The sequence below is a fragment of the Anomalospiza imberbis genome, chromosome 3, assembly GCF_031753505.1.
Source record: "Anomalospiza imberbis isolate Cuckoo-Finch-1a 21T00152 chromosome 3, ASM3175350v1, whole genome shotgun sequence".
NCBI classification, from domain to species: domain Eukaryota; kingdom Metazoa; phylum Chordata; class Aves; order Passeriformes; family Viduidae; genus Anomalospiza; species Anomalospiza imberbis.
Genome location: NC_089683.1, coordinates 108,692,574 through 109,155,755, shown reverse-complemented (window position 1 = coordinate 109,155,755; position 463,182 = coordinate 108,692,574). Strand labels below are relative to the sequence as shown.

Genomic DNA, 463,182 nt, shown 5'->3' with positions numbered 1-463,182 from the left:
ACAGCAAAAGACAGAGTGATTCTGCGTTGCTTCTGTCCCCAGATCAAATTTCAACAAAAGATCATGATCTTCAGTGCAGGCAGGGACCACCTAAAACACTCCCTAGAGAGTGACAAATTTCTCCTGGTCCACTGGGAAACCCTCAGCCCAGTAAACACTGCCTATCCTGCCCAGTCCAAACCTGAGTAGGTTGGGAAATATTCTTTGCCCTCTTCTTCCCCCAGTGCATTGTACAAGGCAGACCAGAATTTTATCCTTCCACTGTAAACTATAATACCTGGTTTAAAATTATATTACAAGACATTAATACAAACGGAGGGTTTGGGAGGATTTTATAACCCACAAGAGATGACACTCATAGGTTATGATGTCATTCAAACCACTTGATAATATACTGTACTAGCTTGCACTACTCCAAAAGCAGCTATTAAACTAAATATAGATGAGGAACATGTTGCTACAACAACACAGAATATCATGAACAGCAGTATGCAGAAATATATGACTGTAAACCATATTTTTATTTATTTGTTTAGTCACCTTTTTTCATGTGGGATAAAAACAACTGCTTCAGTCCTCTGAAGTTTCTCACACTGTGGATTGTGTTTAAAATCATATTAAAAAAAGAAAAATAAAAGGTCAATTAAACATTGAAGTAATCCTAGGAAAAAAAATTGATGTATGTAAACTATAACATTTCTAGACAGAAATAAATCAGTCGTGGCCATTTAAGGTATTTCAGTTGCATTACCTTTCCTTTCGTATGAAACTTAAAAGCTATAAAAAGAGAAAATGTAAATACTAGTTCTTACACTTTTGTAAGTCACTATTATCAAAGCAGAGTGCTTTAATTATATTTCGAGACTAGGGTATGGGCTGGGTGACAAGATTTACTGGAGGTCAGTGTGAGCAATAACCATTTTTCTTCCCAATGAAAAATAATACCATCAACGGCAGTTGTTAAGAACTATTACAATTGCTGAATTTAAATGCTCCTGTAGGATAATTAATCAGAGATGTTTCGTCATTCTGGTTTGAGGTAAAGATATAAAACAACTGCCAGAGTTATGATGATGATGATTTTGATAATTTCCTAATATTATTTATTTTTAAAACTACCCTATTTTCAGCCCTTTACTACAAAGGGGTAAATACGCAGATAGTGTTCTCCTAAAGGGTGTAATGTTTTGGGGAAACAGCCCAAGAAGGTTTTCCTAGAAAGAGTTTACAAGAAAGGGAAACAAAACAAAGCAATGTATTACAAGGAAGGATTTCTACCAAAGAGGAGAATATTTGGCTGGAGTCAGGCCTGGGATGTACAGGGTGAGCAGACATAAAGCCCACAGTTTGAGTCAGGAGGGAGACTCCCACTTTCAGGAGGGAGACTCCCACTTTCAAGAGTGGGCTTTCCAGCAGGCACAAACCCTCGTCTTTCAAACCCAGCAGAGCTCCTTCTCAGCCATGAGTCACACAGGGGATTTCAACAGCAGCATTTGACCCAGAGTCAGAGACAAGCATATTGCCCAAGAAAGACAAGAACATGGAGTATTTAGCTGTTCCCTAAATCACCAGTTTGGTTTCTTGGATTTAGTGTGGAACACAACAAAATCTGCCTTCTCAGTTGAATGTGGCAGCCTGACATGAACTGGCCAAAGCAGGGCACTGCAATGTACGCTTTTCACAGTTCAGCTGAAATTTCCTTCTTATAATTAAAATTTTGAACATGTTTTAATATGAATGCAATATATTTTTTTTTCTCATGAGCTGCTGTGTAAAGCCCAGTTTATAATAAATATTTGTAAGTATTTATAAATAAAATATTAATTGCTTAAAATTATCTTTTAATGGGGTACTACATGTCCAAGAAATTCTGGGCTACATGATGCGATCTCAGTTTAGGATTCATGAACTCAGAGGCAGTAACAGAAAGCAGTGAGAGTGCTATGGATGATCCCTATGTTAAGAACCTTTTATATGAATTGAGGAAAAGTATTAAGTAAAGAGGCTGCACCAAGAGGCAGTGTTCCCCTCTCAGTAAGGCTATAGAAATGGGTAACGACAGTGATATGGATGGAGAACTGTACCTAGACATTCCTGGCTTTATAGGTTTATGGCTGGTACAATTCAAAGTTGAGGCTCTGGTGACAAGGAGAGGAGAAAGCAAACATTTAAACCAAGAGATCAGCTAACACCTTTTGTTTCCTGTTCTGGACAGTGTATTAACCTCTTTTGGGAGAAACAGAATAGTTCAAGAATAAGAGTCTGAATACAAGAGGCTCAGCAGCTTACTGCTGGCTTCCCATCAAGTTATATTTTGTCATGCCACGGAGTGGCAGACATGTCCCAACCCCAAAGCAGCAGCACAGTTTGAGCAAGGACTGAGTAAAACACTTGATACATTTCTGCAGAGGGAAAAGGAAGCTGCAAACATTATTACTACTTTGCTTTAATGGGGATATCAGCAGTGTTCTTCAAAAGCTGCAATCATTTGGCTAAATCTGCTTTCTGTGTCATGAGAGCAGACAGTATTTCAAAAGTAGTTATTAATTGAACCCTGTAAAATACACCTCTTTATCTAGGTAAAATCTTCATGTGTAGACAAGCACACCATATCTCAATACCTCTAGTTTTCATCAACAAAATATTCTAAAGGCCCTCACCCTACTATTTCACCTCTGGGTTGCTTAAATGAACTAACCCTATGTACACTGTCTGCCAAAAAGAAACCAAAACCACATTTTCATTTCTTTTGTTCCATCTCAGTTGCAAGTGTTCAGCACAGAACACTGAAAGAATTATGGCCACACAATTCTCATGACAGCTGGAGGAAAGCATCGTGTTTGGATACAAATGAAAAGTGTGGTAAGGTCCACAACACACCTTCAAAGGGTGCTAGTGTCAATTACCTCCGAGCCTCTCCAACAGCTTCTAGCAGGACAGGGAGAAAGTACCATATTTAATCTACTTAAAGCTAGACTGGACAAAGCACTGGAGAATATACTGCAGAGGGAAAGAGATCTGTGCTGGCAAAGGCAGTGATGAGATAATCTAATGCAAAAGAACTTTTCTGTCTCTGATTTTTATGATAGACATGCACAAATAAAATGTCACAGGAACAACTGTGAACATTTCTTTGGATTTGTGATGAAGTTAATTGCATAGAATGGGTACATAGAAACTGAAGTAAAGGCAAAACAATTCAAAGAAATTATTTTACTGCTCCTATTTGAGAATTCTGAGTGGCATTTCTGGAAAAAATTCTTCTTCTTGAATTATAATACCTTTACATATGGCATTCTTGGTGGGATAAAGAGGAAAGAACCACACAGAGATCCCAATATTTAGGGTCATTATTTGGGGTCATATTTCCAATCGGGCAGCAAAAACACAATCCATCACCATGACCCCTTTGCTGCAGACAAGCCACCCCAGCAGCCTGTTGGAGTGGAGGCGCCAGCCCAGAGGGGCAGCTCAGGGGATGCTGCTCAGGGATGTGACTCACTGTCCTGAAGGTAGTGCAATGACTCACATCTTTCTAAGCTGGACAGAGGTCTAAGTGGTTTGTTTAACCAGTGGCTGTGTATGGAGGTATGGGAACAGTCAAAGTAAATGCTGAAGTTTATGAGATGATTTTGAGAATTTGACCTTTCAGCATACTTTGCTCCACAGTGGAAGCCAGCCTTTGGCTCTGGTGGACCTGTATGTGGCCTGACAGCAGCTGAAATTTTTGCTAAACATTTCTTGAAGTCTACTGTGTTTCTGGAAGGAGTGGTGATGTACACAAGCTGGCAATAAGCTTTTGGGGTAGCTAGGTCAGTCAAATGCCACTCACTGAGTAATAATATTTTGCACCACATATTGCTGCCTCACATAACTATTATTAGTGACAAGAAACCACATCGTTACGTGTGGTCATCTACAAACCTCAGCTAAGATCTCTAGGAGGAGGAAGCTGCTGCTCAAAGAAGTATCAATGAACACTCACTGAATAATTTCGCTCCTTTAATATACATCATGTCTGCTTTCTGCTGTCAAGAATTCTCTTATTTCTTTGCAGTATGAAAAAAGGGGTTTGGTTAATGGCTTGTGTTCGTTGAAAGGATGTGATTAGCATACAACTGCTGGATGTTCAGAGATATTCACACATGATTGAAGTATCCACCATCTCCTCCTCCTCCTGTACCGTGAATGCAAGTACAATAAACCACCTCCCACAGTTAAAAGGGATAGACTGGAAAGACAGGGTTAAACTAAGACAAAAATGTAAGACTCTGTTAAGGACTCCTTCACAATTCCTTTGTGAAGTAAAAGAGTGCTGGAATTTCCAGAAATGTTGGTGAACTTTTTTTAAATCAAAATAATAACTGACACAAAGGCAAAAAAAAACGGGAGCTCAAATTTTGTGCCCTTCCTGATTTTTCTTATGTACAAAATTTATCTTAAAGATGATTCAGCCTATACAGAAAAAATATTTTAAAAATCCACTAGTTATAACCCTTAATTACTTGATGCTATATAATGTTATCCTAATGTCATGATAACTTTGTCAAGTTTTAGAGGATATGCTTCAAGGACCAACCTGTTTAGAAATTTCAAACAGAGATTTCCTTAGCTACCTCCACTTGATATATATTGTCTTTATGATACTTCCCCTGAAACCCTGACTAGCTAAAGCAAACTCACTCTGACAGAAGGATTTTTGAAGCTGTTATTTTAATCTTAAGGTTTACATACCTGTCAGAGGGATGGTACGTTCATAGCCTTTACTATTGTTCACAGGGTCTTTTTTCCAAAGTCTACACATAGGTCTCAAGGGTTCTTGCTCCTCAAGGCAAATTACCTCTGAGTGTTTAGGTTCACCTCCAGCTCCGTATTTTTTTACTTTTCATATGCCTCTTTCTTTGTGGTTTTTCTTCCTCTCTTTTCCTTATTTTCAACTCCTGACCAGGACCCTTAAAGGAAAGAAGAAAGACTCTCAGATACCGTGGTGATGGGTGACCTTATAAAAACACAGATAAAGAGACAGGGAGGTTGTTATGTTTCCTTCACACCGTTTGACTGTGCTACAGTTGGATGAAAACATTTGTTCTACAAATAAAAGAAAACCTTTCAAACATTACTTTTGCCTCAGTCTTGCTCCCAGTCATGCAGCTGAGGATAGGACCCGTGTCCTCATGGACCCTTCACCTAGCCAAGAACTAAGGACAAACTAGTTAATCACATCAATACAGCTGATTGATTGATTCTTCCATACAAGATGTGAGTGGAGATTAGGAGATTTGCTCTAGGTTAATGATTAGGGGGTTTCAAAACTACAACTCCATTCTTTACTGTTTCCAGACCTTGAATGCAGACTTTTCTTATTGTCATTACAACTCAAAGTATTTTTAGTTCTTTAGTTGGAACTGTTTTGTGACAGCAAAAAGAAGAGTTTTCAGAAAACAATAGAAAAACAGCAAGAATTTGTTTAAAAGAAGAAAAACCACATTTAAGTTTTATGTTATGTTTAAAATTCATTTAAAAGTTTATCAGTTTAAACCATGTTAAGCTGAGACATTTAAATTGGATATCAGTTGTTATGTAGCACATTGAAGCTCTAATGTAGCACAAAGACCCCAAAGATTATATAACCTATGGGTCCTTTCTCTCAATTCTCTCAAGATGTCTTTAAAAATCTTACATGTATAAATAACTTTTGCTCAAATGAAGATGATTTTTAGCAGGTTCACTTCCTCTTTATGACTTTAAAGACCCCTCTCAAATCAGCAAATCTGTAGAAATCATTATTTTTCTGAGGGTAAACCCAGACCACTGCAGCTCCTGGGCTTTGGGAAGCAATTCATTGGCCCTGCCCACTCGGAGCTCTGGAGAGGAAGGCAAGAGAGTGGCCACAAAAAGACATCAAGAGACACAGTTTGTGACAGCCTTGAGAGGCAAAAAGGAGGAAGATGGGGAAAGGCTGTAAAGGACAGAGGAGAAGCAGAAGTAATAGGCCAAGCCTATATTCTTGAAGAAAATAATCCAGACAGTCCAATGCAGAAGGAATACAGCAGGGCTATTCTGCAGTGTCTGGAGGTAAGAGAAGAGCCAAGTAACAGCCTTGTGAAACACAACTAGAAATTCAGCCACAGACAGCATTGATTTGTCTTTTCTCCACCCCCATCCCCCCGACACAGATGAAGATATATGTGTTTAGATCAACACATGCCCTTATTGAGTCTTGAGCAGAGAAGAGTCTGACTCAAGCATTTTATGTGTGGTCCACAGGATTCCTGTGAGAAATCTGGGCAGATTACTAGGATGAACTCAGACCCAGCCTCTGCCCATGAGCTATAAGACAATTCAACCCCATTGTACTAGGTGGTTTAAAAAAAAAATAAAAAATGATCCAACAGACCTGCAACAAATCTTTCTAACCTGCTAGGTTAACACTGTGTGTGATGTTTGTATGACAGATCATGATAGGAGGTGACAGATTTTCAGACCTTGGCTGAGAAGTAAGATCAGCTGGAGGTAGATGATTTCTGTCAATAGGTGAGCTTCATGCAGCCAAAAGAGTGATGACCTGAAGCTATGGAAGGATTTTTATTCTATTATATCTCTGTGTGTACATGTTCAGGTATTATTTTTAACTCAAAAAGAAGTAGAAATAGGTAGCAGCTTTTAAAAGCGTGAATTACAATTGCCTCTGATTTGCTGGAAGAGATGGAGAAACTGATTCTGTGGAGTTTGGATAGTGGAAAAGGCTACAGCTCAAGATACAATGGTCTGCCTGACCTAGCCCTGTCCTCATCTTTCATCTTATACACACTACACCGACCCCTGCCTTTGCTCCACACACAGTGCCAGCCTCCACAGCCCATTTGTCAAACCTTCCAGCAAGCTCCACCTGTGTCACGCCAGCCCCTGGGCACGGGATGATTTCCCTGTAAAAATCACAAGGTCAGTGGCTATATTATCTTGATTTACACATTTCAAATCAACCCATTATGTGACCTCTGGGCAGTGCAGGATCCTGGCAAAGCAGCTGGTGGGCTGAGGTAGCTGCTGAGGACACAAGCTGAGCTCTGCTGTCATCCCTGGGGACTTCACACTTCCTCAGTGCTCACCAGTGCTCACTTTTGGGCACCTGCACTGCTTTGCAGGCAGCTGAGGCTGGGTGCATGGTAGCTCTGCAGAAGTTTCTCAACTACATTTTCCTTTGCTGCAAAAGGGCAATTCCTGATTTACACACTGGTGCAGTAGAAAAAAAGGAGAGTCAGAGCCCTTACACCACTCCATTGACACCCTTACTCTTACAAGGACTTTTGCTCTGGAGCTGGTTGCTCCTGTTCTTTCAGGCTGTAACAACCCTGCTTGTCTCACAGCACCTTCTCAGTCCAACAAATGCCATTCCAATTCAATGAGCAGAGTGCAGAAAGAAAGAGGCCTATGCATAAGGTTCACTCTATACAAAAATTAGCTTGCCCCCACAAATCCAGCAGATAGTGAAAGACTCATCTGGAAGGCTTGGGCTCAACTGATGACACATGAAGACTAAATTATATTAAAGTTAATGAACTTCAGGATGATGATTTATACTTGACAGAATGTAGAACTTTATAGCAGCTGAGACAACATTCACTCCTTTTCATCCCTTTCCTGAGGACAACCAGCATTAAAAAAAAAAAAAAAAGAAGTCTGACACAAAGAGCTGTTGACAGGCATACAAAATGGAGCATAAATACTACCTACTATCCATAGCTACACCCAGGAGACCCTCTCAGTGTGTTTGAATATCCCCTGCTCTTTATTCACTGTAATAAGTGAAACATGCTCTCTTAAACCAAAACTGCAACTGGACCTGTGGGAAGACAGCCTTTGTGTACCTGATGCTGAAGCCAGAATGCCAGCTTCTTCCACATGTTAAACATGAACCTTTGAACAGTTCAGAAATACTGTCAAATCTTAAAAACAACGTGAGGGTTTAAAATCCTCTCTTAGAGATGTAACATGTTCCAAGAGATAATTAATTGCTACTGCTACTTATTGAAGTAAAGAGCCAAGAGCCATGTGTTTGTGTTATTCATGTCTGAAATAAACATCTGATTTTGTTTTTGTTGATGAGATAATGCTTACAAAAGGGCATCAGAACACTTTTCAACATGGCTGACAATATGGTTCCCTATTTGTCTGCTCTTTTACCTGCTACCTGCTGAAACTCAGTATAACTTTCTGCAAAGAGCCACACAAGCCCTTCCTGCCTCTACAGCAAATACCCTTTTCCAAAGATTATATTTTGACTGTGTCTTCTCACCCTTCATGTATGTATGAATGAAACAAAGATGTTTTCTCAAGGGAATATTTCTGCATTTACTCTGTGGAAGACTGCTCAGAAAAAAAACTCAAACCACACAGACTTTACAGGGTTAAGAAATAAGCATACCAAAAACTCATGCCAACAGGCATTCCTGTCACATGCACTGTGGACATTGCCCTCAAACACCTGTTCTAACCACTGCCACTGTCTTCCAGCATCTCAACAACCTCCTTTTTCCTGGTTAGTGCTCAGAAACTGCAGCACTAATTCCTCCTGGTTGTAGCACCAATGACTGTACACTAGTCCACTGTATGAACTGAATACTGTCTATTTTTTTTTTTTTTTAAGCATCAAAATCCTAACTTCCATCTTTCAAAATATCAGCCTGGATGTACAGAAGATGAATAGATATCTTCAGGCAGTGTTGAACCAGCAGAGTGTCTCTGACCTTTGGTCTCAATTCCCTCACAACAGGGATGACCAAAGGCAAACACTAAGGGCAGCAGCCAATGATTCAGGATGTCCTCTAGCAGAGATCTTGCACTCTGTAAACAAATGACATTATTAACATGCCCAGTAGAGGCTTGATTTTGGCTCGTTCTCTTTCTTATTTGAATTAATTTCCAAATAAGACCATTTATGACCTTTATCTGAAGCAGCATTATGCAAGCCAATACTTTGTGGGCCAGTGTCTGTATTGCAGGGTAGAAGATACCAGGAGCTGAAAGAAACAAAGTAGGTTTCTGCTCCAAAACAAAGCAAAACCAGGAGATGCCTTTAGACAAATAAATCACAATTTCAAGTCAGCTGCCATATGGGAATGGTGGAGTTTCCATGAAAGAGGAAGAGGTCCACTGTGAAATCAGAAAAACTCTAGATCTGGCTCACACAGAGCAGGTTTCTGCCACTGCTTTTCCTGGTGACCCTGAGATGCAATGATGTAACAGTTGTAAAAAAGGCCAGAAATACTCTAAAAAATTTACTCCAAACAGAAGTGAATGTAACAGAAGTAACTGTCAGCTTCAGCAAGACTTAAATCTGGTTTGGATTGTTTGCATTGCTGTGACTTCTGTTTCCTCTGTATGATAGTCAGCCATGGCATAGGGAGACTGGGAACAACATTCTGCACAGGACATCCAACATCCTGGTTATCCCAAACTTAAAAAAAAAAAAAAAAACTTTGAATTTAATGGGAATACAGTACTGGATAAGGGCACAGTCATTCAAACTTAGCTTCTTCTGGCTAGAACCAAGCTCCAAAGTGCAACTCTGCTACCTGTACCTATTGGCTACTTGTCCCTCCCAAGCCCCAGCTAGCCAGGTACTGAAGGCTGGCTGCAGTGCATTGCTAATGACCTTGACATTGCTCTTCCTGCTCTATCATGGACTACTGCTATAAATTTGGTTATCTCTCTCTAAAATTTGATTTGTTCTCTGTTGAATAGAAGAACGAATTTCCCAGCTGAGTTACACATTACGGGAAAAAGTGTTCCCTTTTGGGTTTTTCAGCCTGCCATATTTCAGTTTGCTTGACTCTCCACTTCTTGTTTTGTGCTGCCTTCACATCCCCTCTTACTTGCTCCATTCTGAGGAAAAAACACTTCATCCTTTTCCATCAGCCATTAATTATTCTCCCTCCTCTGCCCAGAAAATATTGTAACTCCCCAGTATCCTTGCAGAGCCACGGTGCTCTCAGTTACCAGCAGCAATGCAATCCGTGGGTCTGTGTAACTCTGATTTATGTATTTCTGTAGAACTTATTTCTTTGCTGCTGAACAGACTCGGTCGTGCTCAGCACTAACACATTCCTTTTCTCATTCCAGTGTTCAGATGCCTTTTCTCATTCCAGTATTTACATGCTCAACTAGATTGAAAAGGTGTGATTGTCATAGGAAAAATATCTTCACTTTCTACAAGGCCTCAGTGATAGGCATTACTCAGACACCCCACTGCCCAGCTAGCTCTAAACAAAAATACTTCAGTATTTCCAAACCATTCAGAGATACCTGAGCTTTCAAATGCTATTGAGGATATCCATAGGTGTTTTATTGGAACAAACACGGGATCTGGCAGGATCAAGCCCTGAATGGACAGAGAAGAAATAAATTCCACAAAAGGAAATACGGAATAATTACAAAACTTCAAATGAAAAATGTTTGTTTTTTTTTTTTTTTTCATAAGGACTATTTTATTCTTAAATATGAGAAAATGACATGATGACCTGACATCTAATATTAAATAACAAAAGTTAATTTTTCCCTACTTGATGCTGGCTTTGTTTGGTTCTTTGCTGATAGAGTGTTTTGCTCCACAGGACAAAAAAGAAATGCCTAAAAGAAAATACTTAAATTACAGCATGTGTGTGATAATTTCTGCCCATGTGTGACTGGGAAAAAGCCCCAGTCTATCAGGACAAAAGGAATGATAGACACTGAAAGACAGTGAATAGTAGGCAGAATAAAATGAATCCTTTGAGGTAGGACATTGAACATGGGAGGTCTATTTGAAAGTCAAGCATCTCTGTCCCCATGATCAAGAACAGGGAGAGCAAACCTCTGAAAGCCTCTGTTTGTGATTTTTAGTCCATGCCATGCTCTAGGTTTTTCTCAGAGTAGCTGTAGAAGTTGCTGGTGCTCAGAGTTTCCTAAAAGCAGGCCAGAGTTCACAGGTGGCATCTGAATCAGTGTAATTTTTTTTTATAATTATGTTTTAAAATGCTGTTTTAACTAAAAGAAGATGTAGGGGTGAGTTGTGTGCTTGCGAGACGGAAGGGGGAGTTGGGGAGAGGAAAGAGAAAGGAAAAAAATAACCCTTTTAACTAGAAGCCCTGTCTATATCTCCCCACTTACTGACTTAAATACATAGATTACTAGAGCTGAGGGATATTAAATGTGAATCTTGCACAGTACATTTTTAGGAGATATAAAAATCCAATGTACTGTAAAATTTATAGCTTCCTCTCCCTCCCCAAAAAAAGAAAAAAAACCTACTGGTATAATATATAAATTTTGCTGAGGCTCTAAAACATGTCATAAAACCTCTCTGTCAGAGATACAGTTGGTGTTACAGTAGGTATTTCTGTAATGAAGATTTGTAATAATTTGGGTTTTGTACATTGGGTGGCAATACTGAGGTGCTTTAGGCAATATGCCTATAATGTCCAACACAACAGAATGCCTGTTGGGTCTCATTTCATGTATATAAATTATATATAATCTGAACAAACACGAATGGTGGGACCCATATATAAACAGTCTTAATATTTCAACACCTACCTTTCTTTATGAACCTGGGTGGTTAGAAAGGTGGTTGCAAATGATTATTTCTCTACTAAGTTCACATGGAGTAGTTTGCTCAGTTTAATAATAGTCTATCTTGTTCAGGCTGAACAAACTGGTCCCTGTGGGGGAAAAAAAAAGCAGGGGGGGCAGTAATAAATCAATAGCCCAGATGTAATCTTAGGTGTCTAGAATGCAGAGAGGGATTTTGGAGCATAATGGCACTGGTTGTCTATTGTCATTCAGACACGAGCTGCATCAGAAAAGGGCTTGTGGGAGCCTGATAAGAGTTGGTCAAAAGTGAGCAATAAATCAAATGTAGGCAGTATTCTGCTGATTTCACACACACACTCACAGGGAAAAAAAATATAGAAAAAAGAAGGTGATAGATCTGCAATTTACTGCATATCACATCAGCTAGAAGTTTCATAATACAAAAGCCTGACCTTCAATGAATAAACACCCTAGTTGACTACTTGTTTCTGCCTGAAAATATGGCACTTCAATCTCCAAAAGCTTTGAAATGGAGCTACAAAAATGACGTGACATCTTCAGGTTTAGCAAGCTTCTCTTGGTTGCTAGCAGTTGAGTAGCTGTCACTTCAGTTACTAGTAGCCACTTCAACTTCAGATGCACAGTGTTTATTGAAAAGAACTGGATACTTATTCAAAGACACTAATAGCCTATGGGGGAAAAGTAGTTCAGAGCACAAGGATTATGGAAAGAGCGATGTGCTCTTTTACTTACATTTACATTCTGCTTCTGCCTAAAGACAGAATAAAAAGTAGCAGTAACATTGATTAGAGAGATGTGTCTATGCTGCAGCACAGGTACCCCTGCTGGGATTCCAGCCACATCAGCAGCCACAGGTAACTGGTGCTATTCATCCCTTCAGTCCCCTCTAAGGGTTTTTTTGACAATTTTATCCTTGATTCGGATTCATATTCAAAGCTCTGGGAATTTCATTAAATGTTTCATATTCAGTTTGAAGACCAAAAACACTTTAGACTGTTTTCCCAATTTTTGCATGGATTGACAGATCAAGATAATTTGTACCTGACATTTAATCTGTTTTCAGTTACACCTTACTGAGAACTTGCTGCAGATAATACCTATTGCTCAAGTTAAGATCCTGTATTTTGAACAAATTGGGAGGGACTGAATTGCTGCATTCCAGGGAAGATCCCAATCATATGAATTGCAAGATATCCCTTAACAAATCCACAAGCCTCACAAATGTTAAGCCACAGAGGACAAATCCACTCTCTGCCTCAGTATCATACAATGGGAAAAAGAATATGAGATTAAAGCCAAGCACCAAAATTAACAGAAGTTTTTCCCAAGGTGTTCACACCTCATCTTGCCTGCACTGGTCCATCAGAATCGTAGTCCATTGGATTAAAGGCTGCCTTGAAATTCGACAAGGGTCAATCATTGCTTGCAAAAATGAATTGAACACTAAAAAGACAGTGAAAAATAGTTTGAAATGTTCATTATCTGGCTTTTTGTTATGGAAACTTAGTGGTTCTCTGGAAGAAATCTGGCCTTGTAAGTTCAAGGTCCAACCAGTCAGTGCCCAGGTAAACACAGAAAGGGGGACAAAGTGGGACATCTGGTAGACCATTCACATGGGGATCCTTTGCATGTTAAAATACCCACACCATATAACAGCACAGGGTGTGCACAAGGTCCCAGAACAGCAGTTCCCCCTCAGCAGAAGGGACTTCACTGCCCCCAGACACCTCACAGGGAGCAGCTTTACTTTCCCTTGCTCAGCTGCACTGACTTTGGTATATTATCACATCCAACAGCAGCTGTTAGTGAGAAAACAAGGAGGGTACCAACTTATTTAGAAGCCATTCCTCACAACCTGGAAGTAGAAAAAATGAAAACATCTTGAATTTGGATCCTAGTACAAGTTCTCTGCATGGTCTACTTGCCTCTGCTGAGCAGCCTTCACAGTCAGAGAGGACAAGGGTTATCAATCATGTCAGAGAACTTTAACGAGGCAAGCAAGCTACAAACACCTCACAGAATTTATGTCACTGGGGAAGAGCCATTAATTTGGATTTCCAGCTTCCTGCTCAGACAAAATTAAAAAACAAAATATTGAATATAGAGTAATTTGATTTAATGCATACAAATAGGTAATTGAGTATATATCTGCTGACCTTCCCTAAAAGGGAGGGCATAAATATTCCAGCTTGGTTTTGCAAACCAAACAAACTCTTATAATAAGAAAAAAAGCAATTTAATTATTTTGTATATGTATTTGTTCACCTTGATTTGCTGGGAGAGAGATTGATTCCTTTGTTAAAAATTATGTTTGGAAGGGGAAAGGACTTTAATTTGTATAAAGTGCTTTCCAGGAATGAACATTCTCCCTGCTTGAAGGAGAAAAACTATGCCATTAGATTTCATTGATACTATAGAAAAAGGTTTTTATTCTGTTCAGTTTTATTTCTTGTAGGAGAGAGAAGAGGGTTTTAATCAGGGTTTCTGAAAGGGGGGGGAGTGGTTAGATTTTGCAGTGCTTTACCATGTGTGGGTGCACCCCTTTTGTCTTTGTGTTCTCTGTATCCGTGGATGCACATGAACAGGGCTACAGCTTCACTGATAGCCCAGAGGCACAAATAGAAAAGCTTTGCTGGTATCACTCTAGTGCTCCTAATTGCACACTAAAATTAGCAAACAAAGTCATTCTTTTCCATGCACAGGCTGTAAATTCCTACCCTCCCCAAATAAAAAGTATCTACTTCCAAGCCTCTTAAGGTCAATATTATGCTAAACACAGATCTTCTCCGTCTTCTGGTGTCCCCATTTTTCTGCCTCTCTTTCTGCTGAGGTATAGTACCTCAGCTGAGTGATCTCAGGTCAAACCCCACAGACCTGTTTCTTGGTCCTTCTGACCCAGCTTCAGTGAGCCTTGGTCCAGACTTCCTTTTCTACACACCCTGCCTTCAGAAATTTACTCCACAGAAAAACACTTCTATGCAGGACTACTCAAAACTTTATCCATTTTCAAGCCCTAGTAGTCAGATGGATGGGTTGAAAAATTCCTTTCCCAAAACGACCAGGATATGCTAATTTTGGCAATTCCCTGGCAACTTCAGCTGGAGTCCGTTTTTTGCTAGAGCAAGATCTTGACTGCATTTTGCTATTCAGCAGCTTGCACAGAATTAAAAGAAAATAAAAATCTACAAACCATATGGAGGAAACACAGATTAATCGGTGTAGGAAGCTCACGTTATACGTACGTGCTTATTAGGAAAAAGGCTGAATTAGAAACACTGCTTAGCAGAAACAGCTGACTCATGTTGCTACAGATCAAATTGAGTCAAAAATACTTCGAGGCTAATGGAAATATGTCATTCTTCCAGTCCTAAGCCAAGAAATATTTATGTATTACCACAAACCCGTGTCCTGCATAAAACCTCAGCTGAAAGTTAGTTTCTCTGAATCTCATTGAGGCTTTGTGCTGCTCTGGGAATCCTGCCTCATAGGAATTCAGCATCCATCCCTCCACGGAGCTGCCTGGGTTTGTGTCCTTACATCTTACAGAACACTTTGAGGCAAAATAAGGAGAAAGAGTGATCAAGAGGTGGAATGATTGTGAAACGCAGAGCAGCTCACAAAAGGGAGCTTAAAGAGAGCTCTTCCCAGGAGGAAGGAAAGGATAATTAGAGTTTAGTGAGAGTCACTCTCTTCCCTTTCAACACAACTCATAAGGGATATGTGTTGATTACCAAATGAAAGAGGATAATGCATTGCTGAGAGACTGTACTGTGCAAATATTCATTTGAAAATGTTTACACTACAAATTTAGCTCATTTCCTGCATATCTATGCACAGATGGTAATTTTCTCAGATTCAAGTCTGGTTGAGAAGAGAGGGGGGGGAATGCTCACAGGAGTGCTAGCAAATTCAAAAGGATCTCTACCTAGCAGTAGCACAAGCATTTTGTTTTCTTGCTTTTTCTCCAGCTTTCATTCTGTAAAATATTAATCTCCTTTGCACTCTTCAAGTTTTATAATGGTTATGGAAAACTACAGGCAATTGCAAAATATTTTCCAGTGGAAGACTCTAAAGCAAATCTGACACATTAAGAAATTATGAAAAATTGAACTTTTGTCTTAATACTAAAAATTAAAATCTGCTTCTAATTACACATTCTTTCAATTAGTTACAAATTCCAAATAATTCCATCCAGCAGTCTCAGATGCGCCTAGGTTTTTCCCCTATCTCATCTTAAGCCCTAAATCAGTGCTGAGATGTGCATGGGAAATATAAACTGTTGGATACTTTTCCTGGCAAAGTCAGACACATGGTGTAAACAGATTATTCTTACCTAATTACTAATTTAGGACTAATTTGTTTAAGTTTTAATTCTTCTGTAATTTGTTCTTCCTGTAGAACAAATTAGATCTCATCCTGTAGTTAAAAGCTATAGCCTAATACACATCAAAAAATGACAGAGAGGTCACCCTTCCTTCACCAACACCAAGCACTATTCCCCCTTCTCCATCCAAATTACTAGAGTAAGAGAAATACAAATCATTCTAAAATTTAGTGTAAATAATAGAGATATTTCATATCAGGAGAACTGCTTCCTAAAAGTGCAGGTGCAGGACATACTTTTAAGCTCTTCTGCATTGACAATAAGACTTTTGCAGAGGGTATTGAAGGTTAGGACTACACAGAAGGAGCCCAACTCCAGAGGACAAGAATTTAGACTGAACATCAGGGGAGCTGTCAACAACCTTGACAATAAAGCTCAGTTCTGGGTATATTTTAACTTTGATCATTCCAATTCCTTCCCTGCCCTTTATTAAAAAGTCAAGTGTACTGCAGAGAGCAGAGTAAGAGCAAGTGTCAGTGTGGTAGACAAGGCACAGTCATAGTCAGGAAAGGGTCTTGTCCCTGAATAACGAACTAGAGTTTCCACTCTGCAATCCTTAAGTATCCCATGTTCATTTTAGGTCCACCAGTGAAAACACTAGAAGTACTGGAAGAAAAAGATATTGCTAAGGTAGGACATATAGCCCCATCAGTGGGAGCATACCAGTGTGCTTTGGAGGTCCACACTACAATGCTTGGAAAGACCTCTTGTAGACTTCAAGGAATCAAATCTGTGCAGCAGGACTTTTCTTGAGTAGCAGACCTCATTTCCACCATGTAAAACATTTCGCAGCTTGTCTCATTACAGCCTTTGTAAAAACACTGTCTGAGAGCAGTGGTGCATAAATGAATTATTTAAGTTTTGCAGCAAATCACACTGATCTTGTGTGCAGCTTCTTAATGCACTCTAAGTGAGCCCTAGGAGGCAAATCATAGCAGGCAAGGGGTGTAATGTAAACCAAGTTTTATTAGCCACAAAAAGCTACACTACAATATTTATTAAATATCAGAGACAGTGCATTTAAATACATTTGATTTGGTAAGTAATAGCCAACATTGTGCCCATCTTTCCTAGTGCCAAAGGTTGTTGATTAAAAAACAACAACAACAAAACAACAAATCCACCAAACAACATCAAAACCAAAAATAGCTCTTTGTTTTCCTGTCAGTTCTGTTAATATAACAGGTCCCTTCTATTTTGCAAATAGCGATTTTCAACAAATTACCATGTGTCACAAACAGTCTGCAACTCTCTAGCCTTAACACTTTGCCAAAAAGTAAAAATACATTAGTATGTTAGCATCCACTTGTTATCAGCAACAGCCTGGGAAACACACACCACCCACAGCTGCCTGCCTTGCCCTCAATAAACAGCCCCCCAAACACCCTCCTAATATTTTCTTATTTTAGGCAGCTGCCTCTTGTACTGCTAACACAGAGCAGACCTTCAAAACCAAAACTGTTTCTGACAGAGTTCCATTTTCAGTATGGTATGAAATTTAAAAGGCAGCTTAGCAAAGCCTTTTTCCATACCTCTGCCCTTTCCTTACCTCATTAATTGAATCTCAAGAAAAACCTAAGCACCGCTTCACATGCTGTACGTTCATGACACAAATCATCCTTTATCTTCGGCCAAGGAGATAAGTCCAAGTCCAGACAGACAATAACAATAAAAAGAAATTAAATATACCAAAGTACACAATGGGCAGACACTCACTGGTAAATATTTAATGCTCTGATAGCACAATTTGGGTATTTGTAAAATGCATCTGGTTTTCCTTTGTGGGAGTATCTCTCTTGCATTCTCCAGCTTTGATCTGCTGTAAAATAAAAAATAACTGGTAACTTCTCCTTGTGTCCTGAATACTGACAGAAGAGATAGTGCTTAAAACTATCCTTGCAAAGGCACATAGTCATGTAGCAATCTAGTCCAAGTCTCCCATCCCATTCAGCACAGGAGGGAATATAATTAATGTGTCAGGACAGTGCATGGGATATGATCGTGGTAAAAAATAAAATAAAGCAAAGATTTGTCTGAAAATTTATAGAAGCTTTCTATTGCTTCTCACTCTCAAGATCACTGAATCCTGGTTCCCTTTCTCAGAAATCACTTATTTCCTTTTCTTTTCTTCTACCATGCCGAGAAAGCAGCCAAATAAAAATCTGGTGCCTGAGGAGTGAAGGAAAAACTACCAGAAAAATTAGCCCAGAGTCATGTGGTGATTCTCACTGGATCTTCTCGCTGAAGGGACACAGAGCCTCCTCTAGGTGTGCAGAGCTGTGTTTGTGGAGATAAAAGGCTTTACTTTCTCACTGGTTTAGTTAAGTCTCTCACTGAGTAAGCTCTGAGCTCCAGAGGTGACAAATATGTGCCATCACTTCTTTCTGCCCTCTCCAGGGTTTAACAGCAGAAACCACCATGAGCCTGAAATTCTATAATTTATCCTTTGTCTCATTTTCCTTCCTCCTTCCTCCTCTTACTAGAAGAATCCATTACATTATTCCCCTTTTTTGGTTTTTGCTTGTTTGGGGGTTTGGGTGGCTTTTTAAGGCTCTTCTATGAGCAGCTGCATAAACAGGATAACCAGATTGATACCTTTAAACTGAAGAAAGGAACGATCTTTCTTATCCAGATGGAAACTTCCTAACATTTTTCTCCTTAGATATTTACATAAGCTCTGTTTTTTCACTGACTTGCCTTTTATCACCTTGCTTTTTAAAACAAAACAAAGCACCCTAGTTGTAAAATAAGGTAACGCTTTCTGCAAAAATATTAATTACTTCTGCATGATTTTGAATTGATTGTACCTGGAACTGAGGACACTAGACAAATATTTAATACAATTACGGAGTACACAGCAAAAAAATAACTAGGTCTTCACTGCAGCAGGACACAACAGATGTTTCAGAGGAATGAGCAAGTTTCCATTACAGTCCAGATGTGTAATATATACAGAAAACAGCAATGGGAACCCAAAGGAAAAATGATGCCACTTATAGCCATCCATGAAGAGATTATTTTCCTATAGAAGGAGCAATCAAACAGTTGTCCAACTACTTAAAACAAGAGATGTTCATCTTTCAGACATCCACATTTGATGAGAAGCTGCTGAAACTGGCCTGGGAATCCAAGAGCTTTACAGGCCACATTGGCTGGAACACAATTTGCTTTTCATTACAAGAAAAGTATTGCTCCATATACCTCATCATCACCAGAAAAACTAAACTGAAACAACCACACCACTGCTGATGCATGGACACTACGCATAATTATTGAAAATGCCATTTTCTCATCTGGCTTTTCATCTGCAGTTGTATTCCTACTCCATATATAAATAACTACTCCTATCAGATACAAGGGGTACAATATTTAGTGCTCAAATATTAAATATTTCAAACTTCTGAAGGTAAGTTCATTACCAAAGGAAAGTATAAACAAGGAGATGATAAAACAGTCATCATAAAATATGGTAATAATCCCTTCAATGGCATATCTTGCTGTTGTAATTAACTAGTAATACATTCCTCCCATGTTTCATAGGGAGTTTTACTGCCTTAATATATAACTGGAGCTCTTTAGCAGAATCAGCATAACTCAATCATCATTTCCCTTTTCCATCTACAATGGTCAAGATTCATTTCTACAGAGAAGTATTTTCAGCTCCTGCCTTAGGAATCCATCATGCTTTGATCAAGAGACCATCCAAACTGTACCACAACATTTAAGACTTGACTGCTGTGTCATTGGTAGTGCAAGTGTCCTGATAGCCCGGACAGTGCACTGAGTCAGGTTTGGGAGTTAAGTCTGTGTTGTGTCTTCTGAGCAACTATTAGACTGTACCAAAGCTGTCGTTTATATACAATTCTACAAGCCTCTTCCTTTCTCCACTCTTCTCATTTGTAAAAGACTGACTTGTTTGTATTGACTTTTTTTTTTTAAAGTGAGCATGAGTAATCAGTTCAGATTGAGTTTTACATTTTGTGAAAACTGTTCCTTAAAATATTCTATTTTTGCTGATTATTTATCAAGGGAACAAGTTTAGTTTGTAAATTTAAGTTTCTCTGACACAGGCTGTTTCAGGAAGGCCTACCATCAACAGTTTCACAGATCAAGGAGGCCCTGAATATTCATGAATATTTGGATTTTTTCCCTAAAAGAAGACAAACACTACTTAACAATTTAGGCAAATTTCATTTCTTTAAGTGCAAATCAATTTCCAGTGAAATTCTTCCCATGGAGAAAGGAAAGTTGGCTCTCCAACACTAAACTTCTTCCCTCCCAGTGATTTTAGTAGTCTTGATTTTCCAGTGCTCGGTTGAAAGACATAAGACCAAGAAGCAATCACCCCAGAAAGCTTTCAAAAGTTTATATCTAAACCCCTAAATCTCAAAGAAGCAAAATTAACTAATCACAAGTGAAAATTACATGGGAACATCCTGCAACCTTGCTTAAATTTACCACAATCTGTGCTGGTTAAGTGTTCCTAAGATCTAGACTTTGACTCAAAACTGACTTTATTTTATAAATATCAAAGCTTCAAAATACTTAACTATTGACATGCTGACATCACATGGGACTTGCTAGTGAGGAACTTCATCTCTTTGTGTTGTCCAAGTGAAATCAGTTTGATCCTTTTTGGTGTGTCCTTACACACACACCCCAAAGTCAGAATTTTAGCTCTCTGCTGTGTCTGCAAGCACAAGAAATAGCCACAGCACCTATGAAGAAGATGAACTGACATTTCCCATTTTAAAACACTGCTTTCAGACAAATGCAGTCACTTGGAAAGAAATTGTTCAAATTGGTGGGTTTGTTTTACGCTGAGATTTGGGGGAGCTGGTAGATTGATTTTGGGGTGCATTGATTTTATTTGTATTCAGAGAAATGCTGAGATGAAAGCTGGGAAGTATCAAGTGAACTGGCTAGATCACCACACCAAGTAAAAATTCATGAGAACTGGGACTGCAGACATCTCAAAATAAATGCACAGCTCTTCGCATTACTTTGCTTTTCTCATGCTTAAAAGTATTCTTCCAACCACTTAACTGTTTCATGCTTTGAAATGAAAGCTTGAAATTTGTCAGCAGCTGCTCTGGCATTGGATAAGTGCTTTTTGATACTTCATAAAAAGTTACCTAAAGTGGGTCACTTTATAAGCTGTTAGGGAAAAATAATAAAATCAGTTCACACCTAATCAGAAAATATTTCTTTGACTTTAACAGCTAAATTCTCTCCTGCCTGCATCTCCAGTGGGTCGGCTTCTGTCTGAAGCTGCAGAGACAAAGCAGGCCTTTCCTTAAAATTTCTTCTTCAGGTGCCAGGCAGAGAAGTGAGAAAAGGAAAACGTCTCCTACAGTCTCAGGGGTCTCCTCCTCACTGTTCCCATCATATCAGCTACATACACTTCAACTTCTTCGCCAGTGAACAATGGCCCCATAAATAACAGCCACTTGCTCTACATAATCCTGATTTATTCCCAGACAGTCTATGTTGTACCCTGAATCCAGCCAGTATGGAAGAAATATTATGACTCTAAGAGAGGATCACAGAGCAGACATGCTAGAGGGTAAATTAACTTCACCATGTTGACAAAGGTACTGCATTTGATATCATTTTTGGCACATAGCTATCAAAATACTTTAGGAAAGTGTAAAATGGCTACGTAAATGTGGAATTGCACATCTTTAAGAATATTCATTAAACTTTGTTAGACAGCACAATCTTTTATACTAAAAAAAAAAAAAAAATCATTACCCTGTATTCAACTTTCCATTTCAAAAGTTCTCACTAGTTCAATTCTGCTCTTATTTCAGCATCTAAAATTTCCACTTACTTTGGGGAGAGCAGACTTATGTCAGTGATGCATATTTTGAAAATTCCACTGGCAACACAGTGAAGAGCTGCAGTGCTAGATGCATTACAAATGGAATATTTTACTAATGCTGGCAGTGCCAATACAATCTACTTCAACTTATATTGCCATGCCATAAATACATTGTGAGATAATGAAAACTGCCTGGTACAGGAAAATGCCATTAAACAGTCTATTTTTGTCACTCAGTTTGCCCAAAGTAAACAAGGGGATGCTCAGCTCAGCTTAGTGCCTCATAAATCACTCCGTTAGTTTAAAAAAAAAAAATCTATAAAAATCTGGTACTAAAAATATTTCTGATTGACAAAGTTCTCAAATGTTTTAAAGTAATTTTTATCTTTATTAAAATGAGTTGTTTACATAAAAATACTCGAAATTATTTTAAACAAATTTAATATTAGATACTAGAATGTTACAATTTTATTATATTTCATTGAGAAAAGGTCATTATTAACATAGGGATACAGTCTAAGAAGTCCAGAGATAGACTAATAAGGCCGTAAATCTTCAGTTTAAATCCACCAGTGTCTGAGAAATTGCATAGACAAAAACTTAATAGATGCAACACAACTTATTCAGCAATAGTACTACAGATTAACACAGAACAGAAAGGTTTAAAAATACAATTTATTCATATTACTAAAAATTTATTCATATTCCTAAAAATTTATTCATATTCCTAATAAAAGCCCCTTATTAATATTCCTAAAAACTTCAGAGAGAAGTTCCTAGTTCTTCTGCAAGGCAGGAAAGAAGGAATATATATATATATTTTATTCACTAACTAATTAACTAACTAAATCTTGTCAATGAGTTCACATTTCTGAAAGATCCAACCTAATGATTCCAAGTTCTTTTTGCAGAAAAAGCATTTGCAGTTGTTAGCAAGTATTTCTGGCAAGACTTTCAGGAAAATGAAAGGGAGCACACTTCCCCCATTATACAACTCTTATTGGTCTCAGTCTCTGTCCTTTCTTTACGTGGTGACTTTTTTCTTACTTCTTTTTTTTTAAATAAAAGCAATATTTCAAAGAATAATTGGAATAAGTAAAGGGCTTTTTTACCTCCTACTTATAGGAGTTGGGTGTTTTTGAGTCTGGTTTGGTTTATTACACTTCTGTGAATTGTTTTTGGGAACAGAGAGAGGGAGAGAAGATCTGAAGTGAAAATGTTTAAGAACTAATAAAGAAAATTATTGTCAGACAGACTTTAAAAAAATATTCTCAGCAATTTTCATCAAGGTTTCTGTGTACTTTTTTTATATATCTAATATTATTCTTGCTCAGACAAATGGAAAGGGCGATTTTCTTTTACATCTATTTTTCCCAGCAATACATTATTCGGCAACAATAATTAAACCTCCTGCAGCTGCTTAAGGTATTTTAAATTATGAATTACTTTTTTGTGTGTGTGGCTTCACCTGGAATGAAGACAAAGCTGTCTTTAGACCAAGAAACAAGTATGTTGAGACCCAGAAGCAGCTCCCTGGTGTTGGGAACTGTTTGCCAGCCTCCTCTGTCAGCCACACCTATGTCAACTCATGCAATTCAAATTAAGCAAATTGAGTTATTCCAGATTTAAATTACTCCAACTAAAAGGAGAAGTTGGACTTTCAGTGACATTTACAGGCTTCATTGGGACATAGATTTGTCATGTTTACATAGCTAAAGAACAGGAATAATGGGGAACAAAAGTTCTGTTTGGGTATTCATATCTCAGTAGTATTTATGCTTAAAATATTTGGAGACTTGTCTGTTTTTCGTTGTTTTTTTTTTTTTTTTTTAATCTTTAAGCTTACACTACATAAAGAAGGGAAACAAAGCAAGCCCCATCATACTCAAGTTCTGGGCCAACAGGAAAGGGCCAAAAGTCCAAATATGCCTTGAAATAAATGATAAGACTCTCCAAGATGTCAAACACACAAGACAGAAGATGTGAAACCCAAAATTTTCACTAGTTAGACTGCAAAAGATCAAGGCTGATAAAAGTGATCTCATTTTCTCATTAAAGAAGCTTCAAACTTCTTCAAGAATGAATTACAGATTTTCACATCCACTGGAAAGCAGACTTTAAAAGTCTTAGGGACAGATTGAATGATTTAGTATCACAGGCTACAAAACAGTAACCTCTGTGACTTTAAAGAAAAGGAACAAGAACAATTTTTTCCCAAGAGTGATATCCCAAAATTATGCATCTGGTAGACAAACCCAGACAGGAAGTGACATGCAAAAGTGACCAAGCAAAACTGAAAACACTCACATACACAATGTTTTAGAAGAAACCTTCTCAAGAATTTTCCCTGTAGATTAAATTCAGCACTTGGGGGATTTTCAGCCTGTGTCTTAACCAACAGAATTTTCAACCTCCATTTGCCTTGTTTGCCATTTAGGAGTGCAGGATCTATCCTTACAAGAAGAAACAGCTTAAGAGAGAGGTTATGCTTACATTTAGCTTGCTAAGAATGTTGGCTTGTTGAGAAGGCCCACAGATTACACTGTGTAAATCCTTTGGATGGACTTAAGCAAGTTCCTCCCTGTATTGAGTACTGGAGCCATGTCAAACACAATTAGCTTCACTGTAGTCAGTAGAGCACAAAACAACCAGGTATCACTGAAGCCAAGGTCTTGGCTGGAATCAAAGAACAGTGGAGGATTTATATGGCTATGGAGACCATCTACGGTTACATTGAACAGGATTAAAAAACCCACACACATTTTAAAGAACATAAATCTGCGGGTTTTAAGGCATGAGCCAACTTTTCTCTGAAAAGAGAAGAAACTTTCCTTCTATGTAAGTTATTCCACAATGGAGTTGGGGAGAAGCACCATTTCTAACCACAGAAAAGGGCCTCATCCAACCAATTCTGATCACCTGATGTTTAACACCAATGCCTCAAGTATGGTACTTGCACACCAGGGCAGTTTCTGTCTTACCTCACCCAGATCTACAAAACTTCAAGGGTTCAAATAGCTCTTTTGGGACAGTAGTAAAAACAAATGAAGTGATCACAGCAGTAATATGGATCAGTGTTAATACTGGAAACATAAAAAAGTTACCCTCTTAGTGTGAAGATGAATGCAAATTCAAAACGAAACAAGGCATTAATTGTTAACAAGCAGGAAAAATAAAAGCTTCTGAAAGGTGTAGCAGGCCCTCAGTAATTCCATTCCCATTGCTATTAGCTGCTATTTTTAAACTGAATTCTCAGCTCAATGCAAGTTGTTGGGAATGTCAAATTATTGACTGAGGCTGTTCTATGCTGTGTATACAACCTCCGAGCTACCAGTTCTCCAAACCCTTGAAGATGCTGAAATTCTCAATTTCTATCCCTGCTTCTTGCTCCCTCTCACACAATCCCAGAAGGATGCAAGTGTGATCAGAGGCAGTGCCTCTGACCAAAAGGGAGAGGAGAAAGAGGGTAAGAAAAGGGAGCTACATACCCAGCTAGCATTTTGTTATGCTGTGCAACGGGTAGATGCAAATTCAAAGAGGACTGTGGGGATGCTGAAAGGAAAGAGTGAGACTCCATGGGGCCTCTTGGGTAAATCCATGCCTGAGTTTCACCACAGCAACTGTAGGGAGAACATGGCCTAATTCTTTCCACAGTCAATTTGTGAGCAGGTGTGTTAAAGTGAGAGATTTCTGCTGCACAACACCAGTGACACAATCATAAAGGGAAAAAAAAAAAAGCAGAGATGAAAAATCAATAATAGCTGGACATTCATTTAAACAAATGCATCATCCCATAAACAGTGCAGCAGCTTTCAAATGTAAACAAGAAAAGGTGAACTTTGTTCACATTATGTCTCCAGCTGTTTTGTGTTTCAAGACTGTGCACCACAGCTGGCCTGATGAGCTCTGAATCCTGGGAAAAGGAGAAATATTTAACCTAACTTAAACAGAAAGAAGCAAGCCTCAATGGTGAGAGATAACAGGTGGGAGTTGTGCTCTGCTGCTGTGCCTGGAGGGTAAAATCTGGCATGCAGAGGTAGCTTCAGAACAAAAGTCATCACAGCTGCTGTTTGCTGTTCTCCTGAAGTCCTTCCCTATTTATTCAGCATCACTGACAGCACCCTAGCAACATTAGTTTAAGTCACCATCAATTGTTATAAAATTAGCTTAAGGTCCTGAATCCAGGGCAAAATGTGGGTGACATTATCTGCACATCTGTGCTTCTCCATGTCTGTGTAGAGAATACGTGGTAAAAATGTGAATTCAAGCCTCTCTCCCTGATAAAATACTGGATAATGGCAGTGAAACATGGCTTTTCCTGTCCCCAGACCTAAAAACCACTTCCAGAATGGAAAAAATCCAAAAAGCTCAGGAGCAGTCTTGATCCATGTTTGCAGGACAATGGTGTTAATAATAAATCATTCATTTATCTTAGCAAAGGGGGAAGCCTGATGCAGACCCCCATGAATCTTGGTTTTCTTGCTGAATTTTCTCTTTCTAACTGGCTTTAATGTCAGGCTCTCAAGACTGCAGTGGTCCTCTGGGTCCTGATCCTCTTTCTTAAGCACTAAAGGCCCCTCCAACATCAGCAGATTGACAATTTGTGTTAAAACTGGGTGTTTGGGCCCTCCCTCATGCAGATACAGCAGACCCACCTCCTGTATCATCAGCACACTACACATAACATGCCAAACCTTAAGCCACAAAGATTTCAAGTTGTTTGCTCTTATGGATTTGCAGCTACCAAATGGAATATGACAACTGCTTGCAACAGAAAAATAGGTTTAAACCAGCAAAGCTTCAAACTAACACTGACATGCACCCTTCCTTTCCTAATTTTCATCAGCACTAAAAAAACCCAAATAAATGTTAGACACAGTGTCTTTACTGAGAAAGAAAACGCAGTGGTCCAAATCCAGCCTATTTCCAAGCCACTGGCAAAAATCCAAGTTTTTTCTTAAAAAACATCAACATAAAAACAGGCAGCAATGCATGGTGTCTTTTTAGTATACAACATTCAACAGGATTCAGCACTCTTCCTAGGGTCCTCTCAGGACCACCAATATGGGTGCAGATGCCAGTTATTTAGCAACAAAGAGGCAAAAATAAAATTAGTTAGACAACAGCTTGATTGGCATACTAGAATGGTCTTGTTTGTCATTTCCATTGCATACCAGATTCAAAGACTCGTGTCAGTGCACCTACAAATGGCATCATTAGGAGAGGGCTTTCAAAAGCAGATCTGCAGGGGTACTTCTGTACCCTGGGCACTATTAGAGACTGAACTTACATCCTTGACCAGAATTTAGCACAAAATCCCTCTTGTGATGACCCTCACAGGGCACAACCACACGGGCACTTTTCAGTGGAAGGGACCAGATTTTTAAGAATACAAGCACTAAGAAAGGAAGGCTCAATCAACCCAGAGCAGTGATTAAAGAGTGAGGTAAAAAGTACAGCCCAACTCACTCCCAAATGATCCCAACATAAATAGGGTGGGCTCTGAGTGCCTCTTTTCCTCTGCAGGCAGGAGAGCAGCCAGGATCTTGCACAGACAGAGCCATTACTCCTCCAGTCACAGGGGAACAGAGCAGTGCCTGCTGAACACGGGCACTGCGTAATCTCCTTCATAAAGGTCTTCCCCTCAGAAATGTTGCTCAAGCTGCTGAAAACCCCAGCTGGGATATGAGCTTTACTGGACAAGATATTCATTGTTCAATTTATGGCTTGACTGTACTTGCAGAAATGTATTTCACTTCAGCATCAGATGAGCTGGATGAAGGGAAGCAACGGAGAGCTCATCAGAGGGTTTCTTTCTTTATTTGATTTGTTGTCTGAATCACTGGAATGAAGATGTTTGTCTAGCTCACTGAAGGGTAAACATCTTTGCTTTTCCCTGTGTGTCATCTTTTCATTGGTAGGATTTACAAATTCTAACAGTTGCGTTTCTGAAGGAGATACAGAAGCACATACACACACAAAAAGAAGAAAAAGAGAAGTTTTCTACCTGCTGGCAACCAAAATCAGAGTTGCACTCACGTAAGACTGCTGTAACCCCAACATTATCAGCTGGGGCATGTTGATGAAAACAAACACAAAATTCAATTTCATTCAGAGAAATAAATTTTAAAAAGTAAAAAGAATCTATAGCCTAAAATTCCAAGAGCAGAAGAAAACCTCTGGCTACGTTCACCAGAACAGATCTCAGTGATGGAGGAGAGACAAGTACCAACTCTTAGTGCAGTTTGATCTGTATGTGTTTTATTTCACTACTGAGTACCAGGACTGTCACGAAACCAGGAGAGCAGGGCTCTCCCTGGATGATGGATGTCTCCAGTGAGGTTTGGTCACTGTGTCTGAAACAATCAACCTACAACACACAGCCAGTACACAATCTCATGTGTTATCATTCAGCTTACAATACAGCTACACTTCCATACATGTGCCTGTAAGCATATTTTAAAAGCACAACAGGATTTACCATGGAGATGTAAAGAACTTACCATAAAAAGTTTACTTTTGAGAGGTTCTAAAGTATGTTCAAAGTATCCAGTCCCCTATATAATGTGAAATCAAAGAGTGAAAACCTGCCAGAAAGGATATTAAGACTCTCTTGATTGTGAGGGCTCATAAAATAAATGTGTTGGTTGTTATGGATTAAAGGGTGTACCAAAAAGATGAAGGAGGATCTAGCATCTGGAGTCTATATTGTAGTCTCTAAAACTCCTAATAGGTCTGTGTCAAAAAAAGATATACTGAGATTAATAGGCTAAAATGAAAACGTATCCCTTCAAGATGAGCACAAAAAAGTTTAGCCAGAAATAACACAATCCCCAGGATTTATGCACTTCCAAAATCACAAGACTGTCATTCCTCTATGCATTTCTTCAGTGTCTGACCTTAAGATTTATCTAAAGATGAACAATACCTTAACTTCCATTTCATTGCAAATGCTGATTTACGGGATATTAATAAAAATCAATGTGCTGTTTGCTTTCCTTGGCACTCATGACCTCAGCAAGAACAGGCTGTGTCATTGTTTAAATGTAAAATCTCTATTCTCTCTCTAGACAATCTCAGAAGAGACCACTATTAGTAGTTCAGTAGGTGAATCCTTCCAAATTGACTTAAAACCTCCTTAAAGGTTTCGTAATACATTTTCAAAGCACCAAGGTATCAGCAGAAATTAGCACCTGTGACAAAACCTGGAAACATCTCCTTGTGTTCCTACTACTGTTCAAGGAAAATGAGATATTCTGTGTTTTGTGATTGGCAGCATCACCAAACACAGTTTCATAGCTGCTGCCCTTCACCAATAAATAAGTTCTTTGAATATCCAGTTATTTCACTTCATCACTGCTGGAAGTCTGATTGTCTTTTGCATTTCAGCCTGCTCATACAGGTCTTATAGGATAGCAGGATATGGGAGGCAAAAAAAAATCTGTACATACCTTGGACCACATCTGTACAAAAGGGTCTTTTTTTATATCAGCCAGAATCACTGTCTCCCTATTCCTTTCACATGGATCTTACCATATAAATTAGGAGTGGGAGAGTCTTGTCCCATGCTTGGTGCTACCCAGCAGTAAAACAAATAAAGTCATCCCAAGACAGAATAAACCTGTCCTGTCCAGAAAAGTTCCACATACCAACTAGGGCAGCAGCCTCCCAGATGGACACCAGGGAAAAGGCACCTTCCTTGTAACACAGAGAGGCACAAAACAGATAAGCAAAGCTGAGGCATACCTGGCTCCTGAGGGAGATGGTCAGAGAGGGGCTTGGGACAAGGGAAAAGGAGGTGGATGCAGAGAGCTGTGGTAGACACACAGCTGCCTTCTCTTAACACCTTGTGGCTGGAGCTAATCAGGGAGTTCATTAGAGGAGGAACCACTCCTAGAGAATTCTGAATTCCAGCTCCACTTTTTATGTGGTTTCTGCTACTTTTTCAAGCAAATTTTACTTGATAAAAGAATTTTTTTTCCTTTCTTTCCTCAAGATTGTGCCTCATAGCAATTTCTTTAAATACTGTGAGGGATCATGTTCTGGTCAAGAGTTGTGGTTGCAGCAAATTTTATTTTTATTTTTAATAATTATATATTGTATTTAATGACTGGATTGTAATTCCTTTTTCTTAGTTTCTCATGAAAATTCATTAGGAACCATAAAGTATGAGTATTTCTGTGTTTCCATCTACTATAAAGACAATATCTGGCAGAAACTGTACGTAATGATTGTAGTGCTGTTTAAACCATTAACAAAATGACTTCTTTCTACTTTCAAAATAGCTCAAAGGCAACCATGAGTGCAATTAATTGGTCTCCTATGATACTGGCACGCACAGATTGATAAACTCCACAAGAATAATTTCAGCAGGAATGACTGAATGGCTCAGAATTTCAAGTGCTTAAAATCTTTTTACATTTTCTCACAAAGAACTTTTACTTTTGAAAATCATGTTTCTTTCTCTGTTCTGTCTTCCTGCAATACAACTTTCGCACAATAACTGCTTAGTGCCAAAGATGGATTTAATCACTGTACAAGATGCTAGAAACTTGCTTCTATTTATTTTCAAATCCATCCCAAATGTGCCAATAAGACACAGAAACACAGTACATCTGGAGTACGTGTTGCAAAGACCATCCCATATCTGTGTAGATTTTCCATTTAACCCCAACTTGACAACTTTACTACAATTATTTTCAGAGGCAAGAAAGTGGGTGCAAAATCTTGGCATCATCAATATCTCTTATACTGCAGTGGCATACTCTGGTAAGGTGCCTGCATTACTGAGGTGGATCTGGAATTTCTTTGGAGAGAAGAAAAACTGAATTTAGAACAGATTGCACTCCATGCACAGCTTGTGGGGGAGTTACAACTTCAAGTACACAAGTATTATTAAAACTCTTTCCCTCTTGTATGTGTCTTTCATTTATTCATTTGCCTTTTTTTTTTTTTTTTTTTGCATAGTTCATCCCCTTCTATTCTCACCAGGCACCTTGTTCCTTGTGAATGCCTTATGTCTAAGGGTGTATGAGTCATTGCACTTTGAGACCCCAGATTCTCAAGAATATGAAGCTTGATGAAAATATTCACACCTCTCTTTTGTTTGTAAAGGATACAGCTAATTTCCCCATTTAAAATAAATAAATAAATCCACTCAAATGGCAACCCAGGAAACATAAAGTCAAGCACATTTGAAAATAAACATTTTGGAAAGTCCAAAGACATTCTATGATTTCTCTGTTTCTGAGAACAAGTCAGCATATCTTCAGACCCTGAAGATCAGAGGATGGACTTAAATGACTAACCAAGTCACCCACAGTACTCTTAATGTATTAACTGCTTCCTTGAAATTTCTGAAATAAGGTGACACACCATATCAAGCTTTAATGCTGATAATGAAAACAAGGCTGCCATTTTGTATTTGGACTGATCAAGAAAGGGCCTGCATTATACATACAGCTGCTTATACCCGCTATAAAGGATAATTTTGCTGTATTAACTCCATAAATTTGATAGAGCCAGCAAGGCTTCCACTGCATAATAGCTTAATTTTTCATTCTAATAATAACTGGCTGCCAGTTGAAATGAATGGGAGCAAAAACAAACATTTCTGTTCCATGACATGATCCATGACAGATGAACAGTTTAGGAGGCCCTAGGGCAGGGTATTCCAAGACTCTCCTCCCTTCACCCAACAGCAGTAAAAGCATTAACACCAAGAAAAAAGGCTGAACTGTAAAGGAACTCCTCGGAAAATGACCCAGCTATCCTCTACTTAATCCACAATTGGCAACATGCCTGATTTAAGACTATGCTAAGCATCCAGGATTTTCTAAAGTGCTTGCAGACGGTGTGTACAGTATAACATGTGCCTGTAGACCACGGAGTATGAAACATCCCTCTCTCAGTCACACACAAAGGTTTAGTGGAGCTTTTTTGCTTCGAATTCTACTTACTCTATTTATGTTGAGAAAAACCCCTTCCCTTAGACTATGCAGAGAAGATTAATAACTTGATTATTACTGTTTATTATTACTATCAATTTCATGTAATGCAACATGAAAACACATATTCCCCTTTAAAGAAATAAAAGAGCTCACATGGTTGAAGCTTGACAAATTTTAGTGAAAATGGGGCTGCATAGTTTAGTGCCAACAAGTTACTCAGGCTTTATGTGAGTATTGATTTATCTGGTAAATGAAAATGAATAGCCTCCATATCTACTGCATTGTTTTGCTGCCTCTGCAAGATACAGCACCTTTTTAAAGCAACCCTAAGTAGTTTTAAAAGGTGAGTTGACAATGCTATCTTTGAGTGTGAAAAATCCACTCTGAAGGCTAGATATTTGTATTGGTTCTGAGCAAATGCCATCAGGGGCAGAACTGGGGTTTATGCCCAGTTAGAATAGATTTTTAGAGCAGGGTATTGGTTTGTTGAAGTGAAAACAAGAATAACCTCTCTGAGAAAATTGCAAAAGCAAGAATTAATGCATAAACCAAGAAAGCTTTGCCCAAGTTAGGATCAGATTCATGACAGTTGTGGTCCCCTCACTAAATGTTTAGCATTTGAGGCCTGTCAAGGGGTCGTTCTTTTGTATACTGCTGGGCTGGAAAATTTCCTAATGACTTCCAGTATAGTGGCCATTATAGGCCAGTAATTATTGTAGTGTCTGAGAGGCTACCTAATTTGATAGAAATTAAAACAGCATACCATCAAACCCCTGGGAGCTCAGGAAAAGATGGCAAGAGAACTAGAAAACATCCTATGAAGGACGTACTTGAGATCAAAAACTGCACACAATGGATGAAAACAGAATGATGAAAAGCAATGTGGCCTTCTGAAATTTCCCAAACATAAGTTGTTGCAACTTTGACCAGAAAGGGCAATCCAAGGCTGCCTAAAGCTAATCTCCAGTTGTTACTTATCATCTAGGAGCATCCCTTCTACCAAGGGATCTCTATTCCTCATGTGACAGCCCTCTAAAGGCTTATTTTCATCTGTTGTTTAAGTGTTCTATTCAAGGTTAAACAATCAAAGGTCCAGAATGAATATAAGAGAGCAACAATGAAGATAAAAGACCATCTAAATGAAAAAAGAGAAAAAAATCATCTAGGCAAGTCCTTTAGAAGTTCCCCTTATCATCCAAACCCAAGAGGAAGAAGAAAAGAAACCTACAGCCTGAATATGAGTCAGTTGGCATGGATGAGCCCAGCATGGCACATGTAGACAGGTCTTGAACTTACAAACCCTCTCCTCTTACTTAGATTCTGCTTTGTCACGTATACTAGGAGGAGCAACCTCTTTCCTAAACAGGAACTAATGGATGGGTGTAGCTGAACAGAGCTCAAGGGTAGTGGATACTGTCAGGATATGATCAACCAGTGAAAGCACAGAAGTGAATGGAAACACCAAGTGAGAAACAAAACCAAAGATGGTCAGAAATCTGAGATTGCTGATGCTGATGCTTCAGTCCTCTCTGGAAGCAAAAGGATTATTTCCTCCACAGATTGTTGGGAAAGCATGGAGATAGTTAATGTGATAAAAGCTTGGGCCCAGGATTTCCATGGTGAGAGTGCAAAATGTCTTCTTGATGGGAAACGCAAAACAAAGAGTATTTTATATGAAGGCCTTCTTTTGCCATGGTTACAAACACTCAGTGGTTGAGTGGTTTACCATGAAAAGTAGGGTCACTTTAGAGCACACCTTGAAGGAGCAGAGTAAGGCAACAGAAGCAAAATGTGGCTTCGCAAAGAAAAACCATCTTGTCAGCTGTCATTATTAAATATAGGGTTAGAAGAAGCTTATCCCAGCTTAGTGCCATGAAGTGAAAATGCCCACAAGTGCTAAGTCAATTTTAGTAGTCAGTCTGTTCATCCCATGCTATGGGACTCTGTGTAAAGGTAGAACGTGTTTCTAGTAAAGGCTGATGTGAGGTGCTTATGCCAACAAACAGCCACAGCAAGGACTGCTATGGAAACATGGATATAACATGGCATGATTTTTGCTGTTGAAGTCAGGTTTTAACTTAATGAATTCCTGACCCACAGTGAAATTCTCTGAATGTGAAGAAATTACATGGCAGAGAACAAAGAGGAAATCCCACTTTTCTTCTGCTACTGGACTTTTAAGTACAATATGCCAGCTCCTCCATTTTATTTCTGTAACTAGAATCAGAGACCACTGCTGACCATGTCAAATTTGGATTAGTACAGAACCCCCAAAACAAAATCCTACTCAAAGGGTGATTTAATGTTCAAAGAAAATGGATGCATTCAAATATCTCTCTCTATCAAAATTTTTCTTTGATTCCTCTAAAATGGACAAACATGTTTGTTTCTGCATGAAGAGTCAAGAAAAGCTACTGGCCTCTTCACAAAGTCAGTCTTTGGGTTGTTTGGTTTGAGTTTTTTTCTGGTTTTGGGGTCTTTTTTATCCCCATCTACCTACACAGTTTATGTGAAGGCTTTATCCTGTTATCTGTTCAAAAAAAAAAAAAAACAAAAACAAAACAAAACTAAAAAAAACCCAACTAGGATACTAATATCACACATTCCCACTGGATATATTATGGAGAACTGGGACAAATTATTAATGGAGAAATTCCACTGACCTTGGAATGGTCATCAAGTCATTGTCTTGCAGAATGTAAGTATTTTCTTATTTCAATTTATGCATATTGTGCAGGAATGCTAAAGTAATATTCACATGCTGCCAGGCAGTTCCATATGACAGCTTTTTTCTTTCTGCATACATACCAGTGTCAAGTGGCAAATGCTGTGAAGCCAAATTGCACACTGCCTACATTTGTACACGTGTGTATATGTGTGTGTGGTTTTTCCCAAGTCAGTCAGTCCTCCTGTTGTTGACCTCTCTGCAGGAGGAAAACAAAACATGCACAGGTGTGCAAATCTCTTTTAAAACCATAGTTGTAATAAATAGAACATAATCACAGGGCTTTTTCCAGATCCTACCAAATATGGCAATCCTTCATATCCTTAGCACACTAATACTAAAAAAAGCTGACTCCTTGATGGTGTTGGTCATTCCTTCACTGCTTTATCATCCTACTCCTAACCACACAGTGGCAGTAAATGGGGGTGTTCTCTTGGTTCCTATTAGGAACCTCATTACCCCTCCTTTCTCTCTTTCTTGAATTAAAAATGTTTCAATTAGTTCAATATGTCTCATACCTCTTCAGCACACTACTGTCCATCTGACTCACTTCCAAATTGAAGTGCATATATAAAAAAAAATGAATCAGTTCAATGATTTTAAATCACTCTTCAATGTGCAAAGTAATTTAAAGTTACTGGAGTGCTTCCAATTTTTATTAGTCCTTGAATTTGGAAATGATCTAGGCTGTTCTGGGCATGTGCAATACTCTGTGACTTAAAATTATTATGTCCACACTTACTTAAAAAAAAAAAAAACAACTCAGATTTTACTTAACAGAAAAAAACAGTGAGGAGTACCATGGTCCAACTTTAAAAAACAAAATAGGTGGGTGCATCATTCCAGAAAGCATCAATCTTGAAAAACTCTTGCAATTTTTAAGGAAACTGAGAAACACCATAAAATGCTTGAACTGTTCTATATGCAGCATGGACTCCCATTTTAATTGCTACAGCACTTTTGCATTTAATTACTTTCAATGTATCTAATTGCTCTAAATTTAGCAGTTTCCCCAAAATCAATATAAGGACAGAATCAAAAAGGGCTGACTTTCTCCTTAAATCTTTTGAATGCTTAGTGAGGTGATTAATCTTTATGCACAAGACTAGCTCTTATTGAACTTAATATGCCTCCTCACCTGTTTGAGTAGGCTCAGTAAATGAATGCTACTCCCTTACCCACATGAGTAGATTTACTGGAGTTCTAGAGAAGATAAAAGGACTGCTTACAGGCAAAAGTATTAATAATGCCAGTGATGTAATACTTGAAAGACCTAACTGGACTACTGCTTCTCAACAGTCCATTCTAATATAGCTCTTTGACTCTGTTTTTTGGAGATATAACAGTTGAAGTGTTCCTTTAAGCTGAAGGTCTTCTTATTCTCCACCACCATAATTACAGAGTGAGGAATAAATTTAAAAAAAACCCCACAATAAGTCTTTATGACCCCTTTATATAAAATAAATTTATTTGACTGCTGTGAAGACAGCCTCTTAAGACAGGGTATTTTTATACATCTGGGGAAACCTTCTGGATTCCTCATCTAAGAAGCTTCCCAGAAGCTAAATCATGGACATGTGAAGTAAGACTTCAACCTCCAACCCCTTTTCCGTAATGTTCACAAATAACCCAACAAGCCTTCATACATTCCTCATAAATATTATGGAGCATAACATGGAACCCAAGTCTGTGGGGAAGAGGATTGGCTCTGTGGTGAAGGGGTGTTTGATTCCAAACAGGCCTATTTGCTACAAAACTGAAGTGCAGAGAGATGAAGAGGTTTAAGATCAAGTACCTGAAACCAGGTGCTGGGCAGATGGGAAAAACTATGCATCTGGAATGCACTCTCTTCTAGCACATCTCACCTGACCCTCAGTGTCTCTGTGGCAGCTGCTGCAGAGTACACAAAAATCCAAGGAGCCACTGGATTTGGTGTCTTGGTCTCCTGTGTTGCCCAATTCCCCCACTGGCACTACAGAGTGAGGAGAAACTACTCCTCAACTTCTCTGTTTCTCTCACTGTAACCATACACCTTGAAAGAAACATTTAAGGAGCTGGACTTCAGCCTTGCAAAGGCATCTCTTGGCTGTGCCCGAGTGCATGTTGAAATTCACTTGCCAGTAGCTGCAGGCACGCAGCTATGGGAGGGAATAAAAGGCCACACCATGACCTTATTTCTCACTGGGCTCCTGGGATCCTGCTCTCCCAGCTAAACATCTGCCTAAGAGCTGGCCAGAAGGTAGCTCAGAAGCTGCTTTTAAGAGTAAACAACTCACTGTCAAAGCTCTTAGCATCAGCACTCTGTGGAGGAAACAGAGGATTTACTGCGTCATATGAGTTTAATATTTGATACATCCATCCACATATACCTGACTATATCCTGCCCTTGTAATGGGGATGGACTCAATGATCTAATAGATCTTTTCCATTTCTAGCTTCTATTATCCTATTATTAAAAGTAATGAGCCTCTAATCTAGCAACTGAAATAATCAATAAGAAAGTGAGTTTGTTTTTTTCAAAATTACTTTAATTTTAAAAATACAGCATGTCCATTCCCTGCTTCCTGCTTTTGACTGTGATAATAAAACTTTCCCAATGGCTAATATAGTTTAGCTAAACAAATTAGCCAACTGCCCCATTTAGCGGGAAGAGAAAGTTTCCATTAGCCATTCAGATGTTCTTTGCCTGGTCAGCTAACAATTTTTGCAAACCAGACACCAGAAGATAGATGATTTTAAACTCACTATAAGGCTGGAATACAGTGCTTTACTATAAACTCACAAATAGTGCTTTGAAAATTTGATGGAAAATAAGCTTGTCAGTGCCTTGGTCCAGACACTGGAATGATTTTCAAAGTACATAAGTTCAAATGTTAGTTCTACCTTATACTTTTTGTCTCATTTTGGACAAATCACTTTAGCTGTTTCCCAGGAAGCAAGGCTAAAAAACCTCCCTTCATGCTACTCACTTTATTACACTGGAGTAGACTGTAAGCTCTTTCAAGAAGCTCTAGCCAAAATTCCTACAGGTTTTTACAGTGCCAAGCCCAGCAGTTTCATAACATTAGTAGGGATTATTAGGGATATTACAGTATTAAAAGAAATAAAATTTGATATAGTAGTATGATATACTGCAGATTCTTAATAATATAATTAAACTAATTACCAAGTGCCACAGAAAATATACCAGCCTGAACAATCATTTTAGATTAGATGCCCCGACTCTATAGTAGCAAGGTGCTAGGTGTGAAAAGAGCAGATCAAAGGATTATTGCAGTTGGTGCTGAAGGCCGTACATCTATAGAATAGGCACCTTTCAGGGGTTACTTGAACCAGATTTTATCTGATTCCTTGGACAAAATATCCCTACCATGTATGTAGAAGACCAGTCATTATTTTGGGCACTGGTACATGGCTGGGAAGTACCTGAAGCTCAGCTTCAGGTTCATTTTCCTTCAGAAGGAATCTAGTTTTCCCCCATGTCACCAAAATCCCCATGAACCGAATCAATGTGATGGAAGTGTAGAAAATCAGATCATTTGCTTCTGCTCTAGGCCAAACTCCAATTCAAAGACAGCTTCTGAAGGAAAAGTACAAGGAGATCAATCTGATGCTGTACCAGCTCTTTATGCTCTTGTTACCATGCTCCCAATAATTCTCTGAGCTTCAAAGACTTGTTGCTTGACATGCCACATTGAGTGATAGTCACTGAAAAGTCCTCTGATGAGAGGAGCCAAAAAGGAAAACATAAGAAGAAATATCTTCTAGAGCAAGACACTCTAGATGTTTCAGTCACTGCCTCCAGATTCATTGGTGTCCCCCTCCCAAATTATCAATACTGATTGATAGTATCAATACAGGCCTTCTCTGAATGGTGGATGATGTCACAGTAGCAGTATTGACTTTCCCAGAACATTCAGTCCAGCTGATTTTAGTGCACTTTACTGTTATTTCATCATGGTAGTATACTGTCACAACTTCAGACAACTGCAAATTAATCCTCCTATTTTTAAAAAATAATCTTCCCAGTAATATCTCACTGTTCTCAATAAAGTGTTCTGTACATGCATATTTTTTTTTGGATGCTGGAAGAACAGAGAATTCCTCTGCCTATGACATTTTGCTTGATGCTGAGATTTGGATTTCCTCTCCACCAAATGTAACTTCAACACAATGGCTACAAGAACAACACATCTGAGCATGACATAAAGGCAAGTCAAACAAAAGTAATACTACTCAGAAGATCCCTTAAGAAACCAGCAAACCAGCAGTCCCTCTGGCATGACAGTCAATGTCCCAGAAAGTCTTAGAGCCTGTATGAAGCCTTCACTGACCATGGCCAGCTAGGTAACAGAAGACAGACAATACATGCAAATTACATTAATCTTGCTGGAATTTTTTGTTAAGGGTTTGAGGAAATTATTAATCCATGCCCCCATTTACAGACAGTGAAATTGAAAGTATTTTATTGATACATATAAAAACTTTCTAGTTTTCTATGACATTTCACTGTTTAGAAAAAGTATAATAGCTTGCAGAACTTTTTTTCTCACCTAGATTATTCCAGAAAATAAGTCTATTTCTAAACAACTGAAAACATCTAATTTCTAGACAACTGCAAACAAAATGCCTTGCTGAAAAAATTAGGGAAAGGGAGACAACTTCATTCTACTGTTTTTACAGTCAGAGACTATTTAGCTGCTCGGCCTTGCTCCTTCTATAAGTGTATGACTTATAGCTTTATTGAAGAAAGACCTAAAATGAAGCAAAGACCCAGTGGTCTTTGCTTCAACAAGTGGAACTTTTGCTTCAAACAACGAAGAAAGATGTGACGGTTTATTTCTTGACTCATTGCTTTGCAAACCCAAAAAGAAATGTTAAAATGTTGAGAGGTGCAGAACTTCCAGGAATACTCTTAATTAAGACATAGAGTACCAAGAAGGGTTAATATTGTTTGAAAGTAAAAGCTCTCATTCTAATAACAAGACCTTTCTCTGTGCACTGCTGGGTCAGCATGGTAATTAAGAAAATTGCCTTTAGTGCAGTTGTTTGGTAATGCTATTATCATCTTTTTTCATCTTTTAACAAGAGTAAACTACTTGAAGATGTCCCCATTTACTCTTCTTGCTTCTAGTAACCCATGAACCCATCAAGTCCATACTATGCTAGCATTTAATGGCCTAAATGAGTTACTTTATCATCTGGTTCACCCTGAAGTCTTTTACATATTTTTCTTGACCTTTAACCTTCTGACTATTATTTTGACAGCTATCATTAATGCTGTGTCCTGGGCAACCACACATTGACTAAGATGGATGGCAGAATGACTGAGGAGTTGAAAGTAACACACACCTACTTTCATCTTCCTCTTGATTAAATCGAAACCATACAAAGCCAAGCTGTACGATGGGTCCCATGGAAGCAGTAGAGAATATGAGCCACAGGTTTAGTGAGTAAAGCTGAACAGAGAGAACAGCAGAGGCAGAAAAGTGGCCTTATTGTAAAACAAATAAGCTGGACAAATTGGACTCCTAGAACTCAATAAATCTTTCAAGTTATGACTATTCATCTATGAACTTAGATGAATCAATAGGTGGTTAGAATGAAAATGCTTCAGACTAGTCTGTTAAAACATAGATTTGGCAGTAAATTTTACTCAAAACCCCCCACAGTCCACAACACAAAAACCCCCCATGCTTATGTGGAAAGGACACAGTTAATTGGACAGAAAGTTTTATACAATTTACTACTTTTTTAATAAGCTACCCCACTTCAAAGGCAAACATGGCCCCTTATGATCAGTTGCATGGAACACCACGGACCGTGGTCCTGCACAATTGTAAGGTCACAACAAATCATGCACCTTGAACAATTAAACTATTCCCCTTGGAAAAGCTGGATGATTTCATTTAAGAAAATGGAATCTAGGTAAAAGGGGCAGAAGGAACTCCAAATAGTTCCATGTCCTTAAAATGAGATTAAAAAATGGAAGGAGATGTTAGTGTCAGATAAGATCGTATGCAAAGAGTCATTCTAACTGCATTTCAGACAGTTGGTGTAATCAGGCAGTAGGTTAATGGAAAGGAAGCAACTATATTGCCAAGGAACAGAAAAAAAAAGGGTGATTTAAGAGTCCACTAAAGTATTATCCAGAGACTAGTTTCAAAAAACCCAAGCTAAGCTATCAGGAAAAAGCTAGGAATAGCATGAGAAGGAAAGGCAACCAGAACAATGTCACAAAGAAAATTCTCAGCCTCTTTTTCTTGTTAAATGAATGACCCTTACTGATCAAAAACTGAAATACTACAGCTCACTGATGGACCTGACACTTGACCCCTCTTGCTAATTAGGGATGGAATCTGGAAACTACAGCACTTATTTGCTTTCAGCAGCATTCTTTAGGGCCATAACAATTTTTGTGATTGCTTTATGAGCAGAATTTTTACTATGCAGGGACCAGATGAAAATACAGCTAGCAAAATGACTACAGGCAGCTCTTGGGTAGAGGAAAGCTAAACTTCAGATGACCTTGGTCTCACTCTGGTTTGCACATGCCTGGTGTTTTCAAAACAGATGTTCTTCAAAAGCATGTTCCCTGGGAAGAGTTTCAGATCTGATCGTCAAAAGTTGTGCATTCCCCACAAGGCCCTAAACAGGACCAAAAAAGGGGAATGTGTAGGATCAGCCCTTGAGTATTGGAGACAAACTCTTAATGTTGAACCAATTCTCTGATTCTGGGTTCAAGACCACCAAGCTGCCATATCTGGATCTCTGTACCCTTAATAAAACTCTCCTTTTATAGAATTAGAAAATGGCCCACTACACATTTATGTTTTATGTCTGGTATTTTTAGTTGCAAATATTTCCAATTAAAACAATGCTTCTGGGGGTGTGAGTGCAATTCAAGGCACCAAATCAGCTTTCACATTACAATAAAGCAATAATAATAAAACATTTCCAGAACAAATACTAACCCATGCACATAGCCTCACACTGGCAAAAGCCTTTTAGAAGACATAATGATGCATTAATTAGTCCTGAATGATGATATTACTAATATACAATGGCTTACTAGCTGAGAAACTCACATTAACAAAGCACGTGTACTCCGTGCTTCCTTCACACATCACACAGCACAGTCAAACTCACAATCATTTGCATTATTTCTCTCTTCATCTCAGGTAAGCCAGTAGGTTAAAAGATATTCAAAACAAGAAGCCTCATACTGCACAATTTTACCCATGCAAATACAAACTTTCCTATTTGTAACTTCACGTGCAATACAATAAAACAGCTTGTGAGGTTGGTAACTTACAGTAGTTTTAAGGAATAATTGATTTCATGAAGATGACTGTAAATTAAGACCATCCTCCAGTTCTAGAATCCCATCAAACCTTAAAAACTTCCCTTTAAAACAAGTTTTGCCCTATCAAACTCGGGTGAGATCACAGCAACTCTACTTCAGTGCCTCAAACCACAGCCCATGCACTGCACCATCCAGGTGTCAAACAGGTGTGCATGGGACCATTTTATTGCAGGGTTCAATGATCAGAAAAATCTAAAAGGGAAATGGGGACGTGTTGCCCCAGGAATTATGTATAGCTTTTCTCATGACAGAAGTGTGATAGATGGACTAGATTCAAAGAAAATGAAAAAAAAATTATATTTAACAATAGTCCTGCATTCAAAAATAAATCAGTCCAGCTACAAAGGCTGGTTGATTTTTTACTGGTGACAAACAGCCTTTTCCTAAAGCACATTTACAAAAGCCAAACACAGACAAAAAATATGGTGGTGTGCTTTTGTATATTGCTCTGGATTAAATTAGGGAATTACTAATTACTTACAATATATTCAAGTTACATTGTATGATAACAAAAAAAAAAAAAAAAAACAAAAAAAAACCCCAAAAAAATAGGTTGTTCCCTTTTCCCCCTCAGTTCTTTCCTGGAAATGTCTTTCCTTTGTTTACCTCTGTCTAATAATAATGCAGGTTTATATAAAAAAAGTGACAACTTTAGGAAGTCCAGAAGATGAAGTAATCCATTTCAACTCGAAACTCTGATAATTCTTCTAATACTATTCATGATATTGAATAACTGTAAAAGCTTTATTGCAGCTTGCATATCATCACAAAAGAGTGAAGACCTAATGCAGTCAGGTTTCAGGAGAAGTTGCTTCGTGCATTAATCAATGTGCTGCTCTATCCTTATCTATGATTCTTCATTAAAATCACTGTCTTATCTGATAAGCAACTGTTGTTTGCTAAAAGATAACGGTTTTTACAGCCACCATATCTTTATGTGCCTATGCTGTCCAAATTAAGTCTTACTTTTACTTCATTGCATAGGATTTTCTTTCTAATTTTGCAGTGTCTTGGTAAAAATGAAACAGGAAGCCCATCCTTGAATCAGCAACTCCCTAATTATCAGAGTTGGCAAACCAGGCGGGAAAATGGGATATTCCAAGGTCTTCTACATGTGTAGCAGCCAAGTGGCAATGCAGTAGTAAGGCAAGACTAGTAATGCCAACACCTGATGGTGAGCAGTATTTTTAATAAAAATTCAGCTCCAGCTGTAGGAATGGGCTAATTCATACCATTACATGAAAAATGCCCAGGAAGTGTAAATAAACCACAGGTTTGAGATGATGCTTCCCAGGTTAATAAAGCAACAACAATAAAGTCACACGCTATGACCTGGCGGGTGTCCATATTTTTCACTTTAATTTTTGGGGTGCATTTTTGCCCTGGGTGATGAGCAAACTGAGTGTTGGTTACACAGATCTGATTTGCACTCTAACTTTATTGCACCTCTTTCTTTCATGTCTCCATCTCCTTTGGATGAAGCTTTCTTGAGCCAACCTGAAAAAGGCTCACTGCTTTCCCCAGGTCCCCAGCAAGTACTCTACAGACAACTGATATTTTGACTGCAGATCAGAGCTGAATAATTTCAGAAATAAATTACTGTGGGACAAGTACATGTTTATACCTTATTTCTTCAAAGTGTTTCAGTTGCACAACCCAAGCATGAGAAGAAACATTCCTGAAAATAATCTCTTTTTCTTCCTACATATTAAAAAGAAGAATTTCAAATATCAATGTTTGTAGTCATTCAGATTTCATTGATGCTAAAATGAATGGATTTTTCAGTAGCCATATAAGAGTATTTAACCTAAAGCAGGTTATTTTTAAATTTAATCTAAGCAGGTATGTGAATTAACTTACCTTATGTCATAAGGGTGTTTTCCTAGTAATTTACATACTGATAAGTGAGAGGTTCAGCTCGAAGTTAATTAAGTCAAAATTGTCACTAGCTCACCCACTCCCCTGAGCATTTTACAACCTGCACCTGTCTGTAGGGCTGCACCAGCACTCACTGACCTGACAAACCAAAACCAACCAAAACCAACCAAATTGGTTGGTTTACCTCTTGCTCCACATACATCAAACTCAACAAATCTTGGCCAGTTGGAAATACCAAATGGCCTGGCTTGCACTGAATTTGCCCTGAATTTGGGCATAATGTATTAGATGAAGAGACTGTGGGTATTTTGCTTGCAAACAGTGGGCCATTATATCTAATAAGAGAAACTAATACAATTGTTGTGGATATTTGTGCAGTATCATTGCACATAATGAATAACTGAGTAACACATTCAGTTGTTGTGGTTTGGGAAAAGAGGAAAGAATTTAGTTAAAATTTGAAAAATTTAGATAACTCTTTAAATGTGTTCAAAGTTGAAAGGTACTAATGTATGACTTTTTTAAAAATCTAGACTAACAGTAATTCCTATTGCAGAAACACCTGCACTTCCCAACCAAATAATGCTCAAACGAAAAAGCCAGCTATAATCAACAAATGACAAATAGAAACCCTCTTAATTTATTAATCTAATTAATTCACTCCCTGTATTTATTAAACTAATTGCATTGGTTTCTCAAGGGGAATTACATTCTCTACATTTCTCCTTAAAAAATATCCTAGGCAGAATCTTCAATATTTTATTGCCATAATTGAAAAAATATTTTTGGTATATTCCTACTCAATAATAAACTCGTCATAAACAAGGTGCTGTGATTTTAAGTCATAAAAACACAGCAGGTGAACAGGAAGGGGATGTGATAACTCTGACAATAAAATTTTCACTGCTGCCCCAAAAGTCCAGAGTAATGGCAGCTCTTGCCAGACTTTACAAGAAAATTTCCAACTGGATCAGGACATCATGAAATGCTTTATAGGAAAAGAAAGTAAAATGCCTAATGTAGACAAGACATTAACAAAACATTCTGGAAATAAAGGAGGCCTCAAACACAACTGTAATTCAGTAAATAAAACATCAATATCAATGATACAGTAACAGAACAAATTGAGCACACTCAGTTTGCTCTAAACAGCAAGACATGCACTGTAGTGGAGAGAGAGTGAAAGACAGAGAGGAAAATGCATAACATTTTTTGGTATGGGATTTCTAAAATTATTTGATTCAACTGTCTGTTAAAAAGCAGCTAAATGCACCACTTACAGTCATCGCGGTGTTATGGATATGATTTTATCTGTACTTCCACTGTAAATGTGAAGTGATTCACAGTAAATCAGAGGACATAACATAAGATTTCTGGTGAATGTTCAGCCTTATGTCAATCTGCTACACATGAGTAAATTTCACATTCCAAGAACCTATGATTTCAGTTATCCTTCGCTTTAAATGGGCAAGGTTTTAACAGCTTTCATGTACAAAGTGCAAGAATTCAAAGTTGGTTGAAAACTTAAAAATGCCAGCATTGGTACAAACTTGCATCAAATTATACCTGGAGAGACATCAGGGTAAGCTGAAGGTGAAAGGCACCTTTTAAAATCTCTCACAGAAGGGACAGAGTGGGCTAAACCCTTTGAGGCAGAGAGAACAATAATATCCCCAGCACTGCACGCAATAGGAATGAAGAAAGAAGGAAGTTTGGGACCTTCAGTGCAGAAAAAGAAATGTCTGTTCTTATACCTTTCTGGGTGAAGCTCTAGCAATGCAATCCCTTAATACTCAAACATTTTTTCCTAGATCTGAACAAGGTAGATTCCCTTCAGCTGTGGGACTGAGAAATGTTCAAACCCCAAATATCCTATGTTGCTGTAGACTGATTCCTCCAGAAACAATGACTGATGTCACAGCAAAAGATGAGGATGGATAGAGGAAAAAATGTAAGCAGATGGCTGCTAAGCTAAACTGAAATGCGAACAGGGTAAAATTAAACAAGGAAGGTAGAGGGTGAAGAGTCCTAACAAGGAATGTATTACAACAGGGGAATTGCAGCTAGACAGATGATGATATTCTCCTTGACTGCTTCATTTAAAACTGGACAAAGAAGCGTGAAAGGTACCAGGGGGGACAGACAGGAGGACCTATTCTGCTGTTACAGAGTTTCAGAATACCTGTCTGAATTCAGGTGAATCAGGTCATGAATAGAATTACATTGATTCTCTTTTTCAGAGGAATATAGTGCTTTGCAGGTAATATTTCATGTATTGAATATTAAATTATTTTAAAATATATTTGTATCAGTTTGTTCCCCAAATACAGCTTCTCTTACACAATAAGTGACTAAATAAATAAATAAATAAATAAAAATATAGCTTAAAAGCTAATAATTTACTGTCATTCTTTGGAAAGCAGTCTCATGCTAGGCATTCACTTCTAGTGGGATCTCTGACTGAAGCCAACACCTTGTGCACATTCCCTGTGTCAGGCACACAACTTTTGAAAATAAAGTACCAAGAGTTGCACATTGTAATTTGTGAATTATAATAATTTTTCTTACAGGCCTAAAGGCTCCAAATAACATTGCACACACAAATATCTAAAATATAGTCAGTTTCTGCAATTACCAGCACAACAGATAATTTTGAATATCCCCAAGTACACCAAGAAGCTGAGCTTATAATTAGAGCATTTCTGATTTATCAGACCTCTACCACAGCTGACTCCCTTCATTGTAGAAATCATTGCACCCCCACAATTCCCCCACACAATGCACAAGTGGCCTGGCTTGTCCAGTGCTGATCATCACTGTTAGCACCTCCTTCCAGACAATCCATTTTATCCTGGTGAATCCATTTTATCCTGGTTCAAAGGTGTGAAGAACCACATAGGTGGTTTTTTCCCCATTGCTGCAAGAATTGAGCAGATTCTGAGGAGTTCTTCTCTGCTCTTTACTCTCAGCATTAACCATACAAACATGTATGGTTGGAACATCATCTGTGGAAGAAATATGAGATAAACCAGGAAGAACATTAATCTTGCACTGTGCTGGAGGCATCCCTTTCAATTACTCTTCTTTTTCATCTCCTTCCTTGTCATCCACATCTTCCTTGGTAACAAAACCTCTTCCAGCTGGAAATCCTTCTCTGGTCACAACGTCTCCTTATGAAAAAGGAAAGAGAGAAAAGAGCTGCTGCTCTGAGTGTTTTTGTACAGGGAGATGGAGGACTGCTTTCCTCTTCTTGACTAATGCTGATGTAAGACAAAGAGGAAATACCTGGAAAAATATTGCTATGGTCAGTAACAAAAAAGCACTATCATTTTGCTGATGGATGCTTTCTCCATAAGATGCCTTCTGGCACTTTTAGGTGTTAGGAACAACTAGCTGACAGCACTTGTCTCTCTTACTTTTGGTAGTGTTTTGACAAACCTTAATTTTTCTTTTATGTTGATTATTTTTCTTCTCTGCCTGTCACTTGGGAACTGTTGGTATTTCAGTTTATGCATCAGCTATTTCTTGGTGGCCCAAGGTGGGATCACCAGGCTCCACATGTACTGCTCTTTTCTCGACTTCATCATGTTTTATCAGCATCTTCTGCACCTGTTGGTCACCAACGATCTCCAGTCTCTTTTTGCCAGGAGACTCAGATTATTGCTTCTACCCCTCCCTAGAGTAAATAATAAGAGATCCCTTCCCCTAGCCTTGATTCTCATTCCTTCTTTTCCATCCTGCTGCCCTTAGAGTCCCTCCTGTCAAGCCAGCTGACATTCTGGACAAAGGAAAAGCTTGGACACCTCCTCTGGATGCTATTGCTGAGGTGACTGTGAGCCAAAAAATGGGTCCACACTCATCCTTAAGGGTGAAAAACAGCTTTTCTCACAGCAGTAGGGGATTAACAGTAAAGTGCTTTAAACAGGGCTTTTTACACTGTAGTACATGGAATGATCACAAACGACATGTTTGACCAGTATTTTACATGCTAGATGCATAATCTCCCCCTTACATTTTTCTTTATGGATCCTTTGAACAAACAGGATAAAATTTTGCACTGTCAGAAATTTGGAGCTAAAATAGGCAAGCCATTCTGAGAGATGAGTTCAATGAAAACATTCTTGTGTGAAAAAAAAAATAATGTAAATAACTCCACATGCAAAAGCTGTTCATTAAATTAAATTTTCTGGCATTTCATTGTGTGCTACAAATGCTCAGATACAATGCTGAAGCTCAAATGCTTCTGTAATTGGGATGAGAAGACATTGAAGAGGCAGGCACATGAAAAGCTAACAATCTGAAAAGTCACCAGCTGAAGTGGAACTATATCAGTCACTAATTCTGTTTCCACATACACATATAGTGTATGTGAGGAAGGTGAACTGTTTGCTTCACACACGGGAAGCGAGTCTCTTGAAGACCGCACAAAACTTCATTCACATTTAAGACCAGAAAACCACCACGAAGGGTATTCCCCATCTTTTGGAGTGACCACAGCTTCAGTTAGCTCCATTTGTAAGGAACTCTGAAAAGTCAGACAAAAAGTCTTGATTTTGTGACAAAATATTTATTTCTCCACAAGTAAATATGTTGGCAAGGATTTCCAGTCTTTTCTACGAATACATATTTTCTGTTCATTTCAACCAAAATTAGTATATTATTTTATATATCTCATAGGTGAGTAAAACGATCAGTACAAAGTGAGAAACTGCCTTGTTAAGGTCAGGCATGAGTCAGCATGCCTGAAAATAGATACCTTTTTCTCCAATCACTAGACCTTTTTTTCATTATTTACCCTCTCCATGTTCTCCTTCTTACAACTCCATGTTTAAAAAGAAAACTAGAAAGGGAGCTGAAAGATATGGAGCTCCAAAGGAAAGTAATTTGTTTTAAAAAACATTCCTGAAAAGGCTGCCCAAATGTTCCCATGCTTTATTAAGATGTCAGAATATATCGCATCAATTTCCAATCTCCTAAACCTAGATAAAGAACAACAAAATAATTAAGAAAGTAAAAAATAAGTGGCTGGCAGCAAAACTGCTGAACTGACAGCCTGGTAAGTCATCTTAATCAAGTGTTATCATGGCAACAGAGTAGATCTCTGATTTCTGACTCATGTCACAAATTGCATTGTGACAGTTCTGTTGAGAACTCCTTTTTCCACTGACAGGCTCTTGTTTTCACATCTGGAAGAAAAGGGTGACCAGAAGTTCAAAATTCAGTGGTCTAAAAGTGCATGACTGAAAATACTTAAAGAGCAGCAGTGAAGAATGTTGGGATTTAAACACCAGGTTCCTGGAGCCTTGGTGATTCTTCAGCTCTTAGTGCCTCTTCTTAACCTTACCCACTGCATGCTTCTGTGCTGCTCTTTCAGCTGCTACACCCTATTGCCTCGGATTTAGATCTGAGGCACAGACAGATAAAAATATCAAGACCTTGAAATACAGTGAGAAAAAGAATCCTCCCGAGATCCAATGATCTTACCTAGCAGAATGGTCTATGTGCATTTTGTTGCCACATTACCAACAGGCATAAAAAGCTATGTCCTGCACTTGTTACATTTCCTAATCCATTACCATTCAGCAAAATACTGAGGGATGCAGAGGGAAAAGAGGGAGTTTCCACAAGTTTATACATCATGAGTCCTCCCACCTCCAGGCTCTTCATTTATTCATGATAGGTGATGCAAAGCACTTCTGAGTGGTCCCTCTCTCAGTTTGCTGTAGAGACATCCTACAGTGACTACATTCAGAAGAGCAGGGCAACATTTAAGTAAAAAAAAACCCTTGGACTTAACTCCTGCTTGGAGTTCTAACTTCACTGTAAAGTGAAATACTGCCTAAATACTTAAGGATTACAATATATTTACTCTATTCCACCTTAATTATCTGCAGCTTCATTGACTACTGTTTCAGCACTTGTGTACTGGTATGTAATATGGTGCCTGCCTGTAAACAAAGGACAAATTTAGGTAGCTAAATTATTATTTAGTTTGACCTCTTTTCTTTAAATGGCATGCTGTTGAGATATCACTGTAAACACACAAATTTCAGCGGTACAGAAAAAGTCATAAATGCACAGTGATATCTAGCATAACATAACAGAAAGGAAGAGCTCACGTTATGTTTCCCACAGCCTGTGGGCATGCACCCACATATTCTCAGTGCTCCACTGTGAATAAGCCCCCTCCCGTGTAACTTCCAAGGAGGAAAATCTCTCCTGATTTGCTGCACACATTAAACAAGGCAACATGGATTTTGTGGGTTGTACAACACATATGCTTTTTTTCCTTTTTTATATATAATGCCTTCTACACAGCAGTGGTGATCTATGCAAAGGGATGTTCTAGCTTGCCTTAAAATTATATTGCCACTTTCCATGTAACAGTTAAACAAACAAAAAGATGCTGCTCCTTGAACAAGGTCAGAGAGGTCTTTGGATGGTCTATTTCCTCAGCTTGCCTCTGAATCTACATTGCTTTACAAATCAGATGCTAGATATATTTTGATTATTTTGAACTTTAATGGATCATGTACAAAGAGTCCACCCTTCACATCACAGTCATTAATTTTTTTCTGGAGTCTGATGGGAAAAGCAGGTAGAAGAGAGTGCGTGTGTGTGTGTGTGTGTGCGTGCACACACCAGTGTATACATGTGTGCTGATTGAAAAGTGATGGATTATTTTCATGTGGTAAGAAACACAATGTTTTCTTTAGCACAGCAGGATATTCTGTTTGCAAGGTCTAACAGTGAAATATTATGCATATCTGGAGCTGGCCCACTGCCAAAAACTTAACAGCAGAAATCAGAAGAGATTTTGAATCTGAATCTTAAAAAACCAGTACAGCCCTACAAAGCAACTAATGAGACATTCAAAACAGAAAAGCACTTGTACTAAAGCATGATTGCTGTCATATATGTCATCATTTACAAAACAGTAAATAATTATTCATCTAAATGTTACCTTGAACTTCAATTTAAAATATAAATATATTTTCAATGACTTCTACATCTGTGCTGATACAGGTTTATTTATTATGACCCGAAGTAAATTAAGTGATAGATTTCCCAAGCTCAAAGAAGCAATCCCTTAAGAAGCAGGTACAATTAAAAAGGAAAAAAAAAAAAAAAACAAACAAAAAAAACCCCTGCATAACCTCAAAACATCAAATGCATGAGAACTGTAGCACACCACACTAGAATATACTAGCCCAGAAAAACACCAAAGTATTTTCATTCAAGTTTTGGGAGAGAGGATGGGGCTGTGCATAACATTCAACCAAAGGGAGGTGGGCTGGGGTCCAACCAGACACTGCTAGAGCTAGTTGGAGTTTTGCCATCCACCTCACTGGTGGACAAGTCAAGCATTGCCCTTTTAAAATCAGACTTTGATGCCTTTTTTTAGTGCTAAGGTCCAATTAAATAGGATGGGAGAAAGACCCGAGTACAATCAACACTCTGACCCTTACATATGTAATTCCTATGGAAAGGCAAAAAGAAGTTCACATGAGGATGGTGGGCTGGGTTCCCACAGCACACACAGTGGTGGCTGTCTGGGATCTTGCAGCTTGCATTGTAAACTTGCAAAAATCCATTCAAATCCAGGCCACATAACTTTCAGCATGGGATCTGTAAAAACAACTCTTCCCTTGGTAAGCCTTCTTACATGGGTGTGCACTCACTCCTTGATTCATGTATTGCACTTGACTAATTACTAGATAACATTGGACAGTGTGGGTAAAGGAACATATATATATATATATATATATATATATATATATATATATATATATATGCATTTGTATGCGACCAAGTGAAGATGTTATTTACCATTAGCAAGCCCTTCTGGAAAATCTCACTCAAGCTCTCCCCGCGCATCTTTATTTCCACTGCATCCCTCTTATCACCAGATCTTCACACTGGGGTTCAGAAAATGCTTATGGTACTGAAGCATTTATTAAAAACAGGCTAGTGGTTTTATCAACATAGTTAATATTCTAAGAGCAAAAGATTTAGTGTCAGGACACAATCAATGTCTGGACTATTAATATGAAAACTGCAGCATTTTGAAAAAGGAGAACCTAGGAACTCAGGATATGTATTTAATAAAGTTCCAAAGTAAATCACGTCTGTTTTTATAATCTGATTTTTTTTTAAATAAGACAAAGCCTACTAGAAATTTAGAAACCATAATGGTAAGACACAAATATTTTTGAATACTTTGAACACAGAGTTTTTCACTTGCCCTGTTGCATTTCTTTTCACACGTTACCTCAGGACCCTTATTTTGAAATCATTAGAAACTGGTTTGAAGTAACAACTGTTCCTGCCCAAAAAAAAAAAGGGTCCACCAAGTGATGAATTGCTATTTTCTTCTGGCAGAATACATGACTATTGGGAATTTTCTGCTAAGTTTCCACGAAGGATTTTCATTGTTATATTTTGATACACAGAAGTTGACTGGCATATCTTTTCAAAATCTTTCTTGTTTTTTCCAAACATAACTAGCATATAAAAAGAACCATAATATGTATTATGGGAAAGCAGCACAGTGATATAAAAGACTTCCATACTAAGAGCAGACGGAAAATGGTAGTTATTATTAATTTAGAAAAAACAAAAGAGCTACCCAGCATTTCAGTAATGTGGCAAGTTGTGTGCTATTGAGGGAAAGAGGATTTTATAATTGGATTTTAGAGTAATTTAGGAGACGAGATAAGCTGTAATGGTTGCATATTAGAGGTTAAAACTACAGCAGAAACTCATAATGTAAGGGTTCATTGCACTGAGGAAAACAGAACAAAGGAAACAACACAGGAGCAGCCTGGCATAGGTAGCAGCAAGGTAAGTATGGGCTAAACAAAACTGAGGGGCTTTTATATTAACATCCACTTAAACAGGTATCCAGCAGCATTCCTTCCCTTCACAAGTCCCTCCTTAAAAAAATCATTATATACATATATACACACACACACACACACACATATATATATATATATATATATGTAATCCCATATGTATGTATAACAGGGTAGCATTACTACATACATTTGGTAACATGTATTACTTCCTAAACTGTGCAGGCAGTAACACCTTGGTTTTAGGAGAGGAATGACAATAAGCACTTGCATCTTTCTCACTAATAATGACAAAAGAATATATCACAACGCCACCAAGCATGGACACAAAACTTTTGCACAAGGAATCGCTGAAATTTCAGGACACAATAGCTCTGGAGAATGGGGGGTACTTTTCCCTACTAATTTTTCTCTGAGCAAATGGAGACACAGCAGAAGACAGAGACTTCACGCTCCTGCAGGTCGCGCAGCTCCCACCAGCTCTGCTGCTGCTTCCCCCACCTTCTCTGAAGGCTGAAACTCCTCTCCCTCTCCATCTGTCAAGTCAGAACTTGAACCGACCCAATCTCTAGAGCCTCAGTAGCTCCAGCCACTTCTGGAGCACACAAGTCATGCAGGCAGCACTTCGCCAGTAGAGAGGAGGGAGACCAGGAGCAGAGGCCAGAAACAAAGGCTGGGCCACCAGAGCCATGCAGAGCAGAGCTGGAGACAAGCATTGGGGTGATCTCCAGTAATCCGTGTCTGGGAGCACTGGGTGCCTCCCCACACGCTGCCTGGGTGACACGGTGCCGAGCAAGGCAGGCTCCTGACCTCAGCCAGCAGGCCTGGGTGCAGCACAAGTGAAGGGCACTTGATTTTTAAATATGAGCTGCAACATCCCTGCAATCTGCAGTGTGTCAGCCAGCCAGCCAAGTCCCATTATTTTGTTGGGGATGGGAGAGAAAGGGAGACATATTCTCCAGCATTTTTTCCAGGCTGATAGCAGAGCACACTTTCAGTTTCCATCGCAGACAGATTCAGCTGCAAAATGGAGCAGTTGTGACCAAGTTCTCAGTTGTGACAAGTGAGCACAGGCTCAAGATCAGTTGCTTTATATTAAATGAAGACCCAGCCTTGGATTTTTCAAAACCAGGTGTCTAATTTTTTTTATGGGACTTTGCCAGCATTGAGATATTTAATGTTTGCCAGCTGCCAGTCTCAGTTTGGAAAGCATAGCTTCCTCACTTAGTGATGCAACTCCATAGGCATAGCAAATTATGTACACGTTTGGCAAGCAGCTTTGAAAAAAAAAAAAAAAAAGAAAGAAAGAAAAAATGTATTCTATGCCAAGAAATGTGAACACTTGCAAAAATACAGTAGTTTATCAGAAGAAAACAGTTTCCCCTCCTGTTCCCCTTCCAAGGATTTAGCTGGGGAATGTTCACCTGAGCAATCTAAACTCTCAACATTCCAGAGGTAAAGGGGAGGGGGGAAAGAAAGAAAGCACATTATTCTGCACAGTGATTCTGCACTGTGGCTTCTCCCAGCAAACAGAGCACCACCGCTCACCAACAGGGTAAATAACCCAAGCCTTGAGGAAGCCAAATCTGTTCAGAGAGCAAAGGCTCACTACTGCTGTCCTTAGAATGAAGGATACTTCAAAGTTGGAGGCTTCCTTCGTTACCAGTGCTTGGCTACCCCCTGCTGGGCTCCCACGGCTCAGACCCTTCTGTACCATCAGGCAGCCACAAAAGCATCCCAAACACACCAGGCTCCACTCTGGGGTAAGCTTCCTAAAGCAAAACAGGCTGAGAGGCTTTGCTCCTGCTCAGCACCAAAAAACGACATGGTCTGGTCAGCTGAGATTACAGGGATGGCTGGTAGTTGTACTGCAAGTCTCTGTTTTTCATATTATATGTGGATTTATCATAGACTTCCCGCAAATTCTAAATAAGAACACATTTGAGGAATGAATGGTACACTCAATGACACCCCGACACATGAATATCCAGAAAACTAAATATTTTCCCAATAAGTATAGAACCCTAAAGCAGAAAATTTCCTTTCTAATTCCGTGTAAGTTGGATGAGCACATCTGAAACACTTTCCTCAGCTTGCTTTAAAAGCATTCCTCAAATACAATTCAGAACAGAAATTCCCAGTACAAACCCCTTATTTATGTATTTTGTGGATAAATTTAAAGAGGAAAATGTGCTGCAAGACATGTTCAAACAACTAATAGTTCCTGTAAACCAAAAATATATTAAAAAACAGAAAAATGAAAAGAAAAAGATTAGTTGTTTTTAGCTATAACACAGCTGTATGCAACTAAAGCCAGAAACATGTGAAATTAAATTGGATTTTCAGGCAGGGGGTGGGGTAGTGTGCAATGGGGTTAAGTTTACTAGTAATTCAAATCCTTTTTTTCCAAGTTGCAAGATGTTGTTACTGACACTTTTATTTTTCTTTCATTCTGTTTATTTTTGTGAACAAGGCAGAAAAGAAATTGTTATTTGAACCATATTAACAGAGGCTGCATGTGCTGGCTTAGGGCTCTTACTTACCCAGTTACTGCTTCTACATAGCAGAAGGGTAAAATTAAAGTCAAATATCCTTTCAAACATTTATTAGTGTCACATAAATATCAGAATTCCATACAACAACAGATTAATAATAGGCTGAATTAGTCTCTAACCTCTTAGATTTCTAAATGCTGGTAAGACACTGTCCCCCTTGTTCCTTTATCTAAATAAAGCATGTGTAGCAAACAAATATTTCCCTTGTGTTACCACAGGAAAAGGGAAGAAGTTTTCATGAAACAGAGTTGTAAAGGGATCATATTACTGAACTAGAGTCACATCTCTCCTCTAAACTGTCCTTTATGCTGCCTGTCCTCTGCAACAAGAGAAATGGCAGCAGCAGACTTGGAGGTGGGAGGGGGAAGGCAGGATACTGTGCCTGTCTGTTTGTCAGCAGGAGCCGTCAGCTAAAGGGGATGGGTTAGAATCCATAGTTCTCAAAATCTAGACAACTAATCTATTTTTTTTTCCTCCTATATTTAGATTCTGGTTTGTTCTCACGACACATAACCTTTTCAAAGGTTCACTCCTGAAAGGACAGAAGTGCAAAAAAATAGTATTTAAAAGCTACAGGCCAACGAGGAATAGAGGGATCCGATCCTTCAGCTGCCACTATTGACAGAAGGCCTTTGCTTTACTCAAAATGGCTTTGTCTCTGCTGTGGATCTGTTCACAATTTATTTGAAAGCAGAAGGCACTTATTTAAAAACAGAGCCAGAACTTATCACTAATCTGACAAGTTTTTCACACAGCTCCAGCCCAAGCTTTCTCTCTGTTGTTTAGCAGTGGCCATACTTTGCTAGAAAAGGAACAGGGCATGGGAATCATTCAGCAAGGTGTCGAGAGTGAAAGTGGATGGAAGGATATGTCTGTTTATCCCAGACTGAGAGCCAGTCTGAAGACAGGGATGGGCATCCCCACTCCATCCCATCCTGCAGTCCTGGCTCCTGAAATTTCCTGTGTGCCATGGGATGCCACCACAGCTCACCTCTGAGCTTTTCCTGACAGTTCCTGCATCTCATCCCAATAGAAAGCTAGGAGTAGACTGGGATGCACATCCAGAGCTCAAAGTGACATTTGCAGTTGTCAGAGTTTGTCTTAAATATTCCTTAGAACTGCATCCAGCCTTTGCTTTCAGTGTGTGCCTTCGTCTTCTTCACAACACCTTGTCTTCACCTCTGCATTCCTCTTCTTTCTCTCCCAAAAACCACCTTTCCTGCACTAGCCTGGATGGCTTGTACCAGCTTTCTGCCATGACTTTTAATGGCCCAGTCCTGTGTTACCAAGACTCCACATCAGCCTAAATATCATTTTCTTATAGGCTCAAATTGCAGAGATCTTTCCTGGAGCTACACAAAGTCTAACTGATGTCATCTCTAATGTTAGTTACCCTTCTGCTAGTCTGCTGGTAGTGTTTCTCCTCAGCTTCTGTCCTAGCTCGCTAGCAGACATTTTTTCTGGAAGCTGCTAAAATGTTCCTGGATTTGTCAGGCACTGCCTAGCCAGTCCACTCACATCCACAATCTAGCCACCTAGATCCTCTGATGAAATCTCAGCATGGCTTTGTGTGGCATTCCTGTGTGAAAACCTGCGAGATGCATTTTCTTGCAGCCTTCCTTGTGATAAGTAAAAGAAAGCTAGGCAATTTGGGAGGAACTGAAGAATTCCAGATATTACTCCTGCATCAGCTATAGATATGAGCAGAGGAAGAACATGAAAGACTTGTGGAAGAGATGGGAAATCAGGAAAGAGAGAGAGAGGAGCTAATACAAAAACTGTCTACTTTGGATAAATCAGTAATCTTGATTATTTTAGATCAAAAATATTTCAATTCAAACACTGTGAATGATACAAGCTATAGTATCAATAAATTTGTATTTGCAGATCACATCTCGAAACATAAAGAATATGCTCCAAGGGAAGCCATTGCTCTTCTTCTGCTCCCAAGTAACATGTCCCACTGTGATTTGCAATAGGTATCACCACAGTTCCCAGCAAAGTCAATGACTTGTGGTGACATGATTCATTTCTGGTCTCAACATCTGGCTGGAATTTTACGCATGCGAAGTCTGTGATTTGTACAAACAATTACTTTAGAGAAACAAAAATCTTTGCAATTCACCATGTCATAACCAAACCATCTGTCCAGCAGGCCATTATGGGATCATGCAGATAGAACAGAAGGCAGAAGGTTGCCCATTTTGTCCGGTATGTTTAGTTCAAAATATCTGCTTTGGTCTTCATCATCAATAACAGGAGTTTATTCATATTGCATTGTAAGTTCACTAGAGACCAAAGGTTTTCTCCTGCCAACTGAATTATATCCATACCTTAGCTGTCAATATTGTAAGCAAAAAAGCATAGCTACTGAAGCCCTGTCTACCCTACAAAACAAAGGAAATCAAGACAGCAGAATACAGGAGTTAGTATTTTATATGCAAAACAGTATGCTGCATGCACAAGTGTTACTAATAACATTCCTTCATTTTTCAAAAAAACTGGAAGCACTGGATATATGACATTGCCATGTTTTTTAGCCCAAGAGAAGGAAAATCCCAGAATATGTATGTTCAACTCAAATCAAGAGCATTTACATCCTATCACAAGTTCAGTTCCTTATATGAATGTGAGTAACTCAGTGTACATATGGCACTCTTGCCAGAACAAATTAATGTTGAAAGCTGAGACATGAGAGACACCTTCCTTAGCCAAGTTGTGACTATCCTTGCCTAGAGCACACAGTACCTGGCATTTAAAAAGGTCTGCCCCACAGAATGAGCTTTCCTGGGTTGTGTCGTGTTCCCAGAGAAAATAAGATGAATGGGCAGCAACATAAACATAAGCCTTGCTGAGAAGGCAGCATTTTGGATAACTTGTACTATGTCATTCTGGTACCCCTCACTTGGCAAAACACAGGCTTAAAACATATTGTGTTAAGAGTTTGTTCTCAGATAGTTTTAGCATAATCAAATAAACACAGAAAGCAGGGTGACCTTAATTAAAAGGTCATTTACATTGTATGTCCTGCCCTTAAAGCAGGATGAGCTGCACCATGTTATTTTTGACAGATATTTGTACAAGCTGCTCTTCAAAATCTTCGTTATAGATTCAGCAATTCGCTCGGACAATTTGTTACACCATGAAGCTGCGCCTGCACTCCATGAAGCACCACACGATGGCTTTGAAAAGATTCCAAAGGTCTTAGGGGCTAGTAAAACAGAAAGAGTAGGAAAGGTCAAAGACTGTGTCCTAGTTGGGCAAAATGAAAGAGTATTTCTTATTTAATAATTATGTTAGCAAAGCAAGCAAAGCCCCAGCGGTGAGCTCTGTGCTCCAGTGTCCAAAGCTCTGCCCAGCGACAGCATTCCAGGTAATAAGCACACCCAAGTGAAGAGACATGTATCCATTTAGCCTCTATTGTCACTCCACAGACTCTTCAACACCCACAGCAGAGTTTATGAGCAATCTGTATAATAAAAACCTACACCTGCAGTTCAGTGAGCAACCCCTGCGCAGAGCTGAGGGTGCCACACACCAGAGGGGAGCAGCCTGCGCTGCCTGGCTTTGTAGCTCAGACAGAAATAAAACTCAGGGCAGCTTGTAGTCTAGAGAAGGTGTTTGTTTTAACTTCATACACATTTGTAAATTTAAGAGATCCTTTAATATGCCATGTAGTTTTACCTTTTTTTTTTTCCCTTCCTCACTGAACAATAGATTTAGAGGGTATAAAATCTCAAGAATTTTTCCGAGATCTTGGCGATGCCGAGCCAGAAAAAGATCCTTTATTTTTACTGCTATGGTGACACTGTGATTACCAGAGTAAAAACTTATGTCACATGCGAAAATCAGGAATCCCTCTTTTTTCCCTGATGCCTACTAGCACGCTGGCTGGCACATGAGCAAACCCGCCAAGAGCAATGTGTTGTCCAATGTAATTTCCATCTTCCAAAATGACTTAGGCTGACTTTTCATGCCACTCACAATTTATTTCATGATGTGCACAAAGGTTTCCACGAGCAGCACCCCTCTCTAAGGCAGTGTAGCTGGCGCTAAGAAAGGCTGCAGCTCACCCATGTACTGAGGCCTGGCTGTGGAGCACCAGCAACTGGGTGGTGAGATGGTATTTTCAAAGGGCTATCCTTCAGGAGTTAGAGAGATTCTGTGTTGGCAAGAACACTGCCAAGCAGAGCAGTCAGCATTGCTAACTGCACAGCACGTTTTCTATACCCGTGTGTACAGCCTGAAAATATTTTATTTTCTTTTTTTTTCTTCCTTTTTTAAACTTAGACTCCTGCAACCAGCTTTTCTATTGACATAGTAACAGGGGAGTACACTTTAACTTACTCTTTTTTCATAAAGAAGATGTCTTTTCTTGTGAGAATTGGCATATTTTTACCCTTAGAATGATCTCTGCTTTTATATGCCTAATTAAATTTTAGCGGTCCCTTGCTTAAATAAAGATTTATTAGCTCTTAAAATAGTAGCATAATTCTTCTTCCGCCTACACACTATCCTTTAACATATTTACAAGCAGACTGTCTTATCCACTACAAAAAAAAAAAAAGTGGATTATTTGATGTTGTTACGTTATTGGTGTCAATTGCTAAACTTCAAAATAGAGCTTTCTGAAGATACTAGTCTTTAACCCTGGAGCTGTGAAAACACTTGAAGAAAGAGAAGCTGTCAGACTTACAGATCAAGTACTCAAAAAGTTCAAATAACAGAGACAATCAGCAAATTTCAGCCCCATGTTCGGACTCTGCCATAGCTGTGATATGAGCTGACACATTGTCAGTCGAAGGAATCCAGGGAATTATTTTAAGGAGCTGAAATTTGCATCATCAGAAGCCCTTACTTATACATTACTTCCTATTTCTCTTTGTGAACAAGAAAGACAAAACCTGTATATAACACTTTTGCACTCATAAATTTATATATACTGACAGAAAGACAAATAGTAACACAGTAAAGTGCTGTGTTTGCCAAACTATTGGAAATAATTTCTTTATAGTTCTGGGGCTTGGGATTTTTAAAAAGCTCATTTATTCTCCAGGATTAGAAGATTAGTAGTTTGTTGGTCTTTCATTAGTTTTACTTTATTACAGTCCTGCTTGCTAAAATCATGTCACAGGGAATATCCTTTTCACTGAGCTGTAAAACCTCACCTCTCTACCCTGCACACTGACATCTTTGCACCTTGTAAACACCACTGCTACAAGCAATTGTGTTCCATGTGTTTGTCAGATTGCATCAGGAATGCTGAATTTCATCTTCCTGCTATAGTTTTAATATTGTTCAGCAAAAACTAAAGCTTTTGGTGATTTCAAAAATATTTTAAGTGCAAGAGATGACTCACTCATTTAATTTCACTCTTTTATGCCAGATTCTCTTCCAAAAGTCACAAAAAGCAGGTCACTCAAAAACATTCAATACATGAATTTCATACAGCTGGCCTCACAAATAAATCAGCATACAAAATCCCCTCTTACTGAAATTTGTCACAGTAAACATCAGAAGCTGTAAAGTGAAACTAATAGGAAACTGCCTCGTTGTGCAATGGGTGTGTGTGAGCCCAAACATAGGCATGCACACACACCCCATCCACAGCTTTATACTTTTCCATATATCTGCTATATGTTCAAAGAGCGACTTGCTACAGCCAAGATGCCATCAAAATCTGGGACAGACATGAGTGAAAAAGCCTGGAAAACTTTGGTTTTATAGTAACAGTGTTGTAATATCAGGACGTATTGTTCCCTTACTTTGCCATCTTAATTACAGCCACCAGCTGCTGACTGTACCTCTGTTTTTCATGCATGTATGTCAAGGTCTGTAGAATTTGTTAAATGCATGTATAGGATGCTAATGAATATTCACAAGCCAAGTCATGTGAAAACCTCTGTGACCAACAGTGACATTGGAAAGAAGGCATCGTGGTCAAGGCTGGGCTGGAGGGGCACATGTCCTCTACATCCAGGGCTGCTCTTCAGGCAGCCTTTGGATGATGCCTGGATAAAGAAAACCCTGCCTGATGAAGAAGAGAGCCACACACACATTTAAGACTAGAATTTATCACGGGGAGCCAAGCTGGCCACATCTATCTGGATTTGATACCATTTCTGGATTCCCTCTGGCACTAACTCCAGGAGGAGTACTCCAGGGGCCAGAAAACCTAGTAAACATCATTATTGACAATCCTGAACAAGTTGCTGTTTGGCTTGTTTGGAGAATGCAAAATTCCCAGCTGAGGAAGTATGCTACTGTTCTGAAGATATTTAGGTATTTGAAGTGCTAAGACCTTCAGAGAGACTTACTCAAAAAAACAACAAATGAAGCAACTCTTGGATCATCAGTCCCATGAGGAGGAATAAGAAGTCTCTAATTCTGTCTCAGTTCTCCTTACTGTATCTATTTAAGATGCATAAGTATGTAGCACATACATATGCTCTTTTCTTGAACCATTATCTACAAACTCACAATTGAATTCTTATACAAAAGAACCCTCTGAAATAGTTGTTTCTGTAAAGAATTATTTTCCTATATGATTATGGCAGGACAATACTCTATTTCCAAGAATGGACAAAAATATAGTGGTATCTCCCTAACAAGAGTTTCATCTCTTAATATCACTGCATATATTTAATTGCTGAAGACTTGATATTTCAGATGCTAAGAACATGGAAACAGCAACAGTATTGAAGCAAACAGCAAATATATACATCATCAGTCTCTACAAAATACCACTTTAATGGAAGACCTCTGCTACTTAATGACCAGGCTGGGATGCTCAAAGGAGTAATCCTGTTCCTAAGAAACTCCATAGGAATTATCACCAAAATCTTATTAATTGCTGGTTTTTTTTTTTAATAAGTCACTTCAGTGGGGGGAAGGTCGTGATTTCTAACGGCATCTCCCAGATTTTCATTGCTACCATGCTAAAGGCATGGAAGTTTTAGAGCATTACAGGCTGGAGAAGGGAAAAACAAAACAAAGCACAGCACCACAAGCATACACCCAGCACCCTCCAAAAGGTGAATCAAGTGTAAAGCAAAGGAGCCACAGGTGCAGCTGGCCTAGCTGGGTATCTCCAGGAAGGGTGAAGTCCTTGCTCCAGCCAATCTGAACAGGCAGAACAAGATCACAGTAGAAAAGATCATACCATGTTGACATTAAACAGGTCATCTTAGCAGATGGAAGGAGAAATGGCTGTCCATGAAACTCACGTAGCACTGGAGGGAAGGACTGGCAGGAGGTATAAGGGGAAAAAAGAAAGAAGAGGAATAAATGGAGGGGACTGGAAGACACAAGTCATAGTGGTTCTTAACCATTACAGTCAATGCTGTTCCAAAGTTATGAAACTGTAGTACTAAGCACACAAATGTAACAGAAAGATATGGGTACATACACACAGTCCACATTTCAGCTCAGTGGGGAAAATCAAACATTTTTTCTCACTGTTCTCCCAACAGTCATTCTTGAGAACGAGAGGACACCTGAGCAGCTTTGCCAATCGACCATAATTAAAAATCAACTTCTGCTTCTTCTGAAATAAGTGAGGTCACAGAGGATGCATTTAAAGGGGTGAGAAAGATGGACTGCAGGATACAGCCATTTTCCATCCACCCATAAAAGCCCCCTGCATGTACTCATTTCTGTCTTCTCTATGAATTTAACAACGGAAATAATTATTGTGTTATTCAGATTCTGTCTAGAGGAATGAAATCCTCAAACTTTTATATCATCCCATTTAAAACACTCCTTTATTTGTGGCACAGTTTCTTGTGCAATGCATCACAGAAGGAGTCTAAAACCAATCCTCCAAATGCAGTAAAAGTCTCATGCAGCATCCTCAGGACACTCTCCCATTGGCTTACAAAATTACATTAAATGACTTTTTGAAGAAATGAAGAAGAAGGAGCTGCTGCTGGGACATTTAGTCTATCAAAACACAAATAATTAATGGTTGAAAATATGTTTTGTTTAATAATTGCTGTTCTTCATTAGTGTGAACCAAGGACACAGACTATCTGAGACAATAGCATCTGCACCCCATATTTCATTATCACCAAACTTCACATTTCACACAAAAGCATAGCTAGCAAAGCCTTACAGCTTTAATTAGTTTCTGCCATAGCTGTGAAGGTCAGCCAATTATTGTGTGTGAAATTTCAATATGAAGCGGCTGAATTGAAGACAGCATTGCAACATTGTGAAACTCTGCAATGCTGTAAATCTAGCATGATAGAAGCTTTTTTTTTTTCAAAGAAAAACACCCACAAAATAACATAAATTAATCATCAGGTATGCACAGCTTCAAGGTTTATTGGCTAATTTAACATGTGTTGGGGGGGGGGGAGAAAAGTAATTTTTGTGAGCATATTATGCTTTGCTAGTTTTCTTCTTATCAGTGTCACCAACCATGACAAAACACTTAGTTGGGTCCTCATTTCTACGAGGAAAACACAGGGGGTTTGTGGGATTCAGAGTCCTACTGTCAAAAGGAAACAATAACATTGAGCAGATGAACTTCAGCCCTCTAGAATGAGGGTCATGAGATGTACAGCATGCCCTGAAAAACCAGGCCTTTCCAAAGTTGTCTCATTTAGGCTCCAGCCTCATGGTTGGCTTTGGAAAATCTTGAGCCCAGTGTACATGTGTGTCGGTGTGTAAAAACTAGAGAAGAATTTGGATTCAAATGATACATAAATAATCTATGCCCCAGCTGGCACTGAGGAGGTAGAAAAGATTGCAAAAGGATGCACATACCCCTGACCCAAGACACAGCCTCTTTGCACATGCCATTCCTGCCAAAAGCAAGTAATTTATGCAGTGTGTTGTGCACTGGGATTACAGATGTGCAGAAGGTATAGCCTGAACCATGAATGCATTCAAGGCCAGCCTTACTCTCAAATCTGGACAGTGGTTGTTCGTTAAAAAGAAACATCTTTTGCCTGTTTCTTGTTTTTTTATAGATGAAAACTCTGAGTAAATTTTATCATTTCACATAGAGAACATGGAGACCTTCAAAGATGCACTTGAAGCTATTTTTTTTTATTTGGGTACCACCAGATGCCACATTGAAGTTAAATAATAATGATACAATGGTTCTATACCTCTAGCTCCAGTGGGCTAACAAGACCTGTTCTTGATTATAAATTTACAAGTGAGATTACTGGGTTTCAATGGGAGAAAAAAAGGAGGGCACGAAGCTTAGGGATTGGATTTCTTTTGTGTGTTGTTCCTATATTTAAGCTCTTTTTTTTTTTTTTTAATGAAATGATCCTGACAGAAAATATATGCAAACCCATTTTTAATCTAGCCTGGGACAGTATATGCAGCTCTAGTAAGCACCATAGTTTTATTCATGTGGAAATACCTGCATGTTCATATGTATATATGCACATCACAACCAATTCCCCCTTCCTGTGCCCCATTTTTTCCCTGCCATTGGGAGGACCAGGTAAGTGGTTGTGCAGAGCCTCTGCAGACAAAGCAAAACCAGCGAGGCAGTTTTACTGCTCAGATTCTCTCCTGACATCCTTCTTTCCTGGCACAAAACACATTTGAGGCTATCATGTGACTCACAGCAGTTACTGCCAGAGTTTTTTGTTCTTTCTTTTTTTAAAAAAAATTACAATGCATAACTAGCATTAGGTGCTCAAGCATCAGTGCATATATTCCTGGAGTCATCAAAATCACCAATTTTTGGTTGCCAGAAAAATGTATCCTGGGCTGCATCAAAAGCAGCCTGGGCAGAAGGTCGAGGGAGGTGATTCTGCTCTTGTGACACCCCACCCAGAGTCCAGATCTGGATACCCCAACAGAGGAGGGAGGTGGACCTACTGGAGGGAGCCAAGAGAAGGGTCATGAAGGTGATTAGAAGGATGAAGCATCTGTGCTGTGAAGACAGCTGAGAGACCTGTGATCGTTTTGCCTGGAGAAGAGAAGGTTGTAAGGAAACCTCACTGAGGTTTTCCAGTACCTAAATGGGGCCCAAGAGTACTGGTGAAGGACTTTTGACAAGGGCATAGAGTGACAGGACAAGGAGAAATGGCTTTGAACTGAAAGAGTTGGGTTAGATTAGTTATTTGGAAGAAATTCTTTACTGTGATGTTGGTGAGAACTGTGAACGATTGCCCAGAAAAGTTGTGGTTTCCCCAAGCCTGGAAGTGTTCAAAGCCAGGTTGGATGGGACTTTGAGAAACCTTGTCTAGTGGAAGGTGTCCCTACTCGTGGCAGGGGAGTCAGAACTAGAGGATCTCCCTTCCAACCCAAACCATTCTATGATTCTGTAATCATAGATTATTTAGAATTAAAAGCATCATCATGATAGACATACATTTTTTCCTGCCTCTTAAATAATCCCTTAACTAAACCCAGCTGAAAGAGAGATTGTAAAGGAACTGACAATTTGTTTCCTGCTGCACCTTTTTCAACATCATCAAATAAATCCATGCATGGAGAAAAAAGTAAAAAAAAAAAAAAGAAAAAGTTGTTTAGTTTGCATTGATAGAACAGGACTGATGCCTTCTTACCAACAAAGGCTGAGCTGGCTAGAACAGATATCAAGGGTAAATTAAAAAAAAAAATAAAAAATAAAACATAATGGAGATCCAGGTCAATTCTACAAAAGGAAAAAAAAAAAAATAAAGAAAAAGTGAGCACAGTCTTACAGTTAAGACTCAGATGTTCAGCATGGTATCCTGAAATGCTCTGCTCCAACTCCAGAATCTCAGCAGTGCTTCGAGGAGGTCTGGGAGACTGAATTCCACTTCAGCTGAGGCCTAGAGCTCTCTGACACAGGGTACAGCACCTTATTTAAGCTGACACACCCCCCAGGGCCCTCTGCAGGTACATCAGTGTCTCTATGTCAACACTGCTAAACAAAAGCCTAAAATTAGCTGTGAATAGGTTCCTTGGTTTCCCTTCCTATCTAATTAGGAGCACATTAGCTTCCTTCTGTGCAGATAACTTGTAGCCCATACCAGGAAGGTATTTTCTTTTACTTTCCTTAGATAAGGCTAGCAGCATAAAACCCAATCTTGAATTTCTAGGTATTGCTTCTTACTTCTAAACACCAAAGCAGTTAGTTGTGCCAGAAGTAAAATCATATATTAGTCCCAGACATCTATCATCCACCACAATATGAAACATTCACTGAAATCTAAAATAACAAAAAATAGGAAAGGGAGGTTAAATAATTAACAGTAGCCCCAAAGATGCTGAAGAAAATGTGTATGTGTATATATTTTTGTATGTGCATAAGCTAACTCCATCTTGTGCACAAGATACATTATTTCTCTTAAAAGAAATCAGTGAAAGAAAACAATATAAATATATTGTCATTGCTGAACAACCCAATGCAAAATAGAACAGGATCACCTGAGTAAAAAACAACTCCAGAACAGAAGAGAAAAAAGAAAAAAACAGCCAGACCATGTGCAACCAACACAAACTCACACAGAAGAAAACCAAATTATTATTAGTGAAACAGACTGAAACCTGTCTTAGGCAGTTCACACAAGGGGCCAGCAAAGCTCAGTAGCTTGGCTGAGGGTGTCTTTTACTAAAGGTCAGACAAAACTGCAAGAAAAAACCTTGGGGACATCTTAAAGTTGTTCCCTAAGACAGGGGATGCCTAATAGAGGCGGAGAGTTGAGCAGGTTTCACTATGTTTATTAAACACACACTAAAATATTGAATATGATAACAGCTGCTGAACTAAATCAAACATGCTCTAAGTGTGATACAAATCATCATTGGACAACATAAACAAACACTCGACACACACAAAGACACACAAAGCCTTTCTTGCAATCCCAGCAATTAGACCCATCCCCAGAGACATGCCCTGGCACGGGAGCCCACAGCCCCCTGATCCTTGCTTGGTTAAGGACCCTGGGGACAGGCAGGCTCTTTGTGAGAGCGCCTCTTCCTGCTAAGAGTCTCCCATGCTCACTCACCCCACCCTGGCTCTGCTCCAGCAGCAACACTTCCCTGCAACAGGGTCTCCACTCAGCCCAAACCACCAGGGACAAGATCTCTTCCAGTCAGCCTTGCCAGCAGCAGCTGCTCCCAACCAAAGAGTCTCTCTCTGGAGAAAACCCTCTCTCAGTGCCAGCCATGCTACAAGAACAGTGGCTCCTGACATCAGCAGTCTCTTTTCAAGAAGAAATACAGGGAAAATCCTCACAGCCAGTCTCTTTCCAATGGGAGCAGTTCACATGTTGATCCAATGAATAATTTCAAGCTGGAAGATAAAATATTTAAAGCAAAAAAAAGGCACAAGATCGTCAGATGTTCACAGTTTTTAAGCCAGCCTTCAAAGCTCACAAGCTCCCTACCATTTGCCAAGCAGGATCAACACAAAGAGTATGTTTAAAAGAAACATGGACAATTGCACCACCAAATCAACAGGGACTTCAAAATTCAGCAAGAACAGGAGCGAGTGGAGCTGCTGAAATGCCAAGGTAAGTAACTGCAAGCAGAAGTCCACCATGGTGCCATGATCTAATGTATGATTCAAGTGATAGCCATGTCACACAAGAAAAAACCACAGGAATTGTCATATATGGCCCTCCATCAGGGAGCCATAGCCATGTCACACAAGGAAAAACCACAGGAATTGTCATATATGGCCCTCCATCAGGGAGCCAATACAAAAATCTACAGTGCTTAAGCAAAGGAATCCCTCTGGTGAACAGGCAGGGCTTAGCACTGTCCTTAGTGTCCTAAGTTTCCTCCCTACCCTATTTCTCCGAGCACAGTGTATGTTCCAAAGCCTAAAGGTCTGTTTGCCCTCAGGGTTGTTTTTATCTCCATCTAATATGAACATGCACAGAGATGTCTACCTCAGATAAAATGAGAACTGTGAAATATGACCAATTTCCATCAGGTTACGTATCCATTGCCTGTGAAGTGATTCTCTTCATCCATTTCAACTGACTCTCCTTTAATTTTCTGAAATAACTTCTGATTTCTGTTTTTGTGGAACAGTTAACAGGAATGCTTAACTCATCATTTTACACCATTCTAGAAAACCAAGCAGAATTGCACTGTTTCTGTGAAGAGGATATAGGCAATCCAAAGTGCCTCACTCTTGCTGCAGGCTAAGGGAATGTACACAGTCAATTGCTTTTGGATCAGCTGATGTTCAATAACTTTTTAACACTCACACCACTGAGCTTCTCACATTCAGAAAAACCCATTACAAAACTTGCAGTAATGCTTCTTGCTGATCAAAAATTTTTCAGAAATCCAAGTAAGTTCCCAAGCGGATCTTTTCTAGCCATTTTAAATGTGCAGAAAATATGACAACTAGAGCCTGTGCTAGTTTTTGTCTTCTGGTATAATAGATTCCTTCAGCACTTTCTTCCCAGTGGTTCAGCCTGTCTACTTTAAGATCCTTCACAACTCTTATGCATATATTTTCAGATGGTTTATCATCATGACATCATCTGGTAGTAACATTTCTTTTATTGACAAGTCAGTCAATCAATGGCTCATCTTTACTGGCTGAAAACTGGTATTTGCTCAAGATATTTGAAGTGAAGATAGAAGCAGCAAAATCATTTGACTTCTCAGCAATGTCCTTAACATAACTGTATGGCAGGTTTTCTCCTTCACAGATACATTGAGGCTTTGAATTCATTGCTGTTTGTGCTCGTCTGATTAGATTTCCCACAATTTCTTTCCTGCAGTGTAGTTTGATTTCTATAAGACCAGGCCAGTTTTCAGAAGGATGGTTGTCTGCTGCAAGTCACTTCAGCTTAAATTTTTCAATAGGCATGCAAGATTTCATAAAGTGTGCTTTGAAATAGCTCAAGTTTGACTAAAGCTTTTCAAACTGTTCCTCCTGAGATGTCCCTTAGAGCAGCTCTGTCAAATGTTGAACGTATCATCGTGCTGTGCTGGCCTCTTCCACCCTTCACCTCCTGCTCACCCCCCCATAAGCCCACACCTAGGGGCAAAGCTGCACGGTGCAGTCTGGGCAAGAAAGGTGTACGTGTATGGCTGGAGCTCCTCATGTTACATCATTCCCACTGAAGGAAAAAAAAAAAAAAAAAGAAGAAAGAAGAAAAGGAAATTCTGTTTCTGACCTTTGTTTTTGTGAAGATACAATCAGAAATATGATCCCAGAGCGCTGACTGAATGCTGTCTGCTCATGCCTTGAAATGTCTGGCAGCATGAGTCGTCACATGATTTTTACTCATTTTTACAGTCTTTCTCCTTTGATCTAGTAACAATAGACAATGGGATGCATCAAGTATATTTCAAGCTCATTCCAGGCCCTCAGTCATAATACAACAAGGATTTTGATTCTTAATTCTTTTTAACAACTTACAACTTTTTCTATGGTATACTGTCAACACCCTGTCTGTCTACCTAATCTGGACCTTTTTGGATGGCTGGACCAGAAACATGGGAAGCTATTTTTCCTATCCAGCTTCCAGTCTCTAGCAGTGCGACTGCATTTTATCTGGGCTGCATTCCTACAGCTAGACTTCAGCCTAAAATCCCTGGGCAAATATGCTGTGCATGCTTCAGCATTTTGCTGAACATGCCTGCCCTGTAAAGCAGTGCACCAATGTCTCAGCGGCAGTTTTACACAAGTCCACAAGGAAAGCCGTGTCTGAGAAGAGAATAGCCCTAATGGAATGACCTTTACTAGGACTTGACACCTGCTACCTTCTAAGCTTCTTATACACACAGCTTAATCCACCTGGAGGCTTTTTTCTTGATGGAAGGTGATAAAAAAGCTGTTAGATTGTAAGCTCTGTCTTAGATTCAAAGCATGCAGGCTTCTTGATATTCTGAAGATTAGGGCACACAGGGGGAAAAAATATTTCTTAGTTCAGGTGAAATTCTCAAGTTGCTTATTAGGAATGAACCCTGGTCTAAGAAACACTTTATTGGTATGAAAGGAAAGAAAAGGCTTCCTGATAGCAAGGGGCCCAGTTCCACAGTACTACAGACAAGATAATGTAATAGTGATCATAAAGCTTTCCTCAGCAGAAAGAAAAAAAAAGTAGCCAAACTCTAGAAATTTACAATCCACAGAGGATCTAGAAGATTGTATTCTGGACACCTTAAAGGTGAATGCTCTAAAACGTGCATCAATCTACAGTGATGAAAACCTGTCCCCCTCTGATTATAAATAATCCCCTCTTTCTTTGAGACAACCAAGGTCTAAATCAAAAAGTTCTGTCTGTGTGATTTTTAGCATGATAGAAAAGGGGGAAAAACAGAGTAAAAGACAAGCCCCAGTGCAGCACTGACCTGTCACAGCTGTTGGGAGAAGCCAGTACACAAAGCCTCAGAATTAGAACAGAAGAGGAATTATTTGGCAGTTAGCTTTTAGAACTTAAAGAGTAAAAAGAAAACAGGAAACAAACAAAACATCCAAACAATCCCTCCAAAGAGCTGACCTTCTAAATAGATGATCTTCCTGAACAGAAATGATCTATCACTAACTGCTCAAACTGTAGAGGCAGCACTAGAGAGAACTGCAGAATGAAAATGCAGTGGTGGCTGGGAGCTGAACTCGTGTTCTTCAGGTCACTACTTCTCACTCTCTTCTCCCACTGTGCCAAACACCATCTCCCTCAGGGAAGCAAATCCTTGGAGCTCATCTTCCCTCCTGCCTGAGCCAAGGTGCATCAAAGCCACCAGCTCTGGCCTTATGCAACCTGGAAAAGGAAATTGTGCAAACCCGTTACTACACACCATGAGAGAAAGCTCGAATAAGCTCTCTTCAGCTGAAAGCTTTTCCTAGCAGAAGTTCCAATTTCATGCTCCTCTGAGCACTGTTTCTAGGATTTTTATTTTCTCTGCAGGCTAATGTTGACAATCTTCCACCACCCTGGAATCTTCAAACACTTTGTCCTTCTGCAGTTGGCCCAGGTGACAAACTTACCGTTTTAAAGGGTTGGACACAAAAAAGTTCAGTATGGAAAGATTTACGTGGAGAGCTCTGTTTAATAAATACTGCAAAACAGAAGGAAGCTCTTTTTAAATTTTATTTATTTCTTTCAAGGTGGCTGACACATCTATTGATGGCTTTAGCCACTTAGATCCAAGGTTGCTTGCCTGTGAGATCAGGGTTTGTGTTTGCTACCTGTGTCATAAACGCCAGGCTCTAAATGTAGCAGTAGCTAACCTTTATCTGATGGGTTTTATAATATAGGCCATTTATATGAAGTGAGTGGAACATTGATCCTCCTGTTCAAGTTTCCTGAGATTATTCAGTATTAGCATTGCTGAGATTAGTCACACCGTGGCTGCTGTTCATGTAGATTGTTTGATACAGAATATTTCCCACTACACACAAAGCAGCTCTGTAGGAAAAACCAATTCAATCAATTTGAGCAGCCCTTCTTGTGCTACATTGGTATATTATGTATTGGACAGATAAAGTTGTGATTCTATCTAATATATTCTTTGGCTGGTTTGACTGATGTACTGAATGAATGGAGATACCTAATGCTATCCAGTCCTGCTGCTGAAAGATAATGGCATCATTACCTGAAAACAGACCAAAAAAGGGAATGGGGGGGTTTAAACTCTGCTTCGCACATCTGTAGTAAAGATGGACAGTGCAGTGTGGGAAGGAAGAAAATCAGGCAGAGGAGACTTGTGAAAGCAAGCTAAAGAAGAGTGGAAACTGAGGATGATGAAAAGCTGATGTAATGCCAGCAGCTGCAGAAATTGAGGTGTGCCAGCCTCATTTTCAAGAAGTACTCTGCAAACTGCAAAACATGTTTAGATAAGCAAATTATCTGAGCCTCAGGTTTTTTATTCTTTTCCCAATTTTGATAATTATTGGTTGGGATGGTAGAAGCACCTATATCCCTGAGAGGGCCACCACATCCCTGTAGCTGTTTGTACCAACTGGCACGGGTGAGCACTTGCAGCTTCTGTAGTGGCCACTCTCTAATGACAGTGCTCCACAACTCTAGGCCTGTCAGATTTTAAAAATAAAAAGGAAAAGGATGTTAGGGATTGAAAAACACAAAAAAGATTGATCTTCTGTTCTAAATCTGTAAACAAGTAGTTATTGTTTCCAGTGGAAATGAGCAGAACATTTAAAAGCACATCAGCTTCTACATAAAACACCTTGCAGCCTGGAAGGATGCAAGAAATTCTCTCCTATGTTGTATTATAAGAGAAACACAAAAAGTAGCTCAGAATAATTATTACAGAAAAGGGACAGACACGGCAGAGAATGGAAATGCAGCGTCACCAAATGGTTAAGGTGTAGTCTGTTAAAAATGGAAAAGTCTGAGAAGTGGAAGACAATGTCATAAGACCAGAGAATAATGGTGTCATCTGGTACCATGTTTTGTTAAATCTTGTCTACAAATTCCTTTGATTTCTTCAGTCTCTCAGTAGCCTTGTGTTTGTTGTTCCTGGTGGGTTACAATAGTGTGAGATATACTGACATGACTCAGTCTGGAAGCAACACAATTTTATGGCACTTCAACTACAACTTGCATTGAAGTTTTACTCAATTTATTCTTATCAACATATATCTGGGCAGCTTTGCTAGTAATGTGCTGTAGCCACTCTTTGGGTCGAGTGCTGATGTTAGGTTAAAAATTAAAAAAATAATTTCCTATACTGAAACACAATTCTCTATCTAAGGAATGCACATGTATGGAAAGAACTAATACATTGTGTTTGTAGAATTTTTCATAGCAGTATGATCATGAAGACTTCAGATTAAACAGATATTTCTGCAATTGGGACTGCAGGTAGGCAGAAAAGGTGGGTAAGTTTTTTTTCTCAGATTATGTAGTTACTTTTTAATCAACCTCCCCAAGGTCTTTTACATAGATATTTTTCTGGTTTAAATACAATTTTTAATTGACTTAAAAAAAATTAATTAGAACTAATCTTCCCATGTGATTCTATTTATTTTTACACTTTGTCTCTATGCTAATTTTGGTGTGTTTAATTAGATCTAACTATGTCCCACACTGCTCACTTTCACAAGTACTGCAACTATTATATCGTCTCAGCTGTTTGTCCTATATAAATTTTCTACATGTAGAAAACTTTAAGTAAAACCACTTGGTTTTAATCCTTAATCACACCATGGCATGATGATATTTATCAAGTTCTATGAATGAGCCACCATAGTTACACTAAGTTTAATGGGATTTTGGCTTCTGTTGTTGTTCTTTGGGGTGGTTTTCTTTGTTTGTTTTTGTTGTTTGTTGTTTTTGTTTCTCCACCCTGTGCAAGAACCTAACCTTTAGTAAGAGAGTAACTAGAAGCCATCATCAGCTGTTGCCTCTAAGGGTGCTCCAGATGACCTCCAGAGTCATTTTCTGAAGAAAATTATCCTACATTTCTATTAACTTAATGAAATATCTCACTTGAGCCTTGTTGAATCAGGGCATTCTTCTCTCAGCCACCTTTGCTTTGCCAACAGAGACACCAAATCAGGAAATGTTAAGCCTGGAGATTCATGTCACTGAGCCTCAGACACTGAACTGAGATGGCTAAATTAAGAGCCTTGTTCTATGTGTCATTACCAGTACGAGTTTCAGAATGACACCATGACTCATGTAAACTCCAGACCTATCAATAGGGAGCAAGGGATAATTATCATTTAACTCAGCAGAGTGTTTAAAGCAGAGGGATGGACTTGGAATACAGTTGTTCCCCATGGAGAGCCTACAAGGAAGAATTACCAGCATTTTCTGCATTTCTGCCACCACAGCATATGTGCTTTTTTCAACATTTCCACATACACTCTTTATTTCATGTTTATCAACAACATTAATGCCTCAAGAATTAGAGTAACAGTGATACTTGAAGTGGTTCCTACAGTATTACAGACTGAGCCAGCATGTTTCCAGATTGTTGTCTGATGTCCATAAATTCAGAAGAATATTTTAAACAGCACGGTTTTGGGGTTTTTTTATCCTTATGGAAAACTGCAACCTGCTAGATTAATATTGTATATCTGATGCTATTTCTCAGGTGTCAAATCCTTCAACATGAACTTGCAGATGAAATTTCAGGGAAGAATAACAAAATAACCTGAAATCTGCTGTTGCCTACAAGAACAGAGAAAATATTATCACTTCATTACAATTTCCTTCCAAGCAAATTCTCAAAATTAATCTGAAAAAAAATAGTAAATGATTTCCCACCTTTACAATAAATGAAGGTGTCTCGGCTTTAACATACACCCACTTCCTAGGAAATATAACAGGAGGATGTAAGCTGAATGTTGCCCTCAGTGAGTTTCACAGGTTTTAAGAGTTTTTTACCTTCAGTAATACCAGGCAAATTTTTCTGAACTGATTTGCATTAATAATTTGACTTATCACCATAAAACACCATCAACAGACCCTGCATCTGCCTGATACTGATGTTAAGGAGGAAGAGGAACAGGTTCTAAAAGACTGATGCCTGATCTGAACTGAACTGTCCACTGCAGAGAGAGATCTCTGCTGGAGATCCCTACACAACAGGCACAAATTCAAATTCAGTCCCCAGGAGGTTTTCAACAGCAAACACTGGACAATTTTCTAAGCAATTTGTGCTTTATTAACAAAACTTAAAATACAGACTAAGATGAATTTAATGTGTAAGAATTTCTTTCATGGCTAGGCATCTCCAATTTTAAAGAGCTTGTAAAACCCAGAGACAGTTCCTGGGTAAACTGAAAGGGTTCTGCTCATCCACAGCCACACAACAACACAGTGAGTATTTTTTCAACTTTCTATAGCAGATTCAGAGATTCCCCACCTTTACATTGTGAGGAACGGGTCACTGTTTGTTGTGTAACAGCACTGACATCCTGAAAACTACAGGGTTTTTCCCAGCCATGGTACAGGAGCTCTTTAGCTATGTTTCTTTGTGGCACACATGCCACATATTTTCCATCCATGTTTTTGATTTGATTCATCCTTTGTCTGGGAGAAAGTTCATGACTAGAAAGCATAAATAGGACAATTAAGATAATGCTAAGATGAACAGCCTGACATTGGCCTTATGAAAAGCTATGAAAACACTAATTTTGGATGAGATATGTATAAAACTAAAAAAATTAGAATTAATGCTAATTAATACTACTTACTTCATTAGTTTATGATGGGGGAAAAAAAGACAGGTTTTATTAACCAAACAATTACTAATAAAACATTACTTTTTGTTTAAAGGAAGTAACATTGACTGACATACATCTGTAACATGTCTGAGTTACCCAAAAGAAGGTTAGGAGTCTGATTATTGCATCACATGATGAAAAATAATCCACTTTTGAATATGAATGAAAGACATCCATGTGTTGATCTCTAAATCAGCAGGAAATATAGGCAAGATGATGAAATAGTTGGTAGCCACAAAAACATAATTAATAATTAAAAAGGAGAATGCTTTAAGCAAGGAAAAGAGGGTATATTTTTAACAATTTGAAATCTTCTAGAAAGAAGCCTTCTTAGTGTAAGCATCTGGTATGCTCAGATAATAAACATTAGCAGCTTAATGCAAAATTAAAAGATAAGATGCTTTGGTTTGTATTACAAAAGTAATAAACATATAAGTCTTTTCAGGCCTTAAAATGAATCTGTTAGCATGGACTCCTCAGCATGATCTCAAATGCACTTTCTTTGATAAATCTCCCGTCTCTCAAACACCCTCAGAATTGTGGTGGGGTCTGTCTCTTGCCAGTTCTACTTGCAATGTCATTTTCATTCCTTCTGCCCCAAACCTTTCCAAGTGTCATTCTTTAGGAGTGTATTTGCTTTCCTAGAGTCTTCCTTGATTCATCCCCTCCCTGTGCCCCTGTGCCATTGGGTCAGTTTCCACAAGGATCATCCAATAGCTCATCTTACTAAGCTAACATATGTTATTTACTGTAGCTCTTCCAGATTCTGGTAGCATCATCTGCAGCTTGCCAAAGTCATTCTGCAGCATTATACCTTAAAGCATACATCTTATTTTCTGCCATTATGCCTTGAGGTGCCATCTACCTGCAGTGTCACCATGCAGTGCCTGTGTTTGGGGTCGTGTCCACCCCTCCATTTGTTCTCCTGCAGCTAGAACCAATCCACCTGATACTAGACAATATTCAAGTTTTAATCTGACATGCTTCAGCTGAAACACACCTTGAGTTCTTGCCTGTCGGGGAAACTGACACTGATAAAGTATCTTGGCTCCCTCACCGCTAGGTTGGACCAGCCTCTGGAAATGCTTCTCTCTGCTACAGTGCTACACCAAACCTAAAGCAAACAGGGTCTTAACTCAGACAAGGAATTATGATCTGAAAGGCAGAATGAATACAGGCACGTATGTTACCTTTGACAATCTAAGAGAACCAGTAGCAGATTAGATTAGCATTTTCTTCCTTTTCCAAATCACCTTTTTCTTTATGCAGTTTCCTGTTTATGAAATTTCTGTACCAAACTTAATGGGTATTTTGACCCAATGTACCTTGTGATAAATGCCATAATCATCCATTTGGAGGCTGTCCCATGTTCTCAAGACCAGAGATTTTTGGATGACAGCCTTTTATTTCATTTTCATTTGGCTTCTGTTCCTAAGCACTTTGCTTATTATCAGGCCCTTTTGTTGTGTGTACTCCAGTTTCATCCTACTAATTGGCTACAGTGTAGGTCTATGATCCCTATCAAATTAACTTCTACTGTAATTGAGCCTGCTAGAATCGAATTGCCTGCATAACCTCCTCTTTAAGTCATGTTCTCATTGCTGTACACTTAATATCAAACTTTCAATACTTTACACTTTCATCAGTGACTATGCATCTGAAGCTATCTTGGGTAAAAGCATGGTTTACATAAAAAAGTAATTGAGTGCCTTTTTATAACCACAAAACAGCTGACAGAATTGTCAATATCAAATGGTAAAATTAAAAATCAGTCCACTCAGCTAAGTTAGTTGACTTTGTTGATTTTAGTTGGATGAGAGCATAGTAGTGAGTGGACGTAGCAATACTCAAGATTTCCCATGGTGGTGCCTAGGCATGGGTAGTTAAGAGTTTCCTTCTGGATAGATTAGCAAACTTGTGGATGGCTGGGAAATCCACTTCAAATACGCAAGAGATTTCATATACTCTAGTCATTAAGGCTCTTATAGTCAGTGAAACCTTCACCTAAACCAGGCCATGCTGTGGAAATACATTTCTTTTGGTTTAAGTAATGTAATAAAAATCCACTCGAAACCCCAAAACATTGTTGAAGATTTCCATACAGTTGTTGTTACCCAGAACAAAGCCATGATGAACAGGTGCCAGGATTCATGGTGGGAAAAAAAAAAAGAAGAAAGAATGAACTATTGGCAGTGCTTAGGGGCTGAGTGAAAATAATTAGAACAGGAAGTACTGTCAGCTCAGGACAAAGCTACTTTAGCACTCCTTTTGCTATTTTTATTTTCACTGGTTAATACCTTCCTACAACTTAAAATAACTAGGCCAGCTTGTCTGAGGGAATGCAGAACAGGGTGCTAATCTCATCTCTGCCTCACAATTCACCAGGGTCAGCATTTCCTAAATTGGAATTACATATCCTGCCCTATCGGATGATGTCAAATAGCAAGTTCTGTACATTGTTAGGTTTTGATATTAAATTACAGAAAAAAGTCAGATTTTGGCAAAACACAGTGGACTCACAGTAGTCACCCACTCACTTGGTGGGCTTCAGTATCACTTTTCCCACCTTGACCTTGTGAGATCACATCCAGCCTTCAGCAGCTGCTAGCATGAAGTATCTAAAACTTTCCTGCACCCTTTAATTATTACAAATTCTTGGAGAAACTGATTAGTATAAAAATTTTTTTGCATAATAGATGAAAATAAAGAAAGATCTTCCTTGTGATTGACTAAGCCTGGCAGGCACAATTTGCATGTTAGGAATTTCTTCTATGCAAAATTACCACAGAAAGCATCAAAATGTTCACTTTCCATTTGGGGAGAAACCTCTAAAAGATCCTGCAGTATTTTCTGACAAGTCATTGAGTGCCTCTGAGCACATAAATTGCACTAAGGTATAAATACATGGAAATTCAGAGCAACAGTTTGTCATCAGATTAGAGTGACAATGATGAGGAAAGGTAGGTGAGATACTTGTGAGTTACTTGTGAGATAGTTGTGGCTTAGGAAAAAAAGAACCCAAGGATCAAACTTGTATTAATTTATGCCTACAGGCAGGTATTTCTGACTGTGAAGTTCCTATTTTTTGCATGTGTAACTCTTATTGAGTCTTCTTTTTCGAGTGCAGAGACAGCCAGATTGAGAAAGGAAAAATCAAAGTAGCTTAACATAGAGCCATTTGCATTAGTGAAGTAAAGTGCAAGTTTTAATCATATTTCTCTTATTACCTGAAATAAAAGTTATTAGAGGGCATATTTATATGGGTTTATAAGCATTTCTTTATTTAGAGTTGCCTTATGAAAAAAACTGCCTTTAGTGAAAAGACTTGTTTTCCAAATAGTCATTGACTCACATAATTTTAAACCAATTCTCATTTCTAAGAGTGATACTGAAAACAAGAGCAATCATTCCACTAGAAAACACCTAAGCCTTCCACTTCTCTATTTTCCCTTCATTCATACACCATGTAGCTACACATTAAAAATATTGAGAATAAACATGATTTTGGCTGCACAGTTTAAAAATAATAAAAGCAAACTTACAATTTATCATATAAATTCAACACAATGATGATCCTTCTCCTCCAATCCAGGCTAAAATAGGAACCAAGTAGAGCCCAAGGTGCTATTTAATTTTCAAGAGCCAGACAGGTCCCAAACATGCCACTATACATAATTCTTGGTCAGAGACATTCCTTTGACCTTATATGCAAGTAGCCTCCACAGGATAAAATTTAACATTTTACATCGAGTAGAGGGAAAAAATTTACAAGAATTTAAAGCTTACTATAAGATGCTCTCTGTAAAAAATATAAAGCACAGAACTCCTTATTTACACCACTGAGGCATACAAACTTCTCTCATATAACTCCAGATACCTGAATGAGTGTCTGTGGAGGAGCCTGGCTGTCCTGTACTCCCTCTCCACTTGCAACAGAGAGAGAGAGAAATAAATTTCCTAACATGTGATAAATTCCCGTCCTCCCTCACCACCTCTAAACCAAAGCTTTCCTTTCCCACAATATCTCAGTGAGACTGAGAGGTGCACATGTAATTTCTTTCAGTTCTTGATTTATTATCTACATGGAGACAAATTATGGTTGCTTTATAAGAACACAGGGCAGGAAGAAATGGCCTGGGCGGTCCCACCAAGACAGCCCTCTCCTCAACTCCCATGTTTACTTTCCCTGAAATATTTGTAGAGAGCAGCCACAGCCCTCCTCAGCCCTCATTCTATTAGTCCAAACAAGCTGGGATCCTTTGTTCTCTCCTGAACAGCTCTGTATTTTCCTGATCCCCCTAGCAGCCTTTTTCTGGCACTTACTCCATGTGGAATTAATCCTTCTAGATTACATCGACCCAAACCACACACATTACTGTGGATACAGCTTCATTCTGACCTGATACAGCAACAATACTTCCAGGTCCACTGGAAACACTTGGTCTCACCCTTTTCTACATCCTGGTTGCATTTGTTGTAGTGGTGTCACACTGGTGAATCACAAACCTCCTGAGTTACGCAAGCAGACATCGATCTGTCTTCTTCATTCATGTTTCCATGGCACAGCTTCCAGCTAGTCATGCCTGTCCCTTGGCTACAACAGTCTGAACAAATTAAATGAAACAGGCAACAAACATTTTTGTCCTAGCTTCACTAGCTGAGATATTAAACACATATTAAGGTTGCTATTTGAATGCTGTTTTCTCAGAGGCCATTTCCAAGCTTTCCCCAGGATTCACCAGCCCCATTCAGAATCACAAAGCCATCAGCAGCACGGGGCCATAAGGCTAACCTGGTGGTTCCTACCAAGAGTAGCCAGAAGTTTGGGCTGTCTCTTCTTGTTTTTTTCTTTTATTTCTGAAATATTTTATTCAGCTTGCCACAACGACTGAAACCAAGAAATCCAAACGGTTTAATAGTACAAAGTGGTTCGTATTATTGTCTGTCTTGTTTTTCTCTCTAGTTTAAGGGATCAATATTAATGAAGAGAGAAGCTATAAACATCACTAATGAGGATGAAGTCGAATATCCCTCACCAGAGCTGTAAGAGCTTGAGTTTGCACCAAATGAAGATGACATCCACCATTAAAGGCTGCATTTTAATCCAGCCACAATAATAAAAGTGAAGTTAGTGCTATTGGTAAATTTTAATAGATGATGTCTTACAAAAGCAGCCTACTTGAAATTCAGCCCAAAGACTAAATTAAAGTCAAAACCCTAGTCAGTTAACTGTGCTATAACATGTGAAGAATTGATTTTCTTATTTTCAGCTGTCAGACCTGCTACAAAGAATGAGTTTTAATTCTGGGGATGTTATTAAACTCCTTGCTTAACTGGCAGAAAAATGGAACCACTAGCCAGCCGACAGTGGTGCGGCTGTCGCAGTGAATGACACCTGTCAGAGTATGATGAATGACCCTCTCTGCCCCACAATCCCCTGCTCTGTCACTCAGGTGAGGGCCATTAATCTTCATCGAGGGCCTGTCAGGCCAGGCAGCCGCGACGACAAAACGTCTTCTCGCGTTTGCCGCCACCACGCACGCAACGGTGCGATATCCCCATTGTCACAGCCCCGCCGAATTAGCATAATTTATTATGACTTTCCTCCCCCCGAGCCCCCTCCCCACCCAAAAGCCAAGTAGGGGAGAGATGCGATTAGACAGATGGAGGGTAGGCCCAGACTGCCAGCCCTGGAGCCCCCCGCAGTGCTTGATGAGGAGTGGAGCATCTCCACAAACCAATCAAAAAGCTGGCAGTTCAATTACAGAGTAATAAAGGGACATTCATCATTCAATTAGGCACCTGTCATGGTTTCACAAAGGGGAAAACTTCTAACCTGAGACTCCAGGGAGAAGATGCTACAACCAGGAGGCAGAGAAATAAATGAAAAAAGGACAAAGTCAATTACTGGCCAAACCAGACAAAAGGAAATATGTTAAAATAAGGGAAAAGTTATCCCTGGGCAAAAATCAGAAAAGTTAGAAGACCTTACAAAGATTATAAAGGGCCAGCATTAAAAGAGCTATGCCATGCTATGCAATGACATGCACACTATCAGTTTCCCCCCCTTGCCACATTCAATAAAAGCTGAATGTGATCATGAAGAACGCTTTAGGGAAACAGGATTGTGGTCTAAAAGCCCCGATATTGTTACTGCACACACCGTCTTTAGAAAGAGCACACCTATTCGTTTCACCTCATTGCTGTGCCTTGTTTCAAATGCTATAAGCACCTGGGGTTTTTCCTCTTATCATGTTAAAACATTGGCAATTTCACTAACCATAGGTAAACCCCTTTTTGTAAACAAACAAAAAAAGCAGAAGCCAAAAATAAACAAACACAAAGAAATCACTAACATGGCATATAACTGCCAAGCCTTCGGCACGTAAACCAGAGAAACTAAGCAGGCTTGTTTTATTCAAAGTTATTTTGTTCAATTTATGTGCTTCATAGTTTGCAGAAGCCAGATCTTGAAAGTTATCAAAAATTAGAACATGGCAGAGATGAGATTGTTTGTCAGGCAGACTGGAACTAATGTGGATTTATCCTGTTCTGCAGCTGCAAATAACAGGTAAAAAAAAAAATAATAATATTAGATTGCTGAACAGCTGCTTGTGCAATAAACTCTGTTAAGTTGATTACCTGCCTGCTAAGAAGGTTTATAGTAAATTGCAATTCTAACATTAAATTACCAGAGCAGCTAAGGTTGGAATTGGTTGGAAAGATGTAAGGCTAATCCAAAAACGTTCTTTAGAGCTGATGAATGAAAACCTGTACAACCAGCTGGAATGGCTAGAAAAGTCTAGAGTGTCTTGATTTTAATCCAACACTCATTTTCAGATGGGCTGTTCGAATCCTGGTGCCTGCTTACAGAGAGAGCACAGGGGCATGAGGAAACCTCCATTTATCACTGCACGAGGGTAATGCTGCCTGTCTGCTCATCCCCTGCTCCATCACAGTGAGCCCAGGAGCACACCACACTAGCACAGCTATAAGGTTTCCAGGAGACAAGCCAGCTCCTGTGTGGGGCTGCAGTTTGACATGTGCATGTGTCACGTCGCTCATGCGTGGGTCAGGCTGCAGCTCTGAGTGCTCATCTCATGTCAGACCACAGGATTTACATCTCCAAACTGTGTTAATTGTTTTTAAAATTCTAGCTAAGTGAGTTCACGTGGAATAAAAATAAGGGAACTCTTTGGGAATATTCTGTCAATTAATGAGGAAAAAATGTCGTCAGATAAATATTCTCGGGTTTAGCATATGACTAACTCCAATTATTTTCAGCAGTAGTCAAAGCTGGTCTTGCTGGGGAAGGGGCAGAAATCATCATTCTGCAGTGCTTTCTTTACAAAAAGATCTGAATCTACAACAGGGTGCAAAATAGCATGAGCTATTGATTTGTGTGTTGAATACATTCTCCCATGCCTTTCCGTATTTGCATCCCAGGGCCCAATGAAGTTCTGATCCAACATAACAAACAGGCTGACAATGTCTATGTGCCTTGCCCAAAGGAGTGCTGCAAAGATAACTCTGGTAAGGTTTTAAACGGGCTTGGAGATGAAACATGCTACCTAGCATAAATACAAGATGCAGCATTGTGTGCTGTCCTTATCACACTATTTTGAAGGAGTCATCACAGACTGTTGCATCAGCTTTCCCATAACACCAGACACGGGGTTTTTTGTTTTCCCCTTCTGATATAAATACATTCTAAATACAAGCGTGCAAAATCCAGAAGGTGGAAGAGAAAAAAAAAAGCCAGAATTGCTGAACCTCATAATTTGTAATTCCTTCCCTATCCTTCCCCCTAGAAAATATAGTTTATCAATACAGTGGTTGCCTTTGCGATTAGTCGCAGTGTCAAGATTTTCAACAGAAAAGAGGCAGGGAATGGTGCATGTGTCTCAAAGGTGTTTGATGGAATTGGTCCTTGAGGTTTTCTACATACAGTTCCACTTCTGCCGTGCAATGGTTCAAAAAATTGAAAGCCAAGGGTTCAGGGAATAGATTACAAACTTAGTAATTTGTTGTTCCTGCTTTGATGTCAAACAGAAAACAAACAGAAATAATACCCCTTTCAGGAGGTCTAAAAATAACAAAATAAAACAGAGTCAAAAATACCACAAGTGGTTTCAGATGCAGAGTTGCAATTTTCAGGCTGCAAAACACCCAATTTGCCTTCTCTTCTGCACAAGCATACATTATAAACAACCTGGGAACTCAGAGACTACAGGCAGGGATCCTCAGAAGTCCTGTGAGAGGGGCAGTTATGGAAGAGGGAGAGGAAAAAGCATGTCTATATATTCCTAGTAGGTCACTACTATTTGAAATTCTGTTTTGCCATATAATAACAATATAGTATCACAATAACATAGTAAACCCTAACAATTAATTAAGAACTGCATAAATTACTCTCAGTTTCCACTGTGGTAGCCTTTAACAAATCAGGTTCTCCAAGGCTGTCATGTCAGTGATCTGGTTTACTAAGTCTTAATAAATGCAGCACGGTTATCCAAATGCCTTCAAAAAGCACAATTTACCTATCTTGTTCCTGTGAATACTGTGCAGTTGCCTCAAGAAACAGAATTTCCCAGGGAGGAAGTGCTACCAGGGGTACACGTCAGCAAAACCACAAAAGGAAAATGAGGATACAGGGAACAAAAAAAAAAAGGTAACCATATTGAGACAATAAGGGAAGACAGTAAAGTACCAGGACAAAAGCAGGATGAATAATTGATGAGCTGGTGGTTTACAGGAGAGTTTCATTAATATTATCCTGCAGGTTCATTAAGCACTGTTCCAGTCTTGTCTTCAAAGGTTCCTCCTGAGTTTTGATTAGGTGCTGCAACTCTCTTGCTTAGACATCAGAACTTCAGGCCTTCGGTGGTGACAACCATTTCCTCAGACTCAGTCCATTCAGCCATGCACCTTTTGGAACTGCTTTTTATTCCTCTCCCACTAATCACAGGTCCCTAACCATGACAGCAAGTCTTAGTAAATAATATATCAAGATAAATGATAATTGTTCTGTTTTAAGTGTCTCCTAATGAGCATCATAAATTAAAAATTAATATTGCAAAGACTGTATGAATAGCATCAATGCCATAAACAGAGCAGCAGGGATCAAGAATGCAAATGAAAGTGAAACATGCCCTTATCCACCCCCTATATGAAAAAACTCTGGAACCAGAAGACTGTTAGGCATTACAAAGCTAATAAATGGCTTTAATGAAGTTCTGTAACAGGCAATTTCTTCTTAATCTTCCCTTCACCTTCCAATATTTGGCTCTTCTGGATTGTGACATTTCTTTTGTTGTGCTTTTTTCCTCTTTAAACCATCCCTCAAGAATTATTTGTTTTTTGTGTATGTGCAAGAGTAATCTCAAATTAAAGCACACTGCTACAGCAAAACCTGGAGAATGGGCTGGTTAACAGATTGCTGCTCCTGATGATCATGCAGAAAGGCTAAGGCGATTTGGCAGAAGCCGTTCTGTTGTGTGACGTTGCATTTACCATTGTGCCTTCTATTCAGAGAGTGCATTCAAGTGGTGTCTTTTTCTGGGTGACTGAATAAGGTAAGCTTAGCTACACCCTTGTACCTCCAAGTTTCAGCTAGAAAGAAAGGAGGCAGCTGGAATTTCTACTCTTCCTTCTTCCAAAGCCTCAGTTTATTCAATTTAGATGTAGCAAAAGTATTTGCACAAGCAGTGTTTGCCTCCTTTTCTAATGTCTGGACTAATCTGTATCTGAATCCCACCACCCTCAGTTCTGTAAATACTAAAACTGATCCTTTTGAAGCAAATGTCTCTGAACACTGTATTTGTATCATCATGGCTCTAATTGTTCCTAGACAGTAAATCAGGTCAAACTTTGAAAAACAAACAACAAACTAAGTCAGTAAGCTATGAATGACACAAGGTACATGTTTGTGAAGGAATCTGACACTAGAGAGGATTAGAACACTTTGATAATTAGCTTTTTTTTAAGACATCTGGCAAGTCTTCTAGTCCTTGTCCATAACCAACAACCAAGGGTGCACAAAAAATAAGACTGAATTATTCAGCACAGACTGAATCAGTAAAAATATCATTTCACCACCCGTTCTATTCTTTATCCTAATTTCAATCCTCTCTGTTTTTTCTTGCTTGCCTTTTTGTCCCCTCGTCTAGCAAGTCTGAGGTAAGAAAAAGCAACAACAGTGTGTTAGCCTGCTCCCTAAATTATACCAGACATGAGGAGAGTTAATTTAAAGAAAGAGAATATAAGTTAAACATTCTGAAGAAAAGCAATTCCTGAGAAGAGGCTACTTTTCTGTCTCGATCACTTTTAAGCCTAAAGCAATGGAAGTGCTAGTCACAACTCTGTAATTAAGGCTGAAGTCTGCATTTCAAAGAAGTTGAACTTCTTTCCATGATGCACCCTGTACAAACAGAGAATGTGCCCTTTAAAGCACAGAATTACTTTGGAGAATTTATAAATATTTCACTTCAGGCTCACTTCTATGACAAAATTAAGATACCCTTGCTATTGTATTGCTCCTGTTGAAATAAGTACCAAAATAACTCAGATTTGAAATGCTACAGCAAAATCTCAGCATAACAGAAATACTTTTTCCTAGAGCAAATGGTTCTCTTACTTTCTCTTGGACACTGTCAGACAAGACTGAGACACCTCTTAAACAAGACTTCAGTGATATCAGAGATAACTAAACTACTTTTTAACTTCTAGGAGTTCAGGGTTTTTTTAAGTTTTGTGAGACATCTATGGTCCCCTAGTGTCAGGAGCTTCCTCGGTGGAAGTCTTTACTTCCATCTCCACACCTCAACAATTCAAAATTTCTTGCCTGGGTTTGTTGCCCTGGCAGAAGCACAGGCAAAACCTTTAAAAGGAGAGAGTCATTAAAAGTTGGACACTAATGTATATTTGAAATCCAATTTCACCTCCTTTGGGACAACAGTAAAATCCATTAACCATAACTGTATGGTTATCTCAGGGCATCACGAGATGGAAGAATTAGTGCTATTCCAAATTTCAGGAAGCCTGAATTTGTTTTAAAGGCGATTTTATTTCCAAGGTACTTGGATTGATAATTTTCATCTTTACTTAAAATATTACTATAATGTCAGTAAGCTTTAGATTATTAAAACAGTCCAACCACAGTGAGTTCTGTTTTAATCAGCTGGTGATATCACTGCAACTACACTTCATTTATTTATGCCAAATCTACACCAGACGAGGATCTAGACATGTCTGTTTGCTCCCTTGACTTTGTTTTTAAGTTCATGCAAACTGTGAGCATTATACCCAAGCGCAATTCCTCTTTTCTACCAACGATTGGTTTTTCACTGGCACCCTCAGGTTTGATCTGAGCTGAAGACACCTGCTCTCAAGGCAGTGAACTGGGACCACCAACTCCTTTCATAAAGGGCCACTGAGCAGCTGTCACATGATAGCAGCTCCCAGGCCGTACTGAGCTGTAACAATTCTGAGCTCCTGACCCAGAGGTGAAAGGCTCTCTATCCAATTACCAATCCCCTGAGTGAGACACTACTGTTTTGTCTTGAAAACATTGATAAATATATGCATAATAATAAACAAGAATGAAGAAATGCAAATGTTGCATCATTGTTAATATTTTGCTATGCACCAAATCTTGGAAATCAGATATATCACTGCCACCAGCAGACATTCTGGACTCTGCGCCCATGTAAAAAGCCTATTGAGAGGGACAGACTGAAGCAAAATTCCCCCTTCTTTCCTCTTACATCCCTAATAGAAAAGAAGAATATCCACACAAGATTTCCATGAGGAAAGGAAATAAAAGAAAGTGGTCGATTTCATGTTCTCCCCTATGAATTCATCTATGTAAATAACATTTTTTTTCTGCAAATGGCTAACTTGTAAGCATAAAAATACCCTTATTTTGTGAAGTAAATAATATCCTCTGCCTGCAAGTTCAAGGAAAAAATGGGCACTTCACAATTGAGAGCCTGATAAAATAAACTATAATGCTTCTCAGTTAGGGCTCAGGGAAGAACACACTTTTCTTTGGTTCCATGCCACTCACATTATTCTTGACAGTGTCAGTAAGCAGCAGTGAAAGAGCACAATCTTCCTTTCTTTTTAGTAATACTAAAGCTGCAAGAGAATTTTTCTTTTCTTTTCTTCCAAATATATATAGTAAGACATCTACCTTAAGCAGCAATAATAGATAAAGCTGCCTTAATGATTTCATCTTGATAATATACTGCAATTACTACATAATTATATCAATGCCTCTTTTTAATTGTCATAATACGAGCTTTAACTAAGGCACCTTTTAACAAAGGTAAGGAGAAAAGTTATTTGAAATGAGTCACTGAAAGTTCACTTTCTCTTTTAGGCTTCAAATCATGCCACGTGTAGCCCTCTGGGTCCAGGTAGCTGTGGACTGCAAAGCTCCAGGCTGAGTGGCAGCTTGCCATCCATCTGCCCATCTTGCCAGCATCTTTCTCTGTCCCACCCAAGAGAACAGGAGTCTGGTAGAAAACATGCTGACAAGAGAGCAAATGAACAAAAATGCTGTGCAAGTCCTAATTTCAAGCAGTAACTTTACACAATTTTTTTTTTGAAACCCCAAACAAAACACAGTCTTTTGCTATGATCTCAAACAATCTCCAACAACAGCCGTCCCTGCTTGTAACGATGACGGTGGAGTCACTTGGCCAAATGGAATAATTTTTGTGCACTTGGCAGAGATTTCACAGAGCTGTTGCACTACAACCCATTAATGATCTCACCTTCCCAGGCATGGACAGCCTCGAAGGCAGCAGAGCCAACACTGAGAAGAAGAGCCCCAGGGGTCAGCATAGGGTTGGGATCCCAGTTCCAAGCCCAAGTCTGCCCTTGCTTTGCTGTGAGGCTGTAGGCAAGTCTTTTTTCAACTTCCCCTTTGTTGAGAAAGAATAAGGGCATGAGTGCCCTTCACAGACTCACAGAATCACAGAACAATGAGGTTGGAAGGGACCTCTAAGATCATCAAGTCCAACCTATGCCCTAACACCTCAATTAGGCTATAGCACCAAGTGCCATGTCCAGTTTTTTTTTAAACACATCCAGAGATGGTGATTCTACCACCTCCCTGGGAAGACAATTCCAGTACTTTATTATTCTTTCGGTGATTTTTTTTTTCCTAATATCCAACCTATACCTTCCCTGACGTAGCTTGAGACTGCCCTTCTCAAGCCATGTTTTGGATTATACATCTCTAAAAGCTGAACAATGCTATTGCATAAAAAAAGAGGCAGTCTGGAGAACTTCCTTGTCCCTTGTGAGTGGGACCACTTACATAACAGAAGTAAAAGCAACATGCCACAGAAGTAAAAGAAACTCTCTTCTGTGACTTTTGTGCACCCTAATGTACTGTGCATTCATTTCCAGAGTAGCAGTAAGCAACATGCGGGCAGAGAAAGGAGCAACAATGCTCTGAAGTCTCTAGAGAAGGAAATTTTTTTTTTCTTACCAACCTTTGTGGATTAAAGTGGAGGCTGGGGTCAGCATTTGCCCCTCAGAAGGAGCTGACTATGACATGGTGAGTTAGTTTTCCAAGAAGAACCGTGTAATCTCCCTCCTGCACTCGCACAGCTGTCAGAAGGGGGCTTGCGAGGAAACCCAAGGCAAAGTGCACCAAACAGCTCCCTATACTGCCAAATCAAAACTAAACCTGAAATCACGGTGTCATTTACTCCCCTCAGACGAAAGCACAAGGAGAGCATTCAATAACAGATGCACTATGGACACTTGCTAAGAAATTATGTTGCCCCATAAGCATTTGTTGAGAGTCTATCACATTCAGGGTCATTCACACTTCGAAATGTTGTATGTTATCACTGATATTGATCTCTGTTTTAAGGATGAGTAGCAGACCCTCCTTTAATATTTGTATACCTTAACTTGGTAAACATTTGCAAAGTTGACTTGTGCATTAAAAGATTTTAAGATAGATGCTGAAAGAGAACATGATGTCTGTAGACCCAAACCTAGATTCCCCTCTATTGCCATTTTTAGATTTTTGATAATAGCTTTTAGCCTTTTGGTATCTCATCCCTCCCAGAGGGGTGATAAACTTGCTTTAAAGAAATTTACCTTCCTTGGTATCAACTGTCAAGAATCAAGCATCCTACACTTTATCTCCAGTCTATAAAAACTGTGGTTTGGATTTTACCCAGCTAAAGAGAGATAGGATGCCATGTAAGCAATGCTTACTGACTACACAAGGAGGAAAATATAGTAGAAAATTAGTCTTGACAAGACTCCTACCTTCTAAGCACCTAAAGCTTCATGTGCAGTAATCAGATCTGTTCCTACACAGTATTAGTCCATGCCAGCAGCCACAAAGTGAGCCTCAGAAAGCCCAAAACAGTATTCACCAAAAAATCAATGCGAGTTGGATCAGTCCCTCAAAAGCCAGAGGATTTGATTTATTTTTAAGGAAATGCATTGGTGACAATCAACAGGGTTGGAGTGATGAGGAGGGAGCAGAGCAGGAAGGGAGTGCCTTTCAGCCTACCTAGTCTATAAATCAAGCATATTTTTCCCCCAAATAAATATATAAATGAATGACAATTTTTAAACTGATTTGAGTCAGTCCAGAAGGAATAATTTTTAAGAAAGTTGTTAGTGAATGGAAACAGGTGGCTATAATTTGAGTTAAACTGCAACCTTAACTGTAATGTTTGCTATCATGAACACTATAACAACAGATGCACAGTTGCACCTTGGGATGAATTCATTATGGCCTGAGAAACATAATCATGCCATTCAGACCATATTTTGTCCATATGCTCATGTGGTTTACACCTCTGGTTTATTGGCATTGTACTTGGTTATATAGCAGGCGACTCCCAGGATCATAATTTGCACTTACTGTTACAATTCAGGAAAATCCCTCTGTAGCATGGGTTTCCCATTAAGGCAGACTCCCTTCCAGAGCAGGGAGGGAAGTCCTGGGTCACAGCCTTTGGGAGCACTGACAAAGCTTAACATCACTTAACATCACTTTGGAAGCCCCTCATGCAAGAGTTGTCTCACACCTCAAAGAAACAGAAGAGAAAATAACCTGAAGAGTACAGGGACTACTGTTCAGGACATTTTGCAGTTATAAAAACAGATTATGCTGCTATCTCATCCTGTAATTTATGGGATGAATATTGTAATTCATTGAATATCATGACTTATCTTTTATTCATATAGTTACTATTTCATTACCAGAGAGGGAGGTTTGTCAAAGGTTAATTATTTTAAATAGCTTAGGCAAATTTATTTTGATTTGTACAATTTTTTGAATAATCAAAGGACTATATATTCATGCTGCCTTACGAGGATTCATTTAAAAAAAATATTCCTTGATGATAAAATCAGATTAAATAATTGCTTTTGGAAGGGCCAAACCCAGATTCTTCCAGCTCTAAATATAAAGACACTAATAAAAATTGGCAATGTTTTTTCTCCCCTTTCAGTTTTCCTGTAAAAAGAAATCCCTAGCAGTCTTACACTGCTGAATTATCCTTCCCTCCAGCAATCTATTTATAAGTAAAGAGCATCTTGCCACAATCTCAAGACCTCTGTCCCCAGGGAAAGGACTATTCATTTTAATTGCTTCCAAAGCACCTATCACAACAGACTCTTGATCTGTGCTTCAGCCATGATAAAAAATAAGTAGGACCATAATACTGAAGTACTGATTGCTCAGAAGTTGCCTACTGTTCCGTACCTCTTGGCTCCTAGAGATGCTCATTTGTTATCAACTGAGACAGTCATTCATCTTCCAGCACCTAAGGTAAAAGCAGAGATTTTGGAAATAAGCAGCAGGTCCACTCAAACAGGAAGTGTTCTGAACACACAGAGCCAAATCCCAACATTGTGCTGCAGAAATATCTGCCTTTCTGCTGACCCACAAGAGAAGCCTGATGGCAGCTGAAAAATATGTCCAGTAGAAGGTTGTGACATGGACTAATATCATCAGGACGACATTACACCCTTAAAGTCTTTCAAACACAAAACTTATCTTTTCTTCTTTTATGAAAACATCTCTTTGCCTATTTCTGTGTCTGTTTCCCTATAAGCAAAGTGGGCAAATTGATACTTAACCTGTAGGAGGGCTGGAAGTTTAAATCCATGCACAATCAAATGCTGTGAAAGTGCAAAGCAGGTGTTGAGCACTTACTGAAAAAATAATTACTATTATACTCAACTTCTGACGAGCCTGCTGGAGCTTTAACAGCAGGGAGGATGGTTCTCAAGGTTTGAGGAATCTTCATCTGGAGCATTTTCTGTACTTTGTGTGGGTACCTAACCAGGAAATGCTGCCGTTGAGACAGAAATGCTCCTTGGAGGGTGCAGTGTCATAGCAAGGAAGGCACAGCTGCTGTGTCAGCACACCTGTGTCTTGCAAGTCCAAACTGAAATTCAAGCCAGGAGAAAAGTATGAGGTGGATCTGACTTCTGGAGGGGGCTTCACTTTCAGCAGCTGTGATAACCAGGAGACCACAGCTGTTTCTTCTTCAGCAAGTAGCCCATACTGCTACAGACACATCAGACCCTGTGCTGTGAGAAGAGTGGCGCTGCCTGAGAAGCCATCAAATCACTAAGACACCCCTGCCAGTCTCCCTCTAGCCCAGCCAGGCAGCGTGGGACACAACACCAGCCAATCCACCCTCCTCCCATGCCAGGCCTTAGGCAACAGAGCACGGAGAGGGGTGGTTTGGGGCAACAAGGAAGGGAACAGATCCTGCCACCCACCTTGGCTTTAACAGACCTGCTCTGCACCCCTGGAGATCTTTAGCTCCCCCATCTGTGCGGCTCCCGTGGGGGAAGCACACACGTCTTGGCCACCCAGCACCATCAGGACTTCAAAGCCAGCTTTCACTGGCTCCTTCCCAGCTCGCCACCGCCTCCCCCATGACAGGCAGGGTTGCATTCAAATTCTGCCCTCAGACAACATTGTGCCTTATGGGCCCTCTGCCAGCATCTGCTGTGACTTTAGCCAGGGAAGACAACAGCCTAAAAAATCTACCTCGAGTAACCTTGAAGCCTGGTAGCTGGAAAATAAAGCAATGTCCTATTGTTCTATGGTCCCCCAACCCTTCATGTTTTCATAAACTCTTGAACAATATTGGGGGTGGGGGGAGAAACAAAAACTCTGGGGAAACAGCTGATTAGATTCTGGCAAGGCGGACCAAACATCTGCTTCAAACAAAAGACATCTGCATATTTCACATTTATTTTTCATAATTTACAGAAGCAACCTGCCAAAATTTAGCAAGGGAGAATAAACTAGCACATAATTAGCTGAAGTTTGCTTGCTTTAGAAGTTATTAGCATGAAGCCCAGTAGCTCACCTGGGAGGACATCAAGGAATGTAGATAACTGCAGTTTGATTTTGTAAATTCAATTTTCGATCTGCTGTGCCAGGCCAAAAACCAATGCTGCCACACCAATTAAGGCATGCCAGCAAATGTCCTGATGTCCCCATGTCACACAGCTGTCTCAAAGGCATTGATAACACTCTTTATTAAACAAGGATCGATTAGACTGACATTTTTTGCTCCAGTTTACGGGGTACAGAAGGCTGCAGGTCAAAGAGCAGAACAACACCAGGTTTTTTTTGTAAAATCAGGAGGCATACTCTGTACTGTGTGTATAGATGGTAAAACAAGTTCTGGGGTAGTAGGCATGAGAATTTTTTGAGGCAGCTAAAGCATCTTCTTTAAAAACACAGGAAAAAAAAAGATCCAGGAATGTATATGCCCTCAGTGAGCTACACTTCCTCAACTGAATTTTGCCATTTATTGGGTCATTTGACAGCTAATACATTTCCAATTTTAATAGAGTTAAGAGGAATAGCATGGAATCCTGAAGTTTGGAAATTCTGCCTTGAAATCAATAGGTGCTTCACTAAGTATACTTACTAACTCAGTATTTGGCCTGTGAGGGCAATAAACAGAAACAAGCAGAACTTCAGAGTGAAAATCCTGCCTTTGCTACAAATGGGAGTGAAAAACTCCTGTTAACTCTGACACAGGCTTTACCCCAGAGTTGAAACAGGAATAGAAGAAATAGGAAAGGGCTTTCTTGCAAACTCCAAATTAAACCCAGGTTTGTAAAGCATCTGCAAATCTTCTGGATGAACCAAATGGAGGCTTGCCCTTCTCTCTCCAAGGAAGGATTTATTATTTCAGACAGAAACCATGGGAAACTCACTCACTTGGACTGAACTCTGGTCCACATTTCAGATTTATTTGAACCTGAATCTCAGGGCAAAACACAGGGAGTGAAAATTTAATGCCAAAAAAATTCTGTCAAGCCCAAAGGAACACAAATTGCCAGACACAGGACAGCTCTAAAAGATTTTCAAGCCCCTAAATCTGAGTTTTATGGCTTGCACCTTTTCATAGCAAGATGAATCCAAGACTCACTTTCAACACTCTGAACTTTGTGGGAGTGGGGGGAATATATGAGAGAGTGAACTAACACCAGTCAGATTTGGGTGGGTCAATTTCTAAGATTTTGCATCTGAATCCTGAAGGACTTGAGCAAGAGTGGTCACAGAAAGACTGGAGTAGGAACCTCTTTGTGCCAGACTGAAACATTCTCACCTGAATGCAGATCAGCACTCTGAATCATGCCCATCACTATCTTAAGACACTTTCTTTTTCCCCATGCAGACTTACTGCAATTGAACCACACAATCAAATCCATCTAATTTCACTATATAAGTGACAATCTCTAATATAATGATCTCTGCAATATTAAGTCATTCAGATGCAGCATTTGGACCTGTAGTAAAGCTGACTGTTCCATAATAGCCATCTTATATGCTGAGTTTCCACCTCCTTTGCTACCAACATATTTCAATACCATCATCTCCTTTACAGGTAAGGAAAACTGAGGCTTATAGTAGCAACACAAAATTACCTGTTGGCAGAGGCAAGAACAGGCCAGAGATCCCACTGCAGTGCCAACAGCAATTGCAACATTATTTTGCCTGTTAAAAAATGGATATGAAAATAAATAAATCAAGAATGCTTCAATGGAACTAAATGACTAAAATTGTGTGATAACCTACATTTAGCGTAGAATATTTCTAATTAGTGATACAAAAAGTAAATATCCACTCATTTCAAACATGTACTTAGCTTTTATTTCAAGAAATTCCTAATCTTGTTTGTCTGAGAGATTCGAGATCACTGATGTTGTTCTGGGTTTATTAAAATAGGATTACTATAAAGAGGAACTGCTTCTTCCAAAACTACTCTATTTAATTGGACATTTGGAAGCAAAAATATAATTTCAAAAAGTACGAAGCACAAATATCTTTCAAAAAGATATCAAACTGGTATGCAAAATCTCAGGGCTTTTCATTTTGCAGTGAGAACACTGGAATATTGATCTTCCAGCCAGCCTGTAACCAAGCTTGCATTTACATATTTCAAATTCCCCAGCAGTTTCATGTTTTACCCAGATGTAGCCATTCTAAACAAGTCCCATCTAACTTGAAATGGCAACCAATCCATTGGTGCCGAGGAACTTTGCTAGAAAAGACCTCTTCCTTTAAACTCCATTTGCCTCCTTCCTGTATTTCAAATGTTCTTAGCCACTTCATTTACTCACATTTAAACACTTCCAGTTTGGTCAACACAGCTGACCCATTTCCACTGCCTTGCCTGAAACTGTCACAAGACGAGCTCCTGTTGCTTGTTCAAACTGCTAAGCCTGCCTTGATGCCAGCTCCTTACAGCCACTCTATTTCTATTTCTGACAGAATCATAATCTGCAGAAACACTGAAAGGTAGAAATAACATTGTTTTTTCACTGCTCTGGACATAGTGCAAGAGGAGCAGAAACAGATAAGGACAGTGGTAAACAGGAATAAACATTCATGCTCATAGAATGGATCTGTTGCAGTACCAGTTGTGCCTGCAGTAGCTTCCAAATAGTGAAACTGTGTGGATCCTGTGTGGGTGCTTTTCTTAACATTATGTTGGATCTCACACATGTGATTTCATTCTCCTGCTTTGTCATTATTAATTTTGTTACCTCCTTTTAATTTAATATAATTAAATTAATTAATAATAAATGTATAATAAATTAATAATTAATTTAATAATTAAATTTAAATGATTAAATGTTTAATGTTAGTTAATGTTTCATTCCCATACATTAATTTATCATATGTATATATTTATATTTAAATTATTTAATGAAATATGTATTAATGCAGCTTCATGACCAAAATTCTCCTGTGGGTTAAATAGAAAAAAAGGCATTGAACATAAATTTGTAGAGTAAATAAACAAAACACAGACAGCCTTGTAAAGTAGAAAGAAAAACAAAGTCCTCATGGCTGATCTGTTTCAAGAATGTTACAAATGGGAAGCATTTGCTATTTTAAAAACATTAATCATATACTCTCTCCATTTATTTACTTATCTATGTTCTTCATGTAAATCTTTCTTGAAAATGCATAAACTCTTCAGGATTATAAACAAAAAGTGAAGTCACATCTGTTATTTCACCTGTTCACACTGTAATTACTAGCTTTGCTGAAAGCTGAAGAATTAGAAGTTTTCACTTCTATCTGCACCTTTTAGGTGGGATGAAACTATTTCATATTTTGGTACAGAAGTATATGAGTTTCCACCACATGAGGTAGGCTGCAAACCTGCCTATACTCCTGCTCTGACCTCATGGATGTTTGCCACAAGTTTCCTCACATTTACAAGACAAAAGACAACAAGAGCAGATACACTGTGTGGCTGGGTATCAAAATACATAAATGGCTAATGAGTTCACATTCCAATGCACCCTATCATAAGCTTTTGTCTACATAAACCATCAGCCTTGTGTCACTGTTCCATGTTGCGTCTTGGAAGACTAAAGATGCAAAGTCAGAGAAGAGCTACCATTGTTTAGCACATTACTAATAGCAACTAAGTAGTTTCTGAAAATACCTTGTATTTTCCCTCTTCTGCAAGCTGATTTTAGTTTACTTTGTCATTAAGATACCCTGCACAGCCCAGCAGTCTGATGATTTTCCTTAGTTTCACAAAGAAATGACTGAGTAATTTTATTTTTTTTAACACCTTCGCAAGACTGGACAGGGCCTGACACAAGCAGAGATCCTTTGATGGTACCCAGAAATCACTTCTTGTCATCACTCTCCACAGCTATGTGACAGGAGGCTGCAGTGAGATAGGTGCTGGTCTCTTGTCCCAAGTAGTGAGAAATAAAACAAGAGGAAATGGACTCAAGTTGTGTCAGGGGAGGTTTAGAATGATAGAGTGGTTTGGGTTGGAATGGACCTTAAAGCTCACCTCATTCCAATCCCCTGGCCATGGACAGGAACATCTTCCACTGTCCCAGGCTGCTTCAAGCCCTCTCCAACCTGGCCTTGAACACTTCCAGGGATGGGGCAGCCACAGCTTCTCTGGGCACCCTGTGCCAGGGCCTCACCACCCTCTGGGTAAAGAGCTCCTTCCAATGTCTAATGTAAATCTCTCCACTTTTAGTTTAGAATGGCATTAGAAAAAATTCTTCACCAACAGTGTTCTCCAACACTGGAATATTCTTCCCCGAAAAGTGGTTGAGTCAACATCCCTGGAAGTATTTAAAAGGCTTATGCATGTGGCACTTAAGAGACATAGTTTAGTGGTGGACTTGGCAGTGCTGGGTTAATGGTCAGACTCAATCTTAATGGTCTTTTTCAACCTAAACAATTCTATGACTGTCTAAGCACTGTGAGAAGAAACAGTTACTAGTGATGCACCTTGATGTCATACTACAGATCTTTCAGTGATGCCACACCTCTGTCCTTCTACAAGTTTCTTTTTACTCACCATTTGAAAGCAGAGAAGCCATTTATAAAGAAAAAAATTGTTTCCCACTGTGAGTGAAAACATTTTTTATGAGCAATTAACATTCTCTGACTTCACAAGAAAGCCCCACACAAGTCCACCACTGTTTATTTTTTCCCCTCCCTGGAATAAAGATCAAAGCAAAAGGCAGTTTTCAACTCCTGTAGGAAGAAAATGAAGCAATGCATAGCTGCAAAAAGCTCAGAGTGCCCTTTATAGCTCTCATCAGTGCCACAAAGACAGGTGAAGAGCAGTGGTCATCCTACAGGTCCTCACTACAGGCAGCAACAAAAGGACACAGACAAGAGCAGCAGTCAAGTTTGCTGATGACTGAATTTCTTTCTGGAGATTATCTACAAAGGCAGGTATGGCTGAGCCAAACACATTGAAAAAATTCACATTAAACATCCTTGAGCTCTGGTATTCTGGGCAGAGTTTGAGAGTGCACAGGTTATGCAGAGGTTTGATCTACCAGCAGGTACTGAGCTTGGCTGCTAAGCATATAATGACACTCTGAATTACAATGTATTTGATCATCTCCCAGGCTCTTTTCACACAGAGCCTGGGATTTTACTTACATACCTTCAGATGCTAAAAGGCCCACTAACTTCCCCTGCAGCATCTCATCATCTTGCACAGCAATGATTATTCTTTTTTCTTCTCCGCTGCATCCACAGGACCATTACTAAGGATATGAAGAATGCCCCCCAAAAAAGGGCAAACATACATTTCCAGAGTTAGCACTAGTCATTTTGGAGCAGGGTTCTAGGCTGTCTTGCCAGCAGCAACAAATAGAAGATTCAAGAAGCAAAAGCTGGAAGGTTGCAGTTTTCCAAACTTCCTTCTTCCAGCAAGTGCGTTTAAGACCTAAAGGTGGTGGGGGGGAGAATCTATCAATGATAAGAAAACCCATTCTTATCAATGATAAGAAAACCCATGCTGATCAGCTCTCGTGCTAGCCTTTGCACTTTCTCTCTGATAGCACTGGGCTAATTCACTGCACTGGTTTGCAGCAGAGCAGCTGCTTCCATTGGGAGCACTCCCCTCAACACTGCTCCAGCTGAAGCTGGAAAGTCAACTCCAATTTGAAAAGAAGATGCAGGTATTGTGCTGTGTTCTTTGGGAAGTGCAGAGACCAAGGCTCAGATCCCCTGAAATCCAGTTCCTCCTGACCAGAGGAGATGAGCATTAAATGCATCTACATCTCACTCCATAAAAACAGCATCTCCAGCAGCAAAAGGCCTTCTCATGTGCCAATCTGGTTCTGGTAAGGGTGTCATCTGGTCATAAATATTCCTTGGAGATTTGCTGTGCAGCCACTGATCTGAAGCAAATCTGTTTGGACTACAGCATTTTCAGCACAGTATCACAAGCTGCTGCTGCAGTACACACACAGCTAAAGCAGAGAGGATTTTTTTTTTCTATCAAAAGATCTCTTTTGGTGAAACCTGAACAAAAACATCACATATTGATACTTCTGTAACAGAACAAACTGAAATGAACACCAACTGAAGAGCAGGACAATGGCTATGCCAGGTGACAAACTGATACAATCATCATATTCATCAACACCAACAGCAGCCAGGCAGTTCCTCCTCTTTGCTGAATTAGCCATGAAGAATTGTTTAATGACAACAAGAATGTGTTAAAAGCACGTGTCTCAGTGGCAGTTCAGAATGGGAAACTCAGAAGTCCACATCTGAGGAGTGGGCAATTAAGAGAAAAAGGAAAACAAAACAAAACTTGCTAGAAAGGAATAAAAAGAGATGAAAAATGCAAAAACCCAACAGTGTGGTAGTGGACAAAAAAAAAGTAGATTAAATACTAAAAAACAGGAACAAGTTTGACAATAAAAATGTACTGCATAATTCAGGCTTGTAGAAGTACAGTATGTGAACAGAAATGATGACAAAAGCTAGAAAATTCAACACGATCATTTGAAGGGTGGGAGGTTTTGCAAGCAAACACACTGCAGCAAAGGAGAATATCAAAACATTAGAAATAAACATTGAAATTTTATGCATTGAGTTACAAGCTTGTTTATAGGCTTCACATGGTCTTGCATCTTTGTAATCCTAAGAAATCAGACAGCTGCATTGTACACATGGTATTTTCAAGTGACAGTGACATTTCCAAAGGAGAAATCTGTTCAACAATTTGGTATTTGGGTATCTGTTCTGAGACAAAAGCATCCATATCAATCCCAGCTGGAAGAAAGAATCATACCTAAGGCTTTAAGTACAAAACCTTTAAAAAAGGGAAGGCCTTTTTAAAATTACCTCACATTGACTGATTTATCTTTACAAATTTTGTAAGCAGGTGCCTATATAAAGTCAGGACCTACAAGAAGAAAAGGCTGTTTCTTCATTTTTTCCCAAGCATCAAACAAGGTACAGTCAAAAATGAAAGAACAAATGAATAGCTTCAATTAATCAAAAAGCTGAATTTTTCACATTTGAAGGGTTTTTCCACATCTTTATCAGTCAGACTTCAACTTTCATGCAAGTTCCCCAGTAAAGGTATCACACCATCACCCCAGGAAGTGTGAGGTGTAAGGGGGCAAAGAGAGAAGAGCTCCAGAGCAGCAGAAAAGGTCAGACACTTCTGTGCTTGGGTTTTCCCTGACTCCTTTTCTTCACATGGCTTGTGCCGTGAACTTATTGTAAAGTTTGGAGCAAAAGTACATCCTCTGTGCAAAGGGTATAAAGCAGCTTGGTCTGGCAAAAACTCCTCTAAAAGACAACCCCCAAGCATCCACGGGTATTTGCACTCCCTTTCCCAGCACACCTGAAAAATAAGAAAGTCAGGGCCTGATCCAAAGGGCTCATCACCTGCAACAGGCTCCAGACCAACCTGAAAAAACAAAATGCTTTTCTTCAGACTGAGAAGCATATTGATGTTTTTCCTACATGTTTTCAAGCCCCATTAAAGCCACAGGTGTGGGGGAAAGTGTAACCAAACAGTAACAAAAATATGAAAGACTACTTCACCTACGGACCTGGGATGGGAGGTTTTGTTTGCTTTTTTAACCTAAATATTTCTTTTGGAAGCACTAGAAATGCAGAGAAAGACAAAAGAAAAAGGATTACCTCATTTCTGTCATGATCTCATTTTTTATCATAGCCACTTAGTCTTCTGCAAGGCCTGGGGGCACTCAGAATACTGAAATACTTTAGTGAAGAATAGGTAGGGGGTAAAAGCTCAAATTACAAACAAAATATCTATATAGCTCGTGCCACTTCTTCCAAAGCTCATTTCATGTTTGGGCCTTCAAATAAGGCTGCCCTTCATTGGCAGCAGAAGCCCCTGTATGAGGTCCAAGCAGAAGTCTATCAGACCTGCCTTTGAAGAAGTTTGTTTTGCTCTGCAGCAATTCTTTCAGCCTTAAGTCACTGACTTACCCCCTGTAAAAATACCTTCTTGCAACCTATGATGACTGTCTCCATTTTTACCTGAAGCTGGTCTAGGTCCAAAAAATATGACATGTCATTGAAATGCTCTGAGAGACCTTGTGGTGGCAAGGTTTACCTTTTTCCACAACCACACAGGGAATTTTTTGGGGAAAACTGCACTGCCAAAAGGGCCAGGGTCATTCTGGGATTCAGTCAAGATGAACATTGCTACACCTGGCTTTCCTTGTATTTCTCTGAACACCTATTGTCAGCCACACAGCCCTCTCCTGACCCACATCAGTGGCTCTTTTTGTAATCTCCAGTGAGCAAAACTCCCACACACTCTTCACTAAGATTCTCCTTTGTGTTACACTTGAGGAGCTTCACTCTATGGAACAACTGCCAGACACTCTGCTCTGTAGCAGTGAAGGATTTCAGAAATGAAGGTAGAGAATTTCAAAAAATGTGGTTATTTCCCTTGCAGGTGATGGAAATAAAGTGCTTTCTGTGGCCTGGTTTAATTTCACTTCAGACACAGAGATTTGTCAATAAAAGAAGCCAAAATAAATTTTCTAACAGCACTAATCAGAAGTCCATCAGGGTTTATAAAAAGACTGACTTCAGTAAGCTTTTTACCAGACCACAGATAAACACAGAACTTGCAAAAATAGAGACAAACCTCAGTGTAGTCCAGTCTTGTAAGACAAACTTATAAACCCCAATATTTTCCACTATTTATTCCTTTGATTCTTTCAGGACTATACACTTCTCTTAGGGAAGAACATCTTCATACAGTACCATATTATGTGGACTCTCTGAGCTTCACCAACTGGCTCTTCAATCACCTAAAACTCTCCTCTATACCACATGGAAAAGGAAACAAAGATTAAGTCTTTTACACAGCAACCTGCCAGAACCATCAGAAAAGGGTATTTACTGAAATATGGTTAGACTGAAACTATTAAAACTTTTTCCAGTCTTTGTCCTCCTTTATACAGTAGTCCAGGTCCCTTAGACTGTTACAACATGACCTTTAAATTTAAGTGGGGTAGAACAAACACTTCATAAAATAAAAGTGTGCAAATTTACAGGTTTTAATAATTTCTGGAAAACTTACCTGGACTCAAGAGACAAATTTAGAATTACTCCCTCAATCTTTACATTTGTGTTCTGCTGTAGATATTTAAGCACATTTTCACTCTTAGCCTGAGTGCTCAAGACTGAAAAGGGAAGAAATGTTTTAAGACAATCATATACTCTAACTTGACATTTTATTTCTTCACCAATACTAACTTGGTGCCTTAAATTCATTTCATTTCTTATTCAGTGACTAGGCATAGAGCAGAGTTTTTTACAGACAGACCTGTGAAGTGTTTTTGTAGAATACATCTCCCACCACACAGACTGGAACAGTATTGCAGTGTAGTGTGTGGGGTAAGTGCATTGTAGTGCTCCAGGGCCACATTTACATTGTTACTTTGTTTGGTACCTTAATACTTTTGCAGAGATGGTCCAAAGTAGTTAAGAACAGAGAAAATTTTGTTTCTCAGCACTGATGCTAAAACAGCATGACAGAATTTTCCCACTCCTAACTTCTGTTAGGAACTCCTGCAGTCCAACAAGTTTTTAGACTATTTTGATCTCTAAACAGGTATTTTTCTCATTCCAGAAATCACTTCCCTGCATCTGATTTTTAATTGTCTCTCATAGCCCTGAGTACTTATCTGTAGGTGAATATACTGCAAATTCAGTCATGACAAACATAAACACCTCTTTTCTTATGTTGGATAAGGGAAGGTATAACTTTATGATCATTTTTCATCTCACTGAAACCAGTAAGGTTTTGTTATTTCAGAGGGAGAACTCTTCCCTTCAGCAGAGGTTCTGATCACAGCTTTTCCCCACTTCCCCCTTCCCCAAAGGAAATATTCATCTACTGGCATGCCATAAACACACTTTTGCATTTGTAACAAAAATGTAAATGATTCAAGCAATAGCAGAATCTTGTGTGTTCTGGCAAAACCATTGATTTTCATCAGAGAGACAGTTTTGGCCCAGGTTTAGAATACAGTACATTCCTTGGCAGTCGGGATTTGCAACATCTTTGGGAAAATGCAGACCTGGGATACCTGCCTAGAATGGCCCAAGAAACATTTACCTTACCAATAAAAACAGAGGCCCACTTAACTATTTCCCCTAAGGGGCAGGTATTCATCTAATCACATCTGGAATCCTTTCCAACTTGGTTCCTGCAGCTAATGTTGCTCTGTCATGATCTGATGGTTTAATCCTAGTTATTAAACTGCTTATTCTAGTTGATAATAAAAAAATGTGGAAAAGTGCCTGCCTGTCAATGCCCCAGCCTCAGAGCAAACACTGTGAAGTGGGCCCCCTGCCTTCTCTAAGCAAACAGGGAACACCATTTGGAATTTGGAGTCACAAAGAAAAGCTGCCAGATCTAATGAAAATATTGGCAAATTTATGAGAGTGGGTTTTTTTTAATCCCTAGACAACAAAAAATCCCAAAAACACAACAACAAACCCCGCCTTTGCAAATCTAGTTTTCCTTACTATGCACAAAGAACTTCTTTTCAGTGGTCTCAGCAGACAAAATATAACACATACATAATGCATACATAATGTCTGAGCCAGCTGTGATATACTTTCACTCAAAATGTTTTTAACAATAAACGATTTGTTAACAGATGCATCAAGTTCTTCATGATTTTACAGGAAAAAAAAGCAAAACCACAACTCCAAGTCTTCATTTCCCAATGCTTCATTAAAACCAAATATTTTTAGATCCAAATGATAAAGCTTTGCCAGCAGCCTCTGCTGACTAATAAGCCATTTTCTGTTGAAAACACAATATTGATGTGAAAATTGCCAACTAGCTTTTTTCAGAATTATATTTATATAGCTATAAATAAAACAGACATACCAGATAGACAACACACCACATGTGAAAACAAATTGAACTCAGTAAAGCAAGAGGTTTCCATTTCCATCAGCACAAACCTGAACCTTGTCCACACATTCCACAGTATGGGGCTAGATGGATTTGTCAAAATCCAGCAGCACAGCCCAGAAGTAATCCATAGCACAATTCATTCCCTGCCAAGAAGTATGAATGTGCACTAATTTGATCACAAAAGATAATAACCCCTAAAAATCACTGACTTCAAATAAAGTCTGAACTGCTAAATACAAAGTTCAGACTTTTGATTTCTGGCCCCACGTAAAATTCTTATTTTAGACTTCAAGGCCAAGGCCATAATTTCATCACTCACTGTTCCATTTCAAATATGTTTTCCCTCATAGTTTGTTCATCCAATTCATTCATCACAAATAGGCATGGAAAACACTGTGGCAGTAGTGCTTGGAAGCTCCACTCCAGACACTTCGACAATAGCTCAGGTCTCACTTCCCTCATCATGCCAGCCACTTCTGATTCAAGACGTAGAAACTAACAAGTCAGAACAGCTCTGTGAAAAAATATGCAAGCTTCCATCCAAAATAAGATATTTTCTGGTCAGGGAAGAAGATGCAAATTTTCCACCTGTTCCACTATTATTTATTGTTAATGGAGGGAGATGCCAGATTAGGACAGAAGCTCTATTCTTTTTGCTGCAGAGGTTTAGTTTCTAAATATCAGGCAAAAAGTACATCTTAGAGCTAATTTTACTGAAGGACTTCAGTTTTATTAACTTTAGAGAAGTACAACTGTATTATAAATGACAATATCTACTGTCAAGGTGATTATATGAGTTTATCTTTTGGTAGATGAGACTCTTTTCCTTCCTCTCAAACAGCACATCTAATTGTATGTCTGTCCTGGGGTGACTTTATGATGTTTGTATCCCCATTTGTCTGTTTAGCTCAGAAATAAGTTTTACACCCTTAGGAGAGTGAAGAGGGGGAGAAGAAGCATGCAGTTTGTTATCAGAAATTGCACTTGCTCCCCTGCATCCTCTCCTGGACTGTGTTGTCTGTGGACGGACAGACGGCGGGACAGAGCTCTCCTTTGCTATTAGCTAGGTTTTTTTTAGCTAGCTGCGGCAGAGAAGTTGCCTGGACTGTGGTTTTTCTTTTTCTTGGAACTGTTTATACCTGCTTTGGGCACAAAACCCAGAAGAGCACCAAGAGCTCATGCCTGTGGTCCACCAGGGCCCAGGACGTGGCATTTCCAGCGCAGGAGGGACTGATAAGAGACTGAACGAGCGGAGCTACAGCCCACAGAAAGGACTCTCTCTCTGAATTTGCCATCTCTTCAGAACAATGAGAGGTTCCATTTTTTAATATTATTAATTTCTTCATGTTTGTGGGTACTTTGCTTGTTAAACAAACAGTTTTTTCCACTTTTCTCAAAGGAGATTTACCTCACAAACTCGTTGGGGGAGGGTCCGCTTGAATTTGCTTTCTAGAAAAGACCACTTCAGGAGTTTCATCCCAAAATCTGCCCTAAACAAGGACAGTGTCCCACACTGAAAGATATCTCAGAGGTCAGGAGTCTGCTGCTACATAAGGATAATTAGACATTTTTGGCTGTTTCTTTCAGTAATCCAAGTGCAATTCCACAAGAGGGAATCCCTGTTCCTCTCTCAGGAGCATTGCTGGCTAATACTTTTGGCCCCTATCACTCAGCACATTTAGAGGCCTCTGAGGTGTGAGAAGCCCAACACTACCTGCCACTGCTGCTGCCATTAAAAGGACTGAGGAAAGTCCCACCAACAATGGGATTAGACAGCTTTTCCCCTCAGTTAAAGGATAGAAAGTGGCTATCAAGGGTCACTGTCACAGCTGAGTGTTCCCACTCTACAGGGCAAGCCTCTTTCTGCCACCAGTTCTGGTGCCCACCTTCATCCCAGTCAGAGGGCTCAGGTTGTCTTGGCTCCATTTGTTTTCCTGGGATAGTTTCCTGCTATTTTAGTACAAGCACCCAAGCTGAAGCAAGAGAAACAGCAGGAACACAGGGCCAGGAATTATCAGCAGGCTATTAGATCACCTCATCCCTCTTGTGGTACCTCATCTGTAACTGCCTAAATTAGAAATACAGTCTCTTTAGTCCCATACATAATCAAGAGAGAAAGGTTCAGACGGAGTGTGATTCAAAATGCCTAGGGTTAGTCCTTTCACAGGAGGTTTCAGAATGGAAGCTTCAGCCTTCACCAGCAGAAGACTGCAGAGATTAACCTCTAAAATTAGGAGTGTAGATTGAGCCAGAATGATCAGTCCCTAAAGAAAACAATTCTTGAGTTGAATCATCCACTTCTACCAAAATTTACCTAAAACAGGCAAAACTAAATCAATGCCTAAAAAAATATATCAGGAAACCTCAGGGCAGGAATGACAAAGGCATCCATAAGCTGCCCACGGGGTAATGACATCCTGGCAGCCATCTGGCAGGAGAGGACTCCAGTCCCTCAGACCTGCTAATACCTATTTCCAGCAGCATTTACTCACAGAGGCAGCCGCTGTTCATTTGGCTCCTGGGGCTTCATGGATTGCCTCACCTCCAACGGGGCCAGAAAGCAAGAATTTGAATTCAAGTGCATTTTCAGGTAACACATCAGATTGCCTGCTGCTATGATAACAGGCAAATGAGAAAGGTATGGATTAGTCTGAGATGCACCCAGACTCAGATGCCAGGGCTCTGCATCTCAGGTAGATCAGTTCTTTTATCTTTTCTTTCTGTTAACAATGAGCAGGACGAAAGAATCATTTGACCACCTTTGAAGGATGTGGCACTGTATTTGAGGAACTCTGTGCATTGCTTGAAATTAATGGGTTTTTATTTTCCCTGTCCTCATCCCAGCAATGTGTGTTCAGGTCACAATAGAATGGCCAGGCCTGATTCAACATCCAAAACTCCTTAACCTTGGTCCAAGTCTCAGCCATTTACGCCAGTGGTAAGGCTCCTGCTGGGGTCAGTGATCTGTGATCATAATCCTCATTTTTTTTGGCAATCGCCACCCAAGAGCGCTGCTCCGATCAGAAGAGGACCAAATGCTGCCATGCCATCCAAGCCACATCTTGAGACATGGTATACATTGCCAATAATTAGGTTTTATTTACTTTTCTAGTAAGAAACACAAAGAGTCAGGGTGTGGTGGCAGTGGTTTACTGACAAGCTTGATGTGAGCTTCTTATGAACTGCTAAGCTTTTGCTGAGTAATATTGACACGACGCAAAATGACTGACTATAAAAACCTTTAGACTATATCATATGACTGTTTCAAAACCAATGGCAGCTATTTGACAGATGCTCAGAGGTTCAGAATTTCAGAAGTAGACCTAAAAAAGGCAGATTAATGAGCAGATGATGGCGATATAGTAAAGTTGCACAATAAATGAAACTTAGCAGATGGCTCTGCAACTATAAAAATCTCCAGATTCCTAGATTAGATAGACAGAAAGGATGCTTCCTTTATTTTCTTGAATTATTTCTGCCTTTTCCTCATGACTTTGGCAGTATTGCTGCTATCTTCTCTTTAAATAGTGCAACTTTCCAAATTTATTTTCCCTTCTGCTTTAAGCATAATAGATCTCATCAGACAAACTTTCTACTCTATCACCATGAAGGAAAACATTAGGGCGCACATTCAAAGCTGCATATGCACAGCCCCATGTTTCCTAGGAAACAAGCGATTGCTCATCTCTGCGCCAAAATAAATGGATGCATCAGTTTCAGCTTCCTACAAACATTAGTATTTGGACTCAGGACAGAATGCCAAACACCCCCAGCACACTATCAGTTGTGATTGCCATCATTCTGCCTCTGCTGCTTGTCGGCAGTGGAGGAGCCAGCAAGCTCCGTGACAGATCCGCGGCGGAGGCAGCGGCGGTGCCGACCTGAGGACAGGCAGCGAGAACCACCAGTGCTGCTCCGTGCTCGGGGCCGACAGAGCCACATGCATCCCTGGGTGCTCCCGTGCAGCCATCTGGGGAGGAAGGAAATCAGTGCCTCCCACCGCAGCACCTTCTGTTGGTCCGCACAGAGACGGGCAGGAGTCGCAGTTTTGGCTTTGGATTACCTTCACGTGGCCAGCTCCAATTTTAAAGTCATTCTGACATAACCTGAATCTCCCTTGGGTATTTCCACATTCCCACAAAAGAAACCGGATTTCGCTTCTTTCATTACCTCCAGGAGGTTCCTCCCTCTATCTTTATTTACTTTCATGATTTTATGGGATTATTTTTTTTTCTTAAAACCATATTCCCAAATTGACACTGATGTATTTCTAAATAACGTTTTACTTCTGACAATTCCAATATTGATTTAACACTGTATTCCTGGAACCTGACTCTTAATAGCAGAGTTACTGCAATATTAAGCTAAATGCTTGTGACAATTTGACCCTCAACGCCAATACCACAGTAAATAGAACTCTGGCTGATTCCACAGAAAGGGCTATTAAGGAATATATGGGCACATTTCAAGCGTTCTGCCATTTCAGTCTCTCAATAGCACATATATTAGGAACTCGACTATCAAAATCTAAATTTTCTGAAAACTCCCTGTCGTCTGAAAGATGGTCATGTCCCCTGACATCTATTAATTGCACTGGAAATTTCCTCATTATTCAAAATGTCGATTATAAGAACTTATTCTATGTCTCCCCTGACATTTGGATAATCAAGGTTGTATTGCATATGGGCCATTCTTGAAAATCTTTGAAGACAACTGACTACCCTCATGAATAAAGGTTTGCAAGATCAAGCCACAGAGCATGTATGAACAACATTCATCAAAAATAATGTCAAAATAATTTATTGTATATGATCAAATGTTAGTATCAATAAATGAACATCATGGTAATAAGGCCTGAGTGTATAGGTCTTTGCTAATATAGCATTATTAGTACTTCATATTGATCAGCCAGCCAATCTGAAACCTCTTAAATAACTTAACTGCTTTTTCTTTAGAGAATGGTAGTATAAATTTCACAAAAGGCTACTTTGCAGAAATGTGATAGTTTAAAATTTTCCCCTACTTCTTCCCTGTAACTCTTTTGCATGAGTTGCTCCACTTTGTCATTGTAAAGTCTTAAAAAATGGATAACAGCAAGCTCATTAAAGAAAACCAAGAGAAAATAACCAATATACACTGCCAGAACAAAAATGAAACACAGTTTGGAAGCTCAAAAGATGAATGCAATTTTGCTGCCAAGTGAAGTAAATTACATGACCCCTTTTGTCACAGGATACCCAATTCTGTGAGTGAAACTGAAAAAAAACATTTTACAGGAAAAAAGAGTTTGCATGCAGTGTAAGCAAAAGTAACTATTCATTCAACTGTTTGTGCCAAAAACATCGTTTCTTTAACAAGTGTTTGTGTGTGCAGGGAAAGGTGCTTAATTCTGCTGCAGCCTGGAGCTAAGCCAGCTTCTGTACAAATCTTACTCGTGGCAACCTATTGGATGGGGATCAACAGCACAACTTCCTTCTTGTCATTTCTTCTCACACTTCAAGAAAATTCAGGTTTTTTTACTTTATACAGTGATGATTATATCCTCTGCCCTCACGGCACTGAGGAAGGCTATAAATATATTTTGCATGAACTGTAACATTTTGTGTGCATCCAAAGAAATATACTATTATTATGCAGACTTACCAATTTCTTCTTTCTTCGTGTGGGCAAAAGAATAAAGTCCTGAACTCAAAAATGGTTTCCTCCATTGCTAATAATCCCTACAGTACAAGCAGCATTACAGAGCTGTAAGCCCTGGACAGCCTTCACTTTGGAACAGTTCCTCAAGTTTACCTTCCAAGGTTCACTCGTTCCTCTGCTATGCAGCACAAGTACTGCAGTCTAAGTCTATGGGGAAAAGAAGATCCTTTTACCTGTGTCCTACAGGTCTTTTAGGTTTGGATCTATTGCCTTGGATCTCACCTCTTGTTTTGGCTCAACAGAAATTTCTCAAGGTATTTTACAACCGGATGCAGGAGGTCGTAAATAAAGCTTGAGAGCACCTTATGTTTACACTGAATATTGTACATGGATCTACAGTATAGTGGCACATACATAAATAAATGCCAAGACTAGCATTCTTTGCTGACAAACACATAAATGAACATTAGGGACAAACATTTTTTCTCTCTCTCTTGCATTTTTTCTCCTCCTGTGTGCAGCTTGGTTAAAAAAATCAACAGGCCCATGCAGCTAACCAGCAGCATGATAAGACCTACAAAAATCATGCTGTAGGATGCAGACAGGAAAGAGTTGTTGGGGTTAATCTTGAGAAAACAATGTATTAGAAGTCCTTGAATGCTGTTATTTTCCTTCTGTTCCAAACCCATAAAATTTGCAAGAGACATCTTTTCAACTTAATAATGTTATTTTCTAAATGCACATTACTAGTGATGCCCATCTAGGGATAAGCCCAAACCGCAGCACTGCAACATGATAATTTATTCCAGCAGCAAAGAAAAAACAATCTCACTCTGTTCTCTAAGCATTATACTCTTTGCTTTAGGGCATAAGCCATACATTCAGTTCCCCACCAGGAGCTGCAGCAGCTATACTCCAGAGAATTAACTGGGTGGTATTCTGCCCTCTGTTATGGGTATCCAAATACCTGCTGGAGGAGGGTGAAGCTAGGGGCAAAAAATCAAAATTCAAAACCCAAATACCCACTTCACTGAGAAGGGAGGGATTCAGAGCCTGCAGCCCTACGCCTCTCATTGCTAAGGTGCCTCCCTTTACTCTGGTAACAGGAGAAATCACACCGAGACTGCTCAGCAACACCCAATATGTGAACGCCCTCCATTCACTCCTCCAGCACGTCTTGACCACAGATTATGCACAGGTACAGGAGGACTCCTCCTCAAAACCACCCCAGTGGAGACAGGCTGCCTTCCTGGGGAGTATCTCCACATCAGAAAGAAACCACTGCAGTATTACCAGGTGCCACCTTGCGTCAACAAAGCATCTCAGAGTTATTCTTTTTCCCCCAAAAAGGTTCACTTAAAATCATTATATAACACACCTGTGTCTTCCACATAATCAGGGTGGCAGGAGCTGCTTTTTTTTCTAACCAGGTGTCACGAGGGAAGTAAGAATCCCTATTCCCTCTGCACTAATTTCTGTTTAAAAATAAACAAAACTAAAACCAACAAAAAACCATAGCAAGGCTTCACAGGCCAGATAAAAACATCAATTTACTGCAGCCAGAATTAGCACCTCCTCAAGGTTCAAAGAGGGAGCTTTACACAACTGTTCCAACTTCACTCTCTGTTAATGATTACCTCACTTTCCAGCCAGAGGAAGCATCAGAGATGTGCTCAGCAGCCTAATTTCTCATGTATCTGACAGTGGTACATTTAAATGCCTCTTGTCAGCGTCTGAAAGAAGACAACACTTGCTTTGCACACTAGTAACAGGTGACTAATTCAGGCTACAATGCAAATGAAGTATTTGCACAGCCAGTAGTCCAGCCAGATGGAAACATACATCGAAGCACAAGTCAATCTCAGGACACAGTTACTAACCCCGTGCATTAAACCCACTCCCTATCTGCAGCATCCGAATTCTCAGCCCGCGCACTTATCCAAGATCAGATGAACTCATAACTACCAGAAAGACAATTAATAAATGAGATAAGATCTTCCTTTGGGAAGAACACTAGATTGCTCCATTAAGATTATTGCAGCTGTATAACGTTAATAAAGGCATATCACTTTGCTAATGGGACCATCACTTCCAGAAGATTCCTCACTCTCATATAAACTTTATATGAATGCAGCTAATTTGAGTTCATTTACTGGATCATACAGTGCCAGACATCTCACTGCAAAGCCTCTTTTGCGTCCATATTTTGTAACCATACCCCTAATCATACTGCCATTTCTGTCCACATTCTGAACTGCTACAGAACAGCATTTCCTTCCTAAATTAATCTGTCCTTTTGTATCTTGAAATTTCTTAAACCAGTCTTTTTCTGAATTAATTTCTCCAGGAAGGAGAACTGCATTTTGTCAAATTTTCAGACAGACTTTGTTCCCACAATCCCCCAATTCTTCCCCCCCCCCCCCCCTTCCCTTTCTCTCTCAATGCAATTTAGGTCACTTGAATACAGGCATCTCCAAGCCATGGGTGCAACCAGGGTATCATACATAAGTGACCTACAAAGAGGTCTGGTGGGGACTCAGCTGAAAATGTTAATCTTAAGGGATTTAAAGAAACATCATGTAATAAACATCATTCTTTCTTCCCACTCCAAAGTGATCACATAAAAGAATTCAAAGTGCACATCTTCTTGGCTGCATGCAAAGTCGCTGTTTTATTAATTTATGACAACACAACAGCAAGATGGTAAATAGCATCTAAAAGTAACATGCAGTCAAAGAGAAAAGGATCTCCCTCTGCTATAGAAAGGCAAAAGGGAGCTTCAAATGTATTGAAGGAGCCAGAGTTACAACCAACACATTTTTCAGGTCCAGAGGTTTGTAATTCACCCCAGAAAAATTCACCTCCCATAAATTTCAGATTTACAGGCAGATCTCAGAGGAACCTGGAGTAAAATAAGATTAATTTCATGGAAATCTGCTGACAGATAATGGAGTTGTAGTCCAGCCTCCTGGGCACATTCCTTAGGCACCAGGGTAAGCTACTGAGCATCACTTCTCATTTCTCTGCTTAGATTTGACACTTAATGTGTATTTTTGTGGAAATTAACAACTGCACACAATCCCTCCTTTAAGCCTCTTATACACATACATGTATATCTGCTTCTAAAACATCTGGTATGAACCTTAAACTACTGTTTCTTCAGAAAGGAGAGGTTCAACTCAAGTATCTTCCACTGAACGAAGGTTTGAGCTGAAGGTAAACACTGGGGAAAAATTCCGTACACATGTGTTTAGTATCCCTATGTGGACAGTTTTGCTTTGAAAGCAAAAAGATTCTTTTACATCACTGCATAAAACACAGGGATCAGAGCAGCAGGAGACTCAGGAATTACTGGGCACCAGAAGGACTAAAATCAAAGGGAGAACTAAATTTGGAAAAAAAAAAATCATATGCATTCCATGAAGGAGTCTTTAGCATTTCTAAAGCTGTCACTTCAAAGAACTCTGTAGTTCTTACTGGAGCTACTTACTAAAAAATTCTGTTCAAAAAATGTATGACTAAGTGTTAGGCACAACAAAACAATTTTGAGACCTTAAAAAAAAAAAAAGCCCACAAAAATTTAATTTAAGACAATAGGATATAGGATGTAGAAAGGACCCCTGAGTCACTGAGTCTTCCCCACAACTACCCCACCTTGAATTGCAAAACTCAGGAAGGACAACACCCACCTCCAACAAGCAGGCTGGTGGCACTCTTTGGAACCTTTTCTCTCAAAGGGTATCCCTCAACTGCCAACAAATACAAGGGAAATCATAGGCAGCACAGCTCCATCACACACTCACTTCCTGAAGGTGCTCTTTCCTCAGCTCCACAGAGGATTTTAGTTGACCTCAAAGTAGAATATAAACACTAGCCCCTGACCAGACAAGATCTCAGGCACAATATTCCTTTCTCAGGTCTTGTGGCCTAACCTGAAGTCCAAATGGCTCCTGCAGCTCTACACTCCAGAGGAACCCACAGGTGAGCCCTGAGAGCTCTCCTGGCCAGCTGACAGGTCTCTTCTTGGGTTTAGCATGAGGATCCCTCAAACATGGCTCCCTACAAGTTTCCTCTTGTGGTATGAAGCACACAGTGTGTCCACTTACAGGGGAAAAGTGTTGCCCTTCTCTCTTTTATATGCTTTCTTCACCAGCTGTCTTCAGATTGCCAGATTAGACTGGAAGTTTTCAAGTGCTTAATGAGAGGAACCCAACCCAGGTTGGACTTTGCACGAATTTCCTAGGTCTAAACTATATTTATACTGCAAGCTGGATTCCTCTGGCTCAGCCTTCAGCACCAGCCTGAGGTGCTTCTTTTCTAAATCTCAAAGTGGGTGATGAGGAACAGACACCTGCAGAGTGTGGCTCAACATACCTGCTGGCACAGCTGCCCTCAGGAGGGAGAGAGGATGGGTCTCTCTTATTGACAGAGGAAGTTGCTGAGAGAAAACAGATTCCTGGCTTAAACCCCTCAGCTAAGTGCTTAATGTCAACGTGGGATAAAGCTAGCCCATTTCTACAAAACACTTTTTAGGAAGTTTGACCTTCTCCCAAAAAATGACATACAACTGACTTCTAGCTGTGATGCCCATTACAAAGCAGAACTTTCACCAGAGAAACAAGACCTATTCCTTCATACTCTGCCAAATGAAACTTCTGAAAATTGGTTTCTCCTCCTAAACAGTGGTGTTTTCTCACTCAGTAGCTATCACACCCTCTGGCTCTCTGATACAGATATTTTTTCTCACTGTATTCTGGGCTGAGCAGCTTGGTGGGGTAAAACCCTGTACAACATTAAGAAGTAACTGCAGCACATAAAATAATTTAAATAATTTCTTTCTTATTTTCTACCCCATACATGAATAATGAGGTTTTCTTCAGCAACAATAGCTTTTGCCACAACCCTAGGGGTGGGAACCTAAACCATATGTACATAAAAAAGGTAACCTCAAGTTTCCTCTTCATAGCTCTGATGTGGAATACCACAGGCACATTTAGTCAATTGTCCTTCAAATGTCTTCTGTACATGTGGCTTTTTTTCCCCTTTATGCTTGAGAAGATCTCAGAGACTCAGCTTCAGGGAATGTAGTCGAGTTAGACTCCTGTTCATTTCTGTTAGCTGAATTTATGTTGTAGGCTTCTGATGGAAAGTGTCATATTGTTGCATGATCTTAGTTGCATGTAAAGTGCTAGTGCTCACACTGGCTTTTCCCTTCCAAGGAAACTGCATTTCTTTGGATAGCTATCACTCAAAACACTTGGCAGTAAATCCAGAGAACTAGGTAAATTGCAATGTTAATTATGAAAAAAGTGGTGGTGAAGTTTTCATCCTCTTCTTTTTCACACTGTTTCCTCCAGCAAGAAGTTGCATTGACAGTATACACTGGGCAGAAATAAGTCCCCATCAGAGGAGTGAACCCAAAGATGTAAGAATCTCACCATGTGCCACTTCATACACAGAACACTGAAGGTTTTGTTCCTCAAGCTGAAAGTACAGCATCTCAAAAGTCAGGAGATTTACCAAGAGAAGCATACTATAAAAGCACGTTGCTGAGATGAGTAGGTGTTAGTCCAAGCCTTGTAAGGTAAAAGTAACATCTCATAATCTCTGCTAAATGTAATGGGTAGTCAAAGAAATGAGGCTAACCCAGGCGTAATGATTAATCTTAGTGTGAGTCATGACCCTGGCAGCTGCATCCTGAACCAGCTGCAATCTATATAATGCATTCCCAGGAAGACCAGACAACAAGGAGTTGTATTAGCACACAGTGCAGATGGTATTAATACATGTACCAGCAGCCTCAAGCCCAGCCAAAAAGAGCAAAGGTCTTCATTTACGAATATTCTTAAAAGGATAGCAATTTGTCTAAGATATTTATTATGCTTATCATAATCAAAGAGCTTGATTTCTAGAATTAATCCTTTTATTGCTAACAAAAATATTACCATGAAAAAAGGTTGCTAGAGTGGATGAAGTCTCTGAGCAATGCATAGGATTAGCCATCAGCAATACAATTTTTCCTCCTCCTCCCCCTACACAGTGTCAGGGTCATGTAAAGTCAAAACACTAAATATAGGACAACATCAGTGGAAAGCAAAGCAAACTTAGCTGGCCACAATGGAAACACAACAGAGGCCAAGGTAAACCCATCAAAACAGCATGATTAGGCTAAAACAACAACAGGAGACTTGTGAAATCAACAGAGAGTATTTGTGCCTTAACCCAGTTCTGTATTTATGAGATTCATTCTGGAGATCTGAATAGGTTATTGTGAGAAGGGAAACCAGAGCAGGCAGATTAGGACTGCTTGCAGGATCCTTTGAGGGAGATCTACAGGTTTGAAAGCATTTCATGGGTGGATTGTCATTCAGGAAAGGCAATGCCCCTTCCAAAGCAGGGGAATAAAACAGTTTTCCTAAATTGGAGCTATCTGGACTGACAAGCCTCATGTCTCCAGGCAAGCACAGGAGGTATGGAACCAGTTTCTTCAGCCTGGGAAAGATCTTTTTTTCCTGGAGAGTTCTGATGTCACTCAGCTCCTGACTTCTTCAATCTGTCACACACTTTGAACAGAGCTGCTGCTTTAGGCTTTCACTTTCTACACCATTTTTTTTCTTCCCTTCAGAGCTGTCAGTTCAAAAGGAAACAAGTCTGGCAATAAACTGGACTTTTCAAAGTTTGTCCTTAATTTTTGGTCATGTTCTGCATAGTCTTTAAACAGCCACTGTTGATTGAGAAGAGGAACCTGTAACCTTCAGGTAAGTTTTGTAGCGCTCAGTACCTGGACTTTTGCTGCAGGAATGGTGACATGGCTGACAGGGCTAGGCATGTAAATGTCTTATGAACCTCAGTGGCAAAATGGCCAAAGAATTAGAATCAGTACTAAAGCATTTTGGTATTCAGCCTGCTTGTTGGTACAGAGCAGAGCAGCAGTCTAACACGCTTCTACATGCCTGTAAACTGAGTAGAGGAGCAGGTTTAATTTTAGGTCTAATGATTGCTGACAAGTTCTTTTTTATCACATCTTTTGCTTCACTTTAAAATATTGTTTGAAAGTAACTTGACATACAGTTTCAAACCAAAGCCCAGCTCTGGATTCCTCATCTATTCTATCATTTCCTCCTAAGTTGCCTGTCACTGCAGCAGCTGAATACCAGCCACCCTCATACTGAGGAGTTCAGGTCTCCTCCTGACCTGCACCGAGATCCAGAATCTGTATGGAAAGTAAGACCAACTGGGAATGGTGCCATAAAATCTTTTACTGAAGAGGCTCTTTTCTAAATTAAACTAGTTAGAACTAAGCTGATCCATAAAAGCATGCTGCATTATTTTAAAACTCCACTTCTCAGTTATTCTCCCATTGCTTGAAAAATATGCACTTATTGATTAAGGCCTGTCCTAACACACAGTAGCTCTTCAGCAATGCTGCAGCCAGAGCAGTTGTCAATACAGGGTACCTAGATCATCCAAATAAAATGAAAGCTCTTTAACAGTCATCTCTAACAGTGACTGGATATATTGGTATAGCAGAAATTACATGAGAAAACCAATTAAATGTTTTTAGTCCTGCAAGCTGGGTTTGGCCCAACTGAGGACAGTGCTTTTCCTGAGTTAGGCTGTGCAGGTAATGACCCTGCTGCACATGGGACAAAAAAAACCAATAGGCAGTAACCTTGAAAAGAAGAGATAAAATTAGTTCTTCACAGTAAATTTTCCCTACATTATTCTAGGCAACTTTTTGCAGTCTTTCCATCCTTAGCCCACTGTAAAACAAATACCAGCATTACTTTATCCTCTGTATGTTCCAGGGCACTTGCAGCAGGAATAGCATGAATTCTTGTATTAATCTGTCCTGGATAACAAATATTTGCTGTACCACTCTGTCCCCTAGGAATGAATGTCCCAGCAACTTCTGGACCCAGATATAGAGCCCAGAGCAAAAGCACAGGCATATGGAAAACTGACCATGGTCTGAGTCATACTAGCTTAAATTCTTCCCATTCCCACAGTTTCTTGGGAGTAAATGGGTCGGAGGCTCACCAAGCTTCTGACTGCCACCCCACAGAAAGCTCTTCCCCTCCACACAGCAAGTAGTCGTAACTAGACAGGTTTCTTCCTCCCAAGTCTCTTGCAGGTTCTAATGACTCACACAGAGACCTGATCTCGGTTCTGGGCTCCAGCAGAACAGAAACAGCAAAGGTGGCTCCTAAAAAAGATGGCACAAATGAAGGCACAGTATACACCAGCACACACCTAAATGGGCTCAGTGTTGTTCATTTGTAGTGCGCTCACCCCCCCGCCCCCATAACAGCAGATTATTATTCACCTGCAGTAACATCTGTTCCTTTGCCACAGTCTCACCAGTGTCAGAGCTGTGCTGGAGCAACTCCTACATCCCCTTCCAGGAAAATCTCCAGCGAGGCACAGTATTATAATGCCCTGACCACTGAGAGTTGTATACACCAGATGGATACTACCAACCGGAGCACTTTAAGCACATACACCCTACAAATTAAAGCAATCAGTCAGCCTCAAAGAGGAGAAAGAAATATAAGCAGGTTTGTCTTTTTTTTTTTCTGAAAAAAATTCAGCTTCATAATAAAAGCTGCAATGCTGCATTTTCAAAAGTCAAAAATTGTTTAATTCCATTAAGAGCATTAATTCTTATTTTTATTTTCTGACTTTGTTTTTTTTTTATGGCATGGTAAACTACCAACACTGATATTGTCTATTTACTATTTTAAAATACCATGGGCCTATCTTTATTTAATTGAAACAAACTTACTGTCAGATTCCAGACTGAATTTTTTTCCTGAATTTATTTTCCCCTTGAACTTATCTCTTCCCCACCCTAAAATTTCAGACTCTGCCACAGAAAAGCAATGCAGTTTCCTGAGCTCCTTTGTGCAGAGTGTATCCAAACACTGCTCTAACCTGTATAACTTGAAATACTCTCTTCAGCATTTATCAGGGGTTAAAACACCCTGGGTAAGCTGAGGAGTTAAAGTCCTCTGGGAATTCCTCCCCATTCCTGAGAGATGTTGCATTGTCTGCCTGGAAGCCCCCAGTCACAGACATGTTCTCTGTCAGGGCTGAAGAGGGCAATCTGGAAGGGCTGAGTGAAGCAAAGGCACAATTCATGTAGTCCTCAACTGGCCAGGAAAATGAGCTCTGTAACAGCTAGAACCTTCCACAAAGAGAAATGTACCTGCCTGGCTGCAATTCAAGGTCCTGTCTGATACAATTCAAGGCAGTGCAAGTCATTTTGTGGCAACCACAGCAATGCATGCCAAATTTGTTTCACCATTATTTCACTCTTCCATCAGATCGGGGTGTCAAAGGTGACATGCCAGCAGTTTACTCAGTTTGGCCCTCAGTTTCTTCTTCCTTCCTGGCTTTTAGCATCTCATCTGACAGCAAGCTGCCAGAGTTTAAACAATCTCAGCAGCAACTCACAAACCATATCCTTTTTGTTGTTCATTTTACAAAATTAAAAACATTAAACATTAATGTCTCTTGAGTTTCCTCTCCCCCTCAACCCTCCCACCTCCTGAAGTAAAATATGTTTTTGTGATTCCACATCAGAAGGACACAATACTCTGTTGTGCCCAATACTTTGTGGGTGTGGGTGTTTTCAGGAACCACATCTGAGAAGAAATCCCAGAGGTTATTGTAATCATTCCTTTCACTCCTGGGTACTCAAGCACAGGACTGCCTGCAATCAATTTGCTCTTGCATCCTAGTATTAAATTCCCTGTGTATAAAAGTATCACCAGCACTTTCTATATTAATCTATGTAGCAATGTTCTAAAGAGCTTTTTATTATGCTGCAAAGAAATTACAATGCAGAGCAAAAGCCACTAAAGCCTACTTGAGCATTATCACCAAATATGAAAGTTGGGTCTGATCCTTCAGCCAGTGAAATGGAGGAGTCTTGACTGCACTCACTGACTTTTCAGGGAAAATTCAGGTATTCAGGTGTCTGTAGTCCACCTTAATCTTATAACAAGGAGGATTACAAATCTACAAAAAACATGACAGGAAATTACACTACATGTAAAGCATATGAACAGGGATCCTAATCACTTTCAAGCTCAGGTTTTTTGTTGTTATTTTGGATTTTTCTGTGGGTTTTAGCTTGGGTTTTTTGTTGTTGCTTTTGGGTTTTGTTGTTGTTGGGTTTTTTTGGTTGGTTTTTTGGTTTTTTTTAATATCAATTACTTGACTCAACAAAGATCCCAGCATCATAGGCTAGTTTAAAAATAGACTTGCAAGAGGGTTTAATCCTTGAGCTCTATGCCCTGAAGTTTTTCATCTGAAACTACCCCAATATTTGCTAATAATATTAAATGTACTTTTTAGAACTAGTGTTTGGGGAGCATGAGGGATTAATACAAAAAACTTGATACCACTTTCTCACCTGCAAATTGACTTTAAGGAACTCACACCACTCTTCTGTCGAGTCTTCTCATTCCCAGACAGAAAGTTTATCAGGAATTCTGAGCTAGTCTGTTTCGAGCTGCACACAGGAAGCATGTCTCCAGCCAGCATTGCTGGATATAAGTGGGGGTCCACAGGCAATCATCTTACATGTGGCCTTGGAGGATTTTCACTCTGGTGAACTTTTCTACAAAGAATATATGAGCAGGACATTACGCTTCAGTACGTTTTTAACAATTTTCAAAAAAGTTGGGAGTGTAGGAGTTCAATTCCAAAAAAAAAGAATAATAAATTTTCAATTTGTGTGCTGAGCTGTGCCAATTGAGAGGACAAAAGTCCTGTGGCATTGTCTCCCCTTCCTGGCTGACAAGCACACAGACATTTCTACATCATACATTAACTTCTTATCAGCTCCACATGCCTTTCCCATGAATGCTCAGGCACCAATTGTAAAATTCACTGTGATGAACATCCTGAAATAAAGCACTGTAGTGATTCAACCCCAAAATCATACAAACCTGCCTAAAACAGAAGCTTCTCAATATTTGAGTGATTATACACAAAAGTACCTCAAACCAATGAAAATGTACATTCTAATCTGCCCACTACAACTTGTGGTAACTTGTGCAGGCTGGATTTGATCCAAATATCTTGCAGGGAGATTCCTTAGCTCTGCATTAATCCTTCACATCAACTCTAATCCTCTCAGTAAACTGTTTGCATTTTGCAAGTTTTCATCATAAATGACAAGGAATTCTAGGTTAGATATCAGACAAAACACAACAATGTAAGAAAGGAATAAATAAAGCAAAGCTATTCAGGGTCTGACAGCACTGGATAAGTAAGCAATATCACCCACAGGGCAAAAATAAGAACAAGAATGAACATGGGACTATATGTTGCAGGTTTTGTAAAATGCAATATAGGTTTGGAAGAGCCATAAAAGCAAGCCACACAGTAAGGAAATGCAGCTGTAACTGGAGTTTTATGAGAGTGATGGATTCCAAGAGTAGAAAAAGAAGCAACTCTCACCAGAAAACTGTAAAAAACACAGGAGCATTTTATGCTGCTGTAGGACATTGGAGAGGAGAGGAGAGGAGAGGAGAGGAGAGGAGAGGAGAGGAGAGGAGAGGAGAGGAGAGGAGAGGAGAGGAGAGGAGAGGAGAGGAGAGGAGAGGAGAGGAGAGGAGAGGAGAGGAGAGGAGAGGAGAGGAGAGGAGAGGAGAGGAGAGGAGAGGAGAGGAGAGGAGAGGAGAGGAGAGGAGAGGAGAGGAGAGGAGAGGAGAGGAGAGGAGAGGAGAGGAGAGGAGAGGAGAGGAGAGGAGAGGAGAGGAGAGGAGAGGAAAACCCTGCAGCCTCTGAGACCAGTGGCAATACTCACAAATGGTCACACAAATGCTCAGCATATCCACAGATATAACCCAGCTCCAGAGGCTTTTCTCACATATTATAAAGTCTTCTTTCTAAGGTTAGCTCATCTTATTTATTTCTGTCCTTTTTTAGTCATTCTATGTAACTGACCCATTTATGACAAAAATCCTGCATCATAACAGACACAGGGGCACTTGTAAGTCTTCAAAGGAATATGCATCTTTTTCTTGACAGCCTTTCAGTATAGCCATTTTGGTATAATAACAATCTTTATCATGAAAATTCTATTGACAGTGATCATAGAAGAGTGAAGTTCTTTAAACAGGCCATTTTCCAAGGTATTGTAAGGTAATTTATGCATAGTTTTAGGCTAAATCTCAAATAGCTATCCACAAATCAGTATCAAAATGATGTTTATTAACTGCTGCATCAAAAGCAAATCTGAATTTGTGAACTTAAAAAGGACATGAATGAGGGGAAAAAACAGTAGCAGAAATGAAACTCAATTCTGTTAACAGGGCTTTTTTCTTCAGTTTCAATTTATGCTGTGTTAACCTAATGAAGAGCACAGAAAGGAGATCATCACCTCTCAAGTGCTTATGTTTATGCACCTGCAGCTTAGAAAAGTTATGAATACAACTGGGATTCTCCCGTTACGCTTTTTACTTTCATCATTCATGCATTTGCAAATACAGACCTTTCAAAACTCCAACAGCAATGACAGTACTTCCAGCTGCACAGGATCTACTGGTTTTCTGAAGGCCATCAGGACAGACAAAAAAAGTCAGCCAAAGGCTCTTCTTTTACAGCCACACAAGCTCCTGACATTATTGCCCAGCTCTGTGAGCTCTTAAGCTCTGGCTTAGGGCTCACAGAGTCAAGCCCTTGAGTGTGGTATCAATGAAAAATAAGCAGAGGCTCCAGAGCAGAGAATAGAAACTTGAAAGGCCCCGCCACAAATCTCCCATTCCTGGAGGTACACGGACTCCATCAGCTGCACATCACAGAGTTTGTGAACATGCAGCACTCAGACTAAGCCACTGCTTGGTCTGCTTGGACAATTTCCTGCTGGTGGCGTGGGGAAAAGAGATCAGTGTCCAAGAACCTCTCCTTCCCCTTTGGCTTTTGGAGTCACTTCTGCACTCTCTGCTCATGATCTTTGCCCTCCAGCATCACAACTGCACTGGGAGAAGCAGAGAGCACCCATATCTTTTCTCACTTTTCTCACTTTTCTCCTTTTTCTGGTGAAGGAGCAGATGGCACAATGGCAACATATTCTCCTGTGACCTGGGAGATGGAACTTTCCTTTTTTGACATTGAATTACCCCCCAGACATCCCAATCCTAGCTGGGACACCCTCCAACATTTTAAACCAATATCACTTGTGCTGTTTACTCATAGTGAGGCTATCAAGATGTGTCTCAAGCTGATGGAAGCGTCTTCTGAGTAAAGTCTATGAATTCTGGAAAGCACTTAAGAATTCTGACTGTATCTTATCCTCTTGCCAGATTCTTTGATTGCATAATGCTTCCAAGACTGTCTTCAGACACTTTAAAACCTCCAGCATAGGGTTCTGCTTGAGGAGGCACCTTTTCCTTTCATTGGATCTGCCTCTAGCCTGACCCCTGTCTTCACTGCCCTGATGAACACAGAAGTCAGTCCAAGAACAAGGAGAGCATAATTTCTTCCTTTTTTTCTATCGTCTCCTACACATTCCTAACTGAAATACAAAGGGTCAAGGCTGTCTCCTATATGCCTGATTTTTAAAACAGCCAAATGCAGTGCTGGTGCTCTGTAACAAAGGAATAGTGTTCCAGGAAAGACACCATGCCACAGGATGCACATAGTGTCATGGCATGCCCATCTATCAGATTTCCTTCAGACTGGTTCAAAGTTTGATGTCAAAAGAGAGTGGCTAAAGTGGATTCCATATTAAATAATATCAGGCCTTTAGCATTGCTTGAACATAGGCTTTTCAAAGTGTGGGTTTATAAATCTCTACTTTGTAAACTGAGTGCTTTTCATATAGAGCTCCAGAACCTTAGAGAGCTGTCTTTAGGAGGCTGTGATCTTTCTAGAGCACCTATCTTGTGTGTCTGTAATTGCTCTAGTTTAACAAGGCTCCATAACATTTCAAAAAAGAAAAAAACCCTTTTATTAAGTCTGTAAACCTAAGTGACCATAGTGTTGGAATGTGCTGCTGTGGTTACCCTGTAAATCCCCTGAAAAAAACCCCAAAAGAAGAATGTCCACGATGACATTAAATGAAATGAAATATTAAATGAAATATTTATTAAACACGTTGCCAATGTCCCAGGTGGTATGAAGAAGCCTTGTGGTATGCTGAAAGGCTTGATCTTTCTAAGTATTATGAATGCTGATTTAAATGATTGGGTGAAAGCTGAGGAAGTTATGGCTGAAATTTTGGCTAAAGATGACAGGTCTGGGTTTCAAGTTGCACAAAGCAGTCTGAGGGATTAAGCCAACAAAACCCACTCAAAGATATCCAGTTTCAAAAAGGGTAATCTTCGTATCAGTGATTCACACTCAGACAATGGTGAGGATTCCTCATTACTCTGACTTTGCCATATTAATCTTACTTTACAAATACATGCAGTGATTTATATCATGTTTAATTAACTGATTGAGGGCTCCTGTGGTAAAATGGCATCACATTAAGCTCTGTCCTTATGGCAAATGCGAATCACATCTTTAGCCTTGCAAGAACAAAATATCATGGGATTCACTGATGACAGGATGTAGGAATCGAAATAAGGTCCCTCCTGTTGTTTGAGAATCCAGTAAGGGTGGTTGCCATATGCTCATCATTTCCAAGGGAAAAAAATGACAGGATAGAAGAAAGAACTGCTCTAGTTCATCCAATATGTTCAAATCTCAGATGAAAATGATTGTACAGCAGTTCTGTACTGAGGCCAAGTTTTACATGAAAGTGCATAGCAAACTTTCAGAAAGCTTATAATGAGAGATCTTTCTAATGTGATTTTTTTTTCTGTATTTAAATAAACTGCTGCATGAAATTACTCCTTTTTTGGAGAAAAAGAAAAAAAAAAAACAGAAGAAAGAGATGAACTAAATAAAGAAAGGCTTCTCTGCCAGCACCATAAGACAAAACAAAATTAACTTAGCTTTTGCTATGAAGAGTTATCCCCTCGAGCATTCACAACCTGTTTTTGAAGATAAAAACTACAACTGTTATCGTCTGATAAAATTAGATGTTGTATATAATTTGCTGCTAACATTACCAAGATAAAAAGCCTTGTTTATATTATTACAAAGTTTCTTAAAATTCAGGAAGCGTTTTATTTTTAAAAGCTGTCTTATTAAGAGACTCTAATTTTTATACTTACAATGAACCTTACATCCAGTAAATTCCCTAGCAATTGACAAATCATTTCACATGAGTCACAGTTTGCTCTCAGGAATTCAGTGGATTTTTGCAATTTGTTTCTATGGCAAAGAGGATAGCGGTGGGACGGGACAAGCAGGTTTTGCATTTTGCAAAGCTATTATGAGACTTCAGAAATGTTCCCGTTCCTCTCCAGGACCAAGACCTTTTGAATTTTATACACAAGAATGAGAGATGAGCAGAGTGTTTAAAAGGTGGGTAAGTAAAGCACTTAGTGCTGCCTGCTTTGCCACTCTCTCCCATTTTCCACAAATTGCCTCAGGTCCTAGTCTAGTCCGACGCATCAGGGACACATCAGGGCTCAAGACCCCCTGCTCACTAGCAGGGCTCCACTTTACATTAACAGTTAAATGCACAGCAAGCAAACAACTCAAAAGCCTCGTTCAGGGCACTCTGTAAATCTCACGTTCAAGTCCCCAGACCTGAACCTTGATTTTCCACATTCCAGGTGAGTGCTCTGACCGATCGCGGCGCTACCTGATCCTCCAACTTTGCCATCTCCTTCTGGTCTCAACCAGAAATTCCATCCGACGGCTGACAAATCTCTTCTGATGAAAGTTTCTTTGAAATCGATACCTGCCTGCAAAAAAAAAAAAAAAAAGTTTCGGTTTCCTCAAGCCAGCCTTTTCAATCAAAGAAAGAGAAAATTCCCAACCCCTTCTAACCATTTCACTGATGGTTAAAATTGAGCCACTTGTATAGCTGGGCAACTGTCTACTGGGCTGGTGAGTTTGGCAGTGCAGCCAAAACCAAGGGGTGACATTTTTGCCCACAAGCACCTGGGCAAACCATCTTTCCCACCAAATCTGCTGAAGAGATGACTGTAACATCGTGCTCCTGTGCCCCCTCCTTGTCCTTTATCAGAAGTCACTATGCTTCACTGCTGCTAGAAACATTAGCATGGTTTTGTGATTAGAACAGTAATGTACACTTTACAGTCAGTCACGACATCCTGCCCTTGTTCAGGTCCCTTAAAACTGAGTAGAAACAGGGTCATTATTTGCCCTTTGTGATATATATATAAATTCCAAATCTCATCATATATCTTCTCAAAATTTCACCATGAAGTAACCCCCTTCTCCCTTCTCTCTGCGCCCATTACAACATTTGATATTTTTTAAAGTTTTGAAATTGTTTTCCAAATGTGAAGCACTGACAGGATATCAAAACCAGCTTGGTTTGTGCTTACTTAGTAGGAGAACTGCTATCACAATAACTGCAAATAAATGAGTACTATTTCATACCTTCTGTTAATAATTTTCCAACTTGCAGGGATTTTAACCCCTGTGCCATTAGTCCACGATAAATTGTGGTAATTTCTGAAGTTCTGAAATGCATTTTTAAATTTAAAACATCTTTTCAAAGGTATATTTAAATAAAGGAATTCAACATAACCCATAATGATTTTTTGCCAGAAAAAAAAAATAATATCTAAATATTCTAATAATTCTGATCCAATGCTAGGATAAATTCAAAATTCATTGCACATAGAAGAGCATTTTGATGCTGAACAAACTGATTTTAAGACACAGATATATCTCGTTTAACATCCTGAGATTATTTTCACATTCTATGCAAAATTAGCTGCCTGTAAAATATACTTTTCATTTTACTGTTTCAACAGGACTTTTAAAAGTTTAACATATAAAGATATAGATATAAATATTCATAGAGACAGAGATATATGTAATATAAAATATCCTGAGCAAGGATGATTAAGTATTTTTGGCTAATTTATGCCTAAAATTTACTATTAACTATTTTGAGGGCTAAACTGCATTTCCCTTCAAAAATAGTTCACATTTGAATTTTTTAATACCTAGAGTAGAGCTTTAAGCTACATAAAAGTACCTTGAAATATGTGCAGGTCAAAGTAAAGCTTCATTTTAAATATTTCAAATTGTTATAGTTACTGCTTTGAGATAATATGACATTTACAGTAATTGCTGAAATTCCAATTACTTTCAGTAAAAGCTGCTTCTTTTGCAAGCTGTTAAAAATATAAAGGTGCATTGGATACTGCATTGCTGGAGACAGAGTCTGCAAGTAAAGGCAATTAAATGTGAGTTTGATGATACACAATGTACTGGACTAACATTAAAAAGACTTTTCCGTGTTTGACTGTTTACCAGTTTTGTCTTTAAATAATAGTCTTCTTTTGGCATGTAATGTATATCTGCTTGCACTAAACATAATTTATGAATATTTTAACACATGTGTACTCAGTGGGGTGTATTATCATACTGATATAAATAGAATTAATGAGCAGTCAACCTGCCACATGTCATGACATATGACAGGGCAGCCAGAGCATGGGAATAATTCTTTCTGTTTCATATTAGAGCTTCTTTTCCCAGTTGAATTTTTGTTCCCAGATGCCAATAGACCTAATTTTCTAAGGACCATTTACAAAAATAGTAAGAAATGACAAACCTGGACTAATTTATCTTGGGTCACTTCAAAGAATTACTATTTTTATGCCATTTCAAATGCTTAAGTAAACCGAATAAAGGAAGCGGCTTTTTTTCAGTTAATTCTTAGGGTTTTCACAATGAGAGATTAGATATCTGCCTCAACTTTCCTTCTTAACAAGCAAACATTTTATTTGTTGTTGATTTTGAATTTGTTTCAGTGTCATGTTATATGTTTCTTCTGTTAAGGGTCTAGAATATAATGACTGCTAAAATACAAAGATGACATGTACCAGGTAAACAGAATTATTTTGCAGAAAGAAATACAGATGCAGGTGGGTAATATTCTTTTAAGCAATTATTCATTCCAATTTCAAAGGCTAAGTAACAATCTGATGAACATAACTACTAACTTTTTCTTTGATAACGATAGAATAAGTTGACAGAACACACAGGTTACGAGGCTAGGACTGATTTCCTGTTTGGCATTTTATTTGAAAGAAATATTGAAATGTAATATCAATTCTGTTTACAAAGAGCTGCTCAGTCAGTTAAAGGCTAAGGTTCATAACAAAATTAACAAATTAATATCAGACTGACCAGCTAGCATCTAATTAAATATTGCTGACTTGAAAAGTTTATTTTCAGCAAAGAATGCAAATGTTCTTTGATGTTGCAGTGCTGGGCTACTGACAACAGGGAGGAAGGTACATACCCTGTTCCTTCTTCTTTTTGATTTCAAATCACTTTTTAAAAAAATATTTTACTGCTCATGAATCTTTGAAGTCATGACTCATTTTCCAACAGGAAAAAGAGGGTCTCCTAAAGATGGATCTAGTTCAAGTTTGAAGACTTGAAAAACATAAAAGAGACTTATATTGGAACAAGGAATTGGAACAATTATATTAAGGAACAAGGAGACGCTCCAAGTTTTTGTGTCCGATGCTTTTCCCGGCAGGGCAGCACGTCCCTTGGGAATGCAGCTCTGTCACTCTCAAAGAAAAGGGGCACCATCTAGTGCTTTTTTGGAGGAAAAGCTGCTAATACCAGTAGGGATGTAGCAGGGGGGGTGTGGGGGGAGGAACACACGATGGGGAGGGAGAAGAAATGACACTCCATTTTTTTCAAAAGACAAAGAAAACCTGTTGGCCTGTTTCATCTTCCATTTTGAGGCACTGCAGTATTTAGCTTCAGGCTGTAAGTAAAAATTGTCAGCTTTCACAAGGTGGAAAGATGGATTCCTAACAGCTAAAATAATATATACAATTTAAAATGGAGAGGGGGTTGGTATACAGATATTTTTCTGCTTAATAGGTATTTCTTCTGCCTATTACTATACTGAAACATTTCCCTATCAGTCCTTTTCATTATACATTCTCTCATTTATTAATCTAAAGAAAAACCTTTTCAAGTAATATTAATTTCATTGAATACTACACTGTGCTGTAAAGTTCTTGGAAATGCTTTTACAAATAATCTTTCCAGAGTTCACCCAACATAACAAAGAGATTCTATGAAAAATGATTTGTAGCACAGAATTGTTTACAGTGCAATAACATCAAGTTAACCACTGACACTGTTAGAAAAAAAAGCTTGAGAAGTTTTATCTGATTGGCAAAATATGTTCATATCTGAGTCCAGGGAAAGAGTGCCCTTTGATAAAATTTCACAGCACTAAAGTCTCATTATCTGAATGATTTTTAAAACCTCTTTGAAAACAGCTTAGGGGGAGGGACAAGGAAATATTATTTTCTGCTGTAGCTTAGGGAATAGATGACTTTGGAAGAATTGTGAAATAGTAGCTCAATATTGTTTAATTTACTGCGACTATGAATTGACAGAAATTGCATTAGTCAAACTACTAAGTGTTCAGTGAAAATAACCAATGTTACAAAGGTACATCTGCTCCTTGGGAGCCCCAGGCTGGAAATGTTTTCCCAGCTTTACACAGAGTCAGAGCTCAGGACATGCTGCAAAATTTAATGTGCTGATACTCCAACCAGAGCCCCCCAAAAAACACAGTTCAAATCAGTGCTTGTTTTTCACTTCTGGGCATAATCTTGGATTCCCTGGGTGCTTCAATCTCTTACTCAAATGTGTTGTAGCAACAAGGGAATGTCAGACCAGTGCATAAGACTAAGTAAACAAGAAATATTTCTACTAGAATAGTGCTGAACAAAGCAAATATGTGGTTTGGTGAGTAATTCTCAGAGGGAAGTCTATCCCAAGAAACAAAAACAAAAATATATTTTATGTTGCTAAAAAGGTTTTCTTGTGAAGTTGATTATGCCTATTAAGGAGACTTCTCACACAGAAAAAGAAAAATGCAGGTATAGAATTAAGAGACTTGACTAAGGGCAGGTAAGTTGGGAGCAAATATCAGTAAAAAATGTCAGATTCCCAAATCCTAAACGGGACTAGGAACAACATGCAGGTCCTGACAATCACACAGGAGTGCTCTGCTCTAGTGGTCTGACCACAAGCTGGGGAACCATACTTGGGGGACACTTGCTCTGCAGCAGATTGCAGCCCATCCATTCAGGGCCTGCTGCATGGATATTCTGAGCATTCTTGTTTTCTAGTGAAATCAGAAGCTTGGAGCTTCTGCTGTTTGGATCGTGGATTCAAGTTACTTCATTTTAGGCACTTATATTTTCAAAAGCACTATTAACCTCTCTGTGCCTCAGTTTCCACATCTGTAAAACTTGATAGCTACGCTTACCTTGCATGGGTGTCAGGAAGATTATTTCAGGTCTCTAGAGAACTTTGAAAGGGAAAAGCAAACCAAACTTAATTTATGTATTATTTGTCATTTTTTTATCCCATAAAATGGAAGTCAGATGCAGCCCAGACTGTGAACTATAACAAAAGCCTTCCTTATGGCTCTAATGACAAAAGAACTGGTGAATTCAGCATGGCTTTGCAGGAAGAAAGCAGCTCCCCCACCTACTGACCTGGTAACACTCAGAGTAAGTAAGAAGTTTATGTCTTAAATAACCGTAATATTTACTAACTTATTATTCTATATGTTTCTATTATATTTTAATTGAACTATCAGTGCAGTTCATCAGTGTATTTCTGATGATTAAAAAAACATCTCTCAAGCAGAAGAATCCCTGAGAGGGAACTTACTCTAGTGGGAAGAAAAAAAGTTGCCAATAAAATATCTCTTTGGGGTTTTTCTTGGTGCCTCATAGGATTCCAGGCTGACTCAGTCTTACCTTGGCAGATTTCAGATCTTTTAGAACGGATTAAATGAGCCCATAAGAAAAGTCTACGTGAGTTTATCTCTAAACCTGAAGAATAATGGGACACTTTACCTAATACATCCCTTTTAAAAGCAGCCAATTACCTCCAAGCTGGGTACCTTCACAAACTCTTAATGTGTCTCCAAGTTTTTTGTCTGAAGCTTCTCTTCCCTTGCTCAAAGTGTGCCATCTTTCTCTGGTCTTCCCAGTCACTTTCCTGACTATAGCTCAGTGAAACCCTCTGGTAATGACAGCACTGGAGTGATAATGTACTTTCCTGATTTCCCGTTAATAGTAGCACTTGATCCAGCAACGAGTGCCAGCTCAGTGGCAGAAGAATGCTTTAATATTTTCTAGAGGTAAAAGGACCAGTTCAATTTATAGCCTTGGCTAACTCAGCAGTTTTGCTCTGTCTTGGCACAGAAACGGGTGTTTTAGTTACAACAAAGCCAAAAGAAAAAAAAATCCCCCTTATTTTGCTCAGTTTCATGCCAAACAATTGACTTTTTCTCCCTGAGGTAACTTGTGAAAACTGCAAAATGCAATGAAAGAGTTAAAATAGCTAAGGGGAATGAGGGAAAATAGAAGGGGCTAAACAGCGGCATCAAAAAGGAAAGCAATTTGTTTTTCTATTTTAATAAGAGACACATAATCACAGACTATCCAACAACACATGTTCCCTTGCTGAAGAGCTGCTGATATTCTGCATTAACCTTTGATAGTGAGAAGTGTATTTCCCCTACTGTTTTCCACAATAAATTAGGTTATATCTGGCATCCAAAGCTCTAGGAAGTGTTCAGCCAGCTGGAAGCACCAGATTGGCCCAACATCCCTAACGTTCAGATTATAAATAAAGGGTACCTCATACTGCTTGTGTAACAAAAACGAGAAATGCAGAGGAAGGGCAACTTCCCCCCTGCCCACAGAAGCAAAAAGAGTCAGTTGGGGAATGAAAAACAGGAATTCCAGAGGGCAGGGTTTCTGCAGTGAGATGCAGTCCCCAGCACTCCAGCCCTCAGACAAATGCAGGACTTCAGCAGAGAAATGAGACTTCACCATTTGCATGTTTACTGAGAATTTACACATTAAAAAAAGCCAAGGGGAAGTATATCTGGCTCTGTTCTTCCCAGATGGTATAACCACACAAACACAGGCTCACACAGACACATATCTTCCCACTCTTTAGGCAGCATTGTCTGTTCTCTTCCAGCCGTGAAAATAATTAGCTCAACCACAACCTCAGCTTCAGAGGATGTGGTCAAATGTGGCATGCTGCATGTTTCTCCCACGCCCCCAAATCAAGGGATATTATGGCTATAAGTACGTAACAGCATTGTGATAAAGTTGAGGAAAATCCTGCCTGTTATGATCTGGAAGGTGAAGATATCAAATAGGAAGAGAACAAAAGTCCCAAGACACAAACTCCAATATTTGAGAAAGGTTATAAATGGGCTTTTTGGGTCCAACTGCTCTCAAGGAAATCACTTCATTAGCTTCCGTGGCAGCACAACAGAACCAATGCTGAGAGCTGCTAAACCAAGTCTACAGATGGAAAAATTAACCTAATCTATTTATTCTAAGGGCTAGACTATGGTGGTCCCTGGTGAGGATGTAATGGGAAGTCAGATACAAGGAACTGTTCTCCTCACCACTCCTTTTTGGAAGGGGCTGGCCACAGCTGCAGTGCCTGTGCTCTCCTGAGGGCAAGAATTAGCCCCAAATTGGTATATTCCCTCTTCATTACTCCAGCTATTATATAAACATGGCTATATGCTTGCTTACTTAAGCTGAAAAAGGGAAAAGAGGAATTAAAATTAAGGTTAATAGAGTCAGACAGAGTATTCCCCATTTACTTTGCCCTCACCATGGCTGCTTCAACCCTTCTGCCTTGAGTGGATGCTTTCCCCCACAAAAGACTGTTTTTCTCTTTTCCTCTCTTCTCCCTTCCCTTACTTTTTCACCTGGTGCCCTCTTCTCTCCCACTGTTACTGCTGCTCTGGCTGTTTAAGTTTATCTATTTAATGTGCAGCTTGAAATTTTTGATAGACACTGAGACAGGAGCTATCCATCCAATATCTATAAAACCGCCGGTAACAGATCTGAAGAACTGTACTGATATTATTTTAGAAATTTGCTTTGTCTTGTGATGAATTTCATGACTGGAAGGATCTTGAAACTGGGCAAAGAAATGGCCAGAAAGATGTCTGCCAATGTCTATCCATGTCTCTCTCTCCCCCTAAAGCTGGTCTATGCCTTATTCTGAAAATTTCCATTTAATTCCCCTTTAGGCAACTGAGATGCTGCCTGAAAAGCCTCTGATCTGTTGGGATTTGTAGGCCTTGGTGCCGAGGTGAAACACATGCCACAGAATAAATCAGATGCCCTGATTTATGTCAGGAACGTGTATTTGTGCTCCTCAGAGGGACAGAGGGGAGGCTGAGTGCAAGAATCACAAGTTTGGTACTGCCTGTACATCCCAGGTTTAGACAACTCTTTCATGTTGTAGTGGTTGATGTTTCCCACTCGAAAGGTAGTTTGTTCAAATCCAGTTGTTGTCCCCCAAAAGATTGTTTGGAGTTTTTTAAGGAAATGCTGCTCCATCCCAAAGAAAAAGCACTGATGTGCTGTTTTTCTCTAACACTTGTTATACCAGTATGAGATTTTTCAAAGAAAAGAAAGACACAGAGAAAAAGTTTTGAAGAAAGAGGCAGATCCACAGCATTGCATCCATGCATTTTTTTTTTTTTTTCACTGTTGAGGACAACTTTCTGCACAGCTTGTTTAAGGATTCTGGATAGTGTAGTCCCAGCAGACATTTCCTGTACTAAGATGTATTCTCATTAGAGTTACCAAAAGGGAGTATTCAAAACATTATTTATCTGCATATAATCACTGTATCACGCCATGTATCCTTTATTTCAATTCCTACTCGCTTGCTAATTACACACCACACTGAAGGTCTCACAACTGCTCCCCTTTCAGCAGCTTTGTTTGCAAAGTGTCTGGCAATAATCTCCCAGCAGTGTATTATCATGCCCTTTTCATCACACTATTTAATCAATAGGGTAATGACCTCATATAAGCTAGTTCCAGGACCTAGCCATGCCATGCTAAATAAATGAAACAAACAAAACTCTGGGCTACATGCCTCCTGTTTTAAAATTCTGGATGTGAACCATTCCAGCATTAAAAATTATTATAATATATAGAAATGGCAAATTCTTCACATCTCCTGCCAAAAAAAAAAAAAAATAAAATAAAACCAGAATTATTCTACAGTACTGTGGGGAAATAGCTGCTTTCTTTAAACTGACATAGTTGCAAAACATGTGTGTTCTTGGTCAAGTGTTCACAGGAAGATTTATACTGATAACACTGGAAACAACCCTTTCTCCCACTGCATCACGTCATCACTTACAAGACCTAATGGTGACCATCACAGCTAATGGGGTGAAATCACATGCAGCACACTTCCAAAGCAGAGGTTGGAACCAGCAGTCTTTCAAAAGGACTTCTGTTGCAGTGAGCAGAAGGAAAGCAGCTTCTCTCCATTTCCTGAGCTGTAAACTCACAAAGTGTGGTTCACTTTGATTTGCATCCCATGTCTGGATTATACTCTGGCTAATAAAGTGCATGTGAGATGTGCTTAGTAATGTGTGAACCCTGGAGCACATGTAGCATCACTCTAGTGTGGCAATTCTCTTGTCCAGAGGAATGTGGGTAGTAAATTGAGTCTGTCTGCTCTTTTTAACCACCACTTTTCCTAGTACTACTAGGAATTTAATTTCAGAAATATTTTTTTTTTACATCGAATTTTGTTGTAACTGGTCAACAGAGAGAGGAACACGACTGACTATCTGGCACATGGACTGACTGCATATCCCTTCTATTCTTTAGGCAAAACATCCACAAGAGCACAGAAGTTTCATCCCACAAATCCCCTGACAAAATGGCTAGGAGAGAAAATAAACTGTTTTCATGACATTAACACAGCTGGAGTAGTTCAGGGACATCTGAAAAGAGGATGAGGATGCATTAGAAGAAGCATAAACCACATAATTTTTTGTTACCATGGCATTATCACCATACACTGCTTTCACATGAATTGAGATCCCTTCTCCCTATATAGTGTGAAAGAAAAATAATAGTTTGTAAACTGTTTTATCCCAAATATTAACTGAAACCAACCAATATACCTTGAGACAAATTTTTACTGGAAATTTTTCACTGCTCCAATGCCACTTAGGTTCTTTTGGCACCTTCCTTTTAGGTGTGTTATGAAAATGACAATGTGCCAGTCATCCAAGCTGTCAGCACCAGCTAAAATCTGTTCTAAGGCAGAGTAATTTACACTTAGATGAACACCTCCCAAGAAGTAATCATGTAAATACCTTCACGATGAAATGCAACTCATTGCTGGTTAGGTAACTCCTATAATGAGCCTAAGTGTGATCTGTCCCAAAGATCTGAAATGGCTTCAGTGAAAATATTCTTTTAATATGATGCAGGAGATGTTGGAGAGGTAACTATGAAGTGCTGTGAAGCACTTGCTGTGTTGCAAGATATTAGTTCTGGACTACAAAACTGCATTTTGGAAAGTATTCTCTCAAAATGTCCTACATGACACTACTCTGGCAAAGTAGGAATTAAAAAAAAAACCAAAAAACCAACATCCTCAGAACCCTAATGAACTGAAACTCTCCAACTGGCCCATTTGGTAGTCTGGCCCCTGCAAAACTATTACCTTTTCTTCTGATGCAGAGGAAGAAATAGCAGACAATAGCAAAAAATGAAGGAAGTTATAAGACTAAGGAAAGAGAAGAAAGAAAATCCCAGACACCTCCAACTGAGGTGAATTAACTTCCAACAGTGGGTGGTTTCACTAGACATTAACTGGACCCCTGATACTTATCATAAGGCTCAGAATTAGGCAGTGTGAAATATCATTGCCGGGTGACACCACCTTGCCCTCACATCAAAATTTGTCCTTGGATTACCCAGAAAGAAGGACATATCATTGACCTATTTCTTTAATCCATCTTTTACAGAAAATAAATTATTCCTATAATTGTTGACATTGCAGTCCACCATCTGTTAAGAACAAGAAATCCTGATGCCTCCTGTGAAAGAATACACTTCTAAAATGGCAACACATCCCTCCCACAAATGAACAGGAGTGGCTGGAATGAACCTCTGTCCTCTGAGGTGCTATTCAAAATCTGGCAGAGGGATCAGGTGGGACAGGATGCCAATGACTTGCTCATCACGTTGGTACCAGGTAAATTAGCATTTTGGTATTTCAATTGCCACCAGTAGTTTCTAAGATGACATTGACTTGAACACTCTTGCAAAAGCATTTCTTCTCTGTCAGGTAGTTTTGAGTTTTGGGGAGTCTCCACATCAGGAAAACATCATTGTGTACATTTTCTCCTATTGCTTTTGTTCTGCAAGCATTCTTTTAATTTGGAGGCAGAAGTCCTTATGCCAGAGCATTCTGCTTATGCAACAATATTAAATAAAAAAGGTCAGTTGGTTTTCATCTCTTACCATGCAAGTAGTACAAGGTCACAGCTTTCCCTTCAGCCCTGTAAGCCTTTCTGCAGTCAGAGGGCAATAGACTACCTTGGTCTGTCTGTTTTCTACCAGACATCTCTATTTTACAAAGACAAAGAAATGAGAAAGATGAAGAAAAATCAAAATTGTGGTAACTTTTCCTCCGATATTAAACATAAAAATTTTAAAACCATGCATGTTTGGAAAGAGAAACACACAATCTAATGTATTTATGAAATGTTTTACTTTAAGCCCTAAAAAAAAAAAAAAAAGAAAAACCAAAACTAAAACCAGACAAACAAACAAACAAAAACCACCAAACCAAACCAAAAATAACTAAAAAACCCCAAACCATTACCTCCATTGTGCAGGTTGCAGGACTTAACCATATGGACAAGCTGCATGGAAAGGACATCTTATCAGAAATGGCTCTAAGACATCCTCCTGGTGTCTGATCAAGGATTGAAGGAGTACCTCAGAGAAAAGTCCATCTGATATAGATGGGGTGGAAACAAATAAAAAAATCTAAGACATCAGAGCCTCAGATTTTTGACAGTTTGGATGTGTGTCAATATTAAAGTAAAAAAACTAGGGATTTGATAAAAGGATCTGATAAAAAAGCAAAAGAGGCATATAAGTGATAACTAACCTGATAGAGAACTAAAAGGGATAATCAAATTGAAGTTGATCCACATGGGTTTCTGGAAAGCAGATTTTGTCTAGCTAAATTGATACCATTTTCTGATGCGATTACAAATGTGACTGCCAAAGGCAACCATTTTGATAGATGCCTGTAAGAGAACTGGCCTTGCATCACACGACAGTTTGACTGAAAAGCTAAAAAGCATAAGAGATGGGATTCATCCACATTAATTATAGCTGTCTAAAAGTTTGGCAGCTTGTCCTAACTTCTCTATGTTCCCATTATAGTCTATGAAAAGAAAAAGACACTGTCAAAAAGTGATTTATGGTTTTTCAGATAAGTCCACTACATCTTTCTGTGAAGATCTCCATCTCTCTACTATTAAGATCAGAAAACTAATTTTTGGATGGCTAAAATGAGATACAGTGAATCAGAATAGCATCCTAAACTACTCATAAACTATGTAGCAGATACATTTAACCCATCATTATGTGACTGGGGAAGAAGGCACTAGTATTGGAATTGGCTCTTGCCTCCTAGAGACTACTTTTTGCTTTTTTCAAAAAAAAATCACATTTTCACAATATGGGGAGATGACTAGAAAATAGAAAATAATGGAGAAGACAGTTGGATTAGGTGACCGTAACCAGACATTATGTACTTCAGTATAGCTAGCAGGAAGGCCATGGATCAAGGAGTCAGTACAACAAGACAGATTTAATGAGGTAAGACTCAACTCTGGGAAAAAAGAGATCCCACAGAGGAGGCAAGGTTTTGGGAACACAGGCCATGACAAGTAACCAGATTACTATGAATTTTTAGAGTACTGCTAGAGTACTGCTAAGGGAACTGAATTTTTAGAGTAACAAAAAGCTAACATACTTATCAGATGTATGAAGAACAATAAATAGGAGTAGGGAGGTTGTATTATCTTATTTTGCATCAGTGAAATGACTTTCACTGTGTTCCTGGTGTTGTTTTAAGAAAGGCTATGAAAATTTCCATAGATTATGAGGAAGTCAGGGGTACAATTATAGCATTAGGAAACATGTCTTACTACAAGAGACCCAAGGCATTCAATCAATTAACTTCTCAAAGCAAAAGTTAAAGAATGATTTGATCACAGGCTACAAGTGCTTCCCACAGGGAACAAAAAATTGATAACAGAGGGCTCTTCAATCTAGCAGGCAGAGAAAGAACAAGATCGAAGGGCTAGACGTTATAGCAAGATTAATTCAGTCTAAAAATAAGGTGCAAATTTTAAACAATTAGGGAATAACTTGAAATAACTTGCTAAGAACCATGATTTATTTTCTGTCACCAGAAAATAAGTTTTAATCAACACTTGGTCTTATTAGAACATTATAGTTCTATTTCTAAGCTTAATACATTAATTCTAAGAATCTCAGAACATTACTATGGAGAAAAATAATACATGTTGTAAGTTGGGAAGTGTTCACTGCAATTCATAAACAGCCAAGAGATTTATTTTCCATTTTACCACCAACTGACAGACCCTCTACCATGAAGCTTCCCTAACTGAAACACCTTCTTACTACTTCACACTGTGCAAACCTTTTTGATTAATGAATACTAACTCAAAATGGATTGTGCTAAAATTAGGAAGCAGGAAGAAATCATAATTTGCAATTATCCCTTGCAGAAATTCCTCACTACAATATCTTTGAGTCATTTTATGCATACCATTGTTTTCCAAATGTAAACGTAAAACACAAATCACAACATGGTAAAGATCTCTCAGTAGGCAATTAAAAATTAATCAGCTAATTAGATCAAATGAACAAGAAAATAAGGCTCAGAAAGACATCCATTCTAATTAACACAATATTAAGTTGCAAAAGACTTTTTCAGACAAAAAAAATTGTCTTTATTTCAAATATCAAACCAATCAATAAAAGGAAACAAAGTTATTTCTTACCTTGTTATCCCCATGACCAAAGCCAAAAGGAAATGACAGTAATAGTGAGTCAACTGCCTGTGCAACTGTATTAATTTCTTATTATTTCTAATCTTGTTAACTATTTGAATCCATAATTTAACCAGCTTGTATTAAATTTATGGGGATTCTACCTATATTTTTCTTGCTCCATACTTGCTGTGTCTCTTAAGAATGTTCTAGGTTCTTAGAAACAAAACTAATGTGATCCAAAGTCTCACCTAGGTTTCTCCTTAGCTAGGTGACTTCTAACTAAAGCACAGGGTTACTGTGGAGACAGAGGATGTTAAAATAAGAGCAAAAGTAGAGGGATTCTTAAATCTGTGTTGGGGATGATAACATATACTCTCAAGGAAGGAAATAGCATTATAGGACACCTGATTGAATAAACCTCACTGGTTAAGCGGAAATGCTCAGGCAATCAGACAAGGAATGGGGCATGGTTGAACCTAATTAGATAGATTGCACAGATTAAAAATACCTGCTATTACAGGACAGTTCCTAAAATACTTTTTCAAATGTCACATTACTCCAGCAAAGACCAACCACCTCAACCTTCCAGTTGGAGTCACAGGACATATGCCACAGATTTCTGGGCACACAAGGCAATTTGGCAGCTGGGAGATAACCATGACTCCCAGCAACCCAGTGCAGCAAACGTGTGGATGGTTCCCTGCATTACCCACAAGCAGACCATTGTGCCCTTCACAGATCTTAACGTGTTATCCAGATTCATAACATCCAGTGACCCCTTCCTAAGCAAACATAGCTTCCCTGTCCATCTCATGAGACAGGCCTGGTTTGGGAACAATCCTTGCATAAGAGCTGCACGGGGTGCAGTGTTACAGGCCAGCAGGACACAGCTGCATTATTTCCTTTTTTTTGGGGGGGAAAAGAAATCTAGAAAGAGTGTGTAATGGTTTAGAAGCAGGCTTTGCAAACCAATTCCACAATGAATGTATTTCATTTTGATCACCCCTTCTAGCCCGTAACAAAATTGAGGCAGTATTTTGTTTTGCAGAAATTAGTACCTTCAAGACCTGCAGTGGATTTATTATTTCTGCTAGGGCTTGCACTTCCTTTCTGATCCATGGCTGTAAAATCCAGAGGGACAGAACAGCACAGAAAATTACTGCAAAGATGTAGTGTGACATAGGAAGAGTCAGAGGCATTATGTGTGAACAACACGACAAAAGGAAAAGCCATCTGAAAATAAATGAAAAAATTAATAATCAAAAGGGTGTCCAATTCTTATCTGGGCACTTGTTTGCTCACTCTATGAATTCAGATGACCAAGCCATGGCATATAAAGCTGGAAGGGACACTGGACCCAGAACTCAATCCTGCTTTAAGGAAGGTGCCATTCCTCAAGGAATGCTTGATGAAGCTATCATTCCAGAGAAAGAAATTCTTCCACCAGAAAACAAGTAAGGCATCAGAAAGAGAAATTCTTCTCTTGCTTCATTCCTGAAACTAGGGCTCTAAAATTCCAGTCCAAGCTTGATCTTGTCACCAAAACAACTAATAATGGCAGTTAGGGCACCTGTAGGACCATGAGGAACCAGTCCTAGACTTCAAGTCATTACACAGTGATTACAAAACTGATGTTGGGAGAGAGTAACTCCAAAATTAAAATCAGCAGCAGTTTATGTTGCGTAATAAGAGTCACACACACACATGGAATAGGGAGACTTCACTGTTAAGCATTTCCATGTAAACTGTGACTTATAGTTAATGGAATACAGGTTCAAAGGATAATGCATAGAATTTATAAAATGAAAGCCTCAAAAAAGGCACTTTGGTAACAGATATTGTTTTTTCAATTGCAAGCTATGAACCTTTGACACAAAAATAAGTCTATCCAGAAATTGCTGAGTGTATTGGAGAAACACAGAAAATGCCTGTGTTTGGAGAACTTCATACTAGTTTGATCACTGATTTTTTAGTAAGCTATTTAGGCTAAACATTCTGGAACAGATGTATCAACAAAAGCTAAACCTGCCTTAAATAAATAAGCAGTGTGTATTTTCTTCTCCATAATTCATGATCAAAAAGCTCTCCTCTCTGACCATCCACTGCTTTGTGTTTGGTAGCTGTCAAAATACTTCACTAATTTACACTGTAGCATGTGAGAGTTTTAGCAAGTCGAGGTCTGAAATACAGCTCAGTTTTTGTCACTGGTGAAAAAAAATCATCTACAGGATATATAGCAGATCAATATTTGCCAGGCTTTCCAAACAAGTTGGAAACCTATTCTTTCCTTTTCTTTAAAGAACCCTCTAACCTGTTTTCCTATAAGGGATAAAAATAATCCAGAGACTAAGAGTACAGAACAGAAAACCTATTTGTCACTACTTGATAGCCTGGAGCTGTAATACAGCAGGATCAACAGATTTAAGCAAAACAAAACAAAAGTAAAGAAAATCTTGCTGCCATAATTTCTATGAACAGTTTTTGATCCTTGTTTATATCTTCTCTTCATATATTAACAATAAGGTAGACGAGGGTGCATCTCAGCTTGAAGAGCACATCCTGCATGCCACAGCAAACAATAATAGTATGGGCATGAGTGAAAAACAGTGAGACACTCTGAAAGCTCCTTGGCACAAGGAGAGATGCAGCAAATAACTGTGTGGATGGGTGATGACTGTCTCAAGACTCCTGCTGGTCACTCCTCAGTGCAAGCCAGCACAACACTGACGTGCCCAGGTGATCATACCTGTTCCAGAAGAAGCTGTCTCCAGGCAGCAGTGCACTGAAACTGACTGGGCCAGCTGCGGTTTAAGGCATAAGTCTGTGCTGTATTGCACAACCCTGACTCCTCTCCTGAATGTAGCTCACTCTGATCACTGGACAATAGCTGTGGAATTAAGTCTGCATTACAATAAATACCTGGAAGGCCCTCCCAATGGCTTTCTCCAGTTTTCTGCCAGGGGTCTGAACCTCCAGTGCTCCCTACAGATCTCTGCAACTTGTAATCTGTTCATTGCCTGACCTAATTCTTCTAAATGGCTCAGCCATTTTGGCTGACAATTTCCTCTAAATGCCCAGACACCAAGCAATGGAAAATTTTCTTTAAATTCCAGGTAATGAGCAATGGAAAATGTCATGGCAATGAAGTTATGCAGGTACTTAAGTGCTCTGCTGGATGAGGTCTTTGTGAGCTACATTTTAGTCCCACTTTTGATGAGATTTTTCTGAGTGTGATAAATAAATTAAGACGAAGCTCTATGATAAGAAGAGGGGAAAAAAAGAAAGAGATATATGTAAAATATTTTTAGTGCTTCAATGGTTCTTGGATGGCATGGCAGAGAGAGAGAGGGAAAGAGAATGCAAAAGCATAAACTAGGCTTGTGTAAATTACTCTGACATTTAATAACTCTCTACTAAAAATTCCCAAGCAAGGCTACTTCAGGTATTTTTAAGGTCATGTATCATTTACTGTCTAGGTCAATTTATGCATCAGCAAAAATTGCTGCAAACCCTTCTGGACAGCACTTTAAAATTAAAGGTATATGTAACTGTTTTGGCCATATTTTTTTCCTCACCAGTTTCTGCTCTGCGAGTGTTTCACCTTGGAAAATTAAAGTAACATTCTATAATAAGTGAAGTCAGTATATTTCAAGGCAAGCCAAGGACAAGCTTTGTAACTGTACTATCAAAATGCTATTAATAAAAGCAAAAATACACACATGATGCCTGTGTTGCCCTATGGATGGAAGAATTATTGTCCATTAAAGTTAACATTTCAGATATTCTCTCAGTTTTTCCTAAGGTCCCAAAACCAGCAACAAAACACAAATCTCTTCTTGTTAACTCATGTAATCTGCTATCACACAGTGCTCCATTTTAGTAAACATTCCAAGGCTTCTTAAGAGAATATGTGGATAAACAGGATTTCTGGGATGAGAAAAGGTGGGAAATATTGTACTTTCATAGTTAAATTTTATAAAGGTGTCTTAGTTCATTTTTGTTTGGTCTCACAGGGCCAAAGATGTATTTATAAATGCATCTTACATTATGCATCAAAATTTTCTCCTCTGTTTATATAGTTCCCCTCACTGCTGTACCCAGTGACTCCATAGTTTTCCCCAGGACAATCCATGCTGCAATAAAGTACTATTATCTCCTATGAAACCAGACATACCAGGTGAGGCAGTGCAGCAGAGAAACAGCCAAGTTGGCTCTGAAGGGGCAGAGCTGGCTAGAAGATAACCCTGAGTTACATCCCTCAGTGCCCATCTGCAATCCCTGAGCTTTGCTGAGCCTCCCTCTGCAGAAACACACAGACATATCTGTACCTACACATTACTGAACTGCTCCTTCCTTAGAAGAAAACACCTTTTAAAGTACCATATCATTGTACTGAGTTGCAGAGTTTGTACCCACACCATTTAAAAAAAAGATTAACCAAGGGAAATACGGCTTGGAGAATTTGCTTCTTCACCTGGTCTCAGGAGATCAAAATGCATAGACACATGTTTTCATTGAAGATAAATTATGAGTGCGTGTGTGTGTTTTGCTTCCTTCATTTCCAGGGGTTAAAAAGAAGTTAATTTCAAAATGAAAAGGTAGTTTGGAAACAAAAAAAGCCCAAGACAGCTCACTTTGAAAATATCACAGAGCATTTAAAAACATACTAGAAAAAAAACCCAGTATTTTTCAAATTAATTTTATTATTTATAATAGCTTCCATGCTCTCATAAATCTTGATATTTTCATTGAAATCACTATTATTGATTTTCCCTTTTCCCCAGCCCTAACAAGAATGAAAGATTAACTATAACATAGTCACTTCCCTTTCTTTGTTATATGTATGCAATACATATTTTTACAAACTCACTAATGAGACATACTCTGTGCAAGATAAAAATCCTCACTTAAAAGTTCTGTGTTCAAAAGACTTTAAAAATTAGCCTTTTTCAGTCCTATTTTCAATGAATTCATTACACCAGTGGGAAATTCTTAAGAAACTTCTCAGATCTGCGAGATTTATTTCATTTCATTTCAGATTTTGTCTCATAAAATAAAGTGAAAGTTCTCAGGCAGTTTATACTACTATTAAAATACTGAAGTAACTTTATTATTCATTCAATCTCCTGCATTATTTATCCCTTTTGATTTGAAAGTAGGACTCCCAACTGCAGCACTAGGAGTTTGCTGCAAGTCCCTGGAACACAGCCTCACCACAATTAGCCATTGATCCAGCTGCTCATGCCACACCAAGGGAATGCAAACTCCCTCCTCCTTGAGGCTACAGCTCCACAGAGAAACCCTCCAACACCACAGGCTTCTAACACTACATTCCTTAACTTCATAAACAGTATCAGCTCAGAGTTGAGTTCTTAAGCTGCAGTGACATACACACACTTTTATTCATTAGGAAAGTGAGATTTCTTTCCCATTATGAACCTGTTTAGCTTTTCTGCACATGCGTATTATTTTGGGTTTTGCCATCTTTTGGCAACACAACTTTACATGGGCTTAAATGAATGCAGCAAGATCTCCCATGCAGAACAAAACACATGTTAAATATGCTTCTATTTTTTTCCCCAAAATGCTTTTACTGCATGAGTAAAACCTCACAAATGTGTGAAAGACCTGTGGCAAATATTCACATTTTATGAATGGGGTTAGTGAACAATGAGCTCAGAGAAAGGAAGAAATCAAAGAAGGCACTGCAAAATCACTCAGTGATTATGACAGATGTTACTTAATTTTAATTACTGATGACAGCATTTCAGATTATGCTTGTTAACAGAAAGAAATACAAAGGCAGATCACTGTACAGTACCCAGCTGCTACGAGGCTTCTGGAAAGTGGTAGGAGACATCAAGATTCAGTAGTACTTTCTAGCAAGTGTGGCAATTTCAGTGTTTTGCATTCCCTCAAGATGTATCTGCTGCTACTGCACAAAGTTTCTTCTCAGTATCTCTTCCAACCATAAATAAGCAGCAGGTACCTTACATAGTGCCTATTGCATGAGTGCAGGAAAGCCATTCTTAATTACTATATTGCAAACTGGCAGTGAAAAATATCCTGCACAGCTTTGCCACACTTGGTGCTGATGTACAGATCTACCCACACTGGTATGATTACAAGGCAGTAGCAATATTCAGATATCTGTATGGATTTTGAAACTTAATTCTTGACTCACTTCTCCAGTCCTCTTGGTATTTTGAAGTCCACTTGATACTTCACAGGTCTGGCATGAACAAGTTAACTACTCAATTGTCACAACCTTCTGCGCTTGCTATAAATTGGCCACAGATATGAAACAGTTACTCTGTTTAATACATAGTACCTATTTTTTTTTCCCCTTGTTAAAAAGTGCTCTATTGCTTTAATTACACCCATGAGAATGGAAGTGAAAAAACATTTTGCTCGCCTGAGGCCTCAGGTGAAAAGAAAAGATTTCATGGCTCAGGGAATCAATCTTTAGTGACTTCAAAACTTACTCCTGATCCACCCTGAAACCCACTGCTTACATGTTACAAATTAAGAATGATCCCAAAGTACTCCCAGTAAATTAAACGAAAATCAGGAAAAAAAGTACAGAGTAGTTCACTCCTTGACCCTATATGCTCAATAGATATGTTTGTATATTTATTTTAGAGGTTAAGGGAGGAAATGTTCACATTCTTACATAACATATACATATGTTTGCATTTATATGGCTTAAAATAATGATGTAATATCACAGGAATCCCATGTTAATTTCTTCTCTACCAAATTTAGGTTCTGTATGCCTATCTTCACCAGCACCAACTGCCTCACTGGGATGAAATGATTTATGTCTGCTGGGTTTCACAGACTCAATTAGATTGGAAAACTCCTCTGAGATCACTGAGTCCAACCTATGACCAACATGTCAACTAGACCACAGCACTAAGTGCCACAACCAGACTTTCCTTAAACATCTACAGGGACTGTGACTCCCTGGGCAGCCCATTCTAATGTAGAACCACTCTTCCTGTGAAGAAATTCCTCCTGATGTCCAGCCTAAACCTCCCCTGGCGCAACTTCATGCAATTTCCTCTCATCTTGCTGCTGGTTGGCTGGGAGAAGAGACTGACCACCGCTGGGCTACATTGTCCTTTCAGGGAGCTGTAGAGAGTAAGCAGGTCACCCCTGAGCATCCTCTTCTCCAGATGAACACCCCCAGCTCCATCACCCGCCCCTTGTAAGAATTGTTTCCACGACTCTTCACCAGTTTCACCTGCTCTGGACTCGCTGCAGCACCTCCATGTCCTTCCTGAACTGGGGGGTCCAGAACTGGACACAGCAGTCGAGGTGCAGCTTCATCAGTGCCAAGTACAGGGGAAGAATCACTTCCCTGCTCCTGCCGGCCACACTGCTCCTGACGCGGCCAGGAGGCCACCGGCCTCCTTGGCCACCTGGACACATGCTGGCTCATGTCCAGCTGCCGGTGACCACCACCCCCAGGTCCTTTTGCTGCATTTGCCAATTTCCAGCCACTCGTCCCCCATCTTCTACCACTGAATGGGGCTGTCCTGGCCAAAGTCTAGAACCCCGCACTTGGCCTTGTTGAACCTCATACTCTTGGTCTTGGCCCATCCATCCAGCCTGTCTGAGATCCTCCTGCAGAGCCCTCCAGCAGAACAACATTCGCCCGCCCCCACCACGGCGCCATCCCAGAATTTGCAGATTCGAGGCACCTCAGGCCGAGGGTCCGCGGGAGGGCACATGCTGCCCGTCTGCCCACGGCTGAGTTTTTGCCTCTCCCAGCTATGGGGGCAGCGCCGGGCAGGGGGACCGGGCAGCGCCGGGCAGGGGGACCGGGCAGCGCCGGGCAGGGGGACCCGGCAGCGCCTCACGGCCGGCGGGGCGGGGCGGGGCGGGGCGGGGCGGGGCCGCAGTTCCCCGCCGCGTCCGCCCGCCCGCCCCCGCAGCGCGGGGCCAATGGCCGCTCGAGGCGGCGCGGCGGCGGCCAATTGGCGGCGGCCTGGCGAGCTGCCCGGCAAAATGGCGGCGGCGCCGGTGGCGGGACGGGCGCGGTGCTGCCGCAGCGGCCGCCATGCCCGGTAGCCGGCGGAGGGGGCTGTCCCTCGGGCCCGCCGCCCTGAGGCGGCGCAGCGGCGGCGAGGAGCAGCTGACGCGGCGGCGGGCGGAGCTCCCCGCGGAGGAGGGGCCGGTGGAAGGCGGCGCGGGCCGAGGCCTGCCCGCCGGGGAGGCGGCGTGCTCGCCCCGCGCTGCAGGTACGGCGGGAGCGGCCCCTGCGGGCCCCGGCCCTGCCCGCCGTGTCTCGAACCGCGGGGGAGGCGCGGCCGAGCCGTGAGGAGGGGGTGGTGCGGTCTAAATCTCCGCTTGCCCGCTCGGCCCCTGGGAAGGAAGGGGCTGGACTGTCGAGAGCAGGTTGAGCCAGCGTGCCCCGGGGGCCGGGCAGGGCAGTGGTACCTGGCGTGCGGTAAGAAGAGCATTGCCAGCAGGTCAAGGCAGTGTGCCTGCTCCTCTGCCCAGCCCTGCTGAGGCCGCATTTGGAAGACTGACACCAGTTCTGGGCTCCTCAGGACAAGAGAGACATACAGCTCCCGGAGCTGGTCCATCAGAGAGCTACAGAGTTGGTTAGTGGATGAGAATGTCTTTTACGAGGAAAGGCTGAGGGAGTTGGGCCTGTTTAGCGTTGCAAAGAGAAAACAGAGGGCGCATCGTCAATGTGTATAAATATCTACAGGGAGGGTGCAAAGAGGATAGACCAGGCTCTGCTCAGTGGTGCTGAGCAGTCGCACAAGAAACAGGCAGAAACTTAAGCACAGGAAGTTCCACCTGAACATGAGGAGGAACTTCTGTACTGTACAGTGACCATGCACTGGAACTGGGTTGCCCAGAGAGAGTGTGAAGTTTCCCCTCACTGGAGATATTCCAGAACCATCTGGACACAGTCCTGTGGCATGTGCTCTGGGATGACCCTGCTTGAGGAGGGAGGTTGGACAAGGTGACCCAAAGTGCTCCCTTCAAATCCTGACCTATTCTGTGATCCCCACAGCAAATACTGAGAGCTAACCAAGGAGAGGATAAACCCTCTATGGCCATGCTAGGCACTTCAGGGCAAAACATCCTCTAAGATGTTCCTCCCATAGTGATAGCATCTTTTAAATTATTTCTGTAGGCTTTCACATCCGCAACATCATTTCTAAAGGGCAGGGGGGACCAGCTGAGTTTCACATAGGGTGTTTAGTTCACTTACTGATCAAAGGCAGCAGCAAGCAGGTTTTGAATAGCTGTATTCCTGCTTTTGATAATCCTAGCTGGAAGGGCCCAGCAAAGGAAATACAGACAAATGTAGGTTATGACCCAGAGTAGTTTGGAGGCCCATTAAAACAGTAGTTCAGCTCAGAGTCCTGGTGAAAGACACAAAGCAAGCAAGAATACAAAATATTCTCTCATTGAGGTATACATAATTTTTCTCTTAACATAAGATTAAGTCAGTGTTCTCTCAAGTGTAAGAACTGACATCATTACAATCAGATCCTGGGTACAAAGGTGTCAGTATAATGTAATTTTCTCTAATCTCTCTGGGGATATAATTGGCAGAGTTTTGTATTTAATGTCTAGTTATGAACAGTATTCCTGTTGTGAGTAAAGGAATCCTGGTGAGTGTGAACTTGATTTTTATTCTTGGTGTTCCTAATGCATTTTCTTTTGTCTTGACCTGTTCTGTGTTCTAAGTGATTTTTACCTTTTATTTGTTGTTTTTAAATAAAGATCCTCTTTGTTTTTACACAGAGCCATGTTTACATAAGACACCAAAGAGATCATTGAGTAGGAAATCCCGAATACCTACTTTCAGCTCTCCTATTAATGACACTGAGACACAGCAAGAAATCTTTTGGGATTCTCATTCACCAGTTGCACACAGATTAGGTAATACCAAAATCCAGACTTCAAGACACCTCTTTGAGGCATGCAGTGTGAGTGTGGCAAAAGTTATAAATGGTTTCTTGGAAAAAGGTTCTTTCCTCTTATAACGGTTCTTTGATTTTATTTTCATTATAAACCCATAAATTCTTCGATACAACACTGAATCAATCTCCGATGTTTACAGGTTTATTTGAATTATTTGAGATGTACTGCACTTTACAAACTGGATAGATTTCAAATTTTTAAGAAGTTTGTTTGTTTTCGTAGGCAATGGAAAAAGCAAGCAGTCTACCAGTAGATGCGCAGTAGAAATTTCGGAAATCGTTAATCGTATTGCTCCTCAGGTAATTGTAACTTTCTAAAACAATGCTCTGCATATGCAGTAATCAAAAGAGAATAGTGCTTCAGCCTTAGCCTTGGTTTTAGTTACAGTAGTGTCATGGTAAGAGTTGGGCATGTAGAAAACTAGTTTATAGAATGGGACTGAATTAAAGTAGTCAGCATAGCATTTACTGATAGTTGTGTGAGTCACAGATGCTGTAGAAAAGGGCACATGAAGAAACTTGCAGCAGCTCTGTTTTAGAAAGGTTTACTTTCAGAACACAAGGTTTACTGCCCTTGGTCTTAAGAATACTGTTTATTTTTCCTTAATTACTCATCTGTTAAAAGGTAAGAGTTTCTTCAGATACTGGATTTATTTGGCAGTTTTTTTTAAGCATTTTGAACAGTCTTGATTGACTGCTGATTTACAAGAACATGACCGATATTTTGCAATAATATAAACATAGTAACCTTGCTTCAATACTATAAATAATTTTCCTCTTTACCCCAGTATCTCTGCCCTTTCCCTCTTGCCATGAACCTGATGTCCACAGCCCAGAAAGTCAAAACCAAAGTGCTGTTGCATTTTAAGTACAAGGAGAAAACATGTAATTCCTAAAATAGATCTGTAGTATTTAGCTTGCAAAACATGCCTATTTTTTTTACAAGGCTGTTTAAAATATATTTACTGTTTAGCATATTTGTGAGAAATTATACTGAAAGAATTGGAAAATCATTGATAAGTGATGCCATTGCATACCTTTTAAATTATTACAGGTCTGCCATAAATGTAATCTGCTGCTTATGTTTTTATTTTTTTAAACAAAAATAATTTTTAAAAAAAACTTACATTTACGAAGAATAAGAGAACCTATTTAAAATTACCCTAGAAGTTAATAAAGTTCAAATTATTTTTGCTGGCTTACACAGAGTAATTTCCTACATCCCATTGCTCTGCCTCTCTAAACAATTCATCACAGTATTGTATCTCCTTCATTTCAGAATTCAAATTCAAGCCTGAACTTTGAAGCTGTAAAACGATTTCATTTAGTTTCTAAATGTCACTTAATTCTGTTTAAACACTCTTTTTATGAATTAGTTGTAGTTGAAGAAGTCAGATTTTTTTTTTTCTGTAAGCATACAGAATGTAATTCATTTTAAGGTCTCTAATTTGTTTTTGCTGCTGGCCTCTCAGCCAGCTCTTAGTAGTATACTGAAATAAACTAGATGACAGCTTGACATACACAACGTGAATGTGTGTAAACCTGAAGTAGACTACTAGATTTGCGTGCCAAAAGTATAATTCAGTTGTTTTAATTGAAGTTTTTGCTTTATATTGATACAATTAAAGTGATGCAGCTATCAGTGGACAATGTTGGAGTAATCTCACTTAACTTGTTTTTGCTCTTATCTGTGGCTTTCATCCAGTTTATTTAGTTTAGCAGCTTTTCACTCATGTAAGATATGTGTCTAATCCAGTCTTTATCTGAAATCAAATTTCTAAGCATTATAAATCTAATTATTCAGGGTGAAAAAGCAGCCTGTAATGAAGACTCCCTTTTAGGAACATGGATTGGTGAGGATGCTATTCCCTGTACACCTGTAGTAGTAAAAGGGCGAGCTAGGATGAAGTTAAGTTGTACAAGGTAAGTTACAGTGTTTTCTTGCCCATCATAGCTGGGCTTTCATGAAAAAGGCTATGTGGTCTTCTATGCGTAGTGAACCATAGAACTGTACATTAGCAAGTAGAATGCTTTTAACTGTGGGCTTGTTATGGCTTCTTGCAGGGGGTGGATGTTGACTGCATATTGGAAGCGGTGGGATTTAGTCATACCTTTGTAGTTGTTAAACTAGAGAATTAACAGCTCATAGGGTCATGTAACTGAACTTGGCCAAACTTTCTCGGTAGCTCTGACTTTATTTTCTGCATTTTCTTTTTAATCCAGAGATCTTAAAGTAAAAAATCCTGAAGAGGAACTCATGAAATTGGCTAAGGAGTTTGATAAAAATCTAGTGGAGTTGGATGCTGTTCAGGAACAGGAGAAGCTTGGTCACAACTTCATCCAGACCACCTCAGAGCCTTCAAGTAATTCTAAAGATGGAATAAATAAGAAGAACTGGAAATCACTCCTTGGTGAAGGATCTGAAGCAGATCCTGCTGAGTCCCTGAAACCAGTTGGACAGAGCACTGGCATCCCTGTGGCAGAGCCCTGTCAGTCCAGCAGTCAAAAGTCTGTAGACCTTGAGGCTGAAGTAGCCCTTCATGCGCTTTTTGACTCTTCTACCCAGAAGTGCAGCGGGCAGTTGAGCCAAGGACTGTCAGATATTTCTTTAAATAATAGTTTTCATAAAATTAGAAGTACCTTGGAGGAGGAGAATCTTCCTGAGAAAGCTGAAGAGACACAGCATGGTAATTCAGAGGCATATCAAAAAGATACTGTGTTTGCAGTAGGCAGCGTGGACCAGACTGTACCAAAAGCTGATACTGACACCCTGACAAAAAAAAATCCTCTTTCTTTGAAGACACAATTAGTGGCCTCTGCTAAGCTTGCTGGAGTAGTTCATGATGACTTTGATGACTGGGATACAGATCTTTTGGCAGATGACTCTTTTGTGATGCAAATAACCCAACATCCTGAATTGATAAGTACTGAAGAACCACCACAAATTCCTGCAAATCCATTTGTGCATGATTTCAGTGATGCTAGCAGAACAAAGCAAAGAAGTAGTGGCAATTCAGTAACTTCTCTGGGGACTGTAAACAAATCTAACAGTTTGCAGTATTCACCTTTGAAACATTCCAGTAAAAACTCACAACATGTAAAATCGCTGTCTTTACAAAAGCCATGTCAGGCAGAAAATGCCAAGACAGAGACCAAGGCCTTGCATGGTAAATGTGATGTTAAGCCAGATAAAACTAAATCTGTTTGGAAGAGTACCCAAAATAGTGATTTGAACCATATTCCTGTTTCAGTACAATCTGAAATGAAGAATGGAAATGAATCTACTAAGCCTAAAAGCAATGCTCTAACTCTTTTTCCTTCAAGATCTAATCCTCATAGACAACCAGCAGGAAAACCTGGGAATAACGCTCATACTATTTCCTGTCAGTCATCCAGTGTTTCTACCAACATGAAACCTAATGATCTAACCAAAGTGGTTAACCAAGCCGATATAGGTCACTCAAATCATGTTGAAATACCAAAGAAATGTCCTCTGTCATTTGATGACTGGAATGAACCAAAATTCTCTGATGAGATATTAGGTATGTTTTGTGGATCCGATAGTCTTTGGGATGCAAACTATGAGGATGATGAATTGTTATATCAGGTGTGTGATGATATAGAAAAGCAAACTCAGAGCCAGGATGTTAAACAAGGAAATGAAAAAATTAAAACTATTCAAGGAGCCAGTATTAACTCCAGATCAAATGCTGATAACAGCTTCCCAGCATCTAAACAAGGACTACCTGATCTCCTCTTGGCACAAAAAACAAATGCAAAACAGGAGGCTCTCTCAATAAATGATGCCTGTAGGAATTCATCAAAGATAGTGCATGGGCTGGCCACAACAAGTCATGTAGTGAACTGTAAGAACATCTCAAATCCTCAGACTGTGATCTCAGGTCCTTCTCTGGAGTGTAAATACACACTGCCTAAAAACTGTCATCAAGATGCTTCTGAAGATACTGCAAAGACTGCTTCAGGGAAATGGTACAGGTCAAATTCTGTGCCAGCAGGAGAGACAGGTTCTGAAGTAAGTCCTGTTAATGCAGTAAATATTTTTAGTAGAAAAGCACCCGACAACTCACATTTCTCGTATAATGCGGGAAAGATTCCAAGTAGCAGCTCTGGTAACAAAACTTCACTTGTGCCTTTAAAGTTTAAGTTCCGAAAGATTAACAATTCTCAGGGTGGTCTTCGTGTAGGGTCTGAAAATTCAGGGAATCATTCTGGCATTGGAATTACTCTGCAGGGTTTGGAAGGAAGCAAGAATCAGGTGAACGTGACTTTGCACCACAAGCTTGACAATAAGAAATCACCTTTCAAGAGGCACCTTTCAGAGTCTTTTGCACAGACTACATCAGGTACTTGTCTTTATTGTATCACTGTTAGACTGCTTGTTTCTTTACTGTAGTCAGAATGTCAGAGAAATTTGTACTGTATTTCGGCTTAAAATTGGCTTCAGTATTCATTTATTCAGTTAAGGTGTTAGCAGGTGTTCTAAGGAGAATCTGGAGGTTATTTTCTCAAAAATTAAATTGTCTTGATGCATATCTTGAATTCCTGCAGTTCAGGACACCTATTTCCCTTCCACTTCTCTAAATACCACACTGTCTCTCCATAGACACTCAGGTTCCCTAGGATCAATTATAGGCTGATACAGCACTCAGCATACTATTTTCTTAAACTGTTACTTAAAAATACTGGTATTTTGATGCATAGTAAAACACTAGTTAATGATGGGACGGGGGAAGAAGACAGCAGGTGATATGGAATGCCAGTTCCTTTATAGTACTGTACGCCTGGAATTTGGGACCTCAAATCACTTGATACTTTTCAGTGCTCAGCCTCTATTGTTGTTCACTCTGTGGCTGAAATTGCCAGTGAAATATTGTTGTGTTATCAGTCTAAACACTAAGATGCCCTTTCATCCAGAGAAGAGGTCAGTCACTTCTTTATTGCCAAGAGACCATCAGTAATATTCCATGCTCAGTGTTACTTACTGGGGAAATGGAGACCCAGTCAAGTGCCAGTCAGTCTTATTTTTACTTGATCTCACAGCTTGGCAAAGTTTTAATCAATATTCATTCTGATAAAACATGCCTTTAAGAGTGTCCTGTATTAACCTCCATTATAAAGAAGCACTGTTAGAAAGGCAACAAAACAATTAATTATTGAATAATGAGTATTTTATCTGTTTCTTCCCCAGCAGAGAAGCATATAAATGGAAAGTAGCAATTTTGGATTATAAGGGAGAAAAATGGGGAGAGATAACTAGTTATTCTGTGGAATGTTCCAGAGGTAAAGGAATGAAAGAAGACAGCATAGATTTTCTTTACAGATAAACCATAGCTTTCTTGATCTTAAATTTTGAGGGAAAGGACATTAACCAAAAATGGATATTAAGTGGTCCTTTCAAAAATTGCTATTTAATTTTTCATGGACACTTTTTTGTGAGAAGCAAATATAGCCTTTGTTCCATTTATTCACTTTGAATACTTATTAAAAATACATTAATTGGAAATTGGTGTATAAAAATGGTAAAATTATTGATATGTGCAAGGAGTGTTCCTGTTGGTTCCAGTGAGGTCAGGATTTTATAGTATGAGAATTTATAGTTCTGTAACACACCATATAAATTGCTATGCTTAGCTATCATGTTCTTGTCTCCTTTGCCAATTTTTATTGCTACTTTTGACCTTTTTTCAACCTATCTTGTTTTATTTGTGTGACACCTGTACTGTATCTGACCCCTGTGTCTATACTATCTCCATGTTCATATCTCTGCCTAACTCACTAAATTGTAGAGCCCTTTTCACTCTGATAGCCTTAATTTTCTGAACCCATCACCATCTCCTATGTTGACTCTGATGTCATAAGGTTCACTTGAAGGGCACCCAAGTAAAATTTCCTTGAAGCAGATGTGTGCATCCCAGTGTTTTCAGTGGGAGGTAGTAATCAGTAGCACCACAAAGGTCATGCATCTTGCCCCCTTCCTGCCTTGGGGACAGGATAGATGAGCCATTTTTAACTTGGGTGCCTGGCGTGTCAGAATAGTGTGCTCCTGCCATAGATCTTCAAACAGTGAAAATGGCTAAGTTAAAATACATGTTGAACAAACCTGAAGCTCCTAATACATGGATTTTTTTTATTTACAGTGTCTGTGGTAGAACAAAAAAATAGAAAATGTTCTCAAGAGGAGATTGAAAGAAAAAAACAAGAAGCTCTTGCACGAAGAAAGTCCAGAACACAGGCATTCTTTAAAGATGCTTGAAAAGGAGTGTATTTTGTCTGTGAAGTAAGCTTGTGGTAGGGAAATACTGTAATGCTAGAAGACACTTTTTGAACTCTGTTCACAGCTGTTGATGGCAAGGTTTTTCTGGTTTTGAATATAAAACGATCTGGAACTGAATCATAACTAATACTCTGGAAGCACTTCATTTTAATTAAAAACAATCAGTTATAAATGTGTAGTCCCAAACTACATTCAGCTAGATGAAGATTCTGTTGAGTTCACTTGTTAAAATTATATGGCCTGAAAATCATGAAAGTATTGGTATACACACATAATGAAGGTGTCAAAAAACAGACTGGATGTGTTTTGGCTGTATTACTGCAAGTATTCTAATCTATAAGACTCTCAAGTACACACAGACTAAGAAATACTAGTGTTTGCTCTCAGGTAGAAGAAAGTTTTAAAATTTTGGGTTAAGTAAAGTACAATCTAAGAAACATCCAACATCAGAAAACTAATGGAAGTTAACAGACTTTGGAAAGTGTGCTCAGTTTGTCTCTTACCTGGGGTAAGAATTGTATATATAGAAGGAAGAACTTATTACAGAAGTTTCATTATGTGAAAAAGTGTCCTGCAGAGGACATGTTACATTCTAAATTCCTTCCAGGAAGAACTGGAAATAGTTCCAAAGGAAATTAGACCACCTTTTTCTAAAGGCACATCACCAAGCTAATTAAAAAAGGTAGCCTATGCCATTTTACCAAATCATGAGCAATACATAATACATCAGGTGAAATCTCAACAACTATGCATCAGTTTAGCCATCTGGGTTGTACATATTTCCAAACAAAGGCTTTTAAATTATAAAAATGCTGTGTCATGTCAGCTTAACGGGCTGCTAGAATGTTTGATCTGATAGATAGGTGTAGAGCTCAGACTGCAAAAACTGCCTCTGGGTAAGCTGCAAGATATTTTTCAACTGAGAAATGCTTATATGTAAACATGTGACACTATGAAAAGTGACTGTAATTTTTCTTTGTAAATAAATAACTAGGAATTGTTCCTCCAAAGGTTGGAGGAAACTTTTGGTTCCTCCAAAGGTTGGAGCTTTTTTGGTTTTGGTATGCCATTTTTGTAACTTTTGAAAATGTAAGTATTGTATATTTGTAAGTCATCATTAAACTCCTTTTTCACATTTTTCTAGTCTGTTTTTGAAAATACTCTATTACAAAGACTGGTAAAAGGGAGTGAAATGGGGATTCCATATGGGCTTTACCTGAAGCCCTCACTTGGTAATTTCCCTAATTACTTGTTACCTCAATTTTCTACCCATTGTGGTGACAAAGTGCTTCCTTTGATCCATTTAAGCTAACAATCCTTGATGGACAAACTGTTTCAACACACAACCAGCTGCAGTGCAGTCCTGAAGTATTTAACTGGGGTCTCTTTGCTTGTATTAACCACTGTGGGATCGGCGGCAGTTGATTAAGGCCACCCAAGTCCATGCAGGTGCCCAGTAAGCCTTATAGTCTGTGGCTGCAGCTCCCTCCCCTGCTACTGTTGTGCAATATATGATGAGTTGGATTAATTCACTGGTCTGACTGAAAATTAACCCAGAAAAACATTTTCAGCTTTTCAAAGAACTTAATCATAATAATACCCTCAATAGCTAACATACCACGAAATAAGGAGATTTTGTTGTATCGTCAAACCTCTGCTGGCAGTTTTCTGTTTAAAAGAAGATTTGCATGTCCATATGACAAATAAGTGTAAATCCCAAACAGCAGCTATTGGAGAAATTTGATTTATCCAGACAATATATTTTACTCTGTGTACCTGAGGTATGCTTTTCTTAGTTTAGACTCTCCTAGAACACCTCAATCAGATAACATGCCAGATGCCAAGCAAAAGGCAATGAGAAAAGGCTACTACCATCAGTATTGAATATAAGAGTTATAAAAGTGGCTTTTAAGGTACTGATTCATGGGAATGTTAATTATTATTGAGATAGATAGAAGAGAAGCTTTTGCTACAACAGTGTTCAGCTTAGCAATCATTCCCTCCCCAGTATGTTTCCCTAGATACAATTCTGTAAAGAAACCAAGGTATTTTTTGTTTTCAGGGATAATTTTGTTAATTACAATTTGAGAAGAAGAAAGGAAGGAGCTATTGTAGATGTTGAGTATTTTTTTTTTAGGAACGTTTCATTCTGTGATGTGAAAGGACTAACTTATAATCAGGTTTGAAATTAGGGTAAATAATGGATAAATAATACAGGCTAACCACATTATGGCTCCACAAGCTCTGCCTGGAAATGACAGCCTGAATGTTGTCACCGTGTGTCGTTGGGCATGCTCAGAAAGTTTAAAACCAGCTAACTGCTGACTTTCTCAGCACCCACAATAGAAAGGCCCAGGAGCTGCCCACCTAATACTGGCCAGAATATACTGGCTCACCCTTTATCACGAGCATCAGTGCTGTAAAGTGAGAGTTCAGTGTATGACAAGGGGAATGCTCTTTCCACGGGGAGTGTGGAAAGAGCCCCTTGCAAACTTTCCAATGTGATGAAGAGACAAACTCCAATTATTGTCACTTCTTACTCAAGTATTTCCTATGTGCTGCTTATTTAAACCATATTTAAAGAATCTGCTGATCAGTGTGACATACCAATTTTGATAGGCAAATGCAATTTATTGCCTGCTGCTTTTAAATTAATCATGATGGAGAGACTTTGTTATTTATTTTACTTTTCATAAGTACCTATTTTTAGCATTTATTAGACTTCAAAAGCCTGTAATTTGGTTTTTATTAAACACTACTTTCCAAATAGAATTCACAATATCTTAGGAACATGGTTTTCTTACTTGATGGTGGGACAAAACTGCCAAGGTTTTTGGTCACGGCCTGGCTATCCCCAAATGCCCTACTATACCATCTCTCAGTTAACAAACTGAATAGAATTGCTTCTTTTTGTCAGTTGACTTGCTTCCTCCCCTCACCACTGAGAAAGTTGAGCAGCAGGCTCATCACCCCACAGATTTTACAGGTTGTGCTCAGCATCCTTTGTGCTTCCTGGTGAGTTCTTGGTGGCCAACTGGTATGCCTCAATCATGGAGTCTTTTGACTGCTTGTAGTAGACAACAGATCTTCACTAGGAAGTATCTACATAATTTTTAATTAATTAATACATATGTACACTTAAGAAATGTAGAATTTCAATAGCATGATTTCATTATGAAGCCACATCTTCCTCCAGGCAAAAAGTCCTATACAAATAGTAACAACAGTCTTAAATACATTCTAAATTAAATTATGACTGTCAGGTTTCATTATAAATTAAATTATGACTGTTTGCTTAAGCACTCATCTTTTCATTCAGAGCATACCAATTTTTTATGTCAGTAGAGCTATCAGTGAGCTTAAATGTAATGTAAATAGAATTCCTGTATGTCTCCATATCTAAGTATAATTTTTACTCCACAGATATTGATGGATTTCACAATGAGTGATGTTGCTTGCTAAAATCCAAGTATTATCTTTCTCAAGTAAAACCTATAGTGGATTTTTTCATTTCTTTTAGGAAAGGCAGATACAATCAGAAAGAGGATCCATTCACCATTATTCTCCATATCTGTGTCTAAAATTCTACACAGACATACATTCACACCCTTCCTCTTCATGCTAGGGAGGGATCACATTTAAAACATTTGAGAAATTTAGTAATACTGGGGTTTTATTGTGTTAGTTGTATCAGATTTTCAGAGAGGCCAGCACCCAGCAGCTCTTCAAATTTTGGCCTATAAGGCACAATTAATCTTGGGGCTGCAGTTCAGGAATAGCAATGTAATCTTACACTATGTGTACCACTTATTACATCTAGACCTTTATACCCAGAGGAATAACATAGATGAATTCATTGATTTTATCTTCTTAAGCCTAAAAAGAGCTACAATTTTTCAGGAAAGAATAGCTGGAAGCAACAGATAGTGACCTAAATAGTAGAATTCCTAAGATAAAATAGAAAAAAATGAACACAAATGCTTCATTGTTTGAGAGCTGTATTGTCTGCAGCACACTCCAGTGAATCCAGTGTTTGTGGAAGAGGCCAAGGCAGATGTAATCTGTGGAGCTAAAAATGACAGCCTGAGTAAGTAGCCATCAGAGATGAAGCTGGGAAGACTCTGGCAATTGTGCTGTAAATCATAACTGCAGTGTTTGTTCACAGCTCTGGTTTCTACATGTACTGGTGGTTTTGTCAGAATAGTCAGAAAAGTCCTGCCTCATAAAACATTTAAGGATATCTAATGTACTGTTCTTATGGAACTAAATTTCAGTGACAGTTGTCTGGGTATAATGTCAGTATGGAGCTAGCACACCATTAAGGGCCTGATCCTGCTCTTGCAGTGAATTCCTCAAAGCAGTGGAGGTAAGGGGGTGACTCAGTTGAATAAAGAATCAAGCCCATGCATTTCATTATTACAAGTAGTTCTTGTCCTTAGCACTAGCATTTATCAAAAATACTATTGATTATGCACATTTCCACAAAGGAAAAATTTGATTTAAGTTTTAACCCTGGGAAATTAGGATCTGTGTATACATGGAAATGAAGTTTTGCATATACTGCCACACTCCACGAACAAAAGAGATCCAAATAAAATATTCTAACTGGTCATGGCAAGTTAGGTTTGGGGTATTATTCTTTCTTTTGGCTGAGCAGGGGGGATTGCTTACATGCCTCAAGCTGAGCATACATCAGGCATGTTTTGTACTCTAGGGCCAGGTGCCAAAGGATATTTAAACACCTTAGGAAAGTTACTCATGGAGAGTCACATTGGTGGTTCAGAGTGGTATGATAAAGAGCTCGATGAACACTTGGTTTTGAATATCCCAGTAGATATTCACTATATCTACTGCACCTTTGGGTGGTAGAGGCCTTCAGAAAGCTGAACTGTGACAGCAAAAAAAAAAGGACATAATGAGGGATAGAAAAAATGTGTTCTCCAAGCCATGAGTAAGAGTTTGGAAAGAGTAAATGAAGTGTTAACACTTCTGTCGTGGTTTCACCCCAGCCAGCAGCCAGGCCCCAGACAGCCACTCCCTCACTGCCCCACCAGCAAGGTTAGGGAGAGAATCACAAAGGTAAAAGCTGGAAAACTCCTGGGTTGAGAGAAAGACAGCTTAATAGGGAAAGCAAAGCAAAACAAGGAATGAATTCACTGCTTCCCATGGGCAGGCAGGTATTCAGCCATCTCCAGGACAGCAGTGACTTGTGAAGACCAGTGTTATCACTGCAAATGTTCCACCACTTCCTCCTTCTTCCTCCGGCTTTATACAGTGAGCATGATGTCAATATTTTCTGGAATATCCCTTTGGTCAGTTGGGGTCACCTGTCTTGGCTGAGTCTCCTCATGCACCCTGACTTCCCTGCCAGCATGGCAGTACAAGAAGCAGAAAAGGCCTTGGCTCTGGGAAAGCCCTGCTCAGCATAAACAAAAATATTTCTGTATTACCAGCCACGTGCTTAGCACAAATCCAAAACACAGCCTCACATCAGTCACTGTGAAGAAAACTAACTGCCCCAGCCAAAACCAGCACAACTTCCTTCACCAATAATGACTTGTAAAGGATTATTTTTAGCAAAAGTTCTCTCTCATGTTCTACAGCAAAATCCTGAAATATGCTTAGAAATTCACACATTTGAATTCCTGACTTTTTGGTTGCTTCTTTCAGGCTATACTGTAACCTGGATAGGGATAGATGTTTTTGTAAATTCGAATGCTGTAAAAGAAGACAACATTAACTACAATAATTATTTCTTTCTTGAACTTGAATAGGTGTTAGCAATGAATAAATGACCCTGGATTTTACTCTATTTTCCATCTTGCTGAAATTGCAGCATGCTCACTTGTACCTGTGACTTCAATGTACACCACATATCAGAACTGACAATCAAACCAACAAAAACCTCAATATCCAACATATAATGTCAAAAGATTTCAAGATTTTCTCCTTTTTTGCAATACTAGATTCCCAACCAATAGTAAGAAAGGAGAAGAAAACTGCCCTTGTTTATGGGCTGGGAGTGAAGTCTCACAGACCTATTTTCTGTAAATTTTTCTCTCTAGGGCAACAGAGGCTCTTCACAGAAGCCTGCTATCCATATCTCATATGGACTTTTTTGAAACTCCTTGGGGCCCTTTTCTTCTCTTTCCCTTTTGTAACTGCAATGCCAAAATGTCTGATGTGATGTGCTGTGTAGTTCTAACTAGGAATCTTGTCCTATTAAGGCTTCCACAACAACCAAACTCCTGCTTCTTTGTAAGAGACTGGAGCAATCTACTATTTCAAATCTACATTTATTTTTAGTTAGATCTGTACCTGAAATATTTTCTACTTTGTAAGTTATACACTCCTAACATTTCAGGATCCCAAGTTTGATGTGCTAAAACTGTGTAGTCTGTAATCTCTGGATGTGGAGGGGAAGAGCAGTTGGACTGCTTCTAAAGGACGTGTGTGGAGTCAGAACAACAAGTTCATATATGCTATATAGAAATCTGCAGACCTGAAATTTTTTTAAGGCTACACATCACACATGAAAAATTTGTAGAAATCAAAGCAAACTTTGAGTACACTCCACCAGAGCGTCAAATCTTGATAATGTAACACATTAAAAAGGCTCTGACCAAATGGCAGTTCTGTAGTAGATAACCAGAGAGATATGAAGAAAACTTGGAAGACAGCCTGTGGAAAGACTTATGGAAGTGAATGGAAAGAAATTTGACAATGGTTTAAGATAATGTCGATTGGTGGAGTCCAGGTAAAGACAGACCCTTTTTTCACGTTCTTGAAAAGTCTGAGGCACCAACAAATCTACATAAAACATCTGTTATGTATAAAACTGTCAAACAAGTATACATTTGGGAAATGAAAATATTCAGACATTCATGAAAGGGAGAGAGAGATTCTTGGAAGACATATATTTGTCATCTCAGCAATTTGCCTGTGTTCCAGAAAAAACACAAGGAGTATTGTGAGCACTAAAAGCAATCGAGCCTGATTTCCTACAGACTAATTAATAGAGTTTCTAAAAGATGTAAGTTCCAACTGAACCTTTTCTGGTTGGGTCCCATATCATGAAAATCTGCCATGGATTCTCTAGTAAGAATGATTGCCTACATGAGTTCTTAAGCAGATTCAAGGACTTTTTGAGACTTTCTCCTCCATCATCTCCCTCAGTTTCATCAAACTTCTGAAAAATACTATTATTTTTTTAGACTCTAAAGAGGTGACTTTTTTCTCACCCAGTCTACTCAGTGGAATTTCTCCATTCTTTTCATTTCATGGTACTGTTGTGCCCATGATGGCCTGACCACATATGAGAAATATGGTTGCTTCTACCCTTCAGATCTGATTTTTTTTGTTATTCACAGGAAGTTTTACAATTAATAATTAATTTGGTGCTAGAAATAACAGAAGATGGGAAAGGGCCTGGAACTTTCATTCCTTTCATTCTCAGCCTGAGAAGTCCTCTCTGTATGACTGTTTTCTCCATGTTGTTGTCAGTCAGCTGCCACACTGCTGATAGAAGCCAGGATGCTTGATAGTAACTGAAAGCACCAGTCCTGCCCTGTTTTATATATCTGTACATATTTTTATTAATTTTCTATACAAGAATACCTATCAGCTAAAATCAAGAGGTAAATTATTTTAAAATGAAGATAGCTTCAATATTTACTGCAACTTAATGACAACATTGGACAAGAATTTATTACACCAAGCCAGTGTACCATATACATTGTAGAGAGGTACCATGGGACTTATTTTAAAGTGTAATTTAAAGTATATGTTTTAGACCGCTCCTCAACAGGAACTTAAATCAAAATATTTCCACTGATAGAGCACATTCTTCAAAACTGGTTACAATAGTAGCCACAGTACTAATGGAGACTTACTGTAATTTTATGTTTTATGGCATAAATGACTTGCAAGAACAGTCTTGAGAAGTTTTGCTGTAATTTAGTACCATTAAAGCTAAAAATTCTACAGAAATATTTTTTCAGGGGACATACTTTTGCCCCTGAGTGTTACCTAGAAATACATGTTTTATATCCCTTGCAATTCACACACAACATCAGGAAAACACATTGAAATATCATGCTCTGCAGAACCAGCTTCCCCCAAGAAGTGGACAGCTGATAAGGATTCGCAAGCCTGAGCTTTTCCTTCCTCCTACTCACTGCTGGCTTTGTGCATGCTGACCTCAGGGAGGTTTACAAAGTAATGGTTTCCTTGCTCACTGTTACCTTGGTTTTCTGCTGGTACCACTCACAGTGTTACAGGGTATCCCAGATTGAAGAGCAAGATGTCTTCCCTTTGCCATCTGTATGGCAGTTGTCTTCTTTAAGTGGGCAGTTTTCCTTATCTCTTCCACAACCAATCCTCTCTCAGGGGAGACATCTGCTGATAATGGGCTACTGAATGTCACTGCATGACTGATAAGAACTATGACATCCCATTGTGAGATGCTCCGCCCAGAGGGAGGAGCCAAGCATTCTCACTTGGATATAATCTTGAGTTTCTGGAACACCAGCATGGCTTTTCCTGCACTGGATTTCTCAGAGGAACCACTGCTTCTTCCACTGCAGGAAGACTACACCCTTTTCTACAGGATCACTGCTCCAACAGAACCACACCTGACACTCCAGGAGGACTGCAGCCACAATTCCAATTGGACTGCTGCCTACACCCTGTCCAACAGGGTGTCAGGTTGTATTCTGACTCTGTCAGCGTTGATTTGGTTCACTGCATTTTTTCTTTTATCTTTTTATTTTCTTCCCTAATAAAGAACTGTTATTCCTGCTCCCATATTTTTGCCTGAGAGCCCCCCCTTAATTTCAAATTTATAACAATTCAGAGGGAGGGGGACTTAGTTTTGGGTTTGTTTTTTTTTGTTTGTTTGGTTTTTTTTTTTTTTCCATTTCAGGGGAGGCTCCTGCCTTCCTTAGCAAACACCTGTCTTTCCAAACCAAGACACAGGGAGAGGAATGTGTTCTGAAATGTCTGTGTTTCAGGGCCTTGCTGAAACATGAAAATGCCGCCCAACTTTTGCAGCATAGCTGCATCCCACCTCAGGGATATGTGAATTACCTGTGTGAATACACAGAAAGTGGCTAGCCAGACAACTAAATTCTCATTTACACTGACATTTTTTACTGCAAAGAGTAATAACTGCTGCTCCACGTCAGTACCTCAGGCCTTGCCCACCTTAGGCTGCTGTTTGTCTGTTTAGCAAACTTAATTCAATAAAATGGCTGACGCCATTCCCTGACTGAACAATTTCTAGAAGAAAATGTAGGTAAGTTAGCACAACACCCTGAGGTGGATGAGGAGCTAGGTGTGTTCTGGGATGAAACTGCTTAAAAACACAGACACAAATGAAATAGACTATGCCAAAACACAAGGGGATTTTTACCATCTAATTATCCTGTGTGGCAACCTTTTAGGGGACATTATTTGTAGGTCTTCACTTAGGTAATAATAGCTATATTTCATATTGCTGGGGCACAATTCTATTGTAACCTTATGCCAGGCATATGCTCGAGGATGCTTCTACTTTATAGACAGGCAGGCTGTCTCCTAACTGCTCCAAAGTCATCTAAAGCAAGATTTACACGCACACAGTGCTGTTAACAGCTCCACAGGAACTCTAACTAGCCATGAGTAAATAAGGTCCATAACCAAAAATGCTGAGCAGTACCTCAGCTGGTGTAAATTGTCACAGCTCCTCTGTGGAGCTGGGGACACTTTACACAACCAGAAGATTTGTGTAAAAAAAGAAAGTCGACCTCTAATACATAAAATGTCCTTTTACTACAGAAACATGCAAACTTTTTTTTGAGCTCAGTGGTAAACTTGTGGTTTCTTACTCCAGCCCCACAGGTGTGCTTCACCTTTTGCTGGCCAAGATAGTTGTTTGCAATGGTCCACTTGGTAACAGAGATGCCATTTTAAGTTCCTTTTACTAAGGTGTATTCTAAATGCCTGGGAAAATTTACTTGCAGCTGGATAACTCACACAGCACTTGCTAACTCAGACTTTCAGGTAAGCAGACTGACTCAGATCCAGACTTTCTGGTAACCCAGATTTTCAGTATTCCTAGGTAAGCATAGCACTGCATGGCCATCCAGTGCTGTGCTGAAGGGGTCATGAGGCTTGATTAGCCCTGACTGGGTCAGAGGCCAGGAATTTGCAGTAATTACCTTCACAGAATCACTGAATATTCTGAGTTTAAAGGGACCCACAAGGATCATAAAGTCCTACTCTTAAATGAATGGCCCATTCAGGGATCAAACCCACAACCTTGGCATTATTAACACGGTGCTCTGACCAACTGAGCTAATCCTGGGCACTTGAACTGAATAATGTAAATCATGCAAATGTATTTAAATCAATTTTGTGATGGGGAGGGCAGGCCTAGGCCTGACTGCCAAGGGACAGCCAGCTGTCTTGCTGTCAGCACACAGACAAGTCTGGGAGAGGAGAAGACAAGATTTTGTGCCACAGGGCCACAGTGATGGGATGGTGGTCACCTTCAGATTTTCTAGATTGTGGAGAAGCATTGATCTCTGAGTCAAAGGTCAAAGCTGGCTCAGAGCTGAAGTATTCCCAAAGGAAAACCTTTCCTATCACACTTTAAATAAAAATGGTTCAGCATAATATGTGGATTGCACGACAAGGAAGGTAGAATACAGAGGTCATGCTGTGGCTCTGTATTTCCTGTACTGGAGGAGTTTTAATTATCACAAAGGTTGTGACATGTGGATCTGGAGACTGAATTCTTCCGTTCATTTTTCTGAAACTCACCACTTAAAACCTTCAGTTCTAGACTTTGCCCAAACTGTATCATGGTCCTGACACAAAAAAAGAGTAATTTGCAGAACACAGAATATATTGGTCTGAAGTTCATAATATCAAGGGTAGCCCTGTATGAGCTGGAAAATTACTCACTTGTCCACAGTACATCTGGACTCTTGAGTCGAGGCCTACAGAGCCTCTAGTTAATGACCCTAAAGAATTAAATATTTTGCATCATACTATGTGGCATGATTCTCTTCCTGTATCAGGGAAAATATTTCTGATGTCTCACTTAATGGTCCACACACTGCAGTATTTTGTTGTTTCTGTCATAGGGAGTTCAATTGTTGCACTCCTCCAGCACTCCTTTTAGGTTGGCAGGGGAAACTTTGCAGAATAAAATAAAAACCTGTGCAAAAAAAAATAACCCTTCTCTGTAAAGCCAAGATAACCTCATGCTAACTCCTACATAGCCTTAGTCATTCAAAGCATTCACCATTTGCTTTTTTTTTTTTTCACTACATGAGAAATGCAGTTATTTCATTTCTCAGCGTAGTGACTGTTCTATGTTCTTAACAGCAGTTAAGAACACAGTATTAACAGTATTGTAGCGCACTGAAGTAGTACTGAACATGTAGTTCATGCATTTCAAGCATGACTACCAATCTGTGCTCTCTACCATCGCCAGGTGATGTGGGGAACGGTGACTTCACTGGGGCTGTACCTGGCCATGAGGAGACATTACAGTAACAGGCTTCTGGCCAGTATCACAGTTTTTGTCTTCCAGTGCATTAAAGCCTCTGCTTGACTGAAAGGCACAGCTCAAAGTTGAGAGATGAGTTCTAATGAAAGATTTCAGGAAGCAAAAGAAAAAAATTGCTCAGGGATGACAACAAAAAAATGCTTCCTACTCTATGGAGCAACACAGAAGAAAACACAGGAAAAAGGGGACAGAGGAAGTCTGTAAAAGAGAAGAATGGGAGAAGCAGCAGGGTAAATTGAGTGGAAGATAAATGGCAGTAGAACCTCAAGCAATATATTTCACAGAGTTTTTTAATGGCTTGCATTTCTTACAGCAGGCAGTAGAAAATCAAGGCAGATGATGGTTGGTGGAGACAAGGCAGTATTGGCAAGCAGTATTTTAGATGGAAGGAGAGGAAGTGGGGAGATCTTGCTGACATTATCCATCAATAACAGAGATGATCATAACATTTTTAGCTTGTGTTGATGAAAAAAATCATGATTGCCACTGTGATAGAGAAGATAATCAATGGCAGAAGGGGCAGCAAGATAAGAGAAAAGATGGTCTAGGAGACAACTCAGGAAACAGAAGGTGTAACAGGACTGATAGAGGAGATGAGGATCTGAAAATCAGGAAGAAGTGGTAAATAATTAATATTAGGAAGTCAAGCCATTATGAAAGTGACAGCAAGCTGTACAGAAGCAAATGACTGTGAAAGTGCAGATATGCAGAGGAGAATACCTGTCATAGAAAGGCAAGTGCATCAAGGATTCTGACATGGACACCTCTGTGAGGCAATGGGGAGAGCAAGTGGCAAAGAGAGACACAAAAAAATAAAGGAGCTGTCAGTGAAGGTGCAGATCCAAAGCAAACTGAAATGAGAGCAGATTACAGAAGCCAGGTGTTCAGAGGGAAGGGTCAGTAAAGAAAAGGACAAAGATTGCCTTCAGATGAAGCCAAGTACAGAACCTGGAGAAGTGTAGATTCTCTTACCAGAGACTGAGAGGCTTCTTAGTAATGGCAAGAAAAAACAGCTCCTGAGAAAATGGAGGCAGACACGAATAACTCAGTGGGTTGTTAGATAGACTGAATTAAAGGAATTTCATTTTTTCAAGAGCAAGAGCATCCTTGAAGGTAGAGTTGCTAAGAAAACAGAGTGGTTAAAAATACACAAGAACTGAAGATAAGACAGGGAATTTGCACTGAGCCTGGAGAGATATTAGATCAAGTATAAAGAGAGGGAAGGGGATTGGAATTTGAGGAAGACAATGCAAGAGGAAGCTGGAGGCCTCATCTTATTCACTCCTTTAAAAAAAAAAAAAAAAAAGGACTAGATCCTGGCAGAGGGAGGACAAAGGTTAGCAGAAAGTGGCATTTTGTTAGTCATGAGCAAACACAGAGGATTTGAATCTCCCATCTCAGTCTGAACATCTGTATGAGAGGCAGCTCAGTCTCTGGAAGAAGTCCTGACCCTATTAAAGTCAATGACAAAACTCCTGTTACCTTCAACAGAGCCAAATTTTCACCTTGTGTCTGTGGCCATTCCATTGAGAATTCCAACATGAATGCCAATTAGTGCCAGTTTCAAAGATGACATTTGTGACACAGATATTTGCTCCACTGGAAGATGAGCTAAGATTATCAAATTGAGTTTGCAAAGACCAGTAAAGGTAAGTGTGATATTTGCTAACGATTTACCAAGGCAAATAGATAACGCACGCAAAGAGAAAGCTGAGATCCTGAATATGTCAAAAGCACACTAAAAATAGCACCATGATTGATCTAAAGACAAATAAATAAAGAAAAGAAAACTGTAACTCAACCTGTGTGTGACAGGGCTAAATTAATAAATTAGTAAGTTAAAAGACATGCATAAAGTAATGTTTAATTTAAAAAGTGGGGGAGGGGGAACCACTTTAAAGAGTAAATTATCTTATAGTTTTTACTGAATTAATATGAAAAAGAAATTACTTGAGGAGAGGGCATTACTGCTGAGAGGCTTTCAGATGCTCAACTTGCTTGACAGCCACTATTAGCACATTTAGATTAATAGTTTAACACTAGTTGGAATATTAAACAGAATGCATCATTTTGATTTGGCAAAATGTCCATCTGAGTATTATACTTAATAATGTGCTGATCTGAAATGTGTGTAGGCTGGATACCACAGTACTCAAAGCAGTTACTTTTTTCAATGTGTGTGTCAATGCCCTACATGTCTTTATCAAACCCCATGCAGTCACTGTATGATTTAATACACATCTGTTCAATGTCCTGATAACAGTGAACACTTCCCCCTTTATAAGTCTTTGCAAAACACCAATTTTACAAGTGACTCTGTTGAATCATACCTGTGGCTTCCACTGCTACTATCCCATTTATGACATTTATGAGTGTAAATCTGGACTAATCTGGTATAGATATACCCATCCTCCTGGTTTGCATAAGTTTTATGTAGATCAGAACCTCTCCTAGTGTGTCTGATTCCAAATCTCCACTCTGCTCTATTATTCTTATATAAACATGTAATCTGCTCGGTTTAGACCAGCATAATAATTGCTTAAAGTCAAGCAAGAGAAAACCACAATTATACACAAACTACAGTAATATATTCTGGGTAGCAGGTAAGCCACATTTCATCCACTAAGAGATTCCTGCTTCAAGGCAGATCTGTACCTCCTTGTAAGCCAGGTTCTGAATAAAAATATGATCCTGTCAGGAAGTCACCACGTTGCTAATCAAATGCACATTTGATTTGTCCAGACACTGACAAGGCCTCTGAGCAGCTGATGGTACACTCAGAGGAGACTGAGGCTTTTGTGGCAGAAGGTTTGCAAATCCAGCCTGACCGTGCACTGGCAAGTCTGCATGTGCACATTACTTGCTTACACTGCACTTAGCCTTAGGAAATACTCTAAATCTTTTCATGTTGTACACACCAAATTCAACAACAGCTTTGAAAGACAGAAAGAAAGACATAGATTAATTTTTAACTGTTCCCATTATGTGTGATGAAATAAAAATTAGGATAGATAGTAAGATGTAAACTCACTGCTGTTCTGCCACTATGTGGAATAAGACCTGCTCAGCACTTCAATACCTTTAACGTGTGAGACTGTTGGATCAACAGTCCTAGCTGAAACGAGATGAGCAATCAGGCTTTTTCAACCTGTATTACACTGCCAGATTGGCTCTGCTTTTGCTCAGCATGCAGCTGTCCTCTGATTTCAACCACAATCTTGTGCAAAGTTCACAAAGACCACAAAGAATACAACGGGCTGGTTTGATGTTGTACTGGTGTCAAAGAGAAAGGGCAGAACCCCAACGTGCTGAACATGACCTGCCCTGGTACCTGAGGTCAGGCTCTGAATGACCATCCCAACAGTGGAGGTAGAAAGCTGAGAAAATTAAGAAGTTTTCATCCTGTAGCTGTGGACTAGATGGGTTTTCCTTACGGAGACACTGTCTTGTCCATTTCAGAAGAGAGGTAGGGATAGGGGTTGGGGGTGTTGTGCTATGTGTGTATATGTCGAGTGAGGAAAAGACAGGTTTAATTAATCTTAAATGCCTTAGCAATTCAAGAATTGTAGCCCTGGATCAGTTCCTCTACTAACATGATTAGCAAATATTGACTTTTGAGTACAATAATAATGTGTCATCTGAAACCCTTGATAAGTAACTTAAGTACTTCCTTAGCTTGCATCTTATTAAATTAGATGAGGTACGGTTGAGACACATAACACAAAGCCATTGAAATGAGAAATCAGACCTAAAGATTTTAGCATTGATTAAGAAAAGTCAGAAGTTAGAATAAAGATGGAACTCTCTGGCCCAAGTTTTGATCTTGATTCATTTCTGTGAGTACAGATTGCCTCACTCTAGGATTTATGCTGACGCTAGTGTGGTATTCAAAATTCGTTTCAGTATTTACTAACATGGATATGTTTTCTTTGGAGTTCTTTAGCATGGAGTGAAGTAATTTTTTTTCCATTTCTGCAATACTGTAATTGTCATAGTTATAACATGTGTAAACATTTGCTCTTTGTGTCCTCTTGGCATGCAATCCATCACTTGATTATGTATGATGACCATATAATGTCAGTTTTACGGAAGGTTAACTGGCAGAAGTTTTAAGCTTTGGAGTTAATATAAGAGAGAAAAAGAAAGGCGTCACACTGGTGTGCCTGTGAATATAGTACGTATAACATACTCAAATCTGTTCATAAGCTTTAGTTTAAAAATGTGTACAGCAGCTCAGCCAAGAAGGGAGTTAGAAGATGTGATACTCCTCAGATGCAACCTGACATATCTTACTTTATTGATTAGTTTTCAAAAGCAGTGCAGTGAGAGCTCTACACTTACAATAGACTTTGGAATGAGTAATGGGGGGGAGAAAAAAGCTCCAAATGTCATCAAAGCAAATGGTCTGTGAATGTTGCTTCAAAGCTAGTCATTAGTTGCCAGGGTGTTTTGCCACAAAGCTTGTAAAGAGGTTTTCCTGGAGGGGAAGGTATGACAAAATGCATTTCTTGGCAAGATGATTTCTGCTTAAATAGCAGGACACATTAATTTTTGCTTGATACATAAAATTAATTAGAGGATTAACATCTTTTATGAAATTTTGCCAGAGATTTTTTCCTTTTTACTGGGAATAGACCCCAGGCCTTTTCTGTACTCTAATGAAATTGCAAATTGACTTGTGTTCAAATGATGCTTGACTAAAATGAATAATTAAAAATGTATTGCTAACAATGAGATGGGTCAGCTGATCTTTTCAAGGATTAATTAGTTTCAAGAACCATCTTTCACATGTAACACAGCAAAAGCCAATGCCAGCCCACCTTTTATTCATGCAGTAGCTCCTCTTGAAGTCAATGAACCCATTCTACTCCCAATTATCCAAGGTTTTTTTCCAGATTCAATCTGTTTAGAGTGGGTTTTCCTCTACAACAATTCAGAGAGGAGTTACGCCTGAAGGAGTTGAGCTGTTACTCTATCTACAATTCAACGAGCCCAACTCCTCTCTACTGGGATCTGATCCAAAACCAAGCTGAACTGATGGGAGTCTCCTGTTTGTCTTCATTAAGCTTTGCCTAAAGATGAACAGTGTAACATCAGTGTAAGTGCTCCATGACTGTGAAAGGAATAGTGTTTAAATGTTCCACAGGTGAACAAGTGGATAAATGAAGAAAAGCAAAGACAAAAGGGAATAAGGAACCCTATGTGTGATTGTGTCCATGCTTTTCCATGAAATATGAATAAGAAGGTTCAGGAACTAGGAAAAATTACATACATTTTTCAGAAGCAGGTCAGGTATTTAGTTATCTGATTATTTTCAGGAGTTTAAAGTGTTTAATTTTCAGAAGCATCTAAATGTAGTTACTTTAGTTTCCATTTTAACATGTGCCTTGAAAAATCCCATTGAATGTCCATCTGCTTCCCCACACCTCTTTGAAAGTGAGTTCTCATTAAAAACAGTGACTTGCACACTGTGGCATCTAACTCTGGTGGATGCCACATGAAGAAATATCTGGAGGTTAAGAGCAGAAAGCTGGAAGAACTGCTCTGCTACAGTGATTCTGTCCCATTTGGTACTTGAGTTAGTTCATTTAGGGCTGATGTGGGTATTTGTTCACGGTGCTGCCCTATGCCATGTAGAAATTTTCTCAGGTACTCTGAAAACTTAACCTTTAGCTTCATGTAAAGTGAGATTTACAGAGGCATAAAGGTGCAAAGGGAGCTCATGATTAGATTTGAGGACCCAACTGGTAACTTGCTGCTGAAAATCTCTTTCATTGATCTTTCACTTTTAAAATATGAAATGTCTGACTTACTTCCCCAGTGTGTGCAAATAAGCATGTTTCACTTTTTAAATTCCTTGATCACCTTGTGTGTTTGTAAAAGGTCTCTTTCTGCACTGAGAATTCTAAGAAAGGAAATCTAACATTCAATGTCAGTGTTTTCTCAAAACACCTAAATCTCAAAACGCTTATTTCTACTTGCATTTTTCTGAGATCCTGTCTTCGATGGATTTTGCAGATGTGTTTTATGTTGTGTTATGATGTTTCTAATTTGGGTGATGAAAGGTTAAAAGATACGCCTGTATGAAATTACTCAGTGGCTCTTGTGAGCTAACATCAGAGCTCATTGAGTATGATCACTCTGTCATTTGCTTTGGCCACAGCAAAGCTTTCAGATACAGTAGGACTAAGCTGGGATCCCCAGAGCCTACTACAGAATTTGAAGTGGGGTAAAAAGATGTAGTTTCCTTGCCTAAGACCTGCTAGCCATGTGTAAAGAGACGATGCTCTGGAAAATGTTGTTTTTCTTTGGCTGCCCTTTAGTCAGATCTTCTCACTGCTGGCATTGTGCAGAGTCAGCTTGAAAGGTGTATTTAGCATTGAGGGATTTGGTAAATACTGCTTTATTGTGCTTCATACTCCCTACAGGGCATTCTGAAGAGATGAATAATAAGTGTGAACAGGAAGAGCAAGTTTCCAGTCCTGTCAAATTAATTAGAGCAGTGTAGAATGAAGTGGGGTTTGCCGTTAGGTAGGTTCAAAACAGGCAAAGGGAATCACTCAGGCATATACAAAAATGTTACCCCGCTTCTATTCTTATTGGTTTCTTTTGAATCAGATATAAAACGTAGCTATGTTTTGTTAACCATAGCAAAACGTCTTTCAAATATTATGTGTAAAAATAGAGTAAGCTGGAGAGCAAAGCCCTGCTGTGGCAAGAGCAGAAGTTGCCAAGTGATGACGCTGCCCTTAGATCTGCTGTTTGAGAAGTGTTTGCTCACAGTTTTAAGGGAATTACTGACACCAAGCTTAATGTCATTTAATTCCGTAAAGACATTTTAGAGATTGACTCAGCTTGCAGCTGTAAAACAGTCCTTCTGATTTGCCAGCTGCCTGCTTCATAATTTTCTGAAACTTGCCTTTTTCCTTACAGCAGCCCAAAAAAGCCATTCTTAGTGTCATACTTGGGCTCTAGTTCACGTCTTTTCCTAAGTCTTTTCAGACAGACATCAACATGGTAGGTAAAAAAGGGTCTGATCCAAATCCTGCTTTGGTCAGTGGAAAAGATTCCTGCTGAATGAAGTGAGGGCAGGATGAGATCAGTAGACCCTCTTTTCATTCCCTTCCCAGACAGGAAAAATCTCTATTGTGCATTTTCAAGCACTGGTGTGAAATTACTCAAATTCTGGGGCTACTGCTTCTCCTGAAAACTGGTCCCCAGACTAAACAGATCATCTGATAAGAAAATTGTTTCCCCTGTTATCACAGCCCATCCTCTATTTTCTTTCCCTGGAAAGTCTTAATTGTTATTGCCCCTCAGTTTGTATTCACATTCGAAGTGATCATTAAGCATGTAACATATTCATCCTGCACTTTGCATTTGTGTGCATTTAGGCATTTTCATACTTCTTTCTAACCCTTCTAGCTTCTTTCTAACTTCTTCTAGCCCTTTGTATTTTTGGAGCATTTTATTATTGTTCTGTGACTTCAATGCATACACATTTCTCTCACTTGCATACGGTATCTGGAGATGTGAACTCTTTACCACAATATACTACAGCAACTGTCCCCATGGACAAGAATATTTGGGTGAAATTTGGTTGATGCTTAGTCACCTTACACTACTTTTTGGTGATAAGGGGAAAAAGACAGTTCCAGGCTCTAATTTACATCATCCTAAAGGAGAGGTTTAAACCAGGTGAGACTGTGTCCTAAAGGGTCTGTTTCTCTACAGGGAGACTTTCAAAGGAGTCAAGAAGGCCCAGTGTGGCTGTAGAATACATTTACCATAGACATATTCCACCCCATGAAGTGAGTCATGCCTTTGGAAATGTGCAACTGGAAATGTTATTCAGAGTGGCTTTGAAAGGAAACAAATGTTATGTCAAACAAAATACATCTGTTGTGAAAAACTTATTCCATTAACTTCTTATCCAGGGAGGCTAACAAGTATTAGGCTTTTTTATAACCTTGGAAGCTCCTCCTTTGATGTTTATAGAATGGAAGGTTGTTGTTGCTGCTGCTGTTTGTGTTGAAAAGTTTTACAATGAAGATGCACCAGATTTCTAACATGAATTAACAAAAAAATATGCTGAAACATGAATGAAATGTTTCAGTATTCCCTGCATCCCACTGTCAGCTTAGCCTCAGGTTTATTTTTTCTGATTTTGGTTCACAGACAATTTCAAAATTGTTATGCTCAGCCTGACTCAGAACAAAATCACGCATTAAATGTGGGATTTCCACCCAAGTTGACAGACTGGAGTCTGCTCCCTCTCAATTTTGTTTTCCATACACAGCCTTCTTCAATCTTTGCTTTTGTTCCTCTCTTTTAATAGAATACAGGAAAATTCACTCTAATTTTCCTCTACTTACTGCCTTTTCTGAAGCTCCAGTTTACATGTCACTGTTGACCTCTGATAAGTACGGCTTGTTCCGTAGCAATCCATGTACTATGCTTGACTGTGAGGGTGTGGGAAGGACCACAGAAGGTCAGGGAGTAAATCTCATCCTTGAGCATGCTGGTCCAAAGTTTATCTGATGTGAATCAGCACTGCTCAGCTGACTACTGCTGTGAGACTCTAAAGAGCTCAGATCTCACTGTGGTACATTTCTGGGACATTGAAACCCAAGGAACAGGCACACCACTGAATGCTCTCTCCTTTTAGGGTGGTGCAGTGGCATGGGAGTCAAAAACACTGGCTCACTGAAAGAAAACTTTCTATGAGGAGAGCTTCAAAAAAACGGTGACATTCCTGCAAGCAGGCTTTTGCCACTGATTTTCTTTCAGCTCCCTAACTTCAGTTTTGGCAGCCAAGGAACTCCTGCTCTAGGACCTACAGAGGGAAGATCATCCACAAAGGGAATAGTTTTGGATCCTGGGGACAATAAGAGTTTTGGGGCCTAAGACTTAGAGGCAGACACTCCCTTCTCTTTTTGAGATTATTTCAAAATCCTTTGGGTTTAAATCCAATCTGGAAAAAAAATATGTTTTACAATTGCAAAACCCTCCATAAAACTGAGCGATCTTTCTCCCCACAGCTCCATCTGAAACAGATGGAAATTTCTTTAGTGCAGTGACCACTTAATTAAAAATATGTGATACCAAATTAATACCATTTCAGCAGGTACTTGGAAGACAAATGAAGACTGTCTAACCTTCTCCAGGTGTCTAAGACAACTATTTATTGTTTTTTAAGGTGTCTGGCAGCTGTTAAGTAATTTAAATGATGCTTGTCAGCTCCCAAATAGAAGAAATAAATGAACACAAAAGAGCAAGATTTCAATTAAAGTTCATCATGTAAAACAGGCCTCATGCCTTCCCTGACCACAGAGATTAGCTTTTGTGTCTGGAATTGCATTTAATAAACCTCCTCCCTTGACATGGAACATCTGCTCCCTTTAGGACTATTGTTTTACACCCATAAATAAAACATAAAATTATATTTTTGTCACTCTTCAGGCCAGATCTTCAGCTGGCATAAATCAATGGCAAGCAGTCAACCTCAGCAGAGCTCTGCTGACTTAAACCAAATGAGGATCTGGCCCTTGACGCTTTGGTGCTGAAGAAAATAATGGGTCTGGGCAGAGTGTGTGGGACATTGTTTATCAGAGAATGTGTGTGAAACTACGTGGAGCAAGTAACCACAAAGCATGATTGATCTCTCCAGCATATTTTAACACTTTTTTTTTCCCAATGTTTACTGAAACCTTTTAGGTAGTGCAGTCTTCTCAGATATCATTTTATGTTTGAAAAGCTTTCTAATTCAAAATGAAAAGTTACGCGCCGCTCCAGTGAACCTCTAGCTTCAATTACTTGCTGTGCAAATGGTTGGCCTGCATTTTGACCAATGTTTATGGTGCTTGGCAATTTTTCAGTAGCTACTTTACCCTGATATGATTAATTTCTTGCTTAATATGAGGTTTTGCATGTGTAGAGCTAAAATAATCCTATGAGGCAGAAGAGAAATAAAAGAGCTTGTGTGTTTCAGCTTTAAAAACTTTTGAAACATAACATCACAATTTTAAGCGTGCCAATGATAATACAAGTTAGCCATGGATGAAGACTACCACAAGAGACATGAAGTTCCTAATGGGATTTGGTAGCATGAAAGCCATTACTTGGCTAATAAGGTCAGCACACTAGATCATAGCTGGGCAGGGAGCAAGAGACAAACCTGGAGCTCATCATGCATGAGTGCAGCAACAGAAGGAAGAATGGTTACTGGTACTTGTTTGCTTTCATAATATCAAATCCTCCTCTACATGCCAGTATCCCTTTGTACCAGGAGTGTTCACATGTATAAACTTCCCTAAAGTTAAAGGCAATATAACTTGAATAAGTGAATTTTATGTCTTAATTTAAGCACCCGAGAAATCTCACTGTCGTCAGGCTGGAAATCTGGGTTTGTGCTTTGCCTTCTTTACCAGGATCAAACTTTACAGTAGGAGACTAGATAGTGCCACTACCCTAAAAGGACAAATATTTTTGACAGGATATGAGGACAATGAGGTGCCCAACCACTAATGCACTGTAAAGCAGAAGGACGTTTCCCTGGGCCCTGGCACACAGGTCTCTTTGGCTCTTTGAAAGGAGAGGTATGGATCATTATCAAGCTGTCTGCCTGCTTCTGCCACACCAAGAGATACAATTGCTCTGATTCAGTTAATCATTTAGAGTCCTACTCTAAATGAGTAGAGCAAGGACAGCCTCTTCAGTGATTTAAGCTGAAATACTGTGCTGTAAACACACGAGGCTCTTAGGTGGGCATGTGATCCCAGGTGCTGATTCATGGGGCATACCATCTTCAGCAGAAGTTGCTAAAGAGATCACTGGAGGTAGCAACTTCATAAACCAACTTCAACGGAAACCCTTAGGTACCTCCAAAATCTCAACCTCCATATTTTTATTTAAGACAATCGCACACTTGTTATCTTAATAGAATGTATGTCTACAGTGCAAATTCCAGTAGTCAGACTAGCTGTAAATGTGTTAACCATAAATGAGCCTGCTTTCTGCCAGGATAAATTTGCCTATATGGAGCAAAAAGCAGGGTAAATTAGTCCTCTTGGTGTTCTCTGCTGGCTCATCTTGACTGTGTCCAGTATCTACAATGGTTCATTCACAGCCAGCTGTGAATGCATTTCTGCATTTCTACATGTGGACATACTCAGAGAAATATTGTTATTATTGGCTTAACATCTACAAGAGCACAGGAGCTTCGCCCAACAGGGATTAGTTACCTTTTGCCTTTGCCTTTTAGCTCAGAACAGGGGGGCCAAGTCAGAGGGGACAACGCAGCAGCATGACCTCAGTGATTTCTGCTTAAGTGGAAGTACCCAAAGTAGACAGCTATCTTTGGTGATAATGAACGCCGAGTCATCCTGAACACAGGAAATTACCTTACAGCCATGAAGATATGCTACAGAGAAGCACTTGATGCTGAGACTTAGGACATTCTTTTGATTTTTGGCTTTTTGAAGTCAGCCAGTTTTAAATTAGTGCTTTATTTTTTCTTTATTTTAAAATAAAATGGCAATATATGTGGGATTAATTTATCTACCCTGGACAACTCCACCAGTTTGGTCCTTCAAGCTCTGAAGAGACCTAATCAAAATATTAATCAGGTTTTAACATTCTTATTTAATATCTAAAAGGCAATGTTTTCGCAGATCTCAAACATTTTGAGTAGTTTTGAATGAAAAATAAAATTTTAAAAATTAAGAAACTTGTTAGAAAATAAGCTGAATTAGCTGAATTCAAAATTAGTCCTGGAGCAACATCTATGCCTGAAAAGCAATGTGGAACTTCACAAGGCACCTACATGGACAAAAGAACCGGAACGTTGAGCAAAGTTCAGTCTATACTTAAAATTTCACCTCCAAGATAGGTAGGAAATTACTCAGTATAGGTGCACTTACCCACTTCCATTGACATGAAATGCTTAAGGCAGGACAGGTTGTTTCAGTCAGGTGCAGCAAAATAAGTTATGCTGATAAAGCTGCACTGGCACCTCTGCATCTGACAACGAGCACAGCTCCTGGCAAACAATTACACCCACTTTAAAACTCACATGCCAGCAAGATCTCTAACAACAATTCTAAATATGCCATATTAACAGAATTCTATAGGTTTCAGAAATTAATTTCATCCAATAGTGCAGCATTTTATAACCAGACAGAATGAAACATGAGAATCCACTCCAAATTTCTGGGTGACTTATGTGATCTCCCTCAGTACCACGAAGACTGAAGAAGACAAGTTTAAAATGCCCCAGTGCTATCCAGTTTCCCACTCAGTGTTCTGCCTTTTCTAGTTTTTGCAGCAAAGAGGGGCAGAGCAATCAGCATGTAATGAAATCTCCTCCAAAATATGAATGCAGTCCTTTCTCCTTCTGTATTTACTCACAGATCAGGGTACCCCTGAAGAACTATAAACAGCTGAGAGCAAGAAATAAAAGGACCTCTGAAAACTTTTATGTCCTCCAAACTATAAATATCAGGTGGCAATACTAGGCAGTTTATTTTTCTGCAGAAATGTATAATTTTTTTTCCCATGAAAATATTTTCTCTAGGAAAGAAAAAATAACATAAACAATACCCTAGCTCATCACTGGCAATTTTATGAAATTTATATAAACTTGCAGAAATGTCTTGATGAATGTCTTTGATAAGTTGAGATGACAATTTATTTTTTTCTCGTGCCCAAAAGAAAAGAATGAGCATATTAAAATGTGCTCACATTTTTAGGTTTTTGTGGTTTGGATTTTTTTTTTTTTTTTTTTTTTTTTTTCAGATGGTGGACGGGTAATGAGAAGGACCAGACAGAAGAAGTATGTCCAGAGAGCTGTATAAAAATCCAGATAAGGTAACATTTTGATATAGCAGCAACAAACCACAATGGGCTGGGTAACTTCAGGAACAGTATTTGCCAAACCAAACATTACATTTTTACCAAGGTAAGGGCCAGCACGTGATGAGAAATGCTGGAGTTGAGCATGTGCACATGGCTGGGGGGCAAGGGGCACACACACCATTTTCTGAAGGTGGAATTCCTCACTACTGTGCGTTCCCTCCCCAATTAAGGGTTGAAATGAGCCACTGGAATCTACTGTATATCCTGGGGAAATGAATGCCCTGGCTGCTTTCCAACTCGTATTTCTCTCTTTCTACAACAAACAAACAATAGGCCCCAAAGTAGGATGTTGTATGTCGCTCTGGGAAAAAAAAAAAGTGAAGTATTGATAAACTGAGATTAATTTTTACAAAAATGTTTGTATCAAGTGCATATGCTTTGCCTCTTGGCCATTATGGAAATGTCAGGGGTTTAATTGGCAGCTGTGAATAGCAGCACCTGCAAACAGCTCAGGGCTTGTTCCTGTGGTCTGGCAACATTCTTACTTTATGCTTTAAATAAAGGCTTACTCACTGAGACAGAAATAACTGACAGTGGATGATTGATGATTGCCCATCACGCAATGGGCTGACATCTACCATTCACTGAATCCATTTACAATTCCACTTCCAGATTTCATTAGCAGGGCCAAGACATCTAGGAACAGGATTGATACAGATGGCAGCTCAGTTACAGAGTTCAGCTGATGCTGATCATATGTTAAGCATGGAAAACAGATTACTATGAGCTCCAATCTATCTCATGTGGTACATTTTGGAAACCCTATCTGTTTACTCCAGGTAACCTTTTATAGTTCTATTTATCCTGCCTCGTTTCAAACCAGATAGCAATTTTCCATAGTGGAGAATTTATAGTGCCATTTACAGCAACGCGTTTATAAAAGACTTACCTCCGTGAAATATTAAGACAAGATTCTGGCATTCTAAATGTTCCCTTTCTGCTTAAGGAGGATCAAAAAAATGTGAGCACATAAAATCCGTGATTTCCCTCATCACAAATATCCTCTTCTGAGCAAAAGAAATGGCTCACTCACCACTGCACACCTGTGTAGGTCTCAAACCCCAGTGGCTGCGGAGTTCAGAGGCAAATAAAGATGTTTCCAGCTAGAGGAGCCAGTCCCACGTTGCTCAGAACTCCTGCTGACCTCTGTCTGAGATGGGACATAGCATCCTGCTAGTCCTCGTTTTTATCTCAAGTTCATCAGGTTCATGGGCTGTTCTTCAGGAAGGCTGAGGAAATGCAATTTTCCATTTTCATTAAGAAACTAGGCCAAATATCAAATCTGAAGTTGTTTTCAAATCCCTGAAAGCCTGGAGCTGGTCAGACACAGGATTTCAAGTCAGCTGGCTGTTAGCGTGAGGGACATTTCCAAAATTCAAAGCTCCCTTCAGATCGAGGGCTAAGGTATGAACACTTCTCTTTTGGTATTTGGGTGAAGAAGGAGAAAGTGCTAATTTTACTTTGGCAAAAGTAAACAGTCAAAGCCTAGAAAACACTCATAATAGCCTATTCCATGCAAAGAAACAGCCTTAAATAACCCAAAGCAAGGAGAGTAAGCAGAGCAAAACCCAGGTATAACATCTCATCCCAGTAACTAAGGGTGTCACTTTCTGTGTTGATGCAACTGCTCTATAACAACCAGGACTCTCAGGGCAGCTGCCAGAAGCTTCAAGGAGACAGTCCTAATTTTCACATCAGTCCACAAGCTTAATTTTAACATCAGCCCAGCTTTCAAAACCATCTGAACATACAGTAGACCCTTTGTCAGCTGTTCTATCTTTTTTTTCCTTCTTGAAGTCATTGTAGCTTCACCCTCTTCCACTATGCCATTAGTAAGGTCCTCTGAAATCCAAATTTGTGCTGTTCTTATTCATACAGCCAAAAGATGGTGCCACACCAGTGGAAACTGGTGTTAATGTGGATCTTTAGCAGGTGCAGAGATCGCCAGTTTCCAGGCTGACACTTGCAATGGCTTTCCTGAAAGAGTTCTGTTTTTTCTCAGACTTTCTGAGACAAATCCATTCCTTCCATATTTCACTGAACTGTGTACATTTAGGCCACTACTTCAACCTGATTGCATGCAGTCTATCTTGTAAAAAAAATCAGTGGTTCTTTTCTTTATTATGATGATTTAAAAGAATTAAAGATGACCACACAAAAACTTGAGAATGAACATGGTGCAAATATTTATACAGAAGCAAAAGCTAAGGCTTTTTTCCCCCTTTCTAGATGAAACATGGAAGTTGTGTTCCAGAAAAAACAATGTCCACTTTAGCTAAGGATAGCAGGAACAGCCTTCCTTGCCACCTCATCATATAAAAAGCTCCATGGTTCTTCTCTGTGGGCTTTTTCTTATGTGGGCCACCACTGGTAGTAATAGATGACAGAACAGAGGTTTTCCAAGAAATTCCCCTAAAGCTAAAAGAAGTACATTTCTGTAATATTTTTTAAAGTCAATAACGCAAAAAAAAAGTTTTTAAAGCTTGTCATGGATACACAAAAAATACATCAGCTGCAAGAGAAACAGCGACACCTTGCTTGGGAGATGAGGACCTGTATGCACGAGTTTAAACAGGACATTGAAATTTTTTATTCCAGCTTCTGTAATTCTGGCTTAGTTGATAGATCTTCACTGAATTTTTTGCTATCTAGCACAAAGCTGGAGGTAGTGGAATATTTTTTGCTATTCTTTTTAAACATCCCAATTAAATAACACTAAGAAGCTACTTCAGCCTGGCACTCAGAGGGGTGGCCAAAGCCACCTTTCCACAGCAAAGACTGGAACCAGCACTTTAAAGTAAAACATGTGCCCTGGTGCTCTGTTGAGCAGGGGCCTAAAAATATGACAGGTACGCCCCAACGTCAAGAAGAAGAAAATTCCACAGCTGGCTTAGACACAGGCATCTACTTCACTGCCATCTAAAATGACATAAGACACATCCCATCCAAAACAACAAAAATTTTTAGAGAAACCTTATGATTTCTCTTGAAAAATTTCTAGAGAAACGTTAATGCCCCAGAAGTGGAGAATTACAAGTCTACAGAGCTTTTTTTTTTTTTTTTTTTTTTTTTTTTTTTCTTTTTAACTCCTGTAAATCCTGCTTTATCAGTTTTCAGGTAGGAAAGAGATGAAACAGGAGAGTTAATAAATTAAATAGTGTTTGAAGGATCTCTGCCTCGTATTTACATCTGGCCTAAGAATGCTGCAGTGTGGCTTGTGAAGTCAGAGAAAGGTCTGTCCAGAGGGAAAGACCTCAACTTGCAGATGGAGTGATGTAGTGTGATGGGGTCTTGCCATTTAACAGGACGTGGAACACCTCCCCTATGAACTGGAGCTCCTGCCCCTATGAAAACAGGCTGAGAAATCTGGGACTGTTCAGCCTGGAGAAGGAAGTGATGTGTGGACACCTCATAGCACCTTCCAGTACCTGAAGGATGTGGTAAGCACATTTTTTTCTCTTTCAAGATTTTTCATAGAGGTATAGAGAGAGAAGAAAGAGAAAACAATTTCTATTTCTGCTCACTGTTTTTCTCATGTAGAATGTGTTTAGAGAATTTACTTGTGTTTACTTGAGGTGATTGCTTGATTGGATTCTAGTGAAGATTGTTTGAGCCTGGTAGCTAATCAAATCTACCTGTGTCTAGACTCTCGAGAACAGAGTCACGAGTTAATAGTGAGTTAGATATAGTAATTAGAGAAAGTAAGTATGTAGTTTTAGTATAGTATATTTATATACTATACTAAATATATAGTATATTAATGTATTTATATGCCTTAATATACCTTAATATATACCTTAATGTATATTAAGTTTACATTATTAATGTAACTTATATTGTATATTAATGTATTATAGCATAGTTATAATAAAGAAATCATTCAGCCTACTAAACTAGAGTTAAACATCATCATTTCTTCCCATTATGCTCACCTGCATTTTACAATGAAGGAGACCTACAGGAAAGCCAGAGAAGAACTCCTCAACAGGAACTGTCGCACCAAGACAAGGGGGAACGGGTACAAATTGAGAGGGGAAATTTAGGTTGGGTAATAGGAAAAAGTTCTTTACTGTGAGAGTGATAAGACACCAGAACAGGTTGCTCAGGATGGTTGTGGATGCCCCAACCCTGGCAGTGTTCAAAGCCAGGTTGGATAAAGCCTTGAGCAACCTGGTCTAGTGGAAGGTGTCCCTGCCCATGGCAGGGAGGTTGAGATGATCATGATCTTTGAGGTACCTTCCAAGACCTTAACATTTTATGGTTCTACAGTTCTTTGACATGGGTTCCTCTCAATGTGGTTCAAAGCTCCAAGGCAGACCAGCAGTTAGGGCAGTTGGAGCTCACCTATATCTGTGGCATGGACTACAACAATCTCCAGGACATGAGTGATGAAGAACATCTTGGGACAGTAATGTTTGCTACTAGCCTAGCTAATTCCCTGAGAAAATGCCTTAGCAGATGTTTAGGTGGTTTGGTTCTTTGTGACTTTGTATTCTTGTCCCCAAATGTCCCTTACGACCCTAGGATTACAGGGGATACACAGATGCTTCCACCAGCACATGCCAAGGACTCAGCTCTCCCTACCTAATTATTGCTTAATTTTACTTTTTGTCAGAGGCATCAACTTTCCTGCACCAAATAAATGCTAGCAAGAGGAAATTTTTGTGCTTTAAATTGTCTAAATCCATGCATGTGAATTTGAGACAAACATACTGCCAGGGCTGCTTCTGAAGGTAAAACTTCCAATGATTTTTTATACTCTCAGATCCTTTTAAAAATGGGCATGACAGGGGAAGGGAAGGGAAGGGAAGGGAAGGGAAGGGAAGGGAAGGGAAGGGAAGGGAAGGGAAGGGAAGGGAAGGGAAGGGAAGGGAAGGGAAGGGAAGGGAAGGGAAGGGAAGGGAAGGGAAGGGAAGGGAAGGGAAGGGAAGGGAAGGGAAGGGAAGGGAAGGGAAGGGAAGGGAAGGGAAGGGAAGGGAAGGGAAGGGAAGGGAAGGGAAGGGAAGGGAAGGGAAGGGAAGGGAAGGGAAGGGAAGGGAAGGGAAGGGAAGGGAAGGGAAGGGAAGGGAAGGGAAGGGAAGGGAAGGGAAGGGAAGGGAAGGGAAGGGAAGGGAAGGGAAGGGAAGGGATGATGTAAAATAAATGGCACTGGAAATTGCACAGACAAAATGTATGAATAGATATTGGCTAAGGTTCTACTTTTCAAAGAGTGTCCCAAGAGAACTGGCAATTAAAGTTTTTTTCTGCTCCCTCTCTTATTTTCATTTAAATAATGATGCACCCATATATAACACAGCAAAACACAACGTGATCGAAGGTAACCCTGTAGAAATAAAAATGTGCTTTGGATCAGATCCTTGTTATTATATGGATGGTGACCATTTGATCTGTATTTATTGCACTTGGACTGAAGTGCGCAGATGAACAAGTATCCTCAGCTGGGCAGTTAGCAAATCTTTACTTGTAATTCATAAATAAAGACTATGTTCCATTGAACAATGGGTCAGTGCAGCCTACTAATCATCACCTTTGTGTCACCCCACTCAGATAAACCCCTTTTCCTTTTCTGCGTGGCTGTGGTTGAATTCTTCACAGGGTTACCCTGTATCATATCTCAAAGGCACATGGTGTGGTGCTCAATTGTTATTTTGAAATGAAGGAGAAAATTGTTTTCCCAGACACCAGAAAATACCAGGGATATATCATCTCTATTTGGGATGTCCCAGGAAAGTAGCCCAGTTTCCCTCAGGAGTGAAGGGGGTGAAAGGGGGCAGGGTATGGAAGACAGCTGAGAAACTTGTGTTTACACCACTTGGCCTTGTGAAAAAAAAGGCAATTTTCCCCAATTCATAAAATGTAACCCCATTTTTCTCCCTGAGTAACTTTTATTGAAAGGAAAGGAAGCCATTCCACCTTCTCACATCCCAGCTTCTGTTTACACAGGCTCATTGTGCAACCCATCCATGCCATTGATCCTCTTACGCTCTAAATCATGACATTTGCTTGGACCATTACGATTCAAACTCATTCTTCTCTGGCAGATAAAATCTCTGTTTTCCATGCATGAGAGCAGACAACACAGTAATGAAAACTCTGATTCAAGAGCAAAACACTTGTGAGTTCTTCAGGGTAATACATTGAAAAGGCAGAAAAGTGTGTCAGAAGCTTAAAAAGGGGGTCACCAAATGGGTGTAAATAAAATTCTGCTGCAAGGCCATTTTTTACTGCCAAGAAGGTGTAAAGAAACCTAAGCATTAATGAGAATCAAACCCTGAGGCAGAAAAAACAGATGTTGGCTCATAGCTCACAGAAAAATTAATGTCAGATAGAAAAATAGTGCTATGATTTACCCCAACAGTGGAACCCAACTGATTTTAACACAACCATCTACTCCAAGAATTTGTCCTCAAAGGCATCAGACTTTTACACTGCATGGACAAGGTGTGGGTGGAGGAAAAATCCCCGAGGCACAACAGTATCTGTAACAATTTCCTACCAGGCCAACCTGGATAACCTACTAACCAATCTAATCTAAAGAACCTTTGCAAGAGGATCCTAATAATTTCCTCTGGCTACAAACAACATCTTGTGTTTGAGCTCCGCAAAAAAGTTTTGAGTTGACTTACCTATGCCTTTACTCAACTCTTTAAGAATGATCCTGCTGAATAAATTCACACTGAGAAGAAATTAATAGCCCTTCAGGTGAGCTGGAGGTAGCCTTGAATTCTGGAAAGATGGGTTGACCGTGTTTTTTTGAAATTACAGAAAATGCATCTTTATCATTTGTATATGCAAGAGTTTTGTAATGTATTCTTTTTTAATTAAGAAAGAGACAACTAAAATAGGTAACTAATAAATGTTACTGAGAGAGGAGAGACAAAATTCTCCCACCAAAGGCATGTAGTGAACATTCCCTATGCAGAACATCAGCATGAAACTTCTCTGCTTGAATTATGATACTCAGCAATGGCATTGCAAACAACTATTTTTTTTCCAGGGGTTCCTAACTCAAGTTTAACAGATTGCTCTATGCTGACACACGGTTTCAACTTGGGAGCAAGCATTTCTTATAAACAGCTTTTTCTTTTCTTTTAAATGGTGATTTCTTTTTGGTTTCACTTGTATGTAAAATGATCTGGGATGCTTTTTGCACATGTGTACAGTAACTCAAAAACAGCTTTCACTGGAACAGTGAAATTTGGCAAGTGAACAGTCAATATTGCCCTCTAATTGCTTTTAGCATTTTTGCAAAAATAAAAATGTCATTTAAAATGGCTGAGATATTTCAGTTTGAAAAGTGGCTAGTGAACAGGCACAATAATGGCATGGATTTTTACTTTGTGTTTGTAATGCACATATTCAGCATAATGTGATCTCTAAAATATACATCCCTAAATTAGGGCTGGACTAATAATTGATTTTTTTTTTCACTTCAATGGCTGAAACAGAAAAATTAAATCTGTTTCAGTTGATATAGAACATTTTTTCTTCCTCCTCTCCTCTGTGAAAACTCAAAAACATTTTCCCATAGGAGTAATACATAAAAAATATTTCCATTTAAGGGTCAAAAAATATGAAGAAAAAATATATTAGAAAAAAAAGCTACATTGCACACACTGTACACAAAGAGAGAAGGACATGATTGTGTTCTTCCCTTCCTGTTTTCCCCCCATGTCGCACTCTGAGTACACATACCCTGCAGTTCAAACCTCACTTTCTTTAGAATCCTTCAACATGTAATGACTTGGGAATACCTTTAATACTAGGCTGCTAGGTACTCTAGGAAAATCTGGTCCATTCACAGTCACTCTCATTGGTTTTCTATGGCCAAGAGGAGTGCATTACATGAAGAAGTCTTTACTTAAAATGTGGACATTTGAGTTTGCTCCTGAGACCTGAAGATAAACTGGAGTACATGCCCTTTCTGCACTCTGGATTATGGCCTTATCGATTCTCTCCACGGGCCAATGAAAATTTAACAAAACCTTCCATCTCCACCAGCTTTGACGGCACAGACTTGTATGTGAGAGTACATCTTGACCTTCCCATGGAGGCAGTTATGGGACAGAAAGGCGATGGGAGCACCAGAGAGGGAGGGGGAACTGCTCTAACAGGCAGGTAATGGGAAGGGAAAAGTGCCACCTCTTTTCTCTGCTGATGTTTTGGGTGGCCTTGAACAAGCCCAGGCTTTGCCAATGAGTGGCAGGGGAAGAATGCCTGTTTTGTGAGATCTGCCATGTTGTGTGGACATTTGTGGTCCTGCACATTAACCAGAGTTTAAATACCCACAGGTGACCTGACCAGTTTGCACTTAGGTGCCACAAACCTCCCTACACCATGATATGGCTTTGTGCTCCTTTGAACCTTCACACCAGCCTCTTGTCTCCATCATGAGGCAAGTTTTAAGGTTGTGACATCGTTAAAAGTACATTGTTTGTTTTCATTTGCTATTCATTGTTTTTAACATGCAAATTGGCAACACGCTTTTGTCCTTTTCTTCTACATTCATGAGGATCAAAGTTCTATTTTATGGCTGGGATTGGATTTTTTTTTTTTACCAGAAGCTAGGGATGAGTCTATGTTCATGTGACTACAGAGCCCGAGGCTTTAGAAATCATCACAGGAATCTCACTAAACATCATGTGCTGACAGCAGAGCAAATAGTGAACATTCACTTGTCTGGTGAGATTGTATATTAATTCAAGACCATCAAGAGCCACAGCCATATTTCTCTAAAAGCCAACAGCAAGTCGGGGCGGACTAGCTGGGAGAGATGGCTGAACAAACAGGCGTTGTTCAGTCCTTTAATCCCTTTGAGGAGTCCCCACTGTACCTCTCTCATCCACCCCCTTTGTCTGAATGGATCCGCCACAGTCACTGAGAGGTTTTTAAAACTTCTCCCTAAGTTACAATGTGCCGCTCTAGGTCCTTTCTGACAGGAAATCATCAGCTCCATCTATCCAGATGGAGTTAATTTGGCTGAACTGTGCTGCCCTGGGTGAAGGATTTTCAAATATAAATGGTACAAATGCAACTTTCTCTGCCAACAAAGTCATCCTATGTTACAATTTCCACCATCTCTACCCCAAGCCTGCCTTATAAGGAGTGCGTTCCTTCTGCTGAGATTCATTCTGTCATTAATCTACGTCTTCTTTCAACAAAAAAAAGAAATATGGAATGAGATTACCAGAATGGATGGCCTGGTGCAGACTAGAGAACACTTCTTTTTAATAGGGATTTAAATTTGACATCAGTTAAATGTCTTGTGCCATCATGTTTCAGCTCTGTTATGTGGATTCTGGACCACGCTACCTACTTGGATGTGAATGCACTGGGCTGATTTTAAGGCTTCTCCCCTGGCTATTGAGAGGAACTGAAATTCCATATCCTGCTCCAAAGCTGCCTCATTTGGCCAAGACAGTGGCACAGGGTAATGGAAGCTCTTTCCAAGAGGGATGGGCAGCCGCTCTTCACCGTTCTGCTGTGCTGCCTGCCCAAGTCAGCTGGGAAAGGAGGAATGACAGGCAAAAAGGAAAAGGGCTGCTTCCAGTACCTGGATAAGCTTCTGCACATAAACCCCCCAGTCCTGAGCTTCTTGTCTTCCTTACACTCACGGGAAACAGGAATATTCACTTGAGTTACCCTGCTGTGAGAGGATAACAGGGTAAATGCAGAAAATGTTTCTTTCCCCAAAAGGGGCTGATCTCATTTTCCAGCACCCAGGTTTAATCAAAAGGCTAATACTATGAATCCAACTGCAAGAGAAACAGCCTTCATCCAACAGTGTTCACATAGGACATGAAACTGCACAGTGGAAAGCTCCTTCACCTCATACTAAAACCGATAGGAATTGTTTTCCTTCAAAAATCTCAAAAAGCCTCAAAAACATGACATAAATTTCTGGGCACAGTGACTATTTTTACTGTCTTTGAGATACAGCACACAGCATTTTGGCTGCTGTGCTTATCTCCAAAGAAATCACTCTGGGTAGTGGGAAACTAAATGCAGATTTAAAAATAATAATCCCTTCCCTAGTGAGAAGCATATGTGTTAATTTTCCCTGCTATCTCTCTTCCTAATATTGTTGATCAAATCTTTGATTAAAATAACATCAGCAGCTGAGCCTGTGTGACAGGGAAGGAACTGAGCAAGTTTGATTCAGACTGTTACAATAATTTGGATTTCTTAAGTGCATTGTGATAATACAGTACCCTGAAGAACTAATATTTGTTCAGTAAGGGCATGCAACATGATTCTTTTATTTCCTGCCTCTTTCTCTCCCATGCAGTGATTGCTAGATACTGGGACATGTTTTTATTGTTTCTCAATAATATTGAGGCAGTACCTAGAGTTTTCACATTTTCATTGTGTGCTTCATAAAGAAAGTATGATTCTGCTTTTATTCAGAGGAGGCAATCACTGAATAGACAAAGAGGAAAATAAGAGTGGAAAAAAAGGCTGGCAAGGACTTAATACTGTAGTCCTTAAAACTGCTAAATCACCTTCCAGCTATTTATAATATTAATTTCAGTAATGTCTAGCAGGTATTACACTACACCTGTGAATACACCTATGTGTATTCACATAGTAACATATATTCCCTATTCTAAAGAATTAGAGCACAAATATAAGATGGGAGAGAAAACAGAAAGAGGAAATTACCTGCCCAGCTTGGTAGCAGCCTGGCAATTCACCATCTCACTTATGATTTCCAATCCAAGCTGCTGGGCCACACAAGTGTAACTCACTGGCAACCACAATACCTTAGTCTTGGTTTTGACACGTAAGAGGAGAAGATGTCTTCACAGCAAACATCTTCTGTGGATACACTGAGATGCCAGAGGAACAACAGAAGGAAAAGAACATGTAGGATTTCCCCTCTGGTTATAATAGTCACTGAAGACAGTATGTTAGGAATGGAATTGGATGGGGGGCTTGAAAGGAATGAGGGACAGGGGTTTGCTGGCAAACTTGGAGAAGATAAACTAGTCATGAGAGCCAATGGGAAAACGTCTTATCCTTTGGGCTCTATTTTCTCCTATAGAGAAAGATCAGAATCCTCCACTGAGCCTTTGTTACACCACAGAATCCCTCACACTTACCCTAAACTTGGAAGGAGTTCTCTTGCAACATGGGGTTTTTTCTGCTTTAGTATCCTCTTTTCTTTTCTGGCTTTGACAAGAGCTTTGTTCAAGAGAAGACCAAATAAAAGACCCAAAGCCAGGTGTTGCATAGTCGAAGACTAATGCTAAAACAATACAAACAGGAAAACCAGAGGGAGACAACTGAACTTTTCTGCCAGTCTTTTAAAGTTATTAATTGCCTCCTCTCCTCGTACACCACTCTCAGGCCACATCCAGTTTAAACTCGCAGCTGCAAGAAGCTGCTGGAGCTGAGTTTCCACCAAATGATTGTGCAGCTCTCTCAAAATAAGATTTCTCAAAGATTACTCAGATTGTGCATCCGAGTTTGAATGTCTCAGATCTTACATACAAGTTTGGGTGACTTCCCCAGTTTTCCACCTGTTTACCTCATTATTATTGCTTCATTTAGAAGGGAGAGAATTTCTCAGTCCAAAGATAGCCAAGAGGAAAATTATAGCCATAAAAATATCATTGTGGAAAACTGACCATGTTGGTCCATCATCCCTCAGCAGCTGCTAATTCTCACCATAAAAATTTCCACTTTTTAATAAAGCTACCTGGGTATCACAGAAGGCTTTGGATGTCTAAATATAAAATATTACAGGTCTGTGGGTGGTATCCCATGAAAAGATAGGGCCATGCCTAATGCTATAAGAAGAAACTAGCTCAGAAAAAAAAAATAGACTACAACTCTGGGAAAGGAGAAAAAAAAAAAGAACAATGTGATACATTAACATGGCCCTGACTTTTATTAAATCTATAAATTGATATTGTATAGATACAGAATATCTGTAGATAAAATCTTGCTGCTGCTTTCCCAGTTCTGTAATTCAGTACTGTATTTTGGGATAATCTTGAGCTGCTGATGTTTGAAGACCCCTGGAATCGAGTGATGCCAGACCACCAACAGACAAGAGCTGCAGAAACAATCTGTGTGCCCATGGCAGAGGCCAACTATCCAGACAGCCCACAGCCAGCCAGTGCAGCAGCTGAGTGGGCTGCCAGATTCCTGACAATCCCAGGCACACAGAAAAACAGGGACAATAAGACCACAGATATATTGCAAAGGATATGCTTTATAACTAAAAATGGTGATTTTGACAGGTATGGGATAATAACCCTTGAGTTTCTTATTTACAGGGGGCAATGGATGTACAGAGGAAAAATCCACATGGTTTCAAAAAGACTGAGGGAATGTACCAATGCTCCCAAGGAGCTGGAAATTCTGATCCCAATGGTGTTAGCAGGTGAGTAGTTGTCAGAAACAGCAACCATCACTGGGCAACCCCCTAAACCCATATCCAATTCAGTGGCAGCTCTGAAAGATGAGGTGATAATTAGAGCTTGAAGACCAAACACAGAACAGTGTTCTCCGAAAATATTCAATGTACCTGCCTTCTCACTCACTTGCACTCCTTGCTATGAAGCTTAACTCCTTGAGCTGTTAGAGAAACTGGTTGTCTCCTGAAATTTAATGGCATTCATGAGACAACCAAAACCTCAGAGGAAAAAAACTGCATTTTGCAGGAACATTTCACCTTCTGCTTTTGAAGTCTATGATAATATTCCTATTATATGAAGTGCATGATTTTATTCTCCATATCAATGGGTAAAAATGTTACGCTAAATCGAGTCCTTTTTAATTGCTGAAGGCTGTAACAAATGCAACATGCCATGGTCTAGTCCTGCATTTACAGTGAGTGTCTACACCCTTGGCCATTCAGACGGATTCTTCTGCAGTTATAAATATATATATATATACTCAGATACACACTTTGCTCACAGACACACACACACACACACACACACACAATCTTTATAAATACAACCAGGCATAGGACTGTATCTATGATATAAAACTATTGCTTCCCCTTTAATACCCAGCTCATGAATAATTTGAGAAGACTGAAGTATTTTCTCCTGCATCACAAAACTTAATTGTTTGGCTTCCTCATTTTTCTTTGGCTCAGATTTGGAATTTATGCCTTCTCACAGCTTTCAAATATCTAACATTTCTTTTGTCCCTTGCCCATAACATTTAATTTCTCTCCCACTGATTATTTATCTCTGCAATTTAAAGCTATATTATTTAATGCTACAAGCTATAAAGTGTTGGGGGATGCCATTTGTATGAAAGATGCTGCACAAAATAGAACTGCATTGTCCTATGACTCCAAGTTCTTCATAAGTAAAGTACATACCATTTCCACAATCATAGCACAACCACCCATTCTGTATCAATATACTGTTTATTTTTTAGGATATCAAAATGTACATCCTTTGAAATATATAGAAACAGAAGTACTTTTTTTCCCTGCTGAAATATTTGATCTTTAATGTCTTAAATAAAAAGGAAGCAGAAAAGGCTTTTGCTCAAGTAGCAACAGTGACCTCTAGTGTGTTTTTCAAATTTCTTCCACTGAATTTACACCCATTGTTCCTTTAACCTTTAGGGCATTATTTAAGAACAATTTTCCGGATAGTATTTGGACTAATTTTCTTATTGACTCTATACCAGAACATGATTCTTGGGCGATCTTCTTTTATCCTTGTAATCTATGGTAAAGTAACTGTGTCTTCATTAATGACTGTAATTATCATATATAAAGTTGTCATTTAAATGAGCAATCATCTCTCTCACACATACGTATGCACACACACAAATTGAGCATTATTTGTAGCAGGAATTGAAATTTGGCTAGGTATCCTATTTAGCTTCAAGCAGTAAACATCAGGAGCACAGATTGCATTGGTTGACAGAGTTTGCCAGCCAAGACCACAGTTGGGGTTTTCTCTCCCCACAATTTTTTTTCTTTTTCCCCAACCAGACTAATCTATACCATGCACAGATTGTCTTTCAGATGAGGAATGTTGCAAGAACACTCCACAGTGCATACAACTGTTAAATTGGCGCTGCTGTCACTAGGCCTGTGTCAGCACTTCCAATCTAAGATGCTATTTTCAGTTTAAAATTCAGTTACAAGAGCTGTTATGTACTGGCACTTTGTGCACGTGGCCCTTCAGGGAAGGAGGTTATTCTGAACTAGGGAAGCATGTGTTGGCATGATGGGTGGATTTTTGTGCATGCTGGTGTCTGGGTACTTGCAGGTTTTGGAGGCACATTGCAAATATTCAGGCCAGACCACTGAGCCCTGTTGAACTTTTAGAAAAGCAAATACATGATCTGGTTATGACATCTACTTTCCCCTTCCTTCTACAGATGTCAAAGCCAGCTTTTCCTATTAAGAAAATGTTTCTCTAAGCTCTTCTGGTTTTCAAAAGTACAAGTGAATTTTTTAAGAAGTCCAGTAGTCATCAGATGAAACTCTGGTTAGGTTAAAGAGAACAGAACTGGGAATACATTATCAAAGCAAAGCATCTGCATACTGTGTGTGTACAAGTGAAAAAACTACAGACACAAAGAGTAGCTGAGCTCACTTATATGCAAAGAGAAACCAAAATTCCACATCCTAAATTATGTCTGTCACATGGGCACTGATATTTTCAAGTATGACTGATTTTTTTTATCCTTTCATGTTCTAATGGAAATGCTACCCATCCCTGTAATTCACTGGCTAATAAACAGTTTAGCCAGCATTTGTACTTAACCTTAAGCAAGTGCAACTATTTACATGCCTAACAGAAGATACATCCTCAACAGGTTTGCTGGGTCTTCTATTTTACATCACCAGCAAAAGAGCACCTTACTTCTTTGTTTCAGAGACAGGGATCCTTGTGATCCATCAAATCACTAAAGCCTATGTTTTAAGAAAAGAAGATGACAAACCAGGACTCCATCTTTCAGTCATGCTGCTGAACTTTCAATTTTCCTTCCCACAAATGTGTGAATTAAGGACACATGGTGGTGATGGCCTTAATTTGATTCCTCTGGCTTCTCTCAAGTCGAGATAGCACCCCAATGTTATTTTTTCTTTTAACTTAAGGAGTGTCTGAATCCATTCAAGGCAAGGGAGGAAAAGGTTTGGTCATATATTTAGATGAACAAATGAGTTTAAGAATTCCTGGGAAAAGATGCAAAGGGATTACAATATGTAGATCTTCAATGTGCTAATTGCACAGCTGTGGAGGAGGAGAGTCATATTTCTGCTTGAATAATGGAAAACAAAAAGAGAAATAAGGAAAAAAAAGAAATTTCAGGGATCCTATAGGGGTCTCTTGAAGGGCTTGGACCTACTTTCCTTGCATATCTTGACCCATCTGATGAAAATCAAGGATTGGTACTGAGAGAAATGAAATGGGGGATGATGGCAGTGCAGTGCAGGTGGTGAGAGTGGTTCTGCAGCCTCGTGACAGAGCAAGAGCAAAATGCTACCCTGCTTCCAGGCAGACACACACCTGTCTACACCTGAGGTAGATGTGACCTCTGGGAAATACAAAGACATTATGGCTCTAATGTCTTTCAGGAAAGGGGATCACTTTGTGCATGGCCAGCCTCAGGTAGATCCAGGGAAGGAGGTGGGAAGGAGGCATAGGAAGCTAAGTACACAAGGCTTTCCCACAATTTAGTGGAACTGGCATCTCCAGGAGCCCTGGCTTCAGACTCATGCCAGGTGTCATTCAGCAAATATTCCCCAAAACTGGCATCTGCAAACCATGCTCCCATACTGTGTTAATTTCCTCAGAACCCTATTGTTGAACTGGACTCTACATCCTCTCCAAATAAATAAAATCCTGTATCAGGCTGCACAACTGATGAATGTCAGTTTCTCCTAATAACAAAGCACAGCTCCTGGAGTTTTTAGAGCTTTTCTTCTTTTCCGCTTACCCAGCCTGTAAACAGCATAAATTAGTAATCAAAAAGATACAGCTCTCTGAATCTTTTATGATGGTGTGAGCAAGAGAGAAATTTGCAGACCAAAGCCTCTAATACACATATTTGTAAAGGTGGTCTTTGTCTAAGGAGAAGAATAGAAAGGTTGGAGGTTTCTCCCTCCCCTCACCTACTTTTTGTGAGCTAATTACAACCTGAACGAGCTGCTTGTCTCAGGGTCTTTCTTCAGGGCACTTTCTTGCACAATACCACGGATCTACATCAATTATCTCTGAAATCTCTTTTATTATTTAGTTGGTTTTAAAGTACCCACTTGTAAAAAAGTTATGCTGCAGCCCCCCAGAAAACCTGAAATGCTGCTGGAGCAAGGATTGAGCCATGATTCTTGATTCCTCTTTCATTTTGCTCCTCTCGCAGAGTCAACAAACATACATGCCTTTGTACACATCCTGTACATTTATTGTGTATATTGCACTAGGCAGAGCTATACAAAGCCTCATGTTAGTAACCAAGTGCCTGGCCTTTATCCTTTCAATTTGAAGCTTCTCCCAAGTTTAGATTGACCACTGGGACTTTGCTGAGAGAAAAGGCTCTCTCCAGACATTTGCCAAATCCCGAAATATGATCTCCTGTTTTTGCCTCTGTGCAGATGGCAACATCCCTCTCAGAGCAGAGGCCTGTGGGTTTCACCTGGACTGAATCAAGTCCCTAGTTTCAGGATATTTTAAGCAGAAAGGCTGCTCAGCTTTAATCTGAGGTCCCTGGCACACCTCAGTGATAGAAGCTCCATATAACAATGGGGCAAGTGAAGTGTGATTCTATCCTGGTTACAGTGTCCTGTTTCCTAAAATCAATGGCTCCAGGATTTCCTGACCTGGAGGTTCCACCTACTTCATTAATAACCACCAATGGACCTCTTCTAATAAAGTTGCCTAATCCTATTATTTTATTTGTTTAGAATTGAGTTTATTCTTCAGGTCTCTTCAACATCCTGTGTTGATGAGTAGCACAATTTCATTACATGCTATGTGAAGAAGCACTTCCTTTAGGTTTTGTTTTAATAAACTCCCTGCTTCGACCATTTCTGGGTGCCCTCTCTGTTTCACATTTATTTCTTTACAGGCTGAGTGAGGGCTCTATGGGACCCACAAAGCACTCATGCAGCAGTTGGGAAGGACAAACTTCATGTCTCCCCCAACACAAACTGCAGAGCTGTTATTGTGAGGGAGACACTCTCACCACCAAGTACAGATACTGCCATCCCTGCCAGCTTCCACAACTATGATACAGCCCTGATTTATGAAAACTTCCATCACATGTCCGGACACAAGACCCTTGCAGCAGCTAAAACAGACAACAGCACTGACCTACCACAGGCCTAGTTACAGAAAAGCCTGAGTTTTGTTGAAGGAGGGAAAAAAAACAAAACAAAGAAGTTGAAAGTAAAATAACAATAACTTAATTTTCAGTGCTGTTTGAGCCTTGATTCACAAAGAGTCAAAGAGGTGCTTTCCTAGCTTAAAAAAACTAACCCTGTCCTGGAGTCAGGTCTACAATCACAAAATATTGGCAAAAGTGAGTGTGCTTTACTGGTCTGGAGTTAAGTAACAGTGTTCATGACAGTGCTGAACAGAGCCATTATCTCAGATAACACGTGTGCAGAGAAGAGAAGCATTGTCCCTGCTTAGCACATGCAAGTCCACTGCAGGTGGTGTGATGATTTTCCCGAGAATCTCTGAGAGAAGGTCTGGCAATGATGGCATCTGACCTGAGAAAGCTTCCACAAACTTAAGTCTTTTTACACTTTTTAAATGTGGGATGAATCTTACATCCTGTAGTCCATCTTTTGAAATGGAATGTCTTAATAAGTTGGGGTTTTTTTGTTAGATTCTTTCTCTAAGAAAGAGGAAAGAGTTGGGGATGGGGTGGGGACAGCTCAGTATTTCAATGGAAAGAGAATAATTGTTGAACTGGAAGTCTTCCCAGTTATAAACTAAACATTGACATTTTGAAGACTAACTGTATTATTTTTCCTTGTTGTTTTGTGGTTTGTTTTTCCCCTAATAGATAGTTTGCTCCCATCCATCTGATTGCATTACTTTGCTCAAGTTAAGTTTGATATTTCAGAAACCCAGACTTCACTTTCCAAGTAAGAAGAAATGGTACTGGCTTCAAAGGTATCAATATTTCATCAGGTCTTTGTTCAGCACTGGTTTTAGCTTTTCTTAATGGTGCACTTTACCAGGCAGCTTTTTCATACATCATTAAACAGCAGCTATAGCACTTGTGCCCTGTTTCTGATTTACCGTAGATAGTAATGTTTAAGATCACATTAAACACCACACATGCTCTCAGCTATTTGAGCAACATCAGAGTAATGAACAGTCAATAGTCTTACTAAATTAGTACCCTTTGGAGCTCTTGTTACTGAATCAAGTAAGTATCCTTGGTCCTCTGGAGAAGGCAATTCTAATGTGAAATTATGAATTTAGTGTCTAATCAAACTTAGGGGTCCCTTTTCCCTTCTGACATTCAAGAGTAAATTATATAAATTATATAAAATAGATCTAATACTTCCAGCACCCAAGTCCTGCAAGACACTGCTGAATAATTGCACTGAGTGCCTGGGACGCCAAGGTCCAGCCACACACTAATAAAGTTTGTGAGCAAGATAAGATAGAGGGCTGTTCTGGGGTTACAGACATCCAAACAAGAAAATAGGGCTGGAGTACACTTTCCAGTTCTGACAGAGGCTTTGGGCTAAACAACATATAATCTTGTACCTCCACCTCCTGTCTGCAATGGAAGACTATCACCACTTAGTAAATCCTAACCTGCTTTTTATGGTATCTTTGTAGCAACATGGGAAAAATGCTTTGTATTAAGTGCCCAGCAATGTTAAATCCTAACCACAGTTGTCTAAAAATGTTGTTGTGCTTAATTGCAAGAGTCATCTTAACTAAAAGGAAATAGGAGGATGAAATCAAGAGAAAATATGACTCATCAGTAAATAACTTGCAGACCCTGGCCAAGGGGTCTCTGACTACAAGAGACCCTGGCACTCACCTCCCTGAATCTAAACAAAAAAGAAATGTTCACAGTGGATTCCAAGCTACTGGTACCTAAGTACATGCATAGATGCACAACTTCACATTCCCTTTTTATTCTTTAACTCATAATCCCTATATAGGCATGAAGAGCTAAGTTGGCTCTGATCTCCATAGAAACAATACAGTGCTCCGAGAGAACAAACCATACCATATAATTTAGGAAGCAGATGCTTTAGGAAAGCGGTGCCATTGGCCTATGGGACAATAACAGAGGTAATAGAATTTATGCTAAATTTAGAGGAAATTATGTTTTCTCTTCCTTGTCTTCCATTTTCAAAATATATCACCTACCAATAACATCATTAGCCTTTTAAAGCACTCTGCAGTTCCTTGCTAAGAAGGCATTCTATTTTTTAATGAAAACTTATGTTTCAGAAGTACAGCTTTGTGATTCAGCCTCAATATTCTTTACAAAACACTGTTCTTATTCTTAATACTGTCACTCTTTGAATCAGGGTGGCCCAGTCTTACACAAATAGCAACAGGGTGTGAGGGTTGTATTTAAAAGCTAAGCTTGATTTAATGCCTGAACATCTAAATGTATCATAAAATATGTTTTTAAAACTTCACGGAAATACTTTCAGTTCTAGACAAAAAAAAATAAAATCTCTGAGGTCAGTCTTCTACTCCTTTCAAAAATATCCTAATCTTCTTTCTACCTGGAGATGACAAACAGGATGGGGCTACAACTATGGCCTCTGTGCTGAAAAATGACCTCTCAAATATTAGACCTCAAGATCACAAGAACCAAGAGACACCTTGTTCACACTTTGGAGGTTCCCTACCACATCCTTCCACCCAAGGCTGGCTGCTGAAATTTTTCTTTTGTGTAATACTTCAATATATCACAGCTACCTTCAATTGTGCTGTGTCACTAGGGACACATACAGTGCTGCTTTGACCCTCATTATCACACCCCCTTTAGTTTTCAAAGAGAATTTTCATTGAGCTTGGACACCTAGCAAACCTGGACTTCTCTGGAAAATCCAGCCTAGTTATGTTATAAAACACACAAGATGACTAATATATACTATAAGAGCCTAATTATCTCAGTTTCATATTTCATCTAAACATTTAGGAGAAAGTCTAAAATTTTGTTTCTTACAAGCCTTGACATCTGTTTTTTTCTCTGCATGGGTATAATGTTTGTCCCACCAGATTTGTTCCCTAAAAGTCATGTGTTTTCCAAGACTATCCAGCAACTTAGAAGAGATTTGTTCCACATGTACATATATAAAATCAACTGGATGAACCACTGTACAGTTTCCTTTCTCTTCTTCCAAATCCTAAAGATAAAGCAAAATACAGCAAGAAAATGCAATTGAAATTATTCCCATAAAGGTTTACGTTTCCTTTACAAAAGGCTTCTATTTTTATTCATATTTTAGACTCCCCATCCCTTTTTAGAAGAGCCTCTTTTCTGCAGTAATTTAGAACTGCATCATCTCCATATGAAACTGGAAAACGAGTATCTACCAAAATTCAGAGCATTTTTCCTTGTCTTTCCTACAGGAAAGTCAAAACATTGTCATGACCATTTGGTGGGGTGATAGGGAATTTCTTAAGAAAGAAGAGAGGAAACAAATCACTTCCCAATTATTTTGGCTAGACAAAACCACACTGTAAAGCCACACACTCGCTTCTTCACAGTAACCCTTCGTGAGCTGCAGCGTGTTAAGAGGCAGCTGTTGAAGGCACCCAGCACACCCTTCACTGTACATTTTCTCCTTGAGCCACAAGCTGTTGCAAGGGGAATGCCATGGGATGTTTCTGTAGTATGGTGCAACTGCAGCAGCACGCTGTGACCAGGCAGCTGTGCCAGCCACAGCCCTGGGCTGGGATTATTGCAGGACACCATGCACAGCACAAGGCCCAGGACTGTTGTGCCACAGCCCAGTGTTTTGTACAGCTGTGCTCAGAGACTCAGCGGAAAACAAGCATGTGCAGCAGCAGGCTTTCACCCAAAGTGCTCTGAAATCAAAGGAGAGATATTATTGATTACAGCTGGCTGTGGGTGAAGCCAACACATAGGAAACAGAACTGATACTTATCAAAACCAAAGAGGCTGTTTTTCTTTCCTGCCTTTGATTGATTTTGTCATTCACTTGTGATTCCTTACTACTTTCTCCTGCACAAGGTTTAGCTAGAGAGCCTCAAAGAAAGCAATTGATCAGGAATTGTGTTTGAATAAAGAGAATTAATTTTATGTTTTCCACCCACTCTTGTTTTGTTTGGGCTCTTAAAATAACAGTGATTCCAAACCCCTCCTCCTGCCCAAATCCTGCAATGACATGTACCCTTAACTTTGTAGGCAGTTGTTTGTCAGTTCTGGGTTCAATAGCTACACAAAATAGCTGTACAAGTCTCTGCACATTTGGGACCTTGAGGGCACTATTGCTATGAATAGCAATAATTAGCACACATTAATTTACAAGGACAAATCAAGTTAGGGCTTTCATTTAATTTCCTTTAACTGTAAAAACAAACCAACCACTCAACCAAAATCCCTAAAAATACCCTCTATTACCTGAAGGTCTCATTCTTTTTCAGGGATCTTCCAAAACCCCTTGTATTCTCTGAAGATTATAGCCCCTGGCATGCAGAACCATCAATTTTAAATCCCCTTGGCTTATGCAGGCATGCAATCCATTGGAGAAAATGTAGGAGTTTTCCAAGCATTCATTGGTAGGAAGGTTCCTGTTCCCCTCATCATAACACATAAATCCATCTTTGCTCTTCATCTGACAAAACTGTGAAGGGCTTATACATCCTAACAGGACTATCCAAGGTTCTGCATATCCCTCATCCTACTCAGCAATCCTAACTGTACACAATGCTTTAAGTTTCAGATCCATCAAGCTGTCATCTCTGCTATCCACATGCAGAGAGGTTTTGGCTCTAGTTGGAAGTTTATGAGCAAGATTAAATCTGTGCTAACATCAGGTTCACATTTAATTTTTTAGAATAGCTGTGTTCTTACAAGGTTCTGACCTCAGCAAGACATGAACTCTGGGAGATGATCTCCTCTCATGAAGTTTCCGAGGTCTGTAATAGTGGAAATCTCTCAAGACACATCCTGATGATTTACCTCATCTTACAAATACATGACAGAGCACAGAGCATCCTGGTTGTCTCACTGAAAGCTGCAGGAATATACATTTACAAATCTAACACTTGTACCCCAAAGAATGCAGGGAAGTACTCAATTTGGGGGAGCCAGGCCCATTCCCAGTTCTTAGGTACCAAAGTTTTCTTGGAGACAATAATATATTGGTAGAATACAGTGCACTTTTTTTCTTTATCATCTAGGAAAGACTATATGAGATTTAATATTCCTTACTTATTATGGGTTGTAAAATGTTGTTCAAAAACTTAGGGAAAAAAAAAAGGTACTTCTGAGCCAAGTTCATCCAAAATCTAAGACAGACATCTGCGAGGTTGCTGCAAATATTTTACAGCAGTATTCATTCATTCATTCATTCCATTTTGAAAGGAATTGGATTCAATTATGTTTTCACCTTTTCTGTGTTTTCTTCCTGTCAGTGTTCCAGTGAACAAGTTTGCTGGCAAGAGTTTCCAGAAGGAGTGACCCCAAACGATGTACTGAAGAGCTGTCTTAGAAAGCATTTTAAGTACATTTGCTGTGAATGCTCCAAGTAGACTCCTGATCCTAAGTGCTGTGTTTATGCAGGCACAAAGAAGTGACACTTCATGGGCTGTTTGGCCAGTCAGAATGAAAGAACAGACCTTGAACGTGTGGCACATGCAGGGAACAAGATCACTGATAGCCCCGGGAGCAGACACACTTGGAACAGCCATAGGGGCCAGTTCTGCCCATCCCGGCCACGCCACACTGATGCAAATGTGGATATCATTGCTGACGTCTGTGGCAAGGGATAGTATCTTCAGGAGCAAGAAACAAAGAGGCAGTGTAAATAAAGGGTTTATGCCTAATATTCAGCAAAAGCCAAGCTGAGGCATGTGTGGCTGAACTTCCTTGTAGGCTTGTGCTGAATGCTGATGCTTCTGAAAATCATTCAGGCTAAGCAGCCAAAGGCAGCTGGATATACAAGCAGGAAACACTCCCATATGGATCTTTTGCTACAGAATATGGCCTACTAGCCCAAATTATAGCTAGCTTGGGGAATCCTATGCTGCAGTGGGTGTTTATGTTCTTATTTTAAAGGTGCACTCTCTACAGAAATCTCTGCTCCTCCTTTACTTGACTCCAAGGAGGAGTCAGGCTCAAGTAGCTGTGATGCATGCAGCTGAGCAAGTATTCATGCAAACTTTATAGCCACATGTGTAACCTTTCAGGGCACTATAGTTTCTTGCCAGATTGCAAAGATACAGAAAATACTTTGCTGCACATGCTCAGGTCCCAACAGCTGAATGCACGCACGTAGGAGATGCCGGTACAAAGGGCCAGATGCTCCAGCTGCTGTCTATCAGCCCTATTTCATAACGGGGATCCCTATTTTCAATCTGACCCATGAGTGCTTACAAACAAGGTTCAGAATCATTTCCTCAGCTCAGACTGTTAACCATCCTGATGGGAATGAAAGCTAGGTTGAGCTTTCCAAAGGAAAAGGAGATTTAAAAGTTCAGTTAATGGTACACACTTCTATCTCACAGGTTCATGTACTTCAAAAGGCATTTTTGGATACTACTGTCCAAACCAGCATTTTCAATTCATGTGGTCTGGGCTAGAACATCTGCTTTGAAGAAGTTATTGGAAATGCAAGAGAAAATATCTAGAAAAAGGTTCTTTTCCTAGGAAAGCCACTTCCCAGTTCAGATTAGATCGATCTGAAAAGCCAGCTAGACTTCTACAAGGAGGTTCCCTGGATACAGTCTACCAAATGAAACCTCTCCATTCCCTAAGTAGTCCTCATGCAGAAGTGTTTAGGGATGAATGATTTTTAGAGAGGAATGGGTAAGAAGGAAAGACACAGGTATTACAACAGCTGTGTGCTATTTTAAGAATCTTTTAAATGGAGAGCCTCCCCTGCTACCATATCCATCACATTTAGGCTTTCAAAGCACCTAAACTAGGGTATTGCTCTGATTAGCCCTTTGGGCAAGCTGCCTTCTTTCTGCCCTTTAACTGAACAGGGCCACCAAAAAAAGCTGGCTAAAAGTCTAGAAAATATAGTGTCAGCTTAGTTAGTGCTGTATCTCTTCCATCAGCTGGACAGATCAAACAGATATGGCTGCACAACTGATTTCTTTTAGCAAAGATAGTTTAATGCAGGTTTGCATCCGTCCTCCTTTATCCTTAGATAAATGGCATGACAGGAGAGAAAACTGCTTCCTGTCCTCCAAGAAAACCTAATGGTAGGAAAAAAATTGGATATGTTCATATCATTGCCAATAGCTGTATTAGCTCCAGTTGTAGCAGTATGTTCTGGATGAAAGGGACAAGAGATAAAAGTCAGGGGAGATACCACCCCTCCGTCTCATGCCTGATGGGCAGATTCTTTTCTCAACCTGTTCTGCTGAAAGTAGTGGGCACACCTGCAACCCAGCAGCACCACCTCAGTGAAAAGTGGGGTTTTGATTCACCTTGCCAAGTCCAGGTGCCTACGGCACCAATACTAACCTCTGAGTGAGCTGAAGAGACTCACTTGACACCAACAGGGCACCTCATCCCAAAGCAGACATCTATTCCAGCTTGGGTCGACACCAAAATTTTCTTTGATGCTTCCCCACCTGTGAAAGAAGTCCAAATACAACATCCCAATATGGACTCCTACAACAAATGTGCCCAGAGGCAGCTGAGATGAATGCTATTGCAGGTATCATTTAGATATGGAGTCACTTCTCAAAGATTAACCTGCAGATTTTGAGTACTGTCATTATACCAAAAGATGGAACACTTAAGCAGTGTCCCACATGATTTATTCCTTCAGTAGAAAGGAAAAAGAAAGTTTTCCTAGACTTTGCTTTACTAGTTTTACTTTTGTTACCTCTTACTTCTGGCTGGGCCAGAAAATATGTGATTTTTTTTTTTAATGCCTAATTAACCTCTCCTATGATATCACTCAATTTGATGGTGTCAATCACTGGATGCACGTAGCTCGTAATATTCTGCTATTCCATGTTAGACCCAGAGATAGCCAAGAACCTCAAACAGAGATAAAAAGCATTTAAAAACATAATTGTGACTGTATTCTCAGACAGCAGTTTTCTAGCTCAGGGTTGAAATGGGGTGATAGGTGATATGCTACACCAGTATTTTCAAGCATGGAAAACCAGGGCAAAATAGTAGCAATCTGAGCTGTTAAGGGGTTGGGATTTTTTTTTTTTTCCCACCCTCTTTAAATTCCAAATGTTCCTATCTTGCATTTCTTAAGACCATTTCCACCACATCAGCCATCCCCTTTGCAGAGAGCAAATTTCACTTTCTTGTTCTTAGAAGAAAAAAACCAAAATGCCTGTCCAATTTCACCACAATTTTATTTTCTCCAACGCTACAGAATTATAAACCCAGGGGTAATTTGTGTTCAGTGACTTCCTGCTAAAAATACAGTGTTTTGCAAGCTTGGACAGCGACTGCTAAAACCAGTGGGCCAGATTCACCTTGGCATTGCTCTATTTCTACACTGCCATAATAGCACTTTAATCAACAAGCAGAACTGACATAAAGCACTGATGCATCAGGCCCATCATATAGAGTACACCCACTTAATCAGGTAATCAACTTAATCAGGACACTTCCCAAGGAACCAAATTAAGCCTAATGACACCAAGTGGCAAGGACTGCTGCTTAATTGGGATAGTAATTCTGCTTATGGTAATTGGGATGCCTGCAGGTGATTAAATGATACTGAGCTAAGAAGAGACAATCTCTCTGATGCTCTGAGACTCAGTGATTTGTCTCTCCTCAAAAGCCTCTGTCAACAGTCATTCAGCAAAACAAAACTTGTAGAATCCTCTCATTCTGGTATTCTTTGAATGTGGCATTTTGAGATGGAAATAGGAACATAAAAACAAAAAGGAAAAAACCTTTTGTCAGAATCCAGCACTAGGGATAGTACCAAAACCCCCCACCAAAAAATGATAAAAAAATCAAAACAAATACATAGTGGCACACTTTTGTCTGGGGGAGACTTAATTTTAAGTCATTAAAAGCTTCTTTCTGCCTGCATTTTCAAATGTGGCTGCAGCTGATGTTTCACAGCACAGCAAGATTTCAGAGAAATGGAAGTGTTCAGACTCATGGCTGCTAAGGACTTCTTACAGATAAGAAGGCACATATGAGGAGCAAAGGAGGGGATCACACAGCTGCCACGCACGATTTGCCATCCTAATATAGAGCACAGAAATTAATGATTTGCAAAGTACAAAGAAAGAGATGGCTGAAAATTATAACTGAAAAGTATTTCTTCTTAAGAATTTTTTTTTCATTTAAAACACCTCAAATTGCTATCCAGAATAGGCATGAGATGCTCTAAAGTTAAAACCTGTCCTTCCTTTGAAATAGCAGTTGGAAATCATAAAGTTCTTCTGGAATTAGGTCACTGATACAACAGCAGCCTTTCAGAAACCAGACTTAAAGGATCACTTAAAAATGCTTTTTACTTTCTAGGGGTCACTTTGCACCATTTAATTAGTAAAAATGCAGGGTCTCACAGAACACTAAGAAAATATGGGAGATGTGCAGCTCCTTTTACACAGCGTGTTTATTAGCAAAAATGGAGAATATTTTGGTTTTTCTCATTCTCTCCTGTGATATTTTCCTACCCACCAAATACACAGGTTTATGACATGGTCGTAACTCCTTTCTTCACAGTTTTTTATTGGGATGCACCCCTGCTACTTCTGCTTCAAAGCAATAAGCTTTATACAATCCATTCAAAGCAATCAGCATTTGTGGACCCCAGCCCTGAGATCTGTATCACCGCAGCCCTCCTAAGCAGAGGACACTCCTTAAGCCTTCTGCCCTCAAAGATTTACCTAAAAGAATAAGTATCGCATTTTTTTCACTTTAATCAAATTTAACAATTTCCTCACTTTTGTGGCTTGGTGGGACCCTCATATGTAATACTCCATTTTTCTTTCAAAAAGGCAGAATTGATTCCTGCCACTTGGCCATTTCTTTTCCCTGGGCTTTGCTATGCCTTTTTTTCTTTCATCACATACTTCCTAAGTCAGTGTACTTAGCAGACACCTGTATGTTTTCAGGTGGGCTGGTTTTTACGTGACTGTATTGAACATTTCAAAGGATAACTCAGTCTTACCTCCATCAGCATTTAATCTACTTGATCCTGATTTATTGCCTTGTCATGTTATTAGTTTTGTTAGGGGAACAAAACAAGTGTGTGTGCAGTGTGAGACTAGAGGGGAAATTGACATTCCTGTTTGCCTTTATCCATTTGCAGAAATTCCCAAAAACGTGCTGTCAAAGGAAAGGGTAAGAGATTGAAGCCCTATAAAGGGAATTGTGAACTCCCTGAAGACCTCCAAATAGACAGGCCTCTGCTGATTCGTGCTTCTCAGATGTGCCTGCCTGCACGAGGGTTCCCAGAGGAGTGCCAGCAGGGAACAGCTCCGACATGCTTCCAAAGCTATGGCATTTGTGTTTCCTGGCTGCTTCTGAGCGCTCCGGCAGGACTTTCCCCTTCATTCCCTGCTGCTTCCACCGGGCTTCAGGAAGCAGCGAGCGATTGCAGAGGTTAATTGCTTTTAACCAAACCCCTCCAATGTGGTCAAAGAGGCTGAGAGAGCACCACTGCCGTTGTGTTTGCTGGGAGATGCAATTTGCTGTGTGAACTCGTCGGCTTGGTGCTCCCTCTCCCTCCCTCTGCTTTTGCCCATTTTGCATCACTTCTGATGAAATCAAACTTGCACAGCAGTTGCTGGTGAACCCGGCTAGATGGCCCCCCTCCCCCATTAGCACGTACAAAACACAATAAATAAATTCTAATAAATATATCTTAAAATCAAAACCATTTTGCGTTGCTTAACTGAGTGCATAACTAGTCCTTTGTACACATATTTGTACAAAGTGTTGCCTGTAATTTTAAAGATGCTTGCCTCAGGGAGGTTTCATTTTTCCATTGAAGTCCCCTTGATTTACTGTACGCAATATGTTACAGCTTCCTTATTTGCTCCTTTGGGACAGTTACTGACAGTAAATCTCTATTAAAATATTCTTCCATATGGTTGCATGAAAATTTTATTGCAGTGAGCCTGAGGCTGAAGGTCACAGCTGAGTAGCTGCAGTTAAGTATTGCAGTCTATGGACTCTGAGGTACATCTGTTCTGGGAGCTGGAGCAAAATTAGAATTTTACTGTCAATAGCAGTTCTCCAAAACTGGTTCCATTTGTTTACTGTCGCAGGCCCACAGCAAGGCAGTACTCACCACTTACACATTACAGGCCATTGTGGCTGCATGATTTAGATCTTCAGATCCTATCCAAAAATTACAGAGTCTGGAGATCGCTGGAGAGAGTCCCTAATGTATATTTCATTTACAAGATATGAAAATTTAATTTTCTCTCACATGATTTGACTCTATCACTTGCTTACACACTTTTTGGCATGTGTTCATTGAAAGATTTTCTGGGCAGTATATCACACAAACTTTATAACAGATACAAAAGTGTGATTTTTAATCGATTATTTGAAGCAAATAGCCAGCTTGCAGGAACACCTTGCCGTTGCTTGCACAACCAGGTCAAGAAAAACATTGTCTGGTTTGGATGCCATCAGATCTGCTGGTCAGTACGTTTGGCTTTGGATGTAGAAATGCCCACAATTTGTACAACTTGGAAAGCTGTTTGAAAACAACATTCCACTCTGGAGGACCACATAGTATCAGAGTGTTAGGCTGTTCTAAACATTACATTTAGCAATTGTTGCCAGGGTCAGCCAAATGTTAATCTACTGCTTGTATTTGTTTGAAATAAAAAAGGAAACATTGAGGCACATTTCTAAGCCCATCTTGTTTAGCAATGAGACATCTATCAGAATGGCTCCGAGCCAAAGCGGGCCTTTCCACTATGCAGTCTAATTTGGAATTTCTAAAAAAGAAATCAAACCTAAAATGCATTTGTGATTTTAACCTACGTTAACAACATTTTTTAAAAGGTTACAGTGTGCAGTTTGATGGTGTTGTGGAAAACTTCCAGCTGAGAGGTCTGAGAAGGTCAGGAATAGAGTAAATTTTTGAGACACTAAAGCCTGTTAGAGAAATGCAGTAATTTGGAGAACAATCAGCAGAGCTCCAGACCCCCAGGGAATCTGACTAGAGATTCCATAGAAGGGGATCTCACCACTGGTAGCACTTGTTCTGACCTTCTGGGATAGAGGTAATTTTCTGAATGCAGACAGTAGACAGAAGAGCTGGCAGAGGAGGAGGTGGGGAAAGTGTGATTTATACAGTGTATTCACAAAGGGGAATTTCCAGTGAAATTTGGATCACTATTGTGAAGCAGTTTCTTGAACAAGGAGATGTGATGAATGTTTAGAATCACCTTGATATGTGTCAAACTAGCTTTTTTTCTGAATCAAAAGATGAACACCACTGCATGCATTACATCAGCCCAAATTCATAATGTTACAGTATATCTGGGTGCCAGGGTACCTCAGAAGCCTACCAGGTTTTTTAAACTATTTTTTTTTAACAACAGTTATTTTTGGGTAGATGTCCATGGAAAATGTACTTCTACTTCAATTACAGCATCTAAAATCAGGCATGACACATACAGCAAATGTTGAATAGCTAGACTTTCAATTTCCAATCTCACTATTAATTGCCCTCCGAAAATCTCGTACAAGTTGACCAATTCTTACATCTCCACCAAACCTGCAATACATGTCCACATCCTGAACACACATATATCACAAAGGAAAGTTGTGTCCCTTTTTGTGGCCAAGCTATCAGGCATGAAGAATGACTTGGTTCGATGCCTCATCAAACTGCAGATGAGGATACCTTTGGAACTGGTGTTCAGTTCTCTAATTGAATGTGATAACTTCTTCATATTGACAATAACACACTTCCATCAAAAGCGAGTGCCTTCTTTGAGCTGGGAAAGTGCTATCTTTAAGCAACTGTCTGGATGCCCATTCCTGGTTCATTATGGATTTTAAACCACACAGAAATGTATCTTGCAGTGTAGATGCCTATTTTAGTTTTACAGCTAAGAGTTAATACTAATTAGATGCTTTGATACTCACAGGCTTAATTAGTTCACTTGAATCTTATTGTTTCAAAGTAGGAGAGATGTGAACTTGCCATAATATTTTACCAAAATAGATCTGTAATATGAGAAAGTGAAATTCATTCCCTACCGCTCTCTCCCACACCCTTACAAGCTGATAAAAATGATATTAGGTGATTAAACATAGAAATAAAAAAGGAGGCACACATAATGACAAACTGTAATGAAGTTAAACAGCTGGCAGACTCCTTGGTGAATTTGCCACCTGATGACTTGTACTTAGATGCAGGCAATGCCCTCAGCTCACTGATCAGCTGGCAACCCCTGGTGCAAACTCCAAAGATCCCATCCGGTTCATTAATTGGTTTGATGGAAACTAGCTCTCTTTCTAAAATGACAGAAGCCATCCATTTCATATGTGAGCATCCAAGGAGAAAAAAAATCAAATAAAGGAACAACCTAAAGACCTCTGAATAAAACATAGTGCAGGACTAATGCTCTTGGATGAACTCTGGCTAATTTGCAGATTGGGGCTGTGCTGGTCGCACCAGGCTCATATAAAAGACATAAAGATATTAATTATCTTTTGCTTGAGAGGAATGGTTTTGAAATACAGGAATTGGTAGATTCCTTCCCACTGAGTTTCAGGTGAAGTAAGCAAAAAGAATCTTCTAAATTGTATGTTAAGGAAAGCAGGAGAATAGATAGGACAGCCAAAGTTTTCACCACCTGATCACCCACTGACAACTGAAATTCCATTTCCCTTTATTGTTTATAATCAATATCAGCAAGTACAAAGCTAGAGCCATCCTCTCCCTGGCTCCTGGCAGAATTCCCATGACAGAACACCACATCAGCACCACGTGCAGAATGCACACAGCAGTCCTGACCCTGCAAAGCTGCCCACACATGTGCTGTGCAGGAGCACCTGCCTCCTCCCCAGCACTTCTCAAAGCAAAGGACATGCTAAAACATTTAGAGGCTCAGATGTGGCTGGTGTCTGTACCTCCCATGCTGCCTCCATCCCTACCCAGTAGAGCTTGCAGGCCTCTGTGCAAGTGTTTGCTCTGGGTAAAGCCAATGCAATGCAAGATCCTCAATGGCCATAAATGCAGCATTACAGGTCATCTTACAGCTCCCTCACTCACCCACCAGACGTGGCTTTCTACAACTTAGAATTTAATGTTTGGCATGAACTGCAAGTAAATACTTCTCTTTGCAGGACTTTTAATGCTGGCTCAGTACAAAATCTGTGTTATCACCTACTTGTATTTCCCTTGCCCCACATTTTTCTTACTCCATCCCTGCATTTCCACACATAATGCTGGCACAGGGTGCTAGCCTTGAGGATGGGGAAAAGCCCCACTCTTTTTCAAAATTACCTGATTTGTTAGAAATTCTTTCATTATTTGAAGACTGTTTTGATGAAGGGGATGGCTTCTCCTTTAGTATTCATATTTGCCATAGTAACAATCAACTTCTCACAGACCAGCAGAGCAAGGAGCTTTGTTGAGCACGAGAAAACAATTTTTTACCATTCATACACTCTTCAAGTTCATTTTCTCCACAGAAATAATGTTAAAATATTCTCAGAAAACACATCTTTGCATTCTAAAGTTTGTTTTTTTTTTTTTTTTTTAATAAGATTGAGCCTTCATTTCTCAATTTTGAGATCTACAACTGAGAGAAGAGCTTATCTCCAGCCAGCTTGTGGAGCAAAACTGGAGTGTGCCTCCACAAGCCAGACACCCTCACACTTGAAACCATTTTGGTTTTCATTACTGAATTGATTTCTTTTTCTCCCTGCTCTAAACTCTTCGTAAATCCTCCTCTTTCATGTTAGATTCCTTCTCATCTGCTTACCTGTTGCATAAATACTATTTGTTTGCTTATGTTTTGCCTGCATCACTATCTAGTTTTCTTAAAAGTGCCTTTCACCCCACATTCTGTTTCACAAGCTCTCTGTTGCCCATTACCAGGCCTCATTGCTCCTAACACCTTATTCCTGACCCTTGCCCCAGCTCAGCTGTCTTCTTGTTTCCCACTCCTCACTTTCCTTCTCTTGTTTGTCCCTTTGCCCCCTGCTTGTTCCTTAAGTGCCCAGGTCACCCTCTCCTCCCCAAATTGGAGTGTGCAGCAATCACCCAGCAGGGCTGTCCCACATTCCCCTCACCCAGGCATCTTCCCATGAACAAAAAATACCTACAGAAGCAGTAGGGCCCTAGATGTGTATGGAAAGCTTGATGCACATAAATTAAAGCAAGTTGGTGATTAATTTATTTTCTCTGTATCTATTAAACACAGCCCAAACTGCCCTGGACATATTTAGGCTGGAAATTAGAAGAAGGTTTATAATCATGAGAAGAAAGACAGCCTCTCAGTAGGAGTAGTGAGGGCAAGAAACGTAAATGGTTTCAAGATGGAACTAGACAAGTGTTTGAAAGATATCATATGATGTGGTTGCCTTCAACAGCAGGGGACAGGACTTGATGACTTCGGAAGTTCCTTTCAATCTTAATTCTTATCTTCCTGTGTGGGCCAAATGTCACCCACAGCAGCGTGAGGATGAGCCCTATGGAGAAAAGGCACAGGAAAGGCAGCCATAGGCCAGAAAACTGGGGTGCAAAGAGAAATGTTAAGACTAGAGTACCCTGATGAAGGACCCTGAGGTACATTTCAAAAGGATGACAAGGTGTCTAGTCTGCTTAGATGTGGATGGAACACCCTGTAGTGCCTCTCTGCATTTCTTCCACACAGAAGAGGATAGCAGCTAGGAACTTACTTTTTCTTTTCTGAAAAACTGCCTGCCTTTGGCTGGGAAAACTCAGGCTCTGAAGCAGTCAAGGGACATTTCCTCCCTGTACAAGATTTCAGAAGAATTGACATACTGAGTGACAAAGAAAAAATAAGTAAAAAGCCAAATCCAGCTGCATCCACTGGGTTCAGCTGCATGCTTGCTTTTACAGTGGCTGCAGAATGAGGCCTCACAGCTGGGCACAAGCTCACAGTGGACTGTGACCCAGCCAGAAGAGCCCGAGCAGGTACCTCCTGTCAGCTGAGCTGGCCCTGCCAGCAGCCCTCACTGCAAGCTCAAACTCCTGGTTGTCTTTATCAGAGTGTTGATTTTGGTATCCCCAGTGAAAGAAATACCAGTGGATGTATTTTGCCTTGCGACAGAGGCAGCTGCCAGGGAGCACAGAGATGCTCAGCTGAAGGGAGGTCTCTTGTTAAGCTGTTTTAGCTCACCTGCCCCAAAATGCTGCGAGTGTTAGCAGCTGGGGATGATGACATGGTCAGCAGTGATGCTGGGAGGGCAAGCTGACATTTGTGAATCATTCAAGACCCCTGTAACACAACCTGCCTAACCCCGTCAGACCAGCTCTGCCTGTCATTTATTATTTGCCTCTTTGCCTGCAGCTCCTTTTGAAGCTTTAAAAGCTTTTGGTTTTGATAGTAAAAGGATGTTTGTGCCTTGCCGGTGGAAATGTTAGTCCCTGTATTGTTTGGTCCACAATAAAAATATGTGTTTCAGTTTGATTTACTGATCTCAGTTTACTTTGTCTTACGTTGGCAGCCTTTCCTGGGTTGGATTTTGCTGATGGCCTTACAATTCCTTTTTCTGTATGAGAACAGCCAGTTTTTATGTCTGTTATTCCAAATCCAGGACCATATTCAAAATGACTAGGAGTTGTAGGGTTTAAAATCTGATTATTTACAGCAATGCCTCCACTTGTGGAGGCATTTTCGGTAGAAATTGTCTGAAAGCAGACACATGGACTCAATTGAGGACATGTTTTTAAAGTTACTTGTCAGAGAAATTAATCCTTCTGGACACTTTGGAGCTTTTAAGGGTTTTTTTCTTCTTTATAGTCAAATTATATTTAGTCAAAAAAACCCAAAAAAACCGCAGCACCGAGCAGGTTTCAGCATGCAGGCCTGCCTTGTGAGCTGCCAGCACGGCATCCAGGCCCAGGCATCCCATCCGGGGTGAGAGTGTGAGCAGGCAGACCTGTCACCCCCAGCCCCCTCTGCCCTCCTCTGGCTCCTGCTCCTGCCACCCGAGCCGCACCACCAGCTCCATGAGCTCCCCATGTCCAGGACTGGCACGTGCTAGAGGCAAATCTGGCCAGCCCTCATCCACTTCTCCCCTCCCACACCTCTCAAAGTGTCTGCCAGGTGCTTGCAAACCTCCACAGAGCCCACCAGCCCCCAGCACTAGGCTCAGGAGGTTACTTTATGTCCCTTTTCCAAGTGAAATGTTTTGCTCTGTGCAGTTTAGCTCCCTTCATGCAATGCAAGAATGAAGGCACCAGGCTTCACACAAGAGCCTTGTGATCTGCAGCCTGGCACTGACCTTTCCAAATGAGATAAAGCACGTTAAATTCCACCTCAAAACTCCCTAATCTGCTGTTCTATATACCATTGCCTTCCTAAATACAAAGGCCCAAATAAAATCAAGCAAAACACAGCCAACAAGATCCAAAAAAGAAACTCAGTGGAACAGCTGGCTGGATATAAAGTCCAATAAAAACGAGGCATATGCAAAGTTTCCAGGCCAGCACAGGAAGATTTTTCCTACCAAGTCAATATGCAGGATTACACCTTTCTGAAACTGATGTAAAATTCATTGAAGAAAGATTATTTGTTGTTTGTCTTTATGGGCTTTGAACTGTTTGTTAAAGTTGTATTCCCTCTGACTTCTGCTGGATTCAATGGGAATCAACAGGGCTGGAGTTGGGGCTCCTGTAGTGGTAACCAAACTTTGTTTTTCATTAAAATAATCTTCATGCTGGCTGGCAAATTCCTGTAGTCATAGGACACACAGCCAGGAAAAGGCATAAATCCTTGGACACACAGATAGAACGGCCAAAATTCAAATGGGTACCAGAGTTGTCAAAACTCTCCCAGCAGACTCAGGACAGGACCAAACCAGATCCCCAGTCTGTTCACTCCCAGAGTGAGCAGATGGCACAAGTGCTCACAACAAAAATTCCCAAACTCTCAGAGCACCCGTGCCCCAGTGAAAATGAGCACTAGGCCTACAGAGAACTAGATTCCCTTCACATATGGTTAATCTTTAATAGCTGTCTCTTTCTTTTCTGAACCAGCATACTTTTCTGTAGAGCAAGAGACAAAGTAGGAGAAGCATGATGGCAGGTGTATCTGCTTCATTTTCCACCCCCTGGGTAGAAATCACTGGTTTTCTATTTGTAGCACAATAAACTAAAGACAAAATGGATAAAAGTATTCAAGCCAGGCCCTAATATTTTTTTTCATCCACTTAAAAATATAAGAACATAGTGCTGGTTTAACCATGCTGGGAATTAAACCTGCCATGTCTAGATTGTCTTTGAGCAATAGGTCTTGCTGCTTCCAGGGGGTTCTTTCAGAACAGAGTTGAACAACAGGCCATATCAACTCTTTTGAGTTATTTCATATACCACACACACTAAATCACTTGAAGCCAACATATCACTGACACAATTGACCATGATAGCTCCTTTGGAGCACTTACAGTTTATCACACCAATGGGGTTGTCAGACACGCTTGCAAAGCCTGTGAGATCAACACCTGTGTTTTAAAAATCCTTTACTGCACAAGCTCATGGCCATTTTGGAAATGATGTAACTTTCTTTCTACTCATTAATTGCCATCCTGTTAAGCATCTGCTCAATGACCATCTAGCTGCACCATTCTGGCTGAAAAAGGTGGGATTACCATTCTTTTTAACTGAGAATACTACCTTTAGAAGGCTAAGGATGTGTTTTTTACGTTGTCAGGATTTATTATTTATTCTGTGGTCATATATGAGAGACTTCCTTCACTTGCATTTGAAATCCTATCCCAAAACATTAATATGCTGCTTTTTCACATTCCATGCTTACTGATTAATTTGATTTCAAATGGTGTATGTTACTACAGTTCCACTGAAGAGGATGGAAAGAGTCCAATTTACACCATGCAAGAAGCTGGCTCCCTGCCACTGAATAATAGCAAAATTAAACTTCTCAGAAAAATTTTATCAACACACTTAAGGCCTTGAAGATAATGCACCCAGTCAAAAAACCACAACTGATTTATTAGGAACACCATCACATGCTGCATGAAATCTGAACAACAGCATTTCAGAAAAGAATACAGGCAATATTTTTGGTCTGTACTGTTTGATATGAGATTTATGTCTAGATTTCCTTCAGAAAGTAGCTTAATTGGCACTGCTCATAAACACTTGCAAATTCTGCCCTGGACATCACCAGCCCATTTCAATCTATCACCTCAAATGCAGATTTCAATGTCTAACTTTGGGTGCCCACTGTGTAGAAGCTGGACACAATCTCAAACTTTGTGGTTTGAAGCTTGAAACAAACAACTGATAAATGTAAACATGCCACAAATATCACAGAATATACTGTGGCATCTATATATCATGCCTTCTACTTCTATCCAGGAAAAAAAAAAGCCCTGATATACTCAATACTAAATTGAGACCCATTTATATTAACATAGCAGGAAGCTGAAAATCCAGACCAAGTCGTTGTCTGTCTTAAGTAAAAGCATTGCATCAGCAATTCTATTTACTCAATCCAAGGCTGCTTTCATTTCTTGCTTGTTTTGCTATATATTTCTATTGAGGGAACACTTTCTCAGCAGGTTTTAGTCACTCCTTAAATGCATTTTATGAGGAGACAAAGTCAAATCACTATTACTTAATTAACACAATTGTGAAGACTTCGCTCCAGCTACACAATAGCTCTCCTAATCTTGCAGAAGGATGCATGACTTCATTATTGAGTATATTGTTTCCTATAAACATATAAAACCCCAACAATAACAATCCCATCAGCTGAAATGAAGTTATCTGAGAACAGAATTAAACTCTAAATGACCCTTTGCTCCACTCCATAGACCCCTATTAATAATTCTAATCTAATCACTGTGGATAAATGTACTGTTGCAGCCTATGCCAGGCACTCTGCCAGGAGGTCCTCCTGCAGTCCATCTGATTCATTCCAGCCCAGAGCTTCTCTGGAGAAGACTCATCTTGCATGGAGAGGCCACTGGCTGACTTGTTCTGTTATCTTTTAGTGGCAAAGTCATGTCCTTGCAACTGATAGACACTTTTCTTTGTAAATAACCCTGGAGTGAGTGATAGAGCTTTTGCCAGACAAAGCCTGTAAATAGCTAGGCATTATTCATGCCAGGCCTGAGAACACTGTGTCACGGCTGACAAATTTATGGTAGATATGAGCTCACCTCTTCCACAAATATATACTTTCCCAGCAAATTCATCACATGTTTTAATGGCCCCGTACTGAATTTGTCAGCTGTCTGTCCCTGCACATTGTTTCCTTTGGATTCCTGTCAAGGATTGTTTGTTAAAATCACCTCCCTCTTCCATCCTTCAACTACTAGCCCCAGGAAAGATCAATGATGACACATCTATTGATAATATTTTATATTCGACTATTTGGGTCATAAATAATTTTAACAATGCTGATATGTTTATTGAGTGTCTGCTGGCATTGCAATTATATAGCAAGTGATGTCACCCTAAATCTTGGCTTGTTGGATTGCTTTCTATTCCCTCCTTCCCACTCCCACCCCACTTCATAATTAAAATATGTCACTTTTTATTTTGGCATTCCCACTTTAGAAGCAGTGAGAACTCTGGCATTTTAGTGAAGGTGTGAAGTCCCAGAGCCTCCGTCTCCCGTTAAAACCAAACATACAAATGCATCTCCCATCAGTCTGTGAAGGCACTGCTCCAAATCTACCCAGATCCCTGGTGGAAAGGAGGATGGAAAGAGGGGATGGCAGGACGACACCACTGCTGCTCTCCACCCTGACTCAGGACCCTTCTCCAAGCCCTGCACAGCTGTTTCTGTCACCAAAGTCAAAGGGGCACCTCACAAGGGAAAGAAGAGGAGAGAAGATACTGAAACCCTGTGGTCATCAGTCCTGCAAGAAGATTCAGAGAGGTTAAAAATCTTCCCCCTGGCCCTGTTCTGCCTTCATGCTCAGCAAGATCTCCATTTCAGGCAAACCACTCCACCTGCAGACCTTTGGTTCAAAGGATTACCAGGAAAAATCTGGAAAGCCAAAAAAAAAATGCTGCTTCTCCTGGGTTTGCAGTTTTCCTCCCTGCACAGCTGCAGCTCCAGGGAATTGACCCCATTGCACAGAGAGAACTGACTCCCCATTGCACAGAGAGAACTGATTCAGTTCTCTATATTATTTTGGCTTTTAATTCATGACTACATCATGCAGTTACAACACTTCTAAAAAAAAGATCTGTCGCTTTGCAATTCATTTAAGACTGTTTTCCTCCTTAGTGAGGTTGTATTATATGTACCCAAAGAGAAGAAAGAGAAAGCAAGAGAGTGTTGGCCAGCAGGAAAAGTCACATTTGCTCCTTGAATGCAAAATGTCATCATTCATTAGAGAAGACTCAAAAGTAGATTTTTCTCCCAAAAAGCAGACAGCAGACAGGATTTACTCTACTTCATTATCTGTTTCAACTTGCTGGATTTAGTGTTTTTCTTTATTATTTTTCTCTTTTTCTTCTTATTTCTTTTTTTTTTTTTTTCCTCTTTTAGTGCTCTAAACATATAGAAGAAGTCATCTTGGTATGTGGGAAAGATTTTTATAAATGCACAAAGGTGAAAAGAGCCCAAAGCATTTTTCCTTGAGATGCACATTTTCCTTTATGTACCAATATGCACAGAGCTGATTTTGTCATTACCAATGATGGGACACACTTCTTAAAATATATTTCAAACATGCATACAACTACTTCTGAGGTAGCCCACTAATTTCAAATTTTTATGAGCTGCTTTCACAAAAATTCGCCTATAAAAACTGGACAAGAACCCTGATGAGAATTTCAGGGCCGATAGAAATACATTGAGAATATAGTTTGTTCTGTGGTACACTGGCATATATCAACATGAAGATTTAACCTTTCTCATAGTTTCAGAATGTGATGCTTCTAAGGCCAGATTTAAATTTCTTTTATCCCATTAAAACCTCACTGTGTCAAAAGATATTACTTTAGATCTACACAGACTGAAGCAAGCACACAGCCTGGTTCTGGATTTCAGGTAGCGGGTCCAGCAAAGAAGAGAAAATCTGCCAAAAAGGGCAAAATTTAGAGCTGCAGTGAAATCTTGCTTCTGGGTTTGCAAAGGATGCAGATACATTTACTATTTGGATTTTAGAACATCTCTGAAGGTCTTAGGAGAGCAGCTACCACAGACAAGCAAAAATTTCTGATGGATAATTGCACTTTTGCTTTTGCAACTTGCCTTGTTCACCCTGTAACTCTTTGAATGAATCTTGGCTGATTCAATTTGTTAAATTTCTTTAACAACCCCCCCCTACCAGACTACTTTCAGACGTTCTCTGGCTTTTTGTGAACATTTTATGGTTTCATAACTCTGAAAGGTATTTCCCTGTTTCTGGTGCTTCCATTTTCCTTAACACTGAAGGCTGAGATGCCTTATAGCCTCTTCATCTTCATCTTAATGGAAATGCTGGTAAAGAAAGGGGAAGTTAATCCTTTTCCATTGGGAATGAAGAAATGCACTAGTTACGAGGGGCTTAGCCTAAATTTTACTGAAATCAAAAAGAAACTTTTCTGGCCTCCAAACAACTGCACATTCCATTAGAATGACTGCAGGCATAAATCAGCTCTGGGTTATGCTGTCAGATAAGCCACTAGATATCTACTTATCCCAGTTTGGTTTCAACAACATAATTTATGTACACACTCTTCAGTACCTTGTGTATATAGATAGATGACAAATCTTGATACATAAAATTACAATAATTGTGGTTTCCACTCTGTGTCTCCTGCTGCCTTGTGCAAGCAGAGGCCAAACATTCCTATCTAAGAAAGGCTCTTAGATCTGATTGAGTTGCTAAGCAATGTGAACATGTGATGGGAATCAGGCAGACCAGGGTTCAAAGTCCCTCAGAAAAGGTCACATGTCCACCCAACCTTGGGCAGTTAACCACAGTACCCACTTCTGTAGCCCAAATTATCTTAGACCACCTTTACAACCAATGAAGTGTCATGGCTTTTTCCATTTTGGTGATTTATTCTAGTTAGGACTCCCTTATTCTTCCAATTCTTTAATCAAAATGTACCAAAGAGGTACCTGGGATTAAAGCACACCTTTTAAATGTAAAAAGTGAGACGTACATGCGGGCAATTGCAAAATGTAATTTACTGGGATAAATAAGTGTAAGGATTTGAGATGCCTCTTGCTTCATCAAATCTTCTTTAGAAATGTAGTCCTAAATATCTTCAAATCCATTTGCATCCAGGGTCTTGTTCTGCTCACAAAGAGGGTGGTACTTTTCCAAAGGGTCTTAACAAGGAAAAAAAATATCATATAGATGCCAAAGTTTGGTTCAAACTCATTTTAGATACTGCCTTGGCTCCAGTCTCACTTATAGAGATCCCTATCAGGTGTTCATAGGCTCATGCCCTTTTAAAACCAGGTTGAAGTCTGGAACAGGCACTTAGCTAACAAAATACATTGAAAAGCATGAAGAAAAATATTAACAATGATGACACATCCTTGCAAGTATATTTGATACATTATTTGGCTGTCTCTATTATCAAGGGAAAAGAAATGTCCTGCTTATAACAGATTGCACAATATTTCAAGCACAAAAGGGGTTATTGAGTTTGCTATTTTTGTTATATTTTGGGGCAGTATCCTATCTGTAGTCATAGCAAATCCAATTCTGCAAAAGACTGTGAGAAACATTACTTCTCCTGTATCAATTGTTTATATCAATTTGAGCTTATTCTGCTAAACTTTTCTGTACCATTTGGGGTTTAGATATTGCTAATGTTTTTGCACTTTAAAACACAGGATGGACTGGGAGGAGAGGATTCATTCTCACATTCAGTTAGCAATAACCAAGCATGTGCTCTTGTATGAGACTTTTGCCAATTCCATTATTTTATATACAAAATATCATTATGTTCCAAAGTATTATCACTTCCTTTTTTCCCAGACAGTGACTGTCTGTAACATGCTGTTCTGGAAGGGCTCCCTCCCAGATTCTGGGTATTCCTTTACTGTTTCTCACCACAAAAACAAAGAAAAAAAAAAGTTGGAGTACTGGAAATCCAGGCATATAAAATCCAAGGACATAGGTCATCTATTAGTTTTAGCCTAATTACTGGTCTTCACTTCACTTACACTTCACATTTTCCCAGGAACAAGGCTTTAGAGGAACTGGCTATCTTTACACACTGGGTTATATTGTGAACCTCAAACAACTGCTTATGAATGGGCTTTTCCAACAGGGTGAAAGCTGTGTTTGATTAAACTTGATGTATACTTATGTGTCAGAATCTGACCAAGTTGGACTTTGTGCCATAACCATAGCATTTGCACTGTTATACCTGGGGAGGAAAGCCCTCCCACTAGAGTACTGACAAGATGCCAGTGACAAGGAAGTTTACATAATAAAATCAAGGTTTAAAGGATTTTTACATCTGTCAGTAGAACAGTGATGACATTCCTCATTTACAAGTATGGCACACAGCTTCAGCTGCAAGTAAAACATTAAGGATAAGACCAAATAAGAGCCCATGTAGACAGATAGCAATGTATTTTATTCCAGCCCTGTTTCCTCCTCCAGCAAAGTTCCTGAAGGGCACTTTGCTGGGAACCCATCTTCTACATGGCCTTCTGAATGTAGACATCAGTGTGCTCTTCTTGTCATCCAGCATGGCCAGATGTGAGCTGCTTCACATAGAAACAGCAGCCTCAGAACTGTGTTTACCACAGCACTGGCACTCCTTCCCCCATTTTCTCTCTTTTTCCCTTGATGGCCAAAATTTGCAGCCCCGGGGTGTAAGAGGCAGGTGACAGAACCACAGGAAGACACAATTAATGTCTACCTTGGCACCATTATCAAGGAATCTTTATTTTTAAAAAATGCATCAACAAGAACACCCACACTGACTCCAGTGCCTGACCATGGACCAGGAGCAATGCTGAAAGCTCCTGGTTTTGAAACTCTTGGCAAGAGCTGATGCCACTTCCTTCACTGAGCTGCTGTCAGACCCCTAAGGCCAGTTCAGGCATCAGCACACAGAATGTTATGAATATACTGTTTTTCTTCTCTCAGAGCTGCCAGACAGAGTGCCAGAAACAAAACTACTTGGAGGGGAAGAGGATGGAGAGCAGGAGATAGAGACAGAAGGAAGTAAAGGTAATGACTGCTTCGTTTTCTTACTGAATGAAAGTGTCAGGCAATAAAAGGGGGTTGTAGGAAAGTACTGTGAGTCATTTGACTGGCCAAGATCCTCTGAATAACCACCTTGAAGAAGTGAAAATTAGCACTGCAGGAGCTCAGGGAAAACTCAGCTGACAACCCAGCTCACTTTTTAAATGGTAAAGTAAAAGTGTCTGATGCTTTCAAACCTTTGTAGCCAAAAAGGATGGGGAGGGAAGAGAGACTTCAGGAACCCAGAGCAACTACAAGGGCTGAGATTATACTGCAAGCTTTCTTTCTTTAATGGATCCCTTCCTCCTCCACCCCAGCAAGGCAGCTGGTAGTGGTATCTGGGAGTGCAGATGGATCAGCAATGTCAGACATGCAGCTGTGCATATTTAATACATAGGGATCTTATTATCTATTTGCTGGCTAGCCAGCAGTGGGCTGATCTTGGAGGTGATTGCTCACAGTTGTAGAGAGAGAAAAATAGAGAGAAGTCCACAGTCGTTAATCTTACACAACTGGCTGCACAGTTTTAGAGCCAGAACTGCTACTCTCCTGCGTCGGTCCCTCCCACTAGCCCTTAATCACTGCTTCTCAACTCTTATCCATTACTGAGAAGAAAATTGTCTGGGTTGGAATTAGGTACCACAACAGCACAAGCAGCCCTGTTGCATGAAACCACTGCTACAGATTTTTACTGGTTTCAGGTCTCTAACAGTCCTTTGGTCTTGCCATTGGCCAGCCAGTTTGGAAAAGGGAGAAAAACTGAGCTTGGATGCTGGTCATTGCAACTTTAAGGTTGGGAATTCATTTCTAGCTCGCCATAAGGCCCTCTTTTCTGGAGCTCTTTTCCAATGCATCTTGATTGGTGGCAAATGTACACGGCACACACAATCTTTCTTCTTTCACTGAGCAAAACCATAATGCCTAGGTCTTCATTTAACAACACCCCTAAAGCACACACCTGGACTGAGGCATGGGAAACTGTCCTATTTGTAGTTCATTAAAAGTTCAGCCCATTTATAAGAGTTTTGCTGAGACACGGCATAAGGGCTTGGGCGAGATTGGGCCCATGATCACACTCCAGTTTTTCCTTTCCTCTCATGTTGGAGGCAAAATGGAAACCTCAGAATAGTGCCTTGAAATAAGCAACTAGTAGCAATGTTCTCAAGGAAGGGACATTCAACAAAGAGGCTGAGGTCTTTGTCTGTGTGTAATCCTCAGGGTAAGAAGCAATGTGAGAGATCTGTGGCGTTTCCTAAAGGAATAACAGGCAGTAGGAACAAACTCATGAACAGTAAGTTCTACCTCCCAATATCAACTAGCAGAATCAACTCATTACACCTAATTTCATCCAATTTCAAGCCAATCAAGCTTTTACATCTTGGGAAATAGGCTTTAGAAGGTATTTAACTTCACTGTGTCAAGTGAAAGAGGTTTTCTATTCCTAATGTGCAACTAGACTTAAGAAAAACATCTGTACTGGGAAACAGCAGCAGGGATGGAGAGACAAGCAGGTATTGGAAAACAGTCATAGCACTGAAGATTTTCAGGATGTTTTCCAGAATCACTGCAATGTAGAAACCAGCCCAATTAAAGGGACAAAAAAAATTACAAAAAATTGAGGAGAATGGAGAGCTGAGGGGGGAGAATTCAAGAACTTTGCAGGTAGAAGTGAGATTCTTTCAGTGAAAACAGACCACTTCAAAGGAAAACAGCAACTTCAAAATTTAAAATATGTATAATAGATAAAGCTTGGGATGACTTGCAGATACTTGCGCCTTCTCTGTGTTTTTAATGGCAACCTTGTTCCATTAAACATAATGTAAAAGCAACAGCCTAATCTTCCAGCAACTAACTCTAAAATAAAAATTGTTACACAGCCAGAGAAGTTGTTACACAGCCAGAAGCAGCGAGAGACTTGATGCCTGTGAAGAGAGCCTTAAGCCACGTTCATCCATGGAACAACAGAACTTTTCTGATTTTCTTCAATTGCCTGCAAAACACCCACCTGCCTTATCAAGACTGAAACTCATCATCACCAGAATGAAACTCATCATCACCAGAAAGGCAGCAGGAAGAGTGACAATAGCTGACAAGGAAGAGGCAACAGGGGAAAGCTTTACTGAACACAGAACTAGCTGGAAAACAGGGAAAAAAAAAAAACACCTACAAGGACTTTGTATGGAGACTGAACTAGGAAGAAAGAAGACAAGGGTTTGAAGGGTTTGAACCAGCCCCTGACAATGTCAGTCTTTTCCTCTACTGTAAGAAACCCTGGCCTCATTGAAAAGGCTGTGATTAAATACCTCAGGTTTTAATGAACAAGATTGTTTCACTAGAAAGGAACAAAGTCTCTTATCAGCCTATACTGCACAATGAAGAAGAGGTCAGATTCAAGCAGTACATTAGTCAAATAATATCATCTGAACATTTACTTCAAGCTCACTCTTTTGATGAAGGCCACAGCCAATAATTACTAATGGGTAAGAGAGGTTTATTTGATGGGGACCTGACATTCATTATAGCAGATGCTGGCATTATTAATTGATCAGAAGGATAGTAACTGAAAGAGTTACACTAAAATTAATGCTGTTAACAGAGAGATGTAAATGTGCTATTGGTCAGCAACATTTCAGAATTAGGTCACTTTGGGAGCCTTTTGGGTCACTGATGATGGAACAGCAGCCAAAACCACCAAATCTGCCTGCTGTGACAGATGCCCAAGTTACTGTTGGGCATAAACACTACAGGTGCTGGGGAAGAAACAAACCTTACAGCCTATAAATATTTTAGACATGGCAGATGAATAATAAATTGGTGAGAACAACATAGTGACACGAACTCATGTGAAACTATACCACACACTGTGGACAATATGGCCAGCTGCATTAAAGCAGGACATTCTAAAAAGCATCCTTAAGAGCTGGTCATCAGTCTTCTTGATCCTGTTTCACATATACCTAATATCTGGCCTGGATACAGATGATGAAACCAGCAAAATCAGAAATGTTGCCTCTTGCCACGAAGAAAATAGAATAATCAATTTCTGCACTGTTGTTCATCAGCTGCTAAACTTTCTGTGAGTAAATATGGCAGCCCCATGTACCAGAGCAGATACAGGTAAGGGAATATCAGTGAGGGAAGGTGCATACCAGCAAGAGTGACAACATCCAAATGCGAAGCAGAAACTAAAAAGTCCCTGTCACCACATCTTTTGAATTTCTTCAAAAGAAATAAGCTCACAAACTTTAACTTTTGCTTCAAAATTCACAACATTTTAAAATGCGCAAGTAATTTCATCTTCAGACTTGGAGCATGCAGTAAAAAAGGGAACTAAACCTGAACCGACCCAGTCTGGTTTTATGTTATGAAACCAAATTACTACTAATGAAGTTCTGGCAAAAACAAATGATTACTGATTTTCCTGTTAAAGAAAGGAATTTCAGAGCCCCAGGGCCTGGGTAAAATAGATCTGAAATCCATATCTCTCTTCTCAATTTCTTCTAAAGCCAAACTTTTTAAAATAGCCACCAGAAATGCCATTAGAAATAAAGAAGTAAAGAAAATTATCAAATTACAATGAGACCTAATTACAAACTCCAAGAAAAAAAAATCATTTTCCCCAACTGTAAAAAAAATCCATTCTGCCAAATTGAATGACCAATCCATTTTTGGCTGTGCCAAAAAAACATAGAGAAACTAGTCAGAGCTCTTCTTCTATGTCTGACTGGGTTTAGATTGAGCTTGCCCTGACCAGATTTTCAAAAATGAACTACAGATAGAAGACAAAGCTGTTAAGTGGAAGAATATAATTATAGGGACTCTTCAGAAATCACTGGTTAGGCCAAATGCCTTTTTCCCCTGGCTTTCAGATTATATAACTGTGATTTACATTGGAACATTATTTAATTAGATCAGCACCAAATGACTCACAGTATTTTGTCATTTTAATGATTCTTTCTATTTCTCCATTTTGATGGGTTAATCATTGCCTATCACAGTTTATGGCCTCTATCTTCTTTATTGTGTTTTGCCTCCCATCAGCTATCCAAGGTGATGTGAACTTTGTGCTATTGACTTGTCTCACTCCTCTGGGGAGGTTGTCATGGAGAATTAAGCTATTGACAAATCAACAGCCAACATGCTGAACTCCTTGCTGCACGTCATCATTAGGAATGTGGGAACCCGCCAACTTTTGGACTGTGCAGAACCAAGATGTTCCACCACGTAAAACAATTCCTGAAAACCTGTGTAGAGGAGTTTGCTCTCATTTAAAGTTCTGCAAATCTGGAGTAAAAGAAGGATTTAAATCTGTAGCTTAACAAAGACTTTTTAGTAAATTTCAGGCAGCAGAAGGAAATAAATGAATTGCAGATTTCCTCCAATAATTTTAATCTCCTCAATAGATATAGTTTTGTTTCCAGAAACTGCTGTCTTCATTAGGTGCAACTGAGCAAATGAACTAGCCAGAGATAATTTACAGTGTTAATTTGCAAGAAGTGGTGAATAACAATTATTTTTTCAAACACACTTAATAAATGTTAATTTGGTCCTTTTTTTCTTAGTATTCCAAAGCATGGGAAATATTCTTAACATCTAGATAATCAGTCCATCAAAAATATCTAACCTCTGAGTCAGTACACTAACATTCCTCAATACAGAATCTCCCATCATAATACAAAATATACAAATTGACATAAAACTGATATAAAGTTTTTTTACTTGACTAGAAGGCCAAAAAAAAAAAAAAAAAAGAAAAAACTATGACTCATTTACTGAGACATGATAGGTGAAGAAGAGATTAATCCTGATTCCTAATTCAAAGGTTGTCCTCTCCTCTCTGATGATGTGTTTTCCTAACAGCTTTTCTGGACATGGATTCAATTGCAGGTTCAGTTTCAGCTTGTTGCATTCTGTATTTGTCCAGGAGAAAATGTTATTCCCATGCATGCCTCTGCTTAACTGGAAATAGGGCTTTTAATGTACCACTAAATATACGACCTTGCGCTCCCCCTCAAATGTTTTCCCAAATTTTAGTGAAAATGCAATTTCAGGAACCTTTTCTTCCCAAAGCTGTTCCACTGCCAAGTAGTAAAAATAAGTCCAGCTTCTTCTTGTTGCTGTGGTTGTTGTCAGCGTAGATGATGAGCCAAGGAACTTGCACTATATGTTCTGTTTCCATTCCCCAGCGGAGAGGTTGAGATAAGCTCCTCCAACCAGGGTTATGGACACAGTGCCAGAAATGTGGGAGCTGGAGGGAGTGCTGGATAGTCTAGAAAAGCAAAGGAAAAATCTCCAAATTCAAAACTGAAGTTCTGCACATCCAAGTCAACTCCCTAGTTTTTCAATGGCATAATGTACTGCTTAACGTCAGGCTTGTAATATGAAAATATTCAGTTCTATATTTGCTTTCCTGTAGGACCAGTTCCTAACCCTTTCTTCCTGTTTTAAGTTAGTTGCAATCTTGCCATGTCTTTTGTTTCATATCAGCTGATAAAATAAAATCAGTCAAATCATCAGATTACTTCTTTTTTTTTTAAACAATGGAATTTACATTTTGACATCTGTGCTCCATCCCCTCCTCTCTTTTGCAGATTTCACATACCCTTAAATTATTACTGTTACAAAAATGAAAATCCAGGAGGAGTGAGACCCCTGAGAGCCTGCACCAGCCAACTATAATAATTAATTAAATTATATGGTGCCATGCAGTGAAAACTTAAAGCTTGTCAAAGTTGTGACCTCTGTGAAAAGAGCATGACTTTTGGAGTAGTTTTGACTGCAGACACTAAAAATGAGCTATCTAAAAAGAAGGCAAGCCAAGGTGGTAATCTGAATTACAGGACAGTCTATGGAGACAGAAAAGACACATCCAAAGGAAAATTTACATGTCTAAGATAAGCAGGTGTCCCACCAGGTCATGCCAGGTTGTTGTCATTGCTGTTATCATTACTGTTGTTAGTATTGTTATTTGCTATTAATGTTAATTACTTTATTTAACTCTGCTGCTCCTCAGGAAATGTCACTAGGCTGAGTAGTCAGCATTATCTGAAAACCCAGTGTCAGACATGGAAACAATCAGGACACAAACACATAGGCAGGATTAACTTTGTGATGACAACTTGTGATATTCCTTCTTTTTTCACAAGACTATAAGATAAAATAGAACCTCTCTTCAGTAAGCAGCTCACCAACTTCTCCTGGTGTTGCTCTCCCTCTGTTTTTTATTTACTTCTCTTTTCCCATTCTCTCTCTACAATACTCTACCTTCTTCCTTTCTCTTCTGCTCCCCATATTAGGGGAGTCATGGAATAGTTTAGGTTGAAAAGGATCTGAAAGCTCATCTGGTTCCAAACTCCCTTCCATGGGCAGGACGCCTTCCACTAGACCATGTTGCTCAGATAATATCCAGTCTTCCCTTGCCAATACCAATACCCCTGCACAAATACCATGACTGAATTTTTTTTTGTCAAAACCAAAATAATCCAGTTGCTCTGAAAAATGTTTGAAGAAATTCTTGTATGAAAAAAGTAAATTAACAAACAGAGAGTCTGAGTGGGAAAAGCAAATAAAACTAATAAGCTACATGACAAAACATTGCCTGGACCTCTCCAAGTATATCACTTTGCCCAGACTGATGTATCAAGAAGTCCCATGGAATTACAATGGGGATGTTTTCATGTGACTTTTTGCACTAGTCCTTTGTACTTTTTCTCACTATGCCTTCATTGCTGCTTTTTCATATTCCCATCTCTCCAACACAGTGACTCCTAAGCTTATCCAAAACTGACAGAAAATTGGGATTCCAAATTTATGGAAGGTGTTTGGAAACAAAGACTTCTGAAATCCCAATGAGAAAGTCTGATATATTGACATTATCTTTACTCTTGAACCAGGGTGAAAAAATGAGAGTATCTACTCGGACCAAATTCAGGTTTTACTGTATGAACAGGAGTCTCAAAACTCTCTGTGAAAGTACAGTTGCAAAAAAAAAAAAAAAAAAAAAAAAAAAAAAAAAAAAAAAAAAAAGCACCACAGAATGCAGGGTGGGGGGTGCAAGGCAGAAGAGAAAAGAAACATGAATAACTGAAAGCAACAACAACTGCTGGGAAGTCAAAACAACCAGCAGCCCATTTTCCATTTTGAGTCCAAAATCTCTCATCATGTGTAAGCGTTCAAGTTAATCTGATCTGGAAAGAAACATATCTCTGGACACGTACAAAATTAAAACAAAATCAGTTTTCCTTCAGATTCTTTGCTGAGAAAGATTCTTTGCTTCTTTTTCTTTTCAAAAAGAAAATGTGATTCATCAGCCAACTAGATACAAATTCCACAAAATCCTACAATGTGAGGTCCCATCTCTAGTTTATGTACTATTTAAAAAACAGCTTCCCCAAATCTGGGGGCTGGTGGAGAGCATGTTGCTGCAAAGATCCATGCAGGATCCAGGGGAAGAGTGATGGAGACACTCTGCCATCAACTTTGGCTAGCAAAATGTGGAAGTTTCCAGGTTTTTTATTAAAGGCTCTCCTCCAAAGGAGAGCCATACCTCACATCCAAGTGACACTCTTTGACTGACTTCTCTGGGAGTTGGTCAGCCCCAGATTTGTGCTTATTTAAATGAGAGCACACACAAATAAAGTATTTGACTAAACAGTATGAAATGTATATATTTCATGTATGAAATACGAGGTAAAAGACCACCATTACCATATGGGTTCATCTGTCCCTTCCACTTACGAGTCAGCAAAAATCTAAAACCTTCCTCTTTATCCCTTTGACCCACCCTATGGGATTGTCTGTGTCTCAGAATTTGGAGAAGAAGGGACCCCTTATTAAGAGATCTATTGGGCCATCAGTCAACACAGAGCCAAGGTCTCATTCCTTCTGCATTAATATCTCGCTGGTGTTAATTGCAGTTACGGGTGAACAGGCAATACTGGAGAACAGAGGATCTGAGTGCTTTGCCATTACTGATTACCTCACATCACACATTCAAAACGAATTTGCTTGTCCCTGCAGTCTTTGGAGGGGGGAAAAAAAGGCTTTCGTTACTGACAGCTGCTCTTCAAAGGTCAAGGATTACAATAGTAGGAACACTGCAGGTCAAGGCTGATGCAAACCATACAGAGAAACTCTTCTTGCCCTCCCAGCAGCTTGGCTGTAATAAACGTTATCTGTGTCTCTCTCTTTATAAGCTTTGAATTCACATAAAAAGGGCGAGGAAAAAAGGAAAAATAAAGCAAATAAAATATATTTACAATGCAATCTCTTTGCGCAAACCTCTTCCACTCAGGCAGCTATGAAAGCTGTCCTCCTGGCAAGATAAACTATCATTTTTTAACAAGGTAGATGGATGCCTTCATACATTTTTAAGCTTAATACAGGATATATTTTGTGGTTTATTTATAATGACATCAATTACACTTGCTCCTAGGTAATAATTCACTCCTTTATAATTATTTATGAGGTTATTTTTGCTTTTTTGAAAGTTTTATGTTTATTGATGTGTTTGGTTAACGAACACTTAAATGACATGGTCAGTTGCTTTGCAAGATGCTGGAGAACAGCAAAATCAATATGTTCTGCACCTGAGAACAATCTTCTTAGTTTTGTAGTAATGATTCCCTGAGCAAGGTCCCAGGAGCCTGCGAGATAATTGCAATTCCACATAGTCAACAGTCTGTTCAGATCTATATAATCACTGACTTTAGCTGCTTCATTTTGTTTGGTTTTGTTGCGTGTGATCTTTTCCATTAACATCTCTTTCTCTGTGATCTCAGCTGGCTGTTTTTTGCCCCCCAACCCCTCCCTTAGCTTTCATTTTAGAGCCTCACCTCTGTCGGATTCAGACCCCTGTGCAGAGTAAAGAAAGCAGTTAGTTAAGTAGCTGTTTTCTGCCACTCAATTTATCTTTGTTGATTTCTGCCTTTGGAGAATGAAAGTTCACAGCATTCTGGATGAACATTAAAAAAAAAAAAAGACATAGTAAGGCTTAGTATCCCCAGCTGAAGATAATTGATCTCCTCAGTTGCTCTAATATGCAGAGTACAGAACACAGACAAGTGTTAATGGAACAATATATTCTATGGGCCCTCTGTGCTGGGAGGCAGACAGCACTCAGCATGGTGAGGGATGGTAAACAGGGTGAGCTCTTCCAGTTGAGAAGCTGGCAAAGAAATTTGTCTTCAGGTTGCCAGGTCTCAAGAGATGCAAAGGAGAATACGTGATGGTATTTCATCTCTAACGTGGCTTGTGCTCTAGCTGTGGCACAGTGTTTTTTTAGGACAGGATCAATGGCTCACAATGTTTTTAAAGAGGTGATTGTATCTTTAGCATATTTGTGAAATACCTCATCCAGCAAATGCACTAAGGTAATTAATCAGGTATATTCCTAAGTTAGGTTTGCATGCAGAGCACAAAAACCAAAAAGAGCTTAATAGAGTAAAGCAGCCAGGAAAGCATAGCAGACGTAATCTGTGATCTCTCACAGTGTGGGCCTGGACAACTGGATGTCTACAAGACTTCCTTCAATACTCTGCATCACATCCATAAAGACATATCAGACAGTGGAGTGTATGGTGTTTTCACAGAAATGACAGTGCCTGTCATTCCACAAGGCCTTTGAGGATTTGACACTGATCCAATGTGTTGGGGAATCGCTGTCCTCCTGTATCACCTCAAGCTAGAGAAAAAGAAAAGCCTTAAATGGGGTGACAACACTCAGAGTGAGGTTTTCCCCCCGTGATGCTGAGGTGTGGTTTGTTTGTCAGTTCTTGCTGACACTCATCTGCCGCACTGATGGGTTTTGAAACACAACCTAATCCAGTCTATTACCTTCCACATTAGCTCAAGGACTAATCCAAAACCTCAGCTACTGTAAGCACCCTGTTGCAGAGTGTCCAGCACAGCTTCCAAGCACAGATGCTTTTACAGCAGAGAGAATATCTGAGGAGAGAAAGCATTTAATAAAAAGCATAACTAATGATCAGAGTATTTCAATTTGAAGCTCCAAGCCCAAAAGAGGGGAGATTTCCACATCCTAAGCACATGAGAGCTGAAAAACTATCAGGGTATTCTCAGCAGTCACTTCAGAAAATGTAGCTCTGGGTCCTTCAGTTAATATAAAACAGGACAAATCATCTTCAAAATGGACCAGATAACCACCCCCCCCCCCCCCAAAAAAAAACATATTATTTGGACAGTTACTAGCTGGTAGCTGACAAAACCAATTCTCCTGCTTCATTTAGAAATATTAAAATTGGCAACATTCTTATGACTCTCAAAATAGATCAGCAGTAACGTTAACATGAATAAATCAACTGGAAAGATGTTTGTAAATCTTTATCAGCCAAAGGGATATAGTTACCTGCTTTAAAGGAAGATAGCTGACTTTTCTACTTCCACTAACTGTTGCCAAATCTCATAAATGTAAACAGAGAATAAATCCTCTCAATCACTGAATATGAATATTCTCCTGGGAAAATCCAGCTGGCATCCAACTTGATTTATGTGCTCTAAAAGAAGCATTTGTTTTATAAGCCTAGGGTGAGCCTTAAAATATAAGTTCATGTGTAAAAAATATTATGGCTCAGGACCTGTTTCAGGAAAGAAAAATTACATCCTCTTCTCAGCTTCCAACCATTCCCCATGCTGAGAGCAAAGGCACATGAACTCAGGGTCATGACGTGGGCTCAGAGGAATCTGTTAAACTTGGGTACTGAAACAATGACCTCTAGCACCACAACCCCTTTTCAGGCTGCTACTATGGCTCCTAATCCTTGCACTGAATTAGAAGTCAGGGCCTCAATATTGGTAGGATCTGAGCCCATGTGACTTTTCTACAGCCAGAAAAAAAAAAGAATCTAAAGCCTGCCCACTTCTTTGCTGCTTCCCATCTGTGTCACTTCAGGTGAAACAATACTTCCCCAGCCTGTATTTCATAGATGCTCCTAACATCCATCTTCTAACGTGTAACACCAAATATTCCATACCTGTCTTTAATGAGTAATCTCCAATTCTTAATTAACATAACATTGCTGGCAAATTCAAGCCAACTATAAAACTCACTGCTCTCCTAGTCATAGAGTATTTCCTAAATGTGAGAGGGACACTGTGTCTTACAGCCACACATTGCTCTTCAATTTCTTTCCTCATTTTAGATGTCTTAACAAAGTAATTACAGAAATGCACATCTTTTATAAATCTATATATAAATAGGGAGGCCATATTATTAAGCAAAGATCAGAAACAGGAATGTTCTGTGGCTGAGAAGGCTGGAGATCTGTGAGCTCATAGTGGTGGAAGGGATTGAGGTCATACTAAGAAAGGTTTGAGGGGAACAGTGGATAATAAACTGATAACCTCTCTGTGTTTTGCATTTATGCCTGATTATTTGGCCAAGTAACTTACTCCCAAACTTGAAAATGTTCTGTATGCAAACATACCAACACACACACACATGAAATACAGACTCATTCACTATATATGAATGGCCCATGCCATTTTATTTTTGGTCTTGTGGAAATTGAGAGAACATTGCCAAGCCTGTTCTCAGTTCTACTCTGTAGAGACCCAGACTAAAATTACAACTGAAAAGCAAATGCGGTGACCTTTAAAGGAATTGAGAAGAGGCTATTTCCCATACATTGCTAAATGCTATATTTTAAAGGTTCTAACCTTATTTGTTACAAGAGTATAATATCAAGAAAACCTTGTGAGTGAAGGTTCTGTATTCATCACATAGCCCAAGTCACTTATAGAAGATGGGGAAAGTTATTACTTTCTCCCTTGCAGACATTAAAGTTCAACTCCCTTTCCTGTAGTGTTTTACAGCATTAAGTCGGGTTCAGGGATCACTCAAAGAATTACAGGCTTCTCAATAGGAATATAGGTACCTTCAAGAAGCCATAGATGCATCATCAAATAGGGAGAGCAATTTGTGAGATGTGCATGTCCTACACAGCTCAGACAAGCTAAGGGGAAGTGGGCACTGCTATCTGATATCGACACAGCATAAACTGTATTGAACAAAGCAGTTCTTTCATGAGAATTATAACAGAAATTAATTTACAACATGCATTTTAAAAGTAAAAGATAGGATGACAAGAGACAGGTCAAACTCTTATCATGCCACCTGTAAGCCTGCAGTTTAATTGCATCAAGTAAGTAACAAGCAGTGTGGGATGGTGTGTTTGTGTAGTGCTTTATTCAGTGTCTGTCAGTCAACAGAGGCTTTGTGTTTTGATGCTTAAAAGGTCATAAAGTGAAATGTTAACTTTGCTTTATTTATTATTATTATTGATTGATTTATATTGTACCTTTCATATGCATAATGGTACTCTACACCAAATAAATCAAGGAGCATATAACCTTCATTACAGCAAATAAGAATGAGAACAGACAGAATCAGAAATGCCAATAAAATGTGAAAGTGGTTGGTAAGCAAGTGTGGAGTTTATCTGATTTTTATAAATTTGTCTGGAATTTGCTGTATGGGTTATTGTGGTGTCAAATATCTCACCAACTAAGTTCCTAATAAGAAAATACAACATATCAGGTAACAGATAAATGGAAGAGGTGGGAAATGCAAATACTTCAAACCAGTATTTGCATATACTTACAATCCTGGTTACAAATTGAGTCAGGAAAATATGTAAGGTCTGAAACTCCTTAAAAAACACTGTAATATTTACAATCAAGAAATACCTAATACAAATTCAGTTTGCTACCACTCAGATCTCATTCCTGCCCCTGTAAGCTATAGAATAACCTTTGCCTTGAGCTTGCAATTAAACACATAGTTTATAGAATCATTTCTAGACATTACATGTGAAAATAAAAAAAAAAAAAATTATTATTAAAAGCTCCAAATATACTGCACGAACTATTTTTTACAACTCATTTTTGGCCATCCAAAATCGCCTCTATTTGTTTCAGTAGAACAGGATTGTGACCTTAAAGAGCTTAAAGAGTTACTGGCCCTGGCTGTGCTTTAAAGCACTACAGGAAATCACAGGCACAGATATGGTACTTGACCTTTAGTGGTGCAATGAAACCACTAAAATATATGTTAGGCTGCAAAATGCTGAAATCTTCTACCGTGAAACAAAACAGATATTGATTTTTCCTATACACCTTTTAGTAGGACAGTAAGTCAAACACAGTTGGTGCCAGATGATTCTGGTTTGTTGAGATATCACACAATGTGTTCTGTTAAAGTCAAGAGTAGTGGGATTTTAGTGCTTTTGCAGCCTGCTTTTCTGAATTAAATTAACCAAAACTGAGAGTTAAATAAATGTGTCAGCAATGTCTCCTTATATCATATACAAAGCGAAGCTCTGTAGAAAGCCAGGGTCAACACATGAGGGGGTGGAACTCTGCTGAAAGGGCACAAGACAATATTTGAGTGAACACACTTGGATTTCTGAGCTAACCGCTGGGCAGAAAACACAGGAACACTTACAAAGATCCCTGTCGAGTGGAGGAGTCTATGCCCCATCAAAAAAACAATTACAAAATTCACCACGTATCAGTCTGAAAAAACTTAAGGATTTGGGCATAAATAACTTTTTTTCAGTTATTTAAACTATCTGACCCTGCAATGGAAGCACAGCAACCTATACCTGACTATTTAAGAACAAACTCTTCTCAAGCAGCTTTTAGATGCAAGACCAGAGAGCAACAAGCTAGTAACAGTTTCATACAACACACACGTTTCTGCATTTCTGCACCTCTGAACACAGGGTGGATTTTTACAGACAGATATGTGAGCAAGGACAGATCAGTTTTTGTGCCTTTGGGTATTAGTCTGCAAAGCTGCTTCTCCCACCTCATAGCAGGCCCAAGACGCTGAAAGCACGCAGTCCCCTCCAGTGCATCCTTTATGCTCTGTTGCTGCAAGATCCTACCTCAAAAAACAAAGATCTCGCTGACTTTGGTACCAGATGCAGTGGAGATGCATGTGAAGTCACAGAGGCCTCAATGAAAACAGCAGGAACTGTCAGATTAAAACTGGTTTTTATCTATCCACAGAACTCCATACATTCAAAATTTGTAATGAAAATCTACAAACAGGTCTCCAGTTCTTAGTGACCCTTCATAGATCACTAACGTGGTCTAAGGGTGCTTGTGCACTCAGTGCAGGAGTCTGGAGGCAGAACCTGTTTCTCTGCATGTGTTTGGTACCAGTAAGAGAGGCCAAGTGCTCTCCAAAGGTGGATCAATCCAGCTCCAAACCCAACTCCCCACACTGCCCACTTGGAATGGCGAAGCACCAGGCAGAGAGAAGATCCTTAACTGAGATATTCCAGCCTGTTTCATGAAAGTACCTACAACCCTGTTGCCCTCAAGTCCTTGAGCTGCTGCTTCTTCTCCACTTCAACTGAAGTTTTTCAGGTCTACCATGTCTGTGCTATCAGACAAGCAGGGGCTCCTGTTCTCTGAGCAAAGGGAGCAACATCAGCACTGGTGACCCAACCCCATACCAATGCCATATGAGTGACAATCCGAGCAGAAAGGCCACACACTAACAAGAGCAGAAGTTTTCAGCTGACTCCAACAGGAATTCGTGCACAGCAAGCACAGAAAGTCAGCACTGCTGAACATTATTAGTAACTGCAGCTGGGTTCTGCTCAGCTAAATCTGCCTCATCTACAAATGACCAGCAGAACATGAAAAAACCAGAGGAATTGCCATACCTTAAGTGAAAAAATATGATTGAATAAATCCCGAGCATAAGACTTTGTGCCTAATTAGTTAAATCCCCTTAAGACACTAAAAACAAAATAGCTAAAAAGGCTCTCAGTAATTTGTAATAAGATGCTTAGATAATGTGCTCACTATCAAGGGAAGTTTTCGGTTTCACTGTAGTCCATTTTTTAACATCTTGGCAAAGACCTTTTTCTCCCTCTCATGCTAAAGACCTCCCATTGATGCTGTAACTTTAGCCTGGGAGCAGCTGGTGACTATTTCTGATGAATGGCAGGTGAGAGAGTTTTTCATGCTAAACAACATACACACAAAACTGAATTCTCCATCCTCATTTCCTTCATTTAGCAGCTTTAAAGAAGCCTAAGACGAGACAGTTTGGGAAAGTTAAGTGCCTCACCTTACACAGGCAGACTTTACAAGGGGGCAGAAGCAAAGAGGGAAAGCACTATGGGAAGGAGCTGTCTGTCCTTTGGCTTGGCATCAATGTATTCCCACCCTACACAGAAATCTAGCAAGGCTAACACAGGACAGAAGTGTACCTGAGCAAACAGATAACAAGAAATATCTTTTGGAGCTGACCCAGGATAAGATGGGCCTTCATCATAAAATAAAAAATCAAAATCGGTTGAAGGTACTAATTAAAATATTAGCATTTCTCTCCATGTCTGTTTTCCTCATTTTGATTCTATTTTGGCCTTTTAAATATTTAATATGCTACATTTATATGTATCTTGGACTTGACACTTTATTTCATAATAAGAAATTTAAAAGACTGGGTTTATCCAGCAATTTTTGAAAATTTTTATTTCTTTTCAACTATTTCAGCTGTAGTCCACTCTCTACCAGCATGAAATGTGGGAGAGAACCTGTGTCAAACTTTATATCCACACCTCTTATCAATGGGTAGATTTAAAGCATGGAAATTTAAAGTGCAGCTGGATAATACTGTAAGGAAGCTAATCAAAGATGCCTCAGCTGACAGTGGTTGTCATGGACTTTTAGCACGCTGTGACTAGAATCTGTCTGCAGAATGAAATGTTTTGATGGGCTGTCTGAGGACTGACTGCTCAGTCTATCATTTCAGGTACACCAAAGTTCCTCCTGATTTATGTCCATGAAGGATGTGAACACCAAAAATGCTGAGTAGCCTCAGTTGACTCAGATGTTACAGAAATCAAGGGCATTCAGAAACAACCAGGACTGCCATTCCTTACTCCCCTCCTTTTTTTTTTTTTAAGTTCATCAAAATAAATTTTTACATTGCTTCAGCTTTTCTTTTTGTGCCAAGTTCCAGCAATGAACCTGCTTTATTAAACTGACATTTTGCAAGTAGTTAGTCCTAAAAATTGACTAAGCCCTTTTGGTATTAAAAAAAAAAACATCCTGGAGGCAGCAGAAATATTAAATGGAAAAAAAAAAGCTAATGGAACAGCAGGAAATCTGATTAATTTCTTTTTATTCACAGAGCAATGCTGATGAAGCAAGATAGCAATTTTATTCAGCAGTGAGGTAATTTATTTGGCAAAAATAGAGACTACCTGAATCTCAGCTGAAAATCTAAACCATGCTTTTAGCTGAAGTTCAAAAATATTATGTAAGTTCACTTGAACTGTGTTTTCATATCCCACCCTCATAATGACAGATTGGCATCCATACTAAATTAGGACCATCCAAGAGGTGGATGGGAAACTTGAAGAACAGCAAGAACAGCTTAGACATGAGTCAAAGAGGGTGATTCATTTGGCAGGAGTTGTTTTATGAGAAATCAGCATTCCAACTTAGTTACCTGGCAGTTTGGGGCCATTAGATTGGGTATTTGAAATTACAGCCATGTTACCAGTCACATTAATTAATTTTATTACTCTCCCTTTAGCTTACTAAGCTCACTCTGAAAATCAAAGTTTCTAAGGAAATTTGGAAGTGGGATTTTAAAAGAAATTTTCAAAGCAAATATCAGGTGTGGATGGTATGAGGACACACCACTTTATTACATTTGTAGGAAGACTGGAAACATACTGCATGCAGATTCATTTAAACAGTTTGAAGATTTTTCTTCTCTATCCTTTCTGTAGTTTTATGACAAAAAAAGTGTGTAGTTGTACACTCACAGCAGTCAGGTACTCCACACACCCTGCACATATGGCAGTGTGCTTTTTTAACTAAATACACCATGCTGAACTGTATGCACTTCACTGAAGTGCCTAAATCAGATGAGCAATTCCAAAAAACAATTCATTGCACCCAAAAGTCAGGCTGCCTTCCTCTGTTTATCTCTACTGATCCTAGAGGGAGGCTACAGAAATTAAAATCTTACTTAAAACCTTATTTAAATCCTTGTACCTTCAAGGGATGAAACTAGGCTTTACATGCATATTATTTTGTTGATTCAAATGCAAATCTGTTTTGGCAAAAACTCCTACTGCCTTCAATTTTTGTGAATTCTAACAGTTTCAGAATATTTGTTAATCTGATAATGGGTAACCTCTTGCCAGTTACTACAAGGCTTTGGTTTTGTTTCTGTAGCAAAACCAGGTATATTTTTCATTATGTTTCTTTCCAATGTGCTTGAAGGAGAAGTCACAACTGTTACGGCTGCCCAATAAAGTTAAGTGCCTGCTCTGAGTAGAAATACATCAGGCAGGGACTAGCTTGCATTTCATTCTCAGGACAGAAAGAACATGATGGCTGTGAACTGAAAATGAGATTATATCAAACAGAACAAAAACAAGATGTGGTCGCAAACCAGCCAATTCAGAGCTTTGCTGCAAGGTTACTATTACTGCAGATGACTCTTTCACCTTATAAACCGTGTTTTCATTATGTTTCTGATAAAGGTACATTTGGGAAAGGACTGTTTCCTTGCCCTTTGAGAGGATTTTGTTTACCACTTGGGTTGTGCAGCACTCTCACATGAATTTCACCAATGAGCAGATCTAATACAGAAAGCTGCAGGACAATACACTGCAGTCATGTATGTGCCTTTTGCTCCTTACATCGTAGCAATTAAAACAAACAGAGCTAAACAAAATCTAATCTCCATGCTGCAGGCTGATACATCCCCAAATCCTTAATCTCTCCCAGTGCCTAGCCTAGTTTCTACAATACCATCACACATTGCAGTCCCTGTCCACATCCCAGAACGTAGGCTAATCTGGGAGCTCTTGATTTAATACATGTTGCCACACTGCCCTTGACCTCAGAAGGACTTTGAAGTTTTCTGGCTGGAGATGAAAGTTACAGTATGTGTGGCAGGGCTGGGCTGTAGAGTAAGAAAGAATTGCTAACTCAACAACTTGTTAAAACGCACATTTCCAGGACAATCTTTTTTTTTTTTTTTTTTTTTTTTTGGAGACTAATAAACACACTATTTCCAGGATTTCAGTCCTCTTGTTCAGGTTGATTAGATGAGAGATGAATTCGAACAGACAGATAGATTAAATCAAGAGTTATGAGTAAATTATTTCCAGTCCTCCAAATCTTGCCTGATGGTATCCATTTCCTAGTTCTCCTTAAGGATTTCTGCGGACTGTTGCCTCTAAAGCTTCCATCCTGGTGCACATCATCAGGTCATGAGTGGCAATTAGATGCAATCTGAAGACACCTTCCTGAAGAGGGCTTTATTCTTCGGAAGCCATGAGAGGAGACCAGATTCAGAACGTACTTCTTGGCAATGTTACCTTTTCCAAAGAATAAAGAATAAAGAACTCACACAGGCGTTTGATAAAGTGTGACCAAATCTGTGTGAAAAGCAAGAGGGATGAAACTCCTTGGGATTATTGTTTGCCTCCCTGTCATATGTTCATGCTGTTCAGACCCAAAGCAGACATCTGTTGGACAGCTTAGTCATGTTGTAAAAAGCCCAGATGTAATTAAAATATGTACTCGTTTTTTGCCAATCAAAAGAACCTGAAAAAAGACCTCCAAACCAGAACACCAGATCACAGTTTTCTCTTTCTCATAAAGGATCACATTTTCATGAGCAGAAGACTCATTCTTCAAATTGCTGCATAGGCAGGCAGGCAGACCTTTAGCAGCAATAAATCCTTGCAGATCTCTCTTTGAACCTCTAAAAAGGTACCGCATTTTCTTCCTACCAGCAAAAAACAGGATCAGCTCTTGGTATCTCTCTGTTCCTGGAGAATACTAAATTTATAAAAACAAATAAGGGGACAGGAACTCTTTTATTACATGAGATCCATGGATGAATGAGTTGTCATCCTTGACACTGAATATCTAATATTGAATTAATACTATTGTAGAACGGTTTGAACTGATAAGGACATTAAATTTCATCTCATTCCAACCATGGCCAGGTTGTTCAAAGCCCCATCCAGCCTGGCCTTGAACTTTTCCAGGGATGAGGCATCCACAGCTTCTCTAGAAAATATGTTCCAGCACCTCACCATCCTCACAGTCAAGACTTTCTATCTAATATGTAATCTAAACCTGCCCTTTTCAGTTTAAAACCACTCCCCCTTGTCCTGTCAGTCACTCCATGCCCTTGTCAAAAGCCCCTTACAGTACTCTCATAGCCCCTTTAGGTGCTGCAAGGAGCTCTAGGGTCTCTCTGGAGCCTTCTCCAGGCTGGACAACCCCAGCTCTCTGTCTGTTTTCACAGGAGAGGTGCTCTGACTTTGGAAAAAGAGGAGTCAAGTAGTCACATGCAAAAAAAAAAAAAAAAAAAGGAATGAAGACAATCTCGTGAAACAAAGAACTTGTAAGGGTTAAATCTAACAAACAAGCAAACAAACAGCATAATATGGTTTATTGATGTACAGGTGGAATAAACTATAGGGATAAACCAACATCTGAGAGATTCAGGTCAGACACTAACAACAAGTTTCTTATTCTAAGAGTGCAGAATCGAATTAAATTGCCTGGGAAAAAGAAGCACATAATAAAATTTTCAGCACCAGGCATTTGTAAGAACAAGTTCAACAAGCATCTGTACAGAAAGATGAAATCAACCCTACTCTAGGCAGAGGACTGGATGAGTTGATCTAGTCATTTGGGTGACTTTTACCCCAAAGGTCCTTAACTCTATGTTGAATCAAAACATTTGTTTTGCCTGTTCCTCCTGGTTCTGTGGCAATTGCAAACCCTTTTCCAGACAATTAGTATCTTAGGTTTACAACAAAAGGAATGTAACATTACCAGAAGGTTTTAACACCCTTTAAGGAACAAAACACTGCTAAATTGCCAAGTAAGAGAAATAGAATGTCATCTTAAGGACTCCCCTGCAAGCAGAAGTGCTTAGCAAACTTCAAGTTAAGCAAAATCATTTAGCCCTCTTGCTGAAATGTTTTATGATTTATGGTATTCAGACACAGGAAACACCATGAAAAGGACCAGCACACAACCTTCCTCCCATCCTCAGTGATTTGGTTATTAAGCTACTATTGTTTTCTGCAATGATGTCTTAGAAACACGTCACAGATCCACACTGTCACAGGTTTACAAAGCATTTGCAACACATATTTTCAGTACTTGAAGTACTTGAAGACATGTGGGCTATTAGTAGGATTCTCCACATTGTGATGCTGGTGTCACTCCTTTGAATTAAGTATCAGGACTAAACCCATCATTTTGTGGGATCCCAGAAAGTACTGTGTGTAGCTTAACACCTCCAGCACCTTTTCCTTTCACAAATTTATTTCTGAAACACTATTCTCAACTTTTCCCTGGTCAGAACTCCTTATTGCTGGAAATCACTTCTAATTCACTATTTTACCTAGTATTTCCCATTAATTAGCTCTAGGCACCTTCCTGCTTAGGACCTTACACGGACCAGAGCTCTTTTTCGAGGCTCTCTGCACTGACCAGGCGAAGGAGACACAGCTCAAATCCAGGCCACATGCATATGGCTGCTTTCTGCTGGGTCACTCACTCACACACAATTTCAGAGGCAAAGGCCCTTTCACCGACACACACGTGTGCACTGAGAGCTCTCCACGGAGAGAAGTCCTGCCCATGTAAGTGGATTGAATGATATGCTTTCAATTACAAGCAGGACCAGCTACTGGTGGCTTCCTTTTACTGCTCCTGCTGAAGGGCTCTGTTCACCACACAAGTGCTGACAGATTGTTTGATGAAAGTTTCAAGTTCAAGAGATGAACAAAAGCAAATATTAAACCAAACGAAAAGGAACTATTTTCATGCTGTTCTTTCATACTTCAAAAAGTGGTACTTCTGTTTCCTTCTTCCTACTTGCTCTATCATGGTTAGTATGTCTTAGGTCATTTAGAGGTGGTTAAAAGACCTTAAAGTGCTAGTGAACTGATCCAAAAAGTAATTTTTCACACCTAATTAATACGAACGCTCAAGAAGGGGAGAGTTTTTTATTTTGGATTATTAAAAGCAGATGTGTTGGATCAGAGATGGACTTAGAGTCACTGCAGGAGGACATACTTCATCCACATGAGCCATCAAAAATTCCAGTATGTTAAGTCTAGGCTACTTATCAGAGCTGCCTATAGCCAGCAGAGAGGGATAACTATCTTTAGTGTATGATTCAGCCCATCCTAAAATAACTGTCAAGGACAATACAGGTGTATCATTCTATGGAAGTGATCATTTTTCTCCCACCAACTATAGAGACACAATTAAAGACAATTAATTCCTAGGTGTTTAATTTATATAAAATAAGAAAAATCTCCCTAGAAACTCAAAAGTCATCCTCAAATTAAAGTAAATTTTTTTAATAGGATCTCTTTTTTTTTATTTTTTCAAGGCTGCCAGACTAATCTTGCACTAACATTTCTTCCATAAGACTTTTTTATATTACAGGTCCAGAAACTGAACAGCCAACCAAAATATTTTTGTCATTTTTTCAGCAGCTCTTCCAAAAAAGTTGCAGGACGCCTGTGACAAAATTTTTTTTAATTGTTTCATAGTTTTAGGAAGGGAGACATGAGCCACATAAGTATCCACAAATTTATCTGGAACAGCTTGTGAGCTGTTTTAGGCTTGACCACCAAATTAGCTGTGGATAATTAAGCTTCAGCACTGATCCCAAGCCATATCGTGATACCAAACCTGTCTCTGCCTATATATCCTTACTTTCCTCCATTATAAAGCTTTGAATTGATTTTTGGGGTTTTTTAACAAAGAGGCTATTTAGTTGCTTAGGTTTTGGTGGTTTTCTCTACCAGTTTGTCTTATTTTTTCAGACAGCATATTCAGTCTAATATTTTTACATCCCCAAACCTACTATGTTTTTACTTTCTAGTAACATATGTGTTTTCCTGTGGTACATTTCTATAATCTGGTTTAGGCCAAGAATTTTCATCTCAATGGACATCTCCTAATTCAGAATTCCACATAAATTGCAGGAAGAAGCAACAGATCTAAAGGGGCAGTTATGGTTAAGTGGCAAATTTCTTACTTTGTCAGACTGATGGAAGAAAACACAAAGTTATCCTTATTGCTCTAGGTGGCTATTTTGCTGCCATCTAAAAAATGTTAACAGTGCAGCAGAAGGCATTTTGCCAAGAGCTACTATTTCAAGCTTTAAAACTCTGAAACCCTTATGACATTTTAGAGATTTGGGCTTTGAAAACTGATTTTTGCATTTTATTCTCCTGGATGCAGGGTGATAAAAGGTCTGGTAATGTCTCCATTACCTCAGTCTACCACATTTCACAGCAAAATGCATCAGCACTGCATTTTCATGGTAGACAACCAAAAAATTGTATGTACTTTATGGCACCATGATAAAAATGTAGATTTGGGTGTAGGATTTAAGATCTTATATAGCTTATAAACAAACATATATTATTCTTTCTTAAGACCAAAATTTTTAGCCATTCTTCATATTTTTTTTAGAATTAGTTTCATCTCACAGTCCTTTTCATTCAGTCCCTTCTCAGATACAACTGCAACTTTTGGAAATGATAGTAACCTGTACTAAATATAGCACAGTATGTGATCTTAATAAAAGAACTAAGAAATCCATCACCATCTCCTTAAGCTTTTATTCTGCATTCATGCTCTTAATCCTGGCATTCCTGTGGCTTTTCTAAATGCTTCTCCAAAACATCGGAACATTTCCAAGAATAAGTCTCCATTCTTCCCCCACCCTGGCACACTACAGCAGCCCCATTCCTCTGTAGTGTACATAGGACAGTCTGGTAAGTCAGTTTCTAAATCAATTATATCAGCCATAAAATATGCTGGTTTCTCAGCTACAAACTGGATACAAATTGTATTACTGATATGTGTTATATAGACAAATATTTCAAATGAGATATCAAAGGCTCAGCTACTTGTCTTATGAAAACAAGTCTTGTCATTTCTATTTCTCAAAAATAGTTCAATCCAAAAATAGTCTAGCAACCAATAATTCTTCCTTTATGGATTATGTTACAGAAGACCATTTGATTTATACATTATCATCATTATTTATGCTGAAGGAAATTAAAATATGGACAAGCAATTAGCACTGAGACAAATAATGCTGAAGCGAGGAAAAGACCTAAGCCCTGTTTAGTCCACAGTCTAATCTTCAGCTAATTGGTTGCACTCCTTCAGTTAAATCTCATAGAAAAGCTTTAAACACTGAGGCAGACAATCCCATTTTAATAGGTAACAAAATCTTCTGAACTTCGTAGTTCATTTATTGCCAGCTTACAAGATTTTTGGATTTGCGTACATCCAAAATCTATGGTCACTTGGTTCTCCTATAAACACTTGAAAGTCAGAATTGTCTCTACTCTCATTCTCTACACACTTTCCATAACAAAAAGTGAGAGCTTTCTGAGGACAGCTCATTCCATCCTACAATGAGTGTTGAAGGAGGAATGCACCTTCTGGCAGTTCTTATTTTTTTTCCATTAGCTGAGGAGTGAACAGGCACTTCCATAGAGCAGACTTGGACACACAGTTTTAAAAGGCTCAAGTCCAGTAAAACAAGCCTGTGCAATTCTAAGAGAATGAGCCCACGCTCTCAAGGAATGGTGTCACTCACCAAGTTGAATATAAATCCTTTGTGTATTTATGCAAAGAAAAAGAAATCATGATATCAGATTCAAGGGTCATATTTCAAGGACAATGAGGAATTTCTGGAAGTGCTAGAGAAAGGAACACTTGCTCTGTGTGTATGATTTAGTGACTTAAATTTGTTTCCACTTTGAAAAATGCCTCATCTATCTTCTTGCCTGTCATATTAAAAATCCCTTACTCCACACACCTTGAAACAGGTGGGTTGCTCAGGCTTGCTATTATCACTGTCTGGAGTAGGAAGGAGAAAATATTATTGGATTCCATTATTCCATACTGACAAATATAATGAAAGAATAGATGACTGCAGAGAGTTTCATTCTTGGCTTCCCAAATGGTTCCTGCTACTTTAAAAAAAAAAAAAAAAAAAAAAAAAAAAAAAAAACAAAAAAAAACAAAAAAACCAACACCAAGGAAGAATTATATGTGTGGTAAGTGTGGTAAGGCCCTCTCACCTCTCACTACCACTGTGCAGAGTATCTGTGCCAAAATTTATACCTGAAGGATGGGCAGTTTAATAGAATCACAGAATGGTTTGGGTAGGAAGGGACCTTAAAGCCCATCTAGTTCCAACCCCCCACCCACCATGGGCAGGGACACCTTCCACCATCCCAGGTTGCTCAGAGCCCCATCCAGCCTGGCCTTGAACACTTCCAAGGATGGGGCATCCACAGCTTCTCTGAGCAACCTGTGCCAGGGCCTCACCACCTTCACAGGGAAGAATTTCTTCTGCATATCCATTCTAAGCCTACTCTGTAAGTTTAGGTTACCTTCTGCAGTTTAGGGACTACAGAAATATTGTAGAAGAATTAAGAGTCCAGACTGAATGTAAGAGTAACTTGAACTATATTTTATCCACCATAAAATGGCCTCCTGGAAATGATTTTGGTTCTGAACACTGAGTTGTGGCAGTTATAGTATCTGGTTTCCATCCTTGCAAAGTTCCTCGAAAGCCATAGTAAAGAATGTTTAGAATGTTTGTTTGCAGTCAGCCTAGAGACATGGAATGAGCTGGTTTCTGGCCTATGCAAAGTAGCTTCCCACAGGATTTAAAGTACTGACAAACATGAATCTCAGTATAAATAAATTTGTGCATATCTAAAGCTGTTCCTGGTATGTGACAAATACACATCACTCAAGGAGCAAAAATATACCTTTCCATCATAGTAACTTTTTGTTGTACTGCCCTAGAAGAAGTACTCATCTTTGACTAGCTATGTAAAAATAAAAATAAAAGGATATTACTCCATAAGTAATTTATATTGATCAATTTCAAATATACACTCAACTGCAAGACCTACAATCTTACATACCTCAAGAGGGAAAGAGGATCTAAAAAGTTTCACCTTTTACAGAGAAACTAATTCTTTTAGAGTGTAAAAATACTCTGATAAAACATAATATTTCTCACCAGATGGCTTCTTTTAAAATGAAGTATTTAAAAAACAGAAGTACTATATGAAAAAAAACATTAAAATAACCCATCCAGGGATGACCTCAGTTTCAGCTCCATAATGAAGTACATATTCAATATTGCTTCCCAAGATTAATGGATTTATTCTATTATGCATACAGCCTTCAGAGAGAGAATTAGGCAGTCTTAACTATCATTTCTCTAGCCTTTAGACCCATGTGGTCCATGAAATCTTCTCTAAGTCAGTCAATTCCAATCACATAAAAAATCTCCATTCTTATTTATCTATTTATGATTTTTTTTGAAAACTTTTTTCTCTTGTTCCCAAAGAACTACGTTAGTGGTGACCCCCTGATTTCTACAGTGGGGTTGTGTCTTTCCCAGGCCTTCTGATACCTTGTGATACCCTGTGTGCTCAGACATACCTTCATGAGAGCATCATGAAGGGAACAGCCAGAATGAAGCATTTCATACACACACAGTAGATATAATCCATACCTAGCAACTTCCAACCTGGCTTTTCCTCTCTTCCATCTGCACAGGCTCCTCTCACCTGTGAATTCCCCCCACACTGCTGACCTACTCTAAAGCCATCCCTGCCTGTGTGGGATTCCAGGGCACAGGGAATATTTCTCTGTCTGAGGGGTTCTGACCCCCAGAGAAACACTGCCTTTAACCTTCTCCTCTTAAGGAGAGGACTTCCAAGATTTTGAGATAGACTAGAATCTACAAAAGTGTGAAACATAATAGAGAGTAGCACAGTATGTCACTTGGGTGAGAAATTTAGGTTTTGGGATTTTTAGGATGGTGTAGATAGGAAGCAAGATTCAGGAATTTGGGTGTAGTCCCTGTCTTCTTCTTCATCTACTCCATTTTCTGCAGTGTTGGTGGCACAGGGTGGTTGTTCAAGGAAAGCACAGTGTAGAGGTTACGTGGACAGTCAAGGGATGAGTTTTTGGTAGATAAGTAAAAATAATGTACGTTTTAAGAGTTAATTGGATAAAACCACATTAAAAGACCTTGAAACTACATTTCGGGGCCATTTTGTGGTGCTTTTCCAGCGTGCTGAGCCTGGTGTGGACAGCGTGTGAAACTTTAGATAAGATAACAACAAATAAGAGGCTGAAGACCAAAAAAGTCCCATGGTCTCCTTCTTCATGGCACAGAACTGTTCCAGGAGGTTTTCCCCCAACCTGGGGAGCCTCCAGAAGGGCCCAACATAAAACAAACATCAATATGCCTGCTCCACTGCCTTTGCAGCCTATTCTAGGATTTAGCCCAAACACTGGCTGGATTGGGGCACAGAAGCAGGGACAGACCCTATAACTGGGCTTTGTTCCTTAAATCCACATTCATTGCCATCCTCACCACAGAGGAGCAGCTAAGGAATCCCAGGGTTATACAGGACAAGAAGACAGCATAGCCTGGACCCATCACCTCATGTGTGCTCACATGAAATACGAGAGCTCTGCAAAGCTTCCAGACACCACACAGTGGTTTATATACATTTTGAATAAACCACTAGAAAATCTCCACCCACCTCCCCATCAACCATCCTCTGCCCATTCCAGCCACAGGTTGTTGCTGGTTTTTCTCAAAGATTTAACTCCAAGCATTTAAAAGAAAGAACATTTCAATATGTTTTTGTGACAGATAAGGAATTACCTGGATATCAGGAGCTATTGAATTCAGCTTTAATAGTATCAATAAACATTTCTGATTAAATTATGAAATTGATTTTATCATTTTGACCATTATGTTTTTACATCAATATCATCATATGACAGCAAATGTAGTTACCGCTTCCTTATTGATCTTAGACATAGCACTCCAAAGTACTCATTTGACTGTATTACAAAATCAAACTTGATTTCCTCCAGTATTGTAGTAACTTTTGGCCATGTCTTCATATGAAGAACCAATAACAAATGAATTATCAAGTCATTGAAAGATATGCTTTGTTCTCAGAAGCCAAGGCATGGTTCTGCTGCATGTGTTTAGCAGCTTCAAGGCAAGTTTCAGTTGTTCTTCTTCTATGCCAAATAATAATCCCTCCTATTCCTCTTGGTGAGTCATCTATCAGGTTTCTTGTGAACAATCTAAACACTATTTATTAACGAGAAGGAACAAAGTGCTATTTATAATGCTCATTCAAGCAATCCAACAAAAACTCAGAGTTTCTGTAGCTTGGGAGCATTACTCTTGATCTCGCCCTCCCCTCTGTCAGGGTAATAGCTGTGTGTTGGGCCACTCCATCTCCCCATAAGGTTTAATGTTCTGTTAAGAGAATGCATAATTCAAAAGAACCACTGTTGCTCTGATACATGCATAATAGTAAATCAAAGGTGTAATGTGCTGGATATTTATGTCTCAGGGTTAAGAACGAGTCTGATCAGATTAAAGAAATTTCAGTACTGGGCTTTTTGGCTGCTGTAAATTTCTGCAGGCCCTCCCATATCTGAACCATTCTAGGCTGAAGAGCTATGAGGCATCTTCACTGACATGAACTGCCTTCATGGAAGAGAAGCACTTGAAGAGTTGAGACCTTCAGCTGTTTTTTCAAATTGCACTTTTGTAATGAATGTGTGGATCTGCTGATATGTTACCCAAAGGTGTCTTTTCCAGTCAGTCAGTCATGTTTCTTCCTCCCTAATTGTAGGGGCATCTGTTTGCAAATGTAACTAGTCCCTCCAGGTTTTGTGGGCTCAGGGAAAGGGGTGGGAGGGGTCAGCTGGAACTTATGCTCTTATCCCTCCTGCAAGATTATTCCCTAATATTCACGATTCCCTAATATTCATTAAAATATTTAAGCCACTGACAAGTATTTGCCTTGACAAGCCTCTGAAGAACTCTATGCACTCTTGTCAGTCTCAAGATAAACTATTCCCTGAAACGTGACATCAGCAGAGGACAGGATCTCGTTTCACCTTGCTTCGATTTAAAAAAATAGAAATAAATACAATTGGTAAGCTGCTCAAAAAAGTCACAATTTAATGCCTATGGGAATGAGTGATTTATGTAATGCTGGTTAAATCAGTCACAGCCCAGACAGGCAATGCACTGAGTCCATGCAATGACTCTGGGCCCTGTAATTGCTGCTGTACCACAGCCAGAACACACTGTACACCACAGCTTACCCTGTGGTCTGCTGGTGGCATGGGGGTATCACTATTTTGTTCATTTGGTTTATACCAATGTTCTTTTTATTTTCTATCCAAACCTGTACAAAATTTCAAGGTGTATTTCAGCAGAAGATGCCTCAGTAGGTCATCCATCAGAATTGGAGTATGACAAACCAGCGATTTGAGCACACCAGAGTTTGCTGCCCCTCATGACAGATTTGTGTCTGTTGTTTCTGCTCTGAGCCCTTTTGCTAGAAGAGCTTCCCCAAATCTTTAAAACACATATTCTCTCATTTGTCTGACATTGTCTCAGAAAACCCTTTTTTGCTTTCTCTCACTGATTACCCTTCCAAAACTACACCTTTATCTTGCAACAGCTCTGACTTCACTCAGGATTCTCTTTGCAAGTGTAAAAGTACCATTTATCCACCAGACACTTTGGACTGAAAACAAGGCAATAGCTCTGCTGGAGACAAAAAGCTTGTTGATTTATCACCTGTTCAAGATGAAGCCTCAGGTGCAGGTCCTTGTGCCTTCACTGAGCCACCTGCATCCTGCACTGGAGCTCTTAGGTCAGCACCCGAATACCCAAAATCTCCTTGAGGACTCCTGATCTTATGCAAGGCAGTGAGAAATTTCCCAGAACAGCCTAGCAAAAGGGGGTTAGGGTGCCCAAGGTACAAAGAGCAATTCAACACCAAAGTCACTGCAAGTGAAGGAAAGCATTGGACTCTACAGAAATGAAAAAAAAAAACAAACCTCTGAAAATACCCAAAACTATGGTGGCTTTTCAGCCTTCTTTGGGAATTATAAAAAACACAAGTGAGTGCTTCCCACTAACTTCTTAAACACTTAGTCTTACGTAGGCTCTTCGAAAGGTGCTCCTTTTAAAATTGAACATTTATTCTCACAAGTAGTTACACTGATGAAACATGGAAGTGTGGGTATCCTTTCTCTACAGAAGCAATCACCTGGGGTGCCATGAGTCATCCCACCTCATCTTAGCTAACCAAAAGTTCACAGCATGTCATTTCATCTCAGGTAGTTATATGTGTTCCAACTCTTAGAGAAATTTCTTCAGAACATAAATCATCCTATACACAAGGGACTGCATTAAGAAGATGAATCACCAAAGGAAGAAGGAATTTCAGTGACTGACTTAAACTGAAAACTAATCTCTAGACAGGTAAAATCAAGAGAAATAATAATTTTCCTAATCTCAAAAAAAAAAAGAAAAAAAAAAAAAAAAAAAAAAAGAGAAAGCTTGCAGCAGAATAGAAGGTAGTGATTTTTCTCTTCAATCTCACATTGATATCTGAACCATCACAGCATTTATTCTTTGCTGTGCTGCCACCCTGCTTAGGCAGCTACTCAGCATTTATCACCAAGGGAATGATTCCAAGGGCTCTCTGGGCAAAGTGATAAAATTGGCAATTTCAACTCAGATCTGGGTTCTGAGCCTTGATCATAATTCATCACTTTTTTCAAACCAGTTTTTCCTCAAAAAGTGCCAAAAGACCTCGCTGCTTCCTTGGTACTTCACAGACCTCTGTTCTTGGGCCAGAAGCAGCTCATATTGCCACTAGCCACAGTTTATCAAATCACAGATTAAATATTTCCATCCTCTGACTCCATTTCCCTCACTTCGGCAGCCTTCCCAAGCACATAACTAAGTTAAGTAATCACATAACTGAGGAACATAAAATGTATTTTGGGATAGACTGGGCACAAGCTCCATATACTTCAATTTCCAGGACCTACAAACAGAAGCTTCATTATTGTGCTTTCACCAATACACCTCTGGTGCTCAAGTAAGGAAATAAAAAATCTGATGTTCTCTTCCAGGGTTAGCTAAGGTTAAACAGGTGGTTTTGGTAAGGATTGCAGTTACATTTTGATTACACTAGCCCACATTCTTACATCACATAATGCAATATGATATACCCAAATGGATGCTTCAGTGCCAAATTGGGGCCCCCAGCTTGATGTTGTTCTAATCATGTTTTTCATTAATCCCTGTGACCTCCACAAAGCATCACCAACCAAATACAGGCTCTCACAGCTAAGTGCTGGATTTTTTCTTTTGAGGGTATTTTTTTTCCTATCTCCTTTTTACTTCTCAGTGGTGCAAAGTAAAAAGGAAAAAGGAATTTTCAAATTCGACTGTGATTATTAAGTCTGAGATTTGTCTGAACAAAAATACATCTAAGGAACAAGTTTATTGCAGTTGGATGGTATTTCTTGTCTGGTAACCTGATCCAGTCTCCAAAAAGAAAATCTCTGAACATCTTTAGAGGGCTTTGGACCCAGCCTCGGCTGCAGGAATGCAAGCGTGAGGCTATGTATGCTGCTTTATAAAGAACTAATATTGAAGGGGAGCCTGACGGGAGAGGCCAATTCTTGATCTCATCCTGGAGTCACTCCACAGACTTCAAATATGGCCAGATTCTGTCTCCAACCACACCCTGGCAACCTCATTTCCTTTATTAGGGTTGCAATGTCTCTATCTGGGGGGAGAATTTGACCTAGGGGACCTCATTCTTTCCTGGCTGGAGGCCATCACCTCAGGAACTGGGAGTCTCCAGGGCTTTGGACTCAAGAGAAGCCAGAGATTTCTATGAAATTACATTAGGGACACCAGTGACCACTGGAGTCTCCTTATGTTTTGTGCAGAGAAATAACATATTTGACTAGAAAATAGAAGTCCGAAGTAGAGTGTGAACTGGAGAGATTTCAGCTTGGAGAAGTTTCTCTGGCAATACGGAGAGCAGCAGAGCTACTAAGCAGCTTGCCTGCTTTTTAGCTCTGTAGGTGGATTTTCACACACTCTGGAAAGCATTTGACAGATGTTCATTATTATGCACAGCAATAACTGGTGTATATTAAAATGAGCTGCTCAAGAGGGGAGGAGAGAAACGATGCACCTGTTTATGCACCTTCCCATCTACTGCTGTTTCTTTGCTGAAAAATAACCATTCATTTAGGTTCAACTGCATAAAAGAAAAAGACTCTGAAGAAGATTTTTCTCTGGCAGCATGGGCAGCTGAAGTCCATTTCAGGCACTCAGCCTATCATCCAGGTACCCATTTTTTAAATTCACCTCTGAATTACATTGTGACCACTTGGAGGTACCATGCCAAGGGACATCAAGGTGCATTTTCTGCAGCCTGCCCACTCCTGTCCTGTCACTTACTAAGTCCCAACAGAACTCTTCTAGTGTCTCTTTCATAATGTCCTATTTTTCCCTGACAAAGAGCTATAACACATAGTAGCCTTTTCCTTCCTCTGCCTTTTTCAGATTCCCAGCTTAGACTGCTTCAGAGTCATGCTTTTCATCACTCTTTCTCATTTCAGCATGCAAGCGAAATCCAAACCACTGAGAAACCAGCAGAAATTTACCATTAACTGCCAGGCACTCAACATTTTTCTTTTGCCGTCTATATTTTGAGGAGGTAGCAGGAGGAAGGAGTTCTGCCCCACCTCTGACACCAATGATAGAAGATAATGAGTTAACTCTGAGAACTCCAGGCTTCTGTGCAGGCCTGCTTGTGCAGCACAGGGGCTCTGCAGGGATACATACAGAGCCCTCCAGAATGACCAGGGGAAGGAGGAGTGGCTGCATTCCTGCCTCTTGAACCCTGGGAGCTGCTCTAATCAAGCCCATGGCATGGCTCTAAACCATCCATGCTGCTGCTGGATGATGGTTTGCAATTTCCCTGCCTTCCAGCCTTTCCCATAAGATTCCCCAGGGCTCAGAAAGGAGCCTAGACCCATGGAAAGATGATCAACAGGTGAAACAGGATGGAAAAGTAGCCATCAGCTTCAGACTAACTAACTATTTTAGGACTATTTAAGAGCTAAAGGCACCTTCAGCAAAGAGATTTGCTGTGGTAAAGACAAAGAAAAAAACAGGCTGCCCTTCCTAACTCTCCAGCAAGAAGAGACTGGGTTCCTCAGCTGTCCTGTGCACTGTCCTGTGCCTCTGTCTGCCAGACTGGCACTGATGCTGGCCGTGCCAATGTGCACACTGAATTTACAACCTGGCCCCTCAGTAAGCTACACAACCCAGGAACACAGTGGGAAAATTGTTTGTATGTAGGCTTTTTACATTTCCTTAATTTTCTTTTTCCTCTGCCATGTGAAGCAGAGATGGGCAAGGAAGGAAATCCCACATCAGCAGCTTGAACACAAGCCTCTAGTATCAGTAAGACTATTTGAGGAGTAAGGCTCAGGAAGGGTGTCAGAATAAGACTCCATCTGGATTTATTACTTCATACTGTTTCCAGATACTTTTCTATTTCATCCACAACAGATTATTCCTGACACTTTTAGAGGGCCCCTGGCCCATTTGCTTATTGATCTGATCTTTACTAGCAATGAAACTAGAATTCTTTACTTACTCAACTTCTGGAGAGTTAAGAGGATACCCTTTTATAATATTCACTGAAATTGCTTCTTGGCTAAAATATTCTCTCATCAGTGTTTTTCATGTGTTCAGCAACATCTGCAGGATGTGGAAAGAACAGAAACAAACCAGATGTTGCAAAAGGTAGTGACACTGAGAAACATAATTATTACAATATCTTGCTTAATTTTTTTGGTCCATCTTATGCCTTCATACATCAATAACTTTTACTGCTGAAACAGAGACTGACTCATCTAAGTTCTCTCTAAACAGATTTACAATCATTTGTAAAAATTGACATATACCTCCCATTAAAGCCAAATTTCCTTTAGCAATTTCAGAGGAAAATAGATTAAGGGAATGTGAATATTTATCTCAGCCATCAACATTTATTCATTTAGGTAATTATCACTTCATTATGCTGTCAAAGAGAGCATGCAGGGAAATTCACCACTGATGAACCAACTACCACGGAAGTCCTCCACCCCTCACATGAGTTTGGGGTGCCAGCTCATGCCCTCGCCAAGCATTTGTCACAGTGATATGACAAGGGCCAGAAGTCCAAAAAGGGAAGAAAGGGAATCTCCTGTGCTGTGCAACTGAAAAAGTGCAGCCTGATCCAACAGCGCCCCCAAAAGCAAACCCAGAGAGCAGGACACACCAACACCCTCCCAACCTACAGACCCAGCTTGCATCTGCTCCACAAACTTGCTATTTCACTTTGAATGCTGCTTACTCGACTGGAAGAAGGGAAAATAATAGAACAAAAAATTTTAAAATATTTTTAAAAAAATAATTTCAGTCTCACAAATGCCTGCTGCAGTGCAAAAATCAGGAGGGTCTGTTAGATCAGAAAAATTTTCCAGTTATTTTATCTCAGACTTCAGGAATTTCATAGGGGGATCAGAAGACCTGCAAGCCCTGCCAGATTCTGAGGGAACAAAGTATAACTAGATTAATATATAAATCTTATTAACTGAAATGTAGCTGAATACAGTCATTTGTTATCAAAGTCTTTCAATTGTTTAACAAATTGCAACATTTTGGTCTCACGGGCCCCCTGCCAAGTTGAGGCCTAATTAAGGCGGTTGGAAATGAATAGTGTTCTAATTAGTTTAATTACAATATGATGAATTATCAAACTAATTTTTAAAAACAATGTGCAATTAGCCTTTTAGCATTCAGCCCACATTTTCCAAAACAGGAAATGAAGCGGAACATGCTTGTTTTTGTCAGGAGACTGGAGGCTGAGCCATCCCAACGTGGGAGACACCGAGGATGCAGTTAGACATGCTGCCCCCCTCCTCCTTTCACCCCACTTCAGGCTTTGGACATTGATTCTAACACCTTGGGCCACATCTGTGGGAAAGGAGGTTGCTCAGTCCAAGGATGGACCAATTCTACTTTTCAGGTTCTCGACCCAAGTTTTTCCCTGCTCCTCTCCTTAATCCTTCCCATCATCGGAGTTGCATAGAGAATTCTAAGTTATTACAGTCATGGCCATACTGACTTGTTGAGGTTTTTTTGATTCTTACGTTGCTAAGCAATGAACAGTCAAACTCCTTTGCCCACAAACCTTAAAGGTGCACAAGCTCCTACCTACAGCACAGAGGAGCTTTATGGCTGCAGCCACTTAGTCTGTGCTGCATAACACCAACTGCACAAAAAACATTCCCATTTTCTGACTAGGCTTCTTTTACATTTATCCTCCTAAGGCCATTTTCTCCCTCTGATTTCCTTTTTCATTTTCTCTACCAATCCCACTGCACCGCTCTGCCACGCAGGAAACTTTTCCAGAAATACACTTGCACCTGCATAACCTCAGTAATGTTGCACCCCTGGAAGTGAAAGCACCATCTGGTCCTACAGTAGAGAGGTTCATTACTGAAGGAGTGGCCAAAGGTCATCACCTTTCATTAACACTGCCAGGTATATAAGCAGAGTTTAGCTCAATTGCAGCATACCTACTGCTAAGTAATAGAAGAGAAGGTATTAAAAACATAGGCACGATTGAATGGAAGGAAGGAGCAAAGAAGTTCTTTCTAATGACATGAATCCTTTAACAAATAATCAGGTTAAAAATGATCCACTTGGTATTTTGATGAAAATGGATTTTCTCATCCTCTGAACCAGAAAGAAAATGTGGCAGTGAAATAGCTTTTGGCATGACTTAATTATCCCCAGAAAGACTCAGGAGCCTGCTCCAGTAAAGCACTTAAATGCATGCCGAACTTTAAGCACATGGGCATTCTCAAGGGACTGTTCATATATCTAGAGATAAGCATGTGCTTAAGTGCTTTGGCAAGACACAGATCAAATTGAAGCCTCTCTTTAGGGCCTGGAGTCACAGCTAACACATCTGGCAAGCGTGACAAGCGCTCGAGATGTCCTCTCCACCTGGGTGCTTATAAAGTCCCCATTGTCCAGGCTATCTAAGTGTTTCCCAATAAATGAAAATAATCAATCACCATTTCCTTGCTTCCTGACTGGCATGGAGGAAGAGAATTTAAATAGGTACGTGTATCTGTAGATTAAATCAGTTTACTAGAGGGAACCAAAACAAGGAGATGAAGTTGCCATATGTTTCTGCTTGTGCTGAAGCTAGTGGTCATGCTTGTTTTTCCTGGAAATTTGTTCCACAAGCTTAGTCTGGATATTGCCAGAGCCTTCATTTATTTTTCAGCAGTGGCAAGGATCCAGTAGATGAGGCTCTTGCAAGAAAAAAGGACTGCGGGGAGCACTGGCCTCTCAAGTAAATAGGTTCAAACATACCAAGGGGTTGAATTCTCAAAGAAAGCGTCCGTCCAAAAGCCACACACTGAGGAGCCGCTCCAAACTGTACAAGGGGATATTGCCTCAGGGACTTGATGCTTTTTGGAAGAACACATGGTCCTAGACCCAAGTTTAGGCATGGATGTTCAAACAAGCTGCTAGGGTCTTGCTGCTGGTCCCTCTTAGTCAGTCACAGCTACAGGCATCCAGAACCATGGAGGTGCCCAGGTGAGAGATTGCTGCTCAGTCCAGATTGCTGCTTTCAGTACAGAAATAAATGGAATAAACAAATTTCTGAATAATTCCTCTCATCTTTTATCTAAGTCTTAAAACAAATATACACCTGGTGTATACCTTCCTACCAGCTTCCCCAGATAATTTTTATTTTTGCAAGGCTGCAGCTGTAGGCAGAACTGCTTCTTATAGGACCCTAAAATCAGCCTTCTGGCTCGAGGAGGATGGGGAGGCAGCAGCCAGGCTGGGTCTGTCTGTTCAGTATCAGCCATGCATTCAGTGAGGTGAGTGCTTGAAACAGGTGTATTGCCAGCCATGTAAGCTTATAAAAACTAAAAAAAAAGAAAAAAAAACCCAATAACCAAAAAAAAAATCACTTCTGGCAAGAAAAAGGTTAATAGAAACAGTAGATATAAAGATAACTTGAACCCATCATTAAAGAAATTCAGTTATTTAGTCAATTTTACTTATTTACAGGCTAGAAGATTAATGAGCTCAAATACAAACTGAGACAGTAATTAGGTTTCAAAAACATACTATAACACAATCAATCATTGCTTGGGAGTATAATGACATTAGGGTAGAGCCCTCTTTCAGCTGAAGTTATTAGCATGTGATTGGTGAAGACTGGACTTGAAGAGAGAGTCTACCCCAGGGTCCTGTAATAAAATGAAAGAGGAATCTTAAATAAGGAGAAACTATGTCTTTGACCCTTTGTCCTTTGCCTGTAGATGTAGAGATACTGTATTCGAGATTTAGGGCTCTGTAACAGGACTTTAGGGAATGATGGCATTTCAAAAGACAGTTGGTATTTTACTTTAAACAAGACTTTACTTGAGACCTAATACGGTACAGACGGTATGTATATGTCCTCTAATCCGGTCTTTGAGGCTATTAGCATCTCCTTCTGAGGCATTTCACATCTCTTCTCAAAGTCTTTGCAAACACATCAACTTAGAGAAGGAATTCCAAATGTCACAGAATACAAAGTGGGAGGAAAGGTGAAAAACAATACAAGGAAAGAAAAGCAGAACCCGTACAAAAGCAAATTTCTCAATTATTGTTGCTAAAACATTTTCTTTTTGCTGAGGAACCAGATAAATAGCTCTTATATATTCTCCTTGTGAGGAATATAGGTAAATGTTCCTGAAATCCAGCATCAGCTGTGTTCAGAAAGAAAGAGACATTGTGACTTTAAAGATTTAAGTCCAATTTCAAAGACAGGTTTTATGCATTCGTCAGCTGAATCCAGCTTCCACAGAAATCAGTGGTAATTCTCCCACTGACCTGAATAAGAGAAAAGTTAGAACTGTGTATATATTTTTTCCAATTCCACCTAAGCAGCTAAAAAGCAGACACTTCAAGCAAAAGTTTTTAGAAGAGGCCAGGGCATTTACTCACATTCTCTAAAATGTCTTTGAAAATTATTTTGCAAAATAATGTTTGAGCAGCTAAATAGAAGTACCCTAATTTTCAGAGATAACAAGTACTCCCAGATTTCAATAATTTCAGTATTCATCAGGTGTTAAAATCAAACTACCTCCTTTCACATACCTATATACAGGGTTAAGTAGCTAAGTGTCAAAATATGAAAAATGTCAGCCTCTACCCTCACGTGCACTTCTCATGGTATCCAAGTAAATACAGACTTCCACAAATAACTTATGCATCACCACCACATCTAAAATGAAATCTTCATAATTTCCTTCACCTCTAGGGCCCAGTGGCACATCCCCTGCATTTTGCTGCCAGCATCATTCTCTACAGACATCTCGTTGCTATTATTTATTCACTGTGGTATTCTCAGCTATCCCAATTCCCTAATGAACAATTGAAATGGATTGCAATAAGGACGTGACACACAGGAATAAGAAGATGAAATGTATTTCCCAGCTTCAACCTTCTAACCTGAGGGAAGGTTATGATAGTTGACATGACTGAGGTCAACAGCAATCGGGTCTAGTGGTTACTGTCACGTACTCAGAATACTTTTGACAGCATTTCAGAGCCATTCCAGTGGTTGATAAATCAAATGCAGAAGAACTTTAACTCAAAATGTACTGTAAATAATCTCAAAATGCGGGGGAAAAATACAAAAGCAAAACTATATTTCAAATCAAGAGTGTGAAAACATAACAACATGCAACTCAAATCAATACAATCAATCCCGGTAACAAGAGCAGTCAATGCAATTACATTTTATAAAATCAAGTATCCTTCTACTATGGAAACCAAGAAAGGAAGGAAATGAATTAAAAACCCCCTCTCTAGCAGCATATGACAATTACAGTTTCACCAAACACAGCTAAACAAGGAGCAGAACAAGTGTAAGATCAGGAAACCCTGGCAAAGGAGCCAGTACCATGTGAAAATCTTTGGTGTGATGGACAAGATTCTGACCCTTTACAAGTAAGCTAATTTTCAACCACAGAGAGAAAAATTTAATATTTTTAGTAAATTTTTTTTAAATTTAAGCTGCTCAGCCATCTTTTTTTTCTTCCTCCCACAATAGAAATACCAATGTGATGCATGACTTTAAATCAAACTATAAGATTACAGCTGCCCGGGTCAGAGAACTTTTGAGTTATATTTTACATTTCCACCTGAATTTAGGGCACAAAAAAGCCTGGATGGGAAAACTGCCTGTGTTGTTTACCCATTGAAAATTATTTCCTGTTGACCAAAAGTGAATTTAAGACATTTTCAAAAATCAAATAATGCCTCCAGTTATTTGGTATAAGAACTGATAACATGTTCATCCTCCCATCTTTTCACTTTTCCTTTCCCTTCCCTTCCCTCAGAAGTCAGCACATGCCCAGCCCATGGAAAGCCTGGAGCATAAGGATCTCAATGCAGGAAGTTCCCAGGTGGGAATTTTAGATTTCCCAATATTTAGGCTCCATGCCCAGAATGAAATGATGCCTTTCTTATAAAAACATTGCTGCTGACCTGAGCCATGTGAAAGAGACTGAATGAAGAGAGACAAGGTAAGAGCAGGCAAAAGGAGTCTTTCTGATGACCCTACTTAATTAAGATGATCGTTTTAGGATGGAGAATATTTAGTATTTAATATTGTGATAGATGTCTGAAGGTGGACTACCAAAAGGAAGGTGGTTAGAGATGTGCCACGTAACTGTGGGTATTTAACTGTGGGTGTTGAGCCCTTTACCCATCTCCAGGGAAGCTGTTTCTGTCCAGAGAGAATGCAGGAGCTTTGGCTGCCAACAAGGCTACCTGAGGAAGGTGCACACCAGCAGCACACACAGCTCACCTTCCAAGGATACATTGAAATGTCTGTGCATGACTGATTGAAGGAGAAAACATATTTTAGCAGGTCATGGGTAGTATTTCCTGCCATCAGGCTTTGCACTGATCCCCATCACCTTCTCCCCAGCATCTGTTTGGACATCTGTCCAGAATGGAAATGTCATTAATTTCATTCAGGGTTGCAAATTGGTTTTAGCCATAGCATCCCTTTGCAAGAGGTGGTTGATCATCATTGCCTGTAAATGACGAAGGAGAACGACAGTCTTACAAAATGTAACCATGAATGGCTAGTTTGGTTTGCAGCATCTTAATCAAAAATACTGCAAACATACTTCCAGCAGATCATTTCTTTCCCATTTGACTAGTACAAAAGAGCTGCAGATACAAAAAATTATTGATACTACATTATGCACTTGCATATGGTAGAGAGAAAATACAGTTTAGCTGTGTTTTTCTTTTTCCTCTTATGGAAACCATTTGATCTTAACACCCCTTCCTCCTGGCAGAGAAAGATGAACTTAGTATTTCCTGATACTTCCAGCTTAGCAATTACTCATCTGTCATTGTTTCATCACCAGTGTTTTACACATGCATGTCCAGCCTCAAGCAGTCTCACGATGACAAAAGTATTTGTGGATCTCTGATTTGTTACCTGCCTACTTTCCTTGTAGTATTTCCTCGCCAGTTTTAAAGTGTCTCAGGAAATCTCTATGGGATTCCATGGATCAGATAACATGAAAGGGTCTGTAAACCTGACATATGTTGAATTGTGGACTACTATGACTAAAACAGTAATCCCTAGGCATTTTCTGGATCATTCATAAAGCTGAATATTCAGTATTGAAGACAGTTATGGCATGATCAGACTAAAATTATTGAGAAAGAAATTAAAGAACACAATTCTAATGATGAGAGACAGAAACACAGAGTATGCCTTGCCATCCCCTTATTTAATATTTTTCAAGACAGTAATGAGGATTTAGTAAAGCAAGAAGTTCTTAGAGAGAAACTATCTTCAATTTCAACATAGTTTAATGGCTTTCAAAATTAACAATACTGCTTACCAATTAGAAACAAAAGAAAGTCACTAAGCAAGAACTTGTAAGTTCTTCAGCTTGGTAAGTGATGCTCAGGTAGACTTCCAGGAAAGCTGATGAGAAAGCCAAGCAGCACTGCATGATCCGTGCAGCCCACATCACATGGTGGGAAGCCAGCTAACACTGAACAGCTCCAGCACACCACCACTGCTGCTGTGGGGTGATGCTGTGCATCCCTGTCACTGCTGCACGGGACTCTGACCCTAAAGAGAGCTGGAACAAATGTGGATCTTCCCATCTGAACTCCGAGATCCTGGAAAACAATTAATACATGCATTCAGCTGGAAAGAGAATTCCTCTTGGTCATCACTGATGTCTATTTCAGATTAAATGAACTATTTCTTACTAGACTAGATTAGAATACAGATTAATCCAGCTACACCAGAAGAGCTGAAGGTACTCATCTTCACACTGATGTCAGGTCTGGGCCATGGTCTATATCACAGTCATTGCCAGCTTCCCTGGCTTTACAAAAACAGGTCCTAAACCAACAGTCACAGAGACACGAGTCAGGTCATACACAACCAGCTTGTATGAGGGGGGCCTTCCAGCAACTTTTGGCAACTCAAATCTATTGTGGTTGCTGCAGCTGGGTTCAGCTTCATGGTCTCAGCAAGACCTTCAAAACTGATGAGGCTTTGAGACAGAGCCAAGCTTCTTGTCAGCGCTTCATACTTCAAGGCATTTGTATTTATAATTCCTGCTACTTAGCACAACAGATTCTAGCATGACAACTCCTAGAAAACTTATGCTGGGGTCTTCATTTCCAGGATTTGCACCAGAGCTTAACTAAATTTGAAAGAATTTGTATGGCATCTCTGTTTAAACTGCTGGTTGATGTTTTATGTTTTAATGTTCTAAGTAAAGTTTATTATGACAAGTCAATGAAAGTGCTTTTAGTAGGTCAATAAATCATGGACCTATCAGATCACTGGGTGACAGCAATGCAAAGCATAGAAGGAAATTTGATATTATTTCAACAAAATAGCAACTACATCTACTTCCAGCTTAGCTGCATTGTCACACCAGCCAGTTGATTGCAAATTGAAGAGGTAAATAATTTTATTTTGTGGAAGGAAAACAAGCTCTTCATAGATTTGTATTTGTCTAATATTTTTTTAATTCTCTTGAGTGTAGGAATTATTATCTATTTTATGTAAAATGGGCCTCTGGATACCCACCATGAAGTTTGTTTTATAATCACCTAGTGCCTAATGTGGAGGAGGGGGAAATCGGATGGGGAAAAACACAAAGCAGCTGAAGAAAAGAGGATAAAAAAGATTTCTGAGAGATTGAATTCAGTTTTGGCATCTCTTCAACCATATGGAAATTGAAGGGATGTTAAAAAAGTTCTAGGCAGGATGGACAGGACAAGGGTGGCAAGGGTGGGAAGTTTCCCTTATTACTGTCAGGAGACTAAAATAAAAAAAAAAACCAACACACACACACAAAAAAAAAAAAAAAGAAAAAAGAAAAAAAAAAAAAAAAAAAAAACAGAAAACCAACTTTTTCTACACAAGACACTCCTGTCAGATCAAGGTGGGTGCCTAAATTTCAGCAGCAATGATCCAAATGAATTCTGAAATTGTTTATACCTGATCAGACAGATACGAGAATCCCTTTTAGACAATGAGGCAGAGATTGAAGAAAAAATCCCAGGGATAAACTATTATTTTCTTCTCCACAGTGCTTTGTGATGTCTGGTATAGCTTTTGAGAATAGCAGCTGCTTGTTGTCTGGTGTGGCATCACTCCATGTCCAAGCCCTGAGTCTGGACTCAAGGGCTGCAGCATAAGAAATGTTACATCACAGAGGAACTCATGGCTGGAAGACATTAGGGAAGGGCCAGGCTGAAACCAAGCCTAGCTGAAACCCAGCGTAGCTAAAATTACACTGGAGAATCTACTGTCCTGTTTTCTTCAAATGGCAAAACCCTCTGTGTTTATTCCAGATGCCTTTTATGTAAATAAAGGGGTTTACCATATCTAAATCTTTCTGTGAGTGGACTGTTGCACTTAAAACCTGGACAAAATGCCCAAGGATTCCACTGCCATCAGAGCTAAGCAGTGAATTTGTTACACACCACGATGGTATTTCACAAGCAATTTGGAAAATTTGACAAAGCTTGGGAAAAGCATTTTAACCTGCTCTTGGCTTAATTCAGGATCTAAGCCTATCAATCATTTGTACCTCCTCTAAGGTGAGAAATATACCACAGTTCTAAAAGTTAATCAGAGTAGAATGTAGGATGAGTCTGTGAAGGCAAAATATAACTACATACCAAATCTAGGTCTTTGAAGAAAATCCATTTGAGGTCTTAGAAGGTAATGTGTGAATGTGTCTGTATGCCTGCTGCAGCAGGACTTTCTGGGGAAACACTCAAAATCAAAATCATATCTGCAAAGGTGTGTCACCAGGATCTCACATAGAATAACTTTGTTCTTAAGGGCTTGGCAGGCAGGGGACATTGGCTTTGGGGGATATTACAGGGTCATGTGCAAACCCAAATCATCTAGGTACACTTGGGGAACAGCCAGAGATTCTTGCTTGGCATGCAGGGAGAAGTGGCAAGCTTAACTGAGGAGAGAATTGAAAAACTGGCTGCAGAATCTTGTCCTTTATTGCCCCAGTTGAAAGACTGGGTCACTACACTGGCACTCCCTGTTCTTTTAAAAGTTTTAAAGTTCTTCTAAAAGTTTTCTATGCCTTCTGATGTCTACATATTTCTACTGGAGTTCTCATGCACTGTTTATGTAAATAATGATTGTTTTGCATTCTTCTTTGTGGGAGGAGAGAATTGATGGACTGTTGGTTTGACCAGTGTGTTTGGAGAGGTGGCAATTTCATCCTCCAATCCACTGCCACTTTTGGAATTCTGTATATTGCGAGGTCAGAAATAAAGTTGCCTCCTTTTGCTTCCTTTTGCTCTTTCGATCTTAGTGTGCGTGCGTGAGTTGTTTCGTGTTGTAGTGCGACACTCCACAGACTTACATCATGGTGCCAGAGCTCAGCAACCTTGGACAGATCACTTTTCTGCTGTCCCTCTCTGCTCCCTTGGATAACCCTTTGAAAGTATAAGTCTCCATAAGGGTGAATTATCATAAGCATTCAGTTTTAAAGCTATTGACTGTCTTATGTGGAGAATAAGACAGTATCCCTGACTGGTCTTTTCATTCCAGTTGAATCTTCAGTCTTTCCTGTGGGATCAGAGTCCTACTCTTCCTGGTACCGCATACAAAAGAAAAAGGAAATTTTTAATCTTGAGAAGACTTTCTCAGTATCTGAGGCACAGAAGAAGATAATCTATTATCACACTCCATCCTTTACACATTAAAGCACCATTCAAATGACTGGCAGATTGAGGTCTGAATGGAAAAACCACTAAATAACTGTATCTGTAATGCAGTCAGGTTTACAATTAATAATTGAACAGAAAAATTAACCCTAAAAAACTATTAAAAATAATAGATGGATGATCTTAATTTCGTTTTACCAAGTATGAAAAAAGACAGGCAGAAGGGCAAATGGGAAAACAAGAACATACACTACTAATCTTAAATAAGTTGGGGTAGTAGTAAAAAAAGGTGCTTACAGTGAATCCTATGATTCAGTGGGATTAATTAGAATTTAGAAAATAAGTTTTTTAAAAAATTTCTCTATAAAATGGGGGGTCCGGCAGTGGAGTGTAAAGATCAGAGGGCACAGTTGGCTTAAAAGTGTTAAGAAAGGCAAAGATGAGGTAAAACAGAAAAACAGAAAAAGATTACAGAAAAAGATCACAGCAGGGGTTAAGATAAATAAGACTTTTTTAAAGTACATACAGAAGGAGGGCAGTGAAGGAGACAGAAGGGCCTCTTAAAAATGGCAAGAGTAATTTATTGACACAAGTAGTAAGGGCATTGTTTAAGGGAAAAAATTGAAATTAATTCTTCGCCTGAGTGTGCAGAGAGAAGAGGGGACAGGTGACAGAAAGAGACATAAATTTCCCAGAGGAGAAAAAGAAGTGCTTAAGGAAATCAAGATCATACTAGTGCTGGTGATCAAGAAAGTGGAATGTTGGGGGGGGGAAAAAATGCAAGAACAAACATGTTGTATCCCAAAATCCAAGGGAGAGAGGAAGAAATACTGCAGATGCTTAGAACCTGGAAAGCACTTGGTGGGAAACCGTATGTGCTGGGAGAAATCTGACACTGTGCTGCCATATGGTTAAAGCTAAAATCAGGTTGTGGATGCCACCCAGCAAGCTGGTATTTTTGCTTCAAAGACCTTTTGGCAGTAAAGGAAATTTTGCTAGCAATAAAAAGGCCAGTCCCCTTTGCTTCCTTCTTGCATGCCTGGTTTCCTTTCCACCACCTGCTTTTTGCCAAGTCAGCCTGTGATAGAAAGGGTGTCTGTGGAGGAATGTTCCTGAGGAACACTTCTGAGGAGTGTGGCCACCACACTTCCCCACAGCGTGTCTCAGATCCACTCTTGCAGCTGCAGTACTTGGTACCGCTCCCAGTGTGTGCTTCTACCTTTGAACTACCTTTTAAGCAGCTCTAGAAAGCAGAAGCCTTACCAAAGGCTTAGGGAATCCATACTGAATTGAAAAATCAGTGACCTTGGTCCATAAAAGTGACAGATCCTGAAGGATTTGGTCCCACACACACCAGCTCAGCTTTAAGCATGTGACTCTTCCATCGATGCCACTGTGTTAATACTTACCCCTGCAGCCCTCTGGAGTTACAAGGCTAGCCCAGATCTGAGAGAGCTTTGGGGGGAAATATTACAGGGTTAAGGCAAAAGATTCCAAAAGAGGCTCTAACCCTTGATGTGGTCCAAGACATTTACTCCATAGGAGGAAGAGGGAAAGAGAGGGAAAGAGGGGGAATGAGAGGGAAAGAGAACGAACAATGGAAGAGCATGGCCTTTTCTACCTTCCTGTTCAGGAAAGGACAATTGGCTTTCAGCCAGTTGGGTCCAGAAAGGAAGGAAAGTTTAAACTAACATGGTTCCAGCTACAGGGGTCTCTGGGGGGAGAAAACCATTCCCCAGAGCAATGCAACACCACTGGAATTGCTCTCAAACATCCGAGTACATGTGTTTCTGCTCCAGTGAAGAAGCAGTAATTAAACTGGGCCTACGGCATGTGTATCATACAAATAGAAATAGCAAACAGCAGCAGAGAGACTAATGTTGAAGGGAGATGGTGTCATTGACACTCACTTAAACTAAGAAGTCAGGCCCTGAAAGAATTTGTGGGGAATTTGGCTACACTAAGAATAGACAGTACTTGGAGAAGCAATGGGGCAGCTGCGATTCGTAGAAGTTTAGAATGGTTATTCTAAACTTAGTCTGCAAGTATTTGAAAGGAGTCAATACTGAAGGATATGCACAGATGCTCTCAGGAAAAAAAAAATTGCTGATTGATGAGCATGATCAGGCAAGGTGCTGAGTGCCAGTTCCTCAGAGGAGCTCCACTGATCTTTACCAGTGGAAATCCAGCCTCTATATGCTTCCTTCTACACCTAGCAACATGATTTCAGAACTCTGAATCATGCAGAAACATTTTTTCACTGTGCAAGATTATGCCCCCAGGGTCTAATCCCACTGACATCAAGGGCAGACCTTTGAACAGCTCCAAGGGTTGGTATGGACTTCCAATGGACACATCCAGTCTCATCATCTACAGCACTTCCCAAATTACCCCTGAGTAACTGGCTCTACTTGCCCAGGGATGACTTGAAAATACTCCAAATCAGAGCATAAACCAAGACCATGAAAGTAAAATGAGTTGATACCAAGTGGAATTGCACACATCAGACATGCAGAGTGCAGGTGGAGGGAGTACACCACTGAGGATTCAGTGAAACGTCACGATCAGTGGCCAGGGGCTGTGCTCTTTGGGTGAAACTCTGCCCAGCTATCACTTGGCAACCTTTGCAGACAATAATAACAGGCCAAAAATAAATAGAAGTGCGACTGAGAAATTTAGGGCAAGGCAGAAATAAGAGCAGAAGCTGTAACTCTTTGGAAGATCTATAATTTATGACCATTTCATGGCATGAGTTCAACTGTGACCTCTCAGCTGGCAGCTGTCTTTATGCTGCTTTCTCCTTCCACCTGCCTAGTGAGAAAACAGCCAACCTCTCTGTGAGCATGGATAAATCTGTCGTACTGACTTACACAATGAACTCTCTGGAGAGAGACTGAAGCAGCCCAGGGAATAAATCTAGCCCTCAGAAACAGTAGCGAGGTTGTCCAAGTTTACAGCATCTCCTTTTAACCCCTTTGGTGTGGACGTTACTGACTATAATTATAACTGGCACTCTCTGACACGCTGAAGCCAGGAATCCTCTACAGCATGATGGGTGTCTTGCTCAGGACAAGTCAAGAGTCAGACACAAAGGGCATCCAGGAGAGGCCAAGGTATGTATCTGATTAAACAGTAAACTGTATTCTGAGATAAAGCCAAAATACACAGAGCAGCACCTTCTGCTTCCTGGTCAGAACAGAACGCTTTGGATGGAAGTGGTTTTGATCCACTGGTTCTCTGACTGGGCCAATTGCTCTAACTACAGAGCTCTGCTTAAGTATTCTGCATGTGTGAGATATATTTTAAGGCAGAATGATACGAGGCAATCTCTCAATATAATCTAATGTTTAGCTCCTCTATTAATTGATTCAAGTCTTGCACCATAAATGATGGTTTCAAACAAGACTACTTTGAGACCCAGTTAAAGACTCCAAACTAGGATTGTGAATGTTTATTGTGCAAAACTTCTTTTTTTTCTGCAGAACTTTCTGCAGAAAAATCTGCAGCTCTCATCTGGCATGGCAGCCCTAGGCTTTAAAGCCTTACACAAGGACATCCAGGTGGGAAATAAACAGTTTTACAAGAGAAAAAAGTCTTTGCAGAAGTGTTCAGATCAGAAGGACAAAGCACTGGATTAGATAATTAGATTTTAGGGCCAAAAAAGTATTATTGGTTTAGATAGATTAGTGGGGTCCTTCCACTCCTCCTACCCTTCTGATGGGAATATGGCAGATAAATAATTGATGCTGAATATAACCCATGCCAGAAAGACATCTTCTAATAAAATCCCTCTGAGGCAAAGCAACTTCATATGCTCCAGCAAAGTACTTTAACCAAGCCAAATAGCTGGCTGTGAGTGGAGGTCACAGTTAGTAAAAGAAGCTAATATTATTGTCAAATGAACAGTTTAAGAAACAAGTATCAGATAGTTCTTTTTGCTCATGGTTACTATTAAGAATTTATACCTAAATAATTTATAATGGCTTTGTATTGTGGTAGACCCCCACTGCAGGAAATAATGTGTATTGATTCTATGTTTGCAGAAGGCTGAACAAAAGCTTTATTAAATTATACTATATTACACTATACTAAAAATTATACTACTACTATACTAAAGAAAAACTTGTGACCCTTACAGACTGTCCTGACACAGCGTGGCTCCAATTGGTTAAATGAAATTAAAACACCATCACCAGAGTCTAATTAAGAAATTCCTCTTCCTAAACAATTTCTATAACACATTCTACATGTGCTAAATAACAGATGCAACAAATGAAGATAAGAATTGTTTTTCTTCTTTCTCTGAGCTTTCTTACAGCCTTCCCTAGGATTTTTCTGGGAAAGTCTGTCTCTCTCTCTGTTCAAAGGATATGTGAATACTCCAGTTTTGGACTGTAATTCACCCATGTAGTAATAGGTGGTAAATTCTAATAATTCTGACAGGTAGGCAAAGAATTGCCCATCAATGTAGCTTTCTTTGGACACCACCTACAGATGTGCTTGGACACCTTTCAAAGAGATTTACGTCTTTTGAGCCACACAGAAAAAGGACCTTAGTAAAAAGGCAAGGAAACTACAGTATGATACAACATTATGGCCAGAAGAAATGCCAAGGCCACGAAGTCCCCTTCAGGCAAGTCCATTATTTTCACCAGACATTAGTTTTATTCACACGATTTCTTTCTCCTGTTCCTCTAGTTTGTGTTTGATCTTGATTCTGTAATGAACAAGGAGAGTCAACCTAAGACATCTGCAAAGCCATATTCAACTTCACCATGGCATGGTTTTGCTCTGGATAAAGCAGTAAATGGTAGAACAAATGGATGAAGAGAGGCTCCTGCACCCACCTTTTCTACTGGAAATGCTGCTGTGTAGCAAGGATTATTTTTATTTTCCTTCCAGGCCCTGAAGTGTGCACTGCAACTGTTCTATATTATTCTCACCCCTCTATAATTTTCTTCTTCATCCCTGCTTTGTGTAAGATTTAGTCAAGATTTACACTCTGCAATTCTATCTTGAGTGTTCCTCAAACATTGTCACCCACACCAGACACGGCTTTCTCCTATTGTGCTTAAGTTGTTTCCACCCTTTTTCCTGCAGTGCTTAGATTCCAGAGGTCTACAACATTTGCCATACCTGTACTAACAGGGGATACTACTATGCAAAAAGAATATTGTTTGTCTGAAACTGATGAAATCACAAGGCTTTCTATTCTCTTACGGCAATAACACTCAAATCTTCTGTTCTCTACGTGTCCGTCATTATTACTATCAAGACTTTTCCCTCAGCCTTTATCCATATTCCTGTTTTGTACTTATAACCTTGCAAGAGCAAGGAGGCCTCTGATGGGATGAAAAAGAGCACTGACCAAAGGAGGGCTTAGTGTCTGCAAGGGTTTTATTATAAAATTGAGTGCCAAACCAAATAATCAGAGGCCCTTGGTAGGATTCACTTTCCAACTACTTGAAAGGTAGTTGGAATGGTTTTTTTTTTTGCCATTGAGGCAGCCTGCATCCAAGAATTAGACTTCAAATCTTCAAGGGGCTTTCCTAAAGGACAAAAAAACTGAACTTGTCAAGAACTTCTGTACAAGTGTCCCTGTCCAAGTACCACAATAACATTATGAACAACTGTGTGAAGAAATCATGCAATGTGCTACTCAGGCTGCTAAAACCAGATGTTCAAAGGTGCTGAGTACCCTCAACTTCCCATGACCTGAAGGGAGCAGGGGGTACTTAGACACATTTATTACCTTGCAGAACTGGGAACTGAGAAAACAACTTTGCATGTGCTTTTCTCTTTAAACTAGCATTTCCATATTGAGAAATTATCTGATTCTGAAAGCACTTGATTAGAAGCTGTGTGAGGCACATTCCAGTAACAGACATGCACTGCAGTTTCCAAGATTTAGTTCATAAAAGCACTGCTGTAATCATAATATCCCACATACTGTTGACAGTACCGTCATGCAATGCAGCATAACTCTGCTGGCTGAGGTAATGATCAGGTGGCATGTGAAAGAGGGAAAGAGGGAGAGAGAGAGAAGGAGAACAAGCTACTGGCTCACAGGGGGAAATTGCTGTACCTTGTTGCTCTCAGACCTTTCAATTCTACATTTCAGGTCTCATTCTTCTCTTTTCTTACCTTTTCCTCCCACAACATGATTTGTATAGTCACCAAGACACACGGTTCAGTCAAGAGATTATACCCCTGTAGCATTAGATCCAATTACATGGCAAAAAACTGACACCACTTTTGTATAGCTCAAAGGTGACAATGGTTCTGCAAGAATATTTTTTGGCCCTCCTAACTGATGGTCCTTCTTTGACAGCAAAAACCAATTTCCAAGCAGTTCTGTCTTCAGGAATTTGATTTGCCATCCTCCTTCTCTTTTGCATAAATGGAGGAGACCCTCTGCCTCGTATGAACAAAAATAAAACCTCTAAATATAACAGAGAACTGGAGGGAAACAAGTAAGTCAACATGCCAAATATCTTCACCAAAACTGCAATATAAACAGTCAAACTGCATCTGAATGCATCTCTTAAGATCTAAGTCCCTCAAAACCATGTAAAACTAAACACAAAATTAACACCTTCAAGAAATTATTCTAATGAGCACGAATTTTCACAGATTAATCTATTTTTTAAATTTCACTTGCTAGAGGATAGATCCTAACCTGAACCACAATGATTTATACTCATAGTCTCCACTCCTGACCTTCTCCACACACTGCATGGGAGTGCGCAACTTGCTTGTGTTACCAGCAAAGTTCCCTTCACTACACAGGTTGCTGTCCAGCCACCATGGTGGTGTCTGAAGTGATGGACTGAGAGAAATGAGAGTCACAGCACATGAGCACATGGTTCTTACAACTGTAGCAAGCTGTTTTCTTTTTTCTTCTTTATCATTTATGTCTGAAAATGGGATATTTTTGCTGGGCCTGAATGTGGAAACTCAAAAAAAAAAAAAAAAAAAAAAGTTCTAGGGAATAGCAATAAGAAATGTTGCTTGCTCAGCAAGATTTGGGAAGAAAGGAAATTATGTCTTTTGCGACTTGAAATTATCCCCTTAATGAATTTGGCTCACTATTTTTAGTTAAAAAAACCCCTCATGCTTTATTTTTGTAAAAAAGAAAAGTGTCAGCTGTCCAAAAATAATGAACAGCTGTCCTGAAATAGCAGATTTTCCTATATGTTTTTTTTTATTTTTCAGTCCATTCCACAATTTTGAAATGACAATTGCAGACAGTTCTATTTTGCTTGCAAGAAATATGCACAGTAAGGCATGTCCCTCATAATCTTCGTTGATTAATGTATAAAAACAGTCAGAATTTATTTATACAACAGTTTGTAGAATTATAGAGATTGATCTTGGTTTCACTCACAGCCAGTGATTAAGGAGCACTTTAATCTGCTACAGGTGAAAAGGTAATGCAAACCCTTGTGTTTATTTAGGACAACTATTGGGAATATTTCATGCCATATTTCAAATACAAATACTCTTTGGCTGTCTCCAAGTTAAGGAAATATAAAGTCATTAGTATATGGTTTTCTACAATCTATTGTAAATATTAAAATTACACAGGTCATTTGACCCAAATTGAGATTTCTGCCTAGTTTCTTCACAGTCTTGGCATCCAGAGGACAATGAGAGGAAGTAGTCTCCACCATGGCATTATAGTGCTGCAAATCCCTCTCCATAATGCAGTGGGAATGGTATTCCAGGATATTCTTGGCAAAGGCTTTAAGCTCCCTAAAGACTGAGAGAGACTGTTGCCATCTGAGTCAATGGAGAAACCCCCTTTGCCCTTCAAGACTAAACAACATTTTTTAAAAGATGTTTTTTAAAAAATGAATATTGAATTTTTTCCCCCTGATATACAGGTTAAGATTCTCACCTCCTGTCAGCTGGATTACAATTTTGGCACTCACACAAGAGCCCTTCCTAAGCAGCCTCCAGGGAATAGCTTATACATAGGAGCTTATACTTAATGTTCAGCAGGTCAGTTGAGAAGATTATTTTATGTAGGCTTGGACTCATTTTCATAGCAACAAAGGAAATATCCCACAAGTATCTATGAGGTGAAGTGTCCCATGCAAATCCACTCATTCTACAGAGCATCCATTCAGAGGGGTCACAATTTGTTCCATCTATTACCTCTCAGGAGGTTCATGCTCCTTGTGCAAGCTGAACTACCAGGTCTAAAACTACCTAGTGTGCCTCTTGCACTTCACATGCTAAGGCATTCATCTCCACCCCAAGTCCCTCATCTCTCAGGGTCTGAGGTGCTGGGCTGACCCCAAGATTGTAAAAGTCCTTGTTTCCCAGCCCCGCAGCCAAAGAAGGAGTCTGAAATGTGTAGCATCAGCTTCTCAAGGTTGTTTATTTTCCCTTATCTATAACATTCTTTCTCTGACCTGCTGAGCTCTGTCCAGCAGGTCGTCCATGGCATTCTGTCTGCCCTCTAGGGTGGTGTTACCATTTTATACTAAAAACTACGTGTGCCATGTCTACAATAATGTGCCAATTCCTATCATCTATGTTGGACAGTGTGTCTCTACCTTAAACCAATAGAAAAGTGTCACCATCCCTCCAAGACATGGAGGACAAGAAGAAGGAGAAGAAGGCTAGGACATGCCCAAATCCCTCCATGGTATACCCCCTGAACCCCATTCTAAAAACCCCAAAGTTCTACTTTTTCACCCTGTGTTAACTCAACTACCACTCTACTCAAACCCTTGGGGCTTGTAATTCCTCATATAGAGTTGGCAGTTTTTTCCATGGGCTAAAATCAAAGCCACAGGTGTTTTTGATATCGTGCCAAGGTCTCCAAGCCCCCTGCCAGGGGCTCGAGACAGCCAGGGCAGCCAGAGGGATGTCCTGGACTCCGACACTCATCCAATAGTGTCTTATTCATATACTCAGACAAAACACTGAGTCACTGAACACCACAGCAATGAATGACAGGCTGGAACTCCAGCAGCAGCATCAGTGCTCCTGCATCAGGTAACATTCTGGTCCCAGACACTGTCTCCTATCCCCTCCTAAACACATCATCTTTCAAAAATCCCCATCCACTTAATCTCTTTCTTTGCTGAGTTTAGAAGCTTTCTAAAGTTCATCTGTTCTGTAAAACCACAGAGAAAGAAAAAGGACACAAAATGAAAGAGGAGAGATTAAAACATTCCCAGATATGTTCTGGGCCAAACTGATGTCTGATATGGGGACTACATCTTCACTGAAGTCAGTCACGTGTTCACTTCCTGCCCTTCAAGGTGAGTTTGGCTCATGATATAATTTATAATTTGTTTGGCCTGACATAATTTATTGCCTGAAGCCTAGAGGATTTTAGCCCAGCCTTGCAGTGATGAGGAAACTGCAAAAACTGTTGAGCTACTTTTCATGTATTTTGAATACAAAAGCCACTTCTCTGCCTCAGTTGCAGAGCAATTTTATTCATTCTAACACTGGGAGATAAATATGTCCACACTTTTGCATAGCTCTTCCTCTTGCCCTCCTCTTGCTCCCTGGAATGTGGGGAAATGCCAACCATGTTTATTGCATTATCTGACACATGGGGGATTTGCATCTTGATGGAGTAAATGAGTAGTGATATTCGTGTCTCTACAAAAAGCTTTGGTGGGGATGGATTAAATGTATAAATGTGGCGCTGTACAATCATTGAGACCCGTTCAGTCTACATTATCAGTGACTTAAAAGACATGCTAACCAATGCTTGCGCTGAGCAGGTAAAAATAACAGCAGATAATACCAGCTGGAATCCCTTCACTTCCTATTCCATGTGACATTGTACAGAGAGAGCAAGTATATGGACATCCTTGAGACTTTTCATTCTTGGAAAGCTATTCCTGCTGCAATAAATGGGTGGACTGGACAGACAGCAGATGCTGAGGAGCTAATGGAGCCTCTGCCTCCAAAACAGAGTTGATTCACTGCCTTTCACCAGCTCTAAACCCTTATGTTGAAAAACTATAATAATAAAATTACAACAATAACTTTTTTGGAAGTACCATTTAACACTTTCACATGGGAATCCTCACACAAGTTTCCACAGCACTACCCGACTTTGCCCTGGAACAGCACATTTCTAGGCATTCAAACGCAGAGTTAGTATGCAGAGGGGTTACAGGGAACAAAGTCAGATTAAAATATCATTTCATCCCTTGGGTCTGCAAGCTATTGGCTGTGAATGTAAAGGAATTACCACACACAAGCTTACTTCTACAGGCCGCCTGGCAGGAATGCATTCCCCTTCAGTTAAAGATCTTTCACAGGGAGCAATAGAAACGTTCTGGTCTCTCAATATTTTTTCATTTCTTTTCAAGCATTTATACAAGTATTCAGGGGCTTAACCAGAAATGAAAGTAATTCATTTTGGGTTATGTGTATTAAGAGGCTTTGGGACTCTTCTACCTGTCTGACTGTGTTAAAGATTTTGTTAGCTGACTCTTTTTTCACCTCTAACAAGTAAATCCCAGGACTCGATTATTCTGTCTACCTGAAACAAATTCTCTTTTTACATTGAGAAGCATTTAAAGCACTTGAAAATGTATGGGATTCATTCAGAATATTTACTGAAGAATTTAGCTGTAACCACTTATAAATATCTGTTGCATTTTAGCTCACTAATTATAAATAACTGAAATATAATGGCACACACACACATCAGGTGCCATCTCTTGGAAAAAGAAGTTACATTTCTCTTACCCAGCACTAGATTGTTAAAAAGAAGGGGGAAAAAAAGTACAACATAGTGCTTGGGGAAGCAGAGTTGATTAATGAACTAGCCTGTTAAACCATCTGCTCTTGAGGACCCAGCTCTGAATCCCGGTGCCCCCAGCTGGGTCAGCACTTTTTCTGGTGCACAGAAGAGACATTAACTCAGACGGCCTTTGCTTTATGAAGAAACAATCCACAGAATTTCATTTGCCTTAGGAAAACATGAATATCTTCTCAGATTCTGAGCATCAGTGTTAGCAAAGTTTGGTTAAAAGGAAGTCTTTGATCAGCACTGCCTACAAAAAAAGAAATCAAGTAATGCCACAATTCAAGAAGACTGAGTTCAAAATGTGCTTCTGGGAGCAGAGAATAATCTGATCATCTTTGGAGTAGAATGTCATGAAATTAAAAGGAGAAAAAAAGGAACCTGGGGCTTCTCTGTGGCACACTGAATAGAGGTGCTTCCTGACATTGTGTTTGATACGGTCCCTATCAGCTTGTCGCTTGGGCAAGAGGTAATGATGTCCCAGCAATAAATGCTGTAATGATGTTCTGAGCCCTTTGAACTGGAGATCACAAAAGCTGGGGGCAGTCAAAATGCCATATAAAGTTAACTAAGCACCAGAGTGGAGGCCAGAGACAGATGCTGTGAGCTGAATGTCAGATCAAGGCATGAGATCAACAAGGTGCTTTAAGGGGTATTTCCTGGCTAACTTTGCAATCTCCAGAAACCTTTGTAGTTTTTCTTCCAAGCCTTATGAAAGAACAGAGCATGGGTTTTATAATGGACATGGAGATGCAAAAACACACTCATTTGAACTCATCAGATCTCACTGGAACTGTTTTGGGTAGCTCCCTTCCCCAATGCAATGCTTCAGTTAGAATTGTCATAAATGATAATGAATAAATGACACTGTGAAATAAGAGCTTTCAGCTCTGATAAAGTAGCATAACATTTGTTTTCTTGTCTCCAGTGCCAAGTCCCTTACGATACAGACATTCCTAATTACTCCTTTTTTTTTTCACCCTTATAAAACTCATTAGCAATCATTTTCATCAATAGTAACAATTAATTAGTAGTTCACTCATATTTTTCACATGAGAAGTATATGGAAAATGAATGATAATTGTACAAAGTACTGTTCACTCAGACAGAGACATTAGCTTCACCTAAACGCAGCCTATATAAAACTGTGACAATTCAAAGCTAGGAGCAAAAAAACAAAGCAACTATAAGTAATGGTGGAACAACAGGTGTCAAGGATATTGAACCTTAAGCATTGCCAGAAGATAAGAAAGACTTGAGAAACTGCCAGTGGGATTGTTAGCCCCAAAATCCTCAACTAAGCAAGACATCTTCCCTTCGGCTTTGAGTGCCCGTGCATTACTGCAGCATTTCCTCCTGCAGCCACCTAGGAACAGGATTCCCAAGGTACCAGTGACATTCTAGCAGTTTTAAACACACTTGTTTTTCAAGTCCAGTTTCAACCTGGTGACTCTGGGCTAAGTTTAGTCTCTTACTGTAGATACCTCCCTTACATCATCATGATTACTTCAACTCCCAGGCTGCAGAAGCCAGGAATGTAGAAGATCAGGCAATCTGAATGACTTTTTCCTTTCACGGACATAAGTACACATGCATTTGTGTGTAAACAGATTATGATTTTTTCATAGTCGTTACTGACCTGATGCCATTCTGTACAGCAAAGAAGGTGGAATATAGATAGATACACATGCACATACACGTACATGTTTGTGTTAACATGGTACATATGCCAGACAGATATTATGATTACTTGGTGGCAAATAAGACAATATTGTCCCAGATGGGAAACACTAAAAGTGGCAATTTTTTCAACTTGAATGCAGTCTTCAAGTAACTCTCACTGTGCCTTTCACAACACAGACAGAATGGTGATCCAGTGTTTTCAGACTTCAATGATTAGCCATATGTGTTTTATGGAATGTGCTGAGCCAGACACCACTGCCAGCGCCCACTGAAGTCCCTACGCTCGCACGGGAATAACGGGAAAATCTGCCTCTGATTACTAAAAAAGATGCTGCGTTTTTCTCACCACTGATAGTTTATGCTGCTGGTAGTATAACATTTAACACTGGCTTATGGTACATCTCTCCCCTAACTCCTTCCCTCTTGAGGACTTTACAGGAGAGAAATAACAAAGCCACGCTGTTCTCACCTCCCCTCTTCCACGTGCCTGTGTGTGTGTGCTGTGACTTCTAACACGGGTTTCTCACTCTTCCACAGCAGCCCATACATTAGCGTTGCTAGGTGAGGTATAAGTGAAATCTGAGCCCCGATGTGCTGTGCTCGGTAGAAATGGACTTCAAGGCACGATCCCAACTACCTGCCAGCTCTCAAAGATGAGATAAAAAATGGCTGGAAGGAGAAATAAAGTACAGAAGATGCAAAATGACACATACAAGAGTTAGAGGAATGGAGTCTGAGTCATCCTGCCTAGTGCATTAATCCGAGGGCACTGTGCTTACCTCCATTTATCTTTTGAAACCAGAGCAGAAGAGAAGCTTGAGCAGCAAATTTTTTCAAATTGAGTGGACAGGAAATGTTAGAAACAAGCAGTAATGGGTGGCTTCTGACTGAAATAATCTTGACATAGTGAACACTGTAGAACATTAAAGCAACGTCAATATTTATTGTACAGATATGTGTATTGATTGAGCAGTAAAATGATCCAAAGTAATATATGCTGTAATAATAATTGAACTCCATTCAGAAAAAGAGAACTGACATGCAGAGAAGAAAAAATCCCAAAAGACAATATCCATTCATTAAATTAGCTCACACGGGCATCCAATTCCTGAACAAACAGGACTAGCTGCTATAAAATACTAGATATTTTGCATAGCAAAGCAAAAAGAAACAAAGGCCACATTTCTAAAATGCACAATTTACAGCTCGTTGGGGTTTGTCAGTTTAGACCAGCTGAGAAACTGGCTGTAGCACTGTGCAGTTCACATTCTGTAAGATGCCCTGTATCCTCTCTCACTCTTTTGCCTTTTATTATGAATGACTAATGATTTCTACATTCAGCATTACCACACAACACATTGATGCAAACACTGTCCTGTCTTTTGACCATGAGGGTATCACCATTTACAGAACAGGAACTGATAGTTCAGAAAAGATTTGAATAAATAAGAAAGATTGCACTTGCTTCCAAATTCAAGCAAATGTGGCACCTCTTCATTCCCTGCCCCATCCCCTTCCTCTTCAAGTGTGAGTTAAGGAAAAAAAGTAGCCTGCTTTAGGATTTTCTTTGTTTTTATTATCTCTGGTGCAATTGGATTTATTTTACTAAACTGGCTGTATATTTAAGTATCCGAGTTCACAAATTAGCCACGTAGTCTTCCCAGGTTTTGCATAATTGCTGGTAACAATTCCAGCCACAGGATTGCTTATACAGCATATTTCCCACTCCTTCCCCAGATGACTGATTTTTTTTTTTTTTTTTTTTTTTTTTTTAACAAGAGACTGATAATATTGAGTATTGAATTAGTAATGACTTATGGAAGGCCCCAATTTACTCTGTGTTCAGTGCTGGCTAAAGGCACATCAGGAGATTTCGAGATGACCATTTAGAGCTGACCTTAAATACCTTGCTTCTCTGACCTCTCTACATCTCATTTCTTGCCTGTATGGCATGATCATAAACTGAATCTGGCCCAGGCCAGACAGATGCAAGCTACTTTACTGGAATTTAGAAGACCCATTTCAATCTGCCAAGTTGCTTCTATCAGTAGGTACAAACCCCAAGAAAAACAAATATTAATACTTTCACAATTTCTTCAGATAGCTACACTGAGAACTGAGGAGGTTTCCCTGTGACACTGCTGGGCTTTCTGTGTCTCAGAGAGATGATTTCAGCACTTTCCCCGACACTGGCTATAACATGGATATCTGTAACGGCACATAAAGGAATCTTCTGCAGTGGCCTTCCTCATGGTTCTCTCTTCCCTCCTGTCTTTTGTGGTATATTATTTTGGTGGGGTTTCTTTTTTCACTCATTTGTTTTTTTTATATTTTAATTTATATTTCTTTTCTCTTTTGTTTAAGAACAGCTTTACTAAAAGGCTTGCTAAAAGCTGCTGTAAATCACATTTTAGAACAGGTAAAGTTAAATAGCCCAAAGATCAAAACTGGTCTGGAATAAGACCACAGTCCATCAGTGTCTCCATATAGCATGAAGTTGCAGATAAAAGTCAGCACTAAATAGAGAAACAGCTCCCCTGACTTAATTGTCTTTCGTTGTGTGTTTTTTGTGTCCTGTCCTCAAGGCAGAGGGGAATAAGGCTCAGACAGCAGCAAAAGTATCTCTAACACAACCCTTTTGTCTCTGAAAAGAACAAATTATCACTATTATCTCCCTGTCACAGAAAAGCCTTAGTCTCCACCACTAGAAGGAAAGGAATAAGAGGCTGTTAAAATAAAAAAGTTACTGAAAACATGTCCATTTTATACCATCTTCTAGTATGATAAAAAGATATATAGCAAATTATTGGGGTTTTTTCCATCTTCAAAAATTTTGGCTTTATTCTACATTTTATTACCTGCTGGGAGCCCCAAATTAGGTTTAAACTTTTCTACTTGGCCCATTTTTCCCCACAAGCGTAAGAAAGCAACCTCTAAATTCCATTAAACAAGCATCTACTGCAGCAAACCTAATTCAAGAGCTCCTATTCACTTTAAAGCTCTCATTTCAGAGAAATTCTCATTCCCAGGAATTTTTTACTTGCTCCAGCAGTCAGTATAACACAATACTATCAACATTCTACCAAGCTTAGATTGCTTTGGTGCCTACAGGTGGCAAGAGCAAGAGACCATGCCATGCAGCTTTGGGGTAGGATGCTCTCAAAATACAGTCACCCACAAGCTTCCTGCCAAGTCCAAAAATTAGGAAGCCCAGTGCCATTGCTGCTACAATAGGACACTCCAGACCCCAGTGGATTTTGTGATGGGGTCTAGAGACATCTCAGCAATTGAGATTGCAGTCACTATATAAATAAAACAGAAAAACAAGAAAGGCAAGGCATGGGAGGAAAGCAGAATCCAGACGGGGAAAGGGAGAACAGTTGGGTGTGGTTTGGTTTTGAAAGGACTTTTATTGTTTTCTCCTGAACTGAAACTGGATGCATTTAGCTTGCAGCCCTGTTTGTATAGTGCAGATACACTAACGATTAATGATGTGCCTAGTGGTTCAGAGAAATTCAATTCAGACCCACAGATATGTGTCAGTCCCAAAGAAAAAAGAGCATTTTTTAAAACTGACCCACTAATTACCCATGAAAAGATTCAGGTAGTAGAGCACACTTGACTTTATTCTCAGTGGCAGCAGCAGGTCTGATTCCAAGGAGTTCCTTTTACTTCTTTAGTTTTCCTGCCTCAGAACTTGAAAGGCCACAGTCAGCTTCTGCTCCTCAGTAGTTTCCTAAATTTTCCAGATGATATTTTGTACAATGATGTGTCATTTCATGTTGTATCAATCACATTATAGTATGTCACTTAATATAGCATAAGGCAATATGATTGACACAATCTGAGATGACTTGTCACAACACAGCATGTCAGCTGGGACTGTTGCATGTTTTGGATTTATGTACACACACACAGAGCCTTCAAAGGGGGACGTGTGTAGAGAAAGGACACCCTCCCTTCTTTAAAACTTTTAATAGCACTTTTCATGGTGGTGATGGATAAGCATCTGTTAAATATACAAAAATTTCTCCTGTTATCTCTCTAGGCTACCTCTAATAATAAACTACCAGAGCTTGAGTTTATTCCAACCTCTATTTATAATGGACACCTTCTCCTGACATGTATCATGTCCTGCTCCTAAGAACAACCTTATTGTTAGGGAGTGGCATAACACAAAAACTGATCACAATTAACCACTTCTCCCTTGGTGGCATCTGAAGCTAATCTAGCTCCCAGACAATTCATTTGGAATAACCTCACAAAGCAATCCCTAAGCAGCAGTAATTGGCTAATTCTCCTCTACTTATGGTTATGCACATTTTATTACAGACAACTTTAAATCAGACTGTCATCAGTAGTTCTTGCTGCCACCGAGGCAATTCAGAAGGAGGAGTTACCATACCCATGACCACTTGTAGCCCATCTGCAGAAGAAAAGCTCCCTCCAGGAGCACTGGGAAGGTGGGAAATCCTGCACCATGCTCCAGAGGGGTTTGAGAACACAACTGCAATGGAAGCTGTAGAAATTACAGGATGTTAATTCCTGGTGAAGGAGAACAGCTTCTTAATGAAATTTAAAGGAAAGTAGTCTCTTTGCCATAAGATCTTCAAGCAGTATGGTCTGGCATAGGAGCCCTGGCTGGGCACTGGGACTTGAGTCATGATATTATATTTTTTGTATTCTTAGAGCTTGGCTGTACAGCCAGGCACAGACACCCACCAGCTAATCAGCACCACAAACAGAGTTCAGACATGTTTGTGTCTACCAGCAGCTTTCATGTTGTTCTGGCCCATGCCTTGATTCTCCATTTAGCAAACAGAGCTTGCACTTCACCAGAGCGTTTTGAAGCTAGGACTCACAAACAGCTGAAAGATGGCCTGTGATTATTGAAAAGTAGAGTACAGAAGAATTTCATGAGCATGCTAAAGTAAACTGGCTCTTTCTTGGACTGCTGCCACTTTTTGCATCTGGGGAAATAACTTAAAGTGGCAACTGCACAGCCAGATGTTGCAAATCTATCATTTTAAGGGAAGAGGGGGAGGCAGGGGGGAGAGTAGGGTTTGGGGGAATTACGGCACAGTGTGGTGATACATAGAGATATTGGAACATACTCTAAATATGTCAACTCAGGTACCAGGAATGGTACATTCTCTCCAAGACAACTCTGTCATCAGTCAAAAGTTGTAGCAAAAACTATGTGATTGACTTAGCATCTGCAGCACAGAGATGAGACAATTCTGCCATGGCATATGGTATATCCTGACCTGACGAGCAGCTGTAGGGAAGTCAGAAGTGCAGGTATCTGCAGATATGCCATCTCAGATTACATCTGAGCAGTGGTGCCTGGCCAGAAATTCAATATCACATATTTATTCTGAGGCTGCAGAACTACAGAGGGTGAACAAGGAAAATATTAATTACAATAGATTCAGATTAAATTTGCCCATTCCCCCACAAAAAGAATCTTCAAAGACCAAATGCTTCTGCTTTCCCCAATATGTTCACCAGTTTTCTGCAACATGGCAGTTCAACTCATATTGCCCATATGGTGAGATTTTTTTTTAAATTCAACATGTAAAGCTATTCAAAATCAGTTGGTAATTGTGAATAAAGAAATGCACTGTTCTGTCATCAGTATTTCTGCCAAGTACCACAATTATTCCTGCTTCTTAACCTGCACTTACAGATGTGGTAGAAGCTCAGTGGCACAGAAAGAACAAGAAGACTGTAGAGATGACACGGAATAGGCATCATGTTTAATTTGCAGTATTCCTAAGCCAGGAAATCAGAGTTTGTTAGTTTGACACTGCCTGAAATTTTAGTGGGGGTGGGAGAAGCCACAGAGGCAGCTTCTGAGGAAAAAAAAAAAAAACTGCTCGAAGCTTCTACTATGTCTAGCAGAGCCAATCCCTGAAGGCTCTGACGATGGACATACTGCTGGCCCCGTTAGAGAAGTTGGTACCACCTCTGTGCTGACATATTTAAGAAGGAAATAAACCACGTTTCAGACTCTCTTTTTACAAGGGGTGGGGAGGAGCCGCGGCCGGGGCCATCCCAGTACCACCAGCAGCCGCGCAGCCGGGGCCGCGTGGCCAGGGCCATCTTGGCACAGCTCGCAGTGAACTCTGCCTGCTTAGCTGCTTTCAGCCAGCTGTGCTGCAGGCAGAAGGGCAGGAGTGGCAGCAGCAGCTTCTCCTTTTCGGCGCCCCGCATGAGGAGAGGCGCTGAACGAAGCCGGCGCCGCAGCAGCAGGGACCACATAGCTGACAATGAGAGGCATGGCGAGCAATTCCCCTGTACGAAGCCCAGATGAAATCAGCCTTTCAGTGCTGCAAAATCCTATGAGAACTTTTCAATTGATAGAACTTGAGAACAAATGAACCTGTGGACAACTATTTTCTCCCTTTCCAGAAAGGGAAAAGGTGCAGACATTCGAGGAGAACAACATGGCGACACTAAGGTCAGTTAAAGAAGTGGGAGGAGGTGCTCCAAACGTCGGAGCTGCGATTCTTCTACAAGTTCTGGTGAGAGCTATAACACAACAAGCCATTTGCCTGTAATTCATGAAGTGTATGGGGGGATGCAGAGATCCACTCACAGCCAATGAGGAAAGGGGCTCACGCTGGAGTGAGTGGAGCTACAAAGCTGTAATCTAGTGGAAGACCCAGACAGAGAAGGAAGACCCTTGCTTCCAGAAAGCAAGAAAGGGGACGCTTGCTTTCAAACTAAAACAGCTCATCCTTAAAAGGCTACACCCCATGAACTAATAACCCATGCAAAGCAATTGTGGGGAGACTGTTTGCCCGTGGGAGGAACTCACACTGCAGCAGGTTGGGCAGGACTGCTACTCGTGAAAATTAAAACCACACAGGGAAAGTTTGCAGAGAACAATCTCCCATGGGAAGGACCCCATGGAACAGCAGAAAAAAGAAACTCCTTTCCCTCAGCTAACTGAAGAAAGATTTTCAGAAGTAGCATAATTACTAAACGCCCTATGTTTTGTCTCTGAGCTATTGGTGGGAAAGAAGGGGGGGAAATGTTGCTCTAAAGGTTTATTTTAGTTCTCATTACCTGCTTTTAATTCTGTTAATAATAAATTTTCTTTATACTGATTAAATTTGAGCCTGTTTTCTCTTGGAATGTTTCATTCTGATCCTTAACTGGTAAACCCTTTAGGTTTTCTTTCCCCCTTCTCTGCTCAACTGTAGCAGAAGAAAATGAGTGAATGGCTTTTTGTGGGTGCCTGGCTTTTAACCAGTGTCGAACCATGACACAGAGACCTCAAAAGCACAGACTGTAAAACATAAGAGACCACGACCTTGTTCAGTTATCGCCACAACTCTCCAAATGACCAACTTAGCATATTTAGCATATCATAAATGGCAGCTACAAAAAAAAACCCAAATGAAACATATAGACCAGTAGGACTTATTTTTTCCCTTGCTGAAGAATAATCAAAAGTTTAAGGGCAGAGAGATCAGGTCTGAGAATTTCCCCAAATTTTCCTAATCATCATCCTTTCAGTGAGGCAGCACTCATGGCTACTGCCCTTGCCCCATCCCACACTGCCTGGTCCTTGGCTCACAGAGGCACTTTTTTCCCTGGGAAAAGCTCCACCTGAGCTAGGAAAGGATTTAGCACACAAGTCAGTTGCAGCACAGAGACTTAACTATGACATGGACATTGCATCTGCAAGGAAATGCTTTTCTCCTTTCCTTCTGCAGAGCCAAAGCTCAGTTTTACACAATCCTTGTGTGTTGCTTATTGCTGGGGACTACTTCATGTTTTAGGGAGAGAAGACTCATTTTCAATAGTTTGTCTGGATTGCAAAAACACAAGATGGAAGGAAATAAAAGAAAAAGCAGCTGTAAATTGAGAATAGAATCCCAAGGGCAAATGAAGAGCTGTACTCAGGACACAGCGCAACTAGAGCCTCCTCACCTCCAAGCTGTGGCAGGTATAAACCCACTCTCCCTTATGGTGTAGACTCACAAGAAATTCTCCAGTTCACAAAATTATGTTTTTAAAGGCTGTATCAGTTTCCTGAGATGGTGCAGAGAGCAGGAACAAGCCAGCAGGTTTGGGAACCTGAAGGAGATGTATCTCTAAGCACACAACCATTCACTTTGGTTAGGTGCACATGGCACATTGCATTTCTTTTGGTGGGTGAAGCAGTGCCCTGACATTCAGTGATTTTTTTGCAGCAGCACTTGTCTGGGATAATTTGTTTCCACATGGCTGTTGCAGAGCTGGCCAGAGAATTCAGCAAGTTAAAAATAACCATGCAAATAAAACCAATTTATATTGGGTTAAATATAATCCAAACTGTTATCACTGCCAGGAAAATACTGCGTAGAGTCACTCACAGGGACAGCACCTGAGCCAAATTTCCTCTGGAGCTCCTAGTCAGTATGATCTGAAGGTCTCATCATGAAAGGCACTTAACATTGCCTTCACCTCAAATCATGTAAATTGAGAAGGCTCAATCCCCACAGAGTACATCTGCAGTATAAAAAGACCCTTATTGCTGCACATAACCTGCATATAAATTTAGGCCAATACAATGGCATACACAACAGAACCCAATCTCAATACTTTTTCTGGGTTTGGTTTTCTTTTCTTGATTTGAACTCATTGGGAGCACCTTCCTTCATCCACAAGGATTTTGCAGCCCTTGAGTTTCTACTTAGCATTTCTCATCAGAACAAAGCCCAGTTCTCCAAGCAAATCCTTGGTCAACACAGTCAAATTTCACACCAGCTTCTCATTAAAACATTACACAGAACTTCTAATTTGATGTGACTTCAGTGCTCCTGGTTATCTGAAACTGATCTAATGAACATCAAAAGTGGATCAAAGCTCCATCAGCAGAATATTTAGGAAAGCAGGAGTAACTGCAGTTTTTGCTTAAGCACTGATTCCATTTTAGTTGTTAACAGCCTCTTTGCAAGGGCTTGCAGGTTTGATTGCCAGTGTCCCACTAGGTTTTATCTGAACTTAAGTGTGGCTCATTACTGTATCCTTAAGAGAAGGTAATATGATCACAAGCTCTGCAATGACCTCAGTAAAATTACAAATCATGATTTGGCCTTCCATGAATATTTCTACTTCTCTGTATTAAAATGCTAACATCACTTCAAGGTCCTCTGTACAGTTTAATTACGTCTTCAGTCTGGCATAGATGATGAGTAAACCTATTTTTATTGATGAGCTAGAATTATCACCACTATTTCATTTCTATAATTTGATGGAATAAGGGAACAGTAAATTCTTCCCCTGTAAGTATAATAAGAGATTGCTCTCAATGTTGCTGTGAAGGAAGAAAAAGGCTGCAGGAGCAGAGGCATCACAGGCAGCTTGCTGCCATGGAAAACTGACTTGAATTAAAACAGTTAAGACATTCAAGAGGGGAACTGCCTGGAACAACTCTTAGCAAAATATTTATTTTGATCAAAATATGCTGATTTTGTGGGAACATTTCACAGTGATATCTATTTCAGCAAATCTTTCAAAAGGAAGATCTCTGAGGCCTAGGCTGGACTGTTCTGTCACAGGAAAGGAAAAAAATCATAAGCCTGAATTCTTCCACACAAAATTTCCTCCTGTGAAATACTCAAGAGCCATTGCCTCTGTCTTAATGAAGAAGCCTGAGGCCTGCCTTTTGCAACTTGCCCAAAACCCTGATTTTAAGGATTCCCACACTTTAAAACATCAAAAGTTGTTGCAAACACTGCCATTCTCTGGCTGGCCACACACTGAAAGGCTGTTGCTGACTCTGCCTTGCTAGCTCCAGGCATTACAAAACTTGTGGCATGCAAGTCAAGACCACACAATGATGTGAATCTGTATCTCTAACATAAATTTCTGCAAGACCTTTAAGATCAGATTGCACACAAAGGGAGTAGGATAGATATAGAATTTTCTTTTATAAAATTTAAGATATTGTTATTCATTTCCTTTCCAATAGCAGCCCAATGCAAACCAATCAAATTGGTGTGGTACAAAGAGCTTAACAGTGAAAAAGCCACAGAAGGTGACTACTGATGCAAGAAGATGCGCTGTGAGGAGGTAAAGATATGTACAAACCTCCAAAATGAGAAATCTAGCAAGTTCTTTTAGTTCACTTTGTACCCGTACTTTATGCATTTTTTTTTGAAGTATAGAAGAGCTGACATAAAGGACCTTGAAGGTTTTGCATCAGAGGAAGTGTTTGCACTATTTAAAAAAAAAAAAAAAAAAAAAAAAAAAAAAAAGGTATTTCCCCCCTTTAAGACTTGCAGTGAAATTTCTCTTAACAAGGTCCTCGATGGAATACTGAGGGAGGCTCTGCACCCACTCCTTGCCTCCTCTCAGTGTCTCACTGCTTTCATTTCTTATCATGCCCTTCTTGGCCTCTAGCACCTCACCAAGAAGCTCATCAATCCCCCGGCACTTTCCACTGACCTTTCCCATATCACTCCAGCTGTCTCTGGAGCTCAGTTCTCAGGCTTCACTGCTCCAGGTTTCCCTAGCTGCAGCATGAGCAGTCATAAAGCATGATCTCATCTGCCACGTTTCACTGCAAAACAACAAGTATTAACACTGGAGTTTTATCTATTATCTTTTCGAAAAATCACACACCACAACTGTGGGGCACTCAGCAGCAATACAGCAAAACCAGCAAATACCAGAGATGATGGTGTACCTCACCAGAGAACAGAGTCCCTGGATCCTTCTGCAGAAAAACATCCAAGGAAATTCCAAAATGTTCATGGAAGTTGTTTGCCTCACATTGCATTCAGAAAACCTGGATTTTTTCAGGCTGCTGGAGGCGTGTTTCAGAGGCACACACTCTGCTTCCCCAGCAAAGCCACGTTGTTGACTGCAGGGAGAATAATCACAGGAACCCAACAGATCATAACTCCCATGATGGGGCATGAAGTGGGGGTGAGAGTGAGAAGCAATTTTCTTAGCTAACCTTGTCCTAAGCCTTTAAGGGCTTAGTAAGATTATAACCAACATCTTGAATTATATTCTGATATAAACAGGTAGCCAGAACAGAGCACAAAGCTCAAGATTTATGGGGTAATAGTAGGTGACCTTCAAGAGAAAGGTTGCTGCAGGCTGTGCTCACTGAAGTCCTTTCCAAGAGCAGCCCCAAGCAAACAGTGCTAACCCTGAGGTGATGAAGGTGTGGAGCACATGCATCACTGGAAAGCCATGTCTGCTTCCAGAGAAACCATAAATGAAAGAAATAGTGCTGTGAGGATTGAAACTAATGAAGTCTGGTTTCTTTTTATTTGGTTCTTGTGGTTGATTGACTTCTGTGTCTAAGACAGCACAAGAGTCTGAAGGTTTTCTGGCAGCAGAGTATTATGAGATTCCTTCCTGTGTGGATTCTCTGGTGTTAAATAACCTGTGAACACGCACTGAAGCCATGCCACTGAAACCATACATCCAATAAATGCTCCATTAGTGTGACACTTCCCTATCCAGTTTCTTCTTTTCCCCAACAGTGAAGAAACTTGGTTACTTTTGAAGTTGAAACTCTTATTTCACACAGGATTAAGAATGGATAACACTAAAATGTTATATGACATAAGGGGGAGGCACATGCACAGATATACACAGAACGCAGATAACACTGATTTTCCTTCAGAGCTAAAATGACAGCAGTTTTATTCTCAGTGGCAGTGAGGGGATTCAGTGATGATGTTTCCTGAAGAAAGCAACAAGTTCATCTTATGACCTCTCGTAAGTGATCAAGGGACATCATAGTCCCCTGTGACAGTTTGTGGAATTATCATGAGTCAAAGGCAATGCGCAAAAGTTTGTTTTGCTAATAAAGCTGGGGGTTGGTTGCCCATACAAAACTGAAGGACCTGTCCAGGCCAGTCTCTACAGACCTAGTAAGCAGATGCTGAAATTTCATCACTTCACATGCAGCAAGAACCCATCTCAGCAAACAGGTTCAGACAAGGGCCCTAAAGCAACTTCCCAACACCTTTAAAACCACAAGATCCTCCAGATCGGCGCAAGCAGGATGGGCACAACAGAAAGGACAGGTCAGAGTAAAGAACTTGGGATTTTCAATTCTGTGACAGAATATGCTGCTAATTTCCAGTCCTACCAATATGACAGATTAACATATGCTCTATACAAGAAGGAAAAAAAGAAAAAAATATGGTGAAATACAGAGTAGAAAATCCTTTGCCAGACCAATTATCATGATATAACTGAGTAGTATAAATCAGAGCTAGCACTTAGTCCAGCAGTCCCGGTTTTCTGTGCTGAACCACAAACCAGTTACTAACAGATTTTAGGCAGAGCTGGAACATCCTGCTTAGTCCCACTCTCCTCCTCACCAAGTCAGCTACAGATACTTGAAATTTCTATCAACTTTTCTGAAAATATAAAAAGCTCAGTAACCAGCACCATCTTTTAAGAAACTGTGAGCAAAACCAGGGATTCAGCAACGGAAGTTACAGACATTGGTTAGGCAGGTGGCTGAGTTTTACTTAATCCCAAACCTGTACTATGAGGAAAGATGAAACACAGACCACTCTCTGTTGCAATTAATCCCAAAGGTTAATTTTGTTGCCGGCATATTGTAAACAAAGGGGATATTTATTTCAGAGTCCAAGTCACAACAGAGGGAAGGCACTTTGCACTATGGATTAAGAGAAGGTTGCAAGACTGGTGAAGCCAGTGCTGACAGATTCCCTTATTAAAAAGTGTAGCCTTGTGGAAGGCCTGCCATTGACGGCTCTGATGCAGCCCAACTTCAGAAAAGCAGGCACAATTGGCAGACTGTGCTGTGGCAGGGACAGTGGGGCTAAGGGGCACTTCTAATTTGTCAAAGTTGTATCTAATTCCACTGAACAAAGTTCGCCAAGAGAGATGAGCAGAATCCACAAATGATTGCTCATTCACCAAGCCCTGATGGAAAGATAGGCCAGCACACAGCTTGGGCTTTGTAGGGTAACCTGAGCTTCTCCAATCAACTTTGGATAATTCTGCCTTGTGGGCATAACAGTTTTCCTTGTTTCTTCTTCAATAGGATTATTCCTTACAATATTAAAAAGATAACATCAATGTCTTTCAGTGTCCCCATAAACTGTTTCTAGGTATATGAATGGATGCTTCAGGTGGTTTTGTTACTATTTCTGTTATAGACTTACAAAAAGTGAAGATCTAAGGGAAGAACATTTGTTCTTTGAATAAATTAAAATCTTAAACTTCCTTTTAAAAGGGAGATACTCAAAACTGACACATTTAGAGCAAAAAATAAGAAACTTATTATGCTGAGCATAACTGTGAACCAGCCTCTGAATTCATTCTATTGATGGGAAAATCTTGTCAAGACCAGGCAAACAATCCAGTATTTACAGCTGGAGAAGACTTTTCATTTACAGCAATGGATGTTGGATCAAGCCCTCAAGTACCCAGTTCTTAGGCAAGAAAGATAATTAATGCATATTACAAAAAATTTCTCCAAATTAAAAGAGAAGCCATAATATATCTTAACTTAATGGTATTTTCAGGAGACAAGAAGAAGACAAGCAACTTCTCCATTCCTCTCCTTTCCCAGGAAAAAGAGAATTTATTATTTTAAAAAAGTATCACCTTACCATATCATATTGTCATCTAACAATGAGCTCATTCCTGTACTCATACATTATTTTAAATGCAGCACCCTGCACTGACACTGTATGAAGGCAAAACTGAATAGAACATGGATATCTTAATGCATTAAATTTGGCATCCAAAATCAGCATTCATTTTGAATCAAAATCTGAATGAAATCAAATCAGAACTGAATGATTTGCAGATACACAACACTTCCATAAAGTTAAGCACTGGGGAGTTAAAGAACTTGCCTTAAAAGCTTCTCTCAGAAGTGTTTTTGTTTTCTAAGGTACCTTATTTGGACAAGCTGATGCACTGCCCTTTGCTTCATTTCTAATCAAGCCACAGCAGTATGACTATTTAACACTGAATTTGTCTACACCTGTATCTCATACACAGTGCTCTAACACAAATCTGGCCATTGAAAATTACTGCTTACTGGAAGGCAGAACAAGTTTTGCCTGGAAATATGTTTCAGATCCCAGTGCTATTTTTATGGGTTTTCAGCAGCCTCAGCAGACCCTGTACTCTCCCTACATCAAACAGACCACAGACTGGATTCCTGGGATGTTATCCCCATAAGGATGACATAAAAGCATTTGCTTGTTGCTACAATTTTGCTTAAAGGTGGTGCCCACATTTTTAATTGCGGCTAGTAAATTCAGGTGCATCTCAGAATTTCATTACATATCACATGACCAATCTCATTTAAGGACCACCTATTAAACAACCTACAGTTTGAAATAGATAAAATTATCACAAATGTGGTTTTGAGAGAGACAGAAACATATCTATCTAAAATATATATTTTTAACATTTTTTAAAATTATCTGCATTGCCAATAAGCCATGATTAAAGTTACAGAGATCATTCCATCTCTAAATCAGATGCTCTAGAAAACCACTCAGCAATAATCCTTTTGTTAATCAGACCTCTAATAAAGGTTCCTTGTTCAGCTGGTTCCCACAGCATCCTGCTGTCTGAGAGGCAAGGACAACCCTGCTCTTTCCTATGCCAAGAGAGGATATATGTATCGTGGTGCTGGATTGCTTTTTCTCCCCTCAAGTACTTGGGTAGATGAGAATGTACATCTGCTTCCATTTTGTTTACATCTAATAAATACATGAATTTTTAAGCCAGGCAGGACCATTTATCTCCTAAATAATCACTTGACCTTCCTTCTCATCTAGAGCAAAGAATCCACTTCAGGGATTTCTACAACTCAGAAAGTCTTCATTTAAATATTCTATCTATCACATCTCTTGGGAAATACTTCCACTGATGATTTATGGTTATTACTAAGCATGTGCATCTCTTCTTTAGCTTAAATTTGTCTATTTTACACATCCAAATAGTGGACCTTGCCATGCTGTTTTCTCCTAAATCAATGACTTGTGTTTTGGAAAACAAAACCAAAATGTCTGATAAGTTTTCTCATGAGTAGGTGTGTGTAAACTCCTAAATTCTCCCTTGATGTAGTTTACACTTTGCATTCTGCCTGACACATTACAAACCAATGAACAAGCTGCTGAATTGCTTTTCTGAGGAATAAATCAAACCATTTATGTTGCTTGATGAAAAGGCTTGTGGGGAAAAATAAAAAGGCAGAACCCAAAAGACTCAGCACAGTGTCAGAGCACATCACACAGTGTCCTTACTGTCCCACCAAAACCATGACAGCACCTTTCACAGGTTTGACTAAAAAAATTCTTCCTTTAACTGTAAAAATAATCTAACCTTGTGCTTCACTCTTTGATCCATTTTTGTTTGTGCTCTTTGAACTTTCCACATGAGGTGGCATCCTGAAATCACAGTGCAGAATTGTTTGTTATAATTCAGCACAATTTTTATTAAACTGGAGACACATGCAGGCTCACTTCAGCTGATCATCTGCAGCCCTGAGCCCACTTCAGGCATAGCGAGTGATTTGGACACAAAGTATCAAATACCAGTCTTTTCAACAAAGTACAAAGAAATCAAGAATACCAAAGCACTGAAGATTGTGCCCTCTAACTGCAGCCTGGATATAAAAATCCAGATTTTGCTGCTGTACCTGTGCACTTGGGAACTGCTGGAGTTCTGGGTTTCTCTCATAGGGGGCTGCCAGTATCTCTTCACCATTTACAGAGGCAGATAGGAGGCAGATCCATTGGGTGACCCATGAAAATCCTTCTGGGAGAGCCACACTTTGGAGGCTTCCCATGAAAGGAAGAAACATTTTTAGGTGGTGTCTTGTTCTGGCCAATTTTCAGGAAAGCTTTTGCAGGCTGCTCAGAGTTTAGCAGCAGGGAGAGCTGGGTGCAAACTATGGAGGATCCCCTGTAATGAAAGGGGCAAATGAGAGGTTAGGAAGTTGAGGTCTTTACTTTGGGTTGAATTTAATATCAAGTTGTGTGTAAGAGCTTAGCCACAACCTGTCCATATATAAATAAAATATAATTTCATTTCCTCTGAAGCTCTTTCCACAGCTCCCAAAATGTTGACAGATAGTCTTTTGTGTCCTGACCTGACACTTCCAGACAAAAGCCAAGCCCTCTATGGTAAGGGCTGAATCTCACAGCCACACCACATTTTCTGGTGCAGAAAAGCTGCTAAGATACTGCTGGAAATGCTGTCATCTTTCAAACAGCTTCCAGCATTAAATCAAATAACATTGTAAGATCTGAATGAGACTACAAGATGGTTTTGTTATCATTACTCACCTGTCCTTACCCTCATTCGGCTGTATAATAAAGACAATTGTCACGTGCATTCTCTATTTATATACATGCTTTTGGCAAACTCATTTCCAGGTTTTCAATGTAATTTTTTTCTGCAGCATAACTAAGGTTTACTTCAGTTTTAATTTTTAATACTGCTTGTTGCTTGTTCAAAATGCCAACTTTTCATTAAATGTTATATTGCCTTCACATTTTTTTTTTTTTTTTTTTTTGCGTTAAAGCTGTTTGAAAACCTGATTGCTCTTTTGATTTTATGTATGTAAACTGTATAAACTGCCTCGACAATGTTGGCAAATGTTTCTGATCCTATTCACAAGCTGTATAACACTGTTTGAGGAATTTTGCTGTATTATTATAACATATCTGAAATGTACGGTCATGTTATGGTAATCTCCCAGGCACACAAACTCCATGGGACATGGGTATCAAGAGGGAAGTCTTCAATCTAATCCTGGATTCAGTGCATCAGGAAAACAGCACAGGAGCAACAGGTAAACTAAACCTGTATGTGGGAAAAGACAGGATGCTGTTAGGTGGGGGAGTTAGAATTGGTGTTTGACTTCTTTTTTTTTTTAGAATGCAGGTGACTTGATGATGTCTGTCTCTCCAGAACTGTTACTTTTCACAAAAGCCGCAAAAACTAAAATATTTTCTATATTTTCATTTCAAAATGACATCTCACGGAAACTAATCTATTCTTGCTCTCTGTTAGAAACTGATTACTAATATGAAAAAGCACTTCACATTTTTATATACCTCAGATACGTTTTAGACATTTTCCTGGAAGTACACTTTTCCTCCTACAAAGAGTAATGCTCAAATGAAGACAAAAATAAACAAGTCTCAACTGCAGCAGGAACAAGTGAGGGGTTTGTTTCCACTGCAGGAAGGGAGCTGCCTCTTCTGGTCCAAGAAATCTTCGTATCTGGGCAGAAACGCCGCTGGTGTCAGGATGTCTGCACCTAGGAAGAAGGAGGAGGGCCAGCTGCCCACATGGCTGCCAAGTGAGTGACAGCCTTGTAGAGTTACTGGAGCTCTTCCCTCGTGGCTCAGAAGCAGCAGGGCCACGCTTGTGTGGCACCTGGCCAGGACGTGGCCATATGTCTCAGAAAAATAACCACCACAGTCCTTCACAGCAGCACTGCTCCTGGCTAGGAGGGGTCTGCTAGCTCAGGAGTCTGAGCTGCTTTCCATTAACCACTGTGGATACACCCAGTGGGAAAATAACTCTTCAAGGCAAGGAAGATGCCTTCTACACGCTCCAAAAAGTGCCAGGTACCTCCTTGGGCTTCGTAAAACCAATCAAGTACAGTAAGGAATTAATCATATAAAAGGGGTTGAAAATTTTTCTCTGAAAGACAAATCTCTGCTCTCCCTCTTTGTACCCATGCAGACTCAATCTGTACTTTAGCTCAAACCATCCATTTTAAAAAGGGGAATGAGAGATTCTGACACTCCCTGAAGACTCAGCAGCACTTGTCAAAAGGGTGGGTGTTACAGAAAGACATTTATGGAAGTCGCTGGGACAATCATATTTTCATGGACAAGCTTGAAAGGCTCTTTTGGGCAGATGTAAAGAGCCCACTGAGTCCTTTTAGAGGATTTACACAAATAACTTATCAGTTATGTTGCATTGTTGTGAATTAGAGTCCACACTGCTTCTGCTGAAATTTCTTTATAAACAGAAATTGCCCGTTAATTTATTGAGCTTTAGTAATTGACTTGGGAAATACGGGCCATGAAGAGTCCTCTCAATGAGGAAGAAGTGAGACACGGCAAGCATTGTAGTTTTCACGTGAGGTGCAATATTTTCTTCATTTGAAGAGAATTCTGGCTTTATGTGGACTAGCCTTGCTTTTCCTTACACCAAATAAAGAATTTCAATGGAGAAATTTCTTTTTTATGATTCTCCACTACTTAATATGCATTAAATAGCAGCCCTTCATGCTTTCTGATGAAATAGAAGTCAGCTATCATCTTAATACTTCACAACCAATTTCACTGCCATTGGAAAAGAGCCCAATCCTTTCACCTTTACTATCCCAAATAAGCCTCATTTCATATATTAGACACTAGGCAGAAGAGGGGGGAATAAAGTGTCCTTAGCATCAACAGGATTACTCAGCAGAAAGAAGATTACTTGAAAAAAAAAAAACCCAGCTGTGGAAGCATCAATTCCTGACAATGGAGTCAGTAACCAATAGAACTGGCTTTAAGAGATATTTAATCCATGCACAGTGGATTTCATCAACGGAAAGAAAGGTGAACACCACAGCGTGGTGATGACTCAGTAAGCAGATGTCTTTCTGCACAGTAGCTAAGAAGTGAGACCTAAAAATTCTTAACTTTCACTTCAAATAAAATAAACTGGTCCCTCAATTGAAAAAAGAAACACGTAGCTTAAGAACACCCATGACTGATGTTGCAGCCAGGATGGACCACCAGGGAAGGTGTGGAGCCCACTGGGAGCAGCAGAAAGGTATGAATTCATTTTGGTGGTGCATTAGCTCTGAAACCTACATCCATTTAAGACTCACCTGTATCAACTCTCCTGGCCTGCAAGGAAGAAGAGACATGAAGATTTGCCCAAGCTGCCATTGCAGGCAGATTGTTACAGCACTGAGAGAGAGTAAAACTTGGAAGAAAAAAACTGCCACCCTGGCTTTCAGCAAGTTAGTGCCTTGATCTCAGTTAGGGTATCTAAAGACCTTGCTAACACAAATAATAAATGAAAATACTATGTTGTAACCTGCAGTTTGGTTTGGGTTTTTTTTAATATGTAACATGAAGACGAAGAATGAGGCTTACATTTGACAAGATAAGTACATATATGAATTTACCATTTCAGCACACGCCTCTACCATAATTATAAACACAGCAGCTGTGAACATTTCCTACTGCCTTGCAGTATTTTGCAGTAAATCAAAGTAATCTGCAGGTTCCACTGCAGTCTCAATGAATTTTTCAATTGCCTCTCTTGCATTTCAACCGAGATCATTTAGCTGAAATTATGAAACATGCATTAGCGATTAATGCTTCCAAAATTCCACATTACTGTCAAATCACTAATACATTACCTTTCATAATCTAATTTGTTCACACACTAAAGTACACAGAACATGCAGAGCTTAGCAAATTGCCTTCTAAAATGTCACAGGTTGCTTGTTTTTTTTTTTTTTTTTAATTATTCCTTAAAGGGAAAAGAAACACCCTGCAAGCCTTATTTCTGCCTTTCATGCATCAGGTTCAGGACTCAACAAAGGACACAGCCCTTGTACACACTTTGCTACTGGTGAGACACTGAGCCTTTACCAAGACAAAAAGCTGTGCCACGAGCACGTCCTGTGGTAAAACATGAAAAAATCTTATTGGACAGAACTGATCCACCAGCTAGAAATGACAGATCAAAACAGCCTTTTTAAATTTTTTTTTTGTTGTTTTTGTTTTGGGATTATTTTTTTTTTAGGGAGGTGGAATAACAACCAGATTGCTTACTTTTCGCTTATACGCCAGCCAGCATTTCCAGTTCAAGCTGCAATTGAAAATGTACCAAGGTCTGCGTTACTGAGCAGTTGGGGACAAGAAGGGTTGGGGAAGCAAATAGGATTTTATTTTATAAAAAGCCTTATAGAGTATCTGGCAACTCTTGAGACATTCCTACCTCTTTTCTTCCTAAGATGAATGAGTCATAAATACATTTATTTGAAAGTGCACAGCATCACCACACAGCACAAAGAAGAGAGAAAGCAGAGGTGAAATTCAATAAAAGTCTAGCCTTCAGCAGGATGAGGACTTCTTCTCTGAACCCTCTAAATCAGCTGATGTTTCTTCATTGACTGGCCAATGAATAAAATCAGATTATAAAGTTGGCCCTGAAGAAGAGAGTGGGGAGAAAGGAGTGACTAACCAGTGTCTTTAGACATCCTCCTCCTCTCAGCTTTCCAGCTGCATAGAGGCAGGTGTGTCCTGGGTAGCCCTTGGGAGCACAGAGGAGAAACATCTGGTAGATGCATCAGGTTTGTCAGGGCTAGTGAGACTCAGAGAAATGAGGAAGGTGTTGCAACCTGTGTAAGGGATATGAGGAATAGGCAGAAGACAGAAACATGGTCAGATGAAGACTATACAAGGTGGAAAAGTATACATTTTAGTGAAGAATGGAACAGGGACGAAAAGAAAAAAGGGGCTTTTTTTTACCCCGCAACTAACTCTGGAGGAGGAAAGAGAATGCAGAGGGCCTGGCTATTCAGAAGCAGATTGATGTAACAAAATGTTGGCAAGAGATTATATGGAAGACAAAATGAAGGAGAGAGCTCGGGGACCAGAGGTTAACAGGGTCTCATGGCTAACAAAAAGAAAAGAGCATAGACAAAACATTTTTTTCTTTTTCAGCACAGGTTATGCTTCCCCAGATAAGATACAGCCTGCAGTTGTTCTACTCAGTGTTTAAAAAAATAAAAAATTAAAGGCACATTTGTGTAAAAGCTTCAACAACACTTGATGAAAAAGCAAACCCTCTGCTTGAAATGCTCCAAAAGTCTTATTAATCTCAGCCTCCTCAAGATCTTCCCCCCAACCATTTCCCTGCAGAAAAGCCACGTAAGCAGTGCCTGTTCTTCTCCTAGTCTCAGTCCTCTAGTCCTTTCCTAGAGCTCTGTCCTGTCAGTCTCTAACGTGTGGGGACCACCCTTCAGTTCTTGCTCAGATGATGGCAGTAAAAGTTGACTGCCATGCAGTCACGGTATTTCAGCAGTCCAAGCTGTACTACCTTTGGAAAATCGAGGGTGGGGTGGGGCATTAGCTGGAAACGTCCAGCTGGCTGCCAAACAGGGCCAGCATACCCCAGCGAGGAACTCTGTGCCTGACTGCAGTTGAGCAGTATTTTTTTCCAAAGCAGAGGTGAGTTCTTGAATCCACAACCCACTAGTCTTTAGAGACTCTTTTAGCATCTTGAATGCACCTTGTGTGCAAAGCCTGAAGGGAGCTAAGTGGCATTTCTGAATTAAAATGTGAAAAACATTTGAGACATGCTAAGGCGTGCAGTGCCTGCTGTACACAGCACTCAATACAAAATCTCATGCAGGAAGTTTGTCTTCAGGATAAAACTTCACAGCACAACTAAAACCAAACAAAACCAACCAACCAATCTCAAAAGACCTGGTTATGTTCCTGCCTCTGCCACAGGCTGTTTTGACCCCGCCTTTCCCAGCCCACATTAAAATGAGATTTGACACTGCTCTATTGTTGCTGGGGCAGCCTTTTGACACTTCAATGCTGTGATGCAATGGGGTTTGGTTGGTTTTTTTAACTGACTAGCAAATCTGTATGTTCACATGCCACCTTTCACCCCAGTGTAAATGCCTCATCCCTGTTTCCTGCTCAGACTGATAGAAAGGATGTCTGAGCTCAACCTATCTCTCAGCCCCGGCACTCTGAAGTGTCCTCTCTCCTTTTGTATCATTCAGAGCTCTCTCACTAACAGGTGGGTTAAAGTAGTAAATATAAAACAAATATAAAATGAAGTCCACAACTCCCCTCATCTTTGTGTCCATTTGCCCTCATTCTGTAATCAAATACCAGGACTATAAATAACCGCATAAACAAGGAGAGGTAGACAGCATACACTGTGGAAAGAGACTGGTACAAACTGGCACACACTGAGCCAAATCTCCGTGCAGGATTGGCTCCCCAAGCCTTCCCTCAATGACTTCACTGAGTCTCTGACCTCAGCAGTACTGAGTACAAACAAAACCTGCACTAAAGAAGGTGAAATGTTGTGCCAAACTACATCACTGCAGGACAGAGTGATGCAGGTACATGACAGCAAGGGATAACACAAGCCAGCCTGTGGGAAATAAGCAACTGTCAGCACACACATGCAAGTGTTAAAGTTATATATTTTAAGTGCGTGTTTACACAATCTCAGATATCAGATGTTGAAGCTAGTCACATCATGCTGGCTTCACAATCACTGCACGGGGGGAAAAAAAGCAAAATGCTCTTTCCTGTGGATGGAAGGCAGCAGTGTAAAAACCCATGCAGCCTTTTATTAGCTGAATCATCCTTGCTGTAGCTGACCTAGGGTCTTTTGTACCTAATGTTTTCAGGGAGATAATTTTCACAGCATACCTCAGCTTCTTAGAATGCTCTCAGAGAGCAAAGTCAATCCTAGGTCACTCTTCCAGTGTAGTTTCCTTTGTACTAAATCCTACTTTCAAGAAAATTCTTGCCATGGTTCAATGGTATTTAACCTATCATATAATATCCAGGTTTACTGTGTTAGAAGAAGCAGAACAGTATTAAGCTTTTCCCACAAGCCTGTGATTGCATTTGACCCAGTAACCTGTATTAGATTAACATTTATTCTACAACTCCACAGCAAGCCTTGGACCTGGCTGAGCAGCAGTTTATAGAGGACACTAACCATTTTTACAAGTGGAGCAGGAAAAGGGAATTGAATCTGAGGGAGTAATTCCAAACAAGTGTGTTGCTGCAGCAGTTAAATTGTTTATATGAGGAGTTGGGGAATTACATCTGACTGACCTCTCTTTTTATCTGCTTAAAAGACAAAGTGCAGGTCTCCATGGCAAGTGCTAACTCCTGTGGAATGCAGTATAAAAATGCATCATGGCAATAGAACCTCAATCCCCATCAAAGAGGGGGACCTTCAAAGGAATTTAAGCAAGTTAAAATCAGCAGGATTAAAAAGGTTTTCGCATTAGCCTACAAACGTGTTCCTAAGCATTCCTGCTCACAAACCAGGCACTCTCCTGCACTTGCCAAACAAGTTGGGGGACAGGAGGGAGGAGGTGGGGGTGGTGTTGCTTTTTATTTATTAATGTAGTTTTGCATTAACCTTAACCTCATGCGAGTTTTGCCAGAATAGGATTGTTATTATCAGCATTTAGAATAGAGGGGGCCAAATCTTACACTCCATTGACTGATTAAATCCTCTGAGGACTTTAGTTCATACAGTTGAAACAGCTTCTAAATACTACTGAAAACAGATAAGCTTTAAAATCTGTCAGGAAAACCACCAGAGAAGGCTACTAGGGTTAGGCTTCAACAGGCAATACCTAGGTCACTTCCATTTAAAAGTTTACAGGGTCAAATTTCATTTCATGTGATGTTTCCAACATATCTAAATTTATTTATCATCATCATTATCATCATCATCATTATCCCATCTGTCTCTTTTCCCACAGGATCATACAACTAGTAGATGTGTAAAGGATATATTAACAAAAGCCACAAACAAACAAAAATAAACCCCATTTCAAAAGGAATTAAATTAACTTCTAATTCTCTCCTATTTCTCCAAGTCAAAAATCCACTCAGTTTCCTAAAAAATGCAAGTATGCTCCCAGAAAATAATGATGCAGCTGAGGGAATAAAAACTTAATCTAGGATTTTCAAAGTTCAACATTTAGAAACAAGAAAAGTGAGAGAAGAGGAAAAACTCACTGTCAGTATAATTTGGATTCATTCAGTCACTCTAAGAATGCAACAGGAGGAATTCATGAACTGAACTCCAATCTTCAAAACTGTTGGAGAGCTGGACAAGAGCAGGCCACTCAAAAAAGTGGGATTTTCTCTCTCACACCCAGAGGACAAATCTACAGTGTTTGAAGCAGATTCCAATCGTGTTGCTGCTGTGCAGAGAGCAGAACTTGTGCTGAATAAGATCAATAAGATCCCATAAACAGAAGACTCCGGTGGGGAGCTTGTCTGGGGTCAAACTTACTAGGATGGCACATAGAAGGGTACTGGCTTGGTGTAGTTTTGTAGGGACACGGACTGGCACTCATCATTGGAGTGGATGATTGGTACTGGGTCTGGTGAGATGGAGTCAATTTTTCCCAGAGTGTGGGGTTTTGCAGTGGTAGCTAGAAAGGTGTTGATAACAGATCAGAGTTTCTCATGTAGGGTTCTCCACAGCATCAAGGCTGTGTCTCCAACTTTCCTCTCTGTCATCAGTAGTTTGGGAGGGGACAAGACCTTGAGAGGGGACATAGCCAGGGCAGCTGACCCAAACTGGCCAAAGGGATATTACGCACCATATGACAATGAAAAAGAAGGGGAGGGGGCACTCATTAGTAGGACATTTGCCTGAAAAACCATTCCTTCCCAGGAAGTGGATGGACATCACCTGCTGATGGAAAGTAGAGAATAAATCTTTTTTCCTTTGCTTCCACACCTGCCTCTTGCTTTATTTTTTTTTCCTAAAATGCCTTTATTTTGATCCACAAGGGTTTCTTTCCACCTTATTTTCTCCCTCCTCATCCTGCTGAATGAGGAGGGTTTGGTAGGCACCCAGTCAAATTCAGCCCACCCCAACGATCAAAAGTTAAAACAAAAAAAAAAAAAAATCCACATAAAAGCAGGGGAAGATGCACAGGCTGGAATCATGCACCAATCTTGCGGGTTTTTTTGTTTCTCCAACTCAGGCCAAGATTTCCAGGAAGGCCATAAATCCCAAATCACAAGGAATGCAAAAAGGATATAAATTGTGATCTGTTTAGGAGACATTTACCTTTACTTGGTAAGGCTGTTTAGACTCAGCAGCACAGCCCAGTTTGACTCCATTCTGTTTTGGGTCCAATTAGAGGCTGATGAAATGCTCTCTTACACAAAGATAAATAGGTGCAATTCTGCATCTCTCAGTGCTATGTGGTTATGTGGCTCTGGAGGAACTGTCCCTCCTCTAAGGGCAGGTGGAACCTGGAGGTTAATCCTGTGATTCTCTTAGTCCTCACCCAAAAGAAATTGAGGATTTGGCCTGAGTTTTTCAAACCATTTTGTTCAGCAGAGAAGAGGAAAGGTGGGGGAAGTGGGGATTGGAAAGAAAAACAATGCCTAAGTGCACCTGGGAGATGCTTTAAAGACAGAAATGGAATAGGCCTAGGTCTTAGATGAGAGTGGAATCTGCCCTCTGGATGCCACCTACAAACAGGCTTGAGCACATTGATGAAACTGTTCAGCTGAAGCAATTCCTGTCAATACAATGAGCACTGGGTAGAAAGAACAGTGTTTACAAATGCCCTACTTGAAAGCCTCTGTGCAAGGAGAAGAAAACAAAATATTTTTAAACAACAGAATCAGACAGTAAGTGTATACTCCACGCAGTCCCTCTCTTTCCTTCAAAATAATCTCATCTTGCTCTTTCTCTTCCCATGCTGGGCATTGAGCACAGTTCAGCCCCCAGGAGCAGATGTGAATGGAGGGATCTCCTTATAGCTGGCTGTGTGGGCTTTGCATCCTTATGCTTTGCCTGGACTCAGGATGCCTAATGGTTCACCTCTACCTTCACCTGCTTTTCTTTTTTTTCACTGTGCTGGCCACTGAGCAGCAATATTTGCCTGAAGCTTGTAGGAAAGTAGCTTTCCCAAAAAAATAGAATTAAAAAATTGCAAGAGGAAGATGACAATAGAGAAAACACAGCAGGAAATGCTGTGGAAACACCACTTAAATGGAAAAATGGAATTCTTCTCTCACTACATGCATTCAAGGACTGATCCTGCCCCTTGTAAAGCTGATGTTAAACTTGCCATTACACCACTGGGCCCTGAATGATGGATGTATCATGGTGGTGGTGGATGCAAATCACCATCCTGGAAATGAGTGGAAGAAATTGGTTCTGATTTAGCCTGTTCAGCATTAGTGGGAGTCGTAAAGCATCAGGAGAGTTCTCCTGTATACAGTGTGGGGGATTTAAAGTTCCTGCTAGAGAAAATGTGCTCAGGTAGAGCCATTTAGCAGTAGTCAGTAGCATTAATTACATGTGTAAGACACAATATGGCATCAATGCAGGCTTTGGATTCTGTACCCCTCATTAACTGTTTCCCCATTAACCTTGACTGGAATCATACTCTAAGCCTAAGTAGTAAGATTTTTCTTTTTATTTGTGAGCATCCCCATTTCATCCTTGAAGCTTCCCAAATTCTTATTCATTGTAAATGGTCCTGCTTGTAATAAAGTGCTAGAGGAAGTATTTACTGTTTGCTGCTTAATTTTGTCCTCGTGGAAGTCAATGGATGCCAGCTCCAACAGTAGTTAATATACCTTTGAGCACATACTGTGACCTTTCTCCAACTCATGCCTGACTTCATTTTCAGATCTCATTAAACAGAAGAAATTATCCTCTGAAAGAGCAAAACCAGAAATGTGCAGATTTGCTACAGAGCTACAGAGGACAGCTTGATTTAAAATGCAGCATGGTAAAGGGGAGGGAAAGCAGTGGGGGGAAGGCAAGATCCTTCTCATAGTCCCACTAACAGCCATATGAAAGTAAACCTGAATGAGAAAGAAGAAGTTTAGAGAGCCACTGTGTTGGAGCTCTTTTAGTCATGTTTCTTGGATGTTTTTGGTGTTTGATCTTGCCAGTGCAAGCAATCCGAATGAGGAGTTCAGCTGCCAGGATGCCAGGAATTTTCTACTTGTGCTCTGGCTCAAACACTGCACTGCTTGGAGATTCCTCTTGCATGAGGGCCTAAATTCACACGTGGGCACAATGCACTACTCATATAGCTCCCCTCTTCTCCTATTGTCTACCCTGGAAGCAAACACCCAAGCAACCCTGTTTGTCTAAAACCAGTCAGGCAACTCTTCAACATTTTCCCCATTCAGTGACTACACAGTGGTAGCAAGATACTATTTATGCATTGTCTCCCTAAAGCCTTCTAAACCAAAATTATGGTTTAGTTGCTAAAAGTCGAATGTGCCTTGGCTGAGAGACAACTCTGGGCATTCCAGCACAAAGCAAAACAAACAAAAAAAAAGCTATTCCACAATATATCAGCCTGAGAGAACCCACAGGAGGGCATCAAGAGCAAACAGAGATCCAGAAAACTTGGTCTAGGGTGGGGGGGAGAAGACCAGGAGGATGGGGAAGTCAGAAAAAAAACTAGAAATACATAGGCCACAGTAGATAATGGGGGAGGCAATATGCCATAGCCTGCTACAAAGAAGAGAATGCTTTTCTATCTCCTCTGAGGATAAGGCAAGAAATCAATGGGTTAAGTTACAGGAAGGGAGATCCAGGCTTGTCCTTAGGAGAGCCTTTCTAGTACAAGGAAGAATTTTTCTTTGGCAAAGATGGCCTGAGGAAGGGTGTCAGATTTCTGTTATGGGAGGTTTTTAAGGACAGGTTTGCTGCATATCTGTCAAGGAGGGTTAGGTCTAGTTGATCCTGCCTTGGGGAAAGAGACCAGCCTGGATGACCTATTGTCCTTTCTAGCCCCATTTGCTAAGGTTCAGTGATACACCTTGCTGTACTAATATCAGCGAGCGAGGTAGAATTGAGAAGTAAAGCTTCAGTGTCTTCACATGCAGCCTTGTAAATTCTTAACAGGTAGAAAAATCTAGCTGCACAGGAGCAAAAAATTTATTCTACATATCCTGACCTGGAAGTCCAGATGAGCCTTGATCCTGCAGCAGGCAGGAGGCAAGCAGGTTGTGAACCATGCCTGTGACACTCCTCTCCAAGTTCAGAACTGAGGCCCCAACATCTGCAGTAGGATGGTAAGAAAAATGGTGCTGCCCTCGGAATATTTCCTTCGCAAGGACAAGAGCATTTGTCCTTCAGTTTCAACTGGAGTTATAACAAAGGGCATAAGAACAAATTATAAAAACTGGAGAGTTCTAACCTACCTGACAGCATTTACCAGTGTATGGAAACAAAAATTCTAGCAACTCTGACCAAATCCATAGACCAGCACTACCTCTAGGTGATGTGACCAAATGCAAGTTAAACATATGAGATGTATCCACTGTGAGTCAGTGTTCCTGCATATTTACGGGATAAAAGGAGCTGGATCATGCTTGGTTTTTTTGTATTGGGTTTTTGGGGTTTTTTAATCACTTTTGCTTCCTATCAAATAAGTGTAAAGCTTTGAAGTATTTGTAAACTACTAATACATGTAAGTATAGATGTCTGAACACTTCCAGCCTACTACTTTTGACTCATGGTTTTGCAAACAGCAATGGCAAGGGAGCAATATAGTAACTTTAGATGGCTCAGAAATACCCAGGTTTTGTATTTTTAAATACAGATGTGAAAAGTTCATATTGTTCCCTTTAAGATCATTCATTTTCACCTTCTATTTAGGTATGCCTCCTTAGTGTTGTAGTGATTGACTCTGCTTCCAGTTCTCCTAGATTTCTTGCCCCTCCAGAGAATACCTACAAAATCATAGATTCATAGAATGATTTAGGGTAGAAGGGACCTTAAAGATCACCTGGTTTCACTCCATGTGCCATGGGTAGGTGTCGCCGTTGAGGCAGGATGGGAATGAATATGACTCCGAGTCAGAAGGTGAGAAGAGAACTGATTTATTTCAAATACACCACTCTATTTATAGAGAACATCATGCAGACCAATTCCATTGGTCTTAAAGTAAAAACATCTCACACCATTGGTGCCCTGTGAATGACGCACAGTGGCAGAACACATCTATAAACAATGTGAACAACAAGAGAGATAGAGAATTATTTACATTCCTTTGAAACACTTTCCCAGGCCCAGCCTGGTAGAAATCTCTCCTTTTCTCTCTGACTGAAATGAGAATATCCACAGGTAGGGACAACCTTCCAATAGACCCACTTGCTCCAAGCTCCATCTAGCCCAACCTTGAACCCTTCCAGGAATGAGGCATCCACAACACTTCTGTAAGCAACCTGTGCCAGTGCTTCACCAAACCCACAGTAAATTTCCATCTGACATCGAATCTAAACACGCTCTCCTTCAGCTTAAGGCCATTCCCCTTCATCTATGAATACTTGATATTCTAAAAAGTCTGTTTGTAGGTTAAGTACTCTTCCATACTACCTCTGAAATGTGGGACTCATGTTCAGCTCTGGAGAGCTGAAGGAGTTCTGAAGTTAAAGGCAGGCTGTAATATCTAACCTGTCTTGGCATTTTGTCAGACAAAAAGGGCCAAGTCCAGATCTTTGGGCCACTGCCTGCATTTGATAAACCCATTTTTCTATAACATTGGGACTTTACAGATGGAGAATTTGGACCATCTCCATTTTTACTTGAGAGGTGAGTGCAGGTAACTATTGTGTTCTTAGCACTCTGATGGCCGGGAAGGGAAGGGAAGGGAAGGGAAGGGAAGGGAAGGGAAGGGAAGGGAAGGGAAGGGAAGGGCCATCTCTGCTATGGAAGAGGCAAAAAGGTGTCTGCTTGGCCATATTTCTGTGAAGCGACAGCTACATCCAGTGGTCGCTGAAGCTAACTGACACAAAACCTGAAGAGACATGGAGTCTGGGGGGAAGGGCCAAGGCAAGTAGTACTTTGGTTCTCAATACAACCACCACTGCTTCTCTTCTCACGCCTGCCATGTTCCCATACAGTTCTGGTTTAGCTGCAGAAGACAAGCCTAACTACTATGAACTGTGACAATAATGTATTCTGTTTCTAATCACTCTTGCAGGGGAAAATCAATTCTGATTTTAGAAGTCTTTCTGCATGCCTTAAAACAAGTTCTTTGCCTTTATTATATATCAGTTCAGAGAAACTCTGTTGTTGCTCATTGACAATCTATTGTTCTGTTGGGAAGCTTTCTACAACCATTCAACCCTGCAACCAAGACAGTCTCAAAAGCAGCATTTCCAATACTTACAATACCTAAAATGAAAAAAAAAAACCAAAAAAACAAAAACAAAAAAAAAACCTAGAAAAATCTCCTTCCAACACATAAGGGGCAGCATCACCTGTGCAGAGACCTAGAGGTCAGAGCAGGAGTTCTTATTTCACAGTTTTTCCAGGCATTATATATGTAGATGGTTCTTAGATCCAGCCTGCAGTGCCCGTCAGAAAAGCATGGTGTGTTCTAAGGCAGGAGTATTCACTTCTGATTACCAATTCAAATAGATAGTGCAGGACACAGGGATTACTTGCTTTCTCTCTTGGCTCCCATTTGGGAAATTCCTATGGCATTTAACTGAAGAGAAGGTCGTTTGTACAGAATTAGTTAATCAGCTTTATTCTTCTGCCAGAATTCTTGAGAATAGTTAAAGATTAAGGGAGTAGCCGTCATCTAATCATTAGATTACTTTAATTTCAATTAATTAAAATTTAAGTTTGTAGAGGTTTCATCCTGCTTGCCCATTGCAAAACACTCTCAAAAGAAATGGAACAAGTCTAATGGCTGCGTGAAACACTGTCCACCACCCTTCCAGGTGAAGAAGAAAAAACTGTAGAGATTTGCCAAAAATGCTATGAAGTCCAGAAAGGTAGAAGGATAGGGAGAAGAAGGGAGAACGGAGAAGCACGGTGCTGTAAGAGAAATGAAATGCATCAACTTGATCTTAGGCATTAAATATGACTCACTGCATTAACAAGAAATCACTGGATGTTTACATCCAGGAGCTACATACAAATTCCTAAAATGGATCAAAAGTATTTTGGGTTATTTCTGCTCAGCCATTCCACAGAAGATCACTTTTATATCATAAGGTATCGAAAAAAAATGATGTTATTCAAAGACGCTCCTTCTCCTCAGCTCAAGCAGCAGCTCTATGTGATTTTCTAGTACCAAACACACAGGTGTAGCACACTGAAAACATTTTGCCCAAGACTGCTGCCTCCACATGCTTCCAACATTCCTCCACATTCATTTCCCTCCCCACTTCCGCCGCCCCAAGAAACCCTAAACCAAACAAAACAAAAGAGAAATGAGTGTTAAAGCAGCACATTTCTGTGGGGTACCAATCCAAACAGCCCACAGCACAGTGAGAGAGGGAAGCAGTAAACTTCCTGAAGGTGACAAGCAGGCTGATCCCTGGGAACTACCTTTCATGCTCAGAACTGATCAGCAGAGCACAGGAATCAGCATTTCCACACAGGGTCCAAATTCAGCTGCAAACAGCTGCACATCTCTTTCCAGCAGTGCAAACAAAGCATCATCTTTGCTACTCCATCCTCCCCTAGTGAGGTGAAGAACGTGGTCCCCATCTACCAGTTATTACTGCTGTTATTACTCCTTTTTATTTTTGGCCCCCCTTCTCCTTCCCCACCCAATGAGACACTTACAAGCCTGAGGAACAAAGCAAAGATGGCACTGGCTTCCTAGTCCCTGTGTGTGTCTATGTCTGCCTGCCTGGTGCTGTTAGCAATTGAAAAGGATTCAAAAGTTTCAAAAATACCCTTGATACCATCAAGCTAAAACATTTAAGGAATCTAAATAAACCTCTAAGGTTCCCAAAATCAGCTTTGTAGTTGTGCCAACCACAGGCTGCCAGCAAAGCCAGTCTTCATCAAAATCATAAGAGCTGGAATCAACATTCACTGTGAGGAGGGAGCAGAATTAAAGCCAGTATTAACTGTTAATGTATCTGCCTTCCATAAATAATGTCAAAAGGGTGCAGTTGAGTAGTTCTAGAAAAAGAAAAGGAAAGTTGTTGTTTTGCCTATTACAGAGCACTCAAAACCACAACATAAAGAAAGTTTTTCAACAACTGAACAAATTCCACAGTATCTGGGAAGCACAGGGACTTGGGAGCCAAGGTGGTGTAACTGGAGAGAGCTACACTCACAGAACTTGAGAATTTGACTCAAAGTCACCTTTTAGGGCAGCAGGGGGTGAGGAACAGAAATTAACCTTGGGGCTTAACTATACTTTGACCACTCAAATGAGACACCTGTTTCTCTTAAAAAAAAAAAAATATATATATATTAGGTGCCAGTACAGTGTTGCTACTCTTGTGTGGACTAAGCACTGGAGATTACTAAAGTTGGCCAAATCCACTTGACAGACAAGAAAGTGACTATGCCACCCCAGAATACTCATGTCTCTCCTGCTGCATCCCTTCCCAAGAGAGGACAAAAGTCCTGATGTTGCCTTGATCTGGATGCATTTATTTGAGAAAATAAGCAGGCTGTGGTTAGTTGGGGTTTTTTTAAATATTTTATTTAGTCAGACATGGCTGCAAAGAAAATGCAGTACTTGAAAACTGAAAGTCTCTGCATTTATGGGGCATTGCACAGACTACAAAGGTCACTCAGCTGTCAAGATCTTGTCATTCCTGATTTTAGAGGACAGTCTCCCTAGAAACATACTGGTTTTCAGGCAAGTGGAGGCAATGCTACTTCATTCTTCTTAACAGAAGAGGCAATTTTGGGCAAAGCATGATATTTCATCAAGTAAAAACTTCCCTGGACCAGACTGATGGGGAAAAAAAAAAAAGAACATCTGGATTTGTAGGGCTGCCAGTTAACAGTATTCTTATCAGGAAGGAAGCTTTCAGTGATTGGCATTTTTCCTGAAGCTTTAGATCACCAAAATGAGGTGGTTACATTACAACTTCACCTGCAATTTTAGAAGATGTATTTCCAGCTGACAGCACCACAGGGACAAGTCTGAACACTGGAAGCAAAAATGTTCTGAAAGTATAACCCAATATTCAAAAAAATATAAATTATCTGTTCCTCTTGCATTTTTGAGCAGCCAAACTCTGTGTTTTGATTGTATAAGGCTGAGTAATACCAGCTACATTTGATTGAAAAATGCTGCAGTTTTAACATTTTCAGTTAGTCCCAAAACCAAATTTTAAAAAAAAATCCAATATTATATCTGGGAGCATCTTTGAACCATGATGGCGACATCTAGCTTCCAGTATTAAAAGGCAAAATTAATTGAAAATCAAAGTCCGTATTGAAAATTGCATCACAGCAAAAAGAAAGATGCCTAAAGTAGTTTCCTATGAAAAGCACATTTTATTCTCCCAGTTGAAACACAATTTTGATCCAAAGGTAGTGGGTTTGCCTTTTGGGGTTTTTTTGGTTGCTTGCTTGGTTGGTTTTGATTGATCCAGTGAGCTCTCTGGTGTCTTACCAGGGCTTAGTCACTCAGCTCAGGACTGTGCTACCTGTGGACACCTTAGCCTCACACCTCCCCTTGCAGCAGGACACTGTAATACGGATGAACTTCATCAGAAGGCAGGTCAGGCTTTCAACCACCCTCTTCCCCCTGACTCAGTCTTAACAGGATCCATTTTTCCCAGAGTAACAGCTTTCAAAATGAACTATTATTGAGCGCTGCCAGAAATGTGGCGGTGCAGAATGGGGGCTGAGGCACCGAGTTCTGAAAGGTCTGATCCTTATCCAGAGGATGAAATCGAGACCTTCAGAAAATTCAAACACAGTAGGAGAGAGCAACCTTTAAATGAGGATATTTGGCACTAAAGACAGACATCTCTTTCCGTAACATTAAGAGCAATCACATTCTTTCATCGTAGCAGAGTTAAGTGGTTCATTCAGATTCAAGTTTCTGATGATTTTGGAGTATTTAAACTGAAGAATGAAGGTTACAGCATGCAGTCATGTCAGGACAAGAAAACAGGTCATTTCTTTCTTTCCTTGCTGCTGCAGTGGTCAAGAATTTTTTAATTTTTTTTTCCCCAGAATAGACTCTATAAAAAGAGATATAAATACGCAAATTATTTTCATCCTTAGAGTTCCTTGACCTCTGCAAGTATAAGGTGGATATGATCCCATCGGTGCACAGGTCACATATATCCCATTCCTAAATCAGACTGCTGGAAAATCCCTCAACAACTGAGGAAGAACATCCATGGCCATTGTAGCAAATACATTGAAATAGTCATTACTCAGACTACCACATCTTCCTCTTTACCTTTTCCTGATTCTTTTTTATTCCTCCAGTCTTATCCTAATCTCAGCCTTTTCATTGTGAAAGACCACAATCTTAGCCTGTAGCTAAGGAGGAAAATACCTCCTTCTCAGCCATCCATACAAATAACCTTCTATCTTTCTGGTTTTCCAGTTCAAACTTTAATAGTTGAACAACATAGGAGATTTTAAGTCACACTTCTGCTCATGAAGGGGAAGAAAAAAGCATCAACAAATCCACTGACATCTTTAGACCAGAACAAATTCATACACCTACAATAAACTTGCCAGCGGCTTGGAAAGGAATACAGCCCATAGTGCCACTCTGCCCAAAATATACACACACTCTTGTTATCAGTAGACAGGATAACAAAAGAGACAAGCAGCTTGCACTGAAGTAGTTGCATGGCTGATTTAAAGAGTGATGTTCCCTTTTATTTTCTTATCAAAATAAAGGGTAGATTCTAGACTTTGCCTGATGCTCCTTTTGAATGTGTTTTATCAATTGTATTAATGGCTCTTATTAATGTTCCTGTTTTTCACAGAGTCACAAAATCATCAAGGTTAGATGAAACCTTCAAGATCGTCAAGTTCAACCATCAACTCTGCAACACCATAATCACCTCTAAACTGTATCCCCAAGTACCACATACGGTTGCCTCTTCCAGAGAGAGCACTTCCAGAGACAGTGACACCACCAGCTCCCCAGACAACTTATTCCAATGTCAAATCACTCTTTCAGTGATCATTTATCTTCTAATATCTAATTGGACCCTCCCCTGGCACAACTTAAGGTCATTTCGTCTCATCCTCTCACTTGAGACATGGCAGAAGAGATGAACCCCCACCTCGGTAGAACCTCCTTCCAGGGAGTTGTAGAGAGCAATGATGTCCCCCTGAGCCTCCTTTTCTCCAGGCTAAACACAACCCCAGCTCACTCAGCTGCTCCTCTTAGGACTTATTTTGCAGATCCTTCACCAGGTCCTTTGCTCTCCTCTAGACTTGCTCTTGCACCTCAATGTTCTTTTTGAAGTGAAAATCCCAGAACCAAACACAGGACTCAAAGCAGCCTCACCAGCGATGAGTCCAGTGGGACAATCCCTGTTTTTAAACAGCTGAAATTAGTTTTTTACCCCTCCAATCTTCAAAGAAAATTCAGCCCTTACAGATAAAAGCCTTGCCACTGGCTGCAGCACAGGCAGCTGATTGCAAACATGCAAATCCTCTTTTGTATCCTGCCTTGGGACTGAGTTGCCAATGTCCAGAGCTGGTATGAATGAGGCATTACTGCTTGCACCAGAGCCTGGAATAAATGTATTCTTTGTGAAATTAGTACAAAATATGGAATATGTAACGTATATTTACCATTGGTTTACATGCATTCTGTTCCCTAAAGTAGCTTGTTTGTGTTTGCAAAGGCTTGGCTGTGTTTCCCCAGACCTGGCTCAGCTATCTGCTGCAATCAGACACCATCCTGCACTGCTAGTCCTGGGCTCTGGATTTCCCACGCCTGGTCTGGCCTCTTAACCCCACTGTCAGCTTCATCTCCCTGGCACAAAGGGTTACTATTTAGGATCTTTATTTTGAGATGCTGCATCTACAATCTCCCTGTTATAATCAAGACACACGCTGTCAAATCCCTAGTAATGTAAATGTGCTTCAGTGAGCAATATCCCCATCACAGACCTCAGCTTAGGGTTTAACTCCTCATTAATTAGCTGGAAAAAAATATCTTAGAAATAGACTTTGCTCAGAAACAAAATACTAGAGTCATGAACCGGAGCAAGAAAAACCAGATACTGACCTGACCCACTCCAGTGTCAAGAGTGCACACAGTGTTTTGGGCTGCATACCATGTCCTCCAAGTACCTTTGAAACCCCATTTCATTTTCTGAGTCAGACATGAGCGTCTGGCCAAGCATCTTGGCCTGTTTTGCTCACCTGACATCATCCTAAGCAAGATGTAAAGTCTAGATAACAACCGAGTACGGCAAAATCCACTGGAGCTGGCATACTGAAGTAGGCCGTACAGATGCATATTAATTTATCACAGCTTGTAACACAAAGCTGTAAAAATCCAGAGACTCGAGGTGTGGCCTACATGCTCCGCTTGTGCATGCAATTCTCATTACAGTTAATGAGAGCTGTGTGCCCATCATATGTGGAGTATAAACTCTGAACAGTGAAATGCACCATATGTTTCCAAAAAAACACCAAAGATTGATACTAGATCACATTCTTCTGGGAAGTCATACAGGACAGTGATGGCTGGACACAGGGCCTGAACTCCTTTTTAATACAGTGAGAGCTCCTTCTCATGCAGATGGCTTATATTTCCTGAAAAGCCTCCAGGAGTTAATTACATGTTCAGAAAATGGAAAGGTGGAGAAACCTTTGATGTTGGACCTTCTTTCCTCCATATTTCTGTCTCCCAACCAAGGACCCCAAATCCTCCTATCTCTGTATCAAAACCCAGAAAGTGTTGCATACTATTTTCACTCAGGTGAAAATTTAAAAGTGAAAAGCCATGTGAAGGGTAAAGTGTGGAGTTCTACCTCAGCTACTGGCACAAATGTGCTGATAGAAGTACGATCTCAGATTTCAGAGCCAGCAGAACCTCCAGTTCTAGGTGCATGCAAAATGAGGAGTTTACAAGAGGTAGTGATGAACCACTTTCTGGTATTTTTGGAGGTTTTAAAGCCATTTAAGCTACAGCAGCAGCACTGAACCAAGGATGCTGAGTCAGCATTAGCCACATGACTTACAGCCAGCATCTTGGGCAGGAAGCCTGCTGGGAAAACTTCTGCTGATTACTTCCAAAACCAGAAATCCAAAGTACAAGATGAATCTTTGGCTTTTGAAAAGGTCATTAGATATTTGCAACACACAGCAGCTCTGCCTGCCCCTTCCTGGGCTTTCTGTTTCTTTATGGCATACAGACTTCCATGGAACACAAAACATTCCCATTGTGTTACAGCCTCTTGGACGACATTTCCTGCAATGAATATGACCAAATGGTATGAACTAAATGTGGAAGAAGCTGGAAATATGTCAGGCACAATGGAGAAACTTAAAGCCCATTGCAGAGCTTGGGAAATAATTCTGTCAATTACTACTTAGCAGAATACCAGGTGTTAGGCAGCATTTGATTATTATTTTCATGTTTGTAGGTCATACTGCTCAGCACTCAGCTGAGTGGGTGAAAAATTACATGAGTGGTCAACAAGCAACTTCAAGAAAATATTAAGCTTTCTCCTTCTTTCAAAATAATAATAAAGAAATGCTTTGATCAGGTCTGAGGCCTGTTTCCAACACTGATAAACAGCTTTTTCATCCTCAACCTGTCAACCAGACATATTGATCTCAAACCAATCTAGAGGGACAATTCATTCAAAACTCAACAACATTCAGAGCATGTAAAATAAATTTTCTCTAGTACAGAGAAGTGAGAAGAAACCAGTATTGTGCCTATGAGCACATGTAGCAAATGACTTTGATATTTTAAGCTTATTCTACAGAAAATATGGGAACGTTTCTATTTCTGTGTGCACATACATAACATACAGTTCTCTGTACACATCTGGGTTTGGTACGGACCTCATTTAAAAAGTCAGCCTTTACTGCATTCCCACATTGTTGGTCCACAATAATAGCACAGAGGTAGTCTGCAAAATCCTCTCAATTTTCCCTCCTTATAGGCAGCCAAGCACACATCCACACAAATCAGTGGCAACAACTCTAGAAGCCAAAGGAAGAGTGTCTGTTTAGTGCTTTACACTTGAATTTATTATAATCAATTTTTTGTTTTTAGGAGGTAAAAACAGGCAAGATTTCTCCCCCTGTACCACCTCCTGTTCTGTCAACAAGTTTTCCTTGCTCTACCCTACAGGCTGGGCTTGTAGTGATTTAACTAGAAGTCAGGAATGAGCATGATGATCCTTTGTTGGACCAAATCTTCAATATCCTGGTGGAGTAGCCAGACTGTAAATGTCACTTCTTTGCCTCAAGCAGGACCCTCTCAGATGCATCTGATGAACCAAAGGAATGGGCCATATCTCCTCCACGGCAGCAGCAGAGTCCTGAGTGGAGCAGGTGAAGTTCTGGGCTCTAACACAGACATAACCTATTTCAGCAGTGCCTACAGAGGTTCCCAGAGATGATGGGAAGCCTGTGCCATTATAGGCAGGCAGGTCTAACCCACAAACCAAGCTGATGTTTTTTCATTTTACCTCAGCCTCACCATGCTCTGATTTATTATGATCTTTTTTTTTCCTTCTTCACATGGAGCTACAGCTGGTCATGTCAACCACAGCGACCACCCGACCATGAGGTGGGGGACAGATGGGGGGACTGGAACTGAGACAAGTCCACTTATGTCTTGGGAGGAAAAACAGTTTCATAAATTTAAAACAACATCTAAAAGGTAGAAGCATGACAACACTTTTTCCATGTAAATAATGTCATACTTGTGAGGAGGGGCCCTTCAGTGATATTTCATGAATAGGCTCATTATGTTGCACCTGACCCACAGACAGTTCAGTTGCCTTTTTGCTTTATTATTTTTATTATTTATTTTTGCTTGATGTGTTGTATATAATCAAATGGTTTATGATGCCAAATCCTGTTAAGACATTACACTGTGCAGAGGCATAATGTCACTAAGGTTAATCAATCTATATTTTCTGTACAGAAAGATCCTGCTGTGACATTTGATCATCATGTGATGCTCCAAGGAGGAAAGAAGGACTCTATCCACAGATATTTTCAGAGCTCTATATCAAAATCTTCAGAATAACTTAAGGTTTGCTTTCAGTGTCATCATCATCTTTTTACAAATAGAAAAATAAGAATTGCATTAGCAGGAGTGGGCCTGACTCCAGATGGAGGCCCTGTGGAAGAATTTGCACACAGTCCTGCTTAGCTCAGATTCGTATTGGTCTCCAAGAAAAACATTCAGGAGAAACATTAAATCCTCTGAAGGGAAATATTAAGATATTCATGAATGGAAACTGACTATTAATTCTTTTTCTCTCTCTTTCACTACATTTCATATTTTTAATGTAAAATGTCATGTAAAGCCTGACATTGATAAAAATGGCAGGAAATGTTCCTTGCTCAATTACATTACCACGAAGACCAGCTTAACATCTGCTTGGCAAACCCTTCATAAATGCATGGCATTAATATTTTATAAAAATATCTACAGCTTTGCTTGGTCCTAGAGACATTTCACACTTTGCTCACACATGGTGTTTCATATAATTATTCTCTAAAGGCTGTCACTTTAGTACTTTAGCAAAATAAAAGCTCCAAGGATGATTAAATATAGCAAGCATATCTACTGGAACAGAGTCTTCCTCCAGGAGACCATTTCTACTGACTCTTGTGCTATAATGAAGAAGTGCAGAAAGGAGAAAGTGGAAAAAAATTAGAGGAAAATAGAAGACCTCAGTACTGTTGTCAGTACAGTTTGAATACAGTCAGAGTTGGTATGTTCACGTAATACTACAGAAAACAGAGCTCATTCGGAGAAAAACAAGTGAAAGCAATTCCTTAGCGCTGTTTAGTCAAAGCACAACACCCGCTTGCAGAGAGTTACACCGAAAACCTTATCAATAAAGGTTTAATAAATAAATAGTCAATAAAGTAAATCTACTCCATTTACTTGATTGATTCCCACAAATAATTCTCACAAAATCCCTGCATAGCTGCGTGCAGCACCTCAAAGATACCCAAATGCTTGTTTCCACCACCTGGAGTCTGCTAAATTTCCTAATCCTAGAGGCTACCCTGTAGGAAGCCCAAGCCGGAGCCAGATGCTCCAAGAAGGTGAGACAACAATAGTGTTACCTGCACATCCCATCCTAGCTGGGACTGAGTGCAGAGACCAAAAAAGGCCACACTCAGCACTACTACACAGATCTAAACCCTTCTGAATCACACTCTGAAAAGTATCTTGGCCATTTCCATTCCTTTCCAGATACACTGGTGTCAGTCTCATGAAAGAAGAACAAAATCTCTCTTTGAATGAGAGAGACATCAGTATTGTACTGAAAGTTTTTTATATACACAAAAATGTTATAAATTTCTTGAGGGGAAAATAAAAAGTGAAGGAAACAATAAACACAGCCCTCCAGGCTTCCCTCCATCATCTCGGACATCTGGGGCATTCACTAAAGATCCTACAGTAGAATCTGGTACTTAAAATAATCAGTTGAATGATTGTATGTGTGTGTGTGTGTGCGAAGCACCTCCAGTTAGTAACACTTCTCAACTCTTGCTAGACAGAGAGAGACAAGAAAGAAATTTTCCTAAACACTGAAAATGGAGAAGATTCATCTTGAGTCAAGCCTTGGTTTCTTCCTCCCAAATAAAAAAGGATTTTTTTCTTGCGAATAAGAAAGATTTTGTATCAGTTGGCTCATGGAAGTATAACTAACTAGAAGTGATGGGATGAAACTGAGTATGGGGCAGGGGAAGAGATGGCTATCTGGAAACATTTAGCAAAATGTCTAAATGTTAGCCATTAGGCTGTGGAATAGTCTCCCAAGGGAAACAGCTGAGCCCTATTGATTGAGTCCTTCTGAAACTGCCTAGACAAAGGATGGGGGAAAAAATTCAGCATAGTACAGTCCTCCATCTGCAACGAGCAGAAAAGATGGTTTTCCGTAAGCCTCTTCCACCGCTAATTTTGATGGCCCCCTATTTTGCTGAGCTCTCTGTTGATAGAAAATGAGTTCTATTTGACAATTTGTGTCTGGGGGGAAGGAGGCATCCCCATGACCCCATGATGAAATGCTCTGGCAATGTGGAAGACTTAAACTCTCTCCATCACATTGCCCAGATGGGGGTACAGACAGCAAAGAGGCAAATGGGTTTCACTGAACTCACACAATCTTGCTATGAGCAAAGGGTCAAGAAGTTGAGACAATCAACAATATGAAAGAATAACATATTTATAGTGGTTTTGTTCCCTTAATAGTTTATTGGTAAGTATGGACTTTACTGCCCCATGAAAAAGGCTACAGGAGAGCACAGGGTTCAAAACCATGTAAAAAGATTTATCAGGTGGGAGCTTACCCCAGGGATCTGTGTAATTATGAAAACATCACCACAAAAAACCACCAAAGAGCAACAGAAAACTTAGATAAGCTTTAAAGACATAAAAGTTACAGGCTACATTCTTGACCCAAACAGATCAACATGGCTTTCTCCAGCCAGTGGAACCACCAGGATTTACATCATTAAAAATCTGACCCCAGCCCTGCAGTTGGCTCTGGCAGTACAGCAGCCTTTGTGATCTGAACATAAGCAGAGCTGCCCTGAGCACAGTACATAGTATCACACTTTGACAAAAATTTTTTGGTTTTTTTTTTTAAGAGATATTTACAAAATAATGTTGTGAATATTCACAAAATAAAGTTGTGAATTCTCTGAAGTCCAAATTGACTTTTTGTGGGATGGGCAGGTCAAGATTTAGCCTTAGGTCTTATATTCCTCCATAGTTACCTGCTAATGTCTGACAGTGAATGCACAATTACATGAACCTTTGAGTCGCACACTATAATCATTCTTTTCTTAGTTATGATCCCTTTGTGGCACTGAATAGTCCAATCTTTGGTTACTATTTCATGTAGACTTGCAAGGAAGGAAAGATGGTTACAGAGAAGAGTACTGAAAATGCACCTTAACACACTGTCCTACCTCAAAAGAAGTTAAAGCAGAAAAAAAGGTCTCTTTTTCATGAAAAGTAGTTATGATCACAGAGATGCATTGGAGTACACTAATTTTGTTCAAAATTTGTCTAGAGACCCCTCAATATGAAGACAACCTACAACAGTTACTGTTCATTAAAACAGCATTTTATAAGAGAGAGCCTAGCTCAGGCTTATGGCTATTTTTCACTCATGCTTTCTGTTTCCTCAACTGCATTTCCAATGTTTTGCATATGGCTAGATCAAAGCTAAGCCTAAATAAAAAGTTAACATCCAAAGAGCCATTACATCCTACAACAGTGTGCTTGTAAATGAAAAGTGACCTTTTGTTTAAAGCTTATTATTTCAGCTCTGCAGCTTTAAGGAATTCTTTTTTTTAAATCACAATCAAATTATGTTAAAACAGAAACTGATAGGAAGATGTTCACAGCCAGAGCTGCAAGTTCTTATTTTTGTGCTTTAAGTGACCAGTTTTCCTTGAAAGTTGCTTTAAGTTTGTTGTATTCCACCAGAATGCTGTACAGAGCTAGTTTTCCAAATATTCCAGTTTGAGCAAAGCAAATGGTTACAGATCCCCCAGTTATACGTTTTGCAAGTCAGCTTGTTCTTTCAATGTTTACCTGTCCACATCACTCATTCAAACCTTGGTCAAAAAACTGCATACCATTAGTAACTTCAACCATGTTCTCACTGTTATCAGATATTTAGCAGAGTCTAGGAAATCAATATGCAACATGCTTGGATAATCTCCCCACAAATGGATAATCTCCCCACAAATATGTTTCCTCCCCCCAGAATTTTTCTGCTCTCCTGAAAATACCAGTATCCTGTTCAAGTTATCATTTCCCCACCTTCCTCCTCCTGTTGCTTTTCAGCTGTTTTTCAGTGCATACTCAGAGAAAGAAGCACACAGCATTCTTATTCAGGCAAAGAATTATCCTGCTCTTCCTTCTGGCAAGCAGAACAATTAATATCCCTTTCAAAAGCTCAAGCACAGCACACTTGTGAACAAGTTGCAGTAAAACTGCAGCACAGCAGCCAGACATTGCCGATGCTCTTGCTGTTTGTCCATACCCCTCAACACAGAATTTGACACAGAGAAAAAGAACAGACTCAAGCAGCAACATGGGATGTTTTTGGGGGACAGAGACCTGGGCACTTGGGAGGAGGGCTGTATAAAAAAATGCTGATGTGTAGATGTCGCCCTGTTCTTCCAAATGTTTTAAAGCTTTTTTAAAAGTTTTCTATGCCTTCTGATAATGTTTACATATTTCTACTAGAGTTCTCACACAATGTTCATGTAAATGATGATTGTTTCGCATTCTTCTTTGTGAGAAGAGAGAACTGATGGACTGTTGGTATGACCAGTGTAGTTGGAGAAGTGGCAATTTTATCCTCCAATCCACTGTCACTTTTAGAATTCTATATATTGTGAGGTCAGAAATAAAAGTTACTTCCTTTTACTCTTTTGATCTTAGTGTGCGTGCGTGAGTTATTTTGTGTCGTAGTACAACATGTAATAGCACAGCATATTGAAATGGTAAAGCCAGGACCATCTGGGGCATCATTCCTCTCTTTTCTAATGGCAAGGGAAATTATAATGTTTGGGCTATAGGCCCTCTCAGCAATCTTTTGCTGCCTGAAGAACTCTTTATTTTAATTTGTTTAATTGGTTAATGAGGTTGGGGAGAAGTCCATCTTAGGGATCATTAGTTAAGGCTTTAAGACATGGAGACTGAAGAAATTACTGTCTGAGGAAGTAGAAAAACTTCCCACTTGTCAGCAACACACACCATTACACCAAGAACATGAGCTGAAGCAACATTTCTCGGTCCTGATGTCCAGGCAGGGTGCAGGTACATTACCTGAGGCAAGTACTTGTGACTTCTTATAGCAGTCCCCCCTGCAGCTCAAAGCCACAGAGCACAGAGGGAAACAGCACATCTCAGAAGGCAGAGCTGTTGAGCATGTTGACTCTTTGAGGTCCTTAAGAGAGGAAATCTCCTCACAGGTTGTAGGACATAGCTAAGATGATTGAAAACATGCTTGAGCATGTTTTTAAGCATAGAAAATGTTATTTTGCCTTAACAGAGACAAAATTAGGTGAGAAACTTCAGATTAGTTAAGTGTAGAGTTTAGTTTTGCTTAATAATACAACTAACAGAAACAATTTTTTTATTTTTTTTTTTTTACCAAAAATATATTTTCCATGTTGCTTCTCAACTTGGACCAATTTTCCCTTATGCCAGTAAAACATCATGACAGTTTTGCAAAGAAGAGTGGAAGGCAGAGACAGGGACATAACTCCAAAACACAAGTGTGTATCCAAGTGTGAGGTGTATCTGAACAACTGGTTACTTATCCCTTAGATATCTATGTAGAGTCCATTACAGGCCACACAGGTTCACACCTTTTACACTCTTAGTTATTAACTTTTTACAAGTAGAACTTTTGTATAAAGTGCAGACCTGAACTCCATTACAAGAAAAAAATGCACTGTTCCAGGAGACCCATTACTGCAAGAGCAGAATACAATGTGCCTCTGCAGTTTTTCCAAAGCAGCCAGTTTTAAGTCTGTACTTGACACACATAAACACATGCAACTGCTTTCCTTTTGCTACCCTCAGCTAAAACCAACCAGTGTGTGCTGAGTTCCCACACTTTGCTCGTAAGAACAGACACGCACAGGTCGGTCCCTTAAGCAGACACAGATAGCTCAGATGCTGAAGCACAGACAACATGAGAAGCAGGAGTTAACTAAAATCTGCTGCTGTAAGGGCCGGGTAGGTAGCAGCGATACTCAGCCAAAATCTCCTGTGAAAACACAATGAAGCTTAGCTGGAAACAGACTCAAGGAAAAGAAGAAGGTGACTGGGGAAGGAAAGTCCTCCCAGAGCAACTTGAAAAGCAGGGCAGAGTTGTTGCAGGGCAGAAGTGCAATGAGACCTCAACACTGGCATTTCATTCAATGTCTTGTTTTCCCAAAACAGAGCTGATTGGAGAATTAGGCTTTTATCTATGCCAGAATACAAAACTATTGCAGTGAAGGTCAAAGAAGGAACTAACAACTGCCTGTCACCTCTGTTTGCTTAAGTCAGCTAACAGCATGCTAAAGTTTGTGTAAATGTCTATTCTTTCTTTTGGAAGCCTCATCTTTATTTTGTTACCTAACTAAACTCTAAAAGCCTCACTATGAGCATCTCAAAGGAAAAAATGGCCTCAGCCCACCATTCTGCCACTCCAGCTAAGATGCATTTCACACAGAATCAAGAAAGTTTTAAACTTCTTGGGGGAAACTATGTTTCTGAAAATGATGTTAATATTAGGCTACTTTTTTGTCTCTTTCTCTCATTTCTACTCTGAGAAGTGAAGAGGACTCAAATTTATCCTAGCTTTATTATCTCCATACCTCCAGATGTGGCCCCTGGTGTCTCTACTCCAAGTCCATTATGTCCTTTCTTATGCTACCAGTTCTTCCCAGATAGCTGCTTACTTAATAAAGTGACTAAGGACAACACCTTTACAGTGCTGAAAAAATCAGGGAATACATGTGTCCAGTTTTGGGTTTCTTCTCTCTCCAGGTTTCAGTAACTTTTCAGGAAAAAACATCCTTGCAGACTGTTAGTAGAGGAAACAATTAAGCAGTAAAATGCCAGGTCATTATCACTTGTGGGGATGAGGAGGGGTAACAATGGCTATATTGCAAGTAAATTTCTTAACTGTTAATGTAAGAGTAAGAAACAAAGATATTTCTGGAGTTTTCAACACTACCAGAAAAATCTCTTGATGGTATTTACCTTAAGGTTTGGCTATACTGAAATCAAGTTAACCTGCAGGGCTAACTGGAAGCAAGATCCACTAGCCAAACTTCACATGCTACACCCTCACAAACTATACATCCACACCAAAGTGAATGTGGTTACAGCCTTACTGAAATAATAGCCATTATCAAAAGGGGTTCTTACTCAAAATTAAAACTGGAAATAAATTCAGCCCTGAAAGTGCATTTTCCATATGTGACTTTTTTGGTAGCTGCTTCATGCTCCTGTTTCTGTTCTCTGGACCAAAATACAACAATCAGGAATATCAGCTGGCTTAGACACGATTTCCCTTTGGTTTTGATGTAACTTTGGCAAGTGTCCTCAATCAAAGAGCAGTTTTTTCTGTACTTTGGCTGCTGGACATAGGTCTCTTAGGGTTTTAACTACAATAGTTGTGTTCAGTGTTAAGAAATATGGTTTTAAACATACAGAAAACTGTTGCTCTGTTCTCTTGAGAGTTTTAAAGTTCTTCTAAATGTTTCTTATGCCTTCTAATGTTTACATATTTCTACTGAATTTTTTCACACTGTTCATAGAAACAATAATTGATTTGCATCCTTCTTTGTGGATGGAGAGAATTGATGGACTGTTGGTTTAATCAGTGTGGTTGAAGAGGTGGTAATTTCTTCCTCCAATCCACTGTCACTTTTGCTATTCTATATATAGTGGAGTCAAAAAATAAAGCTCTCTTTGGGTTCTTTTCTTTACCCTTTTACATCTAGCATCCATGAGTTATTTCTTGTCATAGTGTGACAGAAAACCAAACCAAAACCATAAAAAGTCTTACTCTCTCCCCACATCTTACTTGTGATAAGTAAATACATTTGATTTCCTATAACAGCAAAGTGCAGCACTTTAGGTACAACTCAGTAGAAACTGAATAAATCATTTAGCTGAAAAGTTCAGGTAGTTTATAACACAGAAACAGAAAATGCTGTTTACATTTTAACATCATTATACTTTCAATGGCATTTGTTTCTGGGAATTTTGATCAGCACAGGGGGCTCATTAAGTAGTCTGAGTAGATGTAACTACAGAAGAAAAGTTACAGAATTAAATTACTGGAATCCTTCTACAATTTTCATTCAATTCTAAATGAAGCATTTTGTCTTCCACAAAGCAAATCACATATATTTTGCAAAATATTTTTCAGAAGACTATTTCCAAAAAAAAACTGTCAGGCAGAACTGTAGGAATAATTTCTTTTCAATTTGGCAGCTGAATTAAATCTAAGAAAAAAAGAAAAAACCCTTCCATTCATGCTGAACCAAATTAGAATAAGTTTCGGTTTTGTCTTATTGGGCCAACAAAACCCAAGACTTTAATTTCATTTGACACAGATACTTCTCTTAATAAAATGAAATCAGATATAAAGAAGACTGAAACTCATAATTTACTTTGTGGCCCAGAAGAGAACATCTGGAGAGGAAGTAGAAAGTCTCAGTCTTGCTTTCTCCCATGGAAATTGCAGTCCATACCTCACTTTTCCACTGACACAAAAACACCTACAGGGAGAAGTATTATTCTCACTTTGTTCAAATTATACAATTTAATGACAATATTATAATATCAAAAGTTAAATATTGCCTAGAGCCTAGGCAAGAAACAAGTTCTCCTACACACTGCCTTTGATACACTCACAGAAGTCATTCCCTTCACCAGTGCAGGTTTCTTTTAATACAAAGTCAACCCCACCAAGAGGCAAGTGAGATCAAGGAAAACCCACGTGGTTCTGTCAGGCTCCTGAGGATGCTAATGAGCCTTCATTGCCCTGTTGGTCCAGCTGGGACCACCCAACCACCTTGCCCTTGCCCCTAATGGATGTCCTGCCTGTGTGCCATTCACATTCTCTGGACAGAGAGACGTAATTCTGTCTCTCAGGATTGCACAGAGAGAAGAAGAGAAAACAATCTTTATCCCTGCTCCTTTGTTTTCCCCATGTGGAATGTGGCATGGAGATTGCTTACGTGCAGTGATTGCTGGGTTGGATTCTGGTGAAGGTTGTTTGGGTTCAGTGAGCAATGGGATCCAGCTGTGGCTCAGACTCTCAGCAGAGAGCCACAAGTTTGTTAGTTAGTCAGAAAGACAAGTAAGAAGTATGTAGAATAGTATAGCATATATTTAAATAGTATATTAATGTAGTATAGTTTTAATAAAACTATCCTTCAGCCTTCTGATCTCGAGCCAGACATCATCATTTCTTCCCTGCATCCGGGGTCACCACATTTTTACTGTATGCCTGCACCTCTCACCCTGGTCATGCCTCATCCTTGTGCCCTGTCTGTCTGTCACCAGTGTTCACTGGCTCCTCACTACTGCCCCATGGTTCTGTTCAGGGCCTGCCAGGGGGCTTCACCCTGGTGGGGCAGCCACTGCCCAGCTCCCCACTGCAGGGCAGCAGCTTGTCACTACCAGAACTTTTTCCAAACTGTGTGCCATAGGGCCAAGTGCCACAGCTTCTCTGGTAGGCTGGACCACCCCATAGGACCATAGGGTCCATCCTTTCACCTTTGCCAGAGCCTGCTTCAAAGGTCCATGTGAGCAACCAGTTGCTGCAGGAGAGCATGGCCCATAAAGGAGGAGAAAATAATGGTTGACACCACGATGGAAAATGAAGTTATGAAGTTACATAAGCTAAAGGCAGAATATTGTAAAAAAAAAAAAATTAACCAAAAAAAGCTTCCACTCCACAGAGATTATATTCAGCAAGCTGCCTCTCTTCAATTTGATTAGGAAGTTTAAAAGGTCATGACAGACCACACAACACTTGCATCCTGGAAATTAGTTGGCCTGCAGAGTATGGAGTTGGAATGCCTTGCTGTAGCAGACTGCTCTTCTTGCAGCTAAGATATTGAAACTATAGGCTGACACATGGAATTTTATGTCTGTGAAACATTTTCTGAGCTAGAATAATTATATTTGAAGTTTTAGCATGATATAAACTGCTTTTAAGCCCCATAAAAAGCTCCTGGTGGTCTACACAACAAACCTCTCTAGTGCTATAAGCCAGATATTAGTCAAGAAAAATCCTTCGTTTTAACCTTTTCCATCAAACACTCAAATTTTCCCAAAATCACTCATTTGTTTCCATATGCATTTTTAATGTCGCGGACACGTCACAAGTCATGGGAAAAAATTTGCTGCCACAAACTGCAGCTAGCTCTGGTAAAGAGCTATTTCTCTAGGAACAAGGGCCCCAACACTGCTGGGAAAAAAAAAAAAAACAAAAAAAAAAAAAAAAAAAAAAAAACAAAAAAAAACCACCTAAATATAGCACATGCAATAGTGAAATTGGCTCCTATTACTTCAGACTTCTGGGACCAAAACACCAAGTTAGTCATAAAAGCTCTGTGACATTAAGTTTTCCAAAGATACCAAAATTTTGACTAGTAAACCATAAATTTATGAATGCCAGAAAACCTCAGTAGGCAAAATTGAATCTTTAAGTTAGCAGAGGCAATTCCAGTGATATAATTTTATTAGCCCCTTACCACTTCACAGCTCAGAAAGCAATAAGCATCTAAACTAAAGCAGTATCTTCACATCAGGCAGGATTTTATAAGGAACTATGTGAGCAATGCAAAAAAATGGAACATAGATTATGCAAAGCTCAGTGCAACAAACAGAACAATTCCTATCTTTTTTGCAACTGTACAGTACTGCTACCAGCAAGAGTGCAAAATCCCATGACACATTTCTGAAAAGGAAAGGCTTCTCGCCATCCCAGTCTGCCAAGCCAAGCTTCTACTTGCAAAGAGCCCCAGGGTTTGCCTGTGAAAGACCTCCAACCCCCTGCAACAGGTTGTCCTGCGTCATCTTTGGGAAAAGCCTTCTCTGGGAAAGCTCTAGTGGGAGCTCACACTCAGCAGCATGGATTTCACTTGCATGGATAATCACACTCTAAAGGATCTGGACTACAGATATGAGGAAAAGGGGATTCTCACAAAGGAGATTACCTGTCCAAGGTCCCACTCTCTCTCTGCCACTACTCCAAGGAAGCATCCCACCCAAGGATGCTTCCCAGGATCAACTCCATGTCCACCAGGATCCACCCAGCTTCCCAGGATCAACTCCATGTCTTTGAAAGAGGGTCACCAAATAAAGATACTATCCGACCAGCAGTTAACAACCAGCATGTTAGCTAATAGCCTGAGGGAATCTGAGGGCATTTTATGCTCTAATACTCTGTTCATTAACTGTAGTAACAACCAATTTCAAGGTGATTATTGCCATTATAAGCTATGATCAATTTTTTAAACATGTTTCCATTTTATCCAGCTCAAATCTGGTGCAATAGAGCAAGGGGAGCAGCTGTGTTGAGAATTAGACTTTTCCCCAGATTAATATCTGATTTTCCATCAAAGAGAATACAGGACACATTCTGTTAGGTTTCTAATTGTTTTTACCATAAAACTCCACCACACTGAAATATGATCTCTAATAATTTTTAGCTTGAACTTCCTATACATAATCCATCTGACTAGATGGTCCTCAGCAAAAGCCGTTAAAGCAATTTGTTTCACTTACGTAGAGGAATAAATCAGCACTTAATTAGCTGTGGTTTATTATTAACAGCACTGGTGAGCTGACCATATGCCATGACTTCATCCTCTCACACAGAAAAATGAGAATATACTGATTGTTTTTATTATGTCTTTCGACACTCAGCCAGGGTTCCAATGAAATGAGGATGGAGAGTTTTGCAATGTTACTCAGTGATAAATAATAATATCCTACAACTCTTTACCCTGGCTTTCAGAATTCACCTTTATATGCTCTGTTACTGGAAGCACTTCCTAACATCTCTCACAGCAGAAGAAGATATAAATATACCTTAGAGTGTTTCCAGGAGATACATTACACATAGCATAGTACATTTCTTTGTGGACCTTCAAATATACTGGCTTCAAAACGTGGCATATGTTCAACTCCTGAACACCTGAGAAACACTATGCATTTAATGTAAAGACCAGAAAGACACACCTTCCTAATTTTTTAGACTTGAGTCCATCCTGCAAATCCTTATGAAGTCAGTACAGCATCAAATAACACAGGGTTTGATCCTCTGCCAGGACAGCCTTAAACTCTTTAGTAGACACAGTGGCAAAATAAAACTTTCTTGAAAACGTTACAGATTGGACTCCTTTGGAACAAGTTCAGCTGCACAGACTTTATCCACTCTGGATAGACCCAAAATGATCCAAAGGTCCTTTGAGATGCAGACCTATGAACCATGGTGGCAGACACAGACTGACCTCAATTCAGCAAATAGCAGGTGGTTTCTATTTGTCAAAACAGGAGCAGAGAGCCTTCAAATCCAAAGGCACCTGTGAAGTTGTTACCTCTTTGGATAAGACTGTCCTGGATCTGACCTGTTTCTGGGGAGAGGTGGGGTTTGTCACCATGACCCAATGGGTCTATTCCTAAGTATTTTTGACCAAAGATCTGTCTGGGTGGTCACACTCAGAGAGTTGTGGTCAATGAATTGGTGTCCAGGTAAACAATGGTGACGAAAGGCATTTCTCCATGGCTGATATTTGTTGGAACCCTGGTTACTAAGAATTTTAGACTTTCTGTGCTGACAAACACTGACCCCAAAGAGAACACTACATTTGACCTGAAAGCCATGAAAAGGCTTCCAAAATTGTATTATAGGACTGGGATGATGGGTGTGTAGTTTGAATAGAAGTTTGTAATATCACATGGTGGGAAACGCAGAGTTTAAGGTTTTAGAATACAGTAACATATATAGAGCAAGATAGAAGTTTTAGGGTGGAGGCTAGTCCTTCTTCACAGATTTGGGTAGTATTGTGTATTTCGATAAAAAAGTCTGCATTGCAGGCCAGGGGTGGTTGGTTATTGGGTTAAAAGTAAAAATAATATAGGTATCATTTCTTAATTAGACACTTTATCCTTAAAAGGCCTTGTAGAGAGAGAGAGATACAGCTCCATTTTTAGTTTGTTAGAGTGAAGTGCAGTAGAACTCACAGTTTGTAAGACTGTAATATAGATAAGAACTAATAAACACCTGAGTCCAAACAAGAAACACCGTCGCACATTTAATCCTGACCTTAGCAAAAAAGAAGCAAAGAATCCACAGGTATTTTTAGTGACATGGACCCACAGCAAGTTTTCTGATGACACCACACTGTGGGGTGTGGTCACATGCTGGAGGGAAGTGATGGCATCCAGAAGGACATGGACAGGCTTGAGAGTCAGCCCGTGCAAACCTCAAGAAGGCCAAGTATAAAGTCCCATACCTGGGCCAGAGCAGTCCCAAGCACAAAGAGAGGCTGGGCTGCTTGAGAGCAGCCCCAAGAGGAAGGATTAGAGTGTGTTGGTGAATGAGAAGCAACATGAGCCCAATATGTGCACCCACAGCCCAGAGAACCAGCTTCATCCCAGGCTGCATCAAAGCAGAGTGGGCAGCAGGTGAATAAGAAGATTCTCTCCACTACGCTCTGGTGTGACCCCACCTGCAGTGTTGCATCCAGATTTGTGGTTTCAACCTAAGAAGTATATGTGTCTGGTGAGGCAAGTCCAGAGTATGCCACCAAGGTGATCAGAGGCATGGAGCACTTTTCTTATTGACAGAGAGAGTTGGGACTCTTCAGCCTAGAGGAGTCTCTGGGGAGAGTTTATAGCAGCCATCCATTACTTAAAGGGCTACAAGAGAGCTGGAGAGGGACTTTTTACAAGGGCATGGATTGACAAGACAAGGAGAAATGGCTTTATACTGAAAGAGGGCAGGTTTACCTTAAGTAGAAATTCCTCCCTGTGAGGGTGGTGAGGCACTGAAATGGGTTGTCCAGAGGAACGGTGGATGCCCCATCCCTGGAAGTGTTCAAGGCTTGGCTAGATGGTTCTCTGAGCAATCTGGTCTAGTGGAAGGTTCTCTGCCCATGGCAGTGGAATTGTAACAAGATTATATTTTGGGTCCCTTCCAACCCAGACCTTTTCTTGATTCAAAGCCATATGCAGATTTCAAGTGGAAATCTTAGACATGCTGAGGAGATGCACTGTGCCCATCAACCAAAAAGGTCAAGGAAATTAGCATACATTAACTTCATTGCAAGAGCCAAAATCTAGAGGAATGGGAACCATGGTCTTCCCAACCAACATATTCAGGCTTCCTATCCTACAGCACAGAGATGTGCTGCCAGAAACTATGGCATCACTACTAGATCATTCTCTCTTGTGTCACCCAAAAGTTTCTTAATCTCCCTTACCTGATGTGTGTTTCGTGACTAACTCTCCCCCGCATCTGGAACTGCGCTGAAACCATCTGCTCTTTTCCCCACAAGTGGGGGGTAATGACTTAGGTCAGCCTGACTCAGCACCCAAAAAGTTACTCTGCTTGTTAATACAGGTGTGTGGGGGGAGAGAAAGTAGGCCAAAAATTAGGAGTGCTTTTACAGCTAAGGCTCCTCCAGAGAATTGTTTATTTCTCCCTTTCTCCTCCTTGAAACAGCAGGCGCTTGCTCATTGACAGCTGACAGCCTCCTCAGAGGAGGTACCACTGAAATTCCTTGGTTGTTTCCAGATCTGAAGTGACCATTTTATGTCTCTAGACAGGATTATCCAAATGAAAAAATTCTCTGAGGAGGAGTGAATGCACTGAATTTCCTCTTACTTTCTCAGGACTCTTAAACTCTCAGCATGCAGTAGTATACTTTTAATGACCTGTGGTCACAGGCTGGTTTTAGGTACAGAGCACGGCAAAGGTGAGTGGCAAAGGGCTGTTCCAGGAACATAATGGAGGCAGGAGGTGAACAGGGATTTACAAGTACAGACAGCAGCTGGTCATATGCTCCGCCACATTTTTTTTCCCCATTACTTCATTGTCATGCTCAGATCAGGGATATCTTAGTTCTTCTCATCCTTGGTAAAATAAAATTCAAATCAGTCCACGCAGCCAAGAAGCCTTGAACCAGACCTATTAAATCAGCACCATAATCGGGATGTAGATGGACAGTCACGTGCACTGACATCCTTTAATCTGCGTTACCTTCAGCCTGTTTGCTCTCAAGTCATTCATTTAAGGCTTTTATGGAGATTGAAGAACCATTTGCAACTTGCTTAATTGACTCTGGAAAAACTCTCTGCTGCCCCAGCAACTCTAGTCTTGTGGCAAGAGGAGGAAAAAGTTACAGATCACAGAAAGCTAGTCTTGTGTCTAGGCATGGCTTTATTTTCAGCAAGGAAGGGAAGAAGCCACACAAACTCACGGCCTGCGTAGCACAGATATGAACTTGGAGGAAACTGGGAATACTTGGATCCTTTCAGTCTGCTGAAAAGATTTCACTTGAAAGAAGGCCATAATCCAACAATTGTAAAATGTAATTTGAACAGTGCTGTTCCTCCATGGACCTCAAAGGGCAAAGTGAATGGAAATGACACACAACACACCAAGGCATGGTCCCCACAGGAAGCACCACAAACATGATGAGACTGAGCAATAAAATGAAGTTGCACCATCACATGGCTTCCCTCAAGTCACTAGAGCTCCAGGAAAAGTGTTGAATTCCCTGGTCCAGTTCAGCACATGTGCAACTTGAAACTGAATGCTACAGCCCTGTGAGATAAGCGAAATAATATCACTTTTCATAAAATGCCACTTGTAGGAGAATATCCTTATTTTTCTAAGCAGTCTGGATGGAAGCCTTAGTTGTCTGGCCCTTGGTACCTGTTCTCATTACATTTCCTCTCAGTACAGGCATTATGAACCAGAGCTGGATTTGTTCAGGAAATGGGGAAAGGATCTCTCTGTGGCACAAAGCCTCATTAGCCAGTGTCAGGTGCATGGTTTTGCATTTTTTTAATATCAGCTGAATGGAAAGGGTTGTTCCTTCCAAAAGCTGTCCAATACCCATTACTGTTAAATACTTGCTGATCTTGTAATCATCACATCCATCAGTTGCTGGATGTCATCTCATATTTTCCATGGCTTTTGGCACCTCTGTGTGGTACTAACGATTAATGGCAGCAGCATGTTGATCTTTAGCTGCCAAGTGCTGTTGGCCAGCACCCTAAATTTTCAGTGGTTCTTCTACCTGGCAGAAAGATCTGCTTCCAGTGTAATCAGGTCATCCATGAGCAAGGGGAAAAGAGGCATGGGGATTTTTAACATACATCTATAGAAGTGATATATCAGCAGTGAAAAAGAGCCTGTGCCAGTTCCTCAGCTCGATAATCAGAGAAGTCCACAAATGCTGTGTGATTCATGGCAGCCTAAGACCTGGTCTTAATTTTTCTCAGCCCTGCTTCCATAATTTACATTTGTGCTGATCAATTGACACAGGGTGTTAAATGCTATCAAGCTGATTGAGACAGTAAACAAGGACTAAATGTGCACAAAATACAAAGACAGTAAAGAATCAGGACCTGTGTATTCATCAAGAGCCCCCTATTGCGTGGGGAAATACACTTCCCAAGAGCTGATAACACTGCTCTTCACTTCCAAGTAATGGAAACGGCTCTGTGTCAACTCTGCTCCCACTGACAGCCCCAAGGGAGTTTGAGCTTGTTGCACCTCCTCTTAGCTCACAAACTTCCTCCTTACACCCCTGCTCACAAAATGATATTTCACAAGGGTATCTTTCCAAATCTCCCTGTAAATGCATCAGACTAAATCCTGTCCTCAGTTCAGCCTTTGCCAGTGTTTGTAACCAGATTTCACCTGCCTCTGTACAGAGAGCACACAGGTGTGAAGATGGTCTGTGGCATTTCTTAGCAAAGCCGTGATTTGTGAGAGGATCTGCCAGTCCAAAGGAAAACCACATCTGGTTTTAAAAATGCCTCACCCAGTGCAATTCAGCATGCCTACAGTGAAGCCAATGAAGATGGAGATATTTACTCCAGATGTTTATCTGATCCTTGGCAATCATGTATCCGATGACTCCTCTCCTGTTTCCTAATTACGTTTTGATCAACTTACTTGGAGCTTTTTTCTTCATACAGTAAAGCTTGCTGAAAGTGCCTCTGCTTCAGGGACTCTTTGAAATATGTCAAAGCTTCCAAGGGTAATGAACTCTTTTATAATAAACGCCTAGCTATAATATGAACAATACTTTGCTTCCAGGAACTGCCTTATAATTACACGGCTCAGTATTGCATGTCAGAGGTTTGCTTCATCTTTAATATTTTATGAAGAAGTTCAGATTCTGACAGTAAAAGTATTTAACCCAGAGGACCTGGAACCCTGACTATTATTTTGCACAGTAGCCATCCAGCTACACTTTTGTGCACCACCATTATCCCTGGTGCATACTCACATCCTTTGATACTCTCTAAGTAGACACAACCACATGCTGTCCAGATGGAAACCTGGCTGCATCATTACATTATATTGAAATAACCCAAGACCACCTGTTTCTGCTGGGGTTTCTGCCAACATTTTCCCATAAAACATTTATTTTGCTAATATTTTAGTTGGTCACCTCAGAAGGACACTTGAAGTTAAAGATTAACCATGTGTGCAGTCATGAGGAAAACCCTCAAAAAAAAAAAAGGCAACAAAGCTCAATAGCTAATGCCTATAATGCCTATTGTTTAAAAGGTGGATGTTCACCTAGGCACCAGGCATTAACACTCTGCAGGGACACAAAACCAAACACAGGTTTTTGGCAGGGTACACCAAGTTAATTATCTTAACTGTCTTGGTACTCACCTCTCACATAATTAAGAAAAACTTTCATGCATGGAGTGGGGCTAATATACAATAACACTAATGAAAACTCATTGGGGTTTTTTTTGCTGTTCTTTTTTATTAATCTGGATCTGTCATGTTATAAAACCCCCAGTCTCCTGTATCTCTCCTTCTGCAGATAAAACAGCTTATCCTAAGTGAATCTTTATAAAAGATAAAAGCCTTACAATTCTGAGCCTACTTCAGATGTTTAAAGTATTTATTAGATACCTTCGACAGCAGCAATAGGATTTTCAAAATTTAGATTTTATATTTTTTAGAGGCATTTTCCTTTAAAAAAAAATCAACTTCTCAAAAGCATTTGATAATAATTTTCCTAGCATGCTGTCATTCAGGTATATACCTTTTACTCTTCAGTGTTGATCTCTGTTTGTACAAAAGTCCAACTGGTGGCTGGACTTCACACAAAGAATTTTCTCTCATATATAAATATTTTATTTGAAGAAAAGCAAAGGTTATTAACAGTCCACTACTCCCATTTTTCTTGATATCAATTATTACTATTCAATTTTAAAAGCTGCTCTTCTAAGGGAGAGGTAACAATGCCATATAATGTGACCAAAAAAACCCCAGAAAGACCCAGCAGTGTTTCTTGAAATGCAGTAGATCAAACACACATTAATTATTTGACAAATATAGACACATCAGTAGAAAAAAAGGATGTGATCCAAAAATAAAATCGAGAAACAGAAAAAAATGTTTACAAACTAAGAAGGTAATCCCTAATTACAAATGAGAATGTCTTCAGCTGTTAGAAAACTATCTTACAATAGGGAGAAAGCAATTGAAAAAATAAAAGTGTAATTTTTTTTCTGCATATTTTGTTTGAATTTATTTAAGATACCTCCAATTCTATTAACCTACGAAATTAACCAATAAAAATCCACTAGGAAAAAATAACAGTAACTATTAAAAAAAAAAGAAGAAAAGACTGTATAAAACAGCTTCAAGTTCACTTGCTTGGATTTGTTCTAAATATAGCCCTAGCTATTTTTATCATGTTACAGAATACTTCTATAGCTTGTAAAAGAACAGTATGAGAATTGAAAGGAAAGAGAAAGGGACCAGTCATAAGTTTAGTCCTGTTTTGTTCCTTTCTCCTTTTCATCTTCATTCCACATTCTATTCCCAATAAAATCACCCATTTATAACCAAATCCCTGGCTGTTGGCATGAAAGTAATTCAAATTTTTGCCTATTTTTAAAAAGCCAACTTATAACCTGAAACCATTATAGTAATTGATTAATCATCACAAGAAAAGCAAAGTATCTATTTGACAGATTCTATCCACGGTCGCATCCCTTCCCTGCAGACGGGTAGTTAGATAATTAAGCAATCCATTTCACTGCATATATGCTATACACAAAAGCAACTGACACACAATGAATCTTGCTAAGCTTTTGTTCAACATATGAAATACTGGATAATCACCCTTTTTTATGAAAGCACTTGACCTTTAAATTGATATCCCCCCCCAAAAAAAGATGGTAATCGCTACTCAAAGAGATATTGAATGCTCTGCAGCTAATCCAGAAGATCATTGCCCATTAGTCATTATTAGATTTTTTTTTTTTAGTCTAAAGGTGAGTATTTGATTATAACAAAGGGAAAAAGAAAATACTATTTAGGTTGCTGTGAATGCCTATACTCTCCTCTTTGTAAATCACAGTGACAATCAGAGTTACAGACTACCTGAAACATGAATATCATTTACACATTTGATCCCTACTCAGAGAGCATCTTTATAAGCTTTGAATGACAGAAAGCAAGATTATCAGTGACAGTGAATTTAAATATTACAAGTGTTGCATGCATCACAAGTTATTTTTCTTAAGCAGCTAATGAGCATTATATCCTTTTGTATAATACACTGAAAATACATTTCTGTTCTTCAGTTTAGGAAAAGTGAATCAAAAATGTTTAAATGCAATGGAGAAACTGCACAGCTTTCTTAAAAAAAAAAAAAAAAAACAGAACACAAAAAATATTCTTTCCTTTTATTATATTTTAACTATTTCCCTGTTCACTTTTTACATGGCATCACTAATCATATGCTGCATCCCAGAAGTTATACTTCAACTACAAGGACAACTGTATGGTACAACACTGGCTGGGTGACCTTGCTCAGAAGGAAGTGGTTTATGGGATCATACTCTACCCAGAGTCCCGGGTGTGCTGGTTCACATCCTTATCAGTGACCAGGAAGAGAGGATGGAGAGCACTCTCAGCAAGTTTGCAATCACACCAGGCTGAGGCATCTGTTGATACTCCCCCTGCTCAGGGATGCCATTCAAAGAGACACAGGCCAGAGGAAAGGGCACATAGGGACTTTGTGAAATTCAACAGGAGCAAACACAAAGTCCTCCCTCAGGAAAGAAGCTCCAGGACACAGTACAGGCTTGGGACAGGCTGGGTCTGTAGAGAAGGTGCCCAGTACATGTTTTCCCCAATATATGTATAACCAAGGGCAGACCAGAAACTGCCTTCTTGCAGTAAAAAGCTTCTCTGAGCACAAAATTGAAAAATCTCTGAAGAAGAAAAGCTACACTATGCTTTTACGCTTGTTTATTCTAAGCCTTTTAAACTTCATGGCTATTTCACCAAGGTACGTGTGACAGATTATATACTGTTTTTTTGCATTAGCAGTTACTTAGTATTATTTAATACTCTTGGACTTGAAGCAAAAAATAATTAGGAAATCCTTTTCATTTGAGAAGATAATCTAGATGGCCTTAAAGGTCTGGCCATCAGATTTGGTAATCTGACATTTTCAAGCAGTCCCTTTCCAGTCAAATGCTCCCAATATTCTTCATGACTGTTTTACCAACATGGGTATCCAGACACATACATGCCAGTCCAGCACAATTCAGTCTGACCCTCTACCATATTTACATGTTAGACCTGATACCTGCCTAGTTGGTGTGTGTAAATCACAATGACAAGGATACAGTACGTTCAAATTTGACTTGTTTTTTCTCCAGGATGTTTTGTTCCACTCCTCTTGTAAGTTGCTTTTAGGATGTATTGAAATGTTCCCTGCCAGCACTTCTCTTTTTGTTGGTATTGTGATGCCTTTTTGGGACTACTTAAAAACAGAAGCCGGACAAAAAATGAGGGAATAAAAAACTTATATTTATTGAAAGGCCTTCGGGTACACTTCAGGCAGATAAAGCCCCCCCCAGGGGGTACACCCAAAAATGGACAACAGGTGACTAGTTTTCACACTTTTGTAAGTTTGGTCCATTTACATATTGGGGGTCAATCTTCCAATTACAGCTTTGGCTAATGAAGTCATTTACCCCAAGGTTGCTCCTCCCCCAACTGTGGCAGCAGCACTCTGGCCACAGAGAGCAGACACAGACTTTTCCAGGCATTTTCCTGGGGAAGGCTCTGAGAAGATCAGAGAAAGAATGAGAAAGAATTCTTATAAAGAATTCTTATCTCCACTTGTTACACCTGTTGTTGTGCACATGTGGAATGTGCCATGAAGATTTGTTTACCAAAGGGTGATTTCTTAATTGGACACTGGATGGTGTTTGGATTGATTGACCAGTTAGGTCAAAGCTGTATCGGACTGGCTGTAAAGGTTACTGAGTTTCTTAATAAGAACAGTATAATATAGTATAAGATGATATAATAAAGCAATTGATCAGCCTTCTGCAATCATGGAGTTGATGCTAATTATTACCTGGCTGGGGGCCTGCAGTAACACCCCAACTCACTTTTGTTTACTCACTTTTGTTTCTCTGGGCCTGAGACAGTGAGGTGTCCTTGATTCCCAGGCCTAGAGAGGAATTGTTGTGTCTGACCAAAATGGGAAAGCTGTAGCTAACACTCTGTATGGAGTTCGGAGTTTTACACTAAAGCATTGCAGGATTACCAATAAATGAAAAATATAAAAGCTAAAATCCTAAGGCATCAGTGGTGTGTTAACCCCAGCTGGATGCCAGACACCCACTAAAGCTGCTCTCTCACTCCCCTCCACAGCTGGACAGGGGAAAGGAAATATAACAGAGGTTTCATGCATTAAGATAAGGACAGAGAGAGATCACTCACTGCCTTGGTTTAAAAGGCAAATGTCTGCTGAGCAAGGCGGGAACCTTCCTGGAATGGGAAGACAACCCCTGCCCCCAGATTATTGTATGTAAATTATAGCTCTTCCAGGCAAAAATTATAGGAAAAGGAATAACAGCTCTTTACTGGAATATATATATATATATGTGTTGCAAGACAGACAAACAACAACAAAACCATACCAGAAGTTCCCCACCCATGAAGCCATTTCCCCTTTCTGTGTAGCTCTGACCACAACCAGCCAGAAGCACTGGAGGCTCAGGCGGGGCAGAGGGGCTGCAGTGACTCCCCTGTGGCCTCAGGGATGCTCCCACAGTGTCGGAGTCCAGGACATCCCTCTGGCTGCCCTGGCTGTCTAGAGACCCTGGCAGGGGGCTTGGGGACCTTGGCAAGAAGTCAAAAACATCTGTGGCTTCAATTTTAGCCCGTGGAAAAGCTGTCAATTTTGTATGAGGAATTACAAGCCACAAGGGTTTGAGTAGTGTGATATTTGAATTAACACAGGGTGGAAAAGTAGAAGTTTGGGATTTTTAGAATGGGGTTGAGGAGGTACAAGATGGAGGAATTTGAGCATCTTCTAGCCGCCTTCTCCTTCATCTTGTCCTCCTTGTCTTGGTGTGATGGTGACACTTTTCTATTGGTTCAAGGTAGAGATTCACAGTCTAACATAGGTGATAGGAATTGGTAATAAATTGTAAACATACACACATAGTTTTGGGTATGTAAGGTGGGAGCTGCCCGAGGCTAGACAGCAGACTGCCATGGCCTCCTTTCTGGACAGAGCTCGGCAGGTCAGAGAAAGAATGTTATCGATAAGAAGAAATAAACAACCTTGGAAAAGCAATCGGATGCAATCCAGGCTCTTACTTTGGCTGCATCGGGATAGGGAAGCAAAGACTCTTTATGATCTCGGGGTCACCCTGACCCTCAGAACCCCACGAAATCGACACCACAGGAGCCCAAAAACTTCCTCGTGTGATGATGGGGGCTCCGGCGAGGAGATTGCTCCTTTTGTAATACTCAAGGGCAGCAGTTGGTGCCTGTACCAGTAGCAGCTAGTCACAGCTGGCACTGTCCCGGGGGCAGCACGCACCCTCCGGAGCAGGGGGCAGAGGGGCAAAGCTGGCAGAGCTAGGTAGCAAGTGCAGCGCAGCATCTTCCCAGGAGCAGGCACGCATCTGTGACACACTCACCCCTCTCTTCGATCCCGGAGCAGAAAAGCAAAGCAGTCAGTCCCCATTGCCCAGGCAAGTCTTGGGCTAGCCCCAACACCCCTCAGGGCATTACACTGCAATTCCCAAAGAAAACCCCAGTGGGAGAGCCACCCCACAGGCAAGAGTCCCATAATTTATGATTTAGAATAAATTCGTGCTCAGGGCTAAAAAATACAGTATCCTTTCTAATGGAACTAAGTGACGGGAATGAGCAATATACACAGGATTAATCCCTATCTCAAAAGATGGTTATTCTGAAGGATTATTCTGTCTAGAAGACATGCCTTGAACGATAAGATGAATATTTGTCACCAGAACAAGATATTGAAAGGGATTACCATCTAACAGGATTTCAGCAATCAGAGTATTCTGGGAAAACCTCTGTTTGGAAGCACCACAAAAAAGAGCACACATTAATATGTGAAAAAGGACAAAAGGAAACAGGAGGACCCCCCTCCCAGAATCCCGCTAAGTCTGGAAACTATAAAAAAGACCCTGTGAAATCAGTACCCCATGAACTGCCAGGGTACGGAGCTGCATTGTCCAGACCCAGTTCACCCAGCACCGATCGCCTGGCTCGGCGACGATTTGCTTGTGGCTTTTCCAATTTTACTTTGATTTAATTTAATAAATTCCTTTAATTATTAAATTGACTGATTCATTTATAACAGTCCCAAAGCCCAAAACATCATTGGGATGCCAGACCTATTAGTCAGCTTTCTCTGTGTCTTAGCTGCTGTCTAATCACCTGGAAAGCGTCCCCCTTCCTACCAGTGTCTCCCTGGTATTAATGGGGAAAAATTCACTAAGAAACCTAAACCCGCCACAATCACCAGATACTGTCACAGCAAAATGGACTCGAATTAGAGACAGTCATTGAATTTATTACTAACAAAATCAGAGCAGGATAATGAGAAGTAAAAGGAGACCTTAAAAATGCCTTCCCTTCCCCCACTCCTTCCCAGTTCTACCTCTTTACCCAGCAGTGCAGAAAGATGGGAATGGGATTATGGTCAGTTCATCACACTGCTGTTCCTGTTGCTGCTCAGGGAGAGTAGTCCTTTCCTGCTCCAGCATGGGCTCTTCCACAGCCTGTAGGTGGATCTCTGCATCCCCACAGATCTCCATGTGCTGCAGAGGCACAGCTGCTTCACCATGATCGTCACTGCAGGCTGCAGGGAAATCCCAGCTCTGGTGCCTGGAGCACCTCCTGCCTCTCCTTCTCCACTGACCTGAGTGTCTACAGAGCTGTTCTTCTCACATCTTCTCATGTCACTCTTCTCTGGCCATAATTACATCTGTGCAATAACTTTTTCTTCTTAAGTATGTTATCACAGAAACATGACCACCATTCCGGATCAGTCCAGCCCTTGGCCAGCAGTGGATCCATCCAGGAGCCAGGTAGCATTGGCTCTTCTGGACATGGAGGAAGCTTCCAGCAGCCTCTACAGAAGCCACACCTGCAGCAGTTTTGGGAGGACTGTGCCCATGGGAGGGACTCACATTGCAGCAGTTTTGGGAGGACTGCTGCTCGTGAGGTTGGAACCACGCTGGAGAAGTTCACAGAGAACTGTCTCCCATGGGAGAGACTCCATGGCCTCACAGGGGAAGGACTCCTCTCCTGGAGCATCAGAAGAAAATCTTGGTGATGAACTGACCAAAATCCCCATGCCCTTTCTCCCTGTGCTGTTGCTGGGAAGGGGAGAAGGGTTGGGGGAAGAAAAGGTGTTTTTATGGGCTTATTTTACTTCTCATTATCCTCTTCTGATTCTGTTAGTAATAAACTCACTTTGTACCTCTAGGCTGATCCTGTTTTGCCCTTGGAGTGTTTTCTCCTGGTCCTAACTCAATTAATGGACCCTTTGTTAAATTTTCCCTCCTTTGCCCAGCTGTGGCAGGGGAGGGTGAGTGAGCGACTTTCAGGGGTGCCTGGCATTTGGCCAGTGCTTAACCACGACAACTTGTGAAAGAAAAAAGGAGGATCTGAAACAAAATTTTAATTAATTCATTCTTACAACAGATGATTCTGTATTTTATCATTTTATCCATAATGATAAAATTATTTATCATTATTTATTTATTTCTTTCACTCTTATTTATTTATTTCTTTCACTCTTAAACTGCTTTTCTTTAGACCCCACCTGAAGTCCCTGAAGTCAGACCCCTTCCAGCCCATACCAACAATTATAAAAGGAGTTGTGTCCATTTCTTGTTTTTTTCTGAAAACAAGAAATGGAGGTGTGCAAATAGTCACAGTAAGAAGCACTCATTAAATTATTCTGAGAGAGCTAGTCTGATGCTGAATGCACTCAAAAACATGGGAGTCTTTTTCTATTTAAGAAAACCAATAGTACTGGAGACAATAATGATGTTTTTAATGAGAGTTACATATATCTGTGAATACATCTGGGATGTTTGTTTGTTTTTTTTTGCTTCTATCAACTGAAGTATCAAACTACATGACTGTGGTAGGCAGTCATGTGAAATGCAGTCATTTCATCTTCAAAATGCTGAAAGAGTCACTAAAATTGCTGCACCACGATAATTCATCAGGTTATTCAGATATTTGGTTGCAGGGAAAAGAATTTAATATAGCTCTATTTTGAACTTAAAAATTTTAAAAGTTAATTGAAATTAAGAGAATTAATAAATAAATTCCAATATCACTGTTGCTTTGGTTTAAAATCAGATCTTCTGTGCCAAATATTTTCCTATGTCTGCAGAAGGACCGATGGTGCTGTTAAAGGGAGGTTTGCCAATTTTAAGGAATAAAGTCTTGCACTCCAGATGTGCCAAACACTTCCATTTTCTTCCTACATCTAATTCACTATTCAATAAAAAAAATTGTCTTCCATAAAAACTACTCCCAAAACCTTCATAGCATAAATACTTATCTTTGAATGGGATTAATTCTCTTTTGGAATTGCAGCTGCTCTTTGCACTGGATAGAGAGAGTAAAACCAAATTGCTTAGGCAGCTTTTAAATAGCTAAAGCTGGAGCAATTAATCCCACCCAGAATTGAAGAAAAGGTCAAATCCAACTAGTGACCAAGGATAGCAGCATCACCACTGCAAATAAACACAAATCTAAAAAATATGTACGTACAAACATGGACCATGACTGTGCACTCTGCTTACATAGCCCCCAGGCTATTCTATTTCAGCATATAGATCACCGCAGGAAATCTCAATTTTGTACTTGGAAAACAGAGGGAAAGAGCAGGAGATGCTTTCAAAGGCAAAACCAGGGGTTAAACGGGGTTTTTTTTTCCCACCAACTTCTAGCAAGAGCAGAGCTTCTCACCGGGACTGAGAAAGGCTTGACTGGAGAAATCCAACAGTGACTGCAGGGCCCAGTCCCCCACAACACACAGGCACACAAAAAGCAGCAGAGATCAAGGGCATCCTTGTCCTCCACTGGACAATAGTGAGCAAGTTGTTCTTTTTAAATCCCTCTCAAAGGAGTCTGCCAGAGGAAATGTCTGAGACAGAGTGAGAAAATAAACTAGTTTTCCCCTGCCCTACCACAAGGCCTTGTTTACCAGATATTTGCCCTTCATCCCTCTCCACAGCCTCCTTATTTCATTACTTTTCTCATAATTATATTGGGAATTTCAATTCCAAACCATGAAAACTCTGAAGATATGTCTGTGTGCATATGTGCAACTCTTGTACATCCAGTCCTGTACCAACAACCCAGCCAATGCCATGTCATGATTAAGAGTTATCAAAAGGTACAGCTGCTTCAGTGGTAAATAATGATGATGACCTCAACCTTACTTTGGTAGCTTTGCTGATAAAAATAAATTTCCCTGCCTCCAGTGATCCAGTCCATAATTCCTTGCAGGACAACAGCAATTAAGAAACAAAAGTGAAAAACATAGAATACGCTAAAACAGTTTTAGAGGCCTGCGGAAAACAGAAGTGGCAATCTCGTGTGAGATTCACCATCAGATCAATCAAACTCGGTAAAAAAAAATCCAGTTACAGGAACATGACTCTTCCATTATGCTTTTGGGATATAAACCTTCCCACATAAGGAGTCCAATTAAGTCCAGAACAGATTATTATTATTATTGTTGTTGTTATTATTGTTATTTTGTTTAATACTATGTTTTTCTACTGCCTGTGAGAAACAGCAGCTGAGCTGACTATGTCATTGTCAAAGTCAGTGCCATTCTCAGAAGTTGGGGTAGGCACAGTGGGATGTAGGATTCAGTGCCCCACCTGGAACAGATGATGCTCAGGGAGACTGAGTAAAGGTTAATGCAATAAACAGGAGGCCAAAGACAGTTGAGGGTAAAGAGGTTCTGTAGGAATTAGAGCAGGAAACAGAGTAATTACAGGAAATGTTCTGGATACAATATGAAATGTTTGTCTTTCTGGTTCTTCTCATGTGTCCGTGTAGCTCTGGACCAGCACCCTTTGGTTTAGATACTATTTAGAGCACAGTGATGAAAGCAGCTGGCGTAAACACCACTCTCGCCTTAAAAAACATTTATCACATGTAACCAGCTAAAAAACATGGCATTTTAAAAAGAGGCAGAGTAGAACTGTTAAAGGTAGAGTATAACTAGCCGTGGTTTGAAAACTGTTTCATGCTTGTGATCTCACGGGAGATATTAATGCAGTAATGTTAATAAGAGAGTCATTAGGCATTGCTGACTGAAAGTACACAGTCGTGTGTTCTCCTCCTTCTGCCAAGGCAATTGCAGATGGAGAAGGTCCTTTCCTGCTACACACACAGTCCCTGGCTGTAGATGGGAAAGCAGCCACACAGGACCTAATTTATGTGACCTTTTTTGAAATATTTTACTGATTACATTTTCTAGGGTTTGATCTAGCCCCTAAATACACAATAGGTAATTACCAGAAGATACTGGAAAACAGAGGCCCTTACATATGTTTATAAATGTATTTTCATAAATCAAAGAATACTCTAAAAATCTTGGTCCTTTAGCAATGGTTTTGAATGAAATGCCAAGGCTTGCCCAGGTGTCAGCATTTTCATATGTGTTGAATTTGGACTGACATTACTACATACACATGAACAGACATACTTAAGAGAGCCCTGTTTCTGACTCTATTTTCTTTACTGCACGGGAACAAATTCTTCCCTTATTGATGCTGGTGTAACACTGAAGTGCCTCAGTCAGCTACAATGGGCATGTGCTGCTGTCATTATCAGTACATGCAGGGAAAATATATTGTGAAATGCTAGAGAATTTATTAGGTTATTTGTTGGTGGGCTAGCTAGGGGACCCAAGAGTATCATGAGTGCTTGTATGGAGTCAACACCTTTCCATAACAACACGGTGAACAAGGCAATTCCTGCTTGTTAAACAGCCGACATCTGCAATAGCAGACTAAAACAATCTCTCAAGTATATGTATTCCTTGATCCAAAAAGACACATTTCACAACCTATGAATCAATTGTCTTCACTCTCCAAACACAAATGATGGTGTCCTACACTCATGTGCAGTAGCGTTAATCCAAAATAACGCCACCAAGTCCACCACTGAGGTACTCCAGATTTACACTGGTGTGAGTGAGAGCATTTGGCACCCAGTACCTATGGTTATAGATCCTCAGCTGCTGGAGATCATCACAGTTCTTTTCAAGTCAATGCCTCTGAAATTAATGTAGTTTTGCTGATTTACACCAGGTGAGGATCTGCCTTGTGGTTTCTGGCTTTAAATTCTCTTCCTGTCAGCCATCTAATTTCAAAATGGTTTCAATAGACAACTCCTAGCCAGAATTTCCTCTGCTATTTATAGGATTATTTCAAGAGTTTCTATGATAATCCTCATATTTCCATCCTTATATCAGAGCCTTTTTCGGGATTGTATTACAGCCAAACTATTCACATATCCAGATGACACCACTCCTTCCTCTTCTTTTCCCTTCCCTATTTGGGATGATTATACAGAGGGGAAATATCTCTCACGGTCAGATCTTCAGCTGGCATAAATCAGCATAAAATTGACATGAGTGATTTACATCATTTAGCAGTATAGAAGAAAAGACAAAAAGAAAAAAAGAAAAAATATTTTTTACCAATGCAGTTTAAAATTAGTAACAGGTCTTTAATATTGAAAGAATATTAAAATGTAACCCATATGTACACCTTTGATGTGTTTTTTATGGGCTCAGCTAGGCATCATTTACAGCTTGGAATGACAAAGCTTCTTGCTGTTTTGTTCCATAAAATCCTCAGCAATTCTGCCCCTAAATACTCCATACTTATTCAACATAGTTCACCTCAAGTGTACTTAAACCACACCACCAAGGGCTTTCCCAAACAGAACCTGTTATATTGATTTCACACGTTCTTTTCATCCAGCTAAATGCTAAATTCAACCTGTTGAAATAGGTCAGGTTTAACAGAATTTAGGTGTGCTATACAAAAGTGCCACAGGGGATCTATAGATCTCAATTGTCATCGACACACCAGAAATCTGAAATAATTTACCATACAATTTGCCATTGATCCATACAGACTTCTCACATCTGTAATGTGATACAGATATCTGTGTCCACTTAAGAAATACTTTTATTTCTCTTCTGGAGAGCTAGATTTCCTCTTATGCTACACCCTTGTAAACTAGCAGATACCTGCTCACCTCTGATACTCTACTCAAAAATCTTAATTAATAAAACAATCCAGGTCAGAAGAGAGCTGGACACACAGCAGAGAGAGATGCAAAATAGAATTCCCTGCAGGAACAGACTCAGAGTCTGCAGAACCCTGCTGAGAATCAAAGCAATCTGCATCACAAGCACATTTTCCCAGCACAGAAGTGCTTGCAGGAACTGGCAGTTTCTAGAGGTATATAAGTAAAAACAAAAGAAGTAAAGCTGACTATTGTGATTTCCATTTGTTAGACTAGATGCCTTGACTCAGTTTTCTAGGGAAGATCTGATAGCCAGTGGCAGAGACTACATATGCAGGAGAAGCTGTGCATTACTGAGGGCAATATTGAATACACACTCTTCAGTCCAGGTTGACAAATAAAAGTCTTTCTGCCTCCATCACCACCCACACACTTTTTCTCCCCAGGGCCAAAAGGGTTGGAGTAACAGCACTCCTGGCCTGGAAATTAGTCGTTACATATTTGTGGGGGTGAGGGGTTGGCAGAAGGGCAGATCTGATTTCAAATAAATGTTTACTCCTTTCATTTCCCTTCACCTTCCACATGAGATAGCAAAAGGATATCAGTATTCAAAGTGGATGTCAAAGATTTAATTTTGTACAGTTCATACTACTTGAAATCAGGTTATTGCTTTACCTTTATGGAGAAGAATCCAAATTGAAAACAGAGAAACTGGGGGAACCGTGTGGATTCCAGATTCACAACTGCAGGCATTTAAGTGAAAATAGCATGTTTTCACACCCTTAGTTTCTTATTCAGCCTAAGCAGTGGTGAGTCAGTTAGTGCATCCAGTGAGGCTGAAGAGAAATGGCTACTAAATTCCTACAGGAAAGGTAACTACCTTTCATCTTTCTGCTACTCCATCACAGGCCTGAATTGATATCACTTACTGGGACAAAAGTCACTCATTCTATTGACCTGACTGGAGTTAGACCAGGAATATTTTGGCTCTAAATAAGGAATGACACACAGCAGGGTTATTTCAGGGTGTAACTTCTGGCTATGATTGTTTCTTTAAAAATCTGCAATACGAGTCAATAACAACACTAAATTCAATCTCATTTCAGGTAATGACAGACAACACTGTAGAAGATGTTTACAAGCTGCCACTCCTTAAATACTGTCATGTAGCTAGATCACTAATTTAGCTAATGGGATATTAAAGATCTAATAAGGAAGATGGCAAGACAGAGGGTAATATTACTATGCTGCTCTCTAAAGTGTTTTAGCCAAAACAGCCAGCCAGGGAAGAGATCCCCAAGAATCCCTGTGAATTATAATAACTTTAGGTTGGTAAGAGTCTAGGCTGGAATTTCTGAAATGTATCTTCTTATGTCTGAAAATGCTGGAGGTAAAATCTTGTTCCTGCTTAAGTTAAACAGGCACTGACATCAATGGAGTGAAGACTTCATCTCATTATTAAAACCAGAGGTAAACCAGCAAGCAATTCTGTTAAAATCCCATTCATAAAGTTCAAGAATAAAGTAAAAACTTTCCTGTCTCTTAATCTAGAGCTATTCCTTGGAAATACACATTCAAATGGCGATGACTTGGTAGTATAAGAATTCATTTTCTACCATTGTGTGCATAATTTTTAACAAATGATAAATCTAAGTTTTAAGTTGGCTGTTTCTTCCTGCTGTTGATAAAAAGCTGTCTGCAAGTGTTCAGTTCCTGCCACTTATTCTGGCAGGAGGCAACTGCAGATGAAAAGTACATGGCATTCTTTCTGCTCTCTGACTAAGAGAATAAGCAGGTATTTCTGATCTCTGAATAAGCAGGTAAGCACCTTCACACAAAACCTAAACTAGATACTCAGAACTGACCTCTCCACTCATTAAATATGGAGCCTGGGAGAATCAGCCTTTGATTTTTGGTAGGATTTGACTTTTCACAGGATTTCTGCAGGAGCTTAAGGAAATTTATCCTGCTATTATTTGCTGAACAGAAAAAGAGTTGTGGACAGAACAGCAGTTGAAATGAATTGTGAAATTAATGCTCCAAATTTTTAAACTCCATGCCCAAAAGCAATAAGTAGAGTTACTTATTCCTCAACAGATGTACACAGAGGTAACACTGAATAGGAGTTAGATACATTCAACAGCTTTCACACTCAAAACATTTAGAAGAATATTTCCATCACTTACTACAAGTGCACAGTAGAGACCACAGTCCCCAAGGATGAGCACAATCCTGCATGACCAGATTGATCCTCACTATTCTCATCAAACTTTAAAATTTCAGTCCCTGTGCCACAGGTGTACCAGGGTTCAGCCGCATGCAGTGTAAATCCTCCTTTTTCCTCACCTTTTCACACTTAGTAGATTTATCAGCAATGAGCTCCCAAAACATCTATTACTTGATTGGGGCTCTTTGGTCTCAGATGAGAGGCCTGGATTACTGACACACTACTAGGCTGCACCCAAGCTAAGGAAATGAGTCCATTAGTTGTGCAACAAGTATTTACACAAGTCTGTGAGGATACAAGGTTCACCTTAGGCAGGCTTTGAGATAAGCACTGAAATTACTTTTGACTTCAAATTGATCCACGTGAAGGATTAGCCAAGATCACCCCATCATATGCCACTCCTCAGACTACTCAATTGCCTGTCCTAGTGACCAGATAATAAGTGTGATCAAATGAGCCCATAATAGCTTCCCTCAAACTTTCTTGCCATTTATTTACTTGTAAATGCACAGAAAATTTGCTATTTATATAAAGGCAGACTTTATTACCAATGTCCCTGTCAGAGAAAACCACAATTATCCCACAATAACCACTGAAACATCCAAAGAAAATTATACCAAAAGGCACCTCCACTCTAGCAAAAGATTAAGAATTTCAGATTAAAGATTGAAATATGACCTGAAGAAGCAAACATGAAAATAGAAAGTATTTCTGTTATTTTACACTGGCATAGACATTAACACCAAAAGCATGCAGACACTAAGAAAACATAACCCAAATAGCAGAGTTTGGTAGAAATTAATTTAGGTTAAGACTTCTGGAATCTTGAAGTAAAATGTATTCCTGTACCAATATGTAAACTGCTATGAAAAACCAAATAAATACGACACCTGAAAAAGTCAGTTTGGTCCCACAAAGTGCCCAGAGGGATGTAAATGTAAATAATCCTGGCCTGACTTCTTTGTAAATGAAGAGGTTGAGAGTCTCTTAATTCCCAGAGGCAGCAAACCCCGAGGGAGTGAAACAGCAGCTCTGCCCTGGCCAGAGGAGCAGGCTGGCTCAAACATCACCAGTTTCTGCAGACTGTTTGTTAATCCTGATTACATTTGGATTGCCCTTGTGAATTTCTTCTGGAGAGCTAAAAAAGGTATCTTTGTGAATGTCCACTGCTTGAACTTAGTGCCCAGGGTGTATCAGCCAGTGCTGTGGCTCTCACAACATCATTACTACATCCTGCATAAAAACTGCATTACAAAGAAATTCAAGTATTCCTGCAAAGAAGTAATGGCACTGACAGACATGCTAAGAAAAAGAATTTCTAAGTAGGACTGGTCAGGAAATATTTTTTTGTTCCAGTACACTTTTTTCTTTTTCTTTATTCCTTTTTAATTTTCCATGGGAAAGTGACAGCCCACATGTTGAATTATTTTTCATTTGGGTTTTTTGTTTTTCACCACTGATTTGATGAAAAGCCTTTTTCATTAAAGAAGACATGTCAGCTTGCTTGAAAAGAAAAAGAAAAATTCAACTTGGAAGAAGTAATTTTTAACATAATGCTATCTTGTGATGATTGTAATATCTGATTACAAGTCTAAAGTAATCAAACTACCATAGCATACATCTCAGATAATACAAAAGAATACACAAAGTATTTTGTCTTTCACAAATATTGCTGCAAATAGTACTCAATCATTCAAATGCGGGTGCAACGTGAGCACAAAAGCAGATTTTTGGCTGCTATCAATCAGTACAATTTCAGTGAAGTTTATGGAGCTACACACATTTAGACTAGATTAAGATCTGCCCTCAAGGTTGAACACAGGCTAATCAAAATATGTGCTTTTTAAATTCAGTTACTCTGAAGAGAAAAAGTATTTCCTCCCTTTGATCCTATTAAGTAAATGTGGTCCAAAAGAACAGAATATTACATTCTTCAGCAGAAAGTTTCACTGATTAAATAACACTGGAGTCAGAGCTGAAACTCTCACTGACTTTGCAACTCCAAAGTGGCCATTTTTAACCTTTTAGAGTATCTACTTAGTTGCTGCATCAATATGCCCTTTGTTACCCGTACAGAATGGAACCAAAAGAGAAGAAAACAAAATAAACAGAGTGCAGGCTGAAACAAAAGCCAGTTAAACACTCACTCTTCAGTTCTTGGTGTTACTGGGCTGGTCAGGAAATTGAAGCATTGGTACAGGAATTAAAGGGGTGAACATACAGGGAGAGGGGTCAAGGTTTGGGTGGCTTCCTCTTCCTTGGCACTGGAAAGCCAGAACAGCGATGTATCACTGATCCAGCTCCAGATGCTGGCTAAGTGGCTGGTAACGGATGGAAACATAAGAGAAAAGAGCATTTTCTAGCAAGAAGCTGGAGAAAGCACCACAAAAATATTATTATTTTGGGTGATCCACAGATGTATTTCATAGAAAAATTTCCAAGTGCAGGAAAATTGCCTCCTTATAGTCCATTTATTTAAAGTACTTGCAATCAAACACAAGATTGGGAAACTTCAGGAAAGGTTAATGTTATAAGTCAACCAGAGAAAAATTCACAAATACACACACATGCATCCATAAATAAAACATATTTAATGCCATAAAAAGATGAAAAAAATATATCCTTATCTACCATAAAATTATTCTCATAAATCTATGAGAACAAAGTCAAATCATGAACATGACTGGGGGATGTATGAAATACATTCATGCCATATCACACACACCTGCTGACCAGAGACCCAGACACCCAAGTTCGCATGTTTCAATCATTTCCTTGGCTCTGATCCCACAGTGGGACTAAGTAGAACAGACAGCTATCAGCAGGTAAATGATAGCTACACAGCCCAGCATGACACAGTCACCACAGTTCCCTCCTGCTCAGGCAGGAAAAGCCTCTTCCTCAACAGGTTCCCTTACAAAATTTAGCCACATCCTAACATCTGGAGCTGCAATGAGCCTGCATCCTTTTCTACTCCTTTCCAGTATCAGACACCCAGCTGGCTTTGCAGGACACTTGTATCCTGCAAAGGACTTCGAAGCAGGGCTGGAATCCCAAGGGAGTAGGTGGCAAACAGGATGCAACACAGGGCTCTGGGACCTGCAGAAGGCAAATCCAACCATCTCACATTGGCTCCCAGTTTACTCTTTGACACCCCAATGTCATTCCTCTTGAGCCTTGCAAAACAGCTTCCATTCTGGACTTCCTTCTTTTACTTTGAGTTCATCCTGGGCTCATACATCACCAACTTTTTTTTTTTTTTCCCACTCTCTTCTTCCATTCTCTCCCTTGGGAAGACCAGGAGCAAGTCCTCCTTTCTCTCTCATCAGGTTCATATAGCCCATCCAAAAGAGAGGGGATGACATGCTGCCCACATATCTAACACAGGGGCTTTGTGTAGCTGCCCTACAGCTGCCTGCTGTCCAAGCAGCAAGATTTATATGAAATGTACTGAAAATATATTTATATATACTGAAACAGCATCCAGAAGATACTTTGGGATATAATATCAAATAAGAAAACTTTGTCTCTATTAACATAAACTAAAATACCCCATCTTTAGAATGTGTCCATTTCTTTAGTAATAGTGTCCCACTACCCCTTCTCCTTTTTTCCTGCAGAACAGCAGCAAATGCTTGTATGGTAAACCATAGTGGAAAAGCACTTCATGGACATCACAGATCCCAGTGGAGACATCAACAGCAAAAGACTGATTTAACATTTGATCATATTTGGTCAGGGAGAGGGTTAGTTTTGAAAGGAGGAAAAAAACAATCTTGGACAGGAACCACTAGTATAGGTGGTTCAAATCTTTGTACTGCTATAGTTGACCAAAACATGCTTCAGAAAAGTAATTTAATCACCCCCATCTCAGTCACCCTGCTGTTACACGGAGAGAACAATCCCTTCCATGATCTGATCTAGGACATGATGGATGGATAGTGACTTCTAAATGTTGCTATAATAAAGCAGAAAAAATGGGAAAAAATCTTCAGACAGCCCGTTGTGAGTATCTTGACTCATGTCCATATTGTAACCTATTTTCCCCTATGAGAAGCCTTGGCACTCCGGCAGACCTTGTCTTCAAAACACAAACCTGAAAAGTCATCTAGATATAAGCTTCCAAACTGCAAAAGTTATTGCTTAAAGAGGGTCCTTACTACACCTTCCTGGGATGTATATTCCCAAACAAGCTCTACTGAAAATCCCCATTGCTAGCAGCAATATGGAATTCTGTTACACAAAGGTTTACTAGCTATAAAAATTTGGCAAAAAATAAACACAGACATGTCTATAATCAGGAACTTTTTTTTCTTCCGTGCTTGATCTGGTTTACTATGTAAAAGCAATTATAAACTAGAAGACTCGGTGATGATTTTACTGATCAGCTGGAGAAATTTAGATAAATTTGGCTTTTCATGGACTGCAGCTGTTGTTCTTTTTCAGTGCCTTAATGCAATTAATCATTGCAATGTGCTGGCTTAGGAATGCTACTCCAGTTTTCTTCTACCTTCTATCATTAATCCTAACAGTATGAATCCAATTGCAAACGTTTGTTTCTTCCATAGCATCCCACTTTTCTCCCCTCTGATGGCTGCAGTGGTAGCAAGTTCTGATATGGAACCAGCTGCCATCTCTCTGCAGCCATCACATGCTTTCTGCAACAAACTGAAGATTTTGCCCAGTCTTGGCCAAAAGGTTTCTGGGATGAACAGTGCCAAGGCAGGGCATTCAACTCACAGCAGACACATTGGCTACATGTTTTGAATGACCCACAATGTAAGGGAAAGAGAGCAAATCCAAACCTGGCAATAGCTCATCCTCCCTCTCAAAACCCCCTTCCCTCACCCCCAAAAATCAGCAAAACCCAAGCAAAAAACATCAGTAAAATTTTAAAGTTCAATTAGAAAAGAGTAGCTTGAGAGTTAGAAGTGAGCAAATGATATAAGAGTTTTAATGAGCTTGTTCATAATTAAGGGTATTAAGGAGAAAAAAAAAAATCTGGTAAAAAGGCACTACCTGATCCAAATTCAGCAATAATTCTTTATTAAAGATGATATCTAATGACCATCTAGACAAACCTATAAGGAATAAAAGCAAAGGCCCAACTCCTTCAAGAGAGTTGCTGTTACTATTTTATTTCCTGTTATGTGATTCATTATGGGGGGCACTATGGGTCATTGCATGGTTTCATATCCATTTGAGAACATAAATTATTCTCAATACTGCATTTCTTGATGTGGAGGAAATGGGGTTTATTTTCTTTTCTGCAAAACCTAATAGTTGTAACCAGTTTTTTACAAAATCTTCACAGATTTGTGTGTAATCACAAGCCAAATATTTGCGGCTTCTCTAAAACACTACTCTGATATCCCCCAATCTGTAATTCCAATGCATTAGCTAGAATTTTTATCTTCTTTAAGCCAAATTTGGGTCTTATTTGAGCACAGGAATATCTTGAAGACTGTGCTTTTAGCCTCCAAGTCCTTCCAGGTTTCTCCATGAGAGGGAGAACAAGACTTAAATGATTTTTCAAGTTTCAAAATTCAAGTCTAGATTTGGACTTGGAAAGAACTTCATGTAGATTAAAAAAAATAACTTTTAAACTTTTTTGACTCATGTGGTGATTTCAGTTCGAAAACCGGGTGGAAACACCAAATAAGTGAAGTGGTTTGGGTTCACCAATCTGAGTTTCCTGGCCAACTCACCAATTAATGTGGTGGGTCTAGAGCTGGCCAATCACCAGTGCACTCACCAGAATTATTTACTCATTTTCTGCTGTGAGATAAGGGTTAGGAGGAGAGCAAACCAGGCTCAAAACTTTAAAGGGTATAAAGAAGACTTTATCAACAGAACTAAGACAGAAATAACAAGAAATCAGAATAAACCTTCAGAACACCTCTCCCTCCCCCTACTTCCTCTTTTCTTTACCATTGACAATGTAAGAGACAAAACGTGGGACTTTCAGTTGGTTTACTACCTCTAAAATAGTCTTTCTTCAGTTCTCTTAGGGAGAGGAGTCTCTCCTGCCATGCCATGCAGACTGCTCCACAAGAAACAGTTCTCTCATGGCATTAATGTCACAGCAAATCAGCTGCCAGGGAAAGGAAAATCTGTTGCTATGTCAAAGTCCCTTCCCTCGACTTACAGCTTTCCCCACAACTGTTTTCAAGGGTTCAAATCTTTAACTAATGGGGTACACTTTTAAGGATAAGCTGTTCAAAAGCGAAGGTTCTCTTCATCTATCTCTGAAATCATCTTCATCTCTGGAAACAGAGTTTCTTCTTCCCTGGGGGGAAAGGGTCTTCACTTTTCTCTCTCTCTGTTCAAACTTTTCATGGGATCACAGCTGTTTCAACATCTGTTTGCTTCAGCACCAGTGCCTTTGCTCATATTTATGGTTTGAATGCTCTATTCCCCCATGCTTTTCATGAATTACAGGCGATATTTTAGTATATCATAGTCCACCACCATGGCTTAACAAAAGAGTTTCAGCCCAAGACTAAGGCATCTCCTCATTCTCCTCCCATCTGGAGTTTGCCTCCTTCTTCACTGTCCTTAGAGTTTGCATGTTGTTTTCCTTCACATGTTTTCACCCTTTCCTTTTTCTCTCAGTCCAGAGAGGATTGATGACTGCAAGTTTCATCTGTGCACTGAAAGAGTCTTCTTCCCAAGAAGAAGTACAGACACACTTGAAAAAGGCTGTTCTAAGGTGCTACTAGCCCAGGCAAATGCAGAAAGAAAAGGAAATTTCATTGGAAAGGCTGACTTTTTTGAGCAGTTGTGAATGCAGAAATTCAGTTAGTTTGGATCAGATTCAGATAAAAATTAATTAGGTGAGCAGGAGCACAGGAAAGAAAACTCTTAGCACAAGGGAGTGATATGAAGGAAAACTCTCCAGCATTAATAGAACCTGGCGTGGCAAGTCCACAATCCTATCTATTCAATCCAGCTGAAGCTAAGCAGCAGGTAGGTGAACTTTGGAGTGCTCAACACAGAGCACTGAAGTTTTACAGGATTCTCCTTCGCCTTCCTTCTGCCTTTGATGATCCTTGTGGGTCCCTTACAACTCAGGATATTCTGTGATTTTATGAGTGAGTCAATTCTAAGCAGCCTAGATGCAATATAGTTTTAAATATTTAACTCCACAGGTTCTCATGGATTTCACTTTTAGACTAGTGGTGCTATTAGCATCAGCTACTTCATTCTCCAAATAATACATAATAATAATAAATAAGTATTCGTGAGCAACAGAACGTGTGAAATCTGATTTCCTCTGGGTTTATCATGGTCAGGTTCCATTGTGTTTTGACATATGTATGCTCTGATAAAAGTTCCTTCCAGTTTGGGGTATTATTAAAGGTTCTTTCATGTGGAGCCTCTGGGATTTCACACAGAGTGAGCTGAAATCACAGCTTTTTCCCCAGTGGAGACACATATAAGGTCTCTTTCCTCTACCTTCCTGCCTGTCTTTTACGAGGCATGTTGGAATAATGTAACTTCAAGACTTCTTTCTGCCACATTTAACTGAAATTGCCCACTAGGCTTTTAATTGGAGGACAGAAAGAGGTACATGTCCTAAGACAGCTAGTGCTGGATCTTCAAGTCAGGACCAAGCTGTACTCAGAGGCTGGCACATTTCAGATTGCCTTTCCTGAAGGGACACAGAGCATGACAAACTGGTTGTGGATCAGAGACCACATGGCTTCACCCACTGCACTCCACTAACACTGAGACAGGCCCTGGGGAAAGGATGAATTCTGTGAAAACAGTCCAGAGTAAACAGTGTTTGCTCAGTCCTCCATCAAGTGAAATATCTCACTCCCACCACAAAGACTGCAGCAAGTGCACACACAAAGGGTCATGGCCCAGCTCACAGCTGGCAAGCTACTGCTCTCTACTTGTGCTCAAAAGCCAGCCTTCCCTTTGAAAACAAAGGCTGCAGCTTCACAGAAAAACTGAAATCCATCAATGGGACTCCTGCCCAGGCAAGGACTGCAGGCTTGGTCTGTGCCCTGTAGGTGAGTGATCCTACACCAGCTCCCTTCCAGCATTCCCGTTTTCAAGGCACATGAGTACGAAATGTGAAAACAAGCCCTTGCAGCTGCTTTCTTCATGTCTCCACTGCAGCAGCAGGGAGTGCCTTTTCAGCTCTGTGTTGCTCTAAAAGCACTTCATAAGGAGGCCAAAAGCATCTACACGCACTTTTGTTCATTTGAAATGTTCTCAGTGGCATTATCCAATCGCCAGCCGAGGAGGTGCAGAGGCTATCACTCAGACTGTGCCTTCTAAGCCTGGTCTTCAGCCTTAGTAGGATACCTTGCCCCCGTGTGCTCTTATCCTACATTCCATATGCCATTTTTCCTTTCAATTAGCATGAAATATTTGTAATGCTTGTTGTTTAAAAATCTGCACCTACCGGCTGGGGTTAGGTTAGACAATTGTTACATCTACAAAGGAAAGGACTGATCGCTGCATGCAAGAATTCAGCGTTAGAGAAAGGTTTTAGCAGTAGGAATGCATGTCACTTACATATTGTTTGAGACATTGTTTATGTCACCACTGATATAAAGCACCAAAACATATGTAAATACCAATAGAATAGCAATCAGTCGCATTAAGTTCTTCAAGACAGATTCTTAAATGATGTGGGTGTTGCTGGGATGTTCTGGGGATAATGATTTCTCCAAGTCCTGGTGTTAGCCTATGTATCCTCAGAATACAGAAAATCCAACTACTAAACAACAATAGACTTTTGCAGTAAGAGATAATAGTCAACTTTAATCCTGAACTTACTTTTTGGTTTCAGAACTCACTCAAAACATTAATTAAGAATAAAATACCGAGGGAGACAGCAAAAGGAATCTCAACCTCAATCCGCACCAAAGCCAATACTAATCTTCACAAATTGCCAAAACAAACCTTTCTGTGGCCAGAGAAGAAAGTGATCAAGCATAGTTGATACATGTGATAACCTCCCCAAACAACAGCACAAAAAGGCATTGCTAAGGGTATTTTTATTCACAGATGCAGGGTAATTGAAATATGCAACCTCTGTTCAGCAGCAATTGGGACGTGCTCATTCAAAGGACTGTCTGAAACTAGATAAATGCAGTAAGCTGCAAAGTTTTCTTCACTAGGTTCAGTCCTTGTACTACCAACAGCCTGAGTTTATTCTTCCTGTCTAAACTAGTTCTGACCATCCAGTCAGAGTGCAAAGTAAGTACTGCATGAGCTAGAAAAATCCAAACACAGGTCAAAAAAAGCTCATCTGAGTAGAAATATTTTGAATACAGCTCAGGATTTATGTCCTTAAATCATTAGATAAGTGTTTGTAAACAAGGAACACACTTGAAATTGTCAGGACCAGCTAAGAAATAGGAAAGGATTAAATCAAATAATTTACTAGATAAAAATAAATTGATTGAGCAGCTCTGATAATGACAAAGATGATCTTTGCCCCTTCTCAAGTGGATTTGATTGTTAAACTCTAAATAAAGACTGCTTCGGTTTTAGCAGTCATGAAGGAGAAGCACAAAGTCTAGAAACTTATAAGAATTAATTGTTTCTGACTCCCTCCTTTTTTTCCAGAAAGACAGTAGACCTGTGTACATGTACCCAGCTACACGGCCAATGGAGCAGTGATTATCCACCTGGGATAGGGTGGGATTTATCTTGTTAGCATATGGAGATTGCTATGGTGAGAACTTGACTCAGCATGAATGAAAACCACTGAAGTTCACTGTATTCAAAAAATACCTTTCAGTTGCTAAATTAATGAATAGAGTAAATAGTTCAATGATGTCTCTGCCAACAACTCAGTGCAGCTTGATTCTTATCATCAACTTGTCTTTACCATGAAGAATCTCCTTCTGTAAACAAAGGCAGGAAAGAGGAGAAGAAGCTATTAGGAAAACAGTTTCCTTCTTTCCTGGTCATGAAAAACGTGCCTGGAAATCATGTTTTGTCTATTTCAAACCCTCTTAAGTTTAATGCATTGTTTGCTCCCCAAAGAAGAGATGTGAGCACACCTCAGCCAGCACGATGCTTGTGAGATGTTCATTTGAGCATCCTCCACTCAAGACCTGCTGAAGTTCCTTGCACACTGTGGTCATATAGGTAGACTACACATAGATCCTGAATGAATGACTTAATTGTGGGTTTCATGTTTAGCTTTAATTTCTGACAGAAAGGACAGCAAAGAAAGTCAGGTAGTAAAACTCTTTTTTATGTGAGAAAACAGCTGGGTTTTTTTGTGAGAACAGTGAACCTCTACCTACTAAGTACAACAGAACATGTCCAAAAACAGTGAGGAGCAAAGGGTGCAACACTGTGACTAGCTCAAATGCTCCTCTAGGGACTGACTAACCATGTAGGACTGCAGTAGCTCTACTTAAAAACATGGACATAAAGCACAAAGTTATGCATTTTATGTTTCTGAGGACTCCAAAAGATAGTAATGCATGCAAATTAGATTCTTTCCTCTTTTTTTTAGATTAAAAAAAAAAAAAAAAACAAATCTACCCCATTTCTGTTGAAAGCCATCATGTTTCTCTCTCTCATTCATTGTCCCTTTACAAAAGCACATAGAATACACAGGCCTGGAGGTGGGTTGCAAAGCCTTCTGAACTGAGAGTCTAGTTTAAAATTCTCCTTTCCACCAAGGCCCATATTTAGCAAGACGACATCAAGCAGAAGGAGATGGGCCACATCTGAGTAATGCTCAATGTTAAATGCATACTTCAGAAGCCTACACCCAAAGGAAGGAAAAATGGAAAACGAGGTAAAGGAAACAGACCTCATGAGAGCTCAGAAGTAAACAGAAAGGAGGTGAGGGTTTACAGATACTTTAATGCAGTGTAGGTTGGCACTGCAAAGCCATGTCCTGTATCAGCACAGTCTGCCTTGATTTAAAAGCAGGCAACATTCACGTTGCCAGAGCAGAAAACATTCTTTTTCATGGGAAAAGTGATTGTTGATGCTGGCAATTGACTGGGGCTTACAGCCAAGGGTTTAACATGGCAGCATTCTTTTGCCTTAAGTGGATTCTTGGACCCCTACTCTGTTGCAAAAGAGGTCCGTGTGGAATATGTGCTCTACAGCCTAAAAATTGAGCTCTCCTCCCTCCTCTATCACAGACTACCACAGACTCTTGCTTAGCTGGTCTACTAGCTGGGCTACAGCTTAGGCCCCTATTAGAATTTGATCAGCTGAAATGAAAGCGTTAACACATACTTGGAAGCAAGGCTTGTATTTTGTTATCTTTTTGCAAAGTGAATTCCTAGTTATGAACTGGATGTATTACAGAGAAGGAAAAGGCCACTTGGCCTAATAAAACCCCCCTGTGGGGTTAGCTGGACACCACCTCCTTCAATTCCCCCCCTTCTGTAGAAATAAAATATGTCTCCTTTTCTCCTGAACTCATTTATAAAAGCTTGACTTAAGGACCTAACTTGGCAACGTGTTCCATATGTCTGTTATTCTAGGAGCATGCAGGCAATGGGCCAAACACAGAGCTTGTGTGATGGGCACAATCCTCCCTGCCTGCTAAAGGAGTTGTACCCCTTTTGCCTGGGTTTAATTTGCTCCAGCTTGCCCATGGTTACAGAAGAGGGCTGGGGATGAGGAAAGCTGAGTAGCATTCCCAGCTCTGCCAGAGATTTGCCACCAGACCTAAGGGAAAACAACCTCTTGGCTTTGTTCTGCCTCAGTTTACACAGGCTCTAAGATACTCATCCTCTCCAAGGGAGCTCTGTGAAGCTGAATTAATAATGGTAACAACTAAGCCCTCCAGATGACAGGCAAGAAATACCAAGTATACTGTGAGCAAAGGGGCAGTTTAAAAATCAGGTCAGCCGCATGAAAAACTCTGCCTTGCAGAGACTTATTAGAAAGGGAGGATATTTAAAATCAGATTAAGTTCTGGACCAAATTCTGCAGACTCAACTTTTACAAGTACAAACTGTTTCAATGGAATCCAGGAGAATACTAACATGTATAATATGCCTATGCATGAAGGTGCTTTCAGGGGCAGGTTCTGCATGACTGCTCCTGACTACCTAGAGTGCAATTACAGAAATCAAATTGGTAGAATCAGATCCTAAGAAAACTGGGTAGCAGTGTGTTTACTAGTAGGTGTTTGGTCCTCTGATTAATGCAGAAAGCAGAGCAGCTAAAAATTCTACTGCCAGGAATTTCCAAATCTGACAGGACTGATCATTTCCCTCAGCTTATCAATTCAGATGATACTCTCTTTAAAAGGCTTTCATGCAGAAAAGTGAGACTGGTTTGACACTGGAGTTACACCAGAGCCTCCTCCTTTTTCACCAGCAGTATGAGACATTTCAGATGTGTCCACCAAGAAAGGAACAACTATGCCAAGCTATTCCCCTCCTGGTGACCCCACTGTTAGACTGTCCTGTGGTCACCTTTAACAGAACCAGCAATGACATCTCCCCTTACCTTGAAACGCCTAAAATCACCACTATGGCTGAACATCCCCACTTTGGACACGGGGTGAGGCCCCCAACTCTCATACTTCACAGATGGTTAAAAGCATGGGGGGAAAAAAGCAGAGAAGTTTTGCCCAGCTACAAATTTGCTTTTTAGCCCCTCTCCCCCCAATAAGAGAAATAATGCTTGCCCAAGTCCAGCACTGCTCTGCACACTGTTTCCCCTTTGCAGGGGGACCACATCCATCATTCCTGCTTGCTTTGGCAGCACCCTGCCTCAGGTGCTGGGATTTCTCTTGTCTAACTCACAGCACTGGCAAGCAGTAAAATGGTGTTTGGACAACACCATCCCGCTCACTGTCACGTCCATTCACAGTGTGGTGAAGTCAAACCCATTGTGAACAGACTACAAGTCATTTCAACTGTCAGCAGGAGGATTTACACAACTTGCTTTTTTCGCTCAAATAGTGACTGCAGGGTAAAAACAGCTGTTCAGCCAGTAGCAGCATTAGCTCTTCCAAAACAGAGCAAGATGGGGGAAAGGAGGGGTTAAAGAAAAATAAGTCCTATAAAACATTTCTTTTAGGTGAAGCCAAATAGATATTTACTGTAAATCCAGGAGACCAGCTCCCCCATTTTTCCCTTGCTCCCTCCCCTATCAGAACTCTATCCCCACAGGTGGCAGAGATTGGATCCTGCACACCTCCAGCAGCTGCAGCAGCCCATCACTGGCAGTCTCAGACTGCCCTCTAGAGTCTACTCAGCCATCCAGCTACGCAGCTATCTTCAAGCTAAAGACCTGCCAAATCTGTCAGAACTTGTGACATATTAAAGATACCAGAGTGTCACATATCAGGCAGATAAGCCAGTAATACTGAGCCATCCACTCAGGGAAACGGATGGCTCAGAGAGGGTCTCTCCACTAGGACTTCTCCAGTACAAGAGATGATCTTGCCATCATTATTCATTACCATTTCTTCCACTGGCAGATTCCTCCTTCATCCTTAGAAAAGCTGGGGAAAAGAGTATAGATCACAGCTGACCTCGGCAAAGAAAAATGCCCTGAGAAGAAATACGTCACCTCCTCACCATTCACTCCCACACCTGCACCCCTCAGACATGTCTTTTCCCTACCTGTCTTGGACACAAGCACAGCTCATATTTTTCAAGCAAGTGTTTCTTCTGTCCCTGATTACACACCCAGATACTTTCAGGATAAACTTGGTGTTTAAGAGATGGCAAATGTTCGCCTTGACCTTTAACATAGATGGCTTTGAAAAGATATTACCATGTCCCCAGATATTCGCTGCCCATGCTTGCTTTCTGCAGTATCAGGTTATTGCTAGGTAGCACAGAGGGATGATGGCAGATAAGAGAGGAAAGATGCCTGACAATTTTCCATTTTTAAGAAGAAGGGGAAAAGACCACATATCCTCCAACACAAATTTATTGCAGGCAGCAAAGTGTCCCCTAATTGGCACTCATGGAAATTCAGTGAGGAGAAAATCCTGTAAAACCAAGCAGAGATACCACAGGCCATAAGCAAAAGGGAACAAAAAAAAAAAAAGCCAGCACATGTGTGTGCATTTATGTGTGTATAAATATACACACCCTGTCTTCATTAAACTCAGATAAAGTTTGTACACCTTCCCCATCGTGGTTGGCAAGGGCTCGTGTCCCAGAAGAATGACTTTAATCTCATTTCAGACTCAATAATATAGTGCCAGATGTTCTTGGAAATCTATTTTGTCCCTGTACATTGTGCAATTAACCTTTCAGTTTCCCAGAGATCAAATTAGAGCTGTGGAAATGCTTCCAAAGCCCTCTCTTAACGAGAGAAGCATGGGGTGTTTGAACCAACTACTGAGCCATTTTCCTAGCCCTCTGCTCCTTTGGACATGCCAGGAAGGATGTCAGGTCAGCTGAGATGCCTTTGTTGCACTTGCAGGGGGAAAAATATAAATAGTCCAGGCAAAAAGTATTTTATCAAGTTTCTGAGGTCAGAGCTTGATAATAAGAAATGCAACTTAAAGGATTACAGAGATTTCCTACAAATTTCCTTTGATTACAGAAATTTCCTACAAATTATGGACATATTTTTCCAGAAATGGAAAACGCAGCATTTCACCCAGAGACAAAGATGCTGGTAAGCCCCTGGCCAAAAAACTGACAACTGATCCAACAAGCAGATTTCTCTGTCTGCATAAATCTCTGCTAACACCATGTCACAGAGACATGACAGTGTGGGACTAGTCCTAAGACCTGGATGCCTAAGCTGGGACAAGTCATTTATCACATCTGTGGGCAGAGATGCAGCTTCTTACCAGTTATCTCAGTATCCATTCAGTCTGAGTGGACTTTGGGCTAACTGAATTTTTGATTCAGCTTTGATTGGAGCTTTGATTTCTGTTTTACCCAGGCCTTTTTCAACTACAGAGTCACTTAGATGCTTTTGCATCCTTTTCAAGCATGAAATTACAAGGAAGCTGCCAGAAATCATAAATGTAAATGGATTCAAAATTAGGTAAAACAATTTTTCCTACAGTGCCCAGAAGCAAACATTGAACCTGAGATAGGAGAGATTTACAAGACCCCTAGCAAGTACTTCTTAGGCAGCCCAACGCTTTTAATCTCCATCATCTCCTTAATTCCATCCTCTTGCATTTGCAGCCAGCCACAGGAAAAGCTAGAAAGCAAACAGAAAAGTAGCAGTAGCTCAAGAGCACATAAAAGGTTGTTAAGTCTCAGGGTTTTATTTAGTCACAGGTACTGGCAGGATGTTATCCCTGTATCTTGAGACAAGGAAAAGTGTTTGTTTTAGCAAATATCTGTTGGTACTGAAATATTGATATAGCAGAACCTTTTTAAATTAAAAATTTCCACTGTAGGACACATCAATAGAATATGATCTGTGCATTAAGCATAAAGAGAGAGCTTTAAATTTAGCTCAAACCCAAAGAGAATTAGACAAAATAAAAGAGTTTGAGTAGGAGAAAACTTTAACTTTTCAATTACAAAATGGCTTTGAGGCATGTGTGCTCCTATTTATTTACAAAGCTGCTATTATTGTTTTAATGTAAACAGGATTCAAAGTCCACTGGCAGCTAGAAGGGGCCAGTTGAAATTATTTGAAAGAAAGCTCCTTAAAAAAGTGCTGCTCTATTCATGGAAACAGTTCCTGCATCATGACTGAAGTGCTATTGAAAAAATAAACAAAAGTTTTTATTACAAGATGATAAAAGGGTTTGAATAGAAAAGCTGGCCAGATATGAAAACAAACTTTCACATATAAGGGCTTTTGATACACATTATTTACTCTGATGACAACAGGCCACACTAGAAAGTGCTGAAAGCTTATTAATATTATACAAAAGACTTTTGTTTATCATTTGCTGGCCTGCATGGGAGTTGCAACAAGCAAGCAGCAACATTGCTGGTGTACTGTCCTTAGAGCTGCATAACGAGGCAAGATTTAGAAAATACTGCTGGAGTGAACCATTGAAATAAATCTCTCTTTCAAAGTCAAAGGAATAATGCTGCTAATGATACAAACACAGCTCAGAGGTTTGACGCTCTGAAGGTTCAGCTCATCAACACTCAAGAGAGTCAATTTTAATTTCAACCCCAGAGGAAACATTGCATTTCCCAGTTCAGAGCCCAGCTGTATTGATTTGCTGCCTAATACACCTTTTCTCCCCACCATGTGCCTGTGGCAGAATTTAGTATCAAGTGATTCCCATTTGAGAACTCCAAGAGCTCAGCTTTAACTGAAGGAGAATGGAGCCACTGCAGGGAGGAGATAACATGAGCTTCTCGTGTCCAGACTGGAAACAGGATGTCTGTGCCTGCCCCACATATCCCAGCCTGGGCTAAAATCCCAAGTGGGTACAAGAAAAAACGGTGCCTTGGTGGATGCCCTCCTAGCTCTGGCCTCAAGCTTGTGTTCACCCATTTTCTATAAATACAACTGGCAGGAAGAGATAATAGTTATGTTTCTATTTGGTCAAAAATAAACCCCACAACAGTAATTTCTAGAATCAAGTTTGCATTTTGATTACTGAAAAATACAATTAATCATAAACTACAAATTGTTTCGTTCCTATGGGAGAATGACACCGGCCTAGACACTGCAGTGCTCACTGCAAAACCCAAAGCCACTTGAAATTAATCTCCTTTTATATTTGATAAAGCACTCAATAGGGAGACTTCTGTCAGCTAGAGTATTGGTGACAAAGTATAGCTTTACTTCCCTGCACCTTTCCCACATGGAGAGTATTCAGCCAAGCATTGGAAATCGTCAGACTGGTACCCACACTGCTTTTGGTCAGACAAGTAGCAGGGATCTTCACTGTCCCTCTTTTTTGTCTGCTAAAGAGGATCCCCAATTTAGGGCTTTTAGAGCACTTTCCTGAGCTGAAAGTCTCACAATGTTTAGTCACAGAGTGTTAGTCACAGCAACAATTTAGTGACAAATTACTTCTTTTCCTGACAGATAAAGATGTGTGCAAGGCTTTAAAGGGAGGGGGGCAAAAAACCCCAGCAAGTAAAAATGATCTTCAAAAAGTCACTGTTTTCATTAAAAGCTTTGTGTTCCATTTTTTTTTTTCAGCAAATCTTCAAAAAGTCTGCCTAATAATACAAAACATCAGCTCTCTTGACCAGACTTCTGACAGGTTTTTCACCTAATTCTACCACAGGCATCAGCAAGATCACCAGCTGAAGCTGGTGAACACCTCCCAGATAAAGCCCTGGAAACCCTGGGTAGGCACCTGGCTGAGGCCACACTACCAGCCAGGACCATCCAAGCCACCATTCAGGAGCTTGGATCTACATCTCAGGAGCAGCCAAGGCACCTACAGTGTGAAAACTAAGCAGTTCTTGTTCAAATAAGAGCTGAGACGTGGCAAAACACTAGCATGCTCTGACAAAGTTTCTGTTCACAGCCCATAAAATTATGCTGATCTGTGACTAATGGGAGATTCTTTTGCTAAATGTGATAAATATGTCAACTTTTAAGAATATTACAACCATTTCAAAAGGAGAGAAAGAGAACAACAAATTCTTGAAAAATAAGGAAAACTGCCATGTTCTGAGCAAGATTTGAAATACTGCTGTGTCTCTAGCCACTGCTACATCCTTTCATGCAAGAGGCCAAAGTGGCTCAGGAAGGGGGTCTCCTACCCAAAACTGCCCTGTCAAGGAAGCCATGTGTGCCTTCCAGCTGGCACAGACATTACAATAAGGTGAGGACACATTCAGACCCTGCCATGAAGGTGATGGGGCTAATTAACTGAAGATGCAGAGTTGTATATAACATGGGAATGATTATTCAGAAATGCCATGACACTAAGACTGGGTAGATTGTTCAGGAGAGCTGAGATACTTTCAATAAGGGTGGGACCCAAAATTTGCTGCTATTTAACAGGAGGATTTCTACTACCTTGGTGAACAGCAGGACAGCTAAAGGAAAGTGTTCATTAGTAAATAAAATGCAGGCAAGTTTAATTATAAGATTTCCCAATCTGCTTGAAAAATACATATTTGTATAAGGATCCAGGACATCTGACTGACTCCTCCTATGCTAGGATTGTCTCAGAATATTATGGTGGTTATCAAAGCTATTAAAAAACTTGAACAAATACTGTCAAGCTGATAGACTCCTTGAACTAAGAAATTAGTTCTTTTGAGAAATCCCAGCCTGAACAGGTCAGATCCAGCACAGGCAGCGTATACAATGGAGATAATATTTGCAGATACATTCACAGTACAACAGGAAAGCCCCACGATCTTTCTCCTTACACAGGAAATTATTAAAATGTGGAACAAATTAGTTCTATGTAAATTGTGTAAAACCTTAAAGAATAGTCTAGAGGGGGAAAAAAAAGGAGGAAAAGGAACACCCATTTGCACATGCTTCAGTCCTGGGGCCACTGAAGTAACATTAAATTTTATCCCTCTGAAAGGGATGGGGCCATCCAGTGCCATAGACACTGTTGGTAGAAGAGTTTTAAAGCACTGCTGCTAAATTTACCAAGATCAAGCTTCTAGACCTATACATCTTAGAGCTGCTATCTGTCCTTAATTTACAATTAAGAATTGTAGTTAACAATTTCACTCCATGAATTACACCTCTTTTTTTATCTGTCCACAGATGGATTACAGATTGAGGCATCACTCAACATTACAATTATTTATATCTTGGTAATTCAAACACCAGGAATACGATTATTTATATCCTGGTAATTCAAACACCAGGAATACGATTATTTATATCCTGGTAATTCAAACAGTTCCCATCAAGATCCCTGACTGCAGCTGGTTAGTGGTACATCTCTAAGTGTTTGACATTGGAAGTCTGACCAATTTTAACTGGATGCAAATACTCAGATTAAAAATCTGAAGATTTCTCCCTTTGAACAACTTTTGATATTCATTTATATTTGGTCTTTTTGAGACTATTTGGCCAAATTCATCTCCTGGTAGGAACAATCCTCCGAATGATTATAAAAGGGACACAAAATAATGTAATTTGAGAATTCAGAAAGTATTTTGCAGTTTTTTTTTTTTTTTAATCTGACTTCATGAGATTCCTAAGAATGTTAGTATTTGTTTTTGTTTGATTATGAAGTTCTGACATCTCAGAGGAAAAGGAAATAGGGAACAAAATATTTGCAGCAACTACAATCAATAAACTAGCAAACTCAGCTGGTATTTTATCAACTTTCTGTTGACATTTTTGTCTTTGTTTTTTGCAATGTCAGCTGAAAATAAACTGTAACTTCATAAAGAATAAACAAAAGTACAGTCTGCTCTTGGTTGCCCAAAGATGAAGTCTCTGGGGAGTGGCCATGAGCGTAGAGATGCTGTAGGTTGTTCCTCAGGAGTGGAAATCAGTCTGGAAGCAATCTTTGTGCTCGCTTACAGCCAGGCTGTGCAAATTTACCAGTTCAGACAGGACCCTCTGCATTTTGCCTTGATGATGCTCCTTTCCACAGTTGCATTATTGCCCTAAATAAGTGCTGATAGTCAAAGCTGCAGATGTATATTGCACAGGGCAGTTTTTCTTGATGTAGGTTATTTCAGCTCTTTCCTGCCCATTGGAGTTGAACACACTTTGCTGAAAACTTCATACATTGCTTGAATTTACAAACGAAGAAACTAACTATAAAGATTCAAGCCATGCTGCCAAAAGCATCCTAGACCAGAGCCCTGAGGACAGACCCAAAAGAAGACCATGACATTGCTCTTGTTAATCAAGGTTGGAAAACCCTGCCTAGGCTCCAGCTGCACAAGCCAGCACAGTCTCTTCACACATGACCTGAGTGCAGTGTAAGACCCAGAAGAAAAACTGTTGAGGTCAGCTGAGTTTTGTCTGCCATAAAAGTCATTAATCTGACCTTTCAATGTGTTCTGTGCTCAAAGTAGAAGTATCAAAGCCCACCCTTTTACAACTTTCTACTCCTTTCCAAAGAACATCTTGAATATTTGTTACTCCTCCTTTGTACTTGTCCTGGGATGTCAGTTTACCAATTTCTCACCCATTTCCTGAAGAAGAGCATTAACTTCTTAATTACAGAAATGCAGTTTCTTATTCTCGGCAAAACACAAACAGCCACATTCAGGACAACACAGCAGTTGTTTGGGTTTTTTTTTCTTTAAGCATAAATCCTGTAGATTTTATTCTGACCTGAAACAGCACTACTCTTCCCATTGTTTCTACTTCAGCTAGTACCTAAGCTCAATATTCACAGAAAGAAACCAGAGTCCAGATACTCACTCTGTAAATTTGTATAATTGCAACAATATTGCACAAGCATTGGTCAATCTATGGTGACAAGGGATTGCTCAGTATTTCTCAGCTACTGAACTGGAAGTAGAAGAGCAACACAGCCCCTTAGAGCTGGGAGGGGGACTCAAAGCTTTGCATGATTCTTGACCCCTTCATCAAGGCAACATTGCAGCACACCTAGCTAGCTTTCAGAAACTACCATGGTGCTTCACGGCACATCCCTCTCTGGAACAGTGAGCTGCACCAACAGGGCTCCTCTTGAACATCAGGCACTTCTGGAACTCAACAGAGAATTTGGCAAAGCTTGGCACATACTTGGCCTATCCATATGACATGGACAAACACAGTACAAAGCCCCCACCTAAGGCCTACCTAAAATTGGTTCCTGAAAAGCAGCCTTATGACCAAGACATTTTGACAGTTCTGACTCAGCTGAGAGTTTATGTAGAACTAAGTGCACATCAAGAATTATCAGCTCTATTAGGAAATACATAACACTAAGAGATTTGTGTTACCACCAAATTAAAACAGTAACAGCAATTTAACAATTAAATTTTCTTTTACTGTAAGATTATATAAATCAAAAGCAATGCCCACACTTCCCATCAAGACCCACTGTAACTATAAGCTTTGTTTCAAGTAATGATTGCAGAACAGGAATCTTCTTCAACTAAAAAACACACAAAGTGTTGAATATTCACTCTCTGAAAATAAACAAGGCCACTTAAGAAGGACCATTTGAAAGCTGAGCTATAGTCATTGCTGAAAACATAGGCCATTGTATTTAGCAAAATGTTAGTAAGGTTCCTTATCAAAAAGGACATAATCTTATCTGTGCCTTGACAGTGGTGTAACCTTCACTTGACATTTTAACCTGGCAGTAGCCAAGTGGAACACATGAGCTTTTAGAAACTCTGTCTTTCAGAGCTTGAACAACAGACTGGACTTCTTGTAAGACTTCAGCTGCAAAGTGTTAATGATACCATCTTTGCATACACCATTATTGGGACTGCAGAAGACTCAATTAGCTCTTTATTTCCCCTTTTCGTTAATGGCATTACAGTATGATTAGTAACACAGACATCCCCACTGGCTGCATAGGTTCCACTTACGCCACACGAAAATCAGAAAATTTGTAACAAAAAATCTGGCATTTTGCCAGATTTCTACAGGGCATTAGTAACAAACTGGTGAAGCTCATTAAAAAAAAAAGAGAGAAACCTATAACCATTAAAAGACCATTAAGCAGCATATCATTTTGTAAAGCTAAATAGCCCACAGTAATCAAAAGCATATGAACCCCAGCTGGGTTACCCAGCAAATTGTTTCAATTTAAGGAGGAGAATCCATCAAGAAAGATTGTTCCTAGAACTGGGTTGATTTTTCTCCTTCAGTTGTTGGCTCCATGTCCCATTATAAATTACAGTGATTGATGCACCTTGCAGATAAAAGTGAAGAGTGACCAGAATAGCCAGAACATCTGCTCAGTGCAAGGCAGCGCTAATACAGAACCTCTGCAAAAGTTGTCACTCATGGTTATCCCACTACTGCCAGCCAGCTACACCACAAGCAACTTCTTTGCCATTTTCTTCATCACCTAAGTTGCACAAGGGCTATGAATTGGCTTTTCCCATCCCTGCTGCCTGAGGAAAGTGAGAGAAGTCAATTTCATCCCAGTTTGTTATGAAGGAATCATTCACTAATGGGCTGTCAACCAAGGCAAACAAAAAACCACTAAACAAAACAGAGGATGAGTCTCTAGTGATTTTAACTACCATGCACCTCCTCTTCCAGTGCAGAGATAGAGCCATATTTTCCCTGAATATTTGAACAATACCTGTAACTCTCTGCTTGGAGCAAGACAGTAGAGAAGACAATGGAATACCATGACCTAGACTTCCATGTTTGCCTGCTCTGTACCTGATTTGCTTTGGTGCCTGTGTATGTTTCAAAAACCGGCCCCCAGGGTCTCAATTCAGCAAGGCATGTAAGCAGGCACCTAGACACAAGCATATTCCAGTGAGATTGCAGTCCCACTTCAGCAAGCTATTAGATGATATTGCATTAAGAACATAAGCAAGGTCCTTCTGCTTTGAACCATATAACATAAATAACTTCTTGCAACATCTTTTAAAGCCAGGTGACTGCCCAAACCAAACAAGAAGACAGACATCTATAAAATGATGCAGTTCTGACACATCTTCCATTTTCACAGGAGCAACATGAAAAAGACACTCAAGTTTTTTTCTCAGAATTTTTAATACGGATGATTTTTCAAAGCCACCTCATTCTACATTGTTGTGGGATACAGGGTGATTAAAAGCTTCATTGAATTGAAAACTCCAGCTGACATGGCTGAGTGCACAAGTATAGCACATGACATCTTAAAATGCGAGGTCTTTTGGAGAAATGGGATTCAGACCTTTGATCTACCCCAGGAACACACATTTCTAACTGTCCTGAAGAGACAGTAGTTTGGAAATGGTTACTTTATGGAAAGTCACCTGCCTTGGGATGATTCATAATATTGTATCCCATATTCAGCTGTGCCCTAAAAATTGTTGTTGTATCTTCAAGGCCCTGCAGCCAGGGACCATGGCAGGTGGGGTTGCTTTGCACAGGCATTTTAAAGAGCACCGCACCCAGGCTTTTTCACGGCTTTTCTCAGCACTGTATTTGTGTCGCTGGCTGCTTGGCCGCCTTCTTTCCTTTTTGGTTTCCTTTTGTGGGGTTTTATTTTTTCCCCTTGGGCTCAGAAAAGCTGTGCCTTGCCATGGGGAAGCTCTTCACCTGCTGCTGGAGCTGCTCCATGAGGCTCCTGCCTTCCCCAGGTGGATCTGACACCACCTTGTCACCACGCCTTGCAAAGCCTGAAGCCGTCCCAACAGGCCCCGATCGGAACGCAAATTTCGGGTATTTCGGGTCTGCCTTCTGTTTCAGTGGCGTGGTGGGGTCTAACAGTTCAATATCCAGCAGTTATTTACTTTTTTCTTTCCCCTGCCGGTTGGCATTCTTGTTCTTAATAAACCATTGTTTTTTTCACTTTCATCTATTATCGTTTATTACTGGTGGAACCCTTAGAGGAGATGACTCATTCCAGCATGTTCTCCTTTAAATTGGCCCCAATCCAAGATATCCACAAAAAGCTTAAAGCCAGAACTCCAGCCTCTCCATTCCAGAGAGTCATGGCGACCTTGCAAATGTTTACAAGAGATTTTTTTTTTTTTCGGGCACCCAAAGGGCCTGCAGTCATCCAATGGCTGAAATGCATCATCTCCATCTAAAGATGAAGCTGAGGATTTGTAAACCTGCTGCCTCTTGATAAAGAAGCATATGCAGCCCTTTGTTTAAAGTGTTTAATTTCACTAGACACCTCCATCAGACTGGACAGTTAAAGTTCTACTGCTGAAGAAGATATTTAGATGGTTCATAGCTTAACTGACAATACTAAAGCATAGCACTAAATCATGCAAGTGCTTAAAATTTTCCAGTGCACTTCCCATTGCAAGTAACAGAACATAAATGGAAAAATCAGATAACATCCTAAGATATAGAGACTTGAATTACATCTGTTTCAACTGCTGGATGAGACCATTTTAAAGCATACAGAGATAATGCTCCTCAAATAATGTGCTCATATTAACATTGGCTCATGTTTTAGAATTGACCAGATATAAAGCCGCACAAGAGTTGCTCACTTTAATCTTTGTGGTCTGATAAAGACCTGACAGAACTTGTTGGAGTCCTGGATGCTGAGAATTTTAAATTTACTGTGCTTAAAGACACAGACCCACAAGAGAACACTGCATTTGACCCGAGGTCATGGAACAAGGTTTTAAAATTGATTAATAGCACTGGGATTATGAGTGTGTAATACCACAGGGTGGAAAACTTGGGGTTTTAGAATATAGAAATAAATATAAAGCAAGATGCAGGTTTTAGGGCAGAGACAGGTTGTCCTCCTTTACCTTCTTCTTCATGGGTTTGGGTGATGCTTTGTGATTGGACAGAAAGGTCCGCATTGCAGGCTTAGAGGGATCTGTTATTGGGTTAAAAGGCAAAATAATCTAGGTGTCCTTTCTTAATGGGATAGTTTAGTTTTAAAGACCTTGTAACAAGAGTTAGCCATTTTGTGCCTTGCTAATGAAAAAGCTGCTGAACTCATGGTAGTGAGACTGTAACATGGATAAGAAATAATAAACACCTGAGTCTGAACATGAAATACCATCTCAAGTGCCTTCAATCCTGACCTCGAGAAACCAACAAGAACTGAAGTTTTTATTATTAAAAAAAAAAAACCAACACAGTTCAGAGGTGGTCATTCTTGATTAGGTGTTTCTAGCTGTCTATTAGAGTGGATACATGAGTGCCTACATCTGCTTTGTAAAGATGGCACAAAACTCTCTCGCTAATGCCTTGAAACAGCTATTCAATGCTTGAACAAAAACCTGTGTTAGAAATAAACCCAGCTTTGATTTTTGTTTTGCAAAATCAACCTCTAACAAAACAAATGGCCCCTTGAGCACCACTGCTGCTTTGTCCCCTGTGGATGACAGCCCTGCACCCCAGAGCCCTCACCACCAAAATAGCCCCCATTTCACCTCCCCACTAAAATCCATGGCTCCTTGGAGGCATCCTGCCTGCCAGGCAGGGAGAACACAGTCCATGCCACGTGGCTGCTGCTTTTACCTTGGTCAGGAGGGTTTCCCTTCCCTCCATCCACTCAAGCTTTCACCAAAATCCTGGAAGCCTCAATCCCAGTAAGGCTGTGCCCCTGTGTCAAATTAGTGCAGTAATATGTTCCAAAGTTATTTGTGAGGGACTTGGATGCAGACAGAAGGACTGCTCAATTGCAAACCCTATTTTCTTAATAAAACAGAACAACAGAAGTATCCTCTATTTTGGCCAACAGAATGTAGAAGCTTTACAGTCTGTTTTATTAGCTATTGAGACAGACAGTAACTAAGATGTAAAATCTGCAGTGAATGACACTGAACTGCTTAAAAGACTGTTATAGGAAGCACACACATTATACGTGCATACCTGAATAGGCCAGATTTTTTGCATCTGCCAGGCTGCAATGGGAATTTCTTGACTATGAGTCCCCTTATAGTAACTTGACATGACATACTGACAAGCAAAAAAAAAAAAATTCAATAGGACAGGCATAGGTCATAGGTTAAGCAGGAATAACTACATGCAAAAATAAAGAGTGGTGGGCAACTGTTGGATAGCACATCTTCAGAGAGGCACTAGAGGACATGCTAATGCTCCTGGGGAAAAGGGTATACTTTCTATTGGGATTAAGTACACAGAAATATATTTTTTAAGATATCTGAAACAATCTTTCCATATCCATAGAGATCTTACACCTATAGCTAGATCTTATCTACAGCTGCATACTGGGTCCACTTTTGAACCCTGAGTCTAAAGGAAGTTGCCATTCAGCTGGAGAGGTGGGCACACATTTGGGATTATTTAGTCTAAAGAGCATTAAACTCAATGGAGATGGGAAAAGTCCATGGCAGGTTACTGTAAAGAAGAAGGAATCATTTTTCATTGTATCTTTGGAGCAGGGAAACAACCTTACATGGCAGGAAGAAAATTCCAGGCTGGCATTGACAGTAATAATAATAGCAAAGTGCAAGGGCAGAAAACCCCAGAAAGCTGCAGGGCAGCTGCTCCTGGAGATCTTTCAAGAAGAGGTGAGGTAGATATGCCAGATGTCACAGAGTTTTTGGCAACCCTACTCTGAGGTAAGGAGACACAGACAATTTCCTGAACTGCTGCCCACCACTACTTACCAGTTTATTCTGCAGTCATTCAGAGAAAATGAACATAGAAAATGCTTTTGAAATATTCTTACCTCCTTCCCCACAATATATCACATGAAGTGGCTTTCAACTTTAATCTGAGTGTTGACCAAAATTTAAGATTTTGTTTGAACTGAACAGACTCTCATCCTCCTTCCACAGGATGAAGCCAAGACCGTTTGTGGCATAAAACAAACGCTACAGCCAAATTAGGCCTCCAGCACATTCTAAATCTGCAAATGTGATGCAAGCCTATGCATAAATCATTCTGTTGGACTTGCAGAAAGGCATTGGTATCTTTGCAAGACTGGGGACATGATTTCTGCTTCCTCTAACGCACACAAATGGGTTCCCCAAGCTCATTTGAATTCTGTACATAATCAGGATGTAGCCCACAGCTTCATTGATTTGTGAGTTTTATGTTCCATAGTTGAATTTGTCCCTAGGGGTTTGTCACCTAATTCATTGAACAAGCAGAGATTTTAAGATAAATCTGGAAAAAAATACAGAAGAAAATAAAACTGCTATCTTAATGAATAAGGAGAAAACACTAGTAGTGGAAAGTGGAACAATCAAAGAACAGACAAAAAAGATATAAATATTCTCAAAAAAAATTAAAAGGAAGAATCAAACAAATTTTTATGGGCATCTTAATACAAACAGGGCTGATGTTAAGGGATTATTTAAACAAGTTGAGAGAAGTTATCACCAGTTAATGATGAGTTTGTTAGCTTACAGGCTGTTAACACTCAAACAAACTGGTCATTAAATGTGGTTACTATTTATTTTAATGGAAATTTACTAGAACCTTTATTTAAAGCTTTAATGGGAGGGAGAGTCACAGCATGCACACGTGAAGTCCCACAAATCAAAACAGATTTGCCTGTATTTGAAACAAAAAAAAAAGAAAAAATATTTCACATCAATGTCCACCTCTCCTCTAGCAATAGAATATTAGGCACGTTTGGATTCTCTGAAAGAGTTTCATATCTAATAAGAACCACTTGAACCTTCATTACTTTGTAGTGTCATTATGGTTAAGTGGTTCTGATCTGTGTCCTTTAGAAGCCCATTGCAAATCTCATTATTATTACACAGAAGTTTGATAAAGCTCTTAAAGTCATCTCTCATGCACCTTCATCCCCTTGGAGTTTAGTGGAAGGAAAAAAAAAAAGAGGAAAAAATAAAAACAGAAATAGCAATATATTAAAAGGGAAATAGAAGTAATAAAACTCCAGATTTTTTGCTTCATTACCATCATAAGCTAAAACACAGCAAGTTGCTCAGGGAAAAAAAAATTGAATTGATCCCTAATGTAAGACTGGCCTCTAGTACATGCTGTCAATAAGGTTTGTAGTTATAAGAAGTGAAAGCACAGTCCACTGAGGTGGGGGGACAGGAAAAGTGCCCTGTAGTATACCTGGAGGGACAATTATACTCCTGCCTCTGTAACTGACTGACCACAAATTACTTCATCCTCTGCAGCATTCTCCCCTGCCATTTTGCCTATTTATTTCCTTTCCCTACATAGAGGGTAGTACTGATGTGCCTAAATTCTTCACACAGATTTCTCTGTTCTCCCAGTTAAAGAGAAAACAGGTCAGAGTGGGAGAAGTAATCTACTGCAAACTGCAGAGACCAGAAAAGGGGGTTTGGAAACTGTAAAAATTATCAGAAAAATCTGTTCCACATAATGCCCCTAAAAGTCAACAAATCAGCCTCTGAAAGAACATCCCTCCCCACTAGTCAGCAGGACTCACAGATTTGCCTTCAGTCAAAAAGAGGTTTTAACATCCACTATATGCTTCCTCAGTGAGTAAATACACAGGACCTTCAAAAGCTCCGAGAAGTTTCTAAGCAGATCATATGATGACTGTCCACCTCCTTAACACAGCTTTTTCAGCTCTATAACTTTCAGTTTCTGCAGTAACTCTCATGGTTAACAGGAAAGATGATAGAAGGGGAGGAATCTTATAAGAGGGTCTGAAAGGAAAATATTTCCAATGTGGCCACACATTTCTCGAGTTGGAACTGGTTTTCAGCAGAGCTGAGCATCCACAGCTCTAATTAAAGTCCCTATTAATGCTGGGCACTCATGACTGACAAAAGCTGAGGCTGTCAGGGAGGACAAGATCTGATTACTGCTCATGCTCAAGCCCTCTTCAGAAATCTCAGGCTGGAGCTGAGAAGTGACCTGGTGTCAGAAGTGAGAACTAGCCCCAGGAGCCTTCACCACTTAGCCTGAAAAAATTTATTTTTCTTAACTTCCCATTTCTATGATTTGCTCTTTGTCTTTCAAATATTTCTCACTTTCAACCTCCCGGGATCTGACAGCCTCCTGTCTAAACGCTCACATGTGCCAGACCCATTGTTAATATTATTTCACAAGATATTAGGATTTCAAATGCATCTCCCTTGCCTTGTTTGCAAGAGCTTTTCAACAAAAGACTATGGACATGTCTAAACTCCTAATATTTGCTGTGATAATACCATTTAAAGGCAAGTGGGTTGGGAATGGCAGAGAATAACTGATATTTTCATTTAGCTGCTGATGTGACTGGGATTTAGAGCACAATCTGATTGATGTCTCGGCTTCATTTAAAATAAAATAATTAGGCTACTAAAATCTGGAAAGTATATTTTCATTTTCACTGGTCTGTGTGCTTAGCCCAGGCTCCAAGAAAGGACATGGAACGTTACAGGAATGGAAATGAGGGGTTGGAGTAGGAGAAATAATATACTGTAGATTAGAGGCAGACGAGGAAAGGATATGAAAAAGGGTCTGGCAGAATTAAAATAATCAGGAACTAAGAGGAAAAACCAAGAGCTCAAAAAAAGATGTAGAGCATTCCATTAATCATCATTGTGGGAGGTAACAGAGGGTGGACAACAATACGAGGACTGAAGAATCACAACTAAGAGACAGAAAGCTGTAGATATGAATAAAACAGGCATAAAATTCCTTTTTTTTTTTTTTTTGTTCCTGTTTTTAATAGCGCTCTGGTCACTGGCTAGCAGGAGCAATGAAAGATTGGATGAGGGAAGAGAAGGCTCCCAGCTGCATGAAAAAGTTCTAAGTCCAGACCTATAAATATGTGCACAATTTAAGCAACTTAAACCCCCAAACAAATGCACTTTCAAGATGTTTTGATCCTTTGCATCACTCTATCACAGGACAAAGGCAGTTAAAACACTGGACATAAAAAACAGCCCAAGGAATTTTGAATTTGATCTCTTAATTTTGTTAAAATTCAGGCATATATGTCAGCTGTGTAAGAATTCAGAAATAGAATCACGTACACCAGCTGGACAGTCCTGATTATACAGAGACTCTGACAGCAAGAAGTGCAACACAATGCACTTTTCTGAGACAAAAAAAAAAAAAAAAAAAAAAGCCTTTTGTTTATATGAAGCCAAGACACAGTACTTTCTATCTGCACACACATGGACCATAGCTAAAAAGTTGATCACAGAGATCAAGCCAGGCATGGAGTGAGAGTGTAATAATACCCACTCCAGCGGCCAACAGCATGGAAACATGATGTAAAGTTTCCAGAAGCCAGGAGTCTCAGCCAATGAACTGAAAACAACTTGAAACAACATCAAGTAATATCTCTGCTGGATCCTTACAGTCCCTCCCACAGTGTGAAAGCCTCCTCTATGACAAGGGACTAAACACTCCTACTTTCTCCCCTGTAGTCATCACTCCATATAACTCAGATTCATGGTTGTGTGGTCTTTCACACCTACATTCCTCTGGAAGCCAGTCACCCATAAAATACAGTATATGAGCTGCACTATATTAGCTGGAGAAAAATGAGGCTCTCAAAATCTGAGAGAAAGCTGGAAGAAATTTAGTCTAAGCAAATATTGCATACCCAAGGGACAGAGGTACGTGGAAGAAAATCCAGTTAAAAACAGATTGTTTTCCCCCTCTTCAGCATCTTAACTTTTTTCTTCCTTTCTTTGTGTTTCCCCCCCCCCTTTCTTTTTTCCTCTAATTTAAAATAAGTTTGCCATCCCCCAACCACCTTTTTCTCAGCACAGAGAGGTTATTTTTGGAAAATATTGCCTTGTATAACAGACTAAGGTGGTCTGGAATAGCTTTTCTCACCATCAGTGAAAGAAGATGTATTTAAGGGTACCTGTATCTGGGTGCTATTCTATAAGAAAGGTGAAGACCAACCAGGGGAAAAAACCCCCCCAAAAAAATAGATTAAAAAAAAAACCCAGCCAGCAGAATTCAAAATAATAATCTTAGATATAAGCTCAGAAAACATATGCCAAAAATATAGGTAACAATTGTTGCCCTTGTATTTGATTTTCTGTTATAGCTACCTTCCTTTGGATGCTTACAAAGCAAGAGTTTCCAAAGGATGTGTACCTTATAGTGTGCTTTAGTTACCAACACATCTACCCTGTCCAACCTTACAAATGCACTACATACAGAATGAGAATGTTTTTTTCAGTAAGGTCTCCAAATTTCTGCACTAAATAACCTTTTTGTGGTCTCTGCCACTAATAAAACTAGATTAATTAGCTGAAAGGAATTGCAAGTAAAACAGAGATTATGAAAATGCTTCACCTTTTGCTCCTACCTGATGACCAAACCATTAATCAATTATTGGTGTTCATGGATGTATCTCATACATGACAAATGAAAATCCACTTCCTCTCAGGCCTAATGTATTTTGACTTTTCACACTATTTACTGAAAGCCAGCTCTTGATAGCTCAGAAAATTGTACAGGAGGCACATCCAAAAAAACGCACAATAAAAGTAAATACCATCCTCTTCATATTAAAAAGACAGACTTTTGCCTCCTATTGGCTAACCATTAATGGTGCATAAAAAAATATGTGACAAGGACCTTGAGAGCTGGCATGGCTCAAATACTGTATATTGATGAACCACATTGGAATGGAAATCAGATGAAAAGTATTCTTGTAGTGGCACTTTAACCTAACTGTTGACAGATGGAGAATGGAAGCAACATAAATGCTCTCTTTTTTTGTCAGCACTATAAAAAATGTCCGACTAGCCCATGAAAGATGGACATGAAAGCTTAGGCAGCCATTAGAAACTGTGCCTCACCTCAAGCAATAACTCATTCCCATGGTATTATGAAAATGGTTTTATTGCAGAGGGTTACTTCTCCCCCTTCTGCAAAAATTGCTGCTTATCAGCAGTGCAGAAATAAAGCCAGAAACTCCCAGTCTTTCAAATTCTCCTATGCAATCTTTTTCCCAATGGTCAGGAATTTCATAAAATATAACATTTGATTAAACCAGTTTGCATGCCTTTCTGAAACTGACACCATTATCTGAAATACAGCACTTTCAAGTGTCCTGCCTTTAGTTCACAGCAGCTTAGTTGCCTGTTGCATTTATTTATTTGAGTATTAATGCTCTTCCAAACTGCCTTGATGGGAATCCAAATCTTTTGGCAGACCAGGACTGGAAATCAAATGGAGCTAATAAGGGCAGGAAGAAATCCAAAAGCAGCGTCCAATAAAGGGGTTGAGATTGGGATTGGTTTTGTTGGAGTCTGGGTGGTATTTTTGGAGGTGTCTTTTTATGCACAAAGCATCTTGGTTACAGCTTGTTTCTAAGCAGTCAAGCTTCATTAGAGAGCAAAGCAGAACCAGGTGTATTTTAAAGTCAAACACTCACAAAGCCCAAAGTATGCATGATCTCCATCATCAACACAACTGGAAGTTACATCAGAACATCCTGAAGGGACGGCAGGCTCCCCAAGGCACAGGAATTCAGCATGGGGAGTGGATGTTTAGAGTCAGTGCAAGGCAGCAGAAGGTGTCCATATCAGACCCTGCAGTCTCCTCACCATACCAGTGCCCTGCAGAATGTGCGGCTGACATATACCACAGCAGCTTTATCCACATCTTTCTTGACACTCCAAAGCCACTTTTTTGGCAGCCTGTTTCAGGAATCCCTCTGTAAACCTATCCTGATGGACTGGCCAAACCTCATGGGATGGGAAACAATGCAGCCTCACTTGGTTAAAATAAATTTTTAGCTTTGCTTTCTTTAATGTTTTAGGAATCTGCACAGGCATAAAAAGAGAAAAATCTAGGCAAGTTTGGCTTCAAATGGTGCTGACAGCATGTTGTCTAGGCCAGTAAGGCTACTCCCTACACTTTTTTCATCAGTCAAACACACATGTGCTCATAAAAAGGAAGGGGAAACAGTGGCAGAAATAGGGTGGTACATCTCTGCCAAGCAACTCTAAATCACAAAATGAATAAAAAACAAATTTGGAACAGGCCTGACAGACAGAGAGAATATTTTCTCAGACTCAAATGAAACCCTAAATGACAATTTTATGACTGTGGTAATTTTTCAAGTGACATACTACAAGAGGGTATAGTGGGCTCCCCCTAAACACTGGTCCCACTACACAGGGAAGAGAATGGCTGGAATAGCTCCTCAGCCTCTGGTGGCACTCAGCCCTTTGCTGCTCAGACACTGATGTGAATATCTGCAAGAAAATGTTTACCATGCACCTTAGGAGGATATTTCTGAAAAGCAGATTCACTTTTCCTTCAAGATGTCTCTAGTATCATACTGATATTTTCTCTCTAGTGTCACACAGATTTCCCAGAAAGAGGGCCTCCTTCCCCACACTGGGCATGTTGGACAAGCCATGTGTTCCAATGGCTACAGGGAGACAGTTTGCATGGCAACTTAGACTAATTTTTTCTTAACCACTGATGTATTTACCCAGAAGAGTAGCAGTAGTTGCACTTAATGTTTGGGAGGCCTCATTCTCACCACATGCTCAGAGATAGGACCCATCCGCCCTTTTTAACTTTGATTATACAGCTCTGAGCTAGATTCTCCTCAAGCTGTATTTTGGCCAGCCAGGTGGCTTTTGAGTGCTCTGCACAGAGAAGGGGAGCTCATAATCCTGTAGTATCTGTACTCAGGTCTATTTAAAAAGAGCTTAGACAACACCACTCTGTGTCTTGGTGAGGAAGCTGAGCACCTGCCTTGGAGCACAGTCATTTGCTCCAAAACCATATGGCCAGCTGAGCTAATCACTCAGCTGTGTGTATTTACTGCTGTAGAACTACATACTCAGAGACTATTTACAGAAAAAATGTTATTTGCCACCATTACCAATGCTCAAATCCCCCAGCATTTCCTTGTTAAACCACACCCTATCCCCTTTTTTTGTCCAAGCTTTACCAATCTCAACATCCAAAGGCTGTTCTAAGGGACAAAGTTCTTCAGAGAGAGGAGAAAATATATTTTCATTTTCTATCCATCCTAGGGTAGCAGTTGGTTTGAGCTCAGCAAGGTAGCATTAGTAGAGTCCTATATACTGAAACATTTGTTTAAATCAGGAGGGATTTATATATTCAGCATTTGCTGAGTCTGGTCCTTATTAGAGAGCTTTGCAGAAATATTAATCACACACACAGATTGTGCATTTTAAATTTAAAATGACAGACTGTGCCTGATGTTGAAAACTTTGATACCTTGCTTGTACAGTAATGTTCTACAAAAGTTTTTTTTAAGTGTGCTTGATTTGCATAACACCATTATGAGTTACACTGTTGCAGATTCCTTTAATAACAATGGGGTGCCATGGATTGACATGATCACTTATTATAGCTTCAAATAATATGTAAATAACATTTAAATGGCTTCTCCCAGGGCCATTACTGTCAGTCAAATTAATACCTACATTTTGGCTTCTCATTTTTATGTCCGTAACTAACATTAAGAAATAAAAAATGCAACTTACACACAAAACCTGTAACAAGCAGCTCTTTTGCTAACAATCTGGTTTAAACTGCCAGGAAAACAACAGAACTGACTTGCAATGCCAAAGCTATAATTTTGGTTGCCCTGTTGGTTCTCAATGCCATAAAGTCTAGGATAAGTTTTGTGTCAGGACAACCACTATTTATGGACACCAGCCTAAAAGGGATGATATACAGAATTTTAGCATCAAGAGAGGAACCCCACAGTACTCTCAATAATGCTTATCCTGTAAATTTTGTGCGCATTTTCATCACCAGATCCCAAGGTAACTTATAAAAATGTATGATAGACCAATAGCAGGGGCAGCAACACTAGGATACAGACACCAAATGGCTCTCAGCAATTTTTCATTAGCATCTCATGAAGGGCTCTGCACAATATTGTGGCAGAAGGAAACACTCTTCCTGCAGACTCCATGCCCACCTGCAATGCCTTTCATAGCCAAAACTACCTGGACACTGATCACCCCCATGCTGAAGGTGGGGTGAGTCACCTGCACAAAGCTGAGGGACTTCAAGGAGGCACAAGAGTCACAAACACAGCCAGGTCTCCTGCAGGTACAGCTACTGTGTGCATGGAGTCTGTACTTGTGTGAAATACAGCAACACAAATCTTGGCTGTCCGTCTCAGCCCCTGTCACAGCTGAGACAGCCACAATACACAGAGCATCACCACACAACTTCAGAAAGCTTCGAGCATTTTCCCACACAGAGGAACACCTTACCGCTTCAGAAGGCTTCAGGCATCTGCCCATACAGAGTAACATCCCAGCACAGCAGAAAGCTGCAAGCATCTGCCCTTCTTGTTCTTTAGCCCAACCTTTTATACCCTTCATGTTGATGCATTGCACCTGTGTGCCCTCTGTTCCCTTTGGTGGTTGGTCAGTGCACCTGGGCACTCCATGGCTCGTTGCTGGCAATGCTGTTCACTTGCTTTTCACAGCTGTACCCACTGGGGATGAGGCTCAGCCACAGCCCCATCCCAATCACCACAAATTGTGTGCCTACAAGCCCCAGTCCTGTTTCATGTAAAATTGTCTTTTTGCAGCTGTGTCCCTTTTCCTGTTCCTATGCCCACAGGAGGAGACCCAGCAGCATGCATCTCAGCACATTGTGCTTTCTTCCTTCTGGCAGAAAAATGTCCTTTGCAGTACAGTTATGATGCCACAAAGATCCAATAAAGTACCAGCACCACATGGCAGAGCCTGGGCTGCACCCATCTTGCAGGAAAACAGCTCAGTGTAGGCAGATGTGTCCAGTCGTGGATGTCTCCATGAGGGAAAGATTATTTTTTGAGGACTACATTTAAAATTAACACCACAATAAAAACACTCTTATGTCAGTCATCTTTACTCTGCAATATATTCATAAGCAACATTCAGCCTAATGCCTGTAGCTAATACCACTACAAAAAATAAAAAACAAATCAATGAACAAAAAAAGAATTCACCACTTACTGAAGAGGAAAAAAATAATGAAAAGTACAAAGTCAATGTCTCAGTCAGATTTCTGCCACAGAGGTTTTCTCTGTGGCAGAAACCTCCATGGTTTCTCTATTTTGGGAGGAGGAGCTACTTTTTTCTCCTGTGAAGTTCAATCACAGCTACAATTTCTCAGAGAGAAATTTGTCCTCCACCCTCAGAAAAGATGGTTTTACTGACAAGCCTTCTGGCACATTCCCAGCCAGGAGGAAAAAGCTGGTGTGATGGGCTCTTAACCAACACCTGAGTGCTGCTCAATGTCTTCTCTGCCTTAGGGGTTTTTTATAGTAACCCCAAGCAAACCCCTTGACACTTCGTGTACTTCAGTTCTCCACCTGTAGGGTTGTCTCCTCCATGCAACGAAAAGGCTCTGAGGTTGCAACTCTGACCTTGAGGTGCTCAACTACCATTTCATGAGTGGCCTTATCAGTAACCAAGCTAAACAGCAACAATTAAATGATTGCTAAAGCCGTCATTTGTTCTTTGCTATCCATCCCCAAAATGCCTGCTGAGAGGCAATGCCAACCAGGCTGACCTGTCCTTTTCAGCAGAATAAGACCTATGTACAGGGATGAGCAGGACTAGAAGGAAACAATTAGAAAATGCAGCACACCTCACATATGTCCTTATGTAGGAAAGCCAGAAATATCAGCATAATCACAGTGTGCTCTTTTAGCATTAGAATTAAAACTGGAGAGAGGAGGCAGAGGGAGCCCGTTGTTAGTGCAGACAATTCAGCCAGACAACAGTTGGCCTTACTAATTAGCAAAACAGTGCCACTTTAAGAGCTCTCTTTGGGTAATCCTTAGGGAATTTCAGACATCAAGGCAGCTAATACGCTTTCCAGAAAAGCTGGCAAGAGCTAAAACCTGCACAGCCAAATACCTATGTGCAAGGAATCGCTATCATGAGCAAGTTCCATGCTGAGAAAAGCCTGGATTCATTCACTCATTCATTCATAAAAATATTGTCAGCCTGCAGGTTCCACTGCAGGTCTCCTAACAGTTGTGTTTCGTTTTGTTCTGCACTCTCCTTTCAAGCTCTTGAAAGTGGATGATTATCAGAAAGCAACATTTTTAATGTGCATTTCTTGCCCTGTTAGGGAAGAAAACTCAGAAGTGAACTTCTTAAGCCCAAGCATGAAAATAGAATTAAATAAACCTGCTTCGCTCCTCTTGAGGAGCTTCAGAGAATTTTGGAAAAGAAAAGAATGTGAGATTTTTTTTTTAAAAGCCTGGAACTGGGCTTAAAAATATATCTTGCTGGCTATCAAAACTGCATCATTTAAGTAAATCTAACCCCTTGTTTCCATGCTTATCCAAAGGATGTCTCTATTCTCCCAGCCTGGAGCCAGCCCCCACCGCAGCATGGGGCAGCTGCGTGCTCTTCATGGCAAGTTAACATGCAAGCCAGGCTTCCAGCAGGTCCCCAGCTCTACCTACTGAGCTGGAGATGAAAGAAACAATTCTTCTGGGAAAAGCTGTGCACTTCATACTGCATTACGCTTACTTCAGCCCATATTAGGGTATTTAAGGCACTGCTGATTATTTAGCATAATGATTCGACTAAGGGCATTCATTATCAGGCTGTCTTGGAAGACAGAAAGATCAGTTCTCCTGCACAGGGTATTTTGGCTCTATAAAGCATATGATGGCTGCAGAGAAAGATATGCCCAAAGTATAGCATACAAGAATAATAATCCTGAATGTTGAAAGCATATTAATATTTCATCACGGGAACCAGAGAAGCTGCAAAGCACTACGGGCCCTATCACGTGATAATTATTTGATAGGACACTACATCCAGCTACAGGGATAATTCTCAAGGTTTACAACTGCTCTATTTTCATTGGCAGGCCTGATAGGCAGCTCTGGACACACTGACAGCAGGAATTTGGTTGCAGGAGCAACTCCTGAGTAATTAATCTGGGTCAGGCCAGGATCTGGTTTCAGAGAAGTCAGGCTCCTTACTGGCACTACTCTCTAAGCTTTGTGTCCAGCCCAGTTGTCCCATTTCTTCTGTTCATATAAGTCAAAGGATTGCTGCCTGATACAGAACATAGTGGATTTAAATAATTTGTTCTGAATTAGTCTGCCACAACATTTCGGTTTTGTCCAGCCCACTCATAGATGAATTTTCAAATGCTAAAAATTCCCAGAGATGTAGGATAGGTGTTTGGATTTAAATACCCAAACTGGCCAGTCTGACAAGCCACCAGGTCATGCAGAAGGCTGAGTTCAAGCTTCAGTGGGAAAAAAAAGGTAAAAGCCAGTGGTTTTCATCACAGAAAATAACTCCTCAAAAGAGCCTGGACTGATTCATGCAGACATCCACCCATCTCCCAGTAACAGTACTAAAAGATGCCCAAAAAGCCTCAGAAGGTGATGCTAGAAGACATAAAACAGCAGGAAAGATACCACAAAAGCCTAATGTTGTGAAAAAAGCCTGATGTTTCAGTCCTTCTAACCCATGGTTAAGGAGACACATTATAACATCAAAAGTGAGAAAATTCAGAAAATGAAAAATTCAAATCTGAAAAAGAGCAAATTGTTCTGAGGAACTTAGAATTGTACTAAAATCTTATTGTCATGGGCCTTTATAAAGGCCAAGACCATGGCAAGACTGAAAACAGGGTTAGGAATTTACATGGTTAAAGAGAACCTCTGCTATTGCTGTAAAGGCTTCATTTTTAGAGGTCCCTAGGTGAGGCTAGGCTTGACCCAAAACTGAAGTTAAGACAGGCTGATGTTAGTTCACTACTCACTTTCTACAGTCCTGAGCATGGCATTGAACCTGTCCTTTTCACTTCTGTGCAGAGTGGCAAAGGCAAGCTTTGATACTATTTTAATGGGTTTTAATTTCTGGAGCAGAAATGACCACTCCCAATGTTCTTCCTCTTACTATTTCCATACTTATTCCATACTTATTCAACTTTAAAATGAATTAAACTGTCAAGCTAGCAGTCTGGAGGCTTTTCTTTGTTTCTCTCATGTATTTGTTGCATATATTGGAACACACATAAAAGCACAGAAGTATATGTGCCATATTGTGTTACATCAAAACGTTGCCTTTCCTTAAAACTCAGACTCAACAGTCTTTTTTTTTTTTTTAATATATATATATGTATATACAAATAAAAATAAAACTGCCTGTGAACATCTTTCAGGCATCAAAATGTCTGTGGTCAAGTGTCATCAAACTTCATCACCAAAAAAGAGCATTTCGCCTCCTCTCTTCCCCACACCACCAAAACACATTCATTAAAATTGTGTTCCCTTCTCCATTGTGAGCTCATCCCCTCATGCCACATTCTGACCTTCAGAAAATAGGCTGCTTCTCTGCCCCAATAGCCTGCTACATAAAGCCCAGATCTCCATAAAACTGTTTTCTAATTGCTCATCAGTGATCACATTTATCTCCCAGGCAGGCCAGGCTGCAGTGGTTAATAGTATAAATGGTGTCCAGTACAACAAGGATGGAGACTCTGTTTATTTCATAGCTATCAGGATGGAAATCTACATAAGCTTCAGTAATCTGAAGACATTATTCACACAAGTTTTTAAGCCTGTTAACAAAATTCATTAGAACTTTGAGGCTTTGGAATAACAACCCATTGAAACAAAGCAATAAAGAGGATAGCCATTCCTGTGAAAGGGAACCTTATATATAGTTAAAGCAATGACATGATCAAGTAGGAGAAGGTTAATATAAGGCAAAAGTTGAAAAATAATTAAAACTTTAACTTAATTCCATTCCAGCAAAACGAATTCTTAAAAAAAAAAATTAAAATCTCACATTTTCCAGTAATTCCAAATCAGTTACATTTTTACAGTATATAAATAATTCTAATTATGATCTTATAAGGTCAGCCTTCCTGCATGTTGGCATTTAGAAAAATGTTAAATTAAATTGTCTACATGCACTGGAAACATAATACAAAGAATGATCTAAAAAGCCAGGAGCAGGAGGCCAATATGAGCAAAGCTCTTATGTAATGTCTGACAAAGCCCAGTACAAGTGCAGAACTAGAGCTCACATTTTCCTGGGAACCATTCTTTTTTCAAATGAGACATGAATCTAAGTCCATAAATAGACTCTCCATGTTGGAAGAGTGAACGGAGTACTTGATGCAGATGTACCACTGGATAAAGAGAAGATCGTAAAAGAAATTTATCAATGTCATGGGTAATTAATTATAACTCCCTATCTACAGATGGGGGTGGCTGTGTTTATCAGCCAGGATTCCCAGAATACCAGGGGGCTGACAAAGAGCTGAGCAACTTCTCTGTCTGTTCATCTACCTGTTTGTGACTTCGCTATATTACAAACATGTGGCTTTAACTTATTCCCACTGGGTTAAAGAAAGTAATTGCTGTCAATTCTTGTGTTTATTATTACAAAACTTGTGATATCTGTTGCTATTTTGTAAAACTCCAGTCTTGGAGGTTTTATGATTACACCTAAAATTAAGGAAGGTCAAATAACATCTAATCTTAACTATTTCAGAGAATAATGTGAAAACAGATAACCAAAATATAGATGTAATATTTGTAAATATCAAATTACAGCTTTTTGTAATTTGGGGTGCCTTGGTTTGAAGGACAGGTTTTCTGCTAAGAAAAGCAGGAGCCTCCCTTAGAATGGAAAATATAACCCCTTCCCTCCAATTTATTATAACTTTGAAATTAAGAAAACTTCTTTTGTCTCTCCTAAGTACCCGGCCGCTATTGTCTCTTAGCAACAAAAAATGGGAGAAAATTCTCTAAGAGAAAGAAACCAAAGGAGAACTCCTAAACCCCAACATGGAGATATGAATAAGTATGCAAAATCTTCACGTAAATCTTACCAAATGTACAACACTGTGTTTGCAGACCACCTGTAGCTTTGAATATAGAAAGAATATAAATTTAGAAAGAATACTAATCTTTTAGTATCGTGGCTGTCATGCACAACATGAAATACTGAATTACATGCACAGATCTGCCCCCTAAAAATATTATCTAAGAAAACTTACTCATTTTTAAGGTGTATTAAAAAAAAACCCTCACAACCAGAGAGGACATTTTTCTTGATGTGACTTGGTTCTGGTTGTCTTAGCATATAAAACATTGGTGTCTGCTGTTGGGAACCAGGACACTGGCATTTTACCTTGAGTGATATGGAGTTTTTCCCACTCCTCTAAGTGCTAGCTGTGTGCAAAAAAATAATCCAAAAAAACAATAAGTAAAAGGTTTGCTGAACTCCATGTGGGCACCTACTTGAGCTAAGCAAAAGGATACACATTGGTAAGGTCAAGGTTCCACTAACCTGATTGTCATTAGGAAAGTCTCAAGAATAACTTGAAATATAATCCATCAAGAGGAAGCATAATGATAACTGGAGTGCCACCCTGGTCATTCAAGTCTCAACTTAATTAGCAGATATGGTCATTCACTGGCAGTACTTTATATCTGAAGTTGATTAGAAGAAAAGGAAAAAGAAAACTCTGCTCAAGAGCTTCACGTTAGAAGAGTCCTCTCTTTCTATGAGAGGATATAACAATACACTTTAATTTCAGGTGCCAATAAGCTCCAAAAATGTTTAGGTCCTTCAACTAATGTGTTAAAAATGCAATCAGCATGAGACAGGTGCCTAAGAGCAAAAGGAGCTCAAACACGTGTAGTGTCACAATGATAAGAATTCACATGGAAAGATTTCAGAAACAAGATTTTGCAACTCTGTTGAAAAATGAGCAGCATCTTTCCACTCAAACTCTCCTGTTTGCTACATCTTTGGTGTATCTCAGCTGGTCAGCTCTGGAAGTGACCTGACATCCAAAGAGACCCAATTATCTTATAGCTAATGTCCAGTGCTTACTGACAAGCACTTTGACATTCTACCCCAATTTCAAGCTCACCTGCCCAAGCTGCTGGTGAATTGTGGTCCCTTGGCAGACTAGAGGAATGGGACGATGGGGGCACCCAAGGAGCTTCAACAAATTTGCAGATCTAAGCCCAGGCCACCCAGGCTAGTTGGCTCAGCAGAACTGCTCCAGAAGCACAGAAGTCAGCCCAGGCTCTCATCTACCAGGTGTACTGGTGGAATAACACCAAACCAGCCCTTCTTAAGGAATCAAGTATGTGCCTGGGATGGTTTGAGTCTGACCCCAAGGCCAGGCTCGAAGGCACTTCTTCACAGCAGTATAAAGCTAACTGCTAACACCAAAATTAAGTATACAGTATGGAATAAGATACTAAGGAAACCAGCACAGGCTGTGTAGAACCATCCTCATTTTCAGGAAGCGTAAAAAGAGTCAAAAATTGTTTCTACAACCTGCTGAACCTCACATTGCAAAAGTCTGAGTTCCAGATGAGTGGCAGGGAAGCATAAATCTGACATGGATTGCCTTGTTAAAGAGATGCAGAATGGCTGAGGCTGATCCATTCTGTCCACCCAAAAAAATGAAAAAGCATACAAGGCTTTGTCTGTGCCTGATAACTCACTAAATGAATAGCACCTTCAGACAGCTGAATCCCTCCAAAATGATTTTGAAGTCTCAGGGGTGGCGTTGTCACCCTATGGGGGCCCCTGTCCATCCTCCAACCACCCAAAACCCAGCAGGTTCCCAAACACTTCCCCATCATAACAGGAAACATAAGAGAGACCAGACTTTAATGTGAATGGACATTGAAGGAACAAATGTGACAGCCAAAAAAACGTTTGCCTTCTCACCGGGGATTTTTAAAATAAATAAGCAAGAGGGTACTTGGGAGTGACAGCAGAGTCAATTCTTGTGCCTAAAAGAGCTGCGGGTATTACGGATTCTGCCCTGCTTCCTCCTCCAAATCCTTCCTACCTCAAGACCTGATCTGCACCAGTGGGAATAACTACAAGTGCTGTCAGTGTACAAGTGCAGCCCTGCCTTTAACTAACGAGGCAGCTCTAGAGAACTGTATGTCCCTCAGCTTGAGACATTAATTTGTATATTATTGTATAGAGGGGTCAACTTTAGGCAAGTATTAGATTATTTATAACTTCAAATAAGTTACTTTGCAAGCTCATTTGCCAGACTTCCATATGAGGCAGCATTTGATAGAAATATGGAAAATGGCCTGAACTTTAAATGATAAACAGATGAGAAGGTCCAATGAAAATCAAACACTTTTGAAGGCCATGTGTTTTTCACAGGGAATATAAATGGGATTTTTAATTGACACTGACTTCAGCTCATGGTAACATTTTGGGTGATCTCAATTAGTGGGGTTACAAAAAACAGTAAAGAAAGGAATTTGATTATGGCTAGCCCTGGAAAAAGGGATCTGGCATTCCCTACATTTCTTAAATTAGGGAGTAATCTCTTTGTAATATAACTATCCAGTTGATATATTTTTGCAGCCACCAGGCATAGTAGGAGCTTCTTAATGCCACAGATGCTAAGTACTGTCCTATTATCTTTTAATCAGTTTTGGGTTTTGATCTCTAGTGATTTGGACAGGTCTGAGTGCAGAGGTAGCTCAGGGCTCTGAAGAAACAGGTTTAACTGGCATTTCCCATAGAGACTTGTTACTCAGCTGTGCATTATTTGGCTTTTCTGAAATGTAACCCCCAACTGCACAAGTGGGGATATATCCTTTCAGAGGGATGAGGTGAGGATAAATATTGTGAAGGACAGAAGGTACTCATGTAGTATGTTAAGACTAAGACTAAGACTATCTAGAAGTTATTTATTTCCCAGCTGGCATCTGCACATGTAGGAGCAACCAAGATTCACTGCTTCTCATTCAGAGCTTCACTCAGATCATCAAACTTCTTTAACCTAGGAGTTTAAAGCATTTCCACCAACAAAAATGAAATATGATTTTCTGGCTCAAGATGGATGGGCATGATTCCTTTATTGCTGTTACAAAATCCTTTGGGCAGAAACAGTTTCTAAATAAAAAACATCTTACTCAAACAGCTTACACACAAATGCAACACCAAAATATTTTTTTGCCTGTGCCAGGAAAGCCGTTTGTATCAGATTTAACATATTTACCAGATCTGCATTAAGAGGTACTTTTTCTTGGTTCACAATGGACAAGAAAATTGTATCTTATTGGTCCATTTTAATACCATAATTTTTTAAGAGAGCTGTAGTATCTGCACAGAAAGTCTGAAATTCCATAGGTTAGCAGAAAAAAAAGTCAAGTCTGAACTTCTGCTGTCTAGTGTTCATGAACCTGTGAATATTTATCCTGGCTAGTTGGGCCTTGATATCAAGGCACTGAAACCCAACAGAATCTATGACAGACTAAAACTGGTTTAGTTGGCTAAAAAAGCTAACAAAACAACAAAAAATCACCCAAAAATAGCAGAAAGAAACATTGGTCTCTCTTCAGGGAAGGAAAGCTCTTACAGTCAGTTTGAACATGCACAGAGTTATTCTTCCTCATCATTATTCAACTATCCTCTTCCCAAGAGAGGCATCATTTAGTGCTTTGTCTTGGGGATGAGGATTAAAAACCAATGAGGAACAGTGAGATGAAGCACCTCCACTCTGAACAGCAGCAAGGCTTTCACCCTTTTTTCCTTGGTCAAAGCAGCCTCCTGCTGATGCCACAGAAAGACCCAGCTTAATACATCCTCCTAGACCTACACTCTGTCTTCCCAAGCAACTGACAGAACAGGTTTATCCTTGATGCTGGAATTTTGGTGGTGGTGTCCTTGCATTTGCTGCTATGGCTGTACCTTTGCACTTGAGGCTCCTCCCCAGACTCACATAAGAAGGCTGTTGCTCATTTGCAGCCATCAGATGGTAGCCACCTACCATTTGGGAACTCAGCTGGCACAAGTGCAAATGTAAAAGACAGAGATACACTGCCATCTTCATTTCCAGATAGGTTGGAGATTTAGGGAAGGGAGGAAATGGCAATTTTTCAAGTCACACACAGATTGTCTCCCTTTTCTACCCTGAAGTCATTCCCTACATCATATATATGGCAAGGTTCAAAAGAATATGGGGTATATTCACTGTTGTGCAAAGACAGCACGTATTTACAACTCAAAAAAAAAAAAAGTTCCTTCCCACTAATTCTTCCACAGACATCAGTCAGAAAGAATTTGAGAACCTCAAAAAAAGAACTCCAAAAAAGGCGCCAAAAACAACATTCTTTCTCCTCTCACAAACAGAGTGGAGCATTTACCACCTACAGAAAGTGTACAAAGGACTGATGAGAAATCCAGAAGCAATGGAAGTGCCCTTGTTAAATGCAGTGTCTGTTGGGAATATAGGAGTTAGACTTGCAATTCAAGCAGCTAATGCTTCATCACAGCAGATCCTTTTTTTTGTTTGCATTTGAAAGCTAGGAGATAGAATATCAGAACACCATGCTTTGGTGTTTTGAACTTATTTTTCTCATTAGGTTGTATGCTCCAGGATATAATAAGATCCTCCAGAGGTTTATCATCTTTTGTACAATAATCAAAGGCCTTGAAAGGTGCATAAGTATTAGTTTTGAAAACACATATGGCTTAGAACAAAGAGGAACGGGCTGATCAAACAGCAGGGGCAATGTACAGGAGTTAATAATACAAAATAATTCTGAGCAGCAGCCAGTTTTCACAAAGCAAACATCTCAATGTGAATGCCATATTGTCAATCAGACTCCGTCACTTTAAGATGTAATGGGAAGTGGAATACAATATCTACATCTGATATATGAACACAACTGTAAAGAATCAATACCAGCTGGCTGCAAAGCATTTGGTCATTTAGTTAGCAAAACCAGGATGTTCACACAATAAAGAACAGTCCAGACAATACAGGAACCTCAGAATTTTCAACATATCATTTGTAGGGCAATTTTTTAAAAGAGGAGACAACATTTCAGCAATGCTTTATCTATAAATCTGAATGTAGGCAATAACCTCAATGAGGGCCAGAGGTCGAGGTGGAATCTGTTCCTTCAGGAAAGGTTTATGCCTTCATATGTGTTACATTAGAGTCCAAATTCAGAGCTGTGTATGTGGGTCCAGTGCCAGGTCTGGGTCTGGCCCTGCATTTTCTCATTATGCTTGTCACAAGATATAAGAAGTAATCACACCACACAGCACTATGAATGCTAAAAAAATAAACCAGTCATTGATAAAGAACTCTATCCTGAAGCATCAGCTATCTTTACTTCTGTTTCATAGATACAGCAGCATTAATTGCTTCCATACTGACTTAACTCTATTTTGCCAGAAATTAGCACCCCTGCTATTTACTGAAATTTTATTTCTATGCCAATGTTTTCTTTTCCCTTATTTTGCTTCTTCCTCTTCCTCCTGAAGTCCTGGTCACATTTTTTACCTTCACTTGTGTGTTGGTTTAACACAGACTGGTTTCTGGTAGTGCGGGGGCCACAGGGGTAGCTTCTGTGAGAAGCTGCTGGAAGCTTCCACCATGTCCAACAGAGCCAATCCCTGATGGCTCTGAAGATGGACATGCTGCTGACCCACTTAGAGAGGTTGGTAATGCCTCTGTGATGACATATTTAAGAAGGAAATCAAAACAGTGTGCAGGCAGTGTTTTCCCAAGGAGTGGCAAAGCGCCAGCACCGCCGGGGGCCATCCCCGGCATGGTGCGCCACAATGCATCGCCATGGCCACCTGCATCTCAGTGCGGCCCACAGCGAGCCTTGCCTGCCTGGCCACCCTAGCCAGCTGCACTGCAGGTGAAAAGGGCAGGAGTGGTGTCTTCCCCTTCCCGGCACCCTGCATGAGGAAAGGCATTAAATAGCGCCAGCGCCACGGCGGCCGCCACTGCCCGCGCAATGGTGTTGAGGCCTCCTGACTGGCAGGGGAAGCAATTCCCCAACAAGCAACCTAGATGACATCAACTTCTTGGTGCTGTGGGATCTTGAAAGAATCTTTGAATTAGTGGAACTTGTTGAAAATGGTTTGTACAAGCAGCAGGTTTTTTCTGGTCAGAGAAGAGGAGGAACTGAGGACATGTGAGGGAAAGCAACATGGTGGCACCAAGGCCGGTGGAAAAGAAAGAGAGGGAGGAGGTGCTCCAAGCATTGGAGCTGAGATTCCTCTGCAAGCCGTGGTGAGGACTATGGTGAAATAAATTCTCCCCTTGTGCATGCAAGTCTACAGCGGATGCAAAAAATCCTTTCACACCCGTGGAAAAAGTGTTCACGCCAGAGCAGGTGGATGTTAGAGAAAGCTGCGGTCTAGTCTAAATGGAGAGAGAGAGGGTCCCTGCTTCCAGAGATAGAGAGAGAGGGCTCTTGCTTCCCAGCTAGAGCAGCCTATCTTTAGAGGACTGCACCCTGTAGACGAGTGACCCACACCACAACAGTTTTGGGAAGACTGTTTGCCCTTGGGAGGGACCCCATGGCATAGAAGAGAAAAGACTCCTCTCCCTGAGCAAACAGAAAAAGATCTCAAGTGGCAAACTGACCAAGACCTCCATGCCCTGTCTCCCTGCACTGTCACTGGGAAAGAGGGAGGGGCTGAGGGGAAAAAAGGGGATTTAAAGGCTTATTTTACTTCTCATTATCCTCCTCTGACTCTGTTAATAATAAATTTACTTTATGCCTTTAAATTTAAACCAGTTTTGCCCTTAAAGTATTTTTCTCCCAGTCTTTATTTCAACTCATGAGCCCTCCGTTAATTTTCTTTCCGTCTCCTTCGCCCAACTGTAGCAGGAGAGGGTAAGTGAAAGACATTTGTGGATACCTGGCATTTGGCCAGTATCAAACCATGACAACCTGAAAAGCTGGATAAAAGAAACTTCATGTCATACTGCCTTCCCCAAGCCTTCCCACTTGTAAATTAGGCAGCACTCTTGGTGCTTTGAGAGCTAACAAGCTCTTGAAAACCTGGGAGTAGGTTTGGGTTTCTAATGAAGTGTAAATCTAGGGGATGAAGGAATTGTGTCATCAAGTAGGAGAATTTTCTACAGTGAGAAAGGAGCAGCCAGCACTCCATTTTTCCTGTTTGGAATTTAATGCTGCCCTTAAGATCTGACATGTAACTGACACCCAAGAATACACCTGGAACTTGGCTCTCAGAAAAGTCTTTTGGGACAAAGGGCAAAAATAACCGCAGTGGGCAGAATGCCAACTGGCTGGATTTAGGAAGGCATGTCTGAGTAACACAGGACATGCTAATACCAAGCCAAGTACTGACTTACAGTGAACTGGTTTAGCTCTAGGAAAACTTGTTCAGAAGGCCAATTACATAAGCTGAGGATCTGACCAGTGTAATTTTCTAGGCATTTTTGTTGTTTTTGTTGAGAGAATAATGTAGAAGTTCACTCATTATGTCACGTTCTACTCTCACAAGGTCTTAAAATGACCTCGTATTCCCAGAAAAATACCAAAATTAGTATTTATTCATATAATAAATATGTTTGTGGTCCAACAGCATCAAGAAAGACTGCACAGCCAGATCTGTAGGGTGACCACTCAAAGAGTGGAATTCTGCAAAGTGCTGTCCTCTTCCACAGTCAGTACCCTCTGTGTGAGGATGCTCACCATGTAGTAAGAAAGAAGAAAACCTCAGACATGCAGCAATGCCTTTGAGATAAAGGATGAACTCAAGTCTTCCGACCTTATCATGGCTCATATTTTTTATTTTGTTTGTTTGCAATTACAAGAAAAGAGATTAATGGCCATGTCTACTCTCATGGTTGCTACTATTTTGCCTGCACTTCTTACTTTTTCAGCATCACAAAATATCGAAGATTAGTCCTTCTAAGCAAAGCTTACGCACCTTTATTCCTCCTGATGTAAACCAGTACACACTCCAAGAAGTTTGCAGCATCTCAATTTTTCTTCAACTTTCATATCTTACACTGTCATACAGACAAACTGAGAGCAAGCAGCAGTCAGACCACCTGTGTTCACAAAAATCCTAGGGGGAAAAATCGAGTCGACTCAACTGCACTGCCTAGCCCCACTTCAAACAGCCTGAATACCAGTTAAACACAGTCCCTCCTACTTGATTTTCATCATACACATGCTGAGCTGTGCCAGCTCTCCCAGTGCACTGGAGCCAATGGACAGACAAATCCTGGGCTGTATCCCACCCCACTGACTCCCAGAGGCCTCCACACAATCTGTCCCCTGAAACACATCTGGCGACAATTTCTGTTTTTAGTTACGCCCGACAAATCCTGAACTGCTGATATCAGAATTTAAAGAAATACGTGAAAAACACTCTTTTTCCTTTTAAAACACTGTTCTCCAGGGTCTCCTAGAGATAATAATTACTGCTCTGCTCAGCTAGTGCTGTCATTATATCGCTCAATAAAATGGATAATTTTAAACTCTCAGGAGCATGGGAAGTGCCGCTGCTTCCTTGTGTGAAAGTATGAATGTGTCAGTTTTGTTTAGCAAATATAATATTTCATGTCTTTGCTTTTGGCATTCGGGATCAGTACTGCACCAACAGCAAGGAGGCAAAGTAGACCCTACACATTCAGACTTCTTTTAAAAGAAATTACGCATGTAAAAAAATCCCCCAGGTAAAAAGCAAACCTAAAAGAAAAGATTTCCCCAGGAACATGCAAAACACAAGAGTCATAGCCAAAACTACTTTAAACATTTGATTCTCTGTTATGCTGTCAGAAATTGTGCCTCGCCACTGCATTAGTGGTTCACAAAATCTCCACTGCAGTTGCCAGAAGATATGGCTGGATCTGACTGTTTTTAACTTAAGTTGTCAGGGTAATAGCCCACACCCCATAGGAAAGCAGGGGCAGTAAAACAGCCTCAACACCCCCTACTTTCAGCAGTACTCGTTATTTACTCCCCAGTTTTAGTGGCTATACAGTATTACATGTATAATGGCCCAGACTTGAAAAGTATCAATGATCTCCCAAGTCTATTGACTAGTAATGGGGTTGAAAAAGCCAGAGATCTGCAGGGATGATTTTGTGCCAGGATCACAATCTTTGCCTAGTGCACAGTTACACTTATCCTGATATTACTGATATACAGTAATACTATCCTGATTTTCTTTTTTGGTGTTTTTTTTATTTTTTTCAATCTAAAGCCTTAAGAAATCTGGTCCTCACAGGGAATATACCATTCCCAAATCAAAGGATCCAGCAGACAGCTCACCTCTCCAGGTGTCAAAAGAAGTCACAGTGCTCAGAGTTGGAGGCCCACTTGGCATCATATGTTACTCACTATCATGGTACTTTCACCTAGGATCATGTAGGGAACATGTCTAAGAGTACAGATGAGTTTCAGCCTCCTTGATGTTGGAGGCTGAACTGGTTCCCTGTCTTCTAAAAAGCTCTTGGTATACAGAACTTTATCTCTCCAATAGATATATTGGTTTGGTTGCTGTTTTAAACTACATAACTTGTAGTTCATGTTCTGGAAAAATTTGAGAGAATGAAATGTGGGAACAGCCTCTATCATTCCCCCTGTGAATCTTCAAGCTTCTGTTCAGAGAAGGAATGTTTCCATCCTTCTGAAAAAGTCTTGGGCTCATAGCTCTTTGGATTCCCTGAGTCTTCATTAAACTTCAGTAAGCATATGCAGAAACCTTGCTCCCCTACACTATTCCTTCTCATGCTCTCCTTTAAGTTTCCACTGAGAGCCTACTATAACTCCACTGCTCAGGACTCAGCTGACACCCAGGCCAAGTATCTGGTTTGCCCAGAAGAGATTCAACAGAGGCTCATAAAGACTGTGTGCCTTATCACCACAGTCCCACTCTTTTGGGGCTACAGTCCTTAGGAAAAAAGGGAATAAAAGTATTGAAAGAAGAGAAAACTCCCTCACTTCCTTGAGGACTCTTCTTCATCTGGTTAGACTTCAGGCATACGATTCAGTCACAACAAAATGAAATGTGTGAGAAAAAACCAAGAAGCAGAAAACAGAGGAGAACAATGGATACCAGATACTTTGCAGATCTTTCCCACTATGCACTCCTATTTATTCAAAACTGGTGTGAAACACCTGAATGTAATTCTTCAGCCTGAGGATGATATAAGCAGCACATTTTCATGCCTGATCCTACCCAGCTGGGCTGGCTCTCTGACAACAGAAGCATTTCATCTTACTGTATAACCCTACTACATCTGCAAAGACAAAGGAGCTGCCATAAAGGGGTTCCCAACCATAACAGGAGGGGAGCTGGGGGGTGAAGAAGAGAGGCAAAACAATAAAAGCAGATATGCTCTACTCATGTTTGATATGAACACATATGCACACACACAAAAAAAAAAAATTCCGTCAAGACGATGAAGCGCTTCTCAGATCGGGAGCCTTGCTGCTAACATTACACAGCCTGAACTGGTACCTGCCTAAAAGGGAGCCCAGCAACAGGGCTCAGAGGGACTGAATTTGGACTGCCAGCAAAAGCATGGATCTGGCAAGCAAGCTTGGGTTCTGTGTCATGAATCCGCATTTTCAAGATTAGTGGGACCAAAAATAGGCTTGGAATCACACTACACTTCATGGAAGAGTCTTACCCAACTGCAGAGCAAAAAGATCATACAAGCAGGCAATAGATTTTAAGTCCTAAAATGGGAAAGAGTGGGAAAAAAAGGGTTCTGATACTTTTTGCTTATTCTTTTTGTTGTCAGGAAGAGAAAAGTTTTTCACTCTGATGCTTGTTTTGCAGCATTGAAAGTAAAGTGTATCCCATTTACAATGCCTGGGCAATTACACAAAACCTGAGGCTTTGTTTTGGTAGTTTGTGAACTTCTGTCTTATCTTCAAATTATTTTCTATTTAGCACGTGGCAAATAATAACTAGTGATGTCTCATTAATTTAATCATTACTCACAGATTTTTTTTTCTTTGTTTAAACAAAATAGAAATTTTAAATTGCTGTTGTCCCATCTTGCTTATTTTAGGCTGAGAATCCAAGTCTCAGAGGTCATCTAGTGAGCTCCTAGGAACCTGCTGGGGTACAAATGAGCAACCTGAGATATTAGAAAAGGTAAATACCCCAATGTTTAGAAATGAACAGATGTTCTTGAACATCCAAGTCCCCCACTGACTTTGGAAGGAAAAAAGACAGTAGATGAAAGGTTACATTAGCACCGACTTTCTAAATCTTCATGTGTCAGGGTCTCTGGGGTTCACTGAAGTTAATGAGAGCACTGGGTACACAGAAAAAGGCAAGACATCCCTCTGCAGCTGTGGGAGGCTGTGGCACACTCACCAGAGTTTCCTGTGCTCATTTGTTTATAGAATAGAGCTTAGGTTAGTTCAGGAGAGAGTTCCTCATTTCCTCCTCCTCCTGCCCCTCTCTCTAACCAGATGTGACAATGTTACAACATTATTATCCTGTCAGCACTGCGGGGAGAAATACAAGTAAAATTCAGGGTGAAAGGATAGTCAAAACCAGATCCAATGCAGTACTTCTGAGGTTCAATAGCCCATCTCAGGAAAACAGAAACCTTTACAGCCGGACTGTGGTTTCATCTAAAATGTCATGGACAAATGATTACCAACAACTTTTTGAGGTCTTGCTGGACACTATGGGTAATTCCTACTGCAAGCCATAGGAGGTACCAGCAGCCAAAAGATGGGGTGTAACCTTTGGGGCTGACAAATCACATCCCAGACTGGAAGGACCAGGCTGGGTAGGTTTCACTGTGCCAGTGGCCTTCATTTTTTCAGTGCCGCTGGGAATGACATACCCAGACTGGAGTGGCACTGTTCAAACCACTGGCTTATAGATTTTCCCTAGCAAGTCTTCCAGAAAAGACAAGCCACCTGAGCTTTCACACAGACAGGGAAGCCAAGGAAGGATGCACAAAAGGGTATGAATCAAGCAAAAGAGTCAGAGGAAGGAGACTGCTTAAATGAAACACCATTAAACATTCACAATACATAGAAGATTCCTTTTCACTGAAAGGCTTTCACCTCAGTTTACCATACTGGAGAAGTCAGAGGTATAGCATTTATAGAGCAAAATTCAAAAGCAGGACACCTCTCCCTTTCCTGCAGCCTACCAAAGAGTTATAGCTGCAAAATAAACTACATCTCTGCTCACAGCCAAAAGCATGACATAGACCTCATAGATCTCCTCCTATGCTACAAAGGCAATCTACAGCTTTTCCTTCAATGGGTAACCTGAAAAATACACAGTCACTGCAGGAAAGGCTATTACGTATCTGTAGACCATTTTCTTTGATTTTTTTTCTCCTCCATCCAAAGACAGGTGTTGTAGATGTTGGTGAACCTAATGGGAAGAATGATGACGTCTGATTTATTTCAGAAGGCTGAATGATTTCTTTATTATAATTATGCTATGATACATTAATATACTATATAAAAGAGGATACAAAAAACTACATGCTACTCTCTCTAACTATCATATCTAACTAACTCATAACTCGTGACTCTGTTCTCAAGAGTTCAGACACAGGTGGAACCGATTGGCCATCAGGCCCAAACAATCCACCGTGATCTAACTAGACATTTGCTCTAAGTAAACAGTTCTCCAAGCACATTCCACAAGAGAAAAACAAGAAGCAGAAATAAAAATTGTTTTCTCTTTCACTTCTCTCTGTGTACCTTTATAAAAATCCTGAGAGAGAGAGAAATGTGCTTGCCACAGACAGGTAAATAGGAAATTGTGCCTAAGTAAAGATTTGACCCCCCCAAGACTGCTTCCTGAAGATAAAAAACTCAGAAATATCCGTCCTGCTTTACCCTTTGTCTTTTCACCCTGAAAATTCCCCAGGATCTGCTTCTGGCCTACTGAAGAGAAGTTTCTTCTGTCAATCCACGGGGGACTAGGATCTGCCCTCAAGTGTCTAGTAAGTATGAGAAGAGCTTTCAAAAATACTGTGTGACATACTAGTGAAAAGTACAGTTTTGTCATGTGGTAAACAGCAATCTTTGAAGAGTTCCAGCCAAACATGCAGGATTTGGAGGACAGCTATCCTGCTTATGGGGTCCCTACAAGAGCAGCATTATGTTCTTGCTCAGCAATGGTTTCTCCTGGCATGTAGATGGATCTCTGCTGGGGCTGGTGAGGAAGTAATTGAATTCTGAGTTCATGTTCATTCAGCTCTCTGGGACTGAACTACAGGAATAATTTTAAGCCTGAAGGTGGTTCACACAGCACTGCAGTCCTTTCATGTGTCAGCCCTTCTAAGCCGCCCATTACGGATCTTGAAAAACCCATTAATCCCCAGCAAGCCTCACACAGGGAATCATCCTGTTTCCTCTCTGTAAAATAAAACAGTCCCATTTTAAGGGAAAGAGCATTGTTGTGCATCTCTGCAGCTAAATATGATGTCATCAGCAGAAGAGCTGTGTGGACTGACTGACAGAGTGTGGTTGGAAACAAGAAAGGGATCCAGGACGGCCAGCTGGGCTACTGGTTAGCAGGAGTGAGATGATAGGGTCAGCCAACCTTCTGAAAAGGAGCAATTTGGTTGGACAATGTGAAAAAGCTGAACACAAGAGGTCTTTGAAGCAGTTCCTACGTGGGCTAAGAACCACACTGGCATCAGTGTTCTACCCATGATAACTAGGACCAAGTTTAAGAAGTGCAAAGTTTAAAATTGGCAAGACCTAAACCAAAAATGCAGTATCTATACTGGTGATAAAATAACTGGAGAACATAAGTCAGGTACATGTAGAAGGCTCATCTGTTTTTCATTGTAGACAACTGCATTATAGCTGCTTTGAACATAAGCCCCCCCCAGAATTAGCAGGAAGCTCTCAATTGCTCTCAACGAGCCAGAGGACTGATTCTAGGAAAAGAGCCAGCACTTGGATATTCTCGGCCCAAAAGCAAATTTCTGCCAGCTGCAACATTTCTTCTCTCTTTTGCCTCAAGAAACAGGCAGTGCAGATGTACCTCATCCTTTGTTTGGGACACAGGCAAGTTGTTGCACTTTACAGTAATGCCAAGCTGCAATTCGATCACGTCTTCTCCAATCCCCTTTATCTAATCTGCTTTTCAGTATTGTCCTACAATCCTTGAAGCAAGCCTATTGGTAAGGAGGCAGACAGAGGCACAGCTACCAACAATGGTCACTATTTTTGTGAGCAGCTGTCACAACCCAGTGATCTTGTGCAACATAAACTTTTTGTTAGCAACAGGGGAGGAAGAAAAGTAATTTTATCCAGTAGAAACCAGAAAAAAATAATAGAAAATAGTTTATTCCCAGAAATCAAGTGTATTGGTTTTGCAAGGTGTCTATCAACCCTGTTAGAAAAGAGATAGTCTCTGGAACACACCCTACACAGACTTCCCTGTTGTAATCAACACAATTATTTCTCTGGTGTTAATACAGTGGCATGCTGCTTTGCTGAAATGTCCCTGGCTGCCTTTCAAGCTCTTGAAAAGACAGCAAAGATTTTGTTTTGATTTAAAACTATTTTTCAGCACCTCCATGTTGGAGTGCCCTTATAAAAGTGCCCACAGAGTCTTTTGACAGGGCCATGTGACAGAGGCACTTAAAGGAAGGAACTAATATTAAAAGCTGACACTCAAGTAGGGACTTCTAGCCTTTAAAAATGTTACTTCTTTTTAGCCCACTGAATTTTCCTGACACTTCCAACTTACTATTTTTTATTGTACGAAAAGGCTGTCTTAACCTCAAATTTGAATTACTAGGTCACCAAGGAATCTAATACTATGGTAAAGCAACGCAAATATCACTACACAATATAGAACTAAAAGAAGTTGAATTAATTCTTGATAGTATGTGATAAAATGGTCAAGCTTGCAAGATTCCCTTAAACCAGTACAATATCACTTTTTTTAAACTAAAAAGCAAACTGTTCTCCAGGGACCATCATTTCAATATTAAACAAATCCCTTTCTCCCATTTCCCTTCTATTTTAGAAATTCTATTGAAATCAGGTATTGAAAATTTGCAGTTACACACTAAAGATATGAAATTGATGTCCTATATGGCTGACCAAAATGTAACCATGAACAGTCCATCACTCTGAAAATTTACTTCTTTTGTTTTACCAACAAATGTCAGAGAGTTGCATAGGATGATCCTATTCCTGCCAAATTCCACAAGGTTTCCACAAAACATTATCATTGAGATTCCACCAGACTGTTCATAATAAATAACTCAAAGTTGACCTGATAACACAGAAAATATGGCAGAGACCTTGAGGCCTCTGTAGCCTGATAGATCTAAAATTATTTCACCCGCTGTTATAAAGCAAGAAGGATTAGAGCTGTCTATTTTTTTCAAAGTATGTGTTTGTTTTGAAGCATTCACATTCTTGAAGTAAGAATGACTATGAAACCATCGCAGGGAAGTGTTTTTCACACAGTCTAATTTCTCCACTTTGAAATCAGAGGTCTTTAAATATGCATGTGTGTCATTTTTCAGCATCCAAATCCCTGAAAAATGGGACAGAATCAGAGTTTTGGCAGAAGAATCATGTTTTACCTTGCAGCTTAAAAATAGCTTAGAACTGCTGGTACCCTGCAGGGAGCTCAAAATCTTGTACAAGCATAACATCACAGACAACAGGGTCAAGAGGTATCACCTTTCCTATCTTCTGGCTTCTCTCCAGGACCTAGCCCTTTTCTTCACCACTCCTCTACCAAAATTCTTCTCCAGGGTTGCATCCAGACTCCTGACACAAGAAGCAAATCAAATACCAGCCTCCCTTCCAAAATAGCTGTAATGCAGCCCTTGAAGACCTGTTACGGCTCAGCCATAACAGAGGAAAGAGAACTTATGGGCTCCAAATGCTTAGGTAGAATGTAGGCTAAATTCATAGATTTCTGTTTACATAGACTCTGAAATCCATTCACTTTCTCCTGTTAGCTGAATGGCTTTTTTACGAAGAAGGGATAAAACTCGTTATCAAAATACTGAGGACCAATGCAATTCAATATATTTCAATGGTAGATTTGTGTTCCATGAAGAATGGGTTTGTCTGGGTTTATAATTTATCATTTTAACATTTCCTGCTAATGGTATCTGATTTTCTTGAGTTCTCCAGCTGCAATGAGCCTTCCAAATGCAATATGCCATCTTTTCCCAAATGGAGCACAAAGGCATTAACAGCATTGGTCTCAGGATATTAATAAAAAGGTTTTGTGGTGATACAATAAAATGACACAAGTTCTTATGGAGGATTCCAGTGGACACCCTACAAAATCAAGTTTGAAGTTTTCAACACATTCTGCCATCATATACAAGTAAGGCAGTCAAGTATCCAGTTATCTTTACTGAATCATGAAAAATAACCAGTCAAAAGAAAAATTACCCAGATAGGCACATTCATTTCCACCATGCAGAGCACAATCCAGCACATTTTCTATTTATCCAAGTACAAGTATTGCATTGCCTTGACTCTACCATATTTGTTTGCCTAACCTGGACCAAAATAGAATGTGTAGATCTTTCCCTGTGCTACAATAATCTAAACCAAAATCTGGGCAGACCTGCTTAACCAATAGTCCTCCTGCACATGCAATAAATCCAAAGTCTCAATGGCTGCCCCAGCTCTCCTTAACTCCTTGTTTTCTGCTCATAATGCTCATTTTCTTTCCTGTAGGAGTAGTTTATGTGTTCATTCCTCAGCACAAGAATGACCACACCAAGTCAGAGCAAATAACCACCTCCCACCACCTCCAGCAGTGACCAACAGAGAAATCCCACTGGAGGATATGAATGTGAGACCAGCACATAACTAGTTCCCTACATCGTTCTCCCAGTTTCAAGAATTTTGGTTTATGGAGGACCCAGATCTTTCCTGCTTCCCACAGTTTACCAGTGTGGTAGTGATTAACGCTGTGTATTCTTCTCCCCTGCACTGCAACTGAACATTACAGATGAAGCTGAGCAGACTTTCAATGCCAGCATAGCTGATAGCAGCACAGCCACATTGGTCATGCCCCACGACAACTCTCTTCTCATTCCTCCTGCTACCTCTCAGCCACATCAAGGAATGTCTCTTGGATAGACTGAGGCTAGGGAAACCTGCGTTCAAACCTCTCTTCTCTAGCTGGTTTCCTGTGCAAACATCAGCGAGACAATTTGGGATCCTTTTTTTGGCAACGTAAAGATAGAAGCTCCTGCACAATTTGAACAAGAGCAATTTGGTTCCCTCTGGAATCTCTCTAGAAGAGCATGTTTCTCTCCACTGAATTACAGCTGAAATCCCCTTTGAGTTTTCAGCCTGCAAAACAGCATAAGGCACTGTGCTGACTCCCCAGAGCTGCTGAGGAGGAAGGATATTAAAGCCTTCAAAATTTCAATTATGGTGGTGCAGAGGTGTAGGTAGGCATTGTTGTCCTTCCAAAGGCAGATGTGTAGAAGGCAAAGTGAGGCAGTGGGTGGCATTTTGTCCTGTGAAAAAGCAGGTAATTTTCATGCTGCCCCTTTGCCACATGGTGAGCAAACGGGCTCTTCCCTTGTACTCTTGGGGCTATGAACAGGCCACTGAGCTACACCTGTACCTGGCTCTGGGTGGGCTGACCCCTGCTGACTGCACACAACACAAAGCCTTGATTTTGTTACACTCCTACCTGTGTCTTTGCTCTTTCCTAGCTAGGTACACCATCACAGCAGATAAGCCATTTGCCATGCTGGGGTGGGAGTAGAACAGGAGGGTGCCAAGGGAACAGGGGAGAGGGACTTGCTTTAAGCTCATTTCTCCTTGTCCCTAGCCCTGATGGAATTGTATTCTGCACACACACTGAAACATTAGCATCGGCTGATTTGGAAAGAATATTGGAAATGAAGTGATGGCAGAGTAAATGTCAATGCATTCAGTGTGACACAGTGAGCACCAGATCTTAAACAGCTTCATCATTGTGGCATTTACTGTATCCTGAAATAATATTAATCCCACTGTTGTCCTTCTTGATGGAATCATCCATGAATATGGTTTATGGGACTGGCCAAAGTGCTAATAGGTTAAAAGAACAACCTATCCAGTGTTCCACTAAATTAAGGTCGCTTCATGGGATTTAATGAAACAAGTACTGTGTGGGATTTCAAAGGACGTTCCTGTAATTCATGTCTATTTAGGGCTCCTGCTAACCAGAAACCTAATTTCTTTGAGTAAAATAGGTTTTTGTGAAGCCTGGCCATGTGAAAAAAGCTTTAAAGGGCAATAATCAGAAGACCTCATCTGTAACACTTTGTTATTTCAGATGAGTGTTTTGAAAGTTTGGGGGATGGAGTTATTTAAAAAAAAAAAAAAAAAAGGGGGCAATGAGGAAAAAAAAGCCAGCCTGCAAATTAATGAGAGCAAATGTATTGCTGCTATTTGTCTCTCAAAGATGCATGAACGATTAAAGTGTGACCCAGACACCATTAAATTACAAATGGTGTACACACTTAATAAGCCAGATACCATCTCACAAAATAAATAAGTAAATTGGGCTCCCATATGCCCAATGAGGAATTGAAGCTCAAACATTGTGGCCAAATGGCATCATCTAAGGCCACTGCTTCAGAAAGAGAGGCAGTATTTCCTCCTCTTTTCTGTATGTAAATGATGAATGAAATGAAGAATAGATATGCCACTAGAGACAGCAAAGGGAATAAGAGACAGATAAGCTTTGTTTACTGAAACTAGAATTTGGTCAAAACATTCGAGGTGTTACCTGCTCCTGTAAAGTTGGACCTCTAATGACCACCACAGACCAAAATTTTGATCACAAACAAAAATTCACAATTGTCTTAAGGAAAGATGAAGTGTTTGCATACTTTGTAATGCTACAATCAGCTCAGTATTCCCCAGAAGTCCAAAACAAGCGAAGAATCAATAGCCATGCTATATTTCTGACTCTTAGATTCAGATCTTGTGTCATGTTTTCAAGATTCTGGAAACTGCCAATATCTGTACTCAAGCCATGAACCTGTGCTGTCAGGAAAAGAGGAGGAGGCACACTGCTTGCATTTTATACCTTGGTGACTCATCCCAATGTCTTGAAAACATCTACTGCTAGTGCAGGCTCTTTGAAGAAGCAAAATCAGCAACTTCAACTACATCAGACTTCTGCAAGCTGCAAAATAGCCATAGCTGTGCAGCCCATGAACTCAGGGCCAGTTGGACTCTGCCACAGAAGATGCTGCAGGGATAGCAGCTACTTATCAAAGAATCATGGAATGTTTTATACTGGAAGGGACCTTAAAGGTCTTCTTGTTTCAACCTTCCCACCATGGGCAGGGACACCTTTCACTAGATCAAATTGCTATGGGGTCCATCCAACCTGGCCTTGAACACTCTCAGGGATGGGAAATCTGTCTGCTTTCCAGCCTCCCACATGCAGAAAGGAGGAGAAGGCTTCTATTTGACTTTCCAAATATTTTATTTCCTGTTTCACGCCATCCCAACAGTAGTCCTTGAGTCTTGATAAAGCAAAATTCTCACATTGCCAAGAAATTCCGTCTCTGACTTGCCCATAGAATGTAAGAGAACGCTTTCAGCAACTTCCTGAAATTTAACATACATAACTTTTAAATCCAGCAGTTCAGAGTTACCAAAAGCAAAAGGCACCTCTAATACCTCGGTGGCAGAAATCAGTGACCATATCTGGGAAAAGTCTCTGGATCAGCTACAGATACAGCATGCTCTGCCTGCCAGCCACCACTGCCTGTCCACACACCTGCTTTGGAGACAAGCTCAGTCCTGACTCGTCAGGCGTACCCAGCATGGCACACGGAGATTTCAGGCTGACTGCTTCGTGCCAAAAGGAAGTTTTTCCACCTGGGCCAAAGGGACAGCCTGCATCCATATGCATTATTTGGATTTCTCACCTTTGGAAGGAATAGCGCTCCCCCAGTCTGCTGCCTTCACATGGACTCAACTGTAACAACAGTCAGGGTTAAGGGTTAAGGGTTACAGAAATTAAGTTCAGAGACAGGACAAATGGCAATGAAGTTTGTAACTTGAAAGAAGGTTACAAAAAAAAAATATTCATTCCGAATTTTACTTTGCCATAGATTATCTTCTTAGTATCTCCAGTATCTACTAGGCAGAATCCTCAAGGCACACTTTAACCTTTAGAGACATGACCTAGACTTGGGGTTCATATCCTGAGAGGCAGAGATTGACTGGAAATGAGACCACCATATATCATGTCTGTCTGACAGAATGAAACACACAACCATCACAAGAAGAATAAAACCCTCTCTTGAATGTGTCTGCTTTGTAAAAGAGAGAGGGAAAAGCTTGATTTATTTAAACAGTACTTAACTAACAATAAACACTATGAAACAGAAACAAACTAATGCTTAGCCATTAAAGCATCCTTTCAATAGCCCATCTGTCATATTGTTAAGACCTTTAGAAGTTGTTTAACAAAATGTTAAATAAGATGACATTCAGCACAAAATGCTTGACTGGCTAATGCAACAACAAGGGGTTGGCCTGCTGGTGTTTGATATACTGCTTTGTGCTACAGGCTGAAAGCACTGGAGCACACGAGGGGGCTCCCAGGCTGTCACTTTTTATCTCAGTGAGCAGTGCCAGAAAAGCCCAGAATCACCACAAGCATCATGCTGGATGGAAGGAAGAGGAAGAAAATCCCAATGCAGATAGGGAAAAGAAAGAAAATAAAAAGTACTATATAAGAAGTAAAATAGGAAGCAGAAGCAACCAATTGGCTAATGCAAGGAAAAGGGAAGAAAAAAGCCCCAAATGATCATATTCTTGGTGACCCATGTGTGTTCCAAATCTAGTTGTTTGTGGGTTTTCTCTCAACCACCTCCTAACTTCTACATTCAGCAGTAAGGCTTGATGGATGTGGTATGAAAATACTCCAGATTGGCCATGATAAACTATTTAGTAAATCTCTAACAACTGTAAAGGTGGGTGCAGTCCATTCAAAGACACATGTAAGTTTGTTTGCTTATTTCTTATACGGGAACAGATTTTTCTCTTTTGAAAATAGTGACTCTCATACAATATGACTTTTTAAGAACTGATTACATTGATGCCAGAGGCTTGTATAGCTCCAAATCTATAATCAGGCTTAAGGCAATACAACTAGGCAAGGGAGGCAGTTAGTTGGCTTCCTGCTGTCATTGAAGAATAGATATTATTTTGCCCTGATAAAAAAAGGCTCTTTCCTAAGGAAAAAAAAAATCCTTCCTTTCAGGTCTGCAGAAGGAAGAAAAAGGATAAAGTATTCAAGTTTAGACACGTAACAGTTTTCACAAGGCACTACTGGACATCTCTACTGTCACAGATGACGCTCCCCAGCCCCAAATGTCACTAACAAAAACAGAAATATGTGAAAAGCAAATAGCAACATGAGAATGACTGATAAAAATAAGAGTGACATTTTCTTTTACAATTTAAATCCTTCCTCTGGGATTACAAGTATGAAGCTTTTAGGCTGGTATCAACACAGAGACACCCCTGCTAGTCAGTACAGGAGCACCTTGTGAAACTCTAGGGCAGAATGTCATAGCCTAGAGAGCTTACAGATGTTTTGATTGACCCTCAGGGGTTGCCCAAGATACATCAGGATGAACTATGATTAAAAAAAAACCAATGTTCCCAGGTAGCTTATTGATTTAGAAAGTGCTCCCTCTGAAAATATACTTTTAATCAACTGTTATTTCATACATCAGAACTGAAATACAGTAGAAAACAGGAATTCAGTACATGTTAGCAAGTCTAGATAAACACTGACTGACAAATGCAGAGAGGGAGACCATAGCTGCTAACAGATATTAAAATTGCAAGCCCTGTTCCTGCTGTGATTGATAAACAGATTTTCTTACCTGCTACAAATACATAACTAAGAATAAATGTTAAAAAGAAAAACAAAAAAACACTGTTTTCCCAGCCTTCAGTATATTCTTAGAGAGGAGAAAAAAAGGAAGAAAAAACCCAACATGTTATGCAGTGCTGGCTCCAGAACCAAATCCTGTACCATGAAGGTGCTACTCTCACATGGAGGCACATTAAATATGAACCAGATGCAAACACAGCTTCAGCTTAGCAGCAAGAGTGACAAGGGAACCACACAACCCTTTTTCCTCTCATATGTCCTCCCACAGCCTGTTGCTCCAGCAAGACCTATTCCAGAGGAATAAGGGGAAAACAAGCAAGACCACAACAGTGTTCTGTTGATGCCATGAGTAAAATAACAGGGTGTATGTATATGTATATATATATGTGTATATATATGTGTGTCTGTATGTGTGTGTCTATTTATATATATTTTTTTTTTACTCCTTTCTCACTGAAATTACCTTGGCTGGCAGCAAAGAATACTTACAGTAACACCCCAGAATGATCATTTTCAAAACTAAGAGCTCTAAAGGTCAGTCTTCAGCTATACCAAATTCAACACAACTGTGACTGTGTCACCACTTGGGAAAGGGGGAGGGGTTTTTCAGTAAAACATATGGCAACTGCAGTTTATTTTATCACATTGCTGTATTGTTTTGAAGTGAGAGAAGGCTTGTGGAGAGAGACAGTATCTTTTATTAGACCTATCTATTATCGTTTCTTCCCTGCCCTTTTAAAAGTAGTTTATTTTATGGGTTAAGGGTGACTAGAGCAGAGAAAAGAGCTCTGCTGTAGTACTCACAGACAAGAGCAGAGAAACAGAAATAAAAAGGGAAACTAAAGAAGAAATAAAGACAGCCTGATCTATTCAAAAGCTGGCATGTGAGGGTTTTATTAGAAACATACTGGCAGAGTGAGAGGAAAGAAAACAAGGGGTAAAAAGACTCATCCTATACAATGAGTATCTGACTGTACAGACTGCCTCTAAGAGCTAATCCAAAACTCCAGCCAGGTCAGCAAAAGAATTCTTTCAGATGCCAGTCCAGCCTCTCCTGTATGCAGTTTTCAGTTACATGAATACATCTATGGATGTTCAAGTGAGAAAGAGGGTTTTAAAGTCTATTTTAGACTTTATAACCCTTCCAGTGCAAATTATGTAGAGGAATGCCAGGTAGTTGCCTGGCAAATATGCCAGCTTTTGACACAAAGGAGAAAAGAACACTGTGTTTGCTTTTTTTGGTTTTTCCTCCATTTGGGGAAATATCTTTGCACTGCCCTGACCCCCAAGATATATACAGCAATCAAAGCTTTCTAACTCCAAGCTCACTTGAGTAACACCACGTAATGTAACAGGAGAGTGCCAGCATGTGGAAGCTGTTCTGCTACAGCACCAGGGAGATCCTGTCTCCTACTGCAGATTCTCTGCTTGTAGGATCATTAGTTAACTTCAAAGAAGCAGCTGAAAACCTTCCACAGTGACTGAAGAAAAAGCTGAAAAGATCAATTACAGAAATTATTAGTATGCAAAATATACCCAGGTTCTGCAGCCAGCTATTCCTCGGAAAGGGTATCAGAGACCAAACAAAAGGATAAATAAATAATCCTAGCCTCTGTTTTCAGCAGAAACAGCAGGCAAAAAGAAACCTTTAGGGATACTATTTCTATTGGAAACACACTCCTCTTTTTAAGTTCATTGCACTGAAACTTAAAGGAAGCTTTAAAACTTGAAAATAAGAAAACCTATCCCATAAATGGACAAATTTGCTTCCTTGGCAAATTAGTCATCCGGCTAACCTATTTCTTTGTCTTTAAAGCACTCCTGCACTCATCCAGAGTCATCATTAACTGTACCTGTGGTTTCTGTTCTAGGGACAAAGTAATACATTGTGACAATGTGTGTACCTGCACAACATTAATATTGTGGTTTTGCAGCTGTGGAACGAGGTGGTATCAGCAACTGTAAATACTGTTTGCAGGGCCCTACAACATGGATGTTAAAAAACAAAACACCAACTTTTCTATAATGGCCATTTTCCTAAACCCCTCTCAACATGCTCAGTTTATCAACAGGATTGTGTCCTTTGTAGCAATTGGTGGGTTTTCACATTTAGAGACTGTCTTAGGTTACAACGTGAGATGTAACCAAAAGTGTGTTTTACTGTCTAGGCAAGCTGTTAAGTGGGGCAGTGCTCTTTATCTTCTCCACGAGCCAGCCCTGATAACTCCTTCCATGGGGCTATCTTAGCTGAGGGGCCACCAAGGTCTTCCCGAGTGACTTGCAGAACTACATCATCCCACTGTGAGATGCTCTGCCCAGGGAGAGGAACCAAACATTCCTACCTGGATCTAATCTGAGATTCAGAAGAGCACAGGCAGCACCTACCACTGGATTCCCAGAGCACAAGAGCTCTTGATAACCATCACTGGAGCTCCGGAGAAAGACCTTTCTACAGGATCTACGCTTTGACAGAACCACATCCATCACTCCAACAGGACTGCAGCCACAGTTTAATTGGGCTGCTACCATCACCCTGACCAACAAACAAGGTGTCAGGTCATATTCTGACTCTTTCAGTTTAAGCCAGGGTTTCTGTACTATCGCCTTTATTGCAATTTTCCTATTAAATTGTAGGTCTGACTTGGAATCAAGTCAATCAATCTGACTTGGCCTAGCTCTTCTCTAAATAACAAGGAGGAAATCTGGTTTATAAATGCATCAGGCAACAATATTCCTTACTCATATCAACTACTGCAGCTGCACTAATAACCATGGAGCTGCATCTTTTAATTACAACAGAGGGTCTAGGCTAAAATACCATGCTCTTAGGGGCCAGTAGGTCTCATCAGTGCTCCCTTAAGGGGAAAAAAACAAAACAAAACAAAACAAAACAAAACAAAACAAAACAAAACAAAACAAGAGAGACTGAAATGTAAAAAAACTAAAACCCAACTGCTGTGACGATATCATTTGGTTCATCTCTCAGGAGACACCTAAAACCACACAACTGGGCATTCATTCATCTATAAAAATATTTGATTCACAGCATTTCAGATTTGGCAGGACACAGGCTGACTTGGTACACAGCCTCATGCTTAAGACTTTAAACCAGATGTGCAGCAACTGATCAAGAGTGCCTTTTTCCAAGTATGGTCTTTCTTCCTGTTGAACTACTTGTTTTTGAGATAGGTCTGCTGAAAGGCTACTGAACTACACAGCTAAGGAAAATGCACAGGGAGAGGAGCTGCATCTTTGACTGAAGCAGAATCCCTGTCAGCCACAGAGAAGCTGTGCTGCTGTTAAACATCTGATTAGTTTATTCTGCCAAACATCTGAGAGCATCATTAGTCACACAAATGGTTTGAATTATGATCAAATGAGCTGAGTAACCTGCTGCCATGAAACTCCATGAGTCCTGTTTTCTCAGGTCTCAACATGTGTTACTCAGTGCGAAGCTGTGTCTCCTGGCTCTATTGAATGGCTCATGCAGGCCAGGGTTTAGAAGTGCCCTTTTCATCCTAAGGACAACCCTTCCTACTGAAGTGCTTTGCCTGAAGATTGCCCCGGTATATATTTCCACTAGACAAGAAGAATTAATGCAACATTTTCAGACATCTTTTGTCACTGCACTATCACACACTCTTTTTGTTGGCAGGTATTCAGATGTGTTGCTGTCTATTTTTTGAAAAGAAAATTAAAACCAGAATCCAAATCACATTTCCCTGATGATTTGAAGCTCAGTGGTGATGAAAAGGAATTAATGAAACCAGTTTGTCATTTTGCCAAGACAGGACCAGGCTATCTCTAACACACCAGCACAACAGCCATGAGATTTACCTCCCTCCTTTACATTTTGCTGTAACCAAACCATTTATAGCAAAGAGGCTCTGACATAGAGCAAAATACATCAGCTCAACCTAATTCCAACAGAAAAAATATTAAATGTCAGTTTTTCAAAGCATCAGTCCTCCAGTCCTCTCTCACTTTTGAAGGTTAGCACCTGCTGTGATAATTCCCAAGGGTGAGTAAATCCCTGTAGTCCTGCAGATGAGAGATTCTTGTATAAGCAAAAACATCATTTTCAACTTATATTTCCACTACTGTGTGTCTAAACTCTTTGCTCAGAAACTAAAGTACCCAGATAGATTCACACAGAAATGTGGGAATCCCCCATATGTATTTCCTTTCGTGCTGTGAAATTCTTTACTAAACAGGAGTTAGAATCAACAGAATCAACACAGTGGGAAAAAATCCTGCTGTTCTCAGTTCAGTGACATTGAAATATTTTATCCTGAGATAAAGAAGAGTGTTTCTGTGCACAGTCTTCCCCAAAATTATTGCATGGAAAGGTATCAATATACAGGCATACTGATGAAAGAATTGTAATAGCCACAAATCAGTGTGTGCTTTCTTAGTTTTACAAAATCTGAAATTATGAGTTTTGTTCTCCCCTCTGGAAATAAATTGGTTTATAAAATCTGAAGGAGAGAAATTACACAAATGCACTGCTGTTACACTCATTTAGACATGGCTCAACCATCAAGAAGCTCCACACTCAACTGCCCTGTCAGCACTGCCAGACAGGAAATAAGCATCCAGGTTCATTCCAGTTAGTGACCTGTGATTTTTTTCTTCATTCCTGTTTTCAAACACTTCCTGCAGAGAGCATCTGAACTTGGGTATAGTCGAGCTAGATCTACAGCAAGCACCTGCTGAAATGCTACAGATGTTATTTTGTGTCATGTGATAAAATCACAACAAACACTACCAGCTTCAATAACAGTGAGGGCAAGTTTTAATCATAATTGCACTAATGGGTTGGAATTTTCTAAGTGAGAAAGGTCTTCAAGTGAGACAAGTAGTTTCAGGAAAAACATTTCCATTTAAAAAAATTTCATTTCTTCCTTTTAGGAGAATAAAAACAAAACTATCCAGTTCCAAGGGAGATATACTTATTTAAGTTCATCTGAACTACTGCAGTGCCTCATGACATTCCAGTTTTCCACTGACAGACCACATGTGTAACATGTACTGGCTTGGAAAATATATCAATTAGTATACTGATAATAATTAACATAAAACAAAAATACCACTTTTCTTCTGCCAGGAATCCTTTTGTTCAAAAATATGTTTACAGATCATGTTTAGTTATTACAGCAAACCTGCACCCGTCAGTGAAATCATTTGACTCATTCTCTGCCATAACACCTTTTCCTATTGTTGATGAGGAGACACTGCACAAAAAATAAAACCACTGATCTTTATATTACAGATTACCACAAAAAAATAATGGTTTTCCCCACTGAGAGACAGGTGGAGTTACTCGGTAGCTCCCCTTTGCACAAACTCACCCTCTCAGATTTCTAACACTTTCCTTTCCCAGCTCATACAGTTCACTGCAATTGAAATATGATTGTTTTCATTAATTAGAAGAGATTAGCAATGCTAAAGTCCTCTCCTGACAGAAATAAAGGCACGATCGACAAAATTATGCCCACTTAAATATGGAATTAAAGAGCAACAAATTGCAAATTTGCCACTAATACGTTTTCTGCTCTTGCTGAGTGTTATTATATTTATGGATTTACTATGGCTTCCAAGATGATAACTGCAACTCGTGTTTTTATGAAAGGACATCTGGATCAGGCACATATCCAGAATTAGTATTCTTCTTGCAGCAGAACTCCAGCATCTGTTCCATATGCTACCGTATCTTGTGTATTGACTAACTTCCAATAGAAGTGGATTTTGCAGAGTTTACTACGGTGCTGTGAGAGTGCTCATCAATATGTTTCTCCACTTAGAATTCAAAGCCCTACTCAGCATTAAGAAATACAAGCTTACAGCTTTTTTCTCCCAAGAAACCTCTCGCTATGCAGTTCTGCGCACTGTCACTGTCTTTGCACCACTGTGGTTACAGACAGCAAACATCAGTTTTTATCTGCAGTGGCCTTAAAGAAGGCTATGTTCCAAAGTTTCCAAATGGAGTCCTAAAATATGGGGGCATTTTACCATCAATAATCTGTAAGTCCTTAAGGGCATATTTTCCCTGCATAACATTCTTCCCTATTTTCTTTTTGACGCAACTGGAGCAAATGGCCAGTTCTAAGCAGACTGATAAATTAGCAGGGTCTAGATAGAGAATACAGTACTGAGGAGAGATTGCCAACAGAACCTCAAAGTAAATCATTTTTATAACTTCCCTTAAGTTTTTTTCTGACCTTATAGCAAAGTCTCATTACATTTCTCAAACTTCATGTGTTCCTTTACAAGTATCTCTTTTTAATCTGGCAAATAACCAAAGTATTCCTTGCTTTTTATCTTCCGTTTTCTTCAGCCTTTCTGGTTGGCCAGCATAATTTCTTTCACTTAAAAAGTTTCAAGGAGTGGAGCTGAAAGTTTTATATCAAGAACGCCTTTCAACATGCAGTAGTTCTACAAATTAAGATTCCCTTCAGACAGGTAAATGTACCCATGCTCTCCTTTGTACCGTCTTTTCCTCTACATATTTCCTGTCTAGGAAAGTTACTCCTCAGTTTTGTTTTCTGCCTTGCATGTAAAAAAAAAGATTTTGGCTTTTGGAGACTTAGGGATATTATCATGTTCTAAGACTTAATGCTGTTTTCCACACAACATCCATTATTCCACCACATATCTACACTCATCTGACACTCACCAGTCTGTCCTAAATGTGGTCTGAAACACTTTGCTCCATGAACTGTTCATCAACAGTTCATCAAACATCTTGATCTCTCCCTCTGTTACACAAAACTTACTTGTAAGTACTTGTGGGTGTATTGAGGAATTCAAATGGATCACTGTCACACCTACATCTTGTCTCTCCTGCTTGAAGACAAATGTAAGAAAAATGTTCCATTTACTCTTTTTTTTCTTTCTTTGCCCTAGAAAGGCTTGACACTGAAGGAAATTTTTAAAGGTATTTTCAGCTCCACCAGGGATTTTGCTGAGCAGTGAATCATAAGACATTTATCTTCTCACCCACATAGTGCAGTCGAAGTGCAGCTTGTCTTTTGGCCACCAATTTCAAACCGCTCCCAAAAGGTTTCTGAACTAGCTTGTCCACTGCTGCATCACTGTCAACCAGGGCTCCCCCCTACACCTAGAACCACTGTGTGTTGTGAATGCACACAAGGAAAACCAAGGACAATGTACCTCATTTGGGCTTTTCATCCCTTTCTCCCACATGCCACTTTAATGTATTTTTCTTCTTACCAGACCTTTGTCAAATTTATTTCCATTTGCCTCCCCCAAGTGTTTCATGCAGCCTGCCTACTGCATGCTTTAAGACTTCCTCCCCGTTTCACTGTACACTTTTCTGCCCTCTTGACAGACAATCTGTGAGTGGAGCTTGTATCAAAACACAACCACTAATCTTTTGCTGCTTTCTTTTGGCCTCAGTAAAAGACATGCACTACACATTCCATACATTGATTCCTCTTACATCAAAACCTCCTAGCAAGTGTGGGAGTATCATTACAACTCCACTTTGGGCTCTACACATATTTAGTCTGTCATCAGCCAAAAACCCAAAATCTGTTGAAAATGTACTATCATAGCATCTATGGAGACCAGCCAAAATTTCCAAACTAGCAATGAACTTTGGATGTCTCTAGTAAGATTGCAGACGTGTTGCCCTCCAGAAGCTGAAGGAAGGATGCCACTCATCTTCAAGTTCTCTCAGCCTCATCACCTTACCCAGTGAAGGGTGGGGCTAGATGACAGCAATTCCCACTAGCAGTGGTTGTGTTTCACTCTTACACTGTTAGAGAAAGCTGAGAGTGCATGGTGTGTCTCATCAGCTTCCCAATCACCTTCTGCATGCTGATTTTGCTAAGGTTTGGGGCTGCATTTTTTTTAATGCCTTTTTCAAACAACTTGGTATTTTACTTGCCATTCTCTTTATTATAATTATCACTACAAGAGGAGTAACCTGGTTAATTGAAACCTAGATCTCTTCCACTGCCTTCCAATGCACATTCAAAAAGCCAATGTTTAAATATTGCTTGTCAAGGCATGGGATGGCTTTGTGAAGTTCACCATGCCTTTTTGACCTTTTTTTTTTTTTTTTTTTTTTTTATTTTGCTCTGCACCTGCTGAGGTAAAAAGGCCTGCAATGGAAGTGTTTTCACCTCAATAGGGTGGGTGGAAGGATTATGTAAACTATTGTCTGGAAAGAGGGTCCTTGGCAGGTTCCATGCTGTCAAACAACAATTGTGACCTCTTGCATTTCGAAAGTCACGCTCAGATGGTTTCATCTGAAACCCTGTAGGTAATAGTAGCCTTTTGAGGTTATGATATCTCTGGATGGAATTCAATAAAAGAAATTCACTTTCAATTGAAGCCCTGGAACACTGCCAGACAGCCCCAACAATGAGATGCTTCTCCAAAGAAAATTGGACTGATCACCCTTCCCATTTTTTCTCCTCCCCTTTCCATTTCTCTCTTTATCTTTATTTGTGCTTTTAACCTTGTTTGTGGGTTCCTTTTTTTGATATATTTCCTCTCCCAATAAGTTTGGGATCCTGAAGCCTTAAAAAAAAAAATAAACACTTGGGACTGAAAGAGTAGAAGCCAGACACAGACTCCCACAGTGGCAAAGACAAGTCTCTCTCAATAGCTGACCTTTGCCACATATGTGAAAGGAAACAGAATAGAACCTCTGCTCTGGGTGAAGGGGGGATATTATTCCAACCACCAGCTTCCTTGTTAAGAAGGCTTGTTAAAGTACTTATTTATTTGTTTAGTTTAAGGAAGGGGAAAAGCTCACAAAACCCACCTCATTTCCAGAGGCAATAATGTTGGCTTTCTGCTTGGGTTGCCATTCATGATGACTTGGGATTTTTTTGGTGGTTTTTTTTTTTTTGCTTTGTTTTGGGGTTTGGGGTTTTTTGTTTGTTTGTTTGTTTGTTTGGGTTTTTTTTTTGCATTCCACCCCTTTTTTCCCCTGGATTTAGCAGGTGTTGCAGTTGTCTTTCTTCTCTTGGTTTTAATCATGTAAGCAGATTGAAGAGTGTGCATAGTTGGGAGGCAGAATGGGAATGGAGAAGATGCATAAATCTTGTGAAAGTAATAATTTTCTCCAATATTTTCTTCATCAATGATCTACCTCTTGAGCAGTTACTACTACATGTGATTTTCATTTGATTTCCTGTCAAGTCAAATGGGCATAGGAAATGCATTAAAGGAAATAAATCCCCCATGCCTTGGAAACAGATCTCTTTGGCAGGTTTTGTGCTGAAGTTCCTTGTGGTTTGCACTTGATTTACACTGGGCTGTAAATCCCTTCTTTTGCTTCAGTTCTACAAGGATTTCTTTTTCCTACATTAGGGTAAGATTTCAAAACCAGCAGTTTGAAGTAACAGCAATGTTTGAGTTAAAAAAAATCTGACCTGCTTCCTCTCCCTACAGCATTATTTGTTCTTTTATCTCTCCAAAGCTCACAGTCCACACAGGTTCAGGTGTGGCCACGTGTCAGCTGGGACAATAGGCATGGGGTGGCTGGGGGGAAGAGATCCATTTGTTCTGCACATGGTGTTTTCTTCTGATCAGCCACTTCAAAAGAATCGCAGGAGGTGCTCAGACACTGTCTTTTACAAGAAGGTCCAAACCAAATTCCTGGCTCACAGAGATCCTTGGGATCCACTTGCACTTTCGAGAGAGCTGCCTGACTGTTGGCATCAAAGCTGAGTCTAGAGCACAAGCTTCTGAGCAAATGAGTTTAAATCCTGCTCTCATTTCAGATTGCTACATTTTTAACTGTGCTCCCTAAACTGTTCTGTGCATACTATTAAATAGAAGTAATAGGACTCATTTACTTCATAAGAGCAGTTCCAGCTAAAATTCCTTGCTAAGACTGCACAAATTCAGTGTCAGCATTAAACACACCCAAACCCAGTTTACTGCATACAATTCTTTAGGTGCTGCACATACAAGCAGATGGCAGCTCTGGGTAAATTTGCAGCCATAAATATTAAGTAGGGATTACACATCTCTAACATACAAGATTTTCCACTAAGTTTCTCACAAGCACAAGGAAATTAAACAACTGCTCCAAGTTCACCAAAGAGCTCAGTGACAGAGTGAGGAACAGAAAGAAGTTCTTCTCACCTCCCCTCTCACACCCAGTCCTGAAAATATGTTACCTCCTTAGAGTGAAGGCTTGGTGTAAGAGACAGTCCCAGGCACTAAGGGTATCAAGAAAGGTATCAAGCAGGTACTGAAATATTTAGGTGCATCTCATGATGCTAGATTATAAAAAAAAAAATCTTTCTAGCTAGCAGTCTATATGCTCTCCTTTTCTCACTGGGTAAATAAAACATATGCATGTTCATCTGAGTGCAGTGGTAGTTCATGGAAGCACGTGCTGCTACCCATGTATTTGTCCTCTGCCTTTATTCTCCTGAGTGCTAGGCTTGGCTATAGAACCTATTTGAACTACATTTTCTTCTTGTCATTGTATTTAGGTTGGAGGAGAACATCAGTTCTCTTCTGAAAAGATTTACAAAACCCACGCACTTGTTTATCTTTTATATACCAAATGTTGCTCTCCAGAAGATTTTTTTTCCTCTTATAGGAAATACTATTTATTCACACATGAAAATATATTCTTACTAGCTGTATAGTGCAGAGGAATTTTAAGGACCAATATTAGAAAATTATTTTTAAGAAAATACCAAGTCTAAAATCACTGCAAATTTACTCTCTTACTCTTTTCAGTATTTGAAAGATTTTCACTTTGTTATGAGGTAACAAAGTAAATTCAAAGCTTTCCAGACAGAGCAGTTCATGAATATCCCACCAGCATTCTTCCTATTATTTACCAGCCTTCATCTAAAATTATTTTCCAAGAAAAAACAAAACTCAAACAGTTGTAACAGACATATAAGGAAACAAATGTATTTGTACTTTTGAAGCAATTCAGACATATGTAGTCTAATAATCTACTTTTTCCTGTAGCAATAATAGAAAAATATTCCTTGACAAGTACAACAGAAGGTCTAATCTGCAAAAATTACAGACATTCTTCACTGTATTCTTAAAAAAGCATTTTTGCTACAAAAACAACCAGAATTTTCCATTGCTTCCATAGATAAACAGACCAGCTTCACAGTAGTAAAATTTAGATAGTACTGGTGCATGTACACCAGCAGAAGTAGATAGTGGATAAATCCTGAAGTTTGGCATTACACAATTAATAGGTGCAGTCCTACTTATCAAGATGAGTGTATTCTCTTCCCTTGCCGGCATGGACTTCACTTGATTCCTTAATCATAGTTTGATATTAAAGGTTCTAACATGGATACTGCTATGTGAGGATCAAGGTGTTTTACTCCTACATAATTTATTTTTTAATTTCAGCATATCTTCTTCTAGCTGATAATCCAGGGTGCACTACAAATCAAAACAAACATTTATTTACATGAAATAGCATCCATATTGCTAACAATAAAAATCACAATAGCCTGTGAAGTTATAAACAGAGACCTCGAAGCCAAAGCAAGAATCTAATTTTTACATCCTTCTTCCTTCCGTAATTCAGGTTCTTATCAAACAAGTTCTTTTCATAGCTGGGAATAATATGAAGCCTTGCTTGGAATGTATAACCTTTACTCTCATGAACTAAGACAAATTCATCAGGAAAGCAGAGCTGTGAGCTCTAAGCTATTCAGAAGCAGAGGAGTTCAGAAAAAAATAATTTTCCTCTAGCCAAGAGAGTCCGTTCTGACCCAGAATCCTGGACAGCAGTGAAATTTAATTGTAGCATACAATACTAATCTTAAAATTTTAAAATCCCAAAAATTTGCAATCAACAGAACTTAATGGGATCCTAAACTAGATGTTTTAGCTGTGGTCATGAGTCATTTCATGAGAAGAATTCCAATCCATCCCCCAGATGTCATGATTATTTTTGTGGGATTTTCTTCTAATAAGACTGGATTGTCACTTTGTGTTCCACTAAGTCCTCCCTTTTTTTTAAGATGGTCACAACATAGCACTAAGAAAGGAATTGATTATTTTAAGCTAGTGCAGAGAGTGCCCCAGGTGACCTTGCAAAGTTGTTGGGAAGATTAACCAGGATAAGCAGAGTCATATGCCATTCATGATAAAGAACAGTGTTAATAAAAGGCTAGATGAGGGAAGAAAGATGTTTGCCCCTCCAAAACAACCTCAAAACATCTAAAAGCCCAAACAAAACACCCAGGTACTATAAATATGTCAGACTTCTGTGAGGGGATGCTTACTTTTCATTCAGATTTTGACAAGAGTATGGTATACCTGTATTTTCCATTTCTTGAGCCATGTTTAAGTCAGCCTCCCTTTCTGCACATGAAAACATGCTGCCCCAGAAATACTGAATTCAAGAACAATGTGCATTTCAGTTGTCATTCCCACACTACAAAGCTTACCATCTACTGGGAAGATATCACAAGATAGCAAAGAAACCTCCAGAAAGTAAAACAAAGAGCAATCAAAAAATCATATTTCACAGACAGAAAATACTCAAACCCCATTTTGTTCTAAAAACACAATCTGAAAAGAAATACTGCAAAAGAAAATCTATCCTACTTTATGAACTAATACTACACTGAAGAGCTTTCTGTCCTGTACTGGTGGATTTCTCCACTCTTTTTAAATTAATTGCTTCTTCCCTGTGAGGTCTCCAGTGCTGTAGGGCAGAAGAGATTTCAGCTACACCCGCCCACATTGCCCCACTGTGCTCTTCAGCCACAGACAAACATTTGTTTCTTACCCAGCTGCTCTACAGGAGCCTGTCTCTAGACCCTCATTTTCCCTCTGTGCTTCCACTACCAAGCCCTTTTCAGAGAACAGAGTGGCCACCAAACAGCAATTCCAGGAGTTAAAATTATCATCTCCAAGGCAAAAACTACTCAGCTAACAGCTCCCATGAATCACTCAAGAGCTGGTGAAAGTACTCATTGCTTCTACCACCATCTTCTGCTTCCAGAAACAGATCTCGTCGCAGCCTGGAGTGCTCTGGGGCCAGAAGACTGAAATTACAAATTAAAACTTCTCATAATAAGATAGAAGTAGAGCAACTTGAATTGGAAATTGTGCTTGAAAATCCCATGGCATTTTGTAACCTCTTTCCCATACAATGATTCATCTCACCACCTATACAAAATTCCATCTTCATTCTTTAAATCTATTAATCAATCTTCCCACTTAAGGATAGGAGAAAGTTTCCCATACAAAAAGTCTTTTATATAGTAATATTCTTTGCACAAAAGAGCTTTCATTTTGTTGAAAAAGACAAGAATACAGGAAAAAGCCAACAAGTACAACCCACCAAGATTAAATCCCAGCAAATCAGAAAACAAAACCAGCAAGACAAGTAACAGTGGTTTCACGTCCTATAGCCACTCCACTGTTGAACTCCCAGCCCTGATCCTCTAGGATGCTCAGTCTACAAGTGACCTTCAAAATGTAAGCCTGAAAACTAAAATTTCCCAACACAGTGGTCGCTAATGATTTAAAATGTGATTCAGATCTGCTTTAGTATATGTATATATTATTAACCAATTTCTTTTTTGCTAATTATTACATTTGAGCTCATTCTCTGCTCAGCACCACACATACCAGTTTTGCAGCCTGCCACATATCAGTTTCACAGCAGACAGCACATGAGTGAGTCCAGCCTCCTTGCAAGAAAGAGAGGAGACTAAGGACTTAGAGATGCTAAAGATTTACAAGATATTACTAAAATTCCTATTGTGCCTCATACATCCAACCTACCTAGCAACCTATCAGCCTTTCACCAAAAGTCTAATGACCTCAACCATTCTTCCTACTTCACATCTCTGTCACTACATCAACCATCTGTCTCTGATTCACTAAATCATTAAAAAAAAAAAAAAGATAAACAGAAATTGCCTCAGAACTGTACAAGCAGCTACAATGAACTATATATTGATCCCATTCTTGGGATTGTCACAAAGTCTGCTCTCTATCTGCTAGGTAAAGAGTTACAAACTAGAGAAGAAGAGGGTTGTCGCTAGCACTACTGACAAGAATTTATCTTAAGCAACATCCCTTCACGGTCTCTGTTCTAGGTGTCTCTGGCTTAAATACCTCTGCCAGAAACAGGTCTGCTGGTCACCTGGCTAACAGTGCAACTTTCACATCCCCTCTTCCATGCACAAGGGCAGGTGGTTCAATAAGTCCAGATGAATTCATTTCTGTTTCCAAGAACATTTCTTATTGCATTATTTGCCCTCAGCACTTAGCATGGAGCTCCCAACATACCTTGAATGCAAAGGATGCCCTTCCCTTGTCTTGTTTATTGAGGGTGTGTTAGGCAATCCCAAAGAAGGTAAGCAGGAAAACTGCTCTCCAACACTGGTAGGTTTTGGTTTGTTTTCCTCTTTCTTCCACCACCACAAAATCTGAACCACAGGCATGGTGCATCTGGAAGGGCAACTGTGGTCTGTAGTTTATATGGATGACTTCAAACCAAGGCTCACAAAGGTGTGTGGGGTTAAGGAGGAGGGAAGTAGGAGGGAAGTTTGAGGAGAGAAAATTAAAAAAAAAAAATTAAAAATTCCATGGATTAGAAATGTATGTTGAAGATGAAAGTTTATCCTTCCCTATTCATTTAATCCTTCCTTATTTATCTATGTTATTGTATTCCTTCAAGGGACCCTGGTATCAACTCTGGGTTTTGGCTGGAAAACACTCCAAGCTTAATTTTAGTGAACTTATAAAACAGGACCCTAGGGATGATGATACTATATTCTGTGGAACCTCTAAATAGCATGAATGACTAACAAAAATGACAAATGACAGGAAATTTTACCTGTCTACTTGTGAACAAATATTCTAGCTTAGAGATTAAGTAATATCTCAAGTGAACCGGAACTCTGGGCAAACACTCTGACAAAGACATTGGTCTCTTTCTGATTTTACTTTACTTGGGAATTTTTATCTTATTCCTTTAAAAAAGAAGATAGGTCAAGCAAGGGACCTGTATTTAATTTGACTGAGCTAGCACAGTTATATGAATATGAATTGGTCTCAATTCAGATAGAAACTGAAAAGTATCACTTGGATTCAAACCCATCATTTGCTTTACAATCAACCAAGTTTGAAAAAGAAACTGTCCAAGATACTTTTGTAATATCTCTACTTCAGGGGGAAAAAAGTCCCCAAAATAACCTTTAAAGGCATAGATCTTTTTACAAGTAAAGCCAGCCATAAATACCACACTTGAACCAAGAACCAAAAGCAGAGATCTCTTGAAGTCTTGCCACAAATCAGTACAGAACAGAATGCAGGCAGAATCTGCCACGTGTCCCTGGGATTTGCTGGGGCTGCTGTGAGAGAAACCAGATTCAGAGAGTCCTAGGATTAGTGTTCTGATTTCCCAGCTTAAAACACAAGAAGCCAGCAAAAGATTTTCCTCCTATCCTCTCCTCCACACCATATTAAAACCCATACCAAATTACTCCTGACCACAAATTTGGGATTCCCTGCACTTGTCTGTTCTTTCCTCCATTTACAATAGGCCAATGGAAAAGAGAAAAAACATGAAGTTGCAGCCCACATAGTTGAGAATTCATCAAGAGTTCAATGATGCTGGAGATGGACAGGTACAGATGTTCTAAATTCTGGGGTGCCCTGGTTTAGGGCAAATTTTGGAGGAATTTCTCCAAAGGCTGGGTATAGTTTTGCTATATCCATGGGTACATGATGTACTCTGTGAAAAGTCATGAAGCCTGCTCCCTGCCAGACCCACGGGGAATGTGGGTGTATCAGGGCTCTCTTTCCAAGTGCCTGCAGCACAGACAGCAGTTTCCTGCTTTTCCTTCTGGATGTTTCCAGGCTGACAGCCAGCACAGAGACCTTCTATGCTACAGCATCATGCAGGGCATCTGTGTTAGACCTAACTTCTGTGATTCTGGGGAAGCTGAAGAAGTGAGAGTCTCTTTGCCACTTTGTTCCAAGCCACTAGGAAGGATTTAACTTTCTTTGACCTACCATTTGTAGAGAGCAGATAAAAGGATCTAGCTACCCCTTCAACAGGAAAGGAAAGGCAGTATTTTCTGGAGGATGGCTCCTATTTAGGTACCTCAGAAAAGGGGAAAAACCACCACAACTTTCAGCATCCAGGCATTCTAGCTGGTACTGGCTTTTTGAGCATAGGGAATCCTTGGCTTTTGCCTGCTTGAAAAATACTGCTGCAAATGACACACAGCAAACCTACAGAGCCAAACATTCATTGGAAACTGCTGCCTCTGGAACACTGATGAAAATCCAGCTGCCTGGCTCCTGTATGGCACTGCCACCTATTTTTCCAAACCTGACCAAGGGTTCTCATTTCACCAGAGAATGGAAATTGTGTGAAGACTGCCCTTTCTTCCAAGCTTTTCTCTGTGTGCTTGGCTAAAGCAAAAACAGACATATTTAAAAAGAGCAAATGGAAGCCATGCATCACCTGCAGCTCGCACAGGCTAACAGCCAAATTACTCTGTTTACTGCAACTTCTATGCCCAGAGAGGTTTCTTTTGTTCTTAAAATAGCATCAGTCACTGCAGAGTGGGGATACAAGGAAACTGAAGATTATATATACACACATACATTTTGTCACAAGTCCTGGTGCTTGTACCCATTATTCACTTTAATCATCGTTTTAATTGATTTGCATATTACACCACTTCAGCTTCTGTAGACCGATAAATATATCAATATTGGATGTTAAATAAGAATATTAAAAGGCTCCTCTGATGCATAATTTACTTCATGGCAAACAATCACTTCCTCTCAGATCATCACTATTGCAAATTTAGAACCTTACCTGAAAGGCTTTTCCCTAATGTGTTTCCTAGTAATTAAAAAATTAATAAAATATGATTTACATTATGATGTTTTAATTCAAGTTGAGTAGCAGTGTGAGAACGTGCTATTTTCTTAATTGAATGAGTATTAAAACTTGGAGGGGAACATAGCAAGCTCTGAGTTCGAATGTATTTATTTTAATTTTGTTACTTATATCTCAGTAACCATCTCAAATTCCCAGCCCAGGTCAAGAACTCACAGGCCAGAAACTCTGCAAAGCTATCATAAGGAAAATGTCCCTGGCATAAAACAGCTTGCTTGCAAAAAAACACATGATGGAAAACAGGAAGATAAAACCCTGAGAATCATTATCCACACCTTGAAAAGTAGGGATGGAGATGTAGGCTGCTGGAAGTCACAGTGATTTAAGCCAGTGAGTCTGAACTAGGGTAAGAAAATGGAACTGAACTCTATTAAATGTATCAGAAGATAAGATCCATGCTTTCAAAGGGAATATTTCTGGTACTAAAGGTCTCATTAATCTAGTGGAAAAGGCATGACAAGACCTCGTGGCCAGGAGCCAAAGCCAGGCAAGTTCAGAGACATGAAGGGTGCCCATTTCTAAAAAGGGAAAGTAGGCCATTTGAGTTCCAACACTGGTACAGAGAGACACAGCGACTTCTCCAGCTCCTGGAGCACTGAAATAGAGCTAAATGTCTGCCAAAAAAGGCAGAGATTCCGTACACCAAAGTCACAGGCCAATTGCAAGAATCACTACTCATATTTCAGAGTCTGGTCATACTCAATATCAAACTCTTCTGATTTTGACTGAGTCAAGAGCAAACTCTCAAATTCCAACCTTTTATCTCGGCTACTTTATCTCAGAGATCACGTAAGTACTGAGAACACATCACAAGCTAGACAAGAGAAAGGTACCACCAGCAGCTGCTGCTGTGAAACCACGCAGTGGAAGAGGAAGCAGGGAACAGTGGGGAATGCAGGGCTCTATTTGTCAAAAATACCATGCCAACAAAACGTGACGTTTCTAATACTGACAGCAGCTGACAAAAAAAAACCAAAACCATATGTACCTCACAATCCCTTCCTATCAGCTGGGGAGAAAGGATGTCCCTATGTGATTCCCTGAATTTACATAGCAAAGAAGGAGACAGTCAACAATACCAACAATACCATCACCTTTAAGAAGCGGCCCAGCACAGGTCTGGGAATCCATCACTGAGGTACAAACCAGGACTTAGCAGATGCAATCCACATATGCCTGCTTTATGGAAGGAATGGGAAAGCACTCAACAGGTCCCAAAACCAAGATCTCTTGCTCAGGCAGTTTAATAAGCAAAACAATCTCTGGGTCTAGAGGAAAAGTCCTGGCTTTAAGAAATTAAAGAAATTCAATAGGGGAGCTCCATAGCGGCAGAATTTCCTCTCCAAATTCTACTGCCAGCTGAACTACCAACCTGTTGTGGGATCTTGAACAGTCCTTCACTTCCCCAGGACTCTCCATCAGCCTTTGCATGCCTCAGAAAGCCTTGCATGACTCTTACTTTACATATGTGCCATGCCTGGCATAGCAGAGCAAGAGGCCCTTGGCACTTCCACGGTACAAATGCTATTACTGGCACCATTCACAGACCAGTCATGGTCTAGCTGGCTGTCACCACACTGGGCTGCACAAGTCCTGCTTTGGGAAACAAAAGTCATAGCAGTGCCACACCAGGAAGGATTGCTCACATGCTGGGGACAGGTGTTGAGCTCTTCTTTGCGCCAAACACGGAGCAACATTGCACCCCGTCCACTTTTCCATAACACTGCTGAAATCACAGGCACTGCCTTGGCAGAGCTTGGCCTCAAAACTTACCAAAAGTCTCCTGTCCTATATGTGGCCTTTTTTTGAAGTAGCTGCATGGACACTGAGGGAAGGAAGAAAAAATGTAATACTGTGATACACAAGAAATCAATGCTGGAGATCAATCTGAGCTACAGGTGCACGTTTTATTATGGGACAAGACAGAGTTTATATATTGCCATTGCAATAATGTGACCAGCTCAAAGAAATTTAAAAAGGGTAAGTTTTGGAGTCTGGTGGTGCTTTTTAAGTGGTTTGCTTTGGGGGTTGTTTGTTTCTTTGGGGTTTTTTTGGTTCAATTGTTTGGGTTTTTTCCAGATGCCTGACCTTTCAAGCAGAGGAAAATTTCCCTAAAATGGCTTCATGATCTGCCATTCATGAAGCCCACAAGAAAATGAGTGTGTGGTTTCTTTCAAGAAAAGGTTTTGGGCAGAGCTACTCTTAAAATATTGAGTTAACTTTCTGCCCCAGTGCCTTGCAGCTCAGTTCTAAATAATGGCCACTGAATAAGAACAGGCAGAGAAGAAACAAGGTTTAATTAGCTGTACAGTGAGTGTCTTTGTCCCATAGTTAGATTTGATTATATCACTGATAACCTTCACAGAGTTTGTTATCACATTACACTATACCATTCCTCAGAGCTGAAGATATTTTCCACACACCCCAAACAGCCTTAGCAGCAGTGAAAAAATAAAGATAAAAGTCTCTTCCAGATGTTTTGGTGGCACTCTTCTGTTTGACTGAGTTCCCTCAAGTGGGATGGAGCCAGGAGAGTTCAGTGGGGGTGCTGCAAGTAGTGAGCAATACCAACCCAGCTCTCTGGCAATGCAGTGTTTACAGGGTTAGCTTGTAAACCTGTTTATGCAGTTGTGTGTGGTACATGAACTGTTTTACCTTAATTCCTGAGGATACCATCTGGTAGCTATAGACCAATGTATTCTGCATAAACTCAGACAAGAAATATCACCACTGATACTACCTGACATGTTGTGACCATCAGACATCACCCACTATAATTTTACATACCCTAAGCTGTCATAGAATCGGGCAAGCCATGGGAAAAAAACCCTCAAAAATAGAGCAAGTTGTTTTGGCCGTGACTTCAGCCTTTCCACTGAATTGTTGTGCACTTGTGAGAAGTACACCTAGTACTTGCTAGTGGCTTGCATATGGCACCAGGTAAGGGGAAAATCAGAATTTGTTCTACAATAATATTGGGAACAAAATATTATTTGATCCAGCAGAAGGCTTTTTATATGAAGGAAGTGGTCTTGCAAATAAGCATAAGCAACTTGGATCATTCATTTCCAGTTATTGCAGCAGCCAAGAACGAAGCCTTCCTGCTGTACTTAGATAAGTAGCTCTAATTTAGTAGGGCTCAGACAGCAGTGATTAGCCACAGGATTCCTTCTCCCCTTCCAATTTGGGAAACGAGAAACTGCTCCACAAACTGTAAGACACAACAGATCAGATCCTCACAGCCCACACACAGCTTATACTGCAGGCATAACTTCACTAGGGGATTAGCTCTAGTTCACAGCAGGACAGCTGAGGGCAAAATCAAGCTTTGCCACCTCATCCTTTCACTGCTGCTGGGATAGATGGCATCTTCACTGTGCTTCTAAGGAGGCTGGATCCAGACATGTGCTATCTGCTGTAAAACTGATAGGTGGCAGGCTGCAAAACTGGTATGTGTGGTGCTGAACAGAGAATGAGCTCAAATGTAATAATTAGCAAAAAATAAATTGGTTAGTAATATAGACATGTCCTAATGCAGATCTGAGTCACATTTTGTTTATACTCATGGCTTCATGACTCCATTGGCATTGTGACATCCCTGAAAGAAGAAGAAAGTAATAGCCAGTAAAATCCCTGGACAAGGCACAGATTTCCTGCACTGTCAGGTGCATATTCCTTCATGGGACTCAGGGAAAAATATTTTCTGTTCTGTTCCCTGTACATCCAAATATGGACACACAAAGCAAGGAAATAAAAAATTACACCTTTGACTTTTTACTTCCAAGCGTGTCCTGAGTTTTGGCTGCTGTTTATTCTTAATGGCAGCACATCATTGTACTTCTTCACACATCCTTCATGAGGCTGGATTATTGTTGATTCACCTATATTGGCAGGAAGACTGGGCAGACTCCTCTTGGTCTCACCTCCCTGCTAAGACATCCATTTCTCCATGTTTCCCATCCGAGATTCCCCAAATCCTTTTTTTCTGGAATTCAGTGAGGCACTAGCCCCACTAGTTATTCCTGGTAACTTTTCCTCTAAGTGAGGGCTCACACTTCAGCTCAAGGTGTAACGTAGCAGTTGGTGCTTCTGCCTAGTTTTTCAGCAAAACATTTCTTGTAATAGTAATAATTCTGGTATTGGAATGAACAGCTTTTTCAGGATTTGAATAAATGGCGTGTATGAAAAAGGCTAAAGCATGTGATGAGTTTTACTGGCAAAGTCAGACTCCCTAAAGATATCTTGTTTTTGTTAGTTCCTGAAGATCCACTCAACAGATGATGTTGTCTGTAAACAATGGGGGTAGCACATGCTTGTCTCTTGTAAGAGGCAGCCAGGACAGCTATTCTGAGGGCAAGGACAACATCTTCCCCCTGTCAGCCAGACTCGCTCTTTCTCAGAGAATGCAAGGGCACAGCATCTCTGATGGATACCTGGTACCCTGCTGTTGCAGATAGCACAGGCTGGTCCAGCCTCAACAGCTACAGGGAGTGTATTTGGGTTTACAATTTCCTCTCCCGCCTGTTGGAGTCCAGGACATCCCTCTGGCTGCCCTGGCTGGCTTGAGACCCTGGCAGGGGCCTCGGAGACCTTGGCACAAAGTCAAAAACACCTGTGGCTTTGATTTTAGCCCATAGCAAAAACTGCCAACTCTGTATGAGGAATTACAAGCCACAAGGGTTTGAGTAGTGTGGTAGTTGAATTAACACAGGGTGAAAAAGCAGAATTTTGGGGCTTTTTAGAATGGGGTCCAAGGGGACAAGATGGAGGGATTTGGGTGTGTCCTGACCTTCTTCTCCTTCTTCTTGCCCACCATGTCTTGCCATGATGGTGACACTTTTCTATTGGTTTAAGGTAGAGACACACTGTCCAACACAGATGATAGATATTGGCACGTTATTGTAAACATAGCACACGTAATTTTTAGTATAAAATGGTAACACCACCCTAGAGGGCAGACAGAATGCCATGGACGACCTGCTGGACAGAGCTCAGCAGGTCAGAGAAAGAATGTTATAGATAAGGGAAAATAAACAACCTTGAGAAGCTGATGCTACACATTTCAGACTCCTTCTTTGGCTGTGGGGCTGGGAAACAAGGACTATTACAATCTTGGGGTCACCTCGACACCCAGACCCCGAGACCTGCCTTCCTCACCATGGGTTGCATCCTGCCTCTCTCTCCCCAGCAGCAGCCAGCCCTCTCCCTGAGGCAGTCCAGCAGTGCCTCCAGACCTTTCACACAGCAGCAGCAACGAGGCCCTGCACAGGCACCATGGATGCTGGGTAGAATCCCTCGGACATCTGCCCCTTGGTAACAACTAATTCTGCCCCAAAAACACACACCTCCTGTCAACAGCAGCAGCATTTTGGCTCTGTGTTGGAGGACAAGTTCAGCTGCTGGAATGTACAGTTGTGGCTCAAACAGCTGTTTCCCAGCTCCTCCAGGGAAGAAGCTGGCAGGCTGGATGGGTCGGAGCAGAAGCCTGGAGATGGCCTTCAGGCCACCAGTTGGACCACATGGAACATTTGCAGCTCACATCTCTGATGGTGCCAAGGCAGTGCAAGGCTACCTCTTCAACTGAGGGCTTGTTACCACGTGTCTGCTCACATCTGTAACACACATACAGCATCTAGTCAGTCTTCATAAATTAAGCTTTTATTATAAAGTTCAGTTTATGAAGCTATACTGAGTCATGAGCCTTTATTTCTAGGCAGAGGTTTTAAAGTTTTGCCTGTTCACACAGTGAAGAAAGGAATTATTTTCCCCTCTCCCCATTCTCCCTGGCACTGCTTTTCCATTAACTCTTCTGCACAGCTGTGTCTGTCTATTTGCATTAACTATTCTCTCAATCTTTCTCTCTTCCTGAAGAATCAAAAAAGTGTTCTGGAGAAAACCAGATTTGAACTGAAGTCAACAGAAAAGGACCAGTTCTTGGATCATGCAGTTCCTTAAGCATCAGTTTGAAGCTCTCTGCCTAAGACTTATTTTAATTCCTTGGAGCAGACCTACTGATCGCCAAGACCAAATATTCATTTTCATCCTACTGCTATGTATATTTATAACTCTTTTTTTTAAACTAGAAATTACTGTGAAGAAAAAAGCAAAGCATGCAGCAAAGATCACAATTACAGCAAATAATTAACCACTCGGGATTTAATACACCTCCCTGCAAATGTTTCTCTCATATAAAGCTCTTTGGCACACTGACAAGTGAGGTAAATCAAACAGCAAAATAGTTTGGTCATTGCAAGGTGGGGGAAGAGGATTCAGCTGAGATGTAAATTCCAACTTCAAACTAAGGAACACTTTCTGTCAGCCTTGTAACATCACATAGCATATTTTAATAATCTGAAACACTTTAAAAGGTATGATTTTGCAACATTGTCTGCTGAGTGGATCTTCAGGAACTAACAAAACCAAGATATCTTTAGGAAGTCTGACTTTGCCAGTAAAACTCATCACATGCTTTAGCCTTTTTCATACACGCCATTTATTCAAATCCTAAAAAAGCTGTTCATTCCAATACCAGAATTATTACTATTACAAGAAATGTTTTGCTGAAAAACTAGGCAGAAGCACCAACTGCTACGTTACACCTTGAGCTGAAGTGTGAGCCCTCACTTAGAGGAAGTTACCAGGAATTTTCAGACTTCTAGCAAGGTGATACTCTGAGACTTGTCTCAGCTTTAACACATTTCCATTATTGTAGAACAGTTCCAATATATTATTTTGTTAGAGACTGGACACTTTAGAACTGCTCCTTAACTATATAAAGACATTTTTTATATCTCTTCCTCTCCTTTTTATCCCCATTCTGGTGGTTTTGCCATTGCTTGTATTGCTGATAGATCCTTTGTAAGCAGCACTTTGACCACACATTTGGCTCTTTACCTGATCTCTCTCACATCAGAACATACTGCTTTGGCCTTCAAAAACAATCTGCTAGAAACGAAAATGACTTAAAAATATATATGGCTGCAAAGCATTAGATTAATACTGGAGAACAGGAAATCAGAATGTTAAGTCTAATGACTTGGCAGATGGTTCATGATCATGATAAATTTCGTACTCTAGTTGACACATTTTCAAATGTTAATGTCCTCTAGAGGAATAAACTGTGTTGTAATGACTGGAATAATGGCTTCAAAGGTGAGCATTTGCCTTATTATTGCTTCAAACCCTGGCACTCAATGTACATAGGTGTTAGGCTACGCACTCTACTAAAAGGAAATAATTAGCACCACATAGTCAAAAAAGACAAGGTTTACAGAAAAGAGGTTGTGAAGATCTCAGTCAGGGAGAGACCAACCTCCTTCATCAGTGTGAAACAATAGCTAATCAAGTACTGTACATAACATAGCAGACAAGCACTTGCAGGCATCCCAAGAGCCACAAAACTGTTCTGGATAATTGCAGCAACTGTCTTGGTGGTTGTATGGCTTCGGCAGAAGTAAAACTCCTGTACTCTGCTTCCTCTCTCCCACCCTTCCCCCCCACCCCACACTCACTGTGAGCAGGTTTTCCCAGGGGAAGGGACACAGTCAGACTGCACAAAAGAAACAAGGAAGAGGAAAGTTGTGCTGTACATTCAGTCTCATGGCAGCCAGTAACCAATGCAAGAAAGGCATGCGCTGAGAAACAAGGACAGTTTAAAGCATTTCCGTTTTTGGATTGTAACAAAGGATTTGGGATTTTTGTCTTGTGAACCATGGGCTCCTTACAGGCCAGGGCTGTATCTCCACACTTTGCCTAAATGCTCCCACATTCTCTGCTCACAAACATGGACACACATGAATACTGAAGTCTGAGGCAGCCTAAACTCTTGCACAACGCTGACAATACCACTCCTCCTGCAGAGCAACATTCCCTAAACTTCTTTTTTGTGGGTATAGAGTTCCCCTCCAGGTATTTTCTCAATACCCAAAAGTTCCCATGCACAGCCGCAAAGTAGCATTCCCCTCTAAGGAGGCTGTTCTACTTGTCAATCCAAGTGGAATTAACCCAGTTTGCACCTAGTGATGATCCCATGGTCACAAGTATATCCTTCTGTCCTCTTTACAGTGTCTTGTGTTTTCAATGTCATAATAATTCATGCCTTCCCAAGAAGGGCAGAATCATCTGTTGAACAGCAGTCATGGCCTTATTTGCTCAGCTATTGCGTAATCCTACCTTTGCCCCCATAACATTTCTTTTAAAGTGTCCTCTGTCAAGAGTCACTCTGCAATCAACATTGCTGACCATGTGTTATTAATTAAGTAATTTTACAAAATTAGAAATACAAATCACATTGTTTTCAACCAAAATAATGACCTACCAATTATTCTGCCAACAGAAATTACTTGTAGCTTTTGGCAGGTCTTTTCCCTTTGGCCATTGTTTTCTTAGTTATTAACAAGGTTACAGTTGGTCCTTTTGATTAAAAAGCTTTTTGGCCAGAATCACTGCTATGGGAAAACAAAACCTGAAATTCAATATGCTTCTAGAATTCTTTTGAAATTTGATCTCAGTACCAATGAAGGAGGGAGGTGAGGGGCCACAGGGGACATATTTTGTTAAAAAAATAAAAGAGTATTTTGTGTTCACTAGTCTTCCTGTAAGGCACACACCATATTACTTAGGAGCTGATTGCAACAGCTTCAAACTTCTAAAAAATATAAATTAGGTTAATGGAGTTTACAAGCTGGGATAAGGCTACATAGTGAGGTGTATCTCCATGACTCACTCAAGCCACACTATGCACACAGACCTAGAAGATTCTTTCAGTTACTATAGGGGTAAATAAAATTCAGGACAACAGAATCCATGGCCATCTTGAACCAGAAAAGAATTTATAAACATATACAAAGAACTATCATGAAAAAATTATTATTTTTAATATGACCAAAACAACAACATAATTTAAGAACTTAATTTCAACACAACACCTAATTCTGCTAAACATACCTACAAAATCTATCCTTGTCCTTTAGAATTTAGCACTAAGGGTGCTGTGCAAGTAGTTTCATCTTAGAAAGATTACTTAGAAGGTAAAGTGTGTGCAACAGGGTAGCTCTGTACCCACATGGGTACAGAGTCTCTAGGCCTAAAGCTTAGTCTCTGGCCTCCAGCAAAATTCAACTTCTCTGCATATGAGAGCCTACAGAAGTAAGGATGGGCTTCACCTTCTGTGCAATACTGCAATAAATTAAAAAAAAAAAAAAGCAGTATGAAGACTGCTAGTAGAAGACTTTGCCTGCCCCTTTCAAAAGGGGTTATTAATGCTGTGATGCTGTGAGGGTCAGCATCATAGAGAGGGACAGAAATGTGCAGTAGCAGAAATACATAAAAGAATAAAGAACATTTCCAGGTTTTCTATGAACTTGCTTGTTTCAGGTACCTCAGATTTGATGTTTAAGCAAGTGTGTTAGGCACTTCAAGCTTGGAAGATTTTAAGGTTTGTGTATAATTGACTAAACAATTCAGAAAATGGTGTACAGGGGTATCAGCTTCTCATATCAGCAAAGAATCAAGCCTACCCTTCTCCATTGTTTTGCTTTCTAGCCCAGAGAGAGCAAGTGCAAATAAAATATCCAAACAGTAACCACGTGAAAACATAATTTTCAAGACATAACAGACTAAATCTTTAACAAGATAAACTAAAGGGGGTTGGGCATTATTTTTCCCTTTTAAATTTCTCCAATATTTGCACTCAGTGATTTACCCCAACTAAACATCTGACTCTGAAAAAGAACATAGCACTATTTGTTGCAACTGGAGCTCCAGCTGCAGCACTTTACTGTATGCAAGTGACTTCAGCAGCTTTCGTACCTCAGCCTTTGCAGCATCCCACTAATAGTCCTGGTAAAGCTACTGTTAGCCATCTGAGAATTTTTCCCATCCTCAGTCATGGAGTTAGAATAAATGCCACCTCTTCTGCTCTGACACGGTGCAAAGGCCTGGGAGTGAACCCAAAAATTCCTTACAAAACACCCTTCCAGAGCCAGTTCACTCATGCCATTCTTGGCTGGGGGTGGGGGGAGGGAGAGGGGGAGATGGAAAGAAATAAGAAAAGCAAAACAAAACAAAACAACACAATAAAATAATGAAGCCTTTCAAAATTAAGCCTTCAGAAGAAGACACTGAACAGCCAGTGTTGAATGTTACCATTCTGACTGCAGGGACAGCAATGCTAAAATTAAGTTATGAGGTAGTCTTGCTTGACCTTAGAAGAGAAAGATCATGCATTTCAAAACTTCTCACTATTAGTCAGATTTATGCAATTCTGCACCAGTGACACTCACAGAATGTGCATTATGCTTGGCAATAGGCCTGCAATCCAGCTATTACTCCATCACATATTATAACACAGAGTCACATCTGCAAGGCCTATGACAAATGACATTTCACTAACTTTGAAGACTGCTGGATCACTTTCCCAGGTTACATGTCAGCCAGGCTGTAATAGTCCTTTCAACAGTCTATCATGAATAGAAAATCACTAAAATGTCCCAAATATTTCAGGGAGTAAATACTTCTCAATTTGTTAATGATAAAGTTCTATGTCAATTAGATGTAATGGGATAAAAGCCTATCATTAGAGATCCTAGACCACACAAATTTAGAACGGCATTTCCCACTGCTTGTTTTGCCATTTCCCCACCGCTCTCTCTTTCTCATATTTATTTAATTTTTTACTGTTTCAAGTGACTAGCAGAGTGGTCCAGTACATTTCCCACTATCTATTTTCATGGCAAACAGTCTTTTCAGGTGTTTCAGTCCCCTGGTGATTTTGTGGGATCAACAAATCAAACTGTGAGGTTTTACAAACATGAAAATGTCAACAGAAGAACACAGGCTATAACACCTCAGGTGCTTTCTTTCCAAATAAAATTATTTTTCCCCCAGTCTGTTTCAGCTTAGTTACAACAACCAAACCCCATTTGAATCATACATATTACAGGTGCACATGGGCACCAGGCTGTGCTGCCAGCAGAGAAGGGATAATAAAGCAGCTCTTTGTAGAACACATGTCCGTGTTTCACTCACTATGACTTTTGGTGTCCTGAGCAATTGCACTTCTCTCTGCTGGAAGGAGAGGTGGGGATTACTCACACAGAAGCCCAGCATATCTTTAACAGTTCTGCTACATGAAGGCTCCAGACTTTGACCCAGACTTCCTCGTGAAACCCCATACAGCTCAGACCATGGCCTGCAACTGGATCCCACAAGTGTGCAAGGTTCTGCAGGCAGCAGATCCAGGTGAGATCCAGCTCCTCAGGCATTAACTGCATCCCACTGGCCTCACAAAAGTCTAGGGAGGAAGACAGCATTCACCCCAGTCCTACAATTATTTCTCCAGCACCTGAGCATCACAGAGTGAAAGTCCTAGGGCACTCCTGGTGTGGGGAAACACTTGTAATAAACAGGCAGGTCCCCCTTTTGCTTAGCCAGAAGCAGAACCTGCCTGGAGAGCTGCAAAGAGTCTCTTTGCAGGTCTTTGCTCTTAATGTGGACACGCTAGTCCATCAGTCTCCACTTGGGCTTATCCTGAAGAAGTTATCAGGAGCGCCACAACCCTGCACGGTTTAACTGTCCGCTCTGAATGATACCCAGCTGCACGCCAGATCACAGCTTATACAGAACACTGTCAGAAAGCACCTGTAGATCCTCCCACAGAAGGCAGGCTGGCCCTCTATGCCATCTCATCATACATTTAGACATGAGAGCCTGCCCCTTGCTCCGGGCCTTGCTCAGCCGCAGAGGAATTCAATCAGGATTAAGCTGCATGAGCTGCAAAGTCAGAGAGCTGCCAGGTCTCTGTCGGTGTCTGTTGGCTTCTCAAGGAATCATGCTGGCACCATTTATAATAGTAATGAAAAGCTATGTGCATCTTGAAAGCAAGAAGCAAAAAAAAAAAATTCCAATATTCCGTAACTACAACCTCTGGGGCCAACTGAGGACATATTTCTCTTATGAGCACTCTGATTTTGAAGACACCAATGAATTTGACAAAAAGTAAACAACTCATTTCTAGAGTACAGAAACAAAGAAATGCAAGTGATAATGTGTCAACATCATGTTGCTCTTCCCTAAGGGAAGCAAACTCCATGGGTAAAAGCACAGCTTTGCAATTGTAAATACACCTACACCTAAGACTCATACTGCCTACATTGCTCTGTGAGCTGCAAGTTACATCTCATAGCGTTTGGAAAAAATATCTGAAAGCAGCCTGTTATGTACAGATGGCCCATAAAAATTAGTCTTATGTATTGTGCTGATTTACTTAAAACAGGCTGTACTATTTTGGATTAGCTCAGAATGTTCTGCATCAAACACCATCACAGTGATCTAAACTAGGTATTGATTGATTTATGTCCTTTTACCTTAAAACATACTATGTCAGGTTTCATCCATTAATTTTGCTCTGTTTAGTACTTTAGGTTTGTGTGTGTCTGTATTACTATTGTATTTCAGCTACATACCCTACAGTAAATAATCTTAATGATCAAATGACAGCCTTCATATCTCTCTGAGCAGAGTTCATCTGATTTATTAAAGTGACACCAGACATTTACTCAAGGAGTAAACAGAGCTGACATTATAGGATGATCGCTGAGGGAAACACTCCAAGGTAAATACTGAGGAGAAAGAGGGGTTATGCATTCCATTCCTTTGTATTTGTTGCCTAATTTTTTACTTTCTTATTTTTAATGTTCTTAGTATCTTTTGTGATCTTCAGGCAACAATCTGCAAAAGGGAGCCTTTTCAAATAGTTTTAACTGTCAGCTTTAAACAGAAAAAGAGTAACTGGTTGAATTTGGAGAAGAATCTGAAGAAACCCAATGCCTCTTTGTCTGAAATCATAGTCTCAGTTAATCTGTGACTACTTGTTCTGCAGGGGGATCCTGCTTTTACAAGGGAGTCATTGAGGAATGCTGGCTGAACCTCCTCATCTCTAGTGACTACTTAAAAATAGGATTGCTGCCTCTCATCCCTTCAAAACATCATCCAGATTTCCTTGTTAGGATCCTGTGTTTGTATTTGCTAATAAGAACAAAGGGAAACAAAAGGGAAAAGGGGAACAATATCTATTAAAAGTGATAAGTCTTCCAGTCTAACCACAAGTCCAGAATTTTCTCTTATGACATACAGACAAAATGACACATGGATTGGAATGACCTGACCCAGCAATCCTGCGCCTTCTGTGAATGACAGTAAGAAGCTCTGTAGCTCACTTTAAGCATCCAATTAAATTAAAAGTTAAGATAAATACTTTTATTTGCATGCAAAATAAGCCTTACCCTCTTAAAATCTGGGACAACATATTCTGTTTCAAGGCCCTAGTCTGGCGACCATGTATCCCTGCTCTCAAGAGCCTCATAGAAGCAAAATGATTTTCTAAGCTCACTGACCGAAGCTAACAGAAAAGGAAATGCATGACTGTTGATTTTTAAATCACAAGCAAGAGCACAAGAAAGTAAGATGCATCTGAAGAGGGGAAACAAAATGTCAGGGCCAAGAGGGCCACAAAGAACTTCTTTACAGCTTTCAGGTTTACAGAGAGGATGGTCTGGTGACAGCAGGGAGAAGATAGACCCTCAGACAATTAAACAATACCCACAGGCAGTACAAAAGGTAGGTCTGGCATGAGGCACACAGAAGAGGGGCAAGAGCACTCAGAAGGCAGCTCTAGGTGGTCTAGCAGGATGCAAGCATTACCTCCTCTCACCTTTTTTCTGACACGCTTTGACAAAGTCCTTGGACAAAGCTGAAGCAATGCCAAACAGCTCTCACTGTCAAAAAGAAAACCCTTCACACTTGTACACAGTCAAGGGAAAAAGGCCTTGAAAGTGCTTTATTTTTTCAGCTAAAATTTGGCTAAAAATCCTGCTGAAAACCATAACTTTGCCTTTCAAGACTGTTCCACCTGCAACATGGCCCCACACATAGAGGTCCACTTATCCAGCTGGCATAATTCAAAATAATGCTCCTTTAGCCAGTAGAGATATGAAGAGCACATATGGCTTCAAACTTAAAGGCCTCACTGTCATAAACACTAAAGTCAACTAGAAAATTATATTTCACTATAACCAGCAAGTTAATCTGATTCTGTCATGAAAAATGTCTGTTTCCTTGACTCATCCATCATCAAGGCATAATAAACTTATAATCAAAATTATATCAATTCAAATGATTCTGCCAATCTTTCCTTAATGGATTTAATTTAATAAAATTTTAAAAAATTTTCCATGCCTGCCTATAGTAGACAACAACAGTAACAATGGATTCATAGGGACTGTGGGAAAAAAACCCCAACCTTTTCCCCATGGCAAAGTGCTGTGTGTACCAGCTGCTGCTGGGGAAGCATGAAGGGACTTACCCCCACAGGACAGAAAGGAGCTTACCTGCCCTTTCAGGGAAATGCAGGGAAAAGAGTTGGCATACTCTTCTCCCAGTTCTATTTTCTCTGCCACTGGCTGGGATACAAGCCCAGGAGGTTTGTTTGCTGCTGTCTTAGGAGGGTTTGAGGAGTTAGAAAGAGTTAGGTCTCTGCACCTGTAAATAACTTTGCAAAGTCACGAGCTGGCAAACTGCTGTTCCCCTTTGGCAATTTGCCTCATTAAAAAAAAAAAAAAAAAAAAAGAAAAGAAAAGAAAAATTTAATCTTTAATATCCTCCCTTCTTCCAATTACTCATGAAAATGGGCACAACCCAGTGCTGACTGAAGTTTTGGGCCTCCTGCTGAGCTTGAGAAGATTAATTACTTCTTTCACTAGAAAACAGCATCCACCATTAGAAGCACTCATTAGTAGAAAGGTAAATTAAGTTCTGCATTCAAGGCAGAGATTCACCTCCAGATCCAGAAGACAGAAGGAAACTTATAATGCAAAACCTAAGCCAAAGTCACTGGAAAATTTGCTTGGGACTTGAGATCAGAGTGCTAGTATGGTATTTTCAGCACCTACAGACTGGTTTCTACCAGTTGTAGTCCTACTTCCTCCATCACAAAGCAAACCTATGAATAACAAAGATTGTAATGGATCAAAACCAGAAAAATCACTTCAAAAAACTGGAGCAAAACTGGGTTTTCCATTTAAACTAAAGTAGTAGTTAGACACAGGAGCAAATGGCTTGTAAGCTGCACGTGGGCACATTTTGGTTTGAAATAAGAAAGCTATCACTAAACCAACAGCTTCAATACAGGAATACAGTTATGGAGCAACTTTTTGGGAGGCAATAAACCTAACTAGTTATGGGTGTTGATGAGATTTTTTAACAGAACTAGGCAACTCTAATGAAGTGCAGAAACCATGGTTGCCTAATGGAGGACTCCATGTGCCTGTCTTAAAATCCATCTTAATTGTTACACCAGTGCCCTTTATGATGATACTCAGGAGTGTTATGAGAAGCAGAACAAGTCTAGACACATCATTTAAGAAGAAAAGGGAGGAGGAGAAAGTAAAAGCTCTTTTTTTCCTCAATGGATATGCATAAGAGTGTTTTCCCTCTAAAAAGATACAAGAAAAAAAAAATAAAAAGGGCTAAACGGTTTGGCAACCAGATTCATTCTTTACAGGGTTTCTTCTGGAAGCTGAGTATTTTGCATTCACTCTCCAAGATTCAAACAGGGAACTCATCCTGGGATTCAGCCAGAATAATCTTATACCAATAGGTTGATTCAGGACCAAAGTCTTCAAAGGGACTCCAACTGGTGAAATTCTGGATAGAAAAAGAGAAAAAACAATGTGCAAGTAACTACATGGGTCAGTGGGCTGTGACTGAACCCGAAGGACTTGATTTTGCATTCCTCCTAAATTCAGTGGGCAAAATTGGGCAGGAGAAGTGAATCGCCAGAAGGTTTGCCCATGGAATGTAAAACAGAACTCAAGCTCTATTTCCCCCATCAGGATTTCACAACCACATTACACCAGTGATTTTATTAGAGTCATACCTGATTTATTAAAAAACAGAATCAAATTTTAGTTCTATGGAAACCCTTAAAATGTCATTCTTAATATCTTAATATTTTTAATGGTGTAAATCCACAGGAATCAGGCTACCCAGGATTTATACAGACGTATAAGTTAAAGCAAGATTTAAGACTTAACTAAGACTTAACATAGAAGTTTCTTGGACCTGTGATGTGCTTATTTGCTAGTTTAGGCACAGGTGTGGAGATTATTAGTGACAGGCTGCTAAGCAGAGAATAAACCCCACGAAAATTAGACCTTGCCTCAAAAAAACTTTCCCAGATAAAATCATTAAAAAAAAAAACCAAAAAAGGGTATTTGGAGCGACCATCCTGTGCTGGTGAAACTCAACACCATTCCATTAAGATAAGAATATCTATTTTTGCTGGCCAAGCCCTTGATCATCTTTTCTCATCCAGGAGGAAGGACACAGCTCTGATCTGGATGGAGAGGGCTCTGCACAGATGTGACACACCCAGTGTGACACATCAGGCCAGCAGTAACACCCAACACAAGGCAACACCCTGCTTAGCCCTTCTGGTGAAATCATTCCTTCCCAAAGAAATGCAAAGCCTTTAGAGCCCCCAGAGCACCAGCTGGGGTCCTGTTCTCCAGTCTGCAGTGGAGAAATGCTGCCTTTTTCCACTCAATATTTGGCACCTATCAGGATCCTGAGAATAAAGGACCTAATCTACTTCTTGCTTACACCACTGTAAATCAGGAGCAAAGCTATCCACATTAGCAGCCTTCCATGAGTATGAAACAGGTGTGAGAGTAGAAACAGGTCTATAAACTCAGCTGAATTTAGAAGTCAGTGTATTACTTTCCAATTTTGCAGCGATTACATTACATTATGTGTGTACATAAACACACACATATACACACACCATTTTTAAAACCTCTCCAGGAAATCAGACAAACTAAGCAGAACATATGGAAATTTAACTGGTTGCTCATAAAAAGCTGCTAAAATCTGCCAAAGTCAAAAGACATGGTGCAGTCTGCTACATGAGCTTGTTAAAAAGAGGAAAGGTTAAAAAAGCAGCATTTTTAACTAGACTACCCGATGTAGCAGCAGTTTCACTTGTCTCAGAAATGCAGTATTTTTGCATCTTTAAAGACTTCGAGGGGGGTTTTTTGGGGTTGGTTGGTTTTGTTGTGGGTGTTGGTTTTGTTTTTTGGGTTTTGTTTTTTTTTGGGGGGGGTGCTCTATGGGGTCTTTTTCCCCCCACAGAACCTCGGGAGCGGATCTCCGTGACTGAAGCGCGTCTCGCCGCTGCCCCTTCGACGCTCCTTTGCTGCCACCGCGTGGAAAAGAACCGGCGTGGCAAAAACGTGCCAAAAGCGGCTGGAGCTGAGGCCGAAGGGCTCCTCTCCATCTGCTGCGCCAGTCATCCCCTCCGGCACTGCCTCCGCAGGGATGGGCAGGTGGTAAGGCACAGGGCCGCCGCCGGCAATGCCACCCCGAGCAGCCCCCACAGCGCTGCCTTCCCTGGGGACGCACAAAAAAGAGACTGTCACAACACCAGAGACACGACAGCACCGCCCAGCACCTCTCTCAGAGGCTGCGAGGAAGGGCATTCAGTAAGGATTCAGTGTATTTCCTCAGTAACCTGGCCCCGCTTTGCTGCTCCTCCACCAAGGCACACGGGCGTGCTTGATGTAGGTAGAAATGCAAGGAAAAGTCGATGTTTTACCTGCACTTCTTCTCGCAGAGGAAGTGAAATACAGATCGACAGGTGCTGGGAAGCCAAGGCAGCTCCCGACAGGCCTGCTCAGGCGAGGGGAGGTGCCCCTTAAGGCAGCACCACTAAGCTCCTCTGCTGATGAGAGGCATCAAGTGGTGAAAGGAACAAACACCTGTTTCACTGGACTGTGAACAGGTGATTTTGGGGCAGGAATGCTGCCCACACTGGAGGGGTGCGCAGGACACTGTGGAGATTGCTGAGGGGGACACCTGGGTCTTCTAGGAGCCCAGCAGTTCACACTGGTTTCCAGGGATGTATACACTGTTCACTTTTGCTTTTAATTTAAACTGATTTAACATGCTTCAAGATATTCTCCCCGTTTTAATATGTCTTGTTTTTGTAGCAATTACTGTCTTTTAGTAATATCACACAGATGTGCTCCAGGAGCACAGAGCTGTGAGGAGCCCTGAAGAATTTCTGGCAGTATTTCTTTCCTTCAATCTGATTTCAGAGGCAGACGTAGAGCCACACAGTTGAATTTTGTTGAAGGTGAACATAGGAAAGGCAGCTGAAAGACTGAAAAAGAGATTAAATGGCCTTTAAGCACTAACATAATTAAACATGAGAATTTACCCCCCTTCTCTCTTGTGCTGTAATCAAACTGAAAAAAAACAAAAACAACTTATGACTTAAACGAGTCAGTTAACCTACTAAAATAAAGTACTAAATACACTAGACAGAGAAAAATGACAAACTTCTAAGCTCATGGTTGACTGGTTCCCTTTCCAGGTGCTTTTCAAAACCTAAGCTCTGTGCTCTGCAGTTACGTCAAAGATATATTCAGATATTTTACCAACATGGGGGCCACAAATGTGTTAACACACACACACTGCCAGCAAAGTCACTGTAGGTAATGCCAGCTGAGAATCAGCTTTCAGATTTTTGTTGGTTTCCCTGTTGTTGGTGGGATGCTTGAGTAGAGTAAATCATTGCTAATCTTTGCCAGCTGAGGTACTGACTCCTGAGGCTCCTGAGGCCAGCCAGCTACCCTGTGCAGGCTTTGTCTTAAATGACTTAGGACCTCAAATTCTCTTTGGACCAGATGAACTTACCATTATGCATTAACTGAAGGCTTGGCTCAATTATATCTTGCGTTTTTGCCATGAGACTCTTAAGCATCAGCTAATTCTGCAAGTCAGAAGTCACTGTAGCTAATATCAGAATCCGGCCTTTTGCATTCTGAAAACTTGTGCAAGAAAATCCGTGGGCAAAATCTGGCCCTTCATTTTTCTGATAGTACAACCTCACCCAGGTAGCAAAAGACAAAACAAAACAAGAAGGTTTTTCCAGGCTTCTTTTCTTCCTGTTAAATTGTGTAAGTGGGTATAAAGTGTGCAAGGTGCATAAGTCTCTGTCTGGGCAGTTTGCCCTGGTTTGGGGAAAAAGTACAGGTACACCTGGAAATACTAAGCTATGCCCAGAAATTACTCATTTACCTACCAAAGGTCTTCTGTGTAATTCTATATATAAGGAATGAGGTTGAATTCTTAATATTTAATGAACTGAGTATCTTCCAGAAAAAAAGGATACTTCATTCTACACATCACAAGAACACCTACTAAAAAGAATATGTGAAATGGACTAGTCTTCATTTTACCAGCTCCCACCGCTTAAAAAAATAACGGCACTTCCTTATACAAAACAAATAAACAAACTCAGTATGACAACTGCAACCCTTTTTTATGCTTTGAGGTGAGACAAAATCAAAATTTCAGATTTTTATTACATTGAACATACTTAAACAGTGAAAAGAGTCACCCTTACAGTGGAGTTGCCACTTAGGGAGATGACACGCGAGTTCATTCCATCTTAGTTTAAGTGGTACAACACTAAATCTCAGTGTGATCATAGTGTAAATGAATCAGATACATATAAGAGCATCTGAGGTCTACTTTAAGTATTTTAAAATCTGAAATTAATATAAAGCTACATTAAAACAACACCGTTAAAAATGGCAAAGTTGTACTATAGCTGCAATTCTTCAAATATAATATGTTACGGAGCCCTGTCATCATCTGAGATATACTGAACTTTAATTTTCAAGCCCATATTCCTCCCTAAGCAATTTGTGGCCTCAGAACTGTGCTGGGATCTTCTTGTGCACTGCAAAACCAGAACACAAGCAGAGTAAGGGCCAGTACCTACCAAGGAGTTTGTGAGGTTCTCCAGAGCCCTTATCTGGATAAATTTTCACTGAGATAACTTTTCTTTTTAATCTCCTAACAATGCATTTCGAATATTTACCTCAGTGAAGAAGAGTTACAAGCTTTAGAAAAACATATTTGGAAATTTTAAGCTGACATTCCAATGTGGCCTGTACTTTACACTCCATGTTCTTCAACAACTGTAAGAACTACTCAACATTTCTGGTTTTTGGGGAATTCACTCATGGCAGAGACCAAACATGAAAAAGTCCAATACAAGTAGTTAAAAGCTGGCAAAATTACAGATATCTGGGAACATATTACCATAAGAAGTTGAGGCACTGTGTGGGAGTACGAATAGTAAGCCCTGTATATAATAAAAGGTAAAAAAAGCTTAACAAATACTGTCAAAGCAGGGAGGGAGTAGACTTTAACAGACAAATAAATTTCACTGGAAGTAAATATCTTAGTGCTGGTTTTGTTACATAAAGACATTCATACCTACATAAAGCCAAATTCTCAGTTCTTTTGTACTGAATTTTTGCTACTGTGACCTTAATGAAATCAAGAGCTGAACTGACTTAAAGCAAAGAGAATTAAGCTTGTGATGTTATACAGAGTCTCCAACAATAGCATTTCAGCAACATGCACTTTGTATTGTTGAACACTGAACTTCCTGACAACCAAGAGATCTATTACACACAGGTGGATGTGTAATGTGCACATCCTCAGACAGCAGCACCCCATGTGATTAACTGCCTTAAGGAATCACTCTCTCCATGGAAACTTCACAGGAGAAAACGTGTTTTGTCTTGTGTGTAAGCTGGGGAGTAGGTCTGTCAGCCCAGGGCAACAAATTAAAAAGATTGTTTATGCCATCCAACTTGTCAGTTTGTTACTAGGCATTTCTCCTTCTCACCTTTCAATAATGGGGACAGGAATTTTGTTATTTTAAACAATGACTCATTTGTTCCCATGGGGGCAAAAAAAACACTCAGGTTACAATGAAACAAATAGCATTCTAGAAAAGAAATACTACACTATATTCATGGAAATGTCCATATCACGTGAGAGAATATCAAAGACTACTTTTTCCCTTGCAGAACTCAGCAGCTGCTCGTTTACTTAAACAGACTCTGCTGGTAAACAGCAGCTAAGGATTTACCCCTAGAATTAGTATTTTAATAAGGTACAATTGCAACCACATTTGAGTTTTACTTCTTTTCTGTCTATTCTGGATCATTGTTAGGCAAGATAGAGCACCATAAATTGAAGGTGATCCTTCACTTAAAAATTAGTTTGTGGTTCATGTACTCTTTGGATATGCTCTCCAGGTACCTTTGATACCAAGACTGTCTTCATGTAAAGTTGGAACAATATAGAGCAGAATTAAATCCATTTTCTATCACTTAGACTTTAAATTTGTCCATGGAACGTGTCCACACTAGACTCAGAAGAAGCCTCTTGGCAATACTGACTTATCATACTGAATTGCTTCCATCAATTTGCTGGGGCTGCCAAGTTGAAATGATGCATGTCAAGGCAACCCTACACTGAAAAGTAAAAGACAGCCTCTTAAATGTTCCATTTATTAAGCTTTTTATTCACAGTCAAATTTAGTATCCCTTCTGAAATATATCACTTTACAAATTGATACCTTGCCATTACAAGATTTCCATGCCATATTCACTCAGCTTAGTAGTAAAAACAAGCTCTTGCTCTTTCCCCTTTGGTACAGCTGATGAAAACGGTGCAGTTCAAGGTCTGCTTCTTAGATCACCAGCACTAAATATTCCATGGATCTCTAATCTTCTGCTACAGGAGAGGTTAAAAGTCAGCAAAAAGATACACTGTTTGTTTTATCAATAAAATATCACAAGTGTATCCCACTGGAAAGCAGAAATTGAAGAAAAAAACCCAAACAACCACTAATGTTAAGATGCTAAGAGTGCTCTGCAAAACAAAAGCATTAATGTGGACTTTCTGAAACTTGGTGTAAGAAATACTACTCAAAGCAGATTAGGAGAAAGAAAATTACACTGTCCCACTGCAGAATATAAATGCATCTTGTAACAAATATATATCATGTGTGATTCTAAAATGACAAATTGTATTTATTTTCTGTAACTGATGTAGCTTAACACCTTTTTTTTTTTAAGTCACTAGCAAGTGAATGTCTAAGAAACATAAATAATAACATAAACTAATAATGCCCTGTTCTGACATCTTTACATCTCAGTTTATGAGAAATTAATTACATGTACACATTTGGGGTGCAACCACTTTCAATTATTTTGGCATGTCTAAGTTGGAAACCCTGTGCCACAGGAGCCACTTCCACCACTGTAACTCCACCCATGTTTCCAGTTACAGACCGGAGTTTGCTGCTGATGGCTCTCAAAAGCTGATACAAGTCTTGATCTAGGTAACCAAGGTCTGTCCCTCTAGAGGTGCAGAAACAGGTCACCATCACCTCCTGCGTAATGCATGTCATTTACTATGAAAACTAGGATTTCCCTCTACATTTGTCATATTCCCAGCCCTGCAGATAAAAACTGAGTATCAGTCTACCCTCTTAAACCCAAGGAAGTTCCTAATCCTGAGAGAATTTTGCTTGCTTAGCTTTTATTATTCCAGATAAATATGTTTTGAGATTTTCAATATAACTGCAACACTGAAAGTTTTTGACAAAGCTCTATGCTAGTACCGATTTTCAAGGCCAGGAAAAAATAAGATGACTTAATAAAAAACAAACTCTTAGGAATGCAGTTCTCCAGTAATAAAAATACTGAAGGAGTAGAAATGAGCCTCATTGATATGTTGACTTCCCAAGTCATATGGCAAGCACTTTTAAGGCTGGAAATTTAAGCCCTAGGAAAATTCCCCCTTTGTTCACAGCCACAGTAAACTCTGTCAGAAAAATGTTTTCTAAGAAGAGACCTGTGGAAACTTCACACAGCTCAGAGAATACCTCGTTCCTCATGCCAGATAGTCATTTTGTTACAGTAAAAATCTCCTTAATTGCTAGAACAGTTAATGGCAAATTGCTATTTTTATGTAGTTATTTGCCACGAACACGAGTGGGATTTAACATCCTGAGCTGCATTTTCATTTCTCTTCTGAAATATATTTTTGTGAACTTGGAAAATTCCTCATGCAACCTCGTACCAAATTCAAGTCCCAGCTGCTAACTTCACATGCTCTCACCAACCTCACCACTTCCTTGGTGAAAAGAGTGGAAAGCAAGAAAAGTTCCAAGAACTCATTAAATGTCTGAATCAAAACAAAATCTTTTACAAAGCAATCACTTCAATTATATAAAATCCACTTAGCATTCATAATTATGATTTCAAGCTTCTTTCAAACAGGGCTGTTAGTGAATAATAAGCACAGGGTGAGGATTCTTCGTTTGTGGGGTATTTGTCTGGGTTGTGTTGTGTCAGAAAATCAAAGCTGTAATCCACACCATTAACAGCTGTACTGAATGATGCAAGGCTTAAAAAAAATTCACAAAATTGCACATGCTGTATCTATTTAAACTGCCCTATTACAAATGTCAAATACCTGCATATAATTAATTATGCCAGATGGACTTCTACCTCAGTAAGTCTCAGCTAATAGCCTTGCATTACTCTTGTTTAAACATTTACCAATGAAACCTGTGTACTTTACTGGACAATGAATTATGATCCTTTTCAGAAATTATCCTTTTAAAACAAAACCTATAATTGAAGCTTAAGAGGAAAATCAGGTAATGGAAATGTCCTCCAATCCCCTTTTAATTAACAGCACTGCACATAAGTACAAGCTGAGCTACTCATTTCCTCAAGACAATGCCTCTCAAAGCAGAAGATGTTATCTCCCAGAAAATTTCTATATTAAAGTGCTCTGGTTTGTGCCACTTCAGACCACTTCTATCCTCCAAATATCTTCCCCACTAGTCCAAAGAACACCTGACCTTTTTTTCTTTTTTTTTAGATCAGTGGGTTTGAGATTAACATTTTGAAACTCATACTTTGTACATGCAGACCTCAACACTCACACCTAGTCTAGAAGTCTATTTATAACAGTCTAACACTGCCATCTGCAGTGTCATGTTGAACAGGGTACGAGGCAGGGCACACAGACTTCCAAACAAACACCATCCAAACCTATTCAGAAGAACTGCTTCACATAAATGTCTTATTTTGGTCAAGAACACACCTTGGGTCTTTTGAATTTTTAACTTTAATTAAACACAAACAAACAAACAAACAAACACCATTAAAAACAAAAAAAACCACAAAACACTACTTTCCCAACTCTCCTATTTTTTGGACTCGCCTTCATTTGACACAACCATGACATTAACCTGAAGAAATAAAGCACTGTCATTTGTCACTTTAGCTTTTTATAGGCCTTTGACATGTATACTCACATAAGCAGTCCTGTGGATTTGAGGCAGCAAGGGTAGGTGCCCACATCTAAATAGTTCTCTTGTTAGATGGATTGAAGGCATTGCTATTTACCTGAAGAGTTTATTGTAAACAATAATATGTAAATTCATACCAGCCACTAAAAAACATGTAATTAGACATGTAATGAGTTTAATAAACTTGTCAATGCATTGATTTTTTCCTTTCAAATGTGTATTTTTAGATAATAATTAGGGAAAAACCTTCGTTTTAATACCCAATTGAGTTTAGTTCACACTCTGCATTGCCTGCTGCAGTACAATGCCAAGGACAGCAACCATCCACTGGACATCACTCAGCTTGCAATACCAGAGCTTTGTTCTTATCATTTAGTCTTTCACACTAACAGCATTTCCCAAACACTTGTATGGACTGCTACCCATACTGCATTTTATTGGAGCTAAATCATCTATTTTTCCTTCATAATTGTTAATTCCTTGCTAATTGTTTAATAGCTTTTGGGCAGGTAATTGAGCTTTGCATTGCAGCATATTGAAAACTGAACCCACCTAACACACCACCCTTCCTAAATAATTAATCTTCACATTTTGAGGAAAAATACAGTATTTCCAAGATGGAGCAGTAGTTTTTATTGCACCAGAGGATGCTTCCCCTAATGAAGATTTGAGAAACACCAAGAGATGGCCACATTCCTACCACCTCAGAGCACATTTCTCTGAGCATTAGCACTAAGGGATGAGCACTGCAGCCAAAATTCCATGAAGCTCCTGCATGTGCTGTTTCCTAATAGCTATCCCCAGCCTGCTCCTTTTTTTGGACCCCACAAACTGCCCTTAGGGGATAGCTAACTTTTCCACTGACTAGACACGGGGACTTAGAGCAGAATCCAGTGTGTTTGCTTGTGGCCCTTGAAGCCCTGCTTTCTCAGAGGCAAGAAAGTAAGGGAATGTTGCACACCTTCAAGTTGAAAAGAGTTTAACACAGTGAATAAACCTCACAAAACTCTACAAATATGTCATTTCACACAATGCTCTTTCAGAAACACCACAGACTGGATAGCAGTGTTTGAAACTTTTTAATATTGAGGAGATTGAGGACATATAAAAAAGTATCAATGAATCATTTAAAAATTGAATTCACAGGCATTATAAACAAAACATCACTAGTATTTATTACCAACAAGTATATGTCAGGTCATTATCATTTGAGTAATGAAATGTCCAATGTGCATCAAATGGCACTTTTAGATACACATTAAATGTGATCACCTCAATGACAAATGTTCTGGACAAAATACAATCCTGTAAAATTTGTAAGTAGAAATTAATCTGTTATACAGCACTTCTATGAGATGCATGCAGTATGCAAAACATTTCCAAGTAAGTTCTAGGTGTCTGTAATTCTTAAATTACAGGGGGGATAAAAGGATTTAGTCCCTCTGTTGCTTTTTTCCTTTAGCAGGAGTTTTGGAAGTATGTTCATTTTCTGCATTTGGTTCCCAGAGTGCATTTTTTACAAATCTAGAAGCAGCTCCTTTATCGAGTTTGGATGCCTTTTTCTTGTCTGCTATTTGTTTGACCTTGTTCATGTATGTTCTTATTCTCTCCTAGGGAGAAAAGAAAAAAGGAAATTATTTCAAATCATTCTCCCAAGATTACTGCTAAAATGAATCAACGATTAGAAGTTCTCCTCACTGTACACTTCTAGAACTATAATACCTAGAAGATTAATATTACTTAAATAAATATACCAGGCAATATATTGCAATTTTGAGACTTCCCTTTAGCATATTTTCCATCACAGGTCCCTACCACACCAACTGCATGACACCTGCTATAACAGGAACACAAAGTCCTACAGAGATGCAGACTCTGCATCTAATTTGCAGAGATATGGGAACTGCTCTTGCAAGCAAAGTTAGAAAATAAAATACTGAACTCAGTTTGGAGTTTGACCTATATAAAGATGCCAAAGTAATATTTAGGTATTTGACACATTTATGGATGCATTATACTGCCTGACTACTGTCCACAAAAAAAAAAAAAAAATCAGCAAGTCCAAGCAAAGCTAAAAAGGCATCTTAGACAAAATCAAAGATGGTACAAGCATCACACATGCAACTACCCAGAAGTCTAGGGGTTAAGTTCCTGAAATGGTCAAGGGGCCTTATCAAAGAACTTATTTAGGGCAGCCTGATGAATTTCCAGCCATATCAGAAGTTAATTTTGTGGCCATAAATAACAATACAGGCCTATTTCCAGGGAAAAAGGCACACTTACTTGACGTATCTTAGCCTACAAGTTATTTGGTGTTTATGGGTTTTTTTTGGTTTTTTTTTTTGACCAAACCATGAGTTGGACTCAGTCCCAGAGAACTATACCCTCCCAGCTTAACAATCCCATTTCTGTGCCTACTCGTCCTCATCTGCTCCTGCAACAAATAAAGAAAATTACTTTGAGAGGGTACTAAGCAGCTTTAAGATGGGAATCTACCTCTGATAAGTGCCTGCTTCTCTTTACTGACAAGGGAGTACGCTTACAGTAACTCTGCAAAATATTTAACAATTTGGTGTACAGATTTCAGGTCTACATATTTAGCCTAATATGGCCTTAAACTGTAGGACCTTTGAGTGTTACTGTCATACAAACAACAGCAATATATATATATATATATATATATATATATACACATATATGTAGTGCTCTACCTGATACCTGAATTATGAATGTGGATTAAAAGAACACGTGTGGATATTGCTAAAATAAATTTTGATATGCAACCCACACATTTCTCACACAGCCATTGCTACCACTTTGAATCTGCAACAAAAGTTACAGGACTTACACTACAGAACTGATTTTCAACTCTTCAGTGATCATTATAAGCAACTGTCAAAAACTTGGCCACTCTTTCAGTATCAAAAACACAGCTTTAACAAGGAGGGCTTTACAGGGTCTGAAATCGTGATCAGCCGAATATTTCTTTGGTGCCTGAGATGGCTAATGAGAACAGATGGCAAACCTAATGTATTGACATGGGAAAAAGGAGCTGGAAAATGTCAACTTGACAAAAGAAATGAATGCTGATAGCCTGAGTGTGAGTTTTATTAATACAGTTTGAATACCTGCATGTCCATAAGGAGAGCAATTCTACAAACAAAATAATCATGACAGAACAGTCTTTTTTAATTCCCTTTCCACATGAACAAGAACATCACAATGCCTTTGGAAGGAAGAAATGTGCATTCATTCAACCTTGATACTTGCAAAAGGAAAAGAGACCTGAGTAACAATCTAGGCTATGAAAATATTCACTCTTTCTTCAGAGTTAAAACAGTAGTTGTGAAGCAAAACACAAACATAAAATATCCACAGCAGAAGAGATAAAAGTTTTTAGTATCACTAAACTAACACGATATTCAGACACTATATAATATAGGAGGAACAAAAAACTGACAGAAAGCTCATGAAGTATTAACTGATGCATTTTTTAATATGATACAGTCTAGACTACTGAAAAGCTCACAAAATTAAAAATAGAAGTATTCTTGTTATTCAGGCTAGCTTTCCGCATTTTTTAGTCCTCTCTCTCATTCCACTGGTTATGTAAGGATTACATTTAAGCTAAGTGTTTTACATCTGCTGAGATTTAATATTTTCATTTATTCAGGAATTAAAATGAGTAGTGAGAAGTTTTGATTTCAGTTTTTTCTTCAGGCTAAATGATTTGGTTTTTTAAGTCAGCAGAATTTTCAAGATAGCTGGCCTTCTGTACTGTAGTCATGCATCTAAATGGAATATAAAGACAAAACTAAAGATTTATTATAGGTCGTAAATATGTCACTAATGCAGAATTACTGGACAATACACATACAACTGGTGCCAAAAAAGCTTTTAGCTTTGTTGCTGAACTGGATTCTTTACTGCTGAGAAAATGAATTAATGGGGGACTTGGAAGGGGGAGGGGGGCACTTTCCCGTCTTCGCTAGTAAATCAAGCACACTGTACTTTTAGAGTCAAACAAAAGTAAGAAAAGGCAGCCTCAGAGATTAACATGATTCCAAGTATTTATAAGAAAAAAATGCCATACTGGAAGTTATAAATTATTATCAGGCCTGTAACATTTTTCCATTCAACAGATACAAGTGAAAAGCTGCTCTGCACAGAATCCAATTCTCGACCAAAGGTGGAAAAAAAGAAAAGGTAATATCATTCATCATCCTTTTCTAATTTCAGCAGACTCTACAACTTTACTTTAAACAGTACTGTTTAAAAGTAAAAAAAAATTACTTTCTTAATTTAGAGGCAGAACATATAAATAGTTATATAACACCATGTAGCATATGCATGCCATTAGAGCAATGTATCATTTTTAAATGTAGATGTAAACATTTTTAAACTTCTATTTGGTCTAACCATCCTGCACAAGTAGGACACATGCAGTGTAAGCAACTCACCAGTTCTTGTTTCACTGGATGTTCCTTTGGATTGATTCCCTGGGTAGCCAAGTATACTGCAAGAAAAAAACAAGATTGTTTTGAAATTGAAGGCTGTCTATGACTGAGGACCCTATCAAGCAGCCACATAGGAAAACCAAACCTTCCACACAAAATCATTAATAAGAATTGTTAACTGTGTCATTAAGTATCTGAAAAACTATTATTATTAAATATTGCAGCTAAAATACCCCCAACAACTAAAATGGTTAAAATTTAACAACTAAAATTGTTAAACTTTCAGTCCTTTAAAGAACAGAAAAGGTTGCCACAAAGGAACCAGAAACATACTTACACATGTACAAAATTAGCTTTTCTAAATATAGATTTTTGATTCGGAATTTCAGCATCATTTACTCTATGGATGGCAATAATGTGGGTCCTCAGGGTAATTACAAGTTTTTAGTTATTTGGCTATGAGATATGATTATTTAGTGTTTGTGGTTGTCTAGGTGCTCGAATGGTAATCATAAATACTACGTTTTCCTTTCTAAAACATACTTACCCCAAAACATAGAATTTAATGTGTACACTGAAACCAAATCCAGCTTTGCTTGCTCAAGAGGATCTAACTAGAATGGGAAAAAAAAGCCCATCATATTTCAATATCTTTAAGCAAGATATGCACAGATTCTGGTAATGTGCATATTCTATAATTGCAAATGTATTAACAAAAGAATACACACTGAAGGAGCACATTTTTGCATCACAAGTTCAGTGAGACTATGCTTATGCCTTATTTCCATGCCATCACAAGACCATTCATTCTCTCCTCTCCGAGTGTTCATGCAATTCTCCCAGTCTGAAGTTAAATGCCACAGTCCCATACAACCAGATGCACAATCCCTTAGCATGTAGCTCTTGGACTACTGCTCCCATAGTCAGAAATTAAGTCTCCATTTTTTCACAGAAACTTAATTCAAAATAGCTGTTGCTATCAATGGAAGGAAAAAAAAAAGTTTAAAAGTTACTGAAACACAAACATCAATATACAATCAATGAACGTTAACACTACACATGGCAGACTGTGTCTTCAGTGCATGTCAGAAGACTTATGGATATAAAGCAAAGGAAGGATAAAGGCAATAAAAGGGTTTTTGTTTCCCTTGACTGTCAAAGTCAATTTATTTTTTTGGTCCTACACGACTTCCAGAATCTCTGATAACATCATTGCACAGCTCACTAGTTCTAACATGGATACTGTCAAAAGATCTGTGTTGTCAAGACTGTTTTCTTCATAATTTATTTGTGTAAGAAATCCTCACAGGATAAAGAAGTTCCCTTATGTGCTGCCTTTTTCTTGCCCTACAGAAAGAAATTACACGTTAGGCTATAAAAGTTACAAGAGATGCTTATATGAAATTCTCAGGCACTACCTTCCTCTGATAAAAAGCTACATTGTGCAGACTTATAGCACAGCTAGAGGAGACAGCTCAGGTTCTGCAAGTCTAGACTTCTGGAATCAGAACAATTCTCACTTCTGCCTGTTCACCTTCACATCCTGCTGGGTACACCAGTTCCATTCAGTTTGTTGTGAAGAAGTCTCAGTCAAAATTGTGAGTGACCTCTCCATTATGGACAAGCATGTTAAGGAAGGTCAGGAATAAGCTATAATGTCCCTGAGCTAAATGACTCACTGGTAAAGTCATCACTACCCAGCTTGGAAGAGCATGTGTTGCATTGTTGAGCTTGTAAGACCATCCGGATATCTTAGAAATGTAAGGATTTTACAGTAAGTGTCAACTGTAGGAGTGTCATTTTTGTAATTTCTCAGTGCACTGACTGGCCTAACCGACCCTTTTATTTCAATTCAGGCTGTCAAGTATTTGTGTATTAATAAGGAAAAGAGTTTCAAAAGGAAGATAACTTACCTTTTGCAAAAGCTCACTCCTAGAAACTGACATCATTGTCTTCAGCATCTCATCTACAGAATCAAGAGACTTTTCAAATGTTGTGAGATAATCATGAATTTCAGTGGGGTATTCTTCCATGTTATTATCATCTTCTGACATTTCCACCTTGGAAGTGGAAACAAAAATAATAATCCTTTTCATTAAGTACCTACAGACTGTAGGTACTTAAAAGACTGTAATTTACAACACAAAGCATTAGCATTCATTCATTAAACATTACAAGAAATGCCTACATGTAAAGAGTTATAGCAGATAATGCCAGCAGCAACACAGTTAAAGGTCCTGCAATTTCAGGGGTATCTCCTAACTCCTGTGCAAAATGGCATGAAGTAGCACTACAATTTATATTACTTTAGTACCTGTTCTTGCAACAGTCCTAAAAGAGTGTTTAGCTTTTATGATCTGTGATAGAAAGAAATTATTTGCATGTTTAAAAGAAGTGCTCTATAAATCACACTATATAAAGAGCTACACCAAGCAGCAGGCAGGACACCAGGAAAACAAAACCAAAACTAACTAACCAACCAACCAAAAAAAAAAAAAAAAAAATAACCCCAAACCACAAACCAAACCAATGGGGATACAGCTTCAGTCTGTCTTAGGGAGAGACATTACTTCAGCACCAGTTATGTCATGGTCAGTTCATTTAGGAGTAGGTCCAAAAAATTCGGCTTGTGAACCCTGCATCCAGCTTTCTGAAGTCCCTACAGGGTATTATAACCCCCAATATAACTCTACCTGTAACAAAGCTGAGTTGATTTTGGGATTTCAGAAAACTCTTGCAATCCTGTCAACAGATCAGTGCACAGCAACTGGGAAATAAGATGTGAAAAATCCCAAAGCACCCTTTTTTTGTTCCCAGAATTCATAGTACCATGGTATGGCTACTGCCAAGCCATGTGGCTGCTGGTTTATAATCAATATCTTTAATTCCTCTCAAATCATAAATCATGTATTATCTTGGGGAGTTAATGTTGCTTAGAGCTATGTTATTTTCTACAACTTCTACTGAGCAACAACTTTTCAAATGTTCTAAGGAGAGAAGAAATATGTAATTTTCCTGCCTATTTGGTGAGCTGCACCAAGAACAGTGGGAGTACCTGGATCATTGCAGACTTTTCTTCGTAGGATCAGTGTGACAATGCCACTCTCTGAGTACAGAAATCGTAGAGACTGCACTTCATTTATGAACACCAAGCCACACGGTCAGTGCAAACAGCAAAGAGCTGTCACATCACTGCAGTTTGTTTTAGATAACCATTTGATCATTCCCTGGCAAGAGCATGGGATGTGTGAGAGAGGTTTATTTTTATTTATATTGTCTCTTGGAGGTCAAAAAGGAAGACGATTGGAAGAAAAAACAGTGTGGAGCTACTTAAGCTTGTCTGCAGCTTCAGTTTTAACCACACCATGTGATTTCAGAAATATGATCAGGCAGTTAACCAGCCCAGTTTCGCTGCTATTGTTTGCACAGTTAAGAATTATAATCCTACTCAGCTGCATGACTGCTCATCCTGGTCAGAGCTGGTTCTAACACTGAGTACAGAATCACAATGCCAACCATGCTAAAGGTCCCCTCCCCACCCCAGCATGTAACCCACACACCACACACATAAGTATTACTTCTGTCAGTTGTGGCAGACCCAAGGAAGAAAGCTGAGCTGCATCCACAAGATGCTGCCCACAGAAGGGCAAAATACCAATACAATTATTTCTGACATTCACAATAACACTGTTTGTTATTTCATTCTACCCTCCTGGCCACCCGCTTTATAATCTGCCATGTTAGGTTGATTAAAAGGGTTGAGAAACAATGTTTGTTGTTAACTTTTGGTCATATAATACAGCATTAAAAACCCCTCAAAACTACAAAAGAAACTAGATTTTCCTGGTTGTTAATACAGCCAAGTTTGGTTAGAAGGTGTCTGTCAACACATGCTCCCTACACTTACAAAAACAGGGAGAGAGGTAATCCAATCCAAAAATCACCTGCAGATCTTTCCATCACTGCAGTACTTAACCTACTATGGTCTTGATTTGACAGGCAGGCATGAACATAGTGATAAGTTCCAACTTCTCTCTCTCCCTTAATCAGCACTAGCAAGAATAAAAAAGAGAGCTAACAAAAGCCTGCAGCAAGTATGTGTTACCAAAATTAATTGGAGCTGGTTTATAAGGTTAAATAGTCACATATTTGAAATTCTTTTCAGTACACCAAGTTAGACTTAAGGAATAAGACAGAAGAAGAATAGGAACATAGAAGGAAAAGATAACAAATACAGTCTGAAATACATTTTGCTATCATTGCTGTCTCATGAACCATAAAGAATTATGTTTATCCTCATATTTTCTGAGTATTTACTAGACGCTATTAGCAAGGAAAGGGAAAAATCTGCATCGGTGTCTTGGTTTGAAAGACAGGTGTCTGCCAATGAAGGCAGGAACCTCCCTTGGAATGGAAAAATATGACCCACTTCCCTCCAAATTATTATAACTGAAATCACGGGGCTTTCATGCAAAGATATGGGAAAAGGAATGACAGCTCTTTAGTAGTAAGTGTGTGGATAACAAGGCAGACAAACAACGCCAGCGGCACCGAGCAGCACAAACGCAGTCCCAGCCTCTCTGGGCTGCAGGCACTTTCCCCTGCGGTGCAGTTCCGGGCACAGCCGGCAGGGGCGCTGCTGGCTCCCGGCCGGGCAGGGCGGTGCGCTGGTTCCCCCGCGCCTGCAGGGGGCGCTGCGGAGCGAGCCCGGCCGCGTCTCCTTCACGCGGCAATGGCGAAGTGGCACTGCAGAGGAAGGCACACCCGGGGGGCAAAACAAAATGTAGCAGAAAACCCCGCAGCTTTAGCAGGAGCTTTGGGGGTCCGGCGGACATGGGGTGCTGGGTAAGAGTGTAGCGAAAAAGCCCGAGGCGGCGTCAGTAAACAGCGAGGCTGGGCAGCAGCAGCCGGGCTTCTCTGCACGCAGCCGGGGAGACGCGCCCTAAGGGAAGGAGGAGAGGGTCAGGGTCCCCGGTTTTCCCCTGAGACACCCAAGTGTCTCTGCCCTTCCCAAGAAAAAGCCCCTCAGGTAAGAGAGCAGCCAGCCGCACCCTTCCCCCACCTCGGCCATTTATTTTGTCTCTCATAAGTACCGGTTGTTATTGTCTCTTACAACAAATGGGACAAAATTCCATGAGAGAAAGATAAAAGAAAGAAAAGGAAAAATCTTAACCTCCAACAATGGACCTTCAATGGAACAAGGCTGCCCTTTAGCCTGTGTACAGAACCCTTCACTGATAAGTCTGCTACTTCTGCCTGGGGAGCGGGAAGAAATTCTTAAACTTGTGTTTTCTGTTCACTTCAACAGGAACTACCAAATTCCTACTCCTGCTGTGTAGGGACCTCTGTCTTTTCGTTACACTGTTGTTTCAGTATAACTAATCTCTACGCAGGAAATAAATGCCAACAATGGGGCAAAAGTCAACAGCCTAAAATAATTTTTGGTAACCTTAACAAGAGCAAACTACATTAGAAAACATGTACACCAGAAACTCCTCAAAGCTGTTTCTGCCAAAATCAACGCATGGGTTGTGTACTCACACATGCACAATGACAAAGCCAAGGACAGCAGGGAACTCCATGACTCTCTAAACATACCCGAAAGCTGTACTGCCCTCAGTAGTTATGTTTCAGTTATTAAATAACAAACGTTTCCTCAAAGTTCTTCAAGTGTTTCTTTTTGTATTTTGAACAAGCAAAAACTTAAGTCAGTCCCTGAAGACAATGTTAATTAGACAGGTTTTCTGATTTGAATTTACTGACTTTCAACCAGCTTTTATTCGGCACTGAGTTCTCACTTTAAAAATTAAGGATAGTGGCAATATTCAGGTAAGAGAAGTAACGAAAAATTCTAGCTAGGTAAGTAATGCGAACAATGGGGAATTCTAAAGGAAATAAGACAGAATTTTCATTATCAAGCAGTAAGACCTAAGATGCACAATGCATAACCTGTGGTTGTGTTACAATGGTAGCACTTTAAAAGATCTTAACTTTTGAGAATGCAAAGAAAGGTTCATAACCCATAAACATAAAATACAAAAGAAATGGACAACTTTCATTAAGGACACTGAGGCAAAAAAACTGTGATGAAAAATGTTGTACAACTTCCTAATACCAACTTACCAGAAACAAACTTCCCTTTTAATAACTCTGAGCTGCCATGTAATTTTGGGGTGAAAAAACCCTAAGAATATGTATTTGATGAAGAAAAGGACTTTAGATTGCAAAAGTAAACCATTTTCATGGGAAAATTTATGCATTGCATTTAGGTCTGTTTAAAAAATGTTTATTAGATTCCACAGGTGCAAAAATCCTGGATATTCTGAAATTTCTGAAAAATTCTGAATAAAATCTCATTTATTCTGAAAGATGACTCCATTTTCTGCTTAGAACACAAGGAACACCTTTTCTCTTTGCAGCCAACATATCAATATACTATAAACCAAAGTAGGTAACACAAACTGCAAAAAGGCAGGGAAATATCAGACATTCTTAATGAACCACAGAAAAGACACAAATATGAAAAGGAGAAAGAGAAGATATGTCATCTTCTGCAGACTATAAAAACAACTGCACAGGTGACAATCAAAAGCAGTTTGCTGTAACGTTAACATGGCTATTGATCTAAGAGACAACCAAGTTAAATGCCATATGAAGGTATTTTAAATAAAAACACACAGAACACAGATGGCTGTGGACAATACTACTGGCAAAATTAGCTATATTTATCTTCCAAGATAAAGAAGAGAAGAACTACAGACCCCTTTTAAGAAAAGCACACCCAGGAAAAGGAGAAACTGCAGTCAATTTTCGGGTGGCTTTTATGAATAATCCTTTACTATATCTAGAGTTGATTTAACACAAGCCTCCGAAAGCGATTGTCAGCTGGCTTAAAAAGCAAAACCAAACTTCCCTTCCTTCTCACACCCCTCTCTGCCCCTAGCAAAGCCCTGTCATACTGAAAGATACAAACTCTAATTAGGCCAGAAGTACCTCCATGAGAGATATTGCTGAAAATACATTGTGAAAGTAGCAGAAGATACATGCATCTGTCAACATAGCAATAGGAAACCACTTAAGCAGAAATGAAAAATGCTCAGTGTTAGCATCATGCACGTAGTTTTCAACTGGAATTAAAACTGCAATTCAGGATAAAAATGGTGTATTTGAAATATTTTGTAATGTAAACAGACTACAAAAAGAGATTTAGCATTCTGCTAAATATTGAAATTCACACATCATGTTAATTCTTGCATGTTTCTTAGCATTAAAAGGTCTTTTCTTCATACTTAGCCCAGATCCTTTATTTTTTCAGATTTTTCACCTAATAAAAATCAGATTAGGTAATTAGATTATTTCTTCTTTTCATGGATATTTACTGATTGCAGAGAGGAAAAAAACAAACTAGAGAAAACAAAAACAAACCCAAAACCTTTTTGTCAGGACACATAAAACTGCTCTCAAATTCAAAACAAACACATGAACATCATTGATATGACGAACCATCTCTGTCAGCTCCTGAAAACTGGCACTGTCCTCCCTCTTGTGAGTTCTGACTCACAGCCTGCAGTGAATGCAGCTGATGTGCAGGCGCAGCAAAGTGGAACTTCTACTCTAACACTGTAGGTCACTGCTGTGGCTGTAGGGCAACAGAAAAACCAGCATCCTAAATTTAAAGCTACCAGAGATGAGGATTAGGTTCTTTGGCCACAAACCTCCTTGTTTGCTAAGTTCTGAATTCGAAAGGCTCTAATCTGTGACAGACACGTCTTAGTGCTCATGATAAATAATTACTTGCCCCCTAGTCATCACTGTGCCCACAGGCCTGCTTTGCTTTGTCCTTTCAAGCCTGCTTGGGGCAGCTGGAGAGCAAAGCTAGTACAATTAGAGCACTCTTGCAATGCCAACTCACAATCCTGTTTGCAAGAAAGATTTCCATTGCAAAAGTAAAAAAGCCCACAATGAAATATCAGGTGTACACCAGTAGGCTCATCTTGATCCCCTTAAAAAATACCAGCTCAAGCCACGGTAGTTAAGCAGGGCATAATTTGCACTACAG

At 39.9% G+C, this 463,182-nt stretch overlaps 2 protein-coding genes and 3 long non-coding RNA genes across 10 annotated transcripts in view; 1 reads left to right on the top strand and 4 right to left on the bottom strand.

Moving 5' to 3' along the window:
* The window catches only part of LOC137469994 (uncharacterized), a 2,365-nt gene extending 1,041 nt beyond the window's left edge, over nt 1-1,324 (bottom strand). Inside the window, exon 1 of the long non-coding RNA XR_010996858.1 lies at nt 541-1,324. This is a non-coding gene — a long non-coding RNA (uncharacterized lncRNA). The remainder of the gene's footprint in view (nt 1-540) is intronic.
* Nucleotides 1,325-2,439: 1,115 nt separating this feature from the next.
* LOC137471800 (uncharacterized) lies at nt 2,440-354,149 on the bottom strand. 4 transcript variants are annotated; one of them, XR_010997853.1, is made up of 8 exons: nt 354,046-354,149; nt 336,270-336,443; nt 254,016-254,119; nt 135,965-136,097; nt 135,601-135,705; nt 124,872-124,974; nt 4,735-4,952; nt 2,440-2,928 (listed from the first exon to the last, which is right to left on the bottom strand). It is a non-coding gene; the product is annotated as an uncharacterized lncRNA (long non-coding RNA). The 4 variants fall into 4 exon arrangements; XR_010997851.1 differs by lacking the exons at nt 2,440-2,928; nt 4,735-4,952 and having other exon boundaries at nt 123,250-124,974; XR_010997852.1 differs by lacking the exons at nt 2,440-2,928; nt 4,735-4,952; nt 336,270-336,443; nt 354,046-354,149 and adding an exon at nt 308,520-309,021 and having other exon boundaries at nt 123,250-124,974.
* ETAA1 (ETAA1 activator of ATR kinase) lies at nt 146,191-155,821 on the top strand. 3 transcript variants are annotated; one of them, XM_068186344.1, is made up of 7 exons: nt 146,192-146,425; nt 147,954-148,091; nt 148,356-148,432; nt 149,937-150,055; nt 150,356-152,165; nt 152,385-152,496; nt 154,291-155,821. In XM_068186344.1, exons 1-7 carry the CDS (start codon nt 146,245-146,247, stop codon nt 154,404-154,406), a joined length of 2,553 nt encoding a protein of 850 aa, XP_068042445.1. In that variant the 5' UTR covers nt 146,192-146,244; the 3' UTR covers nt 154,407-155,821. The 3 variants fall into 3 exon arrangements, with proteins under 3 accessions (XP_068042447.1, XP_068042445.1, XP_068042444.1); XM_068186346.1 differs by lacking the exon at nt 152,385-152,496 and having other exon boundaries at nt 146,191-146,425; XM_068186343.1 differs by having other exon boundaries at nt 150,356-152,496.
* On the bottom strand, nt 178,691-181,344 carry LOC137471801 (uncharacterized). The gene is made up of 2 exons (XR_010997855.1): nt 179,943-181,344; nt 178,691-179,200 (listed from the first exon to the last, which is right to left on the bottom strand). It is a non-coding gene; the product is annotated as an uncharacterized lncRNA (long non-coding RNA).
* Nucleotides 354,150-451,726: 97,577 nt separating the features above from the next.
* C1D (C1D nuclear receptor corepressor) lies at nt 451,727-457,206 on the bottom strand. Its single transcript, XM_068186352.1, has 4 exons — nt 457,037-457,206; nt 455,671-455,737; nt 455,127-455,182; nt 451,727-452,276 (listed from the first exon to the last, which is right to left on the bottom strand). Exons 1-4 carry the CDS (start codon nt 457,175-457,177, stop codon nt 452,100-452,102), a joined length of 441 nt encoding a protein of 146 aa, XP_068042453.1. The 5' UTR covers nt 457,178-457,206; the 3' UTR covers nt 451,727-452,099.
* Between the last annotated feature and the right edge of the window lie 5,976 nt (nt 457,207-463,182).

Bases quoted from the DNA above. Each gene is read 5' to 3' on its own strand.
- ETAA1 (XM_068186343.1), top strand. From the start codon at position 146,245: ATGCCCGGTAGCCGGCGGAGGGGGCTGTCCCTCGGGCCCGCCGCCCTG. The intron at 146,426-147,953 runs GTACGGCGGGAG...GTTTTTACACAG, and splicing joins GTGCTCGCCCCGCGCTGCAG to AGCCATGTTTACATAAGACA. The intron at 148,433-149,936 runs GTAATTGTAACT...CTAATTATTCAG, and splicing joins TTAATCGTATTGCTCCTCAG to GGTGAAAAAGCAGCCTGTAA.
- C1D (XM_068186352.1), bottom strand. From the start codon at position 457,177: ATGTCAGAAGATGATAATAACATGGAAGAATACCCCACTGAAATTCAT. The intron at 455,183-455,670 runs GTAAGTATGTTT...TTTTTCTTGCAG, and splicing joins ATTAAATTCTATGTTTTGGG to TATACTTGGCTACCCAGGGA. The intron at 452,277-455,126 runs GTGAGTTGCTTA...TTTTCTCCCTAG, and splicing joins ATCCAGTGAAACAAGAACTG to GAGAGAATAAGAACATACAT.